This window comes from Pristis pectinata, chromosome 28 (assembly GCF_009764475.1).
Source record: "Pristis pectinata isolate sPriPec2 chromosome 28, sPriPec2.1.pri, whole genome shotgun sequence".
NCBI lineage: Eukaryota > Metazoa > Chordata > Chondrichthyes > Rhinopristiformes > Pristidae > Pristis > Pristis pectinata.
The window spans coordinates 26,289,441-26,828,593 of record NC_067432.1 but is presented as its reverse complement, the minus strand read 5'-3'; the positions used below and the strand labels follow the sequence as shown (position 1 = coordinate 26,828,593).

Below are 539,153 nucleotides of genomic sequence, written 5' to 3'. Positions count from 1 at the left end.
TCCTCCATTAGATGATGTACAACTGGTGATGCTACTGTTTCTCACACTGGGCCCCAGGTAAGTATCATCCAGATCCTTCACTTCCCCCGTCAGCCATCAAATGGACACCCACCTTTTGGATGTACAAGGGTTGGCTTGCAAAATTTCAGCCATCTTGATGACTTGGCTATCCAGTTCCAACAAAAGCTTAGTGCTACAAACAATCTGCCAGAGAAACTCGGTGGGTTGAGCAGCATTTGGGGGGAAAAGGAATTGTTGGCACTTTGGTTCGAAGCCCTGCATCAGGACAATTTAGCGCTAACCTGCTTAATCCCATATTAGGAGCCTGGTTCAAGACATGCTGTGGAGTGTATATTGGTGTCAATTATTCCCTTATTATACCACCACACGTTTACAAATGTTCTGCAGATTACAATAAATTATAAAGCTGTTGGTTCCAACACTGCATTAACACTCCGAAAATCTTCAAAACTGTATTTACATCAAAGAAACTTACTTGATGATAAGTCACTACATAATAAATTATTTTAACAGTCTTTACGTCAAACACTGAACAACACAATGAAGCTATCAAAATAATTAAGGAGAAAATACACAATAGAATTTCTGGAATAAATATGAGCAGATTAATAAAAAGTTAATCAGGTTCTATCTTTTTACTTCTGCAAGCACAGATCAACCCCAGCAATAGTTACATATTCTGTCCATGGCACATCTCCTTTCTATGATTTTTTGCTGCCTAGTTTACATACCATGTATAGCCATGCTACAAATTCAAAGTCCAAAGCCAAATGAATTCTGCAGAGAAATGAGTACACATGATGTTACTGTACTGTTACTGTGACAACACTACAGGCACCAATCAACATACAAAAAAAGGTTAAAATTAATCAACAAAATCAGTCCTTCTACGAGGTAAAGACACTGTTGTGTCTTGTTTTTGTGTAATTACACTCCTCTAGATCTCCCTGGGACAATGCAAGTTGATGATGAGGAAAAGATAAACCTTGTCTGATTCTTCCCGTCTACCCCCCCACCCCCACTTGCCCCCACCAAATTTCAATAAACCAGGAACACTGTATCATGAAACTCCACCCTGATGCCTGGACTGAAGGCAGAAGTGAAATTTGTGATTTTTCTGCCCCATACCCTTCTGTTACTTGCTGATTTCACCATCTGAACCATTCGATGCATTCCTCACATAAAGGAGGGAAGGTTTTGATAAATATTTGAAAATTGACCCAAAGGAGAAGGGAATGCTTGCATTCCTATTGCAACTTTCATGGGCATGGCCTCAATTCATCTGAAACATTTCACAGACAGCGAAGGGCATTTGAAGGGTAATTACTGTTGTAGCAAACGCTGCAGCCTCAAACAGAGAGTGAAATATAGGCCAGGATGCCAGGGAGAATCACCTCGTGCTGCTCTGAAACAGCATCATGGCATCTCTTCCATCCTCTTAAGTCATTTATGTCATCAGGGTGACACAGCACAGAAACAGGCCCCCTGGACCATGGATCTGCACTGGTCTTCAAGTACCCAAGTTTACACTAATCCTACCTTAACCCATTTTATATTTCCCACATTCCCATCAACTATCCCTCCATCCCATCCATCCAGATTCTACCACTCACCTACACACTAGGGACAATTTACAGTGATCAATTAACCTACCAATATGCAAGTCTTTGGGATGTGGGGGAAAACCTATGCGGTCACAGGGAGAACATGCAAACTCCACACAGACAGCACCCGAAGTCAGGATTGAACCCTGGTCGCTGGAGCTGTGAGGCAGCAGCTCTACAGGCTCAGCTGTCTCAGCTGAAAGATATCATCTCAGACAATACAGCAACCCATCGTACAGCACTGGTGAGTCAGACCAGATCTTTGCTGCAGATTATGAGGTGGAACTTAAACTCACAACCTCCTGCTTCAGAGTCTATAGAACCATAGAACAATACAGCACAATACAGGCCCTTCGGTCCACCATGTTGTGCTGACCTTTAAACCACACCTAAGACTATCTAACCCTTTCCTCCCATATATCCCCCTATTTTAAATTCCTCCATATGCTATTCTATCTCTTGAATGTGACCAACGTGTCAGCCTCCACCACCACCTCAGGCAGCGCATTCCATGCACCAACCACTCTCTGGGTGAAAAACCTCCCTCTGATATCATCCTGGTGTTGGTCCTGAGCCATGACCAACAGCAGGATGATCAGGATGTGATAACGCAGAATGATCCCATCAGCACAATTCCTGCAAGGGGTGGGCGTCGCAGTCACTGCTGCAGCAGCCCAGGTTCAATCCTGATGTCCGGTACTACCTGCAGTTTACACATTCTCCCTGTGGCTGCGTGGGTTTCTTCCCACATCCCAGAGACGTGCAAGTTGGTGGGTCAATTGGCCACTGTAAACTGCTCCTGGTGTGGAGGTGAGTAGGAGAATCTGGGGTGGGGGGAGCTTGATGGAAATCTTGTGTGCTGTACTCTTCTATGTTCTGCGAAATGTCAGGGAAATAAAATAGGATTATGCAAATAGGTGCTTGAAGGCTGCCTTATGACTCTTTGAGATTCATTTTCACACCCCACCTTTGTTTTGCAACATCAGTTGGTAAGTTTAGCCGTTTGATATTCAAACAGGGTAGAATCTCTGTATGTACCCTCTACATTGGTTACTTCACTTGCAGCAGTAACACTGAGAACTCTTGAGAGTCTCTCCATTGCATTTGCTCCACTGAAGGCACAGCCTCCTCATTTTGCCGCCAACAACCAACGCAAAGGCTGTGCTGCTGTTTCTGGTCAGGCGAGGTGTCTGCGGGTTCTCCAGCAACAGCACTGCCCCTGGTAGCCACAAGTGTCAGGTGCCGCCCCACAGACAATCACAGTGTTCAGCCCATCTGCACAAGCTAAGGAAATGGTTTATGATCTTGGTTTGTACAGTTCAGCTCTGGGGTAGCACTGTTCAGTAAGTTAGTCAAACATTGCCACTTTAAAGCTATGCACGTACATGTTCAATGGTCTTAAACTAAAGCCAATGGATGATTGGCTCCCTGGTAAAATTGATCGTTTTCAATATGACTGGGTTCTGGCTGCTTTATTACATAATTTTACATCAACAGATTCTAACACATCCTTAACTTGAGTGTAAGACTTGGCCCAAAAGATCCATAATGCAGAGAACAATTATTTTGTATTGCTAAGTATGCAACAAAATGAAAGATCATTTTTGAACCTACTTCATATCATGAAGTACAGGCAAGGTCAGTATGTTTTATGTTGGATTGTCCACTTCAAATCTGCTGTAATTCCCCTAGTCTCAAGTTAAACCCTTGACCACTCCTTGTTTGCAGCCTCCTTTTCCTCAAGCACATCTCTTCTCAAATTTGCCCCAATTTTCCCCAGATATTGTTTGAACTCCTCCAACCAAGTTTCTTAGCAAAACCTCTGGTGACACCCCTTGGTGGCTGTGGCAAGGTCAAACGATATCTCCGAGAGTCATGGAGTTATTCTGCGTGGAAACCAGCATTAGTGAAGAATTAGTGCTGGGGAAATGATTTGGACTGAAGGTCGTAAATCACCAGGACCTGATGCTCTGCATCGCCAGATGTTGAAAGAGGGGGTGACACATGGTGCTCGGGTTGCCATCACCCTCGATTCCAAAACGGTTTCCACAGATTGCAAGGTAGCCAATGTACTTCTACTATTTCAGATACTGTGTTTGACAAAGCTGTTAAAGGTTTCTTGAGGTTATAATGAACAGAATAGATAAGGACGAACAAGTTGATGTGTTGAATTTGGACTTTCAGGAGACCATTGACAAGGTGCCAACAAGACTGGAGCATGTGGTATTGGGGGGGTCGTATACTGGCATGGACTGAGGACTGGGTTAACAGACAGAAAACAGAGAGTAGAAATTAAACTACATCAGTTATTTGGCTGAAGCAATCAAACTTATTCATGATACGAAGCTGGACAACAGCGAGAAGGCTTCAAGGCAATACAGACAGGTTGGGTGGATGGGCAAGGACGTGGCAGTTGCAATTAAACCTAGCAAAACCTGAGAAAAAATAGAAAGGTGCTTGACAAAGATGTTGGTGTTCAGAGGTGCCTCTTACACAAATCACTGAAAGTTAACGCACAGGCACCACTACTGATTAGAAGGCAAGCGGTATGTTGACCTTTACGTTTCAATGAGATCCCCTCTCATTCTTCTAAACTCCAGAGGAAATAAGCCAAATCATCCCACTCTCTCTTATGTCAGTGCTGTCATTCCCGGAGTCAGTCTGGGGAACCTTGGTTGCACTTCCTCCCTTGCAAGAACATCACTCCTGAGGTAAGGGTGTGTGCTGGGTGTGGGTGTGTTCTCACAAAAGCTCTGAACAATTGACACAAGACATCCCTGCCCCTGTACTCGAATCCTCTCACTATGAAGGCCAGCATACCACTTGCCTTCTTATCCACCTGCTGCACCTGCAACCTTACCTTCAGCGACTGGTGCCCGTGAACACCTCTGCTCAGATCATTATCTCCCTTCCTGTTTTTACCACCAAACCTCACATTCATCCACATTATAAGGCACCTGCCTTGCCTTTACCCATTCATCCAACCGGTCTAAATTACACTGGAAACTCGCTGCATCCTCCTCACAGCTCACACTCATTTCCAGCTCTGTGTTGTCCACCTGGAGAGATTACATTTGATACCCTCATCTTATTTCACTGTGTGTTTCGATGTACATGTGACTAATAAAGATATCTAAATCTATATATCATGAATATCGTGGTCCAAGTAGTTGCCCGGTGATACTCCACTAGTCGGTGGCTACCACTTGGAAAAGAATCTGTTTATTCCGTCTCTTTGTTTCCAGTCTGCCAACCATTTCTTTCTCCCCGTCAGTATATTCCCCCAATCTAATGTACTTTAACTTTGCATGCTAACATCTTAGGTGTGACCTTGTTGAAAGCCTTCTGAAAGTTCAAATACACCACATCACTGGTTCTCCTACCCTCAAAAAAATTCCAGTGCATTTGTCAAACAGGATTTCCCTTTTGTGAATCCACCCTGACTGACTGATCCTGTCACTGTTTCCAAATGCTCTGCTGTTACATCTTTCAGAATGGACTCCAGCACTTCCCTCACCACTGATGTCAGACTAACCGATCTATAATTCCCTGCTTTCTCTCCCTCCTTTTTCAAGTAGTTGGGTGACTAGTTACCTTCCGATTATAGAAACCAATCCAGGGGGCAAATGCAGGCTGGAACATGACAAGCAATGCATCCACCATTTCTGGGGTCACCTCCTTCAGTACTTTGGGATGCAGACTATCAGGCCCTGGGGATTTATTGGTCCCAAGTCTCATCAATTTCCTTCACACCATTTCCGTACTGATACAGAGCTCCTTCAGTTCCTCCCCCTCACCAGACCTAAGGTTCCCTGACATTTCTGGGAGGATTTTTGTGTCCCTCTTTGTGAAGACAGACCCAAAGTGTTTGCTCAGTCAGTTTGCCATTTTGTTGCTCCCCATTATAAATTCCCCCCTTTCTGACTCAAAGTGCCTTACATTTGCCTTTATTAATCTTTTGCACTTCACATACCTACAGGAGATTCTACAGTCAGTTTTTATGTTCTCTGCAAGCCTTGCTCTTGTATTCTATCTTCCCTCTCCTAATCAATCCTTTGGTTCTCCTTTGCTGTGTTCTAAACTGTTCCCGATCTTCAGGATTGCTGTTTGTCCAGGACCCTCCCTGCATCTAACGTTTACCCTTGTGAGCCATAGTCGAGCCACCCTTTCCATTTCATTGTTGTGCCAGATAGGAAAGAGCAATTGTCATAGTTCATCCATGCACTTCTTAAATGTTTCTCATTGCCAATCCATCATCAACTTCATAAATAACATTCCCCAATTTATCTAAGCCGACACTCACCTCATAGAACCATAGAAAACTACAGCACAGAAAAACAGGCCATTTGGCCCTTCTAGTCTGTGCTGAAACATTATTCTGCTAGTCCCATTTACCTGCCCCCAGCCCATACCCCTCCAGACCTCTCTCATCCATGTATCTATCCAATTTACTCTTAAAAGTTAAGAGCGAGCCCGCATTTACCACATCAGATGGCAGCCCATTCCACACTCCCACCACTCTTTGAGTGAAGAAGTTCCCTTTAATGTTCCCCCTAAACCTTTCCCCTTTCACCCTAAAGCCATGTCCTCTCGTACTTATCTCTCCTAATCTAGGTGGAAAGAGCCTACTTGCATCAACTCTGTCTACGCCCCTCATCATTTTGTAAACCTCTATCATATCTCCCCTCATTCTTCTCCGCTCCAAGGAATAAAGTTCTAACATGCTCAGTCTTTCCCTGTAACTCAACTCCTGAAGACCCGGCAACATTCTTGTAAATCTCCTCTGCACTCTTTCAATCTTACTGACATCCTTCCTGTAGTTCGGCGACCAGAACTGCACACAATATTCTAAATTTGGTCTCACCAATGACTTGTACAACCTCACCAAAATATTCCAACTTCTATACTCAATACTTTGATTTATAACTGCCAGGATGCCAAAAGCCTTTTTTACAACCCTGTCTACCTGTGACTCTACTTTCAGGGAATTACGTATCTGAACTCCCAGATCCCTTTGTTCCTCCGCACTCCTCAGTGCCCTACCATTTACTGTGTATGTCCTCCCTTGATTTGTCCTTCCAAAATGCAACACCTCACACTTGTCTGCATTAAATTCTACCTGCCATTTTCTGGACCATTTTTCCATTTGGTCGAGATCCCTCTGCAAGCTTTGAAAGCCTTCCTCACTGTCCACTACACCTCCAATCTTAGTGTCATCCGCAAACTTACTAATCCAATTTACCACATTATCTTCTAGATCATTAATATATACAACAAACAACAATGGCCCCTACACAGATCCCTGAGGCACACCACTAGTCACAGGCCTCCAGTCTGAGAAACAACCATCCACAACCATTCTCTGTCTTCTCCCACTCAGCCAATTTTGAATCCAGTTTACAACCTTTCCATGGATACCTATTGACTGAACCTTCTGAACTAATCTCCCACGTGGGACCTTGTCAAAGGCCTTACTAAAGTCCATGTAGACAACATCCACAGCTTTACCTTCATCTGCTTTCTTAGTGACCTCCTCAAAAAACTCCACAAGATTCGTTAAACATAATCTACCACGCACAAAGCCATGCTGACTATCCTTAATCAACCCTTGGCTGTCCAAATACTTATATGTCCTATCTCTCAGAACACCTTCCAATAATTTACCCACTACTGATGTCAGGCTCAATGGCCTGTAATTACCTGGTTTACTCTTCGAGCCTTTCTCAAACAATGGAACAACGTGAGCTATCCTCCAGTCCTCTGACACCGCACCCGTGGCTAAGGACATTTTAAATATATCTGCCAGGGCCCCTGCAATTTCTACACTAGTCTCTCTCAAGGTCCGAGGAAATATCTTGTCAGGGATATTATCTACCTTTATTCGCTGTAAAGTACCTCCTCCTTTTTAATCTCTATATGTTCCATGACACTAGTGCTTGTTTCCCTTCCTTCCATATCCACGCTGCCAGTTTCCTGAGTAAATACTGATGGAAAAAAACTGTTTAAGACCTCCCCCATCTCCTGAGGCTCCACACATATATGACCACTCTGATCTTCTACATTGGACTTCCCTTTAATTGGATTCAGGACCCTGGATTCAGAATCAACTCTCTTCCTCTCCAACTTAATGAGGGATTCTATCATGTTATGGTCACTCCTTCCCAAGGGATCTCACACAACAAGACTGGTAATTAACCCCTTCTCACTACTGAGTTTCGGATGACCAGCTCTCTATCGCTTTCTCGGTGTATTGGTCCAGAAAACCATCCTGTGTACACTCCCGGAATTCTCCCCCCACAGTATTGTTACTAGTTTAGTTAGCCCATGTTACCTCAGACTACAGTTGTACCGTTATTGCTTGTGGCTCTGATTTCCTGTTTGATGCCACCACCACCACTCCTCTTTGTGGGTCCACCAATAAATCCCACTGGTGTTATCTGCCCCATGGTATTTCTTAGTTACGTCCATGAAGAATCCATATCATCTCAGCTTCATATCCCTCCTCATTATTGTGTCAATCTCCTCCCTAACATAACATAAAAAATAGGAGCGGGAGTAGGCCACTCGGCCCCTCAAACCTGCCCTGCCGTTCGATGTTATCATGACTGATCTGCCCCTGGCCTCATTTCCACCTTTGTGCCAGTTCCCCTTGATTCCCTGATCCGTCAAGGATTTACCTATTTGCTCTTCGAGTGCCCCGAGTGATTTCGGCTCCACAACCTTGGAGGTTGAGACTTCCAGAAATTCACCACCCTCTTCAAGAAGTTCCAGTGTTCCTTTCCCTCTTTGCCTGTCCTCCCTAGATATTCCCATCCTCAGGTTCCCTGCAGCCTTGCCTCCTGAATCCTAATTATATCAAACTGTTCACATTTATTTGTGTGATTAATTCCTCCATGTTATTGTGAATGCTCCACACGTTAAGATACTAAGCCTTTAGGCTTGTCTTTGTAACATTCTTCGTACCCTTAGGTGGCCCTGTTTGTTTCTCACCTTTGATATTTCTGCTTTCCACTTTTACTTTTCCCCCTGGTCTTCATCCTAGTTTCCCCGCCCTCCCTCTCCCCACATAGGTTCCACCCCCCCTGCCGTTTTAGTCTAAACTCTCCCTTACTAGTGAAAGCTCTCCCTAGGAATAGTGAAGCAGGTGCAAGTCACCCAAGGACCTACTCCTGTTTATTTCTTACATTTTAATGTTCATGTAGTTTTGCCCTAGAAACGTCTCGCAGTGCTCATGACGTAAAAGCCCTGAGCGTTTAAGTACATCAAGTTGTAGGCAGCTTTGTTGTCTGTGTCACTGCTTTGCTTTGAACAATCTGTCCATAAGCCCTTGGTTTAATGTCATGTTTCAAAAGATTGACACAACCAAAAACAAGGGTTCGCTGAATCCAAGGAGGCAGCTCATTGATTCTCCAGAACTGGGCAATAAATTTACCACACAGCACTGCTTAGCTGCACAATGTCTTCACTCCCCAAGTACACAAATAATTCCAGCCAAGGTCTCAAGAACTGATTCCTCATCAAAACTGCTGTTAGGAGAATAAGGCGAGAAAACTCGGCACATTTGCATCATCCTTGGGTCTGCTGGGGAAATTAACGGAGTGAGTTCATACTCAGACTTTCCGATGTAGTGATACTGTCACAAAGTGTTACAGAGACATACAGCACAGCACCGGGCCCTTTGGCCCACCATGTCCATGCTGCCCACTGTACCTATTTATACTAATCTCATTTACCCACATTAGGTCCAGAACTTTTTATACTTTGGCGATTCAAGTGCAGTCCAGATGCATCTTAAACGTTGAGAGTCTCTGCCTCCCCCACCTCTTCAGCAGAGCGTTCCAGACTCCAGCCGCCCCCTACAATAAATTACCCCTCAGCTCCCATCTGAATCTTCCCTCTTGACATCTGCCCCCTTGTCCTAGACAGCTCACCATGGGAAAAGGAGTTTACTATCTACCCCATCTATTGCCCTCATGATTTTGTACGCCTCTCTCAGGCCACCCCTCAGCCTCCTCCGCTCCAGGGAAAACTCAGCCTATCTAGTCTCAGGTCAAGTCAAGTCGAATTTATTGTCATGTGCACCAGTACAGTGAGGTACAGGTACAGTGAAAAACTTGCTTGCAGCAGCAGCACAGGCACGTAGGTACAGACAACACACAGGATATAGATTATACATATTATACAAGACAGTGAAGAGAGAAAGAAGGAAAAACAAGACTTTAGTGCAAAAAACAAAGACACAGTCAGAGACAAGTCCATGGTAGTGCAAGAAGTAGTCCGTAATCTTCCATTGCTGAGGTAGGGTTAGGGTTGTGGGTTCAAGAACCGAATGGGTGTGGGGAAGTAGCTGTTCCTGAACCTGGTGGTGTGGGACCTCAGGCTTCTGTACCTCCTGTTGGACTACTCTTTATATTACCAGCCGCAGGTGGTGATACAGATAACTCTGTTAATCCATGATCCAACCATTCAGAAATTCCAATGGAGACGCAGGAGACTGCAGACCTGTGGGGGGAGAAGAGTCCTGATGCAGGGTTTCAAGCCAAAATGCCAACAGTCCCTCTCCTCCCACAGATGCTGCTCGACCTGCTGAGTTTGTCCAGCAGATTGTTTGTTGCTCTAGAAATCCCAGTGGTTTGACATCTGGCTCACCAGGTGATGTTTACCAGTTCCCCCTGACACAAGGGCCCTGGTGCCCTCACTCACTGGTTCCAATGTACCTGGCTCACTGGAAAATGATCATATTGTGTAATGCAGAGCCATAGAATCATAGAGTAATACAGCACGGAAACAGGCCCTTCGGCCCAACTCGCCCGTGCTGACCATGGCGCCCACTAAGCTAGTCCCATTTGCCTGCGTTTGGCCCATATCCCTCGAGCCCCTCCTATCCAAATATCTTTTGAATGTCGTTATTGTACCTGCTTCAACCACTTTCTCTGGCAGCTCGCTCCGTATACGAACTGCGTGAAGAAGTTGTCCCCTCAGCTCCCTTTTAAATCTTTCACCTTACACCTACACCCTCTAGTTTTTAGCTCCCCTTCCGTGGGAGAGAAACTATGTGTGTTCACCCTATCCATATGCCTCATAGAATCATAGAGCAATACAGCATGGATACAGGCCCTTCGGCCCAACCAGTCCATGCCGATCAGGGTGCCCACCCAGCTAGTACCAATTTCCTACGTTTGGCCCATATCTCTCCAAGCTCTGCCCCCGCATGTACCTATCCAAGTGCTTCTTAAATGATGCTATTGTACCTGCCTCAACCACTTCCTCTGGCAGCTCGTTCCATATACTCACCACCCTCTGCATGAAAAAGTTGCCCCTCAGGTCCCTTTTAAATCTTCCCCCTCTCACCCCAAATCTATGCCCCCTGGTTTTGGGCTCCCCTACCCTGGGGAAAAGACTGTTACCGTCCACCTTATCTATGCCCCTCATGATTTTAAACATTTCTATTAGGTTGCCGCTCGTTCTCCTACGTTCCAAGGAATGAAGAGCTAGCCTGGCCAACATCTCCCTATAACTCAGGCCCTCTGGTCCTGGCAACATCCTCATAAATCTTTTCTGCACTCTTTCCAGTTTAACCACATCTTTCCTATAACAGAATGACCAAAACTGTACACAGTACTCCAAGTGTGGCCTCACCAACTTGTACAACTGCAACATAATGTCCCAACTCCTTTACCCAATGCCCTGACTGATGAAGGCCAGCATGCTAGATGCCTTTTTCACCATCCTGTCTACCTGTGATGCTGCTTTCAACGAACTATGCACTTGTACTCATAAACCCCTCTGTTCCATTACACTCCCTAGTCCGCTACCATTCATAGCACAAGTCCTATGCTGGTTTGACTTCCCAAAATGCATCACCTCACATGTATTGTAATCCATTTGCCACTCCTCGGCCCACTTCCCTAACTGATCAAGATCCCCCTGTAATCTACAATAACCTTCTTCACTGTCAACAACACCTCCTCATTTCATGTCATCCACAAACTTACTGATCAAGCCTTGTGCATTTGCGTCCAAATCATTTAAATAAATAATGAATAACAAGGGTCCCAACACCAATCCCTGCGGCACACTACAAGTTACCGCCCTCCATTCCCAGAAACAACCTTCAACCATCACTCTCTGCTTCCTACCTCTGAGCCAAATTTGAATCCACCTAACTAGCTCTCCCTGGATTCCATGGGACCTAACCTTCCAGACCAGCCTACCACGTGGGACCTTGTTGAAGGCCTTGCTAAAGTCCAAATAGACAACATCCACTGCCCTATCCTCACCTACCTTTTTGGTTACCTCTTCAAAAAACTCCAAAAGGTTCGTCAAGCACGACTTTCCACGCACAAAGCCATGCTGACTCCTCTTAATCAGACTCTGTCTATCCCAAATGGTGGTAAATCTTGTCCCTCAGGATCTCCTCCAGTAACTTCCCCACCACTGATATCAGGCTGACCAGCCTGTAGTTCCCTGGCTTGTCCTCGCTACCCTTCTTAAACAACGGAATGGCATTAGCCATCTTCCAGTCTTCGGGAACTTCACCAGTGGCTAATGATGAAGCAAATATCTCCGCAAGGGCCTCCGCAATTTCTCCTCTAGCCTCCCACGAAGTCCGAGGATACACTCAGTCAGGCCCTGGGGATTTATTCATCTTAATGTGCTGTAAGGCTGCAAATACCTCCTCCCTGGTAATACGAATGTCCTCCTAAACATCTCCATTAGATTCCTTATCTCTTGAGCAACCATGATTTTCTCCTCGGTAAATACCAAGGAGAAATATTCCTTAAAAATTCCACCCATCTCCTGCGGATTGAAATGTAGGTGGCACTGCTGACCTCTAAGGGGACCTACTCTCTCCCTAATCACCGTTTTACTCTTTATATAGCTACAGAACCTCTTGGGATTTTCCTTAACCTTACCTGCCAGACCCATTTCATACCCTCTCTTTGCCCTCCTGATATCCCTGTTAAGAGTATTCTTAATCTTTTTATAGTCATCAAGGGATTCACTCGTCCCCGACCTCCTACACCCAATGTGTGCTTCCTTCTTGTTCTTGACCAGAGCCTCAATATCCCTATCCAGCCAAGGTTCCCTAAACCTGCCAGGTTTACCCTTCACCCTGACAGGAACATGCTGCCCCTGGACTCTTGATATAACACTCTTAAAATCTCCCACTTGCCATTCATTCCTTTCCCTTCAAACAGGCTCACCCTCATGATTTTATACACTTCTGTAAGGTCATCCCCAAGTCTCCTACACGCCAAGGAATAAAGTCCTACAACCTCTCCCTATGACTCAGGCCCTCGAGTCCTGGCAGCATCCACCTAAATCTTCTCTGCACTCTTTCCAGTTTATCTTTCCTATAACAGAGCAGCCAAAACTGTACAAATCCTCCAAGTGCAGTCTCACCAACATCTTGTACAACTAGAACATAACGTCCCAACTTCTATACTCAGTGCCCTGAGTGAAGGCTAGCATGCCAAACGCCTTCACCACCCTGTCGACCTGTGATGCCGCTTTCAGCAAAATATGTACTTGTACTCCTAGGTCCCTCTGTTCCACAACACTTCCAAGGTCTGACTGTTCACTGTATACGTCCTACCCTGGTTTGACTTCCCAAAATGTGATATTTTTGAGAATATCAGAATTGAACGCCATTTGCCAATCCCGGCCCACTTACATAGCTGATCAAGATCACCCCCCCCCCCATGATTTTTTGATAACCTGTCTACGATACCATATACTTTAATATCATCTGCAAACTTACTAACCATGCCTGGCACATTCACATCCGCATTGTTTTTATAAATAACAAACAACAAAGGTCCTAGCACCAACACCTGGGGAACACCACTAGTCACAGGCCTCCAGTCAGAGAAACAACCTTCAACCATCACTCTCTGCATCCTACCACGGAGCCAATTATGAATCCAATCTGCTCTCTCTCCCTGGATCCCATGCGATCTTAACCTTCTGGACTAGCCTGGCATGCAGGACCTTGTCAAAGGACTTTTTAAAAAAATTTTATTTACAGCGTGGTAACAGGTCCTTCCGGCCCAACGAGGCCGCGCCACCCATTTTAAACCCAAATTAACCTACCTGTACGTCTTTGCAAAGTGGGAGGAAACCGGAGCACCCGGAGGAAACCCACGCAGACATGGGGAGGACGTACAAGCTCCTTACAGACAGCGACGGGAATCGAGCTGGCGCTGTAATAGCGTTGCGCTAACCGCTACGCTACCGTGCCGTACCGTGGACTTGCTAAAGTCCACATTGCCCTATCATCTTGGTTACCGCTTCTAAAATAGATTTGTCAGACACGATTTGACCTGTACAATCAGTATGCAAGACAAGTTTTTCATTGTACCTCGGTTCAAGTGACAATAATAAACCAATACAACGCCGTGCTGACTGTCGCTGACTAGACCTGGTCTAGTCAAATGTCTCCTGTCCCTCAGAATGCCCTCCAGTAACTCACCCACCACTGAAGTCAGACTCACCAGCCTGTAGTTCCCTGGCTAATCTCCCGCATCTAAAAACATGACCCGGAGTGTTGAGGAGCGAAACGCCACCATCCGCCGACGTGCCGGATCACCCAGTGCCGGAGCCCCGCCCCCCCAGATGCCAGATCCCCCACACCCCCCAACAGGTGCCGGATCCCCCACACCCCCCCAACAGATGCCGGATCCCCCCCCCCCCACCCCCCCCCCCCAACAGGTGCCGGATCCCCCACACCCCCCCAACAGATGCCGGATCCCCCACCCCACCCAACAGGTGCCGGATCCCCCCCACACACACCCCCAACAGGTGCCGGATCCCCCACACCCCCCCCCAACAGGTGCCGGATCCCCCATCCCCCCCAACAGGGGCCGGATCCCCCACCCCACCCCAACAGATGCCGGCTCCCCCACACCCCCCCCAACAGGTGCCGGATCCCCCCCACACACCACCCCAACAGGTGCCGGATCCCCCACACACACCACCCCAACAGGTGCCGGATCCCCCATCCCCCCCCCAACAGGTGCCGGATCCCCCATCCCCCCCAACAGGTGCCGGATCCCCCACCCCACCCCAACAGATGCCGGATCCCCCACACCCCACCCCCCCCAACAGGTGCCGGATCCCCCCCCCACACCCACACACACACCCCCCAACAGGGGCCGGATCCCCCACACCCCCCCCCCCAACAGGTGCCGGATCCCCCCCCCCACACACACACCCCCAACAGGTGCCGGATCCCCCGGTGCCGGATCACCCCACCCCCAGGTGCCGGATTCCCCCCCCCCCCCGTGCCAGATCCCCTCCCCAGGTGCCGGATCCCCCACCCCCCCCCCAGGTGCCGGATCCCCCCCCCGGTGCGGATCCCCCCGGTGCCGAGTCACCCCCCCTCCCAGGTGCCGGATCTTCCCCCCCCCCCGGTGCCGGATCCCCCCTCCAGGTGCCGGATCACCGGGCAGACACTCCCGCCACCTCGTGACTTGATACATTAAAGGTCCGAGCTCCGAACGAGGCGTCACCCGGGCAACGCATTCCAGAGCGCGACCCGCAGCCAATCAGGAAGGAGCATCCTTTCAAGTTTTGGCCAATGAGAAGCAGAGAAGTGAAATTTGAAAGATTCGCGGGGAAGGAAGTGGAGCCGGAGCCGGAGAGAGAGCGGAGCAAGAGCCGGGGAGCGAGCGGAGCAAGAGCCGGGGAGCGAGCGGAGCAAGAGCCGGGGAGAGAGCGACCCAGAGCCGGGGAGAGAGCCGGAGGGAGAGCGACCCAGAGCCGGGGAGAGAGCCGGAGGGAGAGCGACCCAGAGCCGGAGGGAGAGCGACCCAGAGCCGGGGAGAGAGCGGAGCGAGCCCGGACCCACCCAGAGCCGGGGAGCATCCCAGCCGGAGACCGACCAGCGACCCCGGGGCCCACCAGCCACACCAAGCCGGCTCACCAGCTGCTTCAGGGGAGGAGAGCGAGCAGGGAAGCGCTCCCGGCAGTGACCGGAGACCGAGCGAGCGACCGTCCGTCCACGGGCAACCCGTGGTTTCCAGCCTCATCCCCGGCTCTCTCGCCGCTGGCCATGGCCTTCACCCGCCGTGCTGCTGTAAGTGTCGGGCGACGTTGGCCCACGGTGTCCCCTCCACCTCCCAAGCCCCCGTGTGTAGTAAACCACTTGTAGTGGAAGTGTTACACCGTCCCGCATGGTAACCCCGCCAAGTATTTGGCCGTCCAGGGCACCCCCGGTTTAATTATTCCAACCACTAGCGGCAGTGCCTCTATCTGCCGAGCCACAGGTCTTTAAACCCTCCCTATCTCTGAGAAGATCCAGTACTCACTGATTTCATTTTGTGTTGGATTAAACTAAACCTTTTATTCGAAGACTCTTTTGAATTGTTTCAATTTTGTCCTGAATGTTTCGCGGAAAATATTGATAACGAAGTGTTTGAAGAACAAACTCTCGTTTTAAACACTGTTACATAAAGCATTTGAACGATGGTCCACGTTGCCCAAGGTTCCTGCGGCCCACCGCCCCAAACCCTCATTTATAGTTTTGTACTGTAGTTAGGGCTGACTTCGAACTTGGATTGTGACTTTTTAATACAAATTTTAAGCTTACAGATCAATGAGTTAAGGTTGAGGTCCACCTCTGTGAACGCTTGCTGGAGCCCACATCTAGCAACTTCTACCCACCCTAGTTAGTCTAGTCTGGTCGGTCTTGTTGGTACAAAAAGTTGACCGCAATCACTTTTCAACCAACCACTACCGAGGTGGTGCTGGATAGCAGTCAGTCTCTTTCTCAGCTATTGAAGGTCCACAATTCTACTTGCTCATTTCCAATTGCACTTTAAACTTTAACACTTTGTTTCCATCTTATCTGCTGCTTTCAGGCTGTAGGTTAGCCTGCAGGCTATAGGTTATCTGCTGCTTTCAGGCTGTAGGTTAGGTACTGCTTGTTCAACTGCAAAATGACTTGCTGCCCCATTCCCTGTAGTTCCACTCCTAGCAATGTTTCTAATGGGAGGCTGAGGCCCCTTTGCTTTTGGATTGAATTTGTGCATTTGCAAATGGTTTTCCAGAATGATACTACAGTTGGCACAGCTTTGCTGGTGTATGGCACTGGATTGGTTTAATCAATTGGATTGAATAATCTGGCTGGAGTATTTTAACATCTGGATTTAAAAGAAAAACTAGTATCCCTAATCTTGGAACTTGAACTATTGTATCTAGGTTTACTGGCATCCCTTGGAGGGAATTTCTGTTATTTATGCTTGATCAGGTCTGAATTCATGCCCACCAGTGATTTCCAACTAGCCTTGGTGGTTTAATTACTCTGACCACCAACTTGATCCATCTCCATCCAAGGCACAAGTTATTACATCAGTTAATTTTCCATGTTTACAATTCTTGTCTGAATCTAATGGTGAATTTAGGGTTTTTAATCCCAGTGCTTCCCTCTGACATTGGTCAACGTGGCAATAAATGCAAAGTAATCATAAGCCCTAGGCCTTCCCTCCACTTCACAATCTCCATCCTTCACCAACCCCACCCTGATGGTAAGAATTGGGAGTAGGAGGCTTTCATTCTGCTGGCAGTGGTATTCATGTATGCTAATTTATTAATGCTTTCCAATGAAAACCAGTGGGGCTGAGATTTTCCTAGTGCTCTAACAAGTCATCTAAGGCAGAGTTCTCCACTATGGTAGAAATTCCTCATCTGATAACAGCAGAAGAGTCTTCATCCTGAAACACTACTTTCCACAAATGCTGTCTGACTGGAGGTGGTTTCAGTTTTCCAGCATCTGCAGTTTTTGACTTGTTAAATACACACCATTGATCTAAGTTGTGGAAGGGTGGGGAGAAACTGTAGTAGTCTCTATTACTCTACATCTTCTATTGCTAGGCTCTTCAAAACTTGGAGAATATGGAACCGGCATCTAAGCTTGCTGGGGCATCCCGACGGCCTGCTTTGGGCGACCTGGCCAATCGTGTTGTGACTCGGGGAGCTGAGCAGGTAAAATGTACATTCAACCGAACTTGACACTGGCAATAATTTATCCAGATGTTAACTTGATCTCTTTTCTACTGCAGAAAGCTAACAATATGAAAGTGTCCAAACCAGTAGCATCTAAACCAAAAGGCAAAATTTTAACAAAAAATGTCTCCAAACCTAATGTTCAAGTCCTGAGACCAGCAGTTCAGGAAGTGAAGCCACTTGTTCAGGAACCCATTCCCAAGGTACGTGGAACTTGCTATTCATTTCTCCCTCTTCAATGAAAGTCAAGCTTTCCCTTCCTTCCATTTTTAATTGTTTCTTTTCAAAGGACCCTCTGTCTCCGATACCTATGGATGTGTCAATGAAAGAGGAAGGCCTCTGCCAAGCTTTTTCTGGCACCTTATTAGAAGTGGAAGATATTGATGCTGAAGATGGCAGTAATCCTCAACTGTGCAGCCAGTACATTAAAGACATCTACAAATACTTGCGCCAGCTTGAGGTGAGTAGATGCCAGAGTTGCTAAGCTCTTTTCCTCATGAACCCTGCAGGAGTTGGATCGATGGAAATGAGCCTGACTTGGTTGAGTGTGGGGGTCATGCCAAGAAAAGCATCAGGTGTACCCAAGAGATGCCAGTCTTCCAATAGGTTAGAAAGCCAAGCAATCTAGCAACCAGCTGCTCAGATAGGATTTCTACTTGCCTACTACAGAGCCCAAGTATAATAGACTAACATAACAATGACAGGTTGACACACTTGCTACTTTTGACTGGAGGAGGTGGCTGATTCACCTCACTTGCTTGAGATCTTCATTGGAGAACTGGCCAATTCTGGTTGACAACAGGATACAGGCAAGGCTTGTGGGGGAAGAGGAAATGAGCCACATCACTGGTCAAGCTGTTAAACTTGCTACATGTGCAACCCATCTGAATGTAGAAAGAGAAAAATATCTTGGCTATAATGCCCAAAGCAGACCTTTTTTGAGCTAGTTGATTACCATCCAATCAATGTCACTGAAGTATTGAGTGACTATCAATTAGCATTAATTATCAATCTTGTCCACCAATTGGTTTTGCTGAGACTCAGACTTCTAGCCTTTGAAGAACTGACTTCAGTAGGGATTTACTCCTGGTCTAGAACATTTAATGTAAAATTGAAGTAGCTGTAAATGATAAAACTGCAGTTGCAAGAGACTGCAGATGCTGGAACCCAGAGCAAAAACCAAACTACTGAACTCCATGGATCCACAGCATCTGTGGAAGGAAAGGGACAGTTGACTGTTCTGGGTTGAGACCCTGCATTGGGACTGTGTAGAGGGAAGTTGGCCAGAAAATGGAAGTGAGAGGTGAAAGGTCGGTGGGCAATAGATTTTTTTTTGTGTGGGGGGAGTGAATCCTGGCTGTAGGTGGAAATGAGAATAAAGGTGGGGGGGAGAGGGGGTGGTGGGTGAGGCTGCTGAGTGATTGGTGGAACCAGATGAGGCAGATAAAACCAGGTAGTGAGGGGAAGAGTCTAGGTAAAGGAGGCATGGAAAAAGTAAGTTTGTCTTGCAGATGTAGAGGAAAAATTTTGCTGTAAATTGGTTTGAGTTGTACCATACATGTGCTGGGTCAATTGCCTTGGCCCAGGATATCACTGTAGGAGGACTGTCCCAGGTTAGCTCATGAACCCATGAGTTCATGTTTAAAAACTTGTCGCCATCTGCAATGCACAAGACATGGAATACTGTCTGGATAAAGTGCAGCCTCAACAATAAGCTTGACAATCAAGGATGGAGTAGTTGGTTTAATTGTTGCCCCATCAAGGTCCATGCATTTATCCCTGAGGATGGTACAACAGTGCCTCCCTAAACAATAACCTCCTGGGACAATAAGTTTCAGGCCACCCTAATGTGGAAATGTATCATTATTCTTGTGTTGCTGGCTGTAAATTGTAGGCCTTATCTAGCAGCAATAAAATACCTTCATCTGAAGGATGTATTCAACTGTTGAATTCCCCCTCAAACCCAAAGGGGGCAGGAGGTGGTGGTTCAGTCAGAAAGTACATTACAGGCATGAGCTTATGGTATGACACTTGGTGTACAGTCAGTGGGCAAACCAACTCTTGGAGTTTAGTTTGATAATACTTTTATTTCAAAGGTCCTGCCATTTGAAAAGTAGATGGTAAGTGTTTTCTGGTCTTTTGCCTTAATTAGATCTTTAATCTTCCCCTAGATTCTATTCTCATGATTCCTCTATCTTCAAAGTCTTCTCGTCTCATTGAGACCATTGGCTTGCAATGTCATCTCTGGTCTCAGGTGCTGGCTGATGTATTTATTTGATTTCCAATGCCTGTTTATTTTACTTCATGGCAGATGCAGCAAACAATCAGACCTCGTTACCTTGAGGGGCAAGAAATAAATGAACGCATGCGTGCCATCCTGGTTGACTGGTTAATTCAAGTTCATTCGAGGTTCCATCTGCTCCAAGAAACCCTCTACATGACCTTGGCTATAATGGATCGTTTTCTACAAGTAAATATCTCAAGGATAGAATGTCTGAAATTTCTAGTGCAATGTGCACTTGTCCATGTGCTGGGTGTTCGTTGGGACAATGGGTTTGTTGTATTTCCCAATTTGTTCTGATGCTTTCCTTTCTACAGTACAAAATGTGGACCACCTCTAAGCATTAATACTGAACCTCCAGCCAGTGGGGATGGACTCCATTACTCCTGTATGAGGGTCCTCTAACAAAATCTAAATAGACAAACTCTGAATAGCTTGCTATACTTTGAGCCTTTAGAGGTTGCATATGCACTTGAGTGATTTAATTTGATTTGTAACTGTTAGAAGACAATACTGCAATGGATTGTTACTGCACAAGTTAACAAACTGTATGCAGTGTGGAACCATCCTTCCTGGTTACCAGCCTCATTGCCCACTGCAGGACCTGAGACTGCCGAATTGCCTTGAGTTTGCAGACTTTGTTAACATGCACCATCCGTCCTTTGAATGTAGGATTGAATATATTTTAATGGTGGTGGATTTGGCTGCTATTGTCTTGGGACCACTTGTCTTTGTACATATGACCTCAAATTGGGGTTTTTGCTCTTGGGGCTGAAGTCTTGAACCCACCTGCCAGTCATGAAAGACTTTGGCTCTCAGTGACTTGCTATTGGGGAATAAGGGAGGCTCAGCTGTGATCTTAATGGCACAAGGCTAAACACTAGTTTTCTCACTGTTCTGAGTTAATGCATGCTGCAGTTTTGGCCTTGTGCTAAAGTTTGAAGGCCAGCTGTGTGTAGTTCTCATGGGTTTCAGTGGTGGCACTCTCCCTCCTGGGATGCTGGAGGGAAACAGCAGGGAAAGCTTGTCTCCATCTTCGCTCCAGATGTACTTGGGGCAAACAGCTGTAACTTGTCCTAGAACAAAGATTGAATGACAAATCAAACCTTTTGGACATTGCAAGTCTGCCTATAAACACACCAAATGGTCTTGTTTGCTTTAATCTTTTCAGAGCCAACCAGTTTCTCGGAAGAAGCTCCAGTTAGTTGCTGTGACTGCCATGCTGCTAGCATCCAAGTATGAGGAGATGTACCCACCTGTTATTGGAGACTTTGTTTACATCACAGACAATGCATACACCAAGACCCAAATCAGACAAATGGAAATCCTAATTCTCAAAGAGCTTGAATTTAATTTGGGCCGTCCACTTCCTCTGCATTTTCTGAGGCGTGCTTCAAAGGCTGGTAATGTAAGTACAGCAGCTGACTTCTGAAATGGCTGCAAATGTCATCTTGGCACTAGAATTTCAAACCTTGGAACTAATGTATTTAAAAAAAAACTGGCTACAATTTCCTAGTGAATTCATACAGAAGTCACTGCTTTTGTTTTGAACCCTTTGACAAGCAGGTTGATGCTGAAAAACACACCCTTGCCAAGTATCTGATGGAGTTGACAGTTACAGACTACAGCATGGTGCACATCTACCCTTCTGAAATTGCAGCAGCTGCTCTTTGTCTTGCTCTCAAAGTCCTGGATCAAAGCAAATGGGTAAGTTTGCTTGGTTTTGACACTTACTAATGGCTATATCTACAGTTTTTATTCCTCAGTTGCATTTGTGTGTACCTAAATACCTCTGACTTCCTGATTGGGCCTCCACTGGAAGGAGTAAAGTATCATTTCCTTCAAGTCTTTCCATGTTTGTTTTGTCTAACTTCTGTAGAATTGATGCTTCAATTGCCCTTAAAATCACCTTCCCTGTAGCCTGTCAATTAAACTCATGAATTTGATCAAACCAAGTGGTTTCCCGTTGGGGTGCTATTCTGTATCCATGGGATATTGGCATCAGTGAGTCAATGCTCACTTTATCCAAACAGTGCCTTGCTTGAAGATTCCATAGTGGTTAAGGTGCACTAATGCCTCGGGTAGTGAGGACTTTGAACCAGATGTTTTATGAAATCTGGTACTTTGGCTCATTATTTCCATTTGCATAGTAGAATTCATAGTAGAATTGATCCATAGTAGAATTTGAGCTACTAGAGATGAGTTGTCTCTTGGGATTAGTTGCTAACTTGCTACTGCTATAATATCTACAAAGGCCTTGAATGTTTGAATTACAAAACCATCTTAAATTTTGCTTTAGACCCCAGTTCAGCAATACTACACTGGCTACTCGGAGGAATCCTTGCTTTCAACTATGAAGCACATAGCAAAGAATGTGGTGAAAATAAATGAAGGCCTCACAAAGCATGTTGTAAGTACAAACCTAACTGATATTTTTAATTTGAGCCTTTTCATCAGTTTAATGATCTGTTTCCTTTTTAGGCTATAAAGAACAAATATGCAAGTGCTAAACTGCTGAAAATAAGCACTATTCCTCAACTAAAGTCACCAATTATCAAAGAACTTGCTGCTTCCCTATTGTAACCATCCAAAAATGGACATTTTTTTGCACTTTTTGGAGATTTTAACGGATTGCTGCTATAACACAGAAGTGTGAACTGTGGTACATCAGGTGCATACTCTTATTTCAAACCCTATGAACTTTGCTGTCTGTCTTTGTCACTGATTTCTAATCTTTAACTTCAGTTCCTCCGGAGTTTCTGTATGGAGAATGGTCAGTCTCATCAGCAATGGACCCATTGGTTATGGACACTTGATCAGCAACTAAAATAACAGTAGTCTAATGCTTTAAATGTGTAAATTTTTTAATGTTCTACGATTGTGCCTTTTGTAATGCAAACTTCAGTACAAAATTTAAACACTTCCAATTTTAAGCTTGTGGGGGTGACTTTTAAACACTTTCCATGGAGCACTTGCTTTGCTGTTCATCTGTAGGATGTTCTTTAATGCAAATTGCTGCTTTCAAGCCAAGCTTTTGAGATTGGATAGTAACTTAAATGGTTTTAAATATTAGCTACTTGATTTTTTTTAAAGTTTGGGCTTAATGTTGAATTGGTATACAGCAGCATATTGGCCACCTTTGCAGCCTAGTAATTCATCCTGTTGGTATTGATCAATTCGGTTTTGGGGAGACTGACCAAGCTGGGACAACTTGTATCATGTGCTAGTGCAGATCTAGAATGCTAAGTGTTTAATGTACAAGTGCAGAGTTGAATGCATTTTGGATTTCTAGATTTTGGTTCTAGTTGATTTTAATTTAAACTGGGCAAACAGGATGAAATCTGTAATTGGCTGGGCCTGCTAAATAGTTTCCAAATCAGATTAAGAACAAGTCAAAGTAAACTGGTGCAATCAAACATCTGGCTCATTAAGAGAATATTTCATGTAGATTTTTAGTCCCTCTTTACTGGTTTAAATGTGAACTATCACAATTTTGCAGATGTTTTGTTAATTTTCTTCCAAAACAAAATGAATTCGGTATAAATCCTATAGTGACTGAGCAGTCAAAGTAACAACATTACTCAGTTCAGCTGTTTTGGGACAAGGATCTTGGAGGGTGCCTTGAATACTGTGGTATTGCTAGATGTTTAATCTGAGCACTGTGATTTGTACTGTAAAATAAAGTACATGATATGGTTGCTATAGTCAACAAGAAACTGGATTGAATTGTTTTGTGCCAAACTTAGTACAACTGGTTTAATAAAATTGAGTATTCATGAAGTTTAAGTTGTGTAATTCTGAAATACAAGGTGCAGGTACCCAAGCACAAGCCCTGCCTTCAAAGGTATAATTGAGTATGGGATGTAATAGCAACCTGTACTGGACCCAGACAGTTGCGTCAAAGGTGACTGAGCTGTTACAAAGCAGCCTTGTCAGGTCTCCATCATACCCATGCTCCAAGATATTTAAAGTAAAATTGATGCCTTTTTTAATGTGAAGATTAGTGAACAGCTTGAAGGAAACCAGAGATTCCTTCTCAATGGGCCTTCTGACAAGGTATTAGTTAGAAATGGCAATGTTTTTTTGATAATGTTATTTATTCCACACGTTTTAGAACCATACAGCAAAGGCCATTCAGCCCTTCTAGTCTGTGCCAAAACTTTATTCCACTAGTCCCATTAACCTGCACCCAGTCCATAACACTCCAGACCTCTCCCATCCATGTATATCCAATTTATTAAGAGTGAGCCCTCATTTACCATGTCAGATGTCAGCTTGTTCCACACTTTCCACTGAGTGAAGAAGTTCCCCTAAACCTTTCCCCTTAAAGCCATGTCCTCTGTACTTATCTCTCCTAATCTAGGAAGAAAGAGCCTATGAATTTTCTGTCTATACCCCTCAATTTTGTAAACCTATCAAATCTCCCCTCATTTATCTACACTCCAAGGAATAAAGTCCTAACCTGTTCAATCTTTCCCTATAACTCAACTCCTGAAGACCTGGCAACATTCTAGCAAGTTTCCTCTGCACTCTTTCAATCTTACTGATTTCCTTCCTATAGTTGGGTGACCAGAACTACACACAATACTCTAAACTTGGCCTCAATGACTTATACAACCTCACCATGACATCCCAACTCCTATACTCAATACTTTGATTTATAAATGCCAGGATGCCAAAAGCCTTTTTTACAACCCCGTCTACCTGTGACTACTTTCAGGGAATTATGTATCTGAACTCCCAGATCCCTTTGTTCCTCCACACTCCTCAGTGCCCTACCATTTACTGTGTATGTCCTACCTTGATTTGTCCTTCCAAAATGCAACACCTCACTTGTCTGTTAAATTCATCAGCCATTTTCTGGCCCATTTTTCCAGTTGGTCCAGATCTCTCTGCAAGCTTTGAAAGCCTTCCTTGCTGTCCACTGCACCTCCAATCTTAGTGTCATCAGCAAACTTGCTGATCCAATCTACCACATCATTGATATAGACAACAATGGTCCCAGCACAGATCCCTGAGGCACACCACTAGTCACAGGCCTCCAGTCTGAGAAACAATCATCCACCACCACTGCCTTCTCCCACACAGCCAATTTCAAATCCAGTTTACAACCTCTCCATTGATACCTGGTGTCTGAACCTTCTGAAATAACCTTCCATGTGAGACCTTGTCAAAGGCCTTACTAAAGTCCATGTAGACAACATCCACAGCCTTCATCTACTTTCTTGGTAATCTTAAAACTCTACAAGATTCATTAAACATGATCTACCATGCTGACTATCCTTAATCAGCCCTTGGTTGTCCAAATACTTGTATATCTGATCTCTTAGAACACCTTCCAGTAATTTACCTACTACTGATGTCAGGCTCACTGGCCTGTAATTACTTGGTTTACTTTTAGAGCCTTTTTTTAAAAAAAAGGCAACAGAACAATGAGCTACCCTCCAGTACCACATCTGTGGCTAAGAACATTTAAAATACATCTGCTAGGGCCCCTGCAATTTCTACACTAGTCTCTCTCAAGGTCCAAGGAAATATCATGTCAGGCCTGGGGGATTTGTCTACTTTTATTCGCTGTAAGGCAGCAAGCACCTCGTCCTCTTTAATATCTATGTTCCATGACACCAGTGCTTGTTTCCCTTCCTTCCATATATACTATGCCAGTTTCCAGAGTAATTACTGATGCAAAAGAAACTCTTTAAGATCTCCCCCATCTCGAGGATCCACACATAGACAACTGCTCTGATCTTCTAGGGAACCAATTTTGTCCCTTACTATCCTTTTACTCTTAATATACTTGTAGAAACCCTTCAGGTTTACCTTCACATTATCTGCCAAAGCAGCCTCATGTCTTCTTTTTGCCTTCCTGATTTCCTTCTTTAGTATTTTCTTACATTTTCTATACACTTCAAGTACCTCATTTGTTCCTAGTTGCCTATACCTGCTATACACCTCTTTCTTAACCAGATTGCCAATATCCCTTGAAAACCAAGGTTCCCTATACCTGTTAACTTTGCCTTTAATCCTGGCAGAAACATGCAGACTCTGCCATCTCAAAATTGCTTTGAAGGCCTTCCACCTACTGAACACATCCTTGCCAGAAAACAACTTATCCCAATCCAGTCTTCCTAAATCCTTTCGTTTCCATAAAATTGGCCTCTAACTTAGAACCTCAACTCAAGGACAAAACCTATCCTTATCCATAATTAACTTGAAACTAATGACATTATGGTCACTGGACCCAAAATGTTCACCTACACATTCTTCTGTCACCTAACCTGTCTGGTTCCCTAATAGGAGATCAAGTATTGCATTCTCTCTTGTTGGTACCTCTACATATTGATTTAGAAAACTTTCCTAAACACGTTTGACGAACTCCAAGCTATCCAGCCCTTTCAGTGTGGGAGTCCCAGTCAATATGTGGAAAGTTAAAATCCCCTACTATCATAACTTTCAGTTTCTTGCATCGGTCTGCTATCTCTACAGATTTGCTCCTCCAATTCTCTGACTGTTGGGCAGTCTATAATACAACACTTAGTGTAGCCACACCTTTCCCATTCCTCAGCTCCACCCATATGGCCTCTGTAGATGAGCCCTCTGGGCTGCCCTGTCTATGCACAGCTGTAATATTTTCCCTGACTAGTATTGCCACTCCTCCCCTATCACGTCTGAAACAACAGAACCCCAGAACATTAAGCTGCCAGTCCTGCCCCTCCTGCAACCAAGACTCACTAATAGCAATAATGTCATAATCCCACGTGCCAATCCACACCCTAAACTCATCTGCCTTACCTACAATACTCCTTGCATTGAAATAGATGCACCTGAGAGCATTCCTATCACGTACAAACCTTTGATTTCTGTCGATACCTGCAGTCCTCGCATGACCTTTATCCTCCTCCACCTCACTATCTGCTCTAACACTCTGGTTCCCCTCCCCCTACAAATCATTTAAACCCCCTGGAGCAGCACTAGCAAACCTACCCATAAGTCGGTTAGTCCCCCTCCAGTTCAGGAGCAAACCGTCCCGTTGGAACAGGTCCCACCTTCCCTGGAGGAAAGCCTAATTGTCCAGAAACATGAAGCCCTCCCTCCTGCACCAATTCCTTAGCCATGTGTTTAGCTGCATTATCTTCCTACTTCTAGCTTCACTAGCTCGTGGCACACGTAGCAATCCTGAGATTGCAACCTTGGAGGTCCTGTCCTTCAACTTTGCACCTAACTCTCAACACTTTGTGGGACCTCCTCCTCCTCCCTATCCACATCATCAGTCCCTACCTACATGGGCCACGACATCTGGCTGCTCACCCTCCCTCCTGAGAATACCGAGAACCTAATCCAAGATATCGCAGAACCTGGCACCAGGGGGGCAACAGACCATCCAGGATTCTCGATCTCTCCCACAGAACCTCCTATCTGTCCCCCCCTAACTATCGAATCCCCTATCACTACTGCTCTCCTCCTTTCCGAGCTGAGGGTCCAGAGACGCAACCACTACAACTTGTCCCTGGTAGGTCATCCCCACCAACAGTATCCAAAATGGTATACTTATTGTTGATGGCTACAGCCACAAGGGTGCTCTGCTCTGTCTATACCCCTTCCCTGACAGTCACCCAGCTACCTGCCTCGTGACTTTTAGGGGTGACTATCTCCCTGAAACTCCTGTCTATTTCTGCCTCTGCCTCACGAATGATTCAAAGTTCCTCCAGCTCCAGTTCCCTAACTCGGTTTGTCAGGAGCTGCAGCTGGATGCACCTTTTATGGGTGTAGTCATCAGGGACAAGTGTGCTGGCTCTGACTTCCCACATGCTGCATACAGAGCACTCGACAGCCCTAACTGCTGCTTTCATTACCTACTCCTAAATTAATTAAAGTAACTTACCCAGCCTTACCAGAGTGGGAGCAGGAGCTGCCCTGAGCCACTCACACACTGACCACTCCTCTTCAGTTACCCCTCCTTATATTTGTCCCTGCCAATTATCTCAAGTACTAGCTCCCTCTAATCAACCAATCAACACTCTGTTTAACCCTTCAGTTGCCCTCCACAGTCCTTTTACAGCACACTCACCTCAGCTCCTCAGCTGCTTCCCAGCACTCAGCCCCCTCCCCCTCCTGCTTTGCCAGCAACTCCAGTACTAAATCGTCAAGTGTTAGTGAACATGTATTGACACTGGGGCAGGAAATAGTATTGTAGTGGTTCACCTTTATCCATATAATCTCAATAAAATGCAACAGACTTTTTGTCTTATTACAAAGCCACGAATGGTTAACCAGTCCTGGTGTTGTCTCCCAGCTGAGCAGTATGGCTGTACCCTACACATGGTCATCAAGTGCTGTGGTAAATGATCATTGACACAATTTTCACAACTCTTCAAGGTGGATCCTGAAACTTGACAGCTTAATCCTACCTGGCTTGCAGACGTGTAAAAGAACCTCTACCTTCCCATTCCAGATATGTTCCAAATCTTCTACCAAGGAAAAGCTTCCTCCTGTTCTACCTGCAACCTGCTTGAGGTTGACAATGTTTACTTGAGCATTCATTCTATACCAAGCCTCAATCTAACCTCCACTCCCAATTCTTGTGAACCATTGTTCTTTGCAACTGAGCCAGTTCTGGATCCACTGTGCCACTCTTTTCCTTGGTTCCTGAGGATAGGCTGAGCTGCAAAATACTATCATATGGTGCTATCAAAAGCTGTGATGGAGCTTCTTTAGTAAGTGTTACCCTTGGATCTAAAATGAGTGAATTCCATGACTATGATTTGTTGAAACAATCATGGTCCTTGTACTTCAAAATAGTCTTTGTTTTTTTTTCTAATTTTGTTTGTCCGGTTGATCTGTAATTATTCCCTTCTCCCTTCAAACAACAATGCAAAGTTACCAGTCCTCAGCACTACAATTTTGGCCATGGGGAAATGGTCTTGAGACTCTTCCCTCTTTTCCAGCCCCTCCAAACATTCTCCCCCACCCCACCCCACCCCAAAATTGCCTGTTGTAAACTGTCTGGGATATTCCATTTGGGTCTTGATATGTCTAAGAATGCTAAGCCACTTGATATTTCCTTTCATCTTGTCTATTATTCCATTCTCCTTCACTGCCCCCCACCTCAGCTGTATACAAATGCAAAATAGTTACCCTTGGTCTCTGGAGCGAAAGCTAACACCTATTAATTTGCCTGATTGGGCTTTCCCTTTAACTTTTTCCTCACAGTTTTTGTCACTTCTGCACTTGAGTTTTCTGTAATAATCTGAAGTTTAGCTCTACTTTTGATCCAAGGCCATGTGCTCATGGATCTGAAAGGGACTTTGACTCTTTCTCCTGCACAGGCACCTGTACCCAGCTAGAGGCTCTTCCAGTTATGGTTCGACAGTAGGCAATAGGAATCTCAATTGCTACTTCATGAGAAGTCTCCATTTGATGGTTTTTACGGCTGCCATATAATAGCAGTTAACCTCTCTATTATTGTATTGTTCAGTTTGTCCAACTGTTTTGTCACAGATCACGTGCTTGGCTTCTTTGTGTACCAGCAGTGTGTCATTCTTGCTTTCTTGGAACAAATCTTGCCACAAAGCCACATGTTTCTTCTACTTCATTCGTGAACACAAGTTAGAACATAGAAAACCTACAGCACAATTCAGGCCATTCTGCCCACAAAGCTGTGCCAAACATGTCCCTACCTTAGAAATTACTGGGCTTACCCATAGCCTTCTATTTTTCTAAGCTCCATGTACCTACCCAAAAGTCTGTTAATAGAAGACCCTATCGTATCCGCTTCCACCACCGTTGCCGGCAGCCAATTCCACACACTCACCACTCTCTGAGTAAAAAAACTTAACCCCTGACATCTCCTCTGTACCTACTCCCCAGCACCTTAAACCTATGTCCTCTTGTGGCAACCATTTCAGCCCTGGGGAAAAGCCTCTGACTATCCACACGATCAATGCCTCTCATCATCTTATACACCTCTATCAGGTCCCCCCTCATCCTCCGTCCCTCCAAGGAGAAAAGGCCGAGTTCCCTTAACCTGTTTTCATAAGGCATGCTCCCCAATCCAGGCAGCATCCTTGTAAATCTCCTCTACACCCTTTCTATGGCTTCCACATTCTTCCTGTAGTGAGGCGACCAGAACTGAGCATAGTACTCCAAGTGGGGTCTGACCAGGCTCTTATATAGCTGCAACATTACCTCTCGGCTCCTGTTCGCAAGACAATTCCTTTGACTACTGAATGTGCTTGTGGTGTAAATGAATTTTGGCTGGGAACTGGCAGTGTGCTTCTGTTGCAGAATTTTCTCTTCTATAATGGTAATGCAGAAGATGACCAATCAAACAATTTTCCCACTTTGACCACTGTCAAAGCTGAACTTGTAATCCACTAGCTAATTAGTATTAGTCAAATCTCAGATAAAAAGACCTTTTTGGATATATTGAATTGTTTATTTATCAATCCTACATTAAGAGTTGGTTCATATAAATTTATAAAATTCAACACATTGGCCAAAGAGAAAATGCAAAGTAAAGATCTGACAATGTTTCTAGGTTCCAGCAGGGGGGAAAAAAAAGTAGACTATGCATTTAGACACAAGTTGTAGAATCCAGTATTTAATACAGTTAAAGGGGAAAATGAAACAGTTCTCTAACCTCAACTTTACATCAAATACAGCATTTAATATGGACCAGCCACATTTATGCAATAAGGCACTAAAATGCAATTTGCTTCATTTCTACAGTACTGGGTAGACTGGTCACCAATGCAGTCTATAGTACTCCTGTGGCCCCTGGTAGAAAGTTTGATAGTTTTAAATTATTTTCAAAACAGAACATCCCATTCCATTGGGCCTTAAGTGCAGCAAACATTCCTCGAACATGAGTCAGCAGCAAAGTTCAGTGTCTGTCCCAACTCAGAACTTACTTGAAAAGGGAAGTTTTAGATTTCATCACTAGTATTTCTGAAGAAATAGCAGATTACTAAAATTATAAAGAGTAAAGCTATATTTGATGAAAAACAAAGCAAAAATAAGAATCCTTTACACAGGTATGTTGTGCAACATTCTTCTAAACTACCAGCTATACATCTTGTAGAGGGAAACGTATAAATACAATAAATTACAGCTCCTTCGGTTCTATCACGGATGTAGCTCCAGACTACAGGTTTGTGCAGATTCATACATTTACAAACATATACAGTATGTCCTTATCACTGTAGTATTGCTGTCTGTGCCGTACTTCCTTTTGGTTTGTCCATATATTCTAATAATAGCAGTTTTATATCTTGGCAACATAATTGTTGGGGAACAATCCTTGTTTCCCTCGCAGACGACCGATCCACCATCCTGAGGGATCTACGATGAAAAGAGAGCATGGAAATTTGATTTGATAACATTCACTAGTAGCGACGACCTTAAAATGATCCATTCAATAAGAATAGGTCTGTCATGAAGTCAGATTGTGTGTACTCGAGCTCGGCATTTATCCCTTTATGTTACAGTTCTCCTGGGTTCCAGTGGTGATTCATCTGACCCCAACAAGATAGAGTTGTTAACTGCTGCATGAAGTTGCACTCTGTAGGGCTGAACTTTCCCAGTACTATCATTGTATCTGCAGTGAAGCATGCACTTCTGTGACTAGCTAGCCTGCACAGCAAGATCCCACAAACTTTCCCCTATTAAATAACCAGTAAGCGTCTCTGTGTGATTAGGTGAGTGATAAACGTTAGCTAGGTTACAGGGACTGTCCTGTTCTTTAATGCCAGGGAACGCTCTACATTTCCCTCAGAGAATAGGTGGAGTTTATTTCTAACGTAGCATTAGAAAGACAGTACAGTACTCTCTCAGTACTGCACCCAAGGTTACATGTTGAAAGGGGATCCATGGTGCAAAAAGAACAACAAGCAGGGGCCATTTCCACTGCTACCTGTCTCCCATCCCTTGAAGCAAATAAGATTTACTTTTAGGTGCGATGTTTGAGCCATGCTTCACTGGCCCTCTCAGACGGGTATCTTGTCACAACACCACTGCACCAGCAGGAAGGTTTACCTTGCGTCCCGGCCAAGACCTATCATTCAACTAATGCTACTAAAATATTGGTTGATGTAAATTGCTCCACCATTTGTGAGATCTTGCACATCTGGCAGCTGCTTTTCCCTATAACTGTAACTACACTTGCTGATTAATCACCTTTAAAATACTTTGGGCGTGACAGAGGAAATTGCAAGATCTTTCTTCATAAATGTGCATCATGTTGAAGGACAGCTCGGCTTCAGCCTCTGTGAAATAGCCCACAATAACATTTTCACCAGACTACACACAATTATGGTGACAAAGTTCTTTCACGGTCTTTGAGGAGTATCAATGCCAATTGTACACATGGTATTCAGAAAACATTTCATGAAGTCCCACACATGGCACTTCAGGTTAAAATTGAGACAAGTGAAGATATTGTTAAGAAACTGCTCCACTGGACCAAATATGGAGCATACCTGAAATCAGCAGAAATGGTAGAAAAACATGCTAAATACGGGCCAGCTGTGTTCCTTTATTGGAAATTTAAATAATGCTCATTTTTTAGAGTTGGTTAAGGACTGCCAATCATTATTCCTGGGGCTGGCACCAGGGTACAGTCTGCAGATAATAGGGGGTGGAGTGTGTTTTTTTTAAACTTTGCAACGATAGTTTAAACCCCATGGATGGAGCAAGTCAGGAGAATGTTTTTAGAGACTTACCTTCTTTTACAATTTCTATAACGTCATCAGCATTAAAGCTAAGTTCATCTGTGTCCTGAGCATCATACGCATACAGTGCCTTGCACTGTGGTACCTGAGGCTTGGGCTTGGGTTGGGGCTTTGGTCGACCTCCTGCAGGGGGTGGCCGACTTGACATCTGCCTGTGCGCCCTAGAGCAAAGCAAAACAGAAATAGTGGGACAGCTGCTCTCCCCCCTGAGCCTCCACTTCTAGTTTATGACTTATAACAAGGGAAGGACTAGGGAAGGAAAAATTACAGATGCAGAGTGTCCAAGCTCTTTGTCCACCCATGGCCCCTATAAGATTGACATAACATGCCCAATAATTTCCAACCCTTGGAATTATCCGTCAGTGAGGCACACCTCCGGACAACATGGTGGAGGTGACCTCAATAATCCCAAGCTGTGAACAGAACTGTTTGAGTTTGGCGGTGTTGTTTACTGGGCTGCATATAATTGTGGCAAATGGCTTGGACACTCCAATTGTATAATCAGCAACAATCTACACACAAAGCGAGTCTCCAGCGTAAATAGGCCACAAAGCATGAAACGTTTGAATAAAGGTGATTTGGGCACAGGGAGGGGACTGTATTGTTTTTGACTGATCTCAACCCCAGCTCCTCCTTGTCTCACTACTCCCTGAATCCTATCTTCAAGGAAGGACATCTGGAACTTGTGCTCTTCCCTTCAAATCCTCCCCAAGCCTGCTTCTGACACTTATTCTAAACCTCCCAAGATCTTCCATTTTCTTACTCCTAATATTGACACTGCTACTTAAACCTTCCTGTTGAATTGTTAATGTCCTCTCTAAACTTGACATCTTAACTTTTCTTAACTTGGTAAATGGAGGTTCTACTGACTTGTTTACAACTTACATTAATCAGCGTTTTTTCTGCAAATTGGTACAGGTTTTTCCCTCACACATGCACACCTGTTTCCTCAACATCGTCTTCGTTCTAGTTGGTCAACAAGTTCACACAAGCATGGTGCAATCTAGTGACTGACCAAGAGTGTTGTGGGAGAAACAGTTCCCTCCATCCATGCAAAGTAAAAGTACGTAATTTGTTCCCATCCACCTTAACCCTCAGCTTCACAGGAAGCCTGACTGTGAATGGCGTTTACACAGAACTATCCAACAGAGAGACCTTTGGCCTTCTGTGCCTGATGCTTCTCACACACACACACACCAATAAATACTGCATTACCACAGCAAAACAGGTCAGACAAATGTCCTTCTGTTACAGAGCCATCTAATTAGTCCCAGTTCCTACTGTTTTCCTCCAAATTGGTATTGGTATTGGTTTATTATTGTCACTTGTACTGAGGTACAGTGAAAAGCTTGTCTTACAAACCGATCGTACAGGTCAATTCATTACACAGTGCAGTTATATTGAGTTAGTACAGAGTGTATTGATGTCCATTTTTTGTTTAACATTTATCGAATCTGCTTCCACTATTCTCTTTGCCTATAGAGAACAATTCCCCCGGTTAAAAGAAAGTAATATCTCATTTTCCCCCAGGCCTTTTGCTGTTAAATATTGTGCACCTGAGTTCTTTGGTCAGCAGGCCTCTCAGGAGAAGCTGGTTCTCCCATCCCATTCATCAACACCCCTCAGGTTTAAGACTAGATTTCAGTCCTTGGAAGTGCATCAATGATGTATATCCACCAATCCTGCAACATATTCCTGTTTAAAACTTCATGTTTTTTTTTAAAAGGAGCCTAGGCAGAACAGGAAAGGTACTGTAAACTAAGTTCACACATTCTCCATCTCCTTTACAACTGCTTAAAGTAATCATGATAGCTTTTAATGATATTAGTATTTCATTAACATCAGAAATATCACTCTCTCATTCCCATGATTGATTCGGTTAGCATCAAAATCTATGTCACCATTAGAAATGCAACTAACGATCATCTATCAAACCTATTGCATAATTTTAAATATTAATTTAAAACAAATCAGCAGAATTTAATCCTGAAGCACAGCACCCAAAGCACCACCCAACAGTATCATTCTTGACTCACTTTCCTTCACTTGGTCGTGTCATTCCAGTACGGTTGCTATAAAAAGGAAGAGATTTTAATACACACATGCACTCATTTGTAATTGCTGTAAGTTAATACAGCAAAATAGACGAGACAAATATTCCTTCCGTTAAAGAATTTCTCATCATTATTACTAATTGGATTAGCTTAACACAGAGGTTTCTACAATATCTTGAGCATATTTTCACCACTTTTGGCCTTTTCAGTCTGTGAGAGGTATCAATGGACATACCAGCAGGGGGAGCAGTTCTTTCATTTGTGGCTGGTGCACTCCAGATCCCTGGAAGTTACTGAGGGAGTCGGACTAGACAAGTGTCATGTTACAGGACCGAGTGAAGTAGGTTATTGGTCTGCACTGATGCTCAGAACTTGTTGCTGGTGACATTGGTAAAAGGGAGTTTAAGAGTTTGCAGGACAGGAAGAGGGGAAAAGGCTGGAGTCTGCACTGGAGTGTTCAGTTCCGGTCGCCTCATTATAGGAAGGATGTGGAAGCTTTAGAGAGGGTGCAGAGGAGATTTACCAGGATGTTACCTGGATTGGAGAGCACCTTTTATGAGGATAGGTTGAGCGAGCTAGGGCTTTTCTCTTTGGAGAGAAGGACGATGAGAGGTGACTTGATAGAGGTGTACAAGATGATAAGAGGCATAGATTGAGTGGACAGTCAGAGACTTTTTTCCAGGGCGACAATGGCTAACACGAGGGGGCATAATTTTAAAGTGAGTGGAGGAAGGTATAAGGGGTAAGATTTTTACACAGAGAGTGGTGGGTGTGTGGAACGCACTGCCGGCAGAGGTTGTGGGGGCAGATACATTAGGGACATTTAAAAGACTCTTAGATAGCCACATGAATGATAGAGGAATAGGGAGCTATGTGGGAGGGAAGGGTTAGATAGATCTTAGAGCAGGATAAAATGTCGGCACAACATTGTGGGCTGAAGGGCCTGTACTGTGCTGTAGTGTTCTATGTTCCTGATACCAGGAGTAGGCCTGGTTGTATGAATGCTGACATTGTTCATTGATGCTCATTTCCTTCACAAGAGAATTTTAGAGTGTGGGGTGGGAAATGAGCCAGTGCTTTGATAAGTTTTATAACACCTGTCACATTTCCATGTTGCAAAAGCTCTCATCTGTGTCACAGATCTCAAAGCACAAGGAGTCCTGTACCTCCAAGTAGAGATAACGGGGCAAGGTACACCTCACTGGACAGGACAGTTACACAAAAGATACTGCTGCTGACAGAAGACAATATCAAAAGAGCCTGCCACAGTTAGCAGAGAGCCTGTTATACTACAGGATGGGAAGAGCCCCTGAGATTATTCAGCACTTGGTGTGCAGAGGTTTCTAAATCAGCCTGAGTCTTTCCCCTAAATGGGATCCCAATACATCCAACAGTGGAGGGGACGTAATCAGATGCCACCTATTTCCCCGGAGATGGAAAATGGTGGCAGCAGCTTAGAACCCCCACAGCTACACTTACCCTGCAGCTCCCTGCTCAGGCACTTTCAAGAAATCCAGATTGTTTTGGACCCGGGCATTCCTGTCTCTGAGCTGGGTGCCCGGTCTCGGCAAAGCTGGTCGACCAGCAGCTGCGCTCTGGTGCGGGACTCGCTGGTTGGTCCGGTTGTTTACGGATGGCCGTTGGGAATTGTTCTGTGGACCCTTGAGGACTCCATTCTGGTGGAAACCTTGAACAAAAGAGAATGAGAGGAATCAGTTATCGTCATGTTTTAAAAGCTAAAGTGACTGTCACTCTATATCCCTTTGAGACAAACAACATTTAAAAGACAGGTACATGGATAGGAAAGGTTTAGAGGGATATGGGGCAAACGTGGGCAAATGGGACTAACTTAGATTGACATCTTGGTCGGCATGTACGAGTTGGGCTGTTTCCGTGCTGTATAACTCTATGAATCTATGTACAGCAATGACACCGGCCAGGATTACAGCAAAGTACTTCACTGTATCACATTGACACTCTGGCCACCCTCCCTTTTGTTCCTTCCCCACTCCGTTTTCCATGACTCTGTCATTGTTCAACACCTGCTCATATCGAACACCTTCCGGTTCTGACGGAAAGTCATCAACTTCAGACATTCACCCTTCCCCTCTCCATACATCACTTGGCCTCAACGGATACGTCAGACTCTGGAACCCAGTCACTTGGACTGAGATATTCATTTTGGTTCCACAGTCCGACATTCTGCCGTGCTGCACCTCGGTCTTCACTCCTATCACTAGGCGCAATAATTTTTTTGTCATTACCACTCAACACCCAGAGCTGTTCTTCCCCCACATTAAGCTTCAGTAGGTTTTCAATCAATCTCAGCCAGGTATCTCTCTCTTCACCAAGTTTATCCAGTGTGGAGCTTGATTCCTAGGTTGTTTTGAGTCAACTGATGCCAATCAGGATGGGCGCAGAGGTACAGCAAAAACCCAGGGCTCCAGGCCCATGGAAGAAATGGTAAGGCTTGATAGCACTGGTCACTCTAAAGCATACACTACTGGAAGAGGTTGTGATTGAACATCCAGTGTGGACAGAATTGACCTTTTCTGTGGCACCTCTGAGATCCCCAGCCAACCCTCAGGATTAAGGTTCACTCATGATTAATGCTGAGGTGAACATAACCAATACCTGTCTTGAAAATCAAAAAAAGATGCAGGCACTGGACATCTGAAACAAGAAGAGAAAATGCTGGAAACACTCAGCAGCTCAGTCAGCGTCTGTGGAGAGTGAAACAGTCAATGTTTCTGGTCTGCGACCCTTCATCAGAACTGAGGGAGAGGCGCAAGTTATGTTTCAGTAGGAGAGAAGATGGGGGGAAGCGATGTGCAGAACAAAGGGAATAGAGATAGTTATAAGTCCCTTAAGATTCTAGGTCTGTGTATCGAGTTGTTAACGGTAAGGTGATGGGACCTGCCCAGCAGACTAGTCTTGCAGGAAAAGAAAACACTGAGCCAACTCAGTTATATAAAAAACAGAAAATGGAAAGTACTGGAAAAACTAAGCAGTCAGGCAGCAGCTGATGTTGATCGGACATGAGAAAGAGAGAAATAAGTTGGTCTGGGTAACAGTGAAGGTGGACGAGGGTGATGGGTCCAACGAAAGGAATTTGTCCAAAGGGGTAAAGTCTTGTGTCAGGTGGGATGAGGTTGAGTGATTTGTTGCCGGCGTGTTTTGCTGTACTGAGATGTGTCCAGCAGGCTAGACTATCGCAGGGAGGAAAAGAAAAAGGGTGGCAGGCAGAAATGGTTCAGGCACAGGAAGAAAGCGCAGCTGCTCTGCAAAGTGGTCACCCAAACAGTCTTTCCAGGTGAAGCAGCGATTCACTGGCACTTCTTCCGATCTGGTGAACTGCATTCACACTGTGGTCTCAACTGCACCGGAGAAGCCAGACACAGACTGGCTGATTACTTTGTGGAGTATCATACCTGCGGGAATGACCCCGAGCACCCAGGTGTCTGTCACTTTAATTCCCCATCCCACTCCCAGTCTGATGCTTCCTGCACTGTCACCAAGCACACTCAAGGAGCACCACCTCATCTTCCACACGGGCACGAAGCAGTCTCCCGTAGTGAATTCTCTCACCTCACGTAACGTGCTCTTTCGTCCTGTCTACATCAGAACCATTTCCACCTGCCTACCTATTCCCTCTGTCCTGCTCAACATGTCCTCTTACACCAGATCCACAACAAGTTACACAGCTATCCTACCATATCTCACCTGCCATAGGACTTCACTCCTATGTTTTCCCTTGGTTTCAGCCAATTTCGCTGCTCCCCATACAGACTTGCTTCACTCTTTCTCAGCTTTGATGAAACGTCCCGCACCTGAAGCATGAACTGTTTCTCTTTCCACAGGTGCTGCCCGTCCTGTTTAGCTTTCCCAGCATTTTCCATTTTCTGTTTTTTACTTCATGTTGGCTGAGTTTTTCTTATCCTACATGCACAAGTCTAGCGTGCGGGACAGATCCCACCTACCTTACACTCATTACACACACACACACACACACACGCCCAAAAGCTTCACATGCTGTTAACTGTCTGCACCCTGACTCGTCCGTTTGTTCTGCACATCCCTCGGCCACCTTCTCTTCTACTGAGAACTAATTTGCAGCTCTCTCTTTCCCGGTTCCGACAAGGTGTCACAGACCTGAAGCATTGACTATTTCTCTCGGATGCTGCCTGACCTGCTGAGTGTTTCCAGCATTTTCTGTGCTTGAACAACATGTGGGGACCCAGAGCCCCTTGGCAGTTCGGGAGACAAGGGAAATGGCTGGAGAAACAGGTCAAGGGGAAAGAAAATCAAGTGTTGCCTCCTAACACTGACAGCTCTGGTTTAAACAGTGACATTTGCAATGATTGCAGTGTGGGAAAAGAACTTGCCCATGCTTTGCCCAAAGTGTTGGTTTGAGTATAAGCCCTGAACTTTAGGGTGACACCAAAGTATTAATAATTGGAAAAAGTAGCTCTAAGTAATAAAAATAAGCACAATCCCATTCTTAGAAACTACCTGGAACTCAACTCTCTTCTCCAATTTCTCTCCCATTTCCATGCCAAAGGCACCAAACCGATACATGGGTTCCAACAGCATCACCCAAGGCACCATTCTGTGTGCGTGAACATCCCCAGGCTCCTCAACAACAAGCCCAGGCCTACTTTCATGTGACCGTGTACAGCAGTTGCAGGATAATGCCAAGATCAGGAATAGTCCAGAGCGTGTGCTGACCCATTTTGAGAAGCAAGCTAATTGGTTCTTTGGGTTGCTAATTCTGGATATTCCTGGAAGTTTCAGCATATCCTGCCTCCAGGCACCCTGACCCACTCCTCTCTATTGGCTGCCGAAGATGCCTATTATTACAAGGATCTACCTACTTTGTTAATTCTTCAACAAATTATTAACTGATTGGATGATTCTTAATAATCAAGCAGCCTCACCCCACCTTGACATCCTCCATTAATTTTATCTAGAAAAGTGCTCCAAAAAGCCTCAAACAACATCTCCAAAATGCCTGATGACTTTCTCCCCCTGTGTCCCAGAAATGAATAAAGTTTGCGGGGAAATATGAATCATTCCCCACAGCTCAGGGGCCACATCTCCACAAAGAGAGACAGGAAATTCCCCGCCGCCTTCAGTACACTGGCAGAGCTGACGGTCATGTGAGGAGAGCAGTGTTTAACGATCAAGATCTCAAGCCTGGTACAAAATCTGATGTCAGGCACCTCGCAGCACCAGAGATACCGTCACAGCTGAATCTAGAAAATCCTCTGATCCGCTGACAGGATAAGCCAACCAATATCAGCATCCTTTCCCAGGCCACGATCCCCAGCCTTGAGGCCCCAGTAACGCTCACTTGGCTCTGAGGGACAGGCCGTGTCACTCACAGGGCCATCACCAGTGTCTCGAAACAGACATTCTGCTCCGAGTTCTGTCAGATGGACAGAGCATTCAAGGATGTTCTCAAAGGTTCCTTAAAAAGTGTAACATTCCCAACATGTGAATGGCTGGCCCATGGCTGCTCAAAGTGGGGAAGGAACATTCCAGGTGGCATTGAGTCCATTTGCTGAGATTGTGCAGAAACCCAGTGTAAATGGCAGAAGGAGTGTACTACCTCCTGGTCCACCCATAACCCACCCATCACCTGTCCATCATCCGCCCATCACCTGCCCATCTACCCATCACCCGCCCATCACCTGCCCATCACCCGCCCATCACCCACCCACCCACCCATCACCTACCCACCCGCCCATCAGCCGCCCTGCCAGCAGCCTGCCCCAGCTGTGGGAGAGTTTGCAGCTCCTACTTTGGCCTCCTTTGCCACACGGGTATGGGACACGTACTTCTACACCCGCTTCCCGGTAATGTCACCACATTTTCAGACGCTTTACCCTACCTCTTCCGGTTAATCCATCATTGCCACTTTAGCATTTCGTTTTGCACCATCACCTCTGCACCTTCCTGTTGTTTCATGCTCATTGCTGTAGCCACTGTTGTATTTATTATTGCCACATACACTGATTACTCTGTGAGCTTCTCGCGAGCAAGGAATTTCATTGCACCCTGGTGTATATGACAATAAACTAATCTGAAATCTGAGTAAGTCATCCTTGGCTGGAGGTACCAGGCCAATCCTGGCACCCTGTACTTTCTTCCCCCCAGAGAATTCCTCAGGTCTCCAACATTGACAGGTCCAGATTGAAATCGAAGCCTTTGCCGAGTTACCTGGAGGAGGGGGAGCAGCTCTCATAGGATAGGCTGTCATCTGTGGCCTTGTAGTCTGTTTCACCTGCATCAGGTTCCTCTTTGTGGGCCCTAGAGTAAGAGTGATCGACATTCAGTAAGCAACTGACAGCCTTGAGGCACATAAAGATGGATAAATCCCAAGGGCCTGACCAAGTGTACCCTAACTTGTTGCGGGAAGCAAGGGAGGAGATTGCTGGGGCCCTGGCAGAGATTTTTGTCACTTCCTTAGTCACAGGCGAGCTATGGGAGACTGGGGGGTGGCTAATGTTGTTTTATTTCAGAAAGGGCTGAAAGGTCAAGGCAGGGTGAGCCTTACATCAGTGGCGGGTAAGTTACCGGTGGGGACTCTGAGTGATAGGATCTATCTGCATTTGGAAAGGCAAGGCTGATTAGGGATAGACAGCTCGGCTTTGTGTAGTGGAAATTATGTCTCGTGAATGTGACTGAGTTTTCTGAAGAGGTGACCATGAGGATTAAAGAGGGTGGGGTGGTAGATGTTGTCTACATGGACTTTAGCAAGGCTTCTGGTAAGGTCCCGCATGATAGGTGCGTTTGTAAGGTGAGGTCACATGACATTCAGGGTGAGGTAGCCAACTGGATACAAAATTGGCCTGGTAGAAGAATACAGAGGGTGGCAGTGGAGGCCTGTGACCAATGATGTGCTGCAGGGATCAGTGCTGGGTCGTCTGTTGTACACACCTGCACACAAACACGTACAAACGCATGCATACACATATACGTGCACACACATACGTACACATAAGTATACATGTATACACACATGTAAACACATGAACACAGACACACACATACACACAAACATATATACGTACACATGCACACACACACGTACATTCACACGTATACAAATATACACATACACACATGTACACACACATGAGACTGAGTCAGCTCTGTCCATCAGTACAGTGTGGCGTTGTTGTTGTTTACAGGGTGAATCTGCCCTTTTGTTCTTTTAATAGTAATGTAATTTTTGGTACTGTGGGAATTAACAAGGAACAGCTTCCCTCTCGGTCTAGCTCCTGAAACATCCATTCCGTGAGACTGTTGCAGTACGGCCAGACCACCCTGGTGTGGAGAGTGAACACCACCTGGTAGCTGGTGAGAATGATTTCCGAACACCAACAATCCTTCAGCAAGATATTAACAGGATTGTTTTTATTCATAAGTTTATACCTGGGAAACTCAACACAGAGCAGGAGATTAAACAAAGCATTGATGACTGGACCAATAATGATGCAGAATCGAAGAACTTCTTACAACGTTTATACTTGTTACAAAAAGTTACTTTCACAGTACCTCAGCGGACAAGACTGATAGTACTTGCTCCTGTAAGGACCTCGTACAACAGCCAGGTACGCTGGGACAGAGCCACATAAAGGGAATGTGTCACTTACTCGAGTTCTTCGGCAGTCCTGGCCCGATGCTGACCTGCAGGGTTTTACTGCTAGGCTTCAGCACAGCCACCTGTCCATTGCCTTGGATAAACTGAACTTGTCGAGAACTTCCGGCGCTCCAGGGACCCCAGTTATCCTTCCTCACCTTCATTTCAAGCCTGAGCAGCAGGAAGGGCAAAAGTGCAAGTGAATGAAGACGGAAGCGTTTATGCAGGGCCTGCACAGTCTCGGGGTGTCCGTGAGGGTGAGACGTGTGACCCTTGTTGCTGCAGAAAGGAAGTCCCATTGACAGCAACAAAGTAGGTTGCGTATCAGCAGTTTGTAGGATAATGTTGGCCAGAACTCAGTTGCTCTTCTTCAGAACACTGCCACAGGACTTTCCGTTCATCTGCAAGTCCCAGTCTGACATTAGTTCAGTGCAGCAACCCCTTACAGTTGTGAAGAAGTGTCAACCTGCAAGGACAAGCCAGGGAACTACAGGCCGGTGAGCCTGACATCAGTGGTGGGACGGTTACTGGAGGGGGTTCCGATTCTGCGGCCAGGGTTTGAACCCACACCCATGTGTCTCGGGGGGGGGGGGGGGATGTGGTGTCAACCATTGGGCCATGGCTGACACCAAAGGACCACAATGATTAAGGAGAAGAGATCAGACTCAGTACAGTGTTCGTTGCATCCACTGACAGGTTCCATTAATCCAGTGGTGTTTCAGGGTCAGAGCAAACCTCAGTCTGGGGAGTACTCACGTGTTACTGAACCGCAGAGGCAGCTTCTTCCGCATCCGTTCTTCATAGCGCTTCGATAAGAGGCTGATGAATTCAGTCTTGAAGACAGACTCCAGCAGACTGTCGTACTCCTGCTCGTGGAGGATGAAGAAGTCGTCTTGCATGGTGCTGCACAGTAACGAGATCCGTTGTTAGTGCCAAAGTGAAATACCTTGTGCTAACCATCAGCAGCCGGTCCCACTATCAGAAGGGAAGAGAGTTGTCATTGACAGCAGAACTCTTCCTCAAGAAGGGTTGTGGAGCTGATGGTGTCATAGAACAACGGAGCACGGAAACAGCCCTTCAGACTTCCACACTGAGCGTCACTTAATCCTATGCTGGTCCCATTTTATTCTCCCCACAATAGCTCTACCAACTGTTGCACTGTGCTGGCCCGGGAACCCAGGTTCACACACTCATCTAATGAACACCATCTTCTGGAATGCAACACAGCTGCCATGCAAAGCCAGATGGATTAGGTTCTCAGGTGGGGCATGAATGAGAAGTCAAGGAGTAGGGGTAGTTCACAGGGCCCCTCAAAACTGCTTGGACATTCAATGATTGGCAGATTTGGCACTTCCTCCCCCTCCAGCCCAAGCCCAACTTATTTGGTCTGTGAGTGTCCAAAATTCTATCAAACTCAGCCTTGCATAGACCCTGCATGTAGATGCAATCATAAGGAAAGCACGCCAGTGTCTTTACTTTCTTAGGAGGTTAAGGAGGTTCCGCTTGTTACCAAACTTCTACAGATGTACTGTTGTAAGTGTTCCTGACTGGTTGCAATATAGTCTAGTACGGCAATTCGAATGCGCAGGAAGGTAAGAAGCTGCAGAGAGTAGGGGACTCAGCCCAATACACAACAGGCACATCCCTCCCCACCATCGGTAGTATCTACAGGAGGCGCTGCCTCAAGAGGGCAACATCCATCATCAAAGATCCCCACCATCTGGGCCAAGCCATCTTCTCACATCTACCATCGGGCAGGAGGTACAGAAGCCTGAAGTCCCACACCACCAGGTTCAGGAACAGCTACTTCCCCTCAACCATTCAGTTCTTGAACCAACCAGCAGAACCCTAATCACTACCCTAGTATAGTAACACTACGACCACTTTGCACTAAAATCGACCTTGTTATTTTTTGTTCTAATGTGTTCTTGTAAAATTATGTATAATTTATGTTTATGTTTCCCTTGTAAATGATGCTTACAGTATATATGATGCTGCTGCAAGTAAATTTTCCATTGCACCTGTACATACATGTACTTGTGCATGTGACAATAAACTCGACTTTGACCTTGACAATGACTTCACCATGCAGACCACTCTGAGGTAGAGAGTTCCAAAGACCTACATCCCTCAGATAAATAAATTTTTCCTCATCCCTGTCCCAAATGGCTGACCTTTACCCCATACTTGTGCCCCGAGTTCTGGATTCACCACCTTGAGGAGACGTGTACTGTGCCAATCCTCAGAAGAGAAACAAACACAGCCTACCGGGGCAGGCTTCAACCCCATTGGTTAACTGAGAAGCCCTAACCTGAAATGCAGACTTCACAGAGACAGACCATGTGAAAACTCCTGTACGTATAATATGGAATCTGAAAACTGAAGCAGCCAGTGATTGCTGGAGCTTCCTCAGCCACCCTGACTTACCTGAGAGAAACAGTAAGGATCCGTTCCAACTCCATCTTCCGCTTCAGCACCTCCTTCACCTGGCCCTTGGCAGGACCTTCCTTCACTTTCTCTCGTCCAATGAGGTACACGAACTTGGGTGTGAGGACAAGGTCACGCTTTATGCTCTGAAGACAGAATGCCTCATTTTAGTATTACCCCACCAAGCACCAGGCAAATGAAGTATCACCCAAATTAGAGCAGGGTTCCGAGAACAGATCTAACTATTCTTGACTCTGAGTCTTTTACAGGTTAGTATGAGGTTTCTATTAAGTTTCAGGTTTCTATTAAAATAGAGGGATATGTGGGAGGAAGGGGTTAGATAATCCTAGGAGTGGTTTGAAGGTCGGCACAACGTGGTGGGCCGAAGGGCCTGTATTGTACTGTATTGTTCTATGGTAGCAGTTCAGGCAAGAAGCTCTTTGTGGATAAAGGTCCCATTCAGGAATGGGGACGGTTGGCTGAACGCTGGAGTATTCTTTATTCTGGGCTTCGGTTGAACAGGTGCTAACAGCCCCTTTTACCTCATCTAGGTAGGGCATTCCTTGACTCTGGAGAACGATGACGGATAAATCAATTACAAAGGGCGCAGCTCTGACCTCCGTATACAGCCAGGTGCCGGTCAGAACTGTGCAGGGTCCCAGCACACACAGAAGCAGTTGGCATGTTGCTGCCTCCTTCCTCGATCCAATTGTACTTGGAGACTTCACATCCCTTTCTTGCCTTCACCTCACCCTGCCCTAAGCCCAGGGGGACCCAACCCCTTGTGTCGGATTGAGCCTGAGTATTTTATCTGCGTCACGCTGATTTGCTCATTTGCCATCTCCTCTGTGCTTGATCAGAAACTGTGAGAGTGTAGCATGGCAGGGCTTTCCCTTTGCTTTCCTGCAAATGCCTCTGGATTGGGTCACGGGTGGGGAAAAAACCTGAAGTGGCCTGGGTGGGTGTCTGGGCTGAGCTCTGCTTCACAAGGCTGGACTGGCGAAGGTCTCTGCCTCTCCCTGGTGAAAATTCCCGGTACAGCATCTGAGAAACAAAAGACCATGATACAGTGTCCAGTCCTTTTCTTCTGCTCAGTACTTGGGCAGAAGTTTTCTCAGGCATAAGGCAGAGTTAAAAAAAAAGTAAGAGGAGTGAGCAGGTCAGCTAGTACCTGTGGAGAGGGAGACTCCTAATATTTCAGGTCAATGGGCCATGTCGAGCATGATCTAGCCCAACGATCCCACCAAATAACCTGATGCCCTGATTAAATGTCTTTGAGGTTTATGTTTTAAAGAGGAGACATGGAGGTGTCCAGATGGATGGATAAACGATTCGATGCAATGATCAGTGAAGGTCCCTGGTTCAAAGCTCTGTCTATGCTATAATTAGCCTCAGTACCCTGGAATGAGAAGAGAAATGTTACCTGCTCCTGATAGTGCAGTGAGGCTTGCTTGGCGGAAGAGTTGGAGGATACTCATTTTTATACCTTTCCTGTGAGGTGAGGCAGCAGAAGCTTTCTGCCTGCACAGCTGTACTGAGGCGAGCAGCCAGTGGCAGCGGAGGGAAAAGTGTGGAGGTAAGAAAGAGACTGCAACCATTTATATCACACAAAATGCTGGAGGAACTCAGCAGGTCAGGCAGCATCTATGGAGGGAAATAAACAGTCGACGTTTCGGGTTGAGACCCTTCATCGGGACTGGAAAGGAAGAGGGCAGAAGCCAGAATAAGAAGGTTGGGGGAGGGGGAGGAGCACAAGCTGGAAGGTGATAGGTGAGTCCAGGTGAGAGGGGGAAGGTGGGTGCGTGGGGGAGGGGGGACAAAAGGGAGTGATGTAAGAAGCTGAGAGGTGGTAGCTAGAAGATACTTGGTACATCTCCAACACCTCCCTCCCCTTTCTGGATCTCTCGGTCTCCACCTCCGAGATTAACCACCGACATCTTTTACAAACCCACTGACTCCCACAGTTACCTTGACGACACCTCTTCCCACCCTGTCACTTGCAAGGACGCCATCCCCTTCTCCCAGTTCCTCCACCTCCACTGCATTTGTTCCCATGATGAGGTTTTCCATTCCAGGACATCAGAGATGTCCTCCTTTTTCAGTAAACGGGGTTTCCCTTCCACCACCATCAATGCTGCCCTCATCCGCATCTCCTCCATTTCCCGTACGTCTACCCTCCCCCCCTGATGTAACAGGGACAGGGTTCCCCTTGTCCTCACCTACCACCCCACGAGCCCCTGCATCCAACACATCATTCTCCGCAACTTCCATCATCTCCAAAGGGATCCCACCACCAGATACATCTTCCCGTCCCCCACCCTCCGCCTTCTGCAGGGATCACTCCCTCCTTGTCCACTCATCCCTCCCCACTGATGACCCTCCCGGCACTTATCCCTGTAACTGCACTAAATGCTACACCTGTCCCTGCACCTCCTCCCTCACCACCATTCAGGGCCCTAGAGAGTCCTTCCAGGTGACGCAGCACTTCACCTGTGAATCTGATGGTGTCATTTATTGCATCCGGTGCGGCCTCCTCTACACCGGTGAGACCCGACGCAGATTGGGTGACGGCTTCATCGAGCACCTTCACTCCGTCTGCCGCAAAAGCAAGGATCTCCCGGTGGCCACCCACTTCAACTCCACATCCCACTTCCATACTGACATGTCTGTCCACGACCTTCTCTACTGCCATGTTGAGGCCAGACACAGGTTGGAGGAACATATTCTGCCTTGGGAGTCTCCAACCTGACAGCCTCAACATCGATTTCTCTAACTTCCGGTAACCTCTCCCATTCCCCCCCTCGCTTTGTTTTCCCTTATTCCTGTGGCCCCTCCCCCCTTCTCGTTCCCCTCCCTCAACCTCATGACCTGCCTATCTAATTCCCCACCTCCTTCCCTTTATTCCATGGTCCACTGCCCTCTCCTACTGGATTCATCCTCCTCCAGCCCTTTGCCTCTTCTACCCATCATCTCTCAGCTTGTAATACATCTTCCCCCCCTCCCCCACCCACCTCCCTTCCCCCTCTCACCTGGACTCACCTATCACCTGCCAGCCTGTGCTCCTCTCCTTCCCCCCCACCTTCTTATTCTGGCCTCTGCCCTCTTCCTTTCCAGTCCTGATGAAGGGTCTCAGCCCAAAACATCGACTGTTCATTTCCCTCCATAGATGCTGCCTGACCTGCTGAGTTCCTCCAGCATTTTGTGTGTGTTGCTCCAGATTTCCAGCATCTGCAGAACCTCTTGTGTCAACAATTTATATTCCATGATTAAATTTTTAGTACATTCTTTGAAGTGTCTACCAGTAGCTAGGAACGTTCAAAAACTACTAGTTTGTTTCTATCAATAAAAGATTCTGAAAAGCCACAATATACCAATATTAGGCTCCCACTCCAATGTAACCTGCCTTGACATGCAGCAGGACCTGGGTTGGACAGCAGGGGGGGCTACTGTGAAGGTTGTTCCATCAGTTGTAATCAGTGCTGCTTTTTGAGTGGAGAAAAAATCAGGAGAGTTCAGAAATAAGTCTGGGCAATAGTCAGCCTGCTATCAACATCACAAAAACATTATCCCGTCATTAATACACTGCTGTTTATGGGAGCTTGCTGTGTGCAAATTGGCTGCTGTATTTCCCCATTACAACACTGACTACTTGATGAAATTGTTTCATTATAAAGTACATTAGAATGACCCGCGACCTTGAAAAGGTGGTGTATAATGCAAGTCCTATGTTATTTCTTCCTTGATGACATCTCCAGAGAGTTTGTCCTCACCATGATGGTGATATATAACTTCAAATTTTCCAACTTGTTGATTTCTACCCACTAGGTTCATCTGTGCTTAATATTCAAGGCTATCTGGCAAAATGAAGAACGACTTTTAAATGGTGGAAAATAAAAATTGGCAGACTACCATGCATCACAGTATCACCACCTCTCTAGGTGTGTCCCAATACTGATAAGGTATCAAACGTGACAATATATAGATCATTTCATTAATCAGTCTCTTCATGCAGAGTGGGCAGGGTTAGTTAAAATTAGACATACCTTAAACCTTCGGTCGTATTTGGTAACAGTATCTGCAAACTCAACCTTCTCCCTTTTTCCTATAAACTGCCGCAGCTCTGGGTGATCTTCCATTCCGATGTAATCGCCAACAAAGTTCCTGTTGATGCTGTTTCGCCGTCTTTCCTTCTTATTGAGCAGCAAATCAGACGCTGAGGAGAAAACAAGTCAGACTTAAGATCAGATTAGTCTTTCTAATGTGCTGAAATATGCTAAAAAAATGTTAAGACTGCAATTGAGAGCCATGAATAAACAGTAACTGTAGCAGTATGCAAGTTCTGATTTTCTGCATTCTTCTCACAGGGAGGTCTGTTCTTACAGTGTGGGCCTTGTCAGCAAGTGTTAATGGATGATCCAACCAGGCACAAGTAAGCCTGATGGAGCAAGGTGAACATTTTGACTGGGAGATTGAGATGGGAACTGGGAACCTGGTTGATTTTCCTATCTGTACTCTGGAACCTTTGACTGTAACCTTAGAGTAATGATTCTGCTGCTCCTCTGGCTGAGATCACCCAAATCCCCAATGAGGTATTCAAGATCATGAGAGCGTTTAACAGATTACTACTTGCAGGAGACCCAGAACCAGAGAATATAAAAGTAAGGTTCAATTTGCACTTCGGAGATTGGAACACAAACATGTAGTCTGACTGACCAATGCAAGGAGTGCAGCACTTTCAGAAGAGATGTTAAACTAAAGCTACATTTGCTCTTCTGGGTTGACATAAAGGATCCCATGACATTATTTCACAGAAGAACCAGGGAGTTAGGAACAATCCAAAATTTATTACTTAAACAACCCCACTAAGAACATATTATCTGGACGTGATTACATTGTAGCTTGTGCAATGTGTGGTTTGCAAATTGACTGTCATCTTTCCTACATTACAGTGACTACACTTCAAAAGGTACTTCATTGTCTCTAAGGTGCTGTGGGACATGAATGCGTAATATATAAGCCTTTAAGATAGGCGGTAATAAACCTGGTGGGGAATTCAGGAGAAACCTCTTTAGTCAGAGAATGGTTGGGTTGAAAAGCAGAAATGGATTTAAGGGGAAGCTGGATAAAATAATGGGGGGGGGGGGGAGAGGGGAAGTAATTGAAAGTCACTGACAGGGTTCTATAATGAAGGGAGGTCAGTTGCACGGAATGTTCTGTTTGCATGTAAACAGGACACTGAAAGAACAGAGCTGGGACCATCCTGGTCCATAGGGTTTGATTATTCACAGTTTACACCAGCAGAGTAGAAGAGTTACTGGGACTGCCCCAGAGACACGGAGTAGGTCTGCTCTACCTTCCTCTCTCATTTGCACATATTTCTTTCTTGCAGCATACTTCCTCCATGCCTTCTGAATCGCCCGGGCGTATGCATCATATTTCCTTTCCCGCATCTCCTCAAGTAGAAACAGCTGTGGAAGAGGAAGAAGATTAAGACCTGAAAGGTCTACTCAAATTTATTGCTTCAAGTTATCCGCCCAGACTGAGGTCGGGTGAGGGATGAATGGAAGGGGTGATAGTGTCCCAGACCCTTCTCACCAGGTCATTCTCGGTGTAACCACATCTCTCAGGCTCTGAATGTGCCCTGAAACTGAGACCTGGGGCAAAGTGATACCCTTCTTTGATTTAAGGTCCGAGCATTTACAATGACAGTTGTTGGGAAGTTTGCAAAACTGGCTGCACGCCTGTTGGCAAAAGGGACGGTCTGTTTAACCTGCTCATTAATATCAAAAGATGTTGAAGTTGTCCAACCACTTAAGCGCACATCTTCTGGGCATGGGCCATGGGCAGACAGGGTAGTGCAGCGGCTCGCGTAACGCTTTACAGCGCCAGCGACCCGGGTTCAATTCCGGCCACCGCCTGTAAGGAGTTTGTACGCTCTCCCCGCGTCTGCGTGGGTTTCCCTCCGGGCGCTCCGGTTTCCTCCCACGTTCCGAAGACGTACGGGTTAGGAAGTTGTGGGCGTGCTATGTCGGCACCGGAAGTGTGGCGACACTTGCGGGCTGCCCCCGGAACACTAAGCAAAAGATTCATTTCACTGTGTGTTTTGATGTACATGTGACTAATAAAGATATCTCATCTTATCTTCATAAATGTGCTAAACACTTCTCCCTACCCTCTTGAAGGCACTGACTTATTTTGGTTCATGGAAGCTGATTACCCTCTGGTATCCTGTCTGAATAATTATTTTCTATGTGTAAATTTTGTCTGCAAGTGTCCATGCTTGGTTCCGACTATGGGAGAGGACTGCAAAGTAGCTGAGCCAATGTCTTCCTCATATAAGATAAGATATTTATTTATTAGTCATGTACATTGAAACACACAGTGAAACACGTCTTTTTGCATTACTGAGAATGTGCTGGGGGCAGCCTGCGAGTGTCGCCACACTTCCGGCACCAACATAGCATGCCCGTAATTCCTAACCTGTACGTCTTTGGAATGTGGGAGGAAACCAGAGCACCCGGAGGAAACCCACACAGACACAGGGAGAACTTACAAACTCCTTACAGACAGAGCCGCAATTGAACCCAGGTCGCTGGCGCTGTAATAGCGTTACTGTGCTAATATGCTACTGTGCTGCCCCATTCACCCATGCCAACAATCAGGAATGGTATGATCGTTGGAAGATATTTTCCCCTCCTTGAACTCGGGCAGCTGAAGTACTTGCCACCTTCTCTCACCCTAGGTCAGATCAGCACAGATGAATTCAGTACTGGCATCTTGCAAAATTATCTGACTCAGTCTTACACCGTCATGGGCCGTAACACTGGAGGTGAGCGGACTGCTTTTAAAACCCAAAGCTCAAAACAAAAGCAGGCAAAAAGATAACGCTCTGGTTTGCTCTTTGATGTGCAAAGGTAGATTAGCAGTTTCAAACAAGGCTTCTATTTTATGTAAAAGCAGCAGGATGTGGAAGGGGGATCTCCTGAGAGTTGGCAACGTGGATTTTAGTGTTGGATTACATGCCAAGAAGACTGTTTTACAGTAATCAGCCCAGACAGTCTTGATCCACTGCCCTGCCTCACTTTGCCACAAAGTTTGCCTTGCGCTTTCAGTGCTGATGTATAAACAGACCCTGCTGGCATTTCTCAGCAGCTCGTCATTTCCTCTTGTCAACTTGCAACCAGTTTCAGTCTTGTTTCAAAGAGACTAAACATACTGTCTGATTTTCAGCACTCCTTTGAAATAAAAAGGAAATTGTAAGACATCCCCTGTGACTAATTGTGGAGTGAAGCATTAACATTGAAGTAACTGTAAATAAGCTACCCTGGGAACATAGACCAGCAGGTTGAAAGTTCACAAGTCACAATATTAGACCAGAGAAGTTTTTCTTCCCAGGACAAATTGCAGGAGTGAAAGTGACTTAAGTTCCTTACTGGTACAAAGGCATCACCAACATTACCAATTTAACCCAATTGTCCTGTCTACTTTGTCCTTTTTCTTATGGATATGTTATATTGGCACCTAACCAGCTAACTATCAACTCTGAAAATGTGGGAGCCAATTTCAGTGAAAATGCTTGGGACAGTAACCAGGAATGGGATAACTCACACACCAACTATCTTACACATCACTAAGGATAGACGGTTAATATAGTGCGGAAAAACTTGTGGGTCAAGGTCTGATAAGACTGATCTGTTGGTTTGAGCCTAAACCACATGCTTCAATGTATCAGGTACTAATGAGCAAAGTTGAACTCAAGTCTTTGGCAAAAGCATTAATTTGTAACTTCCCCCAACAACAGTCAGTTTATGCACGTGGGAAATGATGGCATCAGGCAGGTAAATCCTACTGAAGGAAGATCGGTTTTCATTTGACCAAGACTGAGTAACAGGATACGAGGATGCATCAAACATTCTGGAGGTTTGCAAGATTACTTTGGGTATCTGGGAGTATCTAGTTCGTCCAGATGGAGCAAATTAATCCTGGTGTGAAGTCCTTCATCGGGTACATTTTCAGCAGAGGTTTTTAAAGTGGAGATTGGTACAAAGGAACAAGAAGTGCCTCCAAAAATGATTGAGCTACCTTGTAAGGAATAATGCCCACATTCAGTACACTGAGCCAAAATCAAAATACAGCAGATGCTGCAAATCTGAAAACAAAACAGAAAATTCTGGAAATACTCAGCATCTGGAGAGAGAAAAAGAATTAGTGTTTCAGATCCATAACAGGATGGGGCCAAGGGCCGGTAAGGCCAGGTGACTATCGTTCACCTGAAACACTGGGTCAGATGTGGTTGATGTGGCCCATGCCTTGGGGTCCCTGCCCATGGGATCCCCATGGTCGGACTTACATAGCTGCGTGGCTCCCCATATCTTGGAGGCCTTGTTTCCACGGCTGTCTGCAGAGGGGAGTGGTCTGAGAGAGGGTCCCTGTTCTCAGGGAACTCCGCCCTGATGGCCTCCTGACAGCATATGCTGTCAAAAGCCTTTCCACTATCTTTAAATATCGCTGAAGATCAGAGAGAGATAAAAATTGATTAAATATATGTTAGTAACTTTAGTAATTTTTTAAAATAATAAATTAATTTAAGGGCATTCATTTATATCAATTAACTTAAATAATTAATATTAATTAAAACAAAGACTGATTTCCAATTACTTTTCCATCAAAACCAATGGAATGGAGAAACACTGGATGCATCAGGCATTGCTGCCAAAAGCTAATGCAGCTCCAGTGCATTCTGTGCTGCAGTGCACAGGGGCAGGGAGATGAACGTACTGGCCAGCAGTGTAATCTGGCACAATAACTGTTCCTGTTTCCACAGGTGCTACTTGACCTGCTGAGCATTTCCAAGATCTTCTATTTTATTTAAATATATGGAGTCCTTCCTGACAACAACTATCTGAGATTAACTACACACCCAACCTTTCAAACTCACCTATTAGGACATTGAGGATCTGGAGTTTAAGGTCTGTGGTATCACCAACGCTACAAGGTGATTCCCAGAACACATGAGAGGTTAACGAGAGGGCTCAGAATCACAGTGAAACTGAGGCAGCTTGCTCGCAGCAGTGAGATGTTCTGCCTTTGGCCATTTCAACAATCTTGGTTCAGACACCAGAGCCAAGAAAAACTTAGACAAAGTTGGCAGTTGCAGAATCCCAGTTCGGCCAGCTCAGTTACTTTGAAGGATAAAGTCCACCCACATTATGGACAAACCAGATGGTCAGTCCATCAAGGCTGAACTCCATCCTTCCCCAATACAGGAAAACGAAAGCAGCTTTTCAAAGAGTTTCTGTGAATAAACGTCTGCCGATTTGATGTTTTCCTTTCAGAGAGGTGCCCATAAAGTCCTGATCTCATTCTGTTCCAGTGTTCTGACACAACAATTTATTCCACTTAAAAGGTGAGTAGGTGATGAGGAAGGAATAATACGGTTTACCAGATACCACAATGAAAGAGAAAGGACAGCCAGTGAATTTGCAACATCAAAGAGACTTCATGCTTAGGAGAACGCACTTGCTTGGCAGGGGGAGAAAGACAATTTTGAAAGGCTTATTGACTTCCAACCCACAAAACCCACAATTATGACTTGGGTGGAGCAAACCTTTCAAGTGAATTCCTTCTGCATTGCAATCATATCACTGAGCAGTGACAATGGGGAGGGAACAGGTAAAGTAAAATGAGTTCACGTACAGACTCAGGAGCTTTAATGAAGACTTTGCTTTTCCCCATCTGGTACTGATCTGGATCCATGTTGACAGATCGGAGGAGAAAGATCACTCCTTGCTTCTCATCTCCTCTCCAGGAAGGCCACGTCTCTTTAGTCAGGATAGCATACCTGCAGTGATAAGGGGCATTAGCAACATTGTTCTCAGAGAATGCCTTTATACAGTTCCCCAACTATAGTTTCACTTTCCCTAACAGTTTGCATTCAAGCTAAAGTAAGCAGTTAGAGATTTTGTTTTAAACATGAGCGATATACGGATAAATAGTATGAAAAGTCTATAAACTTTTCTTTTGTGGTCAACATGGGAACTTTTTTGTGTTTACAAAGAACTCAATTGATCCTTGCAGAGCTGATGAATACAAAACTTCATTAACCCTCCAGGGCCCACACACGTGGCGAAGTTACAACAACTTCACTTGACCAATTTTCTTTGTGGCCAGAGGTAATTTTAGCACTAAATCATTATGTTCTAAGTAAAATGACAGCAGTAATTTTGTGCAATTTAAGTAATTCATGCAGGAACCCTAGAGCCAAAGAATACCTCACTTTAATAATATCCCAGCTCTAGGTGCCTGTCAAGATTCCGATTGTAAATTGTCTGAATTAGTCAAACAGGTCTCTACACCCACACTCCACAAACATACTCACAACACCCTTTCCTTCCATTCTCCCTTCTGATAAAGCTACACCTCATTGTATTAAGCTCCTCATTTCTCCTCAGTCCCTTCATTATTCAACCTCGCAAGCCCTTTGTGCCATGGCCAAGCCAAAAAAAATACACACAGCCGTCATTTCATAGGCTGGCTCTTCTCCACAATCAGTGTTTACACCAGAAGCCATACTTCCAGAAGCTCAACAACTCACACTCCACCCTGGTTACTCCGTGCTCAACAGCTTCTCAGAATGCAACTGTATAGATATTGTCTGTGCTTCAGGTTTATCCCACATTCAAGTGATTACTATTTTGGTCATCAGGTGAATGTATTACCATAAAGAATTTCTAGCCACATCTACATAACACTATCATTTTGGTTTCATCATTAGAACCAGTAAATAAAACTAGAAGAATGACACCCGTACATTAATAGTCTTGAATTAAGCAAAATATTCAAGTAATCAGCTTTTCCAAAGAAAGGTTGAGAAATCAAATATTCCATTCATAGTGTGAATTTACTGGGAACTTTACAGGTTGATTTTATGGCAACAATCACTTGCATAAGGCATGGCTTTCACACCACTCTCCCGGTTAACAACAGTTTCAGAAGTTTGCATCTTTTTTTCTGCTCCTTTAGAATCCACTACTTGTGTACCTTAGTTATAATTAAATAAAACTAAACATTCGATTAAATATTTTAGCCAAGGAAAGTTGGAGAGATAAATTATGCATTTTATTCTTTCTGTGATGTCTAAATAAAATGGAGAATTATGCTACACTCCCACACACAATCCAGACGTGTAGAAGCCTGGTTCTAAAGACTTAGCAGGCCAACATAAATTAGCAGTTAAAACAACTAATTAATTGTTCCGATAAACAAGATGGTTCAGAAGTACACTGGATAAGGCTTAAACTTGATTTAAAAATGCAATTTACAATGCTTCAGGTTTATTATCTTCTGCAGTTCAAACAGTCCCTTAGAATTAGAAAGAGTATTTTTACAGATGACATTATCCCCTCAATATCATCAGCCTGCTGAAAAAAAAATACAAGAACAAAAAAAAGGCAAAGTTGATGGCAAAAGTCTTCTCTTCAGTTGCCTTTGATATCAGAGTGATATTTTGAGGGTTATTGCAAGAAAGACAAGAACTACATGCCTAGGTAATACTCTTTTTGACGTGTAGCCTTTATGAACAAGCATGTACCAACAGCCTTTGTCTAAGTCTCAAGGCAACCAATAACATTTCAAAGATGTGATTAGGAAAAGCAAAATGCATTAACAAATGCAACTTTCTGATGGCTGACTTCCATCCCAATTATACAGTTTTGACAAGCAACGAGTGCAAAATGAAAAAGCAGAACGCTGAAATTATTGCTTTCAGAGCAATTAACAATTATCCCATTAACCTGCAAAATAAACACTAGGTATAGATGCTCAGTGCTTTAACATGATTAACTAATTCATAAAATCAAAAGGAAGTTAATCTCACCTGAAGTCAAGAAACTATGGTTCTAATACAGCATGGTGTTGGTGACTTTGGTTTATTCGAAACGCAGAGCATTAGTTTCACAAAATATGATTTCTCCAGGGATTAATATAAATAGACATGGTCACATCCATGGTGTACACACAGTTGGAAACATAAATCCATGACAGGAGACTTCACATGCAAATACTGGTTGTGCACAGTGTTATTATCTTAAGTGGAATGAATTAAAATATAGAGAGTATCCTGATCTTAGTGCAGTATTAAATGAGTGCTGCATTGTCAGGGATGCCGTGTTTTGCCCCATTGTTAATTGACACTGGGTCTACTTGCAAAGCTGACAGCTGTTTAAAAAAAACAAGTGGCTCGGAGGAAAGAGAAGTTCCGCAATGGACTGAAGGAACTTTCACTGGAGACTTTTTCCATCACCCTCAAGGAGTCTCGCCCATCGTTTTCAGATCAAAATAATCAGATCCAAATTCATATTTTCGTTTGAAGAAGTTTATTGGAAGCATAATGACCCAATTGTAGAGCACCAGAAGAACATGTACACGTTGGACACTTTGGGTCCAACTCAAACTAGTGGTACCTTTCCTAGGAAGGTGAAATATGTATCAAACACAGTGCACGCATGAAATGTGGACAACCTGAACAAGGTTATCACCGAAATTTCTTTGTTTCTGCTGCAGTCAGGAGCAAAAATACGAACCTTGGCAAAAACAAACTTACTTATTGTAACTAGATTTTATCTGTGCAAGAGAAGCTGGTGAATCAGTGAGAAAGGAAAAGGAGTCTAAAACAATGCTAGAAGGTAAGGAATTGAAAGTGAAATTAATTCTCTCACAGGACGTCTCACCTTTGTAAGAACTTCTTAAAAACCCGTCTGTAGGCATAGCCCGCTCGTCGCACTCGGATGTTTTCTTTCAAACCCAGGTACTCCACTTGGTGTTTAACTCTAAAAAGAAACAGCCAACAATTAATTGGACAGCAGAATCCGTAAACATTTATTTTGGCAAAATAACATACATGAAAAGTAGCCAATGTTCAAATGGAAATCAAATCTTCTATTGTCTGGTTTTAACAGTACTCCTTTTATTAAAATAACTCCAATTTTAATACTGAACCTCCTGAACAAGATCCAAAATTGTGTAATGGAACATCAACAGATGCCAGCACTTGTAAAATCAGGTTTTCAGGCTGTTGGGGAACAGCAGCCGTAGTCAGAGAGTATAAAAGTGTAGATATTAATGCAGACAAGAACCAGCCTTCAAAGTGCTTTCAAATGTAACCCACAAAGAGTAATAGGTTTTGAAATTACAAGGACAGCTGCTTAAAGAAACAACACTGACTGTGGTTCACAGCAGGAGGCTACATAAAAGAAATGCTTTGGAAACTGGCATGACCATGAGACATTCTCATATGCTTTGCCCAAACATACAGACAGTAGGGTGATGTTAATAGGACTGCATTGAAACTTCTAGAACGAGATCAAGGAAGGTCATGATCATATTTGTTCTGTCAGTCATACTTTAAGGTGATTGTCCAAAGAGCCACCCCTCACAATACTCTGGTATAAGAAGGATGTTTTGGGTGACTGGGTTTTGTACTCAGAAGCTTGTAGAATATTGACGTAAACTACTATCTTGTTTCAACAAAGTTTCGACAAAGGCGGCACGGTAGCGTAGCGGTTAGCGTGACGCTATTCCAGCGCCAGCATTCGGGGTTCGATTCCCATCGCTGTCTGTAAGGAGTTTGTACGTTCTCCCCGTGTCTGCGTGGGTTTCCTCCGGGTGCTCCAGTTTCCTCCCACATTCCAAAGACGTACGGGTAGGTTAATTTGGGTTTAAAAAAATGAGTGGCGCGGACTCGTTGGGCCGGAAGGGCCTGTTACCACGCTGTAAATAATATTCTGAATTGGTCTCTCAGTTAAGATGTGCTCCCATTGTAAAAACGTAACTCTATGGAGCCATTTGTCCACACCCAAAATATTGAAGTGAACTGTACAATTGTAACTATTAAACATATTTAACCACCTGCTGCTATCCTTGGGCTTAAAAGGTATAAAAACTTAACGTACTTTAAGTTCAGAGAGGTTCTTCCACCAGTTCTCTTCTGCGTGCCTGCTTTGTACTGAATAAAGACCTGTCACATCTACAGCGCTGGTCTCTTTAAAATCACAACACAGACCCTACTTCACTGATTTGAGCACAAGATTTGAGGGGCTGCTATATTGTTGGAGGAACTGTCTTACTGGCTGCATCCAGCAGAGTTCCATCTAAGGAACTGAATAACGTTTGTGCAAGACCAAGGGGGTGTCCTGACCAGCATTTAATCTTTGAACCACACAGTTAACAAAATGGACTGACTGGTTATCTAACATTGTTTTTTGGTGGAATCCTGTTGCGCAAAAAGCAACTCCCCAATGACATTACAGCAGTGACTACATTTTGAAGGTATTTAATATCATGCAAATTCTATGTTGCTTCAAATACATGAACAGTTCTTTAAAATTTCAAGTTCTTTCTTATGAATGTTTATCCAGTTTATCTTAAGCTTCAAATATGTCAAGCATTCATCTTCTATAGGAAGGGCACAGTAAAAGGTGGTTAAAGAACTGAATGAACAATCCAGGGCCTGAATTTATGACCTAGACATGCAATCATATCTCACCATAGCAGACAAGAATTTTAATTTCAGCTGATAAATTCAAAACAGAAAAAAAAGGCTGGGGCAGGAAAGCTCGAATAATCCGGCACCCCGGGATTTAGGTGGTGCCGGACCAGCGGACATTCTGGACTACTGGATGTTCTTATTAATACCCAAACATACTTTTATTTCCCCCTTTTTACCCGTCAGTCATGTATTAACTTTGTCAGTGAACCTGGCAACTTAAAGGAAGGGTAAATATGGTCACAGGTCCAATCCTTCCCTGTGGAGCCCACCTCCAGATGTAAGCCCACCTCCAGATGTAAGCCAACCCAGTTCCTGACCTCTGGTGTTCCAGACCCCTGATCCCAGCTCTGGCCACACATGCAGCCCCCAGTCCTCTGGCTATACACTCCACTCACACTCTGGACCCCCAGCTCACGTTCCGGACTAAAGAGTGAGCCTGACGCTGGACCATCAGGATTCTGCATCCAACAACTGGATCGTCAGAGTCTTACCTCTGTGGCAGTAACCAGATTGTCATTAAAAATCAATTCACTCTCAGGGTCCCCTTGGGCAAAGGTCCTGTCTGCAAATTCAGAGCCAACACCAATGTGGTTGACTTTTGGCTGTCCCAAAATGGTCCAGCAGTACACTGAGTCTGAGAACATTATCTGCTGTCCTTGATGCTTATTGCAATAGGTTCACTGGCTGTTGTCACATTTCCGGACAATGATGACCTTGCTGAGTGTAGCAGTGTGGAAAAACAAATTGTAATGTTCAACACTTGGAGAATTCTCTCCACTTTAAACAACAATCCAGTCAATCATCCTGGGTGAGCAATAGTTTTCACACTAGCCAGAGCCCTTAAACCTCACCCCCCCCCCCCCGCCCTCCCCCAATGACAATCCTGCTCCCTGTGACCCAACCCTCACTCTCCCTGCCCCACCCCTACTCTCTCACTGCGTCACCTCCACTCCCACTGCCCCACCCCCACACACCAACTGCCCGACCCCCACCCTCCCACGGCCCCACCACCCCACCTCCACACTCTTACCGCCCCACCCCCACACACCACTGCCCCACTCCCACCCTCCGAATGCCCCACCACCCCTCCCCCACACACCCACTGCCCCATCACCCTACCCCCACCACACTTGCATTCTTGGTTGATCCACCAGGCCAGTGTCCCACAGACTCTGTGGTTGGTTGTTCAGCTGTCAAGCTACCGGCAGTTACTGGGACAGGCCATGCAGAGATGCCAAGTGTTTGAAGATAGTCTGCACTGGGCAGTTCTGCTCGACGACTTTGGGAATCACTCTGCCACCACACGACAGTAGTGTCTGCCGCTGACAGTGGAAAGTTCACGCACCCTTTCCCAGCCACCGCTGCCACTTGCACTGACGGAACACAGCCGGCAGTAACATAACCTGCATTGTCCGAATTAACATGTGGTCGTTGGGGCAAGGAGTTGGGACTCATCCCCTGACACAATTCAGTGGTCAAAGCAGAACAGGTGAAGAGAAGATATTCAAGACTAAGGGAGGGGGTTTCAGATTAGGTTGGTTAGGTCCGCCACTTGGCCGCACTGTGGATGCTCTCACCTGCTCTCCTCCCAGTCTCTGGGCTTCTTGGTCTCGTTTGGTTTGATGCAGCGGATGTAGTGCGGGGTACACTTCATCAGAGTGCCCACCAGGTCGTTGGCTTGTTTCTGAAATAAGGCAAAACAAGAACTCCTTAATCTCTGTCCCCTTCCTGTCAACTGCTGCACAAGGAAAGGGTTACAAGCAACATCTAATCTTTAGAAACATCCCCCCATCAATCAGCTCGAAGTGACCTCACGATTTGCCTATTTAGAACATTTCTTTGTAGGACAACCCGACTCTGACGTAGAGGAGGAGCAGGCCAGTGTGAACATGGCTCTCTAAGCAAGCAGAGGTTGCCAGCTGTGTGCCAGCCTGCCTGCAAACAGTGGCACTGAAGGCTGCCCATTGTTTCAACAGCACACAGCAGTGGGTGCACTTCTCTAGTGTACAGTAAACCAACTCGCTCAGGGCCGACTGCTGCCAGATGGGTAATTAAGACCAAACTGATGAAACAGCCAAAAATAATGACAGACAAATTTGTCAGGAACCCAAGTCAAATGAAGGTGCAAACAAGCAGTGGTTTTAAAGCTTAAATAACTTTAGCTCAATTCAGAGTTCACCTGACAACTGGGGGAAACTTGAACATTTTTTTCTGCACTGGTCTCTCTTCTGTTTATTGGTGTTACTGTGGTTTTCACTATTGATTTATAATGCAGCCCAATGACTACTTGTTCTCAGCTTCCCATTCAGTTGACCTGCTGCTTAATTTTCTTACAGAGTTGACCCAAATGCAGGAGGGTGACCGCGCTGTGACAGTTTCCTTTCTAGTTCCAGCCCCTCAAAGTCTACAAGGGAAAGGAGTTTAGCAGTAGGGTCTTCTCAGCTTCTGAACAGCAAGGAAAAGGGAGCTATGAAAATGGGACGGTTGTGCCTCTGGGGTTTAGGACATGTTTGGCCTCCACCTGCTTGTTGCTTGCGATGGTTTAGTTGTGCTGTAGGTGTGGTGCAATGCCCCAGTACTCTGTGGTGCACTCCTTGTGGGAGCTAGTCTAGGACTGTGATGTGGTCTCCAAAAGTAAAGCAGAATGCTGATTACTGAAAGAACCAAGGCTGATAATGCCGTGTATGGTCACCCTTGTTGCTCCCTGCATTGCTCCTGGAGTTGTTGGGTGGTGAAGATCACATTCATTGGTCCTTGAGGTGTTCGGAATTCAGGCTGTCATCTGGGGAGCTGCTCATTGCCTTTTGGGAAGTGGCTGAGGAGGGATGTGGGTACTGACTTTCCCTCTGGTAGGCGGCTGGGAAACCCTTCTGTAGTTCCTGTAGGCAGACTTGTCTCTTTCTTGAAGGTGGTCATGATTATGGCAGTTTTCAGAATTCCTGGCACATCCTCCACCTCACATATGTAGGTGGCTGAGAAGTTGTGACTGAAGAACATCTCCGCCAACGTCCACTGGGATACAGTCTGCTCCCAAGGCCTTATTGGGTGTCCGCTGGCAATGGCCTTTGCTAGTTCTTGTTCAGGGGTAGGGTAAGGCTGAACTAGATAGAATGGTGTGGAGTGGTGCCAAGGGTGATCAGGTCAAGGGCTGAGGCACAGTTGAGGAGTTTGTTGAAGTGCTCCTTCTCGTGGGCGGTGACTACTTCTCCGCCTCAACAAGATGCCCTCTGTTCTTGGCTCTCAAGGGGAAGGCCCTTGTGTGTTTGGGCCATCGATGGCCTTGAGAGCACTGAAGAGCCTGCACGTGTTGTGAGCTGCTGGATCTCCCACACTCTTTCCACCCACCGCCTGTTCTTTAGACTTTCAGTTGGACCTCAGCCTTCAGGGGCATATGGAGCTCTTCCTCTTCTCTTGAGGCAGGGTGGGGGTTTCAGTCCAGGAATGTCTTGTATTTATGGTTATTTGGCTCCTGGATCTCTATGTCTTTCTCATCAAACGAACTTGGTTGTTTGCTGGTGGAGAAGCTAAGAACCTCTTCACAGTTGGTAATTATAGAGGATGTTAGGACGTCAGGGTTGTGGACACAGTGTCCTGGTGGTAGGTCAGGGCTCTGGACACTGTGTCCTGGTGGTAGGTCAAGGCTGTGGACACCGTGTCCTGGTGGTGGGTCAGGGCTCTGGACACCCTGTCCTGGTGGTAGGTCAGTGCTGTGGACACCCTGTCCTGGTGGTGGGTCAGGGCTGTGGGTACTGTCCTGGTGGTAGGTCAGTGCTGTGGACACTGTGTCCTGGTGGTAGAGGTCAGGGCTGTGGACACCGTGTCCTGGTGGTAGAAGTCAGGGCTGTGAACACCCTGTTCTGGTGGTAGAGGTCAGGGCTGTGGGTACTGTCCTGGTGGTAGGTCAGTGCTGTGGACACTGTCATGGTGGTAGAGGTCAGGGCTGTGGATACCATGTCCTGGTGGTAGAGGTCAGCATCTTTGCCTATCTGAGAAAACTTTTCCCTGTGGGGTCCCTGACACCTTCAACGATGATTTTCTTGTCATGGTGTTTCTGTTGCTACGGAGATAACAGGGTGGATTGGGTGGTGATCTGTTCGACTGTCATCAGGATCAGTTGTGACGTGTGGATGTGCACATCCTTGCCATTTCTTGGTGATGACACAGTTTAACAGGGGCTGAGATCTGACTGAGGACAATGCCACAAGGTCTTGTACTTGTCTCTCTTTTGAAACAGGTTAGTCATTTCAAGACCATGCTCCTAGCATGGATCTGTTAGAGTTAGCTTTGTCCTGTCCATTCTTGACAACCAAACCTTGTCAGAGGATTATGTCTTTCCCGATGCTGGCATTAAGCACACTCAAGAGGATCAATTTGCTTTGCTCCAAGCAGTAGGCCAGGACAATTTCCACAGCCAGAACAGAAGTCTTCTCTGGCCTCATCCAGAGTTTCCAGGATCTGGGCTTCTGTGTTGATGACTGCAGTGTGATGGCTTCACATAGGCAGTGAGCTGGAGGGTCATCAGATATTCTGATGTCCCACAAGGAGGGGGAGGGGGGCGGTTACTGAGATACCAGACAACCTCATTCTTGATGGCAAACCATACCCTATCAAGATAGCATTCATCTTCCTGACGAAGAGGTCCCCATTGCTTTGTGTTTTGAGTTGGCCGTCTCCCAGCCACCATGTCTCACTCAGGACAGCGACGCCAGTGTCAAAGTGTCCAAGCTCCTGGGCTGCGATGGCGGAATAATGATCAAGGCTGTCACTGCTGGGACCGTCACAAGGGTTCCCAAGAGAATTGCGAGCTGCCTACCTGTGACTTCTTTTAATGTGGGCTGGCTGTTACACACCAGTTACCACACAGGCTTTACAGAGCAAGGCATTGCTCCAGTGGCAAAAGGTCCAAGAGAACCGGAGACCAAGCGCTGGCAACATACACGTAGGGGCATGTCAGTACCCATGAACTCAAACACATGGGCTGGCACAAGCACAGAAGTCCTCGCCCACTGCCTCCTTCTTGTTTTCCATCCCCCCTCACCCTTCCCTTCCCCCTTCCCACCCTTGATCTAGCTCACCCTTGTCCCCACCCTCCCCTCCCTCTCTCTTTCCCCTCATTATTTTCTGTACCTGGTATCTCCCCACCTCCTTTTCTCTTGGCCTTCTGTTCCTTCCCCTCCGCACCACCTCTATTCTCAACCTGCTCCCAATTAACCCTTAAAACGGAAACCTCAAGGAGGGATGGTGGGCCGTCTCCTCAAATGCGGCTGCAGAAACTCACCTCTATCTTACATCTGCTATGTGACTGCATGAAAACTGTGATCTGAGCCAACAGAGCAGTAATAAACCTAACCCCAGGAAAGGCTGCCTCGTGATCCCAACAATCTTCTCAAATCCTTCTGACCACAAAATTGAACCTCACCTCCAACAGGCTTCGTGCTGGAATGGAGCTAATCCACAGAACAAATCGGAAATGGTTCAACCTACATTGTCTCCACTCCAGAACCAATCTTACTGCCACGTCAGTCAGTGAGCTGCAGTGTGTAGATGATACTTGCGTGGTCAGAGGCCAAGCTCCAAGTCATTCATGGCTTGTTCACAGAAGAACTTTAGTGAATGAACCTTACACTAAACCCACAAAACAAAGGTCCTTTATCAACCTGTCCTTCTATACAACACCAACCTCCAACACTACAGATCCGTGATATGACCCTGGAAAAAGTGGACCACTTCCCATATCTCGGGAGCCGTTTCTTTTTGAAAGCAGATAACTTTAATGGAGTTCACCATTGCCTTCACTGCATGAGGACAGCTTTTGGCCACCCGAAGAAAAGAATGAAGATCAAGATCTTGCGCCAACACCAAACTCATGAGCAGCAGTGATTGTTTCTGAAATACGGATCAATTACAGTAGATACCTTGAAGCACTGAAGAGATAAACGCCAATGTTGGCTCCAAATTAAAAATCTCCAAATCCATTGGCAGGATAAGCAAAACAACCTCAGCACCCTTCCCCTCACCAAAATCTCTAGAAACAAGACCGTAGTCATGCTGTTGGCTCTGATGGACAGCTCATATTGTTCATATGCCTAACACCAGACTCTATTCTGAGCTCCACTGCATCACAATATTACCACATGGAGAGAGGAAATGATTCCAGGATGATCTGAAAGCCTCCTTGGAAGCACAGAACATCTCTACAACTCCTGGGAATCTCTGGCCCTTGACCACTCAAAGTGGAGAAAGAGCTTTCAGCATGTTATTGAGAACATTGCCCATTTATCGAAGCACACAGAAGCCCAGAATAAATGGCGGTAGGAGTGCACCCATCCGTCCACTTGCCCCATGAAGCACCAACCTCCCCACCTGCGGCAGCACCCACGGGACGCACATTGGGCTTTCACCTCAGAACCCATCCTCAACACAAGTCATCCTCAACCCAAGGGACCATCCAAGAGAAGGTAGAAAATACCTTAATTTTGCTGCCGGCTGTTGTGGGGCGACCTTTCTTTTCGGCTTGCAGACTTTCAGGGAAAAGTGCGCGTATGAAAGGGCTGTAAAGCAGCATAAAATCCAATTAACATGCAAGCAAAGCGAACTCTTACAATCAGCTCAAAACAAGTCACGCTCACTCTAAAGCAGCTTCTCTACCACTTACAGCTCACTGCTCTGCATCAGTTCGATGAGGTCGGTGAAAAGAACGTCTCGATTCCGCTCACAGAATCCTTCCACGTTATAGGACACCTGGACGGGAAGGGAAGTTTGAATGATTTGAACTCTACTTTCCCATTTGCATGTTTTGCAAGAAGTAGTGATCTTTCCACTAACGGTCACAACACAGTTGATGCCAGAAGAACAAAATAAACCAGACATCTGTTTCCTCAAACTTACTCCTAGAAAAATGAAACTTACAGATTAACAAATGTTTCCCATTATTTACTGCTGTATACAAAAGCAAACCATCTCATATTCCTTCCGAGTGAATAGAAAGACAATGCGACAAATGGAATTTGATGCAGTTAATGCAAAACTGACAGCACGGTGGTGCAGCTAGTGGGGCCACTGCTTCACAGTGCCAGACACCCACCCGGGCTCAATCCTGACCTCAGATGCCTTCAGTGTGGAGTCTGCACCTTCTCCCTGACAGTGGGGGTTTCCTTTGGGTGCTCCAGCTTCCTCCCACGCCCCAAAGACCTGTGGGTTGGTAGGATAATTGGCCACAGTAAATTGCCGAGTGTGTAGTGAGTGGCAGAAACTGGGGGAAGTTGATGAGAATGTGGGGACAATAAAAAAAGGATTAACATAAATAGGCGGTTGATAGTTGGCACCGACTCAATGGGCTGAAGGGCCTCCTTTGATGTGGTATGTCTCTACGAGAATTCTGTCGCTCCTACAGGAACCAAGTGTACCAAACCACTTCTTACGCCCTCCATGTTACTCCCAGAAAGGCCACACTACCTCTTTAGGCAGCTGCATTGGAAGGGGGAGATATCTGCATTGATCACCAGCATCAAATGTGGAGAGAGCTTGCACTATCCTTCTGGGCCTCAATGTATGGACACGAGTGTGTCTGGTGGCCAATATTATCGCAGCACTTGTGGCCGAAGCCTGAGTGCTTTCCTGATTCCCCAGCTCTCCTTGCACTTCCAACTTCAGCAACGGGAGAGAGGTCCGTTAACATCTGGAGCCAGCCCACCAAACCAGATCCCTGCAGGTGCACTAATCATGTGGGTCATCTTAGTCAGAGAGCCACAGATAGTTGTCGGGAAATGGAAGAGTGAAGGGGCAAACTAAGATGTTAAGGATTGTGGCAAAGGCCCCAAGTTATTTTTATTGGCACTGAAGCCTATTATGATTGTCTATCTGATAAAGCTGTCAATGATGTGTAACAATTTTTAATTTCTTCTAATATTCAGAAATGTTTATAAACTATGAAGTGATAAAATAATTTCACAATTAAAAAGTTAATTGAAATTAATGACACAAATTAAGCTAAAATAATTAGAAAACTCTTACCATCCCTATTCTGCAGGCTGAGTTTTCTTATTAGAGTCATAGATTCATAGAGCAGTACAGCACAGAAACAGGCCCTTAGTCCCATCTAGTCCATGCTGACCTGATCTTCTGCCTCGTCCCGTCTACCTTCACCCGGACCATAGCCCTCCAAGCCCCTCCCATCCATGTACCTATCCAAACCTCTCAAATATTACAATTGAACCCGCATCCACCACTTCTACTGCCAGCTCATTCCACACTTGCACCGCCCTCTGAGTGAAGAAGTTCTCCCTCAGATTCCCCTTAAATATTTCACCTTTCACCCTAAACCTATGACCTCTAGTTCCAGTCTCACCCAACCTGAGGGGAAAAAGCCTGCATGCACTCACCCTATCTATACCCCTGATAATTTTGTATGCCTCAATAAGATCTTCCCTCATTCTCCTGCGCTCCAGGCAATAATTTTAAAATTTAAATTTAAATTTTATTTACAGCGTGGTAACAGGCCCTTCCGGCCCAATGAGTCCGCGCCGCCCAGTTTTTAAATGCAAATTAACCTACCCGTACTTCTTTCGAATGTGGCAGGAAACCGCAACACCCGGAGGAAACCCACGCAGACACGGGAGAACGTATAAACTCCTTACAGACAGCGACGGAAATCGAACCCCGATCGCTAGCGCTGTAATAGCATCGCGCTAAACGCTACGCTACCGTGCCACCCCAAAAAGGCCTAACCTATTCAAGCTTTCCCTATGACTCAGGTCCTCAAGTCCTGGCAACATCCTTGTAAATTTTCTCTGCACTCTTTCAAGCTTATTGATATCTTTCCTGTAGGTAGGTGACCAGAACTGCACACAATACTCTAAATTTAGCCTCACCAATGTCTTGTACAACTTCAACATAACATTCCAACTCCTGTACTCAATGCCCTGATTTATGAAGGCCAAAGTGCCAAAAGTTCTCTTTATGACCATATCTATCTGTGATGCCACTTTCATGGAAGTGTGGATCTGTATTCCCAGGCTCCTTTCTTTCATGGAAGTGTGGATCCGTATTCCCAGGCTCCTTTCTTCTACTGCACACTTCAAGAGCACTACCATTCACTGTGTACAGCTTACCCTAGTTTGTCCTCCCAAAGTGCAACACCTCACACTTGTCTGCATTAAATTCCATCTGCCATTTTTCAGCCCATTTTCCTAGCTGGTCAAGATCAGCTTTGATAGCCTTCCTCACTGTTCACTACGCCCTCAATCTTGGTGTCATCTGCAAATTTGCTGATCCAGTTTACCACATTATCATCTAAATCATTAATATTGAGGTAAGTGGAGTCCCATCAGAGACACAGATTCCACAAGGTAATGCGGGGGAGTCTATGCAGAACTGGGCTTCACCACTGGATTCCAACTGGAGCTGAGCCCAGTGACAGATTTTGACAGATCTGTACAAAAAGCCTATCAACGTGATCAGGGATTTACATTGCAATGAGAAACAATCTGTGGTATAGATATTTACAGATTTACTGCTTATAGCTGCAATTTCTAGCCCAGCTAATCTAAAGTGAGAACGTTTCCCAAAAATTGGGTTATCACTATCGGTCTAATTGTAAAACCAATTGCACAACAGTTCAGGAATTCTGCCTGCAAGCCTCAGTGCTTTGTAAATCTTGCAACCCTTCCTCACCAATTTTTAACCTTTCCCTAGAATGTACTCTCTGCAGTGTATATTGTCAACAAATTAATTAGTTAATTAGACCATCTTTTCATCCTATTAAAACAATAGCCACTTACCATGAGTAACCAGAGAGAAATCTTCTACTGTTAACACCACCACCAAATAACTTGTCAATAGCCATTGTTTCAGTTGCATTTTGTTTTGATTTACAGATGCAGGGAGCAGTCTGAAGACTCCATGCAGATTAGCAGTGAGGCTGTGAACTCTTTTGGAAACAAGGGATTAAGTAGGCAATGACAAGCTTGGAATTTGAAAGCCTGGTGCTGAATGTAGGCAAAGAATTCCATGGATATGGGGTCCTGGAAAAATGAAGGAAGTGGGATCCTCCATCAGGTTAGAGCTCATATGCATGTAGCCAACAGGACTGGGCTCCACTCCTCTTGGAGTTACAGATTGGAAGCTTCCTTGGGAAAACAGGAGTTTGGAATGGAGCTCACTGTCAATTTGATACACTCTGTACGGAGGGTCACACAAGGCCAGTGCTCTTCACCACTGTCAACTGCTTCATAAGTAGCTCTGTTCTGCATTAGGCGATGCTATTTTCACAGCGAAACCATTAGACAGGTCCTCCTCAGCTTATGTACAGCCCGTGTATACGGATGAGCGTTGGGGAGACCGGTGGGATGAAGTTGCCGGCTGCTGCAGGACTGCAGGGATCTCCTGCCGCCTGGGAACTTGGTTCCCAGCCACATTTCCGATTTGCAAACTGTTCAGGTTACGAACAGTCCACAAGAATGGAACTCTGTTGTAACCTGGGGGCAACGTGTACTTAGACAGCACTGTCTGGGGTTTGAGGGCTGTCAGTCATCTCCTCCCTAAAACCTTCACATCCCTAAAATTAAGGTCGGTTGACCTCTCACAGCTGCTCAAAGTCATTAATTAGAAAACTCCTACTGCAACAGTGGGCCCATATAAGGAGAAGTTAGCTCTGTCACTGACACAGGTGCTATGGATTCCATGTATAACCAATGATGAAAATGAATCTGTAGCCCTGTATGATATCCCTCATTGGTTTTGGAGGTGAATTTAGAAAGTCTCGACCGAGCCCATTGACAGCAAAGCCCTTCTAACACATCACTTTGCAAGTCACTGAAATTTTTCTTATGGGCTTGTAAACCCAAACCTGTTGTCACTCTCGGCTTCGGTTCCATTTTGTGCAGCCCTGGTGGTATGTTGGCCAACGTAGACCTTCTTCTGGGCTTCTCAGCACATGAATCCAATCACAGGGCAGCATTACTAACTCTGATTACAGTCACGCAGAAACTCCCAGGGAACTCCTTTCTCAAGGTCGAAAGTGAACTTTTGACAGAATGTTTTTCCCATCATTGTGTTTGGTTACCTTGCCTGCGTAGTGATGAATGATGAAGCCCTGGTTCCAGCTGTTGAAATGCTCATGGGTTCCAATTTGCATCTGTAATTTCTGCAGCAATGTCTGATCTGCTCCTTCCCCCGTGGCGTGCATTGTCGCACAGACATCATCCAGGATACTCAGAATGCCCGGTGGGTTCTGTGAAGCAGTGCAGATTGTTACAGACAGCAGAGTGCACACAACCAAATGATAAGCTCTAGTGGTGAGTAGATTCCTTACATTAATTTTACAAGTAAATCTTAGTGAACACAGTCGCTAGCTCAATGCTGAATTGGGCAGAACTCGTTCATGAAACTGTGGAAATGTTAATAGGAATTCATCCAGGCATTCTGGTTTTAAAAATTAATCTACCAGCTTTTAAAATTTTTTTTAGTAACGTATTTCACAATTCTTTTAACCTTTTACCAAATAAAGCCAACATCTTCTATTTTCTTTTGATACACTGCTGTCCATTGTGAAGAAAGCTGCCCAGTAGGATTCAGCGACCTCTGTGGCACAGACTTCTCTCCCTTCCAATGCTGGTTACCACGAGCCTTCAGTTCAACAGCAGCCCTGACATCCAGCTGCTGTGATGTCATCAAGCTGCCTGATCAACCAATCACATTGAAGAATTCTCACGGACAGCAAACCAGGAAAGAAAATGGACAACTTTTAATGACTACGTTAAATATTTTAGAGAGTGGAAAGCCAAACCTTGAACAAATACATTAGTTCAGTGTAAAAGCTGAATATTTTAATAAATAAAAATCCATGTTTTGAAATATTTATTCAAGGGACTTACAATCCACATAATAAAACTTGGATTTTTATATGGGGATCAAGTGGTCAAGAATCTTGTGTGAGACACAAAGCAGGGCATACTACAAAAGCTTTTGAGGTGTTGGCAACTTTCTTCGGAACCAAGGAAGAGTCTGGAGAGACAGAGGACCATTTACCAGAACTACTGGGCTGAGGAAGTCTCTCTCTCTCTCTCTCTTTCTTTCTTTCTATGCGTGTATCAAACTAGCTGAATTACCAAAGATTCACTTTGGGTCTGAACCTTCACAAGGAAGAGATGATTCCCAAAGTGAAAGGTTTATAAGGAAGGGAGCAGATTGGAAAACCCCATCAACACAAAAAACATGGGAAGATTTCAGAAGCTGAATATAAGGAAGACTGCAGAATCATGGGTGGAATTGGCTTTGCAGATCTCAAGCCTCTTCATGATACCTTTCAAAGCTCCTTGGAACAGGATGACGTAGAAGAGAAGCAAATATGTCAACCTTAAATCGGAGGCATCTATAAATTATAGGCCTTGTGATCTTTACTTCAAATATGGCTAAGGTATTACAGACTTTGATAAGCGATACTATGATGGATCTGATTAGGGGGAGCCAACAGTCTGAAATCTTCATAATTTTGTGGAGGTTGGATGTATTTAAGTTCTTTTTGGTACATGGTTCATGGGCAGAGAGCACAGTTTAAAAGTAATGGGGCAGATTCTGCTGTGTAACACTGAAAAATGTTTGCTGACATTACACCATCAAACTGACAGCAACGTCATGGTCTTGCACTGAACTCCACATGCACGGAATTCCCAAAGGTCCTGTCATAATTAAGTGATCCTCTAACAGGGTGGGACACTTTCGGTCTCCACCACAATCAAAGGAAACCAATGAATTGACAAAATTTCACAGCTGAGAAATTGGACCCATACGCATCTGTTTTTATGTGTAAACCATGAATAAAAACAATTTTTTTTTGCATACGTTGACACAACAGAAACCACTTCCTGACTATGATGGAATTGGACTGGAAGTTTCTGGCTATCATTCACCTTAGCTCAGCTGATGTCACTTGCCCAGCCGATGACGTCACTAATGCACATGACGCACATCTCCACCTTATCAACAGAAATCGATAATGTGCAACCTACCACCTTCATCGTTCATTCCCAGTAAAACAAGGAGCAAAGTCTGCAGCAAGGATACACGAATTAAAGGATCCTGAAGTGGGACATTGACTTGTAGCTGTTTGTATTTACCTCCCTGAGTTTCTAAATGCTCTGCATCATTGCTGGATTCTACATACCAATGACTCAACCCTCTGAGATAAGAGATTCTTCCTCATTTCAGTCTTCAATGACAACCCCTTATTCTGAAACTGCCTTCTGGTTCAGAACTCTCCGATAAAAGGAAGCATCCTCCTAGTATTTACCTGTTTGGACCCCTAAGAATCTTATCTGGCGGCACGGTAGCATAGCGGTTAGCGCGACGCTATTACAGTGCCAGCGACCGGGGTTCGATTCCCGTCACTGTCTGTACGGAGCTTGTATGTTCTCCCGTGTCTGCGTGGGTTTCCTCCAGGTGCTCCGGTTTCCTCCCACATTCCAAAGACGTATGGGTAGGTTAATTTGGGTTTAAAATGGGCGGCGCGGACTGGTTGGGCCGGAAGGGCCTGTTACCACGCCGTAATTAAAATTTTTTTTAAAAATCATCTCTCATCCTTCTAAATGCCAACAAGTGGAGTCCTAACCTGGTCACCCTATTGGATATAACCTAGATTGGAAGTATTACAAATGACACTGTGATCTTTGCTGATGAACAATGAAGCATAGGAAATCCATTAAATGTTTTGTACAACATTCTCAGTACATGCAGCAAATCAGTTCTGATACTTACAACTTTGTTCTCTATAAGATCACAGACTATTTTGTTATTGAAATAGTCGATTGCTGTCCATTTAATTCCCTCCTGAACATATTCTTCCTGAAGGGGGAAAATACACAATAACCAGTTAGTTACTGAACAAGGTTTAATAAGGTGGAAGCCCTTTCCGGCAGGAGCACCACAGAAATAGGTAACCCTGGGTCCAGGAGGATGTGGGTGAGGGGGAGGGTGGGGTAATCTGTGAGGAGACAGAGGGTGGGAGAGGTGGGTTAATTTGAGGAATAAAAATAATTGTCAGCCCTCAAGAGACTTGAGGGAGAAAGAAAGACAATAATTTGGGCTGGTGATGGAGGTGGGAGGGTTGTAAAAGAATCTTTGGTCATCAGATTATTGGGAGAGGTGGAGTTGGGAGTGGAATGCCACGGGGAGGAGGCAGGTACGTTAATAGGAGACCTTCAAGCGAGCCTCACGAGCAGACGTGCCTTTACATAAACGCATGACACTCCTGCATCGGAATTTATTTGTATATTGCACGTTTGTGTTCCCTGCGCACCACTGCATCAGAAAAGAAAATCACAGGCATTGTTCTCAATTTTCCATCACACTTAATTTTCCATTGAAATGGAACCACGCAGCGCGTAAAGATGTGACATTAGGTTCCAGTTTCCAGGCTTCTATATTTAATTGTGGTCGGGTGACAGATTGGGCACGTCTCAATTGTATCCTTGGAGGTGAGGAAGCTGAAGTGTGTTCTGACTGTGGTGTTTATCTTCGATACAAGAAAGGCTTGCTCTGGTTTGTTTTAAAGTCAGGGTGAATGGTGCATTGATAACATTTGTGGAAAGTGCTGCAGATTTGGAAGTCCAAGACATTCCTGTTATGATGACGGATGAATGTTTAAACATCTGTATGAATTGACAGATCATATTTAAAAGAAATCAGTCAGCAGGGTGAATGTAAAGTGGGCAATGTGCAACTATATTAAGCACTTGTCTGTTGTTCTTCCTACACTCACTTCCAGATTACGTTTCTTGTTGGAAAGACTTCAGAATCAAGGTTTGATTTTGGCTGTTCTATCTGTGCTCTGGCCCAGGGTCAGTTCCATTTAGAGCTTCCGGTTGGGGGTGAGGCAGGAGATGGTCAGAGGGAAGAGGTGAAGATGTAAATTCACATTGATTTTTCTTGCATAAAAGACAGGCACCAATAATCTTCCAACAGAGAGAGGAATTAATTTGAAACCAATGTTCAATTATCTTGCGAATCTTTAAAGTCGGAAATAATTGATGCATAGGTAATTAGGATTTACGGAAGGCAAGAAGCTCCTGCCAGCTAGTTAAAGGCTGTAATACAACCTCCTGGCTCAGGTGACGCTAATAAATAAATCAAACTTCACACTTCCAGTCTCAGATTTCAATCAAATTTCCAAGAAAAACAAAAATGATATAAATGGTGAAACTCTTAAAAGAAATATATTAATAGGAATGTTGAATAGGAGTATGTAATTCTTGAGAATAATAATACAGCATTCCATTTAAAGTGCAAAACTAAATATCTCCACATATAGCTTCCACACAAACTAAATAAAAATATATTGCTCTTAATTCTGGGAAGGTTTCAGGAAGTATTATTACATGGAAACCCAATGTTGCTATTTATTCATTCAAAATAATGGATCTATGCAAGATGATAGACCTCACTTAGACATCTTAAATAAATTAGAACAGTTAGACATACCTGCTCAGCTTTCAGTGTGAGCTCAATAAATATCTGCTGGAGCTTTTCATTCACAAAGTTGATACAAAACTGCTCAAAGCCGTTTTTCTATAAATATATAGATAAATAGAAGATCTTAAGAGCACAGTGGCTACACATAACAAGAGCTTTGAATTTAGTATCAGTGATATTGATGGGACAAAGAACACACTTGGCTAACATATCTCTACTATCTTAGTGAAGCAATTGACCCATTTTGAACTAACAGTTTAATACCAGAGCTAAAAAGATAGTAAGGATAATGGGATATCAGAAAGATAGTAATTGTTAATCCACTAATTTCTATTTATTCATTTGTTTACAGATGTGGACGTTGATGGCAAAGCCAACACTTGTTGCCGATTCCTAACTGGCCACAGAGGTGGGAATGAGCTACCCTTCCTGAACTGCTGCTGTCCTTGTGTTGAAGGTACTTCCAGGGTTGTTGGTTAAGGAGTCCCAGATCTCAGGTTCAGTGACATACTGCAGCCACAGTTTACCCTGGTGGAGAGAATGAAAGTTTAGGGAGGTGGTTGGAGGACATTTGGTTGCTTTGTCCATCTGGATGCTACTGAGCTCCTTGGCTGTTGTTGAGCTGCACTCATCCAGCCAAGTGCGTTCCTGAGTTGTGCCTGACAGGAGCCTTGGGGAATCAGGAGGTAAATCTCTGACCTACTTTTATAGCCACAAGCGCTTGTGTGGCTGGTCCTGTTATTTCCTGGCCAATGGCAATCCCAAATATATTGACTATAGTAGACTCTGTGACAGTAATGCCACCGAATGTCAAGAGAAGGCAGACTCTCGCTTGTTGGAGCTGGTCACTGCCTTTGAATAATGTGCTGTAAATGTACCTATTAAATACCATTATAGTCTTAAAGAGGGAACACCAATATTTACAAAAATCTAATAGACGTAATTACTTCACATCCAGCTGCACTGAATCACTCTTAAGTTATTCTAAAAATTATTTATTGTGGGTCTATTTTAAATATTGTATTTGACATATAAACTTTCATGAATAGAACTTGAAAAAAATGACATAGAAGCAATTTGGAGTTTGCAACCTAAAGCCATACCTGGAAAATCTCAAAGCCATAGATGTCGAGGACACCGATGTTGTACTCGTCGTGGTCCTTCTCCATGGCCTTGTTAATGGACTAGAAAGAAAAATGAAACAACATGTCTATGTGAGCTGTGGAAAGCTGTCCTGCCCTCGGTACAACTCTGGTGTGTAATACCTCAGTCTAATGTTGATAAAAACCAAATACCTCCATTAATAGGGCAAAAGAATATTAAATTTGTCAATTTCAAACACAGATTTTAACAAAGGCTTTAAAAGAATCTAGTCACCGGAAGCTATTAAAATGTAAATAAGTAAGTGATATTCTTTAGTCAATCTCTTGAAAGATGAGAATATTTTTGTTTGAAATGGTCGACATAATGGAAACTTGACAAGGATTCAGTAAATTAAAGCTGATGGGCAATGGGATTATATCAGCATGTTAATTAATGCAAACAAACTGGAGTTAGATTAAAACATGGGTAAGCAATCAGTATTGGTAACTCTGGTCCCTTTTCTCCCACTCACTTACTCTCCCATTTGCTGTTGAATTCTACAAGTGCCAGAAGTGAAGAGTGCCCAACCCATCGTTTAGATAACTGCATGCATCGCAGCCCATGCAAGGAGTTCCAGCACACCGAACTGTTAAAGGACATCTCTGATTACTTCCTTACGTATTCTGACATGGAAAGGGGCCATTCAGCTAACTGGGTCTAAGCCAACTCCTAGAACAGCAATTCCATTTGTCCCATTCCCTTTCCCAGCTCTCTCCCGCTTACTTTTCAACTCCTGTTTTTAATTCTTATGCCACCTACCTACGCTAGAGGGTGATTCACAGTAACCGATTAATCCATCTATTTGGGATGTGGCAGGAAACCAGAACACCCACAGAGTCACAGGGAGAAGGAACAAACTCCACTCACACAGCAGGGTCAGGATCAAACTCGAGTCTGGGGCCGTGAGGCCAATCGCAACATGTTACCTAAGGTGGGAGAAGGGACAGTGTGGGAGAGGCACAGGGCTGGGATGTGCGGGATTTGGACAACAAAACGAATCAGCATCCTGACTGATTGCTTCTCACTTTATGAGCAGAAGTACTGTGTTCCGCTGTCATCCAAGCAGAGATCAGCTAATGCACAACGCTGGTGCCTGGAATCAAAACTGAAAACCTTTCTAGTCTGTGTGAACCAACAGGCCATTTACTGACTGACCTTTGAAGGCTTTTCAAGAGGGGGACAAGTGGTCACTCTTTGCTGCAATGTCACCATCTTCCGTGCAGATTAGATCAAAGTGCTTTCAGTAGAGGAGACACGATTTCTACCTTTGTTTGCTACATCCAATACCGGAGAGACATACAGTGAAATAGGAATGACTAGATCTTCTCCTCGTACAAAGAAACTCCACAAAATGACCTACACATTCAGCAGCCTCAGAGGGAAGGGGAACTCCCCTGATGGTCAGGCACCATCAGGTGTTACAGAGCCCACCCTAGGGATTGGCCTAAATTAGCTGGTGCCACTGCTGGGAGGAGGAAATGATTAGGTTCAGCGGCCATGAGTTAGAGGAGGAGCAATCAGAGCGGATCCCGGAACCAAACTAATGAGCCGTGAGCAGGACTCCATGTTGAATGGTCCTGAAGATCCTCCATTTGTGATCTCTCCATAAGAGATTCCTGAGGTGTAGAAGACCTCCCACATCAACCAGCACTAAGATTTAGATACTGAAGCATGTTCTCGAGCAAATGAGTTTACAAGAAAGTTTTTGCGCATTTTTAAGTAATACCTTATTTATCTGTTTCAACTTGCAGTAATGCTCCCAAAGTACTGGATCACTGATCAACTTAAAAGCCTGAAAACATCACATTCACAATCAAATCGATAATGTTTAGTTGCAGGTGCGCTGCTGGCCTATTATTGTGTAGCAGACTCCTCTTTGCTTCTAACAAGGTTTTTTTTTAATTCTGTGTCAATGGGGAACTTGGTGCTTGGATTCATTTAATGAAAGAAGTAAGTGTTTGTGTTAAACCGCTGTCAAACAAAGTCACTTTGTGACTGCAACAATGGACCACATGTGGCAAATGAACGTCTGCAATGAACTGGCGGGTGGAAAAAAATATAAAGCTCTTCAATTAGTCCACGGCAATCAGTTATAAAGAACAGCGGAGTAGGGTTGAGGGTGGGGGAGTGCCCTTTGTTTAAAGTTCTTCTCCAGGGACTTTGCAAACCAACTACACACATCTGTTAGTAGCTCACATCTGCTATTATATTTTTTTCTTTCAATCTTGCACTAGTGTTGTTATCTTTATTTTGTTGTTTATTTTGCATATGTGTAGGTTAAGTATAATTTTAGAGTCATAGAGTCACGGTCATAGAGCAATACAGCACGGATACAGGCCCTTTGGCCCAACCAGTCCATAGTGCCCACCCAGCTAGTCCCAAATTCCTGCATTCAGCCCACATCCCTATAAGCCCTGCACCTCCATGTATCTATCCAAGTGCTTCTTAAATGACACTATTGTACCTGCCTCAACCACTTCCTCTGGCAGCTCGTTCCATATACTCACCACCCTCTGCATGAAAAAGTTGCCCCTCAGGTCCCTTTTAAATCTTCCCCCTCTCACCCCAAATCTATGCCCCCTGGTTTTGGGCTCCCCTACCCTGGGGAAAAGGCTGTTGTCATCCACCTTATCTATGCCCCTCATGATTTTATAAACCTCCATAAGGTCACCCCTCATTCTCCTACATTCCACGGAATAAAGACCTAGCCTGGCCAGCCTCTCCCTATAACTCATTTATGTTAATTTATGTTAACTTACGTTTGTCATCTTGTAATGTACTGTGCTGCTGCTGTGAAAAGCTAATTTTCATGGCATTTATACCCTGTCTATGTATGCCAGTGACATCAATAAACGAACGTGAACTAGCACTTTGAAAAAAAATGTTTGCTCCTTAATGGTGAACCGTCACTTCAAATTATCCCTTTGCCTCCACAGTCTCTCCGACTGGGAACACAGATGTCCCAAGGCAATTCCATTCATTTCATAGATCCATCCAGGTCATTACCTCAACCCATGGCTGTCCACTACTTACATCGACCAAATAGTCAAAGAGACGTGCATGAAGAGCTTTGGAAAGTGCGTCCCTGGTATAGCAGGCTTGCTCCACGTTTAACGTCACATTAATGGTTTCGGACTTTCCTCCCCATTTGCTGTCCATTTTCCTGCTGGTCAGTTTTTCTTTCAGTCGCTCCTGGTTAATACCAAGTAGGAATGCTGGGAAAGCCAGGACTGTCGAATGAAAAGAGTTATTTATTTCTCTCAGAAGGGAACTTTGCTCAGCTGATGTACATAGAACATAGAGTGTAGAACAGTACGACACAGGAAGAGGCCACAATGTCTGCATCAAACATGATGCCAAATTAGACTAAATCTCTTCTGTCTGCACATGATCCCTATCCCTCCATATTCATGTGGCTATCTAACAGCCTCTTAAATGTGGGAGGCTTGGCTTCAGAACAATTCACTCTTTAATAGACTAATGCACCAAAGTTCAACATATGTTAGATAAAATGCTAAAATACATTTTACAAGTTGATGCAGAACTTCCATGCTGCTTTATTCATTGACCATAATTATGGGGAATGTTACAAGACTTACAACTTTATACAAGGGTTTGATTTACAATGATATTGTTTAGCAAGCTCTCTTGAGACAATATTTAAGGTGAGAGTTTGCCAATTCCTGCTCAGAGGGATTAGAATAGGAATTCTGTTCTAATTCCTTCAGAATCAAAGCAGGAACTCTGTTCCTTCAGAATTCCTAACTTTCACATGTGGACGAACCTAATTAAAGCATCAGGTTTCCTTCTGCCGTAACACCACTGCCCTGAACCACACCACTTCATTATTATAAAGGGAGCAATTTATAATATGCTCATTAATGGATTACATGAGCTAGATTTGGATTGTTGCCATTTAAGAATTAAATACAGTTGTATTAAATTGAATGTAGAGGTGTGTCGAGAGGTCCATACTGGTGTTCCGTGTTAAAACATTTTTATGGACAGTAAGAGAAAGAATTTTCATTTATACAACATTTTGGGTCACTTTATGAGACTTCAAAGTGCATTGAAGCCATGTAAGTGTGGTCACAATTGCAATGCAAAAAACGCAACAGCCAATTCACACACAACAAGCTCCCATAAACCACCAACGTGATAACGAACAGATAATCTGCTGTAGTGATAGCAGTTGAGGGTTAAATACTGTCCAGAACACTGCCCTATGGACCCACAGTGTCAGGCTACGTTCTGTGCTCGAGACTCTACATGGTGATGGGCCACTTCGCCTCAGCTCTCACAGGGAATGCATCAAATAGATCTGGCAATGCTACATGTTGATGTTCCACTCAGTGGAGTCATTTGTACTTTCACCCCCTGGTGAATAATCTGGATGATTGCATCCTTAGCCCATTGCAGGAGCTGCTTGATCTTAATCCCTCTGCAACTAATGGGACGGTAATTAGGCAGATTCTGCAACGGCTGGGCAATCAGCATAAATACATACCAGAGAAGGGGATGTTCTCCCAGTGTTGGCCATTGCACCATGCAAGGCTCTTCCTCTCCCCTCCAGTTGCGTAGAAAGAAAAGAGTGTCACCCAGGACTGGCAATGATTGGCAGAGAACATGCCAGCCTACTGTGGGATGTCCATGAAGGCTCGAGGAAACAACACCGGACACCCACTCACACTTGAGGTACTGTAGTTCAGGTAGGAGGGGAATGTGAACTAAAGGATGTTAACCCTTTGGGTACGCTTTTCCCTTTATTCATTCATCAGATGTGGGAACTGCTGGCAAAGTTATTGCCCATCCCTAAATACTGTTGAACCGAACTAAGTAGCTAAATTGGCCATGTGTCTGCCTGCACTGCACTTCCTCTGTGACTGGGACACTACGTTCTGTTTTTTTATCCTCTTGTGCTACCTCGATGTACTTATGTACAGCATGACCTGTCTGGATGGCACGCAAACAAAAGCTCTTCACTCTCTCTCGATACCTGTGACAATAATAAGCCAATGACCATTTCAGAGGGCAGTTACACTTCAACCACGTTGCTCTGGGTTTAGATTCACTTAAAGGCTGGACTGCAGAAGAACATCAGTGAACCAGATCAGTTTGTACAACAATGGAATAGCTCCACAGTCACCATTACTTCGCTTATTTTTCCACTTGATTTAATTAATTAAAGTTAAGTTAACCAGTGGAATATGAACACTTGCTTCTGATTGAACAGTCCAGGCCGCTGAATTCTAACGAACATAACTGCTACGCTACTATACCCCGATTAAATCCTCCTTATCCTCAGTGACCATTCAAGATGTTGCTGGAATTACAATCACAGACAGAAGTTTCTGGGAATCAGTCAGGAGCTCTCAGAACTCAAACGGAAATTTTTCAGGTTTTGAATTTTTGTGACAAAAACGGTCACAATATGGAGTGAACAGTTCTGGTTTAAATTAAAATGGAGTTGGTGGGTTTTGGCAGTTCTGGCGGGCACAGATGTTGCAGAGCACAACACAGACTGCTACAGGCAGCTGTTAAGTCCCAGGAAAAACTCTCCAGTCAGGGAAAGTTGTAAACTGTCCAACTGGAACAGAATATAGCCACGTGCAGAAACATGACAGAAAGGCACACGGGAGAAAAGAATCAAGAAACAAAATATTTCGCAGGAAAGAGGGAATATTCAGAACAGAATTCAACAGTGGCTGCCTAGAATCCCATTTATTGCTGCGGGTACTGTATTTAATGAAACAGTATCTGAGAAAAAAAAAGCTGCAGGTGCTTGAAATCTGAAATTAAAACAGAACATGCTGGGGATACTCAGAAGGTTAAGCAGTATCCATGGAGACAGAATCAGCTGATTACAGCGCGAAGGACCATTCAGTTGAAGGGCCATCGACTTGAAATATAAATTCTGTTTTCTCCACAGATGCTGCCTGACCTGCTGAGCATTCCCAGCAATTTCTGCTTTTATTTTACGTACAGGACATAGTCAATCAGCATCCATGGAGAATGGGGGGTTGCATGAATATGCCCTTTGCATGAGAATTACTCAAAAAGACATACTGCACATCACAGACTATTATTCTTTGCATAAAACTTTAAATAAATTGCCAAACTATATGTCATCCTTACCCTTTTAAATAACAATGTTTTACATTGCAATTCTACATTTCAAGGCTAAACTGTATTAATGTAAAATAAGCAAAAGTAAATCAAATGAATGACTGTCCTCCCCATCACATGAAGTGCCTTATCTTCAAACAGGACATTGTTGCTAATTAGTCCACAACTGCACTGCCCTAATGTACAAGTGTAAATAAACTAAAAATGTCTTTTCACTTATTTTTGCACAATACTTGAAACAAAATTGCTTGTTTTATTAAGCGATTGCTCAATATTCTTGGAAATTTTAGCCAGTTGCACAAGAATTCCGGATACACAAATTCTGGAGAAATGAAAGTTTGCTGTATAATGAAATCCAGCCTCTCCACGTCTGCAGGAGAGGATCCAATTCATAATTGGAGTACTGTCTCTCCACAATGCTTGGGAAGGAACAGGTGAAGGAGGTCATCCCCTCAGACCCTGACTGGGAAGGTTATCTCACTCTGTAACAATACAATTGTGTCAAATGGGGAAATGGGCTCAGTGCTAACAGAACATTTCAACAGATAAAAGCAGTCAAGTCCTTCTAAATTCACAGGGCCCTGTTTTCTGCACTTCCTTCAAACTCACTTGGGACCCGTTTCCCACACTCCTTTTAAACTCGGTGGATTCATTGGGAAATTTATTATACTGTTGTGTATAATCTAAAACATCTCAATTTCAAAGTGTATTGGGGTATTAAAAGAAGTAACATCCAATAGTCCAGGAAATCTGCAGGTCTGGCAGCACCGGTCCCGAGGGTGCCGGATTATCGGAGTTTTCCTCCCTCTGAATTCTGACCCCACCATCAAACATCCGGCCATTATCTCCCAGTCAGTTATGGACCTCACTCCCTTGGGAGATCTCCCCTCCACAGCTCCAGACCTGCACACCTGTTTCCACCTCCTGCCCAGGATCCACAAGTAGGATTGTCTGGGCAAACCTGTTGTTTCAGCCAGTTGAACTTGTCCTCATGTTGAACAACTTCTCCTTCTGCTCCATTCACCTTCCCCTGAATTTATGTAGAACTGAAACATTTCATTACAATATGTACCCTGCTCTCCTACTCTTCCCTTCCCTTCCCGGATCGCTTCAGCTCAACCTCAGAGGATGGGTTAGCCTCGAACATCCATTACAAGCCTACAGGCTCCCACAGCTACCTTGACTAAACTTGCTGCCCCCATCCTGCCTGCTCTGATGGCTGCATTCCGTTCCCCCAGTTCCTCTGTCTCTATCATATTTGCTCCGACAACAAGACTTCTGACACAGGTGCCTCTGAAATGCCTTCCTCTCCACCACAGTGGACAGAGCCTTTGACTGCAGCTCACTTATTTCCCGCACCTCTGCTCACAACCTTTCTCCTGGACAGATCAAGAAAAAAGTTCACCTTCTATCTCACCAGCGTCCACATTCAATGGAACCATCCTCCACTATTTCCACAAGCTTCAACAAGATTCCACCACCAAACACAAATTCCCTTTCAGTGTTTCAGTGGGACCTTCCCACTGCAACTCCTGGTCTGCTCCTCTGTCCGGCCCATCACTCCTCTTCTTCCCATGCACTGTCCCATGCAGCTGCAGGAGATGCAACAACTGTCCTATTACCTCTTCCCTTCCCACCATCCAGGGACCCAAGAAGTCTTTTCAGGTGAAGCAGCGATTTGTTTGCACTTCTTCCAGTCTAGTGAACTGCATTCAGTCTTCACAATCTGGTCTTCTCTCCGGTGGAGATACCAAGCATAGAGTGGCTGACCACTTTGCAAAGCACCTACGCTCAGTCCGCAGAGGCAACTCAGAGCTCCAACTTACCTGCCACCTTAATTCTCCGTCCATCCAACCCTCCCTCTGACCTGTCTGTGGCCTCCTACATTGTTATAATGGGGTCCAAAACAAGCTTCAGAAACCTGTCTGGGCACATTGCAACTTCCCCAACTCAATGCTGAAATTTGCAACTTTTTTTGCTTTCTATCTGTATCAAAACTGGCCATTTCAGCAGACAGTCATCCTCTGTGACTGGCTCAGATTTCTCTCTCTACCAGCACAGTTTGACTTGCCACACACATCTTACACTCTGCTCTTTAGATCTTCCTTTTTTGTATTCTCAACCACTATCTGCCCTCATTTCATAGCTTTTGTTCCATTGTCTCTCTCTCTCTCTCTCTAACTGCCTACATTAACCCACTGAGCAAATGACCTCTACAATTTATCCCAACGACAATCCTGACCTCACCCTATTACAAATATTCCCCTTGATCTACCCACCCCTCCCCTACCCTCTCTCCAACTTAAAAATAATTTGTTTTCTATCTTTCCCAGTTCTGACAAGGGGGTCTTTGAACTGAAATGTTAACTCTGTTTCTCTTTCCACAGATGCTGCCTGTATTCCCAATAAGTAATAAGTATTAATAAGTATTCCCAAATTTTCAGGTCTTGCTTCATAGGAGACAGTATCCAAATGCACAATGTACCATTACCATTGCTTCTGTATCCTTCCAAGAGATTGGAGCCCATGATTGCCAACTCCACTGTTGTATAGGTTCACATCTCTACTTGTAACATAAAGGAGACTCCAGGATAATTCCAAAATGAAACACTTACATTCTTCGCTTTCCACAGCCGCATAATTGCCAACTTCTTTAAAAGTGATATTTCCCATATGAAGCACGCCAGCCACTATCTGTAGAACCATAGCCTGTTCTTCAGCAAAGATTCCAATCACATTCATAGCATGCTGCAAGCAGATAATTGTTTCAAATTAACTGATGTGCATTCACGCAGAAAAACTTGTTAACTTGCTAATATAGCTTACCGACACCTCACAAGGCTGTTTCACGAGGAAAGTTTAAAGGAGATTTACGTGGCAGGTTTTTTTTCACACAGCGAGTGGTAAGTGCCTGGAACACGCTGCCAGGGGAAGTGGTGAAAGCAGGTCTACTAGCAATGTTTAAGAGGCATTTAGATAAATACATGAAAATGGAGCAACATAAACCATGTGCAGGCAGATGTGCAGTTTAAATTGGCATCATGGTTGGCACAAACATCATGTGCCAAAAGGCCTATTCCTGGGCTGTACTGTTCTGTTCTATGAATGTTGGGCTCACATGCTGATTTATAATCTCCAAAGGTATTGATTTTTTACAACTCCAGTATTTAGAGAAGCAACCTGAAATGAAATTCATTCATGTTGATAAAATGGATTATTGAATATCAATAGCTCCTGGTGCATAGAAGAACTCATATTTTCACTAGTTGCCCGTGTAAAGCTCAAAAATATTGCACTCCTTGCTTTGCAAACTAAAGGGGCCATATTATAAAGAAATCTTGAAAGAATTGGCAACTGCCCAGTCTGTTGAGCACAGCAAGGCTTAAGCTGTGGGGTACAGAGATATAATCAGGGCAGCATTGTCAATGCAAAACAAAAGACTGCTGACGTGAATGACAGAGTTAAAAATAAAATCTCACCAGAGTTTCTTGAAAATCCTTCCGATCGTTAATGTCTTCCACTTTGTAGGAATCGGATTGGTTGAGGTAAAAATAGTATTCAAGATCAGTGATTCCCAAGTTGGACTTCTGGTCAGCAGATGCACCCTCAATAAGCTTGAAGAGAGATGAACAGCAGGCTACAGGTCAACAAATGCACAGAAGAGGCCATATTTTAACAAGTCAACTGTTGCTATGTAATTATATGTCTAGGCTGCAGCTTGAACACCAACGGAAAACAAATTACATTTGGAAGAGCAAAACCAATCGTTTAATTAGATATATGATATAAAGTTGGTATTTCCTCATGTCTCATGTTTCATGTTTCCTTATGGCATAGAAGGAAGCCATTCAGCCCACTCAGTCTATGCTGGCTCTCAGAATCAATCACATTCCTCCAGGGAGAGATGGGTGTTGAAGAATGGGGACAAATGATGAGGTTTTCACACACAGTGAACCCAATCTGAACAACTTCAGCTGCCCTCAACTAGAGCGCTCCTTAAGCAAGGGCAAGATTCTTATCTGTTAAGTAAATGATCTCACCCTCATGCCAGACACAATTTCCACGTAAGGTTGGTCCTTTCCAGAACATTGTAGGGGAGCTTGGACCATGTTGCCCTGGGCAGAACCATCACTGGATACTCCTGGGACACCCAAACCTCCCAGCACAGTGCCAGACCAACAGGCCCATCAGACGCCAATACTTAGCTTCAAAATGTCACAGCCACACCTTACACTGCACCAACCTGCCCCACATATACCCCACCCTACACCGCACTAATCCCACACCGCACTCACCTCCCCCCCCCCGTGGCACTCACCGCCTCCTGCCTTGCACTAACCACACCTCTGCCCCCGTTTCCCTCACAGACCCACGAGGTCCCGTGACCCAACTTCCTGATCTGCTGCCAACAATCCCGAGAGACCAACCTCACTGTTGATCCCCTCCCAACATTCACCCAGACTTCCCCTCCAACACTTCCAAACATTATTAGTGGTCCCCGTCATCTCCTGCCCTTTGCTCCCCAACCCAACAGTGCTGGAATCCAATTCCATCTCCCAGCTCCTCCTCCACTCTAACCCTCCTTCCAACACCACCATTCCCGAAACCTGTCACATTCCTAAACGAGCAGTTCCAACCCCCCATACTCGGTCTGGGAACAGGGACAGTACCAGGCAGCACATTTAGGCCATGGAGCTTGGGTGGAAATGATGCTTGCACTCGGACAGGGAAGAAGAAACCCCAACAACCATATAGATCGTGGGACCTTATGCCCACCTGCTGCCCTCCACTGGAGTCTCTCAAGCGAGAAACCTAATTGCTAATATAGACATTGTGTTTTAGTAAATCACACACTGTAGCAAGAAAGCACACACAAGGTGTAGACCAGATTCAGATGATGCAGTCAGACAATTTCTGGGTAAAAACTACAATCATAATTAAATCTCTGCTACCAGGAGCAGGTATACCGTGAAAATGGAATATAGTCCAACTCAGTCAGATCCTCCATGCATACTAGGGATCACTCGGGACACCTGATGGGGAAGGTGAAATAAGGCGATGAGTACAGATTGGTAGAAAAATGAAATGGTGGAAATTCTAAATAAAGGTTGACAATGCTGGAAATGCACAGTGGGCCACTTGGCTTCTCAAAAAACTGCTGCCTTTGGCAAAGAATTCCCATCGAAAAATATCAATTAATATATGAACCTCCTGGGCAGCTCCAGCGTTCTAATTCCTGACTGTTAGTTCCAGGGTTTTAAAATAGTGCCCGGTAATAAAGAGAAAACAAAATACAGAAGGATTAAGGTGCACTAGGATTTCTTGCCAACAGCATCAAAAGAGATGAGTTATTAGGTCGATGCAGTGAAAGGAGAATATGGGTATAATGTCATAAAAAGCACGGGCTGCTCCTGAACACAGGAGGAAGCTGTCAGCTTCTGACCCTCCTCTAAACACACACAGCTTCAGCCAGTTATCCTCACATGAAGAGCAATCAAAAGCTTTATTACTAACCTGGTAGAAGATGTGGAAGCTGCGTTCTCCGAGATTTCGTGCAACAACCCTGGATTTTTCCAGAAGGAAATTGGAGATTTTTCCACCATCTGGCTCCCCACCTGGACTAAACTGGATCTCAAAGTATTTCCCCTGCACAGATCAGTCATCAGTTTAATAACATGGAAAGCTATAAAACAAATCTACAACTGTGGATTACACAGCAAAAAAATTAATAGCAATTGCAGGGCTACATTATTATGTTTATCAATAATAACCACATAAACTTGGAACACTTTACTGGCAGTGCTTAATATAGAAAGTTAAATATAAATAGCTCACTTGAGACTCCCTAGTTTTAGGGTCTAGAATAATATTGTCAGAGTACAGGGTAGGTTAATGCACATCCTCAAATTTCATCAGCAGTAAATTTTCCTGGATTCTGTCCCAACACATCTTCTATTAAAAAGTATTAACTTTTAAATTTGAAGTAAGATTGGAACTTGTGTTATAATTTGTAGTGTAGTCAAATTCTCAGCGTGACAATGGTTTAATCATTCAAGAAGAAATGTAACGTAGGAATACAATGTATTTATTGGCTTGTTCCCAATGAATCGCTCACAAACAAAGCACAATTTGGGAAATCTTGGTCTCCAGATTTTCCATCTATTCTTTTCAAAAAGAAACAGGGGAAAAAAATTCAAGATTTGTGGCCCAGCGATACCCCATGTGTACACTCTGTTCCCAAGAACATCTCATCGTGCACCAGCCCTTGAATCTTTAGTTTCCCATCAAATCTATAGAACTAATATTCTTCCTAGAATAGGAAGTTTTTAGGTAACACAGCAGCAAAGTAAGCATTAACATCAAAGCAAAGAAAGAGCCTCCAAAAAAAGTAATAATGCAAATTCTATGCAAGCGAACCAGTTCTTGTTTTATTCTGAAGACAAAAATAGAATCATCACTCCTTTTCCAGATATTCCACTCCCTTCCACAATCATCTTCTGACACTTAAAATTTTTACAAACTTTTGCTTCGTTTTCCTTCCTCCTCCTCAACTCTAACATTTTGTCTACAGCGTTTGTGTCTCCGTTTCTTCCTGCTCTTCCAATTTTTGAAAGGGAAGTAGTTCTCCAAAAGCAATGCAAAGCCGGTGCCAAAAGCTGGATTTTCACCCAGGCAAAAACACAATTATTAAGACTGATAGGGCTAGAACTGTGCGGAGGCTGCACTTCCTGCAGAAACAAAACTCCCCCAGTGAGTGATTTCAGGTAATGGAAGGTGCGCTGGGATAAACTGCAGTTTATCTTGGATACAAACCCTGCCTTTTGCATGCAGCATGAAAAAAATGTATTGAAGTTGAAAACATAAAAATCTTTTCCTCCAGTCCGGGCCATATTGAGACTGGAGGAGGTTTTGCACCATCAGGATCCTTTCTAACAGCTTCCTTTGCCCTCCTAGCAATTTGTCCTAAGGCTGTGAATAATGTCTGCTTCCTATCCTGGATCTCATTTTGAAACAGTTGGAATTTTTCCCAAGATACAGGGGATATTCGTAGAGCTGCCGCCTCACAGTCCTAGCATCCCGGGTGGATTCCTGATCTCCCGTTCTCCCTGTGACTGCGTGGGTTTCCCTCGGCTACTCCAGTTTCTTCCCACATCTCAAAGACATGCAGGTATAATCTGGGGAGAGTTGATGGGAATGTGGGGAGAATAAAATGGAATTGGTGTAAATGTTTGCTAGTTGATCAGTATAGACTTGGTGTGTTGAAGGACCTGTTTCGGTGCTGCCTGACTCTATGAACTCTCTGAACATTTGTATCTGAATGTTCCAGATGCTGAGATGTCTGGTCTTAGACTGATCCACTTGCCAGTCAGCACTGAGTGGGCAATGGGCTGGAATATGTAAGAACATCAGGAAATTACTTTTCACTTGAGAAAAGATTGTGAGAATTTTTTAGAATTGTGGAAAAATTATAAATAAGGCAAATAGAGCATTTATTTCATATAATAACCACACAAATGAAGAACATAACTTACTTGGGCTAGATTTGAGTTTGAGTTTCCCCAGGACAGTGGGTCAGTTATGGAACAACGCAACTGAGATACTGAAATAGATAACTTTTAAATGCTGTCAAGAAAAGGCAAATTGGTGTTCATAGATTGGCTTTGTTCGTATGGTGGGAGGTGAGAAATTTAATGTCTTGGAGGTGGATAAGAGGATATTCATGTCTGAGCAGTCAAGATTACACAAAATAGTGTAAATTGTCATCATTTATGGCACAATCTCTTGTCTTTGGACTGAAACTATCCTCCTGAGAAAGGACAGGTGAGTTCATAACACAACCACCTGGACTAAGAATATGATTAATCTCTTGCTGGATCAGTGCTTGTGGAGTACCCATGTTGGTGCAAAGGAAGTGTACCAGAGCTACCTGGAATTGTTGTCCATCAATGGCCCCTTGGCTCCCCGTCCCCTCCCTTCATCTGAGGGACTGCTTCCCTTTGCACTTCCTCAAAGTAAACCAGTCAGGTCTGAAATATGGGAGGAAAGGAATTGAATTCTACATCTAGGGTCATTTCAGTATCCTGTTTCTTATTACAGATTCCCAGGAATGGGTTGTTATCTACCTGGCGGATGACCTTATGAATTTCTACCTTCTCACAATATTAAATTCATTCATGGGGTATGGGTGTCACTGGCTACAGTCAACACTTGTCCAGCCCAAAGTTCTCCTGCACTTGCTTGGCCATTTCAGAGGAACATTAAAAGTTAACTTAACCACTTTACAATGGATCTGGAGTCACGAAGATCAGACCAGGCAAAAACAGCATATCTTTCTCGCCAAAGTAGTCAATCAGGTGGATTTCTACAACAGTTTAGTAGATTCATTATTGAAACTCACTTTTAAACTATAGATTTATCGGATTAACTGACTTTACGTTCCCCAGCTGCTACAGTGGGATTTGAACACATCCCTTCGGCTCATTTGTCTAGACCTTCTGGATTTCTAGTAGAGTAACTTAACCACATTTCTAATAAAAACATGTAACAACCACACCCTGAGGAAACCTTTATGGTGCAATCTCTGCATCAAGTAAATTAGATACATCAGTAATTCTGTCTTAAGCAGCATTACTGAGCGTTTTTTAAAATAATGTATGTTGAGTTGACTACTTGTCTTTAATTTGGCACCTCTCCAATGACACAAATTTGATGACTTTTCCTCACCTTGCATCCCACTACTTTTAGTCACTAGTTTTTATTCCTCCTCTTCCTCATTACCCCTTACTTTTGTTAATTCCATCTTTTTACTCAGGCGTCTGTTAATTAAAGGTGTTGGATTGTGTCAGAAAATTATAGAATTCTTAGTAATGCAATCATCAGACATCTACTATTTTTAACTATCTGATAAATAGCTGGGCGAGACTTCTAATAATACCAGCCAGGCTTGATCATTTCCCAGTTCATTGCACTGGGATTGACTTACACAAGACATGCTTGGAAAATGGTCAACATTTGACTGTTTGCTCAACCTCCAACTGTGGGAATCCAGAGAGAGCAGCAAACTCCATGAAAGGACTGCCAAAAACGATATTTGCATTTGAGCTTTATTCTCCCTTCTTATCGTTTCTGTACTTCCTTCATCTATTGCAAAATAAACACTAACACAGTGGTGTCAGAGAGCTAGCTGAAACTGGCATTTCATAAGAATCAGGCGGCAATTTGGAGACTATTTAACAGTCCCTCTTTTCACTTCATTGGTGGGGTAGGCACTCACTTTGTCACTGAGACCTAGAATTTTCCTGGGAGAGGTATTGTGAATCTTTTATTTGTTCACAGGATGTGAGACAGCAGGCTCAGAGCATTGAAGACTCCACCACATAGTGTGGAATTGGAGAATGGGCTGAGAATCCACCGTGCAAAGTCGCAAGACTTGAATTCAATCCACCTGATGATTTGTAGGCAGTTCCAGGAAGAACTAACATGAAAACAGCTGGACTGTAGTAAAAACCCAACTGGTTCATAAGTGGGAGGTCCTCATCATTCACACCTCCGCAGACACAGGAAGACTCTTGCACATCACAGGGAGCGCAAGGTGAAGAAAAGAACGTTAATGCGGTGATCAAAGGATGACTGGGAGATGATTAAGAAAATTTCATTTAAAGACCGTTAAAAAAATTTCAGATTACAGCAGCAGTAAAGGAGTGAAGATTAGGAGTTGGTGCTGAAAGGGAGCAACCACTTAGAACATAGAGAACATAGAACTGTACAGCACAGGACAGGCCCTTCAGCCCACAATATTGTGCCGACGTAATTAAACATAAACATTAAAATTAGAACATAGAGAACATAGAACTGTACAGCACAGGACAAGCCCTTCAGCCCACAATGTAGTGCCGACGTAATTAAACATAATTAAATGCTTAGGTAAACTAAACCCTTCTCCCTACACAATTCCCATATCCGTCCATTCATGTCCCTATCCAAGACCCTCTTCAATGCCTGTATCGTATCTGCCTCACCACCACCCCTGGCAGCACATTCCAGGCACCCACCACTCTCTGTGTAAAAAAACCTGTCCCGCACATCTCCTTTAAACTTCCCCCCTCTCATCTTAAACACATGCCCTCTGTTATTAGACATTTTGGCGCTGGGGAAAAGCTACCGGCTGTCTACCCTATCTCTGCCTCTCATAATCTTACAAACTTATCTGAGGTCTCCCCTCAGCCTCTGCTGTTGGTTCCCTGAACCTCAGGACACGTGACAATAATAAACCAATTTACAAATGTAGCACATGCCCTTTCATCCAGGCAGCACCCTGGTCAACCTCTTCGACACCCTCTCCAAAGCCTCTACATCCTTCCTATAATGGGGTGTCATTTGTTTCCTCAAGGTCTGTAAAGAGCAAGAGTAAAAAACGACCTGGGACATATCCGCAGGAAGCCCCCTGCCACCACCCCCACCCCCACCCCCCAGCCAATCCTACCATGCCACCCATGTTGGTCAAACTGCTGCCTCACAGCTCCAGAGACCCGAGTTCCATCCTGACCTCTACTGCTGTCTGTGTGGAGTTTGCACGTTCTCCCTGTGACCACGTGGGTTTCCCCCAGGTGCTCTGGTTTCCTCCCAGCTGGTCAAAGACATGCCAGTGGTAGGTTTATTGGTCACTGGAAATTGCCCCTGGTGTGTAGGTGAGTGGTAGAATCTGCAGGGAGTTGATGGGGATGTGGGGAGAATAAAATGGGATTAGTGTAAATGGGTGGTTGATGGTCTGTGTAGACTTGGTGGACTGAAGCACCTGTTTCCATACATAACTGTGACTGTGACAATTACAATGAAGCATTTTCATCAGCTCTTTTGAGTGCCTCATACAACAGGTAAACTACTTGGCCACATAGACCTGAAAGCTTTAGTCCTGTGTTGTTAACTAATGTTAGATGATGAAATGGTGAAGATGCTGCAATGGATCTGTGGAGTCCAGCAGCAGGCTACCTGGGGCAATGGTGGAAGAGGGCAGGGCAGTGGCACTGCAGTCGGTGCTGCTGCCTCTCAGCTCCAGTGGTCCGGGATCAATCCTGACCTCTGGTGCGCGCGCTCTCTCTCTCTCTCTCTCTCTCTCTCTCTCTCTCTCATTTGCACATTCTCCCCATGACCATGCCATGTGGGTTTGCTCTGGGTGCCTCAGTCTTATCCCCGCATCTCAAAGATGTGCAGGTGGATGCGTTAATTGGGCACAGTAAGTTACCCCTCGTGCCAGTGGGCAGGAGGAGAAATGGGCATGTGAGAGAGAATAAACGGCAGGGAAATAAGTGGGGGAATGAGATTAATGGGATTGCACTGAGTGCCAGTGTGGACAAGAGGAACCGAATGGCCTCCTAAGTGGTGAGAAATATGAATAGGAATTAGGTAGCCAGATCCTGATTCTGAGCACGATCAGGTAGAGGTGCATCACTGACGAATCCCTTCCCCAGGACCACACAGCCAGCCAATGCTTATACAATGTCATTAGCACAGGAGGGCAGAAGACAAATGTTCTCTCAGCTACATGAAGATGTCCAGAAGGTTAAGGCACATGGGATCCAAGGCATGATGGCCAATTGTATCCAAAACTGGCTTTGCGATAAGAGGTGGAATGTACTGGTGGAAGGACGTTTTTCTGATAGGTGACTGGTGGTGTGTGACTGCAGGGATCAGTGCTGGACCTTCTCTGTGTGTGATATATATTAACGACTTGGATGTGAATGCTGGAGGTATGATTAATAAGCTTGTGGATGATACAAAAGCTAGGGGAGTCGTGGATAGTGAGGAAGGTTGTCTAAGTCTACAGTAGGATACAGATCAGATAGAAAGTTGAGTGGAGTGTTGATAGATGAAACTTAATCCCGACGTGTGTAAGGTGATGCACTTTGGGAATTTTGATAGGGATAGGACATATACAGTAGATGGTAGGGCAAGGGAATGTTGATGAACAGGGACCTAGGGGTCCAAGTCCATAGTTCCCTGAAAGTGACAACATACGTTAAAGTGATGAAGACGGCATATGGAATACTTACCTTCATAGGTAGGGGAGAATGTAAGAGTTGGGATATTATCTTGCAATTTGACAAAACACTGGCTAAGCCACACTTGGAGTACTGTGTGCAGTTCTGGTCGCCATGCTGTAGGAAGGAGGTGAATGCACTGGAGAGGGTGCAGAGGAGATTCACCAGGGTGTTGCCTGATTTGGAGGACTTTAGTTGTAGGGAGCGATTGGATAGGCTGGGTGGTGATCTGGTAGAAGTATACATGATTATGAAAGGCATAGATAGGGTGGGTAGTAAAAATCTTTTTCCCATGGTAGGGGTATCAAAAACAAGACAGGGTAGGATAGAGTGACTGATGTCTGGAGTGTGCTGCCGGAGGAATCAGATACAATCACTATGCTTAAGAGACATTTAGACAGACACTGTCTAAGGAAAGGCACAGAAGGATTTGGCCCTAATGCAGGCAAATGTGATTTGTATAGATGGGCAAGAGAGTTGGCATGGACATGGTGGGCCGAAGATCCTGTTTCTGTGCTGTACTCATTTGCTCAGATGAGGCAACTGGTGTATTTGGCACCAACCTGGGCCCTTTGTTTCGGCAAGTCTCAACATTCACATTGGACCTGGATAATTAGATGCCAGCAGAGTGTAAACAAAGTACAACTCCTTATGGGGGAAGTATAGCCTGCAATTCACTATACCTGCAGCAAAACTGTTTTGTATTACATTGTTCATTATTCGTGTTACTCCCAACACACTGCAATCAACACTCCAATTTATAGATTGTGCTGTGCCAGGTACAAATATAAATGGTTCAACGATAATGAGCAAAACCAGACACTGTATGGTCTCAGCCTTTCTTTACTGTCTATTGCTTAAAATTTAATCAGGTCCTAGTTAATTTTAGAGCATCGTATTTGTTTCCAATTCTTCCAGTGAACAAAGAGAGAGGCATGAATGTAATAGACAGCATGAGGAATGCTGGTGTTTACATTGCTGGGGAGGGGAGGGTGGTAATGTGAAAATATGGGAATCTTGTAATAATTAGTAGCAAAATACACAACTGGAGGTTAATCCACTTTTCCGTGCACTGACCACAGGACGTAACACATGTGGATTGAACTCACTTTTTCCACTTAGATGAATCAATTTTTGAAAGTGGAATTCGCTGCAGGTACATGAGCACATTGTATGTTCGAGCATGCAACTGAGGAAGGGCTTCTACCCACTAAGATTTAGCAAGTAGAACTTTGGATAAAAATGGTTTCGGTCTTGGGATGCAAGACACAGTCAGGCTACAAAACAAAATGCATGGAGAAAGTGGTTTGGCCTAGAATTTACAACAATTTGAAGATGATCCCAAACTAGAACCAGGCTTACTTGCTGCAACCTACAGGAGGAAATTGAAGGCCTTTTTAAAAAAAGATTGGTTAAAAAATAACCATCACCAAACCATTACTGAAGATGAAGACTTTCTTAGGAAATGCTCCCATCCAAATCCACAGATTATTACAGCCAAAGCAATCTACAGCCTCTACTAGTCACCAAATCTGCACAGGTTATTGCAGCAGAACATGCTATCAATTATGTTATTGTAGAACACCCACAGTCAATTCTACCACTTGTTGTTTTCAGGATTAAATGCATCTTAGGAAAAGTGCTGCTTGCCTTGGGGTTTAAGATATACGGTCAAGCCACAATGCAAGATGCACATAAGGAGCATCTTCAGCCATGCTAACTTGCTGTTAACAAAAAAGGAAATAGTATTTTTTTAAAAATTTCAAACCAGAAATATCCTTTAATTACTCAAGAAGATAACTTTAAGAAATCCCCTGGACATTACAGTCACATTAGGATACAGTCTTTGAACTCACAAATCTACTGGAGTTATTGTTTCTCACTGTCTTGGCATTTCCAAATGCTTCTAGGAGAGGATTTGATTGAAGAATTATATCTTTTATATGCTGCAAGAAGGAAGAAAAACTCTCCTTAGAAGGAATGACAAAATTATTACAATTATGCTAAGCTGAACAACATCACAAATGCTCTTGAAAGGACTAGCTCTGGATCTTTACATTAGGCAGTTATCAGGACCACTCAGACACTGCTGAGATAGGAGCAGCGGGCACTTTGGATCCCGGTCAACATTCACAGTGGACCTGGATAATTAGATGCCAGCAAAATGTAAACAAAGTACAATTCCTTACAGGGTCTCAGAAATATTGACTGCTTCTAGGGACCCGTGAAGTTTTTGGAGGGTTAAACAATGAAAAAGTTTTAAACAAATTTCAGTTCAATGATCTCCCAGCACAGCCATGTCGATGGGTTGGGGCCAGAGCTTCCAGCTGAATAGTGTATGTGGCACCATTGCATACTGGTCATGTGCATAAACGATGTAAAACAGTGTTGTTGCAGAAACCATCTGACCTTACCTGCACTTTGGGACCACCACCAGAAACCCTGGAAATGTAACCCATGATGTATTTTGCAGCGACCGTCTTTCCAGCCCCACTTTCACCACTGGAAGAGAAAATATAATAAAAATGTAAATGTTTCTGTGTCTACACAGCACCACAATGCTGGTGTCCATTTGTATTGAGAAACACTGACTCTGCAGTGAATCTGACTGCCTGACATGGACTATTGTGGATTTTTTGACACCTGTTGTAAGACAGAAATTCTGTAAGCAGAATCCAATGCTTCAAATGGAGTCTGTGCACCATAGTTACATGACTTCTGAATTGCCAGCATCTAGAGAGGGAGGGGAAATAGATATCAATATAAGCCTTTGTGGAAGCTGGGCACTTCATTGGCTGGTAGGTTTCCAGGAAGGATCCTCTCTCAGGCCAACATCCAATATCCTGAGGCACTTGTCACACACGGCTGGCTTTGAAGGGCAGGTCTTGTTGTTTGCAGGCCCAGCACCAGATTCTGAAACAGACTCTATTCCGAGCTCCTTCATGGGAAAAGATTACTAGGCGGAGGGAGGAAAAAATGTCAAGAATGTGCTCAAAGCCTCTTTGAAGAAATGCAATGTCTGCAACTGACTCTAGTCCATGGTGGCTCAAAGTGGAGAAGGAACCTTCAGGATGGTATGGAGAACCTCAAGACCTTGTACAGAGAGCACACTGAGACCTTATGTAGGAAACAGAAGGAACAGAGCCCCTCACAATCTATCCACCCAACCACCCTGTCGGCCACCTCCTGCCCCATCTCTGGAAGAGTCTGTGGTTCCTACATTGCCCTCATTAGCCACATCAGAACCCACTAAAACAGAGTGGAAATATGTCATCCTCAATCCTGAGAGGCATTCCAATAACAATAGACTCCTTTGTAAGCCTGTGTAATCATCAATCATAAGCGAAATTAGAATATATGAGGAAGGAATTGATGCTTCAGGGATGAAAACTGCTCTGTTTCTTCCAAGAAAGAATTACAGCAGCAAAATCATCGAAAATGCTCTTTGATTGCCATAGCATTTCATGCTTCATTTCAGCATTACCATAGATTTTGTCATTTGAATTTCACCATTGCAGCTGGGGAACTTAAATCTCAGCAATTATATAAAACTAAACTTATAAAGGAAGCTTGTCCAATAACCATGACCATGAAACCTTTGGATCTTACTGCAGAGAGAAACATCTTGCTCCCTAATGTCCTTTAGGAAAAGTAAATCTTATTTTTTACCTGGTCTATGTATATTCTAGATGGGGCAATTAAACATGGATAACAAATAGCAGTAAAGTCCACAACTTGTGAATGAATCAATTTAAAACAAAATCTTTTGTATTGAAAGAGAATATGCAAAAAAAAAGCTGATTTGCAAAGGGTTAAATCCCCAAGCAGTAAACCACTGCAGTCCACATATAATTTAATGAACAGGTCTTCAGTGATTATGTTTCACACTATTTTCCCTTTCCATTTCTTGTCAGCAGTGTGGTACTATACAGCTCATTCAGCTATCTTTTATTGTTTGGCACGTTTGGATCACACAGATAGTAGAAGCAAAACACAAATAGATTACAGCCAAATTACACAAATGAAACTTTAAGAGAAAGTCCTACTGCACCAGGAAATCATTAACCAAAAAATGTGGCTTTAACTTCAAATAACTTACCAGTGAAGAGCTCCCCTGAACCCTCAGAACATCATTATTATAATTAGCATGCCATTCATTTTCTGTTGTTGCATTGTGTCATTCTGCACTGATGTGAGGAATCAGTTCAAGCTTGCCATCTATTAGTGACCAGTGGCATTTGCAAAACAGGGCAGAAGCATACTGACTGAATCCTAGAAAGGTTTGAGGATATAGAGACAAACAAACACACACACACACACACACACACACACACACACACACACACACTCACACTCACACTCACACTCTCACACAGCGAAGAGAAGCAGGGAAAGTCCTGCTCAGGCACTCAATAACATTGTGGCTTTTATTTCAGCACCACTTTCTTGTGCTAACCCCATTTCCCTTGATTCACTTAATATATAAACATCTATTGCTCTCTGCCTCAAATACCCTCAGCAACTGAGCCTCTCCTGCTGTCTTGGGTAATGAATTTCAATGATTCACGAAGCTCTGTGTGGAGACATTTCTTCTCATTTCAGTCCTGAATGGCCAATCCCTTTTTTGAAGTCTGCAACCCCTGGTTCTACACACACTGGCCAGGGGAAACAAACTCCACTCCTACCTTGTCAAGCCCCTTAAGAATTTTGAATGTTTCAATGAGATCACCTCTCATTCTTCTACACTCTGCTTAATCTCTTCTTACACTTGTCATTTCAGTAAACAACCTGGTGAACCCTTGGTATATTCCAAGTATATCCTTCCTTATGTATACTTTCAGACTACAAATTTCCTACAGGGGTAAAAGACAACTGCTCATAATTGTGAAGATACCAAGAGCAGATCTCCATGAATTAGTATACTCTGATTGGAAAGCAACTTGAGTTAACCAGAATTTGTTACATTTTTTAAAAATGAAACATCTAAAATCTTGACAGTGTAGATGATGATGGGGTGTCTCACTGGGTGAGGGAATCAAGAACCAGAGGGCATTGTGCCAGGAAAAGCCTGATGTGTAGAGGGCTTCTTCTCTCTCAAGAGATTGTGAGGTTTTGGAATTCTCCACACTGGAGAGCAGTGGAGGAAGAGTTGTTAGATACAGACTTGTAGACTTCAGGAGAATCAAGGGATATGGAGACCTGGCAGGAAAGTGGGATCACATCAGCCATGATCTTACTGAATGTCAGGGCAGGCTCAAGGGAACACATGCCCTCTCCTGCTCCCATTCCTAACTTTCTTAATGAAGAATTAGGAGCGTCACCATACAATGCAAATTGCTGACGCAACAGGGTGTCAATACTAATCAAAACCCCATGAAATGAAAATTACAGAAGGAAGATGGTAATAATGTAAGTTACAGACACTTTAATCGATTCTTCATGCTACTGGTTTTTTATGTAACGTGTAAACTCATGGACCCAAGTTCAAAATACAGCAATTATGTTACTGCAATATCCCTGACCAGAAGCAAACTATGCTCTTCTGAGGTAATATTTGCAGTTGCCAAGGGCCAGATTACGCCAGCAGTGAGTCACACAAAGGCGTAAGCCACAAATGATTCTTTAAAATCCTCTCGAGGATAAATTGTGCAATACAGTCTGTAAATGACAATAAGGAAAAGAAGGGAAGAATTTCCCTCATTATATTATAATCTGTTTTGAAAAAGTACGTTCAATTACCTGATAATGACACATTGATTTTCCCCATCAATAATCATGTTCCGAAACATAGTATCAGCAAGGGCATAGATATGGGGCGGATTTTCATACGGAGCCTGGATTATGAAGAAACAAGACATTAGTGGAAAAATGGAGGTACTTGTGTCACATATCCAAATAATCCACATGGATTTGGGAGACCAATAAATGAATTTGGGGAGAATGCGTTAGGTGCCATCAGGATTGCAGGCAAGAAAGATCAAGGAGAAAGTTGATTTTTACTTTGAACAACTTAACGGATCAAGAACTGTATTGTAGAACAGAAATACACAACCACTTAAACTTCGTTATTTAGCAAAGTGCTAAGCAATTCATTACGAAGCTCCCCATGAACTGCTGGAGAAGGAAATTTCACAGGGATCTTTTAAATGCAGACAGATTAACATCTCGAGACACAAGGGACTGCAGATGATGGAATCTGCAGCAACAAACAATCTGCTGGAAGTCCTGATGCAGGGTTTCGACTCGAAACGTCGACAATTCCTTTCCCCTGCAACAGATGCTGCTCGACCCACTGAGTACTTCCAGCAGACTGCTTGTTGCTGCAGATTATCAACTCAGTCTACTTTAAGGCCCCATGGCATATGGCTTTGGGAAACAAAACAACAGATTATTATACTTTATATAAGTTTAATAAAATAGAGTAAAAGGTACTCTCATCAACATTAAAAAGTCCCAAATATGAATCTTAAAAATGGGGTCACAGAATGACACAGAAGCCCTTTCAGCCTATTTGTGTTTGAACCAGCTCTTTTGATAGTATTTTCCCAATTAGTTCAATTCCTGTTCTTCTCGACAGGCTTTTCTTTTCTAACTTGTATTTTCATTATCAAACTAATCGCAATATAAATTGTCGGATGCTGAGCTACATGTTGGTAGACCAATTTTCACCCCCACCCTGCTTTCCTCTCTTTGTACAGGAATATAGTTCGATTAGTTTTGGCATCTCACTGAAGTGACTATTGTTCATGTGTGAGGCTGAAGGGAACATTAGTAACTATTCAGCCACGCGAGGCACTACATTGAGGCTGATGCTACCCTCACAACCGATTGCTGTTTACAAACAAACCCTAATGACATGTAAAGAACATGCAAAGAATTTTGCTATCAACCACAGAAATCTCCCCATCTGGTATATGCATCCACCTTTACAGTCATTGGAAAGTGTCCAGGACAGGGACTGTGGCCAATTTCCCCATCCAATGCTATCTCTCACGATACTCTGATAGTCTCAATTTGACCGTGGCCTTGAGATCCTGCTGTTAGTCAGTATCACAATCCATAGTGCATATATCATCTGAGCATTCAGGTGAGATCTACCTCAGCATACACAGGGTATCAGCAAATGTGGTATACTCACTGCTCCTTGGTACATTTCAACTTCTTTTTCTCCGAAGTACGGCATTTGTTTGAATGGGTTTACAGAGATAAGCACAGGCCCAATGTATGTCTGCACAAACCTGGTTAAGGTTCCACTTACTAATGTTGAACAAAGTATTAAAAACAACATGGAAAGAGCTTCCCTGCACAATTCCAAACACAGCCACAAATCTGAGGCTATTAAAGAAAGCTTGAGAATGACCTTGGATAACCAGGAGTTTTATAACAGGTGTGTAGATCAACATTGAGACAACAATAATACCTTTTGTATGTTTATGATGCTGAACTGAAAGGGAAAATAAATTTAGGAAATGACATGTTTCTTTGCAATCTGAATTCGGTTCCTAAGTTAATGCTTCTTCGCTTCTTGCATAAAATGCTTTTAATGGAGGCCTTTTCCACATCAACAGAGTTTAGGTCCTCAGACAAGGAATCTGTCAAAGGGACGAGGAAGGGGAGCATGTACCTACATTTCAGGAAGAAAATTCCAGCAGAGATATGTTAGAAGCCAGAATTCACTTTGGAAGATTAAGAACTTTCCTTTGTATGTAACTTGAAACTCTCCATTTCAAATTATAAATGGATTTTAAAATCATATACTTTTCAAAAAAAAGATATTTCACTTTCTACATTCTTGAGTATAGAGTCATAGAGTAATACAGCATGGAAACAGGTCCTTCAGCCCAACTCATCCATACTGACCAAGGTGCCCACCTAAGCTAGTCACACTTGCCTGTCTTTGGCCCCTATCCCTCTAAACCTTTCCTATTCATATACTTTGTACCTGCCTCAACTACTTTCTCTGGCAGCTCATTCCATGTAATGCATCACCCTCTGTGTGAAGAAAATGCTCCTCAGATACCTTTTAAATCTTTCCCCTCTCACCTTAAACCTATGTCCTCTAGTTTTTAATTTCCTTTCCCTGGGAAAAAGACTATGCGCTTTCACCCTGTCTATGCCCCTCATGATTTTATTCATTCTGTAACACGATTAAAAATCTGTGATTTCTCCCATCTGGTTTGCTGTTAGTGAGAATTCTTCAATGTGATTGGCTGCTCAACCAGTTCGATGATATCATGGCATCTGGTTGCTAGCAATCCTCGAGAACTGATGCATGGTAATGACTTTAAGGAGGATCCACTTCAGGAGCTCATTTGACAAGATACAGAACATTTTATTGTGTTTATTGTGGAGTCACAACATTTCCAACAAGCTTAAAGACTGCTGCCACATAAAACTCTGTGATCTCTAGAGCAGGGCTTTTGACCATTTCAACGCCAGTTTAAGATAAGGTCTTTATTAGTCACATGTACATCAAAACACACAGTGAAATACATCTTTTGCATAGAGTGTTCTGGGGGCAGCCCGCAAGTGTCGCCATGTTTCTGGCACCAACGTAGCATGCCCACAACTTCCTAACCTGTACGTCTTTGGAATGTGGGAGGAAACCAGAGCACCCGGAGGAAACTCACGCAGACACAGGGAGAACGTACAAACTCCTTACAGACAGTGGCCGGATTTGAACCTGGGTCGCTGGCACTGTAAAGCGTTACGCTAACCGCTACACTATTCAAAGGGGCTCCTGACCTCCCAGAACTGTGAACAGCAAATGTCACTGGAGAATCCCACACAGGCAAACCAGGAAGGAAAAGCCACCTTTTTTAAACGAACATCTTAAACCATGGACAGAATCAAAAACCATAACTGGAGTACATAATGTAGTCAACAAAATACAATAAATACATCTTATAACAAAGAAAATTAAAATCCATTGACATACTTTTTAAGGGAATTACTGTAAAACTTTGATAATCTGACACCCTTGGGATTTTGGTGGTGCCAGACCGGCAGGTATTCCAGACTATTGGATTTTACTCCTATTAAAGGGAGTGTGGGAAATGGGTCCAGGCAGCTTAAAGGGATCACAGCAAACAGCATCCAGTGAGCCAGATGCTGAACCACTAGATTTCTGAGCCAACATGTTTGGATAAATAAATATTGGAGTTTTACTGAACATAAAACTGGATTTTCAGGGCCAGAAAGTTTGTTAAGCAGCATTTATGGCATTAAAAACTAGTGAAGATTAAAAATTAGTGAAACAGTTTATAAACACTTGAAACTCAGTTCAGGTGTATGGGCAGCTGTCAGTTTGGCTGTGTAATGATGGTGAATACTGGCAGATTTTCCATCTTTACAAGGCCAATGTGGAGCTGGTTGGCTATAAATCAAGTGAAAGGAAGGAGCTGCGCTGTTTATTGGCTGGTAAACTGCTCCATTCAAATGATATCCCGCCACATAAAAGAAAATGTAAACACTTCCTGAAATTATGATCAACAATCAAACCAAACAGAGAGGATATATAAGAAAAGATTCTCCAGGGAATGCATTAATGAGCTGTGCTCCAATTTTAGAACTACCATGACTTTCAAAAGCTATTTATAATCAGAATGATACCTTAATACATACAGCCTAGTCCATTCAATGACCGCAGTAACATTTCTCTCACACACAAAAACAAATGCTTTAATTGAAGGGATTCAAGCCCTCACAACACTCCCAACACCCTTCTCCCAAAGAGGATGACATCAACCACAGAAAGTTGACCAGATGGCTCAACAGTCGGTACCTCCCATCCTATTTTCATGTCCCTTCAACTCCTTTCTTTACCAATTTCATGCCTCGTGTTGATAGCTTCTAACTGAAACGTGAACCTGGAAGCCACATCCTCAGCTGGAGCAGAAAAACAAACTGCTGGAGGAGGAACTCAGCGGGCCAGGCAGCATCCGTGGAGGCAGAGGGATGGTCGACGTTTAGGGGTTGAGACCCTGCAGCAGGACTGGCCAGAAACGTCGACCACCCCTCTGCATCCACTGACGCTGCTTGATCCACGGAGTTCCTCCAGCAGTTCGCTTTTCATTCCGGGTTCCAGCACCTGCAGTCTCTTGTGTCTCCAACAACCTCAGCTCCTTCTCTAACCCGCTCGTCTAATCATCTTGCTGGACCTTCTGATCTTCAACCAATGGTTACGGTCTATTTCTGACTTCCCAATCTCATTCCACAAAATTTAGAAACACATCTTTCAGACATCACCCCGTTACCTTACAGTTTAATCAAAAATTGACCCAAATTTCCCAAGTTTTTATTTTTCACATTTGTGCATCGTCACAAGAAAATCAAAAAAACTGCAGATGCTAGAAATTTGAAACAGAAACAGAAAATTGCAGAAACACTGCAGTCAGGTTGTGGAAAGAGAAACATTGTTAATATTTCAGGTTGAAATTCTGATGCAGGGTCTTTAACCTGAAACATTAACCCTGTTTCTCTCTCCACAGATGCTGCCTATGTGTTCCCAGCATTTTCTGCACCATCATACACTGAAATCATGGAAATCCGAGAAACTGAAGGAGACCATCCGGCCTACTTCTCCCCATGAGGTAACGTCCTTCTGGATCTGTGCTAGCCCCTCTCTAAAGCCTCCACAACTCAACTGTATGGCCTAAGCCTCAGTCAGAATTGGCCAGCTGTTGTACATTTCTGTAGCCGTTGCTCAGCCCTCTCCTTCCAGGGGCAAGCTCAGGGCGAGACTTGGCAGCCCCTCCCCTCCAGCTGGTGAGAGGGAGGGGGGCGTGTGTTCGTTTGGGAGTGGGGTGGTGGGTGAAAGTGAAGTGGGAAAGGACTGTCCAGGTGGTGCCTGGGGATCAGGTGAGAAACAGACTAACAGATAGTGTTTAGGGGAGGAATAATAACATTGGGGTGGTAGAGTGGAGGGGAGTAATCTACCTCTCAGGAGGGAAAATTATGTCCAGCAGCACATGCTGTTGTGGGGGATGGGGGGGGGAGGTTGTAACACTGTCATTGTAATGCAGGGGATCTACCTCCCGATGAGGCAAGGGATTTATTTAATGTGCAGGTGTCCCTGTTTGACCCTGCGTCAACCCAAGAGTGGCTAATGACAGGCACCACAGATAACACGGTCCAAGTTCCGGGCTCCTAAGTGAACACTGCAGGAAATGTTGTTTCCCAAGCAGTCCTGGGTACAAGGATGACACCAGGAAGTGCCTGGTTAAATTTCCCAATTGGTGCATGTGACTCAGAAACAGCCAGAAACACAATCTGTTCTGGAAAAAAAATCAGCTCTGCAAGCTAATTCCTGGACGAGAGTGTGAATTTAAAGTCTACACAAGAATTTTAACTGAGCACGACAGAGAGTTAATAATGATTATATCATATACACTAAACAACCAAACAGTCTCCAGCAGGCACCAGTCTGCTCAGGAACGCAAACACAAAACAATTTCAGTGTCACTTGCCAAAGACTTTCAAAGTCATCACCATTTTCCTGCTCTTAGCAATTACAGAAACGATATTTGGAGCAAAACTTCACTGTGATATTAAGAAACACATGGAAGAGTAACTCTTGTTTTTTTTTAAAATAGTGAAATAACAGAGGTTGGGGTGGATTCTGTTCCAATGTAACCACCCTGCACGCCAAGAACTTTACCTCTGAAATTACAGCACTGCCAATTTAGAGCAAACAACCTTTCTTTCTCTTTACAAATTGTATCAAACCTAGTCTGCAAAATAATTCAATGCAATATCAGTTTCATTAAAAAAAACTACGTTCCAAAGTCCAATCCCTCTGTAAATGATTGCAGCCTTGGTCCATGAACCACTGAGTGAATAACATTTTGCTCAAATTAGAAGAAAAAGCCTCTAGTTAAATCTTTAATCAATGGGGAGACTGGAATTTATAGATCATTTTGTATCACACTGCCTTTGACTGAATTCTCAGGAGCTGCCCTGCAAAACTGAAGGAATTATTCCAATGTACACTTACGTCCAACAGTCTTGCTTTGCAAAATGGATCTCAACAGATGGGAGGACACAGAGTCATCACTGCTCTCTGATTTCTTTTGACTCCAGCCAATAAAGACTTGGATTCATAGGCACCTTCCACTTCCCTTTCACAATAACCCAAGGTGCTTAACTGCCATGTGCATACTCCTTGAAATTGCAGTCACTGTTCTAAGGCAGTGGTTAATTTGTGCACAGTGAGCTGCTTTAAACAGCAATGTGATAATGGTCAGTATCGACTCTCTTTAAATTGATATTGGATGATGAATAAATGAACCAATCCCCAGTCAGCAGGGAAACCAGGTGATGGCTCCCCAGGTATTCTGTACGGACCACCAGCAGTGGTCTACAGGGGTACACCGGTTCCGTCCCCCACTGACCTCAGGGTTGGGTGTCAGTGAGACTTTAGAACTGTCTTCCCCAAAGTACACTGGAAGCAGAGTCACAGATATTTTTAAGACAGAAGCAAATAGATTCTTGATTAGGAAAAGTGTGAAATATTACTGGGGATAGGGAGCAACATGGAATGGCAGGGTAGGCTTGAGGGGCCGAGTGGCCTACTCCTGCTCCTAATTTGTATACCCATAGTTAATACTTCACTAGCAGACAGAGGCAAAGACAGCCGTTCATACCAGCAAAAAGAAATAGTCTTAAAACTAAAGGAGATCCCCTTGTGTGACTTGGTATGTAAATACATGCAAGACCATGGTGTTGAGGCACAAAGACAAGACAGTCCCAGGTTTGGTCCCTGCTCACCGTTGAGGGTTGGCCTTGGGTTGGAGGAGATTAAAGGGAAGAGTGAAGATTCCTGCTCTCGGTCTTCATTGGAAATCCACACACACAGGGCCGGGGCCAAGACCAGACACACAAATGTGAAGAATCCGGCTCCACGCAAACACAGGAGGAACAGGAGGGCCCCGGAATGCAGCTGGTGAGACTGGTCAATACTCGAGGAGAGAGGAGGGGAGGGGAGGAAACAAGTGAAAAGCCAGAGTGTGAAATGGCTTCCAAAGAACAGGAAATTATACAATCTACCAAATAATATAGTGGTTGGAACACCGAGATTTGCAGGAAGTTATTTAGAATTTGTTTAGATGCAAATATTAAAGATGATGTTATGAATAACTGTGTTGAGTTTGGCAGTGAAAGTTCAGCTACCCCACAAATAATGCTCCCATTCAGCTGCATTGCTGCACCTTCTGTAACAGTGACACACCCCAACAACATTTGCATGCTCCTGCTTTTATATCCTGTCTCCGAGGTGTTCAACAGGTTTATATAAAAGAAACTACTCAAGCGTTAGCCAACCTGGGGATTTATCAGGACCCAGCAAATACACAGGCCATGGGCACACTCTGTTATGTCAACTCAGCAAAAGGTAAATGCTTCTAAATCTTTGGCTCTCTGAAAGAATTAAAAGTGTTTAGGCCGATTAGAAAAAAGCTTTTTATATTTTGTTGAATTGGAGTGTTTTAAGCTACTTTCTGAATTTCACAGAATGTGAAAAGTTTTAAAATGAACCCCCAACCCACCTTCAGATTCAACCAGCTCCATCTGCCCATGCTGTCAGCTGTAAGGCTGCTGTCTATCATTGGTCGTCAGCGAAGACCCCTGTACATATCTTGAATTTACACTTACACTGCAAAAAAATTAGAAAAGTGAACATACAAAAAGGGGCTGATATCTGGCTTGCAAATTCAGGCTTATACACAGACCAGAAAATCTCTAACTTAATTCAGTACTGTGACCTTGCGTCCACTGTAGCCTACACTGTGACCACACACCCACTGTGGTATCTCCTTCAGTACTCTGACTTGCTACCCCACTACACAATCCTTGGTCTACACTCTCAAAACTAGCCAGCTATCAGCTTTGCGGATAAGAACAGTAGGAGGCCATTCAGCCCTTGAGCCTGCTCTGCCATTCAACAGGAGCATGGCTGACCTTCTAACTTAAACACCTTTCTCCTTCCTTATCCATATATCTCACAATTCCCTTAATATCCAGAAGGCTATTGCTCTCTGTTTTGATCTCAGTCGATGACTTTGCCTCCTTCGTCCTCTGGGGTTATAGAGCTCCAAAGATTCACCTTCTTCTGAGTGAAGGTTTTTTTCTCTGATTGGCTACCTGTTACTTTGAAACTGTGAGAACAAAGGACTGCAGATGCTGGAATCTAGATGAAAAACACGATGATGCTGGACGAACTCAGCAGGCCAGGCAGCATACGTGGAGAAAAGCAGGCTGTCAACGTTTCGGGTCAGGACCCTTCTTCAGGACTGAAGATAGGGAAGGGGGAAGCCCAATATATAGGAGGGAAAAACAGAGCAGTGATAGGTGGACAAAAGAGGGGAGGTGGGATGGGCACAAGGTGGAGATAGGTAGATGCAGGTAAGAGATAGTGATAGGCAGGTGTGGGGGGGGGGGGCAGATCCACCGGGGGATGGGTCAAAGGTAAGGAGAGAAAGGAAAAGGTAGAAAAAAAGAGCTAGGAAAGGGAAGACGAGAAGAAGCATGGTGGTGGGGGGATGGTTGTGGGGAAGTGGGGGGGGGAATTACTTAAAGTGGGAGAATTCAGTGAGACTGTGACCTTTGTTCCAGTCTGCTTGGCCAGGGAAAAATCCACCATGCATCCAACGCCTTGAGCCCTCTGAGAATTTTGTAACTATGTGTCATAATGCTGTATGTGCCATTCCCAAAGACCAATTTGGTGGATAAAACGACAGGTGACCCATTGTATATCTTGGACTGAATCCCCCCCACCTCCGCACCACTGCACAACACCCAGCCTACAACACCCCCAGCAACACTCACATCACTGTAAGTATGAAAGCACTGTAGATGTCTTCCCACAGACACAGTGCAGAAGGGTTTCTGACAAACTGAGTGTGAACTGAAGGGTACATCTGCCACTGTAGTGTTCCACAGTGGGCACTATAGCCTGTGGTTGCAGCCCACTTCTGCACACCAGTATTGCCCAACTGTGTTGCATGTTTGATATCAGTGAGGATGAATCTATCTGAGCGCCATATGGTACCTCCATAAGTATGCAAATTTGACAGCATGGGTCAATCCCAATCCCAATCCCACCCAATCTCCTAATGTGGACCTTCCCCATTAATCAAAGGGAAGGAGGGGGAATCCCGGCATATTGTTTTCCTCCCAAATTGGAGAGGGGTGGAGGTGGAAGGGTTAAAACCAATTCTAAGACTCCATAGCCATCCCAGCTGAGAATGTTGAACAGAACAAGGGCCAGGTCCTGGAAGTGCTGTTCTGCAGAGTTCAGCTCTTCACCGGCTCAGATGGTTAGGACAAAATCCTCAGTCAGCAGACAGGCACATGAGCCAGATGATCACAGCTTACTGCCCTTTACAAAGCGTACAGTGCAAATCGCTTCCTCTCATCGGGATTTTACCCGCAGTAAGGAGATGAGGGAGAAAAGTTCATACTCAGAACAAGAGAGCTGCCAAGTCAAGTCTTCTCCCCTGAGAGAATCCTAGATATTGTTTTATTTGCTGGTGTAAATGAATGGAAGGAAAAGAATAAAAAATTAAATACATGAATTAATACGTGATTTTGTGTTAAAATCTACTTCTGAACGAGCTGGAAAACCTAATTCTAATTAGGTCAGAAATAATGACACTGTGCTCAGGTCAAGACCACTAATGGCACTGTTCTGCTCAATGGCCAAATGCCTTTGTGACTTGAGCCCAATGTTAACTGCGCGGAATTGAAAGCCCAGACAATCAACTCAATTTGTGGGAGTTATTTTGCAGAGATGGTCCCGTACTCCCTTAATTTGGTACAGTGAGCATATTGTTTCTGGATCAGTGCAGAACACCCACAGATCACAGAACATATGCACAAGGAGTTGTGCTGATTATCTGATGAGCGCCAGGTGTCCAAAGTGACTGGTGGAATAAAAAGCACTTTTCCCGCATGTAAGCAGGGAGAAGACAAAGTCCATGTACACCTGGTGTTGTGCCAGGCGCATGCACAGCCAGGGCTCTGCAATCCTAGCACTGACTGGAATTATATCTTAATGCAGAACAATTATATTCATAACTGGCTTTCATTTATACAAGTAAGATTGTTAAAATACTGGCTGCTAACGAAGCCGTATCTTGCTACACTGCAGAATTTACATCTTCCATTATGGTTACCCTGTTCCCATGCTGTACACCACTGGATTGAGAGAACATACTCACTAAGGGGAAGAAAACCATTTAGTTTAGCCACAAATTTAAGGGTACAGATTTAAGCAAGAGTTGGAATCAGAGCTCATGTGTTCTTTAGTTTACACAGTGGAAACTCAGGTAGTGGTGCTCAAGTAGTAGTGGTTTCTTAATTCACTATTTTCCTTCAGAGCCCTGGCACCGGTGAGTTGATGACTGGGGTTATCAGTGCTCACTGATGGCTCGTAACAACACTGGGACACCTAGAGACATTCTTCGTTAATTCAGGAACATAGAATAAGTTTTGTCACCCTTCATAAATGCATTCTCTGTCTGATTCCCAGCTTAGGTTTTGGAAGGATACAAAAATATAATCATCCATGTATCGCTTCTTGAGATTATCGACAATGCCATCTTCGGTGATTTTCGAGAGAAGCACCATGTCATCCACTCCGCTCTGCTTGACATTGTGGCTCTGCCAGTGATACCTGTAGTGGCCTTTGCTCCCCTGTAAAAAGAAAAGGTTGGTAAAATATTTATTGGCAGTAGAGAATTTAAGTTTCACAGCCATGAGCTTATTGAATGGCGGAGCAGGCTCGACGGGCCAGATGGCCTCCTCCTGCTCCTATTTCTTATGTTCTTAACTCCTTTACTTTGGTCTCTTCTCGCTTTGCTGTATCTACCTCTATCAGCATTTACTTCCATTCATTTGGCTTTCATCTACTTGCTCAACTGCCCCTTATTGCCTCTCTGATCTTTGCCTCAGCTACTTGATGTGGCAGCAACTTTCACTGCACTCAATCTCCATTTACGAAACTTTATTTTTAATATCAAAAGGTTTTTGTGGTTTCTCCTTCAGCAAAATCTTCTGGATATTAACCACTAAGTAAATAAAGCTTTTCCTAAGATCCAGTTCAAAGCTATATATCATTAGTTTAAGTGTATCCTCTAGTCCTAACAACAAATCATATGGAGACTTTATCTCAAAATACCAGAAGTATACACAGATATGACACTGAGTGCATTATGAAAACATGCTTCATATACTCCAAAGAAAAGTGCTACGCCTGTGAATTTTTTTATTTATTTGTCCTGGACTGGAGGTCACTACAAGGCTAGTATTTATTGCTCATCCTTAACTGTCCTTGCGAAAGCAGTGGTGAGCTGTCTTCCTGAACGCTGCAGTACTCTCACAGCACTGTTCGGGAGGGAGTTCCAGGATTTAGACCCAGTGACAATGAAGGACCCATGATATATTTTCAAGTCAGGATGGTGTGTGACCTGCAAGTGATGGTTTTCCCGTGCATCTACTGCTCCCATCCTTCTTGGTGGGCGACAATGCAAGTTTGTCATGAAGTCATGCAGCACAGAAAGGAGTCCCTTCGCCCACTACGTCCATGCTGACCTACACTAATCCCATTTGCCTGCATTAAGACCGTATCGTTCTATGCCTTGCCTATTGAAGTGTCCATCTAAGTGCCTCTTAAATGTAGTGATTGTAGCTCATTTTATCACTTCCTCTGGCAGTGCATTCCAGATATCATTCCAGATTCCAGATGACAATGAGGAGGCGTACAGGAGTGAGATAGATCAGCTGGTTAAGTGGCGTCAAACAACAACCTTACACTCAACGCCAGCAAGACCAAGGATTTGATTGTGAACTTCAGGAAGGGGAAGTCGGGAGAACACACACCAGTCTTCATTGAGGGGTCAGCGGTGGAAAGGGTGAGTAGCTTCAAGTTCCTGGGTGTCAACATCTCAGAGGATCTATCTTGGGCCCAACACATTGATCCAATCACAAAGAAGGCACGCCAGCGGGTCTACTTCATTAGGAGTTTGAGGAGATTTGGTATGTCACCAAAGACTCTTCCAAATTTCTTCAGACGTATTCTGACTGGTTTGCATCTCCACCTGGTATGGCGGCTCCAATGTGCAGGATTGAAAGAGGCTGCAGAGGGTTGTAGACTCAGCCAGTTCCATCATGGGCACAACCCTCCCTGCCATCGAGGACACCTTCAAGAGGTGGTGCCTCAAGAAGGCAGCACCCATCATTAAGGACCCTCACCACCCGAGACATGCCCTCTTCACATTACTACCATAGGGGAGGAGGTACAGGAGCCTGAAGACCCACACTCAATGATTCAGGAACAGCTTCTTCCCCTCTGCCATCAGATTTCTGAATGTTCCGTGAACCCCTGAACACGACCTCATTATTCCTCTTTTGTACTATTTATTTATTTTTGTAACTTATAGTGATTGTTACGTCTTTATGTCTTGCACTGTACTGCTACCGCAAAACAACAAATTTCACGACATACGTCAGTGATAATAAACCTGATTCTGATACCAGTGTCTGTGTAAGAAAACTTGCCTCTCAGGTCACCTTCAAAATTTCACCTCTCACTTTAAACCCAAACCCATTCGATTTTGAGCTTATCAATGCCCCTTAACCTTATACCTCTATCAGGTCAATCCTCAGCCTCCTTTGCTCCAGGAAAAACAAGCCCAGCCTATTGAATCTCTCCCCATAATGAAAATCTTCCAATCCAGGCAACATCCTGGTGAATCTCCTCTGCCCTCTCTCTACTTCAATCACATCCTTCCTGTAGAACGGAGACCAAAACTGCACACAATGGAAGGTGCTGCCACAGTAGCTTGGCGAGTAATTGCGGAGCAGTTTGTAGAAGGTTTACACTGCAGTTACCATGGAGGGAATGAACGTTTACGGTGCTGGATAGGGTACCAATCATGCTGGCTGCTTGACCTTCTGCAGAGCCATTGGACCTACACTCATCCAAGCAAGTGGGAAATATTTCATCGCACACCTGACTTGCACCTCTAGATGATGGAAAGGCTTGGGATGTTAAGAGCTGAGTCACTTGCTGCAGGACACCCAGCCTCTGACCTGCTCTCAGAGTCACAGAATTTCTATGACTGGTCCAGCTGAAATTCTGATAAATGGTGATCCCTCAGTATATTAATGATGGTATTGGTTTATTATTGTCACTTGTACCGAGGTACAGTGAAAAACTTGTCTTGCATACCATTTGTACAGATCAGTTCATTACACAATGCAGATACATTGAGGTAGTACAGAGTGCATTGAGGTAGTACACGGTAAAAACAATAACAGAATACAGAGTAAAGTGTCACAGCTACAGGGAAGTGCATTGCAAGTAGGCAATTAGGTGCAAGGTCTTTACAAGGTAGATTGTGAGTTCAAGAGTCCATCTCATCGTAGAAGGGAACCGTTCAATATCAAATCCCCCAATCGCGATGGGGGACTTGACAAAGTTAATGCCACTGAATGCCAGGGGGATGTGGCTAGACTCTTTCCTGTTGGAGATGGTTATTGCTTGGCACATTTGTGGCACAGATGTTGATCAGTCCAGACCTGAATGTTGTGCTGATCTTGCTGCATGCAGGTACGGACTGGTTCACTTGGTGAAGAAACGTGAATGGAACCAAGCATGGTGCAATTGTTGGTGAATGTCCCCACTTCTGACCTTACAGTGGAAGGAGCTGAAGATGCTTGGGCCTTGGACACTCCCCTGAAGAACTCCTCATGAATCCTGAGAGTTATCTTGGATTCTGAAAATTGATGCAGCTTAATACTTCCATCGGGTAGAAGATACAGGAGCCTGAGAGCACATACCACCAGACTTAAGGACAGCTTCTACCCCACTGTGATAAGACTATTGAACGGTTCCCTTATACAATGAGACTTTGACCGCACGGTCTACCTGTTGTGACCTTGCATCTTATTGCACTGCACTTTCTCTGTAGCTGTGACACTTTACTCTGTACTGTTATTGTTTCTACCTGTACTACCTCAATGCACTCTGTACTAACTCAATGTAACTGCACTGTGTAACGAATTGACCTGTATGATCGGTTTGCAAGACAAGCTTTTCACTGTACCTCGGTACAAGTCACAATAATAAACCAATACCAATACTAATACTGGGGCTGAGGGTGTGCTGTGGATTCCGAACAAAGAACTACAGAAATACACGGTATGACCGGGAATTGGACGGAAGATGCCGAATCATATTTCACATCAAACCCATGAGCAAAATGACAGACTCTCACCCAGCAGATCCGATTACTAGCGCAATCTTTTGCAATCTGTTGTGGGCAGGTGATGGGTCAGAAGATGAGTCTTGCCTCAGATTACAATCCCTATGTTATATATTTCATTAGAGTTTGTTCCAGAGTAATGCGAACCACAACTATGACACTGGATTTGTTTTGGTGACAGACTTACTGGGAGTGATTTCTGTTTCCTTCATAACAAACAGAATTATATGATTTGGGTCTGACACTAACTCAGAGAGTCACCTTTGTCCTCAGGCAGACCCAAAGGGTCGAGGATGCTTCCATATTACTGCTGAGAACTGGAAGGTGCATGGATTCTTGCCTTTGCACACCCATTACCATGGAGACTCGGCAGAGCGAGGCATTGGTCCAGTGGGAACTGGGTTCAGGATGACTGGAGACCAGGCTCTGCTGCACAGTGCGCACACACTCACTTTCTCTCTTCTTCCCTCCGTCGTGCCCTCTCTCCTGATATCCCTCTTCCTTCAGTACCACCTACCTCAGTCTCACTGCCCCTTCCTTTCCCTCTTCACCCCCCCTTCCCCACTCTCCCAGTGTAGCACCCCTTCTCCCTAAAGGCCTCCTGTGTGACACTCTAGCTGCTACAGACCACTTGCTCTCTCCCAGGGGAGCTGCCTCCCAACCACCACTGCTCCCCCTCCACAGGGTTGTTTCTGAGGTCCCAACAGGCAAGGCCTGGGACCTAACCCACACCCCCGAACCTCTGTCCCTCAGAGAGTCTCAGCAGAACCTTCAACTGCCTGCCTGATGCTGCCTGCTGTGGGCAGATGTCTGCCATTCAGTGTCCTGCCGACAGTTTGGAGGGGCCCAGCTGATAGGAGTAGATTCATCCTGTGGAAGTGAACCATCTTCCTTTGTTGGAATCGCAATAGAAATCATGGCATCCTACCTTGATCTCATAGGGATTCATAGAAAACGTATGGCATACCAACACTGTGTTGGCACTAGTCAAAAAAGAGTTGCCCAAACTAATCACCGATCCCCAGCCTGCCGATCACTGCTCTCCATGCAAATATCCGTGCACTTTTTGAGTTCCAGACCCCTATTAATCTCTTGTCTGTTTACCAATTACCTTAAATCTACGGCCCTAATTTTTGACCCATTTGCTAAGGCAAATAGCCTTCTGATTTATTCTGTCTAGATCCCTCATCATTTTATAGCCCTCCCCTCAGCATCCTCTGTTCCAAGGAAATTAACCTTAGCTTATCCAGTCTTTCTGCTCCTGACAACATCGTCACCCCTCTTAAGTGCAATCACATCTTTCCTTTAGTGTCCACAACTGTACACCGTACGGAAGTGTGGTCCAACTAGTGCAGGGGAGGAGCCACACATTGGCTTTGTTTATGTTACTGTCTATAATTAGTTCCCCATCAGATCCAGGCAGGTTGCAAAATGCCTTGGGTTTACAATACACTAAAATATGGCAATTAGCACTGCTGTTATCCTTAATGGTTAAACTATCTAAAAGTATGCTTCAAGTTTCAAAAGCACCGTCAGAATTATTTAAAACAGATGCACAATGTTCTTGCATTGTGCCTTTGTTCTGGTTCTTGATTGACATTCCTCAAAGCATCAGGGGCCATTCAGCCCATCATGCCTGTCCTTTAAAAGGAATGGACTCTTAACAAGGCCAAGAGGTCCTGAAGCCAGACTGTGGAAATCAGTATGACTGTGGTTCAATGCAAATGGTTGCAGCAGATGTACAGTCACGCCAAGGCAGGATTCAACAGACACAAAGGGGTAAAATTATCGAACGGTATATAATAGTTACATTTGTACAAAAAGCCCAGTTCTGATGTCACGGCTAGAAGCAAGGACATCCCCACCCTTTAAAATTGTTTAATTTTTATTTGATTTTTTTTTATAAGTATTTAGTGTGCATTTTGAGACCTGAAGCAAGTTTTTTCTTCTGGTATAAAGCAATAGGTAGGTGAATAACATGAACTGAGTGAGCCAGTTTACACTGAAGAGTTCTGTGTGGCAATGCTAGCCGAGCCTGATCGAACACTGACGGAGTTTTGAGCTCAAGGTGGAGATGGATCCACCATTTCTCAGCACCCATATTGGTGAGTCTGCAGGTTGAACCTACTCTAAGTTAGACCAGCACAGGTTCAGCAACTCCATTCACTTCAATGCAAAGGAATGGCTGTAAGGGAAATTACACATAATTGATATTAATTCAATGGAACTGATGAGGCTCCATCCCAACATAGATCTGCAGAAGTTACTGATTCCGTAACATGCACTGTTTTGGCCCAGGCCACCTGCGCTGATTGTTCTTGTCTCTCCCTGATACATTCCCTCTCTCTTTCTCTCTCATACGCGTGTTTCAGAGTGTCTCCCAGTCCAAAAAGGAGAAAGAGAGAGAGACTGAGATGGCCTTGAGACAGCAGCAACAGGACCTGGCAGAGGGGTTGCCTGTGGGCCCAGGCTGGGGATCAGCGAACATCAGACAGTGGGAGAAAGGGTGGGTTTGGGGGATTGCTTGTGGACCTTCTGGGGAGCTAACCTGCCCCATCAATGAAGGGCAATCACTGGGCCCATATCACAGGGCTGGATGGATTCAAGTATTGAGGTTGTGCCTCAGCAGGTATGGGAGGGGGGAATGAAGCAGACCCCCATATACTGGGCCATCCCTGCCCATTCCTGTCCTGCTCTCTCACAGGTCCGCACTGAGGAATGATTGATGGCTGATGGTTGAGGAAGGGCAACAGATTTCCAACATAAACGATAATCACCATTGTAGGCAGGAATAACAATAACTACATAGTTTAAAGTGTTTATCCCATAGAAATGAATAGACAACTGACTTTAGCAAAATCACTGCAATTCTTCCTGTCTTATCCAGAATCCACTCAATTTTTTGTAGTTCATCCCACAGTTTTAGGTAAGTGTTCAGTGTTTTCCAAGGTTGAAATATTTTAATGTTTAAATGTTTAACAGTATGTTTAATTTTTTTAATGTTCTAGAAAGCTGATGAACATTTTGGAATGCCAACCATTCAGTCAAAAAACACTCAAGCTCTTTGACAGCTGGTGTGGGTGTGTGTGTGGTTTAACCAGCTCTCAAAGCAGTCCAGTGGAGCTAACAATCAGTGAGACCTCGCAGTGCTCAGGAACTAATCAATCAGGATGCAGCTGGCTTCTTTGCGGAAGCTCACGCCCAGGGACCCGTTCCATGTCAGAGTGAGTTTAGTGGCTAAACTGGCATTTGCCTGGGCTTTGTGGAACTTCTGGCCCGTTGGGTCTAAATGGAGTCAAGTGGAAGTGGAGCAAACCCAGTTGTTCCTGGTTTGATGTCAGTTCCATGGGAAGTTACCCAGATTCAGCCTGGGCACTGAAGGATAAATACCATGGAGCAATTAAAATCAGGCTTCCAGGCCAGTGGCACCAGTGACCTACAAAAGCCATTAATAATAGACTAAAGGCAAATGGACCCATTGCTGACCACCTTGTTTCACCTGTCAACTGCGTTGACTAGCCTACCAATACTTATTCACACTTCCATTGCAGATTGATCAGGATTGAGAACCCTAGACTTGTACAGCACGGAAATAGGCCCATTAGTGCACCACGTCCATGACAGGCTTCTCGCCAATCCACACTAATCCCATTTTCTTGCATTAGGTGTGTATTCTTCTGTGCCTTTCCTATTCAAGAGCCTGTCTAAATGTTTCTTAAATGTAGTGATTGAGCTATTTCACTACTTCTTCTGGCAATGAGTTCCAGATGTCAACCACTGTGTAAAAACACTTTCCCCTCAGATCGCCTTTCAGATTCCTTCCTCTCACCTTAAACCTATGCCCTTGTGTTCTTGATAAACTTCTACCATGGGAAAAAGATTCTGACCATCTACCCTATCGATGCCTTTTATAATGTTATACACCTCTATCAGGTCACCCCTCAGCCTCCTTCGCTCCAGGGAAAACAAGCCCAGCCTGTCCAATCTCTCCCCATGACTAAAGTCTTCCAATCCAGGCAGTATCCTGCTGAATCTCCTCTGCACTTTCCCCAGCACAACCACATCCTTCCTATAGTGTGGCGACCAGAACTGCACACAGTGCTGCAAAGTGCAGTCTCAGCAGTGTTTCGCAAAGTTGCAACGTTATGTCCCAGCTCTGTGTCCTGACCTATGAAGGCAAGCATGCCATACATCTTCTTCACCACTCTAAGACGAGATATCTTTATTAATCATATGTACATCGAAACACTCAGTGAAATACATCTACCTGTATCTATCTACCTGTATTGCCACTTTCAGGGAGCTATAGACTTGAACACCAAGGTCCCTCTGCTCATCCATATTCCTTACCAGGCCTCTTTGCTTATCCAGTCCATGCAGGCATCGGTTCGTCACTTGAGCTTTCTCCAACCCTTCCTTATCTAACTATCAGCATAGCCCATTATCTCCTCATGTATTTAAATGGTCTTCCCCAAGGGCAACTGTGGTATTCATTTTATCTGTCCCACATGCTTGCCACTGGCAGGGTAAAGAATTCTGAATTCCCTATTTGCTTTGGATATCCATTATTCTGGACTCCTTCACTGTAGGCAGTCAGGCACATGTCAGATGTATTTACTCTGCCAACACTGTGGAAATACACAAGTAGTTTAAAAATGTGAAATATGTCTCATACAGTAAACCAGTTGCTTCCCTTATGCTGAAGGCCATATTAAAAGTTTTGAATATGACAAAGGGAGCAGTTTATACAACAATCAAGCAACACCAAAACAGTACAAGTGTGCCAATTTTGTTCAAAGTTATTCATCTTCAATATTACTTCTTCTCAGGGACTGTTGAAACACGATAGCAATGGGTGGAAATGTAAATGCCATAGGCAAAGCAAATCTGAAGTCAAAGGATCATTGAAATTTATGTCACAGAAAGAGGCCATTTGGCCCATCACAGCATGCTAGCCACCCCCCTCCCCCCACCCCAAGAAAAATTCCACTCTCCAGCCCTTGGTTCACAGTGCCCAGTCACTGAGGTACTTCAGACATGCGATCAGAGTTTCTACCCCAACCGCACTTCCAGGAAGTGAGTTCCATTCCCAGATCCTAACCACACTTTGTTGGGGGAGGGGTGGGTGGATGATGGAATAAATTTCTCAACTCCACCGTAATAGTTCTCTTACTTTCAATCTCTCGTTATTCACTTTTCCCCTAACTTAGACCCTTCTCTTCAAGCTACCTAGGCCCCTCTGTTTAGTACACCTTGCCCAGTATTATTTGTACCTGAAATACTGAGGGTGACAGAGCACAGAAACAGGCTCTTCGTTCCAACATGTCCATGCTGGCCATTAGCCAATGCCATTTTCTCAGTTCCTAGCCATCTATGCCACATTATGGAACATTATGAAACCATTATAGAATAACCATGAATTATAAAATGAATGCAAGATAAAGCCACCTTAACGATTACTAAAATATTTGAGGTATTGCTGTTTCATAGAGTCCTAGAAATATGAGACATTGGTAGTGTGAAGCACAACTTTTTTATGAGATTCTTAGTCTATTGTAAAGGAAATTTTTACCCATTTGCAGATAAAAATCAGCAAAACAAAAATGTGGATTAATTACTGGAGTAAGTGATGTGATCACAATAATCAAATCCTACTTTTCATTACTTGTACAAAAGATGGCAGCAAAAAAGATCACCTAGATGTTTAGAAACTTATTTCTCAGTTCTTAAAAGATTTGACATTTAATGAAATTATCGCATTTATAGAAGGATGTCAATTAGAAATTATATCTGAATATATTCCGAATATTACTGATCTCAGTAAACCAGGGTTTTCAAATCCCTCCATGGACTTTCGCCTCAGTTCCTCCTGCACTTGTTTCAACTTACTAAGCTGTTTATTTTGTTCTCCACCATTTACAGCCCTACTGCCAAAAGGACTCAGCTCCCTAACGTGCGGACTTGCGCATGTGTGTGCGCATTTTTGTATTTTTCATCTTTGTAAATCATGCATTGGGTTGTTTTCCCCAGTATTACCATTTGTGGCTCAGTATCAAATCATGTTCGTTAACTTCCTGTGCAGCTTCTTGAGGCAATTTACTTTGCTGAAGGGATCTTGTATATGGAATTCTCCGTGATATGTCTAACTGCTGTCACGATTTGGAAGCAAGAATAGAACTGGCCTCTACACAAGATGGTGTCAACTTTAGCTCAGTGATCGTTTGCTGGCACTCAAAAGCAAAAGTGAAAGGTTGTTATACTGGCAAAAGCATGTTCTTTCAAGGGCCACCTTAAAAACAAGCCTCACCTGCTTTTTTGGGTAGTTGTAAAAGATCCCATATCACAGTTTGGAGGAGGACAGGAGGACATATCCTGGTCAATGTTTAACCCTTGACCAACAGATTCAAACAATTACCTGATCACAATCTGCTCCTTATGGGATCTTAAACTGTTCTGCTACATTTCTTACATAAAACTTACAGTTCCTGAAGAGCTGCAGGCTTTACACAATTTGGGAAGTCACATGATAAATGTAAATTCATTTTCTTCTCCTTTCCTTCATCTCTTTCACAATAGTTTAAAAACAGCAATGAGCAGGTCATAGATTATATTACAAATTGTATTATTTTCAATATGCAGTGCAAGCGTCTCTCCTGACCCAACCACATGGGTAAGAGAATTCCAGAGATTTGCTTCCTGCTTGTCACAGAGGGTGATGAATCTCTGAAATCCCCACCACAGAGGGTTGGAGGCTCGATCACTGGGGGCACTTAAGGAGGAAGTGGAAATGTTTTTGAAAGATCAGGGAATTGACAGCTGTGGGGAACCAGCACAGGAGAGGAGACGAGGCCTGTGAATGGCAGAGCAGGCTTTGTACCGACATCCTTTCCATTAACCTTTCATTCTTTCACCTCCCAATGTTTCTTCACTTGTTTATTTCACAGTAGAATCTGCAGCAGCTTTTTTGAAAAGTTTGTGGAATTATGCAAATTCACCCAATAGGTGGGATAGTTCTTTATCTTCAGTTTCTCTTCCTGGATTCAAGTACAATGCCTGTAATATGGTCTCTCCCTCTGGACATTATTCTCCTCTCCATTTCTTTGAGCCATACAAATATTGTCTAAACAAAAGAACATATGAAAATAGGAGCAGGAGTGGGCGATTTGGCACCTCAAACCTGCCCTACCATTCTCAGGCCTAATCTCTTCTGTACCAATGCCTGAAGTCCCCACACCACCCAGCCCAACCGCGAGGAAAATCATGCAGTTCAACATAGGAGCCCACAGATTACTTTCTCAAGTAGATGATGGAGATGAACACCCTCAGGAGACCAGAAACTTTGGATGGTGGGCCCCAGTTTCAACTCCAGTCACCAATAGGGACAGCAGCATTGTAGAACTTGTTCACAAGGAGGATGAGCTAGCCCTTCAATAGAAACTCTTGGAAGTTAAATGTGTGTGACTTCATTCTGACGAGTTACTTACAGTTAGCCAGCCAATCATGCAATTTAATTTTAAGGTACAATAATTAAATTGTGATGACCAACGTCACCAAGAACACAGTACAATATAGTATTTACTCAAATTCTCCTTTATTTTACAGAATAAGCCATTCTCTGTTCAGCTTCTACTCTCTGGGATCACCTTTTCCCAATCTTTAAGTTTGTAATATCCAAGGAATTTCCAGAACAAATAGATCCACAGCCACTCAGCTGCTTTAGAAAATTCCTTTCCCATATAAGGAGAACAGAGAGCCAATGCTGTGGCAAAGGAAATAGTTATGTTTTTGATTTAATCACAGAGTCTGCATATTCCAGTTTAACCAATGCAAAGAGCAGGCTGTTTGGGTACAGCATTTCCTCCATCAAGTACTGCGAAAATGCTCAGCAGAATATGAGTAACGCTCCCACACAGCACTAATGAAAATGCAGTCTCGTTAAATCACTGACCTTTTCCCCCTTCATAAACTTAGAGGAAACCAGTTTAAAAAACTCCCTTGAATGAAACTTAATTAAAATCAGGTGCCTTTGTTCAAATACAAATCGCACTGGAGTTAATTAGCTAATATCCTTTAGATATCTGCTTTATATATAAAGAAACAGTATTGCCACAAGGTGAGAGGTAAGACAACTATATCTCTCTTTGTGAGGAGTGTTCACATAGGTAGGAAACCTAACAAAAACAACATGTATCCAAGGCCTTGGGGTACTGTTTCTCAGATCTGGGAGTTACAGATATTTTCAACAACATTGTTTAAACACCATTTTTAATTCAACTGTTCTCTCGCCTGCCTCGTTTCCCCAGTGAGCCCCCTGCCCCTCTCAGCATCCCTAGCTGACGGACTTTGACAACTATTAGAATAAATGAGAGTGCCTTCTGTGTTGGTTACAACTGCAGCAGCAGTGGAGTTTAATGCAACAAAGCAGCAGCCACTTTGGGGGGGGGGGGTTGTGGAGGAACAGGAAGGGAAGGCACGGGAATGGTAGGGGAGCAGATGGGAGGTGGGGCTTGTTGCAGAGCAGTGGAAACTCTCAGAGTCCAGAATGATATTTAAAGAGAATCATCACTTTCAATTAAAAGTTCTTAACTTGCAAAATATTCCATCTTGTAACAAGTTTGCCATTTTTTGGTATTGGTATTGGTTTATTATTGTCACTTGTACTGAGGTACAGTGAAAAACTTGTCTTGCATACCGATCGTACAGGTCAATTCATTACACAGTGCACTTACATTGGGTTAGTACAGAGTCCATTGATGTAGTACAGGTAAAAACAATAACAGTACAGAGCAAAGTGTCACAGCTACAGAGAAAGTACAGTGCAATAAGGTGCAAGGTCACAACAAGGTAGATCGTGAGGTCAGCGTCCATCTTATCGTATAAGGGAACCATTCAATAGTCTTATCACAGTGGGGTAGAAGCTGTCCTTAAGTCTGGTGGTACGTGCCCTCGGGCTCCTGTATCTTCTACCTGATGGAAGAGGAGAGAAGAGAGAATGACCCGGTGGGTGTGATCTTTGATTATGCTGGCTCCTTTTATGTGAGTGACAAGATTACTTCCCTTCTCCCAGGTCCAATTTATCATCCTCTCCTGGTCAGGTTAAGGCTCCAAAGATTCTCTGTTCATTCTGCTACCTTCCCAATTTATTCCTCTCTTCCTATGAATGCATGATTCCTGCTTGGATACAGTTCCAAGAGCATCACCTTCCAGCATCAGGTAGAAAAGATGACTATTTATACATGAGTACTAGTGGCAAATAATCGAATGCCCACCATACAGACATCCTCACTCAACGAACTTCCTCCAATGTCTACAGTGGTTGGTTCAAGCCCAACTGTAGCACTCAACTGATATTATGAAAATAATCACCACTGTTTACAGGATAACAGGGAAATTTAAAGACTTGTGCACTTTGGAGGATATTTCTCAACTAGTAGTAACTATAAGCCACCAAATTAAAATTAAATGTAATTAACACCGAGCAGCCTTTTTTTATATACAGGTCATGAAAAATTGAAGACTGCACCATTTCCTTATTTACATGTAATGAGGGGTTGGCCAACAGCAGCAGAAACCAGCCACATTGGTGGGAGGTGGTGGTCAGACAAGGGCCCAGTTATTTCTGAGCTAGTCATCCCTGATGAGTGCAGTGTCCACCCTGTGATTCGTGAGAGTGGCACCTCCTCCTTTGCATTGTTTGTGTCCTTTATATTCTTGATTGCAGCCTTGGGAGCCCCTCCCTTATGTCACAATGTCATGGACTCCAGCTCACTCCAAAGACAATGGAGTTCCACACTGCCAAAAGGGCGGTCTTTTGGATATGACACAAAATCTCTTGGCCTCTTGATACAGATGCAAACAATTCCGATGTTTCGCCTTACTAACATTTATCTTGCAATCATTCCCCTCAGCAATGGGGCAACGCAGATCCAATTAACTGCACCTTGGCTATTTGGTTTCCCTACATTATTGACTGCATTCCAAAAGCACTTTACAGTCTTTGGAACATCCCCTGGCAATGAAAGCACTACAGAGCCCACAGTTCATTGTTTGATTGATGATTGACATTAAATTTAGACTGAAAAGAAGACCAGGGAAAGGCCGTTGTATCAGCGTCTGCTCTGGTCCGGATGTACAGATCCTTCTTTACACGTGAAAGCAACAGTATCAAACCTGTAGGAAGTGGGAAAGATCACACTGGGCTGTCACTGGCTCAGTTTCAGGGGCCATCATCCCAGAGCCTGGTTGTCAACCACACTCCCTGTACCCAAAGCTTCAAAGCAATGCAGGTGGTGCAGGCTGACTTAGAGGACTTTGTTTAAATTAAGTGATACTCCTCTGAACATAGAAAGGGAAACAGGAGGTGCCTGAAGGGTTAGTTCATAATGACGGGAGGATAGGAAAAGTCAGTTGTGCTTAACGTTAAAACAGAGAGACAAGTGCCAAGGCAGTGCACATCGCTGGGTCAATGCACAGGAAGAATGCACCAGGACTGACAAACAAGTGGACTGAAGCGTGAGAAACTCAGCACTCCACAGTAATGCCCTTCCCCCAGTGTTATGTAAATGCATCTTGTACATCTTTGCCAAGAAGTGAGCCCAGTACTTTATTCATTCACATGCAAACTTTCTAATCCAATTGTTCACACTTTTACACCAACTTTACCCAGTAGCAATGCAAGCACACCAACAACAGATAGTTATGGGGTTTTATTGTCACAAAGTTTGACAACTTGGGTTAGAAATTCACACTGCTGCTAATTGAGTAAGAGAGCAAGTATTGGCCACTGGTTACACTCCCTCCCAATGTTTGTTTCCATTCAAGTGGGTGGAATGGAAAGTCAGAGAGTGATGACAATGGGCAAAAGATAATCTTCCTGCCGTTTAGCACCAGTAATCAAAGATGAATTTCTACATCTTATTGTCCACAATCTGAATCATTTGGCAAAGGACACCTATCAGGCTCCAACAATAATTGCAGCATTGGTTACAAGCAATAAGAGGAAACCATAATTATCCAAACAACAGTAAAAAAACTGAAGAATATTGATGAGTAAGAATATTGATGAGTAGAACAAATGAGACAAAGAACCACAACACAACTTTAGGCCAGCACCGTGGCGCAGCCGGTAGAGCTGCTGCCCCACAGCTCCAGCTCCCAGGTTCAATTCTGACCTCGGGTGCTGCCTGTGTGGAGTTTGCACATTCTCCCTGTGAGCATGTGGGTTTCCTCCCACATCCCAAAAAGTTGCAGGTTGGTTGGCTAATTGGCCACTGTAAATTGCCTCTAGTGTGTAGGTGAGTGGTAGAATCTGGGGAGAGCTGATGGGAATGTGGGGAGAACAAAATAGGATTAAGGTAAATTGTCTGCACAGTCTTGGTGTGCTGGAGGGCTTGCTTCTGTGCTGTAGGTCTCTATGACAACTATTTTTCTTTTGAATCTCACTACCTTCTCAATTTATTTCTCTCTTCCTAAGAAGGTGTGGAGTCCTGCTTGGATATAATTCCAAGGGAATTGTCTTCTGATATAATGTCGAAGGGACAATTATTTATAAGATAAGATATATAAGATATCTTTATTAGTCACATGTACATCGAAACACACAGTGAAATACATCTTTTTGCATAGTCTCCTGGGGGCAGCCCGCAAGTGTCGCCACTCTTCTGGCGTCAACATAGCATGCCCACAACTTCCTAACCTGTACGTCTCTGGAATGTGGGAGGAAACTGGAGCACCCGGAGGAAACCCACACAGACATGGGAAGAACATACAAACTCTTTAGAGACAGCAGCCGGAATTGAACCCGGGTCGCTGGTACTGTAAAGTGTTATGCCAACTGCTACACTCCAGCCAGTAAATGTTAGAAGGTCTTGTGTGCTCCAAGGTAATGAGGACTTCCCAGCTGAGCAAGTCCTCACCTCATACTCTCTCCACTGGGTCCAACTAACACTCTACAGATAGCCACATAACATTAAAAATCAGTGTTTTAATAAAAGAAAGCCAGGGCTATGATGAATTCAAATAACTATTTTTCAAAAAGAATTCTGCAAAGTTTTAAACTTAGCATAGATTTGAACAAGTAACAGGTTGGTTCCATTTGAATGGAATGGTGCAAAACTTTCCATTGGCTGTTCACCCAACAACCACCAAAAATTCAAGAACTCAATTAAAATTAGCTGCCAATATTTTCTGGGGGTTATGCTGTATTATGTTAACTCTAAACACTGGATGTAGTGAAGATGGCCCCCCTGCCCGAGGAGTCCAGTTTCAGGGCACGGGCTAGGCCACTTAGGAATGAGATGAGATTTTTTTTCCAGAGGGTGGCGAACCTTTGGAATTCTCTGCCCGGGAGGGCTGTGGAGGTCAGTCATTGTGTTTCTTCAACAGATTTCTAGACATTAAGGGAATCAAGGATGCTGAGCACCATATTAGAAAATAGAGCTCAGGTAGGGGAGGCTGAGGAAGGACCAGATCAAAGGACCAGATGGCCACTCCTATTCTTGCTCCATTTCCGTCAGAAACGGCCCCTTTTACATGTAACACCACAACAACGCGCTTCAGTGAGACATGATGAGGAATTTTTTAGGATCAAACTTATCTCTACGGAAAGCACCTAATTGTCCTTTGCATGGCAAACTAAAAATCAAAATCAATAGTGAAAAAGTACAGAATAAGATTCATTGTTTAGAAAACTGCAAAATCATTCGAATTTGGGTTTTAAAAGCTTTCACATGATGTGAGCAGAGCCCTGTGTTTATTGCTCATCACTATTATGGTCCATTTGCTGTTGAACAAAAAGTATTGGAATAATTGACTTGGTATTACAGCCAGATTTGATCAACAGCCATCACTCTCTTGTCCACTTGCCAGCAAGTCCCTGATGCAACTATGACATAAACTGGAACACAGAATAACAAGGACTGAATCGAAGAATTATCTGGGTACTTCCATCCCCAACTTTTTCCCCACATTTCTGCTTCCTCCTTCCCTCATTTTCTCCTTCATCTTTTATTTAATTCCCTTCGGCAAACTACTATTGAATCCAGTCCCACCACCAGTTCACCACATCCCATTAGTTCTGAAAGCAGGGCAGGGGGCAGTGGTCATTATCAGTCTGCTCTGCGCTGTATTTATTTTTGAGATTTTCAACTGTGGAATGATCCCAATGACACTGCACATCTTCATCTTATCCTGAAGCATTTCCCATTTTGTTGGCAGCCAAATTTGCATGACTACACCATTATTTTGCTGACACCGTGCTTTTACCCATTAACAACGCCACAGGAGAGCAGCCAGTGATTAATCACCAAAGTAGTTTTCAAATTGTAGAACAAATGCAACAAGACTGACAAACTCTTGCAAGGAAGTACTGGGATGCTTAATAACCTGTGATACACAAAGAACGAGGGGTGGGGGTAATCATTCCTAAGTGGGGGGGAGGGTCGAGATGGGAATGAGGGGGGTAGGGAGGAGCAAAAAGGGAAGTGGCTTGTCTCCCCTTGAGGGTGCAATAAAAGTTAGAACCAAGCCACCAATACTTGTCCATTAAACAAGAGGCTCACTTTCCTAACAGTCAAGGATATTTCCAAGGACATACCACAGTACCCTGCATTGTGGAAAATCTGAGGTTATGTCTCCATGCCCCTGTCTCTGGCGTCAAAACTAATGGGCTATCTAACATAAATGAACGTAACCTTCAAGATATCCCAGCAAGCCGGCTTATTAAGCAAGTGTTATTTTAGGCATTAAATTCTCCCTCATGCAGTGGAGTTTGAAGTATGTGTTCAATGTAAAAAGGGAGAATGGAGAATTGGGAGGGGGCGCAGAGGAAAAAGAAGAAACACAATCAGGTGGAGTGCAGCATAAAATATTTGGAACTTGCTACATCATACAGCAATCCACCATAGAGTTGAGAAGCAGTGTGAGGGTTGACAAACAGTAATCCACTGGGCAGCGTGCAAGACATTAGTCATGGAGTCTTACAGCAGAGAAACAGGCTTTTCAACCCACCCTGTCCACGTCAACCACCAAGTACCCAACCACATTATTCCCATTTAACAATGTCCACCGGCAACTGGTTCTAAAGGTTTGATGTTGACAGAAGAAGAGAGAACATCACTAAAGGGCCACAAATATGAATGATCAGCAAACCATTTGGGAAAGTTCAGTTCAGGTATAAAATGCCAAAACCAATATTAATTGGTTTGGTTTTAGTACATGATGTGTTTGTGAATTTAGAATAAAAAGAAAGAAATCAACAAAAATTCATATATCAATTCCAGCTGTCCCTGCTGGAAGTGCCCGTACGGTGAGTTCAGAAGAGAGACAGGTTCAACAGGCATGTAACTGGTGTGTGAATATGGGTCAGATTATCTGCAGAGAACAGCAAAGCATAGATCAATCAAGAAAACCCATGGAAAATAAACACAAACAATTCTGCAAAATGGTGTTAGAATTCTGAAAACTGCAATTGTTAAGGTTAATACTGTAGTTAGATAGAAAGACCAATGAAGCCCAATGTGGCACAATTTATAAGTGCAGGGGCTCCCCAGGTAACGAATGACCTTACAGAAATCCAACTTTACGCAAATTCTCTCATACATTTTTAAAGCATTTTTCAAGCTAGTAACAATAATAATATTAAAATGCTTCATGGTGTTCATTAATGACCGGATACAGTACATATCCCATTAGCTTAATTATGGGCAGTGTTAGGGTGATTATTCAGTGAAATGAAATTATATATAGAGTGATGTGTTCATTAATGACCGGATACAGTACATATCCCATTAGCTTAATTATGGGCAGTGTTAGGGTGATTATTCAGTGAAATGAAATTATATATAGAGTGATGTAATTTGGGTTACTAAAGAAAATGGACATTCCTGATTTACAGAGAAATTGGATGGAAAGGAACCCTTACATAACCTGGGGACTGCCTGCACAATTGCCCACTGAACCTGTGCAGCAAGTGGCAGGGCTAGCACGGTCATCTTTGAGAGTTATTCAGCCACAGTAGAATCAGCACCGGGCTCTCACTATTGATCACCATCCATTATGCAGTGTATCATTCATGAAGGAAAGGCTGGCATAACATAACCAGAAAAGAAACTATCCTCTTGGACAGAGTGGTCTTAATGAGGGTGTCTGCAGAGGAATGTTAATTTGGCTGCAACAAACAATAGTAATAACACAAGTTTTGAAGAATGTGACCAGTCATTCAACATGTTCAACTCCCGACTGTGTGTCTTTAGATTAGAGTCTTCCAGTGTAATTAAAGCATCCCAAGGCATGTCAAAGGAGTATTATCAGGTAAAATTAACCATTTAGGAGAAGTTTGGACAAGTGACCAATAGCTTCAGCTAAATTTTTAGGTTTAAAAGGTAGAAAGACTGGTAAAGAAATGAAGAGGCTTAGGGAATGAATTTTAGAGATTGGGGATTGGGATCTTGACATCAATGGTGGTGAGAATGAATTCAGTGAGGAGCAAGAAGAGTACAAATATTTGGAGGGTGGTAATGTTGGAAGAGACGAGAGACACAGGGCGGGCAGAGACCAGAGAACCATTTGAAAACCAGAATGAGAGTTTGACAAAAAAACGGAGGAACTGCTTAACTGGCACAGGGTTGATGGGTGGGACTTGTACAAGTTAGGATACGGACTGCAGAGCTTTGGATGACCTCAGAACACAAGCGAAGCTGCCCATGAGGGTGTTCGAATATCGAGTCCAGGAAGTAAAAGAAAAAGCAAAAAATGAATAAACTGCTGGCCAAGTTCAGCAGGTCAAGCAGAATCTGTGAAGGCAAAGCCATTCTCGATGTTTTGGGTCAAGACCCGGCATCAAGACTAAGAGTGCAGAGGGAGGATAGCCAGTATAGAAGTGAGTGAGGCCGAACACAAACTAGAAAAACACCTCATATTCCACTTATGTAGCCTACAACCCAATGGTACGAATATTGAATTTTCCAATTTCGGGTAACCCACCCCTCATGTTCCTTTCTCACTCCCAGGGCCTGTTCTTGTGTTGTACTATTCTACGTCCTAACTCAGATAAATGTGAAGTTATGCATTTTGGGAAGTTGGATCAAGGCAGGATACTCACAGTGAATGACACAGAGACCTAGGGATACAAGTACATAGTTCCCCGAAAGTCGCGACCCAGGTAGACAAGGTTGGGTTGTCATGTTACAGCTGTCCAAGATGTCGGTGAGACTGCACCTGCAATACATGTGCTGATCTGTCCGCCATACTATAGGAAGAATGTGATGATGTGATTAAGCTAGACGGGGTGCAGAAAAGATTCACAAGAACGTTATTGGGACTGAAGGGCTTGAGTTATAAAGAGAGACTGGATAGGCTGGGACTGTTATACCTGAACAAAGAGGTTGAGCGGTGACCTTATACAGGTTTATAAAATCATGAAGGATATGGGCCAAATGCAGACAAGTGGGTCTAGCTCAGGCCGGCACTTTGGTTGGTATGGATGAGCTCGGTTGAAGAGCCTGTTTCTGTGCTGTATAACTCCATGACTCTAAAGACCAGGTTCTCTGTTGTGCTACTGCTCTGTCAGTCTCCCATCTCCCCTGCCTGATGTATGGGTCTCTCACTGCCAAAGCAAACTTGCCAGATCTGCTAAAAGTGGCAGTCTACATCTGCCAACCAGTAGTGGGGAGGGGTAACAGCTGGTATGTGGTCACCGCCGGTTGAGCCACACTACAGGACACCACAGCATCATAAATGTCAAAGCTTGCTTAATTTGACTGAGTTAGAAGCAAAAAGGACCTTCAGAGGAAGTGCATTTAATTGTAACTCAGTGACTTATTTTGCAACATTATGGCACAGTGGTGTTCACATAATATTAAAAGACTACTCTGACGGAAGTTGAATCAAATGCCATCAGTTAAAGTGCCCTGCTCTGGCAATTTTAGAATTAAACAAAAAATCTGCCCATCTTCAATTGGCTGCCGGTATGAGCGCATCTAATTTGTTGCAAGCCTTAAGAGATTTGACCCGGTCATTCTCTAGCACAAGATAGTTTTGTAAAGTACATAAAAGACAGACACAGGCAAGAAACTGCCAGCTCAAATAAATATTAGATGTGTTTGATTACACTTGAGGTAGCAGACTGCTGCTGGCACCCACATTTCAACAGAAGGCCTTACAGGCAGGAAGAGAGATGAAGTTGGGATTTGAAATTATCATAGCTCAAAAGAAGAAAAAAAAAATCACTGCATTAATTTGGGCAGCGTTCAAACTTTTGGCTGTGTATGAAAGCAAGAATTAGGGGAATGTTAAACCAAGGGGTTGCAATGAAAATGTGTGAACAGTTACTGCGTTATTTTCAGAATTTATTTAGAAAGAAAGAAACTCAAAGAGATTTAATTTTATTTGCCAGTCAAAGTGTCTTGTTAGCTACAAACTCTAATTCTACTTCTAATAGGCTGAAACCAAAGAGCTCGTGTGCAACAGATGGGTGTCACCCCAACTCCACCCAGGCAACATCACCTTCTATTTTAAGCGCAGCAGTAACAGGGCACAAAGCGGTAGACAGCCCACTCTGCTGCAGCAGTAACTCCACTGATTCCAGTGTACTGTGTACACAGAAGCTCAGCGCAAAGTTCTGAAACAGAATATTGCAGGCACCTCACAGTCTCATAAACATAACCAAGCATACAGTAAACAGTGAGAACACAGCAGCACAGTGGCGCGGCTGGTAGAGCTGCTGTCTCACAGCTCGTGACCCGGGTTCAATCCTGACCACTGGTGCTATCTGTATGAAGTCTGCATGTTCTCCCTGTAACTGCATGGGTTTCCTCTGAGTGCTCCGGTTTATCCAGAATTACGGGCTGGTAAATTAAATGGGCTGGTTAAATTAAATTAATATGGGCTGGCAATTTACAGTAGCCATTTAATTTACCAGCCCATAATCCAAAATTATGGACTGGTAAAATTAAATGAGTGGTAGAATCTGGGGGGAACTGATGGGAATTGGAGGTGGGGGGGGGGGGAATAAAATGGATTAGGGTAGGATTAGTTTAAAATGGCTGGTTGATGGTCAGCATGTAATCAGTGGGCCGAAGGGCCTGTTTCTGTGCTGTGTGTCTCCCTATGACTCTACTGCATTTATCAGTTTTATCGGGACACATGGGTATATAACGAGTTTCAATTGGTGAAACAGACAAATTATGTCAAGGAAAGAACGAACTCACATTTTTCTATGCACCATTCAAGACCCTTCACCATCACTGGGTCTAAATCCTAGAACTCCCTCCCAAAGGCACTGTGCAAATACCTTCACATGGACTGCAGCATTTTAAGAAAGGGGCTCACCAACTTCTCCTGGGCAATAAGGGAACGGTAGTAAATGCTGGCTTTGCTAATGATGCCCAGATCCAGGAAAATGAATATAGTAAATAAACAAAATGCTGAAACCTTACAGAGTTTCATCATGTTTTTAGGCACCACAAGGATAGCTGGTTACAGCACACTATTGAGTAAATGGGCACTTCACAAGAAAGTGAATAAACGGCACATCACAAATCATGGGAGCATAGGATGAATTCACTGACACACTTGCAAGGAAGAATTCCATTATAAGTAGTGCTGTTGCAGATAAGGTTACAACGCTATTGTCCCTTTGAATAACCTTTCCATTTGAAAGAAGGGAATCATTGAATTTGCCCTTATTGTGTAAAAGCTCAGAGTTTTATTCTGTTTCTGTTGCATCAGCGATCTATTCACAATTGTATCCTCAGGATCGTCTGATAGAAAGAGAGGAGCAAAACCATCTTGGAAAAGGGGGAACAGATAAGTAACAACAGGGTGCAACAAGAATGCAGGTTATGCGGAAAGAGACACTAAGTGAGGGCTAGAGTGTTGGAAAGGCTTTCACTAGAGAAATAATCTTATGAAGGTATTGTTGGTTTGAATGCAGCCATACTTAAAAAATAATAAATGTGATGGTGTCAGTAAAGGGAGGAATGAAATAATTTGCAACAGTTTCGGGGCTCAGTGTGTATATGTATCAGTTGGAATGTATAGGAATTTTATACCTAATCAAACATTTTGTGAAATAAACAATTTGAACTAACAGCAAGCACTTTGTGCTCTCTTGTACAAACTCGAGCGTTGTATTACTTAAGATGACATCACTGCAAGACACATAAGGGACATTATTTCAGTGCGAGGCAAAATGCAGAAATTCATTGTCAAGATATTTTGTCATACATCATGACCAAATGAGTAAGACTCATGTGGTTATTTTCGAATACAAATGGAGTAACAGGCCAAACAATGCCAATAAAATCTCTGCCTATTATTTCCCATTACTCCAAGATGGCCCTTCCATGAGTTTTTCCACCACAAGACTGCATCTTCGTGCAACAACTATAACATAATCTAGGCAAAATGCAGAATATAAAACAATAGTCTGTGTTTTATTTTTAGAGAAACATACTAGTGAAAGAAAAAATACAGTAAATGTATGGGTAGAAAAAAGTACCAAGTCTCTGTGGTTCAAAGAATGTAATAGTCAGTCAGTGAGCTAGACCCAAATAAACAAATCAGCACAGGGTTTAGGTCATTGTGCAGTAGGTTTTTAGAAACAAAAATAATTGGAGATCCAATTTTAAATTTCTATGATTAAACTTCTTTTCTACTGCGTTTGCTAATTTATTATTGCTGACGTAGAAACTATTAAATCTACAGGACTATGTGAGTATTGGAATTAAAGAGAGTCATCTTCTGCAACATGAACAGAATTGTTTATTGAAATATGACACTGCTCCTTGTGTTATAAACAATATGTGCATTTACCATACATGTTGATGGTTTCACATTGAGAGAACCTCTTTGAATATACCTGTTTGCCAGCTGGGAGAAGAAAGCTGTTGTGTCATACATTACTCAGCACCCATGTGGCTGTACACACATCAAAGGTATGAAACCTGAGTATCTTCTCCTAATATTTAACCAGGAAACATCTCAAATGGACAATCCTTTTCCTGTGCCACCATAACATTTCTCCTTCAGTGCCATTATCAACAAGCAGAAATTTATTTCTTGAATCAGACTTCAAATAGTTTTTGAAGCTTTCTTTGAAGCTGCCTACGCCTACTTTAATATCATTGCATATATCACTTGACAGGACATGTGGTCTGTCTAAATCAGCAGCTCTTCAGTAGCGAGCACGGGCAAACAGCTCCATAGGTTTCTTTGAAACATCAGTACCATTGCTTTTACATCTGGCAGAAGATCAGTAACATTATCTTTCATTATACTGTCACTTTAAGTTAATTGTGTAAATAAAAGTCCTTTCTGAGTTTTCTCTGAAGATGGATCAGTTTGGGGAGGAGGAGGGATTGCTGTTGATCATTTAACACATTTTATATATGGTTTCCATTCTTGACACTGGAAGCTTGCGAATAGTGTGTGCAGATTAACTGGACAGGTGTGTGGTGAGTGCCAAGTGGCTCACTGGACCAATGTTCCCCAGAACTTGTAAAGAACCTTAAAAAATAGTATCTGTTTCTGAGCGATCCATGTGATATTTATTATATTTCTTAACTTTGTTTTTGCAAGCTACCCTCTGAATAAGCAATCCTACTCGGAGTCGGATGTTCCTAACTGCTGGAAATAAGAGATTCTATTCCGCAGCTTTAGACAAAACATTGTGGTTCTGTTCTCCCTTTGAAATTCTTTGCTCTCCGATAAAAATTAGCCATGTGGTTCCTCAGAAGGTCTAGCAAAGCAGATGTGCAAAGATGAGTGTGTTTGCAATGCTGGACATACAGCCCTGGAATGAAAGACAGGTTTGTTTCACTCATAGGGAAATGACTAGCACTTTTTTTATTTAAACCAATGTAATCAGTTCCTTATTTGGTTGCTTGCTGTAGCCAAAGCTCCATTCAGAAAGCCGAAGTTCCTGTTGCTTTAAACACCCAAGAACCAAACTATGATCCTAAATTTTTCTACTTGGTTATAAGTTTCCATTGTCATTTTCTTAATTCTTATAGCATTTGGATCTTGAATACCTGTCCAAAGAACTCTGTACGTTTCCAGAAGGAGATACACAGAGTTAAATTGGCCACAAAGGACTTCGCAGAATGAATGAGACTGTTTCATCTGGTAGAACACATAGCCAGTTTACACTAAGATTTATCACAATTTATTTGAACTAAGTCTAAGTCAAAACCTCCTCCAGACAGCAAAGAACACTGGAGTATAACAAAACACAGCAGAAGTGTGCATTCAAAATAGGTTTGCTCACTAGTTTAAATGGCTACTTATTACAAACATGATTTGTAAAATGATCTTCTGGATAATAGTAAGCAAGAAAGTCAGGCATTTCTTGGTATTGCTGCATGTGCAAATTGGTTATATGTTGTACAAGGCTGTGCTTATTCAGTCTTGTCCTGAAAAGTCTTATTTCCACATCAATACTGCGTATTACCTGGAGCCAAGTAATCAGCTCAACCTATTTGGAGGAAGTACCAATTAACTGAAGCCCACACCACAAGTCCTAGGTGACCTGCAAATCCAAATGCTGCTCCTCCAGTTATGTGATAAAAACATGAAGATCTTTTGAACTTCTGTCAACACTGCTAATCTCCTTCACACATTCATCACTGTCTGGGAAAGAAAGACAGACTTATGGCCTCAGATGATCTCAAGGCACATTATAGTCATTTTTTAATTTCAAAAATAGACTTTATTCATAATATATACAATCAGTACACATCTTGCTCTACTTTCATCATACCAACAGTTACAACAGGTCAATGCCATTCACTTTTCCTCCTTAAACAATGGAGCACCTAGGAGACTGTAACATAGGGCCCAGCTCTTCTGTGTCCATAGGCAGCAGTACCCTAGACTGTGGTCCTTCCCCACAGAGCCTCTGTAATGGCTGCACCAAGCTTCAGTGTGTGCTTCAGCACGTACTCCTGCACCTTGCAATGTGCCAGTTAGCAGCGTTCACTTGCAAACATCTGCTTGCAGCGGAAGAGCAAGGTGCATCTTTCACTGAGATAATGATCTTCTAGCAGTGGTTGATCTGCGCCGGAGAACAGCCTGGAGATCACCAAGTCCTTTGTTCCACAGCTGCTTGGGGCAACCCTTGCATCCTTTTCCAGACCTTGTTGGCAAACACAGAATCCATGTGGAAGTGGAAGATCATCTGCTCCCCTTACCTATGAAAGGATACAGTAGCAATGGAGGCACTCCAAAGACGATTCACCAGGCCGACTCCTGGGGTAAGAGGTATGTTCTATCAAGAGAAGCTCAAGAGGTTGGGTTGTATCTTTGCAGATTAGAAGAATGAAGAGTGAAAGATACAAGATCCTAATGGGTCATGACAGGGTAGACGCCAAGATATTTTCACCAGTGGATGGGTCTTGAACCAAGGGAATGTGGTTTCAAGGTAAGGGGCCAGTCTGAGGTATGTAGAAATTTCTTCTCACAAAATCTCTGGGATTCTCTGCCCCAGAGAATTGTGGAGGCTGAATCATTAGAAGTATTTAGAGTGGAGGTAGATATTTCTGAAGCAATCAAGGAACTGAGGGCTATGGGGATCTGGCACACAGGAGGAGTTGAGGCCAGCATAGATCTGCCATTGAACGGCAGGGCAGGCTTGAGGGGCCAGGTAGCTTACTCCTGCTCCTATTGTGCTCTTGATACTCAATGCAGCAATGATGAAGGCAGCATGTGGCAGAGGTGAGACTCCAGTTGGGTGGGAAGGATCTGAAGATGGCGACAAGGCATTCCACCAAATGACTTTAACAGTCTGCTTGGAAACCACCCCGTGGAGTCCATTGTGTCTTTCTCTCGCAGGGCCTGCAGGACGTTCTGCGCTGACCACTGCCTCATGGACGTGTGGTTAAAGGTGTTTTTCTGCAGAAACTTTTGTCAGAAGGCACCGTCCAACTGAATGGAACATCACGTGGCAATGAGGACAGGCCCATCCTTCACAACGCAGGGGACAGGTAGAACCCCAGCATGTGGTGACACTTGGTGTTTGTGTACTTCAGTTCTAAGCACAGCTTGTTGCAGCCACACACAAAGGTGATCGGGATAAGCGCCACGTTAGGTACGTTCTTCCACCTGTTCTTCAGATACTTGCACATTATGACCAAATGCACGCGATGCATTCAGATGAAATGGAAGAAGGCTCAGGTGCCTGGCATGGTGCAGGAGCAGGGTATGGGCCACATCTGTGCCACAAACACTAACACCGAGAGCATCGCACATCTGATGACCTGATGCTTGTCCAGCAATGAGAGGGAGCACTGCTCCCACAGTCCCTGCGCCATGCCAGTCAAGTATTTTACAGCCATTATAGTGATGCAGGAAAAACAGGAGCCAAAATGGTTCACAGCAAGATCCAACACAGTTAATAGTAATGACCAGATACTCTTACTTTTGTAATGCTGACTGAGCAATAACCATTGGCCAGGAGACAGACAATAAATTTTCAGGAAAATAACAGCATGGGGTAATTTACATTCACTGGAAAGGTCAGAGGTGGCACTCTGGAGCACTCCAGGGTAGATGTATGTTCTCAAGTGTTGGAAATGGCACTGAGCATGGAACCTTCAAACACAGAGGCAACTGTGCCTCCAAATGAGCCACCATTGGTAGCTTCTCTATTGCAGATACTGCTCTTGCTTGCAAATAATGCACAGACTTGAGTCATGTTGCCAGTTTCAAATTGGTACACAATAATAAGATCTTTGTACCTACATTTTACATACACTCCTCCAGTTGCTTGAGCATTTACACCCAGAGTGCTCTACCCAACAGTGCCCAAAGGGAAGATTTTGCTGCCAGTGTTACATTTGAGCAGTTTACAATGTCCCCAAATGGATCAATTGGATAGTTTTTAAATCATGGTTTTCTTTGGCTGGTTATTTTTTTCATGCAAGGTCTGACCACTTGACCAAGCCAAACAAACTGTAACTCCCCATGTTTTTGTGACATTACTTTGTAAACATCTTATATCTTTAAGATCAATAAACTGTAAATATATTTAATCCCAAATATGAGCTCATAGGTTAATCAATTACTGCAGCAGATTAGCCTTTAGTGCAGATAAGTAGTGAAAAGAATGAAAGGAAATTAGATGGGCATGTGATAGAGAATAAATTGTATGGTGGGGAAATAAGAACACTAAAGGGATTGATCGGTTGGGAGGCAGCATGGACCAGATGGGCCAAATGGCCTCCTTCTGCGTTATAATATGTAAATAAGAAACCCAAGAAAATGATGAAAAGGGTTAGGAACAGAATTTTCAAACACTGAAAATTCCGACTGAGGGGAAAGAAACTTGGACCTTAACTGTTTCAAGAACATCACTTCTTAACGATGTACAGCAGCTCTCCTAGTGATGTAGTGGGTAAAATACCACATGGAGCCACACAGAGTAGAAGGGGCAAAGTTCAATTCCTAGTCAACACTGAGTGTAACTGGGTGTAGCAATTAACCTCATTCCACAAGTCACGTCGCAGTATAATCAGCCAAAATGTCCTGATCATGATTGTAATCCAGTGACTCTTTGGAAAATATTATAGTGTTAAATCTGAAATGTTTATTATTCAAGTTTACCCAATATGTATTCAGTTGGACACAAAGGCAGCACTAATAGCCCCTAGTAATGGATTTATGGAAAATATGCTGCAGTAAACAATGTCAGAACTGTCACAATGTTAGGCGAAGTGCACCAAGGCCAAGTATAGCTGATGGTGTAAATTTATCCCAAATCCCTCCCCCAAGTAACCAGCAAAGAAATGGCTGAAATGACATTTTCCAGAAACAGTTACTCATACTGCGAAGTCACCAATATCCAGAACTCAGTGACCTCATTCACATGCTTTATTAAAATAACAAGGCAACTCAAGTTATTTAGCTCAACGTGAAGTGAAAACAAACAATCCTCCAGAACTTTCTTTTACCATTGTGCCTTAAGGGATTGGGCAGGGACATTAATTCACAGGTTTCCACACTAACTCACAGGTTTGCCTCATGTTACCTATTTATTCCCATTATTTTGATTTGCTTTATTTATCTCCTGATTATGATGACTTCTTGTCAATGATCACTGTCAGCACTCTTAGACTCTGTTCAATGGAAATTATTCTCCAGAAACGTTAGTGGAGGTCAGCCATTTTGATCGCAGGCAGGGTTAAGGAATAGCAATCGTTGGTGCTTACCTTGCCTCCATTCAATACCCACAAGTGCATTCGTTACAATGAAGAGAATCACTGGCTAACTACACAAAGTGGCAACATTGGCTGAAGTTTCTGACTATAACCCAAGGACTTTAGACAAATGCAGCAAGTATTTCACTGGCGTGTTTGAGATTAACTCAGTACCGACTAGGAATTGAACAAGGGACTTACTTCCTCTGTATATTTTCACTTGGGCTTGTTTCCTCTGAATGTATATTCACTTGTATTAAAACAATAAGCTGTTACACTACCTGGTCAGCCAAGGAAAAGATCCCAAAACTGCACTCAAGCTAAAGGAAGAGGATGGTTCCCAGTATCCCAGACCAATATTTACCCATCTACCACCAAGACACGTTAACTGGTCTTTTATCTTATTACTTCATGGTGTGCTTTGCTGTACATAGATTGTTGTTCAGGCAAATACGGTAGCCAGTGACTACACTTCAAAAGTAATTAACTGGATGTGAAACACTTTGAGGGTGTACAGGGTTTGCAGAAGGTTACATTTATACAATAATATCAAGGCAGTGACCTGTGCAGTTGCTCAAGGTAACCACTATTAGGTTTTTCAAGAATTCTACCTTGGGATAAGAGGAGTAAAGGTCCAATTTACTTCGTTATGTCTTTCAACAGCCTCATAGCTCTTACTTGCTTCTCACTAAAAAGACTGCATCCTCCGACAATGTTGCATAACGGTATTATACTGGAATGCCAGAACCTTAATACTAAAAGCTCCTTCATCTTCCTTCACATTTCTTTGAGCAATTTAGTTTTCTATTTTGAAAACATTTTGCTACAGGCTTCAGACAAATAATCACCAGTAGTTCTCTCCGATGGCCTCTCCAGTATTTTCACTGGTGATTGTAGCATCATTTACCTGGCCACAAAAAATGCATTTGCAATTATCTCAGCAAAGCTGTTACTAAATCAGGGAGATAATTTCTAGGAAGAGGCATCTTAATTATAATTTACATGGAGTGGTTAATCATTTGCAGCATGAACAACAACCTTAACCCACTCAAAAGGTACAATCTGGTGGAGATTAAGCAGACAGACATAAATGTGCACTTTGCAATATGTCATGAAATTCATTAAGCCTTCTGTTATAAAAGTAGTGATTAAGATTTAATTTTCATGCTATGAAATGTATTAAGTAAAAAAACTAAATCCTCATCTTTCAGAGTAAATGAAGAGGTTGCAACTGTACCTGAAATAAAGGATCTTCGACCTGAAATGCTAACTCTGCTTCTTTTTCCACAGTTGCTGCCTGACCTGCTAAATATTTCCAGCATTTTCTGTTTCCATCTCACCTTTCAGACCAGGCCTAGATCTGTGGGATAAAAACCTTAAAAATGGCAAACTCCCCATAAAGGTTACATTATTAATGACCAAAAAAATCTCTTTTACGTGATATTCATTTACAGATAAACATTGGCCAGAAGACCAGGAATATTTCCCCAGCTCTTATTCAGATTAGCGTCATGTGAATGTTTATGTTGCCATGAGAGTTGATGAGGTCAATGTTTAACCTCATCTGATAAACGGCATTTCCAACAATGTGGCACTTCCTCAATATTACCCCAGAGTGTCAGTCGGGAATCCTGCTTTCAAGTTTCTGGAGTGGGACTCAAACCCACAAACTGTTGAGTCAAGGGGCAATTAACCAAGGCACATTAGATACTAACACTGTCAAGGCATCAACATCATGAATGATGTTTGTTGAGCACCATTATAACATAAAGCATTCTTTTTACTCTGCACCTTTTTGCCTTAAAACATACAATCTAAAAAAAGGCCCAAAAATTGTTTTTAAAAATTCCCCAATGGTGACATAATGAAATAATTTCCTTCTCTCATATATGTTGCATCACTTACCCAGAATCTGTGATTATTTTGCATTCCAAAATTTCTAAATCATAACTGAAATTACTGTAATATGAATGCAAAATCTATACATTGAATACATGCTTAGGATAATCAAATGGAATCATTTTATGACATCTTTCACGATATTAGCACAACCCAAAACACTTAACACAAGGTAATTTTTCAAGTATCGGTACTGTGGTAAAATAGTAAACGCCTAAACTATTTTATATGTAGCAAGGTCCCGCAAATGGCAATGTGATAATGACCACTTATCAGTTTCTGCTTCATTGGTTGAGAAATAAACAGTGGTCAGATCAGAAGGGTGTGGGAAGGGGGAATGGGGGAAGGGGGGAGTGGAATGGTGGTGTGGAAAAGCCCTCTGATCATCTTCAAAAAGTTCCAAGATGTTCCCTCTAAGGAGGCAGGCAAGCATAACGCAGTATCCAAAAGTGCAGCATATCAGCTCCTGTACCTCCTTTTCGCAGCTACCATCGGGCAGGAGGTACAGAAGCCTGAAGTCCCACACCACCAGGTTCAAGAACAGCTACTTCCCTTCAACCATTCTGTTCTTGAACCAACTAGCACAACCCTAATCACTACAGTTCAGTAACACTATGACCACTTTCACTAAAATGCACTTTTTTTTTGTTCTAATTGTGTTCTTTCTTGTAAATCTTTCTTGTAAAAATTGTGTTTACTTTATGTTTTAAATTATGTTTTTCTTCTGAATGCTGCTTATACAATGCTATGTGCCTATGATGCTGCTGCAAGTAAGCTTTTCATTGTACCTGTGCATACATGTACTTGTGCATATGACAATAAACTCAACTTTGACTTTGATATCGATTGCCTGTCAAGGTCTCACTGAAAGGAACCCCTTAACTTCAAGGCTAATCAAGGAGAACAGACAATAATATTAAAACTATAATTATAATGATGATATAGTCGTCAGAATCATACAAGACAATATGCTCAGCCACACGCATAGAATACAAGAGGTGTTTCCATTTGAAGATTTCACATTTCCATGGATCATGCCCATGAAGTGAGACAATCATGCCCAGTGTTGTGGGGTGGGTAAGAGACGGGGAAAAATTTTCTACTCTGTAAAACTTACTGCCGTGAAATTCCCCTCTTTCCAACTGGCCCATCACAATTGTTTGGGTAGCATTAATATTGGCTTCTATATTCTAGATTCTCTTTTGTTGGAAGCAAGATGAATTGACCATATTGTATTAAAATGTTCCTGTACATTTAAAAAAGATCACAAATCTGAGCAACAATGCTAACTGACATCCCATAGTGTTGCTCATGCAATTCCTGGCTAATGAGAATTAACTGCCGTGCTTAGATGCCAGGAACAAACATTTTAAGAGATTAATTTCATTATGAAGCATAGCGTTAGTGAAACAGTGTCATTTAGTATCGACACAACAGCAACTCTGCAAATCAGTGTCTGGCCTTGTGTCTGACTAAAGGGAAGTCTTGCTCTGTTTCCACTTCAGTTAGTTTAGGAATGAACACCTCACTAGTTAACAGCTGATGATAAGCAAACCCTGTAACATGACCATACCCCAACCCCATCCAGCCTGTTTAAAACCACAAAAAGAGGAAACATGTTCTTAATGGCCAGACAGTCTAGGACCAGGGCTCACAATATAGAGATAAAGGCTAAGCCATTTAAGACTAGGGCGAGGAGATTTTGTTTTCTCCCAGAGCATGGTGAACTTGTGGAATTCTCTCCCATAGGAAGCTGTTCAAATCATAAAATATATTCAAGGAGGAGTTGGATATAGTTCTTAGGGCCGGGGGATTAAGGGATATGGGGAGAAACGTCAAACAGGGTACAGAATTTGGATGATCAGCCATGATCATGTTGAGTGGCAGAGCAGACTCGAAGGGTTGAATAGCCCTGCTACTCTTCCTATTTTCTATGTTTCTGCTCAGGTACAATACATGGATCAGTGGTCCACCAGAGGTTGTTGGTGAAGGGAACATTCTGTAGATTTCTCTCTAAAAGCTGGGGCCAGAGAGAAAAAAAAATACTGCTGTGCTTCAAATCTCAATTCTAAACATTGATGAACATGACATCTGAAAACTGATGAATAGGCATTAGTCCCAAGACTTCCATGAATACATATTTGACGAAAGCAACACACAAAGGAGCTGGAGGAACTCAGCAGCTCAGGGAGCATCTATGGAGGGAAATGGAGATATGTCTTGATGAAGTGTCGACTGTCCATTTCCCTCCATAGACGCTGCCTGACCCGCTGAGTTTCTCCAGCTCCTTTGTGCATTGCTCCAGATTTTCAGCATCTGCAGTCTCTTGTGTCTCTGTATATCTGATGAACATTTTCTTAGCATTAATGACCATTGTTTCCTAAAGTCGTTATACATGTACGTGTGTTACTGGTGGGTTTTTGATAAAAACTAATGCAATTTCTGCTAAAGAACATATTAACAATTTGCACCATTCTCACCTTCAAAATAAGATCAGGATACTAACTAGTGATCCTTTTACACTACTAAGCAGCATCCAATAAATCACTTACCTGGTAGAACTTGGTGGAAAGCTCTCCAAACTATGAGAAAGAGGCAATAGTGAATTTATTGTTTTATCCCTACATGTCGTTATTCTTACGTCATAGTGATGTTATCCATTATTTCTAATTAATTTTCTTTCCTCCAGTCTAAAAGTCAATGGGTTATAGATGCCAATAGTAATAGAGAACACATTTCTAATTTTATCTGAACAGCATGTGTCAGCAGGCATCAGAGTTGAGCTTAACCCCCTCTTATGTTTTCTTTCATGGCTGATACTGTCCTACTCTCCAACTTCAACTGGTGGGTACAGAGGAACAGCTCTGCCACTCCATTGGCACCTTAGCTAAGATCACCACAGGCTAGTGACCAAAACTTAGTCATACCAAGACTGCCTCTTTTGCTCTGCACTTTATTTTCCCAAATGAAGTACCATAAAACCATCCCGTGACGTGAAAGCAACTCCATAAATTGTATGGAACAAATCCAAAGTGTCTACTCTCTTGATGCTAACCCAAAACCTGCCTTGTCCCATTTCCCTTCGGAGGTAGTTCCTTGTGGTCGAGAAACATTTGATTCCCCTTCACTTCCAAGGAGTAGAAGATGCCTGTGCATTAATTATTTTAATGGGGGATGCCTGTTGCAACAACAGAGCTGAGTGGGACTCTATCCATTTGTGGCAGTTGACATTACTTTCACCTTGAAGTCAAATGAACCAGGATCAGATTTATCACAGGTTCAAGCCTCACTCCAGAATCTTGAGCATAAAAATCTAAGCTGACCCTCCAATCAGTTTTGAGGGAGTGCTGCATCACTGATGATGCTGTCATCATTAAATGTTAAAACATTTGCTCTGCCACATGGGTATGAAGATCCCACAGTGCTACTTGGAGGAAGATTGATAGTTGTTAGCTCCAATATCCTGGTCAACTTGTAGCCCTGAAACAACATGTCCACAACAGTTTATCTGATCATTGTCATGTTGCTTTTTGTGGATGGTTGCTGAATCAGAATCAGATTTATTATCACTGACTTCCATGATGTGAAACGTATTGTTTTGTGGCAGCAGTACAGTGCAAAGATAAAATTACTATAAATTACAATAAATAAATGAATGCAAAGAAAGGAATAATGAGGTAGTGTTCATGGGTCCATGGACCGTTCAGAAATCTGATGGCAGAGGGGATGAAACTGTTTCTGAAGCATTGAGTGTGGGTCGTCAGGCTCCTGTACCTCCTCCCCGATGGTAGTAACGAGACGAGGGCATGTCCCAGATGCTGAGGGTCCTTAGTGATGGATGCCGCCTTCTTGAGGCACCGCCTCTTGAAGACGTCCTCAATGGTGGGGAGGGTTGTGCCTGTGATGGAGCTGGCTGAGTCTACAACCCTTTGCATCCTGTTGTGATCCTGTGTATCGGAGCCTCCATACCAGGCGGTGATGCAACCAGTCAGAGTGCTCTCCACCATTCATCTATAGAAATTTGTAAGCGTCTTCAGTGACAGACCGAGTCTCTTAAAACTAACGGAGTAGAGCCACCGCCAGGTTAGTGTTTACTTCATTACAACAGTGACTACATTTCAGAACTTACTTCATGGGATGTCCTGAAAGGGATATGGAATAAAAGATATAAATGCAAGTTTCTCTTTCTCTCTTTTGTTAAAATTCTCTCCTGCAATAAGGTTTGCTATGGATGAACAGGTGATGCATGATGCCAAGAGGAGTCAAGGAAACGTGCTACTCAAACTGATCTCTGCAAAATTCATTAACTTTCTTTAAAAATGGAATCAACAGATGGTTTCTGCGTATAGTATCACACAAATGGTGCCATGTGTTGAGTGTGTATTTTACAAATAAACTCTAATAGTGCCTACAAACACTATTAAAACATTACACAAGGAAAAAGAATCTTTTGTGAATTATGGTTTTTACAGTTCAGTAAAAATATACAAAGTGGTACCATTGAAGAAATTGTACAGCCCGGTTTAATCTGGGGCAGGAGCCAAGCTAGGCTGAGCAATTCTAACTTCTGATGTACCCTGCCAGTAACTGCACATAAATAAGACTTACGTAGATCAGTGCTCTGCTTTACTGAATGAGTAAATGACTGTGTCAAATTGTGGCATTCATTGGCTTAGTCATACTTCGAACATAAAGTATGAAAATAGAGGACCATCCAGCTGCTCATCCCTGCTCTGCCATTCAACATAATCATGGCAGATCTGGCACAGGGTTACTTACCTGCACTAACCATATATTCATTGATTCCCTCGGGATATAAGGATCCACCATCCTCACAGATAGCATAAGGTGTTGAATCCAGCCTATTCAACCATCCTCAAGCACACACTGCCAATAAAGTAAAGCCGTAATGTGTAAAAGTTATTTCTGTTCATAGTCTGTATGCAGTGCAGACCACACTCCTATAAACAACCAAAATGATTAGAGCACCAAAGGAAACTGGAATAAGTAGAGGAGAAATAGTTCATGAGAAGCCAATTGCTCTTCTGTTCTTGCTGATGAAACATAGTCTGCAACATCAACTGTTATTATCAGGCCCAGCCTAAAGCAAATAATGCAGAAGACAACCAGTCTTCCACTGTGAGACCACTGTGCATGCATCTTGGGAAGGTCTGTTCCTAATGCGAAACAGATGCTGTTATACTAAACTACTGCTTTACAAGTGGGGAATGAGTCTGACTGATTCTACTGTCTGGTTTTTTGGACAGCAACAAGGACACTAATTTGGCAACATTTTCAATGTTGGTGTCTAATACAGAAAGAAAGAGAAACATGGGTCTTAATCTGAATTGAAGTTCATTTTCTATCATCTTAGCCTTGCTGGGAGTTCTTTTCTCAATGGGTCAGAAGGCTCCGAGTACATAGTGTTTCAGCTAAATATCCAGGATAATGCTTGGGTATAGTACTGGGTCGATGCTACATTGCTAAAGTCTGGTTCCTTTCAGTTAGATGTTATACTCTTTTAGCTATTGTAAGTAGATTTACAAAATCCCAACCCACTAATTGAAGAAATGCAGAGATCTTTCCTTGTGTTTAGGCTACTTTGTCCCCTTCATCCAAAAAGGGATCAAAAATATTGACGGGTCATTCGCTTCAGAACTATTTTGGGGATCTTGTTGGTGAAGAATGGCTGTTTTCAATGGCATCTGTAACAGCTAAAAGACAAAGCACTACAATGCAAATATTAATTTTCTTTAATGAGAAAGACTGATGAAAGCAAGTAAAAACTGTACAGGAAAGAATTAAAGGAGTGAGCTTCCTTTTGTATCTCTAAGGAATGTTCCAAAATGCTTCATATACTATTATTACTTCATTTAGAAGAATAACCATTGACACTATTGTAATGTGTCTCTACTTCACTATTTCAGGAATATAATACAAGTTCTTTGCTTACATGGGGGAATGTGGAAACCTTTATGTGAATTTATCTTTGACATCAGTGAGCCCTAATATGTAAATCTTTAAATCTGTTTTCTAAACCTAGCCAAGTTCAGCACTTTTTGATCTAAACCATTTAAAACCATTTAAACTGAAGTAGCAAAGTTGGAGGTTATGTATTTATTATTTCACTTTTAATCTGAGCTGGTTTGTGAGGGCAAAGTAGTTTACAGCTTATGAAAGCATCCAGAAACTCATTACATTCCATGGAATAAAATAAAGAGTTCTAGAAGGCAAAGAAAAAGCCCCTCGAAATCAGGTGCTGTTCCTTAAACAGTCTTGGCTAATAAATGATAACAGCCATAACAGTTAACTTTCTGCACAAAATTGATTTTAAACTTGAACAGGTTGAATGTGATAAAGATTTGACTTTCATTACCATCAATTTAAAATAAACCTTCTGAATTGTCTGGATCAGATCTCAAGAATACAGATTTATTTCACTTTAAAAAAAATGAAGACTGAAGAATTTGAGTATTTTGTTTTGATTAAACAATTTCTGCCATCTTCACTGAAGGCATCCATTCTTTGCAGAGTATAATTCCACAGCTACTGGGTGCCCTACAGCACCTCACCAAAATATTCTTATTCAGTTACAAGTCTTGGCAGCGAATAACAGCAAGGTCTGCAAACACAGGAGTAAACGTAGCATCAGGTGTTGTATCAACCACAGCTAATCCTATCCTTACTGAATGTCCATACAGTTGGACTTCCAGCATCAGTCACTCCATGCCAGTCAAGAGCAAGAACCACCCAACTGCCCTGTGTCCAGCATGTAACCTAGATCAACATAGCACTGACTGGGTAAAACAACTAAGACCTCGCTGACCTGCAAGTCTTAGCCATTCGCTGACTAAATTTATCGAGCTTATGAGGAAACATCTTTGTTTTTAAGTAGCAGGTACAACTAAAAGGTTTTCTCTACACTAAAAACAAGTCCCTGGAACAGCCAATGGGCAGGTGACTATTTCTAGTTCTTGAAAGATGTGGTTGTCTATCTGAATGATTTAGAACTTTTGGCACTCTGCTGCAGGCAATTTTTTCCTCTCTCTCCCCAAGATGTTTTACAAATGCTGTCCATTTGGATGCATTGTTAGTATCAGGAACCAACGATGTCTGGAGGTACAGTTGCACATTCATGCTCAGCTGTTCAATGGCACATCATGGTTGAGCACTTAACTATTCCATCATCATTTTCATTTGCCTTCCACCTAAAACACCGTTGAACAATTTGCTGCTGTAGCAAACCATGACGCCACATATACTGGCACACTTACAGAAACAACAAGTGCACAGGCTTCCATTTTAAGTTCAGCTAACGTGTACACAAGTGATATTTTACAGTTAACTGTTGGCTGGTGCTCTTGTATATCAAACCAGAACTTTTGGATCTCAGCGCACGGAGACAGCCTATCAGAACTAGATTAAATTTGCAACTTAAATAATTTTATTGTAACTACTAACAACTAACATTGAACAGTTCAGTAGGAAATGGAAAAGCATCTCAAAGAAATGAGCCGATTTAGTTCTACACAAGAATTACGTGAAATTTGCAGCATAGACACTGATGAATGCTTGAATTTATGCTCCACATGTGCCTCCTTTCATTTTATCAGCAAGTCCTATGTGCCTACCTAGCCTTCCCAAAAGATACAAGCAATGCCCTGTAAGTCAGAAGTTTGGAACACAGTGTACACGAGATGAGAACTGCATCACATTATCTCCTTAAAGAGGATTCAAGGGAATATAAACAAGCTGAACAAGTGGGCAAGAATATGGCAAATGAAATATAATGTATAAACCCTGGAGGTCATCCACTTTGGTGCACCAAGCAGAAAATTAGTGTTTTTTTAAAATGGTGACAGATTGGGAAATGCTGGCATTCAAAGAGACCTAGATACCCTTGTACACATGTCACTGAGATCTAACATGCAGGTGCAGCAAGGAATTAGAAAGGCAAATTGTATATTGACCTTTATTGCAAGAAGATTTAAGTATAAGAGTAAAGATATCTTATTGCAGTTTGAGTGGGTTTTGGTGAAACTGAACCTGGAATGGTCTCCTCAGCTAGAAAAGGATATATTTGCTATAGAGGAAGTGTGGTGAAAATTCACTAGACTACTTCCCGGGGTGGCAGGTTTGCCTTATGAGGATAGATTGAATAGTCTAAACCAGTATTCTCTGGAGATCAATAAAATAAGAAGTGAAACTTACAAAATTCTTAGGGGGTTCAACAGGATGGATGCAGGGAAGATGACCTCTCACCCAAGGGAAACAAGAATCTGGAGTCACAATCTCAGGGCCTGGGTACGCCATGTAAGACTTAAATGAGGAGTAAACTCTTCAGCAGAGAATGGCGAATCTTTGGAGCTCCCCACCAAGGAGAGAGGTGGAAGCTCAATCAATGAGCTCATTCAAAGCAAGGTTGGGACATTAGGGGAATCAAGGGACATGGGGGATAGTGCAGGAAAGGAGATGAAGGAGTTGTTCAGCCATGGTCTCGATGAATGGGGGAGGGGGGAGCTTGAAGGATGAGATGACTACTCTTGTTCCTAATTCTTATGTTCTTGTTTACTTTTCCTATGAATTAGTTTACTTTTCCTATTAACACTGCTGTAACATTATAAAAAAGAAACTTACTGGAACTGGATGGGATACAAAAATAATTTAAGGTTTTTTAAAAATGTGTAAATAATATATTGATTAATCACCGTGTACCATCTTAACTAAAATACTGCATTTATTTCTAATATGCACCAGTTACACATATGCAATGATGACTGTTGTTTCTCGACAGATAGACAATCCACAGATGGGTGTTTGTCAGAAACAGTCAACATCAGTGTATTGTTTAGCTGCTCCCTCACGTGACAACCACAAAGTCAACAGTGAAAGCCAAGCAGAAACAATGACCAGTGGGGCCGGGCTTACTGTTTAACATATGATCATGTCGACGAGGGCTTAAACTACACAGTCAAAACCAAATTCCACGAAAACCTAGTATACATATTGCTTCATCAACAAATCATTCGACTTGTCTTTTTTTAAAAAAAACAAACCTAGGTAAATTTATATTCTCAGTTCAGTGATACTTAATTGTTGCTCTCAACTAAACCTTACCGATCGGGAACAATTCGATCATTCGCTAATGACCTGGAATGTTATCGATATAATATTCTTTACGACAGACAGGCTGCGTACGCATGGTCTAACTAACGCAATAATTACTGAAACTTTGTTGACCGATGTGAATTGCAATAATTCTATTTACTGGACATCGCGTTCGATAGCAAAATATCGTCAAACAGAAAAGCCAAACTGCAGATGCTGGAAATCAGAATGAAACCCTAAAATGCTCAACAGGTCAAGCAGAACGCCGGAGAGAGACGCAGGTTAATATTTCAGGTCGAGGCCCTTTCATCGCCGTTGTCTCCCTCTCTCCGTGCGTTCTGCTTGACAGATGTTGCCCCGACCTAGTGAACCAGCCGGGACAGAGACCCTTCGGCCCACCAAGCCCGTGCCGACCATCAAGCACCCACTGACAGAATGACCCCCCTACATTCTACCACTCTACCTACACACTACCACTCTACCTACACACAAGGGGCAATTTGCGGTGCCCAATTAACCTCGCAACCCGCACATCTTCGGGAAGTTGAGTAGTTCCAACATTTTCTGTTCCTATATATCTTCATTTTTTTTCCAGTGTATGGTCTACATTACAAATAATTCCACTAATCCTTTAACATCTCAATCTGTTTTGCCCCAAAACAGATACTAATGTAAACAAAAATGTACTAAATTAAGGGAAATGCCGGGTTAGTAATACAACGATGCCTCACACTAGAAACCCTCATCATCCGATAACACAGGCATCGCTAAACAGTGGAGAGAACACTGAGATCAAATGAACCTAGAACAGTGCAGCACAGAAGAGGCCCTTCAGCCCACAATGTTGTGTCCTCATAGCTAATCCCGCCTACCTACAGAATGCCCATACCCCTCTATTTTTCTCTCATTCATGTGCCCATCCAAGCCCCAATGAATTTGCCTCCACCACCACAATATCGGAACCAGTTCAATTCTTTTTTTGTTTTGCTTTACATTATTTGAATGGAGGCACATCTGTTAAAGTTACTAGGGCGCGACCTAGTCTCCAATTCCGCGAAGTATTGCGGGGACGAGAGCCCTGCACAGTCTGCACACTTGTGTCCCACAGCCGGACCACTCGGTACCGGGCTCGCCGGGATCAGCGGAGACCTCGGACTGTCCAGGGGGCGCTCTTGCCGCTCCCAGCGCGGCCACCTCCAAGCGAGTCAGTGCGGAGCGCAGCGCTGGACTGCGGCGCAGCCTTCACCCAGGTTTGCTGCACCCTTTGTGTCCTACGGAACTACATCCCGGGCTCTGGAGACTGGGAACTGCACTCCGTGCCTCTGTTCCACAGCAGTGGATCCAGAACAACTGGGGAATGCTTACCCAAGCACTCCTATAGACTACTGACACCAGTGGTTGTCTTATAAAACTTACCATGTTGTTTTCTTGTATTTATATCCAGGGAGAATTTATCCTGTTCGGGGCGGTACCAGATACTGTGCGCTTCTTTACCGGCGATCCCGCGTCTGGGAGAGAGTGCGGAACCCCATCTACAGCTGAAACCTGCGCCGAAAGCATCTGTAGGCAGGGGATGGGTCCATGGTTCCGATAGGGAGAAGGGAGCGGGAACAGTATGTTTGATGTCAAGGTCTCTGCTGAATCAGTGCTACAGCTCCGGGTAACTCCGAGGGCTTCGCGGCCACAGAATGGTTTTGAATGGTTGTCTGAGTGAGTGCCAATCAGTCCATAAATGGAGAAATGCGGCTTGGCGCTTCAGCCAATAGGATTGCCAGTGAGCGCGTCACACCATTGGGAATGCGGAGAGGGAGCGGGATGGAGGTGGAGCCGGAGCCAGAGCCGGAGCCGGGTACGCACAGCCCTGCCCCCGAGCAGATGCCATTCAACGCTACCACCCACCCCCGGCAACGTGAACGTGAGTGCAACTCGCGTAACCGCAGGCCAACCGCCAGCCAAGGTGCAGAACGGTTTATTCGCGTCAGTAGCAACATTTTGTTTCAAAATATGGATATTTTAGTGTAATTAGATGCTACATTAAACGGTGCATCTGCAGGTTAGAAGGGACACGTGCAGCTGCCACCTTTTGATTCCAGCCCCCAGTCATATTCCCTTCCAGTGCCGAGCACATTTGGCTTCTGCAAGGTCTTGCACCGTTCAGGGGGACAGGCCAACAAGTTTTGTATGGTCACCCTCTTGCTACATTGACAGTGTGCAAGTATGGTGCCAAAGAGGGTGGAGGCAGAGACTCTTACGATATTTAAGAAGCATCCAGACAAGCATCTGAATTGTCCAATACACAAAAAATACATTGCTCCAGATTCCAGCATCTGCAGAATTTCTTGTGGCACCTGAATTGCCCAGGCGTTGCCAGCTAGCTGCCAATTGCTGGATGAAGTGAGATGGCGCCAGAGCGTGGCGAGTCATTGCAAGCTGCTCTCTACAGCTCTACTCATTACCCTTACTATAATCGTTCTACACTTTTAAATTTAAACTCTATGTCACTAACTATTACTAATAATGTTCTTTTACCTGTACTACATCAATGCACTCTGCACTAACCCAATGTAACTGCACTGTGTAATGAATCAACCTGTACGATCGGTTTGTAGGACAAGTTTTTCACTGTACCTCAGTACAAGTGACAATAATAAACCAATACCAATGGGTACTTAATATCGGCACAGACATGGCCTGAAGGGCCTGCTTTTGTGCTCTGTATTGTTTCACCATTTTGGCTCTTGACTACAATTTTGGTTACAGAGTTGGTTCAGTCTCCATCTTTCTTCCAGCCCTGTAGAAAGCTGCTCAGTTATCCGGATACCCATGGTGAATCCAGCACCAAGATCTCCACATCTTTGAGTGCAGCAAGTGTATTCAGTGCAGAAGTAAAATTTTGTTAGTGACATCCATTTTCATAGGAAATTCATCTAATTTTGATGAGAACCTAATTTTGCAGATATACCAACTTCCATTTACATGGTGTATTTAACATTGTAAAAACATCCCAAAGTGCCTTGCAGTATCAGTATCAAATAAAAATTGACCCTGTGCCATATGAGGTAAAAGTCAGGCAGCTGACCAAAAATTCAAAGAGTTTTAAAGAGTGCCTTAAAAGCAGATGGAGAGATAGAAAGACAAGGGTTCAGAGCATAGAGACTAGGCATCAAAGGTCACAGCTATTAATAGTGGAAAAAAATTAGGAGAGGGCATTTCGACGGGTTATACAGCTGGAGATGAGTGGGGGAAACCAACAAAGGTTTAGTAAATAAGGGTGAATTTTTAAAACGTTGGCTTGTAAAACGTCCTGATGAAGGGTCTCAGTTTGAAATGTCGACTGTTTATTTCCCTCCATAGATGCTGCCTGACCTGCTGAGTTCCTCCAGCACTTTTTGTGTATTGCTCCAGATTCCAGCATCTGCAGAATTTCTTGTGTCTGAGCTTTGCTAGGAGCCCATGTAAACAATATTTAGAGAAGGATATGACATGGGCATTAGAATCTTGGATGAGCTCAAGTAGAAATAGTTTGGAAAAGGCAAATCCAAAGGCATGCATGAAATGTTATGGGCGTGAAAATGGGTGTACAAATTAAGTCTCAAACACAGTTGGGGGTTGAAGGTAAAACCAAGACACTTAATAGTCTGATTAGGTTTCAAATGATTGCTTTGTGAAAACCCACAGGGAATCCAGCAATCCCATGAAATAGAACTTGGTTAAATTAGTTACTGTGGAGATAATAGGTTTAAATATATCTCTTTAAATAAAGTGAGGCATGTAATTCCTCGTAGTCTCTTGCAAAGTTATATTTGACATTCCTCACTGTAAAGAGGGTAAATATTTTGTTTATAGAACCATTAGCTCTGGGAAGGGTTTACCTTGGAAAGGCAATTTGTCTTCTTACTTTTGAGATGTTCCCCAGCAATTTTCCAGCATTCTTCTTTGTCTGGTGGTTTTATCACTTGCAAGCAAGTAACGTAACTACCTACAGAAATGCAAACTGATGACCCCCATATGGTTGTCCTGTTAATGTGTTACATCTGATGTAAACCTCTGGACCAAGGTGGAATTAAAAAAAAAATCCTTCTGAAAATGCTGTTAACTGAGTTCCTCCTCCCCTACCAGCAAGTGTGTTTCATGTGCAAACAACAACAATAAAAACTTCCATTATATAGCACCTTTAAAGAAGAGATTTCCCTTTGTACAACATTGTTAATGATAGCAAAACAGCCCAGGGATCCTTGCAGAGGCATTATCAAACTGACATCAAGCTACACAAGGAGAATTAGGGCAAATGACCAAAGAGCTTGACTGAAGAAGTAAGCTTTAAAAAGTGTCTCACAAACAGGGAGCGTAATGGAGAGACCATAGAACCATACAGCACAAAACAGGCCCTTCGGCCCACCATGTTGTGCCGTCCATCAAACCACCCTCACACTACCTAACCCCTTCCTCCCGCATATCCCTCCATCTCACATTCCTCCATATGCCTATCCAACAAGCTCTTGAACCTGTCCAATGTATCTGCCTCCACCACCACCCCAGGCAGTGCATTCCATGCACCAACCACTCTCTGGGTGAAAAACCTCCCCCTGACATCTCCCCTGAACCTCCCACCCATAACCTTAAAGCCATGCCCTCTCGTCTTGAGCATTGGTGCCCTGGGAAGAAGGCGCTGACTGTTTACTCTATCTATTCCTCTCAATATTTTATATACCTCTATCATGTCTCCTCTCATCCTCCTCCTTTCCAGTGAATAAAGCTCTAGCACCTTAAGCCTCTCCTCATATTCAATACTCTCTAATCCAGGCAGCATCCTGGTAAATCTCCTCTGCACCCTCTCCAACGCCTCCACATCCTTCCTATAATGAGGTGACCAGAACTGAACACAGTACTCTAAGTGTGGCCTAACTAGAGTTTTGTAAAGCTGCATCATCACCTCGCGGCTCTTAAACTCAATCCCGCGATTTATGAAAGCCAACATCCCATTGGCCTTCTTAACTGCTCTTTCCACCTGTGAGGCAACTTTCAATGAACTGTGAATATGAACCCCAGATCCCTCTGCTCCTCCACACCGCCAAGTACTTTGCCATTCACCCAGTACTCTGCCCTGGAGTTTGTCCTTCCAAAGTGTATCACCTCACACTTCTCCGGATTGAACTCCATCTGCCACTTGTCAGCCCAGCTCTGCATCCTATCAATATCCCTCTGTAAGCTCCGACAGCCCTCCACACTATCCACAACACCGCCGATCTTAGTGTCGTCCGCAAACTTACTAACTCAGCCCTCCACCCCCTCATCTAAGTCATCTGTAAATATCACAAAAAGTAAAGGTCCCAGAACCGAGCCCTGTGGGACACCACTAGTCACTGCCCTCCAATCCGGGGGCACTCCTTCCACCACAACCCTCTGCTTTCTACATGCAAGCCAATTCCTAATCCACACAGCCAAGCTTCCCTGGATCCCTTGGCCTCTGACCTTCTGAAGAAGGACAAGAAAACGTTTAAGGGCTGAATTCTAAATAGTAGTGTCTCAGCAGCAGAAGTTACAGCAAACAGTGGTGGATTAATTTTCGAGATGAGGAAGAGTCCAGAATTAGAGGACTGTGGGTATTTTGAGGGTTAAAACTGGAGAGAAGGAGTGAGATCAGAAAGGAGTTTGATAACAAGTGTAAGAATTTTAAAACCAAGAGTGTTAATGTAGACCAGCAGACAGAGAGCTGATAGGTGAACAGAGAATGCTGCGGGTTAGAACAGAGTTTCATGTGACATCATGGAAGGAAGATTAGAATGAAGAGTAGGTAGCACTGCATTGGTTTAGACTAATCTACAGAGGACAAAAAGCATGGGTGAGGGTTTCTGCAGCAAACTAACATGGACAGGGACAGAGTTGTTTTATAGTAAATGGATCTCCTTCAGTTCAGAATTCTGCCCAAGGTTCAACCTTTAAGAAAGCCCCTATGTTTGTGCTTTTGAGTGACCTCAGGGAAACTCTGGCCCTTCCCTTGATGATCCATTTATTTCAAATACAGCAGTTTCTCTGAAATAAAAACAGAAAATGATGGAAATGTTTAACAAGTCAGGCAGCATCTGTGGGGAAGGAAACAGAATTAATTTAATTCAGTTCAGTTCTATGTACAGTAAAAACTCCAATATTCCTATAATCTGGCGCCTTCACGACCTGCCCATCTATTTGAGTCATAGAGCACTACAGCATAGAAACAAGCCATTTGGTCCATCTAGTCCATGCTGACCTGGTTTTCTGCCTAGTCCCATCTCCCTGCATACCTCTCTCATTCATGTACCTGTCCAAACTTCTCTTAAATGTTACAATTGAACCCGCATCCACCACTTCTGCTGGCAGCTCGTTCCACACTCGCACCACTCTGAGTGAAGAAGTTCCTCCTCAGATTCCACTTAAATATTTCACCTTTCACCCTAAACCTATGACCTCTAGTTCTAGTCTCACCCAACCCGAGGGGAAAAAGCCTGGATGCATTCACCCTATTTATACCCCTCATAATTTTGTCTGCTTCTATAAGATCTCCCCTCATTCTCCTGTGCTCCAGGGAATAAAATCCTAAACTATTCAACCTATCCCTGTAACTCAGGTCGTCAAGTCCCGGCAACATCCATGTAAATCTTCTCAAGCTTATTGATATCTTTCCTGTAGGCAGGTGACCAGAACTGCACATAATACTCTAAATTTGGCCTCACCAACGTCTTACCCAACATCCCAACTCCTGTACTCAGTGCCCTGATTTATGAAGGCCAATGTGCCAAAAGCTCTCTTTACGACCCTACCTACCTGTGACGCCACTTTCAAGGAACTACGGATCTGTATTCCCAGGTCCCTTTGTTCTACAGTACACCTCAGTGTCCTACCATTCACTGTACAAGTCTTACCCTGGTTTGTCCTTCCAAAGTGCAACACCTCACACTTGTCTGCATTAAATTCCATCTGCCATTTTCAGCCCATTTTCCCAGCTGGTCCAGATCACTTTGTAAGCTTTGATAGCCTTCCTAGCTGTCCAGTACACCACCACCTCCTTCCCTTTATTCCATGGTCCTACCGGATTTCTTCTTCTTTAGCCCTTTGCCTCTTCTACCTAGCACCTCTCAGCTTCTTGCATCTCCCCCACCCACCTACCTTCCCCCTCTCACCTGAACTCACCTATCCCCTGCCTGCCTGTGCTCCTCCCTCTCCCCAACCACTTCATTCTGGCTTCTGCCCTCTTCCTTTCCAGTCCTGATGAAGGGTTTCTGCCCAAAACATCGACTGTTTATTTCTCTCCATAGATGCTGCCTGACCTGCTGAGTTCCTCCAGCACTTTCTGTGTGTGTCACTTCGGACTTTGGTGGTGCAGGACGTAAGAGATTTTCCGAACTATTGGATGTTATCAACACCCAATACATTTTTATTCATTATTTTTTAGGTGTCACAGTATTATAATAAATTTCCCAGTGAACTCGGTGAGTTTAATGGGAACGTGTGAAAACGTGTGAGTCGTAAGTGAGCGAGGGACCCGGGACCACCCAGGAGGGAGCGGGGTCCCGGTGGGCGGGACGGAGCGGGACACGGGACCCCCCGGGAGGGAGCGAGACCCGGGATCCCTCGGGAGGAAGCGGAACCCCCTGGAGGGAGCGGGACACGGAGACCACCCCCGGGAGGGAGCGGGACCTGGGGACCCCCCCGGGAGGGAGCGGAACCCCCTGGAGGGAGCGGGACACGGAGACCACCCCCGGGAGGGAGCGGGACCTGGGGACCCCCCCGGGAGGGAGCGGAACCCCCGGGAGGGAGCGGGACACGGAGACCACCCCCGGGAGGAAGCGGGACCTGGGGACCCCCCCGGGAGGGAGCGGAACCCCCGGGAGGGAGCGGGACACGGAGACCCCCCCCCCGGGAGGGAGCGGGACCCGGGACCCCCCCGGGAGAGAGCGGAACCCCCGGGAGGGAGCGGAACCCAGAGACCCCCCCCCGGGAGGGAGCGGGACCCAGGGATCGCCCCCCCCGGGAGAGAGCGGAACCCCCGGGAGGGAGCGGAACACGGAGACCCCCCGGGAGGGAGCGGGACCCCCGGGAGGGAGCGGGACACGGAGACCCCCCGGGAGGGAGCGGGACCCCCGGGAGGGAGGGAGCAGGGAGCATCACCCGCTGAGCCAGGTGCTGAAGCATCGGGTTTCCGAACGGCCGGGGGCGGCGGCGCGGTGACCAGCGGGCGGCTGACGGGCCGGGACGCCCCCCGCCCCCGCCACACACACACACACACACGGACCAATCACAACGCGGCAATTCCCGGCTGCTATGGTAACGGCGTCCGGGCAGACACTGGGTCACAGCTGAGCGAGTGCCTGGCGCCGGGCTCCCGGGGAGCAGCGACTGAGGGCGGGACCCGCAGCCAGGAGCCTCTCCTGTCTGCTCCGACCCGGCAGAACGGTGAGGGCTAGACCGGGGGTTAAAGGCTTCTGCCGGGCAAAACACGCACTGAGTGCACTCCCCGCGGCTCATCGTGGAGCCTTCGGCAGCGTGGTACAGATCAGTAAGGTTTTGCATGCGAGTCCTGAGTGATGTCAGGAAGTTCAGCTCTGATGTGCGGGAGCTTCAGCTAATTTAACCCCACCACACTTTAAAAACTGATTAGATACTTGAAGGTAGATCTATGAGGGAGGGAATACCACTGGCGTTATCGGTGTTGTGATTCCCTGAGCTAGAGTTAATTTTAATTAAGCGAGTGGAACTGTTTGGTTTTGAAAATGAGTAATTATGATAAAACTTGGTTAAATTGGCGCCAGGTTTCAGTAAGTATTCAGCGAGAATTGCTTTGTGATCTATCACAGTGGGACTTCCTTGTGCTTGTTTGAAATTCCACCCCAACCCTACTGCCTTTGACGGGGGATTTATTCCATTTTTTTTACCCATCTAAAAGGTCTGATGAAGTGATCTTGCTGTTGTACTGAGCGTTGCAGATTAACATGCCCCTTATTTGATTTAAACGTTTATTGGTAGCAAAAGAAAACAAGATGCTGGAGGTGTTAATCTTGCACGGGCTCTATCGGTGTCGCTGGGTTTGTGAATTGCACCGGTTCCAGCGTAGTTTCCCACCAACCTGCGCTGGTCGTGATCACCAAGAAGAGTCTTTCTTTACGTCCATTTTTCAGGATCTGGGTGTGGCTGACAATGCTGACACCCTAATTGCCCCTGAGAAGATGCTGTGGAAAGCCACTCTCCTGTGGTCCTTTTGAGGGTGGCATTCCAACTCTGTTGTTGGGGAGGGAGTTAAGATTTTGACCCAGCGAAGACGAAGGAATGGCAGTATAGTTCCAGGTCGGGATGGTGTATGACCTGGAGGAGAACACGCAGGTGGTGATGTTCCCCTGCACCTGAAGCTCTTGTTCATTAAGGTGTTAAAGGTTCTGGGTTTCAGAGATGCTGTCAAAGTTGACTAGGTGAGTAACTGCAGTGCACTTTGTAAATGCAGAAACTGCAGCGACTGTGAGCTGGTGGTGGAGAGAATGAATGTTTGGGATGGAGATAGGGTACCGCTCAAGCAGGCTGCTTTCTCCTGGGTTCTACAACACTCAGCAAGGCAAATGGAGACTGTTTAATCACACTCCTGGTTTGTACCTTGCAGACAAGTGAAAAGGCGAAAAGTGTGTCAGGAGATGGGTAACTCACTGCAGGATACTCAGTGAACTACTGCTGGTTATGCTGCTGCTCCAGTTCTGTGTCTGGTCAATGGTAGCCCCCGTGGTATTGATGGTGAGGAGTTTGGCTACGGTAATGCTGTTATGTTAGCTGGTTACATTCTCTTTTGTTGGAAATTGTCATTGGCACTTTTGTTATGAGTATGTTAAGTGTCACTTATCAGCCTGTGCCTGAATATTGTCTAGGTCTTGCTGCCTGGACTGGTTCATTTGCTGAGGAAGAACCGAACATTGTGGAATCGTTATTGTACAATCCACCTCCGTCCTAACGATGGAAGGAAAATTTTTGCTGAAGCTGCTGGAGTTGGTTCGACCTGTAGCACTGCCTCTGATGAACTCCTGCAGCAATGTCCTGAGGCTGGGATGATTGACCACTAACAACCATATCCAGCTTCCCTTGTGTGAGGTTTTCCCTTTGATCTTCATTGAGCAGCTTTACCAGGATTGCTTGATGTCACACTTGGTCAAATACTGCCTTGATGCCAGTCATTCTCTCCTCCCCTCTGGAATTCAGCTCTCTGGTCCATACTTGCTAAGGTCTGGAGCCAAGTGTTCCCAGCAAAATGCAAACTGGGCATTGATGAGCAGGTTATTTTTGAGTAAGTGCCACTTGACAGCAATGTCAGTGATGCTTTCCATCGCTTTGCTAATGATTGGGAGAAGTTTGATTGGGAGAAGTTTGATTGGGAGGTAATCAGCTGGATTGGACCACAACGTAACAAAGTGGAACATTTACCAGTTGGGAAGATGCCAGTGCTGGAACTAGACTGAAATAGCTTGTCTGGAGGTGCAGTTCATTCTGGAGTATAAGTCTCTAGTACTGCAGCTAACTTGTTGAGTGGTCCCATAGTCTGCTATATCCAGTTCTATGAGCTGTTTTTATTTTGGTGTCGCGTGGAATGAATCAAACTGGCTGAAGAGTGGCTTTTGTGAAGGTGAAGATCTCAGGAAGAAGCCAAGATGGATCATCCACTTGGCACTTATAGAACCATAGAAAACTACAGCACAGAAAATAGGCCATTCGGCCCTTCTAGTCTGTGCCGAAACATTATTCTGCTAGTCCCATTTACCTGCCCTCAGCCCATACCCCTCCAGACCTCTCTTGTCCTTGTATCTATCCAATTTACTCTTAAAAGTTAAGAGCGAGCCCGCATTTACCACATCAGATGGCAGCCCATTCCACATTCCCACCACTCTTTGAGTGAAGAAGTTCCCTCTAATGTTCCCCCTAAACCTTTCCCCTTTCACCCTAAAGCTGAACGTAATTGTGAATGTTTCAGTCTAATCAATAGCACTCACAAGCTGGGCCTACCATCACTGAGGATGGGGATATACTTGAAGCCTCCTCCTCCTGTTAGCTGTTTAATTAACCATCATCATTCATGATGAGAGGTGGCAGGACTGCAGAGCTTTGATCTGATCTGTCGGCTGTGTGATCACTCACTTCTCTTTATTGAATACTGTATTTGCTGTTTAATGTGCATTTGGTCGTGTGTTAGGTAATCCCAGTGCTGCTCGTGCCGTGCTTATCTGCCCTTCTCATTAAATCAGGTTTGATCCCCTGCCTTGATAGTAATATTGGGCAATGAGGTTACATATGGTGGCAGTTTACATTTCTACTGCTGCCAGTCAACGGTACCTCATGGATGTGCACTTTCAGATGCCAGATCTGTACTGAGTTATCCCGTTTAGCACAATTGTAGTGCCACACAGCAGGACGGAGGATGTCCTTGCTGTGAAGATGGGTGTTTCCCTCCACAGGGGTTATGTAATGGTCACTTCCATCAGTTCCATCTGCCCCCAGGTTGATTGGTGAGAATGAGGTTCGCAGACCCAGTCTGGTATCTATGTCCATCAGGAATTGGCCAGCTCAGTCAGTGATGGTGCTACCAAGCCACTCTTGGGGATGGACATAGAAATCCCCACCCGGAGAACATTTTACATTCAGCACTTCATGCTGCTTCATCTTTACTTTAACCACTGTATGATTTTAAAAACAGAATGAGGTTGAATTTTGAAACATTTCAGTTGGTGGAGGAAGCTACTCTCAAAACATTTAAGAGGTATCTAGATAAGAACTTGAGTTGCCAAGGCATAGAAGACTATGGATCAAGTGCTGGTAAATAGGGTGACTATAGATGAGTAATTGATGGTTGGCATGGACATGGTGGGCTGAAGGGCCTGTTTGTGAACTGTATGACTCTTAACCAACTCTACCGTGACTCGTGTTAGAAAGGAATTGAAATAATTACACAGAATATTCATAAATTAACCATTTGCTCCACCTCTGCATCAACCTCCTTCCATTCTACATCAACTAATTTTGATATTTTCTTTTCAATATGCTTTGTAGCTCACTCTGTGCTATTGCCCTCAGTTATTCCCTTTGACAGTGAGTTCTCCATTCATATACTTTTGTATTTGACCTAAAAATGATATGAAACATTTTATTGGTAATTGAACTGGAAACTGGTGAGACCTGGCAGTATAACTGAGGATGGATATGAAAACAAATTTATGCTAATATGTCTACTTTTTTTTTAAAAAAGATTGCCTTGCCATTGATGGCCTAACTAAAGGCCTTCACGGTCCTTCTGCATTCCTGTGAAATAAATTACCTTTCGAGTTGAGTGTGAAATGAAACTAAGATATTCCCTGCAGACATTTTCAAAATTACATTACATCATAATCTTTGTACATTCTGGACGTTACATGGTGCCCAAAGATTTCCAAAGTCATTGCAAGTAATTACTTCCTCAGCTAACTGTTAATTACCTTTTAACTTTTTGAAATAGCTATAAGTACAACAATAGATGAATTAGTATGTTGAATAAGACACATATAAAATATTACATAGGGAAAAGGATCACTTTCTACATGTAAGTTACAGCTTTTAAATCTTTCATTACATTGCACACATTAAGGCATGACTTTGAGTAAATGATCACTTAACAAAATCTGTCCTTGATGGGTAATTTTTAAAGAACGTTGGTTGATTGTACAAACCTTTGCTTAACTGTGAATGTGGAAGGGCAGATAAATTATTTTAAAAATGGCATATTGAGAAGTAATAATTGTTAAAGTGAGTTCCCTGTTGCTGGTGAGTTAATGCCAAGTTTTACTGAAAACTAGAGGGATAGGAAATAAAAATATACAAATTAATCTTAGTCATTAGGAGTGGCGTAAGTTTCCATAAGTGGTGGGTATTGATTGGTTGGTTGTGCAAAATATGGAAAGAGGATCTGAATATGAAACTAGTATACCTTTGTGTGTGTATATGTGTGGAGGAGGAGGGGGAGGTAGGAACTCAGCGAACAATCAATGGAAAGGAAACAAACTTCTTAATGTTCTTCTAGCTGATATTTAAATTGATCTCGCATTAAAAAACATTTATCTCAATTCCCACCTAAGTTATGCACACATAGGTTCTTGATTTCTTGGCCACACAGGATAAGCCTTTTGAAAGGAAAAAAAATTATTTGTCCTTCAGAGCCAGTGGTCCTAGGGATTAATTCTGCAATGGTTTACTGTGATGTAGTTAGACTGAGATAAATGCTCTCGTTTTTGTAGTAGTTTATATTCAACTGTTGTCATACACTATATACAATAAAATTCTGGTATTATATTATCTGTTATTCAGAAATCTAAATGTTTCAGCATCTGGCTCAACAGGGCCCTGTTTCCTGTCCTTGCTTGAAGCTTACCGGATTTGCTGGAAAATTTATTATACTGCTGTGTAACATTGAAAAAGAAGTGATTTAAAAGTGTGTTAGGGTGATAATAGGAATAACATCCAGTAGTCTGGATCATCTGCTAATCTTTGGCATCACCAAAGTCCTGAACGTGCTGAATTAAAGGAGTTTTACTGTAGGAATATAAATTAAGCAACAGCTATTGACAAGATATTTATAAGTCAGTGAGAAGACCTGGCTTTTTCTCAAGGGACACTTTGGTAAAATTACGTTGGTATGAACTAGATGTAGTAGAAAAGTCAATTTTGAATTTAAAACACACTGATAATAGTACTACCATCATGGAATTTTACAAGTGCTAAGTATTGATCTATTTGGGTTTCAGTCAGATTTTCCACTTTTGAATTGACTAGCTAGAGAACACGATGGTTTAAGGGATGATTTACAAACATCGTATGTAAAGTGGAAATATATACTGTATGTGGTAGTTTGGAGGATATGATCTCTCAAAAGTCTCAAGGACGATAAACTTGAGTATGCTGGGTTTCTATTTTAGTTATTGCTTTGGAAGCAGTTAATTTTTTTGCCCCATACTCACCCATCCTCCTACCCCAATCAAGAGGAGGTCCTCTTGAACTACTTTCAGTGACTGATGTGGGAGGAACTATTTATTTATCTTGGGTCTTCAGTGGCCCAATGCTGTGCCTCCACCTACTAGCTGACCTTTCCTGTAAACCTCAGGGAAACCATTGACTGTACAATGTGAAATTGTTCACTTTGGAGGGAAGAATGATAAGACAGTTTACTACTTAAATGGAGAAAGACCACAAGGAACTGCATCACAAAGGGATTTGCAGGTCCTTGTTCACGAAACACATACAGCTGGCATACAGGTGGGGAAGGCGAAAGGAATTCTGGCTTTTATTTCAACGGATCTGTACTATAAAAGTACGGCAGTCTTAATACAGCTGTACAAGATGCTAGTGAGACCGCACCCAGAATACTGTGCACAGTTTAGGTTCCCTTATCTAAGGAAAGATAGATTATCATTGGACATTGTTCATTGTTCAGGGATGATCCCAGGTTGAGCAGTTTGGGTCTAAGCTCATTATTTAGCAGAATGAGAGGTGGTCTTATTGAAATGTAGAAGGTTCTTATGCAGACCGGGAGGTGGAGCAGGTATAAGAAGCCAAGTACCCTACTCTTCTTCCTATTTCTTATGGCAATGAAGATGAGACTTGGAAGATAAAATCTCACCCACATTTGCTGCTGACCTACCACCCTATGTTAAAATCTAGGCCTAATTAAGATATGTTCTTATTTTAGATGGTTTGAATTGAATATTCTCGGAGTTTGTGCAGTCATTATGCTAATGAATTATTGAAAGTATTTGCTGTTCTCCCATAACTCTCTCACATCCAGTGCTATAAGAGTGGGCTCAATAAACTTCTACTTCCTTGTACGTGCACTGAAAGGGAGAAGTAAGGTTAACTCTTGCTTAGTGCATAACCACTGAATAAAATGTATATCAGGTGTCAGAATAGCAGTTGCAACACATTCTTTTTCTTCTAAGGCAGTCCTTCAGGTTCAAGGATGACATTTTGTGAGTCATCTGAATCTACATGCCTGTGATGCTACCTCAAGCCAGTTTTTCATTGTACCTGTACCTTATACAATGAGATGGACTCTTGACCCTCACGATCTACCTTGTTATGACCTTGCACCTTATTGTCTACCTGCACTGCACTTCCTCTGTAGCTGTGACACTTTGCTTTGTACTGTTATTGTTTTAACTACTACCTCAATGCACTCTGTACTAACTCAGTGTAACTGCACTGTGTAATGAATTGACCTGTACGATCGGTATGCAAGACAAGTTTTTCACTATACCTCGGTACAAGTGACAATAATAAACCACTAATAATACCTCACCATACTTGTGCATATAACAATAAACTCTACCATGACAATAACCTCGACTTAATGTATTTTTTAAAATTCTTTCTTAGGTTATGGACATCACTGACAAGTTGAGCATTTTTAATTAATTGCCCTTAAGAAAATGTTGGTGAGCCTCCTTCAACCACTGCAGTCTGTGAGTTGCATTATGTTAAGTAGTTCCAGGATCTGACCAGTGACGATGAAGGTACAGGAATCCTGTGGCAGCTCTGTGTGAAATGGAGGCGAACTTGCAAATTATGATGTTCCAATATGCCTGCTGCCCTTGACAATAGAGGTCATTGGTTTGTCAAAGAAACTCAGTGCTGTACATGAATAATTTTAATGTTATCTGATGTAGCAGAACCTGAGAATGTACAAAATCATTTGCATCTAACAGTATCATATAACATTTGCTTTATGATGCAAGCATCTAGGTGTATGGGGCTAGTCTATAATCTCTAGTTCAATTGTCTGTATTTAATCTGACAGCAGATTCAACTACCAAAGCTATTTTGTACAAGTTGAGTTACTGATATTTACAAATGCTGCTTAATGCCCGAGAACAAACGGTCTTTTCTATGTCCTGATGCAGGGTCTCCACCCAAAATATCGACCATCCCTTTGCCTCCACGGATGCTGCTCGACCCACTGAATCCTTCCAGCAGTTTAGTTTTTGCCTTTTCCTAGATCTTGCTGTTTTTGCTTGTCCCACCAACCAAAATATGCAAAGTGTTCAGAGTATTAGGGTATATCCCATTTTATCTGATGAATTTGCAGGTTGAGTCTGAGACCCTGTGTGGAGGACCAGGGTGTAGAGGAGCAGGATTTTAACTCCCTCACATGGCAGAGGATTGGATGGGTGCTTGCCTTTCAGAAATTAGACTACAACAGACCTTAAAAGAGAAGTTAACTAACCTGATGTCAAGTTCTAGGTCAATCATTTAAATATAACTTGTAGATCAGCACGATTTTAGCAGTTTTTTTAACAGGAGGAGGCCATTTGGCCCATTGTGTCTGTGCTGGTGGTAAAAACGTTATGCAAATTTATTGCACCTTCCAGCACTGGAGTGGAAGTCCTACAGGTCATTAGCCCTTCCAGTACCCGTTCAAGTATGTTCAAATATGATGAGGATTTCTGCCTCCAACCTTGCAGGCAGTGAGTTCCAGAACCCCATCACTCCCTGGGTGCAAAAGATTTTCCTCACCTCCCCTGTAATCTCTTTACAAATTATTTTAACTTATGGTCCCGCTGTAAAGGGAAGTAAGTCATTTCTATGTATTCTCCTTGGGTTCTGCATAATCTTGTTCACCTCGACTAAGTCTCCCCACTGTCTCCTTTGTTTCAAATAACATTATCTTATCTCATCTTTCCTCAGGTAAAGTTTTCCTGTCCTGGCAACATCTTTAATTTCCTAAGCATCCTGTCCAGGGCAGTAATATCTGCATGTAGTGACCAGTACTGAAGCTGTATTGTATACAATTCTGATATAACCTCCCTGCACTTACTAGTAAAGGAAAGAATTCTGCCTGCTCTTTTAACCATCTTACTACCCTCTCCTTCACCTTTAAGGATCTGTTAACTAAAAGGGCATGCCTTTATTCTGAGGCTGTGCTCTCAGATCCTAGACTCTCCTACTAATGGAAACATCTTCTCCACATCCACTCTATCCAGGCCTTTCAGTATCTGGTAGGTTTCGATGAGATCTCCTCCTTCATCCTTCTGAACTCTACCGAATACAGGCCCAGAGACATCAAATGCTCCTCAGAAGGTAAACCTTTCATTCCTGGGATCATTCATGTGATCCTCCTCTGAACCCTCTCCAGGGCCAGCACATCCTTCCTTAGATATGGGGCACAAAATTGCTCACAAGGTTCCAACTGACCAACACCTTGTAAAGCCTCAACAGTACATCCTTGCTTTTATGTTCTCGTCCTCTCGAAATGCATGCTAACATTGCATTTACCTTCTTTACTACCAACTCAACCTACAAGTTAACCGTGAGGGAATCCTGAACTAGGACTCCCAAGTCCCTTTGCATCGCCAATTTCTGAATGCTCTCCACATTTAGAAGATAGTTTACACCTTTTATTCTTCCTACCAAAGTGCATAACCCCACACTTCCTATCATGCCTAAACTTGTGTATCAAGTCTAAATTAAAAGCAAGCCCAGTGGAATCCCACTGGTAACAGGCTTCCAACCATAAAAATACCCATCAACCATTACTCTTGCCATGGAGCCAATTTTGGATCCAATTTACAGTTCTCATGGGCTTTCACATTTTTAACCAGCCTCTTGTGTGAAATCTTGACCTTGCCCGTGTAAAAATCCATGTAGACTACATCAACAATATTGCTCACTTTATTACCTCTTCAAAAAATACCATCAACAAGTCAAGTACAACCATTACTTAACAAATATATGTTGACTATAGACAATTAATCTTTCTTTCTAAATGAATGATTATGCAGTCCATCTCAATGGACCTCAACATTTTTCCCATTGCTAATATAAAACTAAACGGTCTTTAATTACCTGGTTTATTCCTCCCTCCCTTTTTAAACATGTTACCACTCTTCCAATTGCCTGGCAATGTTCCTGTAGCCAGAGAGGCTTGAAACATTGTAGCCAGAACCTCTGCAATTTTCCCCCTCGCTTTTTGCATCACGAGATGTATTTCATTTGGGCCCGGCAACTCATGCATTTTCAAAGGTGATAAACCCCTTCTTTATCCTCTTGCTCTTTCTGCACTTAAGGGGAGTCGTACAGGAGAACCAGGCTCTTTGGCCCACCACGTCCATGCCAACCTTTCACCCACCTGCACGAATTTCATTTGCCCACATTAGGCCCGTATCCTATCCTTTGCCTATTTGTGCATTTTCTTTGATTTTAATTGCCAATGTTTTTTCATTCTCTCTCTCTTTCCTTTTTAAATTTCATCCCTACAGTTTCTATACGATTCCAGACTTTCTACTCTGTTAAGCTCTTGATGCCTGACACCTTTTTCCCTTCATATAAACATGTTTAGCCTGAAGGGTAAGGTACCAGCATCAATGGAAGATTGGCTGACTGGCAGAAAGTAGAGAGTGGGGATAAAGGGGGTCCTTCAGGATGGCTGCTGGTGACTAGTGGAGTTCTGCAGGGGTCAGTGTTGGGACAACAACTTTTCACTTTATAAGTTAATGATCTGGATGAAGGAACTGATGGCATCGTGACCAAGTTTGCGGACAATATCAAGACAGGTGGAGGGACAGGTAGCTTTGCGGAGGCAGGGAGTCTGCAGAAGGACTTGGACAGGTTAGGAGAATGGGCAAAGAAGTGGTAGATGGAATACAGCGTAGGGAGTGTGGGGTTATGCACTTGGTAGGAAGAATAGAGGTGTAGACTATTTTCTAAATGAGAGAATTTACAAATCAGAGGTGCAAAGGGACTTGGGAGTCCTAGTTCAGGATTTCCTCACAGTTAACTTGCAGGTTGAGTTGGTAGTAAGGAAGGCAAATGCAATGTTAGCATTCATTTCCAGAGGACTAGAATATAAAAACAAGGATGTACTGCTGAGGCTTTATAAGGTGTTGGTCAGTTGGAATCTTGTGAGCCATTTTGTGCCCCATATCTAAGGAAGGATGTGCTGGCCCTGGAGAGAGTCCAGAGGAGGTTCACAAAAACGATCCCAGGAATGAAAGGCTTAACGTATGAGGAACGTTTGATGTCTCTGGGCCTGTACTCGGTGGAGCTCAGAAGAATGAAGGGGAGGGTCTCATTGAAACATGCTGGATCTGAAAGGCTTGGAGAGAGTGGACGTGGAGAAGATGTTTCCATTAGTGGGAGAGTCTGGGACAAGAGGGCACAGCCTTAGAGTAAAGGGACATCCCTTTAGAACTGCGACGAGGAGGAATTTCTTCAGCCAGGGGGCGGTGAGTCTGTGGAATTTATTGCCACAGAGAGCTCTGGACGTCAAGTTACTGGGTGTATTTAAGGCAGAGATTGATAAATTCTTGATTGGTAAGGGGGTTAAGAGTTACAGGGAGAAGGCAGGAGAAAATTTGAATTCAATTTAAAAAGCAAAACGTGATTGTGAGCTGTTGGATTGTTTTTAGTGTGTGCCATGGCTCATTTGATAGCTTTCTCACTTCTGAATTAGAAGGTTGTGTGTTTGATTTTCAGTCCATTGATCTGAACAAATACTTTGTCTGGTACTTCAATGCAGTGATGGTATTGGTTTATTACTGTCACATGTACAGAGATAAAGTGCAAGCCCATCCATAAGATCATTTCAAAAACATAAGTACTTTGAGGTAGTACAAGGGAAAAGCAGTAACATAATGCAGAATATAGTGTTACCGTTACAGAGAAAGTGCAGGCAGACAGTACAAGAGGCCCGTTCAAGAGTCTTATGACAGCAGGATAGAAGCTGTCCTTGAGTCTGTTGGTACATGTTTTCAAGCTTTTGTATCTTCTGCCCATTGGAAAGGGGGAGAAGAGAGAATGTGCAGGGTGGGTGGGGTCTTTGATTATGCTGGCTGCTCTTCGGAGGCAGCGAGAAGTGTAGACGGAGGCCATGGAGAGGAGGTTGGTTTTTGTGATGGACTGAGCTGTGTCCACAATTCTCTGCGATTTCATAGATGCGCTGGTGTGTTTTCTTGGCTCTAGCAACTACAGAGTTGGATCAGGACCGATTATTGATCATGCTTACAACTAGGAACTTGAAGCTCTCCACCATCTCTACCTCAGCACCTTTGATACATACCAGGACAGGTGCTTTGTCCTGCTTCTTGAAGTCAATGACCAGCTCTTTTGTTTTACTGACATTGAAGGAAAGGTTGTTGTCCTGACACCAAGCCAGTAGGCTCCCTATCTCCTTCCTGTACTCTGTCTCATCATTGTTTGAGATCCAGCTTTCTATGGTGGTGTCATCTGTGAACTTGTAGATGGCGTTAGAGCAGAATCTGGCCACGCATTCGTATAGGGAGTAGAGTAGGGAACTGAGGACACAGCCTTGCCGGGCATCAGTGTTGAGGCTGATCATGGCAGAGGTGTTGCTGCCTGTTGGATAGACTCAGAGGCATTGGCTCTTCAGATGAAACATTAAACCGAACCCCAGTCTAGTATCTCAGGTTGATGTATTTTGTAGATGAACAGGATGTTTATCCCCAGTATCTATGCCATCAAATAACTTCACAAAAACAAATGATCTGTTCAGTATCACATTTCTGCTGATAAGAACTTGCTCTGTGGAAATTGGAGCCACATTTCCAACTCTGTAATAGTGACCATACTGCAAAAGAACAAAAGCTGGAAATGCTGGAAGTTTGAAATCTTCCACCTGTGGAGAGAGAAACAAATTTTATGTCACATGGAGCTGCAAAACAAGCAGATCTGCAAAAATGCAAAACAGATCTTGATGACAGCCAGTTAGAACAGACCTATTAGCCACATTATAACAATTTCAAAAACTTTGTTTCATGACATTTAAAGATCATCACTCTAAGATGCTAATAGTTAAAACCTATAAATAAACAATTTAAAAAGAAAATGTAACTTAACTAGTCCTTAGTCCCTCACAGCTGGACTTCTCCATAAAATGAATGAGAATACTGTCCCTGCTCCTTCTCAACACTCCCTTAGGGCAGATTCCCAAGAATTGCTGGAATTTCATGCACCTTCTCTGGTTTCTGTAAGGTTCCAGCATCAGAACATGGTCAGGAAATCACTGGTAAACAGTTATTGGAAAATTGAGGACCAACAAGTTTGCAGACAAACCTGGAAATCCTGAACGTCCTGACACTTACACAGGATGTTGCTAGAAATACTAGGCAAGACCTGTTTTATTATTTCTATTTCCTTCTCCACAGATGCTCCCTGACCTCCTTAATATTTCCAGTATTTCCTGTTTTTATTATTTTGGAAGTTATGCCATTGGCAATAAACAGATGTGAAATGTGCTGCAAATCTTTTTATAAATCCCATTAGTTCACGAATGCCCTTTGGTAAAGGAAATGTGCCACCTGGCTTATAGGTGACTCCTGCCTCACTCCAACATGGTTCAATCTCATTTGCCCTCTGAGGGGGCTACCAGTTGTCGGAAAAAGAAAGTCAACTCGTGGCCTTGTCAGGACAACAAATAATGGGCAATAAATTCTGTTCTAGGCAGTGGCATCCACATCCTAGTTGAAAATAGTTGCAAACCATTTAGGTGGGTCTTGACACAAAACTTTTACAGAAAATGCATGGTGTCTGAAGTAATCATGGTCCCCAATGGCCTGGCTTCTAGAATTTCAAAATTGTGGGAATTTTAAATGGGACACAAAACCCATGGGGTTTGTGCTCTTTGTCATCAGCAACCATGTAATGCCTCTACTTCCTCAGGAGGCTAAAGAAATTTGGTTTGTCCCCTTTGACTCTCACCAACTTTTACCGATGCATCATAGAAAGCATCCTATCTGGATGTATCATGGCTTGGTACGGCAGCTGCTCTGCCCAGGACCGCAAGAAGCTGCAGAGAGTTGTGAACACAGCCCAGCGCATCATGGACACCAGCCTCCCCTCCTTGGACTCTCATTGTCTTGCTGTGGCAGCCAGCATAATCAAAGACCCCACCCACCCAGGACATTCTCTCTTCTCTCCTTTTCCATCAGGTAGAAGATACAGGAGCCTGAAGACACGTACCACCAGACTTAAGGACAGCTTCTACCCCACTGTGATAAGATTATTGAACGGTTCCCTTATACAATGAGATGGACTATGACCTCACGATCTTCCTTGTTGTGACCTTGCACCTTATTGCACTGCACTTTCTCTGTAGCTGTGACACTTTACTCTGTACTGTTATTGTTTTTACCTGTACTACTTCAATGCACTCTGTACTAACTCAATGTAACTGCACTGTGTAATGAATTGATCTGTACGATCGGTTTGTAAGACAAGTTTTTCACTGTACCTCGGTACAAGTGACAATAATAAACCAATACCAATGTTGAAGGTGCACTCGCATGGCTTTGACCGATGCTTCCTTTATTTTTCATTTTATTTTGTAGGCACTTAAATATATCTTTATGTAGGGCCACTAAATTGTACAAAATTTGGAATTTTGTTTTTGAGGTAAACTGTTCAGAAACCTTAAAATTATAATGACCTTTCCCAAGTTGTTCAACAGGTTTATAATTCTACAAATTAGATTGGTGAAAGAGTTTTCAGGCTTTTTTAAATGTTCACCTTACCAATAGGCCCAAATGTTTTGTCAGATATTTTTAGATGACATTTAATTGTGTTGCTTTTTGCACCACATGTGATTTTGTGGTCCTTGCAATTTTACTTTTGCATACTGTTTCTATAGCTACTATCACTGAAGTTTCCCCAACACCTGCTGTGCCAAATATACAGGCAGTACTTTAAATCCAGTTAATAATAGCGAAGAAATACTTTTTAAAGATCACATGTGACTGCCAATAACATAAAATATCATAATCGGAATGAATTTTTTTCTAAACTTTGCGCTATGGCTTGGTCTAACATAAATTTGATTTCTTCACTCTATTGAAATTCTGAGTGTTTCTGTTCTGTGAGGAGAATTACAAAAGGAAGTGGAGGGAAAGTGGTAGAGGACCAGACCATAGTCTATCAATTCTTGGCCACTCTTGCCTACCTCCCCTTTACAATAAATAAAAGTTCAACTTGAATTCACAAGGAGTAGGGGATACAGATAATAGATCAGAGGTGATATTAGGGAAGTAAATGTGTTTTTCTCTACTGGACCTATGAAGCTTAAAAAATGACTTGCTGTAGCTTTCAAGGGTATGTTAGGGGTAGATAAAGCCTTTTTAGTTTTTAGCTAGATAATTGCGAATAAATTCAAATTAAAGCTATTTGCAAGAGTGATTCAAAACTGTTATTAGAACCGAATCTTTAAACAGTAAATGGTTAAGACATTGGAATTCTTAACGATGTCAGTGCAAATGTCAGGGCTGAAATATTTGCACAAGTTTTCTGCCAAAATGCTGATCAGACGATCCATTGTGATCTTTTACTGAGGCCCCCACTATCAAACTCTTCAAGAACTTTGATTCACTCCACAAGATAGGCTGAGCACTGCCGAGTGTACCAGTTACAGCAAAACTGTGTGTTCTGACAACTGCCTAACTGAGGACTTGTTCTAATAAAGGTCACATCTCAAGGCAAGCTTTTCCAATACAGGTTATAACAATGGTATCTACCTGACAAAAGACTGGGTACGTCTGATCCATGAAAAGCAAAACCATCCAATCTGATAATTATCACCCAATTAGCCTGCCGTTAATCATTTGCAAATTATAGAAGTGCTGTCAATTACCTGTCAATAACCTACATACTGGTACTCAATTTGGGTTTCCCAGGATATTCAGCATTGGATGTAATTATAGCCTCAGTCAAACCTGGACAAAGGAGGTGTATTCTGGAGATGAGGTGGGAATGACATTAAAGCAGAAGGGTGCTGCATCAGTTAACCCTAGTAATGTGGCTGTAGGGTAAAAATCCTATGGCTGTAGTTGTATATAGCTGAAAAGCAAAATGGTTGTAGTTGTTGAAGGCCAAGTACCATTATTGAAATAGACCCCATTCATTCTTCAGACATTACTCTTCTAATGTAACTCAAAAAGAATAGAGAGTGAATGTAAGCACAACACAACAAAGCCAATCTCAGTTCAGATTGGTGTCCAAAGAGGCTGTGTCATTGTGCCAATATTTTTTTTGTTTTTCTTGCCACAGCATTGTACCTCATCTCCAACAAGCTTCCTGTTGGAGTGGAACTGACCTACAAGAATAGTGGAAATGCAATCAAGGTTACCCCAACTTCAGTTGTTGAACTGTAGTTGATAATGGAAAGGTTTGGGGGAATCGGGAGGCGAGTCACTCACCACAGAATACCCAGCCCCTGACTTGCTCTTTATGTGGTTGACCATTTGTGTTTCTGAGGATTCTGATGGTGGGGGATTAGACAATGGCACTGTTTAACTGTCAACAATGAGTGGTTAGATTCCCTCTTCTTGCAGGTGGTCATTTTCTGGCACTTTTGTAGCATGAACATTACTTAATGCTTATCAGCCCCTGTCTGAATGTTGTCCAGGTCTGGCTGCTATTTTCATTTTTAGGTAGTCCTTCGGAATCAGAGATGACTTGCTTCTACTCCAGTTCTATGGTTTCTTAGGGGACTGATGAGGTCAGTGTGAGACGCACACATTTTGCCACAGGTAGGGCAGGAATTGCTTGGTGGGGCAGGCAGGTGGGTTGATGTTGAAATTGGTGCACGCCTTCAGGCGTGATGGAATACTCTCCATTTGCCTGGATGAGTGCAGCTCTAACAACTCTTTAACGAACTCAACACAGTCCAGGACAAAACTCCCCACTTGATTGGAAGCCTATCCAGCACCTTAAATATTCATTCCCTCCACCACAGACACATGCGGCCGCAGTGTGCCCGATCTACAAACTGCACTGCAATTACTTGATCAGGCTGGTGCCACAGCTTCTCCAAACCCACAGGCTTTACCACCGGGCAAGGGAGTAGATTGCTAGGGCCCTGGCAGAGACTTTTCTATCTTTGTTAGCCACAAGTGCAGTACCAGAAGACTGGAGATTGGCCAAAGTTGTAACCTTAAAGGGCAGCAGGGGTAAGCCAGGGAACTACAGGCCGGTGAGCCTAACATCAATGGTGGGAAAGTTACTGTAAGGGATTCTGAGAGATAGGATTTATTTGCATTAGGAAAGGCAAGGACTGATAAGGGATAGTCAGCATGGCTTTGTGCGTGGGGAAATTGTGTCTCATGAATTTGATTTGAGTTTTTAGAAGAGGTGAGCAAGAGGATTGACAAAGGCAGGGCAGTAAACGTTGTGAACTTGGACTTTAGCAAGGCCTTTGACAAAGTCCCACATGGTTGTCTGGTCCAGGAGGATAGAACACATGGGATTCAGGGTGAACTAGCCAATTGGATGCAAAATTGGCTTGGTGGAAGGAAGCAGGGTGTGGTAATGGAGGGTTGTTTCTCATATTGGAGGCTGTGAACAGTGGTATGTCACAGGGATTGGTGCTGAGTCCTCTGTTTGTCATGTATATTCATGATTTGGATGAGAATGTAGGTGGCATGATTAGTAAGTTTGTAGATGACACCTACATTGGTGGGATAGTGGACTGTGAAGAAGGTTGTCTCAGGTTACAATACGATATTGGTCAACTAGAAAAGTGAGCCAAGGAATGGCAGATCGAATTTAACGCACCCAAGAGCAAAGTGATGCATTTTGGGAAGTTAAACCCAGTGAATGGCAGGGCTCTGGGCAGTGTTGTTGAACAGAGAGACCTAGGGGTACAGGTAGGTAGTTCCCTGAAAGTGGCAACTCGAGTAGACAGGGTGGTGAAGAAGGCATATTGCATGCTTGCTGCCATTGGCCGAGTCATAGGGTATCAGAGTTGGGATGTCATATGTACAAAATGTTGGTTCGGCCGCACTTGGAGAACTGTGTGGAGTTCTGGTCACCAAACCACAGGAAAGGGTGAAGATTCACAAGGATGTTTTCTGGGCTGGAGAGGCTTGAGTTTTAGGGAGAGATTGGATTGGCTGGGTCTGTTTTCCCTGGAGCAAAGGAGACTGAGAGGTGACATGACAGATATGAGAGACATAGATAGGCTAGATAGCCAGTGTCTGTTTCCTGGTGTAGGGGCAGCAAAAATTAGAGAGCATGGGTTTAAGGTGAGAGGGAAGAGGTTTAAAGGGGAACCGAGGGGTAACTTTTTTACACGAAGAGTAGTTGGAATCTGGAATGAGCTGCCAGAGGAGGTGGTGGAGGCAGGAACAGTCACAACATTTAAGAGGCATCTAGACAGATACCTGAATGAGCAGAGCACAGAAGGACATGGAATTAATGCAGGCAAGTGGAATTAGTCTTGATAGGCATGATGGTCAGCATAGACCTGGTGGGCTGAAGGGCCTGTTTCTATGCTGTACAACTCTAAGGAGGAAGGTTTCAGGCAAAGGGGAACATCACTACTTGTATGTTCCCTTTTAAGTTGCAGACCATCCTGACTTGTATTTGAATTAGGAACATCGGAGGCCACTTGGCCCATCAAGCCCACTCTGCCCTACAATAAAGTTACAGCTGATCTGACCATAATCTCTCCTCAGCATTCCTGCCTACCACAATGATCCTTTGTGCCCATCTGAAAGAAAAAAATCTCACTTCTGTTTTAAATAGGCATGAAAGATTATTGTGGTAGGATGTTCTTCTATACTTAACGTTCTACATGATGCACGTTACTAACTGAAGTTTTCATCCTTGAAATTTATGAAATTTGTTGCTTTTGTGAAATTAATAAACATAGCTTTGGTCAATTTTTGGCAGGCAGTAAAGCTTACCTTGACAGAGAGAATGCACTTTGGACACATGAAGTTGGCAATGCAGGCAGGAGATGTTTGGGAGCCAGGAAGATTTTTGATATACAGGAGGATAAGTTTTTATAACCTTTCTGACCCTCAGTCTCACTCAAAACACCAGCTGGTGAACTGTGGACATATCAGAGTAACTGTCTTAAGTAAACTTATTAAAAGTTTCTTTTAATGTTCTGGTTTAATATTATGCTACAAAGCTGTTTGATGTTTACTTGGTTTTCTCCCCTTGTTAGTTCCCCATTGAGTGAGACACAGCTGTGTGTGATAGCATTTCCTGCATCGCTTGCTTTGCTTTATTCTCTTCCCAAGACTTGTCTCCAGACAAGAACCAGATTGACAGATCACAGAATCATACAGCTCCAGGAGGCCATTCAGTGCATCATGTCTCTGCTAGCTTCTAAACCTGGCAGCATGACTCCTAGGCCTTCCCCATAGTCTGGCAAAGTATTCTCCCCCAAGTGCCCCTTTGAAAGTCCTGATTATTTTTGTATACTGCTACAAGCATAACCACTCTTGCATGAGAAAAAACGCTGTTCCTCTGAATCCCCTGGTGGCTTCATCAAAGTGGATTCATTTTCTCATGACCTGCCATTTGTTGTTTTTTTTGATTGATTTTAATTTTAATATTATTTTTGGAAAAGTAAAACCTGATTACACTTACAATAACTTTCCTTTTATCTTTCCTTCCTTCCCTCTCATTCACAACCTAATCTTTCTCATCCTTCTATATCCATCTGTCAAACAGCATTCACCATGACAAGCCAGAAAGACATCTGAAGAGCTCATTACAATTTGAAAGATGAAAACATGTCCACACTTTCTTCAATGTTTCTTCTGACGATATGGTTGTCCCAGTATGTTCAAATATTTACTAGTCTCAACTGCTGAAAATACCAAGTAAATCCGATATTCTAGCTTGTTAATATATTAGCTACACTTTGGTTCCAATTCAAGTTTCTGTTTGGTGATAATTTCTTCTTATTCCTAGAACTGATGGACTCAGTGGCCTCCAGATTTGTTCATTAAAGTTAAAGGTCTTGTAGCCACGTAGAGAAAACCAAAAAAACCCATCATGAATCAGAACTGGTGTATTAAGGATGACATTGACTCATATTCACGGGCGTTGAAAAACGGAGGTGAAGGAGAGTATGTTGTTCGACAACTCTTGGAGGAGCATATAAGATACATCACTGTCATTGTGAAGCAAATAAACAAGGATATAGAGGTAAGATTTAATTCTGGTTACTACAGGTTTAAGTATAAGTAAAACCTTTTCAAATCACAGGTATGTTCATACTGTTTAGCAACCTCCTTTCACTTTCTATAGATGCTGCCTGACTTGCTAATTCCTTCCAGCATTTTCTGTTTATACTTCAGTTTCCAATGTCTGCAGTGTTCTGTTTATTAACTTTTCAAATGTGGTAGTCTTGGACTATTTACATTGCAGAATCCGGTACTGAATACTAAATCATAAAAGCCACAGCTTTATCATTAGTCTGTATTGAGTTCTGCTGCCTACTCTTCATAGTCCTGCACTTTTCAGTCTAAATCAGCATTCCTGTGCTTAGAAATTCATGTGCATAACATTTTTATTTAAAATGATGCAAGTGAATTTTTTTTCTGGAGTGGAACATAGTACAGTAAAACTCCGTTAATCTGTCACTTTCAGGAATTCGGTGGTGAGAGACTATTGAATGTTATTCTATTAATATTCCAACAAAATTCAGTTTCTCTTTAAGATGTTGTGTAGTAGAATAATACATTTTCCAGCGAACCCGGTAAGTTTGAAGGGAACGCAGGAACCAGGGCCTGGTAACTTTAAAGGGAGCATGGGAAACAGAACCAGGTAGGTTTCAAGGGAACGTGGGAACTGGGTTCCCAGTGAATGGAAGGGGAACTCAGGAGCTTAGGCCCCGCTGAGTGGAAGGGAGCGCAGGAACCAGGGCCTCAGTGAGTGGACGGGGAGAGCAGCAAACATCACCTGGTGAGCCAAATGCCAAACCATCAGCATTTCCCAATAACTGGAAGATGGATTATCGGAGCTTCACTGTAATGAACATTCCTGGGTCATTCCTACATCCTTGAGCCTGCCTGTCCATACAGCCCACCCCTTCTCACAGCCCCCAATCTCCAAATGGCCTTCTGCCAACCCCAGCCTCCAGCAATCTTAGCCCACTTCCAAACCCATAAGTCTTGCCTTTAACACTGGTCCTGGCCTCCCCTCACGTACCCCTCCTTCGCTTCATGGCCCCACCGCATCCCCTCCCCCACCAGGTAATTTGACAGCCTCCATTTCCCCTTCCCCACTCCCACAGGCAAACTCCAGACCTTCAATAGTATTGCTCCCCACCACCCCATTTTTCACAAACTACAATCTCCAAGCCTCTGATTCACCTCCTTCCCTCTCCAAACCCCCCAACACTTTTCCCCATTGCCGGTTCAACCCCCATTCCCTTTGTCACAGGCCTGATTGGGTATGTGGCTGACAAGCTTACAAGCCCAGCAGTGGCAAAGAACAATCATGCATTTCACTTTCACCTTCTGGGTACTCTATAATTTCCAGGTGTTGATGTTTCTTTCTATACATGTGGCCTTGGCCTTCTCAGCAAGCAATACGATAAATGCAGGTGTGGTAGTAAGCAATTAAAAATAACTTCCTCACTCTCACAGTTTTCAAATGCTCACTAACCCTTCTTTAGATTAAGTGAAGTAGTTTCTGCAATTGAACTCTTATACTAATTAATTATCTCTTAGTACAAATTCTACATCTCGTTGGCTACATCAAGAATTCAGCTTTATACTATTTCATTGGTTTTGTACAATCTGTAAGGACAGAACTAATGACTAACTGCCACTATTTATGAGAAACAGAATTCATTTAATATAGAAGCATTTAGTTTACAAACGTTTTTAAGAAGTTTCATATCCTTAATTTAGTAGCAGACTTCAAACTGGTTGGATTACTGTATTATCTCCTAGATTCTTATTGTAATAGAGCCATTTTTAATATTATAATTCAGTGTTTAAAAAGTAATTCTGCTAGTTATAGGTTATCAGTGAATTAATTTAGACAAAATTAACCAGAGAAAACTGCATAAAATAGTGGTGAAACTGAAGTTGAATGTTTTCCAATCTGTGTCATGACAGTTAACTAGCTTTATTTATCATTGAGTTAGATTTCCTTTCCTCTTTTCCACATTGTCTGAGTTGTGCCTCCTGTGTTGAAAGGACTCCGTTACATCACAAATTAAACTCTAATTATTTCTGAGCAAAATTTCAAGCCGTAGAAGTCAAACTGCTTCCTTGTGTAGAAAATACCATAATTATATGTAAGAAGACATTCAGGAACAAACTTCTTCAGCCTTTTAAATTAATATATTCCAGGGGAAATTGAAAATATATTCCATGTGTTTTTTTAAGTTTATACTGTTAGGTCCTCTCTTTGAACCAATACAAAGGCCTTGCAGTGGGTAGTGAATCCCAGAATATTGATCCAGCAGAGATAAATAAATGGCATTAGAGGTCTAAGTCGCTATGCTGTTTGACTTGAAGGGGAAATCAGAATCAAGTTTATTATCACTGACGTATGTCGTGAAATTTGTTGCTTTGCGGCAGCAGTACTGTGCAAAACATAAAAATTAGTATAAGTTACAAAAATAAATAAATAGTGCAAAAGGGGAATAATGAGGTAGTGTTCATGGGTTCATGGACCGTTCAGAAATCTGATGGCGGAGGGGAAGAAGCTGTTCCTGAAATGTTGAGTGTGGGTCTTCAGGCTCCTGTACCTCCTTCCCAATGGTAGTAAATTGGTAGTGATACCATTTTCTTGATATGGTTGCTCCCGCTCCTCTTGATAGTAATTGTCATGGATAGAAAGGTTCTCAAAATAATATCAGTGAGATGCTTTGGAGCATCCTTTAGATTTTACACACTGCAGCCGTGGTACAGCATGGGGGAGAGAGTGATAATTGACACCATATGCAGGGCACATATCAGTGGACTGCTGTGCCCTGGATGATGCCAAGCCTGATTGGAAAGTTGATGTGACTGAACTCAACCAGATGAATAATAAGTACATTCATCATAATCCTGGCTTGACCCACATAGTTATGGAGAGGCTTTCAGGGCTCAGGAGGGGAGCCATTGACTGCAGAATAGACAGCCTTTGCTCAGCTTACATAGCCACTATCCTAATATAGTTGGTCATTGTACTCGGTCTTCTCTGCAAGCAGTTTTAAAGCAGTTGTGGTAGAAAGCAATTAATAATCATTTGAGAGCTTCCTCACTCTATCAAAGTATTTACCTTTATTCTATTTCATTCATTTTATACATTTTGTAAGCATAGAATGAATGATTAACTGCTACCATATGCAAGAAACAGAATTCCTTTAATATAAACTGCATAAGTTTACAGATATGCAGTTTAATATCCTTCAATTGGTAAGGGACCACAGATGGTTGTGAGGAAGCTTTTGGATGCTAATACTCCTACATCTGAACCAGAAGGTTCTGAGACCAAATCCCACTACAGAAACGTGAACCGGTGCTCTGCTGGGGGGAATATTTTCATATTTCAAATGGGACATTCAAATGAGGCCCTTCCTGCTCTCCCGGGTGCAACTGAAAGATCCCAAGGCAGATATTTGAAGAATAGAGCAACAAACAACGTATTGGAGGAACTCAGCGGGTCAAACAGCATTTGTGATGGGGAAAGGAATTGTTGGTGTTTCGGGTCAGGGCCCTGCATCAGGACCGAAAGTGAAGAGGGCAGACAGCCAGTGTAAAGATAGTGGGAGTGGTGAGACAGGGGCCAGTGATTGGTGGACGGGGAGGGGTGAAGGATGACGGCAGATGGAGCCAGGTAGGGGAGGGGGTGGTTGGGAGACGGAGGCAGGTGGACGCAGATGAAGGAGGGGAGGGTAAAGTGGAGGCAGCTGGGAGGGTTATATGTGGGAACACAACCCCAGTGATGGAATCTGGCAAGTGAGGAAGGTGATAATGGGAACCATTGGGGGAGAGGCGAACGGTAGTTGGAACCAGATGGGGGAGAGGATCTGGTGGGTGAAATGTGTGGGTAGTAGGTGGATGGAACCAGGAGGGGATGAAACTGGATGATGGGGGGGGGTTGGAGGTGGATCAGAAGGAACGAAAGGGATGGAGGAAGACAGCGCGTAAGGGTTATCTCAAATTGGAAACTTCAGTTTTCATACCATTGGATTGTAGACTACCCAGCCAGAAGATGAGGTGTTGTTCCTCTAGTTTGCGTAAGGCCTCACCCTGGCGGTGGAAAAGGCTGAGGACAGACAGGTTGGTGTGGGAATGGGAAGGGGCATGCAACCAGGAGCTCGGATGACTATTGCGGACAAAGCACAGGTGCTCTTCAAATCGACTGGGTGACTATCCATTTACTTATCATATTCCAGCCACAGTCTCTTGTGATTCCAGCACTGGTAGTCTTTGTGTTCCTGCTGTCTCACCACTCCCCCTCTCCACTCTCAGTCCTGATGCAAGATCTCGACCCGAAATGTCAACAATTCCTTCCTCCCACCCCCCACAGATGCTGCTCGACCTGCTGAGTTCCTTCAGCAGATTATTTGTCGCTCCAGATTCCAGCATCTGCAGTCTCCTGTGTCTCTATTTGAAGAATAGCATGAGTTTTATAGCAACAAACAATCTGCTGGAACCCAGCAGGTCGAGCAGCATCTGTGGGAGGAAAGGAGTTGTTATCCCTGTGTCCTGTCTAAATTTAGCCCCCTGCTGAGAATTACTGAGATAGATTTTGCGAGCTGCTTGTCTATGTTTCGTTATTTTGTTTCTTGCATTGCACACTGTCAACATTTCAAAAAGTACTTAAGTAGCTGTAAAACACCTTGTTATGTCCTGAAAGTCACGTGAGAGGTTCTGCATGAATCCAAATAATTCTTTCTTTTCTCTGTTACGGAAATAAATGCAGTGCTCTGTAAGTGTAAGGCTAGCTACTGTTCCAGAGGCCTGATTTGTGCAAAGACCAAAAGTGAGTAGGTATGGTAGAGTGGTGGTCATATACTGAGAACTAGAAATAACCCCAAGCCAAATCAGATTCCACTTTTATAAAGTTTAATAATTTAAATTTGGTGCAATAACATATAAATTTTGTACTAAAATTCCAGTTTGTTTACATGTGTCCTATAAGTTTGGCCTATGTCTGTGTCATTGACCACTGCCTGAAATGGCCGAGCAAGTCGTTCAGTTGTATCAAAGTTCAACAAAATGGAAGGTAACGAGCAGTAAGTGGCCCCTTTGCCAGAAACATCCATTTCTCATAAATGAATAAAAAAATGCTAGAAGTGTGAATTGCAAATGAATTATAAGTAAATACAGTACAGATTAATTCAGTTCAAAAGATACTGATACATGTGTAACACATTCTTATTACTTTTTTATTTTTCTTTCTTATTCTATTTTCCAAGCAGGGCCAGAACTGGAGGAGTGCCAATGTTTAGACGTAGACTGGAGGTGAAGTGGGTGACTCCCACTGAAGTTTTGCCTTTCTCTGTGTCATAAGTATCTGGCCTTTGAGTTACACCTTTCCTTCTTGGCACAACTTAGACTGAGAATTCACAGAGAGGGTGGTGTGTGGCTAACCTATAACCAAATCATAGTCTGTCAGTATTCTAGTGAAAATGCTGCTTGAATGCTGAGTAATTAAATTTGAGACTGAATGAAATACTATCAGTATCCTTCTGATTTATGATGTTCAAGAAGTACATAGAGTAAATTATCATTTACTTCTATCGCTGCTAAAATGACTGAAGTGTTTGTCTGGAGCTGTTAAGAGTTTGGGGTTTTTGTTGGCTGTAACATTAAGTTTCTGGTCACGCTTGCTGTCCTTTTATACTTACTGCACTTAAACAATACTGAACCTGTCAACTTAACCAGTTCCAACTTTTAACTTAGTCTGGATACAAAAGTAGAAATCTCACCCAGTGGATTCCATTCTAATTACAAAGTTATAATAACTGTAAAGGGAGGGGGCTTCAAATTAACTTTTGGCAGGATTAACCCGATTAAATTAATAATAGGAATGATCATAAATCACAATCTTAAGTTAATATATTCACATTGTTTATAGAATTGTAGATAAATTCAGATTCTCTTGTTGAGTATTATTTGTAATAATTAACAGAAAAAGAACTGTAACACTGTTTTAGCAAAAGTAGCATATTGTTGTGACTTGGCACCAATCCAAACTGGTACAATAAGACAAAATTCTAAGTACTGAGTGTTATAATGCAGGTGCCATGAGTGGGAACAGTTTTGTAGGTTTGAAAATCTACAGTCCAATACACAGAGCAGGATGCTCTTCCATGGTCTATCAAATCCACTCAGAAGCCTCCTTCCACAGAAGTAGTTCCAATGTGTCTTCGGTTGTCTTTAACTGAGAATTCCCCTACTCCATGACAACACCCTTTCGATCCTCGTCCCTCCCAGAACCATGACAAAGCTGCCCTTGTCCTCACTTTCCATCCCATCAGTCTTCGCCATGCGTTTTCACCATCTCCAGTGTGATGTCACCTCTCCAGCACTAGTGTAGCGGTTAGTGTAATGCTATTACAGTGCCAGTGACCCAGGTTCAATTCCCGCCGCGGGTCTGTAAGGAGTTTGTATGTTTTTTAAATTTTTATTTACAGCGTGGTAACAGGCCCTTCTGGCCCAACGAGTCCGCGCCGCCCATTTTAAACCCAAATTAACCTACCCATACATCTTTGCAATGTGGGAGGAAACCGGAGCACCCGGAGGAAACCCACGCAGACATGGGAGAATGTACAAACTCCTTACAGACAGCGACGGGAATCAAACCCCGATTGCTGGCGCTGTAATAGCGTCACGCTAACCGCTACGCTACCCCATGTCTCCCCGTGTCTGTGTGGGTTTCCTCCAGGTGCTCCGGTTTCCTCCCACATTCCAAAGATGTATGGGTTAGGAAGTTGTGGGTATGCTATGTTGGTGCCAGAAGCGTGGCGACACTTGCGGGCTGTCCCCAGAGTACTCTACACAAAAGATGCATTTCACTGAGCGTCTTGATATACATGTGACTAATAAAGATATCTTAATTTTTTGCTCTCCCACTTCCCATTCTGCATTCTAAAGGGACTGTACCCTCCCTGATTTCCTGAACCATTCTTTGATCCTGAGTAAGGACCACATTATAATCTCACAGAAGTGATACCATGAGGACTATTTTTAACCCCTTAACTCCCTTTCATAGTCTAAAAGAGATTAACAGGCCATTATCACATTGGTGTATGTTGACAATTGGTGCATGGTATATGGAGTTTTAAACCAGCTGCCACCTTTCCCTACATTACAATAGTCACTGTACTTCAAAGGTTCTTTATGTAAAGCACCTTAGGACGACCGAAGACCATGCAGCACACGGAGGAAATGCAAATTTTTCTTTCTTTCCTCTTTTCATATGCATCCTAATCAATAACGGGAGCCAGTTGTACCCTGATTACAATTCTCCAGTTTGCTTTGGCTGTGATGTACTGTAGGATATCATGTGCTCTTTGGCCAATTCAGGCTTTCCCCTTGTACATCTTGCCATGTGACATACAAGTCCTCCCCAGGTTTCGCCAGGGTTCCGTTCCTGAGAACTGTTCATCACCCGAAAAGTTTGCAATTTGGAAATGTGGCCAGTCGGCAATATATTTAAATAAAAGCATGGGCCAACCAAGGGCGATGTGTAGTTAAACCAGGGCGTTTAACTTGACCATTCAGATACTGCTGTGACCTGAGTTCCCACAGCGCAGAAGATACCTGCAGCCCCGCAGCAGCTGGCAAATCCATCCCGCCGGTCTCCCAAAAGCTCATTCATATGTACAGACTGGAGGTAAATTGGGCGTTCATAAGCTGGGGAGGACCTGCAACTTGGATCTAGGACCATCTTGGTACTTGTGCTCAGCATCTGGAGGCAAGAGTTATATTGATGGTAGCTCAGCATCTGGAGGCAAGAGTTATATTGATGGTAGGGTGAAATGGACTACAAAAGGCTGTCAAGGAACCGTATTTAGACCATAAGACATAGGAGCAAAATAGGCCATTCAGCCCATTGAGTCTGTTCCATCATGGCTGATTTTTTTTCTTTACAACTCCATTCTTCTGTTTTCTCCCCATAACCCTTAACCCACCTACCAATCAAGACCTTATCAAGCTCTGCCTTAAATACACCAGTGACTTGGCCTCCACCACCCTCTGTGGCAATGATTTCCATAGATTGACCACCCTCTGGCTGCAGAAATTCCTCTTCATCTCAGTTTAAAGGGACATCCCTTTATTCTGAGGCTGTGCCTTAGTAGTTGGAGAATTAATTTGGAGTCTCCTCAGAGTATTTGGTGATTACTTTGTGGGACAGATAGCAAAATTATGATGGATTACTTTACCACTAGGACATGATAACTGCTGGTCAGGAAGCGAGCATTTACATGTGTAATAGTTACAGATGAGCTACATCTTGATAACTTCTGCAGTAACTACATCCTGGAATGAGCCTGGGGCATAAAGCCAAAGTGACCTTGGCAGTCACCCACCGTCATGCGGGTGGTGGGTGTATGATCCAACTCGTGATATTGTCTCCTTGGTGAATTCTGGCTTTGACACAGTTATTTTCAGATGCAGATATTTCACCTCTCTGAGGAGTTAGGAGGTCAGAGGAATATGGATTAGCAAAACCTTCCTCCAGTGAATGCTTTAATACTCCTCCTCCTCCTCCAGGAATAAACAGAATCCCACAGAGAATTTTGTAGTAAAAAAATATATCATAGGCAACTAAAAACACCATTGCCCCATGTAAAGGAATGTGCTGACAGGTCAGAACAATGAAATATTGGCTACAAAATTTTAAAACCACTTTCATTGTGTCCCTCTAAACACTTACAAAATGGAAACCTGTAATACTAGACACTGGTTTTATATCAACGAGTTAATATTGGTTCACTATCATCTGACCTGGACAGTTCTAAAGTCCCATCTTGCACCATGTATTTTGGAAACTTTTACATTCACTCAAGCAGGTTGATGAGAATTTTGCTTTGTTTCTCATTTGAAAAGCAGCAATTGCAGTATACTACAATATAAAATGGATGAGTAATTATCCAAACTTTATTCTTAAGTCAAAGAATTGAGTTTAAACCCTGAATCGTTTGACTCTGAATTGACACTGAATAACTATTTCATTTATCCCTACTAAACATACATGTGTAGGTAATACTTTTTTAATGATATAATCACATATACATTTATTAATATATTTTAATTTTTCATCGAATCAAACTAAAATAATCATTTTGGATTTATGTGAGGTGCTGCAAGACCAAATTCGGACACTGGATAGTGGGAGCCGAGGAACTAATAATATGGTGAAAACCCTCGAAATGCGACATCTGGAGGGTATTGGAGATCTTCGGGGAAGGGTGGCAAGGTAAGACTGGAAAAGCAGGTTGCCTGATTTGGAGCATCTGACTGGTTTAAGCAGCCTGAGACATTTTGCTCTGAATTAGCTGGTGGTGCTCTCTTTTGTGAGCAGGAATTTGTTGGGTGTATCTGTGCAATATTTTACATTCCTTGTTTTAAAGAAATCGTGTTATAAATGATGCTCAGAACACAACTTATTTTGATGAAAAAATATTTATGTTCACTACTGAGCACTGATTTTTAAAACTATTCCAAAGACACTCTCTGAGAAATATACCGAACATCAATGTAGTTTGATGATTGCCTGTTAGTATTTAAACCCTCTTGGTTACCACCATCATCACGCCAAAACCCACAGCTTGAACTGGAGGACAAGTGGGGAACCAACTTACAGTCCCCTCCCAATACTGACTTGAGGCAGCGATCCACTCCCTGACTGATCTGACCCATGTGGTGGGCAGGAATTACTCCTGTATAAAACATGGTATTCTGCATTCTCTTTTTGACCCGTGAAGCCAAAGTCAGTTGCTAATAGCTTAAGGATCTGTCGGCCTTTGATTTTGTTTCAGACAAATGTGTCTGTCACCTGCTATATTCGGCACAGTCAAAATCAGGAACTCATGATATAAATGCACATTCCACAGCTGAACACTAACCCAGTATGCTATTTTTTAAAGACGTTGTGCTTTTATTACTGAATTAATATGCTTAATACTTTAGAGAGATTAAAATATAAAAGAACAATCAATTAAGGAGAAAGGTTCATTGCTTCACTTTAGTAACAACATTATTGTTATCACGGTAATGAACAGTACCTGTTGTTGTTCACTTTTTTGTGGCTGGGACTGTACTAACCCAGTTCAAACTAGTTTTACTTCAGTCAGAATAGTTATAAGAGAAACTCTCACCCTGTCTTTTTGTCTAGAACTTGAAGATTAAGTTGAAATATCCTGAGCAGGATCTGGAAGCAAGGAATTGCACCTGCTGTTATGTTACCGGAAATAGCTGGAGCAGTTGAGGTTCCCCTATGGCCACTGTCTTGCAGTTGGAAAATAAACTTGACATAATGTCACCTGATTAATTGTCTACCAGATGATGAGGGCGTTTAGTGATTCTGTCACTGTCCCACAGGTGTGATGCAAGCATTGCCAAACTCTCCGCTGACCTGGTGAGAATATGTGAAGGGATTCAGAACCTCAGCAATGAGCAACAAAGAACAAAACTCACCTTGGAAGGAAAGATAAAGGATGTTGAAGGGCAGGTTAAACAAAATATAGTACATACCATTTAATGAAAACGTGCAAAGTAAACATTTGGGTGTCAGAGTTCTCTATAACTTTGTATTTACATAATCCTATAAAATAATTGTAGGCAGAATCCTACTCTTGTACTTTTTAAAAAAATAATTCTGATCTTTTCTGTTAATCTTCTCTTGCAAGAAGATTCTCTTGCATTTCTTGTATGGATATGTTGGGTTACATGAGACTTTAAGTGTCGGACTGAGTTGGTTTAGGTCCTCCTTCAGAGACTGAGTACAAATGTTGAGGCTGGCAGTCCAGGGGAGTAATGAAGCAGTGCTGAGGTTCTAACTTTTGGATGAGATGTTACACAAAGATCCTATCTGCCTTTTCGTAATGTTGTAAAGGATCCCACGGTACCATTTTGAAGAAGTGCCTAGAAATTATCATCAGTGTCTAGTCAATGTTACCAAAGCAGGTTATCTGGTCATTATTATGTTGTGATGTATGGGAGCTTGCTGCCAACAAATTGACACTCGCATTTCCACATTACAAAGTATACTTAAATTTTTTTTTCAATGATTAAGCAGTTTGGCTGACGAGCTGATTTAATGATGTGCTACCAGTATGTGAATATAAGTATTTTATTTCTTTTTTTAAACTTATAAAAATGGCAGAAGATTCACAAGGTATTCTCTGGATATAGTGAGCTGGAAAAACACACTGCATGTTAAATCTGATGACTATAAACTCATTCCCAACAAATGCTGGCCCAAGAACACCAGACCAGATCTGCCAAACCCTAATCATCAGTGATAGTCCTCATTCTTGTTTAATCTGCAAGTTATTTTGATATGAGATACTGCAGGATTGGCCTTCCATCAGATAGGTAGTGTTGGTATGAAGACGTACACCATACGTCAATGTTAAGAAGCATTAGTGTACATGGTAGGGATCAGACTTTGGTGTGGACTAACAAGGCCATCAAGGCAAGTGTACTGACTTTAATCTCTCCAATTAGGTGAGTTACCTGTTGAGGTATGAGATTTTGATAGCCTGCTAAATTATGGTAATGAAGTCAGAAGCCCAAAATTAGAAACAGACATTTTTTAATCACTAAATCTGGAGTTTGGGCCTGAGTGAATCCTGGCTTGAAGTGGACTGAAGTTCCTCATTCAATGAATCATGTTTTGGTACTTAAACTAGAACTGAACGCCATCGATTTATATCAATACTGCAGCTATAATGTTAAAAAAAAAGTCTTTTAAGCAAACCTATTTTCTTCATGTATTTAATCAGATTGTCTTCAGAGACATCTTACTGGTTATGAAATTGCAGTCCAAATACTTGCACAATTTTGGAAATTTATCCAGGCAGGGAGGCAACTAAACCACAGAACGAGCCTCTCTAAAACACACCCATTGAATATTTGTCACTGGTACCAATTAAAACCTGTTTTTACACTCCCTTTCTTGAGGAATTCATCAGGCATGGCTGGTATTTATAATAAAGCTGAACAAAAAAACAGATCAGCTGGTGTTGGGTACATTCAATAAAGATAATAAAAACAGTTGCATATTAAGTACAGAAAATCAGCTGTCGATTTTAAAGTGGTGACTTTCAGAATTGCACTAGGAAATAGAGGAATTTAATCTGAATCACAAAAGGCATATTTACAGGTGATGTTTTTCACAATCTCAGTTTATTCTGTAGTGTTTACAGTCAATGGTTTACTTTGAAATGCAGTACTGGAGAAGTATGGGGAAATGTAGTAGCCAATTTGTACATGGCAAGCTCCCTCAAAAGCCAATGTGATAATATCCAGATAATGTGACTTTAGTGATGTTTAGATTTAGCTCAACTCACTCCACAAAAGAAATCTTTAATTTGATACATTTTAAATGTAACTCCATTAATGTCAGATAATACACCAGGCACAATGGGGATATTATTTGGCCTATTTTAGATCTAAAATTCAGGTTTGATCCAATCCTATGTCATGTCGCCTTCTCTTACCTCATTTAATTCAAAATTGCTAATTCTTTTGTGTCTTTAATTTCTTTGAATAAAAAAGAATGTATTTCAGATGCTGGAAAACCAAAACTAAAGCTGACCTTGCTGGATAAGCTCAGCTAGTCAGACAAAATCTATGAGGTGAATGGATCAATTATCCTTGAAGCAAAAAACTGCAGATGCTGGAAATCTGAAACAAAACTAGAAAATGCTGAAAATACCCAGCAGGTCGGGCAGCATCAATGGAGAGAGGAAAACACAGCTGATGTTTCAGGTTGATGTCCTTTCTGCAGAACTGACGGAAAGAACAAAGGGAGTCAGAAATAGGATGGAGGCCAAGAGAATGGGCGTCAACTAGGAGAAGGTGCTGAAAGCTTATTAAAAAAATTGGCTAATCTGTCTGGAGGAGACATAATAGAGGGAGAACAGAAGAGGAAGAAAAACAAAAGCTACGGATCTGTTTCTCTTTAAGAAATGCTGCCTGATTTTTCCAGCATTTTCTGTTTTTCGGATCAATTATCCTATTGGGTGTCCGAGTCCTTCAATTGTCTGTTTTCTTCACGCTTTATTTGATATCTGTTATCAAATGGGCTCTTGCTTTACTCTGAAGCAGGTTGAACCATATTTCTTCCCTTAGGTTGGTTCCCCTCTATATTTTGATTTGGTTAAAGTGCCTGTTCATGTTCCAGTTTTTTAGTTTTGAAGGAGGTCTGCATGGCTGAACTATTTCTCTTGTCTGCAGCCGCTACCCAGTCTGCTGAGTATTTCCGATATACAAGTTTACACTTGCAGTTAGTCTTTGTACCTATTATGGTTAATGAGTACAAAGGATACCTGCAATGTGTTTATTAGCTCACTGAAGTGCAGAATGCTTCAGCTACTAATCTAAGTACCAACCAGACAATATTCAAATAATGTACGTACCAGAACTAAACAGTACAGCAAAGCTTAACCAACACCAAAAGCAAATACTGGCCACTAGTAAGCCTGTTCTTAAAAAGTCACATTAGCTGCTTTTAAACCAAAACGTGGGAATTACTGGAAATACTCTGCGGTTAAGTCAGCATCTGTGGAGAAAACAGTTTTGTTTTCGAAATGTGCACTAAACTTACAAAGGATTGCCCTTGAAGCACTAACTATTTTCTGCTTTTCGTTAAGACATCCAACATTACCTTACTTGCTATAAAAGGGAACATGCAAGGGATGCTCAGCAAATGAGGCAGCACCTGTGGAGTTAATATTCTGAGACAGCGACCTTCCATCATTTCTGACGAAAAGCCACTTATCCAAAATGTTAACTCTGTTTTTCTCTCTCTCTACAGATGCACCCTGACCTGCTAAGTATTTTTATTTCAGACCTCCAGCATCTGCAGTTTTTTTTCTTTTCAATTCACAACTTGTTTGCTGCTTGGTTAATTTTATACTGGGTTATACTTTTATATTGCCATTGTTGTGAGCTTTACACAGCTGGCTGCACTGCCAGAACAAACATCAGATTCACTGTTCACTGGGAAGATGCAGGAGAAAGCAGGGCTACCCTGGAGCTGACTGCAACACATCCAACACTTTGGGAGTCCCATTAACTGTACAAGATAAAACAGAAAATGTTGAAAGTACTCTGCAGGTCAGGCAGCATCTGCACATAGTTAATGTTTCAGGTCGATGATCTTTCTTTGAACCAGGAAAATTTAGTGGTGAAAAAGGGTCTTGCATTGCAGAGAAAGTGGAGGAGAGCAGAGAGAACAAAAGAGAAGGAATGTGATAGGTTGCAGGACAGGAGATACAGGAATAACAAGAGTGGTGGTGGAGCTGGCAGAAAGAGGGTGGGGAAGGCCAGTGAAGATTCGCCTGGGGGAGGTGTGACTGGGAAGAGATAAACGGAAGCAGAAGAAGAGACAAAGTCTGAATGCTAGAACTGTGAGAAATCAGGATGGAATGACAAAGTATCTGAAATTGTGGATTCAGTGTTAAGTGTGGAAGGCAGTAATATGCCTCGTCTGAACCGTGGAGCAGGCCATCTGGCTCTTCCAGCTTGCTCCATCATGATCATAGCTGATTCTCTGTCTCAATACTATAGTCCTACTCTCTCCCCTGTACCTCTTGATTGTGTCTTGAAATCTTTCATCTCCTTCTAAAATCTATTCCGCCTCCCATCACATTCTGTGGTAGTAAATTCCACAGGTTCACCAGTGTATCCTGAGACTGTGTCCCCTTGTTCTACAACCACATCCAGGGGAAGGATCCTTCCCAAATCCAGTCAGAATTTTGCCCGAAAATCAGGTGCTGTTTCTGAATTTACATTTCAGTATAGTTGTAACAATGTAGGAAGTCAAAGAAAGGGAAGTTAGATTGGGAGTGGGAGGGAGAATTGAAGTGAAAAGCAAACAGGATTTTGGGATCATTTTTGCAGACTAAATTAAGCCATTCTGCAAATCTCCATTTGGTTTCCATCATGAACACTGAATTTATTCCTTTCTTTCTTTTTCAATCTTTTTATTAAATTTCAAATTAATATACATAGCAATAGTGATTATACACATGGTGCCAAGAGATCGGGATGACAATAATAACAGTTGACATATACAAACACAGGGAGTAAAATATATAATCTGAACCTCCCAATCTCTTACTAAGTGAGCATGATACAAAAAATTTGAAAAGAAATTTAATTACATGAAAAGAGAACCCCAAAATTAAAAAAAAACAAAAGCAAACCAAAAACTTCAAAAAAAAAAGCTGGACTGTTATTTCTTTGGTTAAAAAAAACATCATTATGTCGTTAGCTCCGCTCCTCTATATACAAAGGTCATTGAAAGGGACTGAATTTACTCCTGACAGAAATGGTTGCTTTGGAATGCTAAAAAGAGGTGGGAGGGGAAGATATCTGTGATGATGGCATCATGTTGGAGATGTCCAGAACTGTGGAAGATGATGATGATCCATTGAATGTGGGTTGAAAGATGAGGACAAAGGGGAACCAATAGTAGTGACTGGGCAGGAGCCGAGTGAGTGAGACCATAAGTGCAGGAAATGGAACAGACACTGTCAACTATGGTACAGGGGAAACCATGGTTGAGAGGAAGGAGGATGTATCAGAAGCAGCTAATGAAGATGGAAAAACTGCAGGAAGGGATGGATTCTTACAGGAAGAAGCTGCCAGAGTCCATCGGCTCTTAGTGGATGTGGGTGGCCAACCTATCTAGGTAACCCTGGAGAGAGTAGTACATCATTCTGCTGTTGGGTTGAAGTACCGGTGTAGCATCTGAGCACCTGTAAGTACTCACAACAACTGTTTCAGGCGTGTCTGATGTGCCCACAACAGATGCCACTACCTGACAACCAAGTGTAGCATCACGGACATACCACTAACAGCCCCAATTTAGTGTGCTACAAATAAACAGAGAAACAGCACAAGGTATTGCTGTCAGCTCATGACAATAATGCATAGGGACCAGGGACCATTTTCTGTAATTGGTGCCAGTGTGTTCATGCTCTGGGTAACGTCTTTATTTCATGCTCACAGAATATTTCCTACCCCATTATGTATATTTTGCAATTCCCAACAGATTTCGCAACTTTTAAAGAGAATTGAAGAGTCTATAAGAGAGCAGGAAAGGAAGATCAAGCTCACTATGGGACAGAGCAGTGAACAGCCCCATCTGCTGGATGTTGTGTGAGTACAGTTTACACCAACTAAGTGATACTGCATCAAAGCTCAGGCACAATTTCAGTTGCCCACCCCTTTGGGATGGAGAGACCATGTGGACAAGTAGAAATTTTTTTCAAGCAAACCCATAAATAATTCCATGCCATCCTTGTTAGCAGTACCCACCATTTGCTGTGGGAATCCCTAAGAATTCCATGCCATTTTAAGGGTGTGGGTGGAAGTGAAGTTCCTGCACTAGTGTTTCCCATTGCAAAGTCTGCTGGCTCTGCTTGTGGAATTGGGAGAGATTTCACAGAAGGAGAGGACATCCAGGGTTTAGAACAAAGTGACCACAAAGTTTATCATTGAATCATGAAGTGCTGGAGTAGGCCATTCAGCCTATCATGCCTAAATTAGCATATATGAAGCTATTGAATTTTTACAGCAATTTAGTAGCCACTTCTTACATAACATAGAAACATAGAAAACCTACAGCACAATTCAGGCCCTTCGGCCCACAAAGCTGTGCCGAACATGTCACTACCTTAGAAATTACTAGGCTTACCATAGCCCTCTATTTTTCTCAGCTCCATGTACCAATCCAAAAGTCTCTTAAAAGACCCTATAGTATCCGCCTCCACCACCGTTGCCGGCAGCCTATTCCACGCACTCACCACTGTATGAGTAAAAAAACTTACCCCTGACACCTCCTCTATACCTACTCCCTAGCACCTTAAACCTGTGTCCTCTTGTGGCAACCATTTCAGCCCTGGGAAAAAGCCTCTGACTATCTACACGATCAATGCCTCTCATCATCTTATACAACCCAATCAGGTCCCCCCTCATCCTCCCTTGCTCCAAGGAGAAAAGACCGCGTTCCCTCAATCTGTTTTCATAAGGCATAACAACTCTTTACATCCACAATTCATAAACAATTCAAATCCTACAGCTATCAAAGTGGGATTTGAACATACCTGGGTCGTTAGTGCAGGAATGTTACCACTGTAGACCAAAAAAAGCTTTTTTTTTAATGAAAATCGATCTGTGAGAAGGGTGTGGGTTTATCACAGTTCAGACCCTTACAGAATAAACTCACTGCAGCCTGTGAATATTCTGTTATTTTCTCCTCTTTCCTAAGTAACTACCAAATGTTGGAAATTATCTTTTTAAAAGGATGAAGAACATAAGTGAAGACTTCAAGGGCCAGGTTTTGTCCAGTAGCTCTCGGCTGGAACAAGAACTAGCCAGAAAGGAGCAGGATTTGTTGCATCAAATAGAACGGCTCTCCTTAGTAATGAAAGACAAAACTGCAAGTATTACTTTATAGAACAAAAGTAAAATAGATATTGAGCATCGAGTTGTTTCAAAGGTATGAATTGTACAATGTAAAGATTACAATGCAAATTTATCACAGGTGTTTGGGTTATGTTAGATAGTACCTGTTAGCTGTGTTATTGTGAACGATAACAAAGAATGTTGAACACTCCCACCGAGAGAATGTTGGCAAGGAGCTGAGAAGAACCAAAATAGAAAATAAGGTAGCAAGAAAATAAAATGATAGTCTTATTAATGAATGGAACTTTTCCCCTTTGTCTATGAGTGATCTTTCCAGTTCAACTCTAGATATTGGGCAAGCTTCACAGTGATTAATTATCACCCATGTTGTGTGATCATTTAGTGGCTAGTTCACTGAAACAGGAGAAGCTTTCAACTACCATGAGTGAACAGTAATAATGTTGCAATGAATAATTATTAAGTTGTGCACAATTTAGCACATTAGGATCTTATTTTAAAATGGTGCAGAGGTTATAAATTTTAAAAGCATTAGCAACATGTCTACCCATTTAATGGAATTACCTAGGATCTAGATCATTGAAACGGATATTTGGCTTGTTTAAGTTCCAATCAAGCCTCTGCCCCTTCCCCCACCTCCTACTTTATCTAAGTTTATCTGCATTTCTCGTTCTTTTATGAACATATCTGACATTCCCTTACCTGTAAGTAAACCATTGGTTGACTACTGCAGTCAACTGGTGCAAGCAGCCTTTTTCTGCAAAAGGGAAAGGAGAGCATTGGTGAAGGTGTGGCAATGTGTGTACGATATGTCTACTATGGTTAAATAGCTGCATGTGTTGGTGGTGTTGGTAAGTATATGAGTGTAGTGGTGCATGTGTTGGTAGACGCGAGTTCCACTGACCTTGACCACACTTGTATGGTCATTAAACTTCTTGAGGTTGGGACATAACAGCAGTCACAGATGCCTATGGCATCCATTCCCATTAGCTCTTTACTTTTACCTTCAGTGGGCACCTGGGCACCCGAATGTTTTTTTAATTTTTAAAAAATTTTGTTTACAGCGTGGTAACAGGCCCTTCCGGCCCAACAAGTCTGCGCCGCCCATTTTAAACCCAAATTAACCTACCCGTACGTCTTTTGGAATGTGGGAGGAAACCGGAGCACCCGGAGGAAACCCACGCAGACATGGGAGAACGTACAAACTCCTTACAGGCAGCGACGAGAATCGAACCCCGATCGCTGGGTTTTGGAACTTTCTCTGAATGTCCAGCCCTCCCAGTAGGAGCTCGAGGTCTATGATGTGCCTGTGCTGCCATGGTCTCTCTGAGTGCTGTGCAAGTGGCACAATATCCTCCAGCATAAGTTAGATTCAATGGCCAACTCATCTTTCAGAGGCACAGGCACAACTTCAGTTAGTGCTGGCTATTTCAGCAAGTTCTAGGGACTTCAAATTACTGACACTTACCATGTGCAGGTGGGGAAACTATTGCATTGGCACCAGCAAACCACACAGATGCTTGCACAAGATGTACATGCATAAATCATCTCCGAACTGTACTGGGACAGAGCAGCACAGTTCCCCGCACAGTGCCAATTTGTTGCATCTTTGTGTGCATTAATGAATTTCGAGCTGCATGCTTCTCACTTGATACAACACAGATGAAATCTGTCCCGCAGCCTGAAGGTTAATGTTCACCGGCCAACGCCAAGTGTGGATAACTTGTTTCCACTCCAGTTCTGAGGGTTCTGAGGTTGCTGGATCCAAAGACAGGTGGGAGAAAGTGGTGCTTGGAGGAGCCTGTGGGTGGATAGGTTGGGACATTGTGCATTTCCTCCACAGTTGGTGCATGGCCTCTGCGTGCTCCTGTCACAGAAACTCAAGGTGCTCAATGCCTTCTTTGATGCTTCTTCACCATGTTGAGCAATCTTGGGCAGGGATACACATAAGTTGGATATCTGTTCAACGAGACTTTGAGATTGTACTTGAAGAGTTTTCTCTGTTTACTTGGAAACCTCTTGTCATGAAGGAGCTTGGTTTTTACAGGAATCTGTCAGGCATGCAGAAAGTGAAGAGTTGGTTGAGGACGACCACAGACTCAATGCTGAGAAAGTTGACCAAGGAGGGGACACCTGGTCCAAAACATTGGAATCCATGGGATCCAGGGCAAGCTGGCAAATTGGATCCAAAATTTGCTTGGTGATAGGAAGGCAGAGGGTTGTTTTATGATTGGAAGCCTGTGACCAGTGGTGATCCCAGGGATCAGCGCTGGGACCCTTACTGTTTAATGCATATGTTTAGATATGAATACAGGAGGTACAACTAATGAGTTTGCAGATGACACAAAAATCAGTGGTGTTGTGGATGTTGAGGAGGGTAGTCGTCGGCTACAGGATGATATTGATGAGTTGGTAAGGTGGACAGAACTATGGCAGATGGAATTTAATCTCAATAAGTGCAAGGTGATGCAGTTTGGGAGGACAATTAAATGGTAAGCCTTAGGGGGTGCAGTAACCGTCCACTATCCGGTTATTCGGAAATCCTGATGGTTTGACATCTGGCTCATTGGGGTCTGTTCCCACAATCTGTTTAAACTTACCAGGCCCAGTCAAAACAGGTTCCCTTGGAAACCACTGGAGCCCCATTCCCACACTCCTTGGAAACTCATTGGGGCCTCGTTCACACACACTCTTGAAAATCCCTGGATTTTGTTTCCCGTGCTACCTTTAGACTTGTATAGTTCACTGGACTAGTTCTTATACCACTGTGTAAAATCTGAATTAAATGTATGTTGGTGTATTAACACGAGTTATATCCAATAATCCAGAAAATCTGCTAGTCCCGCACCACCAAAGTCCAGAGGTTGCCAGATTGTCAGAGTTTTACTGCATTGAGGAACAGAAGGACCATGTAGACTGTTTACTCTGTGAGCTTTATGCCAGCAAGGAATTTCATTTCACCCTGGTGTTCATGACAGTAAACTAATCTGACCTTCGGTGTACAAGTCCAAGGATTCCTGAAGGTGGCAGGACCGATAGATAAGGTGGTGAAGAAGGCATATGGGACACTTGCATTCATTAGCTGGGTCATAGAATAAAAGAACAGGTGTGGGGTAACTTTAATGAACATTGTTTGGCCACAGTGAAGTACAGTGTGCAGTTCTGGTCAGCACACTGTTGGAAGGATGTACTTGGGATGGGAGGAGATTCACCAGGATGTTGATGGAATGGAGTGTTTCAGTAATAAGGAGATACTTGATGGGTTGGATTTACTTTCCTTGGAACAGAGGAGGCTGAGAAGGGGGATCTGATGAGAGGTAGACAAAATTATAAGGGGCATAGACAGGGTACAGAGTAGGAAACTACAGCAGAGGTGTCTAAAACTAGAGAGCATAGACTTAAGGTAAGGGGTAAGAGATTTAGAGGGGATCAGAGGAAGAACTTTTTCATTCAGCGGGGGGGGGGGGGGTTGGAATCTGAACTCACCACCTGAGTGGGTGATTGAGGCAGGTTTTCGCACAACTTGTTATATACGGGTGAGCACTTGAATTGCCAAGCAGGGAAGCAGACAATGGATCAGCAATGGCAGGACTTTCTAGGGGTAATTTGGGAGAGACAGCAGAATTCCTTCCCAAGGAAGAAGAAGCACATTAAGGGAAGGACTAGGAACTAGGGAAGTCAAGGACATCATAAAAGCAAAAGAAAATCCATACAATACGGTAAAGATTAGTGGGAAGCCAGCTGGGGGAGCTGAAAGGCCTGAAGCTGGATAAATAACCTGGACCAGATGGACTATACCCCAGACTTCTGAAAGAGGCAGCTGAAGAGATTGTGGAGGTATTAGTGGTGATCTTTCAAGAATCACTGCGGACAGGGAGGGTCCCAGAGGACTGGAATATCGCAAAAGTGACACTGCTGTTTAAGAAGGAAGGGAGGCAAAAGACAGGATATTATAGGCCGGTTAGCCTGACTTCGGCAATTGGTAAGGTTTTAGAGTCCATCATTAAGGATGAAATGTCGGAGTACTTGGAAGTATATAAAATAGGACAAAGTCAGCACGGTTTCGTTAAGGGGAGATCTTGCCTGACAAATCTGTTAGAATTCTTTGAGCAGGTTAGACAAAGGAGAGTCAATGGATGTTATTTACTTGGATTTTCAGAAGGCCTTTGCTAAGGTGCCACACACGAGGCTGCTAAACAAGGTAAGAGCCCATGGTGTTAGAGGCAAGGTACCAGCACAGATAGAAGATTGGCTGACTGGCAGAAGTCAAGAGAGTGGGGATAAAGGGGTCCTTTTCAGGATGGCTGCCAGTGACTAGTGGAGTTCCACAAGGGTCAGTGTAGGGACCACAACTTCTCACTTTATATGTTAATGATCTAGATGAAGGAACTGATGGACATTGTGGCCAAGTTTGCAGACAATACCAAGATAGGTGGAGGAACAGGTAGTTTTGCAGAGGCAGGGAGTCTGCAGATGGACTTGGACAGGTTGGGAGAGTGGGCAAAGAAGTGGCAGATAGAATACAGTTTAGGGAAGTGTGGGGCTATGCACTTTGGTAGGAAGAATAAAGGTGTAGATTATTTTCTAAATGAGGAGGAATTTCAGAAATCAAAGGTGCAAAGGGAATTGGAAGTCCTAGTTCAGGATTCCCTTGAGGTTAACTTGCAGGTTGAACTGGTAATGAAGAAGGCAAATGCAGTGTTAGCTTTCATTTAGAGAGGACTAGAATATGAAAGCAAGGATGTACTGCTGAGGCTTTATAAGGCATTGGTCAGATCACATTTGGAATCATGAGCAATTTGGGCCCTGGATCTAAGGAAGGATGTATTAGCTGGTCCTGAAGAGGATCCAGAGGAGTTTCACAAGAATGATGCCAGGAATGAAACGCTTAACATATGAGGGGCGTTTGATGTCTCTTGACCTGTACTCAATAGACTTTAGAAAGATGAGGGGGGGGGGGGGGATCTCAATGAAACCTACCGGATACTGAAAGGACTGGATAGAGTGGACGTGGAGAGGATGTTTCCATTAGTAAGGGAGTCTCAGATTTGAGGGCACAGCTTCAGAATAAAGGGACGTCCCTTTAAAACTGAGATGAAGAGGAATTTCTTCTGCCAGCGGGTGGCGAATCTGTGGAAATCGTTGCCACATAGAGGGTGGTGGAGGCCAAGTCATTGGGTGCATTTATGGCAGAGATTGATAGGTTCTTGATTGGTGAGGGGGTTAGTGGTTATGGGGAGAAGGTGGGAGAATGGGGTTGAAAATCACCCATGATTGAACGGTGGAGCAGACTCGACAGGCCGAGTGGCCTAATTCTGCTCCTATATCTTATGGTCTATGCTTATAAGGCTATGGACTAAATGCTGGTAAGTAGGATTAGTGTTGATAGGTATTTGCTGGTTGGCATGGACATAATGGGCCAAAGGGTCTTTTTCTGTACTGTCTGGCTCTATGACTCTATGCCCTATCCTACGAAAGGATTTTTCAGAGACAACATTAGTGCCACTTCCCCACTGCTTTGAGGTACCTGCTCTAGGTTATTCATGCCCCTCAGCATTTCAAATAGTTGAAGTCTTCCTTTGACTAACTGTTGGTTTGCTAGTTGCAATGTCTTGTGTCTTTTTTCGTTTGTGTTAGGAAAGCAGTGAAAAAAGACTGGAGGAAAGGTTAAATCACTTGTCTGTGAAATTTGACAAAGCAGAAGAAATACAGAAAATGAAGTTTGAGACTCAAGGCACAAAATATCTTGAGAAGAAGTTAAACGCTATCAGGATCATGATAGCAGAAAGAATATGGAAAGAAATAGAGTCCATCAAAGCTGAAACTAATGTTGGTGAGAAAGTTACAATTACATAATTTGTACTTCCTTAAGCCAATGGGCTGTGTTCCAACGGGGTGGTGGTTCAGTTGGGAACTATTGTCCATCTGTCCTCTGATGCTCAGTGCCCTTTGCTTTCTCCATCTTAATAGTGAAATATGGAGACCTCCTGCTCCACCAGTGAACTCGCCAGATAGTTCTGGATATACTTTGCAACTGACCCCTTAGCTTTATGCAAGCTCTGGCTGGTGTAAAAACAACAACCCCATTCGTTTGAATGGGATGTCAACCTTATTAAAAAGTTGTGTTTTTTGTTTATTTTACCTTATTTCACTAGATATTTGTTTTAATCAACTTACAATAATGAAGTGTATTTTTAACTAAATTAGTTTTTATTTTAAATTATTTTCATAGGTAATTTAAATGATTTAAACTGCTTTTAATTGTCTCTGAACATAGCAGAGAACTGTCAAAAGACTGTCAGGGTGACTATGGTGTCCTGCTGTGCCTCACAGGATTAGCATGGGGGTGGAAGGGGTGAGTAGGGGTCAGTGTGATCTGACCTTATAGCCAGTTATTTCCCAAACTACTACTGACAATAACAATTTATTTCAAAACTGTAAACCTTTCTCCCCTCTTCAGTTCTTGAGTACCTAGGTTACATCTCAAGCAACACCAATTTGTTCAAACCCACTGACTCCCACAACTACTTAGGCCACACCTCCTCACACCCTGTCTCAGTTTCTCTGCCTGCACCCCATCTGTTCTCCAGATGAGGCTTCCCATTCCAATACATCTGAGATGTCCTTTTTCAGGAAACGTAGCTTCCCCTCCACTATGGTTGATGGAGCCCTCACCTCCATCTCCTCCGTTTCCTGCACTACAGCTCTAACCCCACCTACCCCCAGACAGAACAAAGATAGAGTTTCCTTGGTCTTTACCTTTCACTCCCCTCCCCCCCCCCACCTCTGCATCCTCCTTCATCATTTCTGCCAGCTGCAACGCAATCCCACGACCAGTCATATCTTCTCTTCCACACCCCTTTCTGCAGGGACTACTCTCTCCGTGGCTCCTTGGTTCATTAATCCCTGCGCACCCACCCCTCCCCAGCACTTTCCCCTGCAACTGTAGGAGGAGCTACACTACACCCTACACCTCCTCCCTCACCACCATCCAAGGACCTAAACAGCCCTTCCAGGTGAGGCAGAGATTTAGGTTCATCTCCTCCAACCTTGTCTACTGCATCTGGTGCGCGTGATGTGGCCTCCTCTACATCAATGAGACCTAGTGCAGACTAGGCGCCCACTTTGCTGAACACCTGCGTTCTGTCGACAATGGCCATCCTAAGCTCATGGTTCCATGTCATTTCAAATCCCCTTCCCATTCCAACACTGACCTGCCTGTCCTCGGCCTTCTCCAATGCCAAGTGAGGGTAAATGCAAACTAGAAGAACAGCACCTCATATTCCACCTGGATAGTCTATAACCCAATGGGCTGAACATTTGAGTTTTACAATTTCAGGTAACCCACAGTCCATGTGTTCCTTCCTCTCTCTTCTGATCCACCCAGGTTCTCTTCCCCCCCACCCCCCCCCACCTCACCAAACTGGTTCCATCCTGCCTATCATCACAATTCCAAACCTCTCCCACTCACCTCATTATACTATCTCCCCTTTACTCTCTCAGTCCTGATGCAGGTCTCGACCTGAAGCCTCCGCATATGCTGCCTGACCGTTGAGTCCCTCCAGCAGTTTGTTTTTTGCTCAAATCCTTCATTGTGTGGTGAATTTGACAAAAGGCTGTTGGAGACCTACTTGACCACTTGTGCCATCATAGCCATGTCCAATTCTGCATTTGCTTCATATCCTTGAACAGGGAAGCCTCCGAACAGCATTCAGGAGAAGTGTGAATTTTTATTTCACCTTGACCAGGGGCACCAAGGTCATTATAATGCATCGATTGTGATCTTGCTGGAACAGTTCATTCTGCTCTGACTATGGCGGCAGACTCAGAATCCCTTGGTCTGGAGGCTTCAGTATTTATGATGTGCCTTTACCATCTGGGACACTGGATGGAGTTGGTCAGATCGAAAGCTTTGCTGCCTTGTATTTGCAGTCAGAACATTTATTTCCATCTTAGTCAGAGGATCAGGTTACTGATTATGTTGCTTTTAACGTCAGATCTATTAAAGGCAACACACAAAATGTTGGAGGAACTCAGCAGGTCAGGCAGCCTCTATGAAGAGAAATAAACAGTCGACATTTCGGGTCGAGACCCTTCATCAGGAAATAATTGTTTATTTCTCTCCATAGAGGCTGCCTGACCTGCTGAGTTGTGTGTATTGCTCTAGATTTCAGCATCTACAGAATCTCTTGTGTCTCAGATCTATTAAAGGCATTTTTTTTAGGATATTTTTTATTTTGTTTTACTCACAATATTTGATGTAATGTTTTATATTTTTAGTAATTTTGTGTCTTCTTATTAAGGCTTTACAGCTGTTTATGAAAGCATTGGATCCTTAAGACAAATACTTGAAGCAAAAATGAAGCTGGATAAAGAGCAGTTGCAGAAACAAATTCTTCAGGTGAAGCAAATGATTAATCCAGTTCTTACGAATTAATATCTGGGTCACTGTCTGTGGCAGACAACATACTCTGGAGACAGCCCGATCATTGAAAAAGTTCACCTTTCATACCAGTATATGCTTGAAATTACTTTAGATAATTTTTAACAAGAAGAGGCCACAGTAAAACCATTTAATTACCTGTGAGTCTACTTGAACGAAGGAAAATTGTAATGTTTTGCACAAGTCTTTATGCCAATAAAGTAGTGTGCGTGAATTTTCTGGTACAACAGATGCTTTAATGGAATGTATGTTTTAAAATTTAACCAGTCTAACATAATTATGTTATGAATAGGGCTAGTAATCCCTTTCTTGAATATGTGCATAATTTACATTTAATTACGTGGTTCGAGAACTGGATCACCAAACGTAAAAACATTAAGATTCATTCTGTGAAGACTGCATTTATAAATGAGGAGTTTAATCAAAGTTAACAAGGTTTATCATTATGTTGTAATTTCAAGAGATTATCACTATTAATAATTGGATAAGGCAATCTCTGTCCTTTTTCTCTATTACTGTAAATTTTACATGTCTGGGTGCTTTAAAACAGTATTATACAATGTATTACAGGAGTACCATGCATGTTATTTAAGCAATATTATATTGGGGCAACGTATGTTTTACTAGAGCAGTTTTGCACAGTTTCTGTAATTGTTCTGTATCTTTACTGAAGTTATGTCTTATTCCAGCAGTACCATGATCAAAATGATACAATTTGCAAAACCAGTTACAGTTTAGTAGCCTCCAGGCAAATCGTTTCACAATGTGAGCACATCTGTGCATTTTAAATGTAATGTGTGCTTGCATCAGCCTTCATTAAAATAAATTAAAATATTAAAGGCAACAACACTGCAGCTCTCAACTTGTTGATGCACTGTAGATTGCCACAATTAAAATGTTGCTCCTGCAATACCCCATCTGTGAATTCCTAATCTTCCACGTGCAGCAAGATTTCTGGGTGCATGAGCAAGAGTTCTCAAATTCTCGGTTCTCAATTTATATGATTTTCCATACATTTTGGTACGATGGGATTCTGAAGAAAGTAAGTTATTTTGTACTATTATGCATATATTCATAGAAAATTAACTACATGAATATATACATTTTATAAATGTCAATATTCAGGAGGAACATTTACAAATGTAATTTGAGGGTTCCTGTATTACTTATAATGACAATGCATATTAGAGTTACAGATACAGCAAGGAAACAGGCCCTTCGGCCCATCAAGTCTGTACCAATCATCAACCACCCATATGCACTAATCCTACATTCCTATCAACTCCGTCCATATTTCACCATTCAGCTACACACTAGGGGCAATTTACAGTGGCCAACTAGCCTAGCAACTCGCATATCTTTCAGATGTGGGAGGAAACCCACGTGGTCACAGGGAGAAGGTTCAAACTCCACACAGACAGCCCCCAAGGCCAGGATTGAACCCTGGTCTCTGGCGCTGTGAGGCAGCAGCTCTTCTAGCTGCACCACTGGTGCATCACCGTGCTGCCCACATTTTGTTGATGGTGCTTGCATGAGAAATGAGTCCTTGACACAAATAGCTTTCACTGGGAACAATACAGGTTTCAGGTTGAGGCAGCTTGCTTCTAGGTTCTAAGAGCTTTTAAAGCTTGGGCAGGTAGTCACATTGGTGTGGATCGCAGATTTCCTCTCAGCTTCCTCTCCTGCCCAAATAATCCAATCATTTGGTGCAGCAAATCATCCACTGATCCCTGGTTAGTGGATGAATTGCTGTACCAAATGATTGGACTATTGAGATGACTTCCAAGGATGAGCCTTGGACTGTTCGGTAGTTCACTAGTGAAATACTCACATGTAGTACAATTTGTATGCATCGGTTTTGAGCCTAGTTATGCAGAACACTTGTAATAGAAAGGCAGCTGATTAGCCAATTCAATTAATCATTTATAATTTCTTTATAATTTTAATTATCAGCATTGCAACAGCAACTATCATATATAAAGTGCAATTTTAACTGAAAGCAGAATCAGGTGGAAGGCAATCAGTGTAACAGCCGACTCACTGTCACCACCAGCCTTCAATCCAGAGACTTTGTTGGAAGGAGCTGATTGGAACTTCTGGGCCTCTGTACTCACCCCACTGATGGGCTGCTGGAGCCCACTCACCAAATCTATGAAACACTCGCTGGCACAAGATGAGTGGCTAGAAGAGTGTGTTGAAGGGTTTCTTATTTGGTAGTATGAGGAGATAGGGGCAAGGGAGGCTTAAGATATTCCAACGGGACCCAGTGAGGCACTCTTGCTATTCCTTCAACTAAGCAGCTTTTCTAAAAAAAATACTTCTCTGGCTCTGTTCCTTTTAATGCAATCTTCATGGGGCAAGAAATTCAAGACAGCTTCATTGCTCCAACCAACAATTGCTCTTCACATAAAGAAAAATAGCTTATAACCAGTAGATTCAGTTCAAGGAAGTTACTTCATACATTGCAAATGAGCTTTGTACATAGTGCTGCACTCTTGGTTGGATGCCTTTGAATAACATGAGTTATTTGTACTTCAATGGCTATTGAATTAAGTCTACAATGAGATAAATCTTTCCAGCTACTCTAGCATTGCACTTCACATAATATAAAATATTTTACGTTCTGTTATGCATTAGGGTTAAGGTGCCAGTTTGTAGGCAGCAGAGCCATTGCTCCTCTTGTACTTGTTATTTCTCATCATTCAAGATTATTAGCCTTACTGGTAACTGCCATCATCATCCCCTTGGTCAAATTTCACATGCCTATATCCACCTCAATCTCTGGTTATATTCTAGACCTGAAAAGGAAGATGGATGTTGTTGAAGGTGCTGCCCTGCTTAGTGATTGGAGGGGAATTGGGGGGAGGGTGTTGGCTTGTGATGTAGGCTATTAGATTAGGACAGTCGTTCAGAATATAACTTTGCAGGGAGTTAGGTTAAGGGATGTGGGCATAAGTGTGATGCTTTCCCCCCAAACAGGACATTTATGGTTTAAAAAGAGGCCAAGTAGATCTGTGGCCAGGTGATTCTAAATTATCCTGTGACTTTTTAAAAAAAATCACTATCTCTTCTGTTCACAGAGCTGGCCACATGGATTTCATCACTGTTGGTCTTAAATGTAGTTTGACTATGGTCTCATCTGGTCTGTCAGTATTGAGGTATTTTTCCATTATCTTTTAATGGCTAAATGCCCCTCTCCCTCTATATATTTGTGTACAGGCTTTCAATGTCCATTGCAAAAAGTATGGCACTATATGGTATAGTCAGGGAGTTGACAATCTGTGTGAAGTGGTATGTGTCACTGCTATCAATAGGATTTCAGTTTAGAATTAGGGTTAACTCCTTCAACTAAACTATTTGCTGTATGACAGATTGTAAACTACTTCTCTTTAGGTGAAGAGCAATGCTGGTGTAGTTGGAATGGTTCATCTCATTGTAAGACTTAGTTTAGTCAACAGTCATTCTAGTATGGAGTACTCTTAGTTTAATATATCCCTTTTTACTGTTTTGAGTGCACTTATTTCAGAGGCATCTAACTGAGAGCATGCCACTCCACAAAACTCATTTGCAATGTATGTCCATCAACTGAATTCGTTTGCTATATTACCGGTAGTAAAGCAACTCCTCGCTATGTGAAGAGAAACATCTCCGCCATGATTATTCTCAAGCCTGGTGCCCCACAAGGCTGCATCCTCAGCCCCCTACTCTATCCCCTATACACTCATGACTGTGTGGCCAGATTCTGCTCTAACCCCATCTACAAGTTTGCAGATGATACCACCGTTGTAGACCGTATCTCAAATAATGATGAGTCGGAGTACAGGAAGGAGATAGAGAGCTTAGTGACATGGCGTCATGACAACAACCTTTCCCTCAATGTAAGTAAAACAAAAGAGCTGGTCATTGACTTCAGGAAGGGGGGTCGGTGCACATGCTCCTGTCTACATCAACGGTGCTGAGATTGAGAGGGTTGAGGCTTCAAATTCCTAGGAGTGAACATCACCAATAGCTTGTCCTGGTCCAACCACGTAGACACCACAGCCAAGAAAGCTCACCAGTGCCTCTACTTCCTCAGGAGGCTAAAGAAATTTGGCATGTCCCCATTGACCCTCACCAATTTTTATCAATGCACCAAAGAAAGCATCCTATCTGGATACATCACGACTTGGTATGGCAACTGCTCTGCCCGTGACCGCAAGAAACTGCAAAGAGATGTGGACACAGCCCAGCACATCACGGAAACAAGCTTGCCCTCCATGGACTCTGTCTATACTTCTCGCTGCCTCGGTAAAGCAACCAGCATAATCAAAGACCCCACCCACCCTGGACATTCTCTCTTCTCCCCTCTCCCATCGGGCAGAAGATAGAAAAACCTGAAGCACATCCTACCAGGACAGTTTCTATCCTGCCATTATACAACTTTTGAACAGGTCCCTAGTACGATAAAATGGACTCGACATCACAAGCTACCTCGTTAGGGCCTTGCACCTTATTGTCTACCTGCACTGCACTTTCTCTGTAGCTGTTACACTTTATTCTGCTTTCTGTTATTGTTTTACCTTGTACTACCTCAATGCACTGTGTAATGAACTGATCTGTCTGAATGGTATACAAGTTTTTCACTGTACCTCGCTACATGCGACATTAATAAACCAATTCCAATTCCAAATGCTTTAACTCATTGTAAGGGTTAATGTTATTTATTTTCTAGCCAGTACTCTATCTTATTGAAAATTATCCAACTTGGGCATTATTCGGAGGCATCCAACAGAGATTGTGGCACCATCTGCAAAGCTCATACGCAATGTATGAAGTAGCCTCCTTCAACTGAATGTATCTGTTGCATGGCAGATTGTAAACGACTCTTTATGAGGAGACCAATGCTGAAGTAGTTAGGATGGTTGAACTAACTGTAGGACTTCACTCGGATTAGCTGAGAGCAACTGAGGTATGAAATACTCCACGTTATGTAAATGGACCTGCCTAGGATTGCAGCATAGTTCGAAAAGCTCCTTCACAGTGTACGAAATAACCTTTCAGCTGAATGTATTTGTTCTATGACAGCTTGTATACTACTTCACTTCATGTGAAGACCAGTGCTGGAGTGGTGGGAAATGTGTATCTCATTGTTGGACTTCACTCTGATTGGTTAATAGCCAGAGTAGTATGAAGTACTCTGTATTATTCAGATTTATCTAACTGAGAGTCTGCAAACCTGACTCATAATGTATGAAGTAAGTTCCTTCAGCTGAATGTATTTGTTATATGACAGAATATCAACTGGTGTGAACAGCAATACAGACACAGTTGGAATTGTTTATCTGATTGTAAGACTTAAGTCCATTTAGTTAATAGCCGTAGTTGTGTGAAGTAATTTATCTCATTCAAAGGCATCAAACAGAGGATGCAGCACCATCTACAAATCCCATGCACAATGCATGAAGTAACTTCTATCAACTGAATCTAGTTGTTGTGTACCAGATTTTAAACTACTTTTTATGACAAGAGCTATCCTGGAGTATTTGGAATGGTTTTTCTCATTTTAAGGCTTAAGTCAGTTTGGTTATTAGTCACAGTAGCATGAAGTGCTCTTATTTTAATATTCCCTTTTTTTATTTTAAGTGCACTTTATTCATTATTCAGCTCATCATCCAATGCCATGTCCATCTGTTCCAGCTCCCTGTTACACACTGAAGCAAAATAATTACCCTAATATTTCTGCCATCTCCCCATTTGTAGTATTGTCCTGTCTATTCCTTATTGTCCTATTCCCCACCAACCTTTTCGTTGATGAATATTTTACTATTTTGTTTCATGTTCCATGGTACTTTCATTTCATTGACCTATTTGCTTTCTTATTTCTTATCTCTCCTAATCAGTTCATATTCTCTCTTATCATGGACTCTTCTCATGTTTACATACTTAACATGTGCTTCTTTCCTTACCCTCAATTGTTCCCTAATGTCGTTACTCATCAATTCAATTTGTTCTTTTACTGGAATACATTTTTCCTGCGGTCTGTTGAACACCATTTCAAATGTTTCCAATTGCTGCTCTCAAGATTCAACCTCTTAAAATCAGCTTTTCCCCATCTATTATGTGCATACAAATCTCTGATATGGGGTAAACTTTTCTGCAGTCTACCCAATCTATACTCCTCATGATCTTATATATCACAATCATATCCCCTCTTATCCTCCTCCGCTCCAGGGAATACAGTCCGAGCTTCTCCAGCCTATCCTCGTAACTCCAACGTTCCATCACAGGCAACATTCTGGCGAACCTCCTCTGCACCCTCTCCAGCGCTCTCATTTTTTCTATAGTGTGGTGACCAAAACTGCACGCAGTATTCCAGTAGAGGTCTGACCAATGGTTTATAAAGTTGGAGCATAACCACCCTGCTTTCGTATTCAGTACCTTGACTAATGAAGGCCAACATCCCATATGCCTTCTTTACCACATTATCTACCTATGTGGCTACCTTCAAGAACTTTTGGCCTTGCATGCCAAGGTCCCTCTGTTCCTCAATACTGCCCAGGACCCAACCATCCATGATATATGTACTAGCCTCATCAGTACTCCCAGAATGCCTCATATCACATTCATCTGGATTAAGCAACACCTGCCACTTCTCAGCCCATTTCACCAACACATTGATATCATGCTGTGCATAAGACTACCCTCACACTATCAACAACTCCACCAATAGCTTGCATCATCTGTGGACTTACTGATTATACCTCCTACATGCACATCCAAATCTAAATTACTCACAAGTGTTACAAAGAGCAAGGGTCCCAGCACTGATCTCAGTGGAACACCATTAGTCACAGATATCCAATCACAAAACCACTCTACCATTATCCTCTTTCTCCTATTGTCAAATCAATTTTGGATCCAATTTACCAACTTGCCCTGATTCCCATGGATGCTAACCTTTTGGACCAGTCTCCCATGTGGGACCTTGTCAAAAAGCCTTACTGAAGACCAAGTAAACTGCACCTACTACTCTGCCCTCAATAATACACTTAAGAAAAATCCCTGACCTAAGGTCATTTGGTCCATTGAATTAATGGCCGTAAGATGTTTGGAGGGATACATCAGAGTCGGTCTGAGAACACAGAACGTGTGGCGGGGTCTGGTTTGTGCCACTGCAGTTGTTTTGGCTGAGCTTGCTCGAGGTGGAAACGTTTCCACTCATTTGGAGAAGGTATTCATCATTACCTTGAATCCTCATTTGTAAGGGGGAAAGTGGCCCAACATAATCAATTTGTAAGTTTGAATTTGGATCTTCAGCTGGAATTGTGTGCCTTAATTCTCTCCACAAGCATATTGGTCCTGGTTAATTTTAGACATGTATCAGCTCACCTTTCCTGACCTGTTCATGTCATTAATCCAAGTGTGAACTGAATCTGGGACATTGCTGTTGCTGACTTCCTGCTACCTAAAACAGTTCATCTATATCTTTGCTGTGTGTTCCTCCCAATAGTAGGTATAAGTTTCTCTCTCTAACACACACACCTTCCATCCCAGGTGACCTCAATATGTCCTTGGTCCAAACTTGGACCAAAGAACAGAATTCCAGAGGTGAGATGAGAGTGACTACTCCTGACATCAAGGTATCATTTGACCAAGGGTGGCATGAGGAATCCTGATAAAACTGAAATCCATGGGTATCAAGAAGAAAACAGTTCAATGGTTAGAGTTATACCTCACTCAAAGGAAAGCAATTTATGGTAGTTAAAGGCAACAGCATCACCTGCCAATCCCACTCCAAGTTACACACAATCCTGACTTGGAAATATATTCTTTCATTGTGGCTCATTCTGGGTCCTGGTGCCACTTCCCCTACAGCAAAGGGAAGGAGGGGTGATCAACTTCAATAAAAGGGCTGCAGCATTTCAAGGCACTAGTAGTTTACTAGCACCTTCTCAAGGGCAATAAGGGTGGCAATAATACACCCAGATCCCAAAAAATGAATAAATTCATAAGACATCACTGAAAGGAGATGCAACCATTTCCACTGGAATCTATTAGTATTGACTGTCCCTCTGAGAAGTGGAGACTACATCAAGTGAATCCATCTCACGCTGGGTGTCACAGCTTAGATGGGAAATATGGACATTAAATTACAAAGAGGAAGCTGAAGAAAACCACTAACTGAACCACTAACTGAATTAACCACTAATCAGTTGGAAATATGGGTGGAGAAATGGCAGCTGGAGTTTAATCAGGACAAGTGTGAGGTGTTGCATTTTGGGAGGTAATGTAAGGGAAAAGTATACAGTAAATGGAAGGAGCATTGTTATATAGAGGGATCTCAGGATGCAAGTCCATAACTCCTTGAAAGTGGCAACACAAGTAGGTCAGGGATTGAGTATAAAAGCTGGCAAGTCATGTTGCAGCTGTATTAAACTTTGGTTAGGCCAACACATAAAATGCTGGAGGAACTCAGCGGGTCAGGCAGCATCTATGGAGGGAAATGGACAGTTGACGTCTTGGGTTGAGACCCTTCATCTGGACTTTGGATAGGTCACATTTGAAATATTGTGTGCAGTTCTGGTCACTGCATTACAGCAAGAATGTGGAGGCTTTGGAGAGGGTGCAGAAGATGTTAACCAGGACTTTGCCTGGATTAGAGGGTACTAGTTAAAAGGAGAGGTTGGACAAACTTGGATTGTTTTCTCTGGAGCGTCAGAGGCTGAGGGGAAACCTGACGGTATATAAAATTATGAGAGGCACAGATCGTCAGTTTTTTTTCCCAGGGTGGAAATGTAAAATATTAGTGCGCATAGATTTAAGGTGGGGGGAAGGGGTAAGTTTAAAGGGGACTCACAAGGCAAGATTTTTACACAGAGTCGTAGGTGCCTGGAACATGCTACCGTTGGAGGTGGTGGAAGCAGATACGAGGCGGGCAGGGAATGGAGGAATATGGGTCATGTGCAGGCATGTGGGATTGGTTTAATTTGGCATTATGGTCAGCACAGACATGGTGGGCCGAAGGGTCTATTCCTGTGCTGTACTGTTCTATGTTCTATGTAAGGATGCAATTATTTTATTGTTTCCTCTGCAATGTCAGAAGTTAAATCATCCCAATGCTCAGCTCAGGCCTGAACAGATTTACAGTAAATCCTGTACTAATGTCATTATGTTATTTTTATTTTGTCATGTACATTGTGTATAATTTATGTTAATTTAAGTTTATGTAATTCATCATATATACTGTGCTGCTGCTGCAAAAAGCTAATTTTCGTGACATTCATACCCTGGGTAGATATGCCCACGACAATAAACTTGAACTTGATCCTACATTGATTATTAAACCCAGAAGCCTGTGTGTTTTTGTTCTAGTACCCCATTTAAATGTGAATCACCCAGTTTTATATAACTTCTTCCTTCCAACCTTGCAAACCGCATCGACTCTGCCCATTTCATTAACTTGTCATCTCGGCCAGCTCCGGGGACAGGCCACGGCCCCAGCCCCGAGCTCCGGGAACGGGCCACGGCCCCAGCCCCGAGCTCCGGGGACAGACCACTTTCGCAACCCGCACCGGCTCCTCTTCAGGCCCAGTGGCGGTTCCCGCGCTCCTGCTGACGTAGCCCGGGGATCGCCGCGCAGGCGCAGTTGGGTGCACGGGTGGAAGATGGCGGCAGCCGGGCCGTGGGTACTTCTGCTTGTGCTGGTGGTGCTGCTGACCGGCGCGGTCGGGGACGGGAATCGGCCGAAGGCCGGCAAGAAGAAAAAAGACATCCGCGATTACAACGATGCCGATATGGCGAGGTTGCTGGAGGAATGGGAGGTAACAAACTCTGTGGGGTGGGGGTAGGCCCGTTAGCCCGGGCGTGGGGGTGGGCCCGGGCCTGGGGGGTGTGGGAGGGCCCGTTAGCCAGGGGGTAGGGATGGGCCCGTTAGCCAGAGGGTAGGGATGGGCCCGGGGGGTGGGGGTGGGCCGGTTAGCCAGGGGATAGGGATGGGCCCGTTAGCCAGGGGGGTGGGGGGTGGGCTCGGGCCTGGGGGGTGTGGGAGGGTCCGTTAGCCAGGGGGTAGGGATGGGCCTGGGGGGTGGGGGTGGGCCGGTTAGCCAGGGGGTAGGGATGGGCCCGTTACCCAGGGGGGTGGGGGTGGGGGTGGGCCCAGGGCCAGCGCCCGGCTCCGGACTCAATATCGGGTTCCAGACATTCGGTACAGGACGTTCCCCGGACCGTCCCTTCGCTCTCCCCGCGGGCGCTCTCTGTTCCAAAATTGCCACCTGGGTTTGGAATATTCTGTTAATCCTTCTGATCCATAACTAATCGGGTTCCGCAAAGTTTATAGAGATTGCTCCATGGTAAAGAGTTGAAGGGAAACGCTTTGGGTTTCAGTTTTACGTAAAGAATGAAATATACCGGGTACTGGTTTAGAAGCTGTGAAATCACAGATCAGGAAGCTGTGTTTGTGCTGGCTCTTTGAAAGACTTATTGAATTAGTATCTATTCTTCTCCATGGCCTGGTGACCAATTAGCCTAACGACAGTAGAAGGGATAATGTTGGAATCTATAATGATGGATGGAATAACAGAAAACCATGAAAAGATGAATAAGACTGAGTAAAAACTACATGGATTTATGAAAGGAAAATTGTTTTTTTGAATTCCCTGTGAATCTGAGGATGTGACTAGTGGATTGGATGAGGGGGAGCTGATTTAAAGTTTTTGGATATTTGGGAGGCTTTTGACATTTGGGAGCTGATTTAAAGTTTTGGATATTTGGGAGGCTTTTGATGTTCCACACAGGAGGTTGGTCAATGTTTATAATACAGAATTGGGGATAATATACATGGATAGAGAATTGGTTAACCGACAGAATAAAGTGTGAATAAATATATTCTCCAGTTGGCAGGCGAAGATTAGTGGCAGGCTACAGAGACCAGTGCTTGGGCCCCAGCACTGAAGGGGTGCTAAGGAGGAGTAAGGAGATTTCAATGAGATATAGACAAGCTGAATGAGTGGGCGAGCATATATCTCTGGGACATACTGTGGAATAATGCAAAACCATTCAGTGTACAAAACAGACATGCAGAGTACTTTTTAAATTATATAATATTAAGTGGTGTTGCAGCTCAAAGGAACAAATGTACCCAAGTCACTGAAAGCCAATATGTAGGTGCAGCAAGTGAGCAGGATGGCAAATAGTACGTTAGCCTTTATTATGAGAGGATTAGGCAATTGTTTTGAGCCTTGGTGAGATTGCATCCTGTAAGATTTTAGACACTGCCAAAGAAAGAATGTACTTGCTGCAGAGGGGTGCACTTGAAGATCCAGTGGACTGTTGGTAGGGATGGCAGGTTTGCCATAAGTGGAAAGATTGAATATTCTCAAAAATTTAGAATAATGAGAGAAGATCTCACCCAGATTTACAAAATTGTTAAAGGGCTTGATAGGCAAGACGCAGGGAGGACTGTCTAGGACCAAGGCCACAGTTTAAGAATAGAGTGTAGACCATTTAGGGCAGAGATGAGGAAAAATCCCTTCACTTAGGGTGGTTTTGGAATTCTGTATCCCACACGGGGTTGCAGAGGCTTAGTCATTGAGTTAATTCAAAATAGAGATTAGTAGATTTCTGGATATTAAGGGAATCAGGATAGTGCAGGAAAATGGCACTGGAAAATGAACAGCCATGACCTTAATGGAATGTGGAGCAGACTTGAAGGGCTGCAAGCCTACTCCTGCTCTTTTTTTTTGTTCTTCCAATGTGTCTCCTTTTTACCTACTAATTCAATTTCCTTTTACAAGTTGAGATGCTAAAAGCGATTCTGTACTTTCAGGTGAGGCAATTCAAGGCTTTGTAACTTATTGATGAGCTCCCTAGAATTTTGCAGCAAGAACAAGCCACTTTCTCTGGCCCATTTACAATTATTCCTCATATTATTTACCGTTTTGAAAGTTATGAATTCTACTTTCTGCATTTTCCAACTGAGCATTGAGCTGTCACTCATTGTTGATTTTGCAGCAATGTTTACTGGCTATTTATTCATTAACCACTAGAGTAGATAATAGGAACCATGAAAGATGATTTAAAAGCACCAGCAAATGGTAGTGAGATTTTTCTGGTGACCCACCACTTTGAATCAGTTCTTGGCTTTCAGCTAGGCATGTTTTGTCTTTGTTGTGTACTTGTATTTAAGTACAGATTTTCTTTGAGGAATTTATACAACTTGCAGCACATAAATAAGGCATTTCGCTCAAGTTGTATGATTATTCTTCACAGGCAGAACTGCAGGATTAAGGGTGACTTGTTTCCTCTCCAGTTCTGAGGTGGCTGATGATGCTGGTGTGGGACCACACATTCTATCAAGGATGGGGCACAAGGTACTCGATGGGTGGATGGTTTGGGAATTGGTGTCCTCCTCCTGTTGTTCCTGCTTCTGTTGAGCAGGACCTCAAAGTAATTTCAAGATTACTGCCTGTGCCACGTGACAGTGAGTATAGGAATAGAATGAGGTGGAGGTTAAATGTGCGGCTGAGGGATTGGAGTAAGGGGCAGGGTTTCAGATTTCTGGATCATTGGGGCCTCTTTTGGGGCAGGTATGATCTGTACAAAGAGGAAGGGTTACACTTGAATCCCAGGGGGACCAATATCCTGGCGGGGAGGTTTGCTAAGGCTACTGGGGGGAGTTTAAACTAGAATTGTTGGGGGGTGGGATCCGAAGTGGAGAGACTGGGGAAGAGGTGTTTGGCTCTCAAATAGAGAAAGCTAGTAGTAGGTATGAGAGGGAGGACAGGCAGGTGATAGAGAAGGGATGTGCTCAGACCGGTTTGAGATGTGTCTATTTTAACACAAGGAGTATTGTGAACAAGGCAGATGAGCTTAGAGCTTGGATAAATACTTGGAGCTACGATGTGGTGGCCATTACAGAGACTTGGATGGCTCCGGGACTGGAATGGTTACTTCAAGTGCTGGGTTTTAGATGTTTCAGAAAGGACAGGGAGGGAGGCAAAAGAGGTGGGGGAGTGGCACTGTTGATCAGAGATAGTGTCACGGCTGCAGAAAAGGTGGACGTCATGGAGAGACTGTCTACAGAGTCTCTGGGTGGAGGTTAGGAACAGGAAGGGGTCAATAACTTTGCTGGGTGTTTTTTATAGGCCACCCAGTAGTAACAGGGATATTGAGGAGCAGATAGGGAAGCAGGTCCTAGAAAGGTGTGAGAATAACAGAGTTGTTGTGATGGGAGATTTTAATTTCCCAAACATCGATTGGCATCTCCATACAGTGAGGGGTTTAGATGGGGTGGAGTTTGGTAAGTGTGTTCAGGAAGGATTCTTGACACAATATGTAGATAAGCCTACAAGAGGAGAGGCTGTGCTTGATTTGGTATTGGGAAATGAACCTGGTCAGGTGTCAGATCTCTCAGTGGGAGAGCATTTTGGAGATAGTGATCATAATTCTATCTCCTTTGCAATAGCATTGGGGAGAGATAGGAACAGACAGACTAGAAAGGCGTTTACTTGGAGTAAAGGGAATTATGAGGTGCTCAGGCAGGAAATTGGAAGCTTAACTTGGGAACAGATGTTCTCGGGAAAGTACGGAAGAAATGTGGCAAATATTCAGGGGATATTTGTGTGGAGTTCTGTGTAGGCATGTTCCAATGAGATGGGAGTCACGAGAGGATACAGGAACTGTGGTGTACAAAGCCTATAACAAATCTAGTCAAAAGGAGAAGAAAAGCTTACAAAAGGTACAGAGCTAGGTAATGTTAGAGATCTGGAAGGGTATAAGGCTAACAGGAAGGAGCTTAAGAAGGAAATTAGGAGAGCCAGAAGGGGACATGAGAAGGCCTTGGCGGGCAGGATTAAGGAAAACCCCAAGGCATTCTACAAGTATGTGAAGAGCAAGAAGATAAGATGTGAGAGAATTGGGCCTATCAAGTGCAGCAGTGGGAAATTGTGTATGGATCCAGAAGAAATAGCAGAGGTACTTAATGAATACTTTACGTCAGTATTCACTACGGAAAAAGATCTGGGACTTGCAGCAGGCTGAAAAGCTTGATCATGTAGATATTAGGAAAGAGGAGGTGCTGAAACTTTTGGAAAGCATCAAGCTGGATCCAAGTCGCCGGGACCAGATGAGATGTACCCCAGGCTGCTGTGGGAGGTGAGGGAGGAGATTGCAGAGCCTCTGACGATGATCTTTGCATCGATGGAGACGGGAGAGGTTCCAGAAGATTGGAGGGAACAACATCCGCAACCCTTATTCAAGAAAGGGAGTAGAGATAGCCCAGGAAATTATAGACCGGTGAGTCTTACCTCAGTGGTTGGTAAGCTGATGGAGAAGATCCTGAGAGGCAGAATTTATGAACATTTGGAGAGGTATAATATGATTAGGAATAGTCAGCATGGCTTTGTCAAGGGCAGGTTCTGCCCTACGAGCCTGATTGAATTTTTTGAGAATGTGACTAAACGCATCGATGAAGGGAGAGCAGTAGATGTAGTGTATATGGATTTCAGCAAGGCATTTGATAAGGTACCCCATGCAAGGCTTATTGAGAAAGTAAGGAGGCATGGGATCCAAGGGGACATTGCAGTGTGGATCCAGAACTGGCTGGCCCACAGAAGGTAAAGAGTAGTTGTTGGAGGTTTGTATTCTGCATGGAGGTCGGTGACCAGTGGTGTACCTTGGATCTGTTCTGGGACCCTTACTCTTTGTGATTTTTATAAATGATCTGGATGAGGAAGTGGAAGGATAGGTTAGTAAGTTTGTGGATGACACAAAGGTTGGAGGTGTTGTGGGTAGTTTGGATGGCTGTCAGAGGTTACAGAGGGACATAGATAGGATGCAAGTTGGGCTGAAAAGTGGCAGATGCAGTTCAACCCAGATAAGTGTGAAGTGGTTCATTTTGGTAGGTCAAATACAATGGCAGAATATAGTATTAATGGTAGGACTCTTGGCGGTGTGGAGGATCAGAGGGATCTTGGGGTCTGAGTCCATAGGACGCTCAAAGCGGCTGTGCAGGTTGACTCTGGTTAAGAAGGCATATGGTGTATTGTCCTTCATCAATTGTGGATTTGAATTTAGGAGCCGTGAGGTATTGTTGCAGCTATATAGGACCCTGGTCAGACACCACTTGGAGCACTGTGCTCAGTTCTGGTCGCCTCACTACAGGAAGGATTTGGAAGCCGTAGAAAGGGTGCAGATGAGATTTACAAGGATGCTGCCTGGAATGCGGAGCATGCCTTATGAAAGCAGGTTGAGGGAACTCAGCCTTTTCTCCTTGGAGCGATGGAGGATGAGGGGGGACCTGATAGTGGTATATAAGATGATGAGAGGCATTGATTTGGGTAGATAGAGGCTTTTTCCCAGGGCTGAAATGGTGGCCACAAGAGGACATAGGTTTAAGGTGCTGGGGAGTAGGTATAGAGGAGATGTCAGAGGTAAGTTTTTTTTTTACTCAGAGTGGTGAGTGCATGGAATTGGCTGCTGGCAACAGTGGTGGAGGCGGATACAATAGGGTCTTTAAAGAGACTTTTGGATTGGTACATGGAGCTTAGAAAAATACAGGGCTATGGGTAAGCCTAGTAACGTCTAAGGTAGGGACATGTTCGGCACAGCTTTGTGGGCTGAAGGGCCTGAATTGTGCTGTAGGTTTTCTATATTTAAGCTGAGTTTCTGTGTGCTCTTTACAAATGGGCTTGAGGTTCTTAATGCCATTCAGAATGCTGCTCTGTTCTCAGTCAGAGATTTAGGAGATATGATTAGTAAGTTTGCAGGTGACATAAAAATTGGTGGTAAGGAGGATAATCTTAGGTGGTAGGATGATATTAATGAGTTGATAAAATGGGCAGAGCAATGGCAGATAGAACTTAATCTTGATAAGTGTGAGGTGATGTATTTTGGGAGGACTTGCACAATGAATAGTAGGGCCTTTGGAAGTGTCAAGGAACAGAGAGACCTTAGTGTTACAAGTCCAAGGAGCCCTGAAAATGTCAGCACAGGTAGGCAAGGAGATGAAGAAGGCATATAGTATACTTCCCTTCATTAGATGGGGCATAGAATGTAACAGCAGGAAGGATCTGGATAAAATCATGGCAGATACAATGTGTTTGACATGATTTATATACATGTGAAATTATTCACTTTGGCAGGGAAATTAGTGAGGCAGAGTATTATTTAAGTAGTGACAGATCAGGAAATGGACTCCTGGGAATCAGGCAGCCAATGAGCTCTGGCAGTTCAAGTCAGAAGATTTGGGCCACTACTACCCTGAAGGTCACAACACAAAATGTGATTTGTCTGCTTTGCAGCTGGATGTTTGACGTAGAAAGTGTCTGGGTGCAAGCTTTCTCTAGGCTGGGCGTCAACTGATAGGCGAAGTGCAACAACTTCCCAATTCAAATAGGTTTCTCCACACCTAGCCCACAAGTACTTTGAGAGGCATTGCTCACTGGCTTCAAAACTTAAGGAAAATGTCTTCGATTTAAACGAGTGTTCTCAAGCTACTAAAAACAAATATTATGAGAAAAATTTAAGATTATAAATCTTAGTTTAAATCAATGCAAACCAAATTACCTTGTATAAATGCTTCTGTCTGCGGTTGTTCCTAATTGAAATGAAGGGACTTATTGGATTGGTTCAGCCCACAGGTTTCCCAGTCTAACTGCTGGGAATCCTGTGGAAGTTTGTTCCTCCATTGGAGTCCTTCAAGGAAGACTGATGGACAGCATTTGTTCTGCAAGTGGTGATCATCTGTGTGGAATTGCATGTGTGCCTAGTAGTCCTGAACTTCATTCTTTCACCCCCACCCTCACCCCAAAGTTACACAAGTAAGTTCTGGCAATTCCAAGTGGAACAACTGGCTTGAAAGCTCGAGATCTGGGCTATTTATATGGGTTCTTTTCATTCTAAGATGAGTAGAGTCACGAAACAGGCTCTGCTCCCGGTGCAAGTTTTTGCTGATTGGTTAGCCTCTGTACTTCTGTCAGTGAAGCACGATGCTGTAATGTTCAAATGAATCTAAAAAGCTGCAAAAACAAAATATAAAAATCACTTAAAATCATTTATTCTTGGGCAAATATTCATAATGCTTTATTTTTATATAGAAAGATGATGACATAGAAGAAGGTGATCTACCAGAACATAAGAGATCTTCACCACCAATAGACTTTTCCAAAATTGATGCCAGCAATCCTGAAAGCCTTCTGAAGATAACCAAGAAAGGCAAGACACTAATGATATTTGTAACAGTGGCAGGGAATCCCACTGAGAAGGAAACTGAAGAGATTACCAGTCTTTGGCAAGGCAGTCTCTATAATGCAAATTATGATGTACAGAGGTAAGTGCATGAACATTATGGTTACAAGAATTGTAGATGTGCAAAGCTAATCCTGAAGTTTTGTTTTAAAATGTTTTGGTAGTGTGGCATTTGTGTTGGATAATATGTTTTCCAGTCTGGGGTATTGGAAAGGATCTTATTTGCTGAGCTTGTTGATATCGGGTTGCACATGGGAGCCCTGCAGGATCTGTTTAGCCCAATCGCCTAATCAGTTATCCTGACTTAAAATTGCAACTTGACTGGTGATCATTCAAGCTCATGCATAATAACATACCTGGTTGAATATCCAACTGACATTGCCCTCACGTATGCTGCTGCTGCTTGACATACATGCAGCTTCTGATATTTGTGGATCGATGTCCCATTCCCTGGAGAGAGAAACCTGGTACTGGTAGGAATGCAAGATAATTTTCTGCAAAAAAAAAGGGAATGTATATTAAATTTTGAAGGTTTGTGTTTTCCATATGGATGTCAGGGATTATGGATCAAAGGCAGGTAAGTGTAAGCACAGATAAACCATTAAAGACTTGAGGAACCAAATGATTACCTCTTTTTCTATATCTAATAACTTGCTGCAGTGAGAATTGTTGAATCATTCCTGTACTTCCTCAGGTTACCACTGTTTGTACATCATTACCAACTTTAGAGCTCTGAAATTTCCTTCTTAAGGTGTTCTCACCAACATTACTGAAACAGATCATTTTACTGTTTATAGGATCTTGCTGTGCACATTGGGTTGCCACGTTTAATGCATTACAATGGTATTTGCAATTTAAACGACTGTGGCCGTATAGTGCTTTGAGTTGTCCTGAGTTTGCAAAACACCACAAACATATTGATTTTTGAGATTATTTGATTGACATCAATAGATTTATTGTATAATATAAAGAAAGAAAACGCTAGGGATATTCAGCAGGTCAATCTATCTGTGGAATGAGAGGCAGAGTTAATATTTCAGGTCAATTGTCCTTCTTCAGAGTGTGAAGTCTGTTTCTGACCTTTCAGATGCCTGAATGGCTGAGTATTTCCAGCATTTTCCGATTTTATTTCAGATTTCCAGCATCTGTAGTTTTTTGACTTTTAATAGATTTATTGTTCTGTAGTTTGTAACTGTTGTGGAACACACAATCTAATAAGCAGAAAGACTGAGTAAATTTTATTCCTACTTATCTTTTTTTAAAAGGCAAGCAATCACTACAGAAGACATTGATTGTAAGCTTGTTAAGAATGGGAAGCTTAACTAATCTGGAAGTTTTCAAAAAAATTATCTAGTAGTTGGAGAAGGGGAAAAAAACTTTTAGTGGCCTACAGCAGCCTTTTTTTTCCTCTTTTGTCACCCAGCCATGATTGATATATGGTGACTGTTAATTTTTAGCTATTTATGAAATGTTTTTAATGTAAGAAGAAACTATGCTGAATGAAACAGAATTATCAGATTAGCAATAAGATGATTTAAAAAAACCTGTTCTTTTTGCGAATCTAGATTGCTTATCTTTAACAAACATTCTGTAATAGCTTTAATTATTCTGCTAATGTGACTCGTTGACTGCAGTACAGTGCAAATTGTTTCCTTATGGTTGTTCCATATTCTGGACTAGGTGACAATTCAAACTTTTTGATATCTAATGTTTGATTGTGTTTGAATGAAGATGAAAAAGCTCTATACTGGCCTAAATGCCAGCTAGAATGAACATACGCATTAAGTACAGGAGTAAGCCAGATGTCTCTTTGAGCCTGCTCTGCTATTTATTAAGCTTCATTTTCCTGCACTCTCCCCATACTCCTTGTTTCTCTTAATGTCCAGAAATCTATCAATATATGTTCTGAATGAACTTGGGATAGTGAATGCTAAAGAATCACCAGCCTCTGTTGGATGCCTTTCTTCAAGGCTTCTTGTAACTAAAGCCTCTTAATCCTGGGATCATAGTGTATCTTATGCACACTCTGCAAGACTGTGTTATCTGTCTTTACTAATGTTTGGTTTTGCCTGGCTTTTAGTTTTGTAACAGTAGCCCACAAATTATTTGTTTAAATTTAGATTTACTATTGCCAAAACTGTGCTACACAGCATGCTGAAGCTCACATTTACACAGGCAGTACTTTTATATAGAAATTTATTTCAAAGGGAAAATTGTGCTCAATGCAATTTATTATAGTCCATTCAGGTGTCCTTACCCTTAAATATATACATTGGTGAATTTCACTGAATCTTAAGATTGAAACTTCTCTGGACAGGTAGATTAGACACAGCAAATTTTTCTTTTGTATCTTTTCCAAAAAAAAAATCTGCATGTGCTCACTCATTTCATCCGGCTGAGGTGAATGTGAGGGTGTGAGAGGCAGATGCCTCTACAAGTGGTTAGTTGATATCTGCTGGTATAATGGCTTTCTTAAGCTGTTGAGGTTGTCTATATTCAGACTTGTGCTCTTCTGTCCCAGTACAGGCTCTTGCTGTGCCCACTCCCGTTGTGGCAAGGACCCTCTTTTCCCATCCCCCCACTACTCCAATGCTCATTCACACACCTGCCAATGCCTTAATCTCCAAAATTCCCTCTCTTGGCCAACTTTTGTATTTTAAAAATAGATCTGTTCATTTGTATCCAGAAATGTACTAATCTGTCTTGCGTTACTCTGACTGAGCTTCCACAGCTCTCTCATAGAGAGTTCCAAGGATTCTCTACACCCTGGGTGAATAATTTTTTTTCTCGCCTCTAGACCAGAAAGCTGAACCCTTACTTAAAGTCTGTGACCCCTGGTTTTAGACACCCCTGTTAAGCCCCTGTAAGAAGTTTGTATGTTTCATTGAGATCATTCCTCTGTCTTCTAAGCTCTTCAGAGCACAGCCCCAGTTTGCTTTACCTGCCTTTGTAGGACAGTTTCCCATCTTAGGAGTCCATTGTTGCTCTTCCCCCTATTGCATGTATACCCTTCCTTGGGTCAGGAGACCAGACCTCTGCACAATATTTTACCTTTACCTTTGTCACTGAGTTATAGACCACAGAAACAGCACCTTCAGCCCAGCGCTTGTATGCCAACCATCACTTACCCGCTACACCAATCACATGTACCAGCACTTGGTCAATAACCTACTCCTTTGTAATTTGAGTGCATATCTAGAGACCTAAATAATTGTGAGAGGATCCACTTCCACCACTCCCCTCAGGCAGTGATTTCTGAATTTCAGCCACCTTTAGTTGGAAAATATCCTGCTCAGATCCTCTCTAAAACTCTTCCCTCTTATCCTGAAGCCTAGGTTGTCTGGCTTCGGGCACCTCTGTAATAGGGAAAAGTTACCTTCTATCTACTGAAGTATATAAAATTGAGAGACATAGGATAGATAGTCGGTCTTTTTCCCAGGTGGAAAGGTCAAATACTAGAGGGCATAGGGTTAAGCGGAGGTGGGGGGGGGGGTGCAGATTAATGAAGATTTACAAGGCAAGATTTTTTTATAAAGAGTGGTAGGTATTTGGAGTGTACTGCCAGGGCAGGTGCTAGAAGCAGATATAATAGGGATGTTTAAAAGGCGTTTAGACAGATGAACAGGCAGTGAGTAGAGGGATATAGACCATGAGCAGGCAGATGGGATTAGTTTAGATTGGCATCATGGTTGGGGTAGACATGTGGGCTAAAGGGCCTGTTCCTGTTCTGTACTGTTCTTGTCCTACATTCTACTCTATCCATGCCCCTCATAATTATGCATACCACCAGCAGATCCCTTCTCAGCCTCCTCCACTCCAAAGAAAACAAACTGTTAAACAGTCTCTTCTCGTAACTGAAACATTCCATCCTGGAAACATTCCATCCTGGAACATCGTGGTGAACTTCCTCGGCGCCATCTCCAGTACAATCGCATCTTCTTTGTAGTGTGGTGACCAGAACTGCACACACATCTCCAGTTGTGGTCTAACCAGTGTTTTATAAAGCTACTCCATAACCTCCCTGCTCTTCTATTTTATACCCTGGTTAATGAAAGGTAGTATCCCACATACCTTATTCATCTTTTCTATCTGTGTTGCCACCTTCATCAATCCTTGGACTTGTATGTCAATGTCCCTCTGTTCCATGGCGTCCCTAGTGCTTTAATATTCATTGTGTATGTCCTGTCCTCGTTTGTTCTCCCTAAGTGCATCACCTTGCATTTATTCCAGATTACATTCTATCTGCCATTGCTTTGTCCATTTTACCGACTGATCGATATCTTCCTGTAAACTAAGACTTTCCACTATCAACAGCACCACCAATTTTTGTGTCATCTGCAGACTCGCCAATCAAGTCTTCTATATTCACATCCAAATGATTGATGTATATGACAAACAGTAAGGTCTCAGTGGTCTCAGATTACCAATTGCTGTTCATTATCACCCTTCTCATCACCAAACCAATTTTGGATTCAATTTGCTAACTTGCCTTGGATCTGATGGGCTTTAATCTTTTGGGACCATGGGACTTTGTCAAAAGCATTAGTCTCATGTAGTCTACATTGGCTGCACAGACATCAACAACACATTTTGTTGACCTTTTTGGAAAAACTCAGTCAAATTGGTAAAACGGGATCTCCCCCTAACAAAGCCTGATGACTATCTTTGATTAATCCCAGACAGCAAGTGTGGATTACTCCTGTCTCTCGGGACTTTTTCCAGTAACTTCCCCAACACTGGGGTTGGGCTCACAGGTTTATACTAATCAGGCTTTCCCTGCTGCCCTTATTGACTAAGAGTAAACATGCTATCTTTCCAGTTATCTGTATTTACATCTTCATGCATTAATGTACATACTGCCTTTCTAAATACTTGTACTGCAAATTATTCTTTAGCAATCCTTGTACAAGTTTGTCTGGGTCCGCCTTGAACATGCCACCTTTCAGCTTCCCACCATTTAAAGCATTTTTTTCTGCCAAAGTAGATCATGATTTCCCTTATTCATAAATCTATGTTGATTCTGCCCAATATTATTATTCTGTAAGTGTCCTGTTACCTTTTCCTTAATAATAGATCCTAGAATTTGCTCTCCTACTGATGTAAGGCTGACTGGTCTGTTTTTCTCTCTCCCCTTAAATTCTTGGTTTACACTTACATCCTCCCAATCTGTGGGGACCATTCTTGAATGCATGGAATTTTGGAAGATGATTACCAGTTCATCCATTTTCTCCAGTGTCACCTCTTTTTCAAAACCATGCGATGTTTGTCAGCATATCCTGGAGATTCATTAGTTTTCAATCCCAGTAATTTCTCTAGCACTTTTTCTTTGAAAAGAATATCAGTTACCTTTATCTGCTTGTTCACTTCATACTTGTTGATCTCTAGTATTTCTGAAAGGTTTTTGGTGTCTTTTTCTGTGAAGAGAATTGAAAAACATTTGTTTAATTTCTCTACATCTTCTGTATTGTCTAATAATTATTTCTTGTGTCTCCACCTGTTAGGGGCCTGCATTAACTTTTCCATTTTACATAATTAAAGAAGATCTGTTTTTATTTCTTCCTAGTTTAACCTTGAATTCCATAATGTCTTCAACCTCTGCTGAATTCACAAACCTCAGCTGTTGTCTTTTTTGATATAATACTTTGTAATTTCTCTTGCAAATCATGGTTGGACAACTTCCTGTAGGGTTTTTGTACCTTTTAAGATATACAATGCTTTTTAAAAGCTTTCATAAAGCACCTGGGTTTCTTTTGTTACATTAAAACTGCTACACAAATACAAGGTGATAATGAGTTCTCACAGCTTTGTAGAGTGGTTGTTGCTAAATGCATAACAGCACTCAGTAACAAAGAACTCAAATCAAAAGAAAATGGGGCAAAAAAATGTGCTTGTGACAGGAATTGCAGGTAAAAGGATCTGCATGCAGTTTTTGAGCTGGGCTGTGATGTTGGGAAGATATGCATTTACTAACTGTGACACTGATTCATTTGTTTGTCCCGAATTGGTATTTTTTATGCTTTACGCTTGTGTAACTTTTCATATTAACCCGTAACTAATGGTGTGAAACATAAAACAGGTTGTAAAAGCTTCTAGGGATATGTAAAAAGAAAAAGATTAGCACAAGTTATTGTGGTTAGGAATGTGTATAATACTTTTTATACAGTGACACTTAGGATGTTTAAAAGGAAAAATAATAACTCAGTCATTATATTGTAACTTTGTGAAGTTAGTACAAAGAGTCCCAGAAGGATGTTCGATTGTATGATCAGAATTGCTGATAGCTTGTGTTGGGACTGGTTAAGAGATTTAACGACAGCCTTGTAGAGTATGTGAAACAATATCTTCCTTGTAGACAAAACAGACTGCAGTTGCTGGAACCGGGAACCAAAAACAAGTCGTCTTGTCTTGTATTCCACGCATAATGACCTGCATTTTAACCTCTCATTTTATAACTGACTTAACATTGCTTGTTAGCTGAAGAACTGTTAGACTCAGCGATGACTTGATCATATACAGGCAGCCCACGGGATACGTATGGGTTCCATTTCTGAGAACTGTTGGTAACCTGATTTTTCTGTAAGTCAGAAAGTCATTGAGTGTCAATTAACATGAACATTTATTTATTGTCTTCCCCTGTGCAGTTACAATGGTACAGAGTCAGAATATCCCACATTCAATGGATAGTTTCGATGGTCTTTAAGTATCAATGGATGCTGCATTGTTTGATAAAATACTTTACAAGTGTCAAGAGAAGATGTTGTCTTATCAGTTTCCAAAGCAAATCTCTTAAATGGCCTACCTCTGTGAACAACTGACAGCCTGTGTTCTTAAAGATTACTACCTGCAGCTTTCATGTAAAGAGTTTTTTTGGAAGACTTGTCTTTTGCATTAACTAGCTTCCACACCTGTTGTATAACTCCTGAAGATGATTGCTTTTCTGTAACTAACCTTCCTATCTTAAACAATGCTTTAAAATTTCCGTAAATCAGGTCTGCTGTAATCCAGGGAGTCCCTATAGCTTTAAATCTCAAAGGATTGGTATCACTCTACTCTTTTCAATTTAATTCCTTTCAAAGAGAATGCGGGAAGAGCCATGTTCCCATTAATTAGTTATGGCATCCTGTGAGTGAGTTTTTGAACAATTGCACTATTTTTTTGAACAATTCCTGTGTTTGAAAAGGAAACACTTTGATTCCTTCATGGCCTGAGAATCGGAACTAGTTGCCTTGCTGTCTTGTGGGATAATTTTTCTCATTCAAATCGCCAGTTTGAACCCCTCTTGCTGACCATGTACATCAGGGAATTATCGTTGGGCTATGTTTTCAAGCTCTCTTGAGGAACACAGCAGACAGTTGAGGCCCTCACTGAGGACAGTAAACTAAAGAAAAAGGACTCTTAATTGAAAATAGCCATGATGAGCCAACTGCTTTTCCCTGTGTCTTTTAGTGTTCAGAAGGTAGTCTAAGCCAGCACAGAAACATGGGCCCTTGCAGCCCACCTTGTCCACACCAGCTGTGATGCCCATTGACACTAATCCTATTTGCTGCGTTAGGCTCATATCCCTCTACTCCTTTCCTATCCAAGTACCTGACCAAATGCCTTTTAAATGTTCTACAGGGGATCCCCAGGTTACAGGAGACCTGACTTATGGAAATCTGGCTCTTCACAAATTCTCCCATAAATTTTTAAAGAACCCTAGCAAATAATAAAATGTTTTCTGGTGTTCCTTAACCAACTCAATACATGTACCATTGGTTTAATTGTGGGTAGTGTTAAGGCAAACATAGAATGTATTTGATGAAATTAAAGAATCATAGGAAATGTGTGCAGGGGAAATTGTTCATTTCTGATGTGGAAGAATCAGTTTACACACCATTCTCAGGAATGGACCCTTGTGTAGCCGGACTGCCTGTTATGGTAGCTCCTGGCAGCTTGTTCTAAATGTTCACTACCCTCTATGGAAGAACTTGCCTCTCCGTTTTCCAATATTCCTTAATGTTAAATTGGATTTAAACTGTTAGTGTCTTCTGAAATTGCTCATCCTAATGTGCACCAAACATTGTTACCTGTCACCTTTGACTTCTGATTTAACGTCATCTCAATGTTAAAATTTTCACTCATTTTGATTCCTTCATGGCCTGCTCACATCATGATACTACCTTCCTGTGCTCTCCGTGTTCTGTCTTTTGAGGTTTTTCCTTTGAAATATCCTCATTTGACTTGAATGTTGCTTTTATTTTCTTTGTAATTGTGTCAAATTTCCTGATTCTTGTAAGTGTCATGGCATGTTATACCACGTTAAAGGTTTGTACGTTCATCAGAGTTGGGTGAAAGAAATAAAATGTGTGTCTTCTGCTTGGTGCTGGTTCTATTGTGGGAGGAAAAGGGGTCTCTGTAATAAATTCAACAAAGTTAGCTCAGCGACAAACCTGTCAGTAAGCTATTTAGCCTGTCTGCCTGTTCAGCCATTTGGTCAGATCATGGCTGATCTGTATCCCAGATATTATCCTTTTGAAACCCTTGCCCAATAAAAATCTGTCACCTATTGATGGGGAGAAAATTTCAAATCTTCACTTCCTTTTGTGTGGGGAAAGTTGCCCCTTACTGAGCAGTGTTCAGTGTTCCTTGATGCTGGGTTCTCAGCAGAAGATCTAACTTCTCTCTAACTTGTTAGCAAATCATCTTGCTATATTAAATATAACAATTAAATTACATCTTGACCTTGGGGATAGTAGTGAAGTTTGGGCACTCTGTTCTCATAAATCAGTGTTGATATTCCTCACAAGATAATATATCCATCCGAAGGTGCTGTGCCCAAAACTGGATGGCTTCTGACCATTGGAACCATGAGAACCTAACTAAGTCCTTATCAGTCCCCTTAAGAGGCGGAGAGTCAGGAGATAGAAAGATCTCCTTTTGCTTTGTCTCTTTCCAGTGGTGCTTTCTTATGTTTCCTTGAGTTATCTGGATACCATTATATTTCTGTTTTCTTGGGCAATTTTGCTCTTAAATTCAAGAATAATTCCTTCCTTTCCTCTTCTAGATTTGTAGTTGGTTCTGATCGGGCCATATTCATGCTGCGCGATGGAAGTTACGCTTGGGAGATTAAAGACTTCCTGATAAATCAGGAACGCTGTGCAGATGTTACCGTCGAGGGGCAGACGTATCCTGGAAAAGGAGCTGAGAAAAAGAAAAATGAAATCAAGCCGGATAAGAAAAAACCTACAGCAGCTTCGCAGAAAGATAATCGGGCCAACAAAAACGAGTTGTGAAGTAATTGAGCTAGATGGTGATCAAAAATTTCCTTTTGCATCACGTGTTGCCTTTTGATGTTGAGATTCCTTGATGTTGAGATTCCTTAATGTGGAGCTGCCGTAGGATCCAAGATGCTGGATTTCGTAACTCACTGAAAGTCTTTGAAGTTGGAACTATGGTCAGATCCTAATGCTCACTCTCAATGTATCTCAGTGACTCGCAGACTTAATGAAATCAAAAAGGGTGCAACTGAAGTACAGTCAATAAAATCATCTGTCTGTGCTTTGCACCATAACACTGAATAGGCTGTCTCTTCACATGGTAATATTTAAATGTAAAAACAGGTTCTTTTCTGTGATCCTCAGACTAATCCTCAGACTATTTACTGTTGATGACTTTTATGAATGGTGACTAGCACATGCACTCTAACTTCAGTGATATAATTGAATGAGTTATTTTTCATTCACCAGTGTTGTGTACTAAATTTATTTTGGACAGTACTTGGGCACAATTGGTACTGCATTCATGTATGTTGTTGTAACATTTATTTTGGTCAGCCTTTGTATTGAAGTACAGCTCAATCTGTATCTAATTGTATTACATGACAATGGTACATATGACAGTCAAATGTGTATTTTTCAGTTGTCAGGAACCGTTTTATTTCAAAGAGAATTGCTCAAAATTGTATTCCATTTTCCTGAACTGCTAAACTATGAATTGGTAAACATTTTTTACAGAATAAACCTGTGTATACAGTCAGAACAAGATGATGTCTTGCAGTTGCTGTAAAAAGTTGCCTATAACATCAAATGTACATTGTTTGCCACTCCACTACTCTTGCTGTAGCAACCACTGATTCTTTAAATAGTTGGAAGTATCACGGTACTGAAATTTATTGATCAACTTGTTCATTCCAAAAGGATAGCAGTTAAGAAGCTGTGATAAATAGATGCAGTGGTGCAAATTTATTTTCTGAAATGTGTAGATTTTTGTATTGGAAACACGTAACACAGATGCTTACTGACGTCTTTGCAAGTGCAGTATTGTCCTAAGTAATAATTGAATATCAGGTGCATAGCTGATGGAGTTTGGTAGGATGGAGGGTGCGGGGGGAATGTTGGTGCGGCTTTGTGGGATGGTGATGAGAGATTATTACAAGATTTAAATCTTAAATTGATGGTATTATGATCTGTACTTTCTGCAGCACTAACCATGCCAGTTGAAGTCCAGGATAGTGGATTAATGGTATAATGAAACTTTCACTGCATCCTTCACTAAGTGCCAGACCCTGCCATAGCACCGTTCTGTGGAGGAGGGAGATGGAGAATCTCCATCTGACACAATATTCTTGAGCCACTTTATTGGTTGTTGTCCCTTTGTGTGCCCTTATTGCAAAATGTATGAAACTTTAACTTGTGGCATCTCTCTCAGAAGTTCAGTAAGGCTTGAGATACCTTGCTTTTAGTTAAATATGCACCATTTGTCTAGTCGAGTGTCTGATGACTGGTCCTTGGCCTGGGATGTTAACTCTGTTTCTCTTTGCGTTGATATGGCTTGACCTGCTCAGCATTTTCTGTTTTTTCTCTTTATTTCACATTTCCAGCATGTGCTGCGTTGCAAGTTGTTAATGTTGAATAACAGTGTGCTCAAGGTGGGCAATCATGCAGTTGACTATAACTGTTCTCGTGGAGAACAAAAGAAGTCTGGCCTATTGCAGTGTGCAAGTGTGACCTTAGTCCTGCTGCTACAGTCCTCTTGGGAACTGAGGTGATGATGTATTCAAGTAGGGATTTGTTCTCCTCACAGAAGGGATGTACCAAAGATGTTAGAATAGCCAATCCTCTCTCGGCACAAATTTGTACCACGGTTACTGAAAAAAATTTTTTTAGTATGGAGCTCCATACTAAAACATTAATGAGGTATTCAGCATTAAACATTTCAATACTGTAAACAAGACACAAAAATTGGATTAATTCGGTTGGGAAAGATCAAATAGACTTTTTTTTGCTGTGTAAATAAAGAACCTGAGAGATGGCCAGTTGGGCTTTAAAATTACTAGGGGTTTGATGGATTTGGAGAAAGTATCCTTCATTTTGAGATGTATAAAATAAGGGCTATAAGGTCATCACAAATTGATCCAAATAGGAACAGCAGGGTCCAGAGAGTGGTTAGTATGTGAACCTGGAGGAGTTGAGGTGAATACAGTGACTGCAATTAAGGGTAAGCTGGATACACATACAAGGGAAAAAGGGATCTGAGACTATACTGAAGCTCAGATGCAAAGTTTTGGAGGTGGTTTGTGTATTTCATTAACACTGCCTTAGAACCATTGAGATTTATAGCTGTTTAATACCATGTTTTTCTTTTGTAAATAGGAACTAAGTTATTTTGCTTCACATCTGTTGATTATAGCTTTGGTGTCCCCTTCAAGTACTAATTCCTGCTGAGAGACTACCCTAATTTATCAATGATACAGTAATCAAAGGTAGAAAAAAATCCATGAGGACAGTCCTCCCACAAGTCCCCTCCCCACCTCCCTTATTTGGTTGCTCTTCATCTTCCTTTCTTATCAGATTCCATAATCTGCAGCCCTTTGTTTAATGAGAGTCCCTTGTAGACTGAGACAGGAGAAATATTGGGGAATAAGGAAATAGCAGAAAAGTTCAATATTTTGTAAGTCTTCATGGATGAAGATACAAAACAAAATCTGGAAATAGTGGAGGACTACTGGCCTAGTTTAAGTGAGCTGGGGGAAAAAGATCAGCATTAGTTTTAAATAAAAAAATAGGTTATTGGAGAAATTAATGGGGCTGAAAGTCAATAACTCCCCAGGGCCTGATTCCAAGAGGTTGGAAGGAACTGACAGCAGAGGTAGTGGAGGTACTGTTTGTCATCTTGTAAAATGTTGGAGCAGTTCCTGCAGGTTGGAAGTAGCAAATGTAATTCCACATTTTAAGAAAAGAAAAAGAAGAAAATCTGGGAAGTATTAGATCAATTTCCTGAGATGATTATAGGACTGGTGCCTCTTTCCTCCCTACATTGAATTACCACCAGTTGTGCAAAACTCCGGAATCAAAGATTTAATAAATGACAAGGTCAGAATTCCTAATTCTGTGATAATATACAGTACCTTTACTTGGTATTGAGAGAATACAGTAACCTTAATGTAACAGCTGACACTCCATTTTCCTTTTCCCTCTACCTAATGGTGACTGATCAGGTCAACCTTTCATGACTGTAGCCTTTGCTCTCATGGTCCACCTGCTGATGATTAGGTCATTCCTTCAGTGACTGGTGGTTGAGAGGTTTCTACTTTTAAGATCTACTTTTAAGCTATTACCAACTGCAATTGCAACTCCTTTGATCTAACACTCCTCTCCCTCCTCTGAGCAAACTGGTCTTCAGCTTGGACTACCCTCTCTGCCAGTCTAGTACCTGTACCATCTCTTCAATACAGTTTTAATATGTTGTAAAGTTGCAATTCCCTCTGAGCACTGACACCTTTCAATTTCTCAGTATTTTAAAATACTTTGCCTATCTTTTGCTTTGACTAACATGGATGAACTCTCAATTTTCTGCATTTATATTAAAGTCATAGAGCCCACACAGGATGGAAACACGCCCTTTGGCCCAACTTGTCCATGCTGACCAAGATGCCTATATGACCTAGTGCCATTTGCCTGCATTTGGCCCATATCCCTCTAAACCTTTTCTACACATCTCCCATTCTAAATGCCTTTAAAATATTGTAATTGTACCAACCTCTAAAGCTTCCAATGGCAGCTTGTTCCATACACCTACCTACCTACCACCCTCTGTGTGAAAAGGTTTCCCCTCGGGTCCCTCTTGAATCTTTCCCTTCTCGTTCAATTTAACATGAGCTTGTCCATTCATTCAGCCTGTGTGTATCCCTCTGAAGCCTCCCTCTATCCTCCTCACAGCCCATGTTGTCACCCAGCGTAGCACTATTCTGGAGGTTGTCTAGGTTTTGTTACATGCCAGCATGGACTATGTCTTTGGCAGAGGAGTTGCAAATGGAAATGAACACTGCAATCATTAGCAAATATCCAAACTTCTTGTGGTGGGTCCGAAGGTGGCTGGGCCCAGGACTCTGCCCTGAGGAACTCTTGCAGTGATGTCCTGGGCCTGGGGTGATTGATCTCCAACAACCACGCCTACTGTTGTGTGAGATGTGACTCCCAACAACTGAAATGTTTTTCCTTTGATATCCACTGACTTTGGTTTTACCAGAGTCTCTTGATGCCACACTTAGTGAAAAGCTGTCTTGATGTCAAGGGCAACCACTCTCTCCTCATCTCTGGAATCAAGCTCTTTGGTCCATATTTGAACCAAGACAGTGATGAGGAACCAAGTGATCCCGGCAAAACACAAACCAACTGTAAGTAGATAGTTACTGTTGAGTGAGTGGTGCCTGATGGCATTGTCAACACGACTTGAGAGATTTGTCCAAAAGGTAGGAGCCCTGGGACCCAGAGCAATTCAGCAAATTGGATAAATTGGGTCTAAAATTGACTTGGTGATAAGGAGTCAATGGATGATGGAGAGTTGTTTTTGTGACTGGGGGCCTGCGATCAATGGAATCGGTTCTGGGACCGGTTCTGTTAGTTATTTATTTTAATGATCTGGAGGTGAATGTAGGAGGTGTGATTAGTGTTCACAGATGATGTGAAAATTGGTGCTGATGTTGATAGTGAGGAAAGTGGTCTCTTGCAGATATCGATGAGTTAGGAAGATGGACAGAACAATGGCAAATGGAATTTAATCCTGAAAAATGTGAGGTGATGCATTTTGGGAGGACCAGTAAAGACTCAGTTTATACATAATGTAGGACCCCTGGAAAAACTGAGGAACAGCGGGATCCTGGTGTACAACAGTCTGGGATTGTTTTCTTTGGGATAGCTTTACAGCCAACTTCTAGCTAGTTTCCTGATTTTAATCATTTAAGGACCTATTGTTCTCAAATACCTCTCAAATCCATTTCCTCTCCCTTCACTGATATTTTTTTGCCTTCCATTTCCAGTCCTGCCTTTCTCCCTCTGAATCCTGATCAGTATCTCCTCCCCTTGCCGAGCTAGTTTAAATCTCCACAGCCCTACTAGCACCTGTCCACAAGGATATGGGTCCCATGCAATCCATCCAGCCTGTGCAAATAGTATCTTCCCCAGAACAGTTCAGAAGTCCCAGAGGATGGAGAAAAGATTTGTTAGTGTGGTTCCAGGTATGGACACTGGAGAATCTGTGGTTGTTCTCCTGGAAGGTTGAAAAAATAGTGTACGTGATGTGGGTTTGGAGAATGTAGATAGAGAGGAACTGTTCCCATTAATTGAAAAGTCAAGGAACACAGATTCAAAGTGATATTTTTTTAAAAAAAAGCAACCCTCACTTGGTGTGGTAGTTATGATCGGGAATCCACAGCCTGAAAGTATGGTGGAAGCAATTTTAGTTAAGGCTTTCAAAGGAGAATGGGATAAATATTTGAGGGAATTTATTTGCAGCAATTCTACCATTCCATTCTATGAAATCAGAATGGTGAACTGTTCTTGGGTGGAATGCCCTGTAAATATTATTTATTTACTACGAAATGAAGACACAGTCGCTGGTTTGAAATACAAAGTCGAATGAGTGACGGGCGCGATGTGCCTTTAATATCCGAAAACTTCCTGCGCTGATGTCACGCGCAGGTCACCTGACCTTCCCACGCGTGGGCTTTCCCAGCCTGACAATAGGGAAGAAGGAGGGCCCTGTGCCATCTTGGACATGCGCGATGTCAGTAGCCAGTTCGATGCCGGTGCGGTGAGTCACTACATAACTCCACCCTCCCCCCCCCCCCCCCGAACCGGCAATACCGTCGCGAAAACCAGAATTAAATAAACTATGACTTGGGTGGCCTGCCCCTACACCGCGCTCGCTGGACCACCATGGGCTGGTCCAAGTCTAAATGAGCTGGCTTCAGCCGGTCAATTGTTAAAACCTCCTCGCGTGCCCCCCCCCCCCCCCCAATGTCCAGCACAAACGTAGACCCATTGTTCCTGACGACCCAGAATGGCCCTTCATACAGCCGTTGCAGCGGTGATCGGTGCGCGCCCCTCCTGATGAAGACAAACTTACCGTCTTGGAGGGAAGTCAGCATACGGGTCGGGGCCTGTCCGTGTCGCGAGGTGGGAATCGGGGCCAGGTTTCCAAACCGCTCGCGCAGCCAGTCGAGCGCTGCGGCAGGTTCTTCCTCTGGCCCCCGAGGGGCTGCTAGGAACTCGCCCCGGATGACTAAGGGTGTTCCATAGACCATCTCCGCGGACGAGGCATGCAGGCCCTCTTTTGGCGTGATGCGTATCCCCAGCAGGACCCAGGGGAGCTCATCTACCCAGCTGGGCCCCTTACGGGGGGCCATGAGTGCCGACTTCAGGTGTCAATGGAACCTCTCCACTAGCCCATTGGATTGTGGGTGATAGGCAGTGGTGAGGTGGATCCGGGAACCCCACAAGTCAGCGACAGCAGACCACAGGCCGGAGGTGAATTGAGCTCCCCTGTCTGAAGTAATGTGGGCTGGGACACCGAAACGGGCCACCCAAGTTGACAAAAGGGCCCGTGCGCAGGACTGGGTGGAGGTGTCTGCGAGGGGAATGGCTTCAGGCCAGCGGGTAAAACGGTTGACAATCGTGAGGAGGTACCGCACTCCTCGGGAGACTGGGAGGGGACCGACCAGGTCGACATGGATATGGTCGAACCTCCGGCGGGTAGGTTGAAAATCCTGCAGGGGGGCCTTGACGTGCTGCTGTATTTTCGAGGTTTGGCAGTGAGTGCAGGACTGGGCCCATTCGGAAACCTGTTTACGCAGGCCATGCCAGACGAACTTGTCGGACACCATCCGGACAGTAGTCCGGATGGATGGATGGGTGTGCAAGGCTGTGGATGGAATCAAACACCCGTCGGCGCCAGGCAGCTGGGACGATGGGCCGGGGTCTACCTGTGGAGATATCGCAGAGCAGGGTGCGCTCACCGGGGCCTACCAGTAAGTCTTGCAGTTGCAGGCCCGAGACTGCGGTGCGATAGCTGGGCATCGCCATGTCCGTTTGCTGTGCCTCTGCCAAGGCGCCGAAATCCACCCCCGGGACAAAACTTGGATGGTGGGCCATGACAGCGCATCCGCGACCACGTTCTCTTTCCCCGACAAATGGCGGACGTCAGTGGTGAACTCAGAGATGTACGACAAGTGCCACTGTTGCCGTGCAGACCAGGGATCTGAGACCTTGTGGAAGGTGAAGGTCAACGGCTTGTGGTCAGTGAAAGCTGTAAACGGCCTGCCCTCCAAGAAGTATTGGAAGTGTCTGATGGGCAGGTACAACGCCAACAGCTCGCGGTCGAAGGCGATATATTTGAGCTCTGGTGGTCGAATGTGCCTGCTGAAGAACGCCAGCGGTTGCCAACGCCCTTCGATAAGTTGTTCCAGCATGCCTCCAACCGCTGTGCTGGAGGCGTCAACCGTGAGGGCAGTCGGGACGTCCATACAAGGATGCACCAACATGACCGTGTCTGCCAGGGCCTGCTTGGTTTCGACGAATGCGGTGTGAGCCTCTTCCGACCAAACAATGTCCTTGCTTCCGCCCGACAGGAGAGCAAACGGGCGCATGATGCAGGCCGCGGATGGTATGAACCGGTGATAAAAGTTTACCACACCAAGGAATTCCTGCAGGCCCTTGATGGAGGTGGGTCTGGTCAAATGGCGGATGACGTCGACCTTTGTAGGCAGGGGCGTGGCGGCGTGTTTGTCAATCCGGTGGCCCAGGAAATCTATTGACTCAAGCCCGAACTGGCATTTGGCTGGGTTGATGGTCAGGCCGAAATCCCTCAGGCGAGAAAGGAGTTGGCGGAGGTGCGTGAAATGTTCCTGGCGGCTGCTGCTGGCGATCAAGATGTCGTCGAGGTACATGAAGAAGTCAAGGTCGAGCCTGACCGCGTCCATCAGTCGTTGGAAGGACTGAGCAGCGTTCTTGAGGCCAAAGGGCATCCGGACCAATTCAAAGAGGCCAAAAGGTGTGATCAGCGCCATCTTTGGAATGTCTTCCAGATGTACCGGGATCTGGTGATACCCGCGGACGAGGTCGACCTTAGAAAAAATGGACCGCCCGTGCAGGTTGGCAGTGAAGTCCTGAATATGCGGCACGGGGTACCGGTCCGGGTAGTAATGTCTTTCAGGTGCCGGTAATCGCCACAGGGTCGCCAGCCTCCGGCTGCCTTGGGGACCATGTGTAGCAGAGAGGCCCATGGGCTGTCCGACCTGCGGATGATCCCCAATTCCTCCATTTTTTTTGAATTCCTCTTTCGCGAGGTGGAGCTTGTCCGGGGGTAGCCGCTGGGTGAGGGCGTGGAGGGGAAGGCCCTGGGTGGGGATGTGATGCTGGACACCGTGCTTGGGCAAGGCAGTGGAGAACTGGGGCGTTAGTATGGGTGGGAAATCTGCCAGGACCCTGGCAAACTTGTTGGTCGACGTGGTGACGGAGTCGAGGTGTGGGGCCGGTAGCTTGGCCTCACCCAATGAGGACGTTTGGAAGGTCCTGGCATGTACCAAACGCTTACCCCGCAGGTCGACTAGCAGACTGTTGGCGCAAAGGAAGTCTGCCCCAAGGAGTGGTTGCGCGACGGCGGCCAGGATGAAATTCCAAGTAAAGTTGCAGGTGCCGAACTGGAGATGCACCAAATGGGTACCAAAAGTCTGAAAAGGGTGGGTCCAAGTGTGCAGTTGCGAGTCTCGTGGCTGTTGGGAGGCATAACACTGACTTCTGTTCCGGTGTCCACTAGGAAATGACGTCTGGAACGCCTGTCCCACACATGCAAGAGGCTATCTGGGTGGCCAGCCGCCGTAGCCATCAGTGGCGGCTGGCTCTGGTGTTTCCCGTAAACCTGCATGGTGGCCAGCACCTGTGGGCGTCAGCGCCCCACCACTGATGGTAGAAACACCATTGGTCGGTCGGTGTCTCAGACCTGGTGGCGGGTGGGGTGCGTTCGATTGCCAGGTCTGGCCTGCTGGGTCACTGGGTACGTGGCGTGGCAACGCGCTCGACGGACACCCCGCTCTCCTTTTTCGCCCGCCAAAGGACATCCGCCCAGGCAGCCACTTTCCGGGGGTTGCTGAAATCGGCATCCACCAGGAGCAGGTGGATGTCGTTGGGCAACTGCTCCAGGAAGGCCTGCTCAAACATCAGGCAGGGTTTGTGGCCATCTGCCAGGGCCAATGTCTCATTCATGAGCGCGGAGGGGGGGGTCTGTCACCCAACCCATCGAGGTGGAGGAGGCAGGAGGCCTGTTCGCGTCGGGAAAGGCTGAAAGTCTCGAGAAGGAGGGCCTTGAACTTATCGTACTTCTCTTCCTCCAGGGGCGCCTAAATGAAGTCCTCGACCTGGGCTGCGGTGTCTTGGTCGAGGGCGCTCACCACTAGTAGTACTTGGTGTCGTCCCTGGTGATCTGGCGAATCTGGAACTGGGCCTCGGCCTGGTCGAACCAGACGCGAGGCCTGAGGGTCCAGAAGGTGGGCAGTTTGAGAGCTACTGCCTGTACCTCTTGTTGTGCAGACAGCGTGTGTCCAAAAACGTTTGGGCCCGTCGGGGTCACCAATGTAGCGGCTAGCTACACACTACGAAATGAAGACACAGAGTCGCTGGTTTGAAATCCGAAGTCGAATGAGCGACGGGCACGGTGCGCCTTTAATATCCAAAAGCTTCCCGCACTACAGTTCCCGCACTGACGTCACGTGTAGGTCACCTGACCTTCCTGCGCGGGGGCTTTCCCAGCCCGACGATGGGGAAGAAGGAGGGCCCCATGCCATCTTGGATCGGGGCCTCAGACGACGTTCGCGATGTCGGTAGCCGGTTCGGTGCCGGTGCAGTGAGTCGCTACAATTCTATATTTCACGAGGTTTAAGTAAATTTGATAATAGTTTTTAATTATTGTTCAACAGCTTCTGTGGTCCAGAGAAACTAATTTTATATAGAGGTTTTGATTCTCTCAGGTAAATGTTTGTGTGGTGTGGATTTTTTAACAAAATGAATATTAAAAGCATATTTATATTTTAGCTGTTACTGTAACTTCATGTATATATTCTAATCTTTAATTTGCCCCTGGTAAAATATATTATTTTTGCACTGAAAATTCTTCCTTTTGATTGGCTGCTCAGCCAACTTGTGGGATTACTGTTGCTGAGCCCCGGGGAAGATAAAGGTACATGGCAGAGAAATGGCTCGATCTCTGGCCAGCTGACATGACCACCATTGTTTCACGATTGACTGCAAAATGAGGGTCAGAGTTTGGTGTGTTAAAGACAATTCCATCAGGCAAGACTGGCACGTGAATGTCTATCTCAACGAGAATGCAGGTTGAAGAGTTGGATGCTGACATGAGTTAAATTTTCAGGTATTAATCATCTACATTATCAAATAGGCCACAGTTTCTTTGGACTGAAGTGACCCTTAAGAATTTGTATTTACAGAGCCTCTTAATGAAATCAGGTCACTTCATCTAATCAGATACTTCATCCAACTATTTACTTTATGTTACCAATACTATTGCACAATGGTAGCACAGTTTCTGGACAGCAGGGTTAAACAGTACTGGAAAGCAATGTTCAGACAATGTGGATTCTCTGATGGTGAGCAAAGAATGCCCAGGACATTATAGAATGAGCAGATTCTGCTTCTCATTCACAGACTAACTTTGAAATGTCCCAAGAACAAACGGAATGAGTAGGGAAGAATAACTTGTGTTAGCTCAGGTCCGACCACATCTTAAAGGGCAAATTTGGTCTCTTTTCTGTGTTTTCTATGTACAATGCTTTCAAAATAGCCTACCAGTGCATGGATATCAAAACTGGGTCTAATGTTGCTGCTGATCCTGGACCACCACCCTTAAACATCTTGTCTTCCAGACTACTGTCTATTGAATTCTGACACTGGGAGCAGAATCTCACCTTCAAAGACATCTGTAACATTTTGATGTTTGCATTTCTAACATGATGAGACATCCTAGCAACCAGTGCAATGTCTTTCCCTAAATTCCTGGCAGTTTAACAATGTAGATCTGACACATCTATACATAACTTGATGTCTGTTCTAATGATGTTGTTAACTTATTACCATTACAGTAACAGAATCTGGAATGAATTGAAAAAAAAATCAGAAGGATAGATCAAAAAAATGCTTTTAAAGATGTGGTCTGAGGCAAACCAATGTCATTTTATTCTTTCACACACATTGTTTTTGGAGTATTCCAGAGTTAGCCTATGCAAAATAATAGTGCCCGTTCTGTTGATAAATCTTCAGTGCTTTAATATTTTCACGTATACCAAATTATGTAACTTTCTTACCCTGCATAAATTATTTATGAGAGAGTCTTGAGCTTTATTTGTCTGTCAACTCACTATTTAGAAACTCCAGAGTCTGCTGATCATTCTTCTCAGGTGCTGTTTTGGGATTGTGCTGTGCAAAAACTGACTGCTCCCATTGGATATGAAATACATTAAGTAGATCTATCATTACAAATCTTCTCCATTGGTATCAATGCTTCCTCCGCTGATTTATCAGTTATACATTTGCTCACTTTCAGCATCAATACATTCTTTCTAAATTACTAACCCAGATTACATTTCATGTGTTCCATGAGCAGCATTTCTTAACAGTAAATTCTAAGGACTGGGATATGAAAGTGAGGGCTAATGCTACTGTTGGATTATCATCCCTTCTGTCTTCTAGTCTTTACTGTCTTCTCTCTCCTTTGTCATTTTTGTCCCCCCCCCAATTTCGCTGTATCTCTAACTGTTTTGGTGAAAGATCAGCTACGTGATGTGACCTCCGTTTCTCTCTCCACTAATTCTGCCTGAACTGCTGGTTTTTTTTGCCAGTATTACTAGTCCATTTGCTTAATCTGAAACACCTTTTCAAGGTGTGGAGCATTAGTTCAAAGAAGTAAGCTCCTGACACACTGTTAGACCTTGACCTTGGGATATTTACGTTGATGTGCATTCAAAACAATCACAATTTATCCAATTAACTCTTAAGCATGAGGCAACAGAATCCTGACCAAGTGCTCCAAGTAGGAGGGTTGTTACTGTTTTCTGGCAGGAAACTTTGGAAACAAACATTTCATTGACTTGAAGTATTTTTGGCATAAAACATAGAACATTACAGCACAGTACAGACCTTTCAGCCCACGATGTTGTGCTGCCATCTTATCCTGCTCTAAGATCTATCTAACCCTTCCCTCCCACATAGCCCTCCATTTCTCTATCATTCATGTGTCTATCTAAGAGTCTCTTAAATGTCCCTAATGTATCTGCCCCCACAACCTCTGCTGGCAGTGCGTTCCACGCACCCACCACTCTGTAAAAAAAAAATTACCTCTGACATCCTCCCTATACCTTCCTCCAGTCACCTTAAAATTATGTCCCCTCATGTTAGCCATTGTCACCCTGGGAAAAGGTCTCTGACTGTCCACTTGATCTATGCCTCTTATCATCTTGTACCCCTCTATCAAGTCACCTCTCATCCTCCTTCGCTCCAAAGAGAAAAGCCCCAGCTCACTCAACCTATCCTCATAAGACATGCTCTCCAATCCAGGCAGCATCCTGGTAAATCTCCTCTGCACCCTCTCTAAAGCTTCCACATCCTTCCTATAATGAGGCAACCAGAACTGAACACAATACTCCAAGTGTGGTCTAACCAGAGTTCTATAGAGCTGCAACATTACCTTGTGGCTCTTGAACTCAATACCCAGACTAATGAAGGCCAACACTCCATACACCTTCTTAACGACCCTATCGACCTGTGTGGCAACCTTGAGGGATCGATGGACGTGGACCCCAAGATCCCTCTGTTCCTCCACATTGCTAAGAGTCCTGTCATTAACCTTGTATTCTGCCTTCAAATTCAATCTTCCAAAGTGTATCACTTCACACTTTTCTGGGTTGAACTCCATCTGCCACTTCTCAGCCCAGCTCTACATCCTATCAATGTCCTGTTGTAACCTATAGCAACTTTCTACACTGTCCACAACACCACCAACCTTCGTGTCATCTGCAAACTTACTAACCCACCCTTCCACATCCTCATCCAAGTCATAACTTACTAACCCACCCTTCCACATCCTCATCCAAATCACAAAAGGCAGGGGTCCCAGAACAGATCCCCGCAGAATACCACAGGTCACCGACCTCCAGGCAGAATACGCTCCATTTACCACCACCCTCTGTCTTCTATGAGCGAGCCAATTCTGAATCCACACAGCCAGGTTTCCCTGGATCCCATGCCTCCTGACCTTCTGAATGAGCCTTCCATGAAATGCCTTATTAATATCCACGTACACCACATCCACTGCTCTACCTTCATCAATGTGCTTTGTCACATCCTCAAAGAATTCAATCAGGCTCGTGAGGCACAACCTGCCCCTCACAAAGCTATGCTGACTGTCCCTAATCAGCCTATACTTCTCCAAATGCCCATAAATCCTGTCTCTAAGAATCTTCTCCGGTAAGTTACCCACCACTGAAGTAAGACTCACTGGTCTGTAATCCCCAGGGTTATCCCTACTCCCTTTCTTGATCAAAGGAAGAGCATTTGCCACCCTTCAATCATCTGGCACTACTCCTGTGGCCAGTGAGGACACAAAGATCATCGCCAAAGGTGCAGCAATATCTTCCCTTGCTTCCCGTAATAACTTTGGAGATATCCTGTCTGGCCTCAGTGACTTATCTATCCTAAAGTTTTTAAAAAGTTCCAGCACACCCTCTTTCCTCACGCCGACATGCCCTAGCGTATCAGCCTGTTGTACGTCATCCTCACAAGCATCAAGGTCTCCCTCACTGGTGAATACTGAAGAAAAGTATTCATTAAGGACCTCCCCTACCTCTTCCGACTCCAGGCACGTTTCCTCTTTTATCCCTGATCAGTCCTACCCTCACTCTAGTCATCCTCCTATTCACATACGTGTAGAACGCCTTGGGGTTTTCCTTAATCTTACTCGCCAAGGCCTTCTCATGCTCCCCTCTAACTCTCTTGTCCATCCTTAAGCTCCCTCCTGGCTACCTTGTAACTCTCCAGAGCCCTGTCTGATCCTTGGGTAAGCTTCTTTCTTCCTCTTGACAAGATATTGTACATCTCTTGTCAACCATGGTTCCTTCACTCTACCATCCTTACCCTGCCTCAATGGGACAAACCTATCCAGAACCCCATGCAAGTACTCCCTAAACAACCTCCACATTTCCACTGTGCACTTCCCCAAGAATATCTGTTCCCAGTTTAAGCTCGCAAGTCCCTGGCTAATAGCATCATTTCCCCCACCCCTAATTAAATACTTTCCCATATTGTCTGCTCCTATCCCCTCTCCAAAGCGATGGTAAAGGTCAAGGAGTTATGGTCACTGTCTCCAAAATGCTCTTCCACCGAGAGACCTGAAACCTAATCAGACTCATTGCCTAGTACCAGGTCCAGTATGGCCTCTCCTCTAGTTGGCCTGTCCACATGCTGTGTCAGGAATCCTTCCTGGACACACCTAACAAACTCTGCCCCATCTATCCCCTTTACACTATAAGGAGGTGCCAATCAATATTAGGGAAGTTGAAATCACCCAGGACAACAACCCTGTTATTTTTGCACCTTTCCAAAATCTGCCTCCCGATCTGCTCCTCAGGGTCTCCGCTGCTACTGGGGGATCTGTAGAATACTCCTGTGGGAAGGTGGTGGGACGGCACTTGCAAAAAAGAAATGCAGTAAGTACTGCTGTGAGAGACGATGTAAGCTCACAGGACTTGGAGTCTATCTGGGTGGAAGTAAACAAAAACAGCAAGAGAAAGAAGAAACTGGTAGTGATGTTTAGACCTCCAAACTGTAAGCACATTGTTAACAATTAACATATAATGGGAGCATGTAAAAAGGAACTGTCTAATAATTATCAGAGTCTTTAATCCTCACGTAGATTGGGTTAATTAAGTTGGAAAGGGTAGCTATGAGAACAACTTCATACAGTGCATACAGGATAGTTTGACAGAACAATATGTAATGGAGTTAACCAGGGAAGAGCCTGTCATTGGTAATGTGTAATGAAGCAAGTTTAATAAGTAACCTCAGAGTAAGAGTTACCCTTAGAAATAGTGATCATAGTATCATAGAACTATGTTAGTTAAAGAATGAGAAACTTGGGTTGGAAACTGCTGTGTTTTACTAAAATAAAGGGATAGTAATGGACTGGGGTTAGAGCTGGAGAAAAGAAAATGGGCAAGCAGTGGCAAATATTTAAGGAGATAGTCCATGACTCTCAGCAAAAATACATCCCGGTAGAGAGCAAGCCTTCTAGGCAAGGTTTAAATCACGGAGATTAAGGACGGTATAAAGTTGAAAGAGAAGCATATCTGGAGGCAAAATTTAGTGCAGTCTCAAAGGTTGGCATAAATTCAAAAGATGAGAAAGATCAGAGAGAGAAGATGAACTGAGGGCAAACTAGCAAGGAATCTAAAACAGTTCATAAGATTTCTTTAACTACATAAAAAGGAAGAAAGGAGTCCAAATGAACATAGCCCCCTAGGAAATGAGGCTGAGGAAATAGTTATGTGAAACAAGGAAATGCCAGAGGAGTTAAATGGATATTTTGCTTCAGCATTTAGGTTAGAATGTCCCAGTGATACTGAATAATGCCGGGGAGAAATTAAATCCCACCACTAAAGAATTTGTAAGAGCCAAACTAATGGGACTGATAAGTCTCCTGGCCCAGATGGCTTGCCTCCCAAGTTCCTAAAAGTGGCTACTGAGATATTGTACGCATTGGTTATAATCATCCAAAAAATCCTTATATTCTGGAAAAGTACCACAGGATTGAAAACTGCCAATGTGTCACCCCTATTCAAAAAGGGAGGGAGGGAGGGAGGGAGGGAGGGAGAGAGGCAGAAAGTGAGTAATGAAAGGTTACTTAGCCTAACAACTACTGTTGGAATAAATATTAGAATTAAGAGAGTAATTGTAGCACATGTGGAAATTATAATCTGATCAAGTAGCAGCATGGCTGCATGAAAGGGAAATTGAGAAATATCTTCGTTCTTTGAGGATGGTTCCGCGTGGTTGGAAGGGAACCAGCAGGTGGTTCATATTCGGACGTCCAGAAAACAACCATGAAAGGTTAAGACACGAGCCAGTTGTGTTGGAGGTAATATACTGGCACCCACCTATGGCCTGAGGGGTGACACAGGGATCAGTGCTGGGAATGCCGCTGTTTACAACATATAATGGAGGAAGGAAGTGAATGACCCAGAAATTGATGGGAAGGCAAGTTGTGAGGATGATGCGGTTTATAGAGGGATATTGATAAGTAAGTGGGCAAAGAGTTGGAGTACTATGTGGGAAAATGTGAAATTGCTCATTATGAAAGAACAGGAGATCATTATTTTTTAAATGGAGAAAACCGTGCAGACAGCCACAAGAGGAAGGGATGGGGGAAGAGGGGAATCCTTGTACACAGAATGCTAGCACACAAGGTGCAGCAGGTAATAGGGCTCCACAGCAGTTAGTGCTGCTGCCTCAAGGGTACAGTGACCTGGGTTTGATTTTGACATCCAATGCTGTCTGTGTGGAATTTTCTCATTCTCCCAATGACCTGTGGGCTTCCCTGGTTCTCCAGTTTCCTCCCACATCCCAAAAACGTGCTGGTTATTGGTGACTGTAAGTTGCCTCTAGTGTGGGTGGGTGGTAGGACAATCAGGGGAGTGGGAGACAGGGTGGTGTGAAAGGGCGTGTGTGAGAAAATAGGTTACAGGGGGTAGGAGCTTGCTGGGAGTGCCCTAAGAGTCTGCAGACGGGTTGAGTGTTCTCCTTCCATGTCCCAAAGGATAGTGAATATGAACGTCAGCCCTATTTTCAAGGGTTTTGAAGTACAAAAGTAGGGAATTTTTCCTGCAGCTATTGCAAGATGGTTTTGTTCCCCCTATTTAAGGAAAGATACTACTTCCGAGGTTCAGAGTAGGTTCACTAGGGTGATCCCGTGTATGGAGGGACCTATGAGGAAAGGATTGAATCACTGCTCTTTGGAGTTTAGAAGAATGAGGTGTCTTTGTGGGACGGTCCAGAACAAGAGGGAGCACACTTAAGACTATGATGAGGAAGATTTTCTTCCTTCAGAAGGGTGAGAATCTTTGGAGCTACTTGCTACAGAGTCCTTGGGTTTATCTAAGGCTGAGATCACTGGTTAGGAAGGGAATCAAGGATTATGTGGAAACTGCAGGGAACGTGGACTTGAGGAATGTCAGATCTGGCCTACTCTTGTTCTTTCTTCTTCTACTCATAGAACAAACACACACGCATGTTCACATACCACTCACCCTATAAAAGTCGACCAGAAAGCACCAGGAATAGGAGGTGGCTACCTCAAAATGGTGTTTATGGTGGGATGGGAGGGGGAGAGTGGATAGGAGTGGAGATGGGAGCTGCATCATATGCACTGCTTCACCAAGCTAGAGAAAGAGGGTCTGCCTTCTCTTGGGCAATGCAATTACTGAGGCACCCATTAATTGAGTTCCTCTGTAGTTATATTCTCCAAAGAGATCTCTTTGCATAGTCTGAGTACTTTGAAAAGTGTGTGACAATCACCAGTGTATTTGGGGCTGCCTAATGAAGAATTCAGTTGTGGGGTGGGTGGCTCTTTAAATGTGGTCAAAGGAGAACACAAAATGGCAAAATGAGGTGCTCCTTGTTTCACTTATTGCGACTTTGAGTGACTCTTTTTCTGGACCAGGAGCTGGTCACATGCAGAGGGTTCAGACATAAATTACACGATGATGTCACCCAGTGCCTGCTGCAGTAGGAAAACACCAGACACAGCAGCATGGAAATTGACTGAAAGATCTTGACTTAGTTCCACAATTTCACAATCTCACCCAGAAATTATCACTAGCATTGGGTTGCGGCAATGTTGGATTGCAGTGGTCTGTTTGATTTAGTTTCTAGCATTAGTGTCATTTTCAGGCAGTAAAAGACCAGAAGTGCCAGTATTGGCGAAAAAAGAAATCACCGATTTGTGATTAATAAGCACCTTCAAACATTACTTGGTCATGTATGGAGACATATGTGCCAGTCAGCATAAGTCACTGCAAATCTTTTCAGCTTTACATTTATTATGAAACCTCTCTTAAACAATCTTTGTAATTTATACAAATGATAGGTTATAAATTACATTTCTTTAATCCAAAGGTCCTCTTGAAATACATCTCAACTCTAATAAATTACAATCTCAGCCAACACTTACAATACCATTGTTTCAGGAGAGTGACGTTACCAGATAAAGCAACAGCTAAATGGAAAATATGAGAATTGTACAATACTGTTCCACAATTGCCTTGGTGTTGTGTTCTATAGTGTTGTGTTCTATACTTAATAAATAAATAGAAACTTACATACAACAGAAAATAAAGACAGATTGAAAACACCTCAACAACACAGACATGGGAAGAAGAGGGATTCCGAAAAATGACCAGCTATTTCGGGAGAAAGGAAGGGTTTGAGTTAAAATGGCTTCTTCAAGTACTGTCTACAAATACCAGCTTTTGAAACAAGCCATGGTCACGGACAAATAAACACAATGATAAATATACTGTACTACTGCAACATCTTAGGAGCCTTGACTATATTCCCACAGACAGCGTTTAAAAATCAGTAGTAGTTCCAAGCTCAATCCTGTATACCCAGGCCTGTACTTGACATTTGCTCCAAGAGTGATCTCTCATAGTTTCAACTTCTTTGTGATGGGGATCGGGAGAACCTCGTGCAGTTTTGCTGCATCTTCCCCAACAGCAAGTTTGACCCACTCAGGTTTGAAACTTCCTTTATATCCCACGAATACCAATTTATCTGAAATAAAATAATAAGCACAGAAACAGGTGTAAAAGTGCAAGTTGCAATAATTCTTAGCAGCAGACTATCTATGAACTTACAATAGTGTAACATATCAGTATTTCTCAGTTGTATGAATCGTGATTTGCTTTGAAGTATTGTGAAAAGGGTGATGTCAATCAGGAGCTTTTTAAAGTGAAAAATCAGGAAAACAAATTAAACTGCAGATGCTGGAACCTGAATGGGAACAGAACTGCTGAGGGAGCTCAGCAGCATCTGTGGAAAGAAAAACCAGTCAACATTTTGGTCAGTGACCCTTCCTCAGAACTGAGGGGGAGTGGAGGGTTTACAAAAACACTAATGTCGTAAGAAGTGAAAAGCAGGACAGGTATAAACCAAGCTATTGACTCAGTATCCACCAGTTTTAACCTAGCAGAGTCATGGTCTTAACTAGTGTCACAGAATACTTTAGGATAAATGTTTTGAACTACAGTTCTTGCAATGAAGGAAAATGCTTCAGTTAATTTGGTACTGAAAAAGCCACCTTAAAAGGGATCCGATTTAAGTTGGGGGAGGAGCATTGTGACCTGAGAAATCAACAGCTCAACTTTAAAATGTGGCCAAGGATCTTCTCAACAGGGTTTCAGTTTAACATTTAGTCTTAAGGATGGCTCTAACAGTGCAGCAGTCTCAGGTGCATTGTGCATTGTGCAGCAGTGCACAGATGCCCAAATAATGTTCTCAAGACTCCACATCAGGAGCTGAAAATAAGGGTTCGAGTGGAGGGCGAGGGCAAAGTAAACTGACTGCAAATAGAAAAGTGGAACCTGTGTGGAGACACAGGCCTAGAAGTTGGATTGATTGTTGCCCATTTCCTCTGTGCAGATGGTGTACGAAAGTGATTTAATCCAGGGTGATTACTTCCAGGTGAAAGCACACCATCAGGAAATTGGAATGGACACTGTGTGTTGGTCACATTCACACCTAATGTTACCCTTGTATCAGGCATGCATCTAATGTCATCACTGTTTGTACAATCCCCATTCTGGCTCCTACCAGGATAACCTGGAGCTCGGAGGTGAGACCTACAATCTTTCACAGAAACATTGCACTGAAGACCCCACTGAGATGCAAATTGATTCTCTGTTCTGATCTGTTGATCAAGACATCTGCTAAACTCATCCCCGATTATCAAAATATTTTCTGAATCATTTTACTTGCTCCTTAATTGTTTACAGATTTTAAGTTTACTGCACTTCATTGAGCATTCTGCACTGTTGTAGGCCAATCACAACTTGAATTCATCAGGTTAGTAGATGATGTGGGGGTGGCCACACACAACCCCCTTTGTGCTTACCCAAACCTTGCTGCAGCCTTTTACACACCATGTCTCTGGCTATTGTGTGAATGGTCCTTTAAGTCTGCCAAACTTCCAAGTTGTGTAGCTTAGCAAAGACATGGAAACAGAAATGATCCCTGAAGTTCTCATTTTGAAACATGCAGGCCCTGCTTTATCACATCCTTCAGTGTAAGCCACCCTAATGCTGTTCCAAACTTCTTGTTGGTCAATTACACCTTTTTTTTGTACAGATATTGGCACACTGCAGGAACAATGTGGTCGCAATAGAAGGTGCACAAGAGATTCACCGGGAGGGCTGTGGTTGTCAGGAGAGATAGGATAAACTGGATTTATTCTCATCGGAAAGTGGGAGATTGAGGGGTGACCTTGCAGAGGTTTATAAAATGACAAGGGGCATAGATAGGGTAGATAGAAACACAAGAGACTGTAGATGCTGGAAATCTGGAGCAACAGACAAAAAGCTGGAGGAACTCAGTGGGTCAGGCAGCATCTGTAGAGGTAAATGGACAGTCGATATTTTGGGTCAAGACCCTTCATCAGGACTGGAAAAAAGAGGGTAGACAGCCAGTATAAAAGGGTGGGAGGGAGGGGTGGAGCAAGAGCTGACGGGTGATGGGTGGATCCAGGTGAGGGGGGCGGGGGGAGAGTGGAAATGATACAAGAAGCTGGGAGGTGATGGGTGGAAGGGACAAAGGGCTGAAGAAGATGGAATTTGATAGGAGAGGACAGTGGACCATGGAATAAAGGGGAAGGAGGTGCGGAGGGGAACTGGTAGGAGGGTAGACAGTTAGAATCTTTCTCCCAGGGCAGGGGAGTCTAGAACTAGTGGGCACAGGTTTAAGGTGAGAGAAATTTAAAGGAGATCTGAGGGGTAAGTTTTTCTACACAGAGGGCGGTGGGTATCTGGAACAAGCTGCCGGAGGAGGTGGTGGAGGCAGAAACCTTTGAAAGGACTCTGCTGAAGCAGTGCCTACACATAGCTATTGGAGCTCGGACTTTGTGAGGGTGGGGTACAAATGCCGAATTGATTCCTGTGGTGCCTCAACACAGTCACATAACACAAGTTGAGCTTAGAGTCAATCATGTGATTTCATGTGAACTGAGAGTCCAGAAAAAAGGTGACAAGACTGTAAAATCAGAACCAGGCTGATCAGGAGTGAAATCAGGGAGAGATTTTTCTGCATGAAGTGTAAAATCTAAAACACTGCTGCTGGAGGTCAATTGAAATTGTCAATGTTGAGACTGACATATTCCAGCTACAGGGTTACACACGAGACAAGTACATAGGATCAGAGCATTCAGACTGTCTGGGGTTACAATAGTGAAACCCAGCGCAACTTTGGATTTTCTGCTCCAGTGCTTAGAATATGGAAAGACGGAGTGTTGAATCCACTGTCTACCACTTGGTGTCACCCAGTGCACACAAAAACATGAAATATTTTCAAAACTAAACATGCCTGGTGACGTGTTACTCTTATACAGTAGCAGAAGCTTATGACTGTGAAACAGAAAATGATATACTAGAAGATTTATTCACAAGGAAAGAGTTCTCATTTTATGTAAAATATATAGTATGATCAAGTTTCATAACTCATTGAGTGGAGTATGTTTATTAAATATCTTCATCAGTGTAGAATTGAACAGCAAACAGCAAAAAGAAAAAAAAAGAAAGTTTTGGTGTCATTAATTGTTTAAGAAGTGGTTAAAGATGCTTCAGTCAGTTGTGACGAAATGGATGATGGTCCAGAAATTCAAAGGATTTGGAGTTGGATACTTCTCTCTGAGCATCTTGTGTCCGCTTACCTCAAACCCAGACCAGAGATTGGGAAGATTGGACCTTCCAGTTTACTGGAGCTCCCCATTCTAGTGAGAATGGAACACACAGCAGGAGCGGAGGCAGAGGAGTAAAATTACTGGTGGAGCACTCGGGTGCTGTTCTTAGCTCCAGAGTTTGAGGGCTCACCTTGAAGGAGCTGCATCTAAATGAAGGCCACTTTTTGATCACCATCATTTGGAGTGTGCACATCAGGAGGGGGGAGCAACAGCTGCAGCACTGGCACCTGTGCTTTCAGTTTAACATCTCACTGAAAACCAGTGCCCTGCACTGCAACGATCTCAGGACTCCAGTAAAGGCTGGCACTGAATGAATTACATTGCTCCCTTTTTATTTTAAAAGTGAAATGCCCAAAGATCTACATAGGCAATGAAGAGCTTTTGCACTGCAGTCATTCCTCAGCATTGTAGAACTTCCTGTTTTTATCTGAAATCTACATATCCTTTCCCAGCCGCTCTCCAGTGAAATGAATGGACTTTGATTCTGAGCCTGATCTAACCTTGCATAGGTTCCAAGGGGTGGGATGGGGGTGGGTAAGAATCCCATCGTGTGGAATTACAGCAAGTTCACACTCCTGGACTCCCTGAAAAGACTGAAGTTGAAGCCCAATCTACAAATTACCAACGTAAGGTGGCTAGGATGTTCAGGACTTTCTGATGAAGCCCTCCCTCCTGCACCCTCTCTCCAACCAAGCACTCATCTGCTTTATCCTCCTATTTCTGTACTTACTAGTGTGTGGCCCTGGGAGTAATCCTGACCTTTGAAGTCCCTTTTTATAACCTCTTTTCTAGCTCCTAAACACCGTCCTTGTTGCCTTTTCTGCCTCTATCATCGGTGCCGTTGTTGACCACTGTCTCCAGTATTCACCCTCTTCCTCTGTAGCCTTTCAGTGACATCCTTGACCCTGGCACCAGGGAGGCAACATACTATCCTGGTGTCACATCTACAGTCACAGAAATACATCTGCTTCCTAATTATTGAACCCCCTATGATTACCTCACCCAGTGTCACATTCCTGGCTAAGGCTGAACCATCACCACAACAGTATCCAGAAGGGACAATTAATTCAGAATTCCTGCACTACCTACTAGCTTTGCTGAATCTATCTGATGGTCACCCATTTCACCCATTGCCCTCCCTTTCTGCTCATGTTTAAGTGTGATGTGACCAACCACCAACCACCCCTCCCCCCCCCCCCCCCCCCACCCACACACACACACACACACACACACACTATATTCACTAGCTGGGGTGCAGAATATTAGAACAGGGAATTTATGGAAGACCTTTATAAAACATTGATTAGGCCACTGCTGGAGTATTGTATGGTGTCCATGTTGCCACACTTCAGGAAGGATGTGATTGCACTGAAGATGGTTCAAAGGAGATTAACCACAATGCTGCTGGGATGGAGAGTTTCAGTTATGGGGAGAGACTGGACAGGCTGGGGTTGGAGTGGAGAAGGCTGAAGAGGCACCTGATCGAGGTATACAAAATGATAAGGGGCACAGATGGGGGAGAGAATAAGAAACTTTTCCCCATGGCAGAGGTGTTTAAAACTAGAGAGTGCAGGTTCAGATAAGCAGTAAGAGGTTAGAGGGCATCTGAGCCGGGACTTTTTTTTTCACCCAGAGGGTGGTTAGGATCTGAAGCACAGTCTTGGGGAATGGGGAGGCAGGTAGTCTCACAACTTTAACAAGTATCTGGATGAGCACTTGAATCACCAAGACATAGAAGTCTATGGACCAAGTGCCAGTGAATGGAAATAACATAGATAGGGGGTCGGCGTGAACGTGGTGGGCTTGTTTCTGTACTGTGTGAAGCTATGACTCATTAATGCACCACAGTGACTCCAGTCACCACACCAGCTCTGAAACATGGAGTTCAAGCTACTGTGGACACCTGTGGTTGTCTGATACACCGGAGGCATCTGTGACCTCCCACATGGCGCAGAAAGTATATTCCACTCGGCGCAGAAAGTATATTCCACTCAACCAGGCTGCCCTGTTACACTTCCTCCCCACTAGTAACCTGGAGATGTTAAAACTGTCAGAACAGTCTCGCTACCCACCTTCCTGCCTTGCACAGTATCACCCTGAAGTACTGAACTTCAAGCTAACATTCAGGTTGTCCCACAGACTATACTCACCGAAGTCCTCATATTTACCAAAGTCCACACTCTAAGGACAGGTGTGTGTAAACCACGCTCTGGGAGCACTAACTGAGTCAGCCAACTTCACTTCATCTTGCTTTTTTAAAATGATTCCCTCAGTAGGGGGCCCCCAATTAAAAATACAGTGAGCCCTTCCCTGGGTAGCTTGTTTACCTGCTCAACTGAAGCTGCAAGTTCCAGCTAAAAGCTTCAAAATTACAAGGCCAACACTTTAGAGGTCACGAGATGTGACCATTACACATAGAATAAACACAAAAATAAAAATGTGTACATTTTCCACTACTTATCAAGCCTGCACTCTGAAGGCCAACTGTAATCAAACCAACCCTGGATATATCCAGTGCTGAGCACTCATATCTGCTGAAGTAGAGAGTTCCAAAGATTTACAAAGCTGTGTGTAATGAAGTGGCTGATCCTTTAGAACTTGGAAACATAGTCTTGGAATAAACTCTCCAGCCTGGGGAAACAGCCTTTGATATCTACCCTGTTGATCCCTCTCAGAATCTTGAGTATCTTGTGGAAAATACTTCTCATTTTTCTTAACTCCACAGTCAATTTAGCCCAATCCTCATCAATCTCTGCTTGTAGGACAAGTCCTGACCCCAGGGATCAACTTGGTGAATCTACAGTGTGCTGCCTTCAAGGTTTGCATATCCTCCTCCAGGTGAGGAGACTAAAACTGCACACTACTCCAAATCAAGTCTCACCAAAGACCTGTATAATCTTGCCAAGACCTCCTTACCTTTGTACTCCAGCCCTTTTGCAATAATGCCCAACATATCACTTGTCTCCACAACTGCTTTTTGTACCAGCATATTTACTTGAACCAGTGAACCCAAGATTCCTCTATGACCAACATTGTCTTGTTTCTCACTGTTTAAAAATATTTATTTTTCTATTCTTCCTGCTATGCACAAACTCTCATTTCCCACATTATATTCCATTTGCCATCTCACTGCCCACTAGTTTAATCTCTCCATAGACCTTTGCATCCTCCCTTAAAACCACTCTCCCAAGTTTTCTATCATCAGTGAACTTTTCAGTGGAGGCATTGGCCTCAAATGTACTCAGTGTTTGTACAGAACCTGCCACAAAGTCCCCTCCGTGGGTCAACTTGCCTCTGACCTTCACACCTGGGCATTGTGGTGCAGAAGTCAGGAGTAAGCTGGAGGTCTGAGGCTGGCACATCCAACCTCCCACTGTGTCTCTGGACTCGGCACTGAGCTCAGGGGCAGAGCCCAAACACAGCAAGCTGAGGGGTTGGATACCCTCCATGTGCAGCTCCTCAGAGATGTTGGCACATGTAGCATGAGCCTATGTACTTGAATGGGGTGGTTGCCCTTGTTCAAAAGGTAATTGCGGGTAAGGGTCTGTATTTTTTTTACTCAATGTTTTCAATTAATCACACATCATTTTATTAGTATACTTTTGAAATTATTTAGAGCATCTATTAAAAGTTCCAAGGGCATCACAGTGGTGCAGCTAGTAGAGTAACTGGCTCACAGCTCCAGCGATACAGGTTCAATTCTAACTTCGAGTGCTGTCTGTGTGGAGTTTGCACGTTCTTCCTGTGACTGCACGTTTCCTCCGGTTTCCTCCCACATCCCAGAGATGTGCGGGTTGGTATGTTAATTGGGCGTTGTAAATTGCCTCTCTTGTTTAGGTGAGTGGTAGAGTCTGGGGTGGGGGGGGGTGGGGGCAGAGGTTGATGAGAATGTGGCAAAAATAAAATGGTTTAGGGTAGGATTAGTACAAAAATGGGTGCTTGATGATCAGCACAGACTTGGTGGACCAAAGGGCCTGTTTCTGTGCCGTGTATCTCCATGACCATGTGTGACATTTTATGTACTAGGGGCAGGGCCTTGGGATCAGCCACCTGAAGCCTGGTCTCTGCTCGTGTCCACAGTGCCCCAGGGGGATATTCACAGCAGCGAGACCCAGGGTGACTGGTCCTGTGGAATTGCAGGAAGTCGGGGGGGGGGGGGCGCGCGGGGGGTAGAGGTGCATTCTGATAGGAGAGGGAGCAAGCATGAACCATCCCATTGAGTGAAATTATGAACAACTAAGGGCTAGGAATGCAGCAACATCAGCCTGAAGGCAACCCATTTATAGGACCATATCATAGTTACAGCATAGAAGGGGGCCATTCAGCCCATCATGGCTGCCCTGGCTCTCTACCAGAGCAATTCATTAGTTCCAACCCATTGGCCCTTTCTGTGTAGCCTAACAAATTTTTCTCACCATATATTTATTCAATTCCCACTTGAAGGCCACAATAGGTTCTGCCTCCACCATATCTGCAGCCAGTGCAGTCCTAATCCAACCACATGCAGCTTAAAAAGTGTTTCCTCATGTTACTCTTATCTTCCCCTTTGTATTATACTTCGTCCTCAATCCTGCCACAAAATGGAGCAGCCTCCCACTGTGTCCAGACCCTTAATCATTTTATAAATTCTCCTCTCAGCTTCTTCTTCTTGAAAGAAAACAGTCCCAACCTCTCTAATCTATCTTTGTAATCTAGTTCCTTTCCCCAGGAACTCTGGTAAACCATTTTTAGACCTCCTGGATTGCCCTGACATCCTTCCTACAATCTGGTGACCAGAATTGAATACAATACTCCAGTTGAGGCAGGTCCAGTGTTTTATAGACTTTGTTTCCTGTCCTTTCACCAAGGCTAATATGTTATTCACAACCCACGAGTCTATATTCTATGTTACAACATTCTACAATGGTACCTGACAAACTACATCTTCTGATTGTGCTTTCTTGTTATAGTCTTGTTGTTGTACTCTTTAAAAACTATCAAACACAACTGGATGTCCTCCCTTACTCCTTTGATCATTTCCATCTCTACTATTTCATCAAATAATTTAATTAGGTTAATCACGTCAACATCAATCCTTAATATTCTATAATCAAGGGAAGAACATCCTCATCTCCACAACCTGTCCTCTGTTGTGCGTTGGGAGGACAGAGAGCCCAAGGTTTGAGTTCAGGAGTGTGATAATCCCCACAGCCTTTGGAACTGCAGTGCTTGGAGGGAAGGCTGTGTGGGCCATGGTTCAGACAAACCTTCAGACTGTTAGGTGGATCTAGTGGAATAAATTGGGCCCCTGGGTATCTCTGCACGTTCTATGCTCACTCACTTGGCAAAAAATTAGGAATATGTGAAACTAAAAAAATTTAAATCAAAGTCATTCAGATTGGAATAATGCTAAACAAATACACAATGGCTTAAAGAAAATCCCTCTAGAAATTACCCTTTAGTTTTACATCAGTGGCTCCAAGTTGGCTCAGAACTTTGATCCAAGGTCTTCCTGACAGTAGTCTTCCTTTGGATGTCACCAGAGCAATGGAGCTGGAAATAGAAATATCTCATTTATGGTCTTCAAAGTAATAGAACTTAAACTACTTTTTAATAATATAAATTGTGGGAAACATATAAGTTGTGCAAACAGTTCTTATACCAAATTGTAACACTCAAAAACAACCCACAAGGTTTTGTTCAACATTGAAGTTATTTCTAACTTGCAGCAGAATAGAATTCAGCCGTTTGGAATGTAAAAATATCTATTGGGAATCTGTGGCAGAAATTGATAGATTTTTGCACTTTTAGGGAATCAAGGGATACAGTATTAGGATCAAGTAGGAAATCAGATGAGGTACAAGATTGGCCACTATCTCACTGAATGGGCTCGAGAGGCTGTGTGGCCCATTCCTGCTTCTAATGGTTTTAGAATTCTGGAATTTGCAAGATAATCAATAAATTAAAACTTGCAGTTAGAAAATCCTGAAGGAGGATAAACATTTTATCAAGTTCCTAGGAAATGCTAAATACCTCATATCATCTGTCCCAATGTCTTTCCAACAAGGAATTAAAGGACTTAATGTTTCAGGTTGATTATTGCCCTAGAAGTTATTGCACAATCTGGCCTACTCCCCACATTTAATTTTTGCAATCCTGGAGTTAATTTAATGAATACAAAATTAATGAATTTAATGAATGCAAGACTGGAGGTTGAGGCCTGACTACAAAAGCAACAGGGGGCGTACTGCAAGAGGCAACAAGACCTCAGGAGGCTGTTCCTGAGGTACTGGCTAAGAATGCCTGAAGCGAGCAGCCTTTGAACTGCTTTTAAAAATCAAAAATGCTTGAAACATCTTTAAGTGCGAGAAATTAATTTAAAGTGTTAAGAAATAAAGAAAAAAGTAATCACCAGCAGGTAATATTTCAACTGAGGTCAGAAACCTCATTCATTAACCAGCCAGCCCTGATGTAAAGATGGGGGGGTGGATGTACTCAGGATGTTTCTGGTCAGCACTGGACTCCGTGCTGAGCTTGTTCTTGAATGTGCCACAGATAGATCACTGACCTGTGCTTGTGCTGGTGTCTGACCTCCACTTTATCCCTGACCCCCACTTTGTCCCTGACCTCCAAATTGCAAAGTGTGGACATGTAAAGTCAGGTACCTATTGATGGTGCACTGCAGCTGGTTGGTGCCTTTCTATGGAATAACAAACAATCTGCTGGAGGAACTCAGTGGGTCGAGTAGCACGACTCTCACCCCTTTCTATGGAACGTCTGGTTGAAGAGTAGTATGATCTGACCCATTAATTCTGTGTCTCCTTCTCCACAGATGCTATTTACCTTGCTGAATGTGTCAAGGACTTTCTGCTTTTGCTTCAGAATTCTAGCATCTGCAGTATTTTGCTTTTATAAGCTCGATGAGGTGTGGCTCAGAATGCCATCACGGTCAGGGAAACAGCACCTTCGACATCAAGTCTGATGGCTGATAATGACTGCACCATCCTGATTGATATATGGATCATTGAGTCTCCAGGAACCAGAGTGGCTGGACTGAAGATAAACTGCCCCAAAGTTTTTTTTTAAAATGGGCCTAGAGTTCTTTCTCGGTTTAACCTCTGCGGGACTTTTCATGGCTGGGCATGGCAGAGGCTGCCTCATGGCAGGAGGTGTCTGATGTGATGGACCAGTCTGTCTTTTGCTGACCTTCTTTGAATATTCTATTGCAAAAAAGTTATATTTTGTTCAGGACCAATAAATACATTTCATAAACAGGACAGCTCACTTGTCAGAGGACAGTTGGAGGGGTGGTGGGGAGTGGGGAAAGGGAGGGTAAGTGGTGGGAGTTGTGTGAGTGAGGTTTGGATTTCTTGAAATGGGTGATATAGACGTTGGAAATGACTACTGGGACAGAAGTATAACAGGCTGCTGATTCAATATCAGCTCTCTTCAGACCATACAGTGGCCAGTGTCAACATCAAGAAAACAGACAGTCAAAGATGTATCCTCCCTTTCACATGCACCAGACGGAGTGAAGAGAAAGTTTGGTATTTTTTATTTAAAACATTAAACCCTGACTTTAAAGCAACTCCCTGTCAGAAAATCATGGTATCAGCAGAAATCCTCTTTTTGTTTTACTCCTTGTTGACCTCAATCCAATTTAACATCTGGAGGCAGTGTATAAATCAGTGACATGTAAGGGCATTGTATTCCCAACTGCTGGATTAGGTTAAAGTCAGGGTTTACAGTAGAGATGTGTTAATTGAATTCACCCAGGAGGGTTACTTGCACACACTGGGGCCCAATTCCTAGAGGCAGTAAATTTCACAGCATGAACTCCCCACAGGAACTGGAGCTAGATCCCGGAAATCAACCCTTTTATCTCACTGTTTTGCAAAAGTGAAGCTGGAATCTATTCAGTGACTCACTTGTTCTTCATGTTTGTCACAAATTCTCTACGTGGATTGGAATTCCTCGTAAGATTACTCGTCTGAAACTTCTATTATCCACCACCTTTCCAGACCTCCCATCTATCACAATGATCTGCATGCCATCATCAGCGTGGTAATACTTCTTTCCATCCACCTGCCGAGAGAAAATAAAAGCAACTGCTGAACTGATGATTTAGTAGATCCCATTGCCACTTTGAAGGTGGTTCTGGCAGACAGGCTGAAGTACCGGGGGAAATGTAGAGTTGCACTATTAGGGCCCCAGGTGTGACTGTGCTCATGGTGTTCTCCATCAAGACACCATAATTTGGCAGAGGTTGTCAGAACAATCAGAGATGATGTCAATTTGTCACTGGCTAAAAAAAATCAGGTGTCAACTAATGACCTCTCCTTCCACACACCATCTAATTAACGGAAAAGAAATCCAATTCAGCATAAAACAGGCAGTCAATTCATTATCACCCAGAGTTAAGTGTTAAACTTCCCCCGAGTTGTCACCAAGGGAAGTAATGGAAATTCAGTGAGCTCCTGAGGACATTAACTATCGTGAGTTATAACCTTTACCTGGTTGTAGCTAAGTCCTGTGAGGGAAGCAAGCATTTCCCGACATCTGCTGAACATTTTCATAATTTTGTTTTTGCAATTTGTTCAATTGAAAGACTGAAAAATATATTTTGTATCTGTGTCATCTAGGACTGCAGATGGAAACACTGGGGACCAAGTACAAAAGGGTCAAAGTTCTGGAGCATGAATCTCTGTCAGATGTTTGACATTGTGCGCAGTTTTGATATGGCCATCCAATGGGCAAAGCTCACACTGTTCTTCTTAGTATTATGACCTTGGCCTTAAGTATCTTTATTAATGTTCCAATGTTTTGTATGTTTATTGAATAAATGGTGGTTAATGCATCAGTATTAGTTCTACTGTGACACTAAATCAGGTGATTTGTGTTGAAGCTCCATTTTAGGGATTTAAACATAGGAAGATCTGAAGGCCATTGATCTAAAATATTTACTCTGTTTCCCTCTCCACAGATGCTGACTAACCTAAGTATTTTCAGCATTTTTTGTCTTTTCCTAAGGATTTTTTTCAGTGATGTGCAGGTGTAGGAAGAGGTTCATCTATATGGGCTAGATCATCCTGGATCTGGCTGCTTCCAATAGATCTTCTTCTCTTGCTTAGGCTGAACTGGTCTGGATGCAGGGAGCTAATCTTGCTGTCCCCACACAATGGAGTTTGGCACTGAGGTCGCTGCTGTGACAAGACTTCAGATATCGCAGTATGGTGGACTTGCCCCCAGAATTCCCAAAAACCAGCAAGCATCAGCCTTTAGTGCTGGGCAGCTCATACCTGAAGTCCAAGCCTTACTGAAATTTCAACAGCTGAGGATTAAAACCCCCGACTCTGGTCAGATATGCTTCATCCTGAAAGATAACACCTCCCTCAGGGAAGTGTCAGCATGGAATTTGAAGCTTGGAGTGGGACTTGAAACATCCACTTTGAGTCATGGAGCTACGACTGAGCAAAACCAAGAGCTGTTGGACCACAATCAATGTTGTAACTAAACATTGTAAAGGTGTACCTGTCATCTGAAGACCATAAGGTAAAGAAGGGCAAGGGTGCATCCTCTGGTTTACTCAGCTCTGTTATATATTGGGGGAAGGGAGACAGGAGCTTTACCAGCTTTGACCATTTCAGCATGATGCTGGAGCTTAGAGGGTAAGATTGCAGTGAGAGGTTATAGGGATTTGAAAAGCTACTTTTTCTGCACTAACAATCAGAAAAATCTGGAATTCTTTCCTCCAAAAGGCTGATGATGCTGGAGTTAAAATACACATTGGCCGTGATCTAATTTCGTGACTGCAAAAGTGAGCTGAAGGGCCCACTCATGTTCACAGGTTTATCACTGCTAGGTGCCAGGTATGCCTGGAGTCTCTGTGTACACAGTGTTTGTTGGACGTAAATAACAGGAAATATGGTATGTGATATATCATCCAAATTCAAGTGCCTGACCAAATACAGGGGTATGATTTGATCTGTCCTCCCTCTCGGTGGAATTTTTGGAGGCAGCAGCAAAAGGCAGGACCTTAGTATAACCTGGTACTTCCCGAATTCTGCTCACCCACCCCAGGAAGCAGCATTTTCTGCTCTCCGGCCCTGACCTTGAACCTTTGGGCCAAACTGCCCAAAAGAAATTTGAATCTAAAATACATGAATGGAGGCAGGCAGTGGTTTAGCTGAAAACTGCAGATATAAGTGAGGCTTCACACAATAAGCACTGCCCCATGGTGCATCTGGGGGCATTTCATTGAGCTTTGTTGGCAAAGATCACTGCTGGTGTACAGCACAGGTCAAGTCATGCCTTTGCCAGATCCACAAACCCCTCCATTTAAGGCTGCCATGGCAACATAAGCTGAATAAATTAAACTGATGATACTCACTTCAGAATAGGCCAAGTCTTCTCTGATGTGAAAGAACCTCGTTTTATAGGATTCGAGTTTGACCTCTACGAAGTGATCCTTGTCGCTCTGTTTAAAGAGAAAATGAACCTGTGAAAATTTTTTTACCTATTTATTTCATACTTAATGAACTACACAATAGTTTGTAACCCTGTTCTAGATCATGCTAAACCATAGGTAACATAGCTGTTAGTAGTAAGTCCTCAGTAGTTAATATATTATGACTGTTACATCATTCTGGCTAATGCCGTTCCACCTCAGACCAATGGTCTTCTTCCAGATAATCTGCCCCTTCACCACTAACCCACTGCCCCCGCCCAAACCCTCACGTTCCTTTAGTTTTATAGCTTCTCATTGACTGTAAACCCAAAATGAAAAACTAAAGAGATTGTGTGACCCATAAGGACAGATGCCCATCCTTGACCGAGAAAAGAGATGTGACCCAGTTATTGGACACCACAGGAGTTGTTGAAGGAAGTTACAAGTATTGGTTCCTGGATGCTTTGAGCAAAAAGATTCATGGCTGCATTTCCTGAAGGCTGTGATATTTAAGGAGACATTGATTCAGACCCTAACTTTTATTCAGACGAACTCTTTGGCACCGGTCATGGAGCAGGAGGAAGTTGACCCACTAAATTCCAGGCAAACCTGGCCAACTATTGTTTTATCACACTTGATGGTTTAGAAATCTTTCTTTGCATAAACAGGCTGCTGTGTCTGTCCAGTCAGTCATGGTACATTAAGAGTAATTCATTACATGCCAAGCTTTGACATCTTTTAATTTTTCTTTGCTAGTGGAAATTATGGCTTGTCACATGTTGTGGGTGAAAGGCAATGCAGGAGAAAGACAGACGAACAAAGAGGTAGAGAAAAGGAAGAAAAGAGAGTAAGAGGCAGAAGGAGACAAAGGCCTGTACCCTGGTTGACACAATGAGTGCTGGGGACTGGCAGTGGCTGTTGGCGGTGACAGTAGATGCTCTCTCCCCCTCTCTGTTTGGCTGCACACCTCTCCCCAGCCCAGATATTGCTCTGTGGTAATCGTCGCCACAGCCAGTGACCCCAGCAGTGCCTACGCTCACTGTGCCAGCCACAGTGAGCCCCACATCCCAACACAGAGTGGCTGCACGCCTGCCCAACCGTCACTGGTGGCCTGTTCACAATGAACCATGGATGATTCTTTGCTGAGGAGGGAAGAAGTTTGCTCCAGGTTCTTAGCAATGCAGCATGCAACCCAAGCAAATGGTTTTTTTTAGATGTACAGACAGGCACATATGCAAGTGAGCATTCCATCTGGAAGGCCAAGGGTTATGTTACATAAAGCAGGGTACTAGCTTATGTATTCTCTCCATAAACAAGGCCCATCAACATTCAAGCTCTGCTTCAATGGATAGAGTGTGAATAGATCCACTGTTAAAAACATTAGGAAGAGGACCAGGAGAAAGCCTCGCAGCCCATGTACCTCCTCTGCCATTCATTTAGAATATGGTTGATCTTCTACCTCAACGCCAATTTCCCTAACATCCAGAAATCTAGCAATCTTCGTTTTTAATAGACTCAAAGGCTGAGCCTTCAAAGTTCTCCAGAGCAGAGAATTCCAAAGGTTTACACCTCTGAAGAAATGTCTCCTCTTCTCAATCCCGAATGGCCCATCCGTTTTCTGAAGCCATGCCCTCTGGCTCTAGACTCCAGCTAGGTGAAGTATTCTCCCTGCATCTAGCCTGTAAAACCCTTTTAGAATTTTGTAAATTTCAATGAAATCTCCTCTTTTCCTTGTACACTCTATAGAATAAAGGCCCAGGCTAGTCAATCTCTCTTCAAAGGGCAAAACCTGTCATCCTGGGGCTCAGTCTGGTGACCCTTTGCTACACACTCTCTATGGCATGGTACAAAGATCAAAACTGTACACAATGCTCCAGGTGCAGTCTCACCAGGGTCCTAAACAATTGCAGTAAGACTGCCTAATGAATGTTTTCAAATCCTCTTGTAATAGATTGTTGAATCTCCAGGGTGGATTTAACTGTCCTCCAGGGAGGCCTCAAGCAATGTGTCCAGTGGGCCTGTGTCAATCTTCTAGCTCTGCTTCTTGTGATCTTCTGGATTTGCCTAGGCTGCTCAGGCAAGAAGTTAAAAGATACTTCACTCTCACAATAGTAATTTGAGGGTAAAAGGATTAAGTAATCAGACAGAACCCAAAGCAACTTACCAGCTGTGCTGTTGGTAATTTCTGTGGCATAGGGACATCAACAGTTGGCATCTGGCTGTACTTGGGATATGCTTTTAATACACAGTCGCTGACCCCACTTTTGTCAGGAATGGAGGCTTTGATTTTTATTCTCTCACAGCCTTGTAACGAGCAGAAAGCAAACGTGTCCCGTCTCTTGTGGGCTTTCACGTTCAGGAAGAGAAGCCTTTAGGAGCAAAAGACTTGTACCTCAGCCAACTGCAGCAGCTTTATGAATGCATTCAGTATTAGAATAATAAATGAATCATTTTCTAACAGAAAAAAATTGTACAAAGATAATACCTCACCCTTAAAATAATAGACTCACTGGTTAATAGCATTAACAGCAAAGTTAATGGTCTAGAAATTCATCTGCACAACAGCATAAAGAAACAGTGTTGTGGAGGCCCGTGGGAATTTCTGACAGAGGGTGGTGAATCTCTGGAACTCTCTACCTTGGAGGTTGTGGAGGTTAGATCACTTGGGGTATTTAAAGAGGAAATGGATAAATTTTTGAAAGATTGGGGAATTGAGGGTTATTGGGAAATGGAGCAGATGAGGGGATGAAGCCTCAGTCAGATTGGCCTTGATCACATTAAATGGCGGGGCAGGCTTGAGGAGTTGAGTGGCCAACTCCTGCTCCTATTCTCTTTATGTTCTTTGTTTAGAGCAGCACTGAAGACACATGCAATGATGTTTTAATTCCAACAAAAAGCACAGCTGAACTTCCAGTTCAATGGCTACAGAATGAGAAGTTTAATAATTTTTAGATGGCTTCCTCACATACAGCACCAAGATTCCAGCATCCTGTGGTGAATTTTATGTGCGGTTTTCTCTCTGCCTGAGATATTCCTGATTGCAATATGGCAATGTGGTAGAGGACATTTTTAGTTACAAGTATCTGAATTGTAAACAGCTGCAGATTCTGGAAATCTGATTAGGAAGTTTGTGGATGACACCAAAATTGGTGGTGTAATGGACAGTGGAGAAGGTTGTCTAAGGTTACAACAGTATCTTCATCAACTGGGAAAGTAGGCAAAGGAATGGCAGATGGAATTTAACTCAGACCAGTGTGAAGTGATGGATTTTGGGAAGTTAAACCAGAGCAGGACATACGCAGTGAATGGCAGGGTCCCAGGGAGTGTTGTGGAACAGAGGGACCTAGGGGTACAAGTACATGGTTCTCTGAAAGTGGCGTCACAGTTAGACAGGGTGGTGAAGGCGGCACATAGCAAGCTTCCCTATATCAGTCAAGGCACTGAGTACAAGAGTTGGGATGTCAAGTTACAACTCTAAAAGACGTCGATGAGACCACACTTGGAGTATTGCCTGCAGTTCTGGTCGCCGTACTTTAGGAAGGTTATGATTAAGCTGGAGTGTGCAGAAAAGATTCACTAGGATGTTGCTAGGACTGGAGGGCTTAAGTTACAAGGAGAGACTGGCACTGTTTTCCCTGGAGCGGAGGAGGCTGAGGGGTGAACTTAGAGGCATACAAAGTCATGAAGGGAACAGATCAGGGATAGTCACAGATTTTTTTCCCCAGGGTAGGGGAGTCTAAAACTAGAGGGCATAGATTTAAGCTGAGGGGGGAAAGATTTAAAGGAGACCTGAGGACAAGTTGCTCACACAGAGGGTGGTGGGTATATATGAGGAAGTTGTAGAGGCAGGTATAGTTACGATGTTTCAAAGACATGTGGACAGGTTCATGGATAGGAACGGTTTAGAGGGACATGGGCCAAATGCAGGCGACTGGGACGAGCTCAGGTAGAAACCTTGGTTGACATGGATGAGTTGGGCCGAAGGGCCTATTTCTGTGCTGTTTAACTCAATGACTCAATGAAATAAAAATAGAAAATTCTTGGGATACTCAGCAGGTCAGGCAGGTGGAAAAATATGTTTCTCCTTAAATGCTGCCTGAACTGCTGAGTGTCCTGGCACTTTGTGCTTTTAATCACAACTATAATGGACAAACCCAGTGTCTTCATCGAAGAAATAATAGCTCCTGCCTGGGTGGCCATGGTCCAGGTTGTTCATCTTGTGTGTCTTCAGAAAGGTTCCAGTCTTTAAACGTTCTTTTGACAAGCGGTTATGAATGTCTGATATTATGTTAAATGTGCTGCCCTTCGGGTAACAAAGTCCCACTTGGATCCAGTCATTCCTGGTGCAGATATCAACAGAAATAAATATCAGTGGTGGATTTGCAAGTTTTTTTTGTATTTCACTTACTGGTCAAGGGTAACAGTGAACACTGAATCCAAACTAATGCAATACTAGCCCAGCACCCTGCCAAGGTTGGTGCAGCCACAAGGCTAGTGCAGGGGGCAACACAAAGTACAGACTTGGTCGAGTGCTACAGGTGATCAAAAGCTTATTTAGAGGTAGTTTTAAGGAGAGCTTTAAAGGAGGGGAGAGAATTACAGAGGCAGAGGGGTTTATGGAGGGAATTCCAAAAGTTCCGATCTAGGCAGCAGAATGCATGGCTGCCAATGGTGGAGTGACTGAAGTCAATGATACAGAAGAGTAACTGGAGTATAGATATCTCAGAAAGTTGCAGTGTTGGTGTGTGTTGTTCAAAGACAGGAAATGATGAGGCCATGAAGATGGAAAACAAAAATGAGAATTTCAAAGTCAAGGGTCAATAATGAACAGAGAGATGATAGCAGAACAGATCGGGGAGAGTTAGGATAGCAGAGTTTATACAGGATGGGAATTGGAAAACAGACCAAGACTGCATTGAAAAAATCAAAGTAAAATGGTAACAAAGGCAAGGGATGAAGGTTCCAGCAGCAGGTTAGCTAAGGCTGGGAGCAGTTGGCTGACATTTCTGGAAGGAGATGATCTTGGTGATGGAATGAAGGCTCAACCTCAGACAGTGGGCAGAGGATGGATGGATCACTCCATGAGTGCCATCCTGTTCTATTGGGACTAATGGCACAACCTGATAATGGGTTATATGGCACTGGCAGATAACTGGCAGTTCCAGCAAATACATTTGACCTCTAGCTCCAGACCTGTCCCCGCTACTAAGTCTAGGGGCGTTTTCTAATTTACTGAGCCAAAATGCTTTGTACCTGGCTCTTCAACTTTACAGCCATAGATTATGTGTCTGTGACAGACACATCAGTGGAAGGGGATTAAAAAGGTAGGTTTAAACAAGTAATTGTTTATTTTACTACTAAGACAGCTGTGGAGAATCAGTAACTGTATATTCAAGTGACATGGGATTAGCACAAGAAAGTGGCATTGAGTAAAAGCTTAATTATGAATTCATTGAATGGAGAAACCTACCACTTTTATTTTTCATGTTCTTATACTGATATTAATTAAATGGTGGTTTAATGCTCTGAAGTAATCTTTTACTTGTTTTAAAAAAATTAAATAAAATCAGCCATTTTTAATTGTCAGGAAGAGCAAGGCTGTGGGGAGGAGCTGCAGCAGGTCACAACATCTGGAGTTTAGTCTTTGCTTGTGGTTCAAGCACAGAACCAAGGCCTCAAGGTCACTGAGAGCCACACTGGGTCAGATCAAACATGATCCTCATATCCCATATTCCTTTATGGAATGGGTGGAGGTCGAATCAATGCTAGCTCTCAGAGAAATTCTATCCCCTTATTTATTTCCATATTACCCATTTTCCCCTACACGGCTCGTAACTCCCCACTGATTCTCTTGCGACCCACCTACACACTGGGGATAATTTACGGCAGCCAATTAACCTGCCATCCTGCATACCTTTGGAATGTGGGAGGAAACCAGAGCACCTGGAGTAAGTTCATGTGATCATGGAAAGTGCAAACTCCATGGAGACAGCACCAGAAGTCAGAATAGAACCCAGGTTGCAGGAGCTGTGAAGCAGTGGGACTACCTGCTGCACCACTATGGTGCACATCAAATCCATTATCTCACAATTTTTCTAGTAGAATAACAAAACTCAGCTCAATCATACTTAAAATAAGTTATTAATGCTTCACGATGTTCTGTTTACTTTCCAGAAAAGTTTTTCAGGAATCTGAGGAGCTTTTGTATGGTAGCCCAATACCTGAGAGACAACGCCCCACGAATTAACTGAACTTTGCTCATTGAATGCATGCACAACTTGGATCATGAAATAACACTCACTGGTTGAAGTTGATGAGCCAAATGGTGAGTTCCTGGGGTGCTGGTCCATCCCAGTGCACTGTGTATCCCTTCTGTAGCATAACAACAGGCTGGTACTGCTGGTAATGAGAATGTCTGCCCAGGGCTCCCTTTAAGAAGAGCGGCTTATCGGGATACTCATCTTTAATTATCTTCATCTTCAGGGTTGAAGGCTGCCTGGCCTGAATGTACACCTTCCAGCAAAAACACAAAGTCAATCTGAGAAACTGTGGAATGTCTCCTGTAGCTCAGATCAAGCTTCTGATTTCACTTCTCACATAGTGAAAAACAAAGTAGCTGCCAGCGATGTCAAGCACAACCCAAGCTCACATCAGAGACTCAAACTGGAATGTGCTCGAATTTATTCTATGTTTTGCCAATTAGAGATTCCCGTTGGAAGTATGAACAAAGCAAATCAGTTCCCAAGCATATCTCCAATATTAAGATATATCCTTGTTTAAAACACAAAATGTTGGAAACGCTCAGATGTTAAAATATTCTCCTTTAAAGTATTCCTCAATATGATTTTAGATGCACAGCTTTGTATAACAGAAGTCCTTTTCCAAATCTGAGGTTCAGAGGTCAGAATAAGCATCTTACAAACACTTCAGATCTTTGGTCCATTGTGAATTGGGCTGAAAGATTTAAATTGTAAAATACCTTCTCCTGCAAAAGGAATATTAGATTTTTGCCAACCTATTCAACTGGCCTACAGTTGGAGACATGGGCTGAGAAATGGCAGATGGAGTTTAATCCGGGCAAGTGTGAGGTGTTGCACTTTGGGAGGTCAAATGTAAATGGAAAATATTCAGTAAATGGCTGGACCCTTTGGAGCACTGATATACAGAGGGATCTTGTGGTCCAAGTCCATAGCTCCCTGAAAGTGGCCATGCAAGTAGATAGGGTGGTAAAGAAGGTGTATGACTTGTTTGCCTTCATAGGTTGGGGCACTGAGTATAAGAGTCAGGAAGTCATGTTGCAGTTGTATAAAACTTTGGTTAGGCTGAACTTGGAGTATTGTGTGCAGTTCTGGTTGCCCCATTACAGGAAGGATGTGGAGGCTATGGAGAGGGTGCAGAAGTTGTTCCCCAGGATGCTGCCTGAATTAGAGAGTATTAGCTATAAGGAGATGCTGGACAAACTTGGATTGTCTTCTCTGGAGTGCCAGAGACTAAGGAGAGACCTGATAGAGATTTATAAAATTATGAGAGGCGTAGATAGGATAGACATGATAGTGGTGGTTAAGAGGCATTCAGACAGGCACATGAACATGCAGGGAATGGAGGGATGTGGATCATGTGCAGGCAGAAGAGATTTAATCTAATTTGGCTTCATGGTCTGTACAGACATGGTTTTATGTTCTATATGTGTTGAATAACAATACAAATTCTAACCAGCAAACTAAACCAGCAATCTAACATGAGATGTAGTCTGGAGATGTTTGTGAAAATTTCCTTGGCTGATTTGATCTTTAAAATGGAATGTGCAATTTCACTCAAGATAACAGAAATAGTAAATCTTTCTGATTACTGCATTGCTGCACCATGGCAACAAGTGACCGCTTATTAAAACATGCCGATCAGAACATGTGTAGAAAATGCAGAGGCAGACAGAGGCAGCCTTCTGAATGGGGAGGAGGAAGGCAGTTTGTCCTTGGCACAGGAGCACCATCAATGCACAAGGTAGATGCTAAATCCGAGTGGGGGTGTGGGGGGTGGGGTGGTGGGTGGTGGGGAGAAGCAAGGTTGCTTTGGTCAGCTGAAGATAGGGGGGACACATATCTGTAAAAAAAAATACAAGATGAAGATTTCAAGGAAAAGATGTTACATCCATTGCCATTGTGGGAAAACCACTTCAGAGAGACAGTATAACAGTTCCCTCTGCCCAAGGGACAACGGTTTATTCTTAAGAAACCTAACTGAATAGCGAAAGCCAAAATATTCTGCATTAAGCAGATTTTCTTCTACTCACTGTTTGGAATGCCATGGCTTATGTGTAGAAAAACAGAATCATGGCAGATTTTTATCTTTAATTATCCTTTTGAGGCAGATGTGGTGGGCAAGATTTACATTCTATGCTAATTTGTATCTGGTGAGCCTCTTGAACTACTGAAAATTGTCTGCTACAAGTGAGTATCAGGTTAGCCACTTTATAGGACTGTTGAGTCAACATACACACAGGATAATGGTTTTACATTGGTCAGGTTAGGTAATGAGAGCAGGTTTCCTTCTCTAAAGGACTGAATTAGCTGCTTCTAATGACAATTCACAAAGAATAGCAGCAATAAGGAACTCTCTTCCCTTCTGAGGCTGGGATCAATGAAACATTTCAAAATTGACACTGATTGATGTGATAAAACCTGAAAATACTCAGGTCAGGCAGCATCTGCAGAGAGAGAAATAGGGAGTTAATTACAGGTTGGTGGTCTTTCATCCAAAACAGCCAGTTCTGAAACTGTTGAAGTCAGTGTTGAGTCCTGTATTGCACCTATCCAAAAGATGAAATGCTGTTCCTCACTAGAACAGTGTACCTATCCAAAAGATGAAATGCTGTTCCTGACTAGAACAGTGTAGGAGGCAAATACAGATGAGAATGGAAGTGGAGTATTAAGGCATCAGACAACTGGAAGCTCTGAGTTCTCCTGGTGGACTGATGGTGGCGTGAAAACCGGTCACCCAATCTGTGTTTGGTGTCTCCATGTGGAGGAGACCACAGTTGGAACACCATGTGGCATACACTAAATTTGAAGAAGTGCAAACGAACTGCTGCTTTACCTGGAGTGAGTTTTTGGGTCCCTGGCTGGTAGGAAAGGAAAAAGTAGAAGGGCAGGTGGTGCAGAGAAAGGTGCCATGAGAAGGGGAGTGGGTGTTGGTGAAGATGGAAAAGGGAAGCAGGGAGTCAAGAAGGCTGTACATCTGTGCTGTACAACTCAATGACTCGACGAGAGAAATTTAAAGGATATTTGATAGGTGTCAGGGTTATGAACTACAGTGGATCGGTTGAGGTAAGCAATAAATGAGATAGGATCAAACTGAATGGCAGAACAAGCTTTAGTGAAGAAATAACAACTTCCAAAATTCTGAAAGAGGTTTATAATTTCCGTTAATCTGTCATTTAAAAAGATAGTGAAGAGGTAAGGTGTAGAGGTAACTCAACTGTGTCTCCTGCCATTTTGGTACATTGAGGCTAGTGTAGCTGTGGAGGATGTTGAGCCTATTTTGCAGTTGTCCAAATTCCAATTCTTTCAAATGTGTATGAAAGGTGTTAATGTTTTCATATTATGATTTAGAACCTGTTCTCTCCAATGGAGATCTAGTAGTTGCTGCCTTCAGATGTGCTAGGATTCCAGCAGTACATTTATCCCGCAATTAGCACCAGCACAAACATGTAACCTGTGTCACCTCTGGGAGTAATCACTCTACATGAGTGAACACTGAACGCAGAGCACTTGGCACCTCCATCAGTTAAGAGTGAATTGAAGAGGACAATGTGTCCTGGCATCCTGCACCTGAGGCCTCACGAGAGTAATAGAGAGCAGGCTGATTCTCCAATCAGTAATCCTCTCCATCTGTAACTCTTTCTAAATAAAGCACAAATCAGACCTCCTTTTGCTTTTACAAACTCTGTTGTACTCCAGGTAATTGTAATGATTCAACAGTGAAAATATTCAAGAAAGCTCTGACTTTGGCAACCATGGGAGGGGTACTCGAACCAAGAACAGCATCTTCAAGTTGCCATTACACAAAGTCATGTAATTGTTGCTTTAGAGCTCTTGAACCTCCTCAGCTAGCACTCCATAATTCTGAATATACATGCCATCCTGGTCTGATAGTTTCTTCCCTGGATCTAGTTCTTCTGCCGACCCTTCTATATTATCTTCATTTTGCTTTTGCTCATCAGTCTTCTAGGAGGAGGAACTGGGATGTTGCTAATCAGTTCCTAGAAATTCCTTTCATGTGACTTATTGATCTGCCTGATGTCTACTCAATATTAACGTTAGCTCCAGAAAATGGCATTGCAGAGTAAATGGTAATCTGTGTCACAAATAGTGGCTTCAGACGCAACTTTGTGACACAGAGTGAGATCCATTCACTTTAGTGAACGGGAAGTTACCAAGACCACCAGTCAGGGTTTCTATATTTCCATATGGATTTTGCCACCATACAAAGCTTTGGAATGAAGTTTGCTTCAAGAATTAGTTCTCCCTTCTGCCGGTTTAGAACTCTGGCATCAGTTTGCATCAACATTGTCCTTATGTTTTAAGAACTGCCAATGTGAAATTAAATTGCATCATGTGTCTGAAAAGTTGGAAATTAAACATTACATTCAATTATTAGACACACTCTTTACATCAAATATTACAAACAAAAATTATGGGCATAATTCTGAAGGTTAGGTGTAGGAAAAAAGAGCTACCTTTCCAGACCCATGTATTTGTAAAGTTGTTCCTTCTGTTATTAAGCAGTGCAAGGTTTAAAATGGGCAACTGCATTCATTGATATCCTATGGCCCCATGGAAAACTTCAGAAAGATGGATAACAAGAGTTGTAAACCTGACTCTTACCTGTGCATAGTGACCACTGCAGATAGCAGCCCGCCAGTCTGGCACATCAATGCAATCTGAGTGCCTGAGGAGCCAGTTGTCCTGTTTAACAATATAGGCCCCAGGATACTCTGATACCGATCCATCCACATCATGCAGGATTGCTGTTTTATCACCATCGAAATCCAAATGATAGAACCAGGGACCTGGCTCTCCAAAGAAGACTCTTGATGTGATCTTAAAGATTGAGGCAAACAATTGTTACATAGGAACATATACACTGGACACAAAATAACTGGAGCACCATTCATAACCTCAAGACATGCTAAAGCTAACAAAGCATATTTGAATTGTAGCCACAGTGGGAATGTAGGAAATGTAGTGAGCTATTTGCACATAGCAAGGTCCTTCAAACAACATTGAAATAATCTGTTTCAAGTGCTGCTGATTGCAAGATAAATATTCATTAGTGCACCAGGGACCTTCAAACTGTGCCTTTAGATTTTATTTTACACCCAAGGGAAGCAAATAGGTTTCAGTTTAATACAAGTTGTCACCCCTTTCAGAGCTCAACTTTAATAAATTAATAGCTTTCAAACTGCCTTTCTTTAGGAAATTCAACAATGGCTCTAAAATATTGAAATATAACAGTAATATGAAATCATTATAAAAAAATCCCTTCTGAATCTCCTTCTCCTAAACCTACGACAGGTTATAGTCACCTCTGGTCAGGGGAAAAGTTTCTCATTATGCACTCTATTTATCCACTTCATAATTTTGTTTATCTCAATCAGGTCCCCCCTCAGCCTCCTCTGCTCCAAAGAAAGCAAGTCCAACCCGCAGTTCGACTCCTCCCTCACATTGGTTTGGTCAAGGAGTCTTCAATTAAAATTAGCTGCAGCCACCTGTTCCAACTCCTTTCTGTGGGCAATCAAGGGGTTTAGAATCAAAGGTAATCATGCAAAATACCTCCCCAAAACAAAAGATGGAAACAAGCTATGCTGAATTTCAATAAAGAAATGGCAATTTTGTTGGTTTATGATCACAATAACCAGGGTTATCATTCTGTAATAGGAAGTTTAGATAATGGCACTACCTGAGCAAAACTCCATCATTAGTTAGCTCTCATTAGAGAATGAAACAGACATCTTAAAACCCTTGCTGCATCACTACCATTCAAGAAGTAAAGCATCTTTTATTGCTAATAATTTCTGTAGATATTTTTTCATGCAAAATACCTGTACTATATACACAAATTTTGTATTTGTTGACATAACCACGAGAAAAGGTACTAAAATCTGAAGACTTACTGGGACGTCTTGGAATATGATGTTTGTCACATTGTTATTTGGGCAGGTTTGCCATGAGTTGTTGAATCGGAACCCAATGGCACTGCTGTGACGGCCATCCAGAGCAGCAAATTTACGGAAGGTACAGTTCTCTACATTTATTGGGCCATCGTAGATCTGTATCCCGCGGATAGGAAATGTTCTAGAAATGAAATAGATAGTTCATTTTTTGGTTGGAATACAAGAATGCTGGAGGGAGTGTGGGATAGTGAACAGAAGTGCAGTGTTTAACCCTTTTCCAATGAGTAGTGCAATTCACTGAGCACAAAGCTTGTGAACTTATTCTGTCGCTTCATAGCTGCTCATCAGGGTAAACCTGTTTGTAAAAGCATACAGATTGTGCACAAGTTGTGAATAACACATCTTAAGTACAAACTTTTCAGGGAACCCTTTAGTACAATAAAATACTGTGCACATGAAGTGCAATTTCACCAGAGTTATACTAGACATTAGAGAGTTAAACAATGAGAACAGGTTGTATAACTTTGGCACATATTTACTTGAGCAAAGAAGACTGAGAGGTGAGATACTTAAGATGAGAGAGAGTCAATAGAAATACAGGGAAACTATTTTCCTCTGATAAAAGAAATAAGATAAAAACGAACGTCATCCTAAAATTAGAATGAGGTCATCTAGGAAGCATATTCACAAAAGGGGAAGCAAACAAAACAAAAATCAGGAAATCAAAAAGTTGCAGATGCTGAAAATCTGAAATAAAAACAAATGTTTGACACACAGAGCGGGTCAGGCAGCATCCGTGGAGAGAGAAACAGAGTTACCATTTTGGGACATGGACCTTTGTCAGAACTGGGAAAGTGAGGAAACAAGTTATTCTGGCAACTTAAAAATAGTCTTGTTTCCTGTATTTTCTGTGTTTTTATATAGAAGACATCTGGAATTCAGTTGCCAGCCCCACTTTTCTCAGACAATTTGACCTTTTCATATTTATTGTTCATACTTCTTATTTCCTTATAATGTAAAAGCCATTTTGCCTGTCAAGTCTGAGCCACTCCCAGAGCAATCCCATTAATCCCATTTCACCAAGACACAAGAGGTGCTGCAGATGCTGGAATCTGGAGCAACACACACAAAATGCTGGAGGAACTCAGCAAGTCAGGTAGCATTTATGGAGGGAAATAAACAGTTGACGTTTTGGGATGAAACAAAACGTCAACTATTTATTTCCCTCTATAGATGTTGCCTGACCTGCTGAGTTCCTCCACCATTTTGTGTGGGTTAATCCCATTTCACCAATTTATTTCTGTATAACCTATTCTCTCTCACATGCACATCAAGTCCACCTCGATTCTCCTACTTCCCAGTTACACTAGTGGTAACTTACAGGGGCCAGTTAACATACCAATCGGTACATCTTTGGATGTGTGAAGAAACTGGAGTATTTGAAGGAAACCCACACATGGACAACATCAAAAGTTAGGATTGAACCCAGATAGCTGGAGCTGTGAGGCAGCGGGGCCATCTGCTGCAACACTGTGCTGTGACCTCCACCCTGAATCTTTGAAGATCATTACTGATGGATTTTTGTTGGGGAAGGGTGCCACAAGAATATGGAGCTAAGTGGGGTCAGTGGAAATGAGGCATTGTTTAACCATAATCTAACTGAATGTTACAGTAGATTCAGTGGCTGATGTTCCAATGGTAGGATAGGACTCTGTATTTTATCAAGTGGGATTTTGCACCCAAGACAAGACAGTGATAGTGTGTCATTGCACAGCGAAGGGAGCTTTCTTCCAGCTGAATTAAATCAGATCTTAAAAGCAAATTTATATCCATAGAAGCACTTTAATACAGCTGTGAAAAGATGGCTCATTGAGTTACTTACACTCCTTTGGGAAGAGCTCGTCCGCTGTGGTCTAAGCCACCAGGTCCCCAGAAAAGATTGTCTGCCATCTCTGTCCCACGATTTTCACTCTCCCCAACAAACAACGAATTTTTTACCTCCTGTTTGGCCCCATCATCATCTGGAAAAGTTCCACCACTAGAAGCAGAAATACTAAATGTTAGCTTGGCTCCATTACCAGGAGTCTTGCCTGCAGGCCAAAAGATTGCCAATAAAAGACAACAGGTTGGCTGGCTGTGTGTGTTGTAATGAAGGAGAGTTGTCATCAGAGATGCCATCTTTTGGATGAGACCTGCTCAGATGAGATGGAAAAAGTCCCAGAGCATTTTTCAAATAATAGCAAGGAACATTTGCAATAATGTGTATGAACCAACACAAAACTACTCACTGTTCATTTGCTGTTTATGGGATCCTGCTGTGTTCAATTTGTTTATAGCACAAAAGTGGGTATTTTTCAAAATAAATCCACTCCACAGGATGTGGCAAGCCACTATATAAAGCCCAGTTCCACTTTATTATTTCAGAACTGCCTCTTGCTGTTGGTATTGACAGAATTAGGTACCACAGCTGATGACCCTTTAAATTTATTAAGATAGCCAAGCCTTCCATTTCTCAGTGAGATTGCAATAGCTTTTTTCTGAGCCTCACTTTGTTATTTTATGCACTCACCTTCCATTGTCTGTTGCCTAAAGTGATTCAATTTACTGGAGGTGATTCTGTTCTACATTCACCAGCTTTCTTTGGACTACATGACCTCAGTACATTGTCCTCTCTCAGGCTCTCTCTCTGTCATTGTACGTCCTCTGGTCTTCAACAACTTTTCTTTATTTCTTTGTCTGTATCACTAATACTGCTTGGGTAGGTGCTCCTCTGAACTCCTCTCTAATATTTCTTCGAAACCTTGCAGTCTTCTTCCTGTTTGTCCTTCCTGTCTGGACTAATTACACTGTTGCTAACTTTATCTCCATCTTTCAAATGTACAGATCCTCATCTCCAATTTTTCCTTCATTCAACAATCTACAGAGATTTAAAATCTGTTGCTAGTATCACTGTCAGAGCCTTCCACTGTATATCAGCTTTCCTAACTCATTTCTGCAATCAACTACACCATCAACTTTAATCCTGAAGCATGGCTTCTTAAAAACAGAACAATTTTTGCATTATGGAATTGACCTTCAACAACCACAAGTTCTTACCTTGCAAGTGTCAATCCAATTCCATTGTCAGAAAACCTAAAGAAAAGGAGCAAACATAATGAAGGGTAATAGAGTCATAGAGATACAACATAGGAACAGGCTCTTCATCCATCAACAACCCATCTTATACTAATTCTACAAGAATTTCTTTCCAGGCCTAAGGCATCAACATCAAACAAAACATGGTGAGCACGGTACCAGCTCATGGTGTCAGAGTTTGCTCCATGCAACAGTTCCGTCCTACCTTCTTAATCTCTGGGAAAAACCAAATAATGAAGAATGCAAATACTTTCAAAAAGAAAATGTTTACAATTTCAGTGCAGTCAATGCCCACAGTGGCCCAAGCTCAGTGTTCCTGTACATTTCTGTTTAAATCTTAAGACCTTAACCATTTTTTCCCCGTGCTTCTCTGTCTAGATCCTACTCCTGCTTTTAATTTGAGGGCAATGGTTGGGTCTACTCTGCGACTGTAGGACTGAACATCTTCAGCTCAATGTGAAGATTGTTTTTAAATGGACTGGAAGCAAACGACTGCTGATAGAGGTTAATTATGAGCTCTTTAGTTTTGGCAATACTGGAGAGCTCAGGGCCTCAGTGTAGGAACAATGGCCTTCCAACATATTGCAATGCAGCCAATCCCATTTTGAAAGCAGCCTTTTTCAGCTGATTGGCCCCTTTGAATATGAAAGTAGAGCTCTGCTAATGTAACTAGAGCCTCAACTGACAAATTTGCTCAGAATTAGTTGCAGTTAGCCTAGTTTATAGTATGTAGTTATTTTTATGGGTTCCAAAAAAGAACTCCTGCCATTTTGGGATCTATAAAAATAAGCTGGGCCTTTCCCACCCAGGATGTGCACTCTCTCTGATTGCCAGGACTCCACATACCAAGTCTGTAGCCTGGTGCTGCTGTTCACTCCCCCTAGCTGGAGGGCTCAATCTGTCAAGCTACATCAGGATATCTATTTGCTTAGATTCATAGAAAACATACGACACAGAAGGAGGCCCATTACATCCATGTGGTTTGAAAAGGAACAGCCCACCTTCCAACAGATGTTCTGTATGTGGGTCACGGCTTTTCAAGTATACATCAGGTCAGTTTTAAATGTGATGAGAGTTTCTACCTCCACTACCCTTTCAACCAATAATCTCCAGATCATCACCATCCTTTGGGTGTAACCTTTTTACTTCAGTGTCCCTGTGATCCTTCTACCAATTGCTTTAAAACTAAACCCCCGGTTTGGACTTCTTACCTAAAGGAAACAGGATTTTTTTTTATTAACTCCATCCAGACTCGTATGTACCTCAATACATCTTCCCTCAGCCTTGTCTATTTTAAGGAAAACAAGTCCAGCCTAATGAGTCTTGCCAATCCTGGTAACTCCTCATAAATCTCCTACGCACCCTCTCAGATGTAATCATATCTTTCCTGAATGTGGTGATAGGAGTTGCACGCAGTGCTCAAGCTGGGGGCTAAAGGCATTTTACACAATTCTATTATAACCTCTCTGCTCTTCCCAAAGGTCTCCCATGAACTTGGAATGTAGCCTGGGCCTCGAGACTGCAGGATCCTTTTTAATTATAATACCAGCCCTTGAAGCTTTAGTCTCCATAATTAAAGCTTAATCTGGTTAACCATGTTCTGAGCAACCTAGGAATAAAATCATTGATTACATTTTTAAAATGTTCTTATGTACTGTTTGAAGGCTCTTTTGTGTTGCTGTCAGCTAAGGCAAGTATCAAGGTTAGAGCAACCACCAAGATACTCTTTCTTGAGGGTGGACAACATTCAATTTACAGTAGTGATTGGTACAATAATGTAGACTAAGTATATAGCACACACTGTTCTTAATGATGTTCCTTGGAGTGAGTATCACCAATAGCCTGTTCTGGTCCAACCACGTAGATGCCATGGCTAAGAAAGCTCACCAGCGCCTCTACTTCCTCAGGAGGCTAAAGAAATTTGGCATGTACCCTTTGACACTCACCAACTTTTATCGATGCTCCACAGAAAGCATCCTATCTGGATGCATCACAGTTTAGTATGGCAACTGCTCTGCCTGGGACCGCAAGAAACTGCAGAGAGTTCTGGACACAGCTCAGCACATCACGGAACCCAGCCTCCCCTCCATGGACTCTGTCTATACCTCTCGCTGCCTTGGTGAAGCAGCCAGCATAATCAAGACCCCACCCACCCAGGCCATTCTCTCTTCTCCCCTCTCCCATCAGGCAGAAGATACAGGAGCCTGAGGGCACATACCATCAGCTTCTATCCCACTGAGATAAGACTATTGAACGGCATCAACCTTATACGATGAGATGGACTCTTGACCTCACAATCTACCTTGTTATGACCTTGCACCTTATTGTCTACCTGCAATGCACTTCATTGTAGCTGTGACACTTTACTCTGTATTCTTTTATTGTTTTTACCCTGTACTACCTCAATGCACTGTGTAATGAATTGATCTGTACGAACGGTATGCAAGATAAGTTTTTCACTGTACCTCGGTACAAGTGACAATAATAAACCAATAACAATATTCATAGAGCCTACACCTGTTTTTTTTTTCAGTTAGACAATAAAGATATTGGAGATGAGAGAAAGGCTTTTTGACTGGCTGCCAAAATCATCGAACAGAATAACATAATCTAAAGGCAGTAATACATACAGTATGCTGGGATTCTTAAATAAAAATAGAAAATGCTGGCAAGATTAAGCAAGCTAGACGACCAATGTGGAGAGAGAGACTGTTCAAATGAAAGGTTGTTGACTTGAAACGCTAATCCTGTTTCTCTCTGCACAAATGCTGCCTGATATGCCGGAAAGCAGAGTCTGTTCACTTTCCAATTCTCATGGATATGCCAGGCGTCCAATGGCAGGAGCATGGGCTAACAGCATGTAGTGCAAAAGAGAAGTTTGGATGTGAATGCAGGAGGTATGATAAGCAAGTTTGCAGGTGGTACAAAATTTGGTAGTATTGATGATAGTAAGGCAGTCTTCAACCAGAGAATGATATTGATGAGTTGGTAATATGGGCAGGGCAATGGCAGATGGAATTTAATCTTGAAATATATGAGGTGATGCACTTTGGGAGGACATACTGAATGGTAGGATTTTAGGGAATATCGAGGAATGGAAGGATCTTGGTGTACAAATGCAAGGATTCCTGAAGACAGCAGCACAGGTAGGTAAAGTGGTTAAGAAAGCATATGGGATACTTCCATTCACTAGCTGGTGGACAGAATGTAACAACAGGGAGATTCTGGTATAACTTTATAAGACACTGGTTAAGCCATAGCTGGAATACTGTATAACATCTGGTCATCACTCTATAGGGAGGACATGATTGCACTGAAGTGAGTGCACAGGGGATTTACCAGGATCTTATCTGCAATCGAATGCTTCAGTTATATAGAGAGACTGATAGGCTGGATTTGTTTTCCTTGGAACAGGGAAGATTGAGGGGGCCTGATTTAAATAAACAAAATTATGAGGGCATAGACAGGGTAGACAGTGAGAAACATTTCCCCTTGGCAAAGGTGTCTATAACAAGAAGGCACGGTTTAAGTTAAGGGGTAGGAGGTTTAAAGGGGACCTGAGGAAGGAGTTTTTTCACTCAGAGGGTGGTTGAAATCTGGAACACACTGCCTGAGGGGGTAGTGAAGGCATGTATTCTCACAACATTTATGAAGTATTTAGATGAGTACTTGAAACACCATGGCAGAGAAGGCAGAAATGGGATAAGTATAGACAGGTACTCGATGGCCAGCATGGTCATGATGGGCCAAAGGGCCCATTTCTGTGCTGTGTGAACATACGACTCTATGGTCTCTAACCAGTACCAGCAGTCCTGTCACTATTGGAACAGCAAGGTTGTAGTCTGAGGAAAAATGGATTCAGTGTGGATAATAGAGTGGAATCTGGATGAATGCATTGAAGAATATTGGAAACAGTAATGGCAGACGTAACAAAATAGAATAGTGGATTGAAGCTGAGAACTGGAGATGATAGAAATCTGAAGCAGTCAAAGGGCAAAGATTTGGAATAATTTGAGTGAAGCAGTGAGAAATTCTCAAACCGCAACTATGACTTATTGATATTTAAAAAACAGTTGCCATATATCTTGTTGTACCAGAAAAATGTGTTTGAGAATGGCTTTAATTAGGGCCTGCTGGCTCATAGGACAATGACTGGTCAATCTGAATAACTTGCACAGTTCCCTCTACAGATTTCGCCCTATACCCTTCATCATCTGTGTAGGCCCTCAAATCATTCCACTTTTCTCTCTTTCTTTAGGGCGCTCTTCAAAATGCAGCTCTGACCAAGTTCTTTTCCCCTGCTGCAATACTTTCTTTGGATTAATTGGATTAGGCTCCTGTGAAACAGCACGGGGTGTTTTACTAACCAGAAGAATTATATCAATGTAAGTTGCTGTTGTATCTGATGAACTTACAGAGATGCCAAGCCAATGGGATGCATGAGTAATATTTAATATGTGATTGTACTAAAGTAACTAGAGAAGCTTTTAGTAATGGAGTACAGTATACTTAAATTTAAAACACATTGCAAACAGTTAAAACAGATTGATTCAATATTTTTGAGAGTATAAAGTAGAACTCACTGGCAGTTCTCCAACCATACGTCCCCACCACGAAGCCAGGCGCCATGGTCCTGGTTTTTATATGCTATATAATTCTTGATTAAAGCAGGTTCTCTTGGTTTGTAAGGGTCAGCTCCTTCATGAGGGCTGTACCTAAACAAGACATCAGGAAAGATTGATTTTTTTCAGTGCTATGAAATTAAAAATAATTTTTTTCATTAGTGAAGCATGGTACTGATCATTTCCAGGTCACTTTGAGTCATTCAAAAAATTCAACTGGGCTCTTCCTGTCATCGGTGATTCTTGCGATTTCTATATCGGGGTACACAAGATGAATCTATTGTGCGCCCTGCTTCTTTTGACCTTGTCCATCTCAACCTGAGGGGGTTGCAGGATAATACTTACCTATTGCCTCACCATCCCTACCACCCAACATCCAGCGGGAGCCATTATAAAACACCACTGCCTCTCTACCAGTGCCCCATGCACATGGTGATCTCTTGGCTGATTCCCCACCTCCTCCTCTAGTTTCCAGCCTCCAATTAGTTCCCCCTCCTCACGACAAGCCTACACAGGGAAGTTCCCAGCTGCAGGTTTCCAAGATCCTGGCCCTGCCCACAGATCTAATCAGGCCTCTGGCTGACCTCCCAAGCCTTGGGAGAGGAGAACCTGTAAAAAAAACACCAGGCCTTTGTTATTGATTGCGCAGACAATTAATGCATCAGGCCAACAACTAAAATGGTTACTAATCCACTGCCTAAGAAACAACAGGTGCAGGAGTAGGCCATTAATCCCTTTGAGCCTGCTCTCCCATTTAATAAGATAATTGCTGATCCAACCTTCACCTCAGAGGCATTTTCCTCATATCCCCTGACTTTCTATTTTTCTCCACCTTGAACATATTCAATGACTTCACTTCTACATCTCTCTGGGAATGCCAGCTATTCTGAATCAAGGTTGCCCTAGAATTTCTAGGCTAGATAGCTTTCAAAGAAGCAATCATCCTCCTTATAAATGCATATTTTTTCAAGAACCCACCTTGCACCAATCAGCGAGAGGAATGGCCTCTTGTCCTTTGCATTAGCTTCAGTTGTCTTCACCCCATTATCAATTATCATACCAGCCTGAGAAATAGTTGAAAAAATTCAAAATGCACTTAAGGCGTTGAGTTTAAAGTGGTTTTAAACGAAAATGGTTCAGTGATGATTCTGGAGGTGAACCAGATCCACAAAACATGCAGCATGACATGCACTGTTCTTATAATGGCCGATCTACTGTGCAGTGACAAAAGGAACCGGCAATTCATCCTATTGTTATTAACAGGGTCTGTGGCTCCTCTTTGTTGGGGCAAGCTCTTCATGCTTGGACTTAAAGCAACCCCTTTGGATCCTTTCCTTTGCTATAAAGAGATTTCCCTTCAGGGATGTAAATGTACGAATGGCAAATTTTGAAATCATGGAGCAGCCTTAATAGGTCAGTGAGGCTGTTTGCAGGTGTAATACCTGGAGACCTTTACCTGTAGCTATACACTGAACCAATGCAAGTTGTTATGAATAGATGACGGCACCGATGTGTACAGAAGGTAGGTAAAGCTGAGAATTCAGATCCAGTTATCTTCTGGACTTCGATGTCTTGGTTTTGATCACCTAGACATACTGGAGAAAAATTTCCCAGGTTTTTTTTAAAGCAGACAGCCTGGTTGTTTATGTGCTTTTACTTTTTCCAAGGGGATTACAGAGTTTCAGAATGAGAGGAGCAGAGTGTTAATTGCAGTTCAGGGTGTATCACAATTGTGTGGAAAAGGCTGGGTGGATCAGAGGGTTTTTACCTGGCCGTTATTGTCTGTGTGCTCCCACTACTCTCCAGTTTGTCAATGATATTTACAGATACTCATGGTATAGTCAGAGGGGCTGAACATTAAGCTTTTTTTTGATGTGTTTCCAGATCTGCAGAAGCTACAGCAGCTCAGGAATGTGCTTGTAAATGTTCATGGAAAATTACATTCTGCAACAAATACCAGCTGATTGGCTGCTTTTTCAGAGCCGTACTCTGTAGCATTATAGCAATTGCGTGCAGACTCACCCTGTGGTTGGAATGAGCCCTATTGTTGCTGAACTTTCCCAATGGCATGTGTTCCGAATAACCAGGGGAATACATTCCTTCTGAAGGCCCTGTGGGCACATGGTGGAAAATGAACCAAAATCCTGTTTCCTGTAATGTAAACATACTGATGAATGCTTGAAATTTCTACAAAGGTGTTCTTCTGTTATTTAAATTTAAAATAAAGCCAGCACTGGAATCTGGCCTGTACTTAAATGTTAGCACACGTAGCAGAAGATTGTTTACCTCAGAGCCTGCAGCTGCACAGTTGACAAGGTTATTGTTAGGGTTTGCAATCCAGAATGTTGAGACAGCACTGTAACAAGATAAGATAGTCACATGTACATCGAAACACACTGAAATACATCTTTTTGCATAGTGATTTGGGGGGGGGGGCAGCCCGCAAGTGTCACCACACTTTCGGCGCCAACATAGCATGCCCACAACTTCCTAACCTATACGTCTTTAGAATGTGGGAGGAAACCGGAGCACCCGGAGGAAACCCATGCAGACACGGGGAGAACGTACAAACTCCTTACAGACAGTGGCCGGATTTGAACCCTGGTCGATGGCGCTGTAAAGCGTTATGCTAACCCCTATACTACTGTGCCTGCCAAACAGCACAGGTGGTGTTGACTTACAAAATTTACAGTTCATTTTATGAGAATCAGTTCAATGAGAATCAAAAAACTGCAGATGCTTGAAATCTGAAGAGAAACAGAAAATGTTGAAAGCACTCAGCAGGTTAGGCAGCATCTGTGGAGAGAGAAACAGAGTTAATATTTTATTATTAGAACTGGGAAGGAGAGACAAAAACATGTTGGTTTTAACTGCAGAGAAGGGGAATGATGGATAGACCATGGTGGCATTGTTGATAGGGAGGAGAATAGTCTTGGGTTACAAGATGATATTGATCAGCTGATAAATTGGGAAGAGCAATGGCATCTGAAATTTAACCCCAATAAGTGTGAGCTGATGCATTTTGGGTGGTCTAATAAGGATAGGACATACAACATGAATGGTAGGGTCATAGGGACAATTGAGGAACAGAGGGACCTTGGTTTACGAGTCCACAGATCTCTAAAGGTGGCAACACGTAGTTAAGGTGGTGAAGGAGGCACACAGGATGGTGGCCTTTATTAGCCAAGGCACAGAGTATTAGAGCATGAAGGACTTGTTACAACTTTATAAAATTTTGGTTAGGCCACACCTGCAATATTGTGTACAGCTCTGCTCACCACATTATAAGCAGAACGTGATTGCATTGGAGAGGGTGCAGAGGAGATTTAACAGGATGTTGTCTGGGTTAGAGCATTTCAGACATGGCGAGAGACTGGATAGGCTGGGTTTTATTTCCTTGGAGTGGGGGAGTTGAGGGGGGACCTGATAGAGGTACACAAAATTATGAGAGGTGCAGACAGGGTGGAGAGTGGGAAACTTTTCCACATAAAGGAGACATCTAAAATCAAATGAGTAAGAAGGTTAGAGAGGATTTTTTTTCCACTCAGATGATTGTTACAATGTGGAATACTCTCCCTGAGATTGTGAAAGAGGCAGTACTCTTACAACATTTAAAGTATCTGGACAAGCACTTAAGCTAATGAATCAAGTGTTGGTAAATGGGATTAGTATAGATGGGTACTTGCTGGTTGGCATGGCCATGGTGGGCTGAAGAGCCTGTTTCTGTGTTGGTTGACTGTATGACAAAAGACTATCTGCAATAGCATAAGGTTGAGGTTGCTGTGGTGGTAAACTGTTGTTGAAGTAATGCAGCTGGGAGAGTGAGAGCACAAACAATAGTGGTGAAATTCAGACTGGAGCTGTAGGGAATGCCCATTCAGTCTATAATGAAAAATGAGTTACTTGGAATTGAGGCAGGGTCCAGGGATAGTAGGGAGGGCCAGTGGTTGAAAATTGGGGGCTGGGCTGGATCACCAAGGAAGCTAAGTGTCTATGCTCTGGTGGGGCAGGGTTGACCGGTGTATGGAAGGATCTGTGTTGGGGATAGCTATCAGTTAAATATTTGAGAATACTGGAGACCTGAGCCTCCATCAGGGGTTTTGAGGAATTACAGGATCAGGGACTTGAGCCAATTGGGTAGTTTTGGGTGAGAAAGATTGGTGGAGGCAGTTGCTGCTTAATATCTAGAAGTGAAGTTTAATTGCCAAGAGCTATTTTTTTCAAAAACAATAATTGTTCTTGTATTGTGGACTTTATCAACAGAAGGCACATTTATTTCTCATCTCTACTTGTCACAAGGGCATTAAGAGTCAACTGTGTTGTGTGGAACAGGATTTATATGGTGGCCGGGCTACTTTTTGATAAGAATATTAAATAGAAATTCACAGTTTGTTACAGTGGAAGTTTGCTCCTTGGACTGTGGCTGCAAGTACTGTTAGTTCACAATTCTAACAGTGGGTGCAGTTACATACAGTATATCCCCTTTTCGAAAGAAAAATAAACGAACAAAGTTTATCCACTTACAGATTATTGAGGCAAGAACCCTGGATGGGAAACAACTTACAAAGAGAGGTGAGAGATTTCAGGATTGTTTCATGCATTATGCAAAATTAATATACCGTACAGAAATGCAACAATGGCAACCTGTCCCAATGGCATTTATGCTAGACTCAGTACAAATCTCCATTCCTTGTCTGTACATACTTTTTAGTTTCCCCTCAAATGCATCTAAACCATTGCCTAAGTGAGTTCCATATTCCCTTTATGCCACTGGAGCAGCAGAGACTAACAGGAGATCCTTTTTAAAAAAACTATTGAGGGGTTTGACGAAGTGAATAAGGAAAGGTTATTTTCTAAATGATAAGGGAGCACACATGTAGAATTACTGCTGAGAATAAGGACAGAGGTTCATGAAAATAGAATGCTTTCCAGCAGCAAGGAAAAGATCATTGCATCATTAAGGGGAATGTAGTAATTATTTCAAGCAGAGGGATTGATTGTGGATTTCCATAAAGAAGCAGCACATATGCAATGGGCTTAATGACCTCTTGTATTGTAAATGTGTCATTTTGAAAGCTGAGCAAATGAATCTTGTGAATCAGGCCATTTTTTGCCAGTATAGATGTGCTGAGCAGAGACTATAAACCAATTAGAAATTACATTTTATGAATGATTAAACTGACCATTGAGGTGCTGCTGGTCAGGGATATTGAGTGGAAGCACATAATTGCAGTCTACAAAAATGAAAGGAAACTGAGAGACAATGACCACTGGACATTGTTAGATCCCAGAAGTCAAGCTTTTGTTGTATCACGTGACTTATAAACATATAAAAATGTGCTTGTGATTGAAGCCATCCTGTAGGTTATTGGAAACAAAATCCAGCTGTGGGTGCATTTTGGTGAAAATCATAAGCAGCGTTAACTGGATGTGATCTGACTAACTTTACTTTTAATTCTAAAGCAGGCTAGCCATGCGATGATTCAGATTACAGCAAGTTTAAATTTAAATTGCAATTATTTTTTCAACTTTTTGCCTATCTGGTAAAGTAGCAGTTCACACATATCCGTACATCAGTTCATTAATATCCTATGTTTCATTACGATTCAAGACAAGTACCTTTCCAGAAACTTAAGTATAAAATCTAGATAGACATGTGCACTGCTGCGAGTGCTATCTTTTAAATGACACATCGAACTGAGTCCATTTGAAGTGGACAGTAATGTTTGTTTGAAGTCCCCACTATTGTTGCAGAGTGACTGTGAGACCTGATAATGACCATTTCAGTCCAGAAATTTGTCACACTTCCTTGTGTGCTACAGCATTGCACAATTGAGTCAATTTCCGCATCAGTCTTGTATGAAATGATGCCTGTTTTGCCAGGGAGTGACCATCGTTGGGAGTCCTAAGTCAATTATATTGTACTAATATAATGTTGGTTTGGGACCTTTGAAAATAAGTTTGATCCTTGAGGCCCACCACTGATTCACACAAACCACATACACACACACAACATTGCATTCTCCTCACCCTTTGCTCCAAGGGTCACAACCCTCTGATCCAATGAACAGTTGATTGATTCAACCTTAACTTGTCTGATGTTTGCCCCCATCAGGCATGCATAGAATTAGATCAACCAGTGCACCCATTTCTGTAATTATTGACAGAAACAGGATTTCTAAAGTGCAACTTACAAGCTACATTTATCAGTCACAAAAAACAAGCAGCAAATCTTGCAGTAGATTGTTATAGAGGTGTGAATTTAAGGGAATCAGGTTGGGACCAACTTAATGTAGTTGAGTAACCAGGGTTGTAGGTAGGTCTTTAAACTAAATATTGCAGGGTGGGTTCTGGTGAGGGGTAATTTAGAAAGCTAAAGACTGATTGACAATAAAATTGGTAATGAGAACCAGAGTGTGTCAGAAAGGGATGGTGCATGCAAGCATGAAAAGTATACTTGCAATTGGAGTCAAAACAGGGAAGATTGAACAAAGGAAACATTTAAGGCTTTTTATCTGAATGTAGCATTTGTAACAAGGCAGGTGAATTAATGGCACAAGTAGAAATTAATCTGTGTGATCTGTAGCCAGAGATGTGGTTGTGGTACAGTAGTACTGCCAGGCTACTGTAGAATATAGAAGATAGAACAGTACAGCACAGGAACAGACCCGTCAACCCACAATGTTTGTATAGATCATGGTGCCAACTTAAACTAAATCTCCTCTGCCCGCACATGATCCACCTTTCTCCATTCCCTGCATATTCATGTGCCTGTCTAAGTGCCACTGTCGTGTCCACTTCTACCACCACCCCTGGCAGTGTGTTCCAGGTAGCTACCACTCTGTGCAAAAAACTTAGCCCGCACATCTCCTTTAAACTTTCCTCCCTCACCTGAAAGCCATGTCCTCTTGTATTTGACATTTCTACCCTGGGAAAAAGACTCTGCCTATATACCTGATTTATGCCTCTCATAATTTTATAAACCTCTATCAGGTCTCCCCTCAGCCTCCGATGCTCCAGAATAAACAATCCAAGTTGTCCAGCTTCTCCTTATAGTTGATACTCTAATCCAGGCAGCATCCTGGTAAACCTCTTCTGCACCTTCTCCAAAGCCTCCACATCCTTTCTGTGAGCAACCAGAATTGCACGCAATGTAGTTGATGAACAATGAGGTCCCCAACCCAGAGTACATTCTGTGCCCTTGATATTTTCAGGGCTTCCTCCGAGTATTCAGTATGGAGGAGCACTGATTCATCAGCTGAGGGAGGACGAAGAGAGATTTCCTTGCCCATGTTTGATTAGATGCCATGAGACTTCATAAGATGTTGACAACTCCAAGGGCAACTCTCTCCCTCTTGTATACCACTGTGCCCCGATCTCTGATGAGCCTGTCCTGCTAGTGGGACTGGACAATCCCAATGAGTGTGATGAAGGGGTCTGGTACAGAACTGTACTCACAGTGGCATAGTTTGTAGAGCTGCTGCCTCACAGCTCCAGAACCCGGTCTTCAATCCTGACCTCTGGTGCTGTCTGTGTGGAGTTTGGACATTCCCGCTATGACTGTGTGGGTTTCCTTAGGGTGCAACTAGCAGGGTCAACATGAATTTATGAAGGGAAATCACATTTGACTAATCTGTTAGATTTCCTTCTATTTTTGACAACACCTCGTCCATACTCTACATCTCCCTGGTATCCCATTCCCTCACTGAATTAGTTTAAACCCTCCTCAACAGCACGAGTAAACCTCCCTTCCAGGATGTTGCACCCGTTCCGGCTCAGCTGCAACCTGTTCGGCTTCCACAGGTCCCACCTTCCTCAGGAACAGTCCCAATGATCCAGAAATCTGAAGCCCTCCCTCCTACAGCATCCCTTCAGCCACACATTCATCCTCCTATTCTTATATTCACATACCTTTGCAAGTAATCCAGAGATTAATCTAAGACCTAGCTTCTTAAATTCATATTGCAGGACTTCATCCCTCTTTTCACCTATGTTCTTACTACCAATGTGAACCACGACCTCCGGCTGTTTAATCTTTTGTAAAATCTTTGATCTAAAATAAAAACCTGAACTCTTATTTTAGATTATTCCCATGATAGAGAAAAGTGAATTAATTTTAAACAAAATACTGATGTATTGCATGGAATATTACCAAAGGTAAATAGTGAGGAAACACTTCTAAGTTTAATTGTCCTAGTGTGTTGGTGAGTGGTAGAATTGGGAATGGGGGGGGGGGGAGGGGGAAAGAAAGTAGCAATTAAATGTGGGGAGTAGGAATAAGAATGTGGGGAGAATAGGTCACAGGGAAAATTAGTGGGGAATGGGATTTCTCTGTGAGCTAGCAGAGACTTGATGGGCCAAAATCACCTCCATGAGGAAAAATTAGCATGGCACAGTAGTGCAGCTAGTCAAGCTGCTGCCTCAGAGCTCCAGAAATCGGAGTTCAATCCTGACCTCCTGTGCTGTCTGCGTGGAGTTTGCATGGTCTCCCTGTAACCACATGGGCTTCCTCCTGGTGTTCCGGATTTCTTCCACATCTCAAAGATATGCTGGTCGGTAGGTTAATTGTCCACTGTAGGTTGCCCCTGGTAGGTGTAATCTGGGGGCAATTGATGGGAATGCAGGGAGAATGGGTTAGAAGAAAAATTAATGGGGGAAATGGGATTTCTCTGTGTGCCAGCTTGTACTCGAATGGCTGAAATGTCTTCCTTTTATGTTGTAAAGAAATATGGTAACTATTCTGATCTCCTCCAACCATACAGTTTCATCTGGCTGTACAGAATCATGCAAGCATCCCTATTAATCCCTCTCAAAAAACAGGAAACTGTCAAATGGCTTACTTGCAGTCCTGTCGGGGTCTGGGAATGTAGCCTGGGTACACCCCATCTGTTATCGTCCTGCACATTTTGCTGTTACGATCTGACGGTAGCAGAGTCCCTGCCTTGACTAACAGACCGAGGCAGTGATCAAATGTGTTTCGTTCCTCAGGACCATCTTCAGTGAAGAAACAGTGCCCCAGGGTCCTGTAGCCAATGACGTCTTTCACCTAAAAAGGAGAAATTGACTTATTTAAACTTTATGCAAATTGTTGACAATTCCATTCACTCCTGCCCCTACCTTCCTTAACTTACTCTCCACTTATCTAATAATGATTCCTACTATTCCTGACGCAGTGATTAGTGTAAATGGGTGCTTGATGGTTGGCGCAGACTTAGTGGCCCAAGGGCCTGTTTCCATACTGTGTGACTCTATGTCTGACTCTATGAAAGTAGAATAGATTAACTTAGAGGCTTCATTTCCAAGGCAGCGATCAGTAATTAAAATATAAATATGTGGCGACTCACCGTCTAGTCGGGCGAACCAGCTCGGCAGTCGGGTCGCGCGGCGTTGGAGTGACGAGGCCCAAGATGGCGGCGGGCCTCGTCTTTCTGAGCGACGGGGAGAACCCGCGCGCGGGAAAGTCCTGATGACGTAGGACTTACGTCATTACCGGTTGTTTTGGGCGGGAACATTCTCCCTTAAAGGGCCCGCGCAAGGCGGGAAAATAAACCAGTTCTGTTTGGCAATCCTCCGAGTAGAGTCTTGTTTTATTCCGCGGTAGCAACCGCTACATTGGTGACCCCAACGGTCCAAACGGCTTTTGGACCCGCGAAATGAACGACAGCGCAGCAGCCAACGCAGTGGCCCTCAAGCTGCCCACCTTTTGGACACTTTGGCCCAGCGTCTGGTTTGACCAGGCCGAAGCGCAATTCCACCTTCGGCAGATCACCTCCGACTCCACGAAGTACTACCATGTGGTTAGCTCTCTGGACCAGGAGACAGCCGCCCAGGTTGGAGACTTCATCCAGTCGCCTCCGGAGGAAGATAAGTACCCGGCTTTCAAAGACCTTTTGATTTGGACCTTCGGCCTCTCCCGTCGTGAGCGCGCTGCACGCCTGCTTCATCTGGGTGGCCTGGGGGACAGATCCCCATCCGCCCTAATGAATGAGATGCTGGCATTGGCCGAGGGACACAAGCCATGCCTGATGTTCGAACAGGCCTTCCTCGAACAGCTCCCCGATGACATCCGCTTGTTGTTAGCTAATGCCAACTTCAGCAACCCCCGTGAGGTGGCCGCCCGGGCAGATGTCCTGTGGAGGACCAAGCGCGAGAGCGGCTCGTCCGTCAGTCAAATCACCAGGCCGCGAGCCCAACGCCCGCCTCGCCCGGCCCCAGCAACCAAGCAACCACGCCCCAGAAATGCAGACGACGACACGGGTGACCAGCTGTGCTTCTACCATCAGAGGTGGGGTGTGGAGGCCCGTCGATGCCGCCCACCCTGCAAGTTTCAGGGAAACACCAGGGCCAGCTGCCGCTGATGGCTACGGCGGCTGGCCGCCGACAGAGCCTCCTATTCATTCAGGACAAGAAATCTGGACAGTGTTTCCTCGTTGATACTGGAGCAGAGGTCAGTATTTTGCCCCCGACAGGCCGCGACACTCGTGACAGGCCACCAGGTCCTCTACTCAATGCCGCCAATGGTACAACGATACGGTCTTTCGGCACCCGTACGCTTCAATTACACTTTGGCGGCAGCCGTTTTACCTGGACCTTTACCCTTGCCACCGTCGCCCGACCACTCCTAGGAGCCGATTTCCTTCGGGCCCACAACCTGTTAGTCGACCCGCGAAGGAAGCGGTTAGTCCACTCTAGCACTCTCCGGACCTATCCCCTGGGAGAAATCAGCCCACCAGCCCCGCGCCTGGACTCCATTTCCCTTTCTGGCGACGATTTCGCCAAGCTCCTAGCCGAATTCCCATCGATTTTGGCACCTTCGTTTACAAACTCTAGGCCCACACACAGGGTACGACACCACATCATTACCACAGGGCCACCCCTTCATGCCCGAGCACGACGATTACCTCCAGACAAGCTCCGCCTGGCGAAGGAAGAGTTCCGTCACATGGAGGAGCTGGGGATTGTTCGCAGGTCAGACAGCCCCTGGGCCTCCCCCCTGCACATGGTCCCCAAAGCCACCGGAGGGTGGAGGCCCTGCGGCGACTACCGCAGGCTGAATGACGCCACCACCCCGGACCGCTATCCCATCCCTCACATCCAGGACTTCGCAGCGAACTTACATGGGGCCCGCATCTTTTCCAAAGTGGACCTCGTTAGGGGATACCACCAAATCCCGGTCCATCCGGATGACGTCCCCAAAACTGAGATTATCACCCCATTCGGCCTGTTCGAATTCCTTCGGATGCCGTTCGGCCTTAAGAACGCCGCGCAGACCTTCCAGCGGCTGATGGACGCGGTAGGCCGAGACCTGGACTTCGTGTTCATTTACTTGGACGACATACTGATCGCCAGCCATAACCGCCAGGAACACCTTTCCCACCTCCGCCAGCTGTATTCCCGCCTCTGCGATTTCGGCCTCACGATCAACCCGTCCAAGTGCCAATTCGGACTTGACTCTATCGATTTCCTCGGCCACAAAATCACCAGCGACGGGGCAACACCCCTACCCGTCAAGGTGGATGCTATCCGCCATTTTGCCCGCCCTGACACAGTCAAAGGCCTACAGGAATTCCTTGGGATGGTCAACTTTTACCATCGTTTCATCCCTGCGGCAGCCCGTATCATGCGCCCTCTGTTCTCGCTGCTGGCTGGTAAGGGCAAGGACATCACCTGGACTGATGAGGCTGTGGCTGCTTTCGTTAAGGCCAAAGACGCCCTGGCAGATGCCACGATGCTGGTACACCCCAGGACTGACGTCCCGACTGCCCTCACGGTAGACGCGTCCAACACTGCGGTGGTTGGGGTACTGGAACAGCTACTCGAAGGCCACTGGCAACCCTTGGCATTTTTCAGCAAGCACCTTAGACCGCCCGAACTGAAGTACAGCGCTTTTGATCGGGAACTTCTAGCGCTGTATCTGGCGGTCTGGCATTTCCGATACTTTCTAGAAGGCAGGCCTTTCACCGCTTTCACCGATCATAAGCCTCTGTCCTTTGCCTTCTCCAAAGTCTCCGATCCCTGGTCAGCTCGTCAGCAGAGACATTTATCCTACATTTCCAAGTTCACAACTGACATCCAACATGTCTCCGGAAAGGATAATGTCATTGCTGATGCACTTTCCAGACCAACCATCCACAACCTATCCTTGGGTGTCGACTACACGGCCCTAGCTGACGCACAGCAAGCCGACGACGAACTGCCCAGCTACAGAACCTCAGTCTCGGGTCTGCAGCTCCGAGATTTCTTGGTTGGTCCAGGTCAGTGGACCCTACTTTGCGACGTTGCGACTGGTCAGCCCCGCCCTATAGTCCCTGCAGCCTGGCGGAGACGCGTTTTTGACTCGGTACATGGGTTGGCGCACCCGTCCATCAGATCTACTGTCCGACTGGTCGCCAGCAAGTTTGTCTGGCATGGCCTGCGCAAACAGGTCAGTGAGTGGGCCAGGACTTGTCTGCACTGCCAGACGTCAAAAATCCAGCGACACACCAAGGTCCCACCACAGCAGTTCGGCCTACCCGTAGGAGGTTCGACCACATACACGTCGACCTCGTGGGCCCTCTGCCGGTTTCAAGAGGAGCCCGGTACCTCCTTACCATCGTGGACCGGTTCACGAGGTGGCCTGAGGCAACCCCCCTGACTGACATCACCACTGATTCCTGCGCCCGGGCGCTGCTCACAACTTGGGTCTCACGTTTTGGCGTTCCGGCCCACATCACTTCAGACAGAGGCACCCAATTCACTTCCAGTCTCTGGGCTGCATTAGCGAACCTGCTAGGGATGCAGCTGCACACCACCACGGCCTACCATCCTCAATCAAATGGGTTGGTGGAACGTTTTCACCGCCATCTGAAATCGGCCTTGATGGCCCGCCTGAAGGGTCCTAACTGGGTTGACGAGCTGCCTTGGGTCCTGCTCGGCATACGCACTGCCCCCAAAGAAGACCTCCGCACTTCGTCAGCTGAGCTTGTATACGGGGCGCCACTAGTTGTCCCCGGGGATTTCATACCTGCCCTTCGGGACCAAGGGGAACAACCCCCAGCAGTCCTACAAAGACTGCGCGAGAAGCTTGGCGACTTGGCCCTGATTCCCACCTCACGGCACGGTCAAGCCCCATCCTGCCAGCCCAAGGAACTACGGGACTGTAAGTTTGTTTTTGTTCGCAGGGGCACACCTCGGGCACCATTGCAACGACCATATGAGGGACCGTTCCGGGTCATACGCAATAACGGATCCACTTTTATTTTGGACATTGGAGGCAGGGAACAGGTTTTCACGGCGGACCGCCTCAAACCGGCCCATTTGGATCTGCAACAGCCTGTCGAGGTTGCCACGCCGCGACGTAGAGGCCGCCCCCCTAAGCGGCAGCTGGCACAGCCCACGGACCTTGGGGACTGTATCGCCGGTTCTGGGGGGGGTTGTGTGGCGACTCACTGTCTAGTCGGGCGAACCGGCTCAGCAGTCGGGTCGTGTGGCGTCGGAGCGACGAGGCCCAAGATGGCGGCGGGCCTCGTCTTTCCGAGCGACGGGGAGAACCCGCGCGCGGGAAAGTCCTGATGACGTAGGACTTACGTCATTACCGGTTGTTTTGGGCGGGAACATTCTCCCTTAAAGGGCCCGCGCAAGGCGGGAAAATAAACCAGTTCTGTTTGGCAATCCTCCGAGTAGAGTCTTGTTTTATTCCGCGGTAGCAACCGCTACAAATAGTAATTTCCCTAATGCTATTTTTGTGTAGTTAAGGTATTTAAGGTTGGCACACAAAGACATTTTACCCAAATGTATCAAACATTTTGATGCCTAATGATGCTGTAGGTCATAAAGCTGCCTCACAGGTCCAGCAGTCCAGGTTCAGTTCTGATATCTGGTGCTGTGGAGTCTACATGTTCTCCTTGTGCCCATGCAGGCATTCCCCAGCTGCTCCAGTTTCTTCCCACACCCCAAAGATGCACAAATTGGATGGTTAATTGGCAAATGTTAATTGCCCCTATTGTAAGTGGGTGGGAAAATCAGGGGGGCTGTTAATAGTAATTTATTCTCATAAATAGGTTTCAAGGAAATGAGGGAATGGGATTGATCTGAGAGCTGACATAGCCTTGATGGGGTAAATGGCCTCTCAATTTGTCATAAAAGAAAAGCCAGAAGAGAATACGAGAATGTTGGACTAAACTTCCTCTTTAAGAATAACTTAGAAATCATAGCTGCACTGCATTTTCAGAAGATTTATTATTATTTCCTGATCAAAATTCATTTCTCAGCAGAACCTGGAAGTTGTTGTATACACACTGGCTGTTGATTTTGCTTACAGTACAATGGTGGCTACATTCCAGTAAACACAAAGCACTCTGGCAAAGCTCAGAAACATGAAAGGCACTATAGATGCCCAAGTTCTTTCTCATTTGTTTATGTGGTTTCCAGCAATGGAAAATCCACCACCTAGGTGAAAATAAACTACAGGACCTAACTTGCAATTGCACAGTTTTCACATTTGTTCAGCCTGTAATTGACATTTAGTTAGTTTAATATTCAGCTTCATGGTACACATACCCTGGAGGGCATCTCAGAGAAAAGATTGTATAATGTGAGACTGGATAGAAGTGAAAGTTAAATTGTGTTTGACTAAGTTGACTGGGCTTTTTGAGGATGTGATTATTAGAATAGGTAAGGGAGAGCCAACAATTGTTGTTGGCAGAATCTCAGATGGCAACGAGAAGGCATACAGGAGTGAGATAGATCGGCTGGTTGTGTGGCGTCACAACAACCACCACCTTTCAATCAACGTCAGCAAGACCAAGGAATTGATTGTGAACTTCAGGAAAGGGAAGTTGGGAGAACACACACCAGTCCTCATTGAGGGGTCAGTGGTGGAAAGGGTAAGCAGCTTCAAATTCCTGGGAGTCAACATCTCAGAGGATCTATCCTGGGCCCAACACATCAATGTAATCACAAAGGCATGCCAGCGGCTCAACTTCATTAAGAGTTTGAGGAGATTTGGTATGTCTCCAAAGACTCTTGCAAATTTCTATGGATGTACAGTGGACAGAATTCTGACTGGTTGCATCACCGCCTGGTATAGAGGCTCCAACGTACAGGATCGAAAAAGGCTGCAGAGGGTCATAGACTCAGCCAGCTCCATCAAGGGCACAACCCTCCCCACCATCAAGGACATCTTCAAGAGGCAGCATCCATCATTAAGCACCCTCACCATCTGGGACATGCCCTCTTCTCATTACTACCATCAGAGAGGAGTTACAGGAGCCTAAAGACTCACACTCAACATTTCAGGAACAGCTTCTTCCCCTCTGCCATCAGACTTCTGAACGGTCCACGAACCCATGAACTCTATCTTGTAATTCCTCTTCTGCACTATCTACCTACCTATTTATTTACTTATTGGTAACTTATAGTAATTTTTTTATGTCTTGCACTGTACTGCGGCCGCAAAACAACAAATTTCATGACATATGTCAGTGATAATAAACCTGATTCTGACAATGTGCATATTTGGATTTTCAGTAGGCTTTTGATAAAGTTCTATGCAGAAGATTGGTTAACAAAGTTACAGCAGATGGAATTGAGGTTGTAAACTGACACGCGGCTATTGAACATAAAGCAGAGTGGGAATAAATTCGCAATTGGCAGGCTGTGACAAACGGGAAACAGCAGGCATCAGTGCTTGAGCTCCAGCTAATGGAACAATTTATTACATTTCCAAGTTCGGTAATGATACTAAACTAGATGCAACTGTGACTACAGAGGAGGATGTAAAGAGATTTCAAGTGGATATGATAAGCTGAGTGAATGAACAAAAACTTGGCAGATGTAGAAAAATATGAGGTTATTCACTTTGGTGGAAATAACAGAAAAGCAGAGTATTTGTTACATGGTGAGGGATTGGTAGTGTTTTTGTTCAAAGAGACCTAGATGTGCTTTTACACAACTCACTGAAGGCCAACATGCAGATGCCCCAAGCAATTAGCAGGGCAAACAATATGTTAGCCTTTATTAGGAGAGGGATGGATTACAGGAATAAGCAAGTCTTTTTGCAACTTGTATGGGCCTTGGTGAGACTGCTCGTGAAGTTATGTGTAATGTGCTGGTCCCTTAGGAAAGACTGCATGTGCCACAGAGGGAGTGCAGTGAAGATTCACTTGACTGCTTCCAGGGATGGCAGGTTTGCTGAATGAGGAAAGGTTGTGTATACGATAACTGTACTTTCTAGAATTTAGAAGAATGAGAGGAAATCTTATCAAAATTTATAAGACTCTTAAAGGACTTTACAGGCTAGATGCTGAATGTTTCCCCATCTGAGCAGTCCAGGACCAGGAGACATAGTTTGAGAATAAGGTGTAGGCCATTTAGGATAGAACTGTGGAAATATTCCTTCACTCAGAGGGTGATGAAGCTTAGGAATTCTTTACCTGGAGACTCAGTCATTGAATTAATTTAAAACAGAACTTAATACATTTCTGCATATTAAGGAAATCAAGGGGTATGGGCAGAATGCAGAAAAATGGCAGTAAGGTATAAGATCAGCTATCCTATGTGTTTCTTTAGCAGCACACAAAAAGGAACTCAGCGGGTCAGACAGCATCTATGGAAGGAAATGGACTGTCGATGTTTCGTGTCGAAACCCTTCTGCAGTCTCGTGTCTCTATGCGTTGCTTAAAACAGGTATTACATTCAGCCTTGTCACCCTTTCAAACTGTGACTCATTTTAGCTCCATTTATCTGGTGTAGCTTAGTAACCCTGATTACTCTAACATAAAAATCTTATCAACCTCAGTTTCCAAATTTTCAGTTTATTTCCAGTCACAAGAGGTTTTGGCAGGTGTTTTTCCACTGGCCTTTATAAAAACATTTCTCCTGATATCAACCATCGGTATCCTGTTAAAAATGACCAGTGCCTGTGTGTTAAATTGGTTCCCAGGAAAGGCAGCTCACCACCACTTTCTCGGCATTTAGGGATGGGCAATAAATGCTGGGCATGCCGGTGATATCTGCATCCAAATAGATGAATAAAAATTAGAATTAATTTGAGTTAACCTTCAATGTCCTGGGTCTGATTTTATGATTAGCCTCCTGTATTTTAGAATCTCCTATGGAGGAAATAGTTTCTATCTACCCTATCAAGTCCTTTACTCATTAAACACTTAGATCACTCTTTCATTTTTCACAGTGACTGTAATACAAGGTCTATGCAACCTGTCCTCATTACTGAACTCTTTCAGTCCAGGTTTTGGATAATAAAATCAAATGTACAGGAGTAGGATGAAAAAGTTTAGGTGGAACATCTGTGTGAATATATTGAAGGGCAGAGCTGACTTTATCATTGGTTATTGGTTTATTATTATTGTCACTTGTACGGAGGTACAGTGAAAAACTTGTCTTGCATACCGTTCACACAGATCAATTCATTACACAGTGCATTGAGGTAGTACAAGGTAAAACAATACAGAATGCAGAGTAAAGTGTCACAGCTACAGAGAAAGTGCAGTGCAGGTAGACAATAAGGTGCAAGGTTATAACGAGATAGATTGTGAGGTCAAGAGTCCATTTTATCAGGGTTTGTTTGCACTCTACAAGACTCAAGTCAGGAGTGTGATGGAATATTCTCCACTTTCCTGCATGTGGACACAAATGGAGAATATTCTACCTAAGAATAGTCAATACAACAACACTCAAGAAGCTAGACACCACCCAGGACATAGCAGCCCACTTGATAGGCACCCTATCCACAACCATTCACTCACTCCACCACTGACACACAGTAGCAGCAGTTTGTACCATCTACAGGATGCTCCGCAGCAACTCACTAAGACTCCTTAGCAGCACCTTCCAAACCCACCACCTCTACCAGCTAGAAGGACAAGGGCAGCAAAACCATGGGAATACCACCCCCGGAAGTTGCCCTCCAAGCCACACACCATCCAGTTTTGGAAATACATGGCTGTTCCTTTAGTGTTTCTGGGGCAAAATCCTGGAACTCTCTCCTGAACAGCACTGTGGACACACCCACACCTCAAGGACTGCAGCGGTTCAAGAAGGCTGTATTAATTTGTACATGAAGCCCATTTCTGCCCGCTTGGTACCTAGATTTATGTTATTTTAAAATAAAACTAATTCATCCATCAATGCCATTTGCAGCTTGCTGTTGCCTTCTGATATCAGCAAACATGGATAAATGGCTTTAAATCTAAATACATTATCAAAGGTTTCTGAAAAGAACAGGTGGAAGCAGAATCCATCGGGACCTTTCAAAGGTAAGACAAATATCTAACAAAAAGTTATGGGGATTATACCAATGTCTTTTTTTGGGAGAATCAATATCTCTATATGGCTGTGGGATCTACTTTCTCTTGGGAGGGGCAGGGAAGGTACCTAAATGTCTGAAAATATGACTCACCAGTCAAAGAGCTCAAGCAGAACCTCTATCTCTATAATTCTATTAGGAAAAAAGCAGAAGACCCTGGAATAGACCAAATAGCTACTCAAGCCTGATCCACCATTCAATAAAATCATGGCCATTCCTCCACCTCATCCATTTTTCTGCTGTCTCCTCATATCTAGATCCCCTTGGAACCCCAAAAATCCATTGATATCAGCCTTGAACATGCTCAATGGTGAGCCTTTGCTGTCCTCTTCCTGGCTTATGTGAAATTGTGAGTTAGTGAAGAATCAGAATGCAACACTTTGGACCAAATTTAGGATTTGTTCCGCCCAAGATGCTCAGCATAGGATGAAGAGGGGTTAAAAATGCCCCAAGTGATGCAATCATTGAGTGGTTAGTTGGCCCCAGGTCGAAATCTGCTGCACTAGGTCAAAAAAACCATTCTAAATGATCTAGCGCTATTTTAGTTTTCAATCCTGCTAAATTGGCAGATGCCGCAATCATCATTCAGGACCAGGGAACTCATATCATTGCCTTAGGGCAGTAAACAGTGTGATGGGAATGTGAAGTTAGGAGATGTGGCTGGAGAAACTTGCATATTGGAAGATCTGGTGTGCATGAAACACTGTAGATATTAACAGAGAGTGTTTGCAGTGGTGTAGGGGCCTAAGGTGGGAGGGACTCGGAGGAAAGAGAATTGCAGAAGGAAAAGAGCAATTGAGAAAGAGGAAGACCGAGTTTTACGGTCTGGCTAGCTCTGGGATTTGCTGAACTGTTATAATGAACTTTTCTGATTCTCAAGAAATTTTCAATCTGACCATTTCCCATAGGTACAAAGTTTAAACTAGTATTGTACATTGTGTGCAGTCCCAGAAATGGGACTTCCAGATGTATCCAAGGTTGCTAGGGAAGGCATGGGAGGAGATTGCTGGCATTCTGTCACAAATTTTCTAATTTCTGGCCATGGAAGAGGTACCAGATGTCTGAAGGACATCAAATGTGTAACCTTTATTCAAGAAGAGCAGCAGGAACAAGACAGTGAGTCTAATATAAGTGCTGGTAAAATTATAGAGAAAATTCGGAGGGATGGAATTAATCCACACTCGGAGTGATGTGGATTAATTGATGGTAGTCAATATGGCTTTATTAAGGGGAGATCCTGTCTGACTAATTTGATTGAATTTTTCACATATATGACATGATCTATTGATGAGGGTAGTGTGCTTCTTGTAGTTTACATGTATTTTAGTAAGGCCTTTGGCAAGGTCCTACATGGGAGACTGGCCCAAAAGGTCAAGCCTGTGGGTATTCTGGGCAATATGGCAAATTGAATCTGAAATTGGCTTGGTGATAGGAGGCAAAGAGTGGTGGGCAAGGGTTTTTTTTTGTGATTGGAAACCTGTGACAGTGGTGTACCACAGGGATCAGCGCTGGGGCCTTTGCTGTTTGTTATATACATTAATATTCTGGATGTGAATATTGGAGGCAAATTTGCAGATGATATGAAAATTGGTAGTGTTGTTGATAATGAGGAGGGTAGTCTTCAACTACAGATTGAAATTGATGAGTTAGTAAGATGGAAGGGCAGATGGAATTTAATCCTGATAAATGTGATGCATTTAGGAAGAACTATAAATTTTGCATTTACACAATGAATAGTAGGCTCTAGGAAGTACTGAAGAACAGAGGGACCTTGGTGTTCATGTCAAGTGATCCCTCAAAGCAGCAGTGCAGAAGGCACAATTGTGTAGCTGATAAAGCCGCCGCCTCATAGCTCCTGTGATGTAGGTTCAATCCTGACCTCTGGTGCTGTCTGTGTGCAGTTTGCACATTCCCCATGTGACTGTGTGGATTTCCTCTGGGTGCTCCAGTTTTCTCTCACGTGCCAAAGATGTGTGGGATTGTAAATTAATTCACTGCAGTGTAAATTGCCCTTGGTATGGAAGTGATTGTAATAGCAGAGTTAAATCTTTGTGAAGTTGACGGGAATGTGGAGAGAGTAAAATGAGAGTAGTGTAGGATTAGAGTAAATGGGTGCTTGGTGGTCGGTGCAGACTCAGTGGACCGAAGGGAATGTGTCTGTGCTCCATGTCTCTGTGGCCCTGTAAGACTTGGCTTCATTAAAGGTAAGGGATACTTGCCAAAATTAGCTGCAGTGCAGAATACAAGAGTACGGAGGTTATAGTGCAACTATATAAAATGTTAGCAACCAACAATCTGCTGGAGGAACTCAGCAGCTCAAGGAGCAGCTGCAGGAGGTAAAGAAACGTCAACAATTCCTTTTCTCCTACAGATGCTGCTCGACCTACTGAATTCCTCCAGCAGATTGTTTGTTCCTCCAGATTCCTGAAGTCTCTTCTGTCTCCTATATAAAATGTTAATAAAAAAAAAATGCAGATAATGGAAATCTAAAGTAAGAAAAGAAAATGCTGGAATCTGTGGGAAGAGAAACAGAGATAATGTTCAGATCGAAGATGCTTCAGCAGAATTGGGAAGTAGATAAAAGAAGGTTGTTAAGCTGGAGGAAGGGTGGAGCGAGGGGAATGTCTCTTGACAGGGTAAAACTAGAGTGACCATGGGTATAAGCTGTAGACAAGGTTATCTAATCAACTGAGTGAATAGGAGCAGTTAGAGAGCGAGAATATTGACAAAAGAATGTAGGAGTGTGAAATGCAGAGCAGGGGGACATGTCCAGGAGGTTTCCACATATTGACTGTGACTCCCATACTGTAAAGGGATTGGATGGGATAGAGTTTGTCAAATGTGTTCAGGGAAGTTTCCTCAATCAATACGTAGAGGTCCCAACTAGAGAGAGTGTGATACTAGATCTCCTCTTAGGGAACAAGACAGGGCAGGTGACAGAAGTGTGTGTAGGGGAACACTCTGGATCTCGTGATCATTTCAAGATAATTGAGAAGGATAGGACTGGTCCTTGGGTTGAGATTCTAAATTGGAGCAAGGCCAATTTTGATGGTTTCAGAAGGGATCTGGCAGGCCTGGAATGGAATCAGCTGTTTTCCAGCAAAGAGATGCTTGGTAAATGGAAGGCTTTCAAAAGTGAAATACTGAGAGTACATGTTCCTGTTAGAATAAAAGACAAGGCTAACATGTTTAGGGAACCTTGGTTATAGAGGGATATTGAGGCCCAGGTAAAGAGGAAGAAGGTGGCACATATCACTTAACAGCTGTTAGGATCTAATGAGGTGCTTGAGTATAAGAAATGCAAGAGAACACTTTAGAGAGAAATCAGGAGGGCAAAAAGAGGACACAATGTTGCTCTGGCAGACAGGGTGAAAGAGAATCCCAAGGGTATCTATAGCTATATTAAGAGCAAAAGGGTAGCAAGGCACAAAATTGGTCCTCTTGAAGATCAGCGCGGTCATCTATGCATGGAGCCGAAAGAGATGGGGGAGATCTTAAGTGAATTCTTTGAATCCATATTTACTCTGAAGACAGACAGAGACTATAGAACTGAAGCAAGAGAGTCATGAAGTCATGAACCGTATCCAGATTACGGAAGAGGAGGTGCTGGCTGTCTTGAGGCGAATGAAGGTGGATAAATCCCCACGGCCTGACAAGGTGTCCCCAAGGACCTTGTGGGGGGCTAGTGCAGAAATTGCAGGGGCCCTGGCAGAGATATTTAAAACATGCTTAGCCGTGGATGAGGTGCCGGAGGACTAGACGATATCTAATGTTCCGTTGTTCAGGAAAGTCTCTAAGAATAAGCTGGTAAATTATAGGCCGGTGAGACTGACGTCAATCATGGGTAAATCATTGGAAGCTATTCTAAGGGGCAGGATATATAAGTATTCGGATAGACAGGGCCTGATTAGGGATAGTCAAAATGGCTTTGTGCATGGTAGGTCACGTCTAACCAATCTTAGAGTTCTTCAAGAAGGTTACCAAGAAGGTCGATGAGGGAAAGGCGGTGGACGTTGTCTGCATGGACTTTAGCAAGGCCTTTGACAAAGTCCCACGTGGGAGGCTGGTCCAGAAGGTTAAGTTGCTTGGCATTCAGGATGAAGTAGCCAATTGGATTCAACATTGGCTCAGCGGGAGAAGTCAGAGAGTGGTAGTGACTGGAGGCCTGTGACTAATGATGATCGGTGTTGAGTCCATTGTTGTTTATCATCTATACTAATGATTTAGATGATAATGTGGTAAACTGGATCAGCAAATTTGCAGATGATACCAAGATTGGGGGCGTAGTGGACAGTGAGGAAGGCTATCAAAGTTTGCAGCGTGATCTTGACCAACTGGGATAGTGGGCTAAAAAAAAGTGGCAAATGGAATTTAATGCAGACAAGTGTGAGGTGTTGCATTTTGGGAGGACAAACCAGGGTAAGACTTACACAGTGAATGGTAGGGCTCTGAGGTGTGCGGTAGAACCAAGGGACTTGGGAATACAGATCCATAGTTCCTTGAAAGTGGCGTCACAGGTAGATAGGGTCATAAAGAGAGCATTTGGCACTTTGACCTTCATAAATCAGGGCACTGAGTACAGGAGTTGGGATGTTATGTTGAAGTTGTACAAGACGTTGGTGAGGCCGAATTTAGAATATTGTGTGCAGTTCTGGTCACCTACCTACGGGAAAGATATCAATAAGCTTGAAAGAGTGTGGAGAAAATTTACACTGATGTTGCTGGGACTTGAGTACCTGAGTTAAAGGGAAAGGTTGAATAGGTTAGGACTTTATTCCCTGGGAGCGCAGGAGAATGAGGGTATACAAAATTATGAGGGGTATAGATAGGGTGAATGCATTCAGGGTTTTTCCCCTCATGTTGGGTGCAACTAGAACTGGACGTCACAGGTTTAGGGTGAAGAGTGAAATATATAAAAGGGAATCTGATGGGGAACTTCTTCACTCAGAGGGTGGTGTGAGTGTGGAACGAGCCACCAGAGAAAATGGTAGATGCAGGTTCAATTGTAACATTTAAGAGAGGTTTGAATAGGTACACGATGGGAGGGGTTTGGAGGGATATGGTCTGAGTAAAGGTAGATGGGACTAGGGAGATCAGGTATGCATGGACTAGATGGGCTGAAAGGCCTGTTTCTGTGCTGTAGTGCTCTATGACTCTATGTCCTTCACTCCCAGAGAAGAAGTGAATGAAAGGGGGGGAAAACCCAAAAAGCTGAGCTAATATTACAGATGGATGACTGATACAGACTGAGGAATTAAGTTACCTGAGCTTATGGAATTCAATAATGAGTCCAGAATGCTGCAATGTGCCCAGACTGAAGATGAGGTGCTGTTCAAGTTTGTATTGGGTATCATTGTAACAGTACAAGAGCCCACAGACTGATAGGTCAGAGGGGGACTGGGATGAGGAATTAAAGTGACAGGTGACGGGAAGCTCAGGGTGGCCCTTGTGAACTGAGCGTGGGTGCTCCGCAAAGTGGTCACCTAACCTCTGGGAGTGGAGGGCAAGCTCAGCCTGACCGGCTGGGCATGTATTCTACTCTTCATCTTACACTCCTACATTCTTTTGTCGATGTTTTCACCCTCTAACTGCTCCCATTCACTCATTGACCAGATAACCGTGTACAGTTTATCCCCATGGTCACCCTGGTTTTACCCCCGTCAGAGACATTCCCCTTCCTCACTCTCCCAGCAGCTTTACAGGCTTTTCTTTTGTCTCCTTCCCACTTCTGATGAAGGGTCATTGACCTGAAACTTTAAAATCTCTTTCGTTTTCCACAGATGCAGCCTGACCTGCTAAATATTTACAGCATTTTCTGTTCATTACAAAATGTTAGTTAGTTAGGCCACAACTGGAGAACTGTGTGCAGTTCTTGTCACCACACTACTGGAGTGGTGTGATTACAATGGAGAGGATACAGAGGAAATTCACCAGAGTGGAGTACTTCAGCTGTGAGCAGAGACTGGACAGGCTGGGTTTGTTTTCCTTGGAGTGAAAGAGGGTGAAGGGGTGGTGGGGGGGGAGCCTGAATGAGATATACAAAATTATGAAGGGGAGGGTAGATCATGAGAAACCTTTCCCCTTAGTGGAGGTGACCACAACCAGAGGGCATAGGTTTTAGAGAGGGGTAAGAGATTTAGAGGGGACTTAAAGGACCTTTCTCACCCAAAATCCAGAATGCACAGCCAAATGGGGTGGTGGATCTGGCAACTCTTGCAACATTTGATAATTATTCAGAGGAGCTCCTGAAATGCTATGCCACTGAAGGCTACGGGACAAGTGCAGGTAACTGGGATCAGTATGATAGCTGGCACAGCCACTGTGGGCTGAAGGGCCTATTTCTGTGCTACATAACTCTATGGAAATGAAGTGACTGCAGGAACCTGTGGGAAAACAAATTCATCAAGTTCTGTCAACAGCTCCGCTTAAAAGGAAATGACAAATGACTAGAAGTGATTCAGGATTTGCCGCAGACCAGGTTACACCAGATTTATCATTTCAGGCTGATGATCTTTCATCAGAATCTATGTTTCAACCTAAAACACTAACTCTGTTTCTATCTCCATGGATGTTGCCTGACCAACTAAGTATTTCTAGCATTTCCTGTTTTTGTTTCAGATTTACAGCCTCTATAGTCAGAGAGACACAAGTCCCTTTGGCCCACCATTTCCATACTGAACATCATGTACCTATCTACAATAATCCCATTCATCAGCACTTGGTCCATAGCCTACAATGTTCAGGTGACTCAAATGCTCATCCAGATGCTTCTTAATTGTGAGATTACTAGCCAACACCACCTTCTCAGGAAGTGCACTCCAGGTTGACTGGGTGAAAAGATCCTTCCTCAGATCCTTTTAAACATCTGACTCCTCATGTTGAATTTATGGCTTCTGATCTTAGACACCTCTGCCATGGGGAAGAAAAATCTCTTTATATACAGTATATCCTATCTATGCCTCTCAGTTATCCAGTCATTATCACACTGCTATTTGTGGGACCTTGTTGTGCATAAATTGACTTGTGACCTACATTAACCTTTCCCTGACTCAATCTCAGGTTCCCACCTTTTAAGGCCACTATCATCCCAGTACCGAAGAAAAGCAAAGTAACATGCCTCAATGACTACCGACCAGTGGCTCTGACATCCACCATCATGAAGTGCTTTGAGACGCTGGTCATGGCACGCATCACTCCAGCCTCCCAGACAACCTCGACCCACTGCAGTTCATCTACCGCCATAACTGGTTACAGCGGACACCATCTCCCTGGCCGTACACTCAGCTCTGGAGCATCTGGACAGTAAAGACACCTACGTTAGATTATTGTTTATTGACTACAGCTCTGCCTTCAATACTACAATTCCAAGCAAACTCATTACCAAACTCCGAGACCCGAGACTCAACACCTCCCTCTGTAACTGGATCCTTGACTTTCTGACCAACAGACCGCAATCAGTGAGGATAGGCAGCAATACCTCCAGCACAATTACTCTCAACACTGGTGCCCCACAAGGCTGTGTCCTTAGCCCTCTACTCTACTCCCTATATACTCATGACTGCGTGGCCAGATGCAGCTCAAACTCCAGCTACAAGTTTGCAGATGATACCACCGTAGTAGGCCGTATATCAAATAACGATGAGTCGGAGTACAGGAAGGAGATAGAGAGCTTAGCGACATGGTGTCATGACAACAACCTTTCCCTCAATGTCAGCAAAACAAAAGAGCTGGTCATTGACTTCAGGAAAGAAGGTGGTTTACATGCACCTGTCTACATCAATGGTGCTGCGGTCGAGAGGATTGAGAGCTTCAAGTTCCTGGGAATGAACATCACCGATAGCCTGTCCTGGTCCAACCATGTAGACGCCACAGCCAAGAAAGCTCACTGATATCTCTACTTCTTCAGGAGGCTAAAGAAATTTGACATGTCCTCTTTGACATGCACCAACTTTTATCAATGCACCATAGAAAGCATCCTATCTGGATGCATCATGTCTTGGTATGGCAACTGCTCTGCCCAGGACCACAAGAAACTGCACAGAGTTGTGGACACAGCCCAGCGTGTGACAAAAACCAGCCTCCCCTCCATGGACTGTCTATACCTCTTGCTGCCTTGGTGAAGCAGCCAGCATAATCAAAGACCCCACCACCGGGGTCATTCTTCTCTCCTCTCCCATCAGGCAGAAGATACAGGAACCTGAGGGCACATACCACCAGGCTCAAGGACAGCTTCTTTCCCACTGTAATAAGACTATACATTCCCTTATACATTGAGATGGACTCTTGACCTCACAATCTACCTTATTGTGACCTTGCACCTTATTGTCTACCTGCAATGCACTTTCCTGTAGCTGTGACACTTTACTCTGTACTCTGTTATTGTTTTTTTTAAACCTGTACTACTTCAATACATTCTGTACTAACTCAATGTATCTGCACTGTGTAACGAATTGATCTGTACAAATGATATGCAAGACAAGTTTTTCACTGTACCTCAGTACAAGTGACAATAATAAACCAATACCAATTTCAACAACAACCATAGTTCAAAAGTATTTCATTGTGAGATTCTGTGGTCACAAATAAATCTTGCATAGTCCTTTTCATTTTTGTTCTCTGGGAATTTAGATGTCTTTTTTTTGAAATATGGCATTTAACTTGACCATTGGATCAAACTCACAAAGAATGCTGGACAAAGAGCTAGATTATCACAACCATCCTCTAGAAACTCCTTAACATCATCTTGTTCTGAAAAAATATTCTTAAAATTTTTTAACTAGGTACAGAGCATCAAAATGAGGAAGTATAATTTACCACAGTGAGGAGCACTTAATGATGCACAAGTATTACATCAGGTCCCCCACATTCATTTCTCATTTCTTCATTTTGTAGGTTTGCTGGTCTTTTTAGGATTAATATTTAACTAACATTTATAATTATCCATATGTTGTATTGGTTCAATGCCTTTACACCTATCTAATATAAATACATTTGAGGATATTAATTGATGAAAGCCAGTTTGAAGTTTGGGTAAGAGAATGCAGCAGGATTACATTTATCCTAAAAAAAACTGCATGTGCTGAAAGTCTGAAATAAAAACTTAAATTTATTATAATATTCTCAATAGGTCAGGCAGCATCCATAAGTAGAGAAAAAGAGTTAACATTTCAAATTGATACTCAAGCAAAAATCTGGCATGGGCATACTGAAATGAATTATTCTTCGTTTCATACTCTATTGGTTTCATGATATCCAAATCATGTACTTTAAAAAATAATGATACTACTTTGAAAGTGGTATAATTCTACTGATAATTAAAGTGATATTTGTCAATTTTAGCTTTTTCCTTCCAAAACCATAAACCATTAGAGAGAAGAACAAGTAAAATGAGACTGCAGACTGCAGTGTTAAACTCAGTGAGTGAACAGTTTCCGCTATATAACTGTATCAATAACAGGTTGAGAATGATAACATTGATTCAATGCACTATTTAGTACCAAGCTCCAATCTCCATCATATAAATAATGCATATCTAGAGAAACCATTACAGTTATAATATTTTGACTTAAAATAGTTAAGTAAATTCTTTAAAGATTTTTTTCAGAAAGGATTAAACAGGTTTAACTGCAAGGCTTATCCATCCAGGCTACTTTTCTAATACCATTCATTCCAAAGCAAGAACACTACATGATAAGGGAGACAGCAGCAAATGAAAAGCTAACGGCAAATATCAGAGGGAGAGGAGGGAGTATGCAGTGACTGGGAGTTGTACAGAACAAGTGCTGGAGGAGTAGTGAAGTAGAGCAGAGAACAGATAGGAGTGCCAAAGAAAAGGAGCCAGGAGGGGGACTGGGAGGACGGAATGGAGCTACAGTTATGCATGTTAATCTTCTGTTACAATTTACCTTGGCCAGATCTACTCTCATTGCACCGAAACTGGCCTTCCTCCAGTTAATTATTTTTACTTTGGATTGCTTTTTCTTTTGTACTGCCAAACTAGATCTTGTGATCACCAACTCTTAAATGTTTCCCTATCAAAACTTGACCCACCTCATTCCTTGGAACCAGAGCCAGCAATACCTCCCTTTCTTCCTAGAAACATACAACTTTAGAAAATTACCCTGGACTCATTTTGAAAACTCTTCATCCTCTCTTCACTATTACTATTTCAGTTCACAACGAGATGGTTGAAGTCCTCTTTTATATCTACCCAACAGTGTTTACACTTGTCTGTAATCTCCCTGCATATTTGCTCCTCTATAGATCTCCCAAAGGTGGAATGTACCCAGCAGTGCAATGTTGTCTCAACTGTTTCTTAACTCTAATCAAACAGATTCTGACCCTACTGCTACATCCTCTCTTTCCAGCACTCTTCAATCAATGCTGCCTTCCCTCCTCCTCTTCTTTCTTCCTGAATACTCTATATCAGGAATATTTAGTTCTCAGTCTTGCCCCTTTGGGAGCCAAGTTTCTGCTACTGTCACTTGTTTAAACTGCCTTCCCCATTTCTTTTTGCTTTTTCACCTTTAATTTAATCTTCTCACTCTTTCTTATTTTGACTTGATTTTCTGGTCTGTTTTGCTGCTATGCTTTGCCCCTTCCTGATACCTTCTGGTTATCATTAACCACTGTCATTGCCCTGCATCTCAGTCTTTTCCTTTTTCCTTGGCTTCCTAAATACTTCCTGACCTGAACCCTGAATGTTCTGTTTTCAGCATAGCTTTTTTCCCCTTGTGATTCTACCCTCAGGTTCCCACAAGTCACTGCCTGCTGTCCAGAATCGCCTGGTTATTCCTACTCAGTTTCCTGTGTGCAAACTTCATTCAGACAGCACTGGAGGTCAGGATGGAACCAGAGCTGCTGGAGCTATTCTCAGATCCCTTTCTAAATCGCCTTTGTCATCTAACCTGATGGTCCTAAATTTAAAGCAGCTCCAACAATATAGCACTCTCTAATATTGTACTGAAGGGCAGAGTAAAATTTGTGCTCAAGTCTCTTGAACAGTACTTGAACCCAAGTCCTAATAACTCTGAGGTGACCTTCCTGTCACCAAGCCATGGTAGATAACTTTTTCTTTAAGGATGGTACAGAAAAGTTATGACGGAATATATTTATACACAATTAGGAAATATAGTTGAGTAATTTTAAGTTTACTTTCCACTAACTAGATTCATCGTAAAGTAGTAATTCATCTGCTTGCTACAGGGCAAATTCACTAATCCCAGGATACCTGGGAGAGCCAAGCTTTAAGACGATGTGTTGTTGGAGTTAATACCGTATTGACATTTCTGTAACCTATCCATACATGGTAAGAATATAAAACATCACACAGGGATTGTTATACCAACCATGGGAATATCTGAGCAGCTAAGATTTCAGAGAGGTCAACTCTGAAGACTGTTGAAAGGTCCTTGCTTCAAATCTGGACAGGGAACAGGCAAATAAAACACTCACCCGAGTCAATAAACATTAAAGGTTAGTTTAAGTTAAATGTGAAAAACACATCAGAACTATTCAAATGGCAAGTTAATGTTTAAAGTGGATGGCTTGGCTCCTCCTTGAAACAAACCATAATGTTGTATCTTGCCATGTGTGGCTGAATGATGCTGGTTTACAAATTTACATATTCCAACATGACTGAAGGAAGCAGCGTAAAGTTAAGACTAGGAAGAAATATTTATGTCTCTGTAGAATCATGGCTTCATTCCCAGTGTTTGAGTGATCAGCACAGAGACTTTATGTTTGAACACCAAGGTTGGGAAAGCAAATTAGCTTGGTAACGATTAAATGGAGTACAGAAAACTGGACACAATCAATTCTCCCATTAAACAACAGGCCATGCGAAGGATGGAATCCTGTATTTGAGAATCTAGCTCCATCTGTAACTAAATCATGAAATCTAAAGATTAGAATATTATAAAACTGAAGGAGAGTTTTAAATATCCAGTTAGAATTTAGAAAGGCATCAAAAGGAAAAGTGTCAGAATTCAATTATTATAGAATCATAGAAAGTACAGCACAATACAGACCCTTCAGCCCACAATGTTGTGCCGACCTTTAAACCTCACCTAAAAAACTATCTAACCCCTTCCCCCCACATATCCCTCTATTTTAAATTCCTCCATGTGCTTATCTAGCAATCTCCTGAATCTGACCAATGTACCTGCCTCCACCACTGCCCCAGGCAGTGCATTCCATGCCCCAATCAATCTCTGGGTAAAGAACCTCCCTCTGATATCTCCCTTGAACTTCCCACCCATTACTCTAAAGCCATGCCCTCTTGTATTGAGCATTGGTGCCCTGGGAAAGAGGCGCTGGCTGTCTACTCTGTCTATTCCTCTTAATATTTTGTACACCTCTATCATGTCTCCTCTCATCCTCCTTCTCTCCAAATAATAAAGCCCCAGCTCCCTTAGTCTCTCCTCATAATCCATACTCTCTAAACCAGGCAGCATCCTGGTAAATCTCCTCTGCACCCTTTCCAACGCCTCCACATCCTTCCTATAATGAGGCAACCAGAACTGGACACAGTACTCTAAGTGTGACCTAACCAGAGTTTTGTAGAGCTGCATCATTACCTTGCGGCTCTTAAATGAGATTTCGTGCATAAATTAAAACTGCACACAAATAAAAATGCTTGCACTTCTATCGCAGCTTTTACAAACTCAGGATGTCCCACGGTGTTTTAGAGTGGACAAAGTTCTTTATAGCACCAGAGCAAAATATTCAGATGCTGAAAATCTAAAATAGAAACGGGAAATGCCAGAAGTATTCAGCAGACCAGTCAGTATCTGTGGAGAAAAATTACTGTTGATGGCCTAATGAAAATTCATCAACCTCCTGAGATGCCCGTTGGCCTGCAAAGTACTTTTTGCAGGGCAATTATTTATGTAGGAAATATGACAGCTAATTTGTGCTCATCAAGATCCTCACAAAAACCATACTGATGATGAGCAAATAATCAGTTTGAATAACATTGATTGAGGGATACCTATTGATCAAAATGCTGAGCTCTCCTACATATCTTCAATTAGTGCCACAGTACCTTTTATACCCACTTGCAAAAGTTGATGTAGTCTCAGACTAATATTTGAAAGATAGCACCTCTGACACTGTAGCATTCCTGAGTACCACACTGGAACATCAGTCTGAACTATGGCTGAAGTCTCTGGGTAAAATAATAACAATTTGAAAGGAAGTGCTGTAAAATGATGAAAGACTATACTGAAAACAATTTAATGTTGGTTAATTCAGAGGATTTGAAATGACTATTTTATATCAATTGTGGGGTCATTTTGTTCTGTAACATAAAGACTGATGTAACATTATTATTTGTAATTGATCACCAACAACTCACCAACAATCCATTGGATCCATGAATGGTCACACATCGCGAGAAAGAGTCGTGAATAGAGACGCTCTTCACATACGTTGGAGGGGTGTAGCCACCTTTCTCATCCACATCTCCAGTCATGTGAAAATGAATAGGATAGTGGCCCATAGATTGCTGGCCCATGTGCTTCAGCTCAACACCTTCAATGTGTACTGCTTTAAAACCCACACCCATCTGTAAAACACAATGAGAGAGACAACGAGTTTAAAGATGTTGCACTTAGTGAAGTAATTCCCGGATTCTGAAACACTCCATATGACACAAGCAGTGAGAGGCTTTCCATCTCTTTGTGGAGAGTCATGCCTGTTATCTTTAAATTAATTCTGCTAAATGTTATGACAATTAAATATTTTCTCCCTCATCAATTTCAGGCTCCAGATTTATTTAAGTCTTAGTACTTCCATCTATGCTAGAAATGTTTTGTTTTACATTATTGAATATTCACTTACCTTAATGTGCCCGCCAACTGTGTCAAAGTCAAAAAACTTGCAGGTATTATTGCCATAACACTGTGCTTCCATTTCTCCCATAATTACTATGTTTCTGGACAGTAGTCCCACCTCTGCTCGCATGTCAATGCCATCTACTTCCTCTCCCATGTGCAAATACTTTGCTTTTCCTAAAAGATTTAAAGTACACGGTCAGTACCAACCGAATCCATCTGACAACCCACTCAACCAGAATCACCATTGGTGGAGCACTAAAAGCTAGAGAGACGGGCCAGTGCAGCGTGCATCCAGCCCTGAGCTTTACTTCAGGTCTGGCTAGGAGACTAATGGTGATCCCATTCATTTGAATGGGGCTGCTGGCTCTGTGGACGAAAGATAATGCAATAAATGTTTTGAGTTATTTTACTTAATTTTTATGCTCAGTTATTTTTCATACTTTAAAAGGTTTTCATTATCTAAATCAATTTATTACTTTTTGATTATCTAAATCTATTTGAACAGTCCTTAAGTGCAGCAGTGTTCTGGGGATGGGCCACAGCAGTACATGCCCAAGACAAACGCACGTCTCAGAGGTTGTTCTGTCCCATGGAACAGCAGACAGGTGTGGAGTGTCCTCACAACTGGTCTTCTGCATCTGGTAAAAGGGAATGTGAACAGGGTGGCAGCGAGTCCAGGATGTGGCTCTGTCTGGCATGACTCAGCCCATCCAAAGTATTGTCCGGTTCCTACAGAGGGAGGGACCATGGTCATGAACTCTGCCACCCTGCCACCTTTACCAGCCTCAACATCTAAAGTCTCTGTGGCTTTTGCTTTTTGGCTAAACCAGCCACATCAAAGCAGAAGGGCTACTCAAGGTGCACAATAAAAGCTGTCCTGTCTATCTGAGTCACATCACCATTAAAATTGCAACAGTCTAAATGTAGATTTGGCCATGGCCAATGAAAATTTATCCAATTACTTATGCCAAAAACAGGCTGTTTACGTTTTCCTGTCAATTTAAATTTCTAAATCTGAGGATGGCTTGCTTCCACCCTGGCTTTGTGGGTTAGGAGAACTAATGATGCCAATGTGGGAACCACAGACTCTTCCACAGGGACAGGAGATGGTTGATGGGGTGATTGGGTCGATAGTTTGTGAGGTGATGCTTTCCTTCTGCTGTGCTTCTGTATGCTTCCAATGCATGGCTTTAGGGTTCTCAATGTTATTCTGAATGCTTCTTCTCCACTTAGTAGTAACGGGCCAGAGAGTCCCAGGGGTCAGTGAGGATGTTGCATCTCTTCAAGGAGGCTTTGAGCACATCCTTGAACCTTTCTCTATTTCCACCTGATAATCTCTTCCACCATTGAGCTTGGAAATAGAATGTCTGTTTCAGAAGTCTGGCATTGGTCATGCCAGTGGCACACGTCAGATCATTTTCATTAAGCAGTAATAGCTTGCTAAATTATTCAAATACATATTGCACGAGTGATGGTTTACAAATTTAATACCTGCTGTGTGTAACCCAGGTCTCAGAGACATATAAGAGGACAGGAATCACTGCCACCTGGCACACAATGAGTTTTGTACCAGGTCTGATGTCTTAATCTTCAAATACTGCTTTCCTCAATTGATCAAAGGCTGTGTTGGCACCTTGAAGGCGATGGTGAATTTCATCATCAATGGCCTCCTGCCCTGAGAGGTGGCTCCTGAGATATGGGTAGTGGTCCACATTTTCTAGTGTCTCATTGTGAACCTTTATTGCTGGAGAGGTAGTACAGGACCTTGGTCTCGAAGATGTTGAGCATAAGGCCCCCTCCTCTCATATGCTTTGATATACAAGTCGACAGTGTCTTGGGGCTCGGCCTCTGAGTGTGTGCAAATCCAAGCATTGTGTACCAAGTGGACAGACAAAAAGATTCAAGGATGTGCTCAAAGCTACCTTGGGAATTACAACATCTCCACTGACTCCTGGGGACCATTGGTTCTTGGCCTTTGAAGAAGAGGAGGAGTCTTCGGGATGGCATTGGGAACCTCAAGGCCATACATCAGGAGCACACTGAAGTCCTGCATAAGTGGCAGAAAGAATGCACCTCCTCAGAAATTACCCACTTGCCCCTGACATCAGGCACATTTACCTCTACTACATCAATGCACTTTGTACTAACTCAATGTAACTGCACTGTGTAATGAATTGACCTGTATGATCGGTTTGTAAGACAAGCTTTTCACTGTACCTCATTACAAGTGACAATAATAAACCAATACATCCTGCCCCATCTGCAGAAGAATCTGTGGGCCTCAGTAATCACCTCAGAACCCACAAAACCAGAGTGCAAGACAGTGATCCTCAATCCAGAGGGGCTGCTTAAAAAGAAAGCAACAAACTTAATAATAAAGGAACATGTTCATTAATCTTTAAAGGCTCGATATTGCATAAAGAATTACAGCTCAGTTTTAACAGAGACAACAACGACTTCTGTACCTTTTCTAAATGACCTTCAGTGTCATCACCTCATATTCTCAATAATCGTGGTTACTGTGAACATGAGGTGAAGGCACATGTACATATTTTATGTTAGTACTCAATTATTCAATAATGGTCTGTACAAAGTAGAGCCCTTGCTGATGTATTTGGAATTGGAGATCATGGATTCAAAATAAAGGGCCAGCCATTCAGGCCTGATGCATGAAGAAATTTCTTCGTCAATCTCTTGAATTAGTGGAGGAAAGTGATATTGAAGTAAAAGATCAGCCATGATCTTATTGAATGGTAGAAAAGAAATCAGAAGGATGCCTTGTGTTTCTGCTTCTTATGTCAAAAAAGTAAAAATTAGTTCAACTGAGAAAAATGGAGTGGATCTTTATCATCGTCATTGGGCAAGAAATGTATTAACTTCTGCTGTTTGAAGTCTGCCCACTCCCTACAATCTCTTACCTCAGGCCCATGATCCATTGTCCATGAGATTGCTTTGAGGCCTGGACCTAATGCACATGATTCTGGTAGGTTTGTGCTCTAATGGAGCTCACTAGGTAGGGAGGTCAGAGGTATGGTGTGAGGGTTAGGGCAGGGAAAAGTTTTGAAAAAACAATATCAGGCATGGGCTAGCAGCTGGTGGGCTGAATGAAGCATCGCACAAAAAAAATAGTTTTAAGAGTGGACCTTGTGTCCCACTAAAACCACCTGATTAGATCAATCAATATCAGTACATTTTGAGTAGAATGTGTGGCGTCAGGTTTGTATTTACATCAAAAGGCCTCAATTTGCATGTTAAATTTGGTCTCCTTGCTGAGATAGTTTGGGACTTTGGCGACTACCAAGATGACCAGTAAGTAAGCAGATACTTTTTTTTCCCAGAGAGTTCTCTCTTTGCTTTACACCTTCTAAAATAGACTCCTGGCTTGTATTAGGTAAGGTAACTTAAAGCAGGTGTAAGGTCCAATTGCCCTCAACACTCTTGGGTGAGAGGAATGGATTTCTGCTCTTTGCCTTAATCTCATGACATCTGCATGTACGAGTCCTCTGCAACGACCTCTACAGGTCTACAGGACCTCTACAGGAGAAGCAAGGGCAGCAGGTACATGGCAACACCACCACTTCAGAATCCTATTCAAATCTCACACTATCCAGACTTGAAAGTAGTTCTGTGCTTCTCAGTGTCACTGGGTCAAAATCCTGCAACTCCCTACTTAACAACACTGTGCAAATACTTCCTCCACTCATTCTCCAATGGTTCAAGAAGGCAGCAGTCCACCTACATCAACTTAACGATACCTTGTGATGAGTAATGAACCCTGGGTCATTAGTAATGACCATAATCTGAGAATTAATTTAACAAATAAAAAATGGGAATAGGAATAAACTCAGCTTTGATTTTAGTTTAGCAGCCCACTGATATCTGTTTATGATCACATAGTCGGTCATTGGGAGAGTTATTGAAAGACTGAGCAGGAGAGCAGGAAAGGAAGGAAGAAATGTGTTGATTTTAATTCTGTTGTTGGAAGCCTGCCCACTCCCCATAACCTTTTAACTCAGGCCCACGATCCATTGTCCATGAGGCTTCAACAATTCAAAGATACATTATTGAAAATAATAATGAAGATATGGGACTGAGTACAATTCCATAATGTCAAAATTACTGACATGGCGAAAGTCAGCTTTGGCTCAATGGTAGCACTCAGCTCTCAGAGAGAAAGAAAGTTGTGGATACATAGAACATAGAACAGTACAGCACAGGAACAGGCCCTTCGGCCCATGATGTTTGTACTGATCATGATGTCAACTTAAATTAAATCTCCTCTGCCTGCACATGATCCATATTCCTCCATTCCCAGCACATTCATGTGCCTGTCTAAATGCCTCAAACACCACTATCCTGTCTGCTTCCACCACCGCCCCTGGCAGCACACTCCAGGCACCTACCACTCTGTGTAAACTACCTACCCCACACATCTCCTTTAAACTTTCCCCTCTCATCTTAATGTTACGTCCTATAGTATTTGACATTTCTACCCTAGGAAAAAGATCTGACCATCTTCCCTATCTAAGCCTCTCTTAATTTTATAAACTTCTATTAGGTTTCCCCTCAGCCTCCAACACTCCAGAGAAAACAATTCGAGTTTGTCCAACCTCTCTTTATAACTAATACTCTCTAATCCAGGCAGCATCCTGGTAAACCTCTTCTGCACCATCTCAAAAGCCTCTGCATCCTTCCTGTAATGGGGCAACCAGAACTGCACACAATGTAGCCTAACAAAAGTTTAATAGTGTTGCAGATGTAGACGGAACATTGTGGATTCAGAGAGAATGTAGTGGGTTCAACTCCAATCCTTTAGACTTTATAATCTAGAAGCTGCAGTGTACCCTTAAAGGCACTTTCCACGGTCCTTGCATGGTGTGTCAACAATTATTTTGGTCATGTGTCCTTTGCTGAAGAGTTCAGAACTATTCAGACCCCTTTCCTCAAGTGTCACAGTATCCCATATTTATTTTCCTTCATGTGAATTGAAATATACCATCCAAGGAGTTGGAAGGATGATGGGGGATTGGTTGTGGGAAAGAGAGCCAGCAGTCAGAGGCTGAAATGGGGGCATATTCAAGACCTAAAAGGTCAGGGCAAGGCTGGGGCTAGTGGAGGGGACATCTTATATCATGATGGTGGTGGAGGGTAAATGAGGAACTCACCGAAGGAGACAGTGAATTGAATAGAGAGGTAGCAGGCACTGAGGTAATTTTCCATATGATTTGGATGCCAGTGCTGCAATTGCACTGGTGTAGCTTGGCTAGGAGTCCAGCTAGTTCTGGAGTGCTGATCGTCAGTACTATAAACTCAGATGGCGCAATCTTTGGTGTATCCCGTGCTCTCAGTCATTTGCCGAAATCACATGGAGTGAATCAAACTGGTTGTTGAGTGGCTTCTGCAATGATACGGATCTCAGGAAGAAGCGGAATGGATCACCTATTCGAACTTCTGGCTGAACATGGTTGTGAATGCTTCAGCCTTGTCTCCAGCACTTACATACTGGGTCCCACCGTCACTGAGGATGGGGATATTGTTGGTGCATCTTCGACCTATTTGTTGTTTAATTGTCCATCATCATTCATGGCTAGATGTGGTAGGGCTGCAGGGCTTTATTGTGATCACTGGTTGTAAGATTGCTTGGCTCTTGACTATTGAATGTTGTTTTTGCTTTTTAGCATGCACATAGCCCCGTGTTTCAGCTTCACTAGGCTGTAGGTTTTAATTTCTTTGTGTGGTTTTGATGATTTTAGTTGATTTTGAAAGCAAGCTATTTAAGTTTGGAGGAGATTAACAGATTTTGTGGAAGAAAATCAAAAACATATGTAAATAGTTTGAAGTTGCCCAAGAGCTCCCACTCTGCTGCATTCAACTGAGTTTCTTCCATAGGGTAGCAAAATATTATAAAGGAAATAACAACATTAAGAAAAAAGTTAGACATCTTGGTCACAGAGGGTACTTTAGTTGTCCTACCACATCAGACTTCAATTGCCTGAGGCATTGTACATTTCCATACTTGAAAATGTGCTGCTTGGGTGGTTTGCCAAAGGTTAGCACTGAGTTCCTCAGAATCCAGCATTTGATGGAGGGACAGGAGGGAGGGAAGGGAATGGAGGCATGCTGGCATTGGGGTGGGGTTTGGTGGGGGTTTGAGATCAGGAATGCACCAGTAGTACTGTTAGGGGTTTGGGATTCCAGAACAGACAATGATATTGTTGTAGGAGAGTGATCAAAGGCTGAGTCAAAAGAGGAGCAGGAGATCAGAGACAGGAGATTGGCTAGAGAGGAAATGTGAGGTGATGAGAGGCAAGGTTCTGAAGGCTGTCTGTAAATTGAGAGTGCTGGGTGGTTTGATTTGATTTTGGGGGGAGGGACAGTGGATAACATATTTGCGCAAGTATTTCACCAACCTTGCAGGTCTTCCTGTTGCTCTGGCATGAATCAGACCACAATGTCGTCAAGAGTGCCCCACCACATGGACTATCCCAGAACAAAATATTTCAAGTTTCCCTGCGATGCTCCAAACCATGTGTGTCTAATGCAGAAATTATGTCAGGGCCACAGGGGTGACTCAACAGGTTGAATTTTCCTCATGATGCCAAACCACCCAGAAAGTGTTTTTACTATGTTTCAGTCATGGAAAAATTGAACATCAGTTGCATAATGCTGAAGGGAAAAAACAGCCTAATCTACTGAATTTCTGAAGGCAGTTATAGGTTAGTGCTGGCTAAGGCACCTTCTTCAAACCCCTCAAACTAAATGGTCATAAATCATTTTTACTGAAAACTACCACCCTGTCTTTCACCAAGGTGGAAAACTGAAATATTTGATTATCAAGGACACCTGTCATTTTTTTTTTCACTGTTTGTCTGAAGGAATTAGGAATAATTTGAATTACGGGGACTCATAAAATGGAATCACATTGGTCACCAATTATACAACCTGCCCAATTTTCCCTTCTGTTGTTAGTAGGTTCAGAGTTCACTTCCTACAGATGTGGTCATCTAGAGCACAAGGAGTGCTTTGGCATTTCCACATGCTGCAGACTGTATGACACTTGGGACTGACCTTCCATATTAGTCCTTTAATTTCAGAATAACCCCTTTACTAAAATATAATCCAAGTAGAAAATAACTACCCTTAAATTAAGCTCCTAGTTACTCTACTTAATTAAAGAATACTAATCATGCTATGGACCTTGTTGCTCTTCAAATACTCTTTACTGTAAAATGTTTACCTTTACTTTGTCTAATGAAGTTCAGTAGTGAAAATAATAGAATTAGCCACCTGATTCTAAGTACTAATCACACTCTAAATAATTGCCAAGCCTGTGCTGTTTTTAACCATTGTGGGTTTTTGTTCCCATGCTATATTTGAACTACAAAACTGTCAAAAGACTCTCCACCCATCTACCTGACTGGGACTGATGCTGAACCAAAGGCCAGTGTTAAGAAGCTACTACATGTCCTGCTCAACCTCAGCCCTACCTCACTGAAGTCCCCTCACTCACCAACCCACATTCTGAACTCTGTTGTAATTGGAGGACTACCGTGTACGTTTCTGTTGGTGTGGCCCTTCAGGTGCTTGTGCAGCTGTTTCTTTTTCCTGGAGCTTCCAATCCAGGAAAATCTTGCAGTTTTCATTTAGTTTTCATATTTTCATAGATACTGAAGGAAACCATTCAGCCCACAGAATCTATGCCAGCTGTCAGAACAATCCCATTAATCCTATGTTCTATTTATTTCCTTATAACCCATTGTCTCTCACATTTTCATCAATTCTCCTCTCACCCACCTGCAGAGGCAATTTATAGAAGCCAATTAACCGACTAATGACTTTGGCATGCGTGAGGAAACCAGAGCACCTGAGAAGAAACCCACACAGTCATAGGGAGAATGCGCAAACTTCACACAGAGAGCACCAAAGATCGGGAGTGAACCCAGTCCCTGAAGCTACTTACTGTATCACTGTGCTACGGCACAATCGTAAATTTAAAAATTGCACTTTTGCAAATCTGAAATAAAATGCTGAAAACAATCAGGAGGTCACAGAGCATCTGTGGAAACGATGAAGGGTTCTGTGTTCTGATGAAAGGTCTTTAATCCAAAATGTTAATTCTTATTCTCCTTCCACAGATGCTGTCTAACTTGTTGAGCACTTTCCCTTTTTATTTGCATTTTTGGATAATGAGCTCTTGGGTCTCCTTGTCATTCTTATTAAATCAGTCCTGGTTCTCACACAAGAACATAAGAAATGGGAGCTGGGAAGAAATAGGGCGGGAAGGCCTTTTGGTCCTTTAAACCTCCTCTGCAACTCATCAAGATGAGGGATGATCTTCTACCTCAGAGTTCTTTTCCTGCACTATCCTCATACACCTTGGATCCCTGGATGCTCAGAAATCAATCGCTCTGTTTTGAATGAATTGCGCTTCCACAACCACCTGGATTAGAGAATTCCAAAGGCTGTCTACCCTCCGAGTAAAGAACACTTTCTTATCTCAATCCTAAATGGCTTACCCCTTATTGTCCCTGGTCCTAGACTCCTCAGCCAGAGGACATATCCTCCCTGAAACTAGCCCATCAAGCCCATTATAGTAGAGAACACAGCCCCAAGCTGCTCAATCTCTCCTTGTAAGACAAACTCATCTTCCCTGGAACTGGCTAGTGAATCTTTGTTGCCCTATATGGCAAATACATCCTTTCTTGGGTGAGGAGACCAAACCATATATAATATTTTAGTCGGTCTTACCAAGGCCATACAATTGCAATAATCCTTCCTTACTCCTGTAATCCTTTTATAGTAAAGGCTAACACGCATTTGTCCTCCACATTCTTGCTACACCTGCATGTTGGCCTTCAGTGGCTTTTCTACAAACACACCTAGGGCCCTTTCAGAATCAACACCATCCAATCTCTCACTATTTAACAAATACTCTGCTTTTGTTCAAGGTGGATGACCTCAAATTTTTCCATATTATATTTCATCTGCCATATTTTTGTCCATTCACTCAGCTCATCCATATCTCCTTGAAACCTCTTTACATCCTACTCTGTAGGCATAATCTCACCTAGTATATTATTGCTAGCAAACTTGGAAATATTATATTTAACCAAATCATTGATATAGATAGAGAAAAGCTAGGGCACAAGCACTGATCTCTGAGGTACCCCACGAGATGGCCTGATCCATTTATTCCCACTATCTGCTTTCTGTCCAATAACCAATTGTCTATCTATGTCAGTACTTTACTCTGGTTTCATGTGCTCTAACCTCATTGACCAACCTCATGGGGGATTTTATCAAAAGCTTTCTGAAAATCCAAATATACCACATCCATTAGTTCTCCCTTATCTATTCTACTAGTCACATCTTCAAAGAAATCCAGTTGATTAGACAAACACAATTTACTTTTCACAAATCAATGTTAACATCGCATAATTCTATTATTCTTTTCAAGTGCTGTAATTACATCCTTCATTATGGATTCCAGTATTTTCTGCACCACTGATGTTAGGGATCAAGGAATTGTATACAAAATGATTGTACTAAAACCTCATTAGTTAGTCCTTGGCTGGAATAGTGTGGATAATTATGGACACCACATTTCAGGAAATATTTAAAGGACTTGGAAAGGGTACGGATGATACAGGAAAAGTGGTGGATGCAGGGGCAATAATTTGAGAATGATGAATATCCAGGGTTTCTGAGACAGGGTAGGAACTGCTCTTTCAAAGGGTCAGCACTGGCATAGTGTGCCGAATGACCTCATTCTGTGCTGTTTGATTCTATAAAACCATTAGGTCACTAATATCTTTATTTAGGGCAGCAAATATATGCCCCACATAAAGATACCTTTGTGGGGCAGCATTCACAAGTCTTCTATAGCAACCAGAATTCATAAAGGTAATAGAGTAATGGTGGAGAGTTAACCCATGTTGTGAGACTGTGCAGTCAAGTTCCTTCTATTTCAAAATTCAAAAAACTTTAATGAGTTAAGATAGAGAGCGAGGATGACCATAGAAATGAGAGCAAACTGAACTATTAAATTAATCATATTAAAGGTAACCCCAAATCTGTTATTTTATGAACATGTACAAACCAAGAGCTGCTGGCTCATCAAACCTACCCCATATTCATGGCTAGAGCATTCAGAATTCCTGTCTCTAAAGTGATCTTCAGTGTGTTAAATCCTTAATAATTGCATACCTTTCATTGTTGCCTAATTATTTGGTAATCTAACATGCCAGGTTTCTGCACTGAGAAACATTGTAGTTGCCAAGTATTTTCAGCCACTGTATTTCATCAATAGCAATTCCGAATTGTTAACATCTGGCGCACACCAGTATATTAGCATATTCTGTAAACATTTCCTGAGAACTTGGATAATGCCTCTTTTCTTGGGAGCAAACCATTTAAACAACATATGCAATAACAGCAATGCAGAGCTTTGCCCATTTGTTGAGACTGTCAAACTCCCACATATTTACATAGAACAGTACAGTACAGAACTGGCCCTTTGGCCCACAACGTTGTGCCGACATAGCTATTCCCTGCTGCCTACAGAATGCCCATATCCCTCTATTTTCCTCTCATTCATGTGCGCATCCAAGCCCTTCTTAAAAGCCCCCAATGAGTTTGCCTCCATCATCCTATCAGGCAACACATTCCAGGCATCCACCACTCTCTCGGAAAAAAACGTACCCCTCACGTCTGTTCTGAACCTACTCCCTCTCACCTTAAATGCATGCCCTCTGGTATTGGATTGCTTAATAATGGGAAAAAGATATTGCTTGTCCACCCTATCTATGCTCCTCATAATTTTATACACCTCCAACAGATCACCCCTCAGCCTCCGCCACTCCAGAGAAAAGAGCCCAAGTTTGTCCAGCCTCGCCTGAAAGCACAAGCCCTCTAATCCAGGCAGAATCCTAGTAAACCTCCTCTGCACCGTCTCTAAAGCCTTGACATCCTTCCCATAGTGAGGTGACCAGAATTGCATGCAATACTCTAAATGCAGCCTAACCGGAGTTCTATAGAGGTGCATCATAACTTCTTGACTCCTATACTCAATACCTTGATTAATAAATGCAAGCATTCCATAAGCCCTCTTAACCACCCTGTCTACCTGTGTAGCCACTTCCAATGAGTCATGCACTTGCATCCAAAGGTCTCTCTGCTCTTCAACACAGTTAAGGGTCTTGCCCTTAAGAGTGTACTCTCTCTTGACATTAGTCCTACTAAGGTGCAACACCTCACATTTATCTGGGTTAAACTCCATCTGCCATTTCTCTGCCCACATCTGCAGCTGATTTATATCACTCTGTATCCGTTGCCAGTCTTCCACACTATTCACTACTCTGCCAATCTTGGTATCACCTGCAAACTTACTAACCCATCCATCAACATACTCATCCAGGTCATTTATGTACATCACAAACAGCAGAGTTCCAGCACAGATCTCCGCGGAAGTAGAGGTCCCAGCAGAGATCCTGCGGAAGATGCCTGTAGTAAAAATCATCCTGACTACTGATGTGTAGCAGATGCATCGCCAAAGAGGTTTAGATTTTGTCACTTGTTCCCTTTAATTCTTCAGCTAAAGGTTTAATATTTTCTCATTTTTAACAACTTAAGCGTATTGACATAATTAGAGAGACACTTTTATTGATCACAGTTACCCATCCAGAGCAGTCACTGAAAAACCTCAGGGAAATATTTGTTCTCCACAGGGAGTCAAAACCTTGGGTAAGTTTTCACTTGGCTGTCCGATGGTGCCTGAGGTACTTGACTTCTCTGCCAAGAAGAGGATGTGGCTAGTGATATAAATAAGGGAGAATCTGTGTTTGGATTAATGGAAGTCTTTGAATAAGGACAGGTACAGGAGATGCTTAGCAGGATGATTAACAAAGTTGGAGCACAGTGAATTAGGGGTAACATGAGAATTGGTCACTAGGCAGAGAGCATAGAATGGGAATCATTAGTTCCTTCTCAGGTTGGCAGGGTGTGACTATTGCAGTGCTCACAATCTATATCAATAAATTGGCCAAGTGGACTAAATATAATAGTTCCAGATGTGTTGATGATACGCAGAATACCAGGCAGAAATGTGGTTATGGCAGAGGATGTAAAAAAGGTTTCGTGGGGTATGGACAAACTGAGTGAATGGGTAAGAACATAGCAGGAGAAATAAATGTGAAAAATATGAGGTCATCCATTTTGATGCACAAGTGCAAAGAGGGCATTTGTTAAATGATGAGAGATTAGCTAGTGTTGATGTTCAAAGTGCTGGTGCAGCAAGCGATCAGGAAGGCAAATGGTATGATAGCTTTAATTATGAGAGAGTATGATTGCAGGAATAATGAAGTCTCATTGCAAATGTTTAGGGTCATAGTGAGATAGTCTTCTATACAGTTTTGGTCTCCTTACCAAAGAAAGATTTTACTTGCCATAAAAGGTAAGCAGTGAAGATTCACCAGACTGCTTCCAAACATCATGGATTTGCCATAGAGGAGAGATTTAGCAGACTGGGACTGTATTCTCTAGAATTTAGAAGAATGAAAGATGATCTCATTGAAACTTACAAAATTGTTAATGGGGCTTAATGGGCTAGATGCTATTTCCCTGACTGAGCAGATTAGGACCAAGGAAGGGGGAGCAGTTTGAAAGTAAGGGGTAGAGCAGTTAGGACTGAAGAGAGGAGAAATTTAATCATTCAGAAAGTGGTAACCTTTGGAGGCACAGTGATTGAATTCATCCAAAACAGACATTAGTAGATCTCTGGGCATTGAGGGAATCATTGGATATGGTGATAGCGTTGGAAGATGATGCAGAAGTAGAAGATCAGCCATATCTTGATGAATGGTAGAGCAAAACTAAAGGAGCCAGATGGCTTACTCCTGCTCCTATCTCTTATGAGAAGTTTAACAAAATTGAGTTACATCTTATCAATTTGTCCTGCCTCCTGTAAGAATATTTGTATATGGACTTCAAGGTCTCTCTCTCTCTCATTTATCTTTTCCAAGTCATGCTAATTACAGTGCAATGTCTTTCCATATCAATGTTTCCAAATTCATCACTTCAATCTTCTCCGTACTGAACTCTATCTGCCACGCTCTTGCCCATTTAACCATTCCATGGCAGCCTGAAGCCCATAAACCTCCTGGTAAATACTTTGCCAACTTTTGTGCAACTTACAAAGTTTATAATGATGCTGCCTGAACCCAAGTTGCAGTTCTTTATATTACTGTGCATTTAGTTTATGTATTAATCTCAGTCAGGACCAAAATTTAACATCAACTTCTCAAAAACTCAAGCCATGGATTGGGATACAAGCATCAGGAGCGAACAAACAGAATTTGAAGACATGAAAAGTGAAAGCAATGTGTATTTATACAGTACCTTTAACAAATGACATTGAAGCAGTTTATAGCCAGTGGCAAATACAAAGGACAGTTATCTGAGAAATTGTATGCCTTGTGAAGGAGAAATAAGGAACTAGTGAAAAGGAGCATTAGATTGCTTTGTAAGGTTTCAGACAGATGATAGTAACTGTCTCAGAATTATTGCTTTAGGTTCACTCAGCAGATGTTCCTTCCAATTGATTTCAATGGGAACTACTGTACTTGCCCTGTCTACCTTGCTGCAGGCCCAGAGGGCAGAGAGCTGGGCCATCTCCAGAATCTCACCCACTGTCCTGATGGACTCCACGGGAAGTCTGCCTGTGTAGTACGGGAGTACTCAGCAGCAAATGTGGCATGGCAGAGCTCAAAGGCAAGACTAGCGGTGGAACTTGTGACTTCTATGTAAAAAAGTGGATAAATTCCTGTAAGAGAGTTGTTGATCAAAGAGAAAATCTGCCCCATCACTTCTCATTTTCTCAGCTTCAATTGCCATCAACAATTTTACCCTTTATTTGCTGATCCTCTCCTGGTCTACCATGCACACTGTTCTGAGGTGATAATGAAGGAAATAAATGAAGCCTTCATTGCCCTAGAGTTACAAGGTACACTTGCCACAACTGGTATTAGCAACCTGAATGCCAGTCTTTTCCTAATATTTGTACTCAACCATTTTACCTGGTGAAATTTCCTCCAGATTTGTTAACTGTGTCAACTAAAAGAAAATTGTACCTTCGAGCTTGACTTGATTTGCTTTGCATTCTGGACAATACAAAAGCTGAAATTCTTCAGTCTGATGCATAGAATAATCTGTGCTGGCAACAAAAATGACGTCACCAGCTTTCCACGTCCTGGCATCATCCGCCAGCTCCAGAATACTGCTATTAACGTGTTTATCTACGGTAATGGTCACCTTGGGCCACACTGAAACAAGAGAAAAGAATGATTGAGTATGTATGCATTAAACAACATCTCCTGACAATTTTTAAATTGCAAAGCAGAACCAGAAGCAAAATTATATAGAATATTGTCATTGCAATAGAAAATAAAGAAAAAATATTTTAAATATTCTTTTGCTACGCATGGACTGAATATTAAAATTTTGGATTCTATTATGCTCTAATAACACACTTGCTCAATAACACATTTAAATGTCTTTTATAAGATGAGATATCTTTATTAGTCACATGTACATCGAAACACATAGTGAAATGCATCTTTTGAGTAGAGTGTTCTGGGGGCAGCCCGCAAGTATCGCCACGCTTCCAGCGCCAACATAGCATCCCCACAACTTCCTAACCCGTACATCTTTGGAATGTGGGAGGAAACCCACTCAGAAGCAATGTTACAAGTTATATCAGCTCCATTAATTCTACAGTCTTGGGCATCAATCTGATGAACCCTTGCTACATTCCTTCCATAGCAAGAACATTCTTCCTCAGATAAGGACACCAAGACTGAACACAATGCTTAAGGTGTGGTCTCACCAAGGCTCTTTACAGTTGTAGTAAGAGATTACACTTGATTCCCACTCCAAATCATTGATATAGATTATGAATACTTTGGACCAGCAACTATCCGTATGGCACCTCACTAATCAGTTTTCCAACCCAAAAGTTACCAGCTTATACTATTATTGTTTTCCAAATCCCCATTACATTTCTATAGTAAAAGATTCCAGGATTTTCCCTTCTACTGATTTCAGGTCAACTGATCCAAAGTTCTATGTTTACTCTGTCCCTCTTCTTAAATAGTGGGATTACATTTGCTGCATTCCAATCTGTAGGAACCACTGCAGAATCTATAGAATTTTGGAAGATGACAACCAGTGCATCCACTTTCTCCGTCATCAGCTCCTTCAAAACTCTTGTAAGTAGCTCAGCAGGTCCTGGAAATTTATTGGCTTTCAGGCCCATTAATTTCTCCAATACTGTTGTTTTATTAATGTTAATTTCTCTGAGATTTTTATTCAGTCCACACTTCTACAGTCTTCCACTAGTTTCAGGAGACTCTGTGTCTTCTTCCATGAAGATGGCTGTTAACTATAGAACATACAAAGAACAGTACAGCACAGGAACAGACCCTCTGGCCCACAATCTCTGTGCCAAGCATGATGCTAAATTAAACTAATCCCTTCTGCCTGCACCTGATCCATATCCTCCATTCCCTGTATATTCATGTGCCTATCTACAAGAATCTTGAATGCCACTATCGTATCTGCTATTTGTTCAAGTTCAATTAAACTATTTGTTTAATTTCTCTGCCATTTCCTTATTTCCCAGTATAATTTCTCCAGCCATAGAGTCATCCATGTGCCTATCCAAACTTCTCTTAAATGTTACAATTAAACCTGCATCTACCACTTCCACTGGCAGCTCGATCCACACTCGCACCACTCTCTGAGTGAAGAAGCTTCTCCTCAGATTCCCCTTATATATTTCACCTAAACCTTGTTCTAGTCTCACTCAACCTTAGGGAAAAAGCCTGAATGCATTCACCTGATCTATACCCCTCATAATTTTGTATACCTCTATAAGATCTCCCCTCATTCTCCTGCACTCCAGGGAATAAAGCCCTAACCTATTCAACCTTTCCCTAAAACCCAGGTACTCAAGTCCCAGCAACATCCTTGTAAATTTTCTCTGCATTCTTTCAAGCTCATCAATATCTTTCCTGTAGGTAGGTGACCATAACTGCACACAATACTCTAAATTTGGCCTCACCAACATCTTGTACAATTTCAACATAACATCCCAACTCCTGTACTCAGTGCCCTAATTTATGAAGGCCAAAGTCCCAAATGCTCTCGTTATGATCCAACGCTACTTTCAAGGAGCTATGGATCTGTATTCCCAGGTCCCTTTGTTCTGTCGCACACCTCAGAGCCCTACCATTCACTGTATAAGTCTTACCCTGGTTTGTCCTCTCAAAGTGCAACAGTCACACTTGTCTGCATTAAATTCCACCTGCCATTTTTCAGCCCACTTTCCCAGCTGGTCAAGATCACACTGGAAGCTTTGATAGTTTTCCTCACTGTCCACTATGCCTCCGATCTTGGTATCATCTGCAAATTTGCTGATCCATTATCATCTAAATCATTAATATAGATGATAAACAACAACAGACCCAACATCGATCCCTGCGGCACACCACTAGTCACAGGCCTCCAGTCAGAGAGACAACCATCTACTACCACTCTCTGGCTTCTCCTGCTAAGCCAATGTTGAATCCAATTGGCTACTTCATCCTGAATGCCAAGTGACTTAACCTTCTGGACCAGCCTCCCATACGGGACTTTGTCAAAGGCCTTGCTAAAGTCCATGTGGACAACATCCACGGCCTCTCCCTCATTGACCTTCTTGGTAACCTCCTCGAAGAACTCTATAAGATTGGTTAGACATGACATACCATGCACAAAGCCATGTTGACTATCCCTAATCAAGCCCAGTCTATCCAAATACTTATAGATCCTGTCCCTTAGAATACCTTTCAATGATTTACCCACGACTGACGTTAGGCTCACCGGCCTATAATTTCCCAGCGTATTCTTCGAGCCTTTGAACAACGGAACTACATTAGCTATCCTCCAGTCCTGCAGCACCTCATCCATGGCTAAGGATGTTTAAAATATCTCCGCCAGGGCCCCTGCAATTTCTGCACTAGCCTCCCACAAGGTCCGAGAGGGACGCCTTGTCTGGCCCTGGGGATTTATCTATCTTCATTCATCTCAAGACAGCCAGCACTTCCTCTTCCGTAATCCAGATATGGTTCATGACTTCATGACTCTTTTGCCTCAGTTCTATAGTCTCTGTGTCTTTCTTCAGAGTAAATATAGATACAAAGATTTCATTTAAGATCTCCCCAATTTCTTGTGGCTCCACACATAGATGACGGCATTGATCTTCAAGAGGGCCAATTTTGTCCCTTGCTACCCTTTTGCTCATAATGTAGCTATAGAAATCCTTGGGATTTTCTTTCATCTTGTCTGCCAGAGCAAATTCATGTCCTCTTTTTACCCTTGTAATTTCTCCCTTAAGTGTTCTCTTGCATTTCTTATACACCTCAAGCATCTCATTTGACCCTAACTGCCTATAACTGATATGTGCCACCTTCTTTTTATTTACCAGGGCCTCAATATCCCTCGATAACCAAGGTTCCCTAAACCTGTTAGCCTTGCCTTTTATTCTAACAGGAATATACAGATTATGTACTCTCAATATTTCACTTTTGAAGGCCTCCCACTTACCAAGCATCTCTTTGCTGGAAAACAGCCTGTCCCAATCCAGGCCTGCCAGATCCCTTCTGATACCACCAAAATTGGCCCTGCTCCAATTTAGAATCTCAACCAGAGGACCAGTCCTATCCTTCTCCTTAATTATCTTGAAGCTTATAGAATTAAGATCATGAGATCCAAAGTGTTCCCCAACAGACACTTCTGTTACCTGCGCGGTCTCGTTCCCTGAGAGGAGATCGAGTATTGCGCTCTCTCCAGTTGGGACCTCTGCAAATTAAGGAAACTTTCCTGAACACATTTGACAAACTCTATCCCTTTACAGTATGGGAGTCCCAGTCAATATGTGGAAAGTTAAAATCACCTACCATCTCTCTATAAATATGTTCCTCTAAATCCCGCTATTGAGGTCTATAATATAGTCCCTTTCTTATTCCTCAGTTCCACCCATATTGCCTCAGTAGATGAGCCCTCCTGTATGTCCTCTCTGAGCACTGCCGTGACATTTTTCCTGATGAGTAATGCCACCCCTCCCCCTTTAATGCTTCCCCCTCTATCATGTCTAAAAAAATCGGAACCCCCGGAGCACTGAGCTGCCAGTCCTTGCTGCAACCAAGTCTCACTAATAGCTACAACAGCATAATCCCCACAGTGCTCTGGTTTCCTATCACATTCCAAAGGTGTGTTAGCAAGTTAACTGGCTACTGCAAGTTGCCCCTAATGTAGGTGGATGCCAAAAGAACTAGAGGAAGTTAGTGGGCACGTGAGACTGAACCTGTTGCAGGGAGATAACTGGGAGAATGGTTGTGTTATGAGAGCTGGCAGTGTCAATGAGCCAAATGACCTCCTTTTGTGTCATATATACTTATGAGAAACAGAATTGCTGGAACCAGGCAGTAAGTCAGACAGCATCTTTGGAGAGGGGGGACAGAGTTCACAAGATAAGGGAGCAGAAGTAGGCCATTCGGCCCATCGAGGCTGCTCCAAAGAAAAGAAAGGGGAAAAGATAAGAAAAATGAAAGGGAAAAAGAAAAAGAAAAAAAAAGAGAAATGGGGGGGGAAGTCTGCTCCATGAGCTAAAGGAAAAAAAAAACTATGCCTTTCTAGCCCAATTTCCGGCCTTATCCCCATATCCCTTGATGCCTTGACTAATAAGATACCTAGCTATCTCCTCCTTAAATGCCTCCAATGATTGGGCCTTCACTGCTGTACATGGCAAAGAATTCCATAAATTCACTACCCTCTGGCTAAAGAAATTTCTCCTCATTTCTGTTTTAAACCTGTACCCTCTAATACTAAGATTGTGCCCTCTGGTCTTGGACTCGCCCACCAAGGGAAACAGCTTGACCACATCTACTCTGTCCAGTCCTTTCAACATTCTAAATGTTTCTATGAGGTCCCCTCTCATTCTTCTGTACTCCAGTGAGTACAGTCCAAGAGACGACAAACGCTCATCATACGTAAGCCCTTTCATTCCGGGAATCATCCTTGTAAATCTTCTCTGAACCCTCTCCAACATCAGCACATCCTTCCTAAGATATGGGGCCCAAAACTGCACACAGTATTCCAAATGAGGCCTCACTAGTGCCCCGTAGAGCCTCATCAACACCTCCCTACTTTTATACACTATACCTCTCGAAATGAATGCCAACATAGCATTTGCTTTCCTTATTGCCGATCTGACCTGGTGGTTAACGTTTAGGGTATCCTGCACGAATACCCCCAAGTCCCTTTGTACTTCTGTACTTTGAACTTTCTCTCCTTCTAGATAATAATCTGCCTGTTTATTCGTTTCCAAAGTGTACAATAGCACATTTCTCAACATTGAATCTCATCTGCCATTTCCTTGCCCATTCTCCTAAACTATCTAGGTCTCTCTGCAACCTTCCTGTCTCTTCAATACTCCCTACTCCTCCACCTATCTTGGTGTCGTCTGCAAACTTAGCCACAAAACCATTTACTCCATCATCCAAATCGTTAATGTACAAACTAAAAAGAGTTTATCTTTTAGATAAATGGTCCTTTATCAGAATTGGAAAAATGAGAAAATAAGTGTGTCTCGATTTGCAGAGATAAGGAGTGATGGAAAAAGTAAAAGGTGGGGACCAAAGTTTTCCAGGCAGAATTATTCTCTGTACCAGCAGTCAGAAGGTGAACAGAAACAAACGAAGCTTTTGGAACTGGGAGATGTAGGGTGCAGGAGTTGCTAGAAATTTGAAACAAAAGGGAATGCTGGAAATACCTAGCAGATCAGACAGCATCCGTGGAGAGAGAAACACTGAGTTTACCAGTTCTGACACAACGAGGATTCCTGAAAACAGGTCAGCTGAAATTGTTAAACTTAATATTGAGAGCCAAGGGCTGCCACATGCTGAGATGGAAGAGGAGTGCTGTACCTTCAGCTTATGTTGGGCATTGTTCGAATAGTGTAAGAGGCATTAGACTGAGAGGTCAGAATAGGAACCAGATGAGCAGTTAAAGTGGTGGGAGACTGGAAGCTCAGAGTCACCTTTACAGACTGATGTGTTAAGCTCATAAGAACATAAAAATAGCAGCAGGAGCAGACTACTCAGCCCTTTAAATCTGCTTCGCCATTCAAGATCTGGCTGATCTTCCAGCTCAATGTCATTTTGCTGCACTATCCCTACATCCGTTGATTCCCTTAGTATCATGAAGTCTTTCGATATCTGTCTTGAATGAACACGGTGACTGTGTTGCTATAACCCTCTGGGATAGAAAGTCTAAGGGTTCACTACCTCTGCATGAAAAAAAATTCTCTTGAAAACATCTGTAAGATACACCTTTACTTCTGTACTTAAACCTTCTAGTAAAAAAGCCTTCCTAATCTGCTGCAACTAAACATTGGTTTTCAGTAACTTGTGCATAAGGACACCTGAGTCTCTTCAAACATTAAAAAAACATTTAAAAACTATTCATATTTTCTATTTTGAGCATCAAAGTGCAGTATGTCATTTTTATACACTATACTGCATGTGCCAAGTTCTTGCCTGCTCAGTTTGGCTGTGTCCCCTTTAAGCTTCTTTACACCCTTCTCCCTACTTACAACCCCACCTAATTTTTCTTCATCAGCAAACTATGGCATTTGGTGCACTTAGTCAAATTATTGAGATGGATTGTCAATAGCTGCACCCAATGCACCAATTCCATCGTGTTTGGTCTCTCCAGTGAGAGGGAAACAGATCAAGAGCACCAAATGCAATACAAAATTGGAAGAACAGCAAGTGAACTGATATTTCACTGGATATTTAGGTCTCTGGATGGTGGGAAGGGAATAGATAAAAGCGTAGATGTGGCACATCTCACAGTTGCATGGGAAAATACAATAAGAGGAGTGGCTGATAGAGATGGAAGAGCAAACCAAGGCATCATGGAGGGAACAATACCTTCAAAATGCCAAAAGACAAGGGAAGGAGATCTGACTGGTGGTGGAATCTTGTTGAAAGTGGTGGAAATTACAGAAGATGATCTGTTGAATGTGAAGGTGGTAGGGTGGAAGGCGAGGACAAGGGGATCCTTGTTCATCTGGAAAGAGAGGGCATGAGAACAGGAGTGCGAGAAACAGAAGAGATACAGTTGACAGTCCTGACAGCTGTGGTAGAATAGAAGCCACAGTCAAGGAAAGAGGAAGATTTTTCCCACTGAGACAGAAGAACTGGGTGCATGCAGTTTCCATTGCTGCACCTTTGATTTGATCTGGAGTTAAAGTAGAAGAAGTTGGACTTGCTTCCTGCAAGGCTTCCATTACAGGTCCCAGTTTCTGTGTCTCCACTGAATCTGTTCTGATGATGACACATACCACATCAGTGCCTTTGAGATGTCTTTCCTATTTTTTTTTAAACTGAAATTTCCCCTCTCATGTTCAAATTGGGTGATCACTTTGCAGAGCACCTTTGTTCAATCCATAAGTGTAATCCTGAGCTGCCAGTTACCTCTCACCCTCGTTCTCTATCCCACTTCCACCCTGATCTTTTTCTTTGGCATCCAATTCCTGATGAAGGATCATTGACCTAAAAGATTGACTCTGTTTATCTCTCCATGGATCTTGTTGATTTGCTGAGACTTTCCAGCATTTGCTGCTTTTGTTTAACATCTTCAGCAGTTGCAACTTTTGTACCAACTAACTTCAGCTAGTCTTTTCCTTACAATCTGTTTCCATGTTTCTTGCCAGAATACTCCTATATCCTACCTTCCCTTTCCTTATCAATACCCGTGTGACGCTTGTCGAAAGCTCAATGAATCTTCTACAGTGTTTCCCACATGGTGGCACAAAGCAGATCAAAGGCCATAAGAGGAGGGTTGTGGAAAGGGCATGCCTAAGATTTAGAGTAGAAAGCTTAAATATCTGCCATCACAAACTGCTCTTTGGATCACATAGAGCTCGAAGACAGACCATTTGCTACAGAGAAATGGAAACAGGATGTATTGGGGATAAGTGTGCTGTTACTTGAGGCAAAAAATCTATTCAAGGAAATAATAAGGTGTGATGGCCTCAGACAGACCATGCACAAAAAACGAAATTGGGTGAATGAACAAAATGGGAGTCAGGCCAAGGTGACTTCTGCCACAACACCCCCAGTGCAATTAGTATAAAAAGGTAATGACAATGTTTTCCTATTATAAAATGATTTCAACATTGTAGTGAATAAATAAAAATTTCTTGTGTATATAAAAGTTTGGAAATAGCATAAATGTGGGTTTAATAAATGTTGACATGAAAACAGTTTCATAGTAATTTTCAGGATCTAACCATGCATCTTACAGATATTATTATTTAGAGCATAGCTATAAGAGATAATCAGACCTAGAACAGACCTGGTTTACCACAAAGGAAGCGTACTTTGTAGTTATGGCAGATCCCATTAACCTGATCCTTATTACGGCAAACAAATCCATAGTCCAGGTCGTGCTTATGGAAAACCTGTGCTGTTAGACTGGCTGGAATTCCATCAACCGTTGCAACCTAAAACAAGAGGGAAACTGTAATAAGCACACTTCTAAAAGTAACCTCCTGATCTCTTGATAAGACTTTAGCAAAAAAAATGCAGAGCTATTGGGCTCATATCATCTACATCCTGCATTTTTCTGATTTTTTGAAATTAGTGTGAAATTAGGGGCAACTTTTACCCAATTGCTACATTTTACCCTGAGTGAGTGGCCTCCAGGCTACTACCTCTTGATTTACCATCAACATGCTGGGATTTAAATGAAGATTTGGAATTGAAAAACCTCAAATTTCATTTTTGGAGCTGTGCTGAGTTTCTAATGCACACCTCGACTCACCCATCAGAAATTCATGCAAAGTAAAAATCAAGACAGATAAAAAAAACTCTAAATCTAGTTCATGCTGTGAAATGAATGGCTACAATCTAAGTTTAAACCTTTGGCTTAAAATCTAATTTCCAGAATTGGTCTTCAAATTTACTAAGCATAAATTTAGTTCATAGCTTTTTCCTCTTGTCCGATTTGGTTTACATCCTGAAGAGCTTTAATGGCATGGTTTACATAGGAACACATCACTGCAGACAGATCTCACAAGCTTCTGCCTGAATATACCAAGACTATTAAAAGTTATATATCAATGTCCCAACCAGTAGTGCAGCATGATTGGATATGGGGTGCTTCATTAATTGGAATTGGTTTATAAATTAAATATTTTCATTTAAAAAATGCTAACCAGTAGTTACAGTTCCCTGTTTATCAACAGTAGGTTTTTGTAATAATTAGCTTCAATTCCTGCATCTCTTGACATTGGAAAACTGGTATGAAAAGTTAGAAGTACTAAACTACATTGAAAGAATGGCTTTTATAGCTTATAGATCTGAGGGTTTACCTGCATATCAATTGGATTCTCGCAGATTTTTCCAGGGAAAGAGGCTTTCAAATCTGTTAGTTTTTCCCAATCTCCTGTGCCCCGCTCATCATCCCGGTTAAACCAGGCAGTCCACTCCACATCTGTAGGCAAGGGGAAAAAATGTTCCTGTGGTCACTACAAGCCTGCCAGTAGAATGCTGCACATATTAATGGATGAAAAATAAAGAGGAATGTTTTAATATTACACTCAAATTGTTGGCATGTCTTGTCACTGTTCTTGAGCCTGCAATCTTTAGGGAACTTTTTGATACTTTCAAGGAATCTAAATCCTGTTGTTCCATGTACTCAGCTGAAAGCATGTCAAACTGACCCTAAAATTATAACAGTCTGTAATGATCATATATTCAGCAATCATGAAGTAAACAGGCTACCTTGAAAATTTTACTACTCAAGTCACACAATCATCTCCATTATTTCTAAGCTAGTGTGCGCTTTCCTGAAACTTAATTGCTATAATTCACTTCACATCGGACACCAACACTATTAGCCAGAAAACTAATATGCAACCATTTGAAAAGTTACTAAACTCCTGCAGCTTTGAAGCAACAAAGTTCAGAATTAGAGAAGAAAACTACACCTCAGGTTTTATAATATGTCAACTGAATGATATTGACTTGACTCCATACAGTCTTAAGTTTAATCTCAATTCACTTTTCCATCAAGATGATGTCAGAAGCTGCATTTCCATATAAACACTCTACTTGTATAAGGACATAACAACAAGAGTAGTGCATTTTAGGCAGTGGATTCCAGACCATATCACCACCTTTCTTCATCTCCTCACTAATATACTACGATCACCTTAAATCTCCCTCCCCTAGGTTTTGACCCCTATGATAAGGGAAATAGTCTTCCCATATACTCTATCTAGGGCCCTCAAACTTTATATCACTCAATTAAATGCCCCCTCGGCTTGCTTGATTCAAAATAAACTCATCAACTCAGCAAATCTTTCCTTCGGTTAATATTTTCCAATCCTATTAAAATCCTTGTACATCTCCTCTGCATCTTCTCCAGTGCAATCACATATACTTTGTAATGTGGAGACCAGAGACCAGAATGTACTGAGCCGTGGCTGGGCCAGTGCTGTGCAACCTGCCTGCCCTTATATTTTACACTGCTGCTAATTAAGGAAAACAGACCATATGTCTTTTTAAAACAATATTGTTGACCCATTGTGTGACCCCCCCAAAGTCCTTTTGTTCCCCTACACAACTCAGTATCGTCACATTGATTGCATATTCCCTCATATTGTGCACCTCCTCAAAGCAATTACCTCACACTGCTCAGGATTAAATTCCATTTGCCAATTTTCTGCTCAACTGACCAGACTGCTGATATTTTCCAGAAGTCTAAAGTCTTCCTCCTCACTGTCAACACTGAGTTTCCAGCCCTAGTCCTCTTAAAGCCATATTTCAATCATAGCTATCAAATTCCATGTCTATCTGTACCTTCAGCTCATCTATCTTAGTCACCAAACTGCTTGCATTTAGATAGATTCTATTAAATGCAGGTAAACTCCTTTTGCTTGCTCTGCCTTCCAAACTCTCTCATTGATTTTCTACATTTCACTTCCAGTTCTGCTTTGTTTCCTTCTGAATCTATTCTCCTGCCAAGCTGGTTTAAACCCTCCTTGGAGAACTCACTTTGAAAGGTATCATTAGATTTGTTGCACCCACTGGTGGGAGCTGATTAGTGTCTCATCTGAAAGATGGCATCATCAGTTGGGCAGCACTCCTTTTGTATTTCCCTGGAACAAGGTTTGTATCCAAAATCTCCAATTTCTTTTCCACGGCATCATTATTCAAAAGCTGCATCAATTTCACATATATGCTGGTTACACCCGGCGTTACTTCATTATTACCACTCTTGATCTCTGCACTCTCTCTAAGTTGATGCATTACTTATTTGACATCAAATATTTCATCTGCAGAAATTTCCACCAGCTAGATATTGGGAAGAGCAAAGCCAATGCCATCAGACAATACCACAAACTCCATTCCCTGGGCACCACTCCATCCCCCATCTGAAACCTTTCTGAACCTGAACTGACTTGTGGCCTTGGTGTTACTTTTGATCAAGATGAGCTTCAGATCTCATAAGCTGGCCATCACCTCCATAATATCATCAACTCCAACTCACCTCAGCTTACCTTTACTTTTAATTAACTTCTTAGATGTAGGTATCACTGACCCGCACAGTGTTTACTGTAAATTATCCTTGAGAAAGTGGTGGCAAGCCACCTTCTGGAATCCATCAGGTGAAGGTACTTCCAAGATGTTCTTAGGCAGGGAGTTTAAAGATTTATGGGTGATCAAGGAATGGCAATATACTTCCAAGTCAGGAGGGCACAAGACTTGAAAAGGAATTTGAGCTTGCAAATCTTATCCTTCTTGATGGTGAAGGATGTTGATTTGGGAGGTGTTATTGAAGTAGCTTTGGCAAAATTAAGGACACGAGAAATAGGAGCAGGTACAAACCATCTGGCCATTTAAGCCTGCTCTGTCATTCATTAAGATTATGGCCAATCTTCTACCCCTAGTGCCATTTTCCAGCACTATCATCACATCCCTTAATTCTGTCTAGAAATCTATTGATCTCTATTTTGATTGCACACTTTAATTGAGCTCCCATAGATGTTCAAGGTTGAGAATTCTAAAGGTTCACTGTCCAATGAAGAAGCTTTTCCTCATTTTATTCCTAATGGCCTACCCCTTATTTTCAAACTCTGCCCCCAGAACTATGCTGCTTAGCAAAGGGAAACATCCTGCCCTGCATTTAGCCAGTCAAACCCTTTAACAATTTTGTAAGTTTTGATGAGATCTCTCATTCTTCTAAACGTTTGAGAACACAGTCTTGGTCTACTCAATTTCTCCTCATACAGCAAACCAGTCTTCCCTGGAACCAACCCAGTAAATCTTCACATTTTCTCTATGCTAAGTACATCATTTCTTAGGTAAGGAGGTGAAAACTCTACACTCCGGTTGCTTCCTCATCAAGACCCTATATAATTGTAACAAGGTTTCTTTACACCCATAATCAAACCTGCTTGCTAAAAAAGGCCAACATACCATTTTTCACTTTAATTTGAAATCGCTTGCTACAGCCTGCATGTTGGCCTTCAGTGACTTGTGTACAAGAACACTTAGATCCCTTTAAACATCAAAACTACCCAAACGCAAACCATTTAACTAAATACTCTGCTTTTCTCTTACATGCATCAAAGTAGATGATCCCATATTTTTCCAAATTATATTTTGTCTTTCATTGCCTCATCCACTTTGCTCAGCTTGCCTATGTCCCTTTTAAGTTTCTTTACCTCTTCCTCTGCAAATGTCAAATTTGGAAATAAATATTTCATTCTCACAGCCAGATAGTTGCTATAGATCATGAATGGCTGCGACCCAAGTACCAATTCCTGCAGTACCCTACTACTTACAACTGTCAACCTGAGAATGATGAATTTATTTCTATTCTTTGCTTTATGTCTGATAAGCAATTCTCAATCCCTGTCAGTGTATTATCTCCAATTTCATATGTTCCAATCTCCTGTTTTGGACCCTCTCAAAAACCTTCTGGTAATCCAAATATACCACACCCACTGGTTCCCCTCATCTATTCCTCTGTTCAGTTTCAATACTGGGTAGCTGGACTCTCTTTTGTCAGAGCTTGCACATGTGGTACAAATTTTACTTGTCACTAATTTGATATTCCAAAATGAGATCCCCTTGACCTAACTTGCATCAAATCCCATTCTCTGTTCTTGTTGATTTAGTTTTGTTCCCAGTTAAGTAACAAATTCATTAAAAAAAACACAATTCTTATTTACAGATCCTCCATAACCGTGCCCCTACCAGGCTGATTCAGAGTTGACATTGCTACGCCCTGAGCCAAGCTTGAGAACTAAAATTGTTAGGAGCTTTCCACATTCACCATATTGGATAGGACTCCATCATGAAGATAAAAGGGAGACATATTTAATTTTAAAAAAATTTTCACAGACAATCTTTCAAAAACCCAACTTTAATTAAACTTGATTCCCATTTTGCCAATTTGAGCATATCTGAATCATATTGTAATAAATGAAATGCTTCATATTCTGAAATGTCAAAGACTTTGAAATCTAACATAGAACAGTACAGCACAGTTCGGGCCCTTCGGCCCACGATGTTGTTCCGACCTATATAAAACTCATCCACATTCAATCTATCCCCATCTCTGCTTCACCTCCCATAACCCTCTATTTTCTTTCATCCATGTGCCTATCTAAGAGCCCTTAAATTACCTTATCATATCAGCCTCTACCACCACCCCTGGCAGTGCATTCCAGGCACCCACCACTCTGTGTAAAAAAAAACCTACCTCTGACATATCCCTTGAACTTTCGTCCACACACCTTAAATGGGTGACCTCTAGTATTTTCCGCCCTGGGGAAAAGATGCCGGCTGTCCACTCTGTCTATGCCTCTCATAGTGTTATACCTCTATCAAGTCATCTCTCTCCTCCATTGCTCCAAAGAGAAAAGCTCTAGCTTGCTCAACCTTTTCTCGTAAGACATGCTCTCCAATCCAGGCAGCATTCTTGTAATCCTCCTCTGCACTCTTTCCAAAGCTTCCACATCTTTCCTATAATGTGGCGACCAGAACTGAACACAATATTCCAAGTGTGGTCTAACCAGAGTCTTATAGAGCTGCAACATTACTTCTCGGCTCTTGAACTCAATCCCCCATCTAATGAAGGCCAGCACACCATACGCCTTCTTAACCACCCTATCAACTTGTGCGGCAACTTTGAGGGATCTATGTACTTGAACCCCAAGGTCTCTGTTCCTCCAAATGTGAGGATTTATTCTGAAGTATTAATTAACCTTGACATTATGTTGTTCTTACCTTGTACCCACTCACTTACTGAACCAACAGTAAAGTGATCTCCAACTGGTGAGTGGAAAAGTTTAAACACTTTTGCAGCAGCAGATCCTCTGGCACCTGTGGGATTACAAACAAAAGCAATTTATTCAGCTCTAAATGATGCTTCTTGCCCAGAAAGGTTTTTATTCAGGTTAGTTCTTTTAATAGACATTTCAGAAGCAAATCAATTGTTCAAGGAAATTACTAAATACTTTTGAGCAACAGAGCCTGAACATTTATGGGGGCTCTCTTGTCATAATGTCTTTCATTCGATCATTTCTCCAAGGGTTGCACCAATCTTGCGCTGAAGTTACAGGAAGAGCTCACCAGGAATTCAGAGGATAACTGCCATTTCCCAAAGCTTCAGCAGCGTGAAGCAGCTCAGAACTGGGGTATGTAGCAAGGCTCCAGCTGTGTAATGAGTTCTAGCCAGTTTATTATGGTGATATACTCTGGATACAAGTGTGGGCGCATGACTGACCAAGAGATTAATAGAATCTCATCACTGAGAACACTATCAGAAAGCTGCGTGCATATACTCAGGGTTTCATTTAGGTTTCATTTATTTTAATGAATAGAAAATGATATGCCTTTTGCAAAAAAAATTACAAAGAATCTACTGTACAGCACATCTACAAAAAATAACAATAGCCTGTTCAGCTTCCCTACTATTAACTTTAAGAATCTTAGTACTTTCCCTAATGCCTCCGTATCATCTCCAGAATACAGACCCTAGAACCACTGAGAATACTCTGTGTTGTCTAACCAAAGGTACGTGCGAGTTTAAACTATTCACGAACCCTCCACATACACTGGAAATGCAATCAGAATATTTAAACACAGACACTATGAAAAAGAAATAAATAGGTCACCTGCCAGTTCATAAAGTCATATCCATTATCTTATCAAAGCAGATTAAAATAACAAATGTAGGATGTGACTCTTAACTGGGAACCTGGTTCAGAGCACATCACATGGAGCAGTCCTATCCAATACAATTTTTAAATGCAAAGAACAAAGTGCTGGACGAACTCAACGGGTCAGGCAGCGTCTGTAAAGGGAAATGGATAGTTGATGTTTCGGGTTGAGGCCATTCATCTAGAATGAAAGTAGAGGGGAGAAAGCCAGTGTAAATAGGTGAAGGGGAGGGGGTAGGGCAAGAGCTGGCAAGCGATAGGTGGACCCAAGTGGGGGGGGGGGGGAGGGTAGGGGGGATGATTGGCAGATGGAATTATCTGCAGTCCCTTGTCTCTCCAGTTTTTAAATGGATTCCAAGACTTCCAGCCCCTCTGCAACTTCTGCAGCCTGAACAATGCTCTATTGTGTGTTTACAACAAATTGAGAGAGGTTGCAATCCTTCTTCAATATTTAAAAGGATTGATCCTCCAATTCTGGCAGCACTTCCATTTCCTGCTACTGACCTTCTCCCACTCATTATTCAGGGAAATGGGTATATTATAGGACCTCATTATAGGATGGATCCTGACTGCAGCCAAGGTACCACAGATCTGGTGAGCATGTAATAAGAGGAGATCATTCAGCCTAACTGCCTGCCTCTCTTCTGCAGATTTGTCTCTATCCATATTGCTACTGATGTTTTTGGGAGTTTACCATGATGCTTTCATTGTAACATAGAATGATGGCAGCTGGGTCTTTTCAATCATGCAGCATGCCAGCTGGTCCCATACCATAGCCCTTTCATCATAGCCCTGCAATTTTTATGCTTTCACATACTAATCTAATTCTCTCTTAAAAGTTCCAATTGATTTAATTTGCAAAGTTTCATTTTGGAGTTTATTGTTTCTGCCCCTTTCACTGGCGTGAGGGGACACTTGTGTTAACTAGATTCCAACCGATCCCTCGTGATGTAATTTTGTAAGAGAATGTTTTCTTGGTTACCTTGATAAACAACATGATCCTCAGCAGAAGATTCAGGGGAACCTTTAACAGTGACAAAGCTCCAAGGATGCCTTTAAATTTAAATTGAAAGAATTTACTGTTAAGGCAAATCTTAAATGGGCATGAATGCAACACTGCATAAAACTTCAAAATACTCATGAGCATTGGAAACCTATCTTCTCAAAGAGGCTCTAAAATATTAGAATACAGAGAGAACAATATACCCAAGCTACATTAAAAATCTGACTCATTTTCCAAATCTTAAACCACCAAAGTATTAAATGAAAATGTAATGATTCCCATTTTTGGAAGGGTCTTCGGTGAGAGTTCTCTCTCTCTCTCACGCAGTTTTATTTCCAGCCTTGTACATCTCTTCTCCATTTAATCCACATCCATGACAGTAGCTATCAAATTAAATCATTAGACTTTACCAGTCCAGACCCTGTATCACAATAACCACATTACTTACCTGATTATGTGATTATAGAGGTTTTGTCATTAACACATGTTGCATCTTTTTATCAAGCTGATCTGAAGTGGGGCTGTGCACTCCACTCCACTTTTTGTATATTTTGATTAACATCAAAACAGAGGTATAAGCACTAACAGTGTATATCATACATCCCTCTGAACAATCACCTGCAGCTTTGTGAGGGTTGGTGATGACTTAAAAAGTACTTACCCTTAGTTTTTACAGTGGATTTTGAATATTGGTATATCAAAGTGGTTGTGCATTATGGATTTAAACAGAGTGGATATTAAAAAGTGCTAACATTGGCAACATTTTCATTGTGGGTATTCAGTGCAGTGGGGAAAGCAGGTGATGCTTTGTGGCTCCTGTACTTGTGGTGGTTTGTGCTAGTTTCTGGCAGCAACAATTTGTCTGGTACTTAGTGTGTCAATGTGCTTCTTTGGACAGATGGACTAATTAACTTTAAGTTAAAACAAACTAAATATTAAATATGAATAGAAACCTCAACTAATCAACTATATAAAACAAGACTTGATGGGAATCCACAGTTGGTAATGTGTTGAGACTGCAACATGTGAGAGTTTGTGAAAATCAGCAAGATCCCCAACAACCACATCTGAATCAACTGTCTATCTCATGGAGAACTTGGCTCAGAATTGTTGAGCATTGAGAATGAGCTGCAGATATTGTGATGCATCAGTGAAGAGGAATAAGGCAGCAACGAATAGGAGCAGGATTAGGCCGTTTGATCCTTAAAGTCCACACAGTCTTTCATCAAGATCATGGCTGATCTCCTACCCCACCTTCATTTTCCTGTACCATCTCCATATTGCTTGATTCCCATCATATTCAGAAATCTATCAAACTTTGTTGTGAATAAACTCATGACCAAGATTCCAGAGTCCTCTGGGGTCGAGAATTCCAAAGATTTGCCATGTTCTGCATGGAAAAACTTCTCAGTTTGGTCCTAAATGGCCTACCCCTTAATCTAAGACTGTGATCTTTGGTTCTGGTTTCATCAGCCAGCAGAAACGTTCTCCCTGCATCCAGCCATTAAACTCCATGAAAACTTTGCAAGTTTCAATGACATGGAGTCACACAGTGCAGGAACAGCCCCTTTTGTCCATTATGTCCATGCTGACCATCAAGTACCTATCTATACCAATGTCACTTATGAGCACTTGGTCCATAACCATTTGCACTTTGGTAATTCAGGTGCTCACTTAAATACTTCTTAAATGTTGTGAGAGTACCTGCCTCCATCATCCCCTCAGGCAGATCCTCTGTCACTCCCAATTTTGTGTACTCTTTTGTGTGGGATCTTAGCAAAAGTCTGAAAATTCAAGTACCCCACACATCCACTGGCTCTTCTTTATCTATGCTACTAATCACATCCTCAAAGAACTTCCAGTAGATTAATCAAACAGAATTTACCTATCATAAATCCATTTTAACACTGATCTACTTATTCTTTTCAAGTTATGTTAATATATCCTTTATTAGATTCTAGAATTTTCCCTACTACTAACATTAGGGCAACAGGTTGGTAGTTCCCAGTTTACTCTCTCCCTCCTTTCTAAAACAGTGGGGTCATACCTTACAATCTACAGTAATGTTAGCTGATCTATCCAAAAGGGGAAGAGAGGTGAAGTAGAATGCACACAAATTAGCAAAAGGATTAAAAATGGGCCGTAGAAATAGGTAAATGGAATATGGGAATGAAACTTCTACAAAATACACAGGACTCCTTTCTATTGCAACATGCAAGAAGTCCATCAAGAGAGGATTCATTATTGGACCTGGTAATGGAGAATGAACCAAAGCAGTTAAGAGAACTAAAGGTAGGCAAACATCTCAGCAATAGTGACCACAATATACTAAACTTTAAAATGAAAATAGAGAAGGATGAGGATGACAAAAACCAGGTTACTATTTAGGAGAAAAACTGATTTAAGGGCTGAGAATAGATGTTGGGAAGATAAAATGGGAAAAAACAAAACAGCAAACAGTGATGTTGAAGACCGATAGGTAACATTTAAAATAACGCTCAAGAGTGCGGGAAAAATATATTCTGCTAAATGAACAAATCAAACACTCTGGAGATCTATGGATGAATAACTGAGGGTAAGGAAATTGCCATTCACGAAGTACAAAGGCAGCAGAGGAGTCCATGATAAAAGAGAATATGGGGATTAGGTGAGGTAAAACAAACAATTAGGGAGGCAAAGGGGAACAATGAAATTAAATTATCAAGGGACATAAAACAAAATGGTTAAATATTTTTATAGATGTATCAATTTAAAAAAAAGGAAAGCTAGGAATAGGGAATAGAACTATTAAGGAACAGACAAACGATATACCATATTGAACAACAGGTGGTAGTACAAAAATCATTTATCAGCAATATCGGAAAGGTTGACATGACATTAGCTGAAGAGATGATCCAGGAGATAAGCATTTTAAAGAGGAAAAACTAATCAAACTCAAACAGTGTAAAATCACCATCTGGATAGATTGCACTCACACGTGTTAATATCACCTCAGGAACAGACTGCAAATGCTACATATTTAGTAATTCATTAGAAAAAGGCACAGAGCCAGAGCCTTGTGGATATCTAACATGGTACCTATATTTAAGATTGTGCCTAGAGAGCTATAGACTAGTCAGCTTTAATATTACTGGCAGGAAAAATATTGGAATTCCTAATAAAGGACAGACTAGAAGAATACCTAGAAATGAACATTATAAAAATGAATACACAGCACAGAATTCAAAAGGGAAGGTCTTTCTCTACTCTACTGTCTCTGTTACCTCTTCAGGTTCATAGAGAATGATAATGCAGTTCACCTAACTTAGCCAGATTTTCAAAAGACCTTCAGTAAGGTCATAATAGACTAACAAGTAAGGCCCGTCTGTACCCAACCCTTCTCTGACCACACTTGGAATGCTCTGTGCAGTTCTAGTCACCATAAATAAAAATGACGTAGAGGCAGAGGAGGTGATACCAGAAATACAAAAGGTATATATATATCAGTGAATGATGATAGGCTGTTTGTTTTTTTCTCTTGAGAAATGAAACCTGAGGAGCAAACTAATAGGGATCATTAAAATTATTTGGGCGTAACGTGAATGTAGAGAAAATGTTTCCACTTGTGGTGCAGAGCACTACCAAAAGCCATCAATACAAACTAATCATCAAGAAATCGAATAGGGAATTCAGAAGAAACTTGATTATCAAAAGAAGAATGAGAGTGTGGAACTTGCTACCACAGGGAGTGATTGAAGCTAGAAATATATAGTGGTTAAGGAGAGCCTGGAGAAGCGTTAGATGAAAAAAAGTGGGAGGAGGCTTGAGTGAAGCATAAATGCTGGTATGGAATGGCATACATCCCATGATCCAGGAAAAAGTCACATCTTTTACGTTAAGTAGCAGTTTAAAATCAGTTACAATCAGTAATCAAGGACAGTTGGCAGCAGAGTGGTGCAGCAGTCAGTGCTGCTGCCCCTTAGCTCCAGGACCTGGTTTCATGCTGACCTAGGGTTCTGTGTGCAGTTTGCATGGATTCCCTGTGATTACATGGGTTTCCCCCAGTCACTCAGGTTTCCTCCCAAAGAGATGCTGGTTAGTAGGTTAATTGGTTACTATAAGTTACCCCTGGTGTAGGAGGGTGGTAGGAGAGTCAGGGTAAGTTAATGGGCATGTGCAACAGAATTAGTTACAGGAAACTAGCGAGGACAGGGAATTGTCCTGAGACCAGGCATGGACTTGATGGGCTGAATGGCATCCTACTATATTGTAAGGTAATATGATATTTGGAAGTATGATATACGACAGAAGACTGAGCTACACAGGCATCGGGACCCAGGGTGTGGTGCTGCAGAAGCCTCAGCCAATCACCTTGCCCTTATAGTGATAAGAAGAATGACATCAGGAACAAGCAAATTGACTGTGGCAACATGGTGCTGGTCATTCAATTTAGGGAAATATAAAACCAATCTACTATAGTAGAGAATAGTATAGTCAGACAAATGGACACTGTTCTCTGGAGCCATGGTCAGGACTCCTGAAGGCCTTATTGCCCATCTGAAGATATATAAAAACTGCTGCTTCTGGAAATCTGAAATAAAACAGAAAATGCTGGAAATACTCAGTAGATCAGATGGCACCTGTGATAAGGGAAACAGAATTAATGTTTCAGGTCTGAGACAAAGTTCTGACGAAGGGTCTTGGGTTTCTGCTTTAGTGTTGCTTGACCGTTGGCAGAATTGGAGCTGAAGAAATTTGAGTAGAAATGTTGTTGTGATCCACAAGGGAATCATAGAACATAGAACACTACAGCACAGTACAGGCCCTTCAGCCCATAATGCTGTGCCGACATTTTATCCTGCTCTAAGATCTATCTAACCCTTCCTTCCCACATAGCCCTCTATTTTTCTATCATTCATGTGTCTAAGAGTCTCTTAAAATATAGGTGTAGCTAGATATGAGGTACAGCTGAGTTGGTTAAGAGCTGGGTACCAAATTAAAAAGCAGAACCTTAAAAAAGTTAATAATCCTTGGATTGTTATCTGATGTGCAAACTGGAATAGGGAGAAATAAGTAAGAAAACTAACTGCATGGCTTAAGGAATGACGTTGATGATGGGGATCTCACTTCATGGGGCACTGACTCAAATAGGGAAAGAGAGAGTTATTCGGTTGAGAAGGATTCTACCTTTACTGCTGTATTGACAAATTCAAGGGAGATAAATCTAGAAATCTAAAAAGCAAATTGGTTTGAATTAATAGTCATTGTAGAGACATGGTTACAGGGAACTAATGCTGGGAACTAAATATTTTAGGGATTAAGACTTTTCAAAAAGAATGGAAAAAGAGGGAGGGTAGCAATGATAATAATGGATACATCAGAGCAGGAAGCAGGTTCAGAGATGAGGAAGTAGAAACTGCACAGAAGAGATGAGACATAACAGGTGCCAGATAACACCAAGAGAGTTGCTCATAGGCCTCCTGATGTTAGCTACACGACTGGACAGAATAATGATCAAGAAAGAAGAAAATTTAACACAAATAATGCAATAAATGTGTCTTCTAGGACATAAATTTTCATACAGACTGAAGAATCAGATTGGCAAGGGTGGTCTAGAGCAGTGGTTTTCAACCTTTTTCATGCTGTGGACCCCCAGAACATGTCCTTGTTAGATGGCGGACCCCCAAAGCCCACAAAATCAAACAATCGATAATTCATGCACACAACACTTAAATTACTGCACATAGGCCCTATTGAAATAGTGACTATTTCAATCACTGATAATTACCAGCAGTGTCTTTCAGTGTTCAGTTCAATGTGAAGGTTGTGCCTGTTTTGCACTGCAGAGTTTGTCCAAATGCGGTGGTATGTACTAGAAACATATGCGTATGTCATCCTCAATATTCAGTCTTGATCTGTATTTGGTTTTCATGGCAGTGACTGCAGAAAATGCTATTTCACACAAGTAAGTGGTTGCAAATGGTAAAAGAACATTGACGGCTTTGCCGGACAGCAGTGGATACTCCTGGGAACATGCTATCCAGAACGACAACAGAGACATTCAGTTGAACTGCAAGTGCAAAGTCCTGTCGGATGACAGTTCAGCCAACTCTTCTTGTTCACGTCCAGTTAAATCAGTAAGCATGCATTCAAATGGATTTTGAATCCAATCAAACATGCTCGTGTCATCGTCGCCAAAATACTCATGGAAATAATGTGACAGCTGTTGAATATGATTCAAAACAGTGCTCGCAATGGCCTCTGTCTTAGTCTCGTTCACTGTCAGAAAGTCAGCCAGCAACAGAAACATATCATAGACACCTTGTTCGCATCTTCCCTTCCAGATATGGAGTTTTTTCTGGAAGGCATTGATTTTGTCATGCGTTTTCAGAACATTTGAGCCAGGTCCTTGCAATTATACAAGGGAGGCACAGTAGCGTAGCGGTTAGCGCAATGTTATTACAGCGTCAGCGATCGGGGTTCGATTCCCGTCGCTGTCTGTAAGGAGTTTGTACGTTCTCCCGTGTCTGCGTGGGTTTCCTCCGGGTGCTCCGGTTTCCTCCCACATTGCAAAGATGTATGGGTAGGTTAATTTGGGTTTAAAGTGGGCAGCGCAGACTCATTGGGCCGGAAGGGCCTGTTACTGCGCTGTAAATAAAATTTTAAAAAAAGATAGATTTAAGCTGTTCAAAATGTTGAAAATATCTGCAAGATAAGCTAATCTGGCAACCCACATCTCATCTGTCAAGAACTGTGCCAATGATCCGTAATGCTCATTTAGAAAAATGAGCAGTTCATCTCGCAATTCATAAACACGCTGCACAACGCGGCCGCGTGACAGCCATCTGACTTCTGTATGTAGCAACAAATGCTTATGCTCGGCTTCCATTTCACAGCATATGTTTTCAAACAAACAATGATTGAGCAGCTTGGCTTTGATAAAGTTAACGATTTCAATGCATGTGGAAAACACATCAGCAAGATTTTCATCCATATCCTTTGCAGCCAAAGCTTCACGGTGAATCACGCAGTGGGTTGCTGCTACATGTGGAGCTAGTTCTTTCACTCATGTGACTAGACCCGACTTCCGTTCCGTCATTGCGGCAGCACCATCCGTGCATACTCCAATACACTGCGTCCATGCCAATGCCGATTGTACAAAAAAAGTGTCAAGCACACGGAAAAGTTCTTCACCGGTTGTACGCCCTGGGAGCACCTTGCAAAACAAAAAGTCTTCCAAAGCCTCTCCTTCCCAGCAATATTGAACATAAACCAACAACTGCGCAGCACTGGCAACATCAGTACTTTCGTCGAGCTGAATCGCAAATCTGACTTGCTGAAGACATGCTATCAACTGGCTCTGTATATCTTCTGCCATGTTGCCAATTCTTCTGCTTATTGTGTTATCAGACAGTGGAATGGCTTTCAGTTTTTGACTGGATTCTTTTCCCAGTACAACTTTGCACATATCTACTGCTGCAGGCAGTATAAGCTCTTCTCCAATTGTGTGAGGCTTTCTGGAATGTGTTATTCGTAATGCTGCCAAATATGATGCGTGAAGAGCCTTCTCACTTACAGTGGTGCAGACTGTCATTTTGCCTTTCTGCTTGAGGTACAGCTCCTTTTGCCGCTCAAAATATTCCTTAGGCTTACTGGAAATAACTGGATGCACTGTTGTTAAATGGCACTTCAATTCGCTGGTTTCATTGCATCATTGGACAGTGCTTGCAAACACACAACACAGAGGGGGTTAGTCCGCATTTGTCGCCATTGCGATGAAGCCACATGAAATGTATTCTGGATTGTACTTGCGTTGTTCTCTCTTTCAGTCACCCTTATCCCCTTCATCATCAGAATCTTTCAGTTTCTGGTCAGCTTTTCTCTTCAGAAATTTCTCCATACTCAGCAATACACGCTGGGCAGTTTAATTACTATTACTGATAAACAAACTTATCAAAACTAATCTAAAATTTACACACTTGTGCACTTTTCATTTAACAGTGACGTCACTGTGGCGTAAATGCACGGTAAGTAAGCAATATTAGAAATGTAGAAAAACTACAGCACAATTCAGGCCCTTCAGCCCACAAAGCTGTGCCGAACAGGTCCTTACCCTAGGAATTACTAGGCTATAGAAACATAGAAAAACTACAGCACACCGACAATGTCACTCAGTCTCGCTAACACTACAGTGCACAACAGAATAGTAGTGAGTAGTGAACACTACTGACTACACAAATTGAATATTAAGCGGCAGCTTACCAGAAGGGAACACCGTTTAAGTCTCTAAGATTGTCACCTATAACAGAATAGATATGGTCGATTTTCTGAATAGTGGAAAACTGGAGCAAGCAAGTAAGCTATGTATTTGTAACAGGTCGCTTTTCCATTTTTTTCTTGGCTTGCTCGTGGACCCCTGGCAACCGCTGTAGACCCCCAGTGGTCCGCAGACTACATGTTGAAAACCTCTGGTCTAGAGGATGGGTTCATTGGATCCTATCTGAATGGTTTCTTGGGATAATATGTGGTTGATCCAACCAGGGACTAGGTTGGTTTAGATCTGATTTTGTCAAATGAGATATAGTTAATTAGAAATTTTATAGTTATGATCTTCTAGAGAGTGATCACAATTTAGTAGCACTTCACAGTTCAATGAGTTCAATAATGACATTCTTAAGTCAGAAACCTGAGTCTAAATAAAATAAAATACGCGAGTATGAGATGTGAACTGGCTGAGGCGGACTGGTAAATAAGTTTAAAAGTTACATGCAAAGGTACATATTTAAAGAAATCTCTGAAAATCCTCAATGTTGCAATGTGAAATAAAAGTTCCACAGGAAAAATGTGTAACTAAAAAAAATCTGATTAAAAGAAACATCCAGTGAAACTAAGATTTTGGAAGATTTTATGAAACAGCAAAGGACGAACAGAGAAATGGAAAAAGAACATTGAATATGAGAGTAAACAAGCAAGAAATAAAGCAAAGAGAGTAATGAAAGTAATAGTGGATCTCTCTGGGGCTAAGAGAGGAGAAATCAGAAGGAACAGTAACACAGTTCATAGGGTTGCTGCCTCAGAGCTCCAGTGACCCAGGTTCAATCCGGACCTCCAGTGGTGCATGTGGAGTTTGCGCGTTCTCTTTATGACCACTTGGGTTTCCACCCACATCCCAAAGACATACAGGTTAGTAAGTTAATTGGCCACTGTATGTTGCCCTAATTTGTTGGTATGTGACAGAATATGGGGAAATTTGATGAGAAGGTAGGGAGATTAAAATGGGATCAGTATAGAATTAGTGTAAATGGATGCTTGATTGTTGGTGCAGTTTAGATAAGATATCTTTATTAGTCACATGTACATCGAAACACACAGTGCAATGCATCTTTTGTGTAGAGTGTTCTGGGGGCAGCCTGCAAGTGTTGCCACGCTTCCGGTGCCAACATAGCATGCCCACAACTTCCTAACCCGTTCGTCTTTGGAAAGTGGGAGGAAACTGGAGCACCCGGAGGAAACCCACGCAGACACAGGGAGAACGTACAAACTCCTTATAGACAGTGGCCGGAATTGAACCCGGGTCGCTGGCACTGTAAAGCGTTATGCTAAAGGACCAGTTTCTGTGCTGTATGAACTTATGACTCTATTTGTGCTATGTGACTGACTCTATGACTATCTGTGAAATTGATATGGAATATCAGAGGGGATCAGATAGTAAAGTGAACTGAGGTAGAAGATAGCCCTGATCTTGTCTCATGGTAGAGCAGACTTGAGAGGTTGCATGGTCCACTCCTGTACCTATTTTTATAGTGTTCATGTTCTGCAGGTGTACTTCCAGAAGTGTATTTAGAAAACTAATGGGGATTCTTATTTAAAGAGAAATTGAAATATATACACGACTCAGACTTAACGGATTACTATTAATGCAGATCTGGATCCATAAGGAAAATGAAATTGACATAAACTACACACAAACTGAAGAGATAAAACTCTAAGAGAGCTACAAGAAGAGGCAGAGGTAATATAGTTAGGTAAGGTTTGCAACTGAACAGAAATATAGCAGATAAAATTAATTCATAAAGATATCTGGAGTAATCCAAAGCATTTAGATTCCATGTTGGCTTATTGAGAGGTTTCTGTTGAAGGTTGAGCTGGCTGGGCTGATTGATTTTGTTGCTATGTTAGACTTTAGTTCAACAACTATGTGAAGTTGGTAGCAAAAAAATGCTGGGCTTTCATGGATGAAAAAACCCAGTAAATTAGATGGATTTACCTTAAAGAATATCAATGATTGCTGTTGAATACATCTTACCAGAATGAAACTGAGCATTGTGGCAACATTAACATTCTAACATTTGAAAAATAAGGCTAATTGCTGGCCTACAATTTGGATTTCTTGCAGTCACTGAGAAATCGCTCATTAGTCAACTGCCATGTGTGAATAAATACAGGCAATGAAGTTATCCAAGAAGTCAATTAGTTTGATATTTAACATTTTTCCTTAACAAAAATATAAATTTTAAAAGCTTTACCTGAACCCCAGGCGTCTGAAGTACTTGCTCCCCAACTTTGACAACACATTCCTGGCAAGGTCATCCAACTTAACCGATCCCTCATCATTCACAGCCACTGATATTATCATGCCTTTTTTAACTTTGTCCAAATACTCAGCAAGTCTCTACTTTCCTCTTTGCTTTATATGTATCAAACCTGTTTTATACAAAGAACTTAATTGAGCATATGGATATTAAAGTCATCAATCACTTTGAGAGCAGTTAAGAACAGCGCACTTAGAACTCTTACTCTACAAGGAGTGGAAGTAGAAGCACACTGAACAATAATGCTAACAGATGCAGATTCATGCTGTGCATCAGAGCAATTCCAGCTTTCAGACTCTTTCCTACAGTGAATATGAGGAGAATCTGAGCTAAAAGATTTAACAAACCAATTTAAAACATACCTGTCTGAATGGATCACTTCTCCATACTGGCTAATGACATGAACAATGATGCCTCGATGTCCCCAACTTCTTTCAAAGTAGTAGCCACCTTCTCTCATTCCACCAGGATGGAGGGTGCGGTTCAAAAATGTCCAGGACATTTTATGAGCACCATGAATTTCCAGAGACCCTCCTCGACTAACACCAATGTACTTCAGCCCAAAGTAGCTATGAACTTTTTCTGTTTCTTCATCAGATCTACAAATGAAACAGCAATTGAAAATTAAAAAACTGCAGATGCTGGAAATCTGAAAAAAAGATGAAAAACATTCCTGGTGAAGAGTCATTGACATGAAACATTATCTCTGTTCCTTCCTTTTCAGGTGTGCCTGACAGCTGAGTATTTCCAGTACATTTTACAAATTAAACATGTCAGGAATTAAATGTGGTAATGTTCAACTTTTCACTAACTATATAGGACAAGTTTTATTAATAGGATATTGGGATCTTTATTGCCCAGTTTTGCAGATATACGTGTACTGACAGTTCCAGAATGACATCACTGGTACATCTTTGTGGAGTGAATCATTCTATCCTTAGTGAAAGCACTTGTGCATGCACCGTGAACAAATGCTGAAAGAATCCAGAGCACACAGAAGATAACACCAATCAGCATACATAATTTGATGCCACTGCTCTTACTTTGGAGATCAACAATTCTACTGGTACCCTCTTTTAAACCCACACAGCAAGAAATGTTCACTAGCAGGTAGTGTCTTCGCAGCAATATTTTTACTTATTCATTTTTTTGGGATATGGCAAATCAAGCAATTTAATCGTCTTTCTCCATTAGTCTTAATATGGTGGTGGTGAGCATCACCTTGAACTGCTGCAGGCCTTCTAGTGAAGGTTCTCCCACAATGCTCTTGGGAATGAAGATCACAGATTTAGAGAAAGTGACAATGAAGGAAAGGCGATATATATCCAAGTCAGATGTGGTCTAACTCAGAAAGGAGCCTGCAGGGTTGGTGTTCCTGTGTGCCCTGCTGCTTTTGGCATTCTGAATAGTAGTGGTTCACAGGCTTGGGAGATGTCGTCACAGTAGCCAAGGCGAGTAAAATTGGAGAGGTGGGTGTGGTGAGGATGTTTCTTCTTATGGGAGGGTCTAGATAAGGGGTCACTGTTAAAATAAAGGGTCACCCATTAAGACAGAGATGAGGTGAGTTTCTTCTGTCAGGGTCTGAGTCTTTGGAACTTTCATCCTCATTAAGGGCAGTGACTTTGAATATTTTTAAGACAGGTAGAGAGATTCTTGATAAGCATGGGACCGTGGGTAGATGGAATATGGAATTCGATTACAAACAGGTTTTATTGAATGGTGAAACCTGCTCCTAATTCACAAGTTCATATATTCACATGTTTGCAATACATTTTGTACATGGTACACATTACAGCCATGGTAAGTTAGTGGCGGATGGAATGAATATTTAAGGTGTTGAATAGGGTATCAGTTAAGCAAGTTACTGTGCCCTGGTTGTTGTCAAACAACCTAATTGTTAGAGCTGCACTGATTCAGGCAAGTGGAACATATTTCATCACACTCCTGGCTTGTGCCTTGTAGATGGCATAAGGCTTTGGGATGTTGGGTGATGAACTACTCACTGCAGGATATCCAGTTTATGATAGGTTCTGATAGCCAGGAGATAATGGATATCTCACTGATTTCAAGTTGTCTGTAGAAATCAGTTTCTCGGTTTTCCTTGAATACACTATGACTAAGAGAAGTAGCACAGAGGCACAGAACAAGATGGTGCTAAAAAGAGGAGAAAGAAAGTGTGGAGAGCTCTCAAAAGGCCACTACATGCAACCAGGTTGTTCAGAGTGCAATACTCTGACATGAATCTCAGTATGGAACAGAAAGTGAGATACCTCCAGCCTCTGGAGGAGCACTACATAAGATCATTAGGATAGGAAAATGCATCCAGAAGTCATACATAAGTAAGTGGGCAAAAGCAGTTGACTCTTTTTGTTTGCAGTATAACACAACTTCCTCATATGCAAATCCCCTGCAGAAATTTACCAGCTATTGCAACTGCAAAGAGGAAAGCCTACTGAAAGCTTTCTCATGGAGCACAGTGCTAGTGCACAACCTATACATATGGGTGCAGTGTGCATGCAATGGGAGAACTGAAGTCAACACAAATCAAAAGTGAGAGCCATACACTATGATATCTGAATCAGCATCACCTATTTGACACAATTTCTCAAAGTCAAATTTAACTCCACATTTTTAGGATTTAGATTCTGATGTCATATGATTAAGTATATAGAAGTTAGTGCATTGTGTGCTGCTCACTACATCCTACTTTTCATGGCACTTATACCCTGTGTACGTATACCTAAGTCAAAATTAAACTTGACTTAAAAAACTTGACTAATTTTCTTTACCTGCTGTACATGCAAAATTCTGAACAAGGACAATTAATTCTACAATACTCTGAATTCCAGTTACCTTCCATACAAAATGATGGTGACATTTCTCTGAAAGGGACAGTCTTCACTTCCCACATGCATCTCCCCTCCTTCTTCAATCAGGATGTTTCGTGTTCGAAGAACAATAGGTTCTTTGCCACTGTCTGAAATAACTAGTTTGCCTAAAGAAGATAAAAAACAATGTACAGATCTTATGGGAATTGTATAGATTGTCACAGCAAAGAAGGAGCCCATTCTACATGCATGTGTGCTGGTTCTCACAGAATTATAAACACTTACAGCACTGGAGAGGGCTTTTCTTCCCACTATTTTCATGCTAGCTAAAGGGCCACCTGGCTCTTACCCACTTCACTGCTCTTCGTTTGCAGCTTTGTAGGTTATGGCACCAGTATTCATCTGAATTTATTTTGAATGTGCAATAGGTTTTATGGCATTTTGTAAAATGCCTGTGATCAGTCTGCAGGGGCAACCCCAAGCTTCCCGTTGCCTGCCATTCTGACCTGTCACTGCCCTCTTGCACTGTCATAACAAAGCCCAGTGTAAGCATGGGCAACAACACCATCTTCCATCTGGGCAACTTGCAGCCTTCTGGACATGATAATGAATTCTACAATTTCAAGTAACTAGTTTTCTCTGTCTGTATCAGAACTGGCCATTTCTGCTGTAAGTTATCCATCTGTGATATTGGCTCAATGTTTCTCTCTTCATTAGTACAGACTGACCTGCTGGGCATGACCTTAAAGCCATTGGTGCCCTGGGAAAGAGGCGCTGACTGTCCACTCTATCTATTCCTCTCAATATCTTGTATACCTCTATCATGTCTCCCTTCATCCTCCTTCTCTCCAATGAGAACAGCCCTAGATCCTTTAGTCTCTCCTCCTAATCCAAACTCTCTAATCCAGGCAGCATCCTGGTAAATCTCCTCTGCACCCTTTCCAACACCTCCACATCCTTCCTATAATGAGGCAACCAGAACTGGACACAGTACTCTAAGTGTGACCTAATCAGAATTTTGTAAAGCTGCATCATCACTTTGCGGCTCTTAAACTCGATCCCCCAATTTATGAAAGCTAACATCCCATAAGCTTTCTTAACTACCCTATCCACCTGTGAGGCGACTTTCAGTGATCTGTGGATATGAACTCCCCAGATCCCTCTGCTCCTCTACACTGCCCAGAATCCTGCCATTTACCTTGTACTCCGCCTTGGAGTTTGTCCTTCCAAAGTGTACCACCTCACACTTCTCCGGATTGAACTCCATCTGCCACTTGTCAGCCCAGCTCCGCATCCTGTCAATATCCCCCTGCAAGCTTTGACAGCCCTCCACACTATCCACAACACCACCAATCTTTGTGTCATCTGCAAACTTGCTAACCCAGCCTTCCACCCTCTCATCTAAGTTGTTAATAAATATCACAAAAAGTAAAGGTCCCAGAACCGATCCCTGTGGGACACGACTAGTCACAGCCCTCCAATCCGAATGCACTCCATCCACCATAACCCTCTGCTTTCTACGGGCAAGCAGAATTCTGAATCCATACTGCCAAGGCTCCCTGGATCCCTTGGCCTCTGACCTTCTGAAGAAGCCTACCATGCGGAACCTTGTCAAACGCCTTAATAAAATCCATGTAGACCACACCACTGTACTACCCTCATCAATCTTCCTGGTCACTTCCTCAAAGAACCCTATTAGGCTTGTGAGGCAAGATCTTCCCTTCACAAAGCCATGCTGGCTGTCCCTAATCAGTCCATGATTCTCTAAATGCTCATAGATCCTATCTCTTAGAATCCTTTCTTACAGCTTACCCACCACAGGTGCAAGGCTCACTGGTCTGTAATTCCCTGGATCATCCCTACTACCTTTTTTGAATAAGGGGACAACATTCACCACCCTCCAATCCCCTGGTACCATCCCCGTGGACAACGAGGACTCAAAGATCCTAACCAACGGTTCAGCAATCTCCTCCCTCGCCTCACGAAGCAGCCTGGGAAATATTCCGTCAGGCTCCTGAGACTTATCTGTCCTAATATTTTCTAACAACTCCAACACATCCTCTCTCTTAACATTTACATACTCTAGAACATTACCCTCACCAACACTGTCCTCAGCATCATCAAGACCCCTCTCCTTGGTGAATACTGAAGAGAAGTATTCATTGAGAACCTCATCCTCTTCCACAGCTTCCAGGCACATCCTCCCACCTTTGTCTTTAATCGGACCTACCTTTATTCTAGCCATCCTTCTGTTCTTCACGTACAAGAAAAAAAGCCTTGGGATTCTCCTTAACCCTATTCGCCAAAGCCTTTTCATGTCACCTTCTCCCTTTCCCCAGACCTTTCTTAAGTTCCTTCCTTGCTACTCTATATTCCTCACGAGCCCTGTCCAATCCTAGCTGCTTACACCTTATGTATGCTGCCTTCTTCTTCCCAACTAGTTGTTCCACCTCTCTCGTCACCCACGGTTCCTTCACCCTACCATTCCTTCTCTGCCTCACTGGGACAAATTTATCCCTAACATCCTGCATAAGATCCCTGAACATTGACCACATCTCCCTAGTACATTTCCCTTCAAAAATGTCATCCCAATTTACACTCCTAAGTTCTCGCCATATAGCCTCATAATTCGCCTTTCCCCAATTAAATATCTTCCCGTTCTCTTTGCTCCTATCCCTGTCCATGACAATTCTAAAGGTTATGGAGCAATGGTCACCGTCCCCTAAATGCTCACCCACCGATAGATCTGTCACCTGTCCCGGTTCATTACCTAAAACTAGATCTAATATGGCATTCCCTCTAGTCGGCCTGTCAACATACTGTGTCAGGAATCCGTCCTGGACACACTTAATAAACTGCGCCCCGTCTAAACCTTTGGCACTAAGTAGGTGCCAATCAATATTTGGGAAGTTGAAGTCTCCCATTATAATAACACTATTATTTTTGCATCTTTCCAAAAACTGCCTCCCAATCTGCTCCTCAGTATCCCTACTGCTACTGGGGGCCCTATAGAATACTCCCAGGAGGGTAACTGCCCCTTTCTTGTTCCTAACTTCCACCCATATTGACTTGAGAGAGGATCCTTCTACATTATCTACCCTTTCTGCAGCTGTAACAGTGTCCCTGATCAGTACCGCCACCCGTCCTCCTCCCCTCCCTATTCCTTTTAAAACACTGAAAACCAGGAATATTCAATATCCATTCCCGCCTTGATGTCAGCCATGTCTCTGTGATAGCCACGCATCATAGTCCCATGTACTTATCCAAGCTCTCATTTCATCTCCCTTATTCCTGATGCTTCTCGCATTCAAGTAAATGCACTTTAGCCCATCCACCTTACTACTTTTATAGCCTGTACTCTGCTTCTCCTTCCTCAAAGCCTCTCTACCTGTCAGATGTGACTTTTTCCCATCCCCTTCCTCTGACCTTCTCCTCCGGTTCCCCCCTCGCAATCTAGTTTAAACCCTCCTGAACCAGCCTAGCAAACCTGGCCGCAAGGATATTGGCCCCCCTCAGGTTCAGGTGTAACCCGTCCTCTCTGTACAGGTCCCACCTTCCCCAGAAGAGATCCCAATGATCCAAAAATCTAAAACCCTCCCTCCTGCACCAACTTCTCAGCCACGCATTCATTTGCCATCTCCTCCTATTCCTACCTTCACTATTGCGTGGCACTGGCATTACCTGGAAAATTAACTTACTGATGGAGCCATGGTTTTATTGTTCCATCTCAACCAATGCTCTTTTGTACAATAACATGGATAATATAGTGACAAAAAAGTAAAAATACAAAAACAGGTTACATTCTGTTGACCAAAATTAAGTGAATTTTAAAGTGAATCATCTTTCTTAGAAAAGAAATCAAGGCCTCTTAGATAATAATTGCTAAGATGTACCTCCATCAAAGATGTGAATAGAATGGACTGTCACTGACGATGACAGCAGTAGCTTCCGATTACGTCCAATGCTGACTCGATGTTCCTTATTGTGTCCAGGGTTCCAAATTTGGAGATCTGGATCCTGGTCAGGGCAAGCTTACAACATAAAGCAGATCATTATCAATATAAAACTCATTGCCTTCAGTGCAGATCCCATCGTTATCACCTACAATAGAGAATCCATTACTCTCAAAACTGAAACCCCTGCACTCAATATAAGACCACCATCCTCAACGTATAACAATGATTTAATTATCTGTGTGAGAAATGAGTGGTTAATATTTGACCCCAGCTTAATCATGGATCTCTTAGGACACAGGTGTACAGAGTTGTTTTAAAACAACATTTGAGTTTGTAATGTTAGGAATAATTGAGAAAATTATCTGACTTGATAAAATGTTCTACTAGACAGGATGAAGGAACAATGCCATTAAGTAGAAGAGATTCTGTGCAAGTTCTAATGGCAGGATTGTGAACAATGAATGGATTCATCAATCTACGAGTAGATCCTTCACATCTCTAATGGCAAGACACTCCCCCACCTTCCGTCATTTGACAAGGACACCCTTCTGTGGCTTGTCTTCATCATAGAACACTACAGCACAGTACAGGCCCTTCGGTCCAGAATGTTGCGCCGACATTTTATCCTGCTCTAAGATCTATCTAACCCCTTCCCTCCCATATAGCCCCCTATTTTACTATCATTCTATCTATTTACCTATCTGAGTCTCTTAAATGTCCCTAATGTACCTGCCCCCACAACCTCTGCTGGCAATGCGTTCCATGCACCCACCACTCTGTGTGGAAAAACTTACCCCTGATATCCCCCTTATACCTTCCTCCAATCACCTTAAAATTATGTCCCCTCGTGTTAGCCGTTGTCACCCTGGGAAAAGGTCTCTGACTGTCCACTCAATCTATGCCTCTTATCATCTTGTGCACCTCTATCAAGTCACCTCTCATCCTCCTTCGCTCCAAAGAGAAAAGCCCTAGCTCGCTCAACCTATCCACATAAGACATGCTCTCCAATCCAGGCAACCCTGGTAAATCTCCTCTGCACCTTCTCTAAAGCTTCCACATCCTTTCTATAATGAGGCAACCATAACGGAGCACAATACTCCAAGTGTGGTCTAACCAGAGTTCTATAGAGCTGCAACATCACCTCATGGCTCTTGAACTCAATAGCCCGACTAATGAAGGCCAACACTCCATATGCCTTCTTAACAACCTTATCAACCTGCATGGCAACCTTGAGGGATCTATGGACGTGGGCCCCATAATCCCTCTGTTCCTCCACACTGCTAAGAGTCCTGCCAAGTCTTGTTCAATACAGAATAAAAACACAACAAAAGATATCCATAATAAAAGGGTTATGGGTGTTTTAAGGACTGAAAGATCAAAAGAGTACATATAACAAAATAGAAACTGGAAAACCTTGTGGAAAACTAGATGGTAAGGTATCCCATCATCCAGTGAGCTGGAACTGATTTGTTTTTAAAGAAGACACTTTTCTAAATCCCACTGAACCCCCCAAGGCATTGATGGCTATGAGCCAAGTGCTGGAAAATGGGATTAATACGGATGGGTGCCCACTGTGTACCTGGTGAGCCAACTGGCCTGTTTCCACGTTGTATGGCTCTATAACTCCAGCATGTTGTTCCAATGGATCTGGGTGGGGCTTCCATAATTTTGAGTTAAAAGTGTGTGGGTGATCATGACATCCAAGTTTGCCTGGGTTGTTAACTGTCCAAATGTAAAACTAGCAAGTGTGGGAGTCCGTAGGCATGATTTTCACCGTTTACTCACTCCATTAAAATTGTCTCTCTTGACCAGATATCCTGTGTATTCCTATTTATTAACTTTATACATATAGTTCTAGTGACAAGCTTGTTCAGCTCCAAGTACTCACAAACATATTTTTTAGTTTATAATCCTATTTAGGAATGGTAGCAGGGCAAAGATCTCATCCAATTATAGATTCCTATGACATAGGAAGCCATTTGGTCAATTATGATTATGCCAACTCTTTGAAATTATTATCCAATTAGACTAGTCCTTTGATCTTGTCCCATGGCTGAGCAAAGTTTTGTTTTCCAAGTATTCATCATATTCCCTTTTAAAATAATAGTTATTCCCATAGCAGCAATAACTGCTTAAGAAAAAATGTATGTTTATATGTTTTCATGACTTCAGCATATTGCAGAATGCTTACATGGAGTATTCTTGAAGTGTTGTTTCTGAAATGGAGAGAAATGACATTTGCTATGTTTGGCACTAGCTTAATCACTAATCACTTACGATATGTTAGTGTGCAGAGTGGTTTTAAAACCAATTTAAACACAGCAAGTTCCACTGTAAATGTAAATAAAAAAAACCTGCATGTGTAGAAATCTGAAATAAAAACAGAAAAAACTGAACGCACTCAGGAGGTCAGGCTGCATCTATAGAAAGACAAATGGGTAATGTTTCAGATCCAAGACACTTCTTCAGAACTGGCAAAGGGAAGATTCCATAACTGACAATGAGATAAAGGACTGACCAAACTGCGCTTTGGGCGCCTTTAAACATTCAAGAGATCATCTGCAGCATCAGCTCAACAGGTCACCCAAAGGACAATGCTTCCAACAGTGTATTCACTCTGAACTGCACTCTTAAAACAATATAAGTGGGAGTCTTTTAAAGGAGAGTAAACTGGAGTTCAGGGCCAGCATATTCCAGTAAGGTTGAAAGGAAAACATTGCAGGATCAGGGAACCTTGGATGAGAAAGGTTATTGAGGTTTGATTGGGGAAAAAAGAAGGAAGCACATGGCAGGTATAGGCAACTATAATCAAGCGATTCCCTTGAGGAATATAGATGGTGTAGGAGAGTATTTAAGAAAGAAATTAGGAGGGCAAAAAGAGGCATGAAATATCTTTGGCAGGAAAGATTGAGGAGAATCCCCAGTCATTCTATAGGTATATTAGGAGCAAAAGGGTAGCTAGGGAAAGAGTGGGTCCCTCAGGGGTAATCTGTGCGTGGCCCTAGGGGATGTGGACAAGGTTCTAGATGAATACTTCATCTGAATCCACCAAGGAGGAGGACATGGAAGTTAGTGAGTTCAAGGAGGGAGACATTGCTAACCTGGAGCATGTCAGTATTAAGAAGGTGGTGGTGTTAAATGTCTTGGAACATGCAAGGTTGGATAAATCTCCGGGGCTGGATGAGATACTATGGGAAACAAGGGAGGAGATTCCTGGGGCCTGGACAGAGATTTTTGCATCATTGTCATCAAAGGTGAGGTACCAGTGACTGGAGGATAGTTAACATTGTTCCTTTTTAAAGAAAAGCAGTAGGGATAAACCAAGTAACTACAGGGCAGTGAACCTTACATCAGTGGTAGAGAAATTATTGGAGAAAATTCTAAGGGATAGAATTTATGTACACCTGGAAAGGCAAGAACTGATTAGTGATATTCAGCATGAGCTTTGTGCTGGGGAAATACTATCTCACTAATGTGATGGAGTTTTTTTTGAGGAGGTAACAAAGGAGACTGATGAAGGCAGAGCAGTAGATGTTGTCAATTGGACTTTAGTAAGGCAAGATCCCACATGGTAGGCTGGTACTGAAGGTTAACGCACATGGGATCCAAGGCAAGCTGGCTAGATGGATCCAAAATTTGCTTGGTGATAGGAGGCAGAGAGTAGTATTGGAAGGATACTTTTCTGATTGACGTTTGCGACCAATGGTGTTACTCAAGGATTGGTACTGGGACCTTTGCTGCTTGTTATATATATTAAAGACTTGGATGTGAATGTAGTAGGTATGATTAGCAAGTTTGCAGATGACACAAAACTTGGTGGTGTTGTGGATAATGAGGAAGGTTGTCTAAATCCAGAGCAGGATATAATTAGATGGAAAATAAGGAGGCATGGGATCCAAGGGGACATTGCAATGTGGATCCAGAACTGGCTGGCCCACAGAAGGCAAAGAGTGGTTGTTGAAGGGTTGTATTCTGCATGGAGGTCGGTGACCAGTGGTGTACCTCAGGGATCTGTTCTGGGACCCTTACTCTTTGTGATTTTTATAAACGACCTGGATGAGGAAGTGGAGGGATGGGTTAGTAAGTTTGCGGATGACACAAAGGTTGGATGTGTAGTGGATAATATAGAGGGCTGTCAGAGGTTACAGCGGGACATAGATAGGATGCAAAGCTGGGCTGAGAAGTAGCAGATGCAGTTCAACCCAGATAAGTATGAAGTGGTTCATTTTGGTAGGTCAAATATGATGGCAGAGTATAGTATTAATGGTAGGACTCTTGGCAGTGTGGAGGATCAGAGAGATCTTGGGGTCCAAGTACATAGGATGCTCAAAGCAGCTGCACAGGTTGACTCTGTGGTTAAGAAGGCATATGGGGGAGTCTGTTGGTGGCGCTTGATGGACTAAGTCATAACTTGGCTTTGGTCCAAGCACTTTTCAATCTACTATTTACCACTTTTAATAAGTCTTTTACAATACTGGCACAAGTTTAATTTTGATTTTTAACTGTTAAAATGAACACCAGATCTAAAGCTTCAGCTAATGGTAAAGGTAATGGAGACCAACCTACTTTGGAAGCTATTTCTAATCTGGATAGAAAGTTTGACTGGAGCTTTGCCGAATTGAAGTCCATTTTAAAGGACTTTGAAGACAAACAAAATACTCTTATCCAGGAAAACGCCAAACAAATGCAACTAATTGCTGAACTTGACAAAGCTGGTAAAGAGAGAGATGCCAAACTCCACTCACTTGAAAAAGCCTTAATTATGACCAAGCAAAACCTGGAAAAGCAACAGAGGATCATTGACCTGGAAGGACGCAGCAGGAGGAAAAATTTAAGAATCATCAATTTTCCAGAGAACACCGAGACTGGTAACCCTACAGAATTCTTTTCTAAACTTCTGGTCAATGTGTTTGGTTCCGAAATGTTCCCTGTTCAGCCCATTCTGGATAGAGCTCACAGAGCATTAAGATCCAAACCTGCTCTGGATCAAAAACCTTGGCCAGTAATATTGAGATTTCATTATGTCAATGTCAAGGAACTTTTGACTCGTACCGCTCATGGACGTGGAATGATTCGATTTAAACAATGGAAGTTTCGAATAGTTGAAGATTACACCCCAGAAGTTATGAAAGAAAGGCTGACCTACAAACCAATTATGGCTCTTCTCTATCAAAGCAATTATCATCCTGCATTATTATTCCCAGCAAGGTTGAGAATTACACTCCCTGATAAATCTCGCAAATGGTTTAAATCCGTCCAAGAGACCGAGGAATTTCTTTTGAACTAGCTTTTAATTTTAGAAGCTAAGAAATGCGGAAGAGACACAGTGTTTTTCCTTTGATTTACTACCTACTTGCTTTATTATGCAATTAATTTTTAGATTTAAACATTTCTTTTTCTTTCTTTTAATATTTTTAATGTTTTGTTTTAATAATAATTAAGAATTTAACAAAATGACTGATCGTTTGCTTTCTTTTCGAAATAATTATTAAACTGTATTTTTAAAATGTCCACTGTTAACACCCTTTGGCTCTGTTTCAATCCCACAACTACGTTGTTAGTTCGATATCTTTGTTTGGATTATGTTGTTCACCTCTAGACCAAACATGGGTGGTTTGTATATTTTTCAATTTGGACAACTGCCACCAATAGAACTGGGGTTAGTTCAATTAGAGGGTAGCTTTCTGGCTGTCTATTGGCCAGTTTTCGGGCTGTTGGGTGAGGGGGTGGGGATGTTTTTTAGGTTTTTTTTCTTCTGGGCTAAACTACAAATTTTTCTAAATTGTTGTCATATCCGCTTCCTCTTTGAACTTTTTTTTTACTTCTTCCTGCTAGTAGGACTCGCATATACCAAGACTAACCCTTTACATACCATATGTTTTTTAATCTGTTAAAATGGATAAGACTATTAATTTTATTTCATGGAATGTTAATGGCTTAAACAATCCGGTTAAGCGCAAGAAGATCTTTAAAGTTTTTCATAGATTAAACGCTCAGATCATTTTCGTTCAGGAGACTCACATCAGGAAGAAAGATTATCAACATTTTTTAAAAGATTTTGGAGGGGTCAACAGTTCCATTCAAATTCACAAGCAAACGTGAAAGGAGTTTCTATTTTTATAGACAACTCAATTTCGTTTGTCCATCATGAGACAATATCAGACCCAAATGGTAGATTTTTATTAATTACTGGTCTAATTCATAATAAAAAATAGTTGTTATGGTTAATGTTTATGCACCTAATGTAGATCACTCTGAATTTTTTAAACATCTTTTTGCATTTTTTCCTAATTTAAATGAATACACTGTGATTATGGGTGGAGATTTTAACTGCTGTCTAAACCCTTCGATGGATAGATCTGTGTCAAATCCTGCACTTCCAAACAAATCCACTGTCTTTATTAATTCCTTCTTAGTTGAATCCGGAATTTTAGATGTTTGGAGATTTCTACACCCATATGATAAAGAATTTTCATTCTTTTCTCATGTCTACCATAATTACTCGAGGATTGATTTTTTTTAATTGATGCTAGACTAGCTCCACTTACTATGGTCTGTAAATACAATGCAATTGCCATTTCCCTTATACAATGAGATGGACTATGACCTATGACCTCACGATCTACCTTGTTGTGACCTTGCACCTTATTGCACTGCACTTTCTCTGTAGCTGTGACACTTTACTCTGTACTGTTATTTCTTTTTACCTGTACTACATCAATGCACTCTGTACTAACTTGAAGTAACTGCACTGTGTAATGAATTGACCTGTAAGATCGGTTTGTAAGACAAGTTTTTCACTGTACCTCGGTACAAGTGACAATAATAAACCAGTACCAATTTCTGATCATGCACCATTGAGATTATCAATTAAGTTACCAGATGTATCCTTTGATGTCAGACAATGGCGATTTAACCCTTCTCTATTACAAGACTTAGATTTGTTCCAATTTATTAAAGAACAGATTTCATTTTTCTTTTTAACTAATTTTACTGAAGAAATCTCCAGTGGGATAATGTAGGATACTTTTAAAGCATATATCTGTGGTCAAATTATTTCACATTCTGCTGGATTGAAAAAACGAACTAATAACAAAATACGTATATTGGCTGACAAGATTAAAGAAATCAATAAAAAATATTCTGATACTCCTAATCTGGAGCTTTTTAAAAAGAGAACAGAACTCCAATTACAACATAGTTTATTATTAACATCTTCAATTGAAAATCTACTACTTAAAAACAAAAGTCAATTTTATATACATGGTGACAAATCTGGTAAATTATTGGCCAACCAATTGAAAGCTACTTTATCTAAACATCAGATTAATAAAATTTGTAACCCAGATGGTACCTACACAATAGATCAGGTTCAAATTAACAAATCCTTTCAAGAATTTTATTCTTCTTTATACAAATTAGAATCCCCTGAGGATCCTACATTAATGATTGAATTTTTAAGAGATCTGAAGATTCCCCAATTTTCTTTAAATTAATGTTCTTCATTAGATGCTCCCTTTTCGGAGGAAGAAATAAAGAAAGTAATATTTTCAATGAACTTGGGTAAAACACCCGGCCCTGACTGATATACAGCTGAATTTTTTAAATCCTTTTCTGATATTCTTGTTCCCTGGTTAGCCAAAATTTTTAAAGGTGCCCTATCAGTGGGTAAACTACCAAAATCTTTCTATGAAGCAACTATTTCTTTAATTCTTAAAAAGGATAAAGATCCCACTGATTGTGCATCTTATAGACCTATTTCTTTATTAAATGTAGATTCAAAAATATTTTCCAAAATATTGGCCTTTAGATTGGAAAAGGTTCTTCCACAGATTATGTCTGAAGACCAGTAGGATTTATCCAGAATCATTATTTACATTTTAATATTAGGAGATTAATGAATATTATATATACCCCTTCATCCCAAATTCCAGAATGTGTTGTCTCACTGGATGCTGAAAAGGCATTTAACAGAGTCGAATGGGAATATCTATTCATCACACTTCAAAAATTTAATTTTAGCCCTAAATTTATACCTGCCATTAAAATGATTTATTATACACCTATGGCTTCAATACTTACTAATAATCAAAGATCTCCTTTGTTTAGGCTTTTTCGAGGTACTAGACAAGGTTGCCCGTTAAGCCCTTTATTATTTTATATTGCTTTAGAACCCTTGGCTATTGCACTCCGGGATTCTTCAAATATATGTGGCATTACTTGCAGACAGAAGATTCATAAGATATCTCTTTACGCAGATGACCTGTTACTTTATATTTCTAATACAGAAGAATCTATCCTGGCAATACAATCACTACTAGATCAGTTCAGTGTTTTTTCTAGCTATTGATTTAATAAGAGCGAACTTTTTCCATTAAATATGCAAACCCCAATTTATAGGCAATTACCTTTTAGATTGGTAACTATTTTATGCATTTAGGTGTTAAAATTACCAAGAAACATAAGGACTTATTTAAAGCTAATCTATTGCCTTTAATTGACCATGTTAAACGATTATTTACTAAATGGTCCCTACTGTCTTTATCATTGGTAGGCTGGATTAATGGGGTTAAGATGAATACTTTACCAAAATTTTTATATTTATTTCAAGCGATTCCAACTTTCGTCCCAAAATCTTTTTTGACACTATTGATTCTAAAATTCTTTCATATATTTGGCAGAATAAAAACCCAAGGTTAAGTAAGAAATATTTACAAAAACTAAAAAAGGATGGTGGTATGGCCCTGCCTAACTTTAGATTATATTACTGGGCAATTAATATCAGATAATTAATTTTTTGGATACAAGATTCAGATGTAATTCAATGCCCCAAATGGGTACACCTTGAGCACCAATCAGTACTTGAATTTTCATTACTCTGTATTTTAGGAGCTTCACTCCCTTTTGCACTTACCAAATTAAGTAAACATATGATTAACCCAATTGTTAAACATACAATACAAATATGGTTTCAATTCTGGTCGCCTCACTACAGGAAGGATGTGGAAGCCATAGAGAGGGTGCAGAGGAGATTTACAAGGATGCTGCCTGGATTGCAGAGCATGCCTTATGAAAGCAGGTTGAGGGAACTCGGCCTTTTCTCCTTGGAGTGATAGAGGATGAGGGGGGACCTCATAGAGGTATATAAGATGATGAGAGGCATTGATCGGGTAGATAGTCATAGAAGCTTTTCCCCAGGGCTGAAATGGTGGCCACAAGAGGACACAGGTTTAAGGTGCTGGGGAGTATGTATAGAGGAGGTGTCAGGGGTAAGTATTTTTACTCAGAGAGTGGTGAGTGCGTGGAATAGGCTGCCGGCAACGGTGGTGGAAGCGGGAACGATAGGGTCTTTTAAGAGACTTTTGGATAAGTACATGAAGCTGAGAAAAATAGAGGGCTATGGATAAGCCTAGTAATTTCTAGGGTAGGGACATGTTCGGCACAGCTTTGTGGGCTGAAGGGCCTGAATTGTGCTGTAGTTTTTCTATGTTTCTAAGTCAAATAGGATAGGATATATATGGTAAACGGTAGGGGACTAAGGAATTTGATGAACAGAGAGACCTGGGTCCAAGTCCATAGTTCCCTGAAAGTGTCAACACTGGTTGATTGGGTAGTGAAGAAGGCACATGATATGTTTGCCTTCATAGGTTGGGGCATAGAATACAAGAGTTGGGAATTATGTTGCAACTTTACAAAACAATTGTCAGGCCGTACTTGGAATATTGTATACACTTCTGGTTGTCACATTATAGGAAGGATGTGATTGTGCTAGGGAGAGAGTGCAAAAGAGATTCACCAGAATGTTGCCTGGATTATAGGACATTAATTATGGGGAGAGATTGGATAGGCTGGGCTTGTTTTCCCTGGAGTGAAGAAAGCGGAGGGATGATCTGATAGAAGTATAGAAGATTATGAGAGGCATAGACAGTCAAATCTTTTTCTCCATAGTAGCTGTATCAAAAACAAGAGGGCATAGGCTTAAGGTGAGAGGATGGAGTTGTAAAAGGGATCTGAGGGATAAAGTTTTTTTACACACAGAGAGTGGTTGATATCTGGAATGTTCTGCTGGAGGAGATGGAGGAATCAGATATAATTACGTTTAAGTGGCATTTAGACAAACACATAAATAGGCAAGGTGCAGAAGGATATGGGCAAAATGTCAGCAAATGGGAAGAGTGTAGATGGGCAAAAAGGCTGGCATTGACATAGCTTTAGGGTGATGAGTAAGAGGTTCGGAGGGGATCTGAGGAAGAACTTCTTCACCCAGAGGTGGTTGGAATCTGGGACGCCTGGGTGGGTGGTGGACACAGGTACTCTCACAACATTTAAGTAGTATCTAGTTGAGCATTTGAATTGGCAATGTATATAGGACTATTAGACCAGTAAATGGGATTAGAATAGATAGGTTCTTGATAGTTGGCATGAACATAGTTGGCTGAAGGGTCTGTTTCTGTTTAAGGCTCTATAACTCCTGCAGTAATGTCCAGGGGCGGGGGTGATTGAACTTTGACAACTACAGCCATCTTCCTCTATGTAAGGTACGACTCCAACCATTGGAGTGCCTGTCGACTTCAATTTCACCAAAGCTCCTTGATGTTACATATGGTCCACAGTTGCTTTGATGCCAAGAACACATAGAAACACATCCTCGGGCTGCCATTTTCTTCCTTATTCACCCAAAACAATACTCAAGCCTCATGCCTGACTGCACTTTTATCCTCAGCTTGTTCCACCATCTGCAGACTTTGTGGGCTTCCTTGCTTTAATATCAGTTGGTGCAGCTGTCGCTGCTCCATGCTCAAAAAGCAGCCACCTGGGGCTCTGTCTCCCTTTGATCCCTGGGGCATGCACAAAATGGACTTACTCAGCCTGCAATTTTGAAATGGAACCTTCAGGCCCATTTTTGCAGATTTTGTTTGCAAACAGGGAACTGGGGATAGGAGTGTGGCTCACTTGGATGACAGTCACAAGGCTTTCCTTCCTTCCTTTCTACCTGGGGTCTTGGTGATCTGTCCTATTTACAATATCTGCTCTGTAATTCTAGCTCATGTGGCACATCCAACAGGACCACCACAGAGACACACATTGCAAGAAATTAGCAAGTACAGAGATGGCAATGCAGCACCTAGTCTGTGTTAAATAGCAGGAGCCTCCCAAATTGCAGGCAGGGTATTCTGCAGCTGACTACATAAATATGCATCAATTGCAGCTTTTAAAAATTGTGCAATTGCAATGAATAAACACTGCAGACAAGTGTTTCTCTGCAAGTGGCCAATTAACTTAGTGAAGAGGAAAAATGTGATCCAATTTCACCTGGCAACACTAAAAGAGCATTACGTGATGGTTGGCGTCACAAAGTGCCCAACTGCACACCAGGCAGAGTGATTAGAAGTGCTGGGTTGAATTTTATGGACTATGCAATTCCTGAAAATGAACCTCATTTAAGTGATTTCATCTTAAAGGCATCAACTTTCATCCCTGGCAACCTTAAAAACAGCACAAAATGATTCAGTTTCTCGGCAATTTATCTCATACATTACTTAAGCAACATTTACACTGGCTATCTCAATTGTCCACATACCTGCAAATAACACGGAGAGGTTTAGGGTTAGGAGCCACCCAATATTCCAGCACAGGTCCATCATCATCATCTTCATGTTTCTCCTGCTTCTACAAGTCAATGAATGTTCTGGTCACAAGCAGTTTGTGCGAGTGATCTATTGTTCACGTCCAAATTTCTGCATGAAAACAATTAAAAATAATTTAAAAGTAGAAACATGATTCTTAGTGCCAGTTTCAGTTGCTTTGAATGTTGGAAATGTTTATCTATAATTCTATAAGCTTAGAAAGGGGCTGCAGGTTGGCTGAGTGATTTTTAATTCCATCACAGAAAGCAATCCCAGCAAAAGTACATTTTGTAAGGAATGGCAGACAAGAAAATTAAGTCTTCATCTTCAAATTCAGGCCTTGCATGAGGGGTCCAGAGAGATTACACACCTCACAGCTTTAGGAACATCTTTAGCTACAGCAATAATTCAAAGTTGAATACACACTAGTTTTAAAGAGCAAGGTCTCAGCTTGTTAGCCCAGCAAAAAAAAAACTTTTCTCTTTTCAAGCCACTGGTTTCCTTGCAGTTCCAACATAAATTAGAAATAGTCAAGAATGTTTAGAAGATGTCAATGCCACACATTTCATTCAGTTAAGATCCTCATTTTTTCCTGCATAACCATTAAGAAATTAATATCCAGAATAGGCAATAATAATTTTTTCTTTATTCTGAAGTTAGACTGGGATGGCAATGTTTTAACAAAACACCATAAAAGATAGATGAACCATACTGTAGCACACAGCAAAGACCAAAGCACAGTACAACAATTTGGAAAAAATAGAGAACTGATGACGCATATATAGGTCATGGCTCTCAGCCAAACCAAATGAGATCTATGTGGTTTTGTTTCTTATTTTGTAAGTTAGAAGATTTGTAAACTGCTGTTTTTAGCGATTTCCTCAAAACCATGATGCCACATCCATCAGAATCAGCAACTCAACATATTTGCAGACAAACAGCAAGATGTGCAGCTCTACAAGTCAAATATGACTCACAACATCGCTCACTGAATTGAAAACAATGTGGCAGAAAACTTATTAACTTGCACTTATTCACAGACATGGAGTCCCTAATAGGTTTGACATTTATCACAATATGTTTGCACATAATTCAACTAAACACAGTTCAAAAGGCAGCAGAATTCTAAATGCAGGTTAGGTATAGTGCAACTGAAGTTTTTACAATTCTTTTGCACTGGTTTTTAAAAGCATACGTTTTGTAAGCAATTGCAGTTAGATCCAGACCCATCACCCAGAATCACTGTCAAACTTACTTAGGCCAGATATGGAAAGCCTTTCTTATTGGCTCTCCTCACCCTCAAGATGGGCTTCGGCAAAAGGCAAAGCTTTATCTCTTGGCAAAGCTGCTAATTAAGTTTATAAATTTCTGATAGACATTTAAAAACTATTAAAAATGAAGTAAAATATTATTGAATAATTTAAACACATCACTTAGAATTTAATCTTTTTAATTATTTCTAGCAAAATGACTAAAAATTTTAACTTCCCTTTTGCCTTCTGAATTGCAGGCCTAAAATCCCCGTTGAAAAACCATGCAGCCTCAGATCCTACGCCAGCTCTACCTGGCACAGAATCTGAGCAGTGATCCTCAGCGAGGGTAGGTGTCATCTATGGACTCCACGCGGCATCCAGTTATTGAGCTTGGGACAGCTTTATCACCCCCCCCCCCCCCCACAGCTTTTAGTAACAGCCAGATTCTCAAAATCACAATGACTACAGCAAAGAAGGTGGCTATTTGCCCCAATGACTCCAGTCTAACTGGTTCCAGGCTCCCCACTCCTCCGCAAAACCTTACAGATTATTTCCTTTCAGTTCCTTGCCCAGCTCCCTTTTGAATTCTACAAATTAATCTGCCTTCACAACTAAACAGGGCGGTGAATTTGATAAGAACATAAGAAATAGCAGGAAGAGGTCATTCCATCCCTCATCCTTGCTCCACCATCCAGTAAGATCAGGGCTGAGGAACGGAATGGCCTCACCACCACATTCTTGAACTAACCCCACATCCCTTGATTCCCTTAACATTTAGGCATCTATCGGTCTCAGACATACTCAGTAACTGAGACCTTGCAGCTCTCTTGGTTAGAGAATTCACTACCCTCTGGGAGGAAGAAATTTCTTCTCATAACAAATAGAAATACCGAAAGAACTCAGACAACATCTGTGGAAGGAGAAACTGGTTAATGTATCACATTAGTGATTCTTCCTCAGAACATTTTGTTTCAAATTCCAGCATCTGCAATTTTATTTATTTTCCAAATTTTTCTCATCTGTATCCTAATTGGTTGGTTCCTTAGTTTGACACTATCACTCCAGCTAAAGCAAATAATGCCCTCAATCTAACTGGCCAAGCCCCAAAACAATTGTGTACATTTCAATGAGATTACCTACTATCGACAGATACTTGATGGTTGGCATGGACATGATGGGCCAAGAGGATTGTTCCTGTATTTTATTATTCTATTACCTCTTATTCTTGTAAGCTTGTGGGAGTTTGGTGGCAGTCTGCTTAATCTCTTCTCACAATAAACCTCCTGTCCCTGGAATCAAATCGGGTGAACTTTTGCTGCACTCTCTATCCTTCCTTGAGTCTGGAGACCAGACCTGTAGACAATTATATTGTTGATGTGAGCTCAGTGGGATTTTCATATTTGGAAAAGAAAAAAAAAGGCAGGTGCTGGAAATCTGAAATAAAAAAAATGCTGCAAATACCTAGGAGGTCAGACAGCATCTGTGAAGACAGGAACAGAGTTAGTGTTTCAAGTCTATGAGTTTTGATCGGAATTTATAATTAGAAGAACTCCTTTCTACCCTTCCAGACTCTAACCGTTTGTTGCATAAAAAGATATTCCCCCATCTTAATTTTGGTTCCTCTGCCATTCACCTTGATTTTATATCCCTTTGTTCTTGACCCCTCTGCTAATAGGAACAGTTTATCTACTCTGTCTTGGCACTTCATGATTTTAAACATTTCTTTCAAGTCATCTCGCAACCTCATCGGTCCTAAAGAGAATGATTCTAGTTTCTCCAGTCCATCCACAACCCTATACTCCCTTATATCAATTTTAGATGCTAATAATTAATAATACTAATATGCAAGTTTTAAAAAAATATTAACTTATGAAAGAAATAATAAAAGATTGGCTATGCATAGTATAAATATAATTTCCATTTACTTAAGTTGTTCAGAGGTGGTAAGCTACACATTGATGAAAATTGATACAAGCCTATTTTCAACTGTACTCAGTTACCACTCTGAAATACATCAAGTATTTTTAAGGTAAAACTATGAAAAAAAAACACTTACTAAATACTGCCTAGTTGCTTTGGCTCATTGCAGATTTTGCATTTAGCAACATACTTAGGCATTTAAGCAGAAACTCGGGGAAAACTCCTCACTCCAAACTATAAAAATGTTTGAGTTCAATTGGCATTTGAATCATTACAAGCAGAAATTCGATCCAAGGATCCTCAAATATAGAAGGGTACTTTGAAAGAACTTCACAGAGCAATTATTAAAATGGAAAGTGGATGCTGAGCCCATGGTGGGAACATTAGGAAAGATGACCAGGAGCTTCAGCAGGGACAAGTTTTAATTGGAGGCAGGAAAACGTAGAAGAATTGGGTTTAAGGAGCTAGAGGAAGGGAGAGTTTGGGATGGGTAGATTGGAGCAGATTCTGGAAATAGAGAAAGGGAAGACCTGGAATGGATGTAAACACAGGGATGAAAATTTTAAGTTTATATTGCTGATTGGGTGGGGGAAAGCGAGCAAGGATATAACATCAGGAAGAGATTTTTATTTTACCTAAAGAAACATGTCAAGTCAGAGAATGTACACTTATTACAGAAACTAACAGCAATTATTTTGTTCAAAAATTAATTCTTAAGAGACTCTTTGGCATATACTTTAGGAAACAGCCCTGGAATTATACACATAGCAGAAAACCATCACAATAAAAATAATTGGCTACTGATCATTTAGCAGGCATTGGAAGAATCTAAACTTGATTGCACAGCATGAAAATAATCAACTTGAAACCTGGTTCATAAGATATAGGGACACTGTTAGTCTGTGAATTCACATTAATAGATTTTTATGTGGCTCTTAACAGACCAAGTACTGCACTTCAGATCAACTACCAAGTTGCAATGAATCTGGCCAACTCTATCTCCGACCGCTTGTTGAACTCCATCAGAGCTTCCAGAGAATGTACTATTTCATTTTTATCAAGCTTAAGGTTAACCAACATTATAAATTTCAGACTGTAAAATTAGAGTCATAGAGTCATAAACACATCACAGAAATGGGTCCTTTGGCCTTCCATGTCAACAATCAAGCATCCAGTTACACTAATCCTATACCGATTCCATTTTTATTCTCTTTACATTCCCATAAAACCTCACCTTAACTTCCACTTCTCACCTGCACACTAGGGGCAATTTATAGCAGCCAATTAACCTACCAACAGCACATCTTTGAGCTGTGGGTGAAAACTGGAGCACCTGGGGGAATCCCATGCAGTCAGAGAGAATGTGCATACTCCACATAGGCAACACCAAAGGTCAGGATTGAATCAGAGTCACTGGAACTGTGAGGCAGTAGCACCACTGTGCTGACCACAAATAATGAATCCATAAACACAGCCAAAGTGATCCTATTCTCAAATTCAAAAACTCAATGTCATTGAATCATAATCATACCGCATGGAAACAGGCCCTTTAGCCCAACGTGTCTGTGGGAAAACTGGGCATCAGAAAAGTAAACAAAGAAAACCTTGAGACTGTGTCCGTTAAACTACTCTCAATCTGATGGAACTTTTGCACACAAATGTTTACAGATGTTAAAGACTCATGATTTTTGTTTTATATTAGTATGGTTCCCAAAAGCAGAATTGGAGTTTAAGATCTTTAATGTACAAAGACTGTTTTTCCCTGTCGTCTCTGGGGCTGACAGGCTCCAGAACTGGCTGTGACGAATGGTACATCACAGGCAAAATGTCCTTCCTGCCATACTCACAGCTGGCAAACTAGGCTTAGATATCAGCCCTTACTCTACTTACTCTTATCCAGGGTGAGGGTTATTCAATCTCAAAACACTAATAAATCTGACATATTTCCTGAAAGTGTCATCCTATGTCACTTGGGAAAAATGTGCCTACATTGGCTCCATGGAAATAAATACCCGCCATATACAAAGCATCAGTGTGCCTGCTAATCTCTTGCTCTAAGCTTGCTATTTTGACCATGAAGTGAGACACTAAACTTTGCTTCCAATCAGATCCAAAAGACATGTTGGTTCAAATGTTAATTGGCCACTGTAAATTGCTGCAAGTATATCAGTAAGTGGTAGAATTAGGGGGAGTTGATGAGGAAGTGAGGAGAATAATAAATGGGATTATTGTAGGATTAGTGTAAACAGGTGGTTGATGGTTGGTGCAGACTCGGGCTGAATGGCCTGTTTCCATGCTGTCTCTCTCTGACTCCATGAGTAAAGTTGAGCAGTGAATAAAAATTATTAACCAAGCTTGTTTTGTGTAATTAAACTTGATATATAATTAGTTTACACTGAGACAAGATACAAGTTTAATTCAAAACTTAATTTGATTTATGTCATTCATATAAATGTTTTTCAGCTTTAAACAGGTGCCTGTGTTCAATGCACAGCTTTAATTGTAACTTTATAATATACAGCTTCCAAGAATGCAAATCTGAAAGGTGACTGAAAGCACCAAAATTTCCATATACAAAAATCTAATGGTAACATTCACGCAATGTGGTATATACTAGGATTATATTGGTTTTGCATTACAGTTTCATACACTACACCCAATCTTTATACTTCATCACTGTAATTTACAGCAACTTCTTAAACCCAGCCTTGTTTTTAAAATGTCTCTATTTTAAGAAGTTTTGTCTACACAAACAATGAGTAATACAAATCTAAAAAGATCTATACAATAAAGTAGCTGCATGCAAACCTCATTCATTATACATCAGATATCATGAATGCCAGCAGGATTTCAACATTATAAACCACTGGTGTCTGGGGTACCACCTACAAAAGTTTAGATATATAAACAGTTCTACTTTTCACAATTTCTGGCATTCTCATGAACAATTCAAGATTTATTCCAACGTACTTGGGGTTAAAAATGTGTAAAATTGACAATTTTGTAATCTGAAAGTTAGAAAGTACATTTTGTCCCCAAGGATCAACAAGCACATGACTACTTTTCATTTTGTTTGTAGATGGCAGAATTGTATTGTTTGTCTAGTTGATGGAAACTGTTCATTCTTTAGAATGAGAAGTCAACTTCCATCTGTAGATGCAAGTAACCTATAGCAAAGATATTGTATACTCTTCTCCACACTCACAGGTTTTATTACATCAAGTTAATTTACCTTTAAGTAAAACCATTTACTCACTGCTCATGTACATAATATTTATTTATAGAAATGATACAAAAATTAAATTGTCAACATCTCAACAAATTCTCTCCCTTGCTTGCCATTATAAATTAGATTGGAGATATTAAGTCTTGAAACAACTTTAAATCTCTCCGATTTTCCTTCACTTTTCCAGGACAGCCGTATTCATGGAGTTTCAATGGAACATACTGCTGCAGGGAGGCAGCCAGCTGCCCAACACTGTGGCTTATAATTTTAATCCATGCTGGTTTCAGCTGGCCCTTGAATCCTAACATAGCAAAACTTCCTAAAATTAAAGAGGAATAGTTCATTGTTAATTTTGGTCTTAATATTTTGATGCAAGCTGTATAATAAAACATATGCCGTATTCAGTATTTGTAATTCTTATTTAATAAAAACTATAAACAGTACTATTGAAAAATACAAGCTAAAATCTATGAATATAGTATTAAGTGCCCAAGTACAAGAAGGGCAAAAGGGAACAATTCAGTGGCTCATCGCAAGTATTTTAAAATCTCTTATCCAAATACTTTTGGATTGCTAAGTGTCAATTGAGCAGCAGAGGAGTTTTCAAAAGAGCAAGCAAAATATGAGTGTGGTCATTCAGTCAAATTATATGCTCCTACACAATAAAAATGTTATTCCTCCCTTCACAGCATCCAATTGGTCTCTTAAATAATTCCAGATTTTTGTGGTCCTACACATAGCTAATGGCTGATATTAATCAGTCTGACGTGCTCCCAGACATCAGCCCTCAACACAGTAATTTAAACTTTTCTGGAAACATCAACTGTAGGGTAATTATAACTGGTAACAGGCCAATTAAAGATAGCAACAAGCCACTTAAAATTCAATTTTTTTTGATTTTAAACAAATGAAGATGTTGAATTAGCCAGTCTTCTTCAGCAATGCAGTGGAATTGGTAATCAAAAGCTACACAGGAGGACCATAGTGAGGACAATCAAGTGCAGAGAACCTACAGTCTAGACTGTAGTCCTGGAATAGTACCTGCTTGATTTTTAAAAATCTATTGTTTTAAGTCAATGTGCAATACACCCTGCCAACATATTTACAAGCAAAAATGAATTCAAAAGTAGCAACTAATTGCAGGCTTTTATAATTTACATATGCCAGATTTTTAACCTCATGGTATTTCACTTGTTTTATTGCCCAAGAAAGCACAAAATAATCAGTTACAATTAATGCATGCTAAGTAAATAATATTTATGTAGTATGTTGACAGAAGTTACAACTTTTTGAATGATTCTGAAATTTGCCAAAAATCTTTGGACAAACATTATGTAATATAGCATAATTTCCTTTCTGCTATACAACTTCAAACACTACAGGAACAAAAGGTACGACTTCCTTAGTTCTGGTTCTCAGCATTGAGAGCAGATTTCTGGAGTTAATACTAAATTTAATGCATCAAATGCACAAGTGACTCTTTCCAACCCATTCAGCAAATAACATCATAGAAGCTAGGATCTTCATAATCAGCTCTTGAACAAAGTTTCAGTCCTATTACCCTTTGTGAAACATTTCCAATATTGACCATTCTTGTTAATAATACATTCCCTGGACACTAATTAATAAGAACATTTCTAATTAATATTCTTAATTTTGGTTTTTAATGGAGGACCAGCACAAACTAACATCACCTTCCATGAAAAATTTGATCGGCTTTGCAGCACCTAGCCTGAGAAAAGCTGAAGACACATGGATTAGTGGCCAGCCAGAATCATCTCTTGAACAGACAAGAGTAATTGACCTGCAAGAGAGAAACAGAACAAAAATATAAACCACCAACAGGAATGAACAAACTTTATGTTATAAGACATTCCTTCCAAAACAGAAAATGCCCAGAAATAAGCATGGATAAAGAAATGGCTCAGGACCCAAGTAAGTGGTATTTCTTCTATTGGCAAGATGTGGATCTCTTACTTTGAATTTTTATAAATAATTTGGTCCTGTGTACAAATATGATACTGCATTTTGGTGCTGATACTACATCATGAGAAACAAATGGTAAAGAACAGAGACACAGTCCTAATGAAGGGTCTTGACCCGAAACATTGACAATTCCTCCTATCCCGCACCCCCCCCCCCCCCAGATGCTGCTCAACCTGCCAAGTTCTTCCAGCAGTTTGTCTTTTTGCAAGAGGTAAGGAATGCAAGTGTTTAGGGAGTGGTCAGATAGGTGGTCGTCGTCATGGCTATCCCTCAAGGTCAAGGATGGTGGTCTTCGTTCCGTTGATCTACTTATGGGCTCTCAAGTGGCTTATGAGTCCAATCTTGGCTAGAAGTAGCCCACAGAGTGAAGACACCTATGCGTGTACTTGTTTAACGTGCACTTGATGTTGCACTACAAAAAGCACACGATACTTCACAAATCAACCAATTGATTCCATAGAACCATACAGCACAATACAGGCCCTTTGGCCCACCATGTTGTGCCGACCTTCAAACCACTCCTAAGATTATCTAACCATTTCCTCCCACATATCCCTCTATCTCAAATTCCTCCATATGCTTATCTAACAATCTCTTGAACTTGACCAACATATCAGCCTCCACCACCACCCCAGGCAGTGCACTCCATGCACCAACCACTCTCTGGGTGAAAAACCTCCCTCAGACATCTCACTTGAACTCCCCCCCCCCCATTACCTTAAAGCCATGCCCTCTTGTATTGAGCATTGGTGCCCTGGGAAAGGGGCGCTGGCTGTCCACTCTATCTATTCCTCTTAATATTTTGTATACCTCTATCATGTCTCCCCTCATCCTCCTTTTCTCCAATGAGTAAAGCCCTAGCTCCATTAGTCTCTCCTCATAGTCCATACTCCCTAATCCAGGCAGCATCCTGGTAAATCTCCTCTGCACCCTCTCCAACGCCTCCACATCCTTCCTATAGTGAGGCGACCAGAACTGGACACAGTACTCTAAGTGTGGTCTAACCAGAGTTTTGTAAAGCTGCATCATTACTTTGCGGTTCTTAAACTCGATCCCATGACTTATGAAAGCTAACATCACATAAGCTTTCTTAACTACCATATCTACCTGTGTGGCTCATTTCAGTGATCTGTGGATATGAACCCCCAGATCCCTCTGCTCCTCTACACTGCCTAGAATCCTGCCATTTACCTTGTATTCTGCCTTGGAGTTTGTCCTTCCAAAGTGTACCACTTCACACTTCTCCGGATTGAACTCCATCTGCCACTTGTCAGCCCAGCTCTGCATCCTATCCATATCCTTCTGTAAGCTTCGACAGCTCTCCACACTATCCACACCACCAATCTGTGTCATCTGCAAACTTGCTAACCCTTCCACCCCCTCATCTAAGTCATTAATAAATATCACAAAAAAATGTAGAGGCCCCAGAACTGATCCTTGTGGGACACCACTTGTCACAGCCCTCCAATCCGAGTGCACTCCCTCCACCACAACCCTCTGCTTTCTACAGGCAAGCCAATTCTGAATCCACACAGCCAAGCCTCCCTGGATCCCTTGGCCTCTGACCTTCTGAAGAAGCCTACCATGCGGAACCTTGTCAAACGCCTTACTAAAATCCACGTAGACCTCATCTACTGCACTACCCTCATCAATCTTCCTGGTCACCTCCTCAAAGAACCCTATTAGGCTTGTGAGGCAAGATCTTTCCTTCACAAATCCATGCTGGCTGTCCGTAATCAGTCCATGATTCTCTAAATGCTCATAGATCCTATCTCTTAGAATCCTTTCTAACAGCTTACCCACCACAGACGTAAGGCTCACTGGTCTGTAATTCCCTGGATCATCCCTACTACCTTTTTTTGAATAAGGGGACAACATTCGCCACCCTCCAATCCTCCGGTACCATCCCCGTGGACAATGAGGACTCAAAGGTCCTAGCCAATAGTTCAGCAATCTCCTTCCTAGCCTTACGAAGCAGCCTGGGGAATATTCCGTCAGGCCCCAAGGACTTATCTGTCCTAATATTTTCTAACATCTCCAACACATCCTCTCTTGATATCTACATACTCTAGAACATTACCCTCACCAACACTGTCCTCAGCGTCATCAAGACCCCTCTCCTTGGTGAATACTGAAGAGAAGTATTCATTGAGAACCTCACCCACTTCCACAGCTTCCAGGCACACCCTCCCACCTTTGTCTTTAATCGGACCTACCTTTACCCTAGCCATCCTTCTGTTCTTCACGTACGAGTAAAAAGCCTTGGCATTCTCCTTAACCCCACTCGCCAAAGCCTTTTCATGTCCCCTTCTCACTCTCCTCAGCCCCTTCTTAAGTTTCCTCCTTGCTACTCTGAATTCCTCATGAGCCCTGTCTGATCCTTGTTGCTTACACCTTATGTATGCTGCCTTCTTCTTCCTAACTAGTTGTTCCACCTCTCTTGTCACCCATGGTTCCTTCACTCTGCCATTCCTTCTCTGCCTCACCAGTACAAATTTATCCCTACCATCCTGCAAGAGATCCCTGAACATCGACCACATCTCTATAGTACATTTCCCTTCAAAAATGTCATCCCAATTCACACACTCAAGTTCTAGCCTTATACCCTCATAATTCGCCTTGCCTCAATTAAATATCTTCCCGTCCTCTTTGCTCCCATCCCTGTCCATGACAATTCTAAAGGTTATGGAGCAGTGGTCGCTGTCCCCCAAATGCTCACCCACCTATAGATCTGTCACCTGACCTGGCTCATTACCTAAAACTAGATCTTATATAGCATCCCCTCTAGTCGGCCTGTCAATATACTGTGACAGGAATCAGTCCTGGACACACTTAAACTCTGCCCTGTCTAAACCTTTGGCACTAAGCAGGTGCCAATCAATATTTGGGAAGTTGAAGTTTCCCATTATAATAACCCTATTATTTTTTCATCTTTCCAAAATTTGCCTCCCAATCTGCTCCTCAGTATCCCTACTGCTACCGGGGAGCCTATAGAATACTCCCAGTAGAGTAACTGCTCCTTTCTTGTTCCTAACTTCCACCCATATTGACTCTAGAGAGGATCCTTCTACATTATCCACCCTTTCTGCAGCTGTAATATTGTCCCTGACCAGTATCGCCACCCCTCCTCTTCTTCTGCCCCCCCCATTCCTTTTAAAACACTGAAAACCAGGAGTATTCAATATCCATTCCTGCCCTGATGTCAGCCACGTCTCTGTGATAGCCACAATATCGTAGTCCCATGTACTTATCCAAGCCCTCAGTTCATCTCCCTTATTCCTGATGCTTCTTGCATTTAAGTAAATGCATTCTAGCCCATCCATCTTACTACTTTTATAGCCTGTACTCTGCTTCTCCTTCCTCAAAGCCTCTCTACCTGTTAGATCTGACCTTTCCTCATCCCCTTCTTCCTCCAACCTACTCCTCCGGTTCCCATCCCTCTCGCAAACCAGTTTAAACCCTCCTGAACCACCCTAGCAAACCTGGCTGCAAGGATATTGGCCCCCTTCAGGTTCGGGTGTAACCCGTCCTCTCTGTACAGGTCCCACCTTCCCCTGAAGAGATCCCAACGATCCAAAAATCTAAAACTTTCCCTCCTGCGCCAACTTCTCAGCCACGCATTTATTTGCCATCTCCTCCTATTCCTACTTTCACTATCGCATGGCATTGGCAGCAATCCTGAGATTGCTACCCTTGAGGTCCTGTTCTTCAGCCTTCTGCCTAGCTTCCTAAACTCACTTTTCAGAACCTGATCCCTCTTCCTACCTATGTCGTTTGTACCAACATGAACCATGACTTCTGGCTGTTCTCCCTCCCTCTCAAGAATCCTGTGGCACAGAAACCATGACGATTGGAGCTGATGGATTTGTTGCAGCCTTCATCCGCCTTCACAGCCGTTGAGTTTGAAGTAACTTAAGGTGGTAGAGACAGTTCGATGTAAAGAAATTTTGGGAAAGAGAACAGTGGAAGAACTTTTCTTTGACCAGCAATACTCTGAAGAGAACAGAGAAGAAAATGCAGACACGTAGATCTTCAACAGAAAAAACTGAGTCATCAGATATCCACTTATTTGCATGTGTCCTTGCTGTGTCCAAAACAACAGGATTAGAAAAAAGCTCAATAAAAGATTAGTAGAAAAGGTCTGGATACTTTAACAAATATCAGAACAGGAAGAATTTAAAGAACAAACATACCTGAACACAAATAATGGGAAAATTTAGGAAGATTTGAAAATCTGAGAAATGGGTTAGGAAAAGTGAATTCTGACTGAAAAAGGAAATAGATTCTAGGGTCAAATTCATGGACACGAAAATAAAGGTAATGTGGAACCTTTATTCCCATTGAATCCCATGTTATAAGTGGAGATGCGTTCCTGGTTGCTATCACAATCATTTTGATCCAGGAAATTCCAACATGCCAAATATCTTGTATTACTTCTAATACTGGGACATGCTTTCAACACTTAACCATTCAAAGTGTTGCTAATGCCTATTCATGGGTGATCACTTTGTGTTTTGATCTCAATTAGTCCTTTTTCTTTAAATTTAACAAAAAGACTTGCACTTTTGTGACACCTTAATACTTCCCTCAGTGTTTCTGCTTTAATGTATTACTTTGAAGTGCACCGTCTATTATGTAGCCAAACTTGTCAGCCAGATGTTGCAGGATGCCAGTGCAGTTGTTACATTATTCTATTGCTGGGGTTCATGTGGAGTCCAATGGCGGAGTCATTGGCTGGGATTTCCCAGTATGACACTGGGAAAATCACTTCTTCAATCCGACAACAGTCAGACCTGAGAGTTAAGTTAAGCAGTTCGTATTTTGGTATTTTCAGTAGTCCTTGATCTACTAACACGTTTTCAATCACTTTTATTTCAATTATTGAAGGTATTTTGATACAGTGTACCCCTGTGTGTTTTTTAAAACAAATTCTGTAAGAGTGAATTTTTATACTGAATCTCAAGTATTTTGGTAATGATTTGTGAATTCTGCAAGGGCAAATTTCCGTTACCTGAACTGCTGTAATGCGGGGATACATCATAGAAATTTTCAATTTTTCCCTCTGCAATAAACTACAAGAATGAATTCAGAATTTTGGCCTCCAGGAACCCTCTTAAAAACTATTCCAGTTATTGACTGCATACTGTGAAGAAGTTTATAATGACTTGCTCTGCATTCACAGCTTAATTGGAAATTGAGCTTCTGTTGGAATTGAGCTTAATTGGAAATTGAGCTTTACTGTTCTACATAGAATCTCATATACAGTGTCTTGTCTCTATCAAGGTTGAAAAGGAATGCATTTTGTAGCTTTTTGCCATAACTCAAGTCATTTGATAACCACGATCAGAGTAATGCTCAGTATGACACTCTACAACAAAATCTCAATTCTCCTTCAGGTGCCCAAGAAGAACTTGAATTCAAGTTCCCCACAATGCTCTAATTGTATTGGAGCATTGTATGGAAAATGATGCAACTTAATGCATGCCTCACGGAGAAATCACATGCAAATTTGATTCATGTTGGGAAATTTTTAGTGACATGAAGCAATCAGCAATGGCCATTATGTGGTTTCACTCTATAGTAAGTAAGTTTTAATTGCTTAGTACTAAAATAAGCAGCTGCATGGGATTGAATTGAGGATTTTTCTTCTTTTCCTATCGTTATGATCCTTTTGTTTTGTACACTAACAATGGACTGGTTTGGTGGCCTTGCACATTATGATCTGTCAATAAGTCATGCCCCATGTTAGCTAATTTGTGTGTACAGAAGTTTATATAATTTATCTTTAAGTGGCTTCTTCAAAAGTTTGAACTGTGCAGACTATGGAGGGTTATTTTCTTGCTGTGTGGCTATTCTCACTCCCAGTCTTGGAAGACTATGACTATTTGCTTTATCCAAATTTTCACAGCTGCTTTCACAATGACAGTAGGCATTTTATGAAAAATAGACAATTGTCCATCTGCTCACCTTTCTGGAATGGTTGCATGGATGTAATTAGCAATGGAGTCAGCTGCTGGCAGTGCTTGGACTGTGTCAAAATGCTGCCTGCTCAATATCTCTCCAGAACATGCATCTATCGTGACAAAGAACAATCCCGGCTTCTCAAAGAGGAAAACATCATCGTTCACCTACAGGAACAGAATGGCAACACTTCATCTTCCCTGTAAGAAACCAAATGCTTTAAGTCTAAAGCAGTTTTAATAAAATCCAAAAATAAATTCTCCATTGGATAACAAGAAAGAATTACTATTTCTGACATGTTTGGAACCTCAACCCAATTAGGCCACTTAATCAAATTGGTTAAAAGAAATATTTAAATCAAAAGTCTCATTGATTACTATAGTGAGATAATTGTAATGAAAGTCTATGTTACCATAATAGAATCTGGACCTGCATTTCCAGAATCTCTATCATAACAGTTTGAGAATGCAAATTCAGTTTAAGAAAAATCTCAAAACTATAGCTGATTATGATGTTGATCATGTGATCATAAAGCTGTCTGTTAATGTTAAAGACAGCTGGATAAAGAATGCACCTGCTGGGCTTAGTTGGCTTGTCCTCCAAGCAAGTCCTGTCGGACACTAACGTATTTGGTTTTAAACTGTCCTTGAAAATGCACTAGGAAGCCACTCAGTTGCATCAAATACAAAGGTTCCCCACTGTCTACTCTTGACATTTAATTATTCATTTATTCCCTATGCCTAACCTGTAATCTCCACAACTCCCTTTCACCTGGCACTTTTCCATGCAACCGCCAGAAATGCAACATCTGCTCTGGTATGGCACTAAGGAATGTTACTGAACAGAGATTAGCTAGGGGTCCAAATGTATAGTTCCCCGAATGTAGCAGCACAGGTGGATAGGGTGGTGAAGAAGAATGCTTGCCTTCATACATCAGGACACAGAATACAAGAGTTGGGGACCTTATGTTGCAACTTTAATAAACACTGGTTAGGCAGCACTTGGAATATTGTGTGCAGTTCTGGTGGGATTCGCTGGAGAGAGTGCAGAGGAGATTCACCAGGATGGTGTCTGATTGGAGGACTTTAGTTATGAGGAGATTGGATAAACTGAACTCCTTTTTCCTGGAGCAAAGGAGCTGAAGAGCAACCTGTTAGAAGTAAAGAAGATTATGAGAGGCATAGACAGCATAGCTAGTTAAAGTCTTTTTCCCATGGTAGGGGTATCAAAAACAAGAGGACATGGTTTAAAGGTGAGAGGTAAGAGCTTTAAAGGGGATCTAAGGGGTAAGGTTGTTTTATGTTTACACAGAGTGGTTGATAATCTGGAACGCACTGCCAGTTTGCACTTACATGATCAGTTTCTGGAACTTCTGAAACAGTTGCCCTCCTTCTCAGGAGATCCCTACATAATTTTCAGAGCTCAGATCAGTTATTAATTTGCACTTTTAAAATAGTTTTGGTTCAACCTAGAGATTTTATTGTTCTTGACGTGTGAGAAAAGCTAGTGGAAAGCATTTATTGATCATCCATAGAAAGGAATTAAGAATGAATCATAGGTAATACTAGGCTGGGTGGCAACTCCACTGACCTGATTCTGACCACCAATTATCCTATTTATTATTTCATGTTCTCCAGCTTGCTGCCATTGGATTCAAATTTAGGAACTGGATTGTTAATCCAGTACTATAACCATCTCATCTGAATTCTCCAGAATAAAACAACAATTCATGTTCAGGCTAGGTTCTGTTGAATATCAAATTGGAGTTAATGACCAGTCTCTGCAAAATGAAATAAACTAGAATTATAAATAAAAGTAGTCTTTTACTCATTCAAGTCAAACAACTGTTTTATCCTTGCAACTGTTTTATCCAAACAACTTACAGAGGAAGTCAGATTCAAAAATAATCAATTTATCACTGTTACCTTAATGAAAGCAAATTTATGGCCATTTTGTATGTCTGCTCTGCTCTGTGATTGTATCTGGACTCTGATGTAGGTCCTGTGTGGATCACTGGTGATAGCAACCTGGTATACAACAGATATGTATTTAATTGTATCTGGTGTTCAATGTCATAAAGAATGTTTTGTATCTTAACCTGTCAATAGAAAACAAACAAAAAAAATAAGCACCTTATAAAATGATTTCTGGCACCTACACAAATTTAAAAAAGATAACTGACTGAATTTTTGACTCCTTCAAAGGGAATTATTGGTGATAAAACCCACACTAAGTCAAACAATAGGGTTATCATGCTGAAAAGGATCTCCTTTGGCTTTAGTTACCATAGGTAGGAGAATTGGGGTTTGCAGGGATTTAGGGCACTTAGTACAAGTAAGTGAAATAGTGAAGACTTTAGGCAGATAGTTTGTAATTGAGGAATAGAAGTGAAGGACTAGGTCGTGGGCAGCTTGTGACAAGGTGGCATTTCAGCCTGTTGAGGAAGTTAGTGGATACAAGATGAGTAAAATGTACACCTGGATCTGGCAGTTGATTAGTGCAAAAACAAGTGGTTGAAACAAAGGAAAGAAGACTGGGGGAAATGATCCACTTAAAAAATATTGGGCAACAGATCACTAGGATCAACAGAAAAAAGAAAGGACTTCAAAAACAGAAGGACTCAAACAGAATAAAAACATAGCGTGTAATTTGGTTTTAAAATGCATAGGAATACTAATCACAAAATAGATGAAGAAAATTATTTTTCTTCATGGAAGGAAAAATAGGGCAGGTCCTATATGGGTTTGCATTCCTCTCTATCCAATCTTCCACTGTCTGCAGAAACACACGAACAAAGGACATCCAGTTCTTAAATTCTGCTCCATTGTTCAGTTAGATCATGGCTGCATCTGAACTCCATTTACCCTGTGGTACTTTGTTTTGCTAATCTACAGCAATCTATTGATCTCAGCTTCCAACTCTGCAAATGACCCACAGTCTTTGGAGATGTGTGTCCCAGATTTCCACCATCCTTTGTAGGAAGCGGTGTTGCATAGTCACACTCCAGCAAGACCTAGTTTGAATTCAGATTCCTTGCTTGAGATCTCTGAACCACAGGAATTGTTTCTCTGCTTCATTCCTATTAAATCCTTTTATGATTTAATGAGGTTTCATTAAAGCTTCCAGGGCCAAGGGCAAACTGGAAAAATCTACGTCAGCTGTCCTCGTAGCTTAATTGCTTAAGCCCTGGCATTATTTAATTCAATGTGTGTTATAGCTTCTCCAAGATTCAATGACTTCCTGAATTTCAATATCTCAGGAAAACACCCACTTCCCCATACCCCTCTGCATCTCATGCTTAAATGCACTCAATGTAGAGCGCGTACCTGTGGTGCACCACACTGACTGCAGGAAGCAGCTACTCGCCCAGTGAGAGGTGAGAGATGGCCCAGATCACTTGTGCCTTTCTTTGAATAACCCATTTGTAAGCAGGAGCTGGTTTCCCAGGAGTTGATGTGTGCCAAGATCCTCACTCGCTCACACCCGTGCTTGGAGCAGTAACTGTGACCTTTCCGTACATGTTTTGCTTGGAGGATAATAAAAAGAATCCTAACAGGAACCAAGGAAATTGAAGTGAATAATCATCATTGGCACATACTGCACTCTGCAAACAAAAGGCTGTGAAACGTACTAATTGATAATGTGAGCTGTGGGTGTGGTAAGCAGGATGGGGTGTGGGGGTGGCATGGTTGGGGAGAGTCAACCAGTGGGAAGGTGGTAATGAAAATGAACCTGAGGTACTATTTGCACATGCATAAAAAGGGGTTCGATGGGGCTCAGTTTCGGGGAAAATGATTACAAAGCTGTTGCAATATTAGGTTGAGTTTTTTTTCTGGTGTTCCTGCCAGCTGCCCAAATAACACCATTCTCCTTACATTTATAAATGGAAGGTAATAGCCTTCTTTTTCAAGAGGCCTTCAGCTCACCTTCTAGCCCATCACTGGAGGCCTATATCTCCATTTGACTTAGATTGTGTTAGCTCCATCTCAATTGGTAGGACTTTCAACTTGGCTATAAGATTTTCGGTTCAATTCCCATTCCAGAGACTTAACCACAAAAACCTACTTGGTACATCAATGCAATGCTGAGGGAAGGCTGAATTGCTAGAGGTGCATTCTTATGGATGTGATGTTATACAAAGGCCCAATCTTCTCTCCCCAGCACCTTACAGAGAAGTGGTGTGTTTTTATTTCAATTTATTTCAAAGGCATTATCTGGGCATTATCACATTGTTCTTGTTGAAACTTGCTGTGTACAAATTACCTGCCAGACTTCCCACATCACAGCAGTAACTGTGCTCCAAAGGTACCCCAATGGTTAAAAGTACTTTGTACAACTTCAAAACATGCCAAAGATAAATCTCTTTCTTTGATCTTTCCCTGAGCCCCCTGATGTTCATGTGTGAGGTATCCCATCGATCACTTCTGAAAACATTCACAGGGAGGAGGAGGGCTCCAAGAATGGAAGGTTCAATAAACCAGGAGGAAATGAAAGAGCAGTGGCACATGATGGCGAGGGCAAACTGACAGTCATGGTGTGATGGGCCACAGCAAAAGATGTAAACAAAAATATGCAAAATAAAGCAAAGTCAGAGTTGTAAATAACTAAAAAAAAAATCAAAGTTTGATGTTGTTTACTTGTATGCACATAGCTTTTGCAACAAGATAGACAAGTTGATAGACAGATAGCAACATACGAGTATGATGCAATAGCTATTACAGAAATGTAGTTGCAGGGTGACCAGATCTGGGTGCTCAATATTCCTCATTATGCAGTTCCAGAAGAACAGGTAGAGAGGGTGGCATTGTTAATCTAGAAAAGGTACCAGAGCAGTGCTGAGTAGTGACATAAAAGGCAGTGGTTGGTGATGTGCAATCAGTTTGGGTAGACATCATGAATAGTAGGGGAAGGAAGAGGAAGGTGAGCCTAGTCTATAGACTCCCAAATGTGACCACTCAATATGTCAAGTGTAAACAGGGAAATATCAAGGGCATGTTTGAAGGGAACTGCAATTATCATGGGAGATCTTAACCTACATATTGATTGGATGAACCAAATTGGCAAGAGTATCATAGAAGAATTTGTGGAATGCATCAGGGATTGCTTTTTAGAGCAGTACATTGCGGAGCCTACCTGGGAACGGGCTATTTTAGATTTGGTCTTATGTAATGAGGGAGGATTAATAAGGCTGATAAACTAATAACAGCAAACAAAGAAATGGCAGATACGACGAATAAATATTTTGCATCAGACTTCACGATGGACGATATTGCTAATAACCCTAAGATATCAGACGGGCTAATCTCAAATAACTTCTACCATGTTACAAAAATCCCAATTACAAGGGATAAGTTATTGGAAAAATTCAGGGGGCAAAGGTGGACAAGTCACTAGGACCCAATGGACTGCATGCTAGGGTTTAAAGAAAGTGGCTGCAGAGCTAGTGGATGCATTGGTTGAAAATTTTCATAACTCATTAAACTCCTGGGGGGGGGAGATGCGGGGGTGGTAAGAGAAGATTGGAAAACAGCCAATGTGACTCCCTTGTTCAAAAAAAGAGAAAAGCAGAAGATAGGGAATTACAGGCCAATTAGTTTAACAGCTATTATCGACAAGATGCTGGAGTCAATAATCAAAGAGAAAATAGCTAATCATTTAGGAAAGCATAATATAATTAAACTTAGTCAACATGGTTATATGAAATGTAAATCATGTTTGACAACTTTGCATGAATTCTTTGAGGATGTAACAGGGAGAGTTGATAGAGGGATACCAGTAGATTAGTATATTGAGATTTCCAAAAGCCATTTGACAAAGGCCCAGATAAAAGGTTGGTGCATAAATTAAAAGCCTTTGGTATCAGAGGAAGTGTATTAGAATGGACTGAAAACTGACTATCTCAGAGAAACAGATTTTGAATAAAAGGGTCCTTTTCAGACTGGAAGGAGATGAATAGTGGAGTATGGCAGGGATCAGTTCTTGGCCTGCAATTGTTCACTATTTTCATTAATGACCTGGAGGAAGGAACTGTAAATAAGTTTCCAAATTTGCCGATGATGTGAAAATAAGTAAAAGGGCATGTTGTGATAAGGATACTGTGATTCTGCACTAAGGTATAGATAGATTGAGTGAATGGATAAAGGACTGGCAAATGGAGTTTAATGTGGGGAAGTACGAGGCCATGGACTTTGGTAAGAGAAATCAAAAGGCAGATTATCTAAATGGAGAGAGACTGCAAGAGAGCGAAGTACAAAGGAATCTAGCTGTTCTTGTCCATGAAACACAACAAGCTAGAAGACATATCTGTCATGTAGTTAAGGAGGCACATGGCATTTTGGTCTTCATTGCAAAGGGGTTGGGATTTAAAATTAGGGAGGTTTTGTTGCAATTTTACAGGATATTGGTGAGGCCTCACCTGCAATACTGCATACAGTTTTGTCCCCTTAACTGAAAAAAAGATATAGTAACATTGGGGGTAGTACAACGGAGATTCACCAGGCTAATTCCTGGGATGAGAGTGCTATCCTACCAAGAGAGACAAAGTAGTTTGGGTCTGTATTCCTTGGAGTTCAGAAGAATAGGGTCAAACATACAAGAGCCTAAGGGGGTTTGATAGGGTAGATGTTGAGATGTTTTTACTAGTGGGTGAGTCTTGAATAAGGGGACATAACTACAAGATAAGGGGCTGGTCATTTAAAACTGAGGTTATGTAGAAATTTCTTGAGGGTGGTGAATCTCGGGAATTCTCTGCCCCAGAGGCTGGTGGTAGCTGGATCACTGGAAGTATTTAAAGCGGAGATGATAAATATTTGATAGATCAAGGAATAAAGGAGTATGGAGAAGTGGCACAGAAGAGGAGTTGAGGCCAGCATAGATCGGCCATGATCATAATTAATGGTGGGGCAGGCTTGAAGTGCCTGATGGCCTACTCCTCCTCCTATTTGCTGGTGTTCTTGAGGTTACTCAGTCATCCTTTTCCAGAATGCATGTTTTAAACCACATTCACTTAGTGGACTATGTACCACATCGCCCCCAATTTATCAGCTGCAGCCAATGTCTGCAACTCAGCTCCCACATTGAAGAGATCAGCTTCCTTCAGTCCATCTGCATTCCCTCCCTCCAAGTTACCAACTGCTAGATCACTGGCTCCTCTTTGCTCTCACAGCAGAGACCTCTGACTTTTGGGAACCTCAGAATTCAGGCCCTCTGATTAAAGGGTTCTAAACAAGGGGAGTCGCTGGCAAGTTCCAAACCCTGATCAAACCCAGAGTACTCATAGATCCAAACTCACTGTGCCATGTGGCCACATGTCACACACCAGCTTGGGGCAGTTCCTGGTGTCCTTTTACTTCTTCTCACAACAGTTTCAGTTCTATCAGCTGACCCTAAATTCCAAACTCTGTTCCATACACCAGCTCTTGTTCTTTGGTCATATTCCCTCACTTTCTTCCCAGCCCCCAACTTTCTCTTACCAGACAATCCCTTTCTAGTTCCTTGAACCCATCTTGTGCTGACTAAACATCATACTTTGCTGAATATTAATGGGCTTGTTAAATTGACATAGAAGATGCATAACATGAATGAGAATCAGAGATGTGAAGATACCCAGAAGCAAGAGGAAGAAGGAGAAACCTAAGAATAAATTAGTTATACAAGGAAAAAATGAGCTAAATTGGGACATGTAAACATCACAATGGAACAGAGGCAAGAGAGAGAAGGGATCAAGAAGAAAGGAGCAAGGGAGTGGGAGGAGGAGGAAGCATGGGGTAGAGAAAGAAAACAAGAATGAAAGAAAATCTGAAAGCAGCAAAGATATAAATAAAAGCATTGATCACCATTTTTATATTCCAATTGGATATGAGAGTGGTGCCAGAAAACTGGAGGCTTACGATTCAAGAAAGGTTGATATAATTCACCAGATTGTGTAATTTATCCAAGTTATTTTAATTCCTGAGATTTGATTTTTAATTGGATGGCATATCTATGCTCTCTGACCAGCTGCAAGAAGATTGGTATGAAATTTAAATCACTTAGTAGGGGAGATACATTATTAGCAGCTGATCTAACATAATCTACTTTGGTTAAAATTATCACAGATACCACAAGGTATGGACCTACCCAGAACTGAAGTCAAAAAAATACAGGCTCTTGCTTGGGTTTTTTTGAAGAATGCTTAAAGATGATGCCGCCTTGTACCGTTTCACACTGTGTACTCCTCCATTTGGTCGTTGGTTTATATCGGACATGACTTTAAAAACTGTTCCTCTGGGATAACAAAGGCCAACTTGGATCCAGTCCCCCCTACAATATCAGTAATAGAATATAGTTAGTTCCTCTGCATTACAAAACTGAGATTAATTTTTCACTATTTTCTTATATCATTTTTATACCTTTTTTCTAAAACCATATTTTCTGATAAATTGTAGCTCCTCTCTCCTACCCATGACCCCATCACTAGGGCAGCACACGTTCCATTGGTTTCCACTAAATGGAGAGTTTTAGATAGTAAATTACACCAAAAGGGATGGGGAGATAAAGATGGGAACAATCCCAATGCAGTGTCATCTTCTCTTTATTTACAGTTATCATGTCAAATTCCTTGGAAAGACAATCACAGTAAAGCTCAGATAATCCAGTGCACTTGGAACTTTGGTGGTGGCAGATTAGCATTTTCTGAACTATTTGATGTTATTCATATTAATATCCCAATACATTTTAAATTTTTTTTAATGTTACCCAGTATTATAATAAATTTCCCAGTGAACAAGACAAGTTTGGAAGGAGCACAGGAAATGGAATCCTGGTCACTTGAAAGAAAGTGTGGTAACTGGGGTCCAGCAAGTCAGAAAGAAGCGTATGAACCGTGGTCATGGTGAGTCAGAAGGGAGCAAGGGTACTGGGGTCTGGTGAAGCCGATGAAGTATGTGGTGGGGCCTGGCAAATGGAAAGGGAGTGCAGGAACCAGGCCCCTGGCAAGTCAGAAGGCAGCCTGGCAAACATTACCTGGTGAAACAGATGCCAAAGCATTTGGATTTCTGAATGGTCAGATAGCAGATTATCAAAATTTTACTATACTTTTAATGATAGTAATTTCAGAGGTTTTTGGTGTTTAAAGAATGCATCAACCCAAAGTTTTTCAAAGGTTCAAAAATTAATAAATATCATTTTTGCAATCCATTTCTGATGGATGGAGTATGTTTAATTTTGTGCAATTCATTATACAACAGGAATAACAGTTTCAGTGCAACTTATGGCATTATATCAGAGGGAAATTCACAAAACATTTGTCCCTCCAGGAGGCACAAGACTGAAGATGAAAGGTCACAAAGTGAGCCAATAATAATGCCAATGTGCCATCCCATGTGCGCTGTGCACAGCTCCATAGGACAGTCATAGTCAAAAGTGCACAAGGTCAACGACACCCTTGCTTAACACTAGTCCAGACTGAGATCGACTTTGCTGTTGGTTAGGATCATGACTTGAATGCCATTGTAAAGTAAATGCAAAATGGAGATGGACTTCTGCAAGTAGTTAAGCTTGAGGTGAATGTTCCACACTCCCTTCTGGTTGATAATGTCAAAGGATTTAGTGAGGTCAATGAAAGTCATGTACAATTCTAGTGCTGCTCCCTACATTTCTCAAAGTTGTTGCACAGTGAAAGCCTTGTCAATTGGCTTCCAGATGGACAGAATCCATACTGCCACTCAGGGAGCAACTATTCAGCCACTGGGAGAGGGTACCTGAAGATTCTGACAACGACATTCCCTGGAGACTCTTTGGAATCAATGCTTTTCTTGAAAAGGAATTTTGATTACAGCACCTTTGAGGTCTCCTGAGATCCTCCTCTTTCCCAACGTGGATGCTAATGTTGTGAATTCATGACTGAAGTGGCAATTACAGAACCTTAGCAGGAAATTATCCGCTTCTGAGGCCTTGTTTTTTTAAGTCTTTGATGACTTTTTGACAGTCAGAAGTGATAGCAAGACTGGACTGAATAGGCTTCTGCAGGGTGGAATCATGGTTGAAATCTTTGAGGTGTTCTTCTAGTGGGCTTTTACCCTGTCTGTCCTTGCTAAGTTCACCATTCTCGCTTCTCTTGCATAGGGGGTTTGGGCGTGGATGACCTTGACAATGCTGAAGAACTTCCAGAGAAACTTCTTAGAGTTTCTCCTGCACTTTTTCGTCTCTTTAGGTCATGGGACTTCTGCTGGTCCTCAGCTTTCAGCTACTTGTAAAACTGCTGGGATATGAGCTAGGATTATTTTAAGGTCAGGGCAGAAGTTCTCCTTGGACAAATCCAAAGTTTTTGGTGTTAATGACCATGGTGTGACGGTTCAAGGTTAGTAAGGCTTCATATCAGCTTACATTAATTCCATGGAGGGAGTCACTGAGATACCAGATTAGTTCATTCTTGATGGTGAAGCCCTCTCTTTGAAATAAGAGTTCTTCAAGGAAAGTGTACCCAACACCTTGTTCTTTGGGTTGGCCATCTCCTACCTGTCATACCTCATTTAGTGCTGCAATGGTGATGTCAAAGCACCCTAGTTCTTCAGCTTATAATAGGTTATGAAGGTACTGACATTCAAATAATTTGAATGTCATACTGAATTCAAATACTGTGCATAATTTTTGTTAACTTGGGGTAGTCACTATTGCACACCTGCTGCTGCACATACTATTATGGATTGAGGCTTTGGTCTAGTGGCATAGGGGTCCAAGATCTCTGCAGGACACTCTGCTGCATGGATATTAATGCTCACATATTGCTGAGCAGTGCCTGCCCACCACAAACACACTATCTCTCACACTGTGAGAAAACTGAAATCTGCAGAAGGTTGCGCAAACCTATTGATTTCCATGAGGAGTCCACTAGAGCAGCACAGGGGCAGTAACGAGCACCATAGTTATGGATATAGACCAGCTACAGTGCTGGAAACTGGAACTTGCATAGGGATACACAATTAAGTCCAACCATTAATGCTGGTGTGGGGTGGAAGGATTTATGAATGATTATGGATTCTGAGCAACAAACTTGGTTTCAAGTAATAAAGGAGTAGACTACATATCATTTTAGCAGCTGTGACAAACATAGAACAGCAAGTAGTATTGCACAGGGTGGGCTGACCACAAGACTGCACATGGTTTGCTGTTGACCCCAACGTGAAAGATTGTTCTATCACAGTCATTCTGCTTACTATCTCCTACTTAAGCTATTTTTAAAATTGTACTTACATTCTTAAACTGCTATGTGGGAATTTGAACCCATGTCCTTTTGATTAATAATACAGGCCTCTAACTTCTAATACAACAGTTTAACCACTATCCCACTGTACACAGAGATAAGGTGTTTCAAATTAAGTTTGAGAATATTTCTGGTTAGTCAAGCATAGTTCAAGAGAAAAACAACAAAGTGGTGGAGTTAAGATCAGATCAGCTATAACCTCATTGAATAACAGAGCTGGTTTGGAGTATCATATGGTGTAATCCTGCAAGTCCTAGTTTCCTGCACTTGTGCTGGTCTATATTGGCAACTATGGTGCTTCTGTCTGCCCCTTACCTGCTCTAGTGGACTCCTTATGGAAACCAATAAGGTAGTGCAACCTTCTGCGGATTTCACACTGTGTGTGAGATAATAAAGTGCATTTGTGCTGAGCAGCACCTGCCTGTACTCCTGCTCCTATCTTATGAAAAAATAAAGAGATACTTTAAAAATTAAAGATGAACTCTTCAGAGGAAATGGTTAAGTAGAGCTAAAATGTGTTCCAAATTACAAAGAGCACAAAATGTAGCAAGATTATTTTCACTAATCGGAGAATTAACCAGAAAAAATATAACATTTGCAATAGAATCAAAAAGAGAGGTCAGAAGAACATTTTCATAGTGCTGGATGACTGATGGAGATGCACGAAACAGTTGAAAAAGAGTTAGTTAATATTTTGAGGTAGTTAGGTGAGGGAACTCACTAAACAGGATGGAGATAATGAGCCAAAACAATAGAAAAAGCAGATTATCAATCTCTCCTTAAGTTATGTTATTCGTAACTCTTTCAAAATTCTCAATGTTTAATTTGGAATTTTTGGGAGAATTACATTTGCTGCCCATTCTTACTCTCCACAGCCTCCAAGCATGTCATAGTCAGCACCTCTTCCTACAATTCCATGCTTTTTGCTTAGCCTGCAGGATCAGAGATCTGGGCAAAAGCAACTTTTAATGTTCTGTGCAGCTGTATGCATGGCTTATTAACCCTACTTAAACTCTACCTTTGGTACTGTTGCCCAGTTTCTTCCAAGCTCCATCTCCATGGCAGGAAGACCTCATGGTTACATTCAGGATCTCAACTCAGCTGCTACATCTAATTTGATTTTTGTCACCCATGCCTTTGCATGCTCTAGAGCTCCAACCAATTTTTCTGATGACAAATTCTGATCCAAATTCTGCAATAATCTTTTTCATAAGGGAATCAGGTATTTACCATGACTCTCACTAGCCATCCAGAAACTAAACTATCTCCAGTCATTTTCCTTTATTTTTTTTTAAACTGGCTTCTGATCTACCCTGGTTTTTCCATGTCTGGGAATTGTACAGTTGAGCAAAGCAATGGATAGGAGAATTGAATTTTTGCAGAATTGGAGGTGATTGTAGAGATGGGACAGGTAAGACTATGACTGTAAACAAATGAGAAATTTTAATTTCTGTGTATTTCTATATTAAAATTACTATGTAAATACAGTTTTGAGCTGTAATAGATTTAAGTTCAGTCAAATCTGATGTTTGGTACTTGAGACAGATTAATGGAGTTTGGATCAGATTTCTTTCTTATCAGTACAAACAATGATAGGCAACAATAGACAGTTTTTAATCAGAACTGTCTATTATTGCCTATCATTACTTTGGCTCAGTATTCTTCTTTTCCTATTTGTATAGTCTGCCTGCCGGTAATATCCCACAGCCTCACAAATAGAAACATTACAGTAAAAATCAAAGAACTGATCATTGACTTCCACGAGAGGAAGGAGGGTGAATATCCGCCTGTCTATATTGGTAGATCGGCAGTGGAGAGGGTCAGCAGCTTTAAGTTCCTGGTATTAACATATTGGATGCCCAGCACATAGATGCAACCATAGAAAGCATCCTATCTGGATGTATCACAGCTTGGTATGGCAACTACTCTGCCCAGGACCGCAAGAAGCTGCAGAGAGTTGTGGACACAGCCCAGCGCATCACGGACACCAGCCTCCCCTCCTTGGACTCTGTCTTTACCTCTCATTGTCTTGGTGTAGCAGCCAGCATAATCAAAGACCCCACCCACCCAGGACATTCTCTCTTCTCTCCTCTTCCATCGGGTAGAAGATACAGGTGCCTGAGGCACGTACCACCAGACTCAAGGACAGCTTCTACCCCACTGTGATAAGACTATTGAACGGTTCCCTTATACAATGAGATGGACTATGACCTCACGTCACTTGTTGTGACCTTGCACCTTATTGCACTGCACTCTCTGTAGCTGTGACACTTTACTCTGTACTGTTACTGTTTTTACCTGTACTACATCAACACACTTTGTATTAACTCAATGTAACTGTGTAATGAATTGACCTGTACGATCGGTTTGTAAGACAACTTTTCACTGACAATAACTTTTCACTGACAAGTGACAATAATAAACCAATACCAATCACAAGGAAGGTGCGCCAGCATCTCTACTTTCTTAGAAGATCGAGGTTTGGCTTGGCATCAAACACTAATAAGCGTCTACAGATGTATTGGTGGAAGTATCCCGACTGGTTGCATCATGGTCTGGTATGGCCATTTGAATGTGCAGGAATGCAAGAAGCTGCATAGAGTATTGGACTCAGCCCAATGCATCACAGGCACATCCCTCCCCTCCATCAAAAGTATTTACACGAGGTGTTGCCTCAAAAACAAAAGCAGCAAAGACCCTCACCATCTGGGCTACGCAGTCTTCTCACAGCTACCATTTGGTAGGAGGTACAAAAGCCTGAAGTCCCAAACCACCAGGTTCAAGAATAGCTATTTCCCTTCAACCATCTGGTTCTTGAACCAACCTGCACAACCCTAATCACTACCTCAGTATAGTAACACTGTGAGCACTTTGCATTACAATGGACTTTTCTTTTTTGTTCCAATTGTTCTTTGTATAATTTTTGTGTAATTATGTTTTTCTTTTGAATGTTGCGTCTCTAATGTTACATGCCTGTGATGTTGCTGCAAGCAAGTTTTTCATTGTGCGTGGGCATATATGTACTTGCGCATTTGACAATAAAATCAACTTAACATATTCCGCAGACAAAGAACCATATGCTCATTTAGTCTTAGCCATTCAGAACTATTCTTTGTTCTATCCACCCCTCTCCCACCTTCTCCACTACTGAGAATTATCAGAACTGGGAAGGAGAGAAACTGTTAAGGGTCCCAAACCCAAATCGTTGATTGCTTTTCCTCCACAAATACTGCCTGATCCGCTGAGTTTCCAGCACTTCCTGTTTTTATTTCAGATTTCCGGCTTTTTTAAAAATTTCTATTGTTCCAAATTCTTGTAGCAGAGAAAATAGGCCTATGGTTTGAAAGAGAGAAAGCAGGAGAATTGGACGGGGTTTTAATTTAAATCAAATCATCTGACAGCTTGATTTAATGCTGTTTCATTTTGTGATTGGAAGATTTTTCTAATGGTCAGATCAACATGCAGTACTTTTAGTTCTATTCCAATCAATTTAGCTCCAGGGTAAAGTGTGCTTCTATAGTTAACAATGGAATTTCACAACTTCAAATGCACTTACACTTATAATACTTCCAGTTCCCACAGAAGCATTCCTTTTCCCAGTTCCAAATAAGACTACTAATTTTGTACCTATATTTCTGAATTATAGATAATGAGGCACAGTACACCTCTAGGTACTGTGCTAAGACTAATTCAAGTAATTTCAAGTAATACAACTGCAAGAAAGGCTACTTTATTCTGAGAGTTTCCAGCCAAGTTAAACAAAAAAAAACTGTATCTGGGCATTAAATCTCTTGCTGTCCGCCAGGCACTATTAAAGCACAACAGAAATGAGGCAAAATAAATAAGAAACTCAGCAATATGTTTGATGGAATAATGAGTAGAGGCATATTTATTTATTTGTCTGTCTTCCATCAGCAGGGTCACAGTATTTGACAATTTATATTTTGCATTTGCCACTTTAAAGTAATTGCACATGGATTAAAAGCCTAATTCACTCTGAAAATTCAGACAGTATCTGTCAGTATAATTTGTCAGTGTAATTTGTCAATGCACATGCATTGCTTTTGGAGCAATGCAAGGAAACGAGCCACTCCCAGAACAGATAGGTTTTGGTTACAAAACACTGAAAGGGACCATTCCAAGGCATGTCCCATTACTTATATTCTTCAGGACACCACAGTTCAGACACTAGATATGGAACTGACACCCCTTACCCACCTGACCTCTCCCAGACCTAGCCCAATTACCTGACAGTCAGTGCCCAAAAGAAAAAAGCATAATAGCAAGTCATTAGTGCTCAAGGTCTTGACCAGAATGTGCCATCGACATACTCTGCAGAGTCCCCTTCTAACATTTTTATTCATTTTCAGGATCTGGGCATCACCAGCAGTTCCCCATCCCCAATTGCCCTTGAGAACCACCCAAGTCCTTCCGGTGAAGTTATAAAAGGGAGTGGCAATGACAGCCGTGATGTGGAATTTATGGATTTTAGCAAATGTAATTAAATACTGTCTTGAGATCTTCATCAATGATCTTCCTTCCATCCATCATAAAGTCAGAACTGGGAATTAAAAAATCCCCAGTTCTGACCTTATGATGGAAGGAAGATCATTGATGAGGATCTCAAGACAGCAGGGCAGAGATCACTGCTGTCAGGAACCTCTGTAGTGATGTCCTGGGTCTGGGATGATTGACCTGCAACAACCACTACCAACTCCAATCACTGATGCTCATCAAGTTCAGTTTTGTCAAGGCTCCTGTCATCAACAGTTGTCACTCTCACTTTGCCTTTTCTCTGCCAGCGAAGCAGTCGAGGCTACCTCATTAAATGCATTTAAGATACAGTTAGATAGATTTTTGCATAGCAGGGGAATTGAGGGTTATGGTGAAAAGGCAGGAAGGTGGATCTGAGTCCACAGCCAGATCAGCCATGATCTTATTGAATGGCAGGGCAGGCTTGACGGGCTGGATGGCCTTCTCCTGCTCCTATTTCTTGTGTTCTGTCCATTGTGGGTTCGTTTTGCTGTTTAACTAGGCTTGCACATCAATGTTAGATGTGCCTGGTGCTGCTCAGAGTGTGCCCTTCTTCACTCCTTATTGATCCTAGAATACTTTTCCACTCAATTTAATGTCATCAGTAATGGTGGAGTGAGGGATATACTGAGCCATTTCCTTGTACATTTCTGCTGCTGCTAATGCTCCACTGTGCCTCAGATGCTCAGTTTTGAGCTACCAGATCTAGAGTCGTAGAGTTCTGACTACAGCTTCTATCATGTTTGCATGTTCTTCCTGTGACCGTGGGTTTCCTCTGGGTAGTACAGTTTCCTCCCAAATCTCAAAGATCCACCTGTGGTGATCTGCCATCCTTTGCTTATGAAGCATCTACCTACCTCTGCCTTAAAAATACCACCACCCTTTAAAGAAGAGTTCAAAGACACTGGAGAGAAAGCAAAACTGCCTTGCTCTAAACTGTCAACCACTCATATTCAAACAGTGACTCCTAGTTCTGGATTTCCTCACAAGAGGAATGATTCATGCCACATTAATACTCTTAAGACATCTCAGGACCTTGTATGTTTCAATGAGATCACCTCACTCTAAACTCCAGCAGTTACGCGTCGAGCCTGTCCAACTTTTACTGATGAGACAACCTGCCGGTTCCAGTTATTAGCCTGGTAAACACTGATTTTACACAAAAGCAACATAACTGCCTGGAGGACTGCAAACCATGCAGAGCAAGACATAACGTAAAATATTTGATCAGGAGTAGGCTATTCAACCCTGTGAGCCTGCTTTGCCATTCATCAAGATCATGGCTCACCTCAGTAGCACTTCAGCATGATCACTGCATCCCTCGACTCCCTAGATATCCAGAAAGCTATCAATTTCCATTTTGAATGAACACAATGACTAAGCCTCCTCAGCCATTCAGGGAAACATCCTCCCCGCATTTAGCCCACCAAACCCCTGAACAAGTTTGTAGGTTTTGATGAAATCTCCTCTCATTCTTCTATAGCCTACACAAGGTATTTAACCCTCTCCTCAATTCTGAAGAAGATAGGCCAAGCCCAGTCAACATGGCAAATCTGCCATCCCTGTAATTGGTCTTTGTTGCGCTCTCTCTATTGCAAGTGCATCGTTCCTTCAGTAGGAAGATCTAAACCTCGCACAATACTGCATTTGCATTCTCACCAAGATTGTATACGATTGCAATAAGGCTTCCCTAATCAGTAGCTACACTGTAGGTGAAGGACCTAAATTGAGAAATAAATCAGCACAGGCAAAAAGAGTACCACAATAATTATGTGAGTTTAGTTCAGTTTTTCTATCTCCATTAGAACTGCCTGATCTGCTGGGCACATCCCATGACCCTGTTAAGAGCAATAAATAACAAAGAAGCATAACCACCCTCCAACTGCCCCATAAACCCATTTGACTTGGTCTCACCAATATTCCCTTCATTCTCTCCCTTCCAACTGCCACCTTCTCTACTAAAAATTACCCTTTTTATTTCTCATTCTCAGTTCTGATGAAGGGTATATAGCCTGAAAAGTTACTGCTTCTCTTTCCATAGATGCAGTCTGTGGAAAGAGAAACAGTAACTTTTTCTGATTTTATTTCTGATTTCCAGCAGCAGCGGTTTTGAAAGAAGTTATTTTCTCTATAACCCGGTTCTGCTTGACCTGCCAAGCATTTCTGGCATTTTCTATTATTTCAGACTTATAGCATTTGCAGCCTTTTGATTTTCTTTAAAGACTTTCCCTTTGATTTGATACCATCTGTAATTTCTCATTAGCCATGGATGAATCACTTCCTTTTGGGTTTTTATGTCTTAAGGAATATTTGGTTTTGCAACTTCTGCATTTTTTCTTTAATACTACCATCGCCTGTCCACTATCATACTTTTCAGTATGTTCTCCCAATCAACCATAGCCAATTCACATCTCATACTTACGTTACTTAAATTTAAAGTCCCAGCTTCAGAGTTTGAAAGTGATGTAGTTCAATGTCAAAATCCATCATATTATTCACTCTTCTCTAAATCCCCTTGATGGGATTATTTTAATCTATTCTCATTTTACAAAACAAGATTCAAAATAGCCTATACCAGCTGGTTTTTGAACATATTGATCTAGAAAAGCATCCCATATACAATCCATGAATTCATATTCTGCCTTATTGTAGTAAATTTAATTTGTCCAGTCTATATGTAGGTTAATGGCCTCCATGATAATGGTGTCTCTAATTTCCTGACAACCATTTTGTCAGGGTTTCTCAACTGCAAAATGTGTCTGCACCACAGGCTGGTAGGAATGAGTGGAGGATGGCTTGCAGGGTGACTGGCAACCACCACTCCACTCATCTTCCTCACCATCCCCCCCCCCCCCCCCCCCCCAAAAAGTCCTCCCCACTCCCCAATCCCACAAATTTACAGATCTAGCAGGCACCCTAATTTGGCACCACATGGCAAGACCATGTATCCAGGAGTACTCAATGACTGGCGCACCCAGGACAACATAGTCAAAGTTGCCCTGAAAAATGCTGAAAAAGAACAGCATTATGCAATTGAATTTCTGGGCAAATTTCACTATTTGTTCAGAGATACTGTAAATACTTCAGAGAATTTTCATGCTCTTGGAAACATTCCCTTGAGATATTTATTATCCACCCGGAGGCTTTGGTTTTCCATCTCACCTGAACAACAGCATCTCTGACAATGCACCACCTTCTCCATAGTGCACTCAAGTGTCAGATTAGATGCACAAAATCTCTACAGTGAGACTTAAACTCACCGCCTTGCGATTCAGAATAGAGAATGTTACCCCGGAGCTACGAGTAATAGATGGCAATCAGTATGCAGCTATCAAATTTGATCTGCAACCTACCCAAGGCTAAAATATGATATTCACATCAATGTAAACACTAAAGGATCAGTTAAATGGATGTATTGCAACTTGTGAGAAAGCTAAGAAAAGTGCCACTGAATTTGTTTCAAGAGCAAGTCAAACAACTGCATCTTTTTCTAACTACATGCAGTAACCACACCTCATGGGATTTGGAAAGTACAAGTACAATTTCTCTGGAGCAACACAGCAGGTCAGGAAGCATCTATGAAGAGAAATGAACAGTTGACATTTCAGGCAGAGACCCTTCATCAGGACTGAACCTGCTCCATAGATCATCATCCTTCATAGATGCTACCTGATCTGCTGAGTTCCTTCAACATTTTGTGTTGCTCCAGATTTCCACCATCTGCAGTCTCGTGTCATAATTTCTCTAGACTTTTGGTCTAGAGGTAACCCAACGCCTCTTGTTATTTGTCCTCAGAACATCTTACATAAGTCACAAATCCAAATTATCAAAATAAGGTGTCACAAAATTGGATTGATCAAAACTGAAGGCTGTGGCAGCATAGACAGAAACTTAGATAAGCAGTCTGAAACATCAGCAGCAAAAGGTTGTTTTCAGGCTGGAGAAAGTGTACCATGGAGTTCCCTTGGGTTGGTACCAGGACTGCTGTTTTTGGCAACATTAATAATTTAGACTGGGTGTAAAAGCACAATTTCCAAATTTACTTACGACAAAACCAAAAAGCAAAATGAACGGTTAGGAGCACAGCAGTAGACTTCACAGAGATCTTGAAGGGCTGATGGAAAGGGCAGCTAGGTGGCAGTTGGTGTTGGTATATTATTGTCACTTGTACCGAGGTACAGTGAAAAGCTTGTCTTACAAACTGATTGTACAGGTCAATTCATTACACAGTGCAGTTACATTGAGTTAGTACAGAGTGCATTGATGTAGTACAGGTAAAAAAACAATAACAGTACAGAGTAAAGTGTCACAGCTACAGAGAAAGTGCAGTGCAATAAGGTGCAAGGTCACAACAAGGTAGGTTGTGAGGTCATAGTCCATCTCATTTGAAGTTTGCTACAATTTTGCAATTACAATTTGCTACAATTTGATACAAGAATATTTTCCTTTTATTTCCCCAAAATGGCAAATGAGTTTGAAGTTCATTTGAAGTTGAAATTTGATGCTGCGAAATGTTACTTTTCGCAGGAAGGTAAATTTGCGGCACAATTCTAAAATGATTACAAGAAAGGAGACATCTTTGGGCATATGTGCATGGTTCACCAAAAATAACAGGGTACACTGAGAAAATGGCTAAAAATGCATACAAGACCCTGGGCTTCAATAAAAGAGGCAGAGAGCAAGGAAGTCTGATGAACATTTACAAAACAAAGGTTCTTCCATAACCAAAGTATTGTCTCCAGTTCTCTGCGCCACACTTTAGCAGACTTGTAAATTCTATAGATTTTGCTGAAGAGATTCACCAAAATGATTCTAGGAAGGAGGGATTTTAGTGATGTGGATAAAGTGTCCCCATTGACTGGATGGTTAAGAACTAGGCAACAGTGAATGAAGGAGCTGGCAAAAAAAAAAAGTGATACAAAGATATTTTCCTATTTTTACCCAAAATGGCAAATGATTAGGGACTGGAATGCACCAACACAGTATGAGTGAAGGCAGATTCAATTGTGGTGTTCAAAAGGAGAGCTGGACAACTATCTGAAAGGCAATAGTTTGCAGAGCTATGGGGAAAGAGGGCAGTAGAGTGGGATTAGCTGGATTATTGTTACATTTAACCCGCACTGACTCAACAGGCTGCATGTTCTCCTTCCTGTAAACATTCTGATTTTGTGAAAAAAGCTTCAACAGCCAGAAATTCAAAAACCATACTAACAACACTCTGACGATGTCAAATTTTGTTTACAAAACTGGTCTTGGAGAAGCTGGTCTTCTTTCAATAGAGGGGATTCAATCATGAAGGATATCTAGGTAAACAGAAACTGCCCCCATTGGCTGAATGGTTAAGAACTAGGGAACATAGAATGAAGGAACTGGCAAAATAAAAGTGATACAAGGACAAGGATATTTTCCTTTTTTTTAAATAAAGGCAAATGATTAGGGCCTGGAATTCACCAACACAGTACAATTGAAGGCAGATTCAATTGTGGTATTCAAAAGAGAGCTGGACAGCTATCTGAAAGGAAATAATTTGCAGAGCTATGGGGAAAGAGGGCAGTAGAGTGGGATTAGCTGGATTATTCTCACACAGAACCAGCACTGACTCAACAAGCTGTGTGTTCTCCTTCCTGTAAACATTTTGTGATTTTGTGAAAATAGCTTCAACAGCTGGAAATCCAAAAACCACACTAAAAACATTCTGGTGATGTCAAATTTTGTTTGCAAAACTGCTCTTGGAGAGCCATGGATTATTTTGGTTTTACGTTATTAGAGTAAGCAACTTATTAGGAAGGGAAGTCCAGTCAGCTACTGTATGTGATGAAGGGTGGATGTGCAGAGACCCACTATGTACATCCAATGCTTTCTGTTATTAGATCAAATATCTATTTTCCACAAGAGTGGGGATGAGTAGATTTGCGCCATAAATTCCGGGTGTTGAGCACAGGATGGACAAGAGCTCAGAAGAAAAATAGGAAATACAGCGGAGGACTTAATGAAAAGTCATTATCCTGAAACATTAATTCCGTTTCTCTCTCCAGATAACTGCCAGACCTGCTGAGCATTCTCAGCACTGTTTTTAAGTTACCTGTTAAAGTTGATTGGGTAGAGGACAATCTGCTCAGGCGTACTACCATTCCATGATAATATGTAGGCTTGTTCGAGCATGACAACAGGCTGGTACTGCTGATATGGTGCCCTACGATTTACACCCTGCAGCTTCAGTGGGTGGCTTGGATACAAATCCTTCGCAATCAGGAGAGATGGGTTCTCTGGATGCCAGGCTTGAACATAGAGCTATGTAAAAGGAGAATATGCATTATGCTTTCTGGAGACAGCAGGTTATATTTAAAGTGTGAGAGACAAAGGGCTCACGCTTTTCTTGGTGTACTGATAGAATTCTAGTGACACTAGGAGTACTGCAGCTCTTGTGATGATGTTTCCACAACAGTATTAGCAAGAAAGTTCCAGGATTGACCCACTTCCTTAAAGTAAACTGCAAGCCGAAGTCTTCTACCCATGGCAATATATTGAACCTGTTCATATTTATGATTTACTTAAACTGCCCCTTTCCCTTCTATATTTGTTAAATGGTAAGAAATTTGGTAGTGCTGATGTTCAAAGGGAACTGGATGTCCTTGTACACAAGTTATAGGAGACCAACGTGCAGGTGATTATAATGACAAACAACCTTTACAACAAGAGGGTTTAATTACAGGAGTACAGAAATCTAATTGCAGTTGTACAGGACCTTGGTGAGAGCACACCTGGAATATTCTGTATGGTTTTGGTCTCCCTACCTAGGAAAGGATGTACTTGTTATACAGGCAATGCAGAGAAGATCCATGGGACTGGTTCCGGGGGCAGTGGATTTGTTGCATTAGGAGAGATTGAGTAAACTGGGACAGTGCTTGAGTTTAGAAGAATGAGAGATTTCGTCAAAACTTAAAAAATGTTAATGGGCTTAATGGACTGGATACAGGGAGGATTTTTTCTTCCAGCTGTGAAGCCCAGAACTAGAGGGCTCAGTTTCAGAATAGGGGGCAGATCAACAAGGACTTAGGAGGAGGAGAACTTTCTTCATTGAGAGCGTGTTGAACCTTTGAAATTCTCTACCCCAAAGGACTGCAGATATTCACTCATTGCATTCTTTCAAAGCAGTGATTGATAGATTTGTGGATATTAAGGGAATCAAGAGATATGAAGATAGAGCTGGAAAATGGCACTGAGGTTGATGAATAGTAGAGCAGGTTCAAAGGGATAGATGGCCTACTCCTGGTCCTAACTCTTAGGTTCTAATTGCTGGAGATCCCTGCATGTTAACTTTTTGTGATTGATCCAGGAGGATATCCAGTTCCCTTTATCCAGTACCAACATTTTTCTCAGGCTATCATTTAAAACTTATTTCTACCAAAGTGGATTACCTCACATTTTTCCACATTATACTCCATTTGCCACATCATTGCCAATACACTTAACCTATACCCTGTTGCAACATGTTTGTATCAACCTCAATTTATTTTCCACCAACCAGCTTTGTATCATCAGAAAACTATGAAATTGACGTCTTATCCAATTCATTAAGATAGACTCATCAGCTAGAATGCAATAATAGAATTTAGATGCCTCACTAACTACATTGAGCAAATGGAAATGACCCATTTATTCTTATACATTCCATCTGTGTTACCATGGATAAAACTAGGTATAGGGAACACTAGAATGATGCATATTGCCTGGGGAAATTATTGTTTTGATACTGAGACAAAGAATAAAATTACAGCACACAAAAATGTAGACTGGGATTGAGAGTGGGCACAGAGGAAGTGGAGAAAAAGGAGCATAGGAGATTGCTGTTAATGAGTGCTGAGGGCTGAAAGTAGGAATGAAGTTTGGATTATTGTAGGTGGGAGGGTGGGACTAATAGGTGGGTTGGTAAATCAGTGGTCAATTTTGGTGGAGGGGTTGGAGGTGCAGGCGGAGGGCATGCAGGAGTTGGTGGTCGCTTTAGTGTAGATAGAAGGCTCAAGAATGTAGGCAATTAAATTTATTCATATTGCAGGCCTCCCAGTTTGGTGGTGTGGCCTTTAAGACCTTATTGTTCCGGCAGCATTCAGCAACAAGCACTGTGGGGGCAATGTGGTACAAGCTTCCCAACAACACTCCAAAAGTTGTGTGGCACAAGGAATGATGTCATCCTTGGTGATTCTGGTGAGAGTCAGGATTGCAAGGGTGAATGACACCATGTCCCAGGTAGAATTTTTTTAATATTATAAATGACTTAAAATAACCTAGAAATGGCTGCTGCTGGTTTCATTTCAGAGAGAAAAGGTTTCCAATTGCATAATACTTGAATAATACCATATCCATGCAAAAACATTGCCTCAATTGCACGAGCCCTAATTTTGGCATCTTATAAATATTTGAAAGTGCAATTATATCACTTTCACTTTGCCCAAATTCAAAAACCAGCCCTTGGTTTGCAATTTCTCCATTCTGTTTTAGGTACCTTATTTCTAACTACCATAGTAGTCCACATCACATGTTGTTCATCACTCTGAATACCTCTAGTGGCTGCATTTAGCCAGATCTGGCCTTGTAACACCCTAATTATTCGTCAGCTGAGATGGCTGTAAATCAAAATTTCTGAATTGCGAAATACAATAAATGCTACAATTGCATGTTTAATCCAACTGTAATTCACCTGAGCATACTTGCCAGTGCAGATTACACCATTCCACCTTGGCACAATAAGGCAGCCTGGATGGCGGACCAGGTAGTTGTCAGCCCTCGCTACAAATGTATCGGGAAATCCAGTCACTGAACCATCCAAATCATGGAAAATAGAAGTCCAGTCACCATCGAGACTGTTGGTTCCAAACCACTGCCCTGGCTTGCCGAAAAATACCTCAAGATTAACCTGATGGGGAAAAAGGAAAGAAAGAAATTAGGAGAGGTACACAAGAAGAAACTGTCCTCAGTCATGTTTTCTACACAAAAGCCACACTAGAGGAGAGGTGACCTAATAGAGGACCTAATAAATCATGAGAGAGAGAAATGCCTGATAAATTATTCTGCACACAGAATGAGTGTTGAAACAGTCCCTTGCAGCAGACCTCTGCTGGTTTCATTCGACAGGATGGAAACAGATGTTCTCACACACTGCGCACAATGCAGAATGCATAATAAAATTGAGAATTCACTTGTCTGCACAAACCTTGTAGTGCCAAAGATCAGGTAGAAACTTGAAATTTCAACAACATCCTCCTGGCATAGATGGGGCTCTTCTAGTAGCAAATTTGTCCTCAAGTGGTGAGCAATAGGGGCAAATACCAGGAGCCCTTGACAACAGGTGGTACATTGTGCCACCAGACATCAGCAGTAAGGGCAGGGCTCCTCATCATCCAGCCCTTAAAAACAAAATTTCCCACAAGATGTACAACCTTAGCATCATCTAGTATGAATCCAGTTGTTGCCTGTTGGAAACCTTGAAAGTGGCTGTGGGGTGGTCGAACTGGGGGTGAGGTGATGCAATCTGGGCCTTCTATGCAAAGCTGGGAAGGGATTGCTCCAGTGTTTAAGACTCATTCATTTCTTAAGTGTTCTTTCACTCTAGAAATGCAATTAGCCATAAAAATGTTGCACTATGCGGTAGAATTTCTAGTCTTTTGTTTCTATTTCTTGGATAGCCAAAACTGGAGAGTACAAACATGAAATAAATCACTAATAAATCCATTAAGGAATTCAGGAGAAATTTCTCTGCTCCCCATGGAAAGAATGTTGAGGTGAATGGTGAAGTGCCTTGAATAAAAAGCTAGATAAATTCCATGAGGGAAGAAATAACATTACAAAAGGATTAGGTGGATGGAGCTAATGACCTATTGGTCCAAATATCTATTTCACTGCAAATACTGGTGGATTAAAAGAAAGATGTAAAAATGTAATACTTAATGGTTCTAGACCTTAATACAGATATGCAATTCTCAGGGCAATGGATTCAGAATCAGAGTCATATAACATGGAAACAGATCCCTTGGTCCACCAAGTATGTGCTAACTATTAAGCACCCATTTAAATCAATCCTATTTTATTCTTCCTATATTCTCATCAACTTCCTCCAGGTTCTACCACTGACCTACACACTAGGGGCAATTCACTGTGGCTAATTAACCAATCAACCTGTGTCTCTTTGGTTAGTGGGAGAAAACTAGAATACCAGGAGGAAACCCACGCAGTTACAGGGAGAATGTGCAAACTCCACACTCATAGTACTGGAGGTCAGGATTGAACTCAGGTCACTGGAACTGAGGCAGCAACTCTACTAGTTGTGCCACTGTGCTACCCATCAAAACACATTGGGGTAGAAATTTACCTTTGGTCAGTAGCTTCAAATGGGCTCAACAGTATTAGCCGCCTGTTATACTCCCCTCTTGAAATAGTTCTGTTGAGATTGATGGCACTGAATTATAATCATAGTGTCCATTTAGCAGTAGTTACCAAAGGCAAATATATAGATTGAACTAGTAAAAATGTTTCAAAGACACTTGACTTGAAGTTTTAAAATAATTATTGTAAAAAAAAAATTGGAAAAACTAAACCTTAATACCTGGAACCTGCAATTACTTCATATTGTTGGGTGCTAGATGAATAAATGCTGCTCGAGGATTTTGTATTTCAAAAAGAAAATAAATAATACTGAAAATAAGGATTAGATAGAGGAATAGAATCTTTATTAGGTATTCATTTGGGTTGAGAATACTTGCTTCCAATGCAATTCTTTGAGTTGAGTAATGACACCCATGCAGGACCAAACTTGATAGAATAGAGGCCTAGCCTACTCAATTTCTCATCCTAGGAACCAGGCCAGTGAAACTGAGCCGTACATCTGTAGCAAATATACCCTTTTTTAAGTAAGGAGATTAAATTGTACACAATACTCCAAGCATGGTCTTACCAGGCTCCACATAATTGTAGCAAGATATCTGTCTGTCCACTTGTACCCAAATATTCTCACAATAATATTCTTTTTCAATCTAAAACATCACTATTGTTACTCCCCTACGAAGGAATGTTTTTTTCCCCCCTGATGTTTGAGAATATACAGTTAAAATAGACAGTAAAATGATTAAAACTTACACTACTCTCCAACTTGACTTGAGATACATTATTTTGAGGGCTGATTTGCCAGGGGTTCCTCATGAAGAATCCAAGTGCACTACAATACCTACCATGGGAAGATAAGTATTTCTTAAATGTGCACTGTGTCAGTCGGACTGGACCATCATATATCTGGAATCCACGGATGGGAAATGTTCTGGAAAACAAAAAAACCCTTAAATTCAACACACCCTGTAGCTTCTGGATTAAATAGTGAAGCTCTTTCTTGTAATATAAATGCAACATGCTTTAAAATGTTGCTTTATATTTTCTACCTGTTTCTTGGCAGTGTTCTGTACTCTCCATGTGCACCCTTCCCCCAGTATCTGTTTTGTCCTCCATTGCAGCCCACATTAATGCTTTCACCAACAAAGACTGATCTTGTCACTTCCAAGCTTGATCCTTCATCAGTTGGAAATGTTCCATCACTATGAAAACAAAACCACAATGGTCATCAAGAATCCTTCCTATTATTATCAGTTTTCATCAAAAGGTGGTCTCAACCACAGAGATAGTTGTCCTTTGTATAGATTTCTTTTGGATTATTCTTTGTATTTCTGAAAATGGAGCTAAATATTGTGTTCTTTTGGAAGAAAATTTCATCATTGAGGCAGTCAAGAGAAATTGCTAATGCATCTCCACCCCAATTTTAAATATTCTAAAATTAAAATTAAAAATGATCATTGTAACATCACACCTTTAAATTCCTGAAGACCAAATTGCAAACCACAGTAAAGCAAGTTAATAATAAGTAACATGGTGGGCTGAAGCCAGCTTTTAATTGTGGAACTGTTTTTCCCTTTAGTCAAGATCCCCCACTGAGACAATCCTAGGCAGTGCTCCACCTTCAAACTCTTAACTTCTAGCAGAATACCAACTGGGTGTAGGGAAGATTTCAAACCCCTCTTGTAAAGAATGTTGAAGCCCACAGAATCATCCCAATATATAGGCTGACTATTCTATCAGCTGGTACACAATGTAACTTGCACAGGAGGAGCCATCATTCCACCCACAGAAATTTTCAATCCTTAGTTCTACAAAGGGAAGACTGTGACAATATGCAAAAAATAATCACAGGGCTGATACTATAAATTTGTGGCTTCAATTATGGAACCTTTCCATTTAAGTTGAAAACCAGTAAATTGTGCATGTGCTAGAGGCTTTCTTATTGATCCTTGAATGTTGGAATAATTTATTCATTCCACTCAGCATCTGCAAAATCAATAAAATAGGACTATAGCTCATTCCATCACCTGCAATTTAGTCAGTACCAACACATATCCTGTGCCCTTAGGTCCTTGCAGCATGAACACATTATGCTTCCTGGGAAATGAAGTACCTTGAGCTGCAGAGATAGGGAAACAACACTACCACTGTTCATGCTCTGTCCCAAGAAAATCCTGTCACCACAAAAATAAATTCAATGTTCCAGATAGACCCCTCACAAAATATAATAATTCAGCTAGGCAGTCATTGGCACTGGTGTCCTGGTTTCTTAACTACTTGTCTTTCAGATCCATCACAAGTCGACAGTCAAGTGCTCACGAAACAACAAAATGTGATCTTCAAACTATTAGAATTAGCTTGAATTATATCAGTTCAAATTATTGTTCATTTCCAATTTAATACACAACAAAAGAATCAAAAGCAAACATCCCAATGCCTCTCACTAATTAGCCTTTACAGCCCATCCACTCCTCTTGAACTGCCCTCTACCTAGTAATGACATGGCATTCTGCATTCCAGGAAAAAACTAAACTCTTAAGAAAAAAAAGGTCATGACCACCAAATCATGAACCGAAACCCAAGCACTACAAATAGAAGGACAATACTTTTAACTAGAGGATTGCAGCAGAAGTTCATCAGATGATTCCATGGGATGGCAGGTGTTAATCAGATGGGGGAATAGATTAAGCAGATTGGTTAGAGCAGACTAATCTCACATTTAGAGAAGAGATGATTTCATTGAACCATAGCAAAAGTTTTGAGAGGATAGGTGATAAGTTAATGTTTTCTCTTGTTGGGATGTCTAGAACCAGCGCCAGTCTCAAAATAAGGGGTCAGCCATTCAAAGCAGGAATTGAAAACCAATGACTTCACCCAGAGGGTGGTGACGTCTTTGGAATTCTCTAGCTATGAGGACTGTGGAGGCTCAGTCACCAGGTATATCCAAGACAGATCAAGAGTTTTTTAGATATTAATTAAATCAAGGGATGTACAGTATGGTTAGTGTAGAAAAGTGGCACTGAGTTAGAAAATCATAAACATGAGGAGCCAAATATTCTACTCTGCTTCCATTTTATATGTTCATCTCACTGCTGAGAGTGTGCTGCACTGAAAGAGGTATAATGCATTAGATGAGACATGAAGCTGATGTCTGCTTGTTGAGTTGGACAACACCATGTACAGTTATCCCAGTGTTTTGGTCAACAATGCTCTCTAAAACCAACAGCACACAAAATAATTCCCTTTCATCCATCTCCCCCCCCCCCACCCCCATCCGCCTACCTTCCCCCTCTCACCTGGATTCGCCTATCACCTGCCAGCCTGTGCTCCTCTCCCTCCCCCAGCCTTCTTATTCTGGCTTCTGCCCTCTTCCTTTCCAGTCCTGATGAAGGGTCTCGACCCAAAACGTTGACTGTTTATTTCCCTCCATAGATGCTGCCCGACCTGTGCCAGGTTCCTCTAGCATTTTGTGTGTGGGGCACATAAAATATATTATCTTGTGAATTATTCCTTTGTGTTATGGACACGGTTTATCTTGGCAAGGGATGCTTTGAAGATTACTTAAGTGGTAGAAAAACAATGGGAGAGAGTACCAGAGTACAACAAAACACTTGCAAGAGGCGAGCTTAGTGGGGACTAAAGTATGAGAACCGGTGTGGTTTTGACCTTGGCCAACAGATGGGCCAAATCAAATTGACAAAGACAACCCCAGTAACACACAGAGTTACTGATTTTCAGGTTTTCAGTTGTTCTATATTTTTATGCCCTTCAAGGCATAACTGCAGGATTTATGTTGGGATTAAGGTTTCATCGTTTCTATTCTACCTACTTTTCTTATACAAAGAATGTAAAATATCCAATTCTTGCCAGTTTTGAATAAAGTTCAGCAATTATATAAAACATGTTACATTTATAAAATATTAAATTTTACACTGCGCTCTTGCCAACTTTTTCTACTGGAAATTACTAATCACAGTTACAATAACCCTTCAGAGTAACTATGACACTTTTTAAATCACCCTGAACAAGTGCATGTATTTGCGAGCATTTTTCATTTTAAATAGGGATGAAATTTTAAAATTTCATAATGGGATTAAATGATTCTTAGAGATCCAGTTCACTTAATCCCTGGCCTCAAAACCAACCTCAAAGACCATCTAAAACCAGAAAATGTTGGAAATATTCAGCTAGTCAGGCAGCATCTGTGGAGAAAGAACCACTTAACATTCCAAGTCAATAACCTATCATCAGAACTGGAAGTACCATGATTTTGACTCTGTCGGTAGGGGAAATTGATAAGCATTGTTTCTGCAAGTTAAGGTTTTGATTTTAACCCAAAATAATTTGATCTGGTAAGATGGTCACCGAGAAAGACATTCATAAAGTTAGAAAATCAAAATTACCTTGCTAGAGTCAGACCTATCCCATTATCAGAGAACCTATAAAAGCAAAAAGAATGCATTCACATTCAAGAATCATGCATCTGACATTTTACAGTAAGAAACTACATCAAATCCTTTGTGAAATATAGGTACAGTAATGATCAGCATATTGTTTTGTACAGCCATAGCAACTGGTTGTGCATTATATCTTCGGTACTATATATGCAATAATCAGCAGTGGAACCTCTACCTAAGTGGCTGATAGCCACTGTCTCTAATAATTCATTCAGTGCTTCCATAGATTAAAGGTGTTTCCTATTACAAAGATATTTTCCAACTTTTGACAGAACTTACCCAGAGTTGCGGAATATAATGTCTCCCCCTCTAGCCCAAGCTCCGTGGTCATTGTTTTTAAAGGCTATAAGACCATCAATAACAGCAGGAACACGTGGCTGTCTTGGGTCAGCATTCTGATGTGGTCGAAACCTATGTCAAAGATACAAAACAGAAGTGTTGATTCTGTCATAGTCCTATGAGAAATAGAGTCTTAGAAACAGAAGGTTGACGCTCAAGCCCAAAGAATTAATAGAGATCAGAAGCCAAGAATCAGCAGGAACAGAAGGCTTAATATGACAGTTTTAAATATTAATGAATTATTAATCCTTCGTTATCAGTTGGGCATAAGAAAAATATTTAGAGCCACAAATAAAGCAAAAAGGAATAAATATTTTCACGTTACAAGATTTCAACCAAATCAATTAAGCAAGCATTTAATATCAGTGCATTTCATCTCAAACACACATGCAGCAAAATGTACATTTCAAGTAACATGGAGTTTAAAAATATTAAAAATGATAGTTGAATGGGAGACAAGATCAGCTCTTCTTGCTGCATATGGAGCATGTTATAACAATATCCAATGGCTGTTACTAGAAATAGATGCCAGAATTGAGAAAATTATACAATAGCTTACACTTGTCATTGATTACAAGTGAACTCACAATTTTCATTTAAGCTACACAACAGCAGATATATCTATCTGTACTTCGGTGTATGCAGCTGTATATCATTATAGCAATTCAGTTTCTCCAATATTGCTGCAACATATTCCAATAAAGCATGAAGAATTTTAAAGCAAAATGATTTCTTCTTACTTGGTATCAGCCCCGACTCAGTGGAAGCAGTCAGAATCAAAGATTGCATGTTTGTTGCATAGAAATTGGAACACAAAGCACATATTTTTTGTGCACTATATGACTCAACTTCAATGCAAAAAAAAATCAATTGCAAAGAAAAAAATTAGGAATTTACTGCAAGTTTGAAAAAGTCCAGTTTTCCTTTTGGATCTTCCATGCATCTGATGCAGTGATGCACAGAGACTTCTGGGCACACTCAGTAGCATCCAGCAGGGTGCAATGAGAGTCTGGATGCCAGCTTCCAGGACTTATTTTAACACATGTGCAACCCTTGGCAACCATGCAGTTACTAATCAGAAGTCAGCTTTCCTAGCATCCAATTAGATCTTACTAGGCTCTACCTTACACCACCAGTCAAACACTTCACCAGTCCTATTCCCTTGACTACTGACCCAATCTCTCCCAATTGCCAATTTGCCAATGCCTCCAGCAAAGCACAACTCCACTACCCCGCTGCTGCACTCTCCCTCACACATCGCAATACATCTAATGGCTTCCTGGTCCAACCTTCATGACGAACTCCCAGTTGACAACCCTGTCTTGATCCCAGCGAATGACTTTGTTTCCTCTTTCCTATTTTTAGTATCAACTCACTGAGCATCAATCCCAACGCTGACCTCCACCATTAATCCCAGAGTCTTATCTCCCTTTTAGTAGTATTTGGTGGTCCCCAATGCCAAAATAAAAACACTGTCCTGCAGTTGACCCCACTTGGATAGAGTGAAGGAGCTGTCCAAATTGGCAAAAAAAGCAAAAATCCGCTGAGTGAAATCATTCCCTACCAATTACTAACAGCCACATCTACCAGAAATCTTATTGTTGGAAAGTAATCAGCCACCCCTTTCCCAGAAGGAAAAGACTAAGAATAAGCATCAAAGCCCATTAGTGAACATAACCTACATAATTTCTCCCAAAATAATGCTTACATGAAATTTGTTTCATGCACTTTAAAATGCTTCAAGCATTTCAAAAATCAATGCTTATAAATTGGACTCATTTGCATTGAGGCTTTACATGCAATTTTTCCAGGGTTGGACCATGCTAGCAATCATTTCTAGATCAAGCAGTACCCATCAAGAAACTAACCCAAGCATTTCTGTGCACAATTGAACTTACAGCTGATGTTTGTCCATCACCAGTCATGTAGCCAACTATGTAATAGGTCAAGCAGCACAGCTTTCCTCCACTACTGGTAGAAATGAGAGCTTTTGTGGGAGCCAATGACCCTTGTTATTCACTCAAACAAAATTAGGATCATAGAACAGAGAAATAAGATGGCACTTAAAAATGGTCTGCACTGTCATTTCTATGTCACAACGCCAGTGTCTCTCCTGCATAGTGGAAGAATTACTCAACAGTATCTGTAGAGGGAAAAATGGACAGTCGATGTTTTGGGTTGAGACCCTTCATCCGGAACTGAAAGAGTAGAGGGTATAAAGAGGTGGGGGGGGGGGGGGCGAGCTGGCAAGCGATAGGTGGATCCAGGTGAAGGAGGGGGAATGATTGGCAGAAGGAATCAGGTGAGGGAGGAAACAGTGGATAAAGCGACAGAGGCAGAGAGGTGATAGGTGGAGGCAACAAAAGGCTGCAGATTGTGGAATCTGATAAGATAACCATATAAAGGAGGTGCAGAGAGCAGATGGGAACAAATGGAGCTCCCGACTGCAAGCCATTTTAATTCTTCCCATTCACACACTGACCTGTCTGTCCTCTACTTCCTCCACCGCCAGAGTGAGGCCAAATGCAAACTAGAATCTCCTAACCACCTGGGTAGTCTACAACCCAACGGCATGATCATAGAGCCCCAATTTCAGGTAACTTGCTCCCCCTGACCCTCTTTCTCCTTTGGATCTATCCAGGTCCTTTCACACACACCCTTCTCTCCCAAACCCCACCCATCCCCCTACCTATTGTGGTCTTTCCCCTCTCCCACCTCCCATCACCCACATATTCCTCCCACTGGGTCCCCTCCCTGCACTGTTCCCACCTGCCCATCCCATCTCCCTTAGTTGTCTCCTCTTCACCTTCCTTTCTTATCTGATTCCATCATCTGCAGACCTTCGTTGCCTCCACCTATCACCTCTAAGCCTCTGTCACTATCTCCACCCTTCCCTCCCCCACCTAACTCCTTCTGTCAATCAACCCTTTCTCACCTGGATCCTCCAGCTCTTCCCCACTCTTTCCCTTCACCACTTCATACTGGCCATCTCCCCTCTATTTTTCAGTCCAGTTAAAGGGTCTTGACCGGAAGCCTTGACTGTCCATTTCCCTCTACAGATGCTGCCTGACCCACTGAGTTCCTCCAAGTGCTTGTTTTTGCTCCATATTTCAGCATCTGCAGGCTCTTGTGTCTCCAATCAACAGTGCTCACTTCACTGAAAAAAATTTGAATTCCATACTGTGATCATTATTCCTCTACAGCTGGCAGCTCACTGCATAGTGTATTAAGACAAGAGGGCTCTGAGTCCCTGCTCCCCTCCATAGTAGCCTTTTACTACTGCTGTACCTTGGCTGGCATGCCATGCTCTGCACTGTCAACTTTCCTTCCCAGGTGGTCAGCACAGTAATGACGTAGCAGCTGCCAGTTTGACATGCAGCTCCCAATAGGAATCAGTTAGATCCTGTTTCAGGGCATGATTCTGTTCACTGAATGACAAATTGCTGTCTTATGTACTTTTGCCCAATTTTGCAAACTTGTTGGGAGTCCCAAATGGGCTTTAGCAAAAAAAGGATGGGTTAGACCAGTAAGCTTTATTATTCGGAATGGCAACTATTTCCAATCTAACAATAATCATATAATTCTTTACCCTTAAATGTTACTGTCCATGGGCATAATTTCCTCAAAGCTAATTATTCTTGCAAATGCATCTGGCAGAGGAAATTCTAGGCCTACATATTTATCAATATTATTGATATTATGGAGTTATACAGGACAGAAACAGGCCCTTTAGCCCAACTCATCCATGTCGATCTAGGTACCCACCTGAACCAGTCCCATTTGCCTGCATTTGGCCCATATGCCTTTAATCATTTCCTATCCATGAACCTCTCCAAATGTCTTTTAAATGTTGTAATTGTACCTGCCTCCATCTCTTCCTCAGGCAGCTTGTTCCATATACTCACCCTTTGTGTGAAATTCTCCTCCCTCAGGTCACCTTTAACTCTTTTCTTTCTTACCTTAAACCCATACCCCCTAGTTTCAGATTCCCCTACTCTGAGGAAAAAGACTGACCATCCACCTTATTCATGCCCTTCATGATTTTATAAACCTCTAGGTGGTCACCTTTCAGACCTCCTTCACCCCAGGGAAAAACAATCCCAGTCTATCCAGTCTTTCCTCAACTCAAGCCCCTTAGTCCTGGCAACATCCTTGTGAATCTTTTCGGAACCCTCTCTAGCTTAATCACATCCTTCCTAGTTGTGTGGTGACCAGACTGTACACAATATTCCAGGTGCGGTCTCACCAATGTCCTATACAGCTGTAACACGACAATATCCAGTACAGCTGTAAATGCATTGTCTAATGAAGGCAAGTATGCCATTCACCTTCTTCATCATTTTGTCACTACTTTCAAGGAACTATGTATTTGTACCCCTAGGTCTCTCTATTCCACAACACTCCCCAGAGCCCTGTCATTTACTATGGCAAGTTCTGCCCTGTTTAACTTTCCCAAAACGTATCACATCGTAATTGTCTGAGTTAAATTCCATCTGCCCATTCCTTTGCCTACTTTCCCAGTTGACCTTGGATCCTGTTTGTAACCTTAGACAATCTTCTTCACTGCCCACCACACCAGTTTTGGTGTCACCTGCAAATTTATTAATCATGCCACCCACATTCTCATCCAAATCGTTAACATTGATGACAACCAGTGGGGGACCCCCAACATCTGCAGTACACCTCTGGTCACAGGCCTCCAAACTGAAAAACAACCCTCTGACTCCTTCCATCAAGTCAATTTTGTATCCAAATAGCTAGCTCACCTTGGATTTCACGTGATCTCACCCTCCAAACCAGTCTACCATGCAGGACCTTGGCAAAATCTTGCTAAAGTTCATGTAAACAGTGTCTACTCTCCTGCCCTTGTCGATACTCTTGGTCACTTCTTCAAAAAAAAACTCAATGAAATTCGAGAGACATAATTTCCAATGCATAAAGCCATGCTGACTATCCCTAATCAATCCTGCATCTCAGAATCCCCTCCAGCAACTTACCCACTACTGACATTAGGCTCAAGGGCTTCTAGTTCCCTGGCTTGCCCTTCTTAAGTAAAGGCACAACATCAGCCATCTTTCAGTACTTCACCCATGGCTAAGGAAGATACAAAAATCTCTGCCAGGGCTCCAGCAATTTCTTCCCTTGTTTCCCACGACATCCTAGGTACACTTGGCCCAACCCCAGGGATTTATACACCTTGAAGCATCAAGACTGTCACACATCTTTTGCAATATTGATACACGTTTCAGGACATCACTGTTTCTTCCCCAAATTGCCTAGCTTCCATGAGCTTCTCCAGGGTCCACACGTAGACAAAAACATTGACCATAAGGGAACCATTCTTTCCCTAGTTACCCTTTTGCTCTTCCAAATGGTTACATCTTTAAGATTTGCAAAGCTCAGACTCAAGCTGGAATCACAAATGATCTTTAAACTTGCAAACAGAATGGAATTTGTAAATTCCATTATCAAATCACCAAGTTTAGAATTTGATCAAAAAGGGGGAATAAATCAAAGGAGGACTAAAAACAAGAGAATAATATTTTGCAAGCCTCAGGCAGCATAGTGCAGGGGGTAGTGCTCCAGTGACCCAGGTTCAATCATGACATCTCCCTGTAACTGTGGGATTCCTCTGGGTGTTCTTTTCCCTCCCACATCCCTTAGATGTGCTGGTTGGTAGACCTTAGACAACTTATCCTAATATTCCTATTGTAGGTGGATGGTAAGAGAATAGGTGGGGGGTGGTGTGGGGGGGGGGGGGTTCTGGAGAGTTGATGGGGATGTGACAGAATAGGTTAGAGGGAAATAAGCATAGGAATCAGATCAACAGGATTGCTATAACAGCCTGCAGAGAGGTAATGTCTTTCTTCTGTCATGAGAAATAGGAAATGAGGTTCCATATCTAATACTGATAAACTGAACCCTGAGTAGGTAATGATAACATGGTCCTTGAAAAGAAAAAAAAAATCACACTGCAAAATTGCAGGAATGGTAACACCTGATATTAATACTTCTTCCAGAAATTATGAAAAATATTTGTATTCCTGGTTTCAGTCTTTACAAACACCTATTGCAAGCATACTCATGTATTTATTTTGTAATTTAGAGTAATTTTATGTCTTTGCACTGTACTGCTGCTGCAAAACAACAAATTTGATGTCATAAGACAGTGATAGTAAATCTGATTCTGATTTTGGAACACAACCCCAAAAGAAAAAAAAAGGAAATAAAAGACTAACTATTTGCATAATGTGGCAGGCAGTGCTGAAGCCTCACAACTCCAGAGACCCAGGCTCAATCTGGACATCTGGTGCTCACTGATGGAATTTAAGCACTGTGCCCATGACCCCCTGACCAAGTGATGCTCTGGTTTCCTCCCACATCCCAAAGACACACTGATGGTAGCTTAATTAACTACTGTGAGTCACCCATCGACACCACCTACCTAGACTTGGGGTATCTAAGAGATAATAGGTAACAGGGAGAAACTATGGAATTTAAGGGATTGCTCTGACAGCTAGGATAGACGTGATAGGTCAAGTGACCTCCTATCATGCCTTAAGGAAATATGAAAGTCTTAAAAAAAATAAGAATCCACATAGTTTGAATTTGAACACAAGCTCAAATTCAAACTATGTGGATTTATTTTTATTAGAATAAAATTTAGCACAAATTTTTTTTCACCCGATTATTAAATTGGGGGGGAAAGTTAACATGGAAAGCCCTTCACATCGAAGTAAATCAATTTCCCAAAAATAGTTAGAGAAACAAGAGAATGCAAAAAAAAAACAAATTGCTGGGGGAACTCAGTGGTTCATGCAGATCTGTGGAGGCAAAAGGAACCTGTCCTGATGCAGGGTCTCGGTCTGAAATGTTGACTACCTCTTTGCCTCCATAGATGCTGCCTGACCCACCAAGTTCTGCCAGCAGCTTGTTTTTTGCTCCCAAAATATTTAATTCTGCTACCTTGCAAAATCTATTGCAAGAACTTCACGGGGATCATTGTCATTGCACTTGGTTGTCTTCACTCCATTGTCAATAAAGAGTCCAGCCTGGGGAAAAGAAGAGCAGAAATCAATCAGTCGCTGGATATATTAATCCCAACATTGCAGCCTGGCTCTCATAAAAAGGGTAAAACACACATTAGCAATACCTGGAAGAATTAAGAATTACAGAAACTCCCTTAAGTGGATTGGGCATTTGAAGAATGATAAATCCATGGCAAGTGTCAACGTGAATTGACTGGCTAGCAGGAAATAAGCACAAAAGAGCCTTTTCCTGATTGGATAGATGTAATAAGCATGGTGCCAGGGCCACAATGTTTTACAATTTATATAAATGACTTGGATAAAAGGCACCAAAAGTTCAATTTGCTGATGACACAAAGATATTGTGCAGCAGATGCAAAACAATTACAAGGGATGTATACAGGTTAGGTTTTCTAGCAAATTAATTATAATTTGGGAAAATGTGAAACTGACCATTTTGGCAAGAAAAATGGAAAAGTAAAATTTTATCTAAATAATGAGAGACTACAGAGTTCTGAAATACAGAGATATGGGTGTTTGTTCATGATTTTCAAAGGGCAAGAATGCAAGTAAGTGAGATAGCTAACAGAATGTTATCATTTATTGCTAGGGGAAAATGAGCTAGACAGCACCTCAAAGCCTCCCCCTGCAGGGTATGTGAATGTCTCTTGATACGTCTACCCACTCAAACATGGAACAGCACACTAGGGTCATCAGCAGAGATGCCCCATCCTTGAAAACTACAGGCAAGCCACAGAGGACTTCTGCTCAAATTTTGAAAACACCCTGGCTCATTTAACAAACTGAGACAAGACAATCCTCCTGGGTAACCTCAATACCAGGATTGGAAAAGACAACCCCGTTGCAAGGCACGACTTACGAGGAAGGAGTAGGGAAAGCTCACTCCAAAAGGATCCTAAATTCACCTGGCCCAAAGCAGCTAAGGCAACAGAGATGTGGCCAGAAGAAAAAAAAAACAACTTTGACGCTCCCAAGAACCCCACCAAAGGTGACTCTTCTCAGACAATCTGAAGACCCCCAAACAGGAGCTGCAAAGCATCCACTTTAACACTCACAGGCTACTGATTACAGTAATCCGTCCTCTCCTATACACTTCTGATACATGAATTACCTGTAGAAGACACCTCAAAACATTGGAGAGATACCACCAACACAGTCTCCGCAAAATCATCCAAATGCAATTGCATAAGTGAACCTATGCTAACATCCTCTTCCAAGCCAATGTCCCCAGCAGAGGATCTAATTACAGTCCTATGGTTACAGAGGGGGTGGAGGAATTATGTGGAACTGGCACATAGGAAGAGTTCAGGTCAGCATAGATCAGCCATGATCATATTGAATGGTGGAGCAGGCTTGAGGGGCCTGGTGGTTACTCTCCATATACTATTTTCTTTTGTTCTTGATTGAATGTCAGACTCCTGAAACAGATATTCTCAGCTCCATCATTGGGTGAGATTACTAGATGGACAGAGGAAACGGTTCAAGGATGTTCTCAAAGCGTCCTCAGCTTTGAGAACATCCTTGACATCCCCATTGACACATGGGACTCTCTGGTGCATGATTACCCAAAATGGAGAAGCAACATTCAGTATGGTATGAAGAGCCTAGAGTCCTCGAGCACACAAACGTTCAGCATAAATGGTAGAAGAAATGTTCTCCTCCCAAACTGCCCACTCATCTCATTAAGCACCTCTTGCCACACCAGTAGCAAAGTTGAAAAAATCTGCAGATCCCACACTGGCCTCAGTCATCTCAGAACTGGAGGAGGATTGCCTAAGAAGAAATTTTGGGTCGAAATCTAAATCTAGGCATAGAATACATAAGTAGATCTTCAATCTACATTTTAAATAGCCCAAAACAATTGTTAGTGTTGGAAATCTTACTTTAAAACAAGTAGTCCAAGTATAAAATAATTCATTGTAAAGTGCTCTTATTGAGGCAGAGTATGCATACCTTGAAGTTGGAATGTACTCTGTTGTTATAAAATATTCCCAAGGGAGTAAACTCTGATTGGCCCTCTGGAAATTTACCCACAGATTCTCCTGTAGGGGCACGGTGGAAAATATACCATACCCCCACATCCTGGGAGAGTAGAGAATAAACAAGAAATGTTAAAACGAGACGATGCACAATGTTTTTTGAAAGAATAATCTGAGCACAAAGTTTTTCATAGGAATATTTAATTACAAAACTGGTCTATGCATTTAAATGAATTGTTCAGACATCCCAGAGGAGAATTAATTTAAAATAAGTTTTGAGGTTAATCATTGATGTTTGTAAACTGGGACTATGGGATCTGGGTACTACTTGCAATTCCATTTATTGTTATCCCATAATTGCCCTTGAGAAGGTAGTGGTGAGCTTCCTCCTGAATCACTATAATCCTTAAAATAAAAAATAAAATTACTGGAAATACTCAGCAGGTCAAGCAGCATAAATTAACATTTCAGGTCAAAATCTCATCACTTCTGAGTTCTACTTGAGTAGATCTGTTCAAGAGGCCCAACATAATCTTGCAGAAGAACACATCTCCCACCTGGGCACATTGCAGCCTTTGAGACTCCAAATCAAATGTTACAATTTCAGGTAACCTGCCTTCTGTCTGTACCGGAACTGCCCAGTTCAACTGCAATATTAACTCAGTTATTCTCTCTCCAGAGGCATTGCCCAATTTCCAACATTTTCCTTTTGGTCTCTGCAACAGCTTTGGCCTCCATTTTATAGCTTTTACAGGTTCCCTTTGTGTTTCCTTTCTCTGACTGCCAGCATTAGTTTATCAACCAGACAGCTTTGTTAACAACATACCACTATGGCAACTCTGGCCTCACCCTATATTTCCTTTCTCCTATCCATCCCTCCCACACCTTCCCTGTGCCTTCTAAGTGTTTTTTTCCACCCCCCCCCCCCAACTTTTCCAGTTATTTCAGTCTGAGCTGAAATATTAACTGTTTCTCTTTACTCAGATGCTGCCTTACCAGATGGGTGTTTCAAGCATTCTGTTTTAATTCAGATGTATGCAGACATTCTCCCTCACTCCCTGCACCCCCACACCCCACTCAGCAACTGCCCCATAAAAGATATTGCCATAAAATTTGACTAACCTAACAGCTTTTAGGGTAATTTTTCAGATGCCAGCCGACAAATCCCAATTCAAAACTTGCCCTGGCAAGATCATTTCATAACCCTAAAATCGAGTAAGTACCTTACTATTTTAAGCCTGTACACTTTTGCTTGGGAATTGTTTCCTTTTGTAGCCTTCAGACCAATTAACTGTGTTAACCATCCTGGCAATAACAGTATTTGACACCAGCACCTTATTTACTTGGCAAGAATGAAAAGGTGACTGGGAATCTTAACTAATTCTCAGAAACAGGTAGGCCAGCTATGAAAGCAATTGTTTGGAACAAATTAATCCTCATCAAAGATCAATTGCAGCTCATGAAGTAGGTGTTGCATCTCGGAGTCAGGATTCAGCACAAAAATCTCAAGTTGACAGTGAATTGCAGAACTGACAGGGAGTTGTATTTTGGCCAATGGCCACATGGATGAATTTGAAGAAGAAGAAGAGTTCTCCACTGACCAGCACTCATCCAAGATCAATAAATTAGCTACTCCCATCTCTGGTGAGTCTGTTCTTCTCATAGAACAAGACATACCATGGGTTGTGATAGAGATCTGGTACGTTGTCTGTAAGGAATGAATTTGTGAATACGACCACGTCAGCTTGTTGTGAGACTGGTCAGTGGCACAGCTCTCCCCAGATGTTTGTGAGGAGGTCTTTATAAAATCTATTGGGCTGGGAGGATTTGCTGTATCTGAATTTAATGCCCAAGTCAATGCCAAGTGGTCCATCCAATTTTCCTCCAGGGGTACGGTGATGTAGCAGTTAGTGCTGCTGCCTCAGTTCTGGGAACCTAGGCTCCATTCTGTCCTTGGAGGATGTCTATGTGGAGTTTACACATTCTCTCCATGAGTTTCATCTGGGCTTCTAGTTTCTAGTCATGCCCCAAAAATATGGTGGTAGGTTAAGTGGCTATTGTAAATTAACGGCAAATAGAATCAAAGGAAAGTTGAAAGGCATGTTGGAGAGAGAATAATTTGAAGGGGTAGGAAATAAGGGGGCAGAATGTGACTAATTGCTCCCAGGGAAATAGCAAGGATGTGTTGGGCCACCTCTGTGTCATTATGAGTACAAGAACATACATTAAGTTTGAATATAGCAGTAATGGTGGAACCTAGTGACTTACTAGGCCACTTCAAATGGCATTTAAGAGTCAACCACCTGGGATGTGTCTGGAGTCACCTGTAGATCAAGCCCAGGATGACAGATTTCCTCCCCTCAAGGACATTAGTGAACCAGATGTTTTTTTATGACAATCCAATAATTTTCATGGTCATCATTATTAAGACTTTTTTTTACAAATTCCATTTTATCAAGAAATTTAAATTCAATAACTGCCTTGGTGGCATTTTCCTTCTGATTGTTATCCATAATCTCTGAATTACTAGTCTAGTGATTTAACAAGTGTGCCACCACCATTCCCATGTGGGGACATACTGATCAGAAGAGACCCACAAATTGGGGCACAATGGCATTCTTGGTGATCTTGTTTTCCGAAAGATTTTTACCAAAATAGAGAGCCAACTACATATACTACAAATTTAATTCTCTTCATGTAAAAACAGCCTGTTTAACAAGTGGGCTAATGTTACAAAAACAAAAAACCAGCTGTCTATCAGATTCAGAAACTGCCAGGTCATTCTCTCCTACTTAACCCTGCTTTTATAATTAGCCTTCCAAAAACTGGTTTTAAGTCAACTAGGTATCTAGGTATTGCCTCACCTGAGCACCAGCAGCTGCATTGTTGATGAGATGGTTGTTCGGATTGGAGATCCAGAATGTTGTGACAGCCCTGTAAATTAACATTCCACTTTAGTGGCGACACAGTATCCAATACAGCCAATAGTAAATTTCCTCTTAAAACTTGCAAGAGTAATTTATTAAAGGAGTTTTATATTTGAACTCAATCTTATGCCACTTGTGTTTGAGCAAGATCCAAGTTTTCGCTAGGCCAATGCTTATTAGAATAGTCAATTTTGTTGGACATGAACCCAAAAGTGCTTTAAATATTTCAGAAAGGTGACAATAAATAAGTGTCATTACTTTTTTTAAACCCAACAGTATGGCTGTGGTGGCAGGGGGTGGAAATAAGGGGAGGGCTATTTGCCTGGGATGTGGGGATAATTGGTTATAGGAAAAATTAATGAGGGAAAATGGGATTGCTGTGTGAACTGGCCTAGACTCAATGGGCTGAACAGGCTTACTTCTATGTTGTGAGGAAATATGGAAATAAAAATTATAGGTAATATTTATAATCTTCATTATGGAATGGAATAACAACAGCTGTTTATTTTGTTCAGTTTTAGTAGGGACTTTCAAAAATCTATAGTAACTCCACAAAACTCAAGCAAGTAAAATAAGTGGCCAAGATGACACAGTTAGAGCAAATTCTTGAACATTTTCCAATACACTGCATAGACTGGAGAATCAGCCTGTGTTACTTGTAGTCTTGGAGACCTTCTGAAGAAGAAATTAAAATATGACATCCAATAATTTTAGTGTAACATAATGTACATGCAGTACCAAATAGAATTTTGAACTGGAAAACCAGCTGCTGTCTACATTCATTTCAAAATTTGAGATTTTGCTTCAGCATCTGTGTGTAAGACCAAATGAATAGTTTGCAAACTATGTCTGCACCAATTCATTTGCACTATGCAGCCTCCAGACAGTGAAAACTACTCATGCTTGAGTAAACCTTCACTAAATATATGAGTACTGCTTCAACAGTACTTAAAGGATTCAGCCTAAAGAATCTAGTGCTGAGAACCAGCTGCAGGTGGATTCCCTTCAAGTTAGGGACGTATCCCTTGCTCCAGGTTTCCTTTGTGCCCTAACCCAGCACAACCCAGGATACCATCATCCCCCTCCAATCATAATTCACCCTTGACCTTCCAACCTAACTGCAACCTCATTATCCTATCACACATCCCTACACTATTGCACCGACCCTAGATATCATCCACACCCTTGCTCCCATCCTTTCTGCCACCCTCCCTAAACCTATTTTCCTTCATTCAGGAACTACTGACCTGTTAGCCTAACATAGGTGGTAGGGAAAATGCTGGAGTCTACACTGAAGGATGTATTAACAGAACACCTTGAAAAGAATAACTGACTCAGTATGGATTTATGAAAGGAACTTCATATTTAACTAATTTACACGAGTTCTTAGAGGATGTTACTTTTTTCCACTGTACCGCGGTACAAGTGACAATAATAAACCAATACTAGTAGAATAGCTAAGGATGAACTAGAGGAAGAGGCGTATTTTGATGTCAGAGGGCTTTTGATAAGATTTTAAGCACACAGTAATGTACTGATCTGGACTGAAATTGGTTATTAGACAGAAAGCAAAGAGTGGGAATAAACTGATTTTTCCTCAGGTTGGTAGGTTGTGGTTTATTTTATATACAGGAATTGGTGTTTGGGTCCCAACGATTCACAATCTATATCAACAATTTGGATGAGGGGACCAAATATCATAATTCTAAGCTTGCTGATGATACCAAACTAGGTAGGATTGTGAGTAATGAGGATGGAGAGAGACTTCAAAGGAATATGGATGTTGAGTAGGTGGGAAAGACCATGGCAGAACACAATATAATGGTTGAAAAATATGAAGCCTTCTACAACACGTAAAAGCGAGTACTTTTTAAAAAATAGTGAGAAATTGGTTGATGTTGATGTTCAAAGGGGACCTGGGTGTCCTTAAACCATGCAGACTGCAGCAAGTCAGAAAGCAAACAGTATTTCAGCTTTCATTAGGACAGTTTTTGAATGCAGGCGTATCGATGTCATACTGCATTTACCTAGAGCCTTAGTGAGACCAAACAAGAAGTATCATCTAAGAAAAAGATATACTTATCATAAAGGGGGTGCAGAGAAGATTCATTGGATTCCCAAGATGGGTTTGCTGGATGAGGAGAGATTAATAGGCTAGGCTTGTATTCTGTAGAGTTTAGAAGAATGACAGGAAATTTCATTGAAACTTACAAAATTCTTACAGGGCTCCAACAAGCAGGATGCAGGGAAGACACTTTTGCTAGCTGAGGAATCGCGAGCTGGGAATCAGAATAAGGAGCAAGCTGTTTAGGATTGAGATGCAGTGAAATTTCTTCAGAGTGAGGTGAACCTTCGGAATTCTCTATCCAGAGAGCAATCAGTAAGTTCATTCAAGACAGATTGATAGGTCTGTGGATATTAAGGAATCAAGAAAATTGGGCATGGTGTAGAAAAATTAGCCATGATCTTGAAGACTGGCAGAGCAGGCTTGAAAGACTAAACTCCTGTTCGTATTTCTTATGTTCTTGTATTTGCATGCACCTGCTGCCAATTTTCCTCTTCCTGGTAGAGGTTTTGGAAGTGCTAGAGTCAGAGACATACAGACAAAAACATGCCCTTTGGCCCACCGAGTCCACATTGACCAGAAACCACCCATTTACACTAACCCTACATGAATCCCATTTTTATATTCTTCCCACATTCTGATAAACTCCTCCCAGATTCTACACTCACCTACATACTAAGAGCAATTTAGTGGCCAATTTACCTACCAATCCACACATCTTTGGTATGTGGGAGGAAACAGAAGCGCCTGGAGGAAACCCACATGGTCACAGGGAGAACATGCAAACTGCACACAGAAGTAGATAAATGGTACACATTTTGAAGGTGGTGCACACTCCAGCTGCGGTGTGCTGGTGGCGAGGAGGTCACTAATTAAACAGCCTGCTTTGCTCTGGATGATGTTGATTGCTTTAGTACCGTGACTGCAGTCATCCAGCCAGGTAGAAAGTGTTCCATATTAACAGAGGGATGAGAATTGGTCATAATAAAAAAAAGTGTTCCTTGCCCACTTTTGACCAGATTCCATAATACTTAATGAGGTCGGGGTCAATTCTGGGGACTAACAGGTTTACTCCCTCCTACTTGCACACAACTACACTACCATCTCAGGTAAATTTGCCTTGCCAGTGATACTGGATGTAGCCAGGGAATGCAATAGAACAATGTTGCGCCTTGATTTTAAGATAAAATTCTATTATATCTGGCTGTTTTTCCGAATTGTTTGTTTGTGAGATAGCTTGGACACAAGTTCCCTGATATTCAGGAGGAGGACCTTAAGGTTGATTGGGCTGGGAGTGACCTTTGCCATGTCCAACTTTGTTGCCTTCATCAATTATAGTAGTCATGGCTTTTTTTAAAATTTCAGTGTAATGGGTTACCAAATAACCACATTACTTGTTGGGTTATTTCAAAGGGTCAATCAGATCGTTGTGATTGTGGAGTCACAAGTAGACCTGACCAAGTATGGAGAGAAGACTTCCTTCCTGAAGGTGGTAAATTAAGCAGATCTTTGTTTCTTTTTAAGAATGACAACCTAGTGATTTTCTCTCATTACCACAAAGACTAGTAGGCTTTTAGAATTCCAGATTAACCAGAAAATCAAACTCCACGGCTGGTATGCATGATTTAAACACTTCTCTCTGGAGAGTTAGTCCAGGTCTCTGGGTTACTATTCTGGTAATGCCTTTCACTACAGAAAAGAATTTCAAGGCCAATTTAGTCATTGTCTGACATCATCAGAAAGCTTCCCATAAATCAGTTTACACACAATTGCACAATATGCAAGGCTATTAAGGGAAGATCCTGGATAACAATGGAACTTGTGAAAAAAAATCTTCGGAATTTGCTCATGTTATTGGATGTTCATTTGCAGAACATCTTTGCTCAGTCTGCAAGAGTACTCCTAAATTTCCAGTTGCCTGTCACCTCAATTTTCCATCCCAATCTGAACTGTCCGTTTTCATCACTCAATTTATTCTTCACTTTAGAAGCATTCTGCTGTTCAATGTCTTACCATTTCCATTCCATTTATGTGGGTCTGTTCAAGATCATAGGACTGATAAGCAATACACATTAACCATGAATGTACAAAATTCTACCATCACAATTTCTGTATAAACATAAATTTGATCAGTGATTCCTAAATGTAAACAGGCCAGAAATTTCTTCTGTTTACATGCCCAGAAAGATGCACCAACAAGAATTTAAATCACAGGCCGAAAAAAATCCAACTGACCTAAAAACAAAAAATGTTGGAAATATTCAAATGGCAAGACAGCATCTGTGGAGAGAGAAACACAGAGTTAATGTTTCAGGTCAATGCTCTGTTGTCAGACAGAAACAGTTTGTAGGATTTTAGCCTGAATTTGCACTGAAACATTTTATTCTCTCTCCACAGATACTACCTGATCTGCTGTGCATTTTCAGCATTTTTATTTCAGATTTCCAGCATCTGCAGTCTTTTATTTCTCAATTATAGGTACATAGGTTATGACCAAAAATGCAGCAATTCAACCAACTTGAACTTTTTCATGGGCCGAGATAGTTGTAATTTACACATCAGGAAGGAGGAGAATCAGACAACTTCTGGCAATTGCATTTGTCCCAAGGTTCTGTTCAAATTATAACCAGATCTTCATGGATTGCAGGAAGATGTCACGTTAAGAACTGGAAAGCTTCAGTTATAAATTTCTAGCTATAATGGGACAGATTTTGTGGTTGGTAGCTAGAATTGTCAGATTGCTATCAACCTCAGTAAGTATTCCAAACTTCATAAATCCTCACAATGGGCACCTGCAAAAACTACTGGCAGGATTCTTGGTGATTAACCCGTGCACTTCAAAAGGGGTCTTCTGCATTGCAAGGAGCATAAAACACAAGGCTTAGCCAGAAACCTCAAACAGTTTGAGACATTCAGAAATTTGTATTCAAAACTTATTGTTAAAAAAACTTAACCAAAAAAATACTTTAAGCTTTTAAAATACAAGTTACCAGGCCAATAAGATATTTTAAGAGAAGTGCTCAGTAAGATTGACTAAACTAATAAACCCCCTGAAATTCCTAAATTACAAGCCATTCAAGTCAATATCCTTGCAGGGAGGTTTGCTTGTGCTACTCGGAAGGGTTTAAACTGGTGTGGCAGAGGGGTGAATACCTGAGCAGTAGGACAGCAGGCGAGTGATTGAGGAGAGGGTAGAGGTTAGGTCATGCAGTCTAAGAGGAAAATCAGGTAGGACAATGAACATGGTAGGAATGATATTCTGAAGTGCATTTATTTTAATGCAAGGAGTATAATGGACAAGGCAGATGAGCTTACAACCTGCATTAGTACATGGAACTCTGATACTATAACCATTACAGAAATTTGGTTGAAGGAAGAGCAGGACTTGCAGTTCAACATTCCAGGGTATAGATGTTTCAGATGTGACAGTGGGATATAAAAGGAGGTACGGGAGTTGCAATACTATTAAGGAGAATGTCAATGTTGCACTGAGAGGGGACATCTGGAGCACTCATCCAGTGAAGCCGTATGGGTAGAACTCAGGAATAAGATAAAACCGCTATGGTGGGGTTATACTACAGGCCTCCCAATAGCCAACAGGAGCTTGAGGAACAGTGGAAAGGGTGCAGAAAAGATTCACGAGGATGTTACTGGGATAGGAGGCGTCAAGTTACAAGAGACTAGATAGGCTGGGGCTTTTTTCCCTGGAGTGTAGGAGACTGAAGGGTGACCTTAGAGGTCTACAAAATCATGAGGGGCGTAGATAAGGTGGATGGTCAGTTTTTTTCCCCATGGGCAGTGGAGTTTAAAACTAGAGGACGTAGGTTTAAGGTGAAAGGGGAAGATTTAAAAGAGACCCGAGTGGAAACTCCACCTCCCTCTACACACAAGAGGATGGCGGGGACATGGAGTGAGATGCTGTTGAAAGCTGTAGAGGCAGGTACAATTACAGTGTCTAAAAGATATTTAGACAGGTACATGGATAGAAAAGGTTGAGAGGGATATGGGCCAAATGCTGGCAAATGGGACTAGCTCAGATTGACATCTTGATCAGCACGGACAGGTTGGGTCAAAGGGCCCATTTTTGTGCTGTATAACTATGACTCTATATGCAGGCAGATCATGGAAAGATGCAAAAACAGTTATTGTAGTGGGTGATTTTAACGTCCCCAATATTGGCCAGATCTCCTTAGTACTAAGGGCTTAGGTGGGGCAGGATTTATTAGGCGAGTCCAGATGGGTTTCTTGAAAAAATATATAGATAGTCCAACCAGGGATGGGGCCATACTAGACCTTGTATTGGGGAATGAGCCTGGCCAGGTGATCCAAGTTTTAGTGGGGGAGCATTTTGGGAACAGTGACCATACTTCTGTATGTTTTGACATAGTTATGGATAATGATAGACTGGTCCTTGGATGAAAGTGCTAAAATGGGGGAATGTTAATTATAACAGTATTAGACAGGAACTGGAGAAAGTAGACTGGAAGCTGCTGTTTGAGAATAAATCCACATCTGATATGTAGGGATCTTTTAAAGGCCAGTTGGTTAGAGTTTAGGACCAGCATGTTCCTGTGAGGGTGAAACAGAAGGATGGCAAGGTTTGGGAACTTGAGATAACAAGAGATATTAAAAGCTTCGTCAAAAAGAGAAAAGAAGCATATGCAAGTTTTAGGAAGCAGAAATCAAACAACCCCTTGAGGAATACAAAGAAAGCAGTGAAGAACTTAATCAAGAAATTAGGAGAGCCAAAACAGACCACGGAATGTCCTTGGCAAATAGGATTAAGGACAACCTTAAGGCATCTTATATACACACATCATATATATTTGGAGAAAAAGGGTAGCTAGGGAAAGAGCAAGTCCTCTTAAGGACAAAGGAGGGGATTTATGTGTAGAACCAGAGGAAGTGGGTGAGGTCCTTAAGTAAGTACTTCACAAGGAGAAGGATATGGATGATGGTGAAATTAGGGAGAGGCATGTTGATAGTCTGGAGCATCTCAGTATTAAGGCAGTGCAAGGTGTCTTGAAGAACATTAAGGTGGATAAGACCGAGTCCGATGAAATCTAACTCAGGATATGGAAGGAAGCAAGGGAGGAGATGGCTGGGGCCTTTATTTTGCATCCTCTTTGGCCATGGGAAAGGTGTTAAAAGACTGGAGAATAGCCAATGTTGTCCCCTTGTTTGAGGGCAACAGGGACTAACCAGAAAATTAGAGGCCAGTGAGCTTTACATCAGTGGTAGGGAAAGTATTGGAGAAGATTCTTAGGACAGAATTTTAGTTGCATTTGGAAAAGCATGGACTTATTATGGATAGTCAGCATGGTTTTGTGCAGGGAGAGGTCCTATCTCAAATTTGATTGAGGAAGTGATGAAAAAGATTGAGGGTAGATCAGTGGATGTTGCCTACGTGGACTTTAGTAGGCATGTTTGACATACTTGAAAAAGGTCCCACTCGGTAGGCTGGTCTAGAAGATTAAATCACATTGATCCATGGCGAGTTGGTAAACTAATCCAAAAGTGCAAGAGTGGCTTGGTCACAGTAGAGGGTGGTGGTAGCAGGCAGTTTTCTGACTGGAGGTCTGTAACCAGTGGTGTTCTGCAAGGATCAGTGCTCTTCTGTTTTTTTTAATTTTTATATTTTGTTGAAGATGACAAAAACTGGCGAAGTCATGGATAGTGAGGAAGGTGTCATAGGATACAGTAGGTATTGATTAGTTAAAAATTTGGGCAGAGAAAAGGCAGATGTAATTTAATCTGGACAAGTGAGGTAATAGATTTTGGGAGATCAAATGCAAGAAAAGTATACAGTAAATGGCAGGACTCTTGGGAGTAAAGATATACAGAGGAATCTTGGGGTGCAAGTTCATAGCTCCTGAAAGTGGCGACACAGTGGATAGGATGGTAAAGGTGGTATACGGCCTGCTAGCCTTCAGTCAGGCCACTGAGTATAAACATTGGGAAGTCATGTTGCAGCTGTACAAAACTTTGGTAAGGCCACATTTTGGAGTATTGTGTGCATTTCTGGTTGCCAAAATATAGGAAGGATAAGGAGGCCTTGGAGAGGTTCACTAGGATGTTGCCCAGATTGGAACACATTCACTGTAGGGAGAGGTCAGACAAACTTGGATTATTTTCTCTGAAGCATTGGGAGGCTGAGGGAGTGACTCAAGGGAAGTAGATAAAATTGAGAGGCATAGATAGTCAGAGTCATTTTCCCCAGGATGGCAATGTCAAATACTAGACGGCATAGGTTTATGATGAGGGGGAAAATTTAAATGAGATTTGAGAGGCAACTTTTTGCTTTACACAGAGTGGTAGATGCCTGGAAAGAGATGCAAGGGGAGCTGGTAGAAGCAGATATGACAGCATTGTTTAAGAGGCATTTAGACAGATATACTATATGTACAGGCAGGGAATAGAAGGATAGATCATATGCAGAGAGATGGTATTAGTTTAGACTGGTATTGTGGTCAGCGCAGACATGGGTGGGCCAAAGGGCCTGTTCCTCTGCTTGGTATTGGTATAATATTGTCACTTGTACTGAGGTACAGTGAAAATCTTGTATTATAAACGATTGTACAGGTCAATTCATTACACAGTGCAGTTACATTGAGTTAGTACAGAGTGCATTGATGTAGTACAGGTAAAAACAATAACAGTACAGAGTAAACTGTCACAGCTACAGAGAAAGTGCAGTGCTGTTCTGTGTCCTTAGTGCCATCAGTAGTGAATCACTTACAACAACCTTGGAACCCATGTATGCATGGAAATTTTGCAGTTGGCTCACATGCAAATGTGGGTTCACAGAGTCTGATCCGAGAGACTGTGCCATTGTTTCTGGATTTGTATGAATCATGGTCAAAATCTTCATACTGAAAAATGCGCCAAGTTTGCCACTTTCCCTGAAAAACTCTGATATGTCTGTTATGGACTAGGTTACTATTGGTGAATGTCCCTTGAAGATAGAGTGTGTGTGGGTGTGGCGTGACAACTTCAACAGAAGATAAGGACGTAATGATGTTGGTGGAGGGGAGAGAGTGAGAGCGAAACCTGTAGAAGGAAACAGGTATTTGTGTGGATGGCCACAGCTTGGATGCCTTTCGGGGTGGCAGGTACTTCGGAACAAAGCAGTGGAGTCCACTTTGTCGTTAACCTGTAATGGGAAACAGGTATCTGTGTGGACGGCCATGATTCGAGTGCCTTTTGGGGTGGCAGATGCTTCGGAAGAAAGCAATGGAGTAGTCACTGCTGAGTAGACACTGAGGTGTCGTATGAGTTCCAAAGTGGAACATTTGGATTTCATAATTACTCTATTTTCTCTCTACGTTTTGTCTTCAGTCAACAGTGGTTGTTGAAGAAGCCTTTGCTCACGTTTCACCTTACGGCTTGCTGAACTGAAACTTTGAGAACTATTCCTGGACTTGGAGTTTGGGAATTTGCCACACACACTTCGAGTTTAGTTTTTGGGGTTAATGTTTAAGATTAACATTTTTACTTTTATTTTTCTTATTATCATAAGCAGTTATTAATAAAGTAGTAAACACTTATACATGTCTCAGTGTGTTTTTGTTGCTGGTTTGTAACATGCAACATTTTACATTTAAGCTTATTCTAATCAAATATGGCTAGACAATTGAGCATTATTTGACATTAGACCTGAAAAGATGCCGATCTCTAGACCCTATCAATGAAATTCCAGGTTACAGAGTTTAACTTACATGCAGTCAGTATTTGGTACTGGAATATAATTTCCACAAACTCTATTACGGATTGAAATGCACATAATTTCATTGCGGTCAGAAGGGAGGATGGTGCCTGGCTTGGTAAGGAGACCCAGATTGTGATATAGTATGTTTCTCTGCTCCACACCATCCTCCAGGAAGAAACAATGACCAAGTGTGTCATACCCGATTGTATCTTTGACCTAGAGAATTAAAAGATTAGATTGAATTAGGCAGATAAAAAAACAAAGTAATTCAAATTAAGGATGCATCAGCTATGATCTTATTAAACGGCACAGCAGGGTTGAGGGGTCAAATGGCCTACTCCTCCTCCCAATTTGTATGTACATATCATTGCTATGTAAGCAAGCCAGTTGTAAGTCAGGGCCTATTAGGCAAAGGCAGGTACTTGTTTGGAAAGAAGCTATGAATTTAACCGATCATATTTCCAGAATTATCAGTCTCCCATTCAACAAGTAAATCTCTGCATTTTTGGGGGAAATGTGCTCTGTAACCCTTTCAAGCTTAACAAACCAATGTGTGCAAGATACAATAGCTCCAAATGATCATTTATCCTGAGCTCTGGATATATTCCTGGTGTAGTATCAAGCCCAAGCAGTACAAGGGAGGTACAAATTTGATTTAATCAGCAACACAAACACTGACAGCAAATTGGCACTCCACCCAAATTTTCTTCACCACTGAAGTCAATGGAATGGTTGAAACTCTGATTTACAAGGTCTGTTGTTGAAAACAAAACAACAACAAAAAAAAACTGGAAACATGTGGCAGGCTAGGGGGCACCTGCGTAAAGAAGCATACATTTCAGGTCTCATATCCTTAGTCAGAATTGGGAAAGAGACAAAAATGGCAATGTTAAGAAGTGGCAGGAGAGATGGTTAGTATAAAAGGGAATATCTGATTAGATAAGACCATGCTTATTGTTAAAACATCTGCTGCAAAAAGATTCAAAAAAATTATCCCCAAAACCCAGTCTGGTCCAACATTTCAGATATGGTTTAAAAATTAAATTTGTGCACAATTTATATAAGCTGTACAGCAAACAGTGCAATTTTAACACTTTTGGGAGGAAGCATGTTGGAAGGCAAGTTTTAACAAAATGGGATCAAAAATTTGCTTTTACATAACGCCTTACACAGGATGGGGTCTGAAGGAGAGTAGCAGTGAGTGTCAGAGGCACTGAATCTGTTATTAGCATTTGCTAATTGTGTGTATGAACAAGCTTGTTCCATGGGCTGATGAATTACATTGGTTAAAACCGGAGAGTCAGGTGAAAGGACGAAGCTCACTTACCAGCAAACCGTTTGTTGCATGTATAGCAACACATCTAGAGAAACAGTGATGAATGGCTACATTGTCCACATAGGTTGGCGGATTGTATCCACCTTTCTGATCCACATCTCCAGCCAGGTGAAAGTGTATTGGGTAACTCCCAAGTATCTGCTGGCCCATGTTAGTCAACTCTATGCCAGACAGGTGAACTGAGGCGAAGTTTCTTAGGATCTACCAAGACAAGATTAAAGAATTGAGAGTTTCCATATGTATGAGAGTTAAATCTGAGAAAGTAATCTTTGAAAATACTCTATTTTTAGTCATGTCATGGGCAGATAGTTATGAAAATAATTTATTATTTTAACTCCAACTCCAAGTACAGTCCACATGTTAAAATATTCCAGCACGGCAGGACTTTCTTCATACTCTTGAGCTATTACCCTAGATAGCAGTGGGATAGAAGACAGTTCCAAACCACTCTTTACATGGCCAAGGCATTGAAGCAGAAGTGATATACCAGCGCAGGGTTGGGATGCCAATGCCAACTCAGGAGAAGCAGAAAGGTGACAGTAGGCTTCACTGCACCATTTCCCTGCCATTTAGTTACAAAGCTGTACAGCACAGAAATGGACCCTTCAGCCTAACTCGTCCATACCAACTGTGATGCCCGTCTACACTGATCCCACTTGCCCACATTAGGTTCGTATTCCTCTACTCCTTTCCTATCCAAGTGAGTATCCAAATGCCTTTTGGATGCTCTAATTGTTTCCAACTCTACCACTTCCTCTAGCAGGTTGTTACATCCTTCAGAGGGAGACTTGGCTCTCAGATCTCCTTGAAATTTCTCCCCTCACACCTTAAACCCATGCCCTATAGCTTTTTTTTAAGACTCCTCCACTCTAGGAAAAAGACTGACCGTCTATGCCCCCCATAAATTTTATAAATCTCTATAAAGTCAGCTCTGAGCATCTTATGTTCCAGTGAGAATAAACCCAGTGCATCCAATCTTCCCTTACAAGTAATGCCCTCTATTCCAGGCAATATCCTGGTGAATCTCTTCAACACTAGTGCTGCCACATCCTTCCTGTGCGTTCTGAACAGTACACAATACTCCGTCTACAGCCTAACCAAAGTTTTGTCCAACTGCAACATATTCCAACTCTTATTCTCAAAGACTCAGCCTATGAAGGCAAGCATCCCAAATGCCTTCTTCACTGTCCCTATGTGTTTGAGAGAAAGTGGGAAGTAATTCATCCCACTGCTTGAAGGTATATGGTCATTACTGACTTAAAACATATAGCGCGTATATTATTTCTACCTCACTATTGCGTAGTTCCAACCAAAACAAATGAAACTACATCTTGTCTCTTACTCCAAGGCTGGAGTTAATGCCACTGCATTGATCCAGGTTATTCTGCTCTGAAACCCAAAGTAAAACAGTACTGCTGATCATGTTAGCAAGCTTTTATAAAGCTGCAATAGGATCACTATTGTCTGTCACAGTTTTAAAAAATTTGCCTTACATGTCACCTAGCACATGCAATGCTGCACTTCAGAGCCCCTGCCTTTAAAGAGATCACACATACAGAGCATCACAACTATGTCATGGATGTATCTCACTAAATGAGACCTTTGCATTAAAAAGCAAAAGGTGGCACGAAACAGAAAGGAGGGCACTTCAGGCAATTGACTGACAAGTCAGGAGAAGGGCCCTCCTTCCTCAAAGACACAGGGCTAGCCAAATTCCATGCCTCGGAGCAGCATAGCAGCCTCAGAATCTCCTTGATATGAATAAATGTTAGGCTTAGATAAAGAGTAGATATAATAATATTGGTTATAGAAACAATCATAACTGCTTCGATGAATAAAATGCCTGAAAAATAAACAGCCAATTAAGCCAAATGGGGAGTCGATTGACGATACATGTGCTGTAGGTACCTGAAACTGTCAGGGGAGAGAGAAGGCTGTTCATGGGTCTTATTTTTGCAACTCCACATAATAAACAAAAAAGACCCTAGAGACTGTCTCTAGGTTTTACACAGGAGTTCTGATCCTGAGAACTGTCCGTAAACTGATTTTTTTCCGTGTCAGAAATGAACAATTTCAATGAGGGTGGATTAACATGAAGAGTTATTGTGTACCCCTGTTAAAATAGTAGAGAATCAGAATGTCCCACATCCAATGGCTAGTGTCAATGGCTTTAAAGTATCAATGGACACTACATTGTTTGACAAAATATTTTACAAGTATCAATAGAAGGGATGTACCTTGTCAGTTTCTAAAGCTAATCTCTTAAATGGCCTCTCACTGTGAACCAATTTCAGTTCCAGCTGGGCTACCACCCTCACTTTTCCTATTCCAGCAATGACAGCTGAATTGCTTGCTTCTTGCATTCATCCATAGCTCAAAAGCTTCATTACTTCACTGCCAATTTCTACCCTGCTCTCACTTTCACATAGTCCATGAGTGACTCTTCCTTTCCTTGACAACTTTCTCCATTTCAGAGGATAGCGTAGCAAGCAATATCTATTATATAACCCCAAAACTTCCAAAAGTAGATTGACGACACCTCCTCCCATCCCACTTAGTGGAAGGATTCTTTTCCATTCTCCCAATTTCCCCATCTCCTGCATATCTGCTCTGATGACAAGACCTTCCTCAACCACTTTTAAGAAGTCTTCCTTTTCCCTCAGCCATGGGTTCCCCCCCCCCGCCATCATTGTTGATGGGGCTCTTATCTGCATTTCCTCTATTTCCCCACACCCAGCCAGAACAAGAATACGGTTCCACTCAGTCTCACATAAGGCTTTAGTGACTATTTTTAAATAACAGTAATTTTATGGTCAATTTTACTAGCTTAATAAATTCCAATATTTAATTACTTAAATTTGAATTCCCCAGCTGCCATGTTGAGAACTGAACTCTTTGGATCAAAGTCTCAGAACTCTGGTCATTCACCATTATGTCACATCATTGAAATGATGGGCTGATAATTTAATGATCAGCCATGTATCTAAATGATCCCTGGCCAAAATACGCAGTGTATATTGTGCCTTGTGTATTTTCCAAATTCCAGTTGTAGTATTCTTCCATTCCCCTCCCCCCGTCGGTGCAAATTCAGCACAGAACTCAATCCTCCCCAACAGATGGTAGTGGTTGCTGAAGTGGACAGGGATGAGCAGAATGTCACTGAATCCATTCCCATCAAACAAAAGTTCAGATACTAGGACTGAAGGCACTTGGTACTCCGTGGGTTGCAGGTATGCAGGAGAGAAAGATCTACGGTGTTGTCTCACACAGAGATGGTAGTCCAGAGGAATCAGATGGGGAACACTAACAAAACTTTCAGACTGCTAGTGGGAATGTATAGCAAAAAAAATCTTGGCATTATCCAGCCCATCAGAACAAATGCAAGACAGACCAGGAGCATGGAGGAGTTGACGTCCAACATCTTATGTTATACAGAGCCAGGAAAATGTCACTTTCACTCTGGAACTAATTATACACCTGTGTCAGCCACCAGCAACATAGCAACAGACTGAGCAAGCTTGTGCTTCCATGGAGACACAGGTAGAGTCTGAACTCTAAAAATGTGGGCCAGCAGCAGGTCCCGTGCCAGCATGCTGCTGTTATGAGAATACAGATGTCTCACTGGAATTCACTGCAATCTTCAGGCAATAGACCGCTTTTATTTTGGGAGAAATGTGTGCGAGTCAGAATGCAGAGAGAGGTACAAACCAGGCCAGAAGAGATCCATTCCCTCATCCTAAGGGTATTAGTGGCAGTACTCTCAGACCTCAAGATGTGAGATTTCCCCTGCCTATCACCAGCTCTCAGTTAATGACATTGCCAGTGTCCCCCAGCCAACCCTGTTGCAACACAACAGTAGGGGGAGAGTGTCATCCAAGGCAGGGGGTCATCATGTATACCTAATCATGAACATCTTCACCATTCTGGAAAGGAGGAAATCTTTCTACAGCTAGTCAGCAACCACAAGTGCAGAACTGCAATATATTTGTAGGCATATTAAACCCACTAGCATATTAGAACTTGTTAAACAGATTATAGTTATGGATGAAGTTTCATTTAAAATTTGTTTTCCCCCTAAATGAGTGCCTATTATTATTATTCATTTAATGAATTTTGCTGAACATAACATAATTGTTTAACCTTCACTTTCATTGTGAAAAGCAAATGTTTGGCAGAGAATGGAATAAAATATCCCAAGGAAAAAGACTAATGCATTGTGCAGCCTAGACTCATGGTAATCTAAAGCACTAGGTTAATCCTTTGAAGCATGGACAAAAGTGACATCAGGAGTACAAAAAATGCCAAGTCATTTGTTTCCATCTTAATAAGCAAGATGATAACTCAATCATAAAAAGGTGGTCAGTACCTGTACAATTACTGTATTGGGGAAGACACTATTGTCTCCCATTACATAAAGATGTAGAAGGCTACCCTCCTGCATAGGAAATCAATCTTTTACACAATATCCCCAACTATTGGCTGCCAACTCCAGAGCCATCCATCAAGAGTGCGCTCTCATAGCTACAATTAAAACTTGAGGTATTGTACTGATCTGGATCAGTTGGCCACCAGTTTTCTATGAACTCACTGGCTCTTCAGCATATTTTGTACCATCAGTCTTAAAAGGAGATTCATCATTACTGCATTAAGGAACTAAAGAGTTGCTTGAAGGCACCCACAGGTATAATATTTTAGGACAAAAAACAAAACACTTGCTATGTTACATCACATTCCTTTAGAAGAGCTTCTTTCCATTGTTTTACATTTCATAATGACATAGGAGGCCATGTCAGCTCATCTGGTCTATACTGGCTCAGAGAGCAATCATGTTTCCCGACAAATTTTCCTGGCAACTTATTCTCCCCACATTCTGATTAACACCCCCCCCACCAGATTTTAATCACTCAACAACGCCAGGGAAAATTTAGTGTGGCCAATTAGCCTACCAACCACATTTCTTTGTGACACAGGAGGAAATTGCAGCACCCAGGGAAACCCACACAGTCACAGGGAGAACATGCAAATTCCACAGAGAAAGCATGGTCTCAGGGAGAAGAAAAATTCTGCAGAGACAGTACTAGAGGACAGGATTGAACCGAGTCACTGGAGATGCGAGACAGCATCTTCACTAGCTCCACTACTGTGCTACTAGCAGTTGGGATACGATCATATGCAAATAGTCCACAAGACACCAATGGCTACAATCCTAACAGTATTCCATCATTGGAGCCACTTTGGAGAGTCAGCACTCATGACTGTGTAGGCAATCCTTTATAATAGTGGATCAATCGAGATCACTTTAAAACACATCTAATGAGAAGATCACCTATTTTTCCCCCTAATTACTGTCCTAGAATAATACCTTTGCTCCAAATTCCACCTGAGGCATTTAATAGCAGACAGGGGAGAGTGACTCTACACCGATAAGTGTTTGTGCACTTATCACCAACTGATTACTAGCAAGAAATCAATACCATCTTCGGATAAATAATTAACATTAAATCACCAATAAATACAATGTATAATGAGAATGCTAACAATCAATTGAGCTATTTATATTGAACCTTAACTGTTAGAACTAATGGTATTTCGTACTTTGATTCATTTCAAAAAGAAAGCAAGCCAATATCAAAGTGTTGAATAATGCAATTTACTGAATTTAAATATATAGGGTCTGCATTTCCTCCAATTAATATTTTCAGTAATGTTGTAGGACTTTAAATAACACACTTACCTTTATCTGTCCACCAAATGTATCATAGCTGAAAAAGTGGCAAAAATTTTGTCCATCACAGGAGTCCTCCATTTCTCCTTTAATGAGGATGTTTCTACTTAGAAGTCCAACCTCCGCCCTCATATCTATTCCATCTACAACTTCACCCATGTGAAGATAACGCGGTTTACCTATGATAACAGATGTGTTTCAAAACTAGCACTCGTTGAAATAATTTTATCACTACCAGTTTAAGACATCTATTTGAAGAGCTCCATTGCACAGTGCAGCTCAAGAAGAGTACAGTAAAAAACTCAACAAATGCTGATTTGATGCAAATCATAACTTTTCAACAGTCTATAACTTATAGGAATATTGGAACCAGATTAAGCTATTAAGTCCATTTTCCCTCCATACCCCTTGGTAACAAACATCAATTACAGATTTAAACATAGCAACATACCAAGCAACAATGCTTATGGAAAAGAGATCCGATTTTCTAGTATGCTTCAAGTACAGAAGTGCTTCTCAACTTCAAATCTGAAAGGCTTGGGTCTAATTTTTAGATTGTACATCTTGGACCTAGATTCCCCAACCATTAGAGGCATCTCCCTCTTTCTGCCCTTGGTGCCCAGTATCTTTAAAGTTTTAATTAAATCATCCTTATCTCTCAATTTCAGGGTATGCAATCCCAGTCTGAGCCTCTTAATTTAACTCTGGAGGCAGAGTAACTTCATGGAAATCTAAACTGCACTGGTTTTTCAAGAGACGAGGGTGTCTGGATCTGCCAGCTATGGTCAAATCAAGGATTTGTAAAACTACAGTACAACTTCTATTGCATTATAATCCAGTCCCCTAGAGTTAAGTGTCACCCAGAATCCATCAATTACCATTGATTTTCTGCATCTACCCATGACATTTTAATGACCAATGTAGTGTAATAAAAGTTGTTCTAAAACCCAAGGGAAGATAGTTAGCTAATAGTCAGAGGCAGTGCTTTAAGGAAATGTGGGTAAAAGTATAAAATAGAAAGTAATTAAGCCCATAATGAGAAAAAGAGCAATAAACACTTGATAGAAAGCAAGTGTGTGATCCAAATAAGCATTCTTTGAACAAAAGCTCAGAATAAGGAGCAAAGTGGATGAAGTGACTGAAAATTCAATTTGAAAGTCAAACGGTGAACACTATAGAGACAAGGTTGAAGGAATGAAAAAAAAAGAACAGGAAATAAATATACGTACATGGTCCACAGAAGCAAAAGGAATAGTCTTGGTGATTAAGGAATGAAATCAAGTCAATGTAAGAGGCTGCAATAAGTAGCAAGCAGTCTGTGGTAACTTCATAGGTAGACCCATTAAGTCTAGACAGGTTTAAGACTCCACTGGGAATGGAGTCCAAGCTCCCAGGCAGCAGCTGGAAATAGAATCAACATGCAGATACTTAACAAGTATTTGTAAGAGGCAAGGCGTGTTTTTCTTTGGGGGGGAGGGGTGGAAAAGAGGGGGAAAGAGGGTCAATATTTTCACTTCCATGCTCAAGGCCATAAGAAAGAACAGAAGGCCATTCAGCCCCTCAAGCCTTCTTTGCCATTCAAAAGGATCATGGCTGATCCGACATTTCCCAAATCTACTTTCCTGCTCTTTCCCTTTCTTTCTTGATTCCCTTACTGAATAGGAATCTATTTAAGGCTGAAATATACCAGAGGAATCTGCTCCTAGTTCTCTGTAGCAAGGAGCCCTGAAGACTCACAACCCTCAGAAGAAATTCTGCATCTCAGTCTTAAATATGCATCCTCTTATTCTGAGACTATGGCCCTGGATTCTCTCATGAGAGGATACATTCTCATTAGAATCATATATTTCAATGTGATCACCACTCATTCTTCTAAGCGCCAATGAGTCCCAATCTTTTTAAGACAGCCTTTCAAACATACTAGTGCACCTTCTCTGCACTGCCTTCAGCAAAATAATCTTCCCTGAAAGAGGAAATAAATTGTTCACAGTACCCTATATACTCCAGGCCACTTTGAAGTAGAGGGCCAAGACTCCATTAGCTCCTGAATTACCTGCTGCACTTCAGTGCTATCTTTGTGTTTCATAGACAAGGACCCTCAAAACCCTTTATGATTCAGCCTCATGTATTTCTCTTCTCAATTTAGAAAACACTTTTCAATTTGGAAGGAATGGTAAAAGAATAATTTTACATCTTCCCACATTTGCCAATATTTTGTCCACTCCCTTGACCTATTATCTTCCTGCAAAATTCCTCAAAACTTATATTCACTTATTTCCTCCAAGTCATTGACATGTATTGTTAATAGTTGTGATTCTGGCGATGATCTGTGGCACTCCACTGGTTAAAGACTGCCAACCTGAAAATGACCCCCTTATCCCTACTTGCTGCTTCCTGCCTATTAGCCAATCCATACCGATGTTACCTTGTGACATAACCTTTTGTTAGGCACCTTGCCAAACATCTTTTGCAGGTCCAAATACAATACAGCTACCAGTTTCCCTTTAGACATTCTTAACAAGACTGCCACCAAAAAAATTCAAGTTTGTAATTCAGGATTTCCTCTTCATGAACCCACACTGACTTGGCTTGACTAGATTATTTTCCAAATTTGTTACTTCCTTAATAATTGATTCCAACATTTTTCCAAAAATTGATGTCAAGCTAATTGGCCTATCATTCATTACCTGCCTTTTGCCTCCCTCCTTTTTTGAATAGGGATGTCACATTGGCCATTTTCTAATCTACTCTAGAGTAAATATTTTTGTAACATTATAACCACTTTTAGGATCCTGGGCTGCAAACCACAGGGCCCCATTAGTTTGGCTAATATCAATTCCTCGGATGATGGTACTTAATTCCTCCTCAGTATAATGGAATGTTTGTGGTATCTTCTACCATAAAGACAGGTACATATATATCCAGTTAATTATTCTGTCATTTTTCTTTCACTATTTCCCCAGCCTCATTCACTTGGGGCCAATGGTCACTTTGGCCTCTCTTCGTCTTTATATTCCTAAAGACACTCCCAATTGTCTGTTTTTATATTCTTCAGTTTGGCCTCGGTTTATTTTCTCTATTACTTTTGTCCTCCTTTGGTGGATTCTGAATTTACCTCAGTTTTCAAGTCTACTATTAATGACTACTTCCTTGTGTGTTTTCTTTCAGCTTAATACTTTTCTTAACTTCCTTGGTCAGCTGTGGTTGACTCATCCCTTCCTTAGGATCATTCCTCCTTACTGCAATACATTTTTGCCAAGTGGCATGAATTATTTCATTATATTACCGTCACCACTTGCCTACAGCTACTCTTGCTAATGTATTGGCCATGGTCAGGTGAAGTCCTTCCCAGTCATACGGTTTCTACCTGCTAAGACTGGTATCAGGTGTCCCAAGAAATGTACCTTATTTCCCCACACTGCTCTTCAGCCATGTATTCACCTCAGTAGAAATTTTCCAGAGCCTTGACTAACATTTAATCACACAGATACCCATGACAAGGTAAATCTTTCTGCAGCCATGTAGCACATTGGTGCCAATCTCACTATTAAGATGGCTCAGGGACAATTTGTCCCCCTACCACAGGTAAATGACCATATCATAACTCAAGAGAAAGTATAAGTTGTGCAACTCTCTAGCGTTACCAGACAGTGCTCTGCTTTGTTCAGCATTGATATACCCATTAACTATGGAGAAAATATTTTAGTCTTCACTTGTGCAAGCATTTCAAAATATTCAGATCACCAGCTCTAGTCTAACCTGGTAATAGTTCAGCAAGGAAGCAAACTGAAAAACATTCTAATCACTCAGAGTTGGAGTTCAAATTAGCTGAGCAAAACTGAATATGAAAAAGTTTGTTGCTTTGTACACTTTCAATTTTAAACATATAGTTTGTATTTCTTGGTACAGTTAAAAAAAGACAGGAACCACATTGCATACCAGAACTGTCCAAACAAAATTTGAATAACATTGCACAACTTAAATCTACAGACAAAAAAAATCCATTGTGTTGATGCAAAGAATCCTAAAGATAAAGCTTTAAAAAAAAAGAAATAAACTCAAATGTTGTAGATTAATAGCTCTTACCAATTTTAACCTGATAAATATTGCACTCAGGACAGGGAAGGAGAGTAAATTCTTCTGCCTGATGCATAGAGTAATCAGTGCTTGCAATGACTATTTGATCACCAGGCAACCAGCTTGTGGCATCATCCATTAAATTAAGAATGACACTATTTGACACACCCACACGAAAGCCGCAGTGAGGCACACCTATGGAAACAATAACACAATGTTACAAAAACAAGAGATAAAGTAAAGAACTAAAAAAAATAACTTATACAATTGCTTTCCTCTAAAGATGGAGAGCAGTACAGCAGTACGATTAGGCAATTCTTATTTTTTGTTTCCCTTCCTTTCTCTGCACCACATAGTTCTTCAATTCACTTATGTGACAAGTCCATTCTAATTCTTTTCTCCCCCCATGCTTATCTAGTTCTATAACACTATCAACCCACTGATTTGAACTGATGTCAATTAACTGAGCTTTAAGCTCAATTATCAACTGTGTATGTTGTATTTTACATGTATGCTTACGTGTTTACTTTAAGTGTATGCTGTTCAATGTTAATCTCCAAGTTTAAATTTAAAACAAAACTGTTGCTATGGAGACAACTGCCTCAGAAATTTCAGCCAGGACCTCCAGAATGAAAATCTGACCAACTGGCTGGAGTGTTCAAGGACATCTTCAACCTCTCACTGCTGCAGTGGGAGGTTCCCAAATGCTTCAAATGGACATCAATCATACCAGTGCCCAATAGCACTCATATCTACTGAAATGAAGTGCTTCGAGAGGTTGGTCATGGCCAGAATTAACTCCTGGCTGAGCAAGGACCTGGAACCACTGCAATTTGCCAACTGCCATAACAGGTCTACAGCGGACACAATCTCACTGGCTTTCCACTCTGCTTTGGAGCACTTAGACAACAGCAATACATGCATCAGGCTGCTGTTTATCGATTACAGCTTGGCATTCAACACCATCATCCCCTCAGTACTAATCAACAAGCCTCAAAATCTGGGTCTCTGTACCTCCCTCTGCAACTGGATCCTTGATTTCCTTGTCAGAAGATTGCAGTTAGTGTGGATCGGTAGTAACATCTGCTCCTTGCTGACAATCAACACAGGTGCACCTCAATGATGTGTGCTTAAGCCCACTGCTCTCTCTACACTCATGACTGTGTGGCTAAGCACAGCTCAAACAGCATCTATAAATTTGCCAATGACACCACTGTTGGCAGAATCCCAAATGGCGATGAGGTGGCATACAGGAGTGAGAGATCAGCTGATTGAGTGGCATCACAACAACAACCTCTCACTCAATGTCAGCAAGACCAAGGAACTGATTGTGGTCTTCAGGAAGGGGAAGTTGGGAGAACACACACCAGTCTTCATTGAGGGGTCAGCAGTGGAATAGGTGAGCAGCTTCAAGTTCCTGGGCATCAACATCTCTGAGATCCATCTTGGGCCCAACACATTGATGCAATCATGAAGGAGGCACACCAGTGGCTCTATTTTATTAGCAGTTTGAGGAGATTTGGTATGTCACCAAAGACTTGCAAATTTCTAGATGTATAGTGGAGAGCATTCTGACTGGTTGCATCACCACCTAGTATGGAGGCTCCAATGTGCAGGATCAAAAGAGGCTGCAGAGGGTTGTAGACTCAGCCACCTCCCTGCCGTCGAGGACATCTTCAAGAGCCGGTGCCTCAAGGCGGCGGGATCCATCATTGAGGACCATCAACACCTGGGACATGCCCTCTTCACATTACTACCATCAGGGAGGTGGTACAGGAGCCTAAAGACCCACACTCAATGTTTCAGAAAACAGCTCCTTCCCCTCTGCCATCAGATTTCTGAACAATTCATGAACCCATGAACACTACTTCATTATTCCTCTTTTGCACTATTTATTTATTTTTGTAACTTATAGCAATTTTTGTCTTTACATCTTGCACTGTACTGATGCCACACAACACAACTTTCATGACATGCCAATGATAATAAACTCAACTCTGATATCTAATCTCAAATGATAATCTCACAGATGGGTAAAGTGGTGGCAATATCATTAAATACCAGGTTTATAATCTAGAGATCTGAACCAACAATACAAATCCAGGACATACTTGGCATGTACCAGGCACCCAATCAACCTTCCAAAAGCCCTCTCACAAACACTTGGTAACTGGTGGCAAAATTGAGAGAATAAAGTTGATCAAACAATGTCTAGCATGGACGTGGTGGGCCGGAGGACCAGTTTCTGTGATGTATGATTCTATGACTTTAAGATATCATTCTGTGAGGGTGACCATATGCTAGACTCCACAGGCACTGGGTATTCTGATCCCATTATCAGGACCAAATCTACTAGAAGACAGTAAAGTGAGTGGTATACAGATAGAAGAGAATAGTGCCAGGAATCCTCAATATTTGACTTCAGACTCCATAGTATCAGGTTAAACATGGGAAAGGAAACCTGATTACCACCTACCTTCTTCTCCAGATAATGAACTATTCTCCTCCATGTTGGACAAAATAAAGAAGCAGCATTGAAAGTAGCAAGAGCATTGGATATTTATTTTGTGTGGGTGACTTCAATGTTCATCACCAGGTGTGGACTGGTAAGCACACCCAATGAAAAAGCTGGCAGAGTTCTGAAGGACATAAATTAGGTTTACAGCAGATAGGGAGTGAACCAGCAAGAATTAGACCATTTGACCTCACCACCCCCAAACTATCTCAAGCATATGCAGTATTTATAGGAATGACCATGTACCAGTCTAGATGGAGAGAAAATTCTTTTATACCAAAGACACCCTCTATCATGTTCCATGGCACGACAGTTGTGCTTAATGTGATAGACTCAGAACAGATCCTGCAGTTCAAAAGTGGGCATCCACAAGGCATTGTGGACAATGAGCAATACAATACACCAATACAATCTCCAACCTCATGGTCTGGCATACTCCTTAACCTACCTCTTAAATCAAGCCAAGGGATCAAGCATGAAGTGAGCAGATTCTGGCATACTTAATGAAGTGCCAATTTGCAACAGAGCCAAAGTGATCTCACAATCAATGGATTAGATCAAAGCTTTTCAGTCCTGCCACATCTATTCAGAGGCAGTCCCAAGGATATCCACTTTGGTCAACACAGTTGTGCAACTAGTCAAGCTGCTTCCTCACAGCTCCAGTGACCTGGGTTCAATTCTGATCTTTGGTGCAATTTTTTGTAGAGTTTCCACATTCTCCCAGTGATTGCATGGGTTGCCACCGAGTGCTCCAGTTTCCTCCTGCAGTCCAAACACATGCAGGTTGGTAGGTTAGTTAGCCACTAAATTGCCCCTAGTATGTGGATGAGTGGTAGAATTGCAGGGGGGGGGGGGTAGAAAAAGAGTTGATGGGAATGTGGGGAGAATAAAAGGGGTTAGGCTAAGATTAATGTAATGTAAAAAAAAACTAAAATGGGTGTTTAATTGTTAGTGCAGATCAGTGGGTGAAGTGTCTATTTCCATGCTGTATTACATCCTCAATAATGGGATCCAGTAACTGAAGTCACATCTTGTACAAAGGAAGATGTTTCTCCTTGCTGAAGTCCATCATCCCACCCCTAGGATATCACTGAAGGTGTTTCTCAGGATACTATCCTGAGAACAATCATCTTCAGTGGGTTTATCAGTAACTTTCCTCTCAATACAAAATTGCTGATCGTTGTGCAATATTCAATTCCACTTGCAATTCAGGCATAGTTTGATAAACGGCAAGTAACATTTGTGCCACAAATTGCCAGGCAATAACCATCACCAACAGGAGAGTGGCTAATCACCTCTCCTTAACATTCAGTGTTACCATCACCAAGTCCCCATTGGAAAATGTGGACCAGCCACATAAATATTGTGGTCACAAGGTACAAGAGGGAGGTTAAAAGGTCATATATGTTGAAGTGAGATTTGTTTCCCAACACCAAAAGCTTTTACACTATCTAAAAGATGTAACTTAGGAGTGTGATGGCATACCCTCCACTTGCCTGGATGAGTGCAACTACAACAAGACTTGGGAGGTTTAATATAATCCAGGAGAAAGCATACCTCATCCACCATTTTAAATATGCATTCACTCCACCACCAGTGCAGAGTGGCTGCAATGCATACCACCTACAAAATAAACTGCAGTTACTGCCTCAGTTAGTCTAACAACACCCAAACCCATAACCTCTAGCACCAAAGTGGGTTTTTGTTTCATTGGATACCAGCATCAATACAGGGGTAGGAGCCACACTGTTGGGACAGACTTCACTGAAACCAAGCTGGATCTACTGTTCCTGCAAATTGAAAGCTTAGGGTGGCAGACATTGGGGCCAGATGCAGGGGTGGTAGGAGAGAATTCAAGAAAATCAGTTTCAAAATTAATATCAAACCCCAACAATGGTAGAGTTTTGGGTAAATATAAATCTAGCAGGTCAGGATGGAACAAATAAGGTAAAAAGGGCATCATTAATTAATTTGATACTGGAGGAAACCAAAACAGAAAAGTTAAACTCAAAGCACAGAAAGCCATAATGCTGGAACCTATGCAACAAAACAGATGAACTAACATTTGTGGAAGGAGAAACAGTTAACATTTCAGACTAAGGCATCTTCAACCCAAAATATTAACTTTGTTTCTTTTTCCACGGATGCTGTCTGACCTGCTGAAATGTTTCCAGCATTTTGTTTTTACTTCAGATATCCAGCAGTTTTGTTTTTGGATTTTCAATTAACAGATTAAAATCAATAGGTTTGATAGTCATCAATTGGAGAATTAAATATTGCAGAATTTCTGACCTCAGTAACGTAGGGCACACTATCATTCAAGAAATGGGGGTCACATACAATACGAGTACTATGGTAATTATGGAGGATTTTAATTGACAGTGTGGGTAAAGCAAATTAGTGGAAATAGGGTCGAAAATGAATTCACAAAGTATATACAAAATGTTTTCCCTAAAATCAATAGTCTATTTTAAGTCTGGTATTATACATTGAGAGAAGGTTAATTATTGAAGGGGCATTGAGGAAAGAACCATAACACAACTGAATTTTATATTAAGACTGAAAGAAATTTAATCCAAAACCAGGTTCTTAAATTTAAACAGAGCAAACTATGAAGGTACGAGTCAGAAGTTGACTATGGTGGATTGGGAAATAAATGTGACACTAGACAAACAACAGCTAATTTTAACTATTTTTAAAATAAGTATAAATCCTGTTCAAACACAAAAGTGCAGTAAGAAAAGTGGTTTCTCAGTGGCTATCAAGAAAATGATAGCAAGATCAAAAGTAAATTTGAGGACTGGAATACTTCAGAACACAAAAACAAGATCCAAGACACTGATATGGAAAGGAACTAGAATACTACAGAAATCTAGCAAACAGCAGAAAATATTTTTTTTTTTACAAACAAACTGAAAAAGAATTATGAAAGCTATTGCAAGCCCCTTACAGATGGAGGGAAGGAAAATGATATGGGGGAAAATAAGAAAGTGGCAGCAAAGTTAAATATTCTGTTTCCATCACAGAAGATGCAAAATACCCCCGGAAATGTTGAAGAACAGTTCTTGAAAGAATGAGAAGAAAGATATTGGTATTAAAGAAAAAAAACTGAAGGAATTAATGGGAAAAGGTCTGCATTCCAAGGTTTTGAGGTGATTGTGGAGATAGAAGATGGCAACTAGTCCATCCACTAAAATTCCACTAATTCTAAAGTGGTTTGAATGGATAGAAAGATATTAAGTGTGACAACATTTTTTAAAGAGTAGGAAGGGAAAAAACTGGCAACTATATGCCAGGGCCATTGATCTCATTAATAGAAACAATGTTAGAATTGATGAGGAAGCAACTGGACCGGGTGCTTGGAAAATACCTATAGGACTGGATAAAGAAAACATGGATTTATGGAAAAAAAAATCAGGCTTGAGAATTCTGTTGGAATTCGAGAGATTGGAGCTAGCAGAATAGAAAAGGGTAAACTGTTGATATGGTGTTTTTGGATTTCAGAAGGCCCTCAATAAGGTGCTTTGGTAAATTATTAGGCAGAGTTAGCACATGCGATTATACTGGTGTGAATGAAGACTTATGAATGGACAAAACTAGTTGGAATGATCAAGTCATTTTTCAGGTTGGAAGGTTGCAATCACAGGGGTCTCATAGGGATCAATACAGGAGCCCCAGCTATTCCCAATCTACATCAATGAGAAGGATAGGGGATCAAGTGGAAAATATCCAGGTTTGCTGATGATACAACAGTGACGACCAATGTAGTCCATGAGGTGGATACAGAACAACTTCAAGGGGATTAAAGATAGCCAAGATGTAGCAGATGGAATACAATGTGGAAAGATGAGAGATCATTCACTTTGATAGAAAAAAAAGATGAGCAATGTATTCTTTCCCCCCCCCCCAAATAACGAGGTATATTTGTACATAAATTAGAGTCAAAGTCAGAACTGTACAGCACAGAAACTAGCCCTTCAGCCCACCATGTCCATGCCAACCTTTTTTTGCCCATTACACTAATCACATTTGCCCTCATGGAAGCATTTGGGAAGGCAAATAGCACGTTGGCCTTTATTGCAGAAGGATTTGAGTAAAGAGTAAACATGTTTTACTGCAATTAAACAAGGCCCTAGTGAGAGGGCACCTGGAATATCAAGCACAGGTTCATTCTCCCAACCCAAGCATATAATTGCAATTGAGAGAGTGAAACTTGATTTCAGCAATCTGGCAAACCCAAGAAACTATAAATGTTAGAAGTGAAAGTAAAGTACTGTAAATACTCTACAGGTCAGGTAGCATCCATGGAGCATTCTCTTTCCGCCCCCACCCCCCCAGGTTCTGTTTTTATTTCAGATTGTTTCCTGAAACAAGTCTGGGGTTGGTAGGTGGGTGAGATTGTCCTAAGAGGACAAGCATGTTCAGCAGGTTGAGCTTGTTGAAAAACAAGGTGATCTCATTGAAATATTCAAGATTCTTATGGGACTTGAAAAGGTAGATGCCGGCATAAAGAAAATTTCCCCTGGCTGAGGTGTGTAGATCTAGATATTTCTTAAAAAAGTCAGCAAGTTATGACTGACATGAGAGGAGATTCTTGCACTGAACAGAGTTGTTGATAAACCTTTGGAATCTGGGAGGTCTCTGAGCCCCTGTGATCTTTAAGACCGATGATTCTTTTAATATCCAAAAGTTTAAGTGATCCGATGTTATTACAGGAAACTGGCACTAAGAACAAAAGATATGGAGTTAGGATAGGCCACCCAACCCTTCGAGGCTGCTCTGCCATTCATTAAAATTATAGCTGATCATCCACTTCATTTTCCAGCATAATCACCACCTCCCACAGTTCCCTTAAAGTCCAGAGACCTATTTATCTGTTTTGTAGTGGGTCTCCACAGGCCTCTGGGATAGAGCATTCAAAGTTCTCCACTTCATGCTAGTCTGCACTGCACTAGCATGGCCATGGCAAGCACATTTCTTACTACAAGACCAAAACTGTAATAAGTCTGCAGATACACAGATTCTGCAGATGCTGGAATCTGGAGCAACACACACAAAAAGTGCTGGAGGAACTCAACAGGTCAGGCAGCATCTATGGAGAGAAATAAACAGTTGATATAGTCAAGCCCTATACATTTGGAATAATACTTCCTTACTCTTGCATTCAAATTCTCCAGTTTTAAAAAACTAACCATCCTAAGCACTTGCTGCTGTTGTATGCTGGCCTTTGGCAACTTGTATACAAGCATACCTAGATACCTTTAAACATTGACACTACCCAATCTTTCACCATTTAAAAAGATCTATTTTTTTTTGTTATGCTTGCCAACGTGGCTGATGTCACAAGAACATAAAATAGATGCGGGAGTCGGCCACCTTGTTCCTCAAGTCAGCCACACCATTCAGTACAATTATGGCTAATCTATCCCAGGCCTCAAATTTGTGCCAGATCGCCATAGCCCTCAATCTTTCAAAAATAGAACACTACAGCACAGAAAAACAGGCCATTTGGCCCTTCTAGTCTGTGCCGAAACTTTATTCCGCTGGTCCCATTTACCTACACCCAGTTCATAACCCTCCAGACCTCTCCCGTCCATGTATCTATCCAATTTATTCTTAAAACTCAAGAGTGAGCCCGCATTTACCACGTCAGATGTCAGCCCATTCCACATCCCACGACTCTAAGTGAAGTTTCCCCTAATGTTCCCCCTAAACCTTTACCCTTTCACCCTAAAGCCATGTCCTCTTGTACTTATCTCTCCTAATCTAGATGGAAAGAGCCTACTTGCATTTATTCTGTCTATACCTCTCATAATTTTGTAAACCTCTATCAAATCTCCCCTCATTCTTCTGCGCTCCAAGGAATAAAGTCCTAACCTGTTCAATCTTTCCCTATAACTCAACTCCTGAAGACCCGGCAACATTCTAGTAAATCTTCTCTGCACTCTTTCAATCTTACTGATATCCTTCCTATAGTTAGGTGACCAGAACTGCACACAATACTCCAAATTTGGCCTCACTAATGTCTTATACAACCTCACCATAACATCCCAACTCCTATACTCAATACTTTGACTTATGAATGCCAGGGTGCCAAAAGCCTTCTTTACAACCCTGCCTACCTGTGACACTACTTTCAGGGAATTATGTATCTGAACTCCCAGATTCCTTTGTTCCTCCGCACTCTCAGTGCCCTAACATTTACTATGTATGTCCTACCTTGATTTGTCCTTCCAAAATGCAACACCTCTTCATTCAAATACTTCAAATTAGTCAGCCAGTACAACTCTCTGGGGCAGAGAATTCCAGAGATTCACCACACTCTGCGAGAAGGAATGTCAATGTGCATCAGTTTTAAAAGACCAGCTCTATCCCCTTGTTTGAGATTCTCCCACTAGTGACATTTGACCAGTGACATTCTCCCATTGACATTTACCCTGCCATGCCCCCTTAGGATCTGTGTTTCAATAAGATCACCCCTCATTCTTCTAAATTCTAAAGAAGAACACAGACCCAACCTGTATAGTCGTGATAGGACAATCTCTCATCCCAGACTTAGCCTGGTGAATCTCTTCTGGATGGTCCTCAATGCTACTATATCCTTACTTAGGTAAGGGGACCAAAACGGTGTACAATATTCCAGGCATGGCCTCGTCAACACTCTTTACAATTGTAACAAAGCTAACCCATTTCTAAACTCCAACCCTTTTGAAATAAAGACCAGCATGTCATTGCCTCCTAACTAATTTTGCACCTGCCTGCTAACTTTTTGCAATTATGAATAGAAGGATCTAGATCCTTCTGTACTTCACTCATCTGCCTTTTGATTCCTCTTACCAAAGTGCATGACCGCACTTTCCCACATTACACTCTACTTGTGAGGTTTTTGCCCACTCAATCTATATCCCATTGTAGAGTCACAATATGCTCATCACAACATACCCTTCCACCCATTTTCGTGTCACTGGCAAACTTGAATACCTTACATCCTACCCCCTCCAGGTCATTCATATAAATAGTGAATAATCCAGGGCTAATAACTGATCCCTTGGGATAACCCAATAGTTATATCCTCTCAACCAGAAAAAAAAGTCCCATTTATTACAACTTTTCTAAGTGATAACTGACTTTCAATTGATTCTAACACTTCCTCCAAAATTAGAAAGCTCTTAATTTATGAACTAGCCTTTTGTGTGGCACCTTATCAAATGCCTTTTGGATGTCCAACTGCACCACATCCACGGGTTCTGTTCCATCTACTCTGCTTGTTGCCTTCTCAAAAGGAGAAGGAAGTTCATCAAACGTGATTCACCTTTCACAAAACCATGTTGCCTTGATTTGATTAGATTAATCAGATAAATCTTTAGCTATTTCTTTGATTATTGGTTCCAGCATCTCACCAACAATAGATGTTATACTGTCTATGGTTTCCTGCTTTTTGTTTTCCTTCCTTCTTGAACAAGGGAATCACATTTGATGTTTTCCAGTCTACTAATATCATCCCAGGAATTCAGAGAGCTTTGAAAAACTTCAACCAAAGATCTCTGCAGCCAATTCCATCAGGTCCTGGTGACTTGTCTACCTTTAGTCCTGTGAGTTTTTCTATTACCTTGTCCCTTGAGACTGGGATTTTTACTAGCCCACCTGACATCATTGAGATATTTGCTGTATCATCCATGGTGTAAACAATGCAAGAAAAAGAAAACAGTTGAATGTGTCTGGTATTTCCTTTTTTCCCTGATATTAATTCCCCAGCCTCATTCGCTAAAGGTCCCATAATAACCTTAGCCACTCTTCCATTTTATATACCCATAGAAAGTTAGTTTTGGTATTGCACAGGTTTCCTCTCAAATCAATTTTCTTTCCTCACGAGCATTTTAGTCTTTTGCTATTGGTTCCTGAAAAATTCCCAGTCCTTTGGTCTACCACTGGTCCCTGCCACTTTAGATCTACTTTTCAATTTAACACCATTGTTAACCTCCCTTGTTAAACATAGATGGTTCCTGTATCTGAAATTCTACCATGTTATGGTCACTACTTCCAAGAGGATCATTAATGACAGGATCCCTTACTAATCCTTCCTCATTACACATGACCAAATCTAAAATAACCCGTTCCCTGATAGGTCTTGAAATATACTGCTCTTAGCAATTCCAGATTCTTCTACAATATCCTTGCCAGTCAATATGCAGATTAAAATCTCCCATGATAATTGCAGTTCCCTTCATACGTATCTTTGATATGTTGCCATTTATGCTTTGCTCCAAGCCCCCAAAGTGTGGCCTCTTGATAGATTATTCCTACCAGTCTTCTTTCCCCTGCCATTCAATATTTTTGTCAATACTAACTCCATCTATCATTTAGCATGTCTGATATTTTCCTTGTTTAACAATGCTAACCCTCTCCCTCCTTTTCATTTTGACCTACAGTTTTGAAACATTGTATAATCTGGAATACTGAACACTCAGTCCCCTGGTCACCCTGCAACTACATCTGTCAGTTATTAGATCACACTGTGTTGCTATTTATGTCATCAACTCATCTTGTTGCAAATGTTTCATGCATTTAAATAAAGAGCCTGCAGCGTTGAATTTTTATTTTACAATTATTAATTACTCTGAATGCAATTACTGGTACACTGCTTAAAATTTCAGCTCCTCGTTATCACATTTTGATTCCCATTCGTCCCTTCCTGTGCCACTGTTCTCTCATTTCTTTTTAGATTTGTTGAACATCCCATCACTGGAGCCCTCCTTGTTGAATGACTTATTCCTGCTTCTACTGCGAATATTTGTAGACAAATCGGACTCCTCAAGCCTGCTCTTCCATTCAACAAGATCATGGTTGATAGTCTATTTCAAATACTATTCACCTGCCCTACCCCTCAAGTCCTATAATATCAGTTTTAAATCAACTCAATGACTGAATCTCCAGAGTCATTTAGAGTCGAGAATTCAAAAGATTCAGCACCATCTACATCAAGAAATTTCTCATTTCATACCTAACTTTCAACAGCAGCATGTCCCATTCTCCTAGTTATGAAAGAGTCCTTGACACAAAATGTTAATTCAGTTTTTCTTTGGTTCCTGACCTGCTTGGTGTTTCCAGCATTCTGATTTTCTAATTAAAAAAAAAATCAGCATTTCTGTTTTTTTTCTGCTAGTGAATGGCCCTCGTGTATTTCCCATATTGTGCTCTGTCACATTGATGCCAACTCAATCAGCTTGACTTTGTTCCCATGAAGCCTCTTAGTATCCTCATCACTACTCACATTTCCATTTAATTTTCCACCTGTCAACTTGTAAATATTACATTTGGTCCTTTCAGCCAAATCATAACTGTAGATGGTGACTAGTTGGCACCCTGAAAGTAATCCCTCTGGTACCCCACTAGTCACAGCCTGCCAACCCAATATTGGCCAGTTTATTCACACTTTGCTTTTTGTCTGTTGCCCAACTCTCAATCCACACCAGTACATTCCCCAATTTTACCAGCTTTCTGTGTGCAACATTGGCAAAAGCTTCTGAAAATCCAAATACACCACACCCACTAGTTCTCCTTCATCTAGTTTACTGCACATCCTCAAAAAATTCCATGAATCAATATGATTTTCCCTTCATGAATTCATGCTGACTTTGCTCACTTTTTCTTTTGGAAGTATCCTGAAATCACATTTTAGAATAGATTCCAACAATTTCCCCAAGTACTGGTATCAGTACTTGGTAGTTCCCAGCTTTCTCTCACCCTCCTTTCTGCAACAGTGGGGTCACATTTTCTACCCTCCAATCATGGGAGTCACTGCAGAATCTACAGAATTTTAGATGACAAGCAGAGCATCCAGTATCTCCTTGGTCACCTCTTTCAAAATTCTGAGAGGTAGCTCCTCAGTTCTTTGAGATTTATTCATTTTCAGGTTCATTACCTCTCCAGTAGTTTTTAAATAATACTGATTTCTTTCATTTTCTCATTAGCATTGGACCCCTAGTCCTCCGGTATTTCTGGGTAGCTTTTCCAGGTGAATGCAGACAAAATTGTTTAATCCCTGTCTGTTTCTCATTCCCCATTATAAATTCTTTCATCCCTATCGAAAGGACGAACATTTGCTCTTACTAGTATTTTTCTTTTATGAAGGTAGAAGTCTTATTCATAAAAACATGTATATAAATTAGAAGGAGTAGGCCACTTGAATCTGCTACACCATTCAAGAAGATCATGGCTGATCTTACTGTAACCTCAACTCCAAATTACCACCTGCTTTAACCTCTTGCTTACTATGAATCCAACTTAAAAATATTCAGACTCTTTCTCAAGTGGATGATGAAAGCAGAGTTCCAAAGACTCCCAGTCCTCAAAGTAAGATGTTGCTTTCTGTCTAAGGGTAATCTGGTTCTGTATCCTCCCACAAGAGGAAACATCCTCTCCACATTCACCCTGCCATTTTATGTTTTAGTTGTGTCCACTCTCACTCCTCTACACCCCCAGCAGATTCAAGCCTAGTCTGGTCAACTTTCCTTGTAAGACAACCCATCCATTCCAGGTATCCTTCCAGTAAACCTTCTTTGAACTGCTTCCTTAAATAAGTGAAACCAACACTGTTCGCAGTACCCCAAATGTAGTTTCACCGATGCCCCATGTAACTGATATTTAACCTCCCTACTTTTAGGGCCATAGTCAAAGTACAGAAACAGGTCCCATTGGCCCACCAATTGCATGCCAACCATCAATCCCTCCCCCTGTTTACATGGATCCTACATTAATCCCATTTCCCCCCCACCCCCCAGGTGCTCATCAACTACCCCCAGATTCTACCATTCACCTACCCTTGAGACAATTTACAGTGGCCAATTAACCAAACAATATGCATGTCTTTGGAATAAGGGCAGGAATCTGAAGCTATTTGAGATTTCACTTGTATCTTTCACTGACTGATGCAAAATACCTCCTAAATTCATCTGCCAATTTCCATTATTAATTCTCCTATAAGAAATTCTTATATTTCTGGATAGTTTTATCCCATACTCCAATTTCATATTCCCTTTTTATATTTCAGTCTCCGTTGCTGTTTTTTTAAAGATATATTCCAATCATTTGCCTGCCATCTGTCTTCAAATATCTGCATTACATGTCTCCCATGTTTACACGTATGCTCGTATTCTACAAATACAAGATTGTTTCCTTAATTGGAGAAGGAATGAGAGGTAGAAATAGAGAATCAGTTACACCCCTCCCCCAAATGGGTCTGGTGTTGTAGCAGACTGTGGTGACACTAACAAAGACCCAATGTTCATCCCAAAAAACACAAAACTGATTAGACTCACCTCTCACCCACTCACTGAAGGCAGTAACTGTGAAATGAATCCCATTATATGTCTGAAAGTCTCTTCTGGCTACAGCCATATCAGTTGACCCATTAGGCTGATATAGTTGTTTATCTTCCACAGTAGATGATTCACCAATAACTCCGACAGCAGCCCATGGTTGTCTAAAGTAAATTAAAATCTAGATTGGCAAAGGTCATAATGAAATTATCTCCCCGTGATTACAGTGGCACATGCGTAAAACTTAAATATATACCTAATTTAGAATATGTAAAGATACACATTGTTGTTTTCAAGTACTGTCACTTTTCAAGCAACCTGACCAGTCGCCTAGAAAGGACCTGGGAGCTGTCCATGGTGGTTCCAATTGCAGTCATTAAACATATGGTTTTGTAAATGCACATCCTTGGCGTTAATCCAGGTCTATTTATTGAAGGCCTGCAAATTGAAAATCCCACCTGAGTTGACAAGATAATCGATACCTTCCATGTCAAACAATGTTTCAGAATGCATGTGAGGAAATAGGGAATGCGTTCTTTGGCATCCTCCATCTTGTCTGACCCAGTTATAAACACAGGCACACATTGATCCGAGGGAAATTGTTTTGAGTAAAAGCTGCGGCTCCAAATGAGCCGATGGAAAGCAGTCCTTACCGGGTCAGAATTAAACAGGCACGCGAATTGGAGTTGAATTGACTCAGTAAATGTCAGAGGCGCGTCGAACTGCTTGTTGAAAGTAAACAGGATTTAAAATGTAAATCCATTCCCTGTAACGCAACAGGAGCGCGGCGGTGCGGCCACATACTACACCCATGCCCGGTCCGAGGTGGCTCACCTGTAGCCCAGATACCTCGCCTCTTTGCTCCCCAGCAGTTCACTCAGGTCATTCCTGGCAGACAGCGTCAGTCTCCTGGAGGCCGAATCCCCGACAGCGATGGCCACAACCCGCCCTCTCGGTTGGCAACGCAGAAACTCCTGCAGCCGCCTGCTCTCGTTAGCCCAGAGATGAGTGTCGAAACGGTGGGCTGCCAGTACCTTGGCCGTGCCTTGGTCTATCACTCTGACGTTGATACCTCTGCTGCCCCAGTACTTGTCGAAGCGGTAAGCTCCAGACTGCAAACCGCCGGGGTAGAGAGTTTGGGCTAAGAATGTCCAAGACAAGCTTTTCCTTCCGTGTAACTCCAAAATGCCCCCTTTATCCACACCAATGAACTTCTGACCAAAATGCTCCACGTTTAATGCATCTGTCGACTTTCCGTAGAGAATGATGGTGGCGGTGGAATTATAGGGGCACTTCTCTGCTCCGATGTGCAGCTCTCCTCCGTTCCTGATCAGAATATAGCGGGTTTTCAGAGTGATAGGAGATTTCGGTGCATCGTTAAACACGAGTTTACCTGCGAAATAACGTCCACAGCACGGTCACCGATGGCCACTGGAGGAGATTGACCACCGTCCCCCACCCTCTATCTTTGAACGGCAACCCCATCACCACAAGTCTCAGGTGCACTCAGCAATACCTACACTCGCAAATTGTAAAGGCAGCATCAGTTCTGTCAGGAAGGAATGTTTAAACATATGCATGGAACCGAGTCTCAAAAAGTAAAACATTTTGTTTTATTTGGAGTTGTTTACAAGTATGGAAAGCATTTAGGAAATTAAACTTACCCCCATTCTCTATGGTAATGGAATGTAGCGAGGCAGAAGACATTAGTTTTAGGAACACCCCTCTTCCAATCTTAACCTTCTTATTTTCATGATGTCCAGGATTCCAGGGTAATAAATATAGGGCCTTATCTGGGCAATCCACTAAAAGAGAATTCTCATTCACTATCACATGTGGTTGCAGTTTCTTAATATATAGTTCAATTGCTGATAACAAGAAAGTTACACACCTGTTGTACAAACTTCGCCCTGCTATACAGTGTGCAGAGCACAGATGGGTTCCGGCTCATCCCGCCGCTGATGCTTCGAGTTAAACCTAGTTTCAGGCTGTCTAACTCCCTCGGATGAGGGACAGGGTTGCGATTGATAATCCATAACAATTATAGCAGAGGGACCAGGCGGGTGGTTTATCGAGAATCACAGTGGAGAAGCCAGTACAAAACACAAACTAGACGCCTGGAAATCAGAAACTGTTTTGGCACGTACTGCAGCTCTCAGCGCAACTCAGTGACACCAGGACTGCCCCCCCACACTCCCGCCCCGCAGAACCCGCTCTACCAACCTGCCCCGACCACCAAACACCCACCCGGGTTGTGCGCACCTGTAGCAGGTCGGGCGAAGCCGGAGTGCGCTCTCCAGGCGCCGGCCGCTCCTGTCCGTCTGCCGAGGAGCCGGAATCGGTGACTGCACTACGGACGATCGCTTTGGCTGTCGATGGGCCGGTGTGAGTACCAGCACGGCGGCTGTCGGTGGAGCGGTGCTGGTTCCTCCACTGCCGCCCCGCCGCCGATTGCCCGCAGCTGGCAGTCACAGCGCTATTTATAGCCCGCTCGCTGGCCCTTTACCTTGCGCCGGCGACATTGGGCGGCTCCGCCCCCCGGACGCTCATTGGCTCAGCTCCGCCCTCAGTGACAGTGGGCGGTTGGAGACGGCGCGTGTAGATTCCGCGCCTCGCGGGAATCCGACCGCGCGTCCACCCCCCACCCCCACCCTATCTTCCCGCCTCGGCTCAACACCCTCACCCCTCCTCCCTACATCCCCTCCTCAACACCCTCACCCATCCTCACTACATCCCCTCCTCAACACCCTCACCCATCCTCACAACATCCCCTCCTCAACACCCTCACCCCTCCTCCCTACATCCCCTCCTCAACACCCTCACCCATCCTCACTACATCCCCTCCTCAACACCCTCACCCATCCTCACAACATCCCCTCCTCAACACCCTCACCCATCCTCACAACATCCCCTCCTCAACACCCTCACCCATCCTCACTACATCCCCTCCTCAACACCCTCCTCACTACATCCCCTCCTCAACACCCTCACTCCTCATCCCTCCTCACTACATCCCTTCCGCAACACCCATCCCTCCTCATCATGTCCACTCCTCACCACCCTTATCCCTCCTCACTACATCCCCTCCTCACCTCATTCCCTCCTCAACGCCCTCATCACCCCATCCCTCCTCACGACATCCACTCCTCACCACCCTTATCCCTCCTCACTACATCCCCTCGTCATCTCACTCCCTCAACACCCTCACCACCCCACCCCTCCTCACCACCCTCATCCCCTTGTCATCTCATCCCTCCTCACCACTCGTCACCTCACCCCCTCCTTAAAACCTTCATCCCTCCTCATTACATCACCTCATATCCTCCTCATCTCATCCCTTCCTCAACATCCCATCCCCTCGTCACCTCATCCCTTCTTCAACACCCTTCTCACCTCATCCCCTCCTCAGCACACCTCATTTCCTCCTCAACACCATCCTCTCCTTACCCCCTTATTCCCTTCTCCATTCCCCAGCTCACCTTATCTTTGCTCACCTCATACCCCTAACACCCTCTTACCTCCTCAACTCATAGCTCATCCATTCCCTCACCTCAGCTCCCTCAATCTTTTCTTACCCCTTACCCCATCTCCTCAGCTCCTCAATCCCTCCTCACCCACTCCTAATTCCCTCTCCCAGCTCCTCCCCACTTGCCCCTCATCTCTCCCCACCTCACCACAACTTCTCCTTGCACTCCACTCATCTCCCCTCCATCATCCCCTCCCCTCCTCTTTTGCTCACCTCTCCTCCCACGTCTACCCCTCCCCTCTGCCACAGTTCCTGCTCTCCTCCCTTTCCCCTTCCCCTCTTCATTCTCTTTCTTCCCTCCCCTCTTCTCAAACCCTCATGCCACTTCCCCGCACCCTTTCTCTCCCCTCTTATTTTCTCCCCTTGTGTCTCCCTTGCCTCATCTCTCCCTCCCTTCATCTCCCATCCCCTCTCCTTGTCTCCCTGTCCCTGCCCTGTTTTCCCTCTCCTCCCTCCTTGCCTCCAATAAGGATAATTTACAATAGCCAACTATATCAGCACAAAGAACACTAGTTTGAAAACCATGTGGTCACTGGAAGAATGTGCAACTCCCCACGGATAGCACCTGAGGTCAGTGTTTATCCCAAGTCCCTGCAGCATTGAGGCAGCAGCATTAAATGCTGTGCCATCTCATCCTACCTCATTTGCTCTCACTACTACCTTCTCACCTCCTCATTACCATAGCCCAGCTCCCACATACTCTTCTCTTACCCCTTGTTCCACCTCAGTGATCTTGGATCACTCATCCTTTCCACCTCCCCAACCTTCTCACTCGATCTCACATGCACCAACTCTGCATGCAAACTGTCATCATTTCCCTCATCCTCACTCCTTGTTATGATGGTAACTCAATAATTATGGTGGATTTCAATCTACACATACTTTGTGCAAACCAAATCAGCAGTAAAAGGGTGGAGGATGTAGTCACAGAATTTATACAAGATGTTTTTATAGAGTTCTATGTTGTGGAATCATCTAGGGCACAGGTCATTTTAAATCTTAGGTGCAATGATAAAGGACTAACTAATAACGTGGTTAAAAGGAAGAGTGATCATAATATTACTAATTTTACATTAAGATTGAAAGTGAATTAGTTCTATTGAAACCCAGGGTCTTAAAACTAAACAAAGCCAACTATGAATGCACAAGGCACCAGTGGCTCTGATAGATCAAGAAACTACATTAAAAAAGCTATAGCTAATATTTAAAGAATGAATACATAGTTTACAACAAATACATGTCCCTTTAAGAAAGGCATAAAAACCCTAAAGGAAATATGTACTGAAGGTATTAATGGAACTTAAAGCAAGTAAATTGTAGGATTTATGACCTGCATTTCAAGGTTTGGTAAAAGATGGCTGTGGAGATATTGGATGCATTGGTTGTCATCTTCCAATTTCAGACCAGTTAGCCTGACATCAGTAGCAGAGAAAATGCAGGAATCTATTATTATGGAAGTGGTAGCAGGGCACTTAGAAAGTAATTATAAGATTCAGCAGAGTCAATGTGGATTTATGGAAAGGAAATTGGATTTGAAACATCTGTTAGAGCTTTTCTGAGATTGTAGCTAGCAGAAATGCAAAAATATGAACTTGTGGTTGTGAAGTATTTGCATTTTCAAAAGTATTTGGATTTCCATAAGGTGCCATACAGGAGATTATCAAACAAAATTAAAGCATGTGGTACTGGGGTAATATACTACTGTGGAGTGAGGATTGGTTAGTGGACAGAAGGCACTTATTTTCTGTCCACTTTCAGGTTGGGAGGCTGTAACTAATGGAGTGCCGCAGAGATTGGTGCTGGGGCCCAGCTGTTCAAAGATTTGGAATCACAGAACCTTAGACACATACAACACAGAAAAAGGCCCTTCAGCCCACAACATCTGTGCCGACCATCAACCAAGTTGAATGAGGAGACCAAGTGTAATATATATGTTTGCTCATGATCCAAAGCTAGCTAGCCATACGAATAGTGTGGAAGAGGCAGAGAAGTTATATTCAGGGGGATGTAGACTGGCTATATGAAAAGGTGAGCACACCGCAGATGGAATATAATCTGGAAAAATCGTCCACTTTGGTAGAAAATTTTGAAAAGTAGAATAATTTTTAAATGGCGAGAAACTGAAAAGTGATGGTGGTCAGAGGGACCTAGTTTCCTTGTATGAGAATTATGGAAGGTGAACCTACAGGTTGAGCAAGCAATTAGAAAAGCAATTGGTTCGGAAACAGAAAATGCTAGAAATACTCAGTAGGTCAGGCAGCGTCCGCGGAAACACAAGTAACATTTCAGGTCATGGAGTTTTTGACCAGAAACATTAAACCCTGTTTTCCTTTCCACAGATGCTGCCTGCCCTACCAAGTGTTTCCAACATTTTGTGCTTTTATTTCAGATTTCCAGCTTCTACAGAGTTTTTTTTAGTTACTTACAAGTAAAGGCCAATATATCATTTACTTGTAATTGTAATTTACAATTACAAGTAAATGATATATTGGCCTTTACTCCAAGAGGATTTGAATACAAGAGTAAAGACATTGTGCTCCAATTATATTGGGCTGTTATGCATAGATTTTGTTTCCCTCCCAAAAAAGGATATAATTGTAATAGAAGGAGTTCAAGGTTCACCAGATTAATTCCTAAATTGGCAGGTTTTTCCAACAAGGACACATTAAACAAATTAGGCTTTTAATCTTCTAAATTCCAGAGAGCATGAGGTCATCTCACTGATACATTCAAGATTCTTAATGGTAGATGATCTTTCTTAGGCTGAGCTGTCTAGAATCAGGGATCACAGTGTAAAAATAAGGGAACAACTGAGATGAGAAGAACTTCTTTCATTGAGAGAGGAGAGCATCTTTGGAATTTTCCATCCAAGAAGACCGTGGAGGCTTAAGTCTGTGGATATTTTGACAGAGATTGATATATATTTCAATATTAAGGGAATCGAGAGGTATGGGTTAGTGCAGGAAAGTGGTGCTGAAGTAAAAGATGAGCCATGATCTTATTGAATCTAAGCAGGCTCGAGGGGATGAATGGCCTACTTATGTTCTTATCTTTGCCCTCACCTTCACTTCCTCCATCCTTATTCCCTCACCCATTCTCTCTCCCTCTCACTCTCTCGCTTTTCTTCTTTTAGTCTTAACATAACTCTGTATCCTTCACTCCTCACTTGCTACTCCTTTCTTCCCTCTATCCTTAACACACAGCCACTCGACCACTTTTTCATGAATCTCCCTCTCCTACTCTCTTCCTCACTCTCCCTGCCCACCCCTTCCCATCTACTCAGTCCTTCAAACCCCTCCCTTAACCTCCATGACCCACCTTCATCGCTTTTGATCATTCAGCCACACCTCTTCCTCATTCCTCTGGTCTTTCCTTTGTTTCTTGTGGTCTAATTCCTCCAGCTTAAATTTTCCTTTCATTTCTACATCCCTTAATCATGAGACTCTCTTCCTTCTCCCTTAGCCTCTTTCTGCTTCCCATCCTTCTAATCCCACCACCTCCCTTCACCTTCTTGAGGTGTCACTGTTTCTTTTCCTTCTAAACCCTCCCCAACTCCCTCCCTCTCTTTTTCTTCCCCTTTCCTTTCATTTTGTCTCTCCTCCCTCACTCTTAGGGGAGGGGTTGGGTGTGGGGGGTGGGGAAGAGGGGTGGTCTCTTTGGTTCTCAATGCACTGACGTGAAATTGAACCACCAGCTTAACCTAGCCCCCACCACATATTTCACCTGTGGGCATACTCTGCATATCAGCTGTTGTTCTACTCACTGTTCAGTTAGGGGGTGCCGACCCATAGCTCTAAAATTTTATAATATACTCTTTATGGGTTCCTTAATACATTTTTGAATCTCATTCTTTAGGCGTTTCAAAGGAAAAGAGAAATCATCAATATATCTCACCAGAGACTACAAGGGTTACGAAGAACAAACATCATAAGATGGGCGGTTTCTAACAAAACACATTTCCCTTCATTGTAGATCACTTCTGATGAGAGTTTATATTGGAACTAAGGTCAAGTTTTAATTTGGCAATGTATGAAGCACAAATCTCTAAGCTCAAAACACATTATACAAATCTCCCTAAATCTCTAACAGTATGTCAGCAATCACAGCACAAGTGCCTATTCTTTTACTGTCTATTTACTTGAACAACTTCACCTATTTTCACATATTTTCTCTTATTATCCTAATCTAATTCCCTATCAATATGAATTATCATGATCCACATAGAGATATGAAATTGTAGACAACATTCCAATTCACACAAGGTCTACATTAGCCAACTGTAAGTCAAAACCAAAACTTAAATACTCTCCAATTAACAGACACCTGCTTTCCAAGAACATTACTTAAGATAGGAAAACATTTCAGGACACTTTACAACAGTGGTAAACATTTGGAATCCAACCAGTTAATAACGACACAGTTCAGGGTGGAGAGGAAGGGTAAGGTTACACAGCATTCCAGAAGGTATCTAATGATAGAGAAGATGCACTAGGGCTAATTGAAGGATGGAACAGCTGTGATGGAAGAGTGGTGTACACCAGGTCTGAAATGGGCCTTCGGTGATGCCCCAGAGTAGCAAAAAGAAAATCATCACAAGAAATGCTCCTTTCAAATCACCATTAAAAAAATATAATAATATTATTTATACATAGAACATCCAGCCCATCATGACTATGCCAGCTCTCAAAACAATCCCATGAAAACTAGTCCATTATTTATTTCCCTGTAATCTTTCTCACACATGCCCATTGAGTCCTCACCTAAATATCTTATCACCAGCACATTCTAATTTACAGTAGCAATTAATCTACCAACCAGCAAGTCTTTGGGATGTGGGAGGAACTGAAAACAGTAAGAGAATATGCAAATTCCACACAGGCAGCATCAGAGGTCAAGACCGAAACCAGGTCGCTGGAGCTGTCAGGCAGCAACACTACCTTCTGCCCCCATGTTTCAATCAATGGATATTCCATTCAAACTCAGATCTTAAAATAAGCATTGTGCTTCCAAACTAAAATATATACCTCCTCAACTAAAACAGTTAATTAATGTTACAGAAGCTTGAAACATACCGGTAGACCAAGGAAAAGAGGCAGGCAGCCAGAGCATCATATCCATTTTCCCACCTTGTCTAGGGGCCTACCAGTCTTTGAGCTACAAACAGTTGTTTCAGATAGGCCTAAGAGAAAGTGCAAGAGAAGATCCTCTGGCTGGTCTCGGCAGCCATACCCACATCCTGTGAAGGAATACATGTTGGAACATGAAGGAGTAGGGTGGAACAAGGCCCTGGGGAAATGTATAAACGAATGAGGATTTTGATTTAAATACCAAAGGAAACAAGGAAAGTTGGAAGGGACAGAGCTGCTGGGTGAGCAAAACCTGAGTAACAAAGGTTGAGCTTCTGTACTCTAGAACTCAGAAGGCCAGTGGGAAAAATACAGGAAAACTAGATTGCAGGTGTCAAACGCATGGTTGACAATTTTTACAGTGGAAAATTTGGACTCTGAGCTGAATAGCATCAAGTCAGGATTCTATGAGTATTCTGGGAGAACTGAAATTGGGAAAAGGTGTGGAGAATATCTATCAGGAAAATAATGGATGGCTTTAACACAAGGCTCATGGACAGCCATATAAATATTATCTGATGTGGATAAAGGCTGCTGAATTTTTTTTTACACATTACATTTTACATGCTGAAATGTTCCTAGAAGCAGAGATTTTCCAGCTGTCACTGCAGTACTAATGTCACACTGTGATTCTCAATCAAACCAACAGCCACTTTTCCCAGTAATTTTCTGTGCTCTTAATTTCACTTAAATTATAGAACCAGATAACAAATATGTCCACCCACAGGAGATAACAACATGCTCCAATATGTTTAATAGAAACACCAGCTTTGGGAATATTATACACAAAGATGAAACATTGATAATTTGAAACATAACTTAGTTCTTACCTGTATTTTATTGAATTCATTTTCAGAACGTCACATCATTTTTTGTTTATCCCTACTAATACAACCAAGTGGCTTGCATTGGTTGGGGCTGCATTCGTGCACAGGCTAGACCAGGTAACGTCATTAGTGAGCTAACTATGATTTTATGACAATAGCTTTGTGGTTCCTTTCACTGAAACCAATTTTTGATCAGCAAATTCCATACAAAATTCAATTTCAAATTGCCACAACAAGATTTGAAATGATTAGTTCGGTAATATAATCATTACACCACTAAACTAATGATTGATACTTGCATACTTTATTAGCTTTGCAGTGTTTTAGGATGTCAAGAGGATGTGAAAGTGCTTTATAAATGCAAGTTTGTCCTATCTTCCTTCTATTATTCTTTCAGTGTAGTATCCTCATTTCTAATTGCAAGCTGCCTGCCTGATAGTCATTTAATGCAAGCTTGTGGTTTGCCTGAAATACTTCCAACCTAACAGGTATTCCTCACAATCCTTGCACAGTCAGGCAGCCTGAGCTGTACTGCTACTGAACATCATACTTCCATATATCTCCTTGGCTTTTATATGAACATTTTTCAATGTATCTTAAACAATCTGACATTTACAGAAAGTAAAAAAAATGCAAATGCTTGGAATGTTGGAATAAAAAATAGAAAATGCAAACAACTCAGCATTATTCTGTGCTCTTAATTTCACTGAAATTAAAGAACTAGGTAACAAATATGCCCACCCAAGGGAGATGATAACATGTTTAAGAGAAACACTGGCTGTGGAAAGATTATAGATAGAGGTGAAAGTTTAAAAACATTGTGGAGAACCCTATTTAATCTCTTTATGCAAATTTGGAACATGTAGATTTACAGCATTTTTTGCTTTTGTGTGTGAATTTGTTATTTGCTTTAGAGAGATACCATCTCCATGAAGACAAATTAATAACTCTGGAAACCAGAGAGGTACAGTCTTCTTGTTTTTGAATAATCAGAAAATATTTTGAGCACACACAGATGACAGAAAGCAACAGGATGTTATGAGAAGTGTTTACAAATGAATACTTAGTATGATTTTCAATCAGCTTGATAATCCCAATTTAGATGACATCTTTCAGTTGGTATGTTATTTAATCAATAGTAATTAATAAATACTAACAATTGAAAAAAATATTTAAAAATTAAACATTCAGACTAATTAAAACTGCCCTCACATAAACAATAGCAGAAACAACCTTGCATTTATTATGTGCCTTTCATTCTTTCAGAATGCTCAAGAGCTTCACAGCCATTCTCTGTTGATCTGCACACAACCTGGCACAAATAGTAAAACAAGAAATTTGTTGGTTTTGAGGTAAAATTAAATGAAGTGCTGGGAGAATTCACAGAAGACCAGTGACACAGTGTTGTGTCAATGAATATACAGACAGAGCCTCAGTTAAATATCTCATCTAAAAGTGGCATCTTCAAGTGTAGCACTCCCTTAGTCCTGCGCAGAAGCATCAGTCTTGATTATTTACTCAGGTTTCTGGAGTGGGACATGCATTCGCAATTGTGACTCAGAGTGAAAGGGAGTAGCAGTAGATGTCAGAGAATTGACCATTCATGGCTATTATCAGTAGACTCTCCAGTTGAGTCAGTACGTTTAAAGTAGGATACACACAAAATAAGTTTCCATCACTTTATAGTTATATTGTTGATTCTGGTCAGCGAATTTCCACACAACAAAATTGATTCTTTTTTATATTCCTAGTATAATTCAATGGCTTACCTATCTGTTTTTGAATAAGTGTAGTTTCAAGATGCTACTAAAACAAAAAATAGCTCATTCATCATTACTGTAAACATTACAAAGTTAAAAATGGCATAAAACTGACTATTAATGGATTCATAGATCAATAATTGCATCTAATTTTCAATAAAAGAGTAGAACATTGATTGCCATCCAACTGTGGTTTTAACATTAAGCTGGATATAACATGGTCAGCCTTTACTTTAAAAAAGAAAGTTTACGCAATGATATTACCACTGCCATTCAATAACTATACTTATTTTAGCTGGTGTACTAAAGTGACCCCATGAAATGTTACTCAAAGATTTTCTATCTTAAAAACCTAAACGACAAATGATCTTTACTTTTTTGAAACATAATTATCCAAATAACAAGGACAGTAGAAGTAAGTTCTAAGTGGGAAACAGTTTTGCTCAGAGCTAATTTTCATTCATTTTTTTATGTAAGGCTGCTGAAAGTGGACCAAATACAATCTCAACAGCCAGCTACCAGATTTCATTTATTTCACTGTTCAGTAGGGGGCAGCACCAGCAGCATAGTGAAGAGAAAGTTGCTGAAAGCACACTGCTAGGGGGAATGTTTAAAACTACAGTAATACTTGATTTATCTTTACTGTTGGGACAATATATAGAGTCAAGAGAAATAAATAAGCAAAAAACTAAATAACCAGTTGGTTACCCTTCCTTTGAATTTAGTGAAGAGAGAGTGATTCCACAAGACTTTCTTTTAACAGCCTGTGTGACACACAATGCCAGGACAGCTATTTCTGTCTCAATTGATTTTATATTAACTTTCTTTTGCCTTTTTCAAATCATCAATGCATCCTCATGACAGGATGGAAATTCCTCTTTTAAAAGTAAATTTGTGAGAATGTTTGTCATTCTCCATTAATGACTACCTGCTAAATATTTTTTCTTGATTGTGCTTTTTATGATTTTATTATCAAATAAATTTCCTCCTTTTCCTCATTAAAATGGGAGCTCTGAGGCTTGGTGCCAGTTGTTTTAAAATAAACTTACTGATGTGTATCATCTCTTGCTCTATTTATATTATTCATATATCAAACATTATGTCCAATAAAACTCAAACCAATATTTCTGTCAAGAATGGCAATGTTTTGAGATTAGTGGATTGTTTATTCAGGATTTGTCCCATAAAATCCACTTATTCAGAATAAATAGTACCATGACACTCACTAACCCACTCAGTGCAAAGCCCTCTCATCAGTGCAACAGAATGCAGCATGCAAATGGGAAGGATTGGATGGTACCCCAAGATGTTCCAAATAGTGAGTGCCAATAATTCTTATACATTGGAGTTATCAGGTACTATTAATGTATAAGACAGTTTGGACCAAGTAAGGGTCTCGGCAGAACTCTACCTGGTTTAAAGGACTTTCTGTGGGTCCTGTTCCTTTTCAGCCATTTTAAGACTGTAAAAACAAAGCAAATGGATAGACATAACATGGAAAAGCATGGAACATTCAGAAAAATCATCCAGAAAAATAACATACACAAAATGGATTTAGTGAATGAGATGTATACAATTAATTAAAACATGTAACTTTTAAGAATTTCAGATGGCATTCTATCAGACAGTATGATTAGCCAATGATGAGCCCAGAGATGCTATGACCATGCAATGAATGTCGCTGTGTAAGCCATGATGTGAGGACTAAAACATTAATACAGTAATCGCTGTCCACGGTTTGATATCTATTAGAGGTTTGCTATTTAGACCCTCAAAACAGCTCAGTTAGAAATGTACTTCAATTTCACTCACCTACCTTAGCTCCACAGTCCTTGATATCTTTACTTAAACAAATGTGTACAAATTTCAATTTAACCAGAGCAGTCACATCCTTTTGTGGGAAAGAATTACAACTTTCCATGTGTGAAAAAGTGTCTGCTGACTTCCCTCCTGAATGACCAAGATCTATTTTTAAAATCATGTCCCCTCTTTCTCGATTCCTGATCACAGTAGAAAGGTTTTCCCTGGCAACTGTATGAGACAGAACCAGATTGTTTGCAGCTGTGGTGTCATGACTGACTCGAGTTAAGCCTCCAATACAGATTCATGCCATTACCATGTCTGCCTATTTCCAGCTTGCCTCAGTTCATCTGCTGCTGAGACCTTTCACACTGGTTACCTTTAGACTTTACAATTCTCAACATATTCTTGGCATCCCACATTTGACCCTCCAGTAGTTTGAAATCATCCAAATCTCTGATGCCACTGGGCTAGGTCAAATTAAGTCCTGAACACTCACCACCCCTGTGCTCACTGATTGGCTTCCAATCAAGAAATATCCAATTTTTATAACGCCCATCCTTGTTTCAAATCTCTCCTTGGTTTGGGTTCCTATTTGTAACCACTTCTAGCCCTGCAAACCTCCAAGATCTCAGTGCTTCCCAATTCTAACTGCCATGTCTCTGACTGCGTAATTTCTAAGATTGAAAATTCCTTCTAATTCTTCCTCCTCAAAGATGTTCCTTAAAACCTGCCTCTTTGACAAGCTTTATGATATCTGCCTAAAAACTTCTTACATGGCTCTGGGTCAAATGCTCTTTCCTAATGCTTGTACGGTGCATATTGATACATTTTAATATGTTGAACACACTACATAAATACAATTTCTCTTGTTGATACTGCTGCTGTTTCTGTTTTAAGCACAGATATTCACTTTGATGGACTTGGTGGGGATATTGAGGCCCTGGAGAAAGTCAAGAAATGATGAGAGTGGCAGGAATTTTGAGCTATCAGGCTTAGGGAATTGGGGTTTTATCAATGGAAAAAAGTATAGCATGGAGATCCAATTGGGGTTTTAAAGTGATTAAGAACACAGATCCTCTCTGATGGAAGAGTGGAAAGATAATTTGGCATTGATTGCAAGGAAATTGCAAGGTATGAATGTAAATTTGAAAAACAAAGAGTTAACTGCCAGTAATTCTTTTAGGTATGAACATTGGCCCTTTAAAGGTGAGGCCATAAGAGTCAAGGACATTTCCAGAGGTATGTGGATTGGTAGGTATTGATAATCAACACTTATATCTCCTGGGGTTTTGTTATATTACCTTAAGAGGTCAGAAACATTTTCTAAATGTTTCTCACTAAACTAATCTTGGGCATTTTCTGTCTATCTCACCTAAGAGGGGTAAGGATCTCAATGTACATAAGCTACACTGTCTCAATGGGAAAGTTTTGATGGACCCATCTTTACATGTTTCACCTCTTTGGGACAATGGTACTGAAATCTAAGAATCTTGATCCAAGAATACTCCATTCAGTTTTGGCCAGAGAGATATATTGGGTCTGTAGGTTTCAGAGTGCAAATTCACTAGAATGATACCAACAATTTAAAGAGTTAAATATAAAAACTGATAGTGTAAACTTGGTTTGTATTCCTTTTAAGTTTATTCTGAATTCTTCAGAGGCTTGGATACTCTTCAGTAGAAGTCTAAATGGGTATTATTAAAAGTTTCTGGGAACTATTTGGCAGTGAAACAATCCTTTATGACATAATTTGCATCATCACATACAAGAGATAGTGTGCAACTCAACTGATAACACCTGCTGAAATGTTTTGAAAAAAATCGATACTAATTTTACTTTAAAAATGTAAGAAGTACAGAAGTTACAGGACTCAAACAAACATAGAAAATGTTGGAAATACACAGCAACTCAGCCACAAAGAAAGGCAGGTTATTGATTCACACAAACAAACAAACACATGTTAAAATTTGTGTTTGGAGGGTGGGTGCTGATGGCAAATCTACATGTACTACTCACTTGCCACTGGCAATGTGATGGTTGTGCTTTGTGAACTGCTGTTTGTAGTGGATCTGATGCAAGTTCAAGGCAAGCCAAATTAGTTCAACAGAGAGTTAAGATCTAATCACACTGTTGTTTACAATCTACTACTGTCAGTTCAAAATCATTTACTGTAGGGGGTTCTCAAAGCCTCCTTGAAAAACTGCAACATTTCCATTGACTCCAGGGAATCCCTAGTCTATGACGGCTTGAGGTGGAAAAGCAGCAATTGGGAGGGCCTTGAGAACCTAGTGTTCCCTTTGGAAGGACACAGAAGCCCAGTGTAAACGGCATAAGGAATGCATCACCTGCTAAACTACCTGTATTCCCCTCAAGTACACCTGCCCCACCCATAATGGAGTCTGTGAGTCCCACATCGGCCACATCATCACCTCAGAACACACTGAACAGAGTGGAAGCAAGTCATTCTCAATCCTGACAGACCGCCAAGAAGAATTCAAAGAACTAAATAATTCAAAGAATGCTGGAAAACCCCCCTCTGGCATTATATTGCTATTTCGTAATTCAAAATACTCAAGAGCAAAGAATTTGTCATCAGCAGCACCACATTAACCTTGAATGGGTTTCCAAGTGGAATTGTGGCACAAAGTCATTCCAGTCCTCGTGGATGACGCCCTCCACCACATGGGGACTTCTGCAACACACAGTATATCTGTTATGTATTGGGACCAGAACTGGTCCCAGCCGACAACTGCTGGAAAAAGTGTCACTTGACTAAGCTGCCCATCCCCAAGCTCAGTCAGATGTGAATGTTTCAAAAATATAAACTATTTTATTTAGAAGGAATATAGTTAATGCACCAAAATCGATTCAAAGTTATATATAAACTCAAAGAATTCAAAAGAATGATATACTAACAAGTCTTACCTTGGTCTTTTGGATCAGATCCTCTACATTGATATAAATGGAGATATAGTTCCCAGGCCAGGTTCACCCTGGGAAAGGCTGTATAGGCATATTCCTCAACATAAATGCTGGTGAATTGCTACAACTGTGCACTCCAAGGCTGGAGTCCATGAAGTGTCCAGTACTGAAGTGCAGTTGACAAATGTCAACAAACATCCGTTAGTATGTGTTTGCACAAACATATGTTGAAATCCCAAACCTGCTGGTCTTCAGGAAATGAAGTGTTGGCATTTCTCTACGAAACTGGAATTGATAGTTCAATATATTACTATGTTCTAAAAATATTAACTGAACAGATTACACTGCGTGGCTATAGTTTTAGTATTTTGCTTCATTTTTTGCTACTCTTAGGGTCACCCTGGAATGACATATTCCTTTTCTCTTAGGTTGCCGTTCTGGTCAAGGATGACTTGCTTCTAGTTCAGTCCTGCTGTTCTGAGACCAATATGAGACTAACAGACTCAACCAGAGATAGGGCAAGAAGTGCCTGTTGGGATAGGCAAGTGGATAAGTTGTGAGGTGTGCATTCCTTCTGCTGTTAGTGATGGGCTTCTGTGAGCCTTGAAGTATCAACTCAGGGTTCTCAGTGCCATTCAAATATATTTTCTCTACTTGAAGTAGTCTTTGGCCAGTGCTTCCCAGGAGTCAGTGCAGAAATTGCATTTTTTCAAGGAGCTTTTGAGAACCTCCTTGAATCTTTTCCCCCTGTCCACCTGGTAATCTCTTTCTGTGACAGAACGGTTTCAGGAGCCTGGTAAAAGGTGTGTGGACGACAGGGTAGTCTGCCCAACTAGATTCAACTGAATAACTAGGACATCGATGCTTGTAATGTTGACATGGGAGAGGGCACTGACATTGGTTTGCTTATCTTTCTGATGAACCTGGAGGATTTTGTGGAGACAGGGTTGGTGGTACCTTTCCAGTATTTTGAGGTCCTGTTGTAGGTAACCAAGATTCAGAAAGATATATGAGGGCAAAATACTACTGTCTGGTAAACTATGATTTTTGTGCCAGGGTTGAGGTCTTGATCTTCAAAAATCCTTTTCCTCAGAGAGACAAAGGCTATACAAGTGCAATGAAGGTGATGGTGAATTTCATCATCAGTGTCTACCTTCACTGAGAGGTGGCTCCCAACACATGGGAAGTGGTCCCAGTTTTCTATATAATAAATGTGCAATGCGTTCCCAACTGGGATTCACATTTATGAACAAATTCCAAATGTGTTTTTAAATTTAGAATCTCAACAAGTCTACATGGAAGGAAATAAATATAAACAAATACATACCATGTTCATTATTGTTTTTACTTGTCTTTCCCAATATCATTTCTTGCTTATTGATCATTAGCTTCTTCACAATGGAGAATGCTTTTGCTTGATGAGCATCTACCAGCAAGTCTAGCTCTTTCAGGAAGTGTAAGACTTGGTAAAGTAACTGTGGTTTTATCTTAACCCTAATGAGGCTGAGTGGATTAACTTTGCTAGTCTTGTTATTCAGCCTCTGATCACAGGTTGGAAGTGGGAAGAATTCCAAAGTTTTCCCCAAAGCTTCTCTCAGAACATAATTGGTTACTTTAACAAGAGATTCACAAGGCAGTAGTATTTCTTTTACTTCTGTCATTCTCTGGTAGATAGTCAGCAAGTTACTTTGCTGTTTGTCTTTCCTTGGTTTTGTGCTCCGTGCAAATCGTTTGTGAAGTGGGTAAATGTCAGACAGCTTGGTTGTGACATTATAAGACATGCTTGACACCTTCCACGGAGGCCTTTGAATTCTTTGATCACCATCTAGAGAACAGATATCAAATGTTCAGAAATTTTTATAAACTGCATGTGTTGTAACACTTTATGAATGCTTATAGCCATCTATTTATTACCATACATTCTAAAATGCAATGAAGACAGACTGCATTTATTGTCACACTTTTCATGGTTTCAGGATGTCCTAAAACACAAGGTGACTACATTGTATTTTGTATGTTGTAATATAAGCCTCACCATGATATGCACACAATTTGATTTAGGGATTCACTAAGGCATAAGTATTGGCATGGACCATAGGGAGAATTCCATTTCTCTTTGTCAAAATGATACCATAGAATATTTCATGTTCACTTGAGAAAGTGGTTTGGGTCCTGGTTTAATATCTTATCTAAATGGCAGTACATTAATTGGGCCACAGCAGGAGCAGTGTGTGCATTTCTGGTCACCACAACTATAGAAAGGATGTGATTGCACTGGAGAGGGTGAAAAGGATATTCACCAGTAGATTGCCTGAGATGGAGCATTTCAGCTACAAGGAGAGACTGGAAAGGCTGGGATTATTTGGCATGGAATGAAAAAGACTGAGAAGGGACCTGATTGAAAAACAAAATTGAGGGGATAGATAGATAATGAGAAATTTTTCCACTTAGCAGACCTGTCTAGGTACTTGGTGGCCAGCATAGACATGGTAGGCTGAAGAGCCTGTTTCTATGCTCTCTGACCAGTAGTGCAACACTCCCCACTTATGTCCTTTGAAGTTTCCACCACTGCTTTTATCCCATTGTTCCGGTTACGAAGTGTTCAGGAAGGACAATTTAATTTGTTATTAGAATTTTACATTGTTGGCAAGATGGTAATTTCGCCCAGTGTTGGTTGCCTTGAGGAGATTAGGGGTCAACTCCATGGTGCTGGTCTGGAGTCACAGAGTATCCATTGTGTTTCCTTCACCAAAATTATGACTGAATTTCAAAAAGTACATTGTTGGATACAAAGCACTTTGGGATTTCCTATGAAAGATGCTATAAAAATGAGGTTACTTTTACCTTGGTTTACTTTTAAAGCACATTTTTTCCCTCACAAAGAATTCAGGCAAATAAATGGGTGGCACAGTGGTGCTGCAGGCAAATACTATTAACTCACAGCTCCGTGGACTCGTGTTCATTTCTGACCTCCAGTGCTGTCTGTGTGGAGTTGGCACGTTTTCTCTGTAACCATGTGGGTTATCCCCTGGGGTGCTCTAGTTTCTTCCATCCAAAAATGTGCTGGTTGATAAGTTAATTAGTCCTAGTGTAGGTGGGCAGGTGGGGGGGGGGGGGCGGTGGTTTGTGGAGAGATACGTTGGAGCATCAGTGAGGTGTTAATGGGCATGTGAGAGAGAACAGGTTACAAGGAAATAAGTGTGGGAATGAGATTGATGCAATTGCTCTGAGAACTGGCATAGACTCAAAGGGCTAAATTATCTCCTGTGTCATATGGAAATGCAAGAACTTATGAAATAAAGTGTTGGTACACTTCACAGAGCAGTATTTGCTTCCTTGTGAAATATTAAACAGATTTATGGGCATTTTTGAGTGACAAACATTCCATTAATATGCCATCTAATTTTATTATTATACAAAGTATCTTTGGGAATTTTTCAAGGTTACATTTGCAAAGATGCTTGGTTAGTTAGCAGATCTTGAGTTTAACAAAACCTGAACCTAAGGGGTCTTACCACTACTCAGAAAGAATCATAGCTCTTAAGGTATTTGGTCCATCAAGTCCATGCTACTTTTTTTGAAAGAGGTTTCTGATTACTCCCACTCTTCACCATTCTTCCTCCAACAAATATTTCCTTCTCAAATATCTACCTCATTCCCCTTCGAAAGCTCCCATTGTATCTTCTTTCACACTTATTCCTGATCACAAAAGTCACCATTCTAATTATTGCTACTCATCTCCTCTCTGGTTCTTTTTGAAAATGACTTTTAATCTGTATCTTCAGGTTACGTACCTTCTTACTTGTGGAAACACGTTGTCCTCACTTACTCTATCAAAGCCATGAGCCCTAAACTGATGAGCATAAGGACTACTGGAATAACATAAAAACCCATCAGGTTTATGAATGTCCTTCGTTAGCCAGTCTGAGCAACGTATGACTCCAGACTCATTCGATGTGGTTGACTCCTAAAAGCCCTTTGAAATGGCCTAGCAAGCCACTCAGTTGTACATGGCTCACCATCCTCAAGGAGCAATCAGGGAAGGACAATAAATGTTGCCTTTGCCAATAATGCCCAGACACCAAAAACAAAATAGAAAAAAATCAAGAGGAAGTCACTGGATACTGAAACAAGTTAAGATGCTGTCTATGTTTAAACACAAAGAGACATTGGTCCCAAAATTCATCTTAATTGTCAGGATAATCCTAGGTAGACAATCTTACAAGGCATTTGTAGAAACTTGGAGGGGAACATGGTGTTCACATGAGCCTATTGCCTTTGTCCTTCTTGGTGAAAGAGTTCATGGGCTTGGAAGGTTCTGTTGAAATAATCCAGCCATGTAACTGCTGCGCATTTGTAGACTACAGCACTACGGCAAATATCCGCAAGTGGTGGAGAGAACAAATGATTAGGCTGGTTAATAGGTACCACTTAAGTGGGCTGCTTTGTCCTGGATGTTTGAGTATTGCTAGAGATTCACTAATCCAAGCAATTGGACAGCATTCTATCATGCATCTGACTTCTGCCTTGTAGATGTTGGGAAGGCATTAGGTTGTCAGGAGATGTAACAACCTCCGCAGGATACCCAGCCTTTGAACTCTTCTTGTAGCCACAGTACTTAGATGGCTGGTCTGGCAGATTTTCTAGTTAATGGTCATCCCAAGGATGTTGATGGTGCTGGACTTGACAATGTCATTGACTATCAAGGGAAGATGATTAGATTCGCTCTTGTTAGAGATATTCTTTCCTTACACTTTTGTGGCACAAATCCACTGCAGGATATCATTGTTGGGAGACTTAATCATGATAATGCCATTGAATGTCAAGGGGAGGTTGCTCGACCCCTCTTTTTGGAGATTGGTATTTCTTGGCACTTATGGCACAAATATTCTTACCATTTATCAACTCAGGTCTGAATATTGGCTGTGTATTGCTGCATGCAGGCATAGTCTGCTTCATTTGCTGAAGGGTTGCAAATCTAATTGAACATTGTGTAGTCATCAGCAATCACTTCTGATCTTATGATGGAAGGAAGATCATTAATGAAGCAGTTGAAGTGTGTTTGTAGACATGTGGTCTATTACTTGGGGAGGTAGTTAGGATGGTAGTCTGTGGTGAGGTAATGGATGGGGATGCTGTGAATTGGGGCAAAGGTGCAGGTGAATTGGAGAGCAAGTTTGAGAATCTGCCGAAATTGTTGTGGGGCTGCAACTGTGAAATTGTTATTGTTCTATATTGTTAATATCCATTAAACACAAATAAATTATTAACTATATATTTAAATGACATCTGATTGCAAAAACTTTAGATGGCCTGGAATTAATGTTTTCTGGGCATTGCACAGAAATGTGCAGATAATGTGAACACCTATGTGCCAATGGAGATCAAGCTCACTTATAACTATTTGACTTATTATGGACTCCTATATGGAGTTCAGTATGAGCTGAGATGTTGGAAACGTACAGGTATTTTCAGGTTTCATTTTCAGAATGTCTGAAAGTCAAATAGTGCAGGATTTGGTGAGGAGGAAGCTCAAAAGAACCAATATCATCAAATTCCCATATAACTGCTCCAGGGTGTGTGGTTGTTAGAATATGACTTTTAGGAGGAGGTTTTGAGGTCAATGATAAAATTACTAATTGATAGGAAAGCTAGAACCCGAGGTAAGCAGGCAGTGGAAGCTTTACAGGTGGAATGAACTAATAGAAAAGAATTTAAAAAGCTGATGGAAACTGTGTATGGCCCTGGTAGGATTTGAAGAGGTAAAATTCATAAATTCTGAGATTAGATAAGTGTGTAACAAAGGTGGAGTAATTTCATTTTGGGGATAGAATTTTAACTTTCATACAGATGAGCCAAGCTCCTATCAGAAAGGAAGTATATCTTAAGTATGATCAGGATAGTGGTCTGCAACAAAAGAATTCCTACAGCTTAGACATATTAAAATTAGTAAACAGTAATATATCAGATTTTGTGCAGTAATATATCAGACAGTGCATGGTCTTTAACACCAATGTAACATTTGAAATGAAAATAGACAAAATGGCTACTGAGGATTCTAGACGTGGACAAGCTGACTTCAATACTGACTCAGGGACAGTTTGCAGCAAGTTGTAATGGGAAAAAGACAAAAGACCAATATGAAGTATTCGTAACAGAATTTAATGGGACCGTCCACTTTCCTAAGGGGGAAAACTTTTTAGTAGGCAAATAAATGACTAAAGAGCCTAGCATAAAACTGATGCAAGAACTAAGACCCTAAGCCAGGAGAGATTGAAAGAGTAATAAATGGCCACAAAAGAGTAAAAGTTTAAAAAAAAAGGACATGTTTTTTAGATTATAACATTAAGGAAAAGAGGATAGTCAGAAGCAATGTAGGATTCCCTGGAAACACATAAATGAAAATAAAAAGCTGGTGGACCTTTGTGCCTCAATACTTTTTTTACAGCAAAGGTAACATGTTGGTCATCTGGACAAGGGGTCTAAATGGCAGGATATAAGTAGGTCCAATAGGGATCTACATTGCAGCCATAACTATCACAAAATTTGGTAGTAGCATGGATGAAGGAGTGGAAAGCTACATCTCTAAATTTCCTGATGCCACAAAGATAGATGTCATTGTAGGCAGTGTTGCTAGAAGCATAAAATTACAGGGATATTAATAGATTAAGGAAATGGGGAAAAATATAATAAAATGGATTTCAATCTAGACAAAATGCATGATTTTGGACCTAAAAACAGTAGAATAGAGTACTTCAAAAATGGTGAAAAGTTAGAAACTATGGAGAATACAAATAGGATAAGGGCCAATCCTCTTTCCTGAGGAGGAAAATGTTCTAGTGACAAAAATTTGGTCTTGAATATCTAAAGAGCTATGGAGTAACCGAAGATACCTATGGCTCCATGTTACTAGATTATTAAAATAACATGGACATTTAAAAAAATTAACTAATGGGCTTGTATTTATGTCAATAGGATTAGAGTGCACATGAATATGTTAAGATATGCATAGGTAGCAAAACTGGGTTTGTGCAGCTAAGATGTGATCTAAGAGAATGGTGGACAGGGTTGGAGGGAGTAAAATGGCCTATCTTCCACATGTCTTTGTCTTTCCTATTGCTGCTATTCCTTTATTCCTATGCTAAGAACTCTGCAAAAGGGTTATAATATGCTACATTTGCACATTACAATCCAGAGTGCTGGCTTCAATAAAGAGTGCTGGCTTCAGTCTTTAAGAGCAAAAATAAATATTATTCAGCAACATAAAACAAAATAAATGCGGATTCTCAAGAATTATTCACAAAGTGAGGAGGAAAAATATTTGGAGGGAACTATAATGTAAAGTAGGCAATATTATTTTCAAATGACCTCAGTCGGGAGATGGACAATGGATGGGCAATGTAATTATGCCCATTTCATACAAAATTTCAATCTTTTCATGTTTTATTTGTGCACTAAATTTTAAATAAGAATCTGCATTTATAAAGTATGTTTAAAGATGAAAATGTTCCAGAATCAATTAATAAAAAAGAGATAGACTCCTACCATGGTCCAGCAATTAAGCAGTAAGGTTAAACAGCATCTCAACTAAGCTTTCAAAAGAACATTTTCAAGGAAAGAGTGAATATGAGAAAAAGGTGAAAGGATTCATGAGTACATTCCTTCTGTGGCTGATTAGTTTCTGGTTGGCCAGTGTCAAAATAAAAGCCAACAAAATTTTTCAAGCCAAATTTATAAATAAAATGCCATTGTGCTTAGACATGCACATCACTCATTGTTGGGCATTCCCTCGCTATCCATCTTCCATATGACTTTATCTTTCTATTGTCTTTCCCATGTGGTTCACCCTTAATGGGTGCAACATGACTGGTAAATGCCTGCTCACTTCCACTGGTGCAGATGCAGGTAGTGTTGGAGGATACCTTTGTCTGGGTTTAGAAGGCCCAGCTTCTGATTACTCATGGAGGCACAACAGACTGCAGATGCTGTGATCTGAGTTGTTGGCTGCAATTGAGCAATCATGGTTCGCGTCTTTATCAAACTGTTTTCTTCCATTGTTAAATAATCATGCAAGGCCTTGACCCCAAATGTCGACTAACATCAACCCAAAATGTCGACTATCCCTTTGCCTCCACGGACACTGCCTTACCCGCTGAGTTCCTCCAGCAGCTTGTTTTTTGCTTCCAATTACATATCTTCAATATTAGTGGCAGCAGTCTGATTGAAACTTCATAAGCATTAGTAGCAATAATGGCATCACAAATTCAAGAGGAGAGTAGTCCTGTGCTCTGGGTGACACCTCGGCAATCATAATAATCAGCCATGATACCCTGTAATCTTCTTGAGCTTGCAAAGAGCCATCTGAATTTGTATGTCAGAATTCCGAGCTTATATTACAGCATCCAGATATTGGGTGGCTACTATCTGTGTTGCAGTGAAGGCTGAATCAACAGATATCAGACACTGTAATATAGATAGATACACAGATGGGCTTGAAGCTCTGTACAAAACCCTGTGCATGGCTGGTCTGGATAATTCCATGCCTCTGGACATTCATTGAACAGTCTCTCTAGCAGGCCTGGTAATGCACTAAGATTGTAATTGTGCATTCCCAGCAGCTTCTTCTGTAGATTAGCTCATAAAAGTCCTCAGATGAGTTCTTTGTCACAGAGCTTGTGTGCAAACTCACCATCTGGAAAATTTCTACTTCCTCCTGGCCTGACTTAAGTAATGGTTGCTTAGAGACCCATCACATGCCATTTCTGGCTTTGTGCTATCCTCTAAGTTAGGAGCACTGTCAATATCTTGAGTTGTTGACTGCAAATGGGCAATCGTGGTTCACATCTTTATTGTACTGTTTTCTTCCATTGTTCAGCCAAGTTACAGTTCTTGGAGATCCAAAATGGAGTTCACAGCTTTCCTCTGGGATGACACCTCAACAATTCTAATAAACTGTTGGAGGACACTGGCTGTGACCAACCCTAATGGTTTGCTCCAGCTGCATCTAGTTTGCATCTCCCTGCTCTGCAAGAAAGAAGGCTGTTCAGTGAGTATCATGTGTGTGCTGCTGTAAGATGTGGGTGTGAAGCTTGCAGTAGGATTACATGTGAGGATGCAGTCCAGCATTCAAGTCCTGCTTAATAGATTGTTGGTAGCTGAGTGCTCAGATCAGTGCATCTGAGGTAGGTGGTGCTTTTGGTAGGATATGACGACTGAAGATAATTCATTGGCCTTGACCACTACTGAGGTCATGGAGCTTCTTCTAGCACTGCACCCAAGTTCTTGGGGCTCATCTCCAAGCTCTCTACCTACTGTTTTCTGAGCAAGTACAGGCATGTCTACTTTCCATCTCTTCTGCCAAGACCTCCAGTGGAACATCCATGCAATAGCCTGACATGTTATATCATTCTTCAATGTTTCTCAGCTCAGATTCACTCTACATGACTACCACCTGCCTCAAGCAAAAAGCACCTCTACAAAACTTCAGGCTACTTTACGCCATGCAAGTTGATTTTAAGTAACTGCCAACAATATTCTTTCTTGATGTTAGCTTCCAGACAATGAGCAGCATGATTTGCAGCAACTGTACTCTGAAATCATGTTCTCCAAGCAACATGAAGTTGATGCATTGTCTGCATCACAATCGGGAGTTGTTGGTTAATGCATATTGGAATCTCAGTGTTTACTTTCAGCTTTGAATTTAGGCGGCAGGCATAAGCAACCTGCTGATCAGCAAGCTGATCCCTCGCAAATCTCTTATTGCTTGAGGAACAGTGTGTTGGCAACACAATGCTGAAGCAGCAGTTTATTTAGTGGGACATTGCCTTCTCATGCATTGCTACTACTCAGGGTGGATGACTCTCCAACAGAGACACTGACTGGAACTTTACACTGAGCACATTATGTGCTCCCAGCTGTTCTGTGGTCATGCAGTACGCCCTTTGGCCAGTGCCCAAAACAAAGCAACGAAACAACCTGCTTTTACAAGCTGGGTTGCATGTCTTCATCAATGTCTACCACAGACATCATAACTGCACCCATCAATTCCTAAAGCTTGAAGGCATCCAAGTGCTGCTGGCAGTTAGGAGTCGGTGAGTTGTCAGTTTTGATTTATGCTTAGGTTAAAACAAACTGTATTAGATGTGAATTAAAGAAAAAATGCAGTCTTACTTAGAAATAGCATGATGAAAACATTTTCATTTCATAGATGAATGGTACATAATTTTGCTGGAGCCCACTGAGGTGGAGTTTCCTTCTAAAATGTGCAAACGATTATTTAAGGAATGAAATTTAAAAAGAAAGTTGGAAAAGTCCATTCACCCTTTTGAGCTTCATCCAATGTTTTGTGTGATTATATATGATCTGTATTCTTAACTCCACCTTGACTTTCTATCACTCAATATCCTTAGCTAGAAAAAGAAATCTTAGATTTAAATTAATTATTAGAGCTAATGTTTTGCAAGCAAGTACTCCATACTTCTATCACTCACAATATGAAGAAGGATTTCCCAAGAGGCCTAGTTTCCAGTTAAAACTAAATCCCCTCATCCTCGACTACCCGACTAACAGAAATAGTTTCACTTTATCCACCTTAATAATTCCTTTCCAAATCCTAAAAACATGGATCAAATCATCCTTTAATCTTCTACTCTGCAGGGAATACAGAGTCTAGTTTATATAATCTTGCCTTATAATTCTTGGGGCACTGGCAATATCCTGGGAAATTGTGTAGGGCAGATTTACAAGAACAATATATTCACAACAGCAACTGGTATTTGTATTGTATCTTAATGCATTCAAATATTTCAAAATGTTCAAAGGGGCATTATTACACAATTGTGCAGCATCACAATACATTAAGACAGATAAAATGAAACATGAAAATAGCTAGGACAGGATAGCTATGGGATTTAGGCAAGGAATTCCAGAGTTTAGGGTCTTAGCATCCTTCATCATGCATTGTACTCCAGACGCTGTCTAACAGCAATAAAGTCTCATTCACTTTATAATCTTACTCTCTTTTATATATAGGCTAAATTCCATTAGCCTTTTTGATCAGTAAATTACATGGACTATTGAATATCTCTAGTCTTCTACTATTCCTAATTTTTCATCATTTACAATATACTTGGGACTATTCTTTCCTAGCCTCACATTTAACCACAATTTTATTACTACAGTTTTGTACACTCAAGTGATCAATATCAACAGTAGATATATGCTCTTATCCACACTAATTATTATACTACCTCTCTTGGTCTCATTATCAAGCTAGGCTACATGGTCTAAATAATTGATAAATACTTGAGATACCAGCACAGATATTTAAGGGACACCAAAGGTTACTTCTCTAAATGCAAATATATATATCAATTATTACTACTTTCTGCCTTTTATTCAAATTTCTAATCAAGTCAATAGCTTCACTTCTTATCAAGTCAACAGTCTATCACATGGAACCTTACTGAAAATCTTCTGGAAGTCTATATAAACCTATTCATTGATGATGCAATCTTCTACTTTAATAACTATTCTATCTCTTCCACTCCCCCCACCCGCCAAAAAAATCTAATTAGACCAGTTAGGCCAACCCTGAACTCTGACTCTCTCCAATCATCCCAGCCTTCAGCCATTATGTTTAATTATAGATTTTGTTACATCCTCCACAATCCATGATTTTTGTTTATCATCCATAGTTCTGTTTTCCAGTCTAAAGAATCACTTCCTGGATCAAGACAACTTTGGAAGGTTACAGCTAAATTCCTTCTTCAAGAGCCGGGGATTCGTAAGTCCTTTAGTGCCATTATTGCTTCTGCATCATCTTCTTCATTACTTGAACTTAATGAATTCCAGTCCTTGACTCTTTATTAGTTTCCTAGGATGCCAGATACACTGCCATTCTCTACTGTGAAGACTGTCACAAGCTCTGCCACTGCTCCGTTTGTAATATCACATCCATCTGTTTTTAATGGGCCTGTTATCCTTTTTATCTTCCTTTGTCAAGCTTTAAGTTTCTCCCAGCCCCCTGGATCTACTTTATTCTTTCCTTTGGGTTTTATGGTTCTCCATTGTACCTAGCTTTCCTTCTCTTTTAGCAGTATTCATTGCTCTATCTAGCTTACCTTTGCAACTGTTTCCTTGGATTAACTGTACCTTGCCATCCCAGTGAAGCAAACCCAGTACAGCTACAGCAAAAACTGCACAATACAGCAGGTGCAGTGCAAATTCTCCTGCTAGCCCTGGGCTGGAAAACACTCTCCTCCTTTTCTCTGGTAGATGATCCTCAGGCGTGAGAAGCCTGGGAGTGGCTTCCGATGTAGGCAAGTCATCTTGAAGCAGCAACTGCTTTTGATAAGGCAATAAATGAAGGGACTGAGGTATTGGTCGTTGTGAAAACCTTTCAGCTGTGCTGTTGGTGCAAGCGTCTTTGAGAGAAGATTGGACCTTGGGGCTTTCATCTGTTTGCATGTTGAACCTGTAAGTGACATTAGAACGTCAGAATCAACCTTTTGCAATCTACTACTCAGTATAGTGAAAACAACAATAGGTAACTGCTATAACCCCGACTCCAGGGTGGTTGCAGTAGAGTGGAGTTAGCACAGAAAGGACTGGGGAGAAGTAACTATTGCCTTTCGGTGAGAACATCTACATATGGGATCTATCAGCCTTCCACTGCCATATTTAAAGTCTCAAAAGCCTTCTCCTTCTTCACCAGATTATTTTAACTTCTCGGATCCAAGTCATTTGTTTCTGTATGTCTTCTTACATTACCATCCCATTCATTTGCTCTTTTCCTGTTTACTTTCCACTAATTTTGCACATTTAAAATTTAAGCTGTTTGTGCTCAATATCTTCTTGTCCTTTGGCCTGAAACTTCTCTCTCCAAGACATCAATTGACCTGCTGAGTAACCAAGTTATTAGGTAAAGGTTGAAAGTGTTCAGCATTTAACTGCCAACATGTGTGCCAATTGTAAGTAATTATCAAATTACAAAAATGGGTAGCAAGTAAAAAAAAACTTTGAATTCACATGTACTAAAAGTTAGCAAAGTAGTATAAGGGGTAGGCTGAAAGATTTGCAGATGTTTTTATCCAAATTACTTCCGGGATAAATACAAGTATTTCTACTACTGGAATTCCATTTGCTTTTACTTGTTCATTGCGAGAACAGCCATGTAACAAACTAAACTCACAGCCATGATGTAATACAAGAACAAATATTGGACTAGGGGCATGGACACCTACGAAATTCATGTCCCACGAACTCCCCATCATTATAGTCTTCACCTTAAGTACATTAGACTGTGGTGGATGTTGTGCTTTTTAATTATGTCGATTTGGTATGTCAGTTTCTTTACTTAAAACAAAAATCTAAATTGGTAATAAAGTGATTCATCACATTTATTTTTGTAATTTATAATAATTTTATGCATTGTACTGCTGGCACAAAACAAATTTCACGTCATCTAAGTCAGTGATAATAAATCTGATTCTAATATGAAACAGCCCACAGCACAGGAGAATTCACTTTCAAACACTAACTTATTCTAAAGTGGGTCTTTAAATCTCTTTCCAAACCTCACCAAATGAGCCAATCCACTCTCGGTAAAGGATGGATAGAGAATTTTTATATCTGGCTATAACTCCGAATTTCACAGCTGCAAAATATCATTTAAACCCGAAAAGCTCTCTGCACTTCAAAACTATCACTCCTTCGGGTTTTTCAACAAATATGACCGCACACATAAGAGTTAATTGTGAGATGTCAACCCGTCAATTTCCAACACCTGCAATTCTCACTTACCTTGGCCCAATAGATTCCGTTCAGCAGTTACTCCTGTGTTTTTCTCCCAAACTGAAGATAAACTATTCTCTCAGCCGTCTTCTCACTGTCCTGCCAGTACTCCGCTAAAGCAATTTTATAACATCCCAAAAGCGACGAACTCCAAACTGGCCAGCCCTGTGACTCAACTTTTCAAATTAGGGCAGACAGACATCAGCGACATTAAGTTAACTTTTCAATTAAAACAAACTTTTATGTTCTATTATTTTTTATTTGCGTTGACTTTTTTGTGCAAAGGAGTCCACGTACTAGGAATTATTTGGCAGAACTATACTCTCAGCTTCCAGTAATGTTGCACTGTACTGGAGATTCCCCCGACCGAGGGTGGGAGTTGTTGGACTGTCACTTTCCGTCAGTCAACAGAACGGAGAGGGTGGCAGAAATAAGGTCACTCCAACTAAAAACTGGAAGGATTTCGCGTCGTTTGAATCATCTGGTTCATACAAAAATCACAGGACCATAGAGACTCTCCCTCACCCCAGCGCCGTAAAAGAACAATGTGCAGTTCTAATTAAATAGGTTATACGTATTTCAATGTCTTTAAGCAAAGTTAAAAGTTGATTGTTTCCTTCATATTTTTCTCATAGCAAATATATTTTAATTTCGTTTAGTCGGGGGATCTTTTCCATTTCATATTATTTTGCCTTTCAGTGCAAGGGGGGGACACGCAGGCAATGTGATGCCTGGAAATTGATGCTCAGAAATAGTAGGTGAATTCTTTGCGTTTTACGCGGCAGCAATGAGCAGGGCCCCTGAAGCCTATCTCGGATTCTCGCCCCGCCAAACCGATACCTTTCTTTCCTCTGCGTTGACTGCAGCCGGAGCCAAAACAAAATCCACGTGGCATCTGACATCACCTGACAGCGAAATGTTCAGCACACAGCCAGACGCCAGGGTCCGAGCGCATCCCCAACACGAAGTAGGGAATAAGCGGGAGCACATGCGCCGTGGCCACCTAAAAAGCCGGGCTGGCAGCTGAGTGCCGGCTGCGGGGCGCCGAGTTTAGGCTGTACTGCCGGGATGGGGGGCGCAGCCTCGTTTCCACAGCCTGCCTTTGGCCCCGCTCTGCAGATCAGGCTCAGACTATGAAATCTTGTACCGAGGGGCAAAGGTCCAGGCAATAGTAAAATCTATTTTCTGTAAACACTCGATTAAAAAAAATTGATCAACAAATCAGAAATATCGAGGAAGAGGCTGGTTCTATTCACCATAGCGAAATTGTATTAAAGGACAATACTGTGAAGTAGATCATTGATAATAAACATAAAAAAAGCATGTGCTATTTTATTGGAGTTAGTTGGAAATCAAATTAAAAATAACTGCAGCTGCTGGAAATCTGAAATTAAAACCGAAAATGCTGAAACACTCAGCAGGTAAGGCAGCATCTGTAAAATGGGAAACAGTCAACATTTCAAGTCAAAGACCCTTCGTCAGTTATTTCGAGTTTGCAATTTTTCCTGATGTATTTGTGTTACCAAAAGCCATGGAATTGCCCCTGCTTTGATGCTCGGGTGCCTATCTGACTATGATATCTGCCTGTACCTCTTTCTCTGGTAGCTCATTCCATATAAACTATCAGGACAGAAGGGGAAAGCTAGAGTTCTGACTTTGACCATGTGACACAGCAAGGATGGAGTGAGTAAAGGGATAGAATGGTGAAAGCATTTGGAGTTTAGGAGAACAAAAGGTTGAAAGGAATGGAAATAAGGAGAGAAGAAAGGTTGAACTATGAATTGAAGTTGGAAGCTAGTGGTGATAGATTTTTGAAGACACATTTTTATTTGCCATAACCTATGCTGGAGCTTGAATAGTGTGAGAAGTGTCTGTTTAGGTCCGAACATGTTTTCCGGGCTTAGACAAACTGGGTGACATCATACAGAATTAAGAATTGTTGCATAAGAAAGCAGTTAGTCCATGAAAGCCAAGCCATGACATAATATTCTTAATAGCCAATATGAAGTAGTGCAGTGTCAAACTTAGAGGACAGGCATCAATAGCATGTAACGTTGTAGTTTCCCCAGTGATTGTCTGACAAAGCCCCCCCCCCCCCATTGGTAAAATTGGGATAAATCCACCTCTCAATAAGGCCAGACATTTATAACAAAATTCACCATCACCTTCAGTACACCAGTATGGCCTTTGGCCACCCAAGGAAAAAAGTGTTTTAAGACCACCTCAAACAAGGCACAAAGCTCGTCTACCAGGCTGCAGGGATCCCTGTTCTTCTGAGATATGGACTAACTACAGCAGGCACTTCAAAGCATTGGATATTCCTACCAACACCGTCTCCATAAAATCCTCCAACAGGATAAGCAAACCAATGTCAGCACCTCTCCCAGGTCAACATTCTTAGCACTGAGCTATGAATTACATTCAGCCAGCTCTGATGGGCAGGCTACACAGTTTGCATGCCCAAGACCAGAATCCTGAAAGATGTACTCTACTCCAAGCTCCATCACAGCAAAAAAAAAACCTACCAGATGAACAGAGGAAACAAGTCCAGAATGTTGTCAAATCATCCTGAAAAGGTACAACATTGCCATCAACTCATGGGAAATTCTGGCCCATGAATGGTCAAAATGGAGCAGCAGTTCTTGAAGTGGCAGTGAGAGCCTTGATTCTATTTGTCAGGAGCATTTAGAAACCCACCAGAGTCACTTCCCAAACTACCCACAGTTCAAAAATAGAAAGAAAAAAAATTTACACAAAAAAATTTGTTTTTTTTTTAAACAGGACATCAAAACTTAGCTTGTAATTTTTTTTCCACTAGTAAACAATTGAAAGAACTGAACGAGTAGTCGGTGGGTTTATTATGCACAGCATTTCCTATGTTTAATCCAGATTTTAAATCCATTTTTTGTTTAAATTGATCACACCAAAAATATCCTGAAATTGGTTTCTTGTTGCTTTTTACTGTACACAATGTTCTAATTTTAAAAATCTCATTCTACATTCCATGCATCATTTATTCCATTGCAACTATTTGTTGCTTATGTGCAACATACAACAATGAATATTGAAGTCAAATATACAGAGGTCCTCATTACATTTAAGGCTTTGATCAGTTTGTTTAGCAATGTCTTGCATTATTTCTGGATATTTCAATACAATTCCAAAGTCAAAAATCAAATCTTAAATCTCTGGTCTTTCCAACTAAAATTAGCAAATTACATCTGTTCCCATATTAATTACTGATATGTAAATTTATGAAATTAAATGGCAGCAGTTTTTTGTTTAAAAAGTTGAATGTGCAAGTAATTCAGGGTATAAAAGCATTTACATTCACAAATTAAACATTTCACAGGATAAAGCTATTTGACAGTTATCACAACAATTCAATACTTGAAACTGAAGAGTCCCTATTCGAGAGCAATACAACTTAAGATGAAGATACAAGTTATTTTAGGAACTCCTCCCCTGAAAAACAATACACAACTGTCAATTAGTTCATAAATTTACACATTTATGAATAAAGTATTCAGCCATATGCACCATTAGGGGAGTATGAGGTATAGTTTAACAATTTTAATATGGAAAAAAACCTCCACAAATGTTGGAACATTAAGACCACTCAAAAGAACATTAACGAAGAAATGGAAACTTTCTTTCCAATTTCACTGAGTTTTTACAAATACAGTACTTTGAGGCAATGCTAAAAATATCTAGAATGTAATAAACATTCAAATCAATTCATCACATTGGTTTAATCATCTTTCAATGAAGGGCTATTTTATCTACTTAGCCACAATCGCATTATCTGCTTTGTTACATTTTACAAGAAATTTCCAGTTTATAAACTAATTGCAAAAATTTAAAGGAGTGAAAGCAGTCTTTGGTCATTACTGCTAAACTCAGCATTAGTAGCAGGTTGTACTCATCTCCACAAGCTTCAGTCATTCAACTTAAACAGAATTGAATGTGTAGGAAGGAAGTACAACCAATAGCCATACTCATATTTAGTGTGAGTGACCAAAGAGAGATTTCTACCCCTAAAAAATTCAAGACACACAGAATTGTTGCCAGGATGCTGAAAAGCCTACAACTCCAGACGATTAAACAATAATTTTTAATTCTGGAAACAAAATACTAAAGGTTAATAATAATCAAAAACTATTTCAAAATTACAGTAGGTGAACATTATTTCATGTGCAAGGTACATAAATCACATGGATTTTTCCTGGTATAAAAAAAAAGACAGATTTTGTGCTGTTTCTCAAATGAATCAGCCTGAAAAGTGATAGCTTCTTGTGTTGTCAAAAGCTACAGCTATCCAGTTAGACCATGTGCAAATTAGAGCAGTTCATCGATTCACATTTGCCTAGGAAACATCCACGGAGTCTTTAAGGAATAGGCAGTTCATGACTAATGAACTGTTTCAATCTTTCAAGGTACTGTGCATAAAGCTCAATGTCATTATGCCCGGCTCCCTCAACCCAGAGGGGTTCCACTGCTCTTGGACATTGCTCATACATTGCAAGACCGTGGGAAAAATCAATCACTTCATCCTCAGTCCCATGAATTACCAGCACGGGAGAAGCTACCTTGGTTATCTTGTCAATGCTGAAAGAGATGAAATAAAGTTTGAAAAGTAAAAGCAAAAATACAGAAATATTAAAAAGCAATGGCAATTTTCATTAATGCATTAGTGAAACAACCAAAAGGTGAAACAGACTAACTTATTTAGAATTACATGCCAGAGACTGTCACTTTAAGTATTATGTCAGTCTTGGCTCTGTAATAGTGTATTGTGGAGGGCTGTGGCTGTCACGTGACAGCACTGCCCAGTACCTGGTCGAAAGACACACCACTGTCAATCAAAGTCTGGTTCCACCCTACCCATCAGTGCACACCTGACCATTGGCCCCTTTAAGCACCTTTGTACTTGGCCTTGGGTCATTGGCCTTTTGTGATCGATTAGTCCCTGCTGGCACCAGGCCATTGGCCTTTTTGAACTACCAGGGCTGGACCCCCCCCCAGCACTATAAAGTGTGCCACATGTGCCCGGTTCGCTCTCTTTGATTGCTCTGAGGAATCGTGAAATGACGCTGGAGAGACCGCTGGTAAGGTGTGCACTTCAACAGGGTTAGGAGCATTCTAACTTAGTATTCCCAGTAGCGTAGAGCCCTGCCTGCAGTGAGTCAAGGGGTAGTGGGTATCATATTGCTTTTCCTTGATTGTTTGTACCCAGTTCATTGTGTGTGTGTATTTTACCCTTGTTGGGATTTTCACCGGTGCCCGTGTCACCCTCATTACCTTTTCCCCGCGTTTGTCTTTGTAAATAAATCATTTAACTCTAAGACTGTGTTCAGAGTCCTTGTCCTTCGAGACCTCAAATCTGTTTCACAACAAATAGCCATCTTGTTCGTGTTGAAAATCTTGGTTATTGGTCATTGTCATCAGTTATGAATTAAGGATCGAAGTGTATGCCAAGAGCGGGAAAGTACTGTTGAGGTCAAGATTAAATCGGCCATAATCTTACTATTTGACAAAGCAGGCTTGAGGAGCCAATTGTCCTACTCCTGCTTCTTGTGATAGCAGTGGACTATTCAACCCCTTCAGCCTGCTCTACCATTCAATAAGATTATGGCTGATTTGATTATAGCCTCAATTCTGTATTCCCACCTATTCCCCAATAACCTTTGACTCAGCCTGCTTATCAAGAATCTATTTGTCTCTGCCTTTAAAAAATATTCCAAGACTCTGCTTCCATCCCCCTTTGAGGAAATGTTCCAAAGACAAGTAGAAAATTAACTTCTCTGCCCTAAATGGGCAATTCTTAAACAATCATTCCTAGTTCCAGATACGAGGAAAAATCCATTCCACATCCACCCTGTCAAGACCTCTTAACATTTAACTGTTACTCTTTCTGATCTGTTGTGTATTTCATTTGCTGCTTTTATTTCAGAAGAATGTAGGTTCATGCCTTACTTACATTTCAGTATATAATTCAGGCTGAGAACAAGTCAGCAATTTTAGCATACAGCCATACCACTAAGAAACTTAAGTTACTTTCACCCCCACCCTCAACTAACATGAACAATTCAAATCTTCTGTTCAATTATCATAATGCCAATCCTGCAATTTTGCTAGACGAAAATGAACTGTCATGTTCCCCCGCGTTCCCAAAATGGCCACTCTTCACAAGTGCCTCTTCGGTTAAGAGGGATCCTGTTGTAGTTAAAGGCACGAATAATGCGAGTTTATTAGTTCCTTATTGCATCCAAAAATTAGGAGCATGCCATTCAATCCTGAGGAATTCAGGCATTAGAACATGGTTATCCAATTTACCCACCTTTGACCTAAATCCCTTGATTAATCCAAAAAACGCATCTGATTTTAGCCTTGAAAGCTAATTCATTTGTCTATGTCTCATTGTAATTTCCTGCTTCTAATTATGCAAATTACTGTATATCAATTTACTGTCATCTCCAAACTTCATTAGGAAGCACTGTAACCAGATCAATGTGGTGAAAAGATGTGATTTGAAAAACAGTTCCTCACACCCTACCAATTCACAGCACATACAAGGGCTCACTTACAAGGGACTCTATTGTCACAAGATCACAAGACAAGGGAGCAGGAGTAGGCCATTCGGCCCATTGAGTCTGCTCCAAAGAAAAGGGAAAAAAGAAAAAGAAATGAGAAATGGGGGGGGGGGGGGGGGGGAGGTGGGCAGGCACAAAACAAAAAACACACTATTCTAACCCCAATTTCTGGCCTTATCCCCATATACCTTGATACCCCAACTATTTAGATATCTATCTCTTCCTTAAATGCCTCCAATGATCTGGCCTCCACTGCCGTACCTGGCAAGGAATTCCACTAATTCACCACCCTCTGGCTAAAGAAATTTCTCCTCATCTGTTTTAAACCTGTACCCTCTAATTCTAAGATTGTGCCCTCTGGTCCTGGACTCACCCACCAAGGGAAACAGCTTGACCACACCTACTCTGTCCAGTCCTTTCAACATTTTAAATGTCTCTCTGAGGTCCCCTTTCATTCTTCTGTACTCCAGTGAGTACAGTCTAAGAGCCGACAAACGCTCATCATATGTAAGCCCTTTCATTCCGGGAATCATCCTTGTAAATCTCCTCTGAACCCTCTCCAACATCAGCACATCCTTCCTAAGATATGGGGACTAAAACTGCACACAGTATTCCAAATGAGGCCTCACTAGTGCCCCGTAGAGCCTCATCAACACTTCCTTTCTTTTATACACTATACCTCTTGAAATGAATGCCAACACAGCATTCGCTTTCTTTACCACCGATCCGACCTGGTGGTTAACCTTTAAGGTATCTTGCACTAGTACCCCCAAGTCCCTATGTACTTCTGTACTTTGAATTTTCTCTCCTTCTAGATAATAATCTGCCCGTTTATTTCTGTTTCCAAAGTGTACAACTGCACATTTCTCAACATTGAATCTCATCTGCCATTTCCTTGCCCATTCTCCTAAACTATCTAGGTCTCTCTGCAACCTTCCTGTCTCCTCAATACTCCCTACTCCTCCACCTATCTTGGTGTCATCCGCAAACTTAGCCACAAAACCATCATCCAAATCGTTAATGTACAAGGTAAAAAGAAGCGGCCCAACACCGACCCCTGCGGAACACCATTAGTAACTGGTAGCCAACCAGAACAAGATCCTTTTATTCCCACCCTTTGCTTCCTGCCAAGCAGCCAATGCTCCACCCATTGTGTTATCCTACCTGTAATTCCATGACCTCTTATCTCATTAATCAGTCTCTTATGTGGCACCTTGTCGAAGGCCTTTTGAACATCTACCACCTCTCCCTTATCCACCCTACCTGTGATTTCTTCAAAAAGCTCCAATAGGTTGGTCAGGCAGGATTTTCCCTTCACGAAACCATGTTGGCTAGGACCTATCTTGCCTTGCACCTCTAGGTATTCCATAACCTCATCCTTGAGGATCGATTCCAATAACTTTCCCACCACTGATGTCAGAATAATAGGTCTGTAATTTCCTTTATGCTGCCTCCCACTTTTCTTGTACAGTGGAACTACATTTGCAACCCTCCAGTCCTCCGGAACCATGCCGGAGTCTATCGATTCCTGGAAAATTATCACCAATACCTCCGCCATCTCTAAAGCCACCTACTTCAGAACCCGGGGATGCACCTCATCTGGTCCGGGAGACTTATCAGTCTTTAGCCCATTTAGTTGTCCTAGCACCTTCTCTCTAGTAATCTTAACTGAACTCAGTTCCATTCCGTGAGACCCCTGACTAACCAGTATATTGCTGATGTCCTCCACAGTGAAGACCGACGCAAAATATTCATTTAGTTCTTCGGCCATCTCTTTATCATCCATTATAATCTCTCCCGCACCATTGTCAATTGGTCCTATATCAACCCCTGTCTGTCTTTTACTCCTTATATATTTAAAAAAACTCTTAGTATCCTTTCGAATGTTATCTGCCAACTTCCTTTCATAATTCATCTTTTCTTTCCTAATGACCTCCTTAGTTTCTTTCTGCAGGTTTTTAAAAGTTTCCCAGTCTTCTGTTTTCCCGCTATTTTTTGCTTCCTTGTATGCCCTCCCTTTTGCTTTTATTTTAGCCTTCACCTCTCTTGTTATCCACATTTGTGCCTTTTTTCCATTCAAAACCTTTTTTCTTGGAATATATCTATCCTGCATTTTCCTTATTACTTGTAGAAATTCCTTCCATTTCTGCTCTGCCGTCCCTCCAGCTGGCTTACTCTTCCAATCAATTTGGGCCAACTCCTTTCTCATACCACTGTAATTTCCTTTGTTCCACTGAAATAGCGATACACCAGTTATCAGCTTCTCCTTCTCAAATTTGAAACTGAACCCAATCATATTGTGATCACTAGTTCCCAATGGTTCCTTTACCTTTAGTTCCCTAATCACCTCCAGTTCATTACCCAGCACCCAATCCAAAACAGCCAATCCCCTGGTGGGTTCATCAACAAGTTGCTCCAAAAAACTGTCCCGTAGACATTCCACAAACTCACTCTCCTGAGTTCTACTGCCTTGCTGGATTTCCCAGTCCGCATTCATGTTAAAATCCCCCACAATTATCTTCACGTTGTCACTCTGGCACGCTTCTTCTATTTCAAACTGCAACTTATCGTCCACTTCCTGACTGCTATTAGGGGGCCTATATATAACTGCTACTATTGTCCTTTTACCCTTGCTATTTCTTAGCTCCACCCATAAGGATTCCACCTCCTCTGACCCAATGTCCTTCCTTTCTATTGATTTTATATCACTACTAACCATCATGGCCACACCTCCCTCTCTGCCTACCTGCCTATCCTTGCTATACACTGTGTACCCCTGGACATTCAGTTCCCAGTCACATCAGTCATAAAGCCATGACTTGGTGATTGCCACAATATCGTATTTATTAACCTGTAGTTGTGCCACGAGGTCATCTACTTTATTCCTAATGCTACATGCATTTAAATATAGTACACTTAGTCCAGTATCTGCTATTGATTTTGTTGTACTTCTATTGTTCAGCAAATTATCCTGACTTTTCACTTGCCTGTCCTTCTTGCCATCCTCACTGCACACTGTCTTGGACTTGTTTCTATAAACTTCCTCCCTCTCCCTAACATCTTGTATCCTAACATCCTGGTTTCCATCCCCCTGCCAGATTAGTTTAAACCCTCCCCGACAGCTAAATTAAACATTCCCGCCAGGATGTTGGACCCTTTGGAGTTTAAGTGCAACCCATCCTTAGCGAATAGATCATGCCTCCCCCAAAAAAGGTCCCAGTGATCCAGAATTCTGAAGCCCTGACCCCTGCATCAGTCACTCAACCACGCATTCATCTGCCAGACCTTTCTATTCTTTCTACCGTTGGCACGTGGCACAGGTGGTAATCCTGAAATTACCACCCTTGAGGTCCTACTTCTCAACTTTCTCCCTAACTCCTTGTATTCCTCCTTCAGGACCTCTTCTCTTTCTCTGCCTATGTCATTGGTACCTACATGTACCAAGACTTCTGGCTGCTCACCCTCTCCCCTCAGAATATTCTGGACCCGGTCCGTGACATCCTGTACCCTGGCACCAGGGAGGCAACACACTATCCGAGATTCATTGTCGGTTTTGCAGAATCTGTTATCCGTACCCCTCACTATAGAATCCCCAATAACCACTGAATTTCTCTTTCCCCGCTGGACCACAGTACCAGGCACGGTGCCAAGGTCCCGGTTGCCGAGGTCTTCCTCTGTCAGGTCATCCTCTCCAACGGAATCTAAAATGAGATAACGATTTGAGGGGGACCACCACAGAGGTACTCTCTACAAACTCTTCATAACTCCTGTCTATTTCCTGCTCGCTCTCCCTAATCAGCCGAAGGTCATCAAGCTGCTGCTCCAGACTCTCAACCCGTTCCTTGAGGAACCGCATCTCAGTGCACTTTGTGCAGATGTAGTTATCGGGGAGTTAGGTAGTCTCCCAGGGTCCCCACATCTGACACTCCAAAAATAAGACCAACCCCAGATGCATACTGGTAACTACCACTGAGATAGATAAATAAATAAATAAATATGTTACCCCCTCTCTATGAATTTCTGTGGCTAGAAGTGAGACTCCAGGATGGGGTAATGGCTACCTGGTGCCAGGGTCAAGGGCATCCCTGAGTGGCCACGGAACATTCTGAAAGGGGAGGATAGGCAGCCAGAGGTCATGGTCCATATCGGTACCAATGAGAGATGAGGTCCTGCATAGTAATCTCAAGACTACTCCCTGTGCCATGTGCTAGGGAGGGTTGGAATAGGAGCATAGGGCAAATGAATCCGTGGCTTAAGAGATGGTGCAGGTGGGAGGGCTTCAGCTACTTGAACTTTCAGAATCTCTTCCAGGTCAGAGGTGACCTGTACAAGAGGGATGGGCTGCATTTGAGCTGGAGGGGGACCAATATTCATGTGAGGAGTTTTGCTAGTTTAAACTGGACTGGCAGGGGGTGGGACCCAAAGTGGTAGTGTAACAGATGAAAAAGTTAAAGCAAATGTAGATGTTAAAGCAAGTCCAGGAGGCAGGCCAGGACAGGGAAGGTGCAAGGTCTGATAAACTGCATTTACTTTAATGCAAGAAACCTCACAGGTAAGGCAGATGAACTCAGAGCATGGATCGGCATGTGATTGTGATATTATAGCTGTTACGGAAACATGATTGAATAATGGGAAAGAGTGGCAGCTCGATGTTTTGGGGTATCGATGTTTTCAGTGCAAGAGGTAGACGTAAGAAAGGAGAGGGAGTTGTGCTATTGATCAGGAAGAATATCAAGGCAGTACTTAACATCCCACGAGAATGTCCAGTGAGATCATATGGATAAAACACAAATAAAAACAAGGGATGATCACTTTGATGGGATTAATCTATAGGCACCCCAAAAGACAGTGGGAATTAGAGGACCAAATACGTAGGGAAATAACACGTAGCTGAAGGAATAATAGGGTTCTAAAAGTAAGTGATTTTAACTTCCCTAATATTGATTGGGACTGCCTTAGAGCTAAAACATTAGATGGGCCAGAATTCGTTAAGCGTGTCCGGGAAAGTGGCAGATAAGGTAAATGAAAATCCTAAAAGACCCTATTAGGAGCAAAAGGGTAGCTTGGGAAAAAGTAGGTCCCATTGAGGATCAATGTAGTAATTTATGTGTGGAGCCATGGGAAATGGGCGATATGTTAAATGAATACTTCTCGTCTGTGTTTACTGTGGAGAAGGACATGGAAGCTAATGAGTTCAAGACAGGCAGAGGTAGCTTGGAGTGTATGAACATTATAAAAGGTGGTGATGTAGGAGTGCCTGAAATGCACAAAAAGTGGATAAATCCCCAGGGCCTGACCAAATGTATCCAAGGGAGATGGCTGGGGCCTTGGCAGAGATTTCTGTGCCTCTGTTAGCCATTGGTGGTACCAGAAGACTGAAGGAAAGCCAAATGTTGTGTCCTTATTTCAGAAGTGTAGCAGAGATAAGCCAGGGTACTATGGGCCACTGAGCCTTACATCGGTGGTGGGAAAATAACTGGAACAGATTCTGAGCGACAGGATTTATTTGCAATTGGAAAGGCAAGGACTGATTAGGGATAGTTAACATGGGTTTATGCATGGGCTTTGTGAAACATAATCACATTTCACAAATTTGAATTCGTTTTTTTGAAGAGGTGACCAAGAGGACTGACGAATGTAGTGCAGTGGACGTTGTAGCTAAAATCTACGTAAACATGTTCTTCACTATAGCTCTCTTAGCCTAGGAATAATAATCTTACAGAAAAAACAAAAAAAAATCAAAACTTATCAACCGAATGGCTGACCAGCTTGCCAAATTGGTCCAGCCTGTTTGCTGAACCAAAACATACTCTCTCAGCTTATGGGCGCATATTACATCACTCACAAACAGGTAATGAAAGCACAGTACATAATATTATACTCAGCTGACAGGAACAATGTATGTAAATTGATGCTGATACAATGAGTGCATGATACATTATTGTTGGTCAATGAATATTCAGCAACATATTTTGTGAGGTGTTAATACCGTTCAGAATATTTAAATTGGAGGCAGAAGAGAAGGGCGAAGTCTTTCTACCCTCCAGTCTGTACTTCACAGCACTTGCTTTGGTCTGCACAATCAATCCCCGTGAAGCACAGTACAAATTACAACAGAAACTTTAGTGTCCCCCCCCAGCCGCCTCCGATCTAAGTGAAGATCTAAACTGAGAGAAGGACAGACTGAGAGACAGTTAAAACCACAAAAAATTAACTTAAGCATGAAGAATGACAATCAGGGGAGAGTGGGGCAAAGAGAAAAAGAGGTGAAGATAACCGAAACATCCAAAGGTACAAGCTTTTCAGTGAACTGGTAATTGTTGCTCAGACAATAACATATTTTGTTGTGTTTACCACGAGTTCACATGGTGCAGTGCCTGTAGCTTTATGAATGGATGCTTTTTACAGCAATATCTGGAAGAAGGTCAGCAAGTGATAGTGTGGGTCATTGGTCAAATAGTTTGTGGAAAAACATCACTTTAAGTATGAAACTGCAAGACTTGGAACAACACCATCTTCATGTGGAGGCCGATGGCACTGAAACAATGGAGACTCCAATTTTGATGGAAGGCATCGTGATGATTGGGGAGGGAATGGTGAAGTAAAAACAGAACATGCTGGAAACACTCAGTAGGTCAGGCAACAAAAAGCATGATTCAGGTCTGAGACCCCTCATCAAAACAGAAGATGGAGAAACCAAACACAGATTGGACGACCACTTTGTGCTGCACCTGCTCTCAGTCCGCAGCAGTGACTTTGAGCTTTATGTCTGCCTGCCACTTTAATTCACCACCTCGTTCCCACTCTGACTTTTGTGTCTGTGGCAACCTGCACTGTTACAACAAGGCCCAACACAAGCTTGAAGAACAGTACCTCATCTTCCCCCAAGACTCAATATTGAATTCCCCAACTTTGGGTAACTCATTATTTGGGTCAGTATCAGAACTGGCCATTATTGCCCATCATCATTTTGACTTTTTTTTCCATTTTTCGCATAGTCTGCCCTGCCTGCCATGTCCCACAGCCTTACTAATAGTGGCACATTACACAAAGAAACAGAATATCATTTTAAATTGTGTTGTGTTGTGAACAAGGCAGGTGAGCTTAGAGCTTGCATCTATACTTGGAGCTATGATGTGGTGGCCATTACGGAGACTTGGATGGCTCCGGGGCTGGAATGGTTGATTCAAGTGTCGGGTTTTAGATGTTTCAGGAAGGACAGGGAGGGAGGCAAGAGAGGTGGGGGAGTGGCACTGTTGATCAGAGAGAGTGTCACGGCTGTGGAAAAGGTGGACGTTGTGGAGGGATTGTCCATGGAGTCTCCGTGGGTGGAGGTTAGGAACAGGAAGGGGTCGATAACGGTGCTGAGTGTTTTTTTATAGGCTGCCCAATAGTTACAGGGTTATTGAGGAGCAGGTAGGGAAGCAGATCCTAGAAAGGTGTGAGAATAACAGTTGTTGTGATGGGGGATTTTAATTTCCCAAACATCGATTGGCATCTCCAGACAGTAAGGGGTTTAGATGGGGTGGAGTTTGTTAGGTGTGTTCAGGAAGGGTTCTTGACACAGTATGTAGATAGACCTACAAGAGGAGAGGCTGTGCTTGATTTGATACTGGGTAATGAACCTGGTCAGATGTCAGATCTCTCAGTGGGTGAACATTCTGGTGATAGTGATCATAATTCTATCTCCTTTACGTTAGCACTGGAGAGGGATAGGAACAGACAGGCTAGAAAGGTATTTACTTGGAGTAAAGGGAATTATGAGGCTCTCAGGCAGGAAATTGGAAGATTAAATTGGAAACAGATGTTCTCTGGGAAAAGTACGGAAGATATGTGGCAAATATTCAGGGGGTATTTGTATGGAGCTCTGCACAGACACGTTCCGATGAGACGGGGGGTCATGATGGGATACAGGAACCGTGGTGTACGAAGGCTATAATAAATCTAGTCAAAAGGAAAAGAAAAGCATACAAAAGGTACAGGGAGCTAGGTAATGTTAGAGATCTGGAGCAGTACAAGGCTAAAAGGAAGGAACTTAAGAAAGAGATTAGGAGAGCCAGAAGGGGACATGAGAAGGCCTTGGCGGGCAGGATTAAGGAAAACCCCAAGGCGTTCTACAAGTATGTGAAGAGTAAGAGGATGAAATGCGAAAGGATGGGGGCTATCAAGTGCAGTAGTGGGAAAATGTGTATGGATCCGGAACAAATAGCGGAGGTACTTAATGAATACTCTACGTCAATATTCACCACGGAAAAAGATCTGGGGGATTGTAGTGGGGACTTGCAGCAGCCTGAAAAGATTGAGCATGTAGATATTAGAAAAGAGGTGGTGCTGAAACTTTTGGAAAGCATCAAGTTAGATAAGTTGCTGGGACCGGATGAGATGTACCCCAGGTTGCTGTGGGAGGCGAGGGAGGAGATTGCGGAGCCTCTGACGATGATCTTTGTGGCGTCCATGGAGACGGGAGAGGTTCCGGAAGATTGGAGGGTTGCGGATGTTGTTCCCTTATTCAAGAAGGGGAGTAGCGATAGCTCAGGAAATTATAGACTGGTGAGTCTTACCTCAGTGGCTGGTAAACTGATGGAGAAGATCCTGACAGACAGGATTTATGAACATTTGGAGAGGTATAATATGATTAGGAATAGTCAGCATGGCTTTGTTAAGGGCAGGTCCTGCCTTACGAGCCTGATTGAATTTTTTTGAGGATGTGACTAAGCACATGGATGAAGGGAGAGCAGTAGATGTAGTGTATATGGATTTCAGCAAGGCATTTGATAAGGTACCCCATGCGAGGCTTATGGAGAAGGTGAGGAGACATGGGATCCAAGGGGACATTGCAGTGTGAATCCAGAACTGGCTGGCCCGCAGAAGGCAAAAAGTGGTTGTTGAAGGGTCATATTCTGAGTGGAGGTCGGTGACCAGTGGTGTACCTCAGGGATCTGTACTGGGACCCTTACTCTTTGTGATTTTTATAAATGACCTGGATGAGGAAGTGGAGGGGTGGGTAAGTTTGCGGATGACACGAAGGTTGGGGGTGTTGTGGATAGTTTGGAGGGCTGTCAGAGGTTACAGAGGGACAAAGAAAGGATGCAGAGTTGGGCTGAGAAGTGGCAGATGCAGTTCAACCCAGATAAGTGTGAAGTGGTTCATTTTGGTAGGTCAAATATGGTGGTGGAATATAGTATTAATGGTAGGACTCTTGGCATTGTGGAGGATCAGAGGGATCTTGGGGTCCGAGTCCATAGGACGCTCAAAGTGGCTGCGCAGTTGACTCTGTGATTAAGAAGGGATATGGTGTATTGTCCTTCATCAATCGGGGAATTGAATTTAGGAGCCGTGAGGTATTGTTGCAGCTATATAGGTCCCTGGTCAGACCCCACTTGGAGTATTGTGTTCAGTTCTGGTCGCCTCACTACAGGAAAGATGTGGAAGGCATAGAGAGGGTGCAGAGGAGATTTACAAGGATGCAGCCTGGAATGCGGAGCATGCCTTATGAAAGCAGGTTGAGGGAACTTGGCCTTTTCTCCTTGGAGAGACGGAGGATGAGGGGGGACCTGATTGAGGTGTATAAGATGATGAGAGGTATTGATAGGGTAGATAGTGAGAGGCTTTTCCCCAGGGCTGAATTGGTGGCCACAAGAGGACATAGGTTTAAGGTGCTGGGGAGTAGATATAGAGATGTCAGGGGTAAGTTTTTTTTTTACTCAGAGTGGTGAGTGCGTGGAATGGGCTGCCGGAAACGGTGGTGGAGGCTGATACAATAGGGTCTTTCAAGAGACTGTTAGGTAGGTGTATGGAGCTAAGTAAAATAGAGGGCTATGGGTAGGCCTAGTAACTTCTAGGGTAGGGACATGTTCGGCACAGCTTTGTGGGCTGAAGGGCCTGAATTGTGCTGTAATTGTTCTATGTTCTATCCATGTCATGCCTTCAATTTCCTGGAGTTTGTAATCAACTTGCAATGCTTTCTTTCTACTGATTCTGCAGCGCACACTGATTTTTTTTTTTAAATCGAGTATTCTTTAATGTTAGCTGTTTCTCTTCCCAGGAATTGCCAGATTTGCAAATTAGCTACTTTATGCCTGCAAAGACTAAAGATACAGAGACAACTTCTAGAAATGCAAGGAAACCTGATCTTCAAAACACTTTTGATTCAGCAATTTCTCAATAGGATCAGTCCACTATCACTCCACAATTAAGAAGGATGATAATAATAAAGCAAATAATTTGTATGCCTATTGGTCTAGTGAAAGTTGATAGAATTTGATATTGAGGACAGAGTGAGCTGTTGGGCACTTTGATAGTTTTGCTATCGTATTTTCTCTGGGGTAGCACAGAAGGTGAGTGTGAAGGATGCATCATCTTGGATCCAGGCTAATCAAATGTGATACAAAGCATTTCTTCAAACAAAGAATAGTGAAAGTCTGAAACACTTTTGTGACAACAATCTCTCCCCTAGCAAAATGATGTAAATGTTGAACATTTCAAAATTTGGAAGCTGGTATCTGGTGATAGTTAAGCATAGAATTGTATAATCTGTCAATTTTTGCCCACTTGCTTAACCTACATCTATATATTTACAATCATTTTGATAAACTAGTTTAACCTTAGTGGTGAGTAAAATTTTAGGTATGATAATTATGGAGAGAATTAAGAGTCATTTGGACGGGCCTAAATGTGTTTAGGGAAAATCCAGCCTAACCAACTTGGCAGAATTTTTTTTAATGAAGTAACTGTGTTGATATGTGAAATGCAATTGATGTGGAAATGTGGGTAATGTATTAACATTGATGAAGGTCTAGCTAACAGAAAACAGTTCCAATAAATTCATTACTTTCAGGATGGCAAACCAAAGCTAGTGTACCAGAAGAATCAATGCTAAAATCTCAAATATTTATCACCTATGCTAATGACTTAGATGAAGTGATCCGAGATATTGTAGCCAAAGTTGTTGATGATGTAAAGATATGTGGGAAAGCAAGTTGCGAGGATGATGCAAAATAATCGTAAATATATAGATGTAGGTTAAGCAAGTGGACAAAAATTGACAGATTATACAATTCTATGCTTAACTATTACCAGATACCAGCTTCCAAATTTTGAAATGTTCAACATTTACATCATTTTGCTAGGGGAGAGATCGTTGTCACAAAAGTATTTCAGACTTTCACTATTCTTTGTTTGAAGAAATGCTTTATATCACATTTGAATGACCTGGATCCAAGATGATGCATCCTTCACACTAACTTTCTGTGCTACCCCAGAGAAAATACGATAGCAAAACTATCAAAGTGCCCAATGACTCACTCTGTCTTCAATATCAAATTCTATTAACTTTCACTCGACCAATAGGCATACAAATTATTTGCTTTATTTCCATCATCCCTCTTAATTGTGGAGTGATAGTGGAATGATCCTATCGAGAAATTGCTGAATCAAGAGTGTTTTGAAGATCAGGTTTCCTTGCATTTCTAGAAGTTGTCTCTGTATCTATAGCCTTTGCAGGCATAAAGTAGCTAATTTGCAAATCTGGCAATTCCTGGGAAGAGAAACAGCTAACATCAAAGAATATTTGATTTAAAAAAAATCAGTGTGCGCTGCAGAATCAGTAGAAAGAAAGCATTGCAAGTTGATTACAAACTCCAGGAAATTGAAGGCATGACATGGATGGTTCAGAAATGTGAATAAAGAGCATTCTTATTCACCCTGTGCATTTAGGTGCAATGCCTGAGAACCAAGACAAAAATATCTTCAGGAGCTGCCACAAACTGTATTAGCAAGTTGAAGGTCTAAAGAATTGGCAGAGCAAATTAATTGGTATTGCGCTGTAACCCACTTGGATATTGTTTTGAAAGTGATTCCCAAGGCCAGCTTGTGAAGACCAAATCAATAAAAACAGCTATTAAAAAGTCTGTTTTGGTTGCCATCATATTCGCATTAAGGCATTAAATAATTAATAAATTAGGTAGACTATATGTCAGACTGGAGGTTTCAGCTTGCCACAGTTAGAGACAATGAAAGCATTAAAGAAAACTTGGGAAAGAAAGGTGCTTTCGAACAACTATGAGAACAGGTCAGAGGCAGAGTATTCTGCAATGAGCAACTTGCTTCCTGACCCCCCAAGATCTTTCCACTATCTACAAGGTGCCAATCTAGTGTCATAAAATATTCTCCACTTGCCTAGATGAGTGCAGCTCCAAAACAATCAAGTTTTTGACACTAAGACAAAGTAATCCATTTGACCAGTATTCTATCTCCATACTACACAATTATTCCCTCCACCAGCAACATGCACAGCTTGTAGTGTGTACCATTTACACAGCATTCTGCAGTTATTCCCATAAATTACTCCACAGAAAGTTGATACAATTGAAGTTAATAACCTTCTATATAACAAGCTGTGTTGGCTCTTTCTAACGATATGTGCAATTACATTTGCGTCAAATTTCATATTGTTTTCAATGGATCAGATGTGTGAAGGTATAATTTTTTTTGCTATTAGATCTTGCAGAAAGTGCAAGGGTTAAAGGAACAATGTTGTTTTAGTAACTAACCATCAGAACAAAAGTCTTTTAGGAAATTGGAAGCATTTTCTTCATTGTGGTTGAAAAAAAAACACCCTTAAGTAAAGAAATTCTGATATCAAAAAGGAAAGTAAATATCCCGATGGAAAAAGCCGAGGTATTATATAAACGTAAATGCCACGATAAGAAGCAGTAACCTTTTTGTCCTATTTCACACAATAAATAACAATTGGAAAATTGTATTTTGCAGACTAAAGCTGCAATGCATATTCAAAAGTTAGGAATAAAAGGTTTATTTAAAAGTATTTCTGGTATAAATCTTACAAATAGTAATACAAGTAAACCTTTTTAAGCTTTTGAGGCACTTTAAAATTCCTTTTATTCTTTCATTCCAAGCACACAACCCAGCCAAGAAGAAAGATAGGCAACCTACTCTCGACCTACTGTATAGTGTTCTACAGTTTCTCACCCTCTAAATTTTATTTTCTTTCTTGTGGAAATAACCATAGCTTATTTAACTCCTTATTTCTAGAGAGCTCAGTGAAGGATGAGGAGGCACAGGAGACCATTGAGTCTGGGTCTTCAGGCAAGGAACAGCTTCTTCCCCTCTGCCATCAGATTTCTGAATGGCCCACGAACGCCACCTTTTTTTAATGCACTATTTATTTTATAATTCATAGTAACTTTTACATCTTTGCACTGTACTGCTGCTGCAAAACAACAAGTTTCGCGTCATACAAGTCAGTGATAATAAATCAGATTCTGATATCTATTGTGTAACTATAGACAAAAACCAAAATCACAGCATTCATCGGTGGAGTATGTTTAACTCTATGATAGAGTATTTAAAAGCTAGTTATTTATCACATAGGAAACACCTGTCAGGAGCAGTGAGCTGTGTGGGAACTTCCCCCATCTGATTCCCAATAGGCATCAAAATTGATGCAATCCATTTCACTCAGTTGTGCTTCTGCTCATTCTTAATAGCAACTTTTCAACAATGTGCTTCAAAATACATGAAAAAGTTTTGTTGATAATTAGTTAATAATCTGATTATTATACTTTATTTTCGTCAAAAATCATTCCTCAATCAATGCCTGCCTCAAAAGGTATCAAATGTTGGCGCTGGCAAAAAATGAACTCAATGGTTAAATGAAATAATATTCATGATCAATCAGTTTGCACTCTTCACTATGAGTGTTACTTGCATCCCTTCATTAGGTTACCTTTGATGTTCTTCATTCTACACATAACTAATCCCTCAGGTTTCTCCATTACTATCCAACACTTGTTTAGATTACTGACTTGCAATCAGACAACTTTGTTAACTCCTCCACATTCGCCATATTATATACTATTAATTGTTGTATTTAGAGTAATGTTTGTAAATACACAGTTGCACAATGCAGCTTCCATTAGGAGAACATTATTCTCCTGATAGATAATGGAAATTAGCAGAGTCCTCGAATTTAACCATGGACTACTAATGCAAAATCATAAGTGAAAAACAGCTTACTACAGGAAATTTATTAATTTAAACTAGGAAACTCATTTGTGAGAGACATGAGAACTTCAGTTTATGAATAATATTGAATCTTTTCATGCAAAGCCTTATCCCACAAGCATTTTGGAAGCTTAGCAGAATAGAAGATTGATGTTAATACCAAATTATATGGGAATATAAGAATAAAAACCCCAGCAAATTCAAAATGATCAATAATGGTGAAGATTCCAGCTCATTGAATCAGCTGTGTAGATATATTCCAGTCTATTCACAACTGCTGTTCCCAATCCCATCCCACTCCCCCAAGAAACATTTCATTCCCCCACTTGTATTGTCTGACCTGCAATATTCCACACTTTCCCAGACTTTTCCCACTGAGCTACGAGAAACACAGCACCCCAGCTCAACCTCAAGCCCATTTCTCAGTACTCCTTGACTCAATGAATTTTAATCACAATTTCCAAACTCCAGCTAACATACCCCACCACTTCTTACAACACAACCTGATGCCACGAGATCTCCTCTATCAATGATCTCGACCTCAGTATCTCCATACATGCTGCAATTTGACTTAATCATCAGTCTTAATACATTGGACGTTACTTGGCAGTGTCACATTACTAAACCACGTGAAGTACAATGGGAGATTCATCAGTACATACCAATTATCTTGAATCAAGTGCTTGTTTTGGCTGTCACTCATCTAGCATTACACGAGAAGTGATGCACTAGAGATTCTTTTTTTTCCCTGTCCCAATTAGCACACAATATTAGGCTAATAAGTTGTACTTCTGTTTATCAGACTTACTCATGATTATTTAATTTCTTTGACTTTTTGCATTTAAAGTAGATAAAGGACATTTGGAATCTACATGAACCAGACAAACAACTCTACTTCCTTAACATTCCAGATTAAAGGATTGTTAATGAACAGGGTTTAGTGTGAACCAGGAACAGAAGGCTAAAATAGTGAATTCAACATCTATGTCAAATTAGCTACAGAAAGCAAAACACAGGAAAAGATAGATTTCATTGAGAAAGAAATGAGAAACAGTGGGTTTCTAGAACAAGGGGTCACAATCTAAAAAAAAATTTAATTTTTTTCAACCTTAGAATCGCTGTCTTGAGTGCCAGAGAAGTTTTCAGTAGTAACTTACTGGAGGAAAAAGTGGCCTACTCAAGAATTTGACAATAACAAGTCTGTAATGCTTACAGATGTCCAGGGCTCCATACATCATTGTATGTCAACCCTGCACCACAAGGTGTGGGTAACCCATTGAACTCCATTCATGATTGGGATTAGACATTGTAATTATTTCTTGTAAGCAAATTTCCAGGAAGTGTGGGTCACAGATTTGTACTGATCAAGTTTGTGCCCTTTATACATGTTGCCCATCACTACTGAGGCCAGCAGTTAATGTTGGTACCTTGCAACTCCTTGTACCCACATTATTGCTGTCAGTCTGGTGTTGGCACATTTGCTCTGTGACCACATGGATTTCCTCCCATATCCGAAAGGTGTGCTATTAGGTTAATTGGCTATTGTAATATTAACTCCTAGTGTAAATGGGATAAACAAGGACATGTTAATGGGCATGAAGGAGAAAATAGGTCACAGGAATTGATGGGATTGCTCTGAGAAGTGGGTTTGAGAAATTCTTCCTCAAATTCCTTCTAAATCTCCCACCCCTTACCTTAAACCTATGCCCTCTGATTATAGACACTTCTGCTAAGGGAAAAGTTTCTCATTATCCACATTATTTCTTATTATCGTATTCTATCTCTGCCCCTCATAATTTTATATCTCAAGCAGGTTCCTGCTTCAGCTTTCTCCATGCCAAAGAAAACAAACACAGCCTATCCAGTCTCTCCTCATTGCTCAATGCTCCATCCCATGCAACATGCTGATGAATTTCTTCTGCAATCCCTCTAGTGCCATCTCATCCTTCTATTACGCAGCAATCAGAACTGCATACAGTACTTCCCCTGTGACCCAAGTAATGTTTTATATAGCTATACCATAAACTCCCTGCTTTTTTGGTCTGTGTCTCAATTAATGAAGGCAACTATTTCTTATACCTCCTTAACCACCTCATCTATGCTACAAACTTCAGAAATCCTTGGACATGTAGCCAAAATCCCTCAATCTAAAATATCCCGTTGGTTCCTCAACAAGCAGAACTAGAAAAACTTTCTCTTATACACTCCACGAACTCAACTTCCACATTATTACTCCTCCTCTGGTATTGTAGATTAAAGTCTCCCACAATAATTGTTTTAGCCATGTTATTTGCACCTTGAATTTCTTGATTAATACTTTGCCCTGTACTACCATGACTTTTTGGGACCCTGTAGGCAACTCACAAGGTTTTCTGCCCCTTGCTGTTTCTTAGCTCTATCCAAACTGATTCTACTTCTCGATTTAGTGAGCCAAGATCCTGCCTTTCTATCATTCTTTAAAACGAGAACTTCCCATCTCCTTTCCCATTTTGCAAAATGTGTCTCCATAATGGCTATTAGACAGTACCCACTTATTTCTACAAGTGCCATTAATCATCCTTCCTGTTAGGAATGCTACATACATCCATATGGAGCTTTCATTTTTGTCTTTTTAACTTTTTTCCCTGCTCTAACTCCAATTGTAGGTACATATAGTTCTTGTGTTTGCCACTTCCTGACAGACTCTGGTTATCACCAACCATTTTGGTGGAGTGCATTTTCAATTTGTTCTTTCTCATTGACTTTCTAAATTTTCTCTCATCAGAGCCCACCACCCCACATGCTACATGTGTTCTAATTCATACCAAATCCACTTCACACATGCTTACTGATTCAAACTACTTCATGGTTAAGTGTACTTTCATGTAAACATTCAAACCCATTTTCAAATTCCTGTGGCTTTGCTCTTCCCCATTTTCTAACCTGCTCTAGCCCAGCAACCTTCAAAGATATCAATGCTCCTCCAGTTCTAGCCCTCTGACTGTCCAGTGTTAATTGCTCAATGACTGGCAGCAATGCATTCATTTCTGGAATTCTGCATTCACTTCTGGAATTCCTCCCCTAAAGTGATGCATGCAAATTTAAAACTCTGACATTTTGTTATCTCTACCACTTTATTTGCTCCACTAAGTAAAGCAATATTTACTATTGAACAGGATTTATGGAACAATAAACACAAACATTATACTGTTTGCATGAAAGAGAACAGGTTCTCTACTGAAATGCCTATACTTATGCCAGAACCTACAGCTTAAAGTTCATGGAGTTCCTCACTGGCACCTTTCTTGCCCAGGAGATTTAATAGTTCATAGTAGGAATTTGGTCCTAGAATTCACATTTTTTTTCCATGAAACACAAAACTGTCAATTCACATAATATTTTTCATATCAGAATTACTATACTACTTTGGATCAATGTAAAATGACTGCAGATTTTCTGGCATTGATTATTTTCATATATGCAAAGAAAGGCAAATAACAGACTACCATTTATATAGTCCCCATTCCACAAACTGCAATGATAATTGATTTGTCATCACAATTAATAAACATTGATTGCTTGCCCAAGTTCTATGTCTTCCACAGTGATGATAGCTCCATGGTAAACAAAGCACAACAACCTCAAGAATTACCTTATTCAGCAAAAAAATCTAAATGAGCAAATCCAAAATTTGATCATCCAAATGTTAATCTACTACCTTTTAAGTCTACATCTATTATTTTACAAAAAAAAGTTAAGAATTTTGGAAACAAATTTTCTTGATCTATTCTTGGTAATGAGATTTGTATGAGATTTTAAATGTACTATATGCCATATTGTTGGATAACTTGCATATTTAAAAGTGGATGAAGGGAAAGGAAGTAGGAAATTACTTGATTGACTAAATGCATTTCTGTGATTGACCATAGATTTCATTTTCATAATGTTACTAGCATGACTGAAAGTTGGATACATTAGCACATACTCAATTTTCAGTCTTCTCTATTTAATGAAGGGTATAAATTGTACAAATTAACAAAGTTTTACTCATTCAGATCACCAAATTTATTAGTATGTACCTTGGAAATGCGTCAAAGCAGTATGTTTTCCTGGTATCAGGGAATGCCACACGCAAGCCAGACATAAGAGGCGAGTGGAGGATAACAGCTGCACATTCATAGCGGGATGCAAGATCTACTGTAGGAACTGTGCCAATACTCTGACCATATAGAATGATGTTCTCCGGACTAACACCATACCTAAAAGAAAAAATACTGGACTCAGATTTGAACAAAGTAACAAAAAGAAATTGTACTCTTCAATTATTCAAAATACAATGCTGAATGCATTTATTCCTCTACCTACCACCACTCCAACATGCTTTCATAGAATTATAGAATGGCTACAGAATAGAAAGAGGCTATTCGGCCCATCAGGCCACAGCAGCTTGCTATCAGAGCAATTCATTACTTGCACATCACCTCCCATCCCCTTCTTTGTAGCCTTGCAAATTTTTACTTATCATATATTTATTTCCACTTGAAGGCAACAATGAAACCTATACCACATCTGCAAGCAATGAATTCCAGATTCCAATCACACACTGTTGGAAAGTTTTTCCTCATGTTATTTATATAGTTTTAGACTTAAAAGTCATAAACAAATACCGTGTACGAATAGAATGAGAAATAACTGAGTTAAGATTTGTGGCTTTGAGCCTCAAATGCACAATTTCTTTTTGTTTAAAGCCACAACTACCATATTATACCATTTTCTTCTCTCTCAACTCATTTATATTGCAACCCAGTCACCAGTGGCCAACCATTAGAGTAAACACCGAGGAAGGTAGGGACCTCTGAAAATACCATTTCAATGCCTGGCATTGCATGAAAGGCAAATGACTGCTGCTTCTCTAATTTGTCAACTAATTGGTTATCTTGCTCCACATTCATTTAGAAATTTTAACTTTAGAAAAAACACACAGCAACCACAGAATAGGTTTCTTATTTCCCCTTGATGTCCTTATCACTATGCACTTTCACTGTAATGTAAGTTGAGCCTTTTCTGCAGCATTTAGTAATTGCCAATGCAAAACCATTTCTTGGAGTTGCTTCTCAATAAAAGTGAGAATAAAATTTTCAAGCAATGCAATCTCAAAAGAAAACATTTTTAAGAAAACAGTCAATTCATAAATTGGATTTCTTAAAAATATGCCTCTGAATGTGTACATTTCACTGACCTGTGTGATTACCAGTCAAAAAAATGGTTTCCTCCAATAGCAATGTTCATGTTGCTACCCAGTAAGATATCTTCTTTATGCCATCTAAAAAGGTATTTTGATCAGATGTATTCCCCACAGCACTTCAAATAATAGCAATACAACCAACAGTTCACTCACTTAACTCAAGTGACAATAAATCTCCCCAATATCAGTGCTCATGTTTTTGAAGAAACAATGTGAAAGGAACAATTCTCATTTCGGAACATACCTTCACCTGTGCTGTACTGTTTAATTTGCCTGAATCCCACTGGAGCCTCTCTGCATCCTCCTAGCAGCTCAACCACGCCCAAACACCCTACTAGCTTTTTATTGGAGATGTTAATTCAAATTCCATCATCCACATCATTAATATATATTGTGAACAGCTGGCACCCAAGCACTGATCCCTGAAGCACCCTACTGGTTACTACCTGTCACCCAGAAAAACACTCATTTATTCCTACTGTTTTGTCAGTCAACCAATTCTTAATCCATGCCAGATGCCAGTATATTACTCCCGACTTCAAAAGCTTTTATTTTGTGTGCTAACCTCTCATGTAGAACCTTATCAAAAGCCTCTGAATGTCCAAATACAATACAGCTACTGATTCTCCATTGGCTATTCTACTACTGTAATAGAATAGTACATTTGTTAAGTACGATTTCCCTTTCATAAACACTCTGCATTAAATCCAGTTACTGCATCTTTTGTAATATATTCTAGCATTTACCCCCATCATTGGGAGTAAATGCTAGAATATACTATGAAAGGGGGCAATTTTTTTTTTAAACACAGTGGGTGGTAGATATATGGAACCAGCTGCCAGAGAAAGTGGTTGAGGCAGGTTCATTAGATACATTTAAGCAGTATGTGGACAGGTGTAGGCATGACAAGAGGGATAATGGGCCAAGTGCTGGGAAATGGGATTAGCTTGAATATACATCCTGGTTGACATAGACACGTATGGGCCAAAGGGTGTTTTTCCATGCTGTACTCTATGACTGTGACTCTATGATAAGGTAAGATCTTTTATTAGTCACATGTACATCGAAACACACAGTGAAATGCATTTTTTGCGTAGTGTTCTGGGGGGGGGGGCAGCCCGCAAGTGTCGCCACGTTTCCGGCGCCAACATAGCCTGCCCACAACTTCCTAACCTGTACGTCTTTGGAATGTGGGAGGAAACCGGAGCACCCGGAGGAAACCCACAAACTCCTTACAGACAGTGGCGGGAATTGGACCAGGGTCGCTGGCACTGTAAAGCGTTACGCTAACCGCTACACTACCGTGCCTGCTGACATTGACATTAGGCTAACTGGTCTGCAATTCTGTGTTCATAGAACATAACAGCACAGTACAGGCCCTTCGTCCCACAATGTTGTGCCGACACTTTATCCTGCTCTAAGATCTATCCAACCCTTCCATCCCACATAGCCCCCTATTTTATCATTCATGTGTCTATCTAAGAGTCTCTTAAATATCCTTTCCCTTTCTCCTTTTTTAAATAGTAAGATTACCTTCCAATCTATAGGAACTGCCATAGAATTTAGGAAGATGATCGCCAATGCATCCACTATTTCTAGGGCCACTTCATTGAGTGCTCTGGGATGTAGATTATCAGGCCCTGCAGAGTTGTTGGCTTTTAGCTAATTAATTTTCTTAGCACTATTTCTTTACTAATACCAATTGCCTTCAGTTCCTTTTCTTTCTCTCTCTCTCTGGGAAGTTATTCACATTGTCCTTTGTGAAGGCAGAACCAAAGGATGTGCTTAATTGTTGTGCCATTTCTTTGTTCTATATTATAATTTCCCCTGCTTTTGATTGTAGGGACCTCCATTTGTTTTCACTGATCTTTCTCTCTTCACATTTTAGAAGCTTTTAAGAATCAAGATCCACACTCTGCCATGGGTAGGGTTGGTAGCACTATGGGAGATTATGTGCTCCTTCCACCATCTATGCAAGGTTTCTGCATGCTACCAAAAGGTTCTCAATGATTCCCCAGATCCCTGCCTCCATTTGAGCACTCATAGGCCATGAGTCAATGGAGATATTCCAGTGGTGCAGGGTAGGTTGGTAATGGACCTCTTTAGGCAGAGGTTATTTTAAGACACATTCTCAGTATGTTTCAGTGAATGAGTTAATGATGACATAAAACTTAGCCTCCAAATGTACACATACACAAGCACCACCTACCTACTGCAACTCAATTACTGAGGTTGCACTCCAAAGGCTTTTCTGTGATCAAAACAAAGGGCCACATACAGTGGTTAAGAAGTAGAAGCAGGAGTAGGTCATTTGGCCCTTATACCTGCTCCAAGGTTCAAGGGGTAATCTTATACCTCAGGACCACTTTCCTGCATACCTCTAGATTCTTTAATATCCAAAAATCTCATGATCTGCTTTCAATCTACTCAGCAATTCAGCCTACACAATCCTTGTGGGTAGAGAATTCCAATAATTCACTATCCACTGGATGAATCCTGGAACTCTGTTGACCTCAAGGACTAGTGGTTGAAGAAAGCAGCTCACCAACACTTATTCAAGGGCAACTAGGGATGGGCAATTAAATGAATATAAAAAATTAATTGCTAATTAAGCTATCATCCTGCACATCTTTGGGAGAAAACTGGAACAGCTGGGAGAGACCCATATGATGACACAAAGAACAAACTCGAAACAGATAGCACCAGAGGTCCGGATACAATCTGTATTGCTAGAACTATGAGGCAGCTAGGACAGGAAACCCTCAAGGTCTGGAGGGGTTTCCTATCTAATAACAACTTATATTTGTACTTAACATTGAACATGCTTGACATCATTCACACAAACTAGCCAAACTGATTGGCACCTTATCCATAATAATGACTGTTACCAACTAAAAGATTCACTGTAACAGGGTTCTTTGGCAGCACTTTCCAAACCTGTCCTGGATACCAATTAAAAAGACAAGTGCAGTATGCACAAGAAACACCAAAGCCCCCAGGTTTTCCTTAAAAGTCACACACCGTACTGACTTGAAAATATCTAACAGCACAATGAAAATACATTTCTGCAGCAGTGGCTTTCTGCCAACTTTGAGGGCAATTAGGGAGAGGAAGCACATGCCAGCAACACATGGATTTCATCAATAAAAAATTAAAGATTTTTCACCACTGAATATGGAAAACTCTATTTCAAGCATCAATGTAAAAGATCAAAAGTAGAGCTTGAACGGGTGCTAAAATAATCCCTTAGTACACATCCAGATAGAAAGAGAAACTGGAGCACATAAAAAACAGTACAGGAAGTCTAACTCTGCAGAGGAAATTCAGAAGCATCTCAAGTTATTACCCTTCATAAAGTATCACATCAAGATATTGTAAACAGAATTAATGGCCACCTAATGTGTTTGGTGGCATTGCAGGGAAGATTGCTGCACATTGTTGCCAGGCCTGGCCTCAATGTGATTCCAGACTCACCAATGTGATTGACTCCTGTCTCCTCACTTCAAGAGCAATTAGAGGTGGACAATAAATGCCGACATTTTTCAACGATAACCAAATCTCATGATTGAATAGAGCAACATGACAAGCTCAACAGGCTGGCATCTCTGACAGAGAGCAGCCTCTACTGCACTCCCACCATATGAAGTAGAAATGCCCACCTGGGTAAAACAATGTACTCGTGTCACCCCAACCCAACCAACCCCAGTTGCACCTGCCCCCACATAACCAAGCCCCAATCTTTTTCCACCAACCCAACAATGCTCCCAAGCCACCTCTGCGAGTTGCTCCCGACCCAAAATTTCTCTCCTTCTACCCACAGCCCCGTCGCCAAGCCAACCTCCCCCTGCCCCCAGCCCCCGTCGCCAAGCCAACCTCCCCCTGGCCCCCGTCGCCGCCAACCTCCCCCTGGCCCCCTGGCCCCCCGTCGCCGCCAACCTCCCCCTGCCCCCCTGGCCCCCCGTCGCCGCCAACCTCCCCCTGCCCCCCTGGCCCCCCGTCGCCGCCAACCTCCCCCTGCCCCCCTGGCCCCCCGTCGCCAAGCCAACCTCCCCCTGCCCCCCTTCACCAAGCCAAACTCCCCCTGCTCCCCGTCGCCAAGCCAACCTCCCCCTGCCCCCCAAGCCCCCGTCGCCAAGCCAACCTCCCCTGCCCCCCCTCGCCAAGCCAAACTCCCCCTGCCCCCCAGTCCCCGTCGCCAAGCCAACCTCCCCCTGACCCCCATCCCCAAGCCAACCTCCCCCTCACCCTTCCCCCTAGCCTCCATCCCCAAACCAACCTCTTCCCCTCCCCGAGCCCGCGTCCCCTAACCCAAACTCTCACCGCCCCTCAAACACATTTGCACTACTCTCTGACCTTGTCCTCAACGCCGTCCACGCTGCGTCAATGTCAGCGTAAAGGTTTTTCTCGGACGGTTTCCCGTTGCTGGCTCCATAACCCGAGTAGTCGTAGGAGAAGACGTTGCAGTTGATGCGGGAGCCGAGGCCGATGTAGAAGCTGCACATCTGGCCCAGGTCCACGGCATTGCCGTGAGAGAAGAGAAGCGTGTAGCGGGAGTTGGGGGCGCAGCGGACGAACATGCACCCGATGCGGGTGCCCCGGCTGGTGCGGGTGAAGAAGACCTCGAGGGAGTCGAGCTCCCGCTGCGTGTACTGCCAATCGGCCCGCTCCGACAGGTGCAAGGTGCTGCTCGCCTCGTCCACCAGCACCGTGTAGGTGGGCTCGGGGGGCAGGAAGGCGAGCTTGGCCGCGATCCGGCTCGGGCAAGGCGGGCAGCAGAAGAGCCAGCACAGCTCGCCGAGCGAAAAGCCATTCATCCTGAGGCGCCCGCCCGCCCGCTCCGTTACCAGGCAGCGGGCACGCGCGGGGCCGCCAAATAACGGTCACTGCCGCAGGCGCCCAGCGGCGCCCGCCTCGTCCGGTGACGACAGGTAAATGGCCCACATTAGCACGGGCACCTTGTCACGGCGTCGCTCAGCCCCGGGCCCACCACACACACACAAAACGGTCCACGGGGCGAGGCGGCCAGGCCGCCGGCCCGCGCTCCCGACCAGGCACTTCCGGTCACCCGGCGACCACGCTGAGGGCGGGCAGCGCAGCATCAAATCAAGCTGCCTCATGTCGCTCCTCTCACAACGGCAAGAAGTCTCCTCAAGTCAGGTACTTTGAACATTAAGTATTTCTTAGGTACATTAGAAAGATCCCACAAATAGCAATAAAATCATCTTTTTCTGATGTTGGTGAAGGTTTAGATATTGGATAAAGCATTGAGGATACTAACGTGGCCTCCAATACAGGATCGGCTTCATCACTTGAGATGGCAAACAGGCTCGGTTTAACGTCTCCATTGAGAGATGAAGCCTCTGATGATGCATCCCGCCCTCGGTGGTGTCAGCCCTGTTTTCATGTCTGGAGGGGGGGAACTTGAGAACCAAGTAATGCCATGATTGATTTTGGGCTACACTTTGAAAACCAGAGCAAGTGGGTCTTGACAATTTCATTCTTGAAACGACCAAGCATCCTGTAAAGAATTTGGGATGATTTTCTAATTGGGCACACGCAATTTAGAATCTCACCTGCCTCGAGTACAGATAAGTTGAAAACAGTTTGCAGTTTGGTGAATATGTCGCTGAAGACAGCCGGTCTTGTTTTACGGATCAAGATATCAGCCTTTTAAAGATATTATATGCTGGTATTTGATTTTTAAGAAACTTAAATGCTACTCTGGCCAAGTCTAGATTAGACTGTACAACAGGAATGCTGGGAAACAACTTTTGTTTTTTATCCTGCAGAAAGTAGCCTACCATAAGCCTCAGCCTGAATACCTGGGTGTCATCCTAGTCACCCTCGCCTATTGTCTTCATCAAAATAAAACAATCAAAATTAACAATAAGCTGGTCAGGAACTTGTTGCAATGTCATGGAGAAGCATTGTCATATCACTCCACAACAACACAAGCCCTTGTATGCTCTGATGCAAGGTACTGCTTTGCCTCGTGGTCCTGTGCTGCCACACAGATCATAGACATGCAAACCTTCAACTCCAATCCAACTTAGTGGCCACACTCCCCCACTTGTAATTCACCATGTTCCCGATATCCTTCATAAGATAGAGAAATACAGCACGGAAATGGGCCCTTCGTCCATTGAGTATGCATTGACCAGCAAACACCCATTTATGTTAATCCTACATTGACCCTATTCTCCCTACATGGAGAAAATTATGAGCAAACAACCTCCCCATTTATATGTACCTGGTGAAACATAACAAAACCATTTAATATCATATGGCCATTCTGGGAAACAGTAGTCAACACCAGTACTGCAGGCACAAACCACTATTCAGGTGAAAGGAATTGTAGACCAATCCAATCACAGTAGAGGTTCCCGGCTTTTATCTCCCCTAAAGGAAGCTCTCAATGGAATTTTCAAAGATCAGGGATGTTGTGGCCACCTTAAAAAGGAAGATTATAGACAAACCAAAGTGCAACTGTGGCCATGAACGTCAAACCATGGAACACATTACAATAACCTGTCGATTAAAATCTGTTGCAAGAGCCAACTCTTTCCTTCACTTAGCATCTCAAGAAGCTATTGATTACATTGGCAAACTGGTTCTCCAAATGTGAGGCTTTTTGTGATCACATAAAAGAAAACAAAATTAGATTTGCAATGTACTAGTTAGAGTTCCATGACAGCAGATGTTGAAAATTAGTGACTACTTCTAGTGGAGGTATAACCTGTCAGGCTTATAGATGGTGCTTGGGCTTATTTTGAACTGAATGGATAGTGCTAGAATAATCTAAAGTCATTACAACAAAATCCTCTTGTGCTCATCAGAAAGAGGACACCACCACCCATACAAAAGGTACATACTAACTATGTTGCATAAAAAATAATACAAACAAACTGACCCTCTGGTTTGATTAATAATGCAATCTTCACTGGTGGTGGACATGTTTCCAATATGTTCTGAATATTCTTTTACCTTCTCCAATGCAACTTAGTATACCAGTTATTTTGATGTGAATTATGACCATTTTGCCTCATAAATTATCAAAGCAAATGTAATTGCAAGATGGTTATAGCAAGAAAGGAGACCATTTGGCCTTTCAAATTCCTGCTGGGTCTACAAACAATCTAACTAGTCCCACAATACTGCTACCATAGTAGCAGCAGCATGACCGATGGAGGGTTCAATGTTGGTGTCGTACAGCACAGAAGCAGGCCCTCTGCCCCAAAGTCTGGATGCCGCAGTGGAAGTTGGACATTCTAACTGGAGTGTTGCAGGTGAGATCCATATGACACATTTATGCATTACAGAGTCATTGCCATCCATCCAAGGCAGTTCCTCAGAAATCATAATAATCTGTTGGAGGACTGCGTGCTGGATCGGTAGAATACTTTTCAAGCCCCTTTGCTTACTTCTATCCACAGTCATGTTGGCAGCAGTCTGAACTTCCATGACAAAAGTCTAACTTCCGCTGCAGCATCCAGACTTTGGGTGGCATCTGTAGTGAAAACTGAGACATAGACCATCAGATGTTGAATTATGTTTGGGTTTAAAGACATTCAAATGGAGTTTTGGCCACCTGAATGCTGGATGTTTGGGCTCTGAACTCTGCTAAGCTTTGTGAGCAGTTGCTTCAGTAGTCTTCAATTTTCCTTAATATTGCACATGTGCATCAAACATTTCATTCATTGATAGTCCTCAATTCATTCAAAAGAAATCACCTCTGACGGTGCAGTACCTCCTCTATGAAGTGCAGTTACTTTCTCCAATATTGCATTCCCTAGTCTCCTGACCACAAATATAGTGATCTTACATGATAACTTGTGATCTTGCTTGATAACTTGGCCTTTTAATTTTTAGCCAGTAGGTTAAAAGATTGAGCCTAATTTCTTTTCTTCCTCCTAATTTGCTCATTTTAATCTGATATTATATCATTTAAATTGATGAAGAAGTCATTTGGATTAATTTTGCAAATTCAGTCACAATCATGGCCCCTAATTTAGAACATCAATAGAATGCAGTGTAGAAAACTTCATTGATTATGTCCATAATTGTCCACCTCTTACAGTACCTAACATTTATTTATAACAAATGCAGCAGTCAGTGGTATGTCCACAATGTCAGTGATAAAAAAAAGTTTATATAATCAATAAATAACACTCGCTTACTTTCTTTGGAACTGTAAATTTGCTGCCTTAAAGAAAGCAGTAAGTTAATCCAATTTTTACCCCTGCTAAATGATGCATGAGAATCATGTGAATATTGATGAATAGTTGTCAACGTCCTCACAGTAATTGGAAGAATAAATTATGGGATTCTTACAGACCTAGTAATTGTCACATGATTTCTATAGAGCAATGCTGTGAGCAAAGCTGATGTATTGGGTCTCCTTAATAGCAGAAAAAGAAAACAAATTTCTGATGATGAAAGTGCAAAAACTGTAATTCTAAATATCAAATCAAATTAGTACCAATCGACCCCACTTAACATTTGCTCAGGATTGCAAATGATACAGAAAATGCTTTGCAGTAATTTTGCAGAATTGCCCATTATTTTTCTTCCACAATCACAGGAACTGTTTGTGCTAAAGGCAGAAATGAGTGATTCTGGCACTGCGTAGTGGATTCAATGTCTGATTTTGTCTGTGCATCTCATGGAGGGACCTATGCTTTTAAGAAGCATCAATCATGATGCTTTCCTCATTTGTGCACTTTAAACATAAGTAATTTTAGGAGAATTGTGTACCAATTGAAACCCACAGCTAATTTATTCAAAGCTAAGTTCAGCAACCACTGCTTCACATCACTGTGCAGATTGGAGAGTATTGTAGCAAGTGATAGGAGCACTGAACAGATGCCCCATTTCACTGATGCTAACCTTGACCTTCAGATCTTAGTCCTTTCATATGGCTGACTTTGAGCAAACATTATGTCCAGTTTAAGCTTGTTTAACCAGCCTAAAAGAAAGAGAATGTCTCTCTGCACTGTCACTGTCAGGTATATGTAATGCTGCTCTGTGACCCACAGTTTAAGCCGCAGTCACATTATGTAGACCCTCTAAGAAACCATTTGTCCATCAATTGATTACAGTGACCGTGCTGGTTCTGATCTGATTTAGAGCTCTCCACATCTTTTATGGAAGTTCAAAACAGAAGACTTTATTATTGGCTCAGAAATTAAATATTTATTCCAGGTAATTGTTTCATTCCATGCTTTCCTCCAAGCTGCTGCACCGTCATAACCTACAATGGTGTGTACACATGTGCACAAAGTTTTCCAGGACACCAGCTGGTGAGCTAAGAGATTCTTTCAGCATAGTCCGAAATACAATTTTCCAGCGGGAAAGTGGATCCCATCTGTTCAGTGAAGCTTTGACATATCTGACATTCACAATAACTGGAACCTATTTAAAAGATAGAAAAATATTTAAAAATTAAACATAAACATACTTAAAAACAATGTAACATATATTTAAACAAATGTAAACACATCAAGTAAAAGCTTCAAACTAACTTATTTCTGGAACCAATTTCTCTCATTTATTTTAAAAGCTGTACATGGGGAGATCCATCATGGGGGTCAGGTTAATCTAAGAACAGGGACATCTGCAGAAGTTGGCACGACCTCTTTCAACTCCGAGAGGAGCCCACTGGCACATTTCGGGCATCTCTTTGCTGGCATTTTGCTGAGTTATGTTTAGAATGGGGCAGTTAACGATTAATCTCTTGGCATATGCAGGTGGATGTCAGTAGAAGATCTGCCCCAATCAGCATTTGAGCTATAGAGTGATACAGCAATGAAACAGACCCACGATGTTCATGGTGACCATCAGTACCTATCTATGTAGTGTAGCGGTTAGTGTAACGCTTTACAGCGATCTGGGTTCAATTCCGGCCACTGTCTGTAAGGAGTTTGCATGTTCTCCCCATGTCTGTGTGGGTTTCCTCCAGGTGCTCGGGTTTCCTCCCACATTCCAAAGACGTACAGGTTAGGAGCTGTGGGCATGCTATGTTGGCACCAGAAGCGTGGCGACACTTGAGGGCTGCCCCCAGAACTCTCTACGCAAAAGATGCATTTCACTGTGTGTTTCGATGTACATGTGACTAATAAAGATATCTTAACTTATCACTTGGTCCATAGCTCACTATGCCTTGGCAATTTAAGTTTTCAACTAGATACTTTCTGAATACTGTGAGAGCAGCGCATTTCAGACTCCAACCACCCATTGTGTGAAAAAGTTAATCTTCAGATCCCCTTTAAACCACTTACCTATTCTCCTAAACCTATGCCCTCTAATTTTGGATGCCTGTGCTATGGGGAAAAGTTTCCTACTATATCCATACCCCTCATAAATTTTTATACCTTTTTGAGGCCTCCTTTCAGCCTTCTCTGCTCCAAGGAAAAGAAACTCAGTGTATTCACTCCTCATGCCCTCATATCAATGGAATTGGCTGAGAAATGGTAATGGCCTGAGCATGATTTTAGGTGCTTTTGCCTTATCTTTGGCACAAAGACACTGGGCCCTACCATCACAGAGTGTGAGGATGTTCTTGCACCATCATACATGTAGCAGAACAACAGCTTTGGTCTGATATTGGTTGTGAAATTGCTTATCCCTGTTTACTGCATGCTGCTTGGCACACAAGTACTCCTATGTGTCAGTGTCACTAGGTTGGTACCTCATCTTTAGGCACATCTAATGTTACCCCAGCTGTGCTCTGCTCTCCGAATCAGGGTTGATTCTGTGGCATGAATGTAAGGCTAGATCGAGAGATATGCCAGGCAAAGAGATTACAAGACTGTGGTGGTGTACATTTCTGCTGCTTCTGATGGTCCACACCGCCTTGTGGATGCTCAGATTTGGTCTGCTGGATCTGTTCTAAATCTATGAAAATCAAAAAACTGCAGATGCCAGAAATCTGAAACCAAAACAGAAAATGTTGGAAACACTCAGCAGTCAGGCAGCATCTGTGGAAAGGGATACAGGGTTAATGTTTCAGGTCAAGGACCCTTCATCAGAACCTGGAAAGAGAAAATAAGTTAGATATAAGTTGTGGGGAAGGAATGGATAGGGCAAAAGAAATATCTGTGATAACGTGACCTCAGAGTTGAACTGGCGATAAACAGTAGAGGTCATCCAGTTGATGTGTTAATGGGGGTAGTCAGAGAAAGAGAGAAAAAAATGGAACAAAAGCTAAATTAGGAATTTAGGGAGTGAGAATACTGACAAGGGAATGTGAAAAGATGTGAAATGAAGGGCTGTAGGAAATGCCAGCAGGTCAGTATGTACTAATGGAGAGAGAAAAACAGAATCCATATCATCGATGGATGACTTTGAGTTTAATATAGGAATGTGTGAGATCATAATCTTTGGTAAGAGGAATTAAAAGGGAGACTATTGCTAAATAGAGAGAGATTACAAATGAATGGAGCATAGAGGGATCTAGGTGTTCTTGTACATGAAGCATAAAAAGATAGCATGCAGGTGCAGCAAGTAGTTTGGAAGGCAAATAGCATATTGGCATTTATTGTAGAAGTGTTGGAGTTTAGAAATAGAGAAATATTGTTACAATTGTACAGGGTGTTGGTGAGGCCACACCTGGAGTATTGCGTACAGCTTTGATCTGCTTATTTGAGAAACGATATACTGGTATTGGAGGCAGTCCAAAAGAGATTCTCTCGGCTAACTCCTAGGATTAAAAGGTTGTTCTACCACAAATAACTAAAAAAGTTAGAAGTGTATTCTTTGCAGTTTAGAAGAATGAGGGGTGATATCACTGAAATGTAAGATCCTAAGGGGGCTTGACAGCATAGATGTTGAGATGTTTCCACCATTGAGAGATTCTCAAGCAAGGGCATATAGTTGCAAGATAAATGGTTGGTCATTTAAGACTGAGGTGCCTAAGAATTTCTTCTTGCAGAGAATTCTTCTTGCAGACTATGCCAGAGCGTTGTGGAAGTTCGATCACTAAGGAAGAGGTAAATCAGTTTTTGAAAGATTGTGGAATTGGGGGCTATTGGAGGCTGGGACAGAAAGACAGTTGAGGTTTGGAGCAAATTGGCCATAATCATATTGAATGGTGGAAATGGCCATTTATGATACTGGCAGAGAAGGTTACCTGAAGTTGTGTAGATGTTGATACTGAGTCTGGAAGATTGCAATTATGTCCAGAAGGAAGATGAGGTATTGTTCCTTAAACTTATATTGGGTATCATTATAACAATGCAAGAGGCCATAGTCAGACAGATCAGAGTAGGAGTGGGATGGAGAATTAAAGTTAGAGAGATCGCTAAGGCATCTACCACAGCTATACTGGACAGAAGGACATGACATCCTTGTGTTGGTTTACTTCCCACCTGCAGCAGACCCAGTCTGGCAGCCATATCCTTCAGTATTCAGACAGCTTATCCAATGGTGGTGCTACAAGCAATCTTGGATGTGAATATTGAAGTACCCTCTTCCCCAGAGCACCATCTGTGCTCTCGCTACTTTCCATGCTTTTTCTGAGTGTTGTTCGACATGATTCATCAACTGAGGGAGGACGGAAAGAGATAATCAGAAGGAAGTTACCTTGCCTAGTGTCTGACCTGATGCCATGAGACTTCATAGGGTCTGGAGTCAATGTCAAGTGCAGAAAATCCACGGCTGCCATTCAACCAATACAGGCAATGCAATTAAAGATAATTTTTTAATCAAAATGATCCTGAAAATCTACCATTATCTCTGAGTTAACTGCTGCCATTATGTCCATGTAAATATTCCTGTGCAATGCTGCAATCTGGACAAGACTGGCAGGAGTTTTGATGGTGGACAGCATCTGTTCATCCCTGGTCTCTTGAGTGGTATTACCAGGAGACAAATGATGTAACCCATGCAGTCCTGGGGAGAATGGGCAAACTCTATGCAGGTAGCACCCAAGATCAGGTTGAACTTGGGTCTCTGGAGCCGTGAGGCAGCAGCACTAATTGCTGTGCCACTGCATAACTATACTGCACTTTCTTCTATAATATTCCATTGTGAGGTTATCATTGTCTTTAGCAGTCTGATGACTGAAACCGAAGACAGGAAGGTAAACATAGCCTCATTAATATGTTACACTGTCTGTGTTTCAGTGAGATCTTTTCACAAAATCATAATATATTCATAGAGTTCTTCCTTAGAAGATCAGTTTAATATGAAGAATTGAATGGATTTTCCTGCTACTTTTCCTCTTTTCCCAGCCCATCTGAAGGTGCAATGCATGTACCCATCTTAAGTGTGAGGATGAATCGATTTTTAATAGGCAATTCCATCATGCAGGTATCAAGCGTAGGCTGAATTCTCATTTCAGCTGATATTCACATATTCCGCTTTGTCCAAGGGTTATCCAGCATGGATCAATAACAGTAGCCAATCTGAACTTTGCTTGAGCCTGGGGACACGAGAAGGGATGCAGTTCCCAGTGCTAACCCAGGTGTGATCAGGTATTGCAGAAGTGACTAGGAATTGAATTTTACACTTGTATGGGCCTCTGTGTCTAGGTGTCATTAGAGAACAAATAACCTTTTGTCTAATTTTCTGCATGTTCTATTATTTGAGTTGACTGCGAAATACTGGAGTCCACTGCAGTTTTTGTTTCGAGTTTCTCTTTTGTTCTTTCCTCTTTTGCTTTTAATTTTAGTGTAATTGAAGAAAGATGTCAAGCACTACAGTTATTTATTGGTGAGTCAATACTGTTGCAGCATTCATAAACAACAATGGAGAAGAAATTAATAAAAGATATATAATAAGCTAGTGTGGGTTACTTGTCCAATTAGTATGACAGCATAACATTTATAATTATATTTATAATAAACAGGTTATGGAGATATATAAATCCATTAACTCTGCATACATTAATACAGTGTATTACAATTCAGATGTTGACAACTAAAAAGCTGAAGAATTGCAACAGTACCTTTTTTAAGGAATCAAAATGGTTAATACTGCAAAACAATAAACTACAAGAACAATTGCTGTTAATACATAACCAAGGGATGGAAAGAGTTGGTAAGGATTAATTGATACTAGTCATAAATGAGGATCACAGATGCAAGAATGATCTTGAAAATGCAGTAATTATGTTGCTGACTGGATATAAAGGATCAACATCACAATTCATCATGCAGTTATTGTTCTTAAAAATATAGCACAATCTTGTGCTCCCGGGGAAGAATTGCTTAGCAGGAGGTGAGACATAGATTAGGCTACAACTTGAATGATGAAGTTCAGACCCATGCTCCAGTCTACTTGTATGCTGAGAGCACAGTAAAGTGTGATTATGTGAGTAACATTAGGTTAGCTTGACTAGTCTGTGAAACAGCTGTCCCAGTTTAGATTTGTTCCTAAATATTTGTTGGAGAGCATGGGAATATTGAATGGACTAGGAACAACTTTGCCGTGGCTGGCCAGTGTCTAGGAAAATCCTTGGTGATCCCCCAGTTTTATTCTTCTGTTGATTCAATGATACAATTAAGTGGCTTGCTGGGGCTTTTCAGAGGGTAGTTAGGAATCAACAACTTTGCTGCTGGTATGGGGACAAATTAGAATAGCTCTTTCATCCAAGAAGGGTGGCAGCGATAAACCAGGTCAGTTAGTCTAACGTGTGTGGTAAGGAAATTATTGGAAAAAATTCTGAATGACAGAATGAATCTACATTTGGAAAGGCAAAGATTGATCAGGGATAGTTAGCATGGTAGGAGATCCTCTCTGTCTAATTTAATTGAATTTTTGAAACTCCAAATACATTATTTAGGGCAGTGTGGTTGATGTGGTTTATGTGGATTTCAGTAAGGCCCTTGACAATGTCCCACATACAAGGCTGGTCCAAAAGGTTAGAGCCCATGGGATCCAAGACAATTTGCAAATGAATCCAACATTGGCTTGGTGGTAGGAAGTAGAGGATGATGGTTGCTTTGGCGTTTGGAAGCCTGTGAGCAGCGGTGTACCACAGGGATTGGTAATGGGACTCTTGCTATTTGTTATATAATAAACAAATGTGAACGTAGGAGGAATAATTAGGAAATTTGCAGATGACACAAAAATTGGAGGTGTTGTTGATAGTGAGGAGGATAATCTTGGGCTACAGATTGCTATTGATCAGCTGGTAAATTGGGCAGAGCAATGGCAGATGGAATTTAATCCTGATAAATATGAGGCATTTTGGGAATCAAGTAAGGGTAGGACATGTACCATGAATGGTTATGGCCCTTGGGAGTATTAACGAACAAAGGGACCAAGGAACCAATGTTGCTGGGGATGGAATGTTTTAGGTATGAGAAGAGACTGGATAGGCTGTGTTTGTTTTCTTTGGAGCAGGGGAGGCTGAGGTGGGACCTGATCGAGGTTTACAAATTATGAGAGTCATGGATAGGTAGATAATAAGAACTTTTTCCCAGGGCAAAAGTGTCTAAAACCATAGGTTTAAAGTGAGGAGTAAGAGATTTAGAGGGGATCTGAAGAAGATTTCTTTTCACCCAGCGGGTGGTTGAAGTCTGGAATGCATAGATCACAAGATCACAAGACAAGGAATCAGAAGTAGGCCATTCGGCCCATCAAGTCTGCTCCAAAGAAAAAGGAAAAAAGAAATGAGAAATTGGGGGGGGGGGGGCAAAAAAAATTCTAACCCCAATTTCCGGCCTTATCCCCATATCCCTTGATACCCCGACTAATTAGATATTTATCTAATCTATCTATCTCTTCCTTAAACGCCTCCAATGATCTGGCCTCCACTGCTGTACGTGGCAAGGAATTCCACAAATTCACCACCTTCTGGCTGAAGAAATTTTTCCTCATCTCTGTTTTAAACCTGTACCCTCTAATTCTAAGATTGTGCCCTCTGGTCCTGGACTCACCCACCAAGGGAAACAGCTTGGCCCCATCTGCTCTCAACATTTAAAATGTTTCTATGAGGTCCCCTCTCATTCTTCTGTACTCCAGTGAGTACAGTCCAAGAGCCGACAAACGCTCATCATAGGTAAGCCCTTTCATTCTGGGAATCATCCTCGTAAATCTCCTCTGAACCCTCTCCAACATCAGCACATCCTTCCTAAGATATGGGGCCCAAAACTGTGCACAATATTCCAAATGAGGCCTCACTAGTGCCCCATAGAGCCTCATCAACACTTCCTGACTTTTATACACTATACCTCTCGAAATGAATGCCAACATAGCATTCTCTTTCTTTATCACCGATCCGACCTGGTGGTTAACCTTTAAGGTATCCTGCACGAGTACCCCCAAGTCCCTATGTACTTCTGTACTTTGAATTTTCTCTCCTTCTAGATAATAATCTGCCCGTTTATTTCTGTTTCCAAAGTGTACAACTGCACATTTCTCAACATTGAATCTCATCTGCCATTTCCTTACCCATTCTCCTAAACTATCTAGGTCTCTCTGCAACCTTCCTGTCTCTTCAATACTCTCTACTCCTCCACCTATCTTGGTGTCAGTCTGCAAACTTAGGCACAAAACCATTTACTCCATCATCCAAATCGTTAATGTACAAGGTAAAAAGAAGCAGCCCCAACTCCGACCCCTGCGGAACACCACTAGTAACCGGTAGCCAACCAGAACAAGATCCTTTTATTCCCACCCTTTGCTTCCTGCCAAGCAGCCAATGCTCCACCCATTCTGTTATCCTACCTGTAATTCCATGACCTCTTATCTTATTCATCAGTCTCTTATGCGGCACCTTGTCGAAGGCCTTTTGAAAGTCTAAATACACAACATCTACCGCCTCTCCCTTATCCACCCTACCTGTGATTTCTTCAAAAAACTCCAATAGGTT

At 42.2% G+C, this 539,153-nt stretch overlaps 7 protein-coding genes across 12 annotated transcripts; 3 read left to right on the top strand and 4 right to left on the bottom strand.

Moving 5' to 3' along the window:
• Positions 1–15,140: 15,140 nt before the first annotated feature.
• On the top strand, positions 15,141–23,695 carry LOC127583959 (G2/mitotic-specific cyclin-B2-like). Its single transcript, XM_052040420.1, has 9 exons — positions 15,141–15,705; positions 17,502–17,612; positions 17,690–17,836; positions 17,923–18,093; positions 19,945–20,103; positions 21,086–21,322; positions 21,481–21,621; positions 22,214–22,324; positions 22,396–23,695. Exons 1-9 carry the CDS (start codon positions 15,208–15,210, stop codon positions 22,495–22,497), a joined length of 1,677 nt encoding a protein of 558 aa, XP_051896380.1. The 5' UTR covers positions 15,141–15,207; the 3' UTR covers positions 22,498–23,695.
• A 6,640-nt stretch (positions 23,696–30,335) lies between these two features.
• myo1ea (myosin IEa) lies at positions 30,336–152,411 on the bottom strand. Of its 2 annotated transcripts, XM_052040347.1 has the most exons (31): positions 151,966–152,411; positions 146,221–146,328; positions 110,637–110,780; positions 101,227–101,316; positions 99,828–99,922; positions 96,503–96,590; positions 95,945–96,034; positions 87,565–87,696; positions 85,530–85,664; positions 84,666–84,798; positions 78,958–79,154; positions 75,885–75,965; positions 74,791–74,877; positions 73,510–73,611; positions 73,069–73,155; positions 70,379–70,546; positions 65,972–66,057; positions 65,786–65,867; positions 60,894–61,000; positions 57,500–57,598; positions 54,468–54,612; positions 50,125–50,239; positions 48,815–48,984; positions 44,772–44,917; positions 43,101–43,247; positions 42,358–42,515; positions 40,919–41,008; positions 36,176–36,383; positions 34,679–34,714; positions 32,634–32,803; positions 30,336–31,254 (listed from the first exon to the last, which is right to left on the bottom strand). In XM_052040347.1, exons 2-31 carry the CDS (start codon positions 146,284–146,286, stop codon positions 31,178–31,180), a joined length of 3,531 nt encoding a protein of 1,176 aa, XP_051896307.1. In that variant the 5' UTR covers positions 146,287–146,328; positions 151,966–152,411; the 3' UTR covers positions 30,336–31,177. The 2 variants fall into 2 exon arrangements, with proteins under 2 accessions (XP_051896307.1, XP_051896308.1); XM_052040348.1 differs by lacking the exons at positions 73,510–73,611; positions 146,221–146,328 and having other exon boundaries at positions 151,966–152,409.
• A 5,480-nt stretch (positions 152,412–157,891) lies between these two features.
• On the top strand, positions 157,892–205,110 carry LOC127583925 (protein FAM81A-like). 2 transcript variants are annotated; one of them, XM_052040360.1, is made up of 8 exons: positions 157,892–157,912; positions 178,282–178,518; positions 187,634–187,752; positions 188,877–189,006; positions 194,563–194,669; positions 195,816–195,951; positions 201,573–201,768; positions 204,239–205,110. In XM_052040360.1, the coding sequence occupies exons 2-8, from the start codon at positions 178,366–178,368 to the stop codon at positions 204,370–204,372; spliced, it is 975 nt and encodes a 324-aa protein (XP_051896320.1). In that variant the 5' UTR covers positions 157,892–157,912; positions 178,282–178,365; the 3' UTR covers positions 204,373–205,110. The 2 variants fall into 2 exon arrangements, with proteins under 2 accessions (XP_051896320.1, XP_051896319.1); XM_052040359.1 differs by lacking the exon at positions 157,892–157,912 and adding an exon at positions 158,883–158,979.
• An 8,864-nt stretch (positions 205,111–213,974) lies between these two features.
• On the top strand, positions 213,975–231,623 carry mesd (mesoderm development LRP chaperone). The gene is made up of 3 exons (XM_052040363.1): positions 213,975–214,178; positions 221,451–221,683; positions 230,645–231,623. The coding sequence occupies exons 1-3, from the start codon at positions 214,023–214,025 to the stop codon at positions 230,871–230,873; spliced, it is 618 nt and encodes a 205-aa protein (XP_051896323.1). The 5' UTR covers positions 213,975–214,022; the 3' UTR covers positions 230,874–231,623.
• Positions 231,624–248,993: 17,370 nt separating this feature from the next.
• cemip (cell migration inducing hyaluronidase 1) lies at positions 248,994–469,148 on the bottom strand. The gene is given in 31 exon segments (XM_052040346.1): positions 248,994–249,746; positions 258,356–258,453; positions 260,829–260,850; positions 260,853–260,985; positions 263,291–263,377; positions 265,512–265,716; positions 267,502–267,687; positions 269,649–269,860; positions 274,231–274,446; positions 275,520–275,700; positions 277,402–277,557; positions 278,616–278,651; positions 283,238–283,369; positions 284,255–284,340; positions 285,299–285,427; positions 285,563–285,632; positions 292,117–292,322; positions 314,938–315,147; positions 315,423–315,592; positions 329,545–329,736; positions 337,877–338,024; positions 338,895–339,016; positions 343,825–343,920; positions 345,742–345,812; positions 356,268–356,414; positions 356,416–356,445; positions 356,696–356,932; positions 359,187–359,328; positions 363,055–363,192; positions 374,699–374,855; positions 469,000–469,148. Coding segments are annotated over 30 exon segments (4,062 nt in total). The 5' UTR covers positions 374,775–374,855; positions 469,000–469,148; the 3' UTR covers positions 248,994–249,618.
• On the bottom strand, positions 377,215–497,523 carry LOC127583920 (cell surface hyaluronidase-like). 4 transcript variants are annotated; one of them, XM_052040342.1, is made up of 27 exons: positions 497,336–497,523; positions 496,505–496,671; positions 494,824–495,176; positions 484,029–484,526; positions 479,388–479,438; positions 468,402–468,542; positions 467,572–468,130; positions 466,738–466,901; positions 452,914–453,099; positions 448,837–449,006; positions 443,094–443,303; positions 441,777–441,982; positions 431,931–432,000; positions 429,041–429,169; positions 427,005–427,090; positions 419,979–420,110; positions 419,646–419,681; positions 416,292–416,444; positions 415,996–416,173; positions 413,564–413,779; positions 410,948–411,156; positions 397,209–397,391; positions 392,417–392,639; positions 391,016–391,117; positions 389,097–389,257; positions 382,838–382,947; positions 377,215–381,462 (listed from the first exon to the last, which is right to left on the bottom strand). In XM_052040342.1, exons 3-27 carry the CDS (start codon positions 495,167–495,169, stop codon positions 381,266–381,268), a joined length of 4,716 nt encoding a protein of 1,571 aa, XP_051896302.1. In that variant the 5' UTR covers positions 495,170–495,176; positions 496,505–496,671; positions 497,336–497,523; the 3' UTR covers positions 377,215–381,265. The 4 variants fall into 4 exon arrangements, with proteins under 4 accessions (XP_051896302.1, XP_051896303.1, XP_051896305.1 ...); XM_052040343.1 differs by lacking the exon at positions 391,016–391,117 and having other exon boundaries at positions 496,505–497,523; XM_052040344.1 differs by lacking the exons at positions 377,215–381,462; positions 382,838–382,947 and having other exon boundaries at positions 389,113–389,257; positions 391,016–391,188; positions 496,505–497,523.
• A 1,828-nt stretch (positions 497,524–499,351) lies between these two features.
• Positions 499,352–527,457, bottom strand: abhd17c (abhydrolase domain containing 17C, depalmitoylase). Its single transcript, XM_052040361.1, has 3 exons — positions 526,691–527,457; positions 521,172–521,351; positions 499,352–501,103 (listed from the first exon to the last, which is right to left on the bottom strand). Exons 1-3 carry the CDS (start codon positions 527,149–527,151, stop codon positions 500,884–500,886), a joined length of 861 nt encoding a protein of 286 aa, XP_051896321.1. The 5' UTR covers positions 527,152–527,457; the 3' UTR covers positions 499,352–500,883.
• Between the last annotated feature and the right edge of the window lie 11,696 nt (positions 527,458–539,153).

What these genes read in the sequence shown, in the direction of transcription:
- LOC127583959 (XM_052040420.1), top strand. Translation starts at nt 15,208, where the DNA reads ATGAGAAGCAGAGAAGTGAAATTTGAAAGATTCGCGGGGAAGGAAGTG. An exon ending in TGACTCGGGGAGCTGAGCAG is followed by an intron (nt 17,613 to 17,689) that starts GTAAAATGTACA and finishes TTTCTACTGCAG; the next exon opens with AAAGCTAACAATATGAAAGT. An exon ending in GTGCTTCAAAGGCTGGTAAT is followed by an intron (nt 21,323 to 21,480) that starts GTAAGTACAGCA and finishes TTTGACAAGCAG; the next exon opens with GTTGATGCTGAAAAACACAC.
- LOC127583925 (XM_052040360.1), top strand. Translation starts at nt 178,366, where the DNA reads ATGAATCAGAACTGGTGTATTAAGGATGACATTGACTCATATTCACGG. An exon ending in TAAAGGATGTTGAAGGGCAG is followed by an intron (nt 189,007 to 194,562) that starts GTTAAACAAAAT and finishes AATTCCCAACAG; the next exon opens with ATTTCGCAACTTTTAAAGAG. An exon ending in CAAAGCTGAAACTAATGTTG is followed by an intron (nt 201,769 to 204,238) that starts GTGAGAAAGTTA and finishes CTTCTTATTAAG; the next exon opens with GCTTTACAGCTGTTTATGAA.
- myo1ea (XM_052040347.1), bottom strand. Translation starts at nt 146,286, where the DNA reads ATGCTATCTGTGAGGATGGTGGATCCTTATATCCCGAGGGAATCAATG. An exon ending in ACAATAACTCCAGTAGATTT is followed by an intron (nt 87,697 to 95,944) that starts GTGAGTTCAAAG and finishes TGATCTGTGCAG; the next exon opens with GGGAAATACTTTGAGATCCA. An exon ending in ATGGCTTTGAGATTTTCCAG is followed by an intron (nt 74,878 to 75,884) that starts GTATGGCTTTAG and finishes ATATATTTATAG; the next exon opens with AAAAACGGCTTTGAGCAGTT.
- LOC127583920 (XM_052040342.1), bottom strand. Translation starts at nt 495,169, where the DNA reads ATGCAAACAGATGAAAGCCCCAAGGTCCAATCTTCTCTCAAAGACGCT. An exon ending in GAGTACATTCCAACTTCAAG is followed by an intron (nt 427,091 to 429,040) that starts GTATGCATACTC and finishes TCTTTTCCCCAG; the next exon opens with GCTGGACTCTTTATTGACAA. An exon ending in AAGTCAAGTTGGAGAGTAGT is followed by an intron (nt 413,780 to 415,995) that starts GTAAGTTTTAAT and finishes TTTCCCCATCAG; the next exon opens with GTTAATCTTGAGGTATTTTT.
- mesd (XM_052040363.1), top strand. Translation starts at nt 214,023, where the DNA reads ATGGCGGCAGCCGGGCCGTGGGTACTTCTGCTTGTGCTGGTGGTGCTG. An exon ending in GGTTGCTGGAGGAATGGGAG is followed by an intron (nt 214,179 to 221,450) that starts GTAACAAACTCT and finishes ATTTTTATATAG; the next exon opens with AAAGATGATGACATAGAAGA. An exon ending in GCAAATTATGATGTACAGAG is followed by an intron (nt 221,684 to 230,644) that starts GTAAGTGCATGA and finishes TTCCTCTTCTAG; the next exon opens with ATTTGTAGTTGGTTCTGATC.
- abhd17c (XM_052040361.1), bottom strand. Translation starts at nt 527,151, where the DNA reads ATGAATGGCTTTTCGCTCGGCGAGCTGTGCTGGCTCTTCTGCTGCCCG. An exon ending in TGGACGGCGTTGAGGACAAG is followed by an intron (nt 521,352 to 526,690) that starts GTCAGAGAGTAG and finishes TTTTTCTTTTAG; the next exon opens with GTATGGTGTTAGTCCGGAGA. An exon ending in TGCTTTGACGCATTTCCAAG is followed by an intron (nt 501,104 to 521,171) that starts GTACATACTAAT and finishes CATCTCTTTCAG; the next exon opens with CATTGACAAGATAACCAAGG.